Source organism: Pithys albifrons, chromosome 2, assembly GCF_047495875.1.
Source record: "Pithys albifrons albifrons isolate INPA30051 chromosome 2, PitAlb_v1, whole genome shotgun sequence".
Taxonomy (NCBI): Eukaryota; Metazoa; Chordata; class Aves; order Passeriformes; family Thamnophilidae; genus Pithys; species Pithys albifrons.
The window spans coordinates 49,237,180-49,813,895 of NC_092459.1; the positions used below are offsets into that span (position 1 = coordinate 49,237,180).

Sequence of the window (576,716 nt, forward strand, 5' to 3'; positions counted from 1 at the left end):
CATGAAGCTAGAGACTGTATAAGTCCATAAACAAAACCTGGATATGTCCCCACCATACTGATGAACCATCTTCTAAAGGATTCTGAGCTGATTTTGTCCTCTCTTGTTGTTCATCCTGAGACCAGAGATCTGTGGAGTAAAAACTGAATTTCTCATGTGCAGGTGACTGCATGGTAAAGGTATCCATATAATGAATACTAGATGACACACATTACCTAGTTGTAGGTGACTCAGTTAATCCCATTTGCATTAAACACAAAATACTCCTTAACTTGTATACTTGGAAAACTGCTTGTAAAGGAAGGGCACCATCATCACGGCTAAGCTCCATGAACGAAGAATTTTTTGGGAAGGGCTCTACCCACGTGGGTGTGTCTGAGCCTGTGCAGTGGATTTTTTAGGTCAGGCACAGCGTGCGCAGAACTGGCCCCACCGTTTAACTCCTAAGGTTCATCTGCCACGGCCAAGTGAGCTTGGATGGTGACAGTGAAGTCCTCAGGACTAGAATCTACAGCCTCCTGTATTCCCAGGAGGTCTCTCATCCAAGTACTAGCTGGGCCCGACCCTGCTTAGCTTCCAAGAACTGACAAGATCAGGTGGCATGTCTGTAGTTATAAAGGAAGGACATATGTTCTTACTAAATAGTAGCCCATCCATGTCCTTGTGTGAATTATGTCTCTTTCAAATTAAGTCAGTGTTACTGACCAAAATCAGCTACATTAAGCTGTAAGGGAATTATTCTGTTTTGACGCTCCCATTGTGTGACAACTTATTAGTCAGGCTCAATGTATGCCTTTTTCTGAACTAATGTTTTCCCTTGACTTGAAGCCCTTGCCTTTAAAAAACTGTGTTTATTTAAAAGCTGGTTTTATCTTTCCTCCTTACAAAGGGAAATTTAGAAAAGTACACATGAACCAGTGTAGCAAGGTGACAGGGGTTACACAAGTCTTCGAATAACAGCTTTTAGAGCTATGGACTTCTTCATTTGTCTTAATGATTATTTAATCCTGGAACATGCCAGTACATTCTTTGCCTACAGCATATTGAAAACTGACAAGGAGATGGTATGGTAATGTGAATTTAATAGCAAAATAAATAATACAGAAGGTACTGAACTGATTGGGTTATTATTATCATCCTATCAAAGTCAATAGGAAAGCTGTGCTTCCAACACCTGCAAGGGGCGCAGAGTTTCCATGGGAGCGTTTGCACTATGAAACATGTGGCCTTGGACAAGTGACCAGCTCCTGCTGGTGAGAAGTTTGAAAAGGCAGTCTGCATGCCCTACCTTGCACCAGTGCTCTCCCGTACCAAGCATGAACGGAAAACAAACACCACTCCCAGACATTTTATAGCCCCAGTCTCAAGGGCACGACTTATCATTTTACTACAAATCATTGAAATAAACACAACAGTGAATGAAATTATTCTCTATCTATCTGTCCCAGAGGTCACTGCCAAGCCTCCAGTGCTCACAAGGAGAAAGCTTCCTTTCATAGTATCTGCCAACCTACCTTCCTCCTCACTTTGAGCCTCCTAAAGGTGTGTGGCAGGCAAAAGCCATTTTGACCTTCCAAGGCTGCTAACTTGCCTCTACCAATTACCAGCCACCCAAGTTCTGTGGAGAGCTCAGCACTAGTGACATTATCTGCAAGCTCCATGACAAATCTAATGTTTTGCACATTAAATTGCCCAAGCTCACCAAAACCAATTTATTGCAGCACTGCTTCATTAAGGTTACTTGGAATTAACCTGCAGGACCATTCTCTCAATATTTATAATAACTTTTAACAAATACAACTAGAACCTGGCTTTATTTTTAGAGAATATATTCTAGTTCTTGAGGCTGTCACAGAATTTGACTTTCTGGCCTCTTCCTCTTCATAATCACACTCATTTGTATGGATTTTTTCCTGATAACCTGAGAGACAAGTACAAGCCACTTTTGTACACATGGACACACTCATCTTTAAAACCCTCTCAAGTCTTCAGAGTCTTGAAGCCAGTGATCCATCCTAATCTCCTTCAACCAGAAGGATGCTGGAGTTCAGTGGCAAAATCCAGTGAGGCTTAGTCTGACCACCAAACTGCTGCACCAATGAACACTCCTGCTTTATGCCATGTCTAATGTTTTAGTCTAGATTTCAAACTCTCCTTTGCAAAAAAGGGTAAGTCTCAGATACTAACAACGTGTGTTAAATACACATATCAAGAATATAAAGTACTGGGTATGTGGTAAAAAATATGCCTGATCACATATGGTGTCTGAAAAGTTAAAAAACAGATATTAACACTCACAAAACAAGATCTCAATTAGAATAAAGGTTAACTAAACTTGACTTTTTCTAATATAAAATCTAAGTATTTTATCTTTATGACATACAAGTTAATTCTGTACTTCATTTTAGAATAGCAGCACAGTACTTCTGACCTGTCAGCAGCGTGAATCCACCTGCCTCACAGCAACCCATCCTCAAAAAGACTGTATAGAGTCAGACAGGCCACCTTCAGTTCTCCAGAATTCTTTTAAAAGGCCGGCTGCTGGGACTTGCTTAATATGTGGGTCTCCTGCAGTTGCTGGGACTATTTACCCACCATACACCTGCATCCCTCCCTGTGCCACAGGTCTTCTCCAGAGCCAGGATCATCCCACACAGACAGAAAGACGCAGACAACATCATTAAAAATCCCTGTGACTAATTCAGTCCATAATGGTAATGTAAAAAGCTTGCACAGGTTAACCGTCCAGTTTGCTATCCTGCATGGATATACCCTCACAGGAGCGGATTACAGGAGCCCCATAATGACCTCAGATGTGCTGAAGGGGCCGGACACTCCCACTTGCCCCGTCCGGCTCCGCTGCCTACCAGCTCCACTCGTGTTCCCCTGCCGCGCAGTCACCCCCGCGACCCTTCTCGCTGTGGCAGCGGGAGCTAAGCCCGGCAATTAGCCTGCAAACGGCAAAATCATCCTGTTCCCTTAAAAACATACATGCATTTATGAGTGTGCCTATACATATGTGAGCATGTACACGGCCTCCAACTTCGGGGGCTCGCAGGCGATGTTGGAGGCTGCACGGTTTTAGTGGACATCCCCCAGCCGTGGGGAGCCCCACGACCGCGGTGCAGCATCCCAGGGCGCCGGCGGGTTGGAGAAATAGCACTCGGGGAGGGGGCGGCGAGGCTGCGCCAGCCCCTCGGTCCACGGCAGGAGGAGGAGATACCCCGCGCGGCAGCCCAATGGGAATAGTGGCGCTTCCCCTTCTCCCGTTTCCTCTCTCCACCCCCAGCCCCAGGCCGGGGAGGCGGGAGGCAGCAGCGCTGCAGCCCGGCCACCGGCGGGGCGCGGGGCCAGAGGCAGCCCCGCTCAAACCCTTCTCCGCCTCCGCAGAAACACCTGCGGGGGCAAGGATGCCGGGAGGTGACCGCCCCCCTCCGCGGGAGGGTGGGCTGGCCCCGGAGCCGCCCCAGCGAGGAGGAGGAGGAGGAAGAGGAGAGGAAGAGAAAGGAGCAGGAGGGAAGTGGGGAAGTTGTGCCTCGCCCGCCCCGCCGAGAGCCGGAGCTATGGGCCCCGCCGGGGGGGCGCGGGCCGCCCCCTCGCTGCTGCTCTCGCTGCTGCTCGGAGCCTCGGCCCCACTCTGGCTGCGGGCGGAGACGCTGGGTGAGTCCGGGGGCGGGCGGGGAGAGAGGCGGCGTGCTCGGCCCCCCGAGGGCTTCCTTGCGCTGGGGAGGAGGGGTGGGTGCTGGGGGGTGTCCCCGCCGCCCTCGCCTCGCTTCTTTGAGGGAGCGTAAGCCTGAGCTGCTCTCAGGGCTGTATATAGTTGACCTGCTTAATCCTCGCCGGGTTTATCCCCATGTCTGAGTAGCTGCGAGATTAAAGTGGTAACCGGCCTTACGGTGTATACTACGCTATTTCTTGATCTTTGTTAATTAGGATTTTGGTTTGGTTTTTAATAAGTCGAATAAGTGGCGGAAAAGTCTCCCGCGAGTTGCGCGCAGGAGGGAGGGAGCGGCCACCTGGGCGCTCGCTTTGGCCGCGCCTCGGCAGCCCCGGCGGGAGCCCCGGGCGGCGCTCGGACACCGGCAGCACCCAGCGGCTGTTCCCGTCGGGACCGGGGTAGGCAGCCCCTGTCCCACAGCTGGGTACAGCCAGCTCTGCGTTCCCACTGCCTCGCTGAGGAAGGGAAAATGCCTATACTCGCGCCGGGACAAAGTTTCGTGGGTATCTCGAGGGGATCTAAGAAGCCCTTTTGTGATGGTGCAGTTTGTTGCAATTAGGGCGCAGGTACTCTCTTTAGGCTGTGTGTTTATAAGGCTCACGGTTAAGCTTCCTGTGTAAATTACAAGTACAGCTGGCATCTCCTACCGAGGAGTTGCAACCTTTTGGCAGTGGCATTGCATGGTGTGATGGATCTGTCTTAGAAGAGGTCCCTGACAGCTACCGATAAAATAGTTTGTACTGGAAGCTAAGCGCCATAATGAGCTTGACAATGCATTCAGATAAATCAAAAGTTCCCCTGCTAATGTTCTAACTTGGCTGCAAATTCCAGAACCCAATGCTGTGTATTAGCTTGGTACAGGCAATGGTGCAAAGTACTTCGGCTGATTTATACCTGTTTTTCTCATAACTTGCTTTTAACAGAGATTTCTGATATGGATCTCCACAGAAGGTAGAGCTTGGTGTGAGTTGTGTTGCCTTGCCACCTGCCAGCTTCATGGAAGCTTTGCAACTGTCTCCTCAGCACGTTGGGACTCCAATTTGATATGTTTTAGGAAATATACAAACCCCTCTTTTCATTAGCGTTTTGAAGATTTTTTTGTTTGTTTCCTCTCTTACCAAAGTTTGTCTCTCAGACAAGGACATCAAAGAGAAGAAAGTAGTTCATGGAGTGAGAAATACTAAGTTTGCTGGGATTTCTGAGAGGTTTGGTGTATATGGTAACACAGAGCACTAAGCAGGAATCTCTCTTCTTGTCTGTATTCCCAAACTATTTGGTAACAGCATTTATGTTGTATTCATGGTAAAAATCTTTCTACTACCAAACCAACAACATGGAAACACAAGTAATATCTTGTTTGGTTCTTTTTGGACCAAACTCAGATTTACTAGTCTATCCAGTGTCTAGAAAGCAGAAAAGATGTTAACCCTCTGCCCCTCCTTTTCATTTCTTCTCAGGGGACAGTTCTTCTATGTGTCTATTACTATTACCCTATAAATTAGGGGATAAGTGTTTTAAAGTCACACAGTGGAGAAAGGAGATAAGGGTAAGTAGATACAAACTTCCTGTTACACAAGCTTCTTGACTTGATTTAGAAGTTGTAATGGAGCAGGAGAAGAGTCAGTGTGAATCAGGCTCAAGTTTCACATAATTCTCTATCTCCTCACCACTAGTGTCTCCCACCAGCTGTTTCAATGAAGGATGTGCTGGTTTAAGTATATTAATTTTAAAATAAACATTTTTAAAAAAATGAAGCAGTACATTTTTCTGACCTCATGAGCTGGCTGCACAACCTGTAGCCTTTACTTTTCCCTTAATTATTTTCTTAAGGTCTGGTACAGAACCAGGATGAAAAGGCTGTTATAAATTCTATTATTTTACTTAAGTTTCAAATTAAGGAAAGGCCCCTTTTTTCAATGTGGCTCGGTTACTTTAGAGAATAGCTCATATCTGAGTGTGACTGTGCAGAGTCCAGGTGTCAGCTGTCTTTCTGTTCTTGAAAATACGCTGTCTGTGTTGTCCCAGGACATCTATGAGTGTGTAATTTTGTTGTCCACAGAATGATGATAGGAAAGGCTGAGTATTCAGGGAACTGATTTTAACTAAAACTATTTATAGATTTAGAAGGTCTCACCTGGGGACAAATGCTACATCTGTGACTGGCCATGATGAATAAATAGTTTTGGAATTTATAATAACAGGGGCTTCTTTTCTCTTTTCATTTTGGTGTACACTTCTCTTGGGGTTTTGGTTCTTTGCTGACAACTACAAAATATACTTTATTCCCCACATGCCAACCTCACACAGCTGCGCTTGACATGGTATCTCTTCTGAAAATCTCTTCCCGTAGTTAGAACCTAAGACAGAATGGAGGCAAAGCTGAAGACATTATCTTTGCCTTTCACCATTCCCTGTTTTTTCTTCTGGTGTTGTTGAAAAGACCTTGAACCATGTAATTGTGGGCAGCAGAAATCGGAGTTGAATCAGAGTCTTTCAGAGTTTTCATTCATTTTCTATCACATTTCCAGCCAGAAGGGCTTTAAAATGACCTGAGGGTTGTTTGTTTGTAGGAAGGCATAAGAGGAATGGGGATTATAATCTATTAAGAACAAGATTTAAGCCACTGCTCTTGCTGTACCTCATTTATTTTCACTTCAAATAAAGCACAGCTATGAAACTAGTTCATGTGGGATTTGCAGATCAGCATCCAGAAGTGAGCTTTGCTTGCAGCATTCCTATATCTGTTGCCAGTTGCACTCAATGCCCAGTTGCAAGAATTGATGGGCAGTAGCCTTTTAAATGTTTCGAGGAAAGGCTCTTTTAATGTGACAACAGTGTATCCAATAATTACGAGATATGCCTATTCTCAGGGGCTTGCACAAAACCCTTACCCAAAGAATACTGCCATGTTCGTGCTAATCCACTTTGTATGCCCATTTCCAGCAGTTTGAAATGCAGATTAAGATGAACTTTTCATGTATCCAACGCTCCCACCCCACCACCCTCCAGTTTCTGAATATAAGTGATTGGTAAATTTTGAGTTTGTGTTTTGTCCTTATGTCTGTTTCCTTCCTTGGCTCTCTCTATCTTGCCTTGGAAATGCTGACTAGAATTGCTAAAGAGGAAGGCAACAGTTTTCCAGTTGCAGTTCATAAGCAATGCATGTACCCACCACAAGAAAACTGCAATGTTTTCAGTCACATAGATTTTGCTACAAATAGATCTAAACTGTTTATATGTACTTCTCTTTAGTTTATCAGGGGATGTATTTCAAACAAAATCAGAGGCAGGGGGGCCACTAGGAGTCTCACTCACAATGCAGGGAGAAAAAGATGCTTTGGGAAAGTTGTTACCTGCATGGCTACTCAATCATATTTAATGAAAATTATTTGTTGACTTGCATATGCAAAAATACATTCATTTATATTTATCAAAATTGTGTCACCTTTAGTCCACTTGGGTTACAGTAAAAATTAATTTGAAAAAAACCCACCAACTTTGAAGATTCTCACACTATTGTATAGAGATGGCTACAGTATCTTCTCAAAACCATCTTAGGGACCAGTAGTAGAGGTTTGAAAGCCCATCTGAGCTAACACACTGTGCCAAGAAGTATGGTCCTACGTGGTGGCAGGCACTGAAGTCCTCAGCATAGACGTCACTGTCGTTTGGAGCTGGCTGTATCGTATCAGATGCTCTCCTGTGGCATGTATTCATCAACACATGGGTTTGCACCATCTGCTAAGAATAAAACAAGCCAGACAAAATCCAAGTAAAATCCTTCTGACTGGATTCAGTGGAATGGTGTTGGATCCCAAGTAAGTGCAATAAAAAATTATTAATAGCAATGCATAAGAATGAGCACACAACTTCCCCAAAAGGTTTAATTAGTGTTAGAGCTGGGAGTGGGAAACTTCAAACTGGGACAAGTTAATAGTGATGTTTAAATAAAAAAGGGTAGTGGTTTGACTAGTTTTAAGAGTATACAGGTATTTTCAATTTTGCTTTCAAAAGAAATTACAAACTATCTAATTTAACTGATTTTTGTCTGTGAAAATTGTGTGAGTGCTAAAGCCACATTTTTGAGGTTGAGTCTTGTACATAGAGTGGCTGCCAGTAGTTATGGTTAGGGTTGTTGATCCTGTATAATTAAGCCTGGGAGCTGAGTATTACGAAGAGGAAGCATTTTGGTCTTTCCGCTCCTCTCTCCCTGACTTTTAACAGAGACAGGACTTGCTTCTCAGGAGTTTCCTTGCAAGATGTGAAGACTTAGTTTGGTGGTGATGGGACTTTCTCATTCTCCCTGAACCAGGTTTCCAGTGTGGCTTTACTCATTGCTCACACTCCCAGCGTGATCTTACTCGTTTCTATTCCCTGATGGTACAAGGTTGCTGTCTGGTGGCAAGAGCTTCCTTGATGGCTGCTCCATTCTGCTCCCCCATATAGGCAGAGGGAAGGATGAGTGTACCCATGCTATGCAGTCTGCCCATCTCTAAGAGGAGCTTCAGTAAAGGTGTTTTCAAGCACCATGATGAGGGACAGCAGAATAAATGGTAAAAGCAGAGCAAGGCAAGGCTAGAAATTCAGTACCCAGTCCTCCTACAGGAGCAGGATCTTCCTAATTTTTATCTTTAGTATCACACATTTAGGCCCAAGCTGCTTCTGTAATTACCATAGTGTTCATCAGGCATTTAGTAAAGCTCTAAAACATTGCTTCTTCCCTCAGCTGCAGCAGAAACCTTGTAACCATCACAATTTTATTCCATGATGTTCAAGTTTCTGGCACTTCCACCACAAATTGTTCAACAAAATTGGATTTCAGTCTAACGCTTTGACATTAAAGTTGAAGTCATGTTTATGTCATCTTCCAGATGTTCATGTCTACTGAATAAAAATTGTGTTTATTTGTTTTATTTCGAATTACAAAAACACATGGGGAATTCTGGATGTAATTCCTCATTCTATACAAAGGCCTGTGTGTCCTGTCAGAAATCAAACAAAACTTTTCTTTATGGAGTAACAGGACAGACCTCAAAAAACTGAAGACATAGGTGGATTTCTTCACCCACACAAACAGAATGGCCTTTGTTACGTGGAATGGCCTTGTTGTTGCAGCTGCGGTAACTGCGCAGAAGGGAGATCTGTGGAGTCTGCCTGAAACTACTTCTGTTTTGCTCCACAGTAGTTCTATGTTGGTGTGTTGCTTTCACGTAATAGTCAGCTATGCTTCATTTGTAAAATGAGCTCATAACAACAACAACAGAAAGTCCACTTTGTCCTCCAGGTATGAAAAGACATATTTTAACCTGTAAAATAAATTCAGGTATGGGCCCCCTCCACTGGAAGACTTTGACAGTAAGGTCCATGGCTCACACTGGAGCTGTTGTCCTCCCTGTTGTTTTAGTTTTCTCCCAAAGATAGGGGATTGTATTATCTCACGTTTCTTGTGTCAGCATGCTACAAAGGCATTGAAGTTGAAATGCCTATGTGGTACAGAACTGAAGGGTTTTTGGGTGATCATAAGTGTTAACATTTTCAAGTTCAAGGAATCAGCACTTACTGATCTGTTGGTATTTTAGCACAGACAGAAGAGGCATGTTTAAACTCATGGTCTTTGCTAGTGCTTGTGTTTTGAAAATTATTCTGCTGGTTTTTTTAGATGAAATTCAGTCCCTGTGTTCTGTAGGTGGAAAGCAAAATAAAACTGTATCAAAATAAGTTGAGCAGTTACACTGAAGTATTCACTCTTGAATTGAGTGAAATACTGTTCAGACCCTTCTGCTGTATCCTCTCTCAAAACTTGAGAATGTTATTGTTTGAATCTACTGCTAATCAAAAAAATCCAGTCAAAATGAAATGATGGAGTTTCAGTGTACCTGGTGTACACAGAATAGCATGAAATATACCCTTCTGTGCTATTTTCCACATCCGTTATCAATTACCTTTTATGCAGTCTCATATTAACATGCCACAGAAGACACAAATGATGCTGTGGGCCATATATTGTGCCATAACCTAGATTATAGTACTGATGAGTACTATGCAGGCTGGTTGTGTGACAATACTGGTGAAAGACATTTCTTGCTTTCTGTGCTTTAGGTCAGAATAGTTCAGTTCATCGTAGTTCAGTTAATTTTTTGCTTCCATTTCTACTGTTGTTGCAAAAAAACCCTTGTTAGTTGACAATAACCATGAAGGGAATAGCTGGTTTCCTAGATGTTGGGTTTACTGAATCAAAATACAACACAAAGAATGTATCTTGCTGATAAATTACTGTTATTGTTTCCATCCCAAATCAATTAATTTTCTCTAGAGACATTTGTTGATTTATACGTTGAGGATAATGAGGTGTTTGCATAATTTGCTTTCAGAAAAGTGACATGCTTTCTGTTGTCCTTTCTTAGTAACAAATCTCATATTCTACCTAGATGTACAGGCATAAAAGGTGAATGCATGATTTTTCAAGTAAGCCAGGACAAGTTTGATTTCAAGAAAACCAGACCACCTTGCATCATTGATAACTTTCTATCTTGCATGACTTGCAACACACTAACAAGGGAATTACATATTAAAATAAGGGGAATGTGTAGTTTCATTCTGTCATGTTCAGCCATCTCCTCTTGCCCGAATTAAAACTGTTTTGAAATCTTTCCTTCCCACCTGCTACTGTAACTGGAACAGCTCTGCTTCAGCCTCTCCTTACCATGGAGTCTCTGAATTTCCTGTCCCTGTGGGTTTTTCAGTCCTTAGCACTGCTGTGAATATTCCTATTCCTGTGCAACCCAGTATTCAAGTCTGGCCCTGAGATTGCAGCATATGTTTCCCACACATTCCAAATTTGGTGCAATATACTGTAAGTTAATCTCCAGTAAAGCATAGTGAAGAGAAAAACCTGGGAAGAAAACAGATGGAGAAAGTAGAGCAAACAATTTGCATATATATGATACGACTCTCAGTTAAGATTAGCATTTCCTGCTTTGCCTGAAAAATCCTTAATAAAAATCCAACTGCATGTTTGCCTCAAATCGGCAGAATCAGAGGAGATGCCTTAATGGCAAAATGTCCCTCCAACCCAAGGGCAGCCCAGCAGAAGGTGAGAGGGAGCTCCATCTCCTGCTGCAGCCCTGTATGGTTGACACACTGCTGGGATGCTGCAGGCAGAGAGACAGGGAAGAAACCTTTGTGGGATATTTGTTCCCCATAGCCTTCACAGTACTGAAGCATCAACAGAACTTTGAGTTACTCTCTATGGGTGGCTAATGAAGGAGCATGACCATCTTCCTGTTTATTTAGAGTCCTTCACAGTTCTCTCTGAAAATGCAGCTACAAGAGGTGCTTGGGAATGAGCTTTTCAGTGCCTTCTCAGCACTTGAGGTGCATAATATGGGCAGGTATCTCAAGGTAGGCAGGTACTCTACACTTAAGGTTCCTCTGAAATTTCCATGCACATGTAGCTTTGTTCTTGTATCTCTGTCCAAAACCACAGAGAACAATAAGGTGTTGAGGTGGTCAGTCACAGCAATATGCTACCTTCATAAAAGAAAAGCACTAACAAATATTAAATGCAGCCATGCATGAAATAAATAAATAAATTGCAAATATCTTTTGTTTCAGCAGCTAAAAAGGCATAGAAGTTTTCTCACACCCACAAGCACAAGAGTGCTGTATTTAGAGCACTGAAAGGCAAATTCCAGCACTGAAACTCGCATCTCTGGCGGACTACATTTGGATAGATTGTCTAAGTCCTGGAAGCAGGGACTAAACCATACTTATTTTTGACATGTACTCTGGTACTGTCTGTCTTTCACAGATTGTGATGGAACCAGATAGTAATATTGAAAATCAAAGGCAAACCTGGTTTGCAACTATTTGCATATTTAATAAGAGCAAAGTAAGAAAACAGTACTGTGATATTTACATTTTTGTATAAACCTTACCCCTTTTGTGTTTCGAGATTTTGCCCTTTACAGAATGCAGCAACTTCTTAATCCTCTGTATCATAAATAATTCATAGGAAAGGAACTACCAGGCTAACAGCTATTCTCTTGCTTTTACACTGTGATTTCTACAGTAATCTGATTTGTCCTGTCACTGAGGTCCCCTGCCAGGTACTGTTAGGCTTCATCCTGATAGAAGTCCCTAAAATGTATATGCAGGCAGAATGGTTGCTTTCCAGAAAGTTATTTTAAGTAGCAAAATTAATCAAGTCTTTATGGACACTGGAAGAGTTTCAGTGTATGAGTTTCTGCTTTGCATTTGTGTTAGTTTAAGTAAAACTCCACTACTTATTCAGTCTTTGAACCTGCATGCTGAGTATAAAGTTCCCTCTTCACTGAATATGGCATTCTGATGATGGAAGAAGTTGCTTAATATTAGATTTCTGCTTTCTTTTGACCTTTTAGCAGCTAAATAAATAAAAAGTCAGATCTTGCTCGGTTTGTGTCTTTGTGAACTTTTGCAAAGGTAAGAGATTTCTGGGGTAGTAAAGGCTGCCCAGATCAGTTGTAGCAATCCAGCAAAGCCACTGCCATGTAGGTCAGCACAGCTGGAAAGACTTTTCTGGCTACTGGCAGATGGCTGTGCTGCAATTGCTAAAAAACTCTTTAACTTTGAAAAAATGGTAGTATGGCTGTAAGCTACTTTGCTAGATAAGACATTTAGAAGGGTTGTCGGGGATGTTTTTCTATACTTGATGATGTTAATCCAACTGGTTACCAAAATAACTTGTTATATGTTTGAGGCAAAGCATCTCCTGGGGCTGGCTGCAGGGGACACCCTGAGGAAAGCCAGCCCCCAGCCACAGCCTGAACAGCTGTAGGAGTGATTGCAGCTGGGTGCATGGTGGGAAATTTGTGATTTATGGAACCGCTGTGGAACCAATTGGAGATCAGTTGCTTCTTTCTCATTTCCACCCTAAGAGGGACATTACAGTAAATAATGTATGTGAAGAGGAGGGAAAAACATGCTGTGGTTTATTTGGCCTCCTTCTCCTTTTGCATCTCTTTGAAGTTGGTAAGTAAATAATTTGGGCAACAAAGTCAGCCCTCTGCAGTGTTCCTTTGTTTCTTCTGCAGCTCTGCCTTCCCTTCCTGCTTTCGGCCCTCCTGCCAGCCACTGCTTGGTTAGTTTGGGCAGCAAAATGGGTGTCCTCAGGAACTGCCACAGCACAGAGGTTAAAATGTTTCCTAGGAGCCTAATGGAGTCGAACAAATTAAAATGCAATTTAAAGAAAATGTTTAACGCTAGTTTTTTTTTTTTTCCTTTTGCAGTACAGCATAATGTGAAGTGGGAGACTTCTTCCCTTAAAAAGATATTAATACTAATTTAAAGGCCATGGAAGATAGCAATCACTGGTTTGTTTGGGGTTTTTTTTCCAGATGATTATAGCCTTGCCTTAACTTTTAATGGTTTCTTTCATTATTGTAAAATAATTTTTGCTGTATTCATAAAATATTGTGAAGAATGTAAAGCCAGACTTCTGAAAAGATCCTATTGTGGATTTATATGCCTTAGAAGCAAGGCTCAACTGGTTGCTTGGCTGGTGTAAATGGGATCTGCCCTGATTCTGGTGGTTTGTGAAATTCCCAAATGCCTGGCCATCCTCCCACACACCCCGTGCTGCCTGTGGCACTGGGCCCCAGCACTGCTGGGGAGAAGGACTGGGGGTGCTCAACTGCCCAGCAAAGCCTCAGAATTCTGCTGTTGCCCTTTATTTTAGTTACCTGCTTGAGCTCATTGCCAGGAAAAGCACAAAGATCTGTCATCTCCCCATTTGCTGGAAAAGCGATGGGTTTAGGTTTCAGTTGCATGGAGCTCTCTCCCTTCTGTTATAATGGCACAGTAAAGAGCTGATTCTCTTGACTCATGTTTGGCAGCAGAGAGGTTAGAGATGAAGCACTTAACTCTGGATTTTATTCCATCGTCTCAGAAAGCTGTGAAGGCATGAACCCATTTGTGTTTGTAGTGTGCATGATTCAGTTAGTGTTGAAGGTTAAAGTAGCTGTGTGAACACCTAAAGTGTTTTCAGACCACACCAGCAGATTTGAATGACATCTACGAAGAAACTTGGTTTTCCCGTGTCTTTTCTTCTATCCCACATGAGCAGGGAGGGCGCAGGTTTGACTGGAAGGAGTTGATTTCTTATTTACTAACCTGTTCTTATGCATAACTCAAATCTTATTTCAGACACAGATTCATAACTCCTTCTTGGTTCAGTTATTATTGTAGCTTTTAATAAGCTGGAGTTATTGGTTCAGTAAAAGCAACATGGAAGACGAGATGAATGTCATTTCTCCTTGTGGGGTTTCTCATTAGAGCTCTCAGAGCTGTACCCTTGACTCAGTGGCGTTTTCTTTGCTTTGTCAATTTGCAGCTGGGGCTCTTCAGAAAATGTTGATTTTTTTTTTGGCTAAATCCAACATTTGGGTGCACAAACTCTGTTTTCTGCGCTCTTCTCTCAAGGGACAAAGGAATGGGAAGGAAGGACAGGCCATCAGCCACCACCAGCTCTGCTCCCTGACCTCCATGCAGGGTAGAGGAAGCATGCCTTGTCCCAAGCACCACCATGAAGGTGGCTGTGCAAAAGGACATCAGACTGGGGGAGAGAAGGAAATAAGGTTGCTTTAGGGGACTTCATCCCAGTGGGAAGAGGTGGGCAGCCAAAGGGCAGCAGGAGTCTGTAACCAGGTGGTGCCTGATGGGACTTGTCCAATGGGATGAAAGAGGACAGGGAACTGGGCTGAGTGCAAGAACACACCTAGGGATAACAGGTATTTAGTGCTGGAGTGAGTCCAAATTGCTATGAATTGCTTCATGAGGTGAATCACAATGAAAAACGCAGGTGTTTGCTGACAGGATATTGTAGCAATGCTTTTGAAAGTGTGCTTTGGTACTATATTCTATAACTGTTTTGTAGTTGGCCATATCAACATGTTTCTGAAAGGTGCTGCACGTGGAAACTTTTTGTAGTACTTATTTGTGTAACTGTAGCTCAGAGGGGAATGTGCTGAGTGCTTGGATGAAAGCACTCTGCACATCCACATATGTGTATGAGCAAGAGGTGGAAAAGACCGGGCAACAGAGAAGTGAGAGATGGAGGCTTAGCTACTGCACTGGGCTTGGGATGGGGTGGGATGAGAGAGTCATCCTAGCCAAGTGATTCTGGATGACAGAGAGGTACCTAAAGGAACAAGCATAATTTTCGGAGATCTCTAGCTGTGCTGCTTCTGGCACCACCACCATTTTGCTAAAGCTCCGGTATCTGTCAGAGGCTGTGCCCAGGGCAGCTCACAGTATGGGGCCAGAACTTGTTTGTGGACATTGATTTTATCACCTGTGTGCTTTCTGGGCAGGTCAGATCCTGTGGAGGGCTCTCCTGCCTGTGAGCCAGCAGTCATAGTCAGACCCAACCCCGACAGAGCTGCTTGGAGATACTTTTCCACCTGGTCCCACACATATCCGTCATGCATGTGTCTGAGGGTGGGAAATGGTACTACCTGCCAGCCACTGGGTATCTCCTTTTGCCCTTCTCCACAGGGACACATGCTGGTGTCTTCTGGTGGGGTCTCAGGTTTGGTTTTACAAATATGCACTGCTCTCAGCAAGTGCCATGTGAGACAGAACAAGGTACGAGTGGTGTGCCCACTGCTGCAACAGAAGGTGCCACTTATGGTTCTCTACTTCTTGGAGAGCTGTTTCCATCATCTGCTATTGGAGACTATTTTTATTTCTGGTAAACAGACATAATTTCAGTGCTGTGTGATCTTTCTTACAACCTGCCTGTAGGCCAACACAGCCATGATCCAGGGACCATGATTTTCGTCTTGATTCAAATGCCCATGGGAACTTCTTTTATAAAGGATGTTTGATGTGCTTTCAATAACTCCTGGTGCTGAGGTGAGATTTTATTAAATCTAAGTAGGTTTAGACTCTCTGGTTGCTGAATACCTTGCGTTCAAATATTTTGCTTTGCTCCTGTCCAGTGAGAAGTGATGAAACTTGGATGTCTGAGGCAAGGCTGCCAGCTTCTTGCCACATTGGGTGATAGAAAACAGTTCTCAAAAGCAGTGCTAAGTCAAAACTTAGTGTCAGCAAGAATTTCTATGTCAAACTGACTGGTTGAATAAACATTTTTCCAGGCAGAAGAACTGTGCCTATAGAAAAGAGTGTGTTGTCAGGTATTTAACTGATAGTTTTTGTAAGGACAAGAAGTTGTGTTTTCAACTCATTGTTTTTGATGTTTGGCCAATACATTTCTACTGGAAATCAAAATTTCCTGTGGAAAATAAGAACAAAACCAATAGTAGTATTGTTCCCTTTTTCTATTTGAAAATGTGAATGGGGTTATGCTTGGAATTTCTTACAACTTGTCTCCATTTCTGAGCCCTTGGTATATTATGGTATTATATTTGTAAAGTTTTTAACTAATATTAAATCATTAAGTCTCTCTTTGACTTATAAGATCGTGAGCTTTATTATACCTTCCCTCTATACTTTCTGATTCCTTCCCTAGGGTGCATTTCCCAGCAAATTTCAGCATAAGATTTTTCTTTGCTCTGGCAATCTTGCTGAGAAACTCAAAATTCAGAGTTGCAATCAGCCTTCTCTGTAAGAAACAATAGTTACTAGGACTTGGTCTGACTTTTTGGACGTTGCTTCAGTTCTTGTGGCTAACAAGCTTTTGTCATTAGCTTTTCCTTTGAGGCAGGCAGGCAGAACAGAGGCAGAAGGGATGTTAGAGGTGCTGGCTGATGCTGAGCCTCCCTCTTGTCAGCTGGAGTGCTTGGATGACCACCATAATCCATGAGCAAAAAGTCAGAAAATAGCATTTATTCTCAAAAGATGTTCTGATGTTAATACTCTGACTCAGACAGATTTAACAAAAAAAAAAAGTAGTGGGAACAAGACCTTGTATAACCTCAAAGAGGAGGATAGCAGATTAAGATCTCTCATGTACAGTTTTGCACACTTTCTGCAGAAATACAAGGCCCTGTGACCTGTACAGTTGTCAGGGTCTTACTATGATAGCAATGAAATTACAGTTTTTTGAGGAGCAATTTGTACCACAAAGCATCCTTGAGATTGTACCAAGGTGACACAGGCCAGAACATAGCCCAGTGAGATGAAAGCTATGTGAACACTAGACTTTCCATTTTAAGGAGTTTATCCCGGTGTGGTTCTGTAACTTTCTCCTTTGTTTTTCCTGATAAGTTGCAAACCAAGCTCAAGATTGTAGTTACGTTATTTTCACCAGCCCAGCTAAAGCAAATGCTCACAGTTAGAAAAATGCCACATAAATTAAAGGCCATGGGCAGTTCTTTTTTTCACTACACAGCAGTTGGCTACTTAGGCAGCAAGGCTGTCCTGTGTCCTGCTGGAAGTGATCTGATTTTACACTGCCTGGACTCCTGTGGACCCCTTTCTCTGTTCAGAAAGTTGATAGTTCATGTACTGTATTGCTCTTTATATTTCCGTTTCAGTTGCAGAAAGCTTCCATTAAAAGATGCTCATGAGGCCAGTTTTCCTTTCATCTTGAGAATTTTCCTACACATCCTAAAATCAATAATGTTTTGGATAAAAAAGTGGAACAAGATGTTTTTTAAAGCATGTGAACAAGGAGATCTGAAAAAACCCTTATTTTATGTATTTTACCATGTTATGATTCTAGATCTGTATCTTCTATTCCCCTCTATTCTCAGCATGAACCTGCAACAAAAATAAATAGCAGGCAACAATGCTAGTAAAAATGCTAAAGCTTCAAAATAAATGTGGTTGGTTGTGAAAAAGCAGTTGAGTGAGTTGGATAAAATGGCAGTGTAATTATATGGTAGCAAGTCAAAGTTTGATAGCTTGGAGCTTATCTTTGCACAACATACCACTTCCCCAACAAACCCCAATATGGCATGTTTCTTCTTCAACACTTCATTTCTAGTTGTTTATTTTTAAATAATCTGATGAAACCTTAAGTTTATTTTTTCTAGTGTTTGTGGAAGGAAATTCAGATAGTAATTAAAATGCACAGATGGAAACAGTTTAACCGAAATATCCCCAGAAGTAAAACTTTGGGTAGTTAAAGTGAACATTGTGAATTCCCAGCTCAGCAGTATTCTCTATTTTATTAACACTTCTTGGATTAGCTTTGATTTTGCAGAGATAAAGGATGTCAACACACAAGACTCCCATGTACAGGGTGCCTGTGTCCTAACTGACCTAAAACTGAGGAGTGCCTGTTACATGCACATTTATATAACACTAGTCCCACTGTTGCAAAAGTTTGTTATTTGGAAGACAGAGCAGAATGAAATGGCTTAAGCTTTAATACATCAATTTTAAGTTACTAGTATATCTTTTAAATAGTTCCATAAAAATTGCTTCCTTTAATAGTCAAGGTCTCTTATCTGATACCTGCTTCCTTCCCCTGTGTGGATGCTTCCTGTTTTCCATGTCAGTCCACACATCCCCCCCATGTATTTCCATGTGCCTTTTCCTGTTGTCCTACATTCTGCTGCAGCTGTTCCTTAGATGCCTCTCCACCAAGGAAAGGCTCCAAAGTTGAGCTGGCTCCTACACAGTGCCATGAAAACACACTTCGTGGGCACTTGCCCTCACCCCTTGAGCAAGGAGGCAGCAGCACTGGCATCTCCAGACATGCTACCATGAAGTAGCCTGTGTACCATAACAAAGCACATCCCATCTTGTGTCTTCATCTTGTCCCCTGTGCTTTTTGTATTGTACAAGTGACACAAGAAAAGAAACAAGAAAGTAAGATGTGTTGGGTCTGTGATAGTACATAGTTGAATCATGTCTGTTGTGCTTTCATGTATGATTCAGTTACCCTCTCTGTGATGGCTATTGCTGTGGAAATAAAATGCTGAATGATAATTTGGAGAAAATTATTTAGTGAAGGATCCTACTTATTACACGTGGAGTTGCGTCTTCAGGGATTCAGTAGGGTTTGTCTGTAAAGCAGAAGCCAAAGATACTCTGTCTGTACAATACTGTCAAATACACCTTAGGTCATGAGTGTTTCCAGTCCTCCTTTCTACTCTTTATAGGAGAAATGTGACTAGATTTATTTTAGTTACCTGTGTTCCAACAACAGCAGAATTGAGGTGGAGTATTACAAAATACTTTTTTAAAAGGGGAAGGTGCATGAGACATGATTATGTGGCTAGTATTTTCTTTCAAGTTTTTTGTTGCTGAATACATTTTTTTTCTCTACCTTTTTTGTTCTCCTACTGCAGGGGATGGATGTGGGCACACAGTGATGTATCAAGACAGTGGGACACTGGCATCCAAGAACTATCCTGGGACATATCCAAACTACACTCTTTGTGAAAAGAAAATCCAAGTTCCTCCAGGAAAACGCTTGATATTGAAAATTGGAGACCTGGATATCGAATCACAGAAATGCGAGTCCAGCTACCTCACCATCCAGAGCTCTTCAACATTGCATGGTATGTAAAAGACAAGGCAATGGTCAATGCATGAAATGATGAAAGCGTGAGTAAAAGCCAGCTCAGCAAAATGCAGGAAATGTCAGCCTCTCTTCTCTCCTCCTCCTTTTCAAGTTCAAGTGTGTTGTTTTCTGTATGGGAGGCCCCTCACACTGTGTGTGGTTCTGCCAAGGCAGAGGGTGCTGCCATGCTGGGCTGTGGAGGGGCTGCTAGGGGCACAGGGGCGTGTGCTTGGCTCTGTCACATCCACCTCGATGACCCTGCCATATCCACCCTGATGGCTGTGCCTTCTGCAGAGCTTTATTATCACAATTTTGGTACAGCAAGTTTCCCTTCTTGCATAGGGAAAGAGCTTGCTTGCGTACTAGACAAAGATGAGAAATTGGAGTGAATGATCCTGCATGTCTCTATTCCTAGGCAGTTCATGGCTCAGAGAGGAGATAACCTTTACTATTGCTAGCTATTAGCAACTGATAACCTTTGCTAATGTACAGGCTTTAATACATGCAGATATTAAATACACACAGCCAGACTGCACTCCTGTAAGAGATTTGCACAGGAAGGTAAGCAAATAATCTGCTATAGCTGTGCACTTAAAACAATCATAACGACAATAGGATCCTCCCTAGGGAGAACCTGAGGCCTTCCTCAAGTTGGTTATTCCAGCCAGATGTCACTGAAACTTTGATCTGCACTTTCTAGAAGAGTCAAACTGATTTTCAAGGCAGCATACCTGCTTTCAGAAGTCCAATTTAAATCCAAGACTGCAAGGAGTTCCTCAGTGTAGGAGTAAACTGAGGAATCAACAGTTCATAAAATTTTGCCTGCTGGACGTGGGCTGTAGCCCATCAGCCAGCTGAGGCTGAGTGTGCTGTACTGGACTTAACAAGCAGAATGGATTCAATGGGAAAGTGTGATGAAGATATGAGTTACAGAGTCTCCGTAGGTTTTCCATCTTATTGCTTGGCTCAGAAAAGTATGTGGTTCTCTCAAGATGAGATCTTGTAAAGGATCTTAGTAATAAGGAGGGTTGATTGCTTTTCATTCATCAGCATGATAAGCTTATCACTCATCTGGTAAGAGAAGATCAAATGAGGTATTAAACCCTTGCTTGCAAAGGAAGGTAAAGGTAATTACTCTTCTTATGGAGGAGGTATTACATTTTGAAACAGCCTTCACTAAGAGTGGGCAGTGACATGCTGATATCTAAGCCTTGTATAGAGCTTGATTTGAGGCTTAGGGAACATCTCTGTTCATGTGTGCTGGGATTTTTTTTTATGTTATTTCTTTCTTTCTTCACTATGAATGTGGGGAGGTGCTAGAACAGGTTGCCCAGAAAAGTTGTGGGCGCCCCATCCCTGGAAGTGTTCAAGGCTGGGTTGGGTGAGACCCTGAACAACCTGATCTAGTGGAAGATGTCCCTGCCCATGGTGGGCGAGTGTGAAGTTGATTAAGTCCTTTACAACCTAAGCCATTCTATGGTTCTGTGATCCATTTCATAACTGTAGGTAATGATCTGTGTTTACCTGAAACAGTTTGTCTGTACTTGTCAGTAAGAAATAGGTGGTTAGTATTGCATTAACATACATTTGAATAATTTTTATTGATACTTTCTTAGCACTTCTGATCAAAGAATTTTCTTGGAAACAGGGATGAATCAATATATTGTTTTCTGAAGTGAAAAATGAAGCTTGGATGTTGATTGAAATTCTAGGTCCTTACGCATCAGCAAAAAGACATCTTCACATAATTTATCCTGCAGTTATTAATTCTGTAACCACAGAATACCTGTGTATTATGCAATGAATTCCACATAATTATTTTTTTTAAAGTATTCCCACACCCATTTTCAGACCCGGTTGGTAATGTCTGATGCATGTGGACTATAATTTGCATTCTCATAATTTACTACACAATTAGCAGATTTTGCTCGTATCTGATTAAACCAGTTTTATAGGTGAGGCAGACATACCTTCTGCAATGGCTTTTGTGGTTTGCAGCTCACTGTAGACTTTCCCACCAGCATACCTACAAAGTCTCTACATTCAGTTAAACCTGTGCAGAACAGCAGTGTGGAAATAGTTCTATAGGCATAAAATGACGATGTCGCTTGTGTTTTAAAACAAATGAGAATTCTTAGATGAGATTAGAGCTCCTGTAAGTAATTTTTTTTTATAGTTTTGCTATAGCTCTGCATTTTCATGTGCAATTGTGTAAGCAAAAGGAGCCCTATGAGTAAGCACTGTTAGGTCCATTCAGTCTGTTTCTTGTCCTTTTAGACAGCTGTTTGTTTCTGAGCCCAGATCTCCTCTTTGCAACTGTCTCTTCTTCATGAACATCAACAGGCAGTTCAAGATCTTCCCTTTGGCCAAGGAGATACTGACCTTTGCCATTGAAATGCTTTCATATGATGACAGAGAGTTGAAAATATTTTGCAAGCATTGAAAACATCTGAGCAATTAAAAACTAATCTTTGCATGTATTTGGCCTGGGTTTAAAAAGGAAAACCTAAAAAGCAAAGTACGAAATCTGGCAGTGTGAATATCGCTCATGTTTCAAACTGGCTGAGCAGTCTTTGCTTTGTATTAGGAGGTTTGCAATTACAAGACCATAAGGTCCAAAGGGAATTATATTTTAAATACCATGCTGATCTATAGAAGACAACAAAATGAATGTCAGTATGAGTACAAACATCTGTGAGTGTATTTGAAGCTTAGAAAATTGGTCAGAGGCAAAACACTAGATTATGTGTGTAAATACAAAATTACTGTAAAGAAGACTCCAGATGACCAAGTATTGTTTTTGTTTCAAATTTCTTCCAGTCTTTACGTTTAACTGTAATTAATTCATGATTATAACCATCTGCAGGGACTCATGCAATACAGCAGGGAGTAACTTAGTTTGCATTTGGTGTATTTGTGTTCCATGCAGTAAGGGTAAGCTGTTAAATACAAATGAATGGATTAATTGATTTATGTTATCTGTAACATTGATCTTCACTCTTGTAAGTTGGTGACTACAGATTAGACCATTTAAGTTCAGGACATTCCTTGATTTTTGTAGACTGATAGAAGGGTACAATTCATTCCTAGAAAAGCATGTAACGTTGTTTGCATATGCTGACGTACTGAAGCCTCTCTGAGTCTCAACTGAGACAAATGTGACACTGCAGTTCCTCTTAACCTTTGATACTTCTCAGCTTTGTTGGACACCTGAAAGCAGCTATTGCATTTAGATGTCTCCAATATTGCAAGTAAAAGATGGTAATTAAATAATCTTAATGAAGCTCTAAAACTGGAGACATGAAATGTCTGAACACTGTATTTCTGGGTTATTACTCTGCAAATTATTTTCTTCAGTGTTTACCAGAGGAAAGAACCTGTAGCAAGCCTTTTCTTTCAAGCTGTTAGCTTTGTATCCAGACTTAGATGTGAAAATATTAATCATCAGTCAGCAAAGGGAGTCTAACACCCATTTTGGTGTGAGTCACCTTTGTCTGACAAACCTTTAAATATTAGCACAGTTTTGCACACGCTGTCTATAGGAAAAATAAGTAGATTCTCATGTTCTGTTTCAAAGGCATAGCTTTTCACTGGACTAAAATATAGGGTTTTTTTGGTCCCACAAAAAGATTCTAGAATAAAAATTAATATGAGCATAATCTCACAGTGTACACAAGGTGCAGCCTTTACAGAAATGCTTTTCTTCTCTAGTTAATTGCATTATCTGAGCATATTAAAAATACTGAGCTCTGAAGTAGAGCTTCTGATTTTTTAATTAGTTAAAGGGATATGTGAAAACAAGATTAACCATGTCAGCCCTGTAGTTCTCAAGAACAAAATTTGCAATGCTTAGGAAGGTGGAACATAAGTGTTTAAAAAGTTCAACAGGAACTGCTTTTCTTCAACTTCTTTTTATGTCTTTATCAGATTTCTGTACCTCTTTGACTCTTCTTTCTATCTTTTTACCTATCTAATGGCTTAGTATTTTTTCCTTAATTTTGTGAGCAGATCATCAGTCTTGACTGGAGAGAAAGACTAAAGAGATAAATGCCTACTTACTTCTCCATTCACTTCCAGTCAGTAGGAGGTTGATGTGTTCCTCTGGGGTGGATGTCAGAGCTGCTGAGTGACTAGTAATAATTTGGAGAGTTAGTGCAGTTGACCTGTTCTTGCATAATTTACAGCCAGTAACTAATGTGAAATAGAGAATTTACTGAAAATGCTTTCTCCTTCCCACACTCCGCCACTATGGGCTGTTAGACAATCTGAGCGTTTACTGGTGTGTAATGGTTGCAGAGAGTGTGCACGTGTGTGTGTGTGCGCGCGTGCAGTGTGCAGGTGAACTGAGTGCCGTTGGATGCCTCCTACCTGTCATTATGACTTGAGGGAATTCATCAAACCAGTCTCTCCTGATTATATATTGAAATAAATATCTTGTTTGAATAAAGGGTGTGTCCAGGTTTCTTTTTTGTCCCTCAAAGGAAACTTGTTATTACTGTATTGTTTCTGGTATTTCAGGAAACCCAGGGAAATGCCCAGACAAGTTCTTGCTGAATATCAAGTCAAGCAGTTTCTTAACAGTCAAAACTTTTCTAACAGTTGGGTTTCGCCTGGGTGGTTGGCTGAGTATCCTGAGGTTTCAGCTTTGGAAGGATTGATGCAAAAAAAGAATGTGTTGTTATATCAAATAGATGATTTGTTTCTCTCTGCTGCATACAGTGTATTGTGTATTATTCTTGTTTTTGTTAAACTACAGCTCTTCACTCACAATTCCTAGCTGTTGCTGTGATTCTGTCTTTGGATTTGGCTAAAAACACAGCAACGTTAAAAGTGGGGGATCTCACCTCAGGTCAAGCAGGCAGATGTGCAGGTGGTCCAGATCCTACATTTTTAACTTGCAATTACTTCTCTAGTCTAACTAGGATGTCTTTTTCCTTCCTTTGTTATAGTCTTTGGCAACCCTTTGGAAACATTAAGTAGAAGTTATATTTGTTTTTCCTAAAACAAGAAATGCTTACCACTCAGCCTGAAGTCAGACCGTGTTGCATAGAATTAAATGCTGAATAACCAGGCTGTCTCATCCTGACTACTCTGTCAAGTCGTATCTGCTGAGTATTAAACACACCTTCCCTGTCCTGCAAAGGACATAGAGCAGCACATTTTGTCTCCTGGCACATCTTTGCAGGGTCATGATGGTTACCCCTGCACAGGTGCATGTCAGGGTTGGAGCAAAGATAACCTCTCTCGCTGTGGGGTATAGGAAGAGTTACTGTTTATCAACGTAAAGTATTTGTGTGAATGTGGGATGGAGATGAATTGCAAGAATTCAGGTGTTTTCATACAACAGATCCTTGCTGGCTTTGTTTGCTGCTTTTGAAAGACTTGCACTCTGGATGAGTGTTTACCTCTGAAGTGAAACAAGCATAATCCATGTTCATCATATCCCATCATTCCCCGGCTGCTGAGGTAATTCTAAATTGATTTATTTGAGAAAAGGCAACTGAATACAAGGATGATAATTTAAAACATTTTCCCCAAACAAATGCATTAGAACATATTAATCCTGGAGGGGTAGATCCATGTGATTGTTGCTGCATCTTGCCTCCCAACTGTAGTTTACTCTGCAAATAAAGACTGAAAGAAGGGAGAAGTTTCTCTGTTGAACAGAGGACATCATGATTTGATATCTAAACCAAATTTCTTAAAGACCTCTGTGAGTGTCAGGCTACAGGTATGAAATGAAGCTGAGGAATTTGAAAGCTTAATGAGCATAGTGAACCAGACATTGAGTAGCTAGAGAGGGAAATAATTACTTTTAAAAGAAAGCAAAAGTTTTACAGAAGAGGTAGTATTAAGAAAGTATTAAAAACTACAGAAGCAAACAACATGTAGGCATTGCCAATTGGTATAAGAGTAGAGGGTCCTCTAGGCACAGCACTTCTTATGGGAAGTAGAAAAAATAAAGGAGCATAATTCAACAAAGACAGCTCAGGAGCTGTGCCAGAGCCTGGTTGAAAGGAGAAGTAAACTGGACCTCATAAAACCAGACAATGCTGTAAAGATCAGATTTGCAGAATAACATTGTTATGAAAAACACAAAAGCAGTAGGCTATTGCTAACATTTAAAAAATAAAGAACACATAAAATAGTCTCTTCAGTCTCTAGAGGAGCGAGCCAAAGGATATGCATGAGACAATTCACTGTGTATCTTACAGGATGTTAATACTACTTGGAGACAGTATTCCAAAATAAAAGTATTTAATTTAAGCCACCTAAACAATATCAACAGATCAAATGTTTTGGATGAAACACATTAAATGTTAGTTTAATTATAGATAATATTAAATTAGGTATATTTGAAAGCCTTAGACTCCTAATATCTCTCCTGCAGAATTTAATATATATATATGTAAAGAATCTGGAGCGAATAGATGGAACCACAGCTGAGTCAACTTGTTAATGAGATATGGAAAGAAGAAAAGGCCCTGGCATATCTAGATATAATAATACTGAAATATGGAAAGCACCTACTCAGTTTCATCACATGTAACACATCTGTTTATTAAATCCTACTCTTTTCTTTGTTCTTAGTAAACAAACCCAATAGTCCTGCCTTACCCCACCAGAGCTCGAGCCAAGTGACTCTAGCAGGAAATGGAGAGAGATCAGCATTCATGACTCGTTTTTCAAGCTGAATATGCAAAACAGCTTACCTCACAACTAACATTGGAAGATGAAAAACTGATAACGTGATCTGGCAGTTCTCAAAAGGGATCGTAGAAAACTTTTGGCAAAGTTCCAGGTTCAGGAATTAGATGTTTATCCAGGTCAAGTCCAAATGCTGCAGCAAAAATTAACAGGACCTTATAAAGACGTTTCTCCTTTTCATACCAGACACAAATCAAGACTTTCTCCATCATCTCTCATCTCCCCTATGGTTATATAGTTTTCATATAGACAGCCCAGGACAAAACAGGGAGCACATATGACTGAGTTTTAAAAATAAACAATAGTGTTTTTGTCAGTTGCCTCAAAATGAAAAATACTGAGTAGTAAATACAGTTTTCAGATGAAATCTAATGTCTACAGATACTGATTGGTTTTAGTCTTTTACTGTCTATAAATTCTCACAATATATGTATTCAAGGTAACAGGTAAAGCCGTAGGGAGCAAATCTACTAGGCATTACTCTACATATAGAAAGTGCATCCAATTCAGGCCACACCCAAGCTGAAATGCAGAGAGCCTGCGAGACTAACCTGTCTCTGGCTTTCCCACATGAAAGAAAAATAAGGACTGCTGTGTGGAAGTGCATAGGAAAGAGTTCATAAAAGCAAATAGTTATTTTTGTAAAGAAAATAAGAAAACAAGAAAGCATAAAATTCTCTCATCAGTCAAGACTGAACCTAAAGACCCAGCCTTGTCTTGACCCTGAATCAGTTGTATTTTCTAAGCATTACTAGTTGTCCCTCTGGAGAATTTCTTAGAAGACCATCAATGTAAAAATAAATTGATTAGGAAAAAATGAGAACTGGAGTTTAAAAAGGCCACTCTGCAAAAACTTGGCAAAATGGAGTGAAGTGTTGCTAAAACAAAAACAATATTAGGTACATCAAATCAGAAAGGTGCTTTTACACTGGTCATTTTAAACACCAGCAACCAAAAATAGTGAATTAACACCTTTTTCCTGAAAAACAGACTGTATATGTGTAATTTTTTTTAGGGAGTAAAGAACCTCTAACACAAACTAGTGCCTGATTGATCTCACTAAGAACATTAATAGAGGAGTGAGAGAATGCTTACACTTTTTTCTGAACTCTACCTCTCAGCACATATTTCTATATTTGAAAGACGAAAATAAACTCTGCTAGATCTCAGGCAAGTCTGAGAACATGACAGTGTAGTGCTGATATGGTATTACCTAAATTATTGGAAAGAAATATATTGAAATATTTTGTAAGGCTTCCTCAGTTTGCAAAAAAAAAAGAATAAGTGAATGTTTTGTAGTATTAATAAATCCTCCCCCCCCAATTTTTTTCTTACAAATCTTTGCAGAAAACTGATAAACTTTTGGAAAAAACCCTTCCTTGAATGTATACTCTTTCTTGTTTCTAAGAAATTGATTCTTAAAGGAATTAATCCTAGGCCCTTTAATTTTGAACTACCCATGGAAGTCCTTCAATACACCAGAACTGCTCTCAGCAGAAGATAACCATAGCCTGCTAACCTTTTGGGATTTATTACTTAACAGTAGAAACTTGTCTGTAGGCATCGAATGCTGACTTCTTAAGATGATTGTTTCTGAATTTCTGGCTTCCATTTGGATTATAGAGTTCTATAAGTCTAGATTATTTTTTATTTTATTGGTTTTGCTCACGATGTGTGATTTGTTTGTATAATTATCTGGAACATATGTAGACTTGCTACTGGAGGAGACACTCATCCCTGATCCAGCCAATGTGTGGTTGAACGAATCAGGCATCCAAATTATACCTACAGAGTAGATAGGTCACTGCCAATTGCTGCCAGGGAGAAAGCCAAAGAGCACTTGTGAGAAAATATGTAGAGACAGTCCTTGAGAGAAGAAAAGGATTAAAGCTTTCTCAGGTGTTTTATTTTGAAGAAGTTCAAAGCATCCCTGTCTTCTTCCCGTTTCTCTCTCTCTTGAAAATAAAATATCTAAGCACTTTACTTCTCCCACTGCAATCTGACACAAAAGACCTTCTCAAATAAATTACTTGTGCAGTTGTCGGGTATGACACGGTGTCAGATGCTGTCTTTTTGATAAGTTCATTTCCTAAGCAATTTGTTTAACCCTTTTTATAGACATTGTTTTCTCTGACTAAGTCGTGAGTCATTTTTCAACACATGAGTACTCCAGGGAAATGTCACACTCATCACTTGTTTCTCTGCCTTCACCATATGATTTTTATAAGCTAAAAGACAAGAGTTCCTCCTTTTGTTTGTCCCATTCTGCTGACAGCTGGCTGTTATTGGATCTGATTGGGCTACTCTATAGGCTGACCTTATAGTTGTTTTAAGACAAATTAAGTATTTCGGAAAGAGTCCCACCTGAACACCAGAATATTGAGGAAAATGAAGAAGCTTTTAGGAGCCTGTTAGGAAGAATATCACTCATCAAACTTATGTCATGCTGTAAAGGTAATTTCTCGTGTCTTAGAAGTCAGTTCCAAATTGCCCTAAAGTAGCCACCACCAACAAAATGAGATTGTCTAGGAAAAATAAAAGTGTTAATGTTTCATCCCAAAGACTTACTTTAGGACACAAAAGCTGTCATTCACAACAGAACAGATGGGCTGAGGGCTTCTAAAGGGTCGTTTGTGTCTTTTTTGAGAGAAAAATCTGTTTGCTACGTTGCAAAAACCTCTTTGCAGTTTATATTGTAAACAGTCTCATAAATTCGAATAAGTGTACCCAAACTACTTCGGATTTTTTTTGTGTTATCTGTGCTTGAGGGCAGTCAGGGACAAGTGTTTGCACCCAGGTATGGGGACAGAAGGCAAGTGCAGAGACTGTGGCTGTCTCAAAGGAACACTCCCTTTGGGAACTGACTTCTGAAGAACCAAATGTAATTACTCAAGAGTCCTGCTGTCACGAGAAAGGAGTGTCCCAAAGACTGTTCCAAGATAACTGCAGTTGGTAGCTATAAAACCCTTATCTAATTCAATGTAAGCACAAAGCTCTTGTCTCCCTGTCCCATTCCCTTCATCTTCCCCTTTGTCTACCTCCCTTTTTTCTTTAAAACTCTAGAGACTTGAACTGTGTAATTCCATGATCTGATGTTGTTTTTAAAAGGGAAAAAATTAAGAAGTGTTTTCAGTAAGGTGTTGCTGCTTGGTGGTACAATTTAGCTTGTGACATGCAGGTCCTTGAAAGCGAGGTACTCTGTTTGTGATCCTAATCTTTCCTGACTGGCTGCTGTGCTACAGCAGCATGAACTGTATGCATTTGGAGAATTTATCTAGGGGACACTGCCTAGATCCCTTGGATTGCTTTTGACTGTTCTGTTATTTTCTCTAATGAATTACTGCTGGTTGTAAGCATGCTGCACTTCAAAGGCCAAAGGGCATTAATCATTCTCTCAAGGCGTAAGTGATGAGAGATGTGGATACTGGAATTTCTACCAAGGAGAGACAATTGGATCCTGGCCACTCCTTGTCAGGGTAACTTTGGAGATCATACCCACAAAGGACTGAAGCCAAAAACCTTTTGTCAACATTTGGATTGGTACTGAAAGAGAATGAGTGTATTACGAAACTCTTTGCTAATCATGAGAATATTCCAATCTAATTATGTCATCTGAGTGTTTGAAATCTTCTTTGTTCTGCCATAGGGCCGTATTGTGGTAATGTGATGCCTGTTCCCAAAGAAATCATCCTGGATAGCAATGAGGCAACTATTCACTTTGAGAGTGGATCTCACGTGTCAGGACGAGGCTTTTTGGTGTCCTACGCCAGTAGTGATCATCCAGGTAAAGTGAAATCCAAAAGTAGTAGGGGATTGGTGGCACGGTCCCCCCTATTTCCCTTATCTTCTCTACACATGCAGACTTTAGCCCAAATGTTTGTTCTTAAATATTTTCAGGTTGGCATGAACCATGGTATTTTAATAGCATATGTGAAGAAATAGTTGTAACCTTAACTAGATACAATAGCTGCTGAAATCCTGTCTAGACCATATGCAATACAGACCCAGTGAAACAGAAAATTATTACCTTCTTGAAATTCCACTGTATTCTGGGCTCCATCATCCACCACAGTGTGATAGGGTGAAGGGGTAGGAGAGATTAAAGTTTTTATTCCTACTTTTAATGTTGGGGAGGGGGGAGGGAGGAGCTGTTCAACTTTGGTGAAGGTGTAAAACATAAGAGAAAGTTGAAAAGAATGAGGGAAAACCATAGCTGTTGCTTCCAGTCTAATAAAATTGCTTAAATATTATACAGAGAGGTCTTTAAATGTAATTTCATGTTTAGTCAAATATTTGTCTGTATTTCTACATCCTACAATGAGAATTGACATTTGTAAACTTTTCACAGATCTAATCACCTGTTTGGAACGAGCAAACCACTACACAAAGGCTGAATTCAGGTAAACAGGGTTTGCAGCTCTCTGCGTTCTGGCTTGCTTTGCTATATCTGTCATCTGGTCCAATCATTAGAATATGTTAGAAAACAGTCTTGGTTTTCTGGAGAGGTGAATTGTTTTGAGCTCCAATGCTGTAATGGTCCAAGGCCTGGTTGTGTGAAGCAGTAGTGCAGAGTGTAAGTTTGCAGCCCAGAAAAATGATGGAATGGAGTTGCAAGAGCTCTCAGCAAAACTCATTATGGCATACATATACATGGTATATGTAAAAAGAGTTTCCACTTTGAAATTCAAAGTAGCCTCAAATTCCAGTGCTCCCTCTGAGAACAGATCACATCCCAGCTGATACAAGATTATCTGAGGATAAGCTATAATTTTTTGTGTTCCTTGAACCTTGTGATAGGATTTGAAATGGTAATAAATTGTACTCTTCTGGCTGCTGTCTGGGTGAGCGTATAGGCTTCTTATCTGGGCCGTGCTGAAAATTCATGGTAACATTTCTAGAACAAGAAAACTAAACAGAAATAAATGCCCTTGCAAAACTACTTTTCTGGTTCTTTGTGTGCTACTGTGTCCAGTCCACCTATGAACTCAAGAGCCCATTTATTTACCTCCTAAACTCACTAACAGAGCATCAGCCAGAAATTGCTGCTAAAATATTTATTTGAGAGCATTTCTTTTGTACGAGTTTCTTTGTGTGTATCATCACTACCACTCATGTCTTAAACAACCCTTTTTTCTCTCACTACAGCAGATACTGTCCTGCTGGCTGCAGAGACATAGCAGGTGACATTTCTGGGAATATTGGAGAAGGATACAGAGATGTAAGTACACAGAATAATTAGGGGAAATTCATAAAGATGAAAGAAACGAGAATAGAACAACTTGGTTTCGACTTTTGCTGCTTGACTTTTGTCAGTAATCCCTCCCAGCTGTGTTAGATGGACCTTTTATTATTGGTATATAAGTAAGCTATCAGTATATAAGCACACAGGGACACTTGTCAAACAGACAAATCAATTGTGTGAGAACAAAGTCCACTGATTGTCAAATACACCTACTGACTTGTGAGTTCTGACTTTCTGAAAAAAACCTCGCATAGGATTTGTCCCTCTTGAGGCAGTGCTCATCTCTTGAAATATTTCTATGACTTTAGCTTTTACTTGTTTGGTGTCTATGTGTGAAAAAATACACTTCAGTAACACATGGGTTTTCTTTAAGATTATGCCTGCAGTGTCCTAGTGATCTGCTCAGAAATAAATTAAACATTACACACTGTCTAATCACATCCCACTGATAACTACCAACCTCTTCAGTTGTTTTAACTGCTTGTTCTTTAAAATAAAGAAGTTGCCCGAGTGCTTGCATTTACTCACAGTTCATATCACACAAAGCTCTGCCTTCTTTGTGCCCCTTACCATGTACTGTCCTCCTGTCATGCCTGTGAAATCTCACAGGAGTAAGCTTAATCATGTCACTGAAGTGAAATCCCACCCTATCACAACTATAACAGTTGCTGAGTTTCCAAAAAGTCAGTGCTCACGTTTAACCTGTTCATCCAGTTATTCAAGTGTGCAGCTCCAGCCTGGAAAGTGGCAGAGCTGAAGAAACAAAGAAATGCTGCATTACATTCTCATTAGCTGGAGTTACTCTGCCCTTGGTTTGTATGACTAGGACAGAAAAGCACCACATGGCATGACCTCATGCAGATCTTATCTGCACTGAGGAATTTGCAAAAGAAATTTCCCCTCCACCACTAAGGAGGATTTAGCTTTTCTGATGGAAAGAACCTACAGGGTTTCCCTGGAGACCTTCTGAATTTATGCCCCCACTGCCCCCAGCCCTCCCTGAAGGGAACAATCCGGCAGCCCAGCTTGTCCAGTAGCAGCGCCTAAGCTGGGCTGGTGTGAACCAGACCAATCTACCTGCCGCCATCCAGTAGGCACAGAAGTTGTCCTGCTTGTATTTTTCAGCGCTATCCCACCTGAGATACTGGGAAATGGGCTGTACTTCAAACCCGGCAGCAGCTAGCCAACATATAGCCTAATCTCCTAGTGTATGCCATGACTCAGATCCTAAGGTGCAGTAATAGATAGGTCTGCCTTCCGGCAACAACACAAGGGAATTACTGATTTATCTTCCCAAGGTAGAGTTGCCTTGCCTTCGACTTTGCTTTTCCGAGGAGCAACTAAAATGTATACATTTTTCAAAGATTACTGTTCTTCCTTCCCTGCCTCTTACTCTTCTTGAGCTTTTGCTGGATTTTATGAGCTGTAACACCTGTATACTAGTGGCTTGCAGGGGAGGAAAGCATTTTCAGTTTCTCAGATTGATCTTCTGAGTTTTGGCTTCTGCCTTTCAGACCTCGCTGCTGTGCAAATCTGCGATCCATGCAGGCGTGATCACAGATGAGCTGGGCGGTCAGATCAGCGTCACCCAGCAGAAGGGCATCAGCCGCTATGAAGGCGTTGTCGCCAATGGTATTCCGTCACAAGAGTGAGTTCCACTGGTGGGGGTCACACTGGGGGCAAGTCCTGGGGCACAGTACACTGCTGCTAACATCAGCAGAAGCAGGTGGGGACACTGTTCTGGGGAGGAAAAAATGTTAGGTGTGGGTCTAGGGGCTTTTGGGCTTAATTTCTATGACTTTATTAGAGTGGTGTTGGCATTGGAGATAGGAAAATGTTCCAAGTTTTCAGTGGCTCTATACCATGTAGGGAGGTATTTTTTCTCCTTCTGTTCTTTCCAAAACATATTTGCATATTTGCAAATTACCTTGTTAGCAGATACATGAGAATAGGACGTTCTGCAATGAACACCTTTAATCGATGTGCTAATAAATCATGATAAATTCATGTTGAAGTTAAAAAAAGCTAGGAAGACTGAACAAATAAAAGGTGAAACTGAGACATAGGGGATTTAATGAACAACTTCTTAAACATTATGCTTTTGACATGTTGAGATTTTTACTCTTTTGGAATATTTATAGCAAGGGTGTTGTATTTACTGCTTATCTTCTGACTTTTAATTGTACTGTTGTTTAAGTAGAAATAAATCCTCTAATCTCTATCCAGCACAGTAAGCCCTTCCAGCAACTGCTTCTGTCATTCCTGTTGGTTTATAGTTTTTAATTTTCAAATGTTATCTGGATTTTACATGAGCCTTTTTTTATTTCTTTTATGTAGAAAGGGAAATTTCCATCCCATAGTCTATGAGAGCAAAGGGAATATGTATTTTTTTATACTATTTTCCTGCTTTCTCCATGATTTCTTGCACCCTCCTGACAATTTACAATCACGGTTTCATTAATGAAAAAAGGCATTCATTTTCTCTGTTGCTGTGCTTAAACTTCAGCACAGATTGAAATGCTTTATATATGATGAAACTGGAGTGTACAAACCTGGGTAGTATGTAGATCATAGCCAAAGAACTTTAAAGTCTAAATATTTTCTATTTTTCTTGAAAGTTGATTGCCAAAGAAAATTAATATAAACTTGTGTCAAGCAAAGCAGGATTGAGAGCTTTGCTCAGGCACCAAGGCCCTCCATAAAACAAATAATAGAAGGTCTTTCCATCATATAGCCCAGCTTAGTGCAACCATAAATTAAATACTTTGTACCTTATCATTACAGAACTGTTTACATACATCGGTATGTGTGTGATCCTTGACAACCCCAGGAAGAGTAACTCAGACAGTAGCGCATGAATTTTATAATGAAAGGCTGTTGTGATTCCCATTTGTATTTTTATTTTGCAGTACAAGAGCTAATGGGCAAGGAATGCAAATGTACACGTGCTGAGGAAAACAGTTTGCATAATTAACCCACCACTTAACTGCCATATGTCCTTTTGATGCTGCTATTCACAAAAATAGCCCATCCATTTCACATGAGTAAAGAAGTACCCACGAAGATGCAAACTTGCCGCGGTTACATCAAGTGGGAAAACTCCCATTTACTTGATGGAGAGCTGAAACATGTGCTTGCAGGCTCAAGCCACCCTCCAGGGCTCGGATTTAGCCAATTTAATGTGAGGCCCCAACAAATCAGCCTGAGGAGGAGCATAGCCTCCGTAGCTTTCCTGCCTACCAGGGCAGACAGAGGCACTCCTTGAACATCACGTGTCTCTTAAAGAGACTGAATTGCCCTGAGGAGACAACCGTCACTTTCTACAGGTTATACAGGGAGCCACAGGTAAACAGGCTCATAGTGGGTTGGATGCCTGCAAACTAGATGGCACGGACTTTGAGAAAAATGGGAGTGTGAGAACAGCTCTTCCCAGGACGCTACTGCCTCTCCTGGCAGCTGGATCAATCCTTGGCAGATGAACTGCTGGCATGAGCCCATTATCCCAGAAGAGGGAAATCAAGAGTATGCGGGGGAATCCTTTTATTTCAAAACATGAAAAAATGTTCCTAGAAACAGTGGGCCTGTTTACTAAGAAAATGAAGCCATGAATTTCATGCTTTAAAAAAGCTTTTGTAAGAGGCATTTACAAAGCTGCATGGCTTCCCTATCCTCGGGATACCTACACACTGAAAGGAAATCCTGCAGAGCAGCCAGTGCTGGCAAGAAAAAAATTGGTGCTTGAGCAGCAGTGCTTTAAGAGCTTTTTAGATGCCCTTAAATAAAAGCTTACTCAAGCTTTTAAAATCTCATTTACAGTGTATTCCAGTACTAAAGATTTAAATTATTTAGTGACTTGAGCTGAAATTGACCTCATCAAAAGCTGGTGCTGGAGTGCATCGAGCTGCTAAGTATCCGCATTGTTAACATGGAGTTACAGCTCGTTTGTCCATCATCCCTAAGAGCTAACCTTGGCCTCTCCACTCCATATTTCAATGCGCTTGTTACGCTCCAGCATCTGTGAGGTTTTCAGTTCTCATGATGATAACGCGCGTGGACCTGCACCCACAAATGCTCTAATGAAGGTCAAGTGGCTGGATTTATTGGGCAGTTCTGGTACCCCAGTACAAACACATGGAGGTTTAAATTTAAGTTTGTAATGTGGCCTGGCCTGTGACTGTACATCTGTGCACATGAAATAATTCGTCTTTGAAAATGCAAGAAACCGTGTGTTTGTGAACAGTGAAAGATGAGATTCAGGGTTAACTTGCGCTGCTTATGAAAAGCTTGCTTGAGACTAACTCGGAAAAAAAATGTGTTTTATACTTATTTATTTTATTTTTATGGGAAGTAGCATTCTTTATTTACAGAGCTACCAGCACAGATCTTCCATGTAGTGCTGCCACCAGTGCTGTTAGAAAGGTAAAATCCTGAAGGTTGTCAGGAAAATGAGGAGCAGGGGCAATACCCTCCCTTAAAGGACAAAGCAGAATTTGTGTGACAAATGCCAGTTGTCACATTAGGAAACTGAGGAATTACCACTTACTGAATTACTTTGTCCTCTTCAGTGAATTATAGCAGAAGTATTTCAGCTTGATTTCATAGCTTTATAGACCTTAGAAATGCTAACATACTCCCTTTATTTGCTAAATTTGCAGTTCTTATTTGAAAGGGATCTGGGTGACATTTTTATTACCAAGCTTTATCATATTCAAGGAGCACTGTGATTGCTGTTTTGGATAAAGTTTACTGATTACTGTAGATGTTATTTTCTCCTTTTCTCTTGAAATGGATTGCTTTGCATTCCCTAAGAAAGCGAAAAATATTTTGGCTGTGATGTGGAACATGTTTGAAGTGAGCAGAGTGCATCTGATCGCCCCTGAGGACTGCCTAGGGGGAAGATGTGGGAGGGAGGCTTCTGTTTCCCCTTCTAGTTACACGCCGCCTACATGCCCAAATAAATCAGCTCCCGCCCAGTGCTCCCCGTCATCCCTGATGGGCTTCGTTTGCCTGTAGTCATTAGTTTTCCCACAGTGACAGAAAGAGGCAGTGTTTTTATTGACCTTGACATGGGACTACTTTCCTATTCCGTATTTGCATTGCTCTCGAAACATACAGACGTGCACACCGTGGTTAGCCTGCAGGCAGTACCTAAGGGGGAAATTTTCCTGGTCAACACCAAAGGGCAGCCTGAAAGGGAGTTGTCTTGTGCTTAGCGCAGAAGTTGTTTTACGGCTTAGTCATGCTGGCCAAGGCTTTTCAAAAGGGGCAAGTGATGCGTGCAGCTAATGTGTGCAGACGGTGGAAGGGTCAGATTTTCAAGAAATCCAAACTAATTTCACGTTAAAACCCGTGCTTTTCTTTTTATTAGGCAGCCAGTCAGAGTCATCGCTTCTGGAATGAAACCTCAGGGGCATCTCCTTGGGAATCAGAAAGCAGTTCCCTGGGAGGCCAAGGAAAACTCAGCTTTCCCTTACAGTGGTGATTTTATCTTGTCTTGCATTGTGCAGGGCTGTGTGGAGTGGCCCAAGAAACGGCTTTTCTCCCGAAGCAAAGCAGTCCATGTCAGAAGCAGGAAAAAAAAAGGAGCCATAAGTGTGGTTAATGGAGCATAAAGAACCATTCCTGATGGGAGATGTTGGCCACAGTTATAACAGAACTCGTTTCCACCCAGATTAAGACCAGTAGTTTTCATCCAGTGACATCCTATGACACATCTATAGCACAAGTAGGAATGGCCAGAGCTAGTGTGGTGTAGTTGCCATCAAGTGTAACTCTTTCACATGCAGCAAGAGAAACAGGGAGTCACTTTAGAGCATAACAGATGCTCACATCCATTACAAAAATGATCCGAATTCAGTCACAGTAAGATGCTCTTACTGGGGTCAGTAACCAGCCAGCAAAGAAAGGGGTTGTCTGGCCAGAGGTATTTTAGCGGATAAACAGTGATTCTGAAACTGTACGTCCCACCTCATGAAAGGTTGAATTACCTTTGTCTTTTCTTGCAGTGGTTCCCTGTCAGATAAACGGTTTACATTTACTTCGAATGGTAAGAATAATTGCTTTATTTTTAGCTATTCTAACGTTACCTCTTTATTTAAGTATTTTCTGCAAAAGTTGAAAAACTATCAGAAGAATGTCAGGCTGTGTCTAGGAGGGATATTTTAGGACAGCAATTTTTTAAAACTGGCAAGTGAATAAAAAAATTGAAGAGATGTGAAGTGAGGTAGAAAAAAAACACAGAATATGTGCGGTCATACGCACATAGACAAGAAACAGAAATAGTATTCTGCTGTTGCATTTCTGGTGCCAGCATATGAAAAATGGCAATCAGATAATCCCATTTTTATGTACTTTTGGCCACAGAAAACTGAAAGCAGTTTTTCTTCAGACATTTATAAATCTCATCTTCATCATACAAGAAGAGAAAAAATAATATGAAGAATGAAGATGTATTTATATTGCTCTGATACATAATGAGTTTTTGTTTATGACTTTCTAAGATGCAACCCCCTTTTTTAATCTGTCAAGCTGTTAATTTCCATAAAACACAGCAAAGAGGGGGGAAAAGTTCGTGTTCGTTAATTTGAATTATATTTTACTCATTTGAGATAAAATCATTTACTATTCCACTGAAAACTGTAGAGCATGTATAGGCCTTTCAATCTGCCAAGGAATTATTTTTAACTTCATTGAAACCACTGGCCTGTTTTCTGTGAAGAACCTTGATGTGCAGAAATTTTGTGGGTTCTTTGGTGGAGTTTGTAATACTTACCTGCAGCTATTATCTTCATGATATCACATCTTGGCAGCAGTATCAAGGAACTTCTCTAGTGAGTAACTTTCCTAGCCCTAATTGCCGGTGAGAATCATGAAATATTTACAGTAAAGTGTTCCTTTCAGTACAGTGCCTTCATCTGTGAAATGTTTTGTACAGCAGAATTAGTTAATGCCAATCTCAAAATATAAATATTATGTTTTAGAAGGAAAATTTAAAAATAAAAGAAGCCTTCACAGGAATGAGACAAAAGTGCAAAGATTAAAAAAAACAAAATTGCAAAAATAGCAGATGTAGTCAGAAGGTGTCATGCATGTAGGAGTTAGATTGGTAAATGAGAGCGACTGCAGCACTCTGATACTGGATCATCCACTACAAATTGACTGGTAAACACCACAGCTAATGGAGAGCATCAGGCTAGCACTAGATTCAGCAATGTCTGACTTTGCTGTTGTGGGTGGTCTTCAAATGTTGCTAGCCTAATATAAAAATATCCTGTGAAAATGCAAAGTAACTCCTTCTGCCTGTCTGTGTGGGGACTCCTAGGCTGCAACAAATCTCTCAGTCTGGAAGAGGGATTCCTCTCCAAGAGCCAGGTTACTGCATCTTCCTACTGGGAGGAGACCAACGAGTTTGGGCAGCTATTCCAGTGGTCTCCTGACAAGGCTTGGTTTCAAGTCCTGGGATTGGCTTGGGCCTCTAATCACAGCAGCAATCGTGAATGGTTGGAGATAGACTTGGGAGAGAAGAAGAGAATAACAGGTACGTGACTATCTGGTTATTAGAAACAGATGTTTCAGCTAGAGAACAAAACTAATGCACCTGAAAACTTAATACTGCAATAATGCAAAGTTTCTTTTGTTAAATGTAATGAAATGTTCTACATTCAGGAATATTATTTTCCTACTTAAAAAGGCATGGCTATTTACAACACTTGTCTTCATATGGGCATATAGGATTAAACTCAATTGTTGTGTGTGTCTGATCTGTAAACACTCTGACAGAACAAAATACTTACACAGGGGAACTGGTAGGTATTGGATGGATGATAAGTGATTGCTTAGGATCTGCTAATGATGCAGTTCTGGAATCAATAAGAAACATCAAAGTCTTAGCCTTTAAAACAATGGTCCAAGTGAAAGAAATTCTTGTTTCCGTCTCCTGATTTAGATGTAAAAAGGCAAATTACAGTTGCTGCTAAAGATGTAAAGATGGCTTGATATGGACCATAATATCAAAAAGCAATTATCATTTTGGAGTCGGAACCACAGAATGAATAAAGTTGGAAGAGACCACAGAAGGTCATCTGGTCCAACCTCCTTGCTCAAAGAGGGTTATCCTAGAGCACATGGCACAGGATTGTGTCCAGACAGTTCTTGAATATCTCCTGTGAGGGAGACTCCACAGCCTCTCTGGGCAATCTCTTCCAGTGCTCATTCACCTGCACAGTAAAGAAGTTCTTCCTCATATTCAGGTGGAATTTTCTGTGCATCAGTTTATGCCCATTGCCTCTTACCCTGTTGCTGAACAGCATTGAGCAGAGCCTGGATCTGTCCTCTTGACACCCTTCAGGTACTAAAATACATCGATGAGGTTTCCTCTGTCATCTCTTCTCCAAGCTCAACAGGCCAAGCTCTCTTAGCCTTTTGTGCTCTGTTAAAAATATCCATTGCTCTAAATTCACAATTTAAAACTGATTTCCATTCTTCACCCAACTTTAAACTCAATTTCAACACAGTTTAAAAAATAAATTAAGATCTTGAAGGCAAATTTTTCCCGATTGTTTTGGCTTCTGTGTTTGCAATTGAAAATCTTCCTTTACAACAGACAACTAGTAAAGGAAAACGTTTTTTGCATTTTGTTAAAAGGGATTAAGACCACTGGTTCTGGATCCACGATGATGAATTTCAACTTCTATGTGAAGACATTTACAATGAACTATAAAAATAACAACTCAAAATGGAGAACTTACAAAGGGATTCTAAGCAATGAAGAAAAGGTAAGGGAAAGTGGGAGGGGTAGGAAAACACAAAGGAATAATGTGTATGCTGCCTTGACATTGAGGGGCAGGCTTTCACTGGCAGGGAAGATTGGGAGTTTCAAACTTGTCTAGACTTGGGTTGTCTTCATTGGTGTAATTTACACCCATGGAGTAGATAGTGAGCTTGTCAAAACAAGGAAGTTACCCAGGGACTGATGAAGTTGTGGAACACACACAGGGAGACAAGTCTATGTCTGTACCCTTCTTTTAAAAAAACGGTGTAACAAAGCTGTACAACAGGCGGTTTTGGCGAGTCCAGCTCAGCTCAGCATTTGCCCACAGCAGGAATGCTGTACCAGTGCAGAAGCATTGGTTGGTACAGCACCAGCAAAGCTGAGGTTCAGCTTCAAATGCATCGAGATGGTCCATCCACCACCCCCTGCCAAATGAAACAACCCACTCAGGTAAAGCCTAGGGCTGCTGGTGCAGCTGTGCTTGTGGCTTCTGCACAGGCTGAATTACATCACCGGGGCTGCACCACTCCTCACACCTTGCTGGTGGGACTCTTCCGACACAAGTGGACACAGCCTATGTATGTAAAATATATGCTCTTACACTAAAATACCCAACAGCTTTCACAGACTCTGTGTGACTTTAACAATGAACATATAAAAGAACTGCAAGAAGTTCCTGCAGACAAAAGATGTGCTGCATAAGTTTGTCTGATAACATGTTCCCCTGAAAACCTCATGTTTCCTTTCAAACAAAGGAAACCCCAAAATCTCACTCCCTGTCCCTACAGTGTTCAAAATCAGAACTTCGCTCATCATTTCTGAGAGAGCTTGGCTTGCCTTGGGAGAAGGCTCTACCTGGTCCTCAGGTGTGATGGCAGTTTTTAAAAATTTGGTAGAGCTGTAGAGAGGTTTCCTCGTAGCTCTGATTTTCTTAGCTTGCATGGCAAGGAATTTCATTGCCCAATGTTAACTGGTTTAATATTTTTAAAATGTTAGACTAAGGGGATGTTGACCCAAAAAGTGACAAATCAGCCTAGTAGTGGCTGAACTCCTAAGGCTTGTGGCTTTTCACAATGACTTGTTATATTCAAATAATCTTAATAAAGTATTACATATGATATTAGTTTTGTGTCCCATTACAACCCCATATGGCCTGGCATTTTATCTAAGACATGCTGAGCTCACCTCTCTATCTCATCAGGCTTTTAGGTTTTCCTCCATCATGCTGAAGCATCTCCAAGAGTTAATATTGCAAGAACTGCTGTTCCGCACAAGGGGCTGAGCTGATGCTGGGAAATACTGTATAAGTGCAATAACAACTGCATAGTTAATAGTTACTTTTCAAGTTTGACATGGAAAACCAACCATTTTACTAAAATGTCTAGAATAGTTCACTTCAGTTTTTTTCTTTTTTACGTCTTTATCTCCTGCTCCCAAGAAAATCTTTGAAGTTGGGTGTCAGGATCACTTTGAAGAAAGAGACTTTTAGAACAGAGCAAACAATATGTGCACATTTCATTGCAGGTATTCCAAGGCAACTCCAACTCTGGTGACATAGTACGCAATAATTTCATCCCTCCAATAGTGGCCCGTTATGTGCGAATTATCCCTCAAACCTGGAACCAAAGAATAGCACTGAAGCTTGAGCTGATGGGGTGTCGAATAATGCCAGGTATGGGGTAAGCAGTGCTCCCCAGTGCCTCTAAAACCACTGTGTTACCCCAGTGCCACTGATGCCCTCTTCTCTTTTGCAGCTAATAGTTCATTTACGCATTCAATGTGGCAGAAACCCAGTCAGAGCACAGAAACCTCCCTTGGAAAAGAAGACAGGACTGTTACAGAGCCCATCCCATCAGAAGAAACTAACTTGGGTAACACTTCGTTGTACTGTGTTTTCTCTAGGATGCATCATGCCTTCAGCCCAGCCTGAGGGAACTTGAAACTTTCTCACAAACCAAAACTTTCATTTTCCCTTCAGACTTTATTAAAGATTAACAACAGCGAGAAGAGGGGGGAGCATAGGTTCTTTTTGTCTTAAGGCACAGAAAGAGATTGAAGGCCTTAATTTTCCTTGATGTGTTAAACATCAGGCTTTGGTTTCCCTGTCATGTTGGTTTATTAGCCATGCTCAGTGGGTTGCTCAAGGGACTACAGTGAGCATTCAGCAGCAGTTTTTGGAAGAGATCTTCTTCATTCATTTCCTATCTTTTATAATTTTAGTATGTGAGGTAGTGATCTCACAGAAATGTTACCTTCTCTCTACACAACCATGATCCCTCCCATTGAGGGTCCCCAGCTCAAAGCAGCATACAGTAATGCACAGTTATGTAATTAAATGTTTTTCCATAATGCTTGTATTCATGGGGGCTCAGACAACCTTAATTTAATTTGCATACTTCTCCCTAAATTCGCAGTCTTCATCCTTCATTGTTGGGGAGCTAACTTCTTAGTCCTTAAAAAGCAAACAAACAGAATATGGTGCTTATACTGACTGTTTGGTGGACCTATAGCCAGCCAGGAATTACCAGACCCACTGTACTAAATGCTGCTACTCATTAGATAGCTGATAGTTGTAGGAATGCCTCTGTGAAAAAACTGGTTGTAAGAAGCAATCACTGTAACAAAAAGTACTCTGAAACTCTTGCCAAGAGCAAGCAAGCTCAGTTCATCTGTGCAGCAGTATGAATAAACCATACACATGTTCACTGAAAATTAAACCTACTGAGACTTCATCTGCTGAATTGTAAATACCCTGTGGACACTTGTACAACCTTATTCTCTCAGCTGCCAAGTCTCTGTAGAAACAGAGAATGGAATGGCACACTCCTGACACAAGAGCCACTCCACTGCTAATTTTCAAGTCCCTGTGCTAAAGCATGTTGTGTTAGAATTTAACAGGGACTAAATTGGTTTTCCCCTAGATCCACTCATGGAGATCTTTGAACTATTTTGACTGAAATGTTTCAGCCTGTTCTGCATGAGCCAGGTACTCAGCATGAAAAATTGCAGCCTCCTTTGGCAGATTTATAAGCAACTGCAAACAAAGTGTGTGTAAGTGGCTTTTTAAAGGTCATCTAGTGTGTAATAAGAAAGAACTGCACTTTATAAGGATGCCAAGTCAAGTGTCACCCTTGAGAAAGAATGCTCAGGTCTTTCATCTCAACATTGTTCCACATAGGTACACGGCAAACAAGCATGGCTGAGGAGTGGTATTTTAGTTTTATAGTTGTATGTTTTTATGCTCTCTTCAAGGAGCATTCTTGCAAAATTACCTACCTTTTGCTGCATTCTCTGTAGTAAAATTTATTATCTTCAGAGTAATTTGCCTTTTAAACTTTTATCCCTTTTTTTTCTCATGCAGGTTCAAAACTTACAGCTATAATTGTCCCCATCCTCATCGTGCTGTGTCTGTTCGTGTTCTCTGGAATTTGTATCTGTGCAGCCCTACGCAAGTAAGATACTGGCTCTTGTCATGGCAGGCATTTGTGGATACCCACCTAGCATGTCCAACTTTGTGCCCTCTTTTCATAGCTTCTTTACCAGGGACCTTGGAATTGTCCTGTTTGTCAGTCTTCCTTTTAAGTAGAACTCATGTTGTATCTATGTAAATTGTATTTCTTATTGTACACCTCCCATAGTCCCATAGAAGAAAGAAGGTAAAGCAGGTCAGAATTGTGCACTCCAATTTACAGTCGAATGTAACCAGCTCTTCAGCCTACCCACAAATACTAAGGTGTAAAGCAATCAAAGACAGAATATTTTCAACACCAAAACCAAGTGAAAATTCAGCAAAGGGAAGATTTGAGCTATCTGGATTATTTTCTTTTATTTCCCTCCTGTTGTGTTTCTGCTTCCCAGCCCCTTAAGTTAGAGCACTTAACCTAGCAGGCTGAAAGCAGAGCCCATCTATAAGGAGTCGCACAGATACAATGGGAAAAGCAGCTAAAACTAAACCACTTCGTCTCCCAAGTCAGGGGATTGGAAGAAGCACTGCTCACTGTGCCTCTTGCTAGATGCCCATTTGTATGAACCTGCACTTGTGTGTAGAGTCAAGGAATGCTTCTGTCAGCAGATGGGGATTTGCAAGTATAAGCAATGCTCTAGTGATGCTGCTTCATCACTAGCAGTACCCAGCTCTGCCCAGGATTCCCAGTAAATCTACAAACTAGCCAAAGGATTCAGAAGAGCAGACCCAAACATAGCCCAGAGTGACACATACAGACATGGACACATCAAATTGATAAGTGCCAGTTCCAGAAATTTGAACGCCAGCACTCACAACTTACACATAGATGGGAAAAAGAAAATGTAAAAATGTTGGTTTGCATGCCTGACATTCTAGTAAACACCAGCCTCCAGGAACTTGAAGTGAAGCCTTGTCCTCAGCCACCAAAAACAAAGGCTCTGCCGGAGCTAAGGCATGAGGCTGAAATGTTGTGGGTACAAACATTTATAAATCCCTTTCTCTCCTCACAGGCGAGAAGCCAAAGGACTTTCCTATGGATTATCCAGTACTCAGAAATCAGGTTAGTGGAGAATCATGCACTTCGTCCTGTCCATTGGGCCAATGGGAAGGGGTTTATGCAACTAAGCATTTAATGCTTGCAAAATAGCATCCACATTTCCTCATTCAAATTCACCTCTTTATACAAGGGAAATGGCAAATGGTAGTCCCACTTGTGTCATCCCAGCACGGTGCCCTGAGAAACAATATAATTTGGTTTCTATGACAGACGGCAATTAACAAAAGATCTATTATACAGAGTGCATAAATTAGCATGTAAGAGTGCTCCCAGGTGTCCTCCTTTTCCTTTCCTCCTCCAAAATACCTGTTTTGCAGAAAATTGCTGCTTTGCTTTTCTTTTCCCCGCAGCAGAGGTGATTGTCTTTCTCCAAGAGAGCAAGGAATAATAATTTTTTATGGCTTTAATATTTTTATCTCATTGCCCTCCCTGGTTGGGACTGTATTTATAAAGCTTAAGAATACTGAACTGTACTTCATGTGTAAAATTGGAATGAAGGATTGGCTTGAGCACACTGCTTTAGGAGATGCCTGCAAAACCCCCATGAAATATTTTCTTTGTCTTGCTCAATAATGCTTTCTAGTGTGGGGTCTCCCATCAGCTTGGCAGTTGGGGTTTAGCTGTTTTTCAACTCTGTAGAGGAATATTCTTCTGAACCTCAGCTTTTAATAAAAAAGAAACCACTAAGCAGTTCATGTCTCTTGACAAGTGTCTTGCAATAGCTCAGCTCTGAAATTTCACCCCTCAGCAGGTGCTGACGTCAGTGAAAGGAATGTTGTTCCCCACTGCAGCTTGTCCTCATTAGAAAATTAATTTGTACTTAACATCATATTTGCTAATATGATTTTTCAAGGTCACATCATAATCCTTTCTCACTTACTAATGAGGACAAATCCCAAGAAATTAAAGATAGCCTCTTAACCAGTCAATTCATTTGTTGTATGCATGCTTCATAAATCAAGCTCCTAAGCCCTTATGAACCGAGCTTGGGACTTAGAAAGCTGGGAGTCAGACTCATCTCTCCACAGACCTCTTGTCACAGGCTCCAGGCAAGTGCCTGGCATTGTATTTTTTCTTTTCTTTCTCACAAGGATGTTGTGAAAACAAATTAATTGATGACTGCAGATGCTCAGATATCAACAAAATTGAAGCCACACTAATCTACTAAAAAAAAATTTATGCACTATTTTTGCCACATAATCAATATCAAAACATGTAACTTATTTAAAGCCAGTATTTTATCAATGTACTTCATTAAGACATCAGTGCAGGCACCTAGAGTTTGAGCCTTCTTGACAAAAAATACTATGTAAAGTTTCGTTTTCATTTGGAAATCCCAGTTGATGATTCACTTTTTTCTTCACCCTCCATAGTTAGAGGGCTCTTTTCACAAACAGCCCATTTAGGCTTACTTTTTAACTATAAAAGTAAGCCTATATAAACAGCAATGAGAACATCAAAAATTCAACTTTCTTGTAAGGCTTCTAATTCTAAGCATTTAACTTGCTGCTATTTTTATTTCTTTATCCTAGGCTGTTGGAAACAAATCAAGCAGCCCTTCACCAGACATCAGTCAACTGAATTTACCATCAGCTATAACAATGAGAAGGACACACCACAAAAATTGGATCTGGTCACCAGTGACATGGCAGGTAACAGTGGCTTCCTCTCAGATGCATTCCTTTTGCTCTGCATGTAGAGTAGGTAGCAAGGAGTGGGATGGCCCAGCAATGCTTCCAGGTCCAGCTCTTACACAAGCCCAGGAATAGATTTATACATGTTCATCTCAGACATATAGTGAAGCAGCTAAATATATTAGGGAGGGAAAGACCACTGTTTTGGAATTTCCTGACTCTGAAATGGTTGAAGGCACTCAAGCATGGACGGAGTGCAAGAATAGCATTGTTTGCTGACTAATTTTTGTGTTTCTATTTAAACACAAATACCTCTGGAAATGGAACAAAATATAATGCCTCTTACTGCTGAGCAAATAATAAAATTACTTAGTGCGTTTGTGGTGGGATATCTTGCCCAGCAGGAAGTTGTGCTGAGATCCCCATGCAGCTTTCCTGGTGACTGAGCTATCTGGAAGGTGAGGCCCCCTGAAGTGGAAGAGGGTAGACTGGAAAGAAGAAAAAAACCAATCGCAGTGCTTATGTCCTATGCTACCTTGTCTCTGGGTCACTGTTTGGATAGAGCAAATCCCCACATCAGTACTATTTGCATCCCAAAGGGATGATTTTTTAATTCATCCTCTTAGCACATCTTATCCCTGCCTAGTCTAGTCTGTCTAGTAAGGCTAGTGAGACCAGCCAATTCATGGGATCAGTGATCAATCTTGCAGAAAGATTAGTTTGCTGTTCCCAGCCTCCAGACCTTAGAAATTCCTTAGAATGTCTTCAATGTGTTTGGCAGAGAAATGCATTTAAAAAACAAATGGATGGTTACTGTCATTCCATATGGTGCTACCCTTGGTATCTTTCAAAGACAGTTTCAATCCTTTATAGAAACTTCCAATATAAATATGCTGATATCTATGAAACAGTTTTCTGTCATGAAGGAAAGTTAATGAATAAAGATTGCTCACAAATGATGGTTATTTTGCTCCCTTGGCCATGTTTGGTTAGCCTGCTCTCTCCATCCTCCTCTCCTGCTGTGTTTGTGGGAAGTCTGAACTCAGCCTGGCCCAGGCACCTTCCCAGCCTTAGCATTTCACCTACAGTCTCCTGAAAAATAAGAAACATGAAATAAAAAATGTGAATACAACTCAGAAATGTGCCATTTAATAATTTAATTGCAGAGAGCACACAATTTGCATATAGGTTATCACGCTACATGGAATTCCCTCACTTCAAATGCCTGTCTGCCTGCCAGTTCCCAAAGGCAGCCAGGAGCAAGCTGAGATGCTGCATCCTGAGCAAGAGATTGCTGGGGATGGTAGCAGCGATGTGGAGGAGAGCTGCACCACTTACTTAGTGAAATATAACACCTTCACCCTACATGCTGAAGTCTGGGATATAGCCAGAAACTGCCAAAAAGATTCACAGGACATATGGGCTCGAATTCGACACTCATGTCAGATGAACCATGATGCCAGAACAGAAACTGAGCTAACTTCTTCACGCCTGCATGAAAACACCATGCTTTAGCAGTGTCATTTACTAGAACCGTTCAGGCCACCGTATGTATCCATAAGAGATGATCACCAGCACCAAAGCGAGAAAGTTAAAACATTGAATTTTCTCATAATAGTATTACTGGATTTTTAAAAAACCTTTTAGTTCAGATTTCTTTCTTACATGGCAGCCTGGCATCTGCCTTGACTAGAAGTGCAAACATGCACTTCTTGTGGCTGTATTTCCTCCATCTCACTCCTTGCTCCTGCTCAGGCCATTTGCCTGTCACCAGCTGTAGCCCTGTCATCCCCCTTGACCGGGGTGGCTGCCCAATTCCTCCAGCAGCACCAGTTCCCACTCCTCCTCCCACACTCATACTCCCTGGCATGCCTGCAGCCTTGCTGAGCTGGCTTCGCGCGTTTCACACTCCCATTGACTCTCTTGGCTGCCGTTTTGCCTAACTTCATCCTTCTTGTCAGTCAGCTATTGTGAGATGCCTTTTAAATAAAGCCGACTCATTAAGAATCCTCTGGGTATTTTAATTATTCCAAAAGTGGAACACTTGTTTTGCAAAACTTCTCACTTGAAATCTTCATGCAGTGTCCTTTGTCCAGTCTAGTGCTAATATTTTGTTGCCTTCACTCTTTTTTTAAGGGCTTTTAATTATACTCCAGAAATGTTAATTTATTTGGGTGCAGAAGTAGGGAAAGGGAGGGAGGGAATAGGAAAAGGGGTGGCAGATTGGAGCTCCTCTGTGAAAGAGCTTCTGCCATATTCTGCAGTGCTTTCTCTGAAGGAGGTTACAGGATCAGTGTTGACGAAAGGTTTCCTCACATCCCCAATAACCACACATTTGATACAATAACAAAGTAGTTTTTCAACATAAAATACATATCTATGCATAAGTATTATGTACATAAAATAACCATTCTGTGCCTCATTGAGCAGTTCATGCTTCCTTTTAGATTATCAGCAGCCTCTCATGATCGGGACTGGGACAGTAACACGTAAAGGATCTACTTTTCGACCCATGGACACCAAAGATGAGGGAAGAAGGGGCAGTTCTGAGTTTGAAAACCACTATCACTGCCCACACAGAGCCAACCGGCATGAATATGCTCTGCCCCTGACCAGCCAAGAGCCTGAATACGCCACCCCCATCATAGAGCGGCACATAACAAGAGAAAATAATTTCTCTTCTGAAAATGGCTACAACATTCCTGTCATCTCATCTCAGATACACTCCCTTACTGCCAGCAGCTTCTCCAGTTCATGTAAGACCGACACCAGGAATGGAGACTATCAGACACCCCAGAGTGTCATAAACTATGACAAACCCAAAGTTAATGGTGTTCTGACCTCCGTGAGCTACAGCACAGACTACCAGAAACCTCAGCAAAATGCCCTCGGGAGCGAGGGTTACTCAACACCCAGAGACTGCCTAAAACCCATAAGCCAGACAGCAATGACAGCACTCTTGTGATTTGCCGAGCAGGAGAGGCGTGGTGTGCAGGAACATCCCTGCACAGCTTTCTGAAGTGAAAACAGAGTTTGGAGGGACTCTGCTGTGGGAGGCAGAAGGCAAACAAGCCCTGTGTACATAATATTGCTGTCTTGCTGGGTTCTGACATCTGAAGAAAGCATATGCTGTTTATCACTGTTTATAGCAAGAGAGATGTTATCAGTGAAGACTGTATATCTTATTTTCTGTAACTGATCTCAGTGCTCCATTTGCAATATGTGCAATTTGTACATAGCTTTTATTTAAGGAGAATTTCTTAAGTTTCCTTTTCATCTGGGGGTTTGAAAGTATTGCAGAAATGCCTGTTTAAGGTAAAAAAGGCCTCCTTTTCTGTTTTTATTTTACCTGCTGCTGTACTGGCAGCTGCAAATGGTGTATCTTATGGTTGTGGTGATTCATCTCCTTTCCTATGAAAGCTGAAGATAGGGCATCACTGTAGTTCTTACTGGGAGGGTAAGAAGTGAAACTACTTGAAGTATAATGTGCACAAGAGAAGGCAGCTGAGCATCTAAATATTGTGCTCAAACTCAACGTCCCAGCTCCTTTTTTAGCAGCAATTCTCACATGCTTGAATTTGATCTAGCATAGGAGCTGAGCCTGTCTAACGTGCAATTCGTGTTAGAAATAGGTAGAAAGGCTGAAACTGGTTTTGGATTCAAGCCATGGTGATCACTCTAAAACAGAAAAAAGAAAAAGCAACCAAAAAACCAAACAACACATCCAACACCAGTTAATCTGGTTTCATTTTTTTTAATTTAGGAAGTGTGCATGGAACCAAAATGTGAATTTACAGCTAAGAATTAAATCCCATTCAAGCCCTAGCTGATCTTTTTGCTGCTAAACTATAAGGAAATTTTTTCCTTGGCACAAAGCAGCAAACTTCCTGAACTCTTTATTGCTCCACTAGGTATTTTTCTGTCTTACAAATCTAATGTAACATTTCTGTTTGAAATATTTCAACTAAGTAAAACACAGTGTGTGTATGGCTTACTGTTGCAGCTAAATTTGCAAGACAGCAGATCAGCACCATTGTTTGCAAATAGTTTTTCTTTTGCAGCTAATATACCCCTAAGTTCTGTTTTTGGACAAACTTGAAAAAGCGTGGGGGTGGGTGCAATGTACTGCACAGTAGCTGACTCCTTTCAGCGTTAGAGCAAAACAGCTTCTGGGAGCAACTGGGACCATCCGCTGCCTTTCTACCTCCAGTGCTTGGGGCATTTTTCTGCATTCAAAAGCTTGTCCTAAAATGTCAAGAAGCGATACACTTCTGTGAAGATAGAATGGTGCTATATTTAAAGCACAGGGTTGGGAGACGAGACCAGTAAAACCTGAGCTCTGAGAAAGTCCCTCTTTGAAGGCCCTTCATTTCCTTGTGTGTAAATGGGATAATTTGCAAGGGATGCAACGAAGATGAATCAGTCTGTTTGCAAAGTGCTTTCGCATCCCTAGGTGGAAAGTGCTGTCAGAGGACAGACTGGTGGCAGTGATACTACTCACGAATATTGCTAACTCCAGCCATACCCGAACTTAAGGCAAGCTCTGAGCGGGTTCTTTGCATAAGCATGTTTGTGGCCTCGAGTGGTGCCATTCCCCCACATGCTGCACCGTGCATGCGACTCCTGTGCAAAGAAGAAAGAGTCAAGGTAACCTCGTAGCCTTCCTGTGTTTCCTGTCATTACAGTTTCTGTGAAATGTCTAAAACACCTCAGGTCCTGAAGTGAAACAGCAGCAGCCTGTTTGTTAGACTGAGCTGGGCGGTGTTGTTTACCTTCTGTTGTTTACATGTCTGTGTAAATAAAGAACACTGGTATTTGTAAATCAGTCACACAGGCCTGTCACTTAACTCGGTGACTCGATCATCACTGCACACCCACTCTCATCACATATCCTGCAGGGTGAGAAAGAAGTGTTCCTTAAGGCCTGCAAAAGTGCCAGTTGTGCTGCTGCAATTCCCAGTCTCAGTGTGACAGGCTAAAAAAGGTTCTCTGGTGCCCCATTTAGCCCAGCTTTTCTGTCCATAAGCTCTAAAGAAGAAGCCACAAACAAACATCTGTGCCCAACCCCACTGGTGGATGCATATAATTGAGGAAAGGATGAGGATGCCCTCCTGATGAGCCTGAAACCAATCCTCCGCCCACACAACTAATTAGCCTGACTTGTCCCTGGACAAACAAGTGAGTAATCAAGCCTGCTCCCCACCTAATGAGGCAGCTAATAACACAGCAATACAAGGGAGTGGGCAGCAAATGACACTTAGCTTGTATTATAATGAACTTGTTGCATGGTTCTGCCACATGCTTGGTGCATCTGCAGCATGCTGCAAGTGTCAAAGGGTTCTTGGCAGCATATGCCCATTTCTGCTGTCATTCAAACACATCTTAATACAGCTGGTTTAGCCTAATGAAAAGCTGGCTCTCAATTTCCACCTTGCCTTCATTCCCACCTCCCCTGCCTCAGAAAAAAAACACTGTTAACATCTCCAGCCTCCCTTCACAGTGGCTTGGTGCCAGTAGGGATGGAGGCAACACAGCAGCTCTGTAATAATGCACAGCTCCTGGTCACTGCCATGGTGCTTCTTGGTTCATATCTGAGTGACTGATGAGGGTGGTTAACCTCAAAAGCCTCAGGCTGCTTTGCCTTGACCTGGGAAATTTTTAGTGACCCTAGCAGCAGATATGCAAGGGAACTTCTACCCATGTAGCCTCTCTATCCTAACTGGTAGAGATACAAAATCCTGTTACAGGAAGGAAAGGGGACTGCCTGAATCTTAGAAGTGCTAGTGCTCATCCCCATACTCATCGTCTGAGTGGCTTCTTACATACTGATACATCAAATTCCAGCTTGTCTACATCAGCCTGTTCTATCAAAACCCTATGCAAGGCAGCCTTATAAAACATCTCGTGTTTAAAAACCTTTGTTTCACAGTGAGGGTTAGTGTATGCACCAGTCTGGGACATTTCCACTCTTGGAAGAGCTGCTTTAGCTCTAGATCTCTCTCCGACATCTCTACAGATGGTATGAAAGCAGAGTTTGACCCTCTGGTCAATAGAGACTTTCAATAGCATTTTGGTACTAAAGTTTCCTGAGCAGGCAGTCCCAGTGGGCTGGAGCTGTAAAATCAAGCCAGAGTTCACGAGAAGGTTAAATATTAACTGCTTATGGCACTAAGGGCCTGCCTGTCCCATCGCAGTTGACAGCAAGTCTCTGACTCTGACAGGAACAGGGGCAGCACTGTAACTGCACGTCTGACCAAGGGAACTGAAGAAGGTACCTCTTGAGGCAAGAAAGTGTAGAAGATGGTGTCCACTACCTACAAATGAAATAAAAAACTGACAGCTTGGCATGTGTTTCCAACTGGTGCCTTATATTTAAAACACAAAAATACAAAAAACCAACTGCAATAAAGATTCTGAAAATACCACAGGAAAAACACAAATGTTCTTTGCTTGCACCCCTGACTGGGAAATAGATTGCAAATTCTTATTTCTTCTATCAAGTATTTTTCTAGTGCTCGATACAAAAGCTTTTTTTTCCTATCAAGTGTAATTCTAAAGAGTATTTATTTCTTTTAGTTGCTAATCAGATATTAAACTCTACCTTAGTACCTACCAGAATCTTTACTTCCAACAGGAAATAGATTAAAATTAGCCCTTGTAGGTTGGAACTATGATTTCCCAGCTCAGGGGATGTCCTACTTGCTCACTTACAGCATCAACTGCTCTCTTTTATGGTCTGTCTCTGCATCAAAAACTTGGCCTTACCTCCCTCTCCAGACACAGGATGGGTTCAACCAGCTCAATAGCCCACTGGCTACAGCAGTCTATATAGATGGGGAAAGGCAGGAAAAGAACCAAGGCCAATCTGCTCCCCCTGCATCTGATCAGGATTGTAAGCACTGAGTTAAAACAGCAGCCAGTCACAGCAGTGTCTCCAGCACCTGTGTGTAAATGACAGATCCCTGCCTCCTTATTTAAAAAAACCCATGAGGTTGGATTCCAACCATTAAAAGCAGCTTGTGAATCCCATAGCTGGTCTGCATAATTGGCATGGCTAAAACCTGGGAAGACTGAGCTTTTAATATAGACTTTCTTCAGATTTCTCCCACTGCCTGCCAGAGAACTGGCAGTTCTTCACTCTGTGGGCAGATTTTAGTGAAACCTTGTCTGAGGCCCAAAATATTCCCTACACAGGATGGGAATGTCAGGCTGTAGGTCCCATTACAGGAGCAAATGTCTAACTGCACTTACCTGTCTGATGAATCACTAACATTAAAACAAAAAGCAAAAAAAAGGAATTCTAAGAAAGGAGTCAGTGGTCTCACAGCAGTCTTGTGGGATCGGATACCCATTGAAAAGTAACCTTACATGAATCCATTTGTATTTTTCTGTTCACCCTCTGTCCAAAAACAGCTTAGCTTTGCTCAGTGAGTGAGTGTCTTGAGGGCTCCCCTATCCCGTAATCAGGCCAGACCCAAGAAATGACAAGGTTACGTTGTTGCATTCCTTTTTCCTTATTTTTCATAATAAAAATTCTGTACTGCCCTTTTCTTTCCAGTGTCAGGTATGATGTAAGCTTGGACTGACCTCCAACCTCCACTGCAATTAGTACAGTGTGAAAACAGAATTTACCATTTCATTTGAAACTCATCAGTGTTGATACCTACACTGAAAATTACGCTGTCATAGCTCTGTGGGGTTATCAAGACTAACAATGTTGCAATGCCTATGAATTACTGAAGACAGAATACATTACATGGAACATATTTAAAAGGAAGTTGCCACTTCTCCACAATCACCTTCAAACTTAAAATAGAAACCTGAGGGTTTCCATTTTTTTCAAGCCCCCCCTCCCTCCCACGTACAGTCCTAGAGTCCATAAAGGACATGCGAGGAGTCAGATAAAGTATTTCTAAACCAGATAAAGACAAGAGGGAAGACATCCTAAGTTGGAGAAAACTCATCCGTGATAAGGATGCCTCACATCTTTCTGTGCTATCTCATTGTATAGTCTGGACATGAGAATCTGGAGATTTTTTCATTAAAACTCCACCAATTTGTTTTGGCTTCACCTCATGTTAAGTGGCTGTTAAGTCCTGAAAAATATTTGCCATCTACAGTAGTCAAAGGTTATCCTGGACTGAGTTAATTCATTACTTACTCAGACACTTGCAACACAGCTACTGTGCTGCCATGTGACATCCAAGAGATTATCATCCTGTTTATTTTTATACAGCCACAAGCATAAAAATGAGAAATCCAGGGAGGAGACAACTTCAACAAGTTAAAGCACAGCATCATTTTTCAGCATAGCAAAGAATATTTCAACAAATGTGACATAGTAGTGTTACTAAGGCATTTGTGCCCTCAATAACCACCCTGAACTGACCTCAAGAATCCATGATTTTGACTAGACATAGAATTTTTAACAGACTTTACTGGAAAAGCTCCCTTAATGCATTAGTAATCTGCATTAACGGCTAACCCAAAGAGGGACAGTATCCCCGAATACCCAGCATTTCCTCCTATTAATTCTGGGCCACCCAAAAGAGTGAGAAAACTTATGAATATAACAAATCATTCAAAACCTGTAACATTCTCTCAGCCACAGCAGAAGACAACAGACAATAATAGACTTTAAAAACACATGTATGTTGCCTACCAGAAGGCAGGCAAAAAAGCAATGCCAAAATCCTAGGCTTAAAAGAAACACCAAGAACAATTTAATATGAACAATACAGAAACATACAGCAATGGTTGGTGCTTATCAGAAGTCATCTTCCATGAGGAATGGCAGATAGCAGAGAACATGGTGATGCTTGCCAGAAGAGAGGGGGAGAAAAGGCAGTAATTTACATTACCCACCACCCAGCCTCTTCTCTGAACTATTTAGCCCCTTGAGCATATACTAGAAACTTCTTTACAAACTTGTTTTGTGCATCTTAATTTCTCTGGCCCAGGAAAACACCCTTTCACAGATGGGCAAACTGAGATAGACAGATATGCTGCCACCTGTCCAGAGCTGTAGCAACAAATCAAACCCACCCAAAAATGTAAAGACCTCTGAAAACACCAATCACAAACCTGTGAAAAGTCCTGGGTCGGCAGGGAGAGAAGACAGGGGTGATAAAGACTAAGACGTGCTAGCAGACCTGACTTGAAGAGGCAGCTTTTCTTCACATCTATGGCTAAGCTTTTTATCCTTAAGTGACACCATCTGTTCTGACAGACAGTTTTATAAAATTTGAATGAGGTGACCTGGTTAAAGCATGCCTGTTATATGGAAATGCCAGTGTCATACGTGGATATGGAAAGGTTGTGGATGGCTCATGCAACTTCTCTTCCAAAGTGCTTTCAGCATCCCAAGTACAAGATTTTTTGATATCCCACAACACCAAGCAAGCCATGCTTTTGATACAATGCTGCAATAACTTTCCTACTATCTTACACAGGCCTGGCAAATGGTGTTCATAAAAGATATTCCTTTAAGGTAAGTATTTAATTTATATAGGTAACTTTTTAACATATGAAGTCACACTTCATCCTGCCCCGATTTATAGTATGATCACATTATTGTACAGGGACCAGCACTGAGAACATAAATATGTCTTAGAACATTTCACTGACAGATCTACTGATCACCTGGTTTAACTACAGCAAACAAGGTCTGGAGATTCCACTATCATTTGGTGGTCACTGGAAACCAACAGCAGTAAGGAAAATGTGATGATGGGTCAATGTGACCTGACCTTTCTCTTTTCTCCAACAAAGAGGCTTCTATCTTAAACTAGACTAGAGCAAAATGTAATCATCATCTCCTTTTTTTCCCACTTCTCACCACAATTTGACATGATTATGGCAGCCTCTGTTCCAGCAAGGATTCCAGGAATGTGACAAGGTTGGTTCCCTATCATGATTGAAAGGCACTAGCAAAGTGCAGGCAGGAGAGTTTACGAATCTACCTGATACCTCATTTCATGTTTTATCAGTACATTTGGTCCCTTCTTTTGGAAAGCCTTAACCCAACCACAAACAGAAATAAAAAATCTCAGTGCTTGGCTGTGAGCTTGTAAGAGAGCAAAGCGTGCATTTTTTTAAGTAATTGATGGGGATATTCAAGTATTTTTTAAGAAGTTGTGAATCCAGAGCTATATGAAATTATACATGTCTGTGTTTATGTGTGCTTGCACATATGCTACACTGATATAAAGAAAGGACAATTTTTAACTTTAAGATGTGTTACCTGCAAAGTACTTACTATGGATGTCAACTAGACCGGATGATTGTAATTTTAAGATAACATATTACTAGAAATAGTTCTAATGAATAAAGTTTTCTATTTTTTAGATTAAAAAAAACCCAACCAAACAAGCAAAAACAATGCCTCACAAAAAAACCCCTCAACAACCAACCCACAAAAGAACAGGTTCTGTTTCTCAAAGGCTCCTTAAATGCTGAAGATTTGAAGGAAGCTGCTGCCCCCTCTTGGCACTACATACAAATGCAAATACTTCACATTAACAATGAATATTCAGGTCACAAATTGCAATTACTAAGTAATATACAAGTTTGGGTGTGGAAAATAGCATAAAACTGAGACAACCTGAAGTACATTTGCCTGTTTAACCAGACCACTCAGGACAACCCCATTAACCTCCCAAGACGGAGGGGTCATAATACATATAATTGCCATGTCTAATTTTAAAACACAATTTAGTAATATACAACCTGAATTTAAAATAAAATTTAAATGAGCAAAATAGATCTCAAAAAAATTCTGCTGGCTTCCTGAATTGTCTTAGAACACTCTATATCTGTCATAAAGTAGGAGAACACCTAAACTGTCACACTGGCCAAAAAGGAAGATCAAACAAATGGGAAGGTGTGCAGTAGCACTCACTTGACAGGCACACAGAAATCCCCATTTATCAGGTCCTCCATTCCAAGCCCAGAGCTGCCACTCTCAGCACCTGAGTTATGTACCCATTGCAGTGTTTATATAAAAATAGCACCCATTGTGAATCCCTTCTCACAGAACCATAGATAACCATGTTACAAAATAAAACAAGAGCACCTGGTACATTACTGGACATAACCCAAAGGCTTGAGTTCTCTAAGAGAACTAGCATGGCCAACCTTCTTCCCCTACCTACCTTTAGCTGAAGAAGAGTCAACAGTGGCAAACTACAGGTTGTTCCAGCAGGGAGTGAAAAAGGACATCCTATTTCTTACTGGAAGAGAAAGCATTCAAGGCAAGGACATTTCCAGCAGTGAAAGCCCAGTGGACAAAATTGGCAACTATTCCAGTTTAGCTTCCATCCCCCTAAAGAAATTGATAACAGACATAAACACTTGGACAACAGCATGTAAAACAACATTAGAAAAAATATTTTCATGCCCATCTCATTGACAGAAGTAGTATCTGTGCCAATATTTAGACAGTTAATAGGTAAATTAAGATTTAATCAACAGGATCTACAGAGTTGTACAGATATATTTGAAGACTTGGCAGTTTTAACAGAACAGTTACCAGCTGTCTCCCAAGCACTCCTGACTTCCAGCACTACAGGCAATCAAAACATGTCTGTGAATGCCTGTACTTCACTTTACTTGTTTTTACATTTTTCTAACCTTCAGATTGAGACCCAGCTATTGTAAACCACGCAGCAGAGTGCTGATGGCCCCACAACTGATGGAGGCAAAGCTGGGGAGATTGCTCAGGCTGCAGTGCTTTTGCATTTCAAAAAGGAAATTTGAAGAAATAGAGCGTGCCAAACACTCACTGAGGGAATTCCAATAATTACCTCCTGTAGAAAGTTACCAAATAAAAACCCCAGCACAATTCAAAGCAGTTTTCCTGGAATCATTTTTAGGGATCAACAGATGGACTTCTAACATTCCTCATACAGGGGACTGAAAGACCACACTCCTGGCAGAGCTATCAAAACACTGGCAGCTCAAAAGACTTACCTTCTTACCATTGGGAAACACAAGTCTCAGCACACAAAGCAGAAGGCTGACAAAAATACACCAAATAATTAAACACTTTTTTATAGATTTTGGAAAATCTTCCCAAGTAACTTCACCTAAGAAGTGAAAATCCTTAAAAAATATCACTTGGCCTTTTTCAACCATTTGGCTTAGAAGCATTGCTCTGCACAGGAGCAGACATGAGGAGTATATATCAAAGCATGTCTGAAGCAGGGCTACACCAGGGGAACACAGCCAAGGCAAGGCTACTCTGAAGCACAGGAAGCAACAGCTGCCTCACTGAGAAAAGAAAATCCAAAAGAGTATTTCTCTTTCAAAAAGTTAGCACATTCTCCACTTCTCAGCTCCTGAGTTCCCTTCCAACTATGAAACTTCTAAAGAACTGGAAATGATCACATCATGTTGGAAAAGACACACTGGACAAGCTTGCAATATTTTTCAACTATTGTAATATAACTTCAATCTTGTAAAGGTAAGCTTGAAATATTTTAGCCAATTTTTTTCAGGTCACTGAGCTGAGGTTTTAACCAGCAAAACCAGACTTCTTACACATATCCTAAGTCAGGATGTGTTTCTCTTCTGTCACATGTGGATCTCTGGGAGGAAAATGTAGAGGACTATTCAGTGATCAGTCGCTGGGAGCAGCCTCTGAGATCCTTAAGTAGGGCACTGGGACACAAAGAAATTTTGAATGATCTTCCTTGAACCTAGGTGACATAAAAAAGTAATTTTCTTTCTCCTCTATTTTCATCTTCATTCATAGCTGCCTCTATTCCTCTCCGTGCTTTATGACAACTCAAGCAAGATTCCTCTGCTTTCCCTCTTCCTTCCATCTGCTGAAGTCACCCATATCTGAACTCTTCTAAAAATTTTAGAGCTAAAAAATACTTACAAGTTCTAGCCCTCACCGACTGCACATTATACTTATTTTCATCCAATATGACTCAGCCTTGTCTACTGAAACAGTTCCTACACTCAGTTTTCTACTCTCTACTTACACACTCAGTAAGTCCTTAAGTACTACCATAATTACACTACTACCACAGCTACCAGACCATTACCTTTCATTTGAGCTCTCTATTCACTCAGATGAACTTGATGCTTCAGGGCAAGATGACCACTCAAGTGTAGGGGAGACATTATTTCTTTTAAAATACAATTCAAAACACAAAACGAACAATCTGAACAAAGAGACCTTAATATCAGGACTAAAAATGGTAACTTAAACTTTTGTAACTTCAGTGGAAAATGCAGAATACACTTATTATTCATAATGCATGAGAAAAAACAACCTAAAAAGAGAGAGAAAAGGTAGTATCCACAATTTTACCCAAAGGACTTAATTCTTTGACAGGTCTGCACCTTTACAGCTCTTCTTAAAGGGCCTCAGAATATTTATGGCATTATTATACAGCCAGACACTGCAATTTTTTTTTTTTATTTTACTGAAAACATTCAGCAGAAAACGCATCTCAGTGAAATTTGAGACGTGTCCTATAACTCTGTCTTTCAAGGAAAGTAACTTGCTATCAACTATCAACCATTGCTGGCCAAGACTGGATTAGAGTCAAACTTCACATTTTGCAGTTTTGGTTTCCCCCACATTAGCTTTTAGGCCAGGTGAGGACTACATTTGAACAGAAAAAGACCATACACAGGGTTGGGTGTTTTTTATATATAAAAAGAGAAGACAATTAAATACAAGTCTGAATTAGGTGCAGAAATCACTGAAATGCAGAAGAGTATATTTATTTGCAGGCTAATAAAAATATATTATATTCAGTTTAACTAGGTGTATACATTTTTTGCAAAATGTTTTATCTGCTACAGAAATGACAGTAACCCATGATGTAATTATGTTTGGACAAATACAATAAATACCTGAATTTTGTTTGATACAACTGTGGATTAACATATACTGAGATGGATACAAATCCTCTTCACTGCCAAGAATACACTTCTACAAAGGAAATACTACATACAGCCTTTGATCAGAGTTAAATTTATTGCCATAAAGCACTTTCCTTTTATCTTACATGCTTTTAATTAACAATGGTCCCAGATGCCAACACTGTCCACCTTTAGCTTAAAATACAACTGTCTTACTGAAAATTTTAATAGACAAGGAATTATCTATTTAAAAAAAATCGCAAAATTATCTTTATAATATTATTTTATTTTTTTAAGTAAAAATATATATACACACGCAAGTAAACCGTTTTACACTTTAAAAAATAAAAATGAAGTCTGAACACTGACTTTCCTCAGAAATTCTTCCAAGTCTAACTCATTCAACCCCTGGGAATCAGCAGGGCTGAGTCTTCCAGTTACTGACAAAGGGAAAAATACACATTTGTCTACTAAATCTGGAAATCTCAGCTTGCAAAACATTTTTCAGTTTAACTATTAATCTCTAAGCATCTCAGTATGATTACAAATAAACCAGTATGTTAAATCAGCTGGTAGGAAGTACAGAGTACATGGAGACAGACTGTAGTGTCTGAGCAAAATCCTCCCATTCAAGGCTTTCTAAACAAAGATTATAAAAACCCTCAGGGAGGAAATCTGGTGATAATTTACTGCTACCTGATTCATCTACTCCGAGTCATGTTCCTTCTGCTGATCTCATATTTAGTTAAAAATAGACAAGGTAAGAGCAGAGAAAGGGTCCAGCAGATGAAGAGAGGACATCCTCATGTAAAGCTGGTGGACAAGAAATGTTAGGAAAATAACTAGAAACATTCTCCCACTTCAGGCTAAAACTGATCAAATACATTTAATTAAAAATACGGTGTGCCAGGAAGTAAGAAAGAACAAATAAATTAAAAATTTCACCTTTCCCTCAAATAAAGGGAAACTGTACAGGCAAATTTACTGCCTTTATAAAAAGTTACAAGACTGGCTGGGCAAGTCTAATTGCTCAGAACTGCGGCAAAATTTCATACAGCAGTGATTTCAAAGACAAGATGACCACTTTTTAGCTTTGAACTATCCTTCCTGACAGAGAGGACATTGAGTATTCCAGGCCACAGACAGTTTCAGAATGCACTCTGCTTGAGTAGCTGTGGGAAACACACCAATATGGATGCAAAGTTCTGGCAGTGGATTCATCTGCTAACACACAGCCAATGTGTTCTCAAGTTTCCGAAGCTTCAGAAAAAGAAACATGCCTTGGGACCTGTTTCTTCTTCACACAGCTTTATTTTTAAATACTAGTTTCTGTTCAGTGAAAACTGTACGGCCTTGACTATTTTAAAAACCTTCAACAGTATGCTGTAGGACAAAGACTATTATAAAAAATGAAGCAAATAATGTAATTCCACTAAGTGGAACTCATGCACACGCACACACAGACACACAGAAAAAAAACTATTGTGTAAATAGCGAAGTTAAGGAATTTATAAATAGCAAAACCTTTGAATAAAGTATATACATTTTTAGGCTTTTTCTATAAACATATATATATATATATATATATAGTGCTCCTAGGAGAGACAAAGTAACTGTGTTCTACATCATAATTTAGAACATAAGATTAGTGGATGTTACTCTAAAGGCCTTTGAGGTTTTTTCTTCTGTATGTACATCCTACAGAGTAACACTTGTAAAGATGTCTTTTCATGTTAGTTCCTCTTTCAAAGTACAAAATCTTTTCACATTACAGTTCAACAGCATGCAGAGCAGTGGGCAGGAAAGACAGCACTGCATGCTGAAATAATAAGTGTGGTGACAAAATGTAGAGCTTGCTTTGCTGCACGTCACCAACAGATCTACAAATGCAGTATGAAAAACTGGTCAAGCACCAACCTCAACATTCCTGTCTGCAGCCACGCTGTGGGCCTTTAGATGTACACCAATCAAAAACTATTTAAGATACACTGCTCTCACAAAGAAAGTAACATTTTGTTTCAACAGTAAAGACAATTATACGTTAATACAACTGCTGCAACATAACACAGATAGGGCCAGATGCAGTATCATTCTGAGCACCTCCTTTAAAGTACTGTGCACTCAACTTCCACTTCTTTAAGGATTATTTTAATGTTAAATGATTATGTTTAGTACCCATCAAAAGCACTGAGCATTTCATAAGGTCAAGCTAATAATGACCAACTCCAACTGCTCTGCACTAGCAGTAACCATAGCCATTCAAAAACAAACACTAAACTGATGATGCTCAGAAAAAGATACCAAAGGGCTCACATAATTGTGAGTAATTTTTAAACTAATTTCACTTTTAAAACTCTGTGATACTCTGTTGAAATACTTTTGGAGCAAGTTTCAAATGGAACAAATGGTGGTGAATTGAAACAATTCTGAAAATCTCACTCATAAAATTATCATGGGCTGAAGAACCATGATTAGCAAGTACTCCATTGCCTATTTGACAGTCTTTGTTCAAATAAAAACTCTGAGCTTTACTATTCTGAGAAAAAAAAATCTGAGATACAAAACTCAAGGATGTAATGGAACAACTCCCCCTCTCATCCTTCCAGGGTTAAAGCATGTTTCACATCAAACTGAACATCAGTTGTCCCTTCAAAACATCAAAGGGTCAAAATGAAGCTGGCCACATATTATTCTACTTCCTTAGGGACATCAATGAGATTAAAAGTGGAACGTATTGAGGTTATTAATTTTAGAAATCCCACACTTTGGTGGATTCTTTTATTAATAAAAGAAGTTCATCTCACATGCTGTGTGTTAGGTAACTACTGTGTGTCACGCAAAAGACAGTTTTCCACATTTAGAATTGCTCACAATGAAGCCCTGAGGTAACCGCCTTTTTTCCAGGCAACAGTAATACAGTTCCTCTTGACATTTTATCATCCTTTTACTACCTACTCTACTATATGCAACTTTAAGCAGTCCATATTTATTATCAATTGCTCCCAAAGATGGGATTTGTCCAGTTAATTTTTTTTGATTGATTATTTTTAGGATAAAGACTCAGCAGAACGAGCTAATTTTGGTGCAGTGTCTTCTAATGAAGCTTCAACTGAATTCCCCAGTTCTCCATTTTCATGTCCATCAATACTTGGCTTCTTATCAAACACTGCAAGATAAAAAGAAAAATTGCTTAAGGAAGTGAAGCCATCTTGGGAAAGACAGATCAGTGATCCTTATTTCAGAAACTAGAAAGTGTACTGAAATGACTACTAAAATTAAATCATAAAGGTTTTTAGCAGAACATAGTGTGTCAGGAAAATGGGAACTGTGTCTTTACCTCTCTGATTTAAAAAATGTATCTGAAGAAGCCAACAGCATGAGGTGTTAAGGGAAATTAACTATGCCCAGATCAGAGGCAGGAAAAGGTAGGAATAAATTTGAATTTCAACCTTTGGGAAAAAATGTCCATCAAAAAATCCACAAATTAATTCAGTTAATTCAGTTCTATCTAAGTAAACCAGGCCAAACAGTGAGGGACCAACCAGAAGAGCTGACAGCCTATGAGCAGGTTAATTGAATTGACAGTAGGTTAATTTTACAAGGAATATAGAAAGAGTGTTTTCCAGAAATTGGATTGCATACTGAGAATTCAACTGCATTTAACGCATTTTAGAAGGTTTACCTTGTGAAGGTTTGACATCCACATTTGGATCTTTCCTATTAGAACTTGAATTTGCACCTTCTTCCAATTCATCAAGATATAATCGATAACGATGTCCACTCTCATCCTCATATTCTACGTTTTCATCATCCGAATCAACTTCTGGAGCAACATACACTACTTCAAATTCAATTTCACCTCTCTAAAATGCAACAAAATGTGTTCATTTACTTACCACTGCACAGCAACGTTGGAGGATTAACAAAATGAGCTAGGTTATTAAAACAAATACATTTTACTGTTGTAAACTTACAGTTGTGTTGCATATTTTGGATATGTATCTGAATTAAGTTTTTCTGACTAAAGTAGTACAGCTCTATAACTAAGCTGTATTTTTTTTACAAAATTATCTGAATTTCTTAGAAATATTCCAATACATTTCAAACAGTGACTTCCAATGAGGAAATTTCCTGTTAAATTAGCAGTTAACCTGTTAAACTGTCTGAATATAGCAGTAAGAAGATTCTAGACCACAAAGATACATTGTTTAGCTGGAGCTGTTCAGTCATAAAAGAGTAAAGACTGTGTCACTGAAGAATTATTTCCGTGGGGCAACGTAACAAACTGATTTCCATCAGCCTTATGGAAGAATCATTGCCAATACACACTGAACTTGTATGGCCCCAGCATTTTTTTCCTTAAATTGCAAGACATAAGAGGACTAAGTATGAGGTGATGTAGCTTCAAGTATCACTGTAGCTTAGCATCACACTGTGCTTAACAGTAAATATTAAAATTCAAGGTAATTCAACAAGCAGAACACAGGAAGCACTTAAACATGCCTATGGATAACAAGTACCAACTGACCTGTTGGGAAAGAATAGTTACAGCTTCTTTATGTTTGGCATCTCTCAGATTGACTCCATTTACTGCCAGAATAGCATCACCAACATGCAGTCCTCCACATCGATCAGCAGGTTGCCCAGGATGGATTTCAGAGATCAGTATTGGAACACCATGCTCCTTCCCACCCTATTTCAAAAAAAAAAAGTAAATTTTACTTAACTAATATGTCCTTTAACATAAAAGCAACATTCAGATAGTTGCTCCTAAAGTGTTTATTTCACCTTCTATTTTCAAAAATTAGAAATCATTCTTCAGACAAAAAGAATCTCAAAGAAGAACATATGAGATGCTTCCCTGATTCTTCTCACAAAAGAATGAAAAATTTCAGATAGGTACTCAAAGAGTCAAATGAGACAATTTTGAATAATAACAATACTATAAAATCATATGCAAGCTGATGAAAAACTGAAAACTTCATTAAAAAAAGCCTATAAAGCACCATACTGACTTGCAAGAAACAGAGTTCATATTTAGAATAAAAGTATAATAGTTAAAATTTTTAAAATTTGTTGTAAAAAGCTTATACAATTTTTGTTAGGTTGTGAGATGCCAACACAGATACTTAGGAAAAAAAGTTATAATCACAACAGTTAAGCTTTGGAAGTCAGACCTCAGATTGCTTCTGCTCTTCTACACACTTACCACACCTGAAATTCACCACTGGCAAGTGTCTATACACCCTAAACATAACTCAAAACTGTAAGTTTAACATAAAGTAGCAATTATCTATTTTCTAATCTATCAAAATGGGTCTTCAAGTTCTAGGACTGTAGCTATAGACCTGTGTATGCTTTTCTCGTGTGTTCTAAAAATACATTTACTGATCCACATATTTTACAGAAGTAGGATTTCTGTCTCACGGAAAATTGAATACTTACTGTGATTGAAATTCCTAGTCCTTCGTGGTCTTCTTTAACGAGCAAAACTTTTCTGATTGGACCAACACCTTGACTTTTCTTTAAGGCATCAGGATCCTAGTTTGATAATAAACAAAAATAGCACAAACATAAATATGTGAACTGAAAATTTATGCATTTTTGCATTTTGGGTTTTTTTAATTATATTATAGGCAATGGATGATCAACAGAGTTTAGGTTAGCGCCAGGCAGGACAAACTTACAGTGCTCCTTTACAGAAAGGCTATGAAATCAGAGAAGATTCCCCATTATGCACCTCTGATGAGAATAATTATGTAACTTATTTCAGGTGCTGAGTAATGCACAACACAGAACTTAACTTCAAAAGAAGTAAATCAGTCACATATTAAAAGTATAAAGGGACTACATGAAGAAATGCTGATCACTGCTGAAATGCTATACAATGTTAACTCAACTTATAACTAATCAAATGACAGAAGATGTAATACAGTCCCAAGGAAGATGTTGCGTGCTCAAGTTTATAGTTTTTTATAATAAAAATAAATCACACCAAAAGCCATTGAACACAAAACTAAAAGTGAGACTAAATAAATTATTGGTTTTTCCTTTTGTTAAATCATGGATGACATTATGCATACTCTTAAAATCACTCATACAGATATTTGTCCACCAATTAGGAACACACAGAGTAAGATCCATCTGACCAACTAAGGTATTTAGAACAGATCAAAGTAAAGCACTTTACTGAAAATGTTTGGTTTTATGCACTGAACACTGGGGTGATTAAGAGGACTTGTGCCACGCTGGATGAGTTCTACCCAAGATACCCACAGTGAAATGCTGTTTAAAGGTTTTGTTTTAAAAAGCACCTTTACAAGGAAAAAAGAGAACAACAATTATTTTACAGTGTCAATATTGGCATTTTTAAAAGTTTTAAAATTTATTTCAGTTCAATCTAATCCTAAAAATGTTATTGTTTTTTTACAAATAAGTTAGCTCTACATTTTGCAACCTAGACTACAAAATTCTGCTATTAAATTTATATTTATAAACACACATAGTAGAGTCTCAGTTTTCAAAAGGACTGAGGGTTCCTAGGTAAGTCAAAGGAATTTTATCATCTTTCCTGTCATTTTTAGGGACATGCTATTCAGTATGGAACTGTTCCTCAGTATACAAAAGAATTATGTACTTACAAGACACAGTTCAAAGAACACAACATTAAAGTGAAAACAAGCACAAAGATGAAGTAACCTGTGTCTGTTTCCCACAAATGCTGAAAATCAAGGAGGAATGGCTCATCTTTTCAACTTACATGACCAGGTGGTGCTTGCATTGGCCGTTTTAGATCATTTCGACCTCGACAAGCTCTAATAACAGTTTTGTGACGGTGAAGGTGTATTTCTGCTTCAAGCTGATTCCACAGCTTGTCATGAGCAGGTCCTTTCATATCTCGGCCCAGTAACTGAATCTGCTGAACCCTACACAGAGACAAAGAGAGCAGAACAATGGGCTGTATTACAACTGAAAAATCGATGCACTGTACAACTCATACACTTCATGTGGCTACAGCACACAGTCAATATGGCAACTAGTGCAAGAACTGTGGGGATTTTGTTTCTTCTTTTTGCACTTAACTGGAAATGCAAGACTTTTCTTACTTAGTCTTAACTTTAAACCTGCTTTTGGAGATGCAAAGGAAGAAAACAAGAAAGAACATTTCACGGTAAAGGACATGGAGTGACTTCACATACCTTCCAGCCAGCTCCTTATCTAAATACTTGGCTGCTAATCTTGCTCCATAAACCTCAGCCTGAAGCACAGCTATGTGTCTACGAAGGGCTTCATTCTCCTTCCTCAGCAACTTCACCTCAGCTTCCAGCTGAGCTTCTTTCACTTTTTCTTTCTTGTTAGCTTCAAGTTCCCTCTCCTTTACAATAACAACAACAACAACAAAAAAAAAAGGAAAAAGATGTTGGAATGCTTATATCCAAGTTAATCATGAAAGAGCACTTATGTTTCTGCATATGCAATCTGAAATTATTCTCCTGTGTACAAGACATGCATGCAGGAAAAACAAAAGAGCAAGGACTCTGGCACTACAGCTAATGGTTTGCATACTTATCCTATACAAAGGTGGCAAAATTTAAGTAGCCTGAATATAATCCTTACTTTTTCCTGTCTTGCAAATGGAAGATTCAAAGTTAACAAATACTATTTTTAAAATTAAAGAGTAACTATAAAGCCACTAAATATTTGAATTCTTAACTATTTGATGGTGATGATGATGGTGACATTATTATGATGACAATGGTGACGATGACATCAAGGAAACATTTTAGAAGTAGATGTGTCCTTAAAACGACAATTATTTTCACGCAAACAACCAAGAAATGTCCAACAAGAGACATTTCTGAATTAGAGTCTGAAGACTACATAAATAAAGCCTCAAATTCTACACACAAAGATGCCCACCCTGACAAACTTACAAGAAAATCAGTGCAAAATGGCTTTGTCAAAAAAAAAAACCAAACAAAACCCACACTAAAACCACACTTTAAGTCCTGCCGCCTAAGAAAGGAATTATGGAAATATAAATTAGTCCCACAGTGCTCCATCCCAAATGTACAGAAGCTGCATAGTCATTACCTTTTCTGATACTCAGGGCACTGGAGCAAAAGGAATTAGTATGCTCAGATTGCTAATCTACAAAATCTGCTTTAAGAAGAGCATGTTTGTTACTTGTATCTTCATATCTTGCTCTGTATCCCTTTTACAAAGTGAGGAAAACCTGCCACCACAAATAGGAAACAGGAAAATAGTAGAGACACAGGGTCTAATACTGTTTCCTTTAAAAAACAGCTGACAACTGAAAGAGCAATAAAAACTAGGATCACCATAATGCATTTTTGAAGACTAAATTTAGAGTACCCCAAAAAACTGCTCTGTACCATTGACATTGACAAAAAAATAAAACCAGGAAGTGCTACTAAAGAAGCAACAGGACAGATTTTACAGAACTGGCAAGACAAATCTGTTCTCAAACTGTGAATATGGTATTCCAAGTCTGGATATAAAACCATTAATTTGGCTGGTATTACCATATTCTAGAAATTACGCAGGGTTGGTCCTTCCAGCGAGAGTTATTTTCACATTAGATAGATGTAAGCATTTATAGCTACTTGACAGAAAGTCAGCTCATCTGTTAAATACTTGTATCAGGTTAGATGAATAGTGTACATTACACGGTACAAGTGCACATGTTTGGCCAAGAATTGCCTGGTGCGGTGCTCAGTAAGAGCAGCACAAGGATTCCTTGAAATCACTTGCATTTCACTTCCTGTAATTCCCACATGCACATTAGTAAACACATCACACAAAGGCAGTTCTGGTCTCCGGCTTTTGGGTTGGGGGTTGTCTTGCGAGAATGACTCTCTTCAGCAAATCTTTCTGAACTGCAGGGTCACTCCTAAGCCAAGAATTTCGACTAATCTACCTTTCCAGACTAAGAGTTTCCAAGATCATACCAATTCTTCCTACTATTATTTTGGTCTTGGGCTTTAATTCACAGTTACTGGGAGTAGTCAAATTACAAGAATTTCAATTACAAGAACTCAAGAGTACCACCGGGCTGTGTTGCCTCTGCCACACACTTTGGCAGGGAGAAGGATCCCAGTTCAAGCTTAACACCTGTTTTACAGTAGCTGCAAAGTCCTTATACAGGTACAGTGCTCCTGTTAACTATGTACATACCGCCAGTATCACATCAAGGTGCTCGGATAGTATAAGGACCTGTTTTTATACCTGCTCATTTTTAGAGGATATTTTGACAAATATAAAAACACAAAGACTAGAATTTAAGACAGACATATTCCAACCCCCCTAAGTGAAATGCTGAAGTGATCCAAGACAATTGATTTCACTAGCAAATGTCATGCAGCACATTTTACTGTATTTATACAAAGTGAGCAGCTTAAGTACTCTTATCAAGATCGAAATTTGCCATTGATTTTCTCTGAATTTGGTTTGTCACTTAAATTAAAATTAAACAGAAAGCCAAATGCTACATTTTTAAGCAGAATCCCTTTTAGACATGCATTTTAAATGTTACACCTAAAATAACAGTAACAATGCAATCCCATAAAATTGGTTTCTCCATTACTATGATTACTGCTCTGTGACTGAGGTGGAAAATCACACCCAGAAGCCATTCTTTTTTGCACTGTCTCCAACTGATCAACACATGAATTAAAAAAAATAAAAAAAATAAAAAATCAGAAGGTTTGTAGTACAGAATCTCTGAAGATGTACTGAAAGAATACGTCTTGTTTGGAATGATTGTCACGAAATGTGACAAAAGTCTCAAAAATGTTTAAAGCAATCAAAGAAGTTACAGAAGAGCTCCATGTTTTCCAGTGTTCATAGCATGGCATAGGTTCCAAAAATAGAAAATGTATTTTCTGTTGGTAGTATAAAAAAACTGAACCAAAAACACAGCTGCGAGGTTGAAGATCAAAGCTTACAGTTACCAGCTATCCTGTGGCTTTTCAAAAAAGCAAATACTGAGTGATGATAATGAAGTATATAAGATAACAGAAGTAGAAATGCTGTTTTAAAACCTTTCAAGTCTACCACTGTGAAAAAACCAAAGATAAAAGTCACCTTTATTTCACTTTTTCTTCCTACCTATGTATTATTGTGTTTAAATTCTTTAGGCCACTAAATCATATTAAATCAGAACCACAAAAAATTGAAAAAGGGGGAAAAAAGAAAAAGTTGACAGCATGTTTTTTTAAAAAACAACATGCAGAATACTTCATATTAGACTTAAGAGATGTGTGCCATGTTTATGCTTTAGAAATTGTATAGCACCTTAACCTTTTTTTGAGATACTGCCAGAACAATCTTTCAGAATGTCAAGCTGCCAGATATCACTCAAAATTAGCTATAGCAATAATAAATGAAACACAGACAGCTTAGGAAAGAGGACGCCACATCTAGAAAAAAATTAAAATGCAAAGGAAATTCTTTACACAGCTTCTTGCCAACTGTTAGGAAGAAAGAATAAGCCAGATCTGTTTTGCCAGTTTCTGAGGCCAACATATATAAGTTGTTGCACAAAACAAAAGCACTGCTTAAACATACAAAAAAAATTCACAATCAGCATACTTACCATTTCATCCACAGAAAGGACAGACTTAAGACAGAAGAAAAGGGTTCCATAATTAGAGAAACAGGAAATAGGAACTTCAAGAAAATGCAACAACATAAGTTACTTACTTCAAAAGACATTCACCAGTAGAATTTACTTTTTATTAGAAGGCATAAAGAACAAGAACATTGCTACAATTGTATTTAGCAACATTTTGGTATTTTGCAGTGAAAGTTATTAAAAATCTTACTGAAAACTGTCGCATTAAAAACAATATTTCCTCCTAAAATACCAAGAACCTCTATAAAGAATAGCAAGACAATGCCATATACATGAAGGCATCACACAAAATCCATTCTGTAATATAACATCTGTTATGCAGATAATAGATTTTTTCCTTTCAAAAAGAACACGAAAATATGTGATACAAGAGGGACATAAAGGGCAGAGAGAAGTATCAGAAAAGGTGTTTTCAACTGTAAAACTCAAGAAAAAAAATTCGACTAGGCAATTTCATACTCTTACAAAGAAATAGTTACTGGGATTGGACTAAGGAGATTCACCACTTCTAAAACCAGATTTGGCCTAGACTACATAATGTTATCAATTGCTTACTGATCTAAACATTTTAAAATGTCGTAGTTCAGCACTCTGCGCAGTTTTACAGATCACAGAGCATACATTTACACTGAGTCTACATACGTAAGAAGAGCGTCTGTTTCTCAAAGAAAGCAGGAAGCCAACTAAGTAAAGAACTTTATTTCTCCACTGCATATTCTGTTGGCACAGTCCATTTTTTGCCCTCAGAGGATTTCTGACTGCCAGAAGGTCAGCACAACAGTTTTTATTTACCCAAATATCAGAATTCCCATTTTATTGTCATTTAAGCAGCCTCAGTTTTGCTTGTTGTAGCTTCACAGACCTTTATAGCTTTCTTTATCTAGAAGAGTTTAAAAATAAGCTTCTGTCCATAAAAACTTTGAATTCCCTAAAGTCAAAGGAAAGCAAACTCAAAAGACTAGTCCTGATGTTTATAAAAAGGAAAAACTAATGGAAATTAAGGAGAGAATATCAGTCTAAGCTGTTAATAAAATTCAATTTCAACACAGATAAAATCTGAATCAATATGGAGTAAGAACATATTTATTGTCATCTGTGGGAAGAAAACTGCTGTCAATAGTATGCAGATTTAAAATACCTATAGACATTGTTTACAATAAAGGAAGGAGAAACCAAAAAGTTAAAAGTGTTACTCTCTATGTCATTCAGAAGTTAAGTGTAATAAAATTTGGGGTCCAAAATCATTCAAAGTGATGCATTGACTTAAAAAAGTTTGCTACATGTAAACCTGCAGCCTAACACTTAGAAAATGCTGGTGATATTTAACTAAGGCTTATTTACAAAGCCATAAGAATTATTAACAGCTCTAAATAAACTTCATCATACTGCAGCTGTAGGTCAGTACAGGACAAAAGGATGTACAGACAATCCAGAAAATGTTATACTTATACTGAATATACAAGGATGCAGCCCTAGGAAGATGGCTCTAATTCAATTACAGCTTTTGGATCTGAAACAGAAGAATTTGGGTTACTCCTGTTTTTCAGTGATTACCCTCGACATCCTTTAAGCCTTATAGTCTATCACTGTGTGTTACTGTACATTAATTAAGAGGACAAAACATCAGAAGAGACGGATTTAATATTCCACATATGTTGGACTAGGTATTTGCAGCCCAGCTGTGAAGCAATTTCAGAAACAGTCGGAGCGATAGACTTGGATTCATGTCAACAGTTAGAAACCACATCTCTACAACACTACTGTACTTTTCTAATTTACAAAGTCTTAGTATTAGAGCATTAATTTTTGCTGTGGCCAGTAACAAGGCAGACTAGGCTCTGGCTATGGGTCAATGCCAACTAATTGGACAGATTAATTATTGTTAACTTTTGGTGGCCTTTGGAAAGGACTGAGTTTCTAAGAAACACAGGGTACGAGACTATCAGCAGTTTATTGAGTTCTTTTACAACAGTCTGGGGCATGTAGCAATGGACAGCATATCAGTGCATCTGCAGCACTCGAAAAAATGACCACAGAGAGAGGACTGTGATCTACTGCCACCTACTCTCTCTTTCTGCATGACAAACCAAAACCACTCTTACTCTTATCAGACTGTTATTACAATAAAAACAATAGACCTATATCACTTTAGGCTTTTGCAAAATCTCTGAAAATTTGGTTGTATCTGCATATTGGACATTATTACCTTTTACAATTCAGTCTTCAGCTAAGTTTTGTAAATCAACAAACTATTTTCTTCTTTTATTTTAAAAAACCACTAAAAATTGTTTATGTAAAAAAGTCCTTAAATTCTAATTCTTTATTCTGCTATTATTCATATTATTTTTAACGGTGACTAACAACCAACCATAAATGTTATTTTAAAAAGAAAAAGTTAACATTTTAAACATAAAAATTTGTAATAAGCTTTTTAGCACCTTCCAAGGAAGAACTTCAGTCAGGAGGCAGAAAAGCAAAATATAATCTTACATTCAAGCCCCCACACTCACCAGTTTTGCCTTAATAGCCCCGGAATCAACACTCTGACCAGTCTTGGCATGTAGCTGAAGCTGAACAGCATGGAGTTGCAAAAGCTGATCGTGCACTTCCTTTTCCAGTACTGCTTTCTCTGCCTGCGTTTCTGTCAGTTCAGACTTCAAATCCACTAACTGTGCCTGTGAAGACATAATTCATCATAGTAATGAGCAATGATTAAACGAGGTCACCAGAACTGTGATACATAATACATGATTTGCTGGTACATATACGCTATACATGGTCACACAGCTAAGAGTACACACTGTCATATGTTCCTCCCTAGCCCAACTTCAACACTGCATCATTTGCAGGATTTTCTTCCCAGCTGCCACAAAATTAATTTCCCCACAAAAGCAGCATCAAAGGACCATACTGCCAAATCCAACAACAGCATGTCATGCTGATGTTCACTCCAAAACAGGGAAATGGCATTTACAACCATACCAATGTAAACACGATTTTAAACTGTAAAATTATTAAATCTTACTGAAAAAAAGTACTGGTCAAAGAAAAATGACAATTAATTTTGCAATGTTTAAATCAAACAATCCTATTTACAATTGGTGTATTATCAACAGCTTCACTGAAGTAGCAAATTACACGGGTAAGCCAGAAGCCATGAATCATCATGCCCCTAAAATGTACATGTAGAAAACAAAAAATAGTTGTCAACTCTTAAAAAAGGGGTTTTGAGCCATTTTAAAAACAGTTCTCGTGTAGGGTTTATATCTGGAATAAAGAACAAGTTCTAACATGTTTACCAAGTTGCTTTTGTCCTTAAGTTTAAGTAGCATGTTATAAGACAAGATACATTCATATAAGTTTTAAAGTAACTATTTGCAAAAAAAAGCCCCAGAGTATGATTACAGGTAAATTTTTAGGTAAATTCCAGAGTATATTTTTGCTTCCATAAAATTTGGAACAAAAGAGCGAAATGAAAAAGCCACTAGTTCTAAGAAAAAACCCGTCTCATATTAAAGCAAGGTAATTTAACAACATTATACTAACATTCAAATTCACAGTGAGTATCAAGTTGCAAGCCAATGCTCATCCCATTCAACTACATACATCACTGCTACAAAATGTGTGTATCAGTTAACGAAGAAAAAGAGCAGGAAGGATTTGACTATCAGTGGGGAGTACTTACTGGGTCTAACTTTAGGTATGTAATTTAGATGGACAGCCTTCTTAAGCTTCCAGAGTAATTCAGACATAAGTAGGCTCTTCCAGAGGTGATTCAGAGCACTTCAATTAGAGTGCAATTTGATGAGATGGGTCAAGCCAACCTCCAGTTTGCTGCTGCCAACAAGAATATCTCCCTTCCCACCTTTTGGCTATACCCTCTCATCCCATATCTCTGGGACTGGAGGATGAGAGATACCCCGCCCATGAGCTCTGCTGATTTTAGACTGGACTCCTTTTGAACAAAGCAGAATTAACTCTCCCTGTCCACTTAGATGGAGCCTCAACAGACCAGGCTAGCATTTACTTCCTGTCAAGGAACGGAGCTGCGTGCATTTCCACCTTCCAACTGCCAGAATGACAAAAAAAACTTGGAAAATTTGTAAACCCTTGCTGAACTTCAAAGCAGAAATTGCCTTGTACAGTAAGATGATATTTTAAATACTACAAAGCCAAATAACTATAGAGAAATGGGTTACTTACAAAACTGCATTGCTTTCCCCAGTGACCAGCCATGGTTAAAGCCTCCCTGCAGTGCATTGTGTACCCTCTAACAAAAGCTGACATATACCTGAAGTAATGCAGCAAAAGAAAATATCACCAGCATGATGATATGGGACAGAGCAGACAACAAGGACCTTAATAATGAAGCCAGTTTGACTCAGTCACAATTTCACATAACATAGAACCACAAAAGCTCTGTATTCAATTTTCGAAGCCACTCAGTGAGAAACAGAGAGGGTAGAGATAGCAGAAGAAATGACAAGCACAAACACGAACTATCAGTATGGGCATTCCTTCCCAGAGCATCATTTACTGCATGAGGCAAGTGCTCTACAGAAAAAGATGGTGACAGATAATACAATATTTCAACCTGTATAAACACAACAAGGATAAATTAATATTGCACAAGCAATTGTACTAATCCTTTAATTGGCAGCTTTTGGGGGTGTATTCTACAACAAGACTGTCAAAGAGAGATGTCATTATTTTGATGGTCCCCTGCAACTGCTCTAGACTTTGCACAGAAGTCAGCTGGGAGCAGAAGCAACAAACACCCATCCACAGGAGACCACTGAGCTTCAAGGTTAGAAGAGTTCAGGAAGAGCCACCAAACAACAAATAGAGAACAGAAACTTTCACTGGGGAACAATGTGGGGCAGAGGGCAAAGAGAAGGTAGTGTGTGTATACTTTCATAACATCCTTTTAACCGTAACTTGCTGATTCAGCCAAAAAAGGAACTCTTCTGGGCAGTATACAACTGCACAGATTAGCAATTATCACTCATTAACAAGTACCAAACTGCAAGGTTACCCTTTAGTTTCTCTCCGCTAAGCCATTTGTGTCTTATGTCTCGGCCAACAGGCGGCTACAGCACAACTGCACTGTGGTTCATGGAAACAGAATTTAATCATGAAAACCTACATCTGGACACAGACGAATCAAGCAGGCAGGACATGAGAGACAGAATTTGCACAGCTCTTTTTTTCCTTTTATTCTGACGTGTTGGCAAAGTCAATGCCTTTTGAGATATGCTCACTTGTCTCTGACTCACTGAAGTCATGGATACTTTTCTCAGACCAAGATCAGTAGCTGGAATTTGGTGCCAATGGCAACAGGAAGTGCCTGGTCTGAGCCTTGCAATGGAAGTCAAAATGTACTGAAATCAGCCAGGAAATAATGAAGTTTCTTAGTTATTAAAGGAACTCATGCTCTTGTTCCAATGCTTCACTTTTCCCACCTCTCTTGTCATGGACAACACTTTTCCTAAAGTGCTACGGAAAATTCTTCAGTTAAGCACTGCCTGCTAAATGAGAACTCAGAGAAGTCACATATATGAGTCTGTATTGAAAACACTAAGCAAAAAAAGAACAGCACTACTGGCAGAACCACTTAGGAATTTCCTAAGTACCCCAATGAAGCTTGTTCTCCAATTTATCAATAATTACTAAACACATTACTGTTAATTCTTTGCACTTACTCTCCCTAGTCCATACATTGTCAACTACATACCACATACTCCTTGGTTTCTTACACTTTTTCTCCTCACTGTTCTGAATAAAAAAAAACAACAAACCTTTAAGAATGATCTGATCTGTCTGATGTAGAGAGAAAATGTAATTCTATAAGTCTGGTTTTCCTTTTCCTCCACAACGTATTAGTAAACACACAATATTTCAGAAGGAGCTACTGCTTCAAATTATCGCTACAAGCTCTCCCTAAATTCTAAATAAAAGTCTACAATTTGAGTAAACTGGAAATCTTAGTCAAATTCATCAAATAGTAGAGATCTGTATTTATCTTCCAAACAATCTAACATACAGATGATAACAGAAAAAGCCTTTGGAAAGGCTAACTAAATATTTACTCAATTTTGGGGCATATTTTGCCATTTACCAAGTATTTTGTATTTCTCAGAGATATTACAGCCATGGAAATGAAACACAAATTTCAACCAAAATAACCTAAAATTTTATAAATTACTCCTTTTATTCCCATAGGAGATAGAAGAAAAGAATTCATGGCATTAAGCAACAAATACTTCTTCCATAGAATATTCAAAAATTAAAAACAAAGAAAATCGCCAGGCAAAACAGTCCAGACATAATGCCCTATTTTTGATCAACAGTTCTTATTTCCTGTTCAAGTAGTTATAAGTTATCAAAAAGTTGAGTTTGTTATAAATGATCTTACGCTAACTATGTATTTTAAGCTAGCAATGTAATAAATGAGAGCTTAAATGTTCGGGTTGATCACATCTGCAGTCACGGAGTTTTTAAAGCCTTAAGTAGTTTTTCATCAGGAGTCTCAGAACAAAATAATATCATTTAAGCCTCTTCCCATTAGTTTTGGGTGGTCCTGTGGTGTAAAGGAGAGCACTCTGAACTCCAAATCCCAAGGACCTGAGTTCGAGTCTCAGTGGGACCATCCCCTGGCAGTTCAATGCCTCCCTGCCATCCCATCCCGTCACATCTCGGATGCTCAGCAGGGTCAGCCCCGGTTAGTACCGGGTGCTGTGACAGTCCCGAGGACTTCCCTGTCACTGTCCAAGCTCGCTCGGCTGTGGCAGATGGACCTCAGGACTTAAACGGTGGGGCCAGTTCTGCGCACGCTGTGCCTCACCTAAAAAATCCACTGCGCAGGCTGGAAGGGCACACCCACGTGGGGAGAGCCCTGCCCAAATCTGCGTTGGAGAAGTCTGGCCATACACATACATAATTGTTTCATATGATGTCTGAACTCTCAGAAAAAATACTCATTTAGTCACCTGTATATTTTTCACAGAAAAGTGAAGATTAAGAGTACCTAACCAAAAATCATTTCTTTCTATCAGATCTCAGAGACACACTCAAAGATCCTATAAAAATTTATACATTGAAAAGATTAAGAACGTGGACCTTGCCCTGAACAACTTACAACGTAAATACGTGAAGGAAGTGATGAATAAATATAACAAAAGTACAAGCACGGAGCCATTTGTGTACAGAAGCGCAGGGCAGGAAGCAGACAGATGGCACGCTGAAACCACAACTTATCACTGCCCATAACCATCACTGCTTGAATGAGGCACAAGGATACGGCAATATCTCAACATCTACAGCATCAGAGGGAGCACAGAAGTAGAAAACTTCAGTGGGTGACTCACAGACTGTGTTGACAGGAAACAAACCCTCACTACTGAAGGGAAACCATTTGTGGGGGCTGAGGGGCAAACAGAGATGGCATCATTAGATAAAATAATGACAATGTTTTTGGGAAAAGCTTTTTTTATTTTCCTGAGCTACCACTGCAATAATTTCTGCAGTATGGACAAGAGTTTTATTTGCATTAATAGATATAAAACACATTCACGACTTATCCATTGCCCAGATATAAGAACTGAAAATAGTTTCATGCTGAATTGAAAAGCTGGGCTCAAGGCCTGAAAATTACTATGGCAAGACAGTGGCATTATTTCCCACACCAAATGAAAATGAGATGAAGACCTGAAATCCCTCAACATCAAAGTGTAATGAATGCACTTTTTGGTATATGAATTTCTAGCTCAAAAAAAGACTAAGCATAATGCATATATTAGAAAACACATATTTTTCAGCAAGGGAAAGCTAGACACATACAAAATTATCCATGATATTACCAGCCTCCAGTGACTAAAAGTCATAAGCGAAACACTCTTCAAATGCCTTTAAAGTTTTTGTTTAATTTCAGGCCTTTAGGGTACACCTAATTCATTCTCATACTAAGCCTTCTAAACTCAACAAGGTCTGAAAATTGTCTTCCTAAAGTGAAACATCATTTTTTTCCATCATATAATCTCTGAATGCCAGCAGGTAGCACTTCATTTCAGAATTTCTTAGTTACCTAAAAAAGGCAGTCTAGTGCCATAACTTTATGTCTACATTTCTCCCTGTTTTGCCTTTCTTCCCTGTTGATCTGAACTGAATTAATTTCCAAGATTCAAAGCAGAAGTGGTAAAAGTGCGTATGATTAAAGTTTCTACAACATACAAATTTTGCACAACACAGCTGCCAGCAGTAAAGGGTGCCAGATTAGTGCGCTCAGAGGGGAAAGTGGGAGGAGTCAGATCTTCAGCTAATTAGTTTAATCTTCCCAGAGACAAGGGCCAACAGCCCGGTGTCCAGGCAGCACACAGGCAGTTCTCAGCTTGAGACTGAGCTGTTGTCAACTGTGTCCAGCCAACTAACAGAAAAACGCAGGTAGATGAAAAGGCAAAGGATGCTGTGATGTGGTAACTCCCAGATTTTAGGAGACTGCCTGAAATGGAAAGTCTTAGGGACTTGAGAAAGTGCTCAACACTTCCATTAGGACAAATCATTCCCCACAAAGGAGCAGGACACAAGATTTTCAAGCTCCATTGATTCCGTTACTAATAAAACATCTCTGGTATATATATAGATATTTTTAATGGCTCATTTTACAGGACACATCCCTTTCAGTCTTGTCATGGGATCAAACCAAAACTCATAGACAAATCAAGTATATGAGGTGGGTTTACTTCTTCAGAAGCATGTCCTCATGTAATTTATACTAGACTCCAAAATGTTTACCAACATATGTTTAAGTATTTCAACATTCACTCCTGATCAGGACTATTAATCTCCCGATTTAAAGGCTGCAGAATTCAGGATCATGAAACACAACAGAGCACATCACAGTACTGCAATTACTCTTGGCCTCTGTCCCCATACATGCATAAAAAAGCAATATAAATTTCAAAATATGACACTAGCATATTTGCTGAATATTTTATTATGGGGGCATTTTTTAAAGACAGAAACGTCATTTAAAGGCAAAAGGAGGTAAAAATCCTAATTATGCTTTACAAACAACAAAATCATTATTCCTAACTGTTCCAATGACATTACACAAGTGCAGGACAGAAAAGTTTTTCAGGATGTGACAGCTGCAGCTCCTACAGCCTGAGGCCTAAACACACTCACAGACACCAGATCCCCAAGTGGCGTTGGTTCAACAACAACAGAGACTGTCAAGCACAGCTAGGAACCACACAATTCATGTGCAACCAAGTTTTTGGGGGACCCCTAACTTTGCATCAGACCCTTGATGTGAAGTAGTCAAAGGTCTTAATAATTATGTTTCTCTAACTGTGGGAAGAAAAGATTGTCTCCCTTACCTCACCAGTGTCACTTCACCACTTTGTCACAGCTCTCCAAAAGACAAGAATACTCTACCCTTCCTCAGTCTTGACTGTTTGGTTTTCTTTATTTTTATTACAACCCCAAAAAGGACGTATGTGACTTAAATTTTTAGTTAAATCTTTAAATTTAAAAAAATGGTCTTTATCATGTGATTACTAAGAATACGAACAATAAAATTTATGCCTAATGACTTCCCAAATAAACACTAAAGCTACAGCAGCATAGCTACATAAGTAGTCTTGGTAAAAATCAGTGTATGCTACTGAAGACACAAATGAATTGTAAATTAATTTAATCCCCTTTTATTATGTCTCAAACAGAATACAAAGTACATGAGACGAATGAATCACTCCATTTCTCAGATTCTAGTCTAGTCCTTATAAAACATTCAGAAGACTGGTCAGCCAATTGTATGTATGTATGGCCAGACTTTGTGAGGGAAGATTTGGGCAGGGCTCTCCCCACGTGGGTATGCCCTTCCAGCCTGGGCAGTGGATTTTTTAGGAGAGGCACAGCGTGTGCAGAACTGGCCCCACCGTTTAAGTCCTGAGGTTCACCTGCCACGGCCGAGCGAGCTTGGACAGTGACAGGGAAGTCCTCGGGACTGTCACAGCACCCGGTACTAACCGGGGCTGACCCTGCTGAGCATCCGAGATGTGACGGGATGGGATGGCAGGGAGGCATTGAACTGCCAGGGGACGGTCCCACTGAGACTCGAACTCAGGTCCTTGGGATTCAGAGTCCGGAGTGCTCTCCTTTACACCACAGGGCCACCCCCTTCAGCAAATTAAAGGGCTGGAAAACAACGTTCCTACTTTTTTATATTCTCTGTTTAAGACCATTCTGGACACGCAATTATTTGCACATTTTTCCTCTCACCGATTAAAAGGTTACATAATAATAATACTACATGTACAGCATCTTAAGTATTTGGTTTACATTTACAGAAATGGATACATCAACCAACATTTATACGCCATCACTGATCTTTTTCACCTATCATTAACATACCTGTTAATGCAGCAACCTGTTACTGTTTTCACTTTACGTTATGTACTGTTTCTTGCTACTGTTTTACTTTGTCTTTGACTGTTTCATTCTGTTTACACCCACTCACAGATGCACAAACTCCTTTTTTTTTTTAAATCACTATTCGTACACGTTGTTACCAGTCACAAATTTCTGACTGCCTCACCAAGACCTTTTTTGTCAGGTTGCCCAGGCTTCTAGTTGTTTATTAAGAGGATACAAATCTGTTCTTAGAAGTCATGTCGATAGTTTTATTATTGCCATTATTTTGAAAGCCATATAATGCAGTACATAAAATTATGAAATATAAATTAAAATGCTGCTTTCCCTCTAACTTTCACAACTCCCAACAAGTTAGACAGGGAAAAGGAAAACCCTTTCTACATGCAGACTGAAAAGTAAGTAGTTAAACTTGCATAGAATTCCGGGGCTTCTAATACATGAAAATATGAATTAAGTATAGGCGACCCCCTTAAAAGGGCATCATTATTCTGATAGAAGCTATACATATCAAACTAGTGAAAACTTAGTATATAAGCCAACTGGAAAATGCACACAAATCTGTATTTCCACTTCCTGAATATGTTAAAACTGCTCATATTTTAGGATATAAAATTAGCTGGATCAAATCTTATTCAACTGTTTAAAAAAACAAAACCACTCTATCTACTACCAACAGATTTCTATTCCAAAAGAGAAAAAGTATGAAGAGTCAAAAATACAATTAATAACACCTGCATAAACACTGGAAATATTAATGAAATGTGAAAAAATTAAACAAGTTATTGCAACTATGCTCCCAGCTTTATTTCCCATGGGGCAAAGATGTATCTTGGACTTCAGCAAGTGCATTTCTCACTGTAAGACAAAGGAGAAAGGGTGAAAAAATTCTACCTTACTTTAAGAAGTACTGACAAACAAAAAAGCAGGACTACAACTCTGCAGTGTGCCCTGTAACACATCACCATGCACATAAAGCCACCTATAATTAGCTTTTTCAGCTTGCAATTGGGGTTTTTATATATAGACCTTTGTATTACCTACATTATTATACATATGCTTTAGCTGAAACAGTAAGGAGTTATTTACAGAAGAATTCAGCTTATAGAAACATGTTCCCCTAAACCTGCTGATTCCAAGTTAATCATGGACATAAAACTACATGGGTCATTAACTCCTTAGACATATATATTTTCTTTAATTTCAGCATGTATACTGGCTTAACACAACTGCCAAGATGCAGGGTGTGCTCCACCAGACAATCCTTTCTAGCTTGTTCATTTAAAATTGCAGAATCAGATTGGCAAGTGCCAGACTTAAAGTCAAGCTCAGTTTTCACTGGCACATTGACCTACTTATTTTATTTCTACAGAACTGCACTACACAGAACTTTTTTAAATGGGCATTTAGACTACGTCAGAGTCAAGTGACAGTCAAACAGAAAAAACAAAGCCTATGCATGAACTGCTTCTCAATTAAGTATCTACTGAAATCTCACAGTGACTTCCAGCCTCCATCTGTTGATTTATACAGCTATCCAAGAGACAGAGCAACACAAAAAATCTCCTTTAAAATGGCTGTCATCTCCTTTTGTTCTAAAAGCCTGAGGCCCTTACTGTCCCTTCATCAAGATACACTTCTCTATTTGTTCACAGTGAAGTGAAGCTGATCTCAGAAAAGGTGGTGGCTTCCATTGCCTAACACTTTTCTCCCTCTTTGATAAGCTACTTAATTCAGTTCTGTCCTACTGTCACCAGCAGGAAAATTAGGAAAACAAATCCTCCCTCCTTGTCATACCATTACTTTAATTTAAGACTGCAAATGTTATTAGCACAGTAGTAGGTTTATCAACTTTCACCACCCCAATGCACCAGTAAGTTTATTTGCATACATCCCCTGTGCATCTGCAATACCTTCAGGCTTCTGCTAAAAATAACTTATCCCCGAACTGTCAACATATGGCTGCCTCTTGGGAAACTGCAGCCTATTCAGGAACATCCCTCAGAGAGCATTTTACCTGGACTCATCTCTCTAGCACTACATAAACAGCAAAATGGCAAAAACGTTTTTGAAAAGTCCTACAGCAGGAGCCTCCATCCACCAAGCTAACCAACTGTCTCTGAAAAGCAATTGTACCAAACAGAGAATGCATATTAAGCTGATGAAGTTGATAAATCAAACACTGAACTGCATTTTTTTATTCTTGACTGTAATATTATGATAAGACCCAACAATTTTGGTCAAGGAAATGGAATTCATGAACAACAGAATAATTTTTTATTATTTTCCTTTACAAAATAGTATCACTCATTCAGTAAGACAAGGCCAGGCAAATGCAGCTGCAAGAGTAACCTTAGTCAAACAGCTTCAGTCAAAGTATTATTTTAATCCAAACAGAGATGAATCTCTGAAGATGGATCTAATTTACTGGTTTCAATACATGTTTCCATCTAAGGAAACTCCTACTGATGACATTCTTATGAACGTGATGAAAGCTTTGTACTAAAATGTACAAGCAGTATAAAATTACAATAGTGGGTTATTAAGGAACTACTAAAATCTTAAAACTCACATGAAATACAGTAACTCACATTATTAAAAAAAGAGTAAAACCACTGATCAGTATTAATGATTTCTTTCAAAATACGTCACCGTATCCTTCACGTTGGACACCGTGGCTTTTGACAAGACATCTGTGCACATAAAAAGACAAGACACTCATTTTAAACAGAGCAGCTCCATCTTTTGAAGATTTTAAATGGCAGCTTTCATTTCACATTTATGCCTTCAATAAACATGAAGTCCTAAAATTAACAACCTTCAAGGCAATAAACCTTCTAAAGGTCTATTTGAAAAAACCCAACTCCTTTATACATATGAGGCCTAATAGCACTTCCAGTAATAAAAACATGTCACAAAAGACTTTTTATTCACTTCTAAAGCACTCACTCTAGATTATTAGTACCATTTCTATCAAACAATTACCTCATGCATGTAGATATACACAATAACTATGCTGATTAGTAACAACTGCTCTAGCTGTGCTCCTTTGCTCTTCCACTCATATGAGATTCAGGCACAGATCTTTAGTTCTTTAGGTGTCCCTGAAGATTTTTTTAAAGATACAAAATAGCTTTCAGGCTCTGAGTTATATCATTTCCTTTCAAAACATTTAAAACTGAAACAACCTTTCAAAGAAATACTTAGGAAGCACCAATCCATACTTTTAAAATATCCTGAAAACTCACCTGGTTCACAGGTCTGTACACAATACCCACTACCCTTGCATAATATGCAAGAAATACTGATTATGTACTCACAAATCTTATGTTACTACACTTATTCAATTAAGCCTGCTGTATACAGTGTGTGTGTACATATCTATATATAATACATACCATGTAATATATAGATACACACACATATATACTAATTCCCAATACTACAATGTACATGACAGCACAAAGAATATAAACATCACTACAGGAAGCATTCTGGTGAAATAAAGAGTGTGATGAAAAAACCTCCTAGTTTAACAAATTCTTTGCTCTATTCTGTAATATCCTACTCTTCTGTTAAACTCTACAGGTTCTTTTACATAACAGTGTTTTCGTACCAGGAAGAAACCTGAGTAAAATCAAAGCCAATGTACTCTACTTCCTACTGAAAGGCACACCTCTAGAAGAGCAGGTTACTGCTTGAAGTCTCTAAAATTCCTTTATTATAATAAGTGTAACATGGAGAACTGAAAGAACAGAATTCTGTCTACTGAAGCTCTTACAAAGCACATATTTTCATGGTTTGTCAGAATGTCCCCCCTTACTCCAATATACTTCCAAGTTAGCAGAACAAGCAATAATGCTCTAATAAGTATGGTCTCCAGCAGATACTAAAGGAATGGGAGGGCTTTAGCCAGGGAAAAGGTAACTGGGGAAGAAACATCAACGGCCTCCTAATATGTAACTGAAAGACAAGAGGACAGTTCACATTCACACCTTTTAAGAATAAGATGAATGACCACACCTACTAAACCAAAGATGCTTAAGTTGGACACATATAAAATGACCATAAAGTTCCCCAGAATCTCCTTCCAGAGCACTCCACTCCTTGTACAAGCCAAAGGACCTGCAGTCCTGTCTCGCATCAGCACCAGACAGCTTGGCTCTGTCTGATGCTTCTTTCTTCCCAACCTGATTGAAACTATGGATCAGGCACGAAGAAAACTTTTCAACAGGAAGGGCAGTTACTATTCTCCTCACAGAATGTGTGACCTCTGCTATTATCTTCAGTAACTAAGCTTGGCAGAGAGCTATTTGATCTGCTTTGTAGTGTGAAGGGACAAGAGGACATGTCGAATTCCATTCCCAATCCATTTTTCTGTTTCCTTTACTTGTAAGGAGGAACAATGTCTTCACTCTGACTATTGAGACTAAGCACTTCAATCTGGTCTTTGTCACCCTTTTAAAAAGGCTTTCCAAATTCACAGGATCAGAGAATCAATTAGGTTGGAAAAGACCTTTGAGATCACTGAGTCCAAGTTATGACCTGACCCCACCATGTTAACTGGACCATGGCAATAAGGGCCTTGTCCAGTCCTTCCTGAAACACCTCCAGGGACGCTGACCTCACCATCTCCCTGGGCAGCCCATTCCAATGTCTAATCATCCTTCCTGTGAAGAAATTTCACCTAATGTCCAACCCAAACCTCGCTTGGCGCAGCTTTAGGCTACATCCTCTCGTCCCAACTCACCAGGGACTCAATGCCAATAGCAGACGAGTCACCAGCATCTGTTGCTCAAGACTCCTCCTTTCCACATCCAAGAGAATTCCCTTGGCACGCACCGCCCCATGCCCGCGCTGGAATACCCAAACCCAGAGGGACGATCGCCAGGCCAGGCCCGAATCCCAAAGCGCGGGGCCTGGTTTACCCCCGGCAGCCGCTTCCCGGGCAGCGAAGGGGCAGGACGGGCCCCCCCGGGGCAGGACTCGGCCCCCTGCGCGGGCACGGCCGGGGATGCTCCCGCCGGGCCGGGCCCCGCATCCCGCTCACCTCCAGCTTGTGGTTGATCTGGGACAGGGTCTGCGCCTTGTGGCACAGCTGCGCGAAGCAGGAGCTCAGGCTCGTCATCTTCTGCCGCCCCTCGTACGTGATGTCCGCCTGGTCGGGGTCGATCTCGCCCAGCAGCAGGTCCACGTCCACGAACGCCTTGTCGAACTCCTTCTCCAGCACCTCGAGCCAGCGGAACATGGACACGCCGCCGCCCGGGGCCGGCCCGGCCGCGCCCGGACCGCAGGGACCGCCGCCCGCCGCCGACATGCCGCCGCCGCTGCCGCCCCGTGCCCTCGAACGGCGCTGCCCTGGGCCCGCAGGACGTGGCGATCCCGCTCCCGGTCCCGCTCCCGGCGCCGCTCCCAGGGCGGCCACGCAGGGAGCGCAGGGAGCGCGTGCGCGCCGGCGCCTGGCGGTGTGGCAGGCGGCACCTGCCGAGCGCCGATCGCCCGATCGCTCCCGGCCCGTGCCGCCAGGGGGCGCTGCGGGGCGGTGCGAGGGAGAGGCGGAGCCGGAACCGTGTGGGTCTGACCCTGTGTCCGTGTGTCCCTCTGGCCCTGTGTCCGTGTGTCCCCCTGACCCTGTGTCCGTGTGTCCCTCTGGCCCTGTGTCCGTGTCCCTCTGATCCTGTGTCCGTGTGTCCCTCTGGCCCTGCGTCCGTGTGTCCTCCTGGCCCTGCGTCCGTGTGTCACTCTGTCCCTGTGTCCGTGTGTCCCCCTGGCCCCGTGGCCCTGCGTTCCCCTGGCCCCGCGTTCGTCTGTCCCCCTGTCCCCGTCCCGGTCCCCGAAGCGTCCTCGCCCGGCCCCCTCAGGCAGCGGGCGTACAATTGCAATTGTAGCCATGTTTGTATTTAGACGTAGTCCATACAGAGCTATGCTAATTTCGTACCTAGGAAAGAATAAGAATGTAGACCTTGCTCTGAAAAACTTACAATGTAAGCACATGAAGGAAATGATGAAGGTAAGGAGAGGCACAAGCACGGAGGCATTTGTGTACAGAAGCGCAGGGCAGGAAGCAGACAGATGGCACACTGAAACCACAACTTACCACTGCCCATAACCATCACTGCTTGAATGAGGCACAAGGATACGGCAATATCGCAACCTCTTAACATCTACAGCACCAGAGGGAGCACAGAAACAGAAAACTTCAGTGGGATGATGGTGTTGACAGGAAACAAACCCTCACTACTGAAGGGAAACCATTTGTGGGGGCTGAGGGGCAAACTGAGAGATGGCATCATTAGATAAAATAATGACAATGTTTTTGGGAAAAGCTTTTTTTTATTTCTTTTTTCTTTTTTTTTTCTGAGCTATCATTGCAATAATTTCTGGAGTACGGGTGAGGGTTTTATTTGCACTAATAGATATAAAATACATTCACGACTTATCCATTGCCCAGATAGAAAGACTTAAAATAGAGCCAAACTGCACTGGAAACCTGGGTCATTTTTATGTATATACAGTTATATATAAAGGAGGAGGAGAGGAAAGAGAAGCCTTCACTCCTGTATTCACCAACACAATGAGCAGGTGCAAACCACACTGCAATATCTGCAGTGACACATCTGTTGCTTGTGCTCAGCAAATATGCAAACTTGCAATTATTGTATAAAATCACAGAACCATAGAATTTTAAGGGTTGGAAGGGACCTTAAATATAGAATCATAGAATTGATTGGGTTGGAAAAGACCTCCAAGATCATCAAGTCCAACCCTTGGTCCAACTCCAGCCCATTTACCAGATCATGGCACTCAGTGCCACGTCCAATCTCAGTTTAAAAACCTCCAGGGATGGTGAATCCACCCCCTCTCTGGGCAGACCATTCCAATGCCTGATTACTCTCTCTGGAAAGAATTTTTTTCTGATATCCAACTTAAATTTCCCCTGGCAGAGCTTGAGCCCGTGCCCCCTTGTCCTATTGCTGAGTGCCTGGGAGAAGAGACCAATCCCCACCTGGCTAGAACTTCCCTTCAGGTAGTTATAGACAGTGATGAGGTCATCTACTCCCAGCTCCCTCTACCATGTGCAGGGACACCTTGCATGAGACTAAGTTGCTCAAGGCCTTATCCAACCTGTCCTTGAACAATGACAGGATGGGGCACCTACCACTTCTCTGGGCAACCTGTTCCAGTCTCACCAGCCTTACAGTAAAGAATTTCTTTCTAATATCTAATGTTAATGGACTGCCCCTGGCATCTTTGCATCTCCAGCAGCACAGATGAATACAGCTATACCCATATGAAAGGTATTTTATTAAAAAAAAAAAAAAACTCTTTTTTTTTTTTTTTTTTTTTTTGTTCATCCTGGTTCTGAAACTGAAACAAATTTCAGGGAATAAGCTATCCCTACACGGGTGCGTTCTCCAAGACATTCACCTTGGTTACATCTCATCTCCTTTGTAATACTGCAATACTGCAATTCTGATGTTGATTTCAGTGGGAGCTTCATTAGCAGGTCTTGTGGAGAACACATGCAGCTTGGTTTTATGGAATGAAGTTGTAATTCCACCTCAAAAGAGGAATGAGGATCACTTTAACCCAGATCAGGATCCTAATCCTGCCTGCAATGTTACCCCACAAAGTGCTCTGCCATCAGAACAGAAGGAGAGCACAGCGACCCTGCAGTCAGCACAGGAGGATACCAAAGCAATGCTAAGGGCAGCAGGACCCCTGCATGCCTGGCCCTGGGGCTGAAGGGCATCCCTTGGGGGAGTTCCTTTCCTCGCTCCACTTTGCATAAATAATTGATTGGAACACAGATTGACAGAAAGATACCACTTTACAGCTCAGTGGTTAGACCAGTCACCTGGAATGCAGAGAGATATGTCAGAGCAGGAAAGAATTGTACTTCCATCAATCTGTGCTTTCAGAAGAGCTGGATAAAAGCAAACCACCACTAACAGCAAATATCTCATTTCCTCTGGGACCTGCTATTGTAGGCTTGACAAGAAGCTTACAGAGTGTTACTACAAACCTGCTCACTTGCCCTTTACCATTTGTCATGGTTTAACCCCAGCCAACACTAAAGCCCACACAGCCTCTTGCTCACTGCCCCTCCGGTGAGACTGGGGAGACAATCAGAAGGGTAAAAGCCATAAAACTCACAGGTTGAGATAAAGGTAATTTAATAGGAAAAGAAAAAGCCACACACACAAAAAAGCAAAAAAAATGACTTAATTCACTTCTTCCCATGGGCAGGCAGGTGTTCAGCTATCTTCAGGAAAGAAAGGCCCCATCCTGCATAATGATTATGTGGGAAGACAAAGACCATCACTCCAAACGTTTTCCCCTTCCTTCTTCCCCCTAGTTTATATACTGAGTATGATGTCATATGGTATGGAATACCCCTTGGTCAGTTGGGGTCAGCTATCCTGGCTGTATCTCCTCCCAACTTCCCTTGCCAGGATGGCAGTACAAAAAGCAGAAAAGGCTTGGGCTCTATGTAAGCACTGCTCAGCAACAACAAAAACATCTTTAGATTGTCAGCCCTGTGTTCGGCACAACTCCAAAACAGCCCCACTAACCACTGTGAAGAAAATTAACTACCCTAGCCAAAACCAGCACACCATTCAAACTGTCTGCACTGCGACTGAAAGTAGGTAGTAACAAACTGGGAAACTGATGGGGGCTTCTTTTACTGCTAAGCCCATCCATGATGGAAACAAAAGCTACAAACCCCTTGTCTTGGGTTGAGCTGGCAAAATGCCAACTGTCTAAGACAGAGTGAAAAGGGATGAAGGGGGAGAGGGAAAAAAAACCCCCTCCAAACTAGATTTATGCTGAAACTAACTATATGTATTTATACAGAAAAAAATTAAGAGAAAACTACAATATAACACACACTTACACAAGTTATATATATATAACAAGAAATAACCTCCCACTCCCCAATTAATACAAAGTGTATTACTCTAAAAGTACTCTAAAAGACACCCTGCAAGAAACAGGAAGAGTAACAACAAGATGTTTCTACTTCCCTGAATTCAAACAAAATGCAAGCAGCGGCAGCAGCAGGAGCAAGGCCTACTCTAGCAAGACAGGAGTTGCACTACGTCCTCTCTGTACCTCAGCTATAGTGGAACTGCCTAAGTCACACCCACACACCGGCTCTTACCCCTTCTGAGATGATTTCATAACATGGCATGGAATACAACATTACTAGCTGGAAGAAGTCAGCTGTTAGCTAGCCCAGCCCAGCTCAAGCCAGCTGACAATTCCAGGCTTAGTCTGAACTTTAAAGCCTAAATTTTTGGCCTACTTGGCTAAACCCATAACACCCCTTTATAAGTATGTACAGAAAAAAATCTGGCTCAGTGAATTGGTGTATTCAGAACAGTAGCTGAGCAAAGCGTGGGTCTAAATTTGCCCAAGTACTTCGTAGTGAGCACAGATGAACAGAGTATTTGCCTGACCTTCATCCTGATGTTCACTCTTCACAGCTCTATCAACTGTCTTTTTTTGCACAACAGCATCCAACCAATCAAATTATTTGCTGTATCAAAAGCTAAACTATTTTTATTGTTTATATTAGTTTAGTCACACAAGAAGATTAATTGTTTCAGGACTCTCAGTTTATATGTTAGCTTTGGCTTTGATTCTGGTACTGGAGCAGTACCTATAGAATTACGTTACCTATTTTGCCTTTTTTAATTTAATGGAACAGTAGTTTATCCCTTAGCCAAACATTAGCATTTTCTGCTAACATGTCTCTATCGTGCATTTGAACAGTATCTATTGATCTTAAGAAAGAAGTTTCCCATAGTTACTATGTAACATATCTATAGCAAATACTGCCTTTAAAAACTTAGACATAATGTAATTTATGTATGACTACTTCTTTTTAAACAATAACTTATTCTCAGCTTTTTAGCTTAGGGGTTGGTCCAGCTCTATCTTAAATCATTTTATCTACAATGGTATCAGAATTTTGTGGTCATTAATTTTAATTCTTTCATCCCTTATCCACACTACCTTTGTTTCCTGTACCCTTAAATTTCACTACTCAAACAAGGTTTTGTCTCTGCTTATTCCACTCAAAGCTTAGCTTCTCAAATACAATCCTTTTAAAAGCCTACCTGCAGAGTAATATCTGTCTAATACTTGCTGGACTATGTATAAATGAGAAGGAATGCTACATATTGTTAAGAAAATAAGCAGAAGTGACACCGAATCTTAGGAAATATAGCTATCATTACCTACTACTTATATTCTCACCAGAAATTCTGCGTAAAAGAGGGGTTGAAATTTAAAGCAAGTATCACTGATATAAAGTAGACATAGGAATAATTGAATTGTCTCGAAACTAAACTTGTAGGTCTCCTAGAAAATTCTGATCAATTCCAGTTACCCTTGAAATGCCTACCAAATGCCCCCAGAGCAACTATAACTGTTCTGTAAGCAAGCTGTGCAGTAATGATGGAATTGAACCTAAGAAAGGTTAGTAGGTTTGGCCTTCAATTAGATTAAATTGATTCAGAGTAGACTGTAGCATACTACACCCTGATAGCATCAACAACATAATTGAAAAACATTTAAAGAACAGCAGTAGTCTGAGTCAACTGGTCTAGCAGTAAGAATCCTTTCTACAAGGGACATTTCTAACAATCAAATAGCTGAAGCGAGTTATATGTCCAGAAGAATTTAAATTTGCAGAATGTGTTTAATGTCAAAAGGACTTCACTGAAAGTTTTGTGATCTGTTCCTTTGACCTTAGCTATGATGTAGAGCTGGTGAAGCTAATCACCAGATAATTTCTTCATGTATAATTTATGTACATAATTTCAATTATTTTAGGCAAGGTACAGAGAATGTGAAGTGTCTGCATTACACTGCTGTTAAGTGCATTTGAGTACAAACAGTCCCCCATAAATTTAATCCTGCATACTTTAACTGATTACCGAAGATCTTAATTAATTATCTGAAAACTTACTTTTACCTTCAAGAGTAAATGACCTTAAGCATGAAGAGGACACATTTTCACACAAAAAAACCCCAACAAACAAACAGACAACAAAACCGCAAAGTAATATCCAAATCAGAAAATAAATTACTTGTATCAACATCTCCACTGCTGTAGATTTGGGATCTAGTGTCCATGCCTAGGCTGTGAGATACTCTACAAACCTTTGGTTAGAACCAGCCTCTGCACGAAGAATTTACAATATAAACACATGTGTTTGCACAGAGGGTCAGTTCCCCGGATACCTCTGTAATTGCAGATGCCCAGCTGTGTGTGCCGGGCTGGAGCGCCGGCATATGTCAAGGCCGTCTCCTGTGTGGTTAGTGTTGAAGCATCTTGAGTGGTTTGATTGTGCGGGTGGTTGTACAGTCACAAGCAGGGGCACCGAAGGGGAAACAGAGAGAAAACAAATAACACTTTTCAGCATCGAAGTATGGGAGAGAATAGAGATAATAAAGCAAGATTTTCATGTTCCAAAAATAGAGTAAATTATTATAATGTGCCTTTCTGGAGCACAGTCCTTTCTGAAGGAGAGGAGGAAGTTATGATACTTAATGAGACATACATTTTCAGGTGACATTACAGGATATTTCTGCTGACAAAGCCCAGAGTTTTTAGGTTTTACATTTCAGGCAATTTCTGCCTTGCAGGCCTAGAGAGTTCATAGTTGGCTGCATTGTACAGTCCATGGGTGAGTCCATAGGTACAACAGTTTCCTGACAACTATTTTGAACATTCATTCTATATTGGTCTCTTTTTACACAACACAACTTCCACAAGTCACTTCTAAAGATCAGCTTTTCTTTTTCACACTGCTGTTGTGATCTTGTTCTCATGTTTATTTCTATGTATACACTTATGCTTAACCATTTCCATTCTGACTTTTTATTTTAAAAAATGAATAAAACACATGCCAAGAATGCTCAGCTTTCATATCAGGCAAGAAAGAAAATCTCTTTCTGTACACACTGTGTGTATAGTTTAGAAAACCACTATTTCAGGGTCCTTCTCCTGTTGAAACTTTGCCTTGCAGTTTGAACAGTAGATAATTTTTACAGTTTAAGTTCCTTTCTGGTTTTTTTGGATGAGCAGTTACTAGCAGGCTGCTCTTACAGGCTAAAAGATATCCAAAGGAAATGGAAGGGCCAGAACTAACTTACTTCCTAAAGGACTCTGAAAAAGTTCACTTGGTTTCATCATTCCTTTATGAATTGGATAACTCTTCCATGCCACTTTACTTTTAGGTGGTACTGCATGAGGCATGGTCTCACACAGCTTAATTACAGATCTTATGTAACTGCTCGCATACGGAAGACCTGTATGCTTATATTCTGGGTTGAGAATGGACTCAGCCATCAGATCTACCTTCTTTATTTCCTCCTCTTCATTCCTTTTTCAGACTTACTTGGAATGTCATTACTGGAAAACTGTCATTATACCACATCCTACTCTTTGGTTTCATGGGCATAGCTCTCTGTGGCTCAATTAACAAAGAACAGTCCTCCATCAAGTGGATGCCTTTAGCTACAATACTTTGAAGGCCAATTACAGCATCATTAGTGGCATAAGTGTATGAAATTGTTTAAACTGACCTCTGCTTATTTGTTGTTTGTGGGGTGCTTGCCCCAGATGCATCCCATGTGATCTGGGCTAGCATCTCTCAGCACTGTCATAAAACTGGCAATGACTAGAAGTCCTTGATATGTGAATTTCTGTTTAACAAAGTTTCATTCCTTTCAGCAGGTTTCACTGTGCTAGTTTCTCTGGAATGCAAACGACAAGTGAAACACAAAAATTCCTAAGGGGTTATCATGTTCATCTCCTCTACGTAGCCAGCATGCAGGAAGAAAAGGAAACTCTATCTTATTGTGTGGAATGAAAATCTGCTTTAAGTCATCCAGCAGCTGTTTCCAGTGTATGTATCCTTGCCTGGAGTTACAATTTGCCTTCTTCACATACTCTCAAAATGAGTAGAAAATACTTTTACAAAATTCTTCCTTTAAGAAGTAGATTGAGTCTTAACTTTTTTTCAGACAGGCCTCCAGTTATTTTTGTGAAACTCTACTTTGTAGGATAAATTTATAACCTTTATATTAATTAGGTCTCATTAATTTGCCTAGAATGCATAGGTTGACATTTTTGATTCAGTGTAACCCTCTGAAAATCTTTGTTTAGAAAACATTTTTATAAAGCACTTCAGGTTATTTCGAGTGATGATTAAAGGAAGCATGTTTTTTAAAAAATGCTAGGATTGTTTTCCTTAGCAGCCTGATCCACCCTGGAGAGAAGGACTTGATTGGAGGTAACCTTTGCAGCAGACAAATGCTGTTTGTTGTCCCTATGAAAAACTGGTCCAAATCCAAGTTAAAAACCTCCAGCAAAAAATAATTATAAATTCACACATACTCAGTGGCAGGCACTTGATAGCATATGGCAGCTAAATATGCCAAGGATTCTTTAGAGCATACGCCATCACTTAGCACTCCTAGTTGCCAAATTCCTTCTGCTTGTGACAGCCCTCAGGGACCAAGCTCCTACCAGTGCCCTGTGGAGGCCCTAAGCTGGTCTTTTCCTGCAATTTTTCTTTTTCATACGCAAGTGACACCCCAACTGCAGGAGGTCAGCTTCTCCATGTCTTTTGTGATAAGACTGCATCTTCCCTTGTGCGGTCTGTACCATCATGGATATTACAAGGATCCATTTGGAGGTTTTATAGACTGTCTTAACTTAGACATTTCTAAATGTTTCATAGCAAGACTTCTGCAGATTCAGTCTTCTAGTTTTAATATCATCTTACTTTTATGTCATTTTCTGAATGCAATCTTATGCTAAACAATTATGTCTTGAGTACACATGTGTGCTTTGTGACTGACTCTGGTGAAGAAAAAAAAGGCCCATACACCAGTACAGCAGATGCTGAAATTATCTTGTGTGAAATAAGGCTTGTACAAAAATATAGTATTTTTATTAGGCTAACTGACACATGTGGAAAAAAGAAACCCCAAACTTTACAGTCCTTTATAAGTCCTACTTCAGATTTGAAATAAAAGCAGTATTCCTGAAAGACCTAACTTCCATCAACTCAAGCTTATATTTTATCCAAAATGTCCAATGTACTTAATCTATTTGTATTAAAAGCCAGCAAGACAACGTCTGTCACGTAGGATGTCCCTGGGACTTCTCATGTGGGCATGTTTGGGTGCTATCATTCATTCTTTCTACCAGAGAAGCAATGCCATTAGTCTGGCACAGGAGTCTCCATCAAAAGCTGTGGAGAGTTTGCATAAAAACTGCTTGCAGGAAATGACTACAGTGATTTGCTTTCTTAACATCCCACTGTGAACCTGTGCAACTCATGGACTCTGATATTTTTGAGGAAGACAAATCCCTACATAGGATGCTGAGCATTACTGTCTATATGACAGCAGCATTTAAACCCTTGTCAGTGGAAAGACAGGATCAAAGAAATACACCACAAGTAGCTGTCAGTTTGCAGACAGGATTTATGCTTTTGTCTGAGCACTTTGACTCTTCGGGGAGGGGGGGGGGGGAAGGCAGAACCACAAGCCAGGTACTAAATCCTAGATCATGACATATTAAAAATTTGCTTTAATGCATAGTTGTTAATTCTGTCCCCACACTCATTTTTGCTCATGTGCTCAGTATGGCATAAGTCAGGCAGAATTTTTCTGCATAGCTTGTTAAACATGCCAATGTGTCAGACTGGTTTTGCAAAAGGTTTCTGCTCTTGGTGTTTGGTTTAGCAGATGTTGGGTTGTAGTTCTGCACTTTCACTATAGAGGATTAAGGAGACAGAAGGATCTCCAGGAAGGAATATGGCAATTTTCCAGTATAAGCCCAGCTGAATCCAATAGGCATTCCTGTCAAGGACTGCCCCCAGTTCTGTCATCCATTTGTCAAATCAACTTGACATTATCTTCTCCTTGGAAAAATAAATGGGCTAGTTCTGCGTTTAAGGAATAGGATTGGCTACTACTGAAGATATGATGGAGAGGATGGAAGGAAGCAGGTAACAGTGCAAAGCAGATCACAAAGATAAGATACAAAGGTTTGCATGGACACAGGTTTGTACATTGTACATTTCTCAGTGCAAAGGAAAACAATCACAAACCAAATTGTATACCTTTTGAAACTTTATATCTCCACCTGGCATAGCTAGGAGATACATAAAGAAGCACTAGTACTTAGAAGTAAAACTCTGAGGGGAACTTTGGTGTCATGGGGTAAATAGCTGTTATTGATATCTATAACTTGATTTATAGTAAATGCTTTCAAGCATTTCACATTTATAATTTTCAAATACAAGAATAATTAAATTAAGATTGATGGGAATTTCCCAAATACAGGTAACTTAGTTTTTTTTTCCAACCAGCAGCATTCAGCTGTACCACAGATATTCAGAAAGGGAATAGAACATTTTAGCTTTAAAATAGTAGCTGCTTGAGTTTGGGGAGTCTGGGGAAGGTGTGGAGGGTGTCATCTGAATAATGCAAGAGGAAGAGCGAAAAAGCTTCAGTGTTGGCTGTAGTAGTGATTTTACCATTTGTAATACTGGGTCACAGAAGATACAAAGGTTTTACAGCCCCACTATAAAACAGCTCTTTATCTTTTCTCCACTAATTCTGTGGTGTCACATTTAACAAAACTAGGAAACTGGAGATAATATGGATGTTTGCAGATTAGATGTCAGGTAATAAATAACACTAATTTCACATACCTACAAATGTAAGGCACCTTATCACTGTTTAAGTTTCTCACTCTTTGTAATGCCTGCCAACATTTTAACCCAGGCAAATTACGGTATTGTTTTTGCTGTTTTTTCACTGGAATAAAATACACAGTCATGTCCTTTTATCAGATTTCATGGTATAAAAGGACTTGGTGCTTAATTCAAGCTGCATGTTGCCGAGGCAAATTCAGAGTTCCTCTTTTTGGAAGATGTATTTATTTTACCTTTTAGTTGTCGTCTTTTCTTTTTACAGTAGTCTAAGTACCGCTTGCCCAAGAAGATGCAGCTGTGACCCTGCCCAGTCAGTGCAGTGCTACAGAGCTACAGAGATTCCCAGAGAGATTCCCTTTACCACCAGGAGACTCTACATCAGCCACAGCAAAATTAAACAGCTCCAGGTAGGAAAATCCAGCAAAAGTACTTTCTGTAGTGCACTGTAACTGAAAGTCAGGCTTTCCCAGATGGTAGTGAGGAGAGAATCTTATTCTGTCTTCTAAAAATTGGTGAAATGCTGCCAGATCTGGTTTTATTTTTACTTGCTCTTTAAGAATATGTAAATATATTCCTGTAGTGTTTTCAATTATCCTGCAGTCTCCAAGCACTAGTTCACACTGTCACAATGATATCTTGTATGAAACTTTAAAAAATAGCAAATTACAACTAGGAGCCAAATGTTGACTTGTTTTCTATATGGTCAAATAACCATTGACTTTCAAAGTAACTTTTTAACATGTAAATGGAAAGGTTTTATGTTATTACAATCATTTCCCTAATGAATGAAATTGAAGTTCTTTTCCTCCTCTGGAGCTGGAAGTGTCAGGTACAACTGCTATTAGAAGTAGCAGAGGAAGGAAGTAAGTTTAAGTCTAAGGCACAGCGTGAGATGTTTCTAGAAGCCATGCCAGGCCTATCTAATAACCCATATAAGTGATAGCAGCTTCTAACTGAAGCTGCCAGCTATTTGTGTTATTGAAAGGTTTATTCTGGGTTTCTTGAGGTATCACTGGACTGCATTATTAAAGGCATGATCAGTTTAAGCTCATTTTGCACTGCACTCTGGAATAGTGCATCTTTGTTTTCTACCCTGAAATATCTTTGTTTAATAAATTCAATTTCTATTGATAGACACTAGGGAAAATACAACCACTGGTATTGCACACGCTTCCAGTGTATCAATTTACTGCAAATAAAAAGAAATGTCTGGTTCAAATGAGATATATTTTCTCTTAAGTATGCTTGCTGTCTTACAAAGAATTTAAATTTAACTGCTCTGAAATGTGTCTTGTATTTTGCTCTCAGAATTGAATGAAATAGGCTAGAGTGCACCTCAGAGCAGCATCTGGAGTACCTGCAGTCCACTGAGAAACAGTCAGTGATTGTACCATTTATCTCTGAGAAAGCATTTACTATTTTAGCTGCTACTGATATCTCTGGTTTTCTTGTTGTAGATCACATACCCACACAAGTCAAGTTTATTGGTGTGATTTAGCTATATCGATGTGCACTAGTTAAACAAAAGATCTGTCAAGTGAATTCTGTATTAGGAAACATATTTTCTGTGTAAATATGTCCCCTCCCTCAATTTTTCTTTCCTAGATAAGTAAGATGAGCCATTTTTCCTTTCCTAGGCTAGTTGCCCTTACCTGTCAGCTACTCCTCAGTTACAAGTAAAGTGGCCTTATGTTCTGGCTAAAGCAAAAGACAGGTGTTATAAGCATTTAAATATTGAATAAAAATGGAGTAGTGGGATAAATGTTTTATGACTATTCAGAACAAATGATGTGTAAAACCATTAAGAGAGCTTTTCACTTTATACATTAATTCAACTGAGCTATAAGTATGCCTTACTGCTACTACTGACTTTGCACTGGAAGGAAAAAAGTCCTTTCATGCTATCTCCCTTTAGTTATATAGGCTATTTCCTTGAGATTAGACTGCGTCTTTGGATATATTTTGTATCTTTTTCCCATGCAGCAAATTATACTTCTGAGGTCTTGACATGATAAATTTTACACTGCTCAGCAATTCCTCTAGCACATACCATAGTGCTTGTTGAAGCAGGTTTTCATTTCTGCTTGTAAAGTGCTTGCCTGCAAGCACTAAAAGAACTCTGTAGGCTTTTAGAATTTCAGCATAAGGTTTTTATTTGTTTAATTGGTTTAGTTTGGGTTATTTTTGTTTGGTGTTTTTAAAAAAATTCCTTTATTTACTTAATCATAGAGAAAATAATGTACTTTCATAAAGAATTTGAATGGAAGCCTAGATTTCACACAGCTGACTGCCAAGAGATTTTTATATGCAAGCATCCACAAATAGTATGGCTTGACAATTAGCTGCCTCAGAATAATAAACAAATATTGTTTCAGTTACTTTTGGACTTTAATTTGTATTGATGATTATTAAGATTGTGAAGAAATGAAAAAGAAAAGAAGTTATGTTTGTACGCTAAATACAATATATTTTAAAGAAAAAAAAGATAAAAAGTGGATAATTTTTTTAGCCAGGTCAGCTTAATATTTTTTCTGACAGGGTTGATCAGTATTGAAAACAGTTGCTGGCATTTTTGCTTTTTCTATTTTTATGAGGCAGGGTTTGTTATAAACAGATTTCATAATAACAAAACTAGAGTCATTTTAGCATGTTTTTTCCAACACTTTTTGCTTCCTTCTTAATTTGAAGACCAACTATAACCTGCTTAGCCTCACTTCAAGGTTTAGCTTATTTCTAACTATATCAATAAGTGGTATTTTATATGCTAAAAGAAAATTGTCTGTCTTGCCCCTATGACAGGGAATTGTTTAAAAAACCAGATCCCAGTTCACAACAATTCTAAAAGAAAAAAAAAAGGAAAAAAGGAATTAAAATTACAAATTGATGGAAATATTTCTATTAAAATAACAGTATATTAGATCCATTTTCAGGAGATCAACATTTTAAAATGTAAAACTATATTAATATCATTTCACAGACAATCCGTTAGAGAATAAAACAGAACTTTCTAGGGAAAAAAAAGCTGATAGGCTTTAAAATATATCTTGATTCATATTAAAAAGGCTGGGTGGTTTGTAACAGCGTGGATAATGTTTAAGTCTCAAAACAGCGTGGTCACACAGCTCAGCAAAGCATGTCAAATAATTGGAAAACATAAATTATAATAATACACATTAAGAAGACTAATATCATTACAGAGTGAACGTCTGTACATTGACCTTCTCGTAGCTCTCTCTCACTTAATAAGATGAAAATTAAGTCTCTTAGAGACTTCTAGAAATCAGCTGAGGAAGGGCAGGAAACATTGCTTTTGAATTTATAGGAGAAAATATTTTGAATTGTCAAGGTTCACAATTATTTCAATTTCCTTAAGATGGTTTTATAATTACATATGACTATGCTTTTGTACTCTTGAGCAATGCAGCTCATTCCTATGGGACTTCTCATAATAACGCTTTACAAGTTCAGCCTCCTAATCACGACTAAAACTAGACATGCAATTCTGATATTGCCATATAGCTATACATACATAAACCACAAAACTGCATTATAGAAAAAAATATAATTTGGGCAACATTTTATTTACTGTTGAGTACATTAGGGCTTTAATGGAGGTACATTCCCTCACTGAATTTAAATGTTATTGATGGAGAAACCTGCATCAACAGAAGATCCATATCTCTAATTTCTCACTAACTGCATCAAATTTTGTAATGCTCAGAAATAAAAAGACAGAATAAAATTTATCAGAAAGATAAATGAAGGACACCAGAGCAAAATGAAATCTGACTTGTCTTTCACAGCTATGTGGGCTTTAATTTTAACAGAAGTTAAAAATGCAGAGTTTGTAGCTAAGATAAAGAGATACAACCCAAAAACATTCAGGAATTGTATACATGAAGCTGGAAGGCATGTTTTAACAGTCACCTTTATAAGCCGATTTCACATAAAAAAGTTGATAGCCAAATGTACTCAACCAGGATTACAGAAATATTTACTACCCAGTATCTGTATTGCGAAAGGACTTGTACTGCCCTCCATGCAGATTCCTGACTGGGAAGAGAGGTTATGCTGTAGAACATGCTTTGTAGCTTCCCTCAATGAGAGTAAAATGTCCTGGTAGCTAATAAGCCCTGAGGGAAACAGCATGAAGGCTCTAGTGTTACTTTCACATCTCTTACTGGGGTGGTACTCCTGAAACCTGTAGTGAGATGTTTATTGGACATGGGAAGGGAAAACAGATGAGGACACTCCTTCCCATCACTTCTGTGCAGAACACCTGCTCATCTTGCTCTAAGTTTTTTTGTGATTCGCATATAAATGATTTTTTCAAGACTCAAGCACCTATATCAATGGGAAGCATATCTGGCAATTTCAGAAAAAAAATGTTTTAAGCAAGTGTGCTTAGAGAACTCCCTGGTTCACTCTTATTGCTTTCTCATATGTTGGCTTAGAGAAAACTATCAGAATTACTAAAGTTTACTGCTTGAGAAACAAGATGGCAAGCTTTGTAAACAAGTACATTGCAACAGAGCAGAAAAATAATGAAACAATTGTATGCCTTTAGATATTATAGTCTATAATTCTATGATCTGTAATATCATAGTCATATAATACTGTATTATAGTCATAGTCTATAATAATAGTCCATAGTCTATGGAACTTCTAAGTTCCATTTACCACTGCAAAATATCTGTGTATTACCAACTAATAAAAACTAAATTTCTGTAAAAGCAATCTGTTCCACAGAGGTGATTTTCAGGCCAAGCTGATCTGACACTTCTGGTTTGGTGATCTTAATATGTGAAGTTTTTATTTTAAAGCAAAGGAGAGGTAGCAGGGGAGAGAACAAATACGAGTGTTGGATTTTAGTTTCCTGACAGAACCTTATGGCAGCAAGAAGTAAAGATATCCATGTGTATTTCCTCTGGGGAATGCATGCTGCAGTGACAATACCATTGATATATGGCAATGGCTGTATGATGAACTCAAAACTGCTTCAGCAAGCTCCACTGAGCACAGTGAACATTAACAACCATCTACTCTCTGCAAGGATTTCTGCCACTGGTGATATCAGCACTCCATTCTATATAGGCTATCAACCTGACAGAAATAAAAGATGTGTTTGGTCAAAAACAGACACAGTATAGACTTAAACAACAAAATTCTAGAAATGTAAATAAATACTGGCAAACCGCAGGTACTTATAGTAACACCTTTGTAGTTACCACTTATCTTAATTTCTCATTCTAAATACATAGTTTTTCAGTATAGACTTGCAATTGTCAGAGCATCCAGAAGGAGTAGCCAGTGAAGATAGCTATAAATAGATGGTGCACTATCACATGATTTTTTTTTTCTCTTTCAGTTTACTGACTTCAGGAGAATGTCAGTCCTTGAAGAGCTGGTCCTGTTATGCAGTGGCACAGAATCAATAGAAAATAACACTTTCAAAGCTCTGAGTACCCTGAAGACCCTGGAACTCTGCAAAAATCAGCTAAAGCAAATACCCACCTTTCTTCCACCTGGCCTTGAAATTTTAAAACTGGCTGATAACTCCATCAACACTCTGCATACGTCTGATTTTGCGGGTTTGATGAAACTAAAAGTGCTTGATATTCGGAACAACTTGATTGCAACTCTGCCTCCAAGTGCATTTTCTTCCCTGTGCAATTTACAAAGTCTGATCCTGGATGGCAACAAGATGGAATCTGTGTCTGCACCGTTTAAGCTTCCTAGGCTGAAGTATCTGAGCATGGCTAATAATAAACTGAATTCATTCCCAACCAACTTCTTTGTATCTTTCCAAAATCTACAGTTTCTCAGTTTAAGTGGCAATTTTCTGACAAAAGTGCCTCTTGACCTACCTAAATCCCTCCTGTCACTGAAATTAGAGAAAAACCAACTTAAAATGGTGAGACTTAAAGATGTGAAACACCTAGAAAATCTGTCTGAGTTCTTCCTGTCAGAAAATCAGCTAACATCAATAGATGGTGCCCAGCTTCTTCCTAACTTAACAACACTGGAGCTCTCTAAGAACCAGCTGCACACTATGCCCTTCAGGCTGCCTGGCAGACTGCAGAAACTCGACTGCAGCAATAACCTGATTCAAAGGGTGACAGCCCAGGACTTCCAAGGACTACAAGACCTCAAGCACTTGTTTCTCGACAACAATGCTGTGAGCATGTTTGAGGCAGGAGCTCTTCAACAGTGTGCACAGCTTTCGAATCTGGCACTGGAACAGAATCTCCTCATTTCTATTCCACGGAGGCAAGTGAATCTGAGGACAGCTAGTTCCAAGGTGTCATCTCTCCTTCCCTGAATTAAGAGAATGAGAGCTAAAAATTTGTATTCAGACCCAGTCATGATAGAAGTCTATCCATAGCATAAACCCACTGCCATAACTAGCACTAATTGGAACTTCTGTTAGCAGTCTTAGTGTAGAAGTAAAGCTGTTTTCATTACATCTGTGGCCCACAGTGAATCTGCTCATTTCACATCTCTTCCTGCCAGTGAGACCACTTTATTTAATTAGCACACCAATAAGATGAACCAGCTAGGAGAATATAACAGAATTACTACAAAGAAGTTACATTGCTACTTAGATTTACCTTCCCCTATAAAAGAAAATTAATAAAGCATTTGATAAAAAGAAACTATAGCTATTTTCAAGCTGATGTTTCTACCAACTCACACTGAGTTTATTATTGTTAAAATATTAAGATTTCAGGAACTGAGCCTGGTGAAAAATAATGTGCTTTTTCAGTGATATTAGCATTCTCAACTTCATTAAATTCACACATTACAATGTATCTGGAATGCATATAAAGTCTCCAGCTTCAGGCTATAAGCAAAATTCCAGTCAACAGTGCACGGAAGAAACATCCCTTGGGCACACTGTGTTCATTAATGCCCTGCTTAGAGGATTCTCACATTCATCTAAGTGTGGTCCTGGCCATTATCAGAGATGGCATATTAAGCCAAATGGAGGTTGTTCTAATATAAAGTGGCAATTTCATTATTACAAAAAGCCGTGCAATAAGATGGCATAAAAATAGCAAAGTAATTCCATTACCATCAACTTCTTTAACAAAACTGCACTGTTAAACTTTATTTTTATGGCTTGTGGACAGGTTTAACTAGACCAAATAAATAATGCAGTAAAATTTCAATTCGTTTAGCATCAGGTCCTTTAGCATTTGAATCTGTTTGGCAGCAGCTTTATAATCAGAAAGTGATTTAGTGTTGTATAAATATTTGATTTCAGTCTAGCTTGACAGGAATGTTTAATGCTTTCTGTTACTTTAGTATTGTCTAATCCATCTTGCTTTACAACCTTCATAGTAAAGAGAATTAACAGGAAGGAGTTCTCTATTAGCCCTTAAAGAGTACGACTTTTAAGGAAGTACTGGGGACTTTTATTTTCAATCCAACAGTGAATACAGATTTCCAGAGAGGGCTGTAAATATAAAAGAAGGGGAAAATGAAAAAATGTAAAATTTATGTATTTAATTTAATTGGCTGATGATGACCAGGTACTCATGGATATACATAAGTAAAAGTATTCCTTTTGACAGTTATCTGAGAACTGTCACTACTGTAAAAAAGTTTAAAAATGCAGTTAACGTCCTAAAGTGAATAGGTCTTAGCATTTCTTTGGCAGGAAAGAGGAGAAAGAAAGCTTCTTCTGTTTCTTTTTTGAGAAGAAAATAATCCACAAGTCCAAGTATTTTCAGGACTTTTAGAGAAGACCCTGTACTTCATAAAATCTTTCAGGGAGTGGTCAACATGCAGGACAGAGTCTGATGATATGCCCTAGAGTGGCAGTAGTACAATGAGGCTGCCATGGTCAGCTCTTGAACGAGCACAGCTCCTCTTCCAGCAGCAGAGTCACTCATCATGTACTCCAGGGAGACATTTTCTCAAGATCAACACAGCCTGAAGTCAAATAACATAGCCATAAAGTCTAACATTAGTACAAGACTCTTCACAGGTTTAAGGACTTGCAGGTCAGGCTTTGGACTGTAATCAGACTGGATAAACAGGTCAGGCGATTTCCTACTGCCCTTGCCACTAGAGGCACTCTGGGTGTCCTGGAGCACCCTTCTGACATTACAGTGTCATTTTGACACTATGATAGTCATTGCCTGTGGCTTCAAAACAGATTTATTGCAGTGACAAGCATTTGTAAGATCAAATTTCGTGCAGTGAATCACCATATCAACACATGAAATTCTCATCTCCACAGGAAAAACAGCACAATACAGAACTTTCTGACTCTCGAACTAGTACCACTGAACCTGTCAGATTTTCACAAATTTGGGAACCATTTTTCAGCTTAAGAGGTCAAACTCAGTCTCACAAAAAACAGTTGAGAAGGATCACAATGTACCTTCCTAGCAATTTTCAAAGGTATCTCATATTGATATGAACTAGTCATGCAAACATTGAGATAAAACTATCACATGAACCTTTACCTGTTGCAGTATACTGCTGTTTCTATTATAAGTAGATCTTGGTAGTGTTATTTATCATTTCCCTGAGAGCTTTCATCAGTAAGTTTCTTTAAAATCTCTAACTGCGACTTTTAATTTCATCACCTTGCATACTACCATAGTAAAGTAATTTTTAAGATACTTTTGAATTAATTTTATTAAGGATATTTCATGCCAATTAAGTGGCTTTTCTGTTAAGCACTTATCACTAACTACAGCAGAAGGAAAATAGAAAATCATAAATGAGAAAGACTTTTGAAGTAAAAGTCTTATACAAATTTGCAATATGTATGAAAGTAAGAATTATACTGACCTGTCTAATATCATATCCAGAGATCATCACCTTTTTTTTTCTTTTAAATTTAGTCAGTTCTAATTCTCAAAAGCACAGTTTAAAAAGACCATCACAAAGCACTTCTCTTTTCCCTGTTGCAGATTTATTATCAGGACATTATCAGATGGGCTACTGCTGTGATGATGAATGTTTGAGTCTTATGGAAGCAGGAGAACAAAATAGAAGAAAAATTCTCATTGTTTATGAATTAAAATACCTTTTTAAACAAATCATGTATATAAGTACTTGAAGGAGCAGTGTTGCCATGATTCTCTAACTTTTGATGTTTCATGGTGCTATAATTTGGTCATTGGTATGCTTAAGGCATTGAAGAGTAGAAAACACATTTTTAAGCCTGACACTCAATTAAACATATAATTTCCTTCATAGTATAACATAGCAGAACTGCTGTTTAGTTCAGCTGCACAAACACGTCAGTCCAGGTCAGAACTGCAGTAATTTGGGAAAACAGTTCAAGGGCACACAGACAGTACACCTGTAAATTATAAAACCAAACAAAACCCACAAACAAACAAAAACTAAATGCTCAAACCAACATGAACTTTTTTTTGGCCAAAAATCGCACTTTTAGTGATAGTTTAATACTTCAGATGTGCCTGGAAAAGTACCCACCAGCAAATACCACTTACAGAAACAGTATGATGAACATAACACCTTTGTCTTGTTTGTTTTTTTTTTATTCAGACTTCCAGACACCCTTGCTAGATTGGATCTAAAAGGAAATGGCATAGAGGATGTTGGAGAACAAGAGCTGAAGGACTTGAAACAGCTTCAGGTTTTAAATTTACGGAATAACAAGATATCTGCCTTGGATCGCAAAGTCTTTGAGTATTTGCCTCGTCTTCGTCATCTGTATTTAGATGGAAATCCTTGGAACTGCACCTGTGACCTTCTCAGGACCAGAAGAGTACTGATGGCCAAAGGAACGGATGTCTGGGGAGGGCAGTGCGCAGCACCAGCAGAAAACCGAGGAGAAAGCTGGATGTCTTCCAGAAAGATTCTGCAGCAGTGTGAAGATAATGCATCCTCCACGGAAAGAGGCAAAGAGGACAGAAAGAAAATGAACCCCAATGAGGCCTCCAGTGTTGGAGTAATAATGGACGATGATTACTACGATTATGAATTCGATTAACCCCATGGTTTATCTGTACGGAATTTTAAAGTTGTCTAGACCTGTGCACAACCACCAGTGTCTCTAGTGACAAGCAGCCTTTTCATCTGTCATTAGTTTTCCCTCTTTTATTTGTACTATAAGAAGTAATAGCTGGTGAGAGAAGGTCTGTAGTAAGGATACCATTGTGAACTGAATATTGTAAAAAAAAAATCATTTGTTTTTCAATGCCATTGGTACTATGTAGCTTGAGGAAAGTAAGAATACACTTACTATCTCTTAGAAAAGCAGTCTGTAACTCTGTATGGAACTTTTTATAGTAGAACATTCTTATAGTTGCATAAAATCCCCAGAAATAAAATCCTGCAATACCACAAGATGCTATTACTAGGAGTCTAGCATTCAACACATCTAAACTCAGGGGTCTGCAGTTTCACATGGAGAGTTACACTGATGTGAGAAATCTCTTGGGATTGTTCAGAAATTCTTGTTTTTGAGAAATTGATTTCAGTGTTCCTCAAACATTTGGCTCTTTTATTTACTTGAGACTATTTCAAACTACATTAGACTAAATTAGTTGAGTTCCAGGCAAAATACAGAGCCTTCATCACAGTAAATGAAATAAAATAATCAGTGTCCTGGTGAGTAAGATTTAATACTAGTTCCAAAGTTCATTAACAGTGAGGAATGAAAACACTGGGGTCAACATGACCTGATTCTATTGCTGTAAACAAAGAAGGAAGATTCTCAGGAAATAGTTCTCCACCTCTGGCAAATATTAGGATAAGATCAAGTGAGGTGAAGTTTTTCTAAGAGTTTATTTTGGTATCTGAATAGTTACTTGGTTATAATATAGCTCAGGATGCTGTGTGTATGCTTTCGGGGTAGGTGTATCTAATGTGCAAGTACACTGCAAGTGTCCCCCTTCACTGGCAGGAACTTTCCAGACTTCTGCACACACACAGAAAAAAAATTACTTAACGGTATATGCATTAACTCTGATGTATGTACAAATTTTATCAAGCTGTTCCCAAAGTGCCTGAAAATCAAACAAAACTGGATTACTGAGACCACTAAAACCAGTGACTTAGAAACAGTAACCTAAGGGGTTTCCTGGCAGCTCATGATCTCAGGTGATAACAGGAGGAGGAGTAATTACATCAGCAAATTACTTTTCAGAGCAAACAGCTTCTATTATTTTTTATCTTCTCTTGGTGTTCAGTACCTGAGTAATCACTCACCTTCACAGAGGCTGATTTGTCAAGTGTCAGAGTGCAGCTATTTGGTTATGTCACCCATGCAAATGCAATTGACATTTGGGTTTCTTAGGTCCCCCAACACATTAAGCTATCCAACTGGAACAGAAAGAGCTAAGTTCATTTTTCTTTACACTTACATATCATCAAGCTCTACAGAAGGATCCAGACAGGCTGGATTAATGGGTCAAGGCCAACTGTATGACACTGAACAATGTCACATGCTGGGTCCTGCACTTGGATTGCAACAACCCCATGCTGGGGGCAGAATGGCTGGAAAGATGACCAGCAGAAAAAGACCTGAGGGTGCTTGTCAACAGCCAGCTGGATGTGAGCCAGCAGTGTGCCAAGGTGGACAAGAAGGCCAACAGCATCCTGGCTTGTATAAAAAATAGCCAGCAGGACTGTAGAAGTGATTTTTCCCCTTTAGCTGGCACTGGTGAGGCAGCACCTTGAGTACTATGTCCAGTTCATAGTACTGTGCCCTCGCTACAAAAAAGACATTGAGGTACTGGAGTGAGTCCAGAGAAGGGCAACAAAGCCTATTGAAGGGTCTATAATTTAAGTCATATGAGGAGCAGCTGAGGCAGCTGGGGTTTAGCCTGGAGGAAGCTCAGGGGGCACCTTATAGGTCTCTGCAAATTCCTGAAAGGAGGCTGTAGTAAAGTTGGGGTTGGCCTCTTCTCCCAGGTAACAAGTGACAGGAGCAGAGGAAATGGCCTCAAGATGCACATGGGGAGGTTTAAATTGGATATTAGGAGAATTTTTTTCACAGAAGGCATTGTCAACCATTGGAACACGCTTCCCAGGGAAGTGGAATTGCCACCCCTGAAAACTGTTCAAAAGACATGTGGATGTGGCCCTTTAGGTATGGTTTGGTAGCGGAGTTGGCAGTAAAGGGTTAACAATCGGAGTTGGTGATCTTAGAGGTCTTTTCCAGTCTAAATGATTCTACGATTATATGGTCACTCACCCAAATTTTTGATAACTAAACATTCAGATATTTATAGAATAGCCTTCCTCGTGGTTTAACTGTCATTTTTTTCTGGCTAGTGCTGGTCTGTAATAGAAGCCTGGGAAGTAGTTATTTTCTGAGCAAAAAAAAATGTTTTTGTGATACAAATTTTTTTATTGAATTTTATATTGGTGGAGTCTTTCAATACCTCCCTATGTCATTTCATCCCGCCCATGTGTCCGAGAGCACCGGGCTGGCTGGTTAGCTCTGGCTCTATCTTTCGCCTGCAGCGGCGTTTTCATTGTCGGACCTGTGGGCCGTCCCAGACACGGCAGTTTGCTGCCTCTCTGGGACTTCCTGGTGAGGCAGCCAAAACCTGGGAACTGAAGGGTTTGCGGGACAGCCAAACGCGTGTCGGGGCTGCCGCGGGGGCGCACTCGGCGAGGTTCGAGGGCTGCGCTCCCCCCGCGCCCCTGCCCGTGATGAAGAATGGCCCGGCGAGCGTCCCTGGCGTGCTCTGACGGTGGAACGTGCTGTTTAGTAAAGACACTAAACACCAATAGGACAAGCGGACACGGGCTTAAGCTCTACCAGGGGAAATTTTAGTTGGATATCTGAAAAAAAATTCTTTACAGAGAGAGTAATCAGGCATTGGAATGGCCTGCCCAGAGAGGTGGTGGATTCACCATCCCTGCAGGTTTTTAAATTGAGATTGGACGTGGCGCTGAGTGCCATGATCTGGTAAAGGGACTGGAGTTGGACCAAGGGTTGGACTTGATGATCTCGGAGGTCTTTTCCAACCCAATCGATTCTATGATTCTATGACACCCTTGAGGCGCGGCAGCTCCTGGGGCGCTCAGAGATGTCCTCGCTGACCCGCTTCACACGCCGGCGTCGCGGGCGGCAGGAAGAATCAGGCTGGGTTCAGACAGAGGGATGGGCCCCTGAAGCAGCCGGAGGTTGGGCAGCGTTGCGGCCCGGCCCGAGCAGCGGGCAGTAGTCCCGGAGCCGGGCAGAGCCCAGCGCTACCTCCACGCTCACCCCGCCCCTCCCGCCCCGGTCACTGCGGGGCCGCCGCCGCCAGGGGGCGCTCCTCGCCCCTTCCCGGCCCCTCCCACGGGGCGGTCCCGCCCGGTCCCGGTCCCGCCCCCTCCCTTCCCTCGCGGCCACGTCATTCGCTCTCCGCGGCCGGAAGTGGCGTCACGGGCCCGGCGGCCAACGAGCGCCTCGCGCGTGGCGGGTCGGGAGGCGAAAGATCCGGCGGGGCGGCGGGAAGATGGCGGCGCGGGCTGCTGCCGGGCGGGGGCCGCGGGCTCCGTGAGGCGATGGCGGGGCGGGCTGCGCGCCGCGGCTGAGGCTCCCCCCGCGCCCTCCTGTCGGCGGCCCCATGAGCGGGGCGGGCGGGCTGGCGTGGCGCGCGCTGCACGCGCTGGTGCGCGCCCTGCTCTGCCTGCAGCGCGCGCTTCTCGTCTGCCTGCGCGGCCGCGCGGCCGCCGCCGCCACCGCCGCCTGCGCGCTGCTCGCGCCCGCCGCCCGCGCGCTCGGCCTCGGCGAGGCGCGCGCGGCCTGGCGGCGGCAGCGGCGGCGCGGGCCCGGGCGCGCGGCGGCAGCGCGCGGGCGGCAGCGGTGGCGCGCGGACGGGCGCGCCTTGCGGAAGCTGCCGGTGCACGTGGGGCTCGTGGTGACCGAGGAGGAGCCGAGCTACGCCGACATGGCCAGCCTGGTGGTGTGGTGCATGGCCGTGGGCATCTCCTACGTCAGCGTCTACGACCACAACGGTGAGCGCCGACGGGGGAGCCCCGAGTCCCGGCCCCGGCGGGTGCCCGCCCTGGCGGTGCCTGCTGGCGCTTAGCTAGGGAGTCGCCCTCCCCTGGGGTCTTCTCAGTCCTCGCTGCTGGCACCTCCTTTCCCGTCCCCTGGAGCTGCTTGGCCGCTGCAGAGTTCCAGGGCCTGGGGAATGCGAGTGCCATGTTGTCCCTGCTCCTGTGTCAGGCTGACCCTGTCCTGCCTGCACACGGGAGGGAGCAGGAGTTGGGGCCCTTCTCGGGTCTCATCCCCAGCCCTGGGCTGACAGAAGCTACTTGCATCTGAAAGCATGACCGAGTAGGGCATGGACTGTTAGTAGGAAAGAGCTTTAGGCTACCTACTTTTATGAGTGCTGTTTTTGAGCTGGGTGTGAACTTCCAGAAGTGGATGAATGAAAGTACCCATCTATTTTCATGTACTCCAATATGAAGAAGCAGGATGGACAGGTAGTTAAAATATAAGCATGTGTATCCTGTGTGATACCGGTATTATAAACTTCCATGATCTGCATGTAGTGCTACTTGGTATTTGAGTTAAGTCTGAGCCATTGTTTGTGGAAACTTTGGTGGTTTTTTTGTATTTGCTATCTGATTTTATTCATTACTGTCTCTCAGGTGTAAGACTATTGAATTCTTGCTCTTGCAGAATTGTTGGTTCCACGTCTCTGAGTATCATAAAGATAAGCTCAGAGTTTGGATTTAACGTTCAGTGAAGTAATCGCACAACAAATCTGTTTTCCTCATACTTGTACTTTCCTAGTGAAGAGCTAAAATCAGCCTTATTCAAGATATTCTTAGGTGAAGTCTTTTGACCAGCTGTTGAGAGATGATCTCTAACTTGCATTGGATAAGCTGTCAAGTCAGAAGGGGTAATACATGAGATGGACCTTGTCCTGTGCAGAGGAGAGAAAACTTCGTGCTGAAGATCTCTGTGCTCTTCCTGTCACTCGTGATACTGTAGGAGACCAGTGTTTGCTTTGTTTTGAGCCACATCTGATGGCTCTTTAGAGATGTCATGCGAATTACATGAACTCTGTAAATGTGTGGTAGGCTGGAGGTGCAGTTGTCTTGTACTTCTTCAGGAAACCCTCAACACGTAAGTAGGTGAAATCTTTTGTCATCAAAAGCATCAGAGGTATGCAGGCTTTTCCCTGAGCATAGGCATTTGTGATTATTTTTTATTTTTATTTTAAACTGCCACCACTTGTAATTCTGTTTCATGTCTGATCCTCATATGTGGTCCAAGACTCAAAAGACTTGACTTTCACTAGATTCACTAAGATTATTATAAGAAACTGGGCTTAACCAGTCACTTAGCAGTTTAAACTGGCCATCTGTGCAGGGCTGTTGTGGAACTTGATTGTATTCTGTGTCATAGGGAGAACACTTCCTCATTTGGAAGTCAAGGAATGGTATAAAATATTTGAGTAATATCTCAAGGACACAGAAAACAGTCAGTGCTTTCTGAAAAGTCATTTGTATGTTGACACTTTTTGTTCTCAACTTGTAAAGCATTCAACCAGGTGAAATGCTGCAGAGCAAACATTAGTACCAATGAAGACTGAGAGTTTCCCTCATAGCCTTAAGAGAGACATTTTATTGTACAAGCCTCAAGCCTCAAGCTTCTGACAACCCTCAAATAAGCTGTGGGCAGTATTGCCTAATATGTTATGCACGTGTTCTTAGCTCCTTTTAAGATTCCCACACTGCGCTGCACGAATTGTATGTCTGAGAACTGAACTGAGGAACACATCAAGCTAAGAATCATGTTTCTTGGTGGTTTTGGTTCTTAGCTTGCTCAGTGTGCAACTCTGAGGATGCAGAATGCACCAGCCAGTGCCTTGGTAGCTGCTGTTGCTGAGCTCCTGTCTGACAAGGTGAAGCCAGTGCTGTAGCAGTGTCTGAAACATTAATTTTCAAGAAGCTACAACTGCTTCTCCAGTGTGTTGATACCCAGTCAGATCTATGACTATTACAAGACTAAATATCGGAACCAGAAATGAGAAGCTTTTATTATGAAGAGCTGAAGTAACCTGGCAGAACAATTAACAGTTCCGAAAAAAACCCCCTTGGGATTATTTGCCTCTGTTTCCACGTGTTGCTTCATTCATTCTAAAGTTACAAGTTGAGGTTTTGCTGTCACCTTTGAGATCTGAAAATATTGCTATGATCTGGTGATTTCATTATTAAAACATACACTTTTCAGTAGTTTGTTTTCCTGTTGGTTCTCTGATACTAGAATATGCTAGTTTATTTACCAGCTTGAATTCCAGTTTGTTGGAGTATAATTGAAGAAGGAAAGGTGATGCAGAGAACTAAAATGTTTTAAATCAGTGGCTTTAGCCAAACTTCCAGGTTGATGAGAATAGCCTTCCACTACACATGCATGTTCTTCCCAAGCATTCAGTGGGACATCCAGGATATCAGCTGCAACTGCTGAGCTTTTTAGACTTGATTTCAGAGAGTGAGCAAGTAGTTATTCATATATCTTTAGCATGTGCCTACTTCTGGTAATAGCACATATGTTGCCTTTCTTTGGTGCTAAGCTCCTTACTGTGTCTTGATTGAGCATACACCATTTCCAGATAGACTTGTCATTAAGTAGGATGTTGCAGTTGTTGCTAAATCTGGTCTAGAGTGATAATGATGTCTGGAACTCTCAGCAGTAACCCTGGTGTAGTGAAGGTTAATAAACTCAGGTACAGCTTGCTCTTAGCAGTAACAGAGGCTGAACCTTAATTACAGTGTGCACTTGTTTCCATCTTCTTAGATGGTGAGTCTTCCTCGTGAACTGAAGCTGAGCTGCTTCAGTAAGGTTCTGTGTTCACAGAATTGTACCAGCTATTGACTTATCAAAGCCCCCAGTCATGCTGACTGTGGTGGAGAAGGAAAAACAGTGATGAGTGCTCTGAATCAGTGGTAACTGTAGTGAGGTGTACTTTAATTTGTTTCCTTTTCCTTCATTGCATGTTTATAGTACTGAGGTTCCTTTGATTTCAGCAGGAAACTTTGATAGTAAGTGTGGTCTTCCATGGCTGCATTTTCTAGAAGAAATACTGTGTCAGTTTCCTACAGAAGGATTGAATTCAAATGTGTTCTTAATTGCCCCTTACATAGAAAGAGACAGAAGCATAAAGTTCTTTACAGAGGAAGTGCAAGATAAGCTGTTTGTTTATGGTAGTAAATTTCTGTGTTTTTAACAAAATTACTAAATAGATCTGTATTCCAGCTGACATTAGTTTGTTACAGCAGCTGCACCAGTAACTGTAAAGGCAACTTGGCTGGAGGACTGGAGTTATGCAGGGCTCAGAACTGAGTCTTTCTCCACTGCCCCAGCAGGCTTGGAGCCCTAAGGTGGCCTGGCTTTACTATGTCTGGTGTGTGAGGGCCCTTATCTTCTCCCAATTTTCAGTGATGAGCAGCAGAACAAAGCTGTAATAAACTTAATGCTACCGTGAGCACCTTGATTAGTAAGTGCTGTTGGACTGAAAATACGAGGTTTTAATCAAGGATGTATTTCTTTTGACTGCTGTATTTCCAGTCCTATTACTAAGTAGGAATCCAGCCTTATGGTGGTCAAGGCCTTATCTCTGAGGAAATACGGAAGCCTTTCTGCAGTCAGAACGCAGTGATTATGCAATTATATAGTAGCAGTTAAAATACCTTTTGGGGAGCAGAAGCCTTTGACTAATGCTATGAACTTTAACTTCCTTCTGGTTGTTTTGCTGCTTGGGAGACCTTGCCTGAGTGTTACTTCTGTCCATCAGTGAAGCTTTTCTGAAATAGTTTGGGACAAGTCTGGAGTGATTTTTGTGGGCTTGGCATTTGGGTACTTAGGACTTCTAAGCCAATGTTTCAGGTTGAAGGTTTTTTAAAGCCCACAGTAGGACTATTGAGAACCTGGATTTCTTTATCATGGCTTTAGCTTTCCCTTGAACTGCATGGTTCTGACCAGTCTTCTCTTAAAAATTCCTTGAAGGGATAGAGTACTCCAGTATGCAAAAGAAATTACTTTATTAGTCCTGAATGGAGGCTTTTAAAAGTCTCTTCCACATTAATTGGTAGTTAGCTGATTTAATCAATCCATAAAACTTTCTGGGTGTGCACGATGTTCATTTCACTGGGGAAGATGGACATGTTGTGGTTTTGTGTCCCAGGAACACTTGAGACACCAGTGTCAGATGGCCTCTGCTGTAGGCTTTGATACATGTGAGACTTTATGTTCAAAACTTGTGGTTTTGGTCTTGGGTTGAGATGAGTTCTCAGACCACATATTTTTAAAAGGGCTAACATTAATCTGTAGAAGGTAATCTCTTTAAAGGTGTGAGAAATATGAAAGTAGTATCTCTTCTCAATTTCTGCGAGCTCCTGTTCTTCTGGTGTGGAATGTCCCTTCAAGAAGAAATGTCGGAGAAATGGTCACCTATGAGGTTCGAAGTTCTAACTCTAATTCTTTCTGTTTGGTTAGTACTGTCTTAAGTGGCTTTAATCTGGCTGAAATTTAAGTGACTTCAGCTACATTTAAACTTGGATTAATTTTTTTCCTGGGATCTTGGAATAAACAAGATATTTTTTTTCCTCCTAGCTTTCCATATCCTGGGAGGTCCAGTGTAATGACCATGCCTTCCTCCATTATTAACCAGCATGATCCACCACAAGGATGTGAGCAAGATCTTGTTGCTCATGTGTTAAAACAGTTTCTTGCATGTACATTCTTTGAAGTGGATTATGATTTGACTTTTCTCAACATGTTAATACTTTGATACTTTAAAAATATTGTTAACTGATAACAATTAAAATTCCTGATGACTCTTTCCTTGTCAGCACTGGAAAGGGGTTGAGAAAAAGCAAATAACTGGAATGCTTTGGAAATACATTCTTCCCTACTACTTTTAACTTTGGTTAAAGTGGCCCCTTGAAGAAGAGCTGAGTCTTAATCTCTGTTTTACCAGATTCTGCTGCTTTAAAAAGCAGGCAATAGAGAATGTTGAATTTTGAGATGCCACCAACAGGTGGTGACTGCAGTAGTCTAGTCGGACACACAAAGCGTTGTTATCAGCAGGTGTTTCTCTGGGCCAGTTTTTCACTTCCCGTTCACAATTCTTGTCACTCGGCCTATTAATTATGAACTTTGTCAGTCTCTGACCCTGAAGTGCTGCAACACCATGGTTGCCAGCACAAGGGCATGGCTTGTAGCTACTATAAATCCGAGCAAAAGGTACGTGCCCTAGAAAAGACCTGTGTAATGGAGGATACTGCAAAGAAGCTGGAATACTTCTTGTTGGCCTCGGCTCCAGTGGGACCTAATGGCCAGCAGCATGTTTGCAGCCTCTGTTGTAAAAGTGTCAGCTGTTTTCAGGAATAATACTCAAGTTCTCAGTAGTTAAAAACAAACAAAGCCAAAAAACCCAAAACAAAGAAATTCCCTAAACCCAGAATTTTTATACTCCTTTGCTTTGGGAATTATAGTGCTTAAACATGTGTAATTCTTAGAACACTTCATTTTGAGGAATATACACATTTGCACCACCTTGCAAAGCTTTAGAGTTCTGATTGAAGAAAACGGTTTCTGCTTTTCAAAACCAGAAATTATTCTTAATGAGAAATAATAGTCATGATTTCATGTTTGTGTTCCATATTAGAAACAGTAATAGTAGTGAAATCTTTCCCACTTAACAGCAAACACCTGTTGTATTGCTAAAATTTATTAGACCTCTTGTCAAACATTAACTTTCTATAATGTCGAAAGCAAGTCCATAATATGATTTTAACTTATTGTGAGACTGAACAAAATTGGAAGGTAGTGGTAAATCAAGACTTAAGTTTTGCTGCTGTTTGTTAAAGGAAGTCTTTAATTCTATTAGTGACTTGGTCTACTTGTGCGTTGTTTGCTATATTTTTCATGTATAAAGTAGCAACAGCATCTTCAGAGCTAACTTAGGTATATTTCCAAGGTTTTAAAAAATGAGCCTTGTAGATGAATGGGGTTTTGAGATATTGTAAGGGAAAGGAGTATATATCTGAGCCACAGCTGCATCAAATGTTTGACGTCAAATATGAATTTGGCCCATGAACATTGTATCTGGCAGGACCGTATTTGCAGTCATACGCCTTCATAAATCTCTTGTGTACTGACTGAGACACAAAAGACTGAAGGAGTAAAGTTCCCATTTCAGTTAACATTTCAGTTAATTTGGATTTTTACTACCTTCTTACTGTGCTTCAGGATCTTCTCTTCAGGAAAACTGCATAAGTGTCAAGGTTGCTGTATCAGTGGGAATTTAGGTGTGGAGGCCTTTCCAAGACAGGCATATTTCAACTATATGGTACAACTACAGTAGCTTTCTGCTTATGTTAAACTGCTATTCCAAGACCCACACAGGACCCAAGTTTGAGCAACTGAGGTGTTAAGTGAGATGAATGAGGAGAATAGAAGGATGACACTCAGATAAATCTTAAGAACATACTTAGCAAGTCTCCTGTATCTACTGTGTGTTTAAGGACCTTCACTTCAGAGATACGGGCCAAGTCCTTTACCTGACGTCCCTTTTTACTGAGCAGCAAACACCTTGGTCTGGGCTTCTACCAGTTGTCCTTGATGTCCTCATTTACTTTAGAGTTGAAGTGTGAATTCTTAAATCTCTTCTTCCAATCTTTGACAGGAATAAGCAAAACCATTTCATGAGAAAGTATTACAATGTCATTAGTGTTGGGGTGGGTAAGGGGAAGAAGTGGGCCTTTTTTCCATATTGGGATCCTTTCCTAATCATGTCACATCTTTGTCTGGATACTGAATATAGTTTTTTTTTTTCCCTTAACTTGAAAAATGTGTAGGGGTCAAGTGGCTCTTAGGGGTGACAGATGTGGGACCTTGTACAGATCTCAGCTGACAATGGTGTGGGACCGGCACTTGGAGTAACTGCACCGCTGATGCCAACCCTGACGCGAAACAGACTGAGCCAAGCAGAGTTGTATCAAACAGTATTATTGACAGCAGCGTTCTCAGTTTTTGTTATGTACAAATATACACTGGAAAGCGGGAGCACAAAGTGTAACAATTTAGTTTAGACTTGACAGAGGTATTCAAACACTTCTTTTTTCTGAGTTGGTGTGTTACTGAGATTTTCTTGTCCCTGACATCCGATCCCGTCAGATCTCGAAAGCCAAGCAGGGTCAGCCCCGGATTAGTACTTGGATGGGAGACCTCCTGGGAAATGCCGGGTGCTGTAGGTTCTAGTCCTGAGGACTTCCCTGTCACTGTCCAAGCTCGCTTGGCCATGGCAGATGAACCTCAGGACTTAAACGGTGGGGCCAGTTCTGCGCACGCTGAGCCTCACCTAAAATCCACTGCGCAGGCTGGAAGGGCACACCCATGTGGGGAGAGCCTTGCCCAAATCTGCGTTCGCGAAGTTTGGCCATACACACATACATACAAACGTGTCAAATCAGTGATAAGCATTACTAAAATTTCTGTAATTAAATAAATTATTTTATAGGCAGTATCCAGGATGGGAATATAACCAAATGCGTTACCATTTGTTAAAAGCTCTGATGAAGCCTGTAGAAAAGTACTGATTAGACGTAAAGGCTCGCATATTGAATAAATACATTGTATCGCTTCATATTGCAACTTAACTCCTGGTGTATTATGGTCACCATTCAATGCTTATACACTGTTTGACCACTACCTGTGTGGAAACTGTTGTAGCAGTTCCAAATCCTGGAATCAAGTTGAGGTGATGCATCATAAGCCTGATCATAACATATAAAAATTCATTGTGTTTTGTAAGATTAATGTGTGGGCATTTTCAGACTAATCAACAAAATGGCTTGACATAGGTTTCTAAATGAAACTTCTTGACAACCTCTAACTATGAAAGCCTTTTCCAGTACCTAAGTGATATGCCCAGCCATGCTTTTGGACTATAGATATTCAAGCTGTAACATTGAGGTTTTACTGTGGCTTTTAATTAGAAGTAGCTGCGTTATGTTTCTCAAAAGCTAGAATTTATTTTAGTACAGGAACCCGAGTATGTTTGGTTAAGCAAGCTTTTGTAATTTCCTGAACTCAAAATGTGTCTGCCATATCATGTAGGTATGATTGAACTGCACTAACTTCTTGGAATATACAGCTTGAGAAATTCTCTTTATTAGGAAATTCACTGTATTGGCCATGGCGTAGCAGTGGGTGGTTACCGAGACTGAAAATGCTGATTTAGCAGTGACTTGCTTTCTTAACCTGCAGCCCTGGGGATGTGGCAGTAAGTGGTAGCAGACTTAAGCAACATGGTCATTGAAGAAATTTGGTATTAATCTAACTTGATGGTTCTATGCTTGTAGGTTATTGCTTTCTCAAACTATTCCTAGCATAGTAAGGACAATAAAGTCTTGAGCTATCCCTTACACAATTGCAACTTGCTGCTTAAATCACATTGGATGAAAGAGGAACAAAAGCACGTGAGTTCTTTACAAGGTCACTGAAATTAGTCATGTGCAATAGCATTTGCTTTAGATTCTTAACCATGCTTGTAAACTCCAGTCTTAAACCAGTACTGACTACTTTTTTTCTTCCTGCCTAGTGTCAAATGTATTTTGTAGCACCTTTTATAGGAGTTGGCTGACATGCAACCTTTTTTATAGGTATTTTCAAGAGGAATAATTCAAGATTGATGGATGAAATTTTAAAACAGCAGCAAGAACTCATAGGGCTAGATTGCTCCAAGTACACAGTGGAATTTGCAAATCAAGACAAAACTGGTCAAGGTAAGATGAACTACAAGGGGGGGACTTGGTATGGCTCTTAATTGCTGTATGTTAATCATAACTCTACTTTTACTTGAACACATTCCTACATAAAGTGACCTTTCCCTTCATTAAGCACTGTTTATCAGAACACGTGCAACCTGCCTCGTCTAGTATTAAACTTCGTGCTTATTTGTTCTTAACTAAGAGCTAAGCATTGCCATCTCCTTGCCATAGTAATCATTACTGGGTGGTCTGATCCTCCCTTTAGACTGACTGTTTTGCCATGACCCCTTTGAAGCATCAGTGTACCTCAACTCCCCACTGTTTCAGTGAAATGAATTCTTTTGAAAAAGCACTGGAGTAAGAGCAAGGAAACTGATGTCAAGTTAACAGAGTGCACTTTCATCTTCACTCTTGGAGGAGTATGGTTGGAGATGAAGTGCAAGAGCAAAACTGCTGGTTGTCATTACAATGTATAATAACATCAGGAAGGTAAAGGGCATAACTTAAAAAACCCAATAAACTTGATGATAGCAGCTTTGGAGGTTAAGTGCATGTGGTTAAGTGTGGAAACCAGAAGTATGTTTCAAGGTTGGTATTCCTTATTCAGTATTATCTGCTGTAAGTATTCATTGAGGCCTGCAGCCTAACACAAATGCTACAAGTCTGTTTAAAACGTAATAATTCACAAACATGCTTAAGAAAGAGATGTTTGTCTTAAAGTGATAGGCTAATACTTGCAGCTCTCCTAACTATAACTTAAAATATTTAAATACATCTTGTAATAAAAAGCCAAACAACCCTTATGTTTTAAGGCCATCATAATTCAAAGACTTTAGAAAAGACTACACAAGCTGTAGTACATTTAGCTGCATTTAAAATGCTGCTGGCTGAGTTTAGTGTCCCCTGCAAGAGCTGACAGGATGCTGAAATCCTTTGTGCTAGTTTTCCAGTACAAAGTTTAGTGTTGCAGCATGAGCTTGCCTTATGAACAACTCAGGCTAAGGTGCAGGTGTTTATGTGGAAGCACCCAACTTTCATATTACTACTTTTTAGTTCTGTGAAAGTTGAAATAACTGGCAGAAGATGGGGCAGGAGGCTGTTCATGTCTTAAACTCCAGCATACTTAGCTGCACTTTCCTAAATCAGGATATTTATGTTCGCACCAAATGAAATACTGAAATTGGATTTGGTCATGGAAAGAGCGCATTTAAGTCTCAAGAACCTTTTGTGCTGGAAACTGAAAAACACAGTGGTGTTTTTTGTTCTCTTTTTTAAATTTTCATTCTTCAAAGACTTCACTGTTGGATCAGATGCTTCATGCTTTGAACAAACTGACATTTGTCTAGTTTATTATAATAAGATCCAGTTTTTCATTTCTTCTGGAAAGCAAAATGACATGTCTTACACTTATAAACACTGTTAGAGAAATATTCTTTAATACAGAATATTGGACAAATCAAGCAATATCAAGGAACACTTATTTTCATTGTGATGGCTGAGGGGTTTTAGGTGTTCTTATGAGCCTTTTGACTGTGCTCTGTAGTCCTTTGCAGTTCACAGATTCTGCAGTTTTAAGAAATGCTATTTTTGAAGTATCTGGTTATAACCATCATCAATTCTGCATAAGTCTAATGCGTTCACACACTAGTATTCTACCCACTTACTTCAAGCTGGCTGTAGTACACTCATCTGTAGCCTTCAACTGCCTTGGTAAGTTTACCTCTTAGGTACCTTACCAGAGCGGACAATGATGCAAGTCATGTAGTGTGAGAAGGCTCTCACCTCACTACTGTGTAGACATTGTTACTGTTATGAAATGCTGTCTTAAGTCACGGCCGTAATTACAGCTAAGTAGATGAATTCTGTATTATTATCTGGTTAGATTGTAATTCTTGCATCACTTTTTAAGTACTGCTGAAAGATACTGTTATTGCATTGTTGGAGGGGCCCCATCTTAATCAGTGTGACACATGAATGTCCACAGTAGCTGTTAAAAACGCCTTCCTGTCTTAGAGTAGGAATTAGATCTTTTTTTTATCACCCACTATCCCTTAAGTTACTATCCAGTAACTCTTAGTGCTTTGCCTGACAGTGTAAAAAACAGTGCACATTCCCTGGAAAACTCTAAATTTCAAGACTGAATTAAACCCCTTCTCACAGGACTCCTCCAAATAATTGCTGTAAGCTTGTGTTTCAGTAATACAGCAAATCTGGAAAACTTACACACTTCTCTAAGACAGATAACTGTGGCTAATTGTGATACATGAAGTAAACTGCAAGTTACTTTCAGTTGCATCCTGTGAATATCTTAAGCATATGCAAAACAATTATATTTCTGTTGCTTTTAAACTGTGTTTTGTACTTGCAGTTTTAAATTGCCAATCTACATTGAAGGTGCTGTCTCCAGAAGATGGAAAAGCAGATATAGTAAAGGCTGCTCAGAACTTTTGCCAGTTAGTAGCACAGCAGCAAAGAACACACACAGACCTGAATGTGAATGTGTTAGACAACTTATTAAGTAGTAAGTATAATATGGTATATGGGGAGGAGGGGAAGGAGTACCTGATTCATAACAGATTTGGTTTGCGTTATATTTATTGTTTGGAATGTATGCATCTTGATACTTAGTCTATCAGAGTTACGATTATTGGTTTTAGACTTCTGTTAAAAATTTGTTCCTGGATTGCTCCCTTTTGAGCTGCTTTTTTAATCAGAAAAAGGAAACATTGAGCTAAATTGCAGAGTCTTGGCTTTTCAGTGATTACAGCCTCTGTGGTACATTCTGCAATGAGCTTTCTGAAGAAATTACTGCTGGGATCACCTAATAATAGAGTATTCTAACTTAGGTTAACTTCTTGCAAGTAAGTGTGTTGCAAATGTGGGTGTGGGCAGAGAGCCTTTTCCGGATCTGGTTACAGTGATTGAAGCTGTTAGTGCTGCCTGACTACCACCCTGAGTGCAAATGAGAGCAGCTGATGATCTTTTGCTGCTGTATAACCCACACTAACTTAGTTATCTTCATTACTAATTCATGGAGGTTGCTGACTCTGCATTGGGGTGTGTGGCTATGTGCAATAGCTATGAAGAGGGCAGGGCTCCCCTGATACCACATCTGAGAGAAGTAATTTAGAACAAGTATCCACTTTTCTGGTGGTGCTAGGGAAGTGTAGAAAGTTGCTCGGCTTTCCTTAGTGATCAGTGCATGTTAATTGCAGGTATAATTAGCTGAGCAGGGTTCAGGTTTCGGATTGCACACTTCAACTTGGATGCCTGTGGCACAGTATTGTAATGGTGCTCCTGTTGATTGGACTTTGGAGGGTGATTTCTTTTTTTTAAGTGGGTGGTCAGTTGAATTGCTCTGTGGATGGACTTCCATGGCAGTTTGGACACTTCAGTCTGAATTCTATCCCTGTTGTCAGCATGTTACATCAAGAGCTTCTCTTGTAACAGAATTATTAAACATATTGAATAAGGCACCTGAAGAAGTAACTTAAGATACCTATCCTGTTATATCCAAAAGACAATTGAAGGAAATTAATAACTGCTTCTTTAAAACAGTCATAAATTTAATGTAGAAATGGTGACAGTTGATAACCTGTGCATGTATTTTGGCCAGTTACATTTAAATGAAGGTTTTCAAACACTTGTTGGGAATCTTCTGTCTCTGTAAGTGTCTGGATATGTTAAAAGTCCAGTTTTAAAATGAGCACATTTATTTTTTAAGTATTGCATGGTAGCTGAGTGTCAAAACTGCAAACTTTGAAAACAGGCTGCTAATGCTACGTGGCTAATAACTCAGGATAATATCTATAACTAGTCCTGCTTATTAATTTGCTTTGGTTTAATGGTTAAGACATTGTTGTAGGTGAGGTATTCTTTCATGACTTACTTAGCAGCAGCTTATAAAACTCTGTTTTAGTTGTAGGCAAATTTAGTTTCTGTGTATCCTTAGTAGAACAATTTCAAATGTAACCATCTGTAAGTTACTGATCTAAGTTGAGAGTGAGTTCTAAAAAGCAATACTTGAGTAGTTATATTTTTAGCGTTTGCATTCATGGTGTCTTCTGTAAGTTTCTGTGGTTTCACATTTTGATTTAAGTACTTGATAATGTAGTTTTTAAACTTTTTGTTCATGTTTAGGATGCAGTTATTGAAGCCTAGTCCTAAAATGGTATGGCTCTAGCTTGTCATGGGGCTTTTTTCCTACTTAATCCAGTCTTGCACTTAATTCTTACAGCTTGAGTTTTCTGCAGTGTAAGAGTACTTTCTTCTGAGCAATGCCTCAGCTAACCCTCTTGTCTTCAGAAAAGTAGGTGCCAGCTGCATTGTAATATTGTCTCGACTTGCCGTCTGCCTTCCAGTAAAGAACATGGCCATCAGTTAAGGCTGCTCAAGTTGCCCTGTAAAATCTATGTGGAGGAGAGAAGGGGGCAGTGCCATCAGCTCTACAAATTGCTTCATGTTCCCCTTGTAGAACTCCTGACCTAGAAGGGATGTTGCCAGATTCTCCTCCCTTGAGTGTGCAGATCTTTTGGCCTCTTTTTGTAAAGTCTGTTCCTAAATTCTTCTCTCTTGTGCGTGCTAAACTTGAAGGCTGCTGTAACTCTAGCAGCTCTGAGGGAGCTTCCACATGTAAATTTTCTGTAGTGCTGATATGTTTAGGTAAAGAAATGGATGCAGAGTGGAAAGCACAGTACTATCTTTTTTAATGGGCTGTTCTGACAGTAATACTACAGTGTACATTTTCATTTTCCTTCAGATAGGAACCAGAAGGAAATGTTAGAATTATCTGGGCTCTCTGAAGGTCTTTTCCTGTTTGAAAAGCCATTGCAGTATTGAAGATCCTGCCGCTAAACCAGCTGAGGAGTACTCAGCTACTGAATCAGCTGATGAGTAAAGCTGTCCACTTGCTCCAGAGTCCTCACTTCTAAGTATTTACTTCTTCCCTGCAAAGCTCTTTCATACTAACTTGCTAGCTTCTGAGCACATAAGTGGCTTTTGCTTTGCAATTTTTTTCTTAACTTTGAAATAAAATTTGGAGGACCTTACTTTCCTGTTCTGTTATTCCCAAAGTTAAGATCTTGTACAACTAAACTGAGAATTGTAAAGGGCTCTTAACTGCTTTCATTTAATACTGAGGATTGTTTTGTTTGTTTTAAATGAGAAAAAAATTGGGCAATAACATCTGAAGTTTGGAGTAAATAGGCAGTATTAAACTTTATCTGTTAAAGGTAGTCGTACAGTAAAAGCACTCTGGCAGCTAACTTGCAGAATTGGTGGATAAGGGAAGGGCTGACAAGAAATAGCATGCAGTAATCATGACTAGTTGCAGCATTATAGCAAAGTAGGATTTTGACTTCTGGAATGCTTTTCATGTGAGCTAGGTAGGTGCAAGAAGAAGAACTTCTTGGGTCCCCTTGGGTTGCTCTATTGGTTTTCACATGTTGATCTAATCAACTTGCTAGAATATTAGGAAAAGCTAGACTCGGGCTGTTTGGTGTAAACCTGTTTCCTGTCTGCCCATTTTAGGCTGGAGTATCTTAGGCAGAAATCTATGTAAGGGAAACAGAGACAGTGGTGTTTGGCCACTGATTGTCTTCAGCCTCAGGAGAAGAGGAGACTGGTCTCACTAGGGAAATGACAGTGGCTGGGTTTTTAAGGTGTGGGTATTAAGAGTGTGAACACCTGGTGAAATTCATCAGTGTTATCTAGCTCTGTCCTGGAATGTGCTATGTTCTCTACATAGTAACAGAGAAAAAAATGCTACCCTGTTCTTCCTTACTCATCTAACCAGAAAGGTGGCAGCTGCAAGAGTTTGCTTGAAATTTCATTTTAAAACTTCTGTGTAGCCTCATGCTGAGAGAGAGAAGAGTCATCTAACCGGATATTTTTTTTCAACTTGTTTCCTTGACAGTCTCTAATATCAAGCTGTTCTTCAGTGAGATCTCCTTAAGCTTTTTTTGTGTTAATAGTCCTTTTACTCGGTTGCAGCTCCATGTAGTTGAGTAAGCACTGTAGTAGGTAGAGTCAGGGTACAGCATGTTCTGTGCTGTTGAAATAGTTTGTCAAGACAAAACTAGAGCAAGTCAGATTAAACAGCATTGTTAAAATTTGCTGTTATTCAAAACAGTGTGACTATTCCTGTCATTTCCAAACCAAGTTATGAAAACTACCTGGCATAAAAATAACAGTCCAGCTGGGCTTGCAGTGGCTGCCTAAGCTTTTGTTCAGTTTGTTGTGTTCAGGTACTTCAAGAGCAGTCTGTCCTCCTGAGCTTTTAATTGTTAACTCGTCCTTGGGAGCTTCATTTGAGGGAGGAAAAAAAAGGGCATTTACGGAAAGAGCAGATGCCGTAAGGTTTAGAACTAAAACAAATCCTCTGATGAATTTAATAAAACTTGATTAAACTTGTTATTACAGGTACAAATGGATTTCCTGATCCCGATTTAGTCTTGAAGTTTGGTCCTGTGGACAGCACATTAGGATTCCTTCCGTGGCACATTAGACTGACAGAGATCATGTGAGTTGCTTATAAATGCGAAACAAACTGGAATAATATCTGGCTAAACAAATGTTTATGTGACTTAGCTTATGGAAACAGCCTTAAGAGGAACTCTATCTAAAAAGGTGTCTGGAGATTGATTTGAAGGTGTTTAAAAGTTATTAAATGAAACCTGTCAAACATTCATTGTTGTTGCTTTTTAGTCTTGATTAAGCAACAGCAGGCTTCATGCCTCAGGTTTAAGGAACAACTTCTGTCACCACCTAGTCTCTGTGGTCCAATGCCAATTATGTCAGTGTTCCTTATGTTGATTTTGAATGACTTACGGGTTTCTAATGGGGAAAGTAAAGATATAATGGAAGCAGGATAATATAAAGCCTCTGTACTACTTTCCAGTTTTAGCCATAGCTGAACTGACTAGGTTTACTGTACTTCTTAAATCTGAGAGCATTTATAGGACACTGAAATACTGGGGCACACCTGTGGTGCTCCAGCTTTCTCACTAATTTGAAGGGCTCTAATGGAAGGTTTTGATTTAGAGGGTGACATGATTATAACAGCTAATTTAGTTACTAGACTTGAGGGACAATAACCATGTTGAGAACAACTTCACAAGGTTAGGCAGACAACAGTTTGCTTTTAGTGATATTCTTGACTGTCTGTAGAAATAGTGTGATGATTATAAAAGCACATTTTAACTTTTCTAACTTGCTTTCTCAGTTCTTTGCCTTCCCACCTAAACATCAGCTATGAAGAATTTTTCTCTGCCCTCCATCACTATGCAGCCTGTGAACAACGCTGGGGAAAGTGACTTCTGGTTGAGCATATGAAGTCAGGCTTTCTGTGGGAAGGAATTGATATGTTTACAAGCACCTGTGACCCATAATTTTGGTTCATAGTCCTTTCTTAATTTATCAAAAAATTCAATAAAGTGTCTTACCTTTCTAGACAGTCTGTGTGAATGCGTGAGAATCTATGGGGACGGGTAATTCACAGATTTCCTGTATGAAAACAAGACAGTCATAAACAAAGCTGTTCAAAGCTGAAATATCCTCTCTTTCATGTCCAAGTGACCAAAAGAACATGCAAGAGTTAAGTCTTGTGAAATCCTCAGGACAACGTAAATAGCAGTTCCGTTCCATGAAGGTCCTTATGTCCAAGAAAGAACTCTGATTTTTGTTTCTTCTTAATTCTTCATTGTCAGGCATTTCAGAGCTATTGTTCAGATATATTTACTATGTAATATGTGAATTTCAGAGAAGTTGATTCTGTTAACTGAGAATAGAGACTGCTTCTTGGCTGGGATGACTAAGCCAGCAGTAGGTGTCAAGGTCCAGAAATACTGAGAAGATTCCATAAAAAGGAATGGAAGTTTCTGTGGTAAGTGGATGAGGCAGTTTGTGTAGCACTTTTTTTTTAAGAGGTGGATTGAAAGTGTTTCCTACAGTCCTGAGGAAACATCTCTCAGTATCGGTTTACTTTTCAGAGGGAATAAGCATAAACAGTACTATGTATTGTTTGTATACCTCTTTTCCCCCTAAAATGCTTGCTTAAGGTAACAAGCAGGCTAAAGCTTTGGCATCACTTACTGAAAGATTTGAAAATGAACTGGCTCAACTTCCATGGATAATCCGACTCGCTGCTTGTGCTCATGTACCCAGCAAGGGAGACTGCATAAGCCTTTTGTTAGGTTTGTTCTGAACTGAGCATTAGAAGTTTGAATGGGAGTCTGCAGCAGACAAGAAGGAAGATGAAAAGAAGCTGCACTACAGTATCTCAAAACTGAGATAACTGCATAGATATCTTGATTAAATGGTCTTCATCCTGAAATGCCCTGTTTGAGTTACATTCCTACTGTTGGAAGTAATTTGAAATTGAGAGTTTATGGCAGTATTTGGACAAAGCAATATCTTTAGAGCTGTATTACTGGAGACAAATATTAATACTGCAGCCTTCTGCCCTGCAGGCTGCAGAACTGTTGGACGCTTCATTCTGGAAGTGTTTCCTGTTTCCCTCTTCCACTCCCCCTCTTCATAATGAGTGGCTTTATCTCCTTTGGGATAGCCATGTCACTAAAAGGGAAAATAGCTACTTTGAAAAGGGAATTGTCACATTTGAATGAACGTCAATGAATGTCTGCCTCGTTGTGAAACAGTGTATTTTAACTGTTGTTGCTTGATGTAATGTTATAAAGCAGATTGCATATACTCAGCTGCAGTTTTTCATCCTACTGAGATCAGATTGCAGTTACAGGAGTGACCTGTGGTCTACTTTATCTTGTAAAAGAGAAAGGTATGTTTATTCCATTAACTAATGGTTTTGACATCAAATAGCTTTCCATGTGATCTGAAGTGCTCAGAGTACAGTTTGCAGCCTGGTCTCTTGGGTGTGCTGGGTCCTCTATTACAGAGGAGGTGAATGGTTGTGCAGTGTTTTCTGGGTTTTGTCATTGACCAAGGCAAGTTTTCTCCCTGAATGTTAAATTTAACTTTTTCTGTGAGGAATAGCCTGTTGCAGAGTATCTGGAGTACTGAAATTTATCTGTAATGTGAAATTTGTTTCATTAAAATGTAAGATTGTGTTTAAGTTGCCATATGTAAGTGTTACTGTGTCACTGAAGCAGTTCCAGTGCTGGAGGTAAAGATATAATGGGAAACGCTTAGCAGAGCCCTCAAAAGTAACGTATTTTCTACATTTGTATCAAACTGCCAAAGAATACTTCTTATACCTGAGCTCCGGTCAGTTCTCAAACTTCTACATATCTCAGCTAGAAAGATTTGTTTAATATTGAAGATGGATCTTAAGGCCTAGGATTTGTCTGGAGAGGGTTGCTTAATGAAACTAAAATGATTAGTTCAGCTGTGTTTGATTCAACTTAATCAAATCTCTTCTGATGGCTAGTTTAATTGTGAATTAAGTGTTCCTCCTGGAATTAATGTAGTTGAACTAATCCCCGTTATCACTTAGTTGAGATTATTTTACTGTCCCTGTGTGGGCAATCTTCAGTGAGGTGTGCCAAATGCACTGTGCATATCCACGACTTGATCTCTGAATGTACATCATTGCAGTTAGCACCTCACCCCAGCTTGTTCCATGTGAAGGTTCGTGGTATTGCTATGACATGCTGTTTGGGTACCTGTACATAATGTGTAAAATGAGTTTTTATGATTAGGGAATTGATTTACTGAACTTTATTATTGAAAGCTGAATCTGTAAAACAAGAAATCAATAAAAGACTATAATCTTTCTACAGGCTATGGTGATACGTGAATACTTTTGGAGGTTTGGCTGGGGAGATGTCGCCTGAATGATGTTGCTACATCACTCTGGAAAAGTAAAGCACTTCAAATCGTGTGCTCTTCTGTGCTTTGTTAAAGTTGCTTTCTATATAGTATAAGAACTGTACAAATTTAACTACCCTTTCCAACTCCTTAGAAACTCTTAAAAAAGCTTTCATGGTAAAGCATTTAGTGTAAAAATATTTCTTTGATAGTCCTGGGAACTTGATAAACTTGTTCCTGGCTACTAAAAAGCTTGCTTCCTCTTTCTGCTGCTGAGTCAGTCCTGAACCATGAGTTGTGCTGGGCCTCCTGCCACCTGTGTGCCGTGGAGCAGGGTAAAGTGAGGGTGTGGCGTGGCAGAAGCCTCTGCAATCTGAGTGATGCCTGGGTGCTGAGCATGAAAAGGGAAGCCAGTTTTCAGGTAAGTTCTGAAATGCAGTGGGAATCATGGTGACAAGCTGGCCATAAGCTGGCCTAAAACAGTGACCAACAATCTCCCAGGTTGCATTAGGAAGAGTGTTGCTAGGACCTCCACTTAGGTGATCCTTTCTACTTGTCTGGTGAGACCTCTGGAGTGCTGGGTTTATTGCTGGGATTCCTTGGTTCAGGGGAGACACAGACCTAGTGCACCTAGTCTAGCAAAAGGCCATGATAACTGCGAAGTATTGTAAAAGAAGAGACTGAGGGCTGGGACTGTTCAGCCTGGAGAAGGCCGAGGAGGGACCTTGCCACCGTGTATAAATACAGGATTGCGGAGGAGTAAAACAGCCAGACTCTTCTTGGTACTTAACTGGCAGGCTGAGACAATGGGCATAAATGGAAATACAGGAGAATCTGCTCAAACAACACAAAAGCCTTTTCCTGTGACGATGGTCAGACAGTGAAGCGGGTTGCCCAGAGAGGCTGTGGAGACTCTCAGGAAAAAGTGTCAGGCCATATGGGGGGTGGGTGGAGGATTAGATTATCTCCAGAGATACCTTTCAAACTCAACTGGAGTTGCCTTTAGAGCAGTGTTGGATATGGTGCTGCTGGCCTCTCCTACCTCAGCTGGTTTTTAATAGTGAGCAGTGGAAGCTTGCTACAGTTAATTTGTTATTTCAATACCAAAGAATATTAGAACTGTATGGTGGAAAATTCATCTTCAATTGCCCATATGGGAAGTGAGAGCCCTCATTCATGATAACTGCTATTAGTGGACAAATGATTCAAGTTTCTATATATTTCCTCTTTTTTTCTCTTCCAGGGTTGCACAGTAGTTGAATTAGTAAAGGAGCTAGATGAGATTCTGAAAGAGTTACTTTGCAGCAGGGAATTTGGGGACAGCTGTTACAGAAAATAGGCCTACAAAGCAGTTCTTGAAATTACAGTGCTTTTTAGGACTTCTTGCATGAACATGTATAGAGCAACTGTACACCATAGCATGCTGCACTGAATGAAGACTGGTAAGCAAGTAGAATGTAAAGTAAAGGTCATTCTTTTTAGAAGAAAGTATACTCACACACTTGTACATCTGTAAGTGCTTTCAAAAGCACTTAACAAAAATGACAAGAAAATAGAACCTGCTGTTTTGATTTCCTGTATATTTCATGAATTCAGCTTGTGTGTGAGAAATCATAACAGCCCTGAATTGTCTCGTCTTCTTAAGAAAATGACATTTTTTTTGTCTTTACAGTTGAAATAATGTTGCACCATTAATCAAGTTTATTCATTGTCATGTAAAGATAGGTATATATGTAAAATCAAAGGGTATGTGCAGATAGTTTTGTCCCTGTCTGCTGGTCCTGAGGGACCATCTGCCTTGCAGAAGGTAGGCTTTGTCCTCCTGTGTTGCCAGCCACACTGTGCTGCCTAGACGGTGCCTATGGCAGGAGGAGCACTGGGAACACGGGGACAGGTGCTTTACTGCATTGTGCTGGCTTCCATGCTGTCTTCCTCTCTGGACTCACAGCCCCCACAGTGCTGTGTTTTTTAGAAAGAGGTTCTCATTGCTGCTTGCAAGGACTTAATGTAACAGCAGCGGCTTTGGCTCAGGTGAGGAAGGAAGTGCAGAATAAGGCTGAATTGTCGCCCATCCTGTGCAATACCTAACCAGTGTCGCTGTGAAAGTTATCATTTGTCCTGTTTTCACCACACCATGAATGATTGTAAACAACTCCTAGCTGTCTTCTAGGAGCCAAGATACTTTGAGAAGCTTGAAATGTTAAAGCAAATGAATCAAAGGCCACCTGTTAAACCTCACAACTTTTTTTCCCTCAGATCTGCCAAATTAGGGAGACTTGCAAGCCCTTCTTCTGCTGTATGTTTGCCTGTGTTAAATGATGCAAGACATCCCTGAATTCTGTTGAATCACTGCAGGATTATTCCCTAATTGCATCCAAAACAACTTTTTTAGATGATGAATAATACTGCGTGTTATAGAGAAGCATACCTCAACCTTAACTTTGAAGCCCTTCACAAATTAATGTTTAATGAAAGTGTTTGCCTGGAGGTTTTTGCTGTACTATCTAACTGGCTGAATACGCATACAAGCCAGGGCTCTTTCATCTCCCTGACAAGCCTTGCTGCTTTAAGATAGCATATTTTCTCCAACTGTATGTAGGCAGGCAGTGAGTCAATTCTCAGTTTTCTACACCTATCACCCTGGTCTGCAGAAATATTACCTCACTCCTCCCCACCATAAAAAAAACAAACAAAACCAACCAAACAAGAAACCCCCCACATATAGCAGCAGACTAATGGATTGCTCATATAGAAAACACACTTTCAGAGAATGTTTAATTGAACTAAACATGATTAGTACACCAGTGTTTTTAATATAGTTCACTGTGGTGAACTATATTACTATGTTACATAAGGGGAGTGGTGGTTGACTGCTGGCTAAATATGAGCCAGCAGTGTGCCCAAGTGGCCGAGAAGGCCAATGGTGGCCTGGCTTGTATTCAAAAAAGTGTGACCAGCAGGACCAGGGGAGTGATGGTTACCCTTTACTGGTGAGGTTGCACCTCAAGTACTGTGTCCAGTTCCAGGCCCCTCATGACAAGTAAGACATTGAGTTTCTGGAGTGTGCCCAGAGAGGAGCAACAAATCTGGTGAAGGACCTAGAAGGTAAGTCCAATGAGGAGCAGCTAAGGGAGCTGGGTTTGGTTACTCTGGAGAAAAGAGGCCTCAGAGGGGACCTTATCACTCTACAACTATCAGAAAGGAGGTTGTAGGGAGATGGAGGTCAGTCTTTTCTCCCAGGTAACAAGTTATAGGATGAGAGGAAATGGCCTCAAACTGCATAGCAGAGATTTAGGTTGGACATCAGGAGAAAATTCTTCATGGAAGGGATGGTTAAGCATTGGGACAGGCTGCCCAGGAAGTGGTACAATCGTCATCCCTAGAGAAGTTCAAAAAGTAATTGGATGTGGCACTTAGTGCTATGGCCTTGTTGACAAGGTGGTGATCTGTGAAAGGCTGGACTTTATCTCAGGGGTCTTTTCCAACCTAAATGATTCTGTGAACATTAGAAGCCCAGTAGCCGATAAACTGAAACAAAACATTTCTCTTAGTACTTGGCTGCAGGTGTTTGTTGTAATTTTAATGGAAAATTTCTCTCTGAGTGAGCTTATCAAAGATAAAAGCTTCCCATTAGGCTTTATATTCTATAAGTCTGCAAAAGTTGCCACTTTGTTGTCAGACTGCCTGGTATTTTTTGCAAGCACAAAGGTGCCTGAAAATGTAATTATGAAGGGGCCCTCTCATTAAATCTGGCAGTGCAAGGACATTTTTGTTAAATTGATGTCATGAGTCATTCTGCAGTTTGCAATATTTTAAGTTGAATTCCAAATAAAATTTTCTCTTTCTATCATGACAGAGCAGTCACGCTTTTGGAATTGGGATCCTAGGAAGGCATATTGGCATTATGGAAATAACAATGTCTTAAGTACTGATTCTTGATAGTACAGTGACACTGAAAGAAAACAGAGTAAGAAGCTGATAAGCAATACAGAACTTCAGGAAAATTCTGCTCAGGAGGAAGATGGAAGGAAATCACCTAGTCCAACCTGAGATTCTGTTTTTCTTAGTCCTTTTCTAGCACTTCATCCCTGCAAAGTCTTTTGCAGAGCTGGTCTCCTGTAATTCAGCACCCTGAACTGACAACTTTCAGGTGTGAAAGAAACTCTGTGAAGGTTTCAGACAAGACCAAGTGTTTTGCCTTGGACACTGTCAGATCAAGACCATCACACACTTCAGAGTTGGAGAGGAAGCATCAATGTGTGGGGATCTGCCCTGGAGAAGGCCCTGACAGTCTTATTCCAACAGAAGTGGCTGCTGTTCCTCTCTGTCTTTTAGAGTAGGAGTTTGAACTTTCACAGACTCACAAATTTTATGAGTGGCTTGTATATTTTAAAGTAGTTTTAACTGATCAAAACATCTGTAATCTCCTTCATGTATCAGTTGTCAGCCCATGCAGCCTTGTCTCAGGAGCTCACTGGCAAATTGTGTGCATGCAAGACCATTTCCTAACCCCTGTCTTCATTACTGTTCAGTCTGATGAGCCTGACTGTGCAAGTGTATTCTGGAGGCATAAAACAGCATGTCTGGTGATGATCACTACCTTGCAATTATCGTCATATAGCTGTTTCTGACCACATTTTATTCAGCTGACTGCCTGCAAAAATCTCTGCCCTGCAGGCCTGAAGCTTTCTCTAGCTCAAAGGAATTCCAGACACTCTGAATGTTGTGTTGACTTACTTCTCTAATTGCTTGTGCCCAGGAAGGGGTTGGGCAGAGCCTGGGTGATCCACCTGAGGGGGAAGGCTGAGATGAATGTGGTGCCTGCCAATGCAATAGCAAGGAGCCCTTCATGGCAGTACCTTGTGTCCCAGCCACAGCTCCCTTCCACAAAACCTCCTGTCACCTTGTCCTCACCTCTTCAAAACCTCACTTTTCCTGCATAGGCAGAAAGCCTCCACCTGGTCCTACGCGTCCCTTCTGTTCTCACATGACTCAAACCTGCTTGACAAGAGAACATGCTGAGGACAAGCTTCTTTCTTTGGAGGCCCCCTCATCCTGCAGGGTCCCCCATGCAGGTAGAGACATGATAGGAAGCTGCTTCTCTCCCCAAAACAGGTTTCCCAGCCTGCAGTGCTGCAGCTGCAGCCCTCACTAGTAAGGCTTTCAAGTTCTCTCAATCAAGAAGTCTGCTCTCATTAAGAAGCTTTTTTTTTCCCCCAAAATAAATTAGAAGTTGACTTACTTTGAATGTGAGTGTGTGCTTTTATTCATAGCAAATCTTTAAAATATGTGAAATGTGTGGGAGGTGACAGCAGTGCTGGAAGATGAGTTTCTGGGGGGTGTGTGATTTCAACTGAAAGAGAAAAGAAAATTTCAATTTATGCATCATCACCAGTATGAATTTAAAAGTGCATAGGAATGGGAATAAAATGTTAAAACTTATGCTGACACCAGCTCAGCTGCATTGCATACACTGCATACATGCAAAAAGATCTCATTAATACCACAACAGTTGTGCACTATAATGAGTTTAATACTGCTGAGTTTTATTACTTCCTGCTCTCCCTTATTTTACTGCTGGTGGCATTTAAATCCTGATACACTGAGACTATTTTTACCCAATTTATCCTATGTTTTTATTGTGACCAGGTCAAATTAATCCATTTTTCCTACAGTGGAAGCAAGACCTGTGGTTGTTACTGTGGGTGAGGCTGCTTACAAGGTCTTTTGCCTTCTCAAGGCATGTACAGAGATGGGAACAATGATTTCAGCAGTTTGCTTTGCACACAAGCTAGTGCAGCATGTGAGGAAGATTGTGGAGACCTGCAGATACACGAGACAGCAGCTTTCAGCATGAGTTCCACATATACATTCAGAGACCTTGCACACACCTCTGCTGGCAGTCTGCTGGCGATCACAAACCTGAAATAAGCTTATTCTTAATTTCTGCTCTCTTTTGTACATATGAAATTGCTGGTTTTATAGGGGACTGGGAAGGTGGGAATCACTGCACACCAAGATCCTCACAGATGTCAGGTTGTCCTGTGTATAGACTTAGGAGTAAATTAAATTAGAAACATAGAATCATTAAGGCTGGAAAAGACCTTCAAGATCATGAAGTCCAGCCTTTGACCAAATACCACTATGCCAACTAAACCATAGTACTAAGTGCTGCATCCGTCATTTCTTCAGTGCTTCTAGGAATGGTGATTCCACCACCTCAGCAGTCCATTTCAATGCTTGACAACCCTTTCTGTGAAAAAAATTCTTCCTCATGTCCAATCTGATCCTCCTCTGACACAGCTTGAGGCCATTTCCTTTTGTTCTGTCACTCATTGCCTGGGAGAAGAGGCCAACCGCCACCTTGCTACAACCTCCCTTCAGGTAGTTGTAGAGAGAGTTAAGGTCACCTCTGAGCCTCCTTTTCTCCAGGCTAAACTATCCCAGCTCCCTCAGCCTGTCCCCAGAGGACTTACTCTCTAAACCCTCACCAGCTTCTTTGCCCTTCTCTGCAAACACTCCAGCACCTCAATATTTTTCCTGAAGTGAAGAGCTAGATAGTCAGTGAAACATCTCCTAAAAGTAATTGTAAATATCTGTGGCAGTGGTCAGCAAAGCTGCAATCCCATTCATAAACCAGGAGCAATGCTTTCATCACTTAAGACACTCTATCCTACTTCCTTGCACTTGCTATTTGCTCTGCTATGCCGTAAACCTAATGGGGCAGTTATATATGGGGATAGCATCACAAGAAAGGAACTATCAGCTCTGAAAAATAACTGCAAACTATTAGAAAGCTCCTTGTAATGATGTTCACAGCCCTTAGCAAGCCACCAATGCATTACAGTAATAGCTGTGTTAAATTGCAAAAAGCTTAATTATTGGGAAAAAAAGAGAGCATCTGAGTCTCATTGTCATGTACATTTTATTTACAGAGTTAACTCTTTCTCATAATGTATTGAAGAAGTGTAGTGGTTTTAGCTAGGCCTGAAATTAGCAGGCTCAGAGAATCTATGTGGATTGGGAGACAGCTATCACCTGACTGGGTAACCAAGGAAGTATTTCATGCCAGATGACGCAAACTTAAGATATGGGGCAGCAGTGGGAGGTGTTAGTTCTGTTCCATTATGGCTGGAGTGCAGAGAAGACTGCTGCAGTTGTTCTCTTCTGTTAGGCCCTGCCCCTGCTCCCACTGCTTGCATTTTGTTTGCATTCAGGGAAGTAGAAATATTTTTGTTGTTAGTCTTTCAGTTTCTTGCAAGGTGTCTTTTAGAGTGCTTATGAATCTAGAGTAATGGGCTTTGCATTAACTGGGGAGTGGGAAGTTATTTCTTGTTATGCATAACTTGTGTAAGTGGTATATTCTAGTTTTCTCTTAATTTTGTCTTTTCTGTATAAATACATGTAGTTAGTTTCAGCATGAACCTAGTTTGGAATACTTTGTAAAGTCCACTTCCTTAGTTACACCTAGTTACTGAGGAAGCCATGGATCGAGCCCATTACAGGAGGGAAAAGAGTAACAGGAGACCCATGGAAGACCTGCTCTGGCTTCAGGACAGAGTTACACAGTAAGTCGCAGATTATGGCATTCAGAGCTGATGCTCAGCAAAGCATGGATGGGCATGATGCCATAGCTGAGGGCAGAATGGGGCTGCTCAGCCCCACCACACTAATCACCCCCTTGCCTTCCTCAGCCCTCTGAACAGCACAGACTTTGCAGGAGCAGTGGAAATACTCAGCCCCGTACCTGCAACCCCTCCTCACTAGCTTCATACTATGGCTCACCCTCCACATCACCAGAGCACAGCCCTGAAGCTGCGCTCTCTGGCTGCCCTCTGGCAACATTAGGCAGGAAGGCTCTTAGCCGCACAGCTGAAAAAACCAAGCTTCTTCTAATGGAGAACATGAAACAGGCTCAGCAAGGACCCTTCCCAAGTGTGTGAGGTTAATAGTCAGATCTGAGGATGTGCCATGTTTCAAAATGTGCAGAGTTCCCAAACTCTAGACAGGGCTTTTTAAGGTATTGATTTATTACAGGCCTTTCTTTACATGATATCATGTGTTGATTTTGTTACAACATCTTAAAAAGACCTGGAAATGTAGTGCAAGTTCATGTTTTGGAGATTCCAAGAGACCTTTCTCATGCCCCCTACAATATGCAGCTAACACAGTTCTTGGGGAAGTGTAAATGCTATCTAGGCAAAGCTCTCCCACTTCGAACTCCGTCAAAATCTGTTTGAGTCATCATATCATAAACTGCTCACTGTGGTGGTGTTTCAGGTGTCAGGGTCAGGTTTATCAATCTTTTCCAGTTTTTAAGGAGTTTGTCAATGCAGCTGTGACCATGCTAATCACAATTTCAAATCACCTTGGTGTTGGTTCCCATTGCTTTCAACAAGAACCTCCTTCATCTTTAGAGACCTAAAGATGTTGCAGATCTCATCCCAAACATTGGTACAATTTATAGAAGTGGTCTGCTTGTAACAAAACTTGATAGTTGTTTGCATTTTTCACCATCTTAAGAATCACCTTTGGTATCAATACCTGTAAGGGTACCATAAATAATTTTTTTAGAGAAACAAAGAGTTGTCATGTTTTTGAGCTGGAGTCCCATTTCTTCACACTACATTCACAGTACTACCAGGGTAACATAAGCTGTTTGATGGCATCTGGCTGTCACCTTTCTACCTGGTATCTCTCAAAGCACACCATGTGCCTGGGGAAATGATCAGCCTTTTGTTTCCAGGAAGCATCAGTGCTGCTACCTGTCACTTTCTGGGCATGGTTTCTGCATGGACCAGAAATGCAACCCTGGTTGCAACCCCAAGGCCTAATGCATCCTGCAGACGCAGGCACAGCAAATCTTCGTGATGTTTCATGGAAGCATCATACCTGCTTCTATCACCTAAGGGCACCACCTGGCTTGAATTATAATGCAATAGCTCTAGGGAGGAGGTCACTGATCCAGAAAAACTACATAGATGGTGCAAGTGCCTCAATTCTGCTTGGACAAAATATCCAGAAGAAAAAAGTGGGCACATTTGGAAAACCTATGTGTGTAGACCTAGCATTACTGTGTCCCGAAGGATCAGCTCTTGCTTTGATCCAAGGAGACTATCTTCTCTTTGAGTCCTTAGCCTTTTGCTGACCAATGTGAAAGAATCAATTCTGCCTTCAATTACTGTTTTGTAAGCAACTAACTAGAAAATATAGGTCTTTTACAGTAAGACATCCCCCACCAGATAGCATCAGCTTTGACATTAAATCAGTGAATGGGAGACATAACCTACTCTTATTCATTTTTATTACGGTTGTAAAAGAGATAGCTCAGGTAACTCAAATCTCCATGGCCAGAACCACAACAGGCCCACAAGCAACAAATGGTAACATTATTCTGACCTTAAATTGTTCACAATCTTATTCTCCAGAGCATCATGTCATCTTACCTTGTTCATTACATCTATTGAATTGGGAATCAACTGAATGTCATCTGATCTCTCCGATCTGTAGTACAGTTTATTTTTATGCAGGAAATTAATACTGCAGCATGATCATGTCATCCTGCACCTTCAATTTTCAACTTTGAATAACTCCTGGTGCTTTGATGTGTTTAGAACAATACTTTTCAAAAATATGTATTTATTTTCAGTGGCATAGACTAGTTCTCCAGATGAAAAAAAGGGTGAACTTTTATCATTCACAAATGCATTCCTAAACAGTGTGATAACCTGTTCTTAATAATAGAGTTGATTATGAGTCGAAGTTTATGTCTAAAGAATCAAAGCATAAATTGTTGTGCAATTTGGGTTCTTTTTAGGAAATTACTTTGAATAACTGCTTTGGTAAGTTAGAGTATGTCATATTGTGCTGGTTTGAAGGTGAACCAGCAAGGGAGAATGAACTCACCACGAGAGAGATTATAAGTCAGAGCTAAAATTTAATAATAATATTATTATAGCAACACTGACACACAAGGGAAATTGCTTTCAACTCACAATACCCCAGCAGTATAACCCAGTGTCCTGGGGCACAAACCCAAGGGGGTTTGTTTGCCCTTGTGCTGAGACCCCTGTGGCTCCCCCAAGTCCAGAGCAAAAGGAAAAGAAAGACCTGTTGGTGCAGGCGAGGGCTGTGGTCTGGGCGAGAGCGGTGATCTCCTGCTGTCGAGGTCCTGCTGCTGCTCTGGATCCGACGAGAAGTACCCGAGGTCTTCTTACCCACCACTTATGTACCCTCAGGGAGCACTCAGTCCCTCCCCCTGGGCGGGGACTCACACAATGGGTGATTGACTCTGGGAGCCAGGGGGTGTTGAGCTGTTGATGGCCCATTAGCAGCTCCGCCCCCCTCAGGCTGGGTGTGAAGGTGATAATGGCTCCCTGGGCAGCTGCTGCTAATGGCCCATTGTCCTTGGGGAATGAATAGAGGGGGTAGAATACACAGCTTTGATCACCCCCACACAGGGTTAGCTGGTCCCTCCTGCTGAACTAGGACATTATCCACCCCTTATTCTACTCCATCTAGTCATTCCCAAATTAATCCCCTTTTTACCTATACATATATATATATACATAAATGCAATGAAACATTACAAACTCTTCTCGCACAAAATTAGGTCCCCTTGTGGTACACAACGTGTTTCTCCATCTTTTTGCATTACCCACCAAGTGCAACCAGGTCCTTGAGCAAAGACAATCCCTCGGATGGGTTTGCCTTTGTTTGAGGTGGGACTAACCCAAACAGTCTTTCCTAACATACCTCTCATATGGACCACAGGGACTTTATCTCCATCTACAGTATTCAAGAGTTCTGATTGGGCAGGGCCAGCTCGATTGATGGAGCCCCGAGTGTTGACCAACCAGGTGGCCTTTGCCAAATGCAGCTCCCAGTGTTTGAAAGTTCCCCCACCCAACGCCTTCAAGGTTGTTTTCAGCAGTCCATTACATCGCTCAACTTTCCCGGCAGCTGGAGCATGGTAGGGGATATGATACACCCACTCAATGCCGTGCTCTCTGGCCCAGGTGTCTATGAGGCTGTTCTTGAAGTGGGTGCCGTTGTCAGACTCTATTCTCTCTGGGGTGCCGTGTCTCCACAGGACTTGTTTCTCAAGGCCCAGGATGGTATTCCGGGCAGTGGCGTGAGATACGGGGTATGTCTCCAGCCATCCAGTGGTTGCCTCTACCATGGTCAGCACATAGCGCTTGCCTTGGCGTGTTTGGGGAAGTGTGATGTAATCAACTTGCCAGGCTTCCCCATACCTGTATTTCGACCACCGTCCACCATACCATAGAGGCTTCACCCGCTTGGCCTGCTTGATGGCAGCACATGTGTCACAGTCGTGGATAACCTGTGAGACACTGTCCATGGTTAGATCCACCCCTCGGTCACGAGCCCATCTGTATGTCGCATCTCTGCCTTGATGACCAGAGGCATCATGGGCCCATTGGGCTAGAAACAATTCACCTTTATGCTGCCAATCCAGATCTACCTGAGAGACTTCAATCTTGGCAGCTCGATCCACCTGCTCGTTGTTACGATGCTCCTCATTAGCCCGGCTCTTGGGTACATGAGCATCTACGTGACGGACCTTCACACTCAGCTTCTCTACCCGGGCAGCGATGTCCTGCCACATCTCAGCCGCCCAGATGGGTTTCCCTTTGCGCTGCCAGCCGGCCTTTCTCCAGCGCTCCAGCCATCCCCACAGAGCATTGGCCACCATCCACGAGTCAGTGTAAAGGTAGAGTCTTGGCCACTTCTCTCGTTCAGCGATATCCAAAGCCAGCTGAACAGCTTTCAGCTCTGCAACCTGACTTGATCCACCTTGTCCTTCAGTCGCTTCTGCAACTCGACGTGTAGGACTCCATACAGCTGCTTTCCATTTCCGGCTTGTCCCTACAATGCGGCAAGAGCCATCTGTGAAGAGAGCATATCGCTTCTCCTCTTCTGGTAGCTGGTTATATGGTGGGGCCTCCTCAGCTCGTGTCACCTGCTCCTCTTCTTCTTCAGAGGACAATCCGAAACTCTCACCTTCTGGCCAGTTGGTGATGATTTCCAAAATCCCAGGGCGATTAGGATTCCCTATCCGGGTTCGCTGCGTGATCAGAGCGATCCACTTACTCCATGTGGCATCAGTGGCGTGATGGGTAGAAGGAGCTTTTCCTTTGAACATCCAGCCCAACACTGGTAGTCGGGGTGCCAGGATGAGCTGTGCCTCAGTGCCAATCACTTCTGAGGCAGCTCGAACTCCTTCATAAGCTGCCAGGATCTCTTTCTCAGTTGGAGTGTAGCTGGCCTCAGATCCTTTGTATCCCCGACTCCAGAATCCCAGCGGTCGTCCTCGAGTCTCCCCAGGTACTTTCTGCCAGAGGCTCCAGGATGGGCCATTCTCCCCGGCTGCAGTGTAGAGCACATTCTTCACATCCTGTCCTGTCCTGACTGGCCCAAGGGCTACTGCATGGGTAATCTCCTGTTTAATCTGCTCAAAGGCTTGTTGTTGTTCAGGGCCCCACTGGAAATCATTTTTCTTCCGTGTCACAAGGTAGAGAGGGCTTACAATCTGACTGTACTCAGGGATATGCATCCTCCAGAAGCCCACGGCGCCTAGGAAAGCCTGAGTTTCCTTCTTGCTGGTCGGTGGGGACATAGCTGCTATTTTGTTGATCACCTCTGTTGGAATCTGACGACGCCCGTCTTGCCACTTCACTCCTAGGAACTGAATTTCCTGAGCAGGTCCCTTGACCTTACTTCGTTTAATGGCAAAACCAGCTCTTAGGAGAATCTGGATTATCTTCTTTCCTTTCTCAAAAACCTCCCCTGCTGTGTTCCCCCATACAATGATGTCATCGATGTACTGTAGATGTTCTGGAGCCTCACCCTTTTCCAATGCAGTCTGGATCAGTCCATGGCAAATGGTGGGACTGTGTTTCCACCCCTGGGGCAGTCGATTCCAAGTGTACTGCACCCCCTTCCAGGTGAAAGCGAACTGCGGCCTGCACTCTGCTGCCAATGGAATGGAGAAAAAGGCATTGGCAATGTCGATGGTGGCATACCACTTGGCTGCCTTGGACTCCAGCTCATACTGAAGCTCCAGCATGTCCGGCACAGCGGCACTCAGGGGGGGTGTGACCTCATTGAGACCACGGTAATCCACTGTCAGCCTCCACTCTCCACTGGACTTTCGTACTGGCCATATGGGGCTATTAAAGGGTGAGTGAGTCTTGCTGACCACCCCTTGGCTCTCCAGCTCACGAATCATCTTGTGTATGGGGGTCACAGAGTCTCGGTCAGTGCGGTATTGCCGACGGTGCACTGTGGCTGTGGCCAGCGGTACCAATTGTTCTTCAACTTTCAGCAGTCCTACAGCAGAAGGGTCCTCTGAGAGGCCAGGCAAGGTGCTCAGCTGTCTGATTTCCTCTGTCTCCACAGCAGCTATGCCAAAGGCCCAACGCAGTCCCTTTGGGTCTTTGAAATATCCATTCCTCAGGTAGTCTATGCCAAGGATACACGGGGCTTCTGGACCAGTCACAATGGGGTGTCTATGCCATTCCTTGCCAGTCAAGCTGACTTCAGCTTCCAGTACAGTCAGCTGTTGGGATCCCCCTGTTACCCCAGAAATAGAGATGGATTCTGCCCCGACGTATCCTGATGGCATCAACGTGCATTGTGCGCCAGTGTCCACTAAAGCTTTGTATTTCTGTGGGTCTGATGAGCCAGGCCACCGAATCCACACAGTCCAATAAACCCGATTGTCCCTCTCCTCTACCTGGCTAGAGGCAGGGTCCCCCTAGTTCTGGTCATGGTATTCACTGCGCTCTCCCTGTGAATATGACCGGGAGGTTCCTTCAAGAGGATCGGGCATAACATCATCATTCCTATACTGTCTGGAGCCTTGCCCACGAGAGACCGGAGCAGCCTTCAACCTTGAAGAATTCCCTGTGTTAGTTGTGCCTCTTTGCAATTCACGTACCCGAGCTGCTAAGGAAGAGGTGGGTTTCCCATCCCACTTTCTCATATCTTCTCCATGCTCATGGAGGTAAAACCACAGATTGCCGCGTGGAGTGTACCCCTTCTCCTTAGCTGGAAGACGCCTGCTTCTGATGGCGGAGACTCTTGTTTGTTCTGGAGAGATATGGAAGAGTCCTTCCTTAATCTTCTCTTCCAGTTCAGCCAGTTTTGTTTCCACAGCTGAGACATGGGCTCGTAATGGAGCAGTGACAGTGTCTTCATAAATCCTGAGTTTGCTGACCAGTGCACCCACCTTGTCTTCTCCCTCTCTCCACTGCAATGTTGCAAGGTAGCGAGAATACATTTCTGGCCCAAGTCGTGCAAATTTTAACCACATCTGGGATGTGCACTGGACACCATCTGGACTTTTAGGGAATCTCTCATCCTCTGAAAAGATTATCTCCAGTACGGCTAATTCCCTTAAGCACCGGATACCTTGTTCCATTGTGTTCCACTGTCCTTGCTGTACGTGGAGGTCCTCCTTACAAAGATATCTCTCCCTCACGCTTGACAACAGTCGCCGCCAGAGGCTGAGAGTTTCCTGTCTCTTTCCAATGCCCTGATCAATGACAACATCTCGAGACAGGGATCCCAGCTGCCTTGCCTCACTCCCATCTAGAATGGTATCATTGGCTGCAGCATCCCAGATTCGAAGTAGCCAGGTCAAGATGGACTCATTTGCCTGTCGTGTGAACTCTCTCTGGAGCTCACGCAGCTCTCCCAGGGATAGGGACCGGGTGATTATTTCTGGCTCCATTTCTTCTGCTTGAGATGAAGGTCCTGACTCTTCCTCGTCATGCACTATACGAACTGATTTGGTCTTTGATTTTCTTTTCTGGACAGGGGCAACTGCTATCGGTTTCTGTTGTCCTTCTGGCTCAGTCATGGTCTGGGTGGACATGGCGCTGGTTGATGTATCTCTCTTCCTCTCTGGCTCAGTCATGGTCTGGGTGGACATGGCGCTGGTTGATGTATCTCTCTTCCTCTCTGGCTCAGTCATGGTCTGGGTGGACATGGCGCTGGTTGATGTATCTCTCTTCCTCTCTGGCTCAGTCATGGTCTGGGTGGACATGGCGCTGGTTGATGTATCTCTCTTCCTCTCTGGCTCAGTCATGGTCTGGGTGGACATGGCGCTGGTTGATGTATCTCTCTTCCTCTCTGGCTCAGTCATGGTCTGGGTGGACATGGCGCTAGTTGATGTATCTCTCTTCCTCTCTGGCTCAGTCATGGTCTGGGTGGACATGGTGCCTGTGGATTTGCTCCTTTTCTCCTCCTCCTGATGATGCTGTACCACACCAAGCAGTGTGCGGTAGGCAGTGGCCAGGGCCCAGCAGGTTGCTGTGAGCTGCACATCTCTGGGACTACCAGAGCATCTTCCTTTCACATAGCTTAGCATTTTGGCAGGGTCCTGCAGTTGTTCCGGGGTGAATTTCCAGATCATTTGAGGAGAGAAGGTCTCCAAATACTGGCCCATATCTTCCCACTTCCCGTGCCACTCAGCATCATCCGCTCCCAGGGCAGGCCTCCAGCAAGTCTCCTTAGAGAGCCCAGTTCTGACCCTAAACATGGTGTATACAGTACAGAGGAGACAAAGCAACACTAACAGCAAGATTATGCTGTCCCTAACATCAAAAGGAAGCTCAATATTTTCAATGATTGTTGTAGCAGAGGTGAAAAGGTGGAAGTAACCATCTCCGCCTGTTTTCCCCACAGTCTGGGTGCTATTTTTAATGAGACCCCAGAGGTAACAACCCAAACCAGGACAGGCACACCAGACTGAATATACATTCACAATGAAATTCATTGCTTCTGATGTTATGACAACATAAACATAGTATATTAATAAAGCAATTTTGATCCTTCTCCCTGGTATTAAAGAGAGCATCAAAACAGGCACGTGGTTCCCCATGTGTCGAAATATGAACAGGCCCAGATACACCATCCACATGAATACATCAAGCAACATGGTAGTCAGGGAGTTTCTGTACCCAAATACACAAAATGAAATTGTAGTTCTGACTTCTCTCTCGTGGCCCCACGTTGGGCGCCAAAAGATGTGCTGGTTTGAAGGTGAACCAGCAAGGGAGAATGAACTCACCACGAGAGAGATTATAAGTCAGAGCTAAAATTTAATAATAATATTATTATAGCAACACTGACACACAAGGGAAATTGCTTTCAACTCACAATACCCCAGCAGTATAACCCAGTGTCCTGGGGCACAAACCCAAGGGGGTTTGTTTGCCCTTGTGCTGAGACCCCTGTGGCTCCCCCAAGTCCAGAGCAAAAGGAAAAGAAAGACCTGTTGGTGCAGGCGAGGGCTGTGGTCTGGGCGAGAGCGGTGATCTCCTGCTGTCGAGGTCCTGCTGCTGCTCTGGATCCGACGAGAAGTACCCGAGGTCTTCTTACCCACCACTTATGTACCCTCAGGGAGCACTCAGTCCCTCCCCCTGGGTGGGGACTCACACAATGGGTGATTAACTCTGGGAGCCAGGGGGTGTTGAACTGTTGATGGCCCATTAGCAGCTCCGCCCCCCTCAGGCTGGGTGTGAAGGTGATAATGGCTCCCTGGGCAGCTGCTGCTAATGGCCCATTGTCCTTGGGGAATGAATAGAGGGGGTAGAATACACAGCTTTGATCACCCCCACACAGGGTTAGCTGGTCCCTCCTGCTGAACTAGGACACATATTTAAAGCAAAATTGTAGCTTTCTAAGAAAACATATTTGTGTAGAAAGAGGTGCTACTGTTGTAGAAGTTAATGTGAGCACAGGGGGAACCAGCAACCCTCTAAAAAGAGGAAATTCTAGAAAAGCTCTTGACAACAAATTGAGCCATGGTATGTAGAGAAAATTAAATTATTTAGTTTAAATCTGTACCATTTTTAAGGCACAAAACTCTGCGGATTCCAGAAAAAAAGCAAAACCAGAAGATAGAAATGTTCTGATGTGAAACTTTTGTTATCTGACCTTAGGGAAGAAGCAAACGGCTGCAGAGCATCTGCTGCTGCTCCTGACGGAGCAGAATCTCTGCAGAGGTGACTCTGAAGGTTATGGTATTGTAAGACTGAAAACAGCAAAGTGGAAAGCAAGAAAAGGAAATAATAATATCATATTGATTGCAGATCGTGATTGAGGGTTTTTTAATATCTTTTTAGCAAAAGACCAGTGAGGAAAGTCCACCAGGGGCTGTCCTGTGGGAACAAGACATTACATGTGTGAGCTTAATTCAATCATTTCTAGGTGTTTGCAGTGATACTCCACTGTTCTAGGGGATAGTGTCTAGTCCCCAGACTATTAAATCTGAATCTGGCTTCCTCTTCCTTTTTCCTTAAAGCCTCTTTTGTTGTTTGCAGGCTGATAGAAGAAAGTCACTTGCAAAGGGATGGAGTAAGTTTTTTAACATCAGAAAGAAGGGCAACAGGAGGACATCTTATGCTGCAGAATCTGCAAACATGCAAAAAATGAAAGTAAGTGATACTTAAAAGGAAAAAAAAAAGGTGAAAGTTCAAAGCAAATTTCTCAGTAACACATTTTTTTGTCAACAAAAAATTGTGAGTGGGGATGGGTATAGCAAGGTGTTAAGTTTAGAGATGACAGAAATTTAAATTACAAAAGAATTAATTTTTTCTGGCCTAGAGAAGCTGCAGATCTAATACACCCCACCCCCACTCCACTCCCATAAATAAATCAAGTGGAGAAAAACCTAAAAGGCAAGTTTTTTCAATGTCTAGGGCATAATACTATTTTTTATGTTTTGCACTCTGCTGAGTTTGCATCCAAAAAACTCCTTGCTTGCAAAAATGAACGGCCAAGACCCACTAATGCTCTCAGGGACCCAGCTTGAAACAAATATGATTTTTTAAGAAGAGATTAGCACCTTCTTCCAGAAAGTCAGGTCTTTGGGGATAGTCAACATAACTGATCATTTTTGCAAAATTTGTGTAGGGCCTTGGCTGTCCTTAACACTGTGCTTTTACACTGCCCAGACCAAAAGCAATCCTGAAACCACAAGTATCAGGGTGCTTTGTGCTACTTTTCTTCTCCAAGGAGCTCCCAGCTTTGGATCCTGCTACAACTGGTTCTAGGATTTAGCACTTGGCAAAGACCACCTGAGCAGTTTTTGTCAATGATGGGTTGCAGTAGTAAATATAGAGGGGGGGAAAAAAAGATTCCGTTAAGAGTCATAGATTTCAAAGCTATAAAGAATATGCTGGGTCTATAAAGAGTCTTGGGAAATGTCCGATATTTCTGGGTTTAGCACTAGAATTTCAAATACTCTCAATCAGTGCTGACAAAATCAAAGAGCTGCTGCAGGTATAAAGGAAGATGCAGACTGTTGTCTTGATGTATTCCTATTGCAAACATAGTGTCAGAAATTCTTGACTAGTCTTCCTAGAGAAAAAGGAAGCTGTGAAAACTGACAATGTGCTCCCACTTCATACTGGGAAAACTCGACCAAAGTGGCTTTAAGCTTTCAAAAAACCCTATTGCATTCAGATGACAATAGAAGATGCCCTTTGTTTTTGCAGCCATGCCTTGTCCCCTAGTTGGACATCTGTACTGTGGGTAGAGTACAGCAGTTTCTTAGTCCCAGTTTGCCTCTGAGTCACACAGAGAAAGACAATTCTGTTGACCTTGCTGTGTCTCAGCTTGGCCATTCATGGACTTGTCTTCCTTACCTGGCCTAAGGTCATTTCGAAATTTAAAATATGGCTTCACCTTCTGAACAAAAATACAAGTTATTCTTAAAATGTGTTTGCTAATGCATTGCATCTAGTTTGTAGTGATTTTGCTACACCAATCTGCCTACTGCTACACAGTGCTCAGAATCATCCTGCAGGCAACTGCTCAGTTTTCCCCACAGGAGCAGCCTGTTTTGTCTCTACCTCCTCAGAAATACTCATACTGATGCAGGCAGCAAAGGTGGTGCATTTCATAGCAGGTAGGACAGAGAGAGCACAAAAAAATGCCAAACTACGAGTCTGAAGAAGGAAAATGATAGATGAGAAATCCATTGAGATCTGTTAAATGCAAAGAAAACACCTCTGACTCAGGTGTGGAATACAAGCAGAGGCTGGAAGACTACCATATACTGTCACCCAGGTCTCATGCTCTTCCCTAGTCACCTGCTGCAGACCAATGCCAGGGGCAACATGCTGCATGATCTTGGGTTTGACCCAGCAGGGCCATCCTTAGGTTTTTATTATAGCAAACATGGAAGTCTCCTTAAGCATATCAAACATTGTCTTGAAAGACTCGGCTTATGGTGCTGACATCCTCTGGTCCTCAAAGGGCAGAAGAACATCTCAAGCTGTAGCTTGCAGAGTTGGTAACATCCTGAAGGCCTGCTGAGTCTTTTATTCAATTGGGACAATCCTATCCTCGGTGACTAAACATTCAATTAATGCCTTCTTTTCAAGAGTTTGTTGAGAGCACATTGCGTTCCCAACATGAGCTGAAAGCTCTTTAGTAATTTGTTATTTTGACCACGGGGACTGAAATTTAAGTTTGCACCATAAGAGAAGGATGTCAGCTGGATAACAGGTGGATCATTTGGGATGAGAGGGTACAGACTGGGATCCTTCAACAACTGCTTCCCAGGTGTGCACACACCTTCTTGAATTTTGATATGAAATTTTTCATATAAAAAGTAATATTGAGTTTGTCTGCTATCTGGGCTCCACTAGAAAAAACAATCCATTTTATCTGTATTTGAAATTATGTTCAGAAATTTATCAGCATCTTTCCTCTTGAACCACTTGAACTGAGGCAACCGAAGAAGGAAACTTAAAAAAACCCAACAACACGGGAAGCCTTGAGCATTATTTAGGAAAAAGCAGGAGACAAAATTTATATCCATGTACCTTAGACACTTGATTAGATTGTATTTCTTATGCTGTGTAATTTTTCTTTTAAGATCCCTTCCTCACCATTCCTTCTATCTGCATTAAGAAAAAACTTAGTATAAGTGTTTCTAGGACATACAGCTCCGACAGATGTTCAAGTGATAAATATTTGCAGTTGGAGTAATTTTCAAAGCCAGTGTCATTTTGTTGATTTAGGATTTTTTCTGTATTTTGTGGTTTTCTGCAAACACGTAACTCTGGGAAATAAATTTGTCTTAATCAAAGAAAAAGTAATTAAAAGGATTGTAGCTGAAACTGCTGATGTTGCTTCTGAATGTCACAAAAAATGGGATTTCAAGTGAGACATACTTCTTTTCAAGTGTACTTAGGTACATAAAATTGATTGAAAATTTCTGTTTGAAATGATATATGTAATGGAAAGCATGCATCCTGCTTTATATTACTGCAAAAACTAGCAAAGCAAAAAGGAGAAAAATTATAGAGGTAAAGCAAACAAAGATAGAGATTGAAAGAGATGAGTAGGCAAAAGAGAAACTGCCTTTGAGCAACAGCGCTCTAAAGCCAGGACAACAACTTGTACATACATAGTGTAATTGCTGAAAGAAACACATGTTAGGGGATGGGATCACCACTGCAGGGCAATTCCCAGGGCACTTTCAGGCCAGGGAAGACACAAACTATGCAAAAAGGAAGTTTCTTTTGCATTGCTTGTTTCTTAAATGTATTCTCAAAAAAAAAATCGAATACGAGGGAAGAGTATTATATGTTTGTGGCCTTCCTTATAAAAAATAATTAATCCCTGCCTAGAGCTTTTATTTTTATTGTTCCTGATCCTCCAGACTTCTGACTCAGGTTTAAGCAGGAGAGGTAAAGATTTGGGTGAAGAAATTTTACCTAAGCTGCTGGATGAAAACTCATGTGGACTAATTCAACACTGATGGGGAGGATTTCTGTGCACTTGGACTGAAAAGGCAGGGAGCTTTTCTTTCCACCTCTTTAAGTTTTAAAAACTTAAAAGCAGAAAGTGGAAAAGCAAACACTGGTGAATTTGTACTGTGGGGAAAAGAAAATGTATTCTTCACCTTTTCCTTGCCAAAGTGCTTGCTTAAGTGTTCAAGGCCACACAGGCAGAAAACTTCTGTGTCCATAAGTGAAGCAATCCTGCCTCTGCTGTGAGAAGGTAATGGAAATGAATTAAAACTACCTCAAAGGGCTGGAAAAATCTGTATTCCTGGCTGCTTTACTACAGCAAACAGCTCTTTTCCTGCCTGACACATCTGAAAAACTGTGTGAAGCGTGGTAAGGAGGGAAGCCCTGGGTAGGGAAGCCTTGGATAGGGATGCCCAGACGCTCAGCAGGTACCACTTTGTAGCAGGAGAGAGGAAACTAATGGGAAGGATGATGCTGGTAGCACTCTTCACTATGGCTTTCATCTTGTCTTCTGTGCAGAGAGAGCAGGCAGGGACCAAATTACTTTGTAGACTGTGGATGGCACAGGAAAGACAACAGAGAGTGGTGGAAGTTCCCCTGGTCTTCTGTATAGAATCCCAGAGCTACTGTAGGAGACAGGAAGTCCATTGGAGGACCTGTAAGCCTGCCCTTCCCAGCCTGCCCTCTGTCTGAGTCTGTCCCACTACCACAAGGGAACGTGGGAGCCACATGATTCCCTCAGGGCAGGCCACAGAAGACAATCTACATCTTCCCAAGTCTGTCAGCCCCTGACCCCACTCCTGAGCCATGGGCAGCTTCTTCTGGGGCCATCCCAGCTCACCTCGGGGCCACAATGTTTTCTTTCTCTGCTCCCAGACACCTCTAATCTGTCAGCATTCCCTGAGCTCTTGATCAACAGTGTGCCTTTTAGAAGGAAAAAGAAAGCTTCTGTTTTACTTGGGAGACTGCTATTCTTCTAATAAAGGAATCTAATAATATAGTTTGGGTAGGAAGGTACTTTTAAAGGTCATCCAACCCCACAATGATGGGGACAGACACCTTCCAGTAAACCAAGTAGCTCAAAGCACTTCCTTGGACACTTCCAGGAGTGGGGCATCTGCAACTTTTCTGGGCAACCTGTGTCAGTGTCTCACCATCCCTGCATTTTTTACTAATATCTAATGTAAATCTACCCTCTTTCAGTTCAAGGCCCCTCCCCCTTGCCCTGTCATTACATGCCCTTGTAAAAAGTCCCTCTCCAGCTCTCTTTGTAAGCCTCCTTTAGGTACTGGAAGGCTACTATGTGGTCACCTTGGAGCCTTCTCTTCTTCAGGGTGAACAGCTCCAACTGTCTCACCCTGTCTTCATAGCAGAGGTGTTCCAGCCCTCTGGTCATCTTCATGGCTCTCCTCTGGACCCCCTCCAGCAGCTGCACATCCTTCTTACATTACCTTGCTATGCAGCTGCATATAGGGAAGACTGCACCCTCTGCTGGGTACCTTACAAAGAGGGGAAGAGCGCTGACATCCTTTCCTTCAACAAATGTTTTGTCCAGGGCTTTGCTTATCCCATCATCTTGTGTGTGCTGGGAAAATAAGAACATTTTGTTTATAACATTTGTGGTATGGTTGTTCTTACAGGCACATATGCTGGGGCTACACACATATAGTTCATGAACACTAAGAGCCCAAAAGACAAAACAAAGTGAAGCAGGACACAAGACCATAGTTCTAGAATATCTAGAAAGGATGCACTTCTTCTCCAGCACTGTGCGGCACTCCCCTGTCCAGGCATGCTGCACTTGCAGCTTGTCCTGTGGGTACAGGAGCATTAGAGGAATGCCTTGGGGAGTCAAGAAGAACTTGTGTGAAATTTGATCAGCTTAACAGCTCCTAATTTGGTAGAATGTCGCTGAAAATTGGGAAGAAGGGAAATTTAATCCTTGGATTTGGTTAGTTGAAAAGAGAGAATGTGGTTTTCGTCTCAGTTTTCATAAAAACTTGATTTTCCCTGTCTTGTTAGGGCCTAGACAGTTTCCTGACCCTGTTTCTCTTCTCATTTCCTTCCCTTCTTCGAGAGGAAAATCTTGTGGTGTTTGCAATGCAGACATTATTTTTCTAAATGCGTTAATTTTTTTGCAGGCATCCTGCACTTGTTCAGCACAGGATTTCTGTACCCATGCAATCAATGAACTCTTTTCAGAAACTCTTCCCTTCATTTTAGCTTTCAGACATAACTCCAGATATTTCTCTTCTATTTCTGCAAATACTTTTCATAAGACAACTTGATCACAATAAATCAGAATAACACACCTAATGTAAATACAGTGGACATCCATTCTAAATTAAATGCATTCTAACAAGAGAGACACAGTGGCATCCTAATTTCTCCAGGAAGTCACATGTGTTCATGAAAGGTTCAGGTCATGGCAATGCAAGAGGATTTTCTAGTATCAGATCAAGTGTCAGCATCCTGTATTGCATCAAAAGAGCTTTAGTTCCCCCAGGTTGGTGAGTGAAAATAGACTTATCTTCAAAATAGTATAGTAATGGTGCTGTTGAGAATGAAAGCATGGGAGGTAAGCTTAAGTTTTACCCTTGTTGATATTCAAGCAGTGAAAGTACTGTTTTTTTCATTTTTGTTCATTCCTCCCTTTTTTTTTTCAGAATTACAAAAAGAAAACAAAACATTTCAGGATGACAGTGCAGTTGTTGTTCTAGCTACTGTGACTTCTCCACTTCTTTCCTCTGAATGGAGTGCTTTCTGAAACTAAGTTACAAATTAATAGAGGGCCATGGAGAAGACATAGACAGATTTCTCACAGGTGGATGCTGATAGGACCAGATATAACAGTCACAAGCTACAGCAAGGGACTCTCCACCCACATTTAGGAAAAATGTGGAAACAGAAGTCTCAGTAAGCGTGCCATATGCTGTAACCAGGGCCCAGGCAGGTTGCAATCTCTCTGACCCTGAAGATCTGCTACATTTCACTGGACAAGGTAACCTTGGGATTTCCATGTAACTTTGAAGTTGACTCTGATTTGAATAGGAGATTGGATTATGTGACATCCACACTAACATAAATTTACCTTGGATTCAATGGATTTTTTGATCCATATTTCTTTTGAAGGCATTAAATTTCCCTCCTGATCCCACCCAGTCCCTACAAAAACCAAGTATTTAATATAAAAATTTGCCTTTTCTTGAATGGCCTTAACCTTGTTTATCTTATTAAGGATGTAACGTTTCTCCCCTTACAAATGCCCATATTATATCCAGCTTTCCTCTTGTACTTCTGGGCAGTAACCAACTCTTTTTGATGCGCCTCTTTCAGGTTTTGGTGCTTCTGGGCACCACTACAGTAATGAAAATGCATTTCTCCAAGCATGGTCCAAGGGGACAACTGAGTGTCTTGCTGAAGACAACAAAGTCTTCTACCAATCTCCTGGTTCTCTTGCTCCCTATCAGGCCCAGGGCTTCCCAATCTGCTGCTGCTGTGCTCCCATGCAGTACTTCAGCTGTGGCCCTGTGGAATGCACATGGGGCAAGGGATGCCTCAATACTCAGTGCCATGGAGAAAAAAGTGCTCAAATTCCTGAGAATCCATAGGGGCTGACTCTGTACTCAGTGTGTGCTGGACCTTCCATACTTGAGGACAGTTCTGCTTCAATGTCCCTCTCTGGTATGGAATCAGCAAAAAACAATTTTAGCAAACAACTGGCACCAAAGCACCTTCAGGGTTCCCTAGAGAGACCATCTTCCCTCTGGTTTAGGGTTGATGGTGCAGTGGTCCCTGAGGGAGCAGGCTGGGACAAAGCCAATGCCAGCATTTCAGTCTGGATTGCTCCTCAGTGCAGTATTTCAGGGCAGGGTTGGAGGGAAGCTGCATTCACTCTGGCCTGGGAGAAGTGGTGCAGAAGAAACAAAGGGAAATTCTTACAACTCATGATGTGGCTTTGAAATCAGCACAAAAGTCAGGTTGCTGAGTAAGGGAGTTCAAGGTAAGAGTATAATGTGAAGTGTTGATTCAGCCTCTCCTGTAACAAAGAGAAAGAGCCTGTCAGTGCTGGCTGGGCATGCTTAAATCACTTGCACCTCAATGGAGCCAAAACACAGAAAACATCCAACAGGCTGAAAAAACCCCCCACCCAACAGACTGAAAAAACACAATTAAAGGTATTTATGCATTCTCACATTTGGCTTGGGGAGATTTGTTCTTGCTGATGTTCAAACTGAAAGCAACGAGTCTGTAAGGCTATTTCCACCCAGCTATCACACAATTGTTAATATCGAGATAATCACAAGGGTTTTTCACCCAAGAGATCTGTTGGGTGGTACCTGCCTTGGAGCTTTACCTGTATTTTCCAAATGCCTTGCAGAAGTTTTTATTGTCCTTCGAGAACGTGGGAAAAGGGGGTGCAAGGAGAGTGTTTGCTTTGGGTGGCAGCCTGGGCACGTCTCTGTGGTGCTCTGCCAGGTTATGCTGCCCACTGCCCCAAACCCGCCGAGCTTTCACGGGTACCAGCTTGGAAAAGCAAGTTTGCCCCAGAATTTCCAGAAGATGGAGCTCAAGAGTCTCCCATGTGAAATAGTAAAAGGATTGCCTGTGCCTGGGGTATACAGAAGGATAGACATTGCTCCTGGGGAGCTACCTGAATAATAATTTTGTAGTAAATGGCTTAAAATGTCTTCTCAGGAGAAAAGGCAGCACACTTCCACCATCCCTTCAATCCCCTGCCTCCAACCCCAAAATGTGTCTAGAAATGATACAGAAACAGTGAATTTTAGTCTTCAATGGAGTGATGACTCGAAGATATTGAATGAAAAAGTATAATTTATTTGAGACAGAAACAGAACAAGGTGAGAAACAAGAAGATAGCATCTGCTGAAGTAGGAACTAGAACATTAAATTACATTTTCTGAAGAATTTTTGTGCCCTACCCCACAACCCCCACACCCTTTATTTTCTCACTAGCTAGAAAACTGCCTTCCCTGGGAAAAACACTGAAGAACAAGGAGGAGATTCTTATTTTCCTGGGACTGAGCCCACTACTAAAAGGCTGTTTCCAGAATGGCTGAAAACATCTTTAAATTGCTGCAAGAGGAATGACAGAGGAGGCAGATTGAACCAGCTCTTAAGGAGAGAACTGTGCACGTACAAGAGGTCAGTGAGAATTTGCAGAGATTAACAACTAAAGCCATCTGCACTCTGGAAAAAAATCTAACCTGTTCCATATATTGTGTGGGAAATACACGCAGTAACACCAAAATCCCTGGAGGTCCTATTAGTCAGACCACAAGATAGTCGTAAGAAAACAGTCCAAATGAAAATTATTGGCAGCTTGCACTCTCTAGCAGTCTTATTCAGGTCCACCATAGAGTAGTCTAGTATCATTTTTGAAAGAAAATATGAGGTAATTGTCTGTTAAGCACTGTTGGCACTGATAACAACATCCTCTAAACCCAGTCAGATTTTTATATCCAGGCTCACCTGCCCAGTTCCATACATAAGTGTACACATTCCCAATCTAAGTGAGATGATGTTGTAAAACAGTAAATATTTATTTTTAAGGTACTGTTGTGGCATCCATGTACTTTGTATCCATGTATATTGTATCAAAAGATATTCCTATAACTTAACTTTTAAATAGACCAAAGTAAAGTTGAACTAATAAAAGTTGGAATGAATTCTGCTCCTAAAGAATATCTGAAGGCCAGATACTAAGAAATTTGAAATCTCACAGTGTTCATTGCAACTGGGAAAATACTATATATATCTATAAAACCATAAAGCCACATAGGCTGCTCTTAGTGCCTGGGGTTAGGAAATTCCCAGACTTATTTCAGTCAGATTTCCTTCCCACTGCTCAACTGAGAGAACACAGAAGTCTCTAACAGGTTTGCTGTCAAGGACTTCTTTCCTCCAACTCCTTCCTTCTTTATGTTTTCACATTATAAAAGACCAGTGCACCTGCCTGTTTTCCTTCTTGGAGGAAATATGAGTGCACATTGCCAGATCATGTCCAGCCTTTCAACCACTAGTACCCCCAGGGGTAACCAAGACTATGACTCAGGCATAGCACAATTCCACTGTGTGATGGGCTTTTTTTTCCAGCAATATTACCTCTACAAAAATTTTTACTGGAAATTCCTGCCAGGTGAGATTTGCAGAGTACCTTTGGGCTCTTAATATAAATCTTTTACAGGAAGAGCTAATGGAATGAATGAAATAGCCGTCAGTCATTTCATTTCAAGGAGGAGTGCAGGTACTTCTGCTACAGAAAAAAGAAATGTCTGAGGCTGGGGCAGTGAATAGCCCTGTCGGGAAGGACTTTTTGCTCAAGGCTGTATACAAGATAAACACCAAGTATTGACAGAGACAACCAGCCTTTAGGTATCCACTGCTGGTGAGCAGAGGTCTTTCTGTCCTGGTCACAAGTGTCCTTTTCAATGTTTCAGAAAAAATTTTTATAATGCACATTTATTATTGAACCTTTTATAGGCATCTATTTGATGCAAAGTCAACTAATGACAACTCAGTTTACTTACTTTTATAACGAACGGCTCTTAGTTGACTTTGCCACTAATCTTTTTATTTCAAATTTAGTGTTGAAATGCAAGACTCTCTCCAAACTCAGTAAATTGGCTGTTGGAGGCCAATTACTGTGTGTTTATGTGGAGATCAGACTATTCCTGAGATACTGAATAAGCAGTGCACTTTCAGAAATGCTGGGTAAAGATAAACAAGGTTGAGAGCAAGGAAAAGTCTGAGAAGGTTTTTGTCTGCTGAAAAGTAACTGCTTTAGAGCTGGAAGGGCAAAAAGTAAAACAAAAGCATAATAAAATTAAATTTGGTGAATCCTTCTTATGTAGCTTAATGATAAAGTGGATAAGACATATAAATCAATTATCATGGAAAAAATAAAACATCAGACTGAAATGAATCAGACAATGACAATTTGGAAAGCAAATTAGATGAAGAAAACTCTGTCTTTGTCTGGCTGGAAAAGGATTTGTGTCATATATTTATTAAAGCACAGGCTCAGCATTCTGCCCTAGTTGTGTGGAACTGAGCTTCCCCACACCCTACATCTGCAGAGATAAACATATCAGAGAGATTTGTAGACAAATGTAAAACCAAATTCTGCCAGAGATTTGACCATCTTCACCTAGTGCTAATGGAGAGGTACAGGTTGAATATAGTTTTCCCTGTAATCCACAGGTTTTCGTTGAAGTCTAGCCATGAAAGTGCCAGTTATCTGCCTGAAAAACTGGCAAATTAGACCTATTGTGCATCTGTGTTTAACTGAGTAAAGATAAAACCTGAATCACTGCTCTGCGGTAGCTTGTACCTTGCAGGAACTCGCAGCCAACCAAGCCTTTCACAGAGCTAACAACAGTCACTTCTGCTCTTTGAACACATTTCTTGCCCCCCCCCCCCCAATAAAACTCATGTCATTTGGTTAATGACATCCAGATCAATGTTCTGTGATACAGACAGAGACAGGTGGATAGATAGATAGATAGATAGATAGATAGATAGATAGATAGATAGATAGATAGATAGATAGATAGATTTTTAACACCAAATATGACAAGTCTTGGGATGGAAACATGCAGTAACCCTGCCTGTACAGTGGACACCATGAGCTCTTCATTCACATGTTGTGCTTGGGAATACAGAGTTCAGAAAAACAGTGTTTTGGACTAACTGTCTCTGAAACTATTTCAAACTTCCTCTTGGTGTGTTCAACATGACAGATAGCTTCTCTGCTTTTCAAAATGATGACCTATTTTTCTACTGTCACTGCAGAATGCATTATCATAAACCACAGTTTTCAAATTTATTGCTCTGGACCATAGAATCATTATTTAGAAGAATTATAAGGTTGTCTACATGTTTTATTTTCAGCATTAAACATGACTGAAATTTAGAATGAGCTATTTTCCATTCCTGCTTTATTTTGTAGGCCAGAAGAGCTGTGTGTGGGTGTCAATGTAAGCGTATTCAAAACTATAGCATTTTCCAAACTATTTCCAAAATAAGGCTTTTATATAAAGAGGAAAACTACTTCACATGCACTTTTTTTCCTTTAAGAATTTAAAATTAATCATATCTGCTTTCAGGATGAAATAACTTTAGGCTACATCTTTAGCTTGGAAAAGGCTTGAATACTACAGCAAACCAAAAATTCTGTACTTTACAAAACATGTTTCAATAACAGTCTTTGAAAGAAGCACAGCATCTAAGCTATGCATCTTCATATTCTTGAAGTATCTGAACAAACTTACTTCCATCTCTTTTCCAAGGTCATGCTCTTTTTCTCTCCTTCAGATGTGTTTGCCTGTCATTTGGATTCATGATCTTTCTTTCCAGGGAAAAGAGCTCTCCTAATGAATGACCTCTAGACTAGAGAAAATTTGACTTGAAATTTGTCTTTATTTACTGGCAACTAATACTAAAAGAAAGTCTGAAGGGTAACTCTTGTTCTTTTCTTGGGAAGAAGTGAAGAAGGACATATCTAACTCATCCTGGCTGGAATTGCAAAAATACAGGCTGTACAAGTACAGATATTAGCCCTGCTAAAGGAGTAAGATCTCTCCATTGGGATGCAAAAGGGGACTTTTGGTCTAGAGAGGGTCAGTAGCCTTGTCTTTTGCTAAGCCTATCTAACACTTCCAATTAAGAAAAGGTAAGACTCTGAAGGCAAACTTTTCCCAGATAATCCCCAACTGCTAAGCCTGAGGTCCTGTCACTTGACTGGAGAAGTGCTGAGAATTCATGACTGCTGACATAACAGAGATGAGCTGTGCTGTGAACACAGGAGAGCTGAGAGCACAGTCGCCTCTTAGACCTCTCAGACTACACATCCCAATTAATGTCTCCATGTCTCAGTCTCCCAACAGAAAAACTTGACTATCCAGTTATTTTTCTTCGCACCTCACAAGTACTCTGGAAAAATAGCTTGCAAAATCACTGAGATTAACTGCAGTGAAAAAAACTAGTAATTCATGCCTAATATGAATAAAGATTGGAGTTAACTAAATAAAACTAGGAGTTTCAATTGTTGATTGTATGAATACTGTCCATCTTGTGTCCTGGGTCCTACATAAAGCAAGGGAATCTGTGGAGAGAAGGTGCTCTGAAAGGTCCTGCTGTGGGCTGGGTGAGGTTCATGTGTTACCTTCCCCCCAATGCTCTTCCTGTCTGCCTGCCTTCCCTGACACCCTTACTGCTCTTCTAAGAGCATTCCTGTGCACCTTGCTCTCAGAACCGTCACAGCTGTGACTTTGTTTGTGCCAGTGGTGCTGTACATTTCACCAGAAATTCAGGGCTACAGAAACCTCACAGACTTACTCTGGATTTGTGAACCATTCCGCTCTTAAATGTCTACATTTTTACACAGAGGCCGTGAAGGCTTTTCCACACAACATTTAAGAAATTTGTTCCCCAAGTATTTGTAGAGTTTAAGAAACTGTTCCCAAACTATGGTTTTATAAACCAAAATGGATCTTGTACATTGTAGCATGTTAATTGCATATTTTTCTTCATTCATACTTGTGTCCTGCCATAGAAAATAACACTTCTCATTGTTCTTGCGTATGCCATACTTTGAGCATGTTTTGCTGATAGCAGACTTCTTTAGCTAAAGTTAACAGTTGAAGAGTAGTAAACTATCTGGAGCCCACAGATATGCTGTATTTATAAAATTTTAGAAACATTTCAGGTTTGTCTCTATTGTACAAATGCTTGAGTAAACACTATATGTCTATGCTACAAAGGGTTCATATACTCCAGAATACAATCTGACATCTACTCTCATTTATTTTGAAATGCAAATGAATCTAGTTTATTCAGGATTCTTTTGCAGCTTACCGTCTTATTAGTGATCATGCTGATAACTTGAATTTCTGAAATGTTGTTGCTAAGCAATGCAACTTCAGGCATGTAATGAGGCTTTCCAGTGGCTACTTGAAGATGAAGAAAATTATCTCAGCTTCACAGGTTGTTTGATCATCAACCGCATTATAATAGTTGGATGATAAATAAGTTTTCAGCTTCCCCTCATTCTCCTGCAAATAATTTATTTTTGTATGGTAACTGAAGATCATACAGTATCAGGAACAAAGTTGTATATTTTGGCATGTAAAGGCAAAAGCAAAGAACTTGTGTAGCCCCTTTGTGTAACTTTCTATAAAAGGAAAATTCCTTCTTACAGCTCATTACTTCAGGGAAGAGTACAGGGGAATTGGGATCCAAGGATGCCCCAGCCAGACTCCTGCCACACAAGGCGATGCTGCTCCTTTACCCCTTGCAGTGCAGATGTCCTGTTGGTGAGACATGACTGAGGAGACCCTTCAGCCATGGCAGGAACAGGCAGCTGTGCAGGGCTATGTGGTGGGGCAAGTATTCTTCCACAGGCTTTGTTCTTGAGAAGCAAAAACTGCACTGCACTAGGACAGGGTAAGTTCCTTTGATACATCCCAGCCTGGCCCACCCCAGTGCATACAGGCAGCTGACACCTGGCAGATCTTCTGTTATAGCCTCTCCATAATGTGGCAATCCCAGCTGGAGTCTGGTTCTTGAATCATCTTTCCATTATTTTTCTTCATCACTGCAAAGTCCAGTCATTTAAGTTTACTGCCAAGAATTTGACATTACTTTTTTTTTTAAAATAGGATCTTGCTTTCCTTTTCCCCTCCATCACAGATATTATAACACCCGTAGCTGAAGTACATGGGAACAATGTCCTGAACAGTTAAACTACCCCTGTGTGTGCTGCTCAAGGGAAAGTAGGTCTCTAGCCAGCTCAGTCAGGCACACACCACCACCCTGACCTTAATGTTTCAGTGCCTCAATCCTCCACCCACCAAAGGAGACAGTATCTGCAAGAAAGTGCTAGTAAACCAGTGTCTGAAGAAGTCAGAAGTAACAAGTAATAAGGCCAAAGAAAAGACCATGGGAAAACAGATAAATCTTTATTCAGAACTGGTTTGAAAAATAGACAAGGCCTGGGGCCACAAACTGGAGAAAAAGGGAACTAAAATGGAATATTGACCTTCTGCTCAGCGAGTGCCTTACCTTCTCCCACATACTTCACAGTGTGTAAGAGACCAAGTGAGTTAGCTTGTGTAAGACTGTACCACAACAGTCATGCAAGTGGACTGAATTTAAAGGATATAACTGCCACATTGCTTCTTCAGTGTTTGGTTTTTGCAGCCTAATATTTTTGAAGGAGGTGGGTATTTTGTGCATGTCCATGGTATTAGCATACAGGACCTTCACTGAGAAAGAGGAATTTATGCCCCTCAGTCTGCTAAAATAAAGATGGATCCTACTACTGAGAACTGCTTTTGCAAAAGTACACAGCAGTCTTGCATTGAAAAATTAAAACTAATGTTAAGATGATCCATTTCTTGCCCTGAAGGACTTACATTTCTTTTCCTGAGCAGGACAACGTTCCCAGTGAGGCAGCAGTTTTAGAAGAGTCACCCACCCAGTCAAGATATATTTTTCTGAGGATAGAAGAGTGTTATTTTTCTGTCCTCATCAAGACAAATTTTTGGCTCTCTAACAATTAAAACCCTAAGGATTTAGTCTTGGAAAGGAGAACATTTTAAAGGTTGTGTGTTTGAGCATTTTTTATTTCATTTCTGGCCAAAAAGCCACTAAATCCATACTTACAGTGTGTAGACACGAACCTAATCTAAACATCAAATCAATTTCTTTACCTGTGGGCAAGCAAGCCTTAAAACTCATGCGGCCAAACATCTGTGCAAAACTCAGTGCACCAATCCTTGTCACTTCCAAATGTTTATGCTCCAGGAGAGATTTCTGTTCATTTTGCTTCTGCATGTTCTACAGATGCAACTGTCAGTCAGCAAGTGCATTGTTTGCTGCATCTTATTACAGTCACAGTCAGATATATGTTGAATCATATAAGGAAGGAGAAAGCATGTGGGGAAAGGTGGGCTGGTGGGAGCTTTTTCACTTTCAAGGAAGGAGGAGAAATTGGAAAATGAATAAAACCAAGCTCCTAAAGCTTAATTCAGAACAGTTGTAAATATGATATATATCTGGCTGGGGTTCTGAAGCTCAGAGTCCACAAGGTGTCAATCCCAGCAGCAGGCCCTAAGAATCCAAACCTGAGCTTTAAACTGGATAAAACCCAGCACCTATTTTCTTGCTGCTGCAGCAGCACAGGCTATTCTTACTCACATAAACTCAGCACAAAGGCACATATCCTTCCTTTCCTGTGCTGAGCAAGCCAGGTGAGGACACAGACTCTGAGCTTCTATGGAGAAAGTCACCCTGGTTAGGCAGCACACCTCATACTTCAGCCCCACAGCATCAGCACCAGCCGAGGAGCTCAGTAACTTTGATCCTTATAATGATTTTTGTCTTATCGCTGCTGTTTGCTGGTGCAGGAGCAATCAGGTTTTATTGGTTTGTGCAGTTCCCTTCCTCAATGGCACACACAGTTTGTGGCTCTCTGCTAAGGGGATTTATTTTCTGTATCTGTGATAAAATGTTCTCAGTTAAGTCATTAATCTTATAGACTGATATTTAACCCTATACTGGCCCAGGATTTCAGCAGCTGGAATCCTCTGCATGAAAAGCCTGGCTAATTAACATCCTCCATTTCCAGTCAATTAGGAGAAACATCTTTTCTAACACAGAAATAGCAATGTTTAAAAAAAAAAGATACAATAACTAACATTCAATGAGAATAAACCGATAATGTAATCAAAGATTCTATCTAGTGTGGCAGGTAAAATTAAACATTGTGAACAGTGCATAATGTTCCCATCTCTTAATAAATTCATAAATACCTTAACCCTTAGCAACCTGGCTAATTCCAGCATGTTAAGCTTGTTTAACGTGGTTGAGTCATACCCACGAATATGCATGTACACACGAACAGGAAAAAAGCAATGCATTTTTAAAATAAAAATCACCTCTCTAAACTGTTTTACAGTTTTACAATTCTTTACATTTATACATTACTTTCTATACTGTTTTACACTGTTTGTTTTACACTTCCACTACCAGCTCCTCTGTGTGCTGCTGTGTTCAGGCAGCACAAGAGTGGGGAGCTCTGACAGATGGCACTGGAGACTGGGCAGGAAAGGCAATGGGTGGTAGGATGTTGTTGGTCCCCAGGCTGGAGGATACCCTAGGGACAACTGTAGGGTTAACAGGGAGTGGAATATGCAGGAGAGGAGCCTGAGGAAAGAAAAGGATCCATAGCAGCCCGGGACTGAGCTTAGCAATTTGTGTCCTGATGCTCCTGGGCCACACAGATGCTTCCTCTGCGCCATATGGGAGGGAGCAACTTAAGTGGTTCAGGCAGGTCTTGCTGAGGGCTCCTCATTCATGAGGAAGCTGATCAAAGGATTCAGGCAAAAGGCTTCTAAACTTGGGGGGAACAAGAGGATTTGTATTGCCAGTGCCACCTTCAAGGTCACTGATTTCATTATGAGGTCAAGCTCATGACAATGGTCAGTCCTCACTGTGTGGATGACAAAGGCTGGATGGAAGAAAGTTTAGCTTCTGGTCCTCTTGTGAATGGACAGAAATGCTTTTTAGCCATTGTAATTCAAGAATCCACAGTCAAGAAGGAGACGGTGCCTCTAGAAATAAGATTAACAGCTTCACAAGAGGGCTAGAGGATTGATAATACACTGGGACTGCTTGATAGCAGAGAAGTGCCACATATCAACTTACCCAGGGAACTGCCAATGTTGCATAAGATTAGAGCATGAGTACATGATTCTCAGATACACAATCTTGCTTGAAGGTGTTGCATGCTAGACCGGGTGCAGACAAAGGTGTATGGAGGGCCAATAACCCAGGTGAGGAAGGTAATGTCCTCAACATTTAAATGCAGACAACCTTCAGCTAAGGAATAGTAATGTGTTTGTATGTGTGTATTTTCTTTTGCATAAGTAATTGATAGCTCATTAACAACCCATTAGAGTGAAAGCTCCTGGGATGAAGAGCATGCTCACTATATTTATTTGAAAATCAAATACAAATAGAAGAAAAACCCCCAAATATTAGAGTCTGTTATAGGTGACTGCAGTGTAGCTGAATATTTTTCTGGCTTCCAACTGCTGTGATCAGCTGGTCTTAGAGAGACAGGGATGTTTCCATCCTGCCATAGGAGCTCCAGCTTTAACAGGTCCATAACTTTTTTGCAGTAGGGTTTTTTGCTGGTTTGCAGTATATTGTCCTTCTTGCACCTCTATGGTCCAGGGATCTGCTGTTTACAATGGCATAAAATGGTCAGATAAGTTTTCTTCTGGCAGAAAATCTAAGGCCTGGTAGAGGGAAAAAAATCTCAGCCAGTGAAATTCAATGTTTTCAAGTACAGACAGGTAGGGGAACCACTAGCCCTGTCCTCCCTTGTACAGGGATTTGAGAGGGTTAGGGACTAAGAAAACAGCACCCTGAACATGGAGTACCCAGAGATTATCCTGTCAGGAGGATGATACTCAAGGATGACAGAAAGAAATGCTGATCAGAACAACATCTCTTTGGTAAGTGGCTCAATCCACAGGTCAGTGCTGTACAGTGTGTGTATCCTTCACCAACACTGATCTAAAGGGCTGAGCAAGGTACCTGCCTTTCAATACCATGGCTATACCCATCTTGCCAAGGGTTTGGCATAGTCACCAAGGAAATGGAAGATTCAGATCCAAGCCACATCATGCCTTTACATGCACTAACCATTTTATCCAGTAACTGCAACATAAGTTTTGAAACAACACAGTCAGTGTCCAAATGATGGACAATCACTATACTCACTCTTCTCCTGTCGCCCAAGCTCCAAGCATCTTGTCCATGAATGCAGAATATGTGAGTGCCCTCACAAATGCAGCTCTCAAAATATATTGAGATAAATAAGATACATTTACCAAAAAGAATTAATTCTATTCAGTTATACATCTCACCAACCAAGGTATCCCATTTGAAACACACTGATAAATGAACTAGAAAATAATGCTGATCCATGGTGAAAGGCACATACTTTGTTCTTATGTTTATTTTGCAGCAGAGCAAAGAATTAGGGGAAGACTGATGGAAAATGATACAGAAATGTGTACGTTGAAACGTGTCAGATAGAAGTTTTGGTTTTAATGTGTCTTGCAATAAAAAAGATCACTGTCTCTTCCACTTTTCTAGCATGTAAATAATTTTCAACGTTTAGCATAAATAAATTTTATATAAACAGATTTTTTTATTTGGCACCAAATATGTAAGACAAACAAGATATCGAACAATTGTGGGGAAATTATTCATTTCCTCTGACAATTTCTAAAATCAAAGGCATGTATTTTCAAATAATACATACTAACTAGGAAAGTAGTTTTCAAAAAGTTTTTCACAAATTTTACCAAAATAAATATAAGCTTCCATGCTGTTTCTGAAATGTATTTTCTTATCAGAGGCTCCCTGTGTTTGTTTTATTTCTTTGTGTTTCCTCTACATCATAGCAATGACAATACAATAGTCAATGACTAGAAAATGCACATTGATTTAGGAGAAATAGGTGCATCAACACTTTCTTCTGAGTCTTTAAATGCCCTTTACCATCATATTTAGCAGACAAAAGCCACTTTTCATTCATAACTCAGGAAACTTAACAAAAGGCAAGCAGATATCATTGCTACTTGATCCTGTAAAATATTCAAATGGAAGAAGAGAGTTGCAAGTGAAGTAAAGAAAATAATCATCTCACAAAAAAAAAAAAAGAGAATGTTATTTTGGACAACTGGACCAAACCCAGTAATACACGTATTCTGCAAGCAAATGTGACAGGGAAGAGAGGAAAAAGGTCAGCGCAGGTGGCAGATTGGCTGTGATCACTGAATCAGCAGCATTGTCTGGGGAGGCCTGAGCTGAGTCAGGCACGACAGGCCTGGAGCAAAGCCAGAGACAAGCCAACACTGAGCACCCTCTGGGTCTTGAGCCCCACCAAGGCTGCAGCTCAAGCTGCAGCTGTGTTACAGGCCCAAGGGAAGGAACTGCCCTTCCTCCCCCAAAGATATTTCTTTTGAAACTATGGAAGATAAATACAGAATTATTAATGATCAAACCTTCAGACTGTGGAAAATTGTGAGGGCACCTACCCTGGAAGGCTAAATAGGCCAGAGACTTCTAGTGAAACAGATGTGGCTGCTTTGCAGATGTGTGCTAGTACCTAAAAGGCAAGCAACAGAGATTTTGCATCTCACCCCTTTCCAACTTAAGAGCTGGTTTGTTTTTTTTCCTGAAGCTCTCCTTCTGTTATACTGAGCACTCTTCTCAGTTAAAAGTTTCAGTACAGATTTCATATTAAGTCTCATCTGAGATCATCACCACCAAAAGCATCCGCTGAATGCCTGGAATTAGGGAGAAATTCCGCTTTCATCATAAGTGATTCCACACCTATCCATTATTCAACCATATTCTCAGATCAGTTTTAACCCCAGAGAGAAACCAGATGAGACAGGCCACCACTCTGATCAAACCTGGCAATTTTGAGTCTTGCTAGCAATGTTAATACTCTACAAATCACACAGACTGTTTTTTCAAAGTATTTAGGCCTCTAACTTACACTACAATAAATTTAAAGGCCTCAGAATAAATTCTTATGCAAGAAACTCATATTAGGGGAAGAATGCTTGTCCTTCTCACTTAAAATGAAATAAAAGATCTAAAGTCTGCTAATGAGCAGTGATATTCTTGAGTGCCAATTTAAATGGAAAAAATTGCTTTCATTATGCAGATTTTGATGCTGGCCGTGTCATGACACTGCTTCCTCCAGAGGATTAATTTAAGTCCAGTAAAGCAGAAAAGAATCCCCTTGAAAGTGATGAAGTAAACAAGAAGCGAAATTGATTTATGCAAAGTAAGAAAGTCCTAAAAGTGCTGTAGATTATGCAAATGACTAAAAAAAACCAAAAAAAACCCCCACCTAAAGTAATTTGAAATTTTTGAGGGAAAAAAATCAAGTTACATTATACAAGAAGTAGTTACTATTCAATTAAAGGTCTTTTTTATTTGATTTTGTAAATGGAATAAGTTAATAATAACCTTAAAAGAAATTAAGAATGCAATGCATATTAAAATGCATCCCAGTCTTGGCTGGGACTAGACCTTTGCCAACTTCTGTGACAGAAATATTAAATAAGAACACCCATATGTGGTTATTTTTAAATAACATCACAGCCTGCTGGCAGTCTGAATTGCACCACTTTAGAGAACACAGAAAGAGGAATCTGATTAGTATCTAGCACAAGGTGCAAGTTCAGCCTCATTAGCCAGTGGTGATGGAAGCACTAAGGCCCTTCAAGGAATGCATTTACTCTGAACACATTTGCTCATTAGAAGGATGAAGTTCTCTTTCCTCACAATGCATCTGAGCTGTGAAAGACTATAAGGAAACCCTTTGCTTTACCAGTCACTTTGTCTCCTCATGCTGTAAACCAAAGTGAGGTTCTAGGGCACTGTCATCAGGGATGGGACTGACTTCTCCTGACACTACTTCCCACAGGGCAGCTATGACACCCAAGGTGACAGCTAGCTTTTAGCTATGGTACACAGACAGGAAATGGCACTTCCACTTTCTTGAGATGAACTCAGTAAGATTGCCTCCTTTAGAAAGAGAAGACTCATCGCCATGGGCCAAAGAGCAGTTTAGAGGACTAGTTTGCAGAGATTTGTCCACTCATGCAGATGAGTTGCAGCCCTTTGCCTGACACAGAGTCATTGCCACTTTGGCACAGTCACTGGTGTGGCAGATATTATTTGCCCATGGATCAAGCCAACATTTAAAGCAAAAGCCTCCTATTACATCCAGCCACAGGTCTAGAAGAAATGAGAGAAGTAATTTGGATGTGGAGTCTTCAAGCACTATGAGAGAGAGTCGGGAGTTTCTTGAGAAAATGCAGTGACAGAAATGCCACCAGTGATTGCACACATTTGAAAGAAACTTTTACCCTCAGATGCTTGCCAGCTTTGATGTAGTATCAAGGCTGGACAGCAAAACATGCAATAATTGCTCATAGGACATGTCCTTGTTCCTCATCCTCCTTCAAATAAGGGGATTTGCTTTCAGACCGAGCTTTAGCAGACTGTGCTTTTCCTCCTTGTCCTTCAGAAAAGAATTCAAAAGCTATCAGCAGAAGTGTGGCTATAGAAAAGGCTCTTTCTTCTTAGTCTCCCCAAATTTAGTCAGAACTACTGCATTAGTTTTCCAGCACTTGTTGGAGTAGTTACACATATGAAAGAGATGCAAAACAAGGGAATTGTTCCACATTTTTTCAAAGCTGCTTAAAATTTCTTCCTTCTCTACAGCCTGTTATTGTTCAGGGAAATGTGACATACTGACACCCCTTGAGAGCAGCATGAACACTTGTGCACAGCTTTGCTAGCCTGGTACAAGTATTTCTACAAAAACAGTAACTTGTGAAGAGGGTCAAGATACAAATATGTTTGCTCAGAGAAAGTTAAGAGAAAATTGGAGAAGATTGCAGTCCATTTCCTGAGAAAAAAGGGCTCTTTTTGATTTTTTTAATTAACCCACTCTTTTGCAGGCTTTCACTGCCTTTGATTACAAAATTTTCTCCTCAGACATGATGAACTGCCAAGCCATTATGTTATTGTTGGGAAGGACACTGTCTTCATCAGCTATATGTCAGTGGTTCATGTTGTGAGTTCCATTATACATGGCAAAAACCAAATACATTATGCAGACAAAGATACATATATATGCAACATAAAATCCCTCTACTGTGCCACACCAAAAAAGGGCAATTCTGATAACCAAGATAATTATCTATTTGTACCTTTCATCCTTCTGATCTTCTATTAACTATTCATGGAATATGTTAAGGCAATTTGTTATTTTGGGGAATACTAGTTTAATATGAAGTTACATATTGTTTCATCGTCACCAGCTGTGTATCTACAAAGATGGTGACTTCATGGGAATTGCCACAAGAAGTGGTTACTCCAATAAGAGATTTCTAATGAAAGGGAATTATACTGATTATTAATGAGTTCCAAATGAATTCAAGTCCCATGGTAATGATAAGCTTAAAATAACACAGAGACAAAAAATACTGCTATGGAAAAGGGTTGATTTGATCAGAGCTGTATTGAAATGTAGCTTCAAAAAGTAATCAGCCAGAATTGAGCCAATTTGACTTGCAAAAGTAATTATTTCATTTATGTCATACTCACCTCTCTAAAGTTCAAAAAAGGAGGTCATGCTTCCCAAATCCATGTATTTTTTTACCTTAAGAGACAAATACAAACAAACAAACAAAAAAGAATAAGGAAAAAAGTGAATGAAAGAGTGAGAGAAGAGTAACAGACACTGTTCATTCTCAAACCATATTAAGAGTAAAGAAAGAAAACACAGTGTGGGGGAGGCTGGTCATCCTCCAAAACACCCCAGTGAAGCCTGAACATAAATACAGTATATTGTCAGCACAATGCCTTGTTATAAGGAAACTCATGCCTTTGTTTACCATCCTGGGTTAAAAGCACTCAGAGAAGGCAAAGGCAAAGGAAATAAAACTAGTACGAGAGGTCACATAGGGTTTTGAACAGAAGAAATACTAGTTTTGCATCCTGGGAGGCAACTTCTGTATTGGAAGATTTGCATTACTGGCAGCGCCAGGCACTACTATTACTGTGAATCCTATGGTATGGAGGTGAGTGAGCAAAACTACAGAAACAATTTTGGCCAAAGTAAAGCTGAAGTTTCTGGCACCCAGAATTTCTTCTTCAGTGTAAAATGAATTTCTGCTGCCTCTGCTTCTGTGCTGTGAAAAGTGTGCTGCCTTCACCACGGAGCCCTCCCCTAAGCAGCAACCATCACACTTCAAGTGCCAGGAGCCCTTCATCCCTTCACCCCACAAACACCTGCCAAGGAAGTTTTTATGACTCATGAGGAAGGAAAATAAATTTTGATGGAGTGTAAACAGGGCAAAAGCAGCCTCCATAACATCTCTTCACCTGTGGCCATGCTCCCTTAGGCCTCACAGAGGTGAGCGAGGAGAGAGATGCAGCCCTGCTCGTGGGGCTTGTCCATCACAAATGTCTGCTTCTATGTATGTACTTCTTGCAGCGTCAGTGCCCCATAAAGCAGCCCATGCTCCTCCTCAAGACTCTTCCCCTGTCCCTTGTTTTCCTCAGCTCAGCCTTTGCAGGTGGCTGAGATTTATTTCTTTTAATGGGGATTAATAAGTGGATCCTGGTAGAGGGACATGCGAAGCCTCTGGATTTTATTTGCTTTTTCTTTGTTAGGTTCTTCCAGAGAAAGGGATTGTGTTGTTTCTCTGATAGTGAATGCAATAGTCCCCTCTATGGAAAAAGGCGTTCAAAGAAAACAACAGCCTAAACCAAGGGTGGTGAACTTGGTAGGGCAAGAGTGCTCTGCTGGTTTAGGCAGGCTCCATGCACCATGTGGACTTGTAGTGAGGAAAAGCACAATGGGTACGAGGCAGATTACTGTGGGGTTTGGCATCATGTATAAATTCATTCTTGAGCAGATCCCTTGAAAATTCTCCTTCTCCTCTTTCTTTCCATTCCTGAGTTGTTCATCCAGCAGGCAATCACACAAGGGAGGCAAACCTTTGGATATAGAGCTGCTGGGCAGAACATAGCAAAAATTGGCAGCTAGAGTAAATGAGGTGGTTAAAGATGACATTAATCTGTGAGTGACCTAAGTATTCCCAGGTAAGGGTATTGCCTCACCAAACTTAATCTGTAATTAATAGACTGCACATCCTTTGTTTCTGATGGCATTCACAATCTGGATTCTAATGGTTTATGAAATATGGATATGTCCCTTCCTTTTGTTGAAAAGAATATTTCCAGTTCATTATTCCTACTCAGTCTCTTTGAAGCTGTGGAATTTCAAAATCAAGGAGACAAGTGTCCTGCAAGAAAGTCCCATCTTTCTGTGGTTTCTTAATATGAGCTAACATTTTCTTTAATTTAATTGTGGTGGCTCATCCCCTCAGTATTACATATAACACTGAGAAGGAATATTTGTGACTGCTGAATAGCATTGTAAATCCAGATGCCCCATGGGGGATCAGATAGTTTTAACTGTCAGGAATTTGGGAAATGTCGGGAATCTCAGCTTTCTGAAGCACACATAATATATGTCAGGACATGTAGCTAACCAGTGATGATGGATGAATACCATAAACCCTTCAGAGACCACTGTAATACTAAAACACATTTTAATTTGAAACCAACATAGGCATCTTGTCTCACTTCCTGGTAGATAAACAAGGTATCAGGGTTGCATTTCCTGGTAGATTTTGTGTAGTGCTCAATAGGCTGTCATGGCTCACACTACTGCAGGAATAATGGGACCTTCTTCAGAGGGGCACTGGGCTGAGGTTGGGACCTGCTCTTGGCTGTGCAGTCTCTGAGACTGCCTTTCACTATGCTTATCCATAACACTTTGATCTCCTTTTGCACTTCACGGCACTATTAAAATAATGTGCTGATACAGAAAGTAAGGTGAGAGACACAAGTCGGCAAATTTCTTGGTCTTTACTAGTCCTTTTAGATGTAGGGAGTTTATATGGCTGTTGCTGACTTTTTTCCAATTTCAGTTCCTGAACAGAAGAATTTAAATCCTTTCAGGCATATGAAACCTCTGTACAAGGCTGAAAGGCATGGCACAAAACTTGCCACACAGCTTGGACCAGCATGAGGACCCATGTGACACTCTACAGCACCTGAGACAGCCTTGCATGGCTACAGTAAAGTCACAAGGATTGCACCCTCAGAGTAAAACTTGGGAAATACAAGAATTTGCAAATACAAAGTGGAAATTCTAATACTGCAGTCATAATTGGTCTCTCTCTGTTTTCCCACATTTCAGCTCATAGTTTCAATTTATTCCTCTGGGTATTCCCTGACTCAGTATCGTAGGGAAAACTGTGAGCAATCAAATACAAATTGAATATCTGCTTTGTGCTTGATAATTTATTTTTGAAGAAAAAGGTTCTTTCACATAACGATAGGGAAGAACTAGACTAAGAACCTGAACTCCTGAGGTCTGTTTCCCAGTTAGAAATTATTTTGCAGTTACACTTTCTTATACATATATATGCATGCATGCATGTGTGTGTGTGTGTGTGTGTGTGTGTGTGTGTATGTTTTATGTATTTTTTCAATAATATTTTTCTTAAACCATACTTCTCATAGTAATTTTGAAAACGTTAACTTCATTTTGCCCTTAGTCAGCCTTTTATTGATGAATATGAAATACTGGTGGTAGTATTTCAATAAGAGATTTATTTTCTCATGTCAGCATTTTATTTTTTCTCTGTAAAAATAAGTTTTTTTCATAGCTGTTTCAGAAGCCTAAGTTAACCAAGAGAAGGACCAGTGATTTGGAGAAATTGCAATGATGAAAGGAAGACAGTAAGAAAAAAACAGAAAGGAGAAGTTAGGAGTGCAGTTTGGGCAATATTTATGAAAATCTCTGTTCTGTCACAGTCTTGCTTCTACAAAATATTATTCTGTCAAATAATAAAATGTAAGAAGGGCATAGAGGTCTGATTTCAGCTCTCCTGTTCATAAGGTATGCAACTCTTTTTTAAAGAAAAGATAGAAATGTCAGCATTTCTATACTTGGGAAAAATGAAAAATAACAAGGTGGCATCACAAGATCAGTCATCTTTGTAACTATCTCGTTTGTATTCTGCAAGCTGTTTCTGAACTTTTTCTCCTTTTTGAGAACAGCTCACAGAGACAAACAATTTAACTCATGTGCTGTTAATTCGAACCCTCACACGCTTGTCCCTGTCCCCACAGCATCCACCAAATGATGCCTTGTGTGGAACTATATCTTGTCTCATATCTGCTCCACAAGTGGGCATTGCTGTTATTTTAAGCATCCTCAGGAAAGATGGAATCAACTGGAGACAGTTCAGAAGAGAGGGGGTGAATGGGCAGTGATTGAGACTGGCTGACCCAGATTCGGTGGCAGCTGAGCTGTGCTGTACAGAGGGCAACCACAGGCTGAGGGGAACAGTTTCTCCTCATGGATAGGAAATTGCAAGCCCATGGCTGGAGCACTGACTTTGCCCCCCTAGCATGAGACAGAGATTGGCAATCATGTGGGACAGTCAGGGGAATGAAGCAAGTACCAAATGAGGAGAGGTTTGAAAGGCCTGGGTTTATTAGCCTTTTATTTAAGAACTGGGAATTATCAGAACACAGACAATTAGTAAGTTATAACACTAAAATTATAGATAATTAAATGTGTGTTTTAAAGACTTTTAGATGGCTCTAAGACAGGAACACCTTGAAGTTTGAGCTCCATCCCTTCCCTCTTGCTCCTGCACAAAGCCACCACAACACACATGACTTGGGCTGTAGGTGTTTTCTGTCCACTTAGCACCGAGTCTGTAATGGTGCTTACTGCTTGCTCACAGGAAGGTGGTTTCCTGACATCATTTTTCCATACTTACATTGTCAGAGTTGGTTTGCTCAGTGAGGGACAGCTTTTCCCAAAGGGGCATCGGCTGGTACCTGAGGGTGACTGCAGTACAGGCCATGCCCTCATCAGTGAGTGCTGACCCACAGGGTCTGACCACAGCAGGCAGAGACAGTGGCTGTAACAAGGTCCACCAGCAGCCCCTGACATGGGAAGTAAAGAGCAATGGCCAGGAACCATCCATAAGCTCCTGTGAGGAGTCAAAGGAAAGAGGGCGGGAGACAAGTCCAGAAACAAGGCTGTGATGTACAACCAAGGTATCCCAACACAGTCAGCGCTTCTGCTGTGTCAGTGGGACAGGGACCGACAGTCCTAGGCTGGGCTGAAATGGGGCTCCTGGACCCAGGAGGACCCAGCAAAGGCTGAGCAGGAGCAATGAGGCCCGTGGTGCCTTCAGGGCCCTGATATCTATGTAGCCAACTCACTGCAAAGCAGGAGAAAGTGTGAAAGCTGTTCAGTAATTGCTCAGAGTATAGTATGGCTTCAGGCACAACTGACAGGGAACAAAAAAAAAGAAAAGTAGGTTTTTTCTCTCTCTCTAGGTTTTCTGGTAGATGAAATATGCAGAAATCTATTTTTGGAGGTGATCAAATAATGAGTGTGGGGAACTCACATACCCTGTTGTTCTCACTGCATGAGAAACAAGGAGAGTAAAAAACACCCTTACCTCACCAGATAGTTGGCCAAGAACATCCATATGTGCTCACCAGCTTGCTCACATTTCACCTCAACAAAACTGAAATATCAAATTGGTTTTAGAGGCACATTCCTAATGGTTGGGATTTAATTTTTTGAAATAACAGAAAATAAATTCATGATGTTTCCAAAAATGTAATGCCTTTATGCTCTGTTTTGCTAAGTGTCGCTGAGATGTTGGGCAGATTCAGAGATGTCCACCATGGACTGGAGCACAGGAAAACATGTACTCTCTAACTGCACCCCAATATAAAAGTCCCCTGAGGGCATTCAGCAGCTAGAGAACCACACTACAGCCCTTGCAACATGGTAGCTAGTAGATGGCATCAAGTGCTGTGAGTCAGACCATAGCCTGGCCTCTGGCACAGAAGCTGTCTCCTGCGAGGAGATGCCATGAAGCCCTTTACAGGGCAAGACATGGCTCCTCTTCATGGTGTAGCCTGTGCTCCCACCACCGCTGGGCCACATACCCGTGTTACTATGCCATGGAAACACAGCTGGGCTGTACAAGACAGTCTTCCCCTGGCAGTCTGCCTCCTTCCAGTGGTTCTAGTACAGTGACTCCAAAACACAGTTGTTTATAACCTGAAGCACACTGGCACCCAGAAGAGGAAGGGGAGAAGGCACGGGAAACAGATAGCTATCTGAACCATGAACCTCCCTATCTCCTTCCCTATCTCCTTCCCTATCTCCCTTCTTAACTCCCTCTTTATCTCTCTCGATCCCTCTGTGTCTCCACCCCTTCCAGCAGTGCAGTGTACATATGGGTCTAAGATCTGCCTCTGAAAATCACATACATCTTGATTTGGCTGGTAGGTAGGTACTGGGCAGAAAATTACAAAACCCCTGCCCTACCCTGGGACAGAGGCCATCTCCAAACTGTGTCCACAGCCCCAGGCACAGTTTAGGGGCCTGCAGGGGCTGCCTGGCACTGGGACTCAGCTCAGTCTCACTGAAGCAGCAGGAAGGGGGTGGCACAGCCAAGCCTGGTCAAGTCCTGCCTTTCCGCTCTGCTGCATGCCAGTCAGAAATAACCCCTTTGTTAATTAAAATAAACAGAAACATAGTGGTGATAGGTTGTTTATTAGAGGCTCTAGGCAAGAGTCCTGTTTCCAGGGTCATGTGGAATTCTATGGTAACAAAGTGAGGCAAACTGGAAAAAACGCCTGCACGACTCTTTCATTAATGCTTTACAGCTTCTCCTGCCCCATCCCCAGATTTCCTGCTGCTGCTCTCCTGAATTCATAGAGTTAATTGAAAGCAGGTAATAAAGAGCTTGTTACAGATCTGAACAAGGAAGAGTAAAATAATGACTTGGTTAAGCCAGGCTCAGGTACTCAACTTCAAAGGAGTGAGGATAACAATGTCTGTCTCTGCCCAGCCAGGCTGGGAGGCTTCTCCAAAGGAGTCCCTAACACCTCCAAGATTCCACAAAAGGGCAGCGGATTATGAGTGCCAGGAGAAGCTGACAGGCTAAAGATATGTTTAAAAAAATGTGTATTTATCAGGGGAACCAGGCTGATAGCCAGCTTTCAGTTCTCCATATTGGGGAAAAAGGCCGTGTTTGCCTAAGCTCCAGCAAGGAAAGTTAAATATGAGTACAAATGTAATGTGTAAGGCACCTCTCTTAAATTCATTCTAAGAGCTGTACAGCTTTTGAGCAAAATAAACATTTTTACTTCAGTTAAACTCCTATTGCAGGCTATCAGGAGACCGGTGCTGGCAGCCCCATATCCCACATTATAGGGTGAGAATTGCAGAATTTCATGCAGGAGGCATCTCCTGACATCTTGAGGACAGAGGAAGGGAGAGGGGCTGCTTAGAGACACTCAGAACAGGTATTGGTAGCACAGCTAACCCAAAAGCACTGGTGCAGAGGATTTAAGCCATCCTGGAGTGATATTGTACATGTTCTGTCTCGGTTCTTCCTCGATGGTGCAAGACTTGTCCTTATATTCTTACACAGCTGTCCAAGTGATAATTTTTTTCCTTATAAACCAGTCTGTAATTCCTTATAAATCCATCTTGATGTGTCACAGAGATTGCATTGACTTTCCATTCTTCACTCCCTGTGGCAGTCTCTGGTTAGAGAACACACTATGGTGAGCTGGTCATGCTTCAATAGCTCTCTCACAAATAGACTCGTCAATAATTAAATTAATACATTTTCAGACAATGAAGAAAATACTTTCAGCAGAGCTGTGAGTGAACAGTGCTCTGCTTTCAGAATATTTTGAGACTACAAAGGGCACTGCAGAATCTGAACCTACTGCATTAAAAAAAGAAACAAAAGCAACTGAATTTCTACAGTCTTCATTAATTTAATTTAGCTTGAATAATTCATATAGTGCCTCTCTGTAGCATATTTTATCTGGAGATGCAAAGGCTCTTAAAATTTGGGTAATGTAATTATCTTTTTACAGGTGAGGAAGCAGAGATAATCTCCTTACTCAAACCCCAAGCAGCAAGCAGGATTTTCCCAAAGCAGGCACAAAGCCCTTTTCTGCTATGTGACAATCTTCAAGAAGGCAAATCTGGCCCATTTGTTAGGAAAGTAACTCCAGAAACTTGGCTTCTAACCCTGAATGTGACACCAGTAGGGGCTACAGTTCTCTTAATGAGGTCACTTAATCGACCTTAATAGTCAAAGATTTAATTTAGTGCTACTCTGTGTCAACTCAATGAGTAGAAATCTGAACACCAGAAGTGATGGGGGATCACAGAGGGCTCTCCCTGTGCCTTTGGAGTCTAACAGCACCCAGACCTCTGGCAGTCCTTTCCTCAGCTGTGGTTTCATGACACAAACTCTCCTCACCTTAGCACTATCAGCAGCGCTAAGGGGTTGCTGCTCCACTTGCCACTGCTAGCCCAGCTCCCCTTACACAACAGACCTTCATACAACACCAGCATGGAACTGGCCCAGCTTAAAAATAACCTTCTAAAAACACCATTGGAGAAGATCTATCGATTCCTTCATCAAACTCACAGTGTTGTGGGAACAACAGTGCCTGTACACCCCAGGCAGTAATTTAAGTGGAAGAGTAGGAAGAGATGGGGTGGTGAAGAAGGGGAGGTCATCAGCGTCTCATGCTGGTAGTGCCACCAAAGACCTTATCTTACAAAGCCACAAAATCAGGCTCCAATTCCTAGTAGGCCCTCTCACATTAGGAAACAAAATTTTCAATGTAATTGAGTTCACTGGTCCAGGATATCCAGATTTGGTGTTGTGTTCACCAGTCTAAACTTTTGGACTCCCAGCTGAACTGAACAATTCCAGATATGTTTTCATAGCTACTGTCAAGAGCCCTAATATCTGAGCCTGTGCTGTGACTATCCAGACTGGTGTAAGAGACGGTGTTCTTTAAATTCAGACTCTATTTTTTATGCTTGGCTGTGTGTGAAGAAATGGATTCAAGTCTCAGTAACCTCCCTTATTAAGGGTGATTTCTGCCTATGTAGCTTGCTGCTAGTCTGTCATCTTTAAATGTCTATCTTTTTGATAGACTACTACAGCTGGGCAACAAATTACTATAGGAGAGCTCTAAATATGTTTGAAGATTATTTCTTGATAATCCAGAATATTTAGTGGCAACTTTTAATTTTTTAACAATCAAGGCAAAAGCTTGGTTAAACTTTAAAATGCATACCACATAAAACTCAAGTTGGCAGAAGTTACATGTGGCTTTGCTATGATAGACAAAATAATTTCATTCCAAACTGCACGTTGCCAAGAAGGGTAAGAGAAGCAAGCAGGACACAACAAAATGTTTGCTGGAAGAGGATGGAGAAATGTATCACACTACTATTACAATAGTAGTTGTTAGTAGGGAAGGAGTCTGACGCTAACAAAATGTACTTGGGTAGAAGATAGCAGGCAATCCTGAGGAAGCACTGTAATGGTCATTTCTGTTATTAGGAGAAAGAAATGTTGAACGTGATAGGAGGGATACAAGTGCAACACTGGTGATTTCTAGGCTTGTCTTTTTCTTTTTGTGCCTGTTTCACCAAGCATTTGACATTACTGTTGCTCAAACTCCCATCTTATTTGTTTTGCTGTTGCTAATAGTGTCAGTGTAGCAATTAGTTAGGCAAGACAAGAGCTATTTGCAATTATTTGTTCCTTAGGCATTAGACAGGTTCTGCAGAAAAAAAGCAGTCTGAAAACAGACAGGAGGAACTGGACCGAATAATATCAGCCCTCCTTGAGCGTCAGTGATCAGAACAGAAGTATTTGTATGAGAATATCTGTAGGTTGAAGTGAAATTTTGCATGAACTTGGAAAGAAAAACCTAATTTTGAAAATTTTTTGAGGCTTGTGTTTGGCATAGCTTTTTTTTTTTTGGGGGGGGGGGAAATCAGAGCCCAAAAGTAAATTAAGTCTCACCCAGAACTGAGAAACTGCATGTAAACAGTCTTCAACAGTTTGTTTTAAAAGAAACATCAGTCTTCAAGGCACCTAAATTGCCCCCCACAATTTTGGGGTGGGGAAGGAAGGGAAGTCATGCAACACAAAACCACATCTATGTAACATATTCCATCAGGTTCATACAAATTGCCTGTGCTCTCAAAGTGGATTTGCAATAGGGAAGAGTGAGATGTTATTTTGGGAACTGGGGAATAATAGAGCAAATAGATTGGCGTTGTTGTGTGGTCTGTACACAAAATTTCCAGCCCTTCTGCAGGGAAAAATTTTAAGTTAGTAACATCACCTCAATGTCTGACGTGAACCTCTGAGTGGTCACAGTGCAGGCATATGAACTGCAGCAATAAGGACATGACAGTGTCATCTTCACTGTAACAGAAGGGCTTGAAAATGATGTTTGTTTGGAGGTAATCTGTCTGCTGTAAAGAGAGGATGATGAAAAGTTCTCAGATAAAGTCATTCTTTGTCTCATTGTAACTGATTAGCTCTACAAAACTGTGTTTAGTAAAAATTACATTGGTCCCAGACATAAAAAAAGTGTTCACCATGGGAAAGGACAGTGCTTCATAGCTCACCATGCCTGTGAGCATTTCAACCAGAGATCTCCAGTTGTGTTCCAAAATATCCCATGATACATAAAACAGTAAGTAACAGTCTACTTGAAAGTATTGCAGAGAGGCAGCAATGCCTAGGCTGCCCTAGAGAGTTCAGGAGACTCAAACTACAACTTAGGAAGTTCCCACTAATGATATGAGCTGATCTAACTCTACAGGTGCCCAAACTGATGTAAATTCTTAAGTAAAACTCAGAGTTGTATTATTCCACCTTCAGCAGGAGTAAGACTTGCCCTAAAAACAAGTGGTCTAAAGGGGAAAGTGATTTAAACCACTAAGTTTTACCTTGTAAAAGTGGCCAGCTATTAATATGTAATGATGAGTGAAGCTGTCTCTGACAGGAGGCAAAGCTTCTTGCTGTGCTCAGAGATTACCAACCACCAAAGGCAAGGGCTACAGAGGTATTGCACAGGGTTAACAATTCAGGGTAATTTTGCTTACTACAAAATACCACACCCTAAGGAAGATTTCTTCATTCTGATTAATTTTCTTTTTCTAAGAGCACATCCAGTTACCTTCATATGGCTTTTTCTCCATGACACAATGAGTCAGTCACCAACATCTTGAAGTTACAAGTCATCAACCACCCCTTTTTAATTATTTTAATCCAGTCAATGGATTAAAGTTGGCACACTGTAAAGCCTTGTCTCTACCAGAAAAGTGAGTCAGTTTAATTACATTGATTTAAACTTATGTAAATTACTATGATGGATGTACTGAAGCTAGTTTAGCCCATGTTCATATTGACTTATTTTGTGTCAGTTTTGCTCCTGCCATGAATGCCAATTACGATTCTTTTTTAACCAGTGCACTCAGATACGTAGTACTGGCAAAGTCACAAGGTGTATTGCATTTCTGTGGACACATTCTGGTAGCAAGGGTGTTCCAGGGTTGCCTTTTGTGCAAAGCTGCTAGAAATTTCCCCCATGTCCTGCAGAGATAATGCCAGATGGCTCCAGGACAGACCCACTGCTGGGCAAGTGCAAGCCAATCAAGAATTACAGTAACATCTCTGGGACAACATATTTAAGAAGGAAAAAACCCAAGCAATTGTGCAGATGAAAATTGCAGCCAGAAAAGAGCAGAGTGAGAACACGTAAACAACTTGCAGACTTCAAGGTCAGTGGAGAAAGAGGGGAGGATGTGCTCCAGGTATTGGAGCTGCGGTTCCCCTGCAGCCCCTGCAGATGGTGGTGAGGCAGCTGTGCCCCTGCAGCCCATGGAGGACCATTGGGATGCAGAGATCCACCTGCAGCTCACACCGGAGTAGGTGAATGCCTGAAGGAGGCTGTGGCCCTGTGGGGGATCCACGCTGGAGCAGCCTGTGCCTAAAGGACTGCACCCCATGGAGAAGTGACCCAGGTGGCAGAAGTTTGTGAAGAACTGTTTCCTGTGGGATGGACTCATGTTGGATAAGTTCATGAAGGCCTGTGTTCCAAGGAGGGATCCCACAGGGAGCAGGGGAAGGACTCCTCTCTCTGAGCAGCAGCAGAAACAACAACTGACTGTAACTTCCATTCCCCATCTCCCTATGCAGCCAGAGGGAGGAGGTAGAACTTGGAAGGAGAGAGAGGTGGGGGCAAGATGTTTTTAAGATTTATTTCTTATTACCTTGCTCTGATTTTGTTAGTAATAAATTCAATTAATATTCCCCATTTCAAATCTGTTTTGCCCATGATAGGCAAACACCACTGAGTCTTTATCTCAACTCACAAACCCTTCATTATATTTTCTCTCCTCTGCCCAGTTGCAGAGGGGAGGGAGAGAGTGGCTTTGGTGGGTACCTGACGTCCATCCAGTGTCAACCCACTACACAAGGCAAAGGTAGAAAATCTAAGCTTAGGTCTTCTTTCTTATCAGAAGCAAAATGTAATCTTTTGATACCATGTTGTGTGTTGAAAAGAGCACATGAGATGGTGGAACAAGGGAAAGAAGATGGCACAGAGGGAATAGAAATGAGTGATACAGTCAGTCAGGGTTTGGGGAGCAAGAAAATTTGAGAGCAGCAGTGATGGTTGTAAACCTGTATTTTCCATCTGATAAACACTGCCCATTTTGTTGCTATTTCTCATCATTAATTTTTGCTGTATACAGACAATTCCCTGTGCTGAGGAAACCTTTTCATCTGCTGCAAAATCATCCCAAAACACCACAAGAGATTCCTGAAGAGCTCCCGATGTCAGAAACATCGCTGGTGCTGACCTTCAGGCACAGGGTAGGAGTTGTAAAATAAATATGGTTGGGCTTTCAGAGTATACTCAGGAGGTCTCCAGGTCTCCTGCTGAACACCTACAAAATTGTCACACTGACATTTTCCGGATATGTTTTGTTGCTGTATTGTAGCTCTTAAACCCTCTAGACCTTTCAGAAAGCTGCTGCAGCCGCTTACACTGAAGTGCGACATAACCTTACAGCTTCTAAGGGGCCTACCAAGATTTCTATCTTGTTCTGTGCACAGATTACAGCTGCATTACCATTGAACACAGTTCCAGAGCTCATGTCCAGCTACTCAGTGTAAACACTTCCTCTGAGTACTGCAGCTCTTACCTACAAAACAAGAAGTCAATGTCTCGCTCGGTCTGAAATCAGGCCCTTGGGAAGGAGAGACACATAGCTTTTATTTGACTTGTACAATTCTTTTAAGTAAAATGACTGGAGTATGACTCCTGACTATGACTCTTATACTCTTTCCCTCATACAGGAATGAATGTCACCCACAGGAACATCTAGTCCAGCAGCTGGTCGAGCAGGTAGAAATACCATAATCAATTATGGTAGTATTCATAGAATCATAGAATAGTTTTGGTTGGAAGGGACCTTAAAGATCATCTAGTTCCAATCCTTCTGCCATGGGCAGGGACACATTTCACTGGACCAGGTTCCTCAGAGCCCCATCCAATCTGGTCTTGAACACTTTCAGGAGTGAGGCACCTACAACTTCTCTGGGCAACCTGTGTCAGTGCCTCACCACACTCACGGCAAAAAACTTCCTCTTAACAAGTAATCTGAATCTACTCTCTTTTAATTTGAATCCATTTCCCCTTGTCCTGTCACTACAACCTCTTGTAAAAATTCCCTATCTTTCCTGTAGGCTCCCTTTAGGTATTGCAAGGCTGCAGTTAGGCTATCCCTAAGCTGCCTTTTCTTCAGGCTGAACAAACCCAACTCTCTCAGTCTTTCCTTGTATGAGAGGAGCTTCATCCTGCTAATCATCTTGGTAACCCTCCCCTGGACATGCTCCAACTGGTCAATGTCCTTTCCGTGCTGAGGACCCCAGAGCTGGATGCAGCGCTCCAGATGAGGTCTCGCCAGAGCAGAACAGAGGGGCAGAATCACCTCCCTTAACCTGCTGGCCATACTGCTTTTGATGTATCCCAGGATATAATTGGGTTTCTGGGCTGCAAGTGCACTTTGCTGGATCATGACCAGCCTTTCATCCACCAAATTCATTGAGCTGATTTCATAGTACATCTTTTGTACACTCTTTTGTACATCCTTTTGTACACTCTCAACTCAGCATGAATGCATGAGTTGCTGTCTTGTTATGAGATATGACTTGGATATTCAGCTTTTTATTATGCAAAAGGTCCTCATCTGGAGTAAACAAATATCCCACATGCAGCTATTGTATTGACCATTTACTATATTTTGAAGAACAGAAGAATCAGCTCTCTTCTAATCTATAAAGCAGTAAGCAACTGATGTTTACTGAATGGTAGATGTTGTATTATTGGAGACTTGTGGTTTCTTTGCCCCCAGACCATGGTACTGGGTCTGCTTCTTGCTCTTCCTTGTAATTTCAAAAGGACTCAAATTCAAATTCAGAGGAACTCAAGGCTATGTTTTTTGTATCATGGTAGGCTATGTTTTTTGTATCATGGATCTCCACTCTGGCTTAGAAATCTTCGATGTAAAATTTGAAATGTCCTTGTGCATTTCATAGACTCTGAAAGGACACTTCCCCTGCAGTAACATTAGCTTTGCTGTCCATTTTTGTTTCTGGTAAATTCTTTGGATAGGTTGAGGTAGAGGGATTTGAATCTGAAACTGCAAATGCAGTCTGTGCTTGTCCAAGGAAAAGGAGAACTCAGAAAGCAGAAAGACTGGCAGTATCTGGTAGGCTTCTCCTAGGAGAGTAGGCAGTAGTTTACAGGATTAGCTACCAGACAATAAATTTTAATGGGTACTAGTCAGTCTTCAAGCCCAGCCATGAAACAGTTTGCATGGCTACCACCCTTCTGGTACTTTGTCTTCAGTTCTCCTGTGCTGGGTTACTGAGTCAGAAAAAGCTGTAAAGCTGTCTCGGTCATCTCAACTGGATTTATACTCTGTACGCAGAGTGTGCTTTCTTGAGGATTTCACAGTATGTACAGGAGCACATTATTATGGGATTTACTTGCTTTTACTTCAACACAGGCATTACATCTGTCTGCTAAGTAGTTCTTATCACTGAGGATAGCTCTTGCTATTGTTGGCATGGCAGTTAAATACTTTCCAGAATATGATAGGCATGTTCATTAATCCTGGTGTAGGAAGGAGCAAATCCTGTACATCAGGACAAGCACATTTTTCATCTGGTTCCTCTGCTCTTTGTCCTAAGTGCAGAGCAGGGTGAGGCTCCAGCACTCTGTGGTGTGGTACAAATGTGCATAGAAATAAGAAGAAAATCTGTGTTTGCCAGAGCAGTTGATGCACCTGCAGCAAAAGTCTGAAACAAGGCAAAATTTCCACTGAAGTCCTGCATCAGTTGTTTAGCATGGGAGCTAGTTGAACTTGCTCTGAGAACAAGTTAAAAGAAACAAGTCAAAAGAAGTTAGCATCCTAGTCAGCAAAAAGAGCTGACTTTTGTCCATAGTCTCTGGTTTCTGTATCTCTTTTCAAAATTCAGTGTTGTTCAGATAATCCTTTATGAACCACTAGCATATTCTCCGATTGTAAAACTTACTGTGGGACATGGCTTCTCCAATCATCACATCTAACCTCTGGAATCAATCAGGATTAACCATGCAAATAATTCCACTTTCTTTGAATATCACTGATGATGCTGACATAATGGTTTTATTAGGAGATACCTTCCTAAGCATGAGTTGTCCTGTTAATCAAGTCTGCTGTTGTTATTTCAGTAATTCATAACTAATACAATAAGTAATAATTGAATAAAGACTTGAACCAGATGATAACTTTCATTAATCACCCAAAAGGTTCACCTATTTGCAAAGTATGACTAACAGAAGTGATTTTCTTGCCCCCAAAAGCTATGTGTTTCCTCTTTAGTCCCTTCAGAACACTAGCTTTTGGACTTGGCTTAACAACAATCCCTCCTCTTGCAGAATTACAGTTGTGTCTTGCCAACAAAGCCTGAAAAACAGAGTGACACATGAAAAAAGATAACATGGAAAGGCACTTTACACTTTGAAAGGAGAACTGGTTAATACCTGGAAATCAATCTTTATTTTAAAAAGATTAAGACATTTCACAAAAATATACCAGACATAAAGAATCACCAGAAAACAACAAGAAATATCCCTATAGTGTGTCACTCCTGAAGGAAGTTTTCTGATTTTTATCTGGTTTTATTAGCTGTTACCCCTATTGATGGATACACTGAAACAACCAGTCAGTCATAGACATTTTGAATCTTACTGAGGCAATAATTCCAAGAGGCAGTCTTCTCTCCAGTCCAGCAGGGAATAAGGCAAGAGAACTGAATCTGCTATTTCTATCAATAAATTTGAGTAACTAAGAATTTGAATTGGTTGAGCACTTTGTTGTTGCTTTATTTACATATGTTTTATTTTCACTCTTGTAGAATGCCATGTGGGAATAAGTCACTTTATAGATGCTCATCCTTTTGTGCTTTTCTGTAACTTAATCCTAAAAAAAGAAAAATAGTGGAAAAATGGTGAAAAGGTTGCTCTTCCCAGCCATTTCCCCTTCTGGCTTTTTCTGACCCTACAGTTACATATACACATATTGCCGAAACATGACTCACACTACTAAAACCCTAATTCATAGGATTGTATGATAACTCTTCTTGGAAGGAAGCTCAGCTAGATTCTGGTCCAACCTCCTACTCATGGCAGGGTGAGCCAAGAGGTGAGACCAGGTGCCTTATGCTTTTTCCAGTTGGGTCTTGAAAACGTCCAAGGACAGAGACTTTCCATCCTGGGCAATCTGTGCCACTACTTGATGGAGTTAATAAAGCACCTGTCTTGTTGTAGCCTTTGCCCTAGAGATGCTGTGATTTGCTGTCTGTGGAGCATCATTATGCTAGAAAAAGGGCATGTTTGTTCATGTATATCCCACAGCCTAGGGCAGACTGAAGGTATAAACAGGATTCTGACAGTCCCAGGCAGTCTCAGAAAGTTAGAAAGGGTAGAAAGAAGGAAAGGCAGTGCAATGGTCAGTCATTCTCCTCTCCCATAAAATTAACTGAAGTGTTGCTGTGTTCTCACAGCTGTATGGATCAGCTCTGTGCTGCAGGAGCCAGGGCAGGTGGAACTAGATGTATGCAAGGACAGAGCATGAAGACACGAGAAGTTTGAATAGAGCACAAAGGGTGGGACTGCCAGTGAAGACATGGATGTGGTCACAGCAGTACCATTCAAATGGTCAGACTGAGCAGGTGAAAAGAAGAGGGAAAAGCTAAACCTGCCACTGCTGTCATGACAACTACTTGAAAGCACAACCCTTCTGCTTTGGTCTCCCACATCCTGTCCTCAGTCAGACCCTTATCCCCACAGCTCTGGGGGAGGAGGGAGGACCATGCTGCACTCACACTTGGTTGGGGCTGAGGCTGCACTCCCTGGGGTCTTGCTTGCATCTCCACTGGGTTTAATTTATGTTTCAGCCCAACTATTTTGTTTCCCTATGGGAACTATGACAGCAATAATTAGAAACCCAGAGGCCTCTGAAGTTATTAACTAGGACAAAAGTCTGTCAATGAAAGGTATTATAATATCACTAAGGCACACACCAACATGTATGGCTGTTTTTCTCTTGAGGTTAACATATTTGCTATTTGGGAAGCCCCTTTAATTTCTCCAGTCCATCTAATGGTTTTCTTCCCTGACAACATGAACTCTCATTCTTTTCTGAGGTGATTTTCTTTAGACATTGAAGTTCTTTTTCCAAATGGAATTCTTGTCCAGCAAAACTGCCATGTCACTCTGCCCTGGAGTCTGGCAGTCCTGGTCTGTTTCAGAAATACTGTGGCCAGCAGGACCAGGGTAGTGATCATCCCCCTGTACTCAGCACTGGTGAGGTCACACCTTGAGTCCTGTGTTCGGTTCTGGGCCCCTCAATTCAAGAAAGACATTGAGGTGCTGGAGTGAGTCCAGAGAAGGGCAATGAAGCTGGGAAAGGGTCTGGACCATACATCTTATGAGGAGCGGCTGAAAGAACTGGGATTGTTTAGCCTGGGGATAGGGTGGGTTGGTGGGGACCTCATTGCTTTCTACAACTTCCTGAAAGAAGGTTGTAGCAAGGTGAGGTTGATGGGATTGGTCTCTGCTCCCAGATAATAAATTACAGGATGTGAGGAGAAGGCCTCAAGTTGCACAAGGGGTGGTTTAGGTTCGATGTTAGAAAAAATTTCTTCGCTGAAAGGGTTGTTCAGCATTGAGACAAGCTGCCTGGGGAAATGGTCAAGTCACCAGCCCCAGAGGTATTTAGAATACATGTATGTGGTGCTTAGGGACACAGTTTAGTGGTGATCTTGGCAGTACCGAGTTAATGGTTAGACTCCATGATCCTAAAGGTCCTTTCCAACCTAAATGGCTCTGTGATTCTCCTCTAACCTTGTGTGTTTGTTTGGATGCCGCCTACTCAGAAATTATATGGACAGAAGGACCTTATAATAACTCTTATGCACCAGAGGCCACTACATTGCACTAAGCTATCTGTGTATGAAGACAGTGTGATGAAACTGGAGCAGTGAAATGCCTTTTATCCAAAGGCAACTTCACTCTTGTAAACCCAGGTCTCTCTCACTGACAGATTCTTAGTTATCTGTCTTGCAAATGGACTAATAAACCACCTCTGCTGTGAGGTGTGTCTTTCCAATTTTAGGGAGTCAGTATTTAGTTATCATCCGGCTAGTAATCCTAATTGCCACTAAAGGGCCTAAATATGTGAATAGCTCTGCATGCAGTAGGGGTGTGGGAAAGGTTCATTCCTATGGCAGGGAAACAGATGCTTTGAGACTAATAAGTCTAAGTCTACTTGTTGTTTCCAAAAATGTTTTCCAAGTTGTGGGTCAAAACATGCCTCCAACTTGCTCGCATAGTGCCCCTAGCAGAGAAGATCCTGCAAGATGGGGGAGTTTTGCATAAAGTACACTTAAGTAAAGAGATAAAGCAATATTACATTGTCAAATTCCTCCTGAAATGGACTTTTCAAGACTTGCTTTTTCAAAATCAAAAAGAATTGATGTAAAATCGATTTTTTCACATCTGTGTATCACATTTTTGGATTGCTGACCAATTAACAGGTTGAAGAGTGACTGTTTTTCCATAGAAGAATAGGATTATTTAAAAAACTTGTGATATCTGGACAAGTAGAGACAGTTAGATTGGGGCATATTGTAGACTACCATTTAATTATGCAATGAGGAAGAAGAGGAATCACACAATAAAACAAATAAAAGTAATTTTAATGTGATTTATTGAAAGGAAAAAGTAGATTTAAAATGATATTAGGCTGCATAAAATCAGAAACACAACTATTACAAGTTTATTTGTCTTTTTACTACCAAGTTAGGGACTTCTTCTTACTTGCTTTTGCAGTACTGAATATCAACAAGGGAAATAACAGTCTGCCTCCCTGCAGCTTTCTGAGCTGATGAACTCTTGCTTTTGAGATTCAGCTTTCTTTCGTCTATGGCTTTGATTCTGTGACTCACCTATACTACATGCAAAGCAGGGAAGTTAACACTGTTCTTAATTAATCTCTGCTGGATTAATATATTTTTATGCAGATGAGGAAAAGGACAAGTACATAAATGCCTGCAACTGTCAAAAAGCTGCCAGAGATTGCATGGCTGCAGCAGTGAAGCAAGGGAAATCTCAAAGAACAGGCAAACATATGTGAGACAGGAGCTCTCTATTCTTCTCCAGAGAAACTGAGCTATTCCAGATGTTCCGTTTCTGAACTGCTTGTGAACCTTGTACTATTGTAAGCTGAGGCATTCACAGATTATTGATTGTACTTTTTATTGTGCCTTTGCTGCTCACCCAAGGTGATGGAAAAGAATAAATTCTATTTAATTTTACCATTTTTGTATTGTATAATCTATCTTTTTTATATGGATGCAGCAGCTTGGTCTCGGGCTCCAAAGGTATTGCAATGTAATTCTCCCTGTCTGTGTGTGTGTGTGTGTGAATATTTCCCCACCAGAGCAAAAATTATTAGTCAGTTGGTATGTTCCCTCTTGCAACTAATTAGAAACATAAAATATTTTTATGATGGATGTGAATAATAAGTGTTGTCACCCACAACCTTCCTCACACCTTGTGCCATGCAAGTGGGGTGTCTCACATCGCACGTAAGGCAAGGGATTGAGGAGTCAGTGGGAGAGCAGCTCTGCCTTAGTGCCTCCATGATCTCCTCATTTCATTAGATGCAGAGTTGCTGCCTTGGAACTTGGTATGGGCTGTGTACTGAGATTCCCCACAGCTATTTTGCCTTTCCACAGATGTTCATCCACTAGTGTGTATGAATAGACATCCTATGCTCTGATTCAGGACTGATGACTTTTCATCTACTAAGAGTGGTCTTGTGAGGCCATGATTGCCTGTAACAAATGCAATGATGGTGCCAAAATGGGATGCTGGCACATGGAGGCTGAGGGAAAACATGAAGGTTGTGCTGCTATGCAACTCTGCCTGTCAGGGTACTTGGGTTTGTTTCAAATAAGCTAGGCAGAAGCACTACAGCTTCAGGATGGTGCTCAACCCAAACTCACTAGAAATACAAATAACACTATGCAGAAACAAGTGGGATGAGTCTCAGCTCTTAGCTAATGTTGGTCCATCTGGTGTTGCAGCAGAGTGTGTTAATGAAAAATCTCACTCTCTCCAGCTGCAACTATTTCATTCCAAGGATAAAGAAAAAAAGTAATATTTGATTTCTTAGTAATAATCAAGCAATGTTTCTATAAAATAAGAAGGTTTAAGATAAATGTTATCTCAAATATTAAAATTTAAATTTTAACAGAGAGTATATATTTGATAAAAATCAAAGTGCAAATTTAGAATAGTCATTCAGAGAGATGAAAAAGAGATCATAATTCTTCTTCTTGGTGCTTGCTTGAGAAATGACAGGTCATGTCTTGTCTTGGCTAGAGCTGCTTCAGTACCTTAGTTTTCCCATCTTTGAAAAAAATGTGATGGAAGAGGCTGATTTTCTGACTGAATCCCCACTACAAGACAGAAAGCCTTGGGAGTACAACACCCACAGCTGTTCCACATCTTACACCAGAGCTGCAACCATTGGAATTTAGGTTTCTTTTCTTGGAGCTGGGAACCAAGAGATGCCAAGAGTACTGCAGAAAATCAGTTTTAGCAATTTCAGGAGACTCAGCTGGAAAAGGAAAACTTTGAGTTTAAATTCTCTAAAATTTGGTGAAGCTAAGGTGAGAGCCCAAGTCATCACATCCAGGGAGAATTTTCAACCTACCTAGAGATGTAGGTGCATGCCTTTATAAAACTTCTTATTTGTTGATACTGCTGCCCTGTTCATAAGATTTACTGATGCCATGTTGTTCCTCTAGTTACTGCTAAGCATGTGGTCCTGCCACAAGTCCTTCCTGGTCTCAAGAGGGATCAGAGCACAACTGCAAGGTCAGAGCTCCAGGAATGGACTTCCCCTCTTATTTTAAGGATTGTTCTTCAGGCTCTAGGATTTAGGCTTAAGCCAGACCTCTGGGCAGTGCATTAGCCAGTGGTTGCAGCTGCTGTTACAACAGCTTTGTGAAAGTTTATTGACAGAAACTCAAAAATAAAAAGAACTTGGTCCCTTATGAGCTCTGGTGACCATGGAGAGTTTTTTTTCCTTTTATTTATGCAGGCTGTTGGGGAGTGAAAAGGCCAAGATAGTTCAGTGCTTCAAGAATCTGGGTTTAAACCCACATAACAATTTTGGAAAATGTACACTTAAAACCAGACTTGCTAGAAAGGTAAATTGCTTCTTCAGAGTAAACATCAAAAAAGAGTCATAAGACTAACCTCTAGCATGTTTACCTGGTGGGGGGTAAAATGCTTAACAAAAAATGCATTTTCACAATTATACAAATTCTATGCTTACCTTCTGGTAAAATTAATCCAATTGGGTGTTTCAACAATGAAGATGCCAGACATGCCATAGTTGAATGTCAACACACAGAGAAACAATTACAAGTGAGCTGATCATGCTTAGTACATGCTTGAAATTAGGCCAATGGTGCTAGGACTGCGAGGGATACTGACCCACATGAACAGCATCTTGAGCAATTATTCAAATGTTAAAAAATGCGATTCTCAATCAGTCACTATGGATTGTTTGATGCAGTCTACTGCTGATATTACTAAACAGAATACATCCTGTTTAATTGCTTCTCCCAGCAGTTTTGTGTTATCATGGAAAAAACCCAGCATGGCTAAGCTGCAATATTAAATGCACAAAGTTATGGGATTGTGTACTGCTATGTGTGTGGTGTGGTACTGAGACAAAGTGAGAAGTAATTGGAAACAATTTCATTAGGCTCAGCAAAAGTTTGGCAGCACATTTATGATGGACCTCCATGTGCAAACATCCATTTGTCACGATGGCATCAGCGCTATCTGCACAGACCTACAGCTTCCCTCTGCATGGACAAAAAGGGGCTGCCAAATGAAGGGGCTGTCCTGAGTACAGGAGCTCCCTACAGCCCCCTTGTTTACTGGCAGATCCCAAATTGGTCTTCAGGTATGTATTTATTTGGTTTAATCAGCAGGAATGAAGTTACACAAACACTGTTGCTCTGATCCACTCAGCTGTCAGATTAGTCTGAAATGGCCACTGAGCACCCAGAGAAAACATACCTCTTACCTAAAGCCTCTCCTACTGTCACACTATTTCCAGAATACTCATCCAGCCACATATCGAAGAAACGGCCCGTTTAACGAGGGCCATGGAAACATTAACAAATAGGTGCTAGAGATACACAGGACAGAGAAGAGTGACTGAGTTAGTGCTTGCTACGGCTGGAGCCACGTGGTGACAGCACACAGTAGGGACGGCGACACCGGGCAGCCAGACCCACAGCTCATCTCGTACCGCCCGGCTGCAGGCACTGCAGCCTTGGAGGCTCTGTCCCTTCCACTTCGAAGAGCTGCCAGGGAGAATGAAACTCATCTTCTCTCCGCATATAGAAACATGTGGTTGCCATGGGGGGAACAGAGGAGAGGAGAATCTCTTAGTAGCATAATCCGATTCAACTGAGGTTCTGCTCTCGCTGAAAACAGCTGGCTTTTTGCCCAGAACAGAGAATGAACTTTAGAGGATTTCGAGTGAGGGAGCCCCATCTTCAAAAGCATTCCTCTGGTAAAGCAACATGCTCCACCAGATCTCATCTGAAGACCTGTTAGATTGAAGCTGATGAAGTACTCAGAGGAAAACGACATCGGCAAAAGGAATAGCTCATATGAACAGACATTACCGACCTGAAATACAGAAATTAAAAAAAAGTAATTTCGACTATTACATCTATTGATTTCCCTGGGGGATACTTCACAGCTTTACAGCCACATTTCCCTGCTTATTACGAATGTTCTTCTCACCTTCACAGCTTTGTGTAAGATTCAGACAGACAGAAATATAGGGAAAGAATCCTTGACAAAAATAAGTAGAGGTGAACAATAGAATGGAAAAGGTGAAATTTCAAATGTATGTCGTTTTACAGGACTTAGCAAAACTATCATGCATTATGTTTCAGAGACACATGATTGATTTAAAAATACATATTTTTACCACCACTGAGCCTAATTCAAATTTTGAAGTGAAAAAATTTCTTTTAGAGTAAGAAATATTAAACCCGCTCATTCCATTTCTTTTCAGGGAGTCTCCCCGTATTTAAACAAGACAAACGCCACACTGTAGCAAGCCTCTCCCAGGCATGAACTTCAAGTGCACTGTCCCTACGAAAAATGTATGGAGCTCTGAACTTTAGTGACTGCCAACCCTCCCTCAGTCCCTTACGTGCCTCGGGCAGTGTAAGAGCCAGGATGTTGTTCAGAGGCGATTTTCTTCTTTACACTTTTCCCTAAAGACGACACCGGCCGTGCTGCGTTTCAGAGGACAAGCGTACGGCAGCTCCCGGGTGTTCACACAGCACCGGCGAGCGGAGTGGGTGCCGTGCCGCCCAGATGTGGCCATCAGCCAACTGACTAGTAAAAAACACCCCCAAAAGACATCTAAACACCCCAAAGAGAACAGATGGGCACTGAATGGGGAGAAGTTCGGGGCGCCGCCGGCGCGGCTTCCCCCTCGCCCTCCTAGCGGCCGGGGGCGGGACTCCGGCCCCATCCCGCGGGGCTCGAAGGGACCCCCCTCGGGTCCCGCATCCCGTGCCCGGAGTCCCTGTCCGAGCGCCCCGCGGGCCGTGCAGGAGGAGCGGGGGCGCTGCCGTCGCCGCGGGCGCCCCCTGGCGGCCTCGGGCGCGCTGGCCCGGAGGCACCGCGGGTCGGGGCTGCGCCGCCGCCGCACCGGCTCCAAGGGTTCCGAGGGCTCCGAGGGGGCTCCGCCGCCGCGCAGAGCCGTGCCGCGCCGTGCCGCGGCGGCAGCCGTGCGCTAGAACAGCGGGGGCGGTGGCGGGCGAGGAACAAAGGGGATCGAGGCGGCGCAGCGGCGGCGGCTCCGCCGGGGGGAGGCACCGGCTGGGCGCGGGGGGTGTGGGAGGAGGAGGAGGGTCGCCAAACTGCTGCCACTTCGTCGGCCGTGAGCGGCACTCGCTGGCGGCGGCAGCAGCATCCCGCCCCTCGCTGCATGGCAGCCCAGTGAGGGAGGAGCGGGCGAGGGTCTGGCGCTGCCCGGAAGCCGAGGGAGCCAGCGCCGGCGGCAGCAGCGCCCGCCGCTCTCCCGCCGGGATGCGCCCCGCTCTCCGTTGAGGCGCAGCCCCGCCGCGATGCTCTCCCCCGAGCGCCACCGCCACCACCGCCACCCCCCGCCGCCGCAGCCGCCACCGCCGCCGCACCACCCGCCGCAGCCCAGCCATGTCGTGGCCACCATCGAGAACCTGCCGGCGGAGGGCGGCAGTGGCGGCGGCAGGAGCGGCATCTCCGCGCCCTCCTCCAGCGTGCGCCAGAGGATCAGGAAAGTGCTGAACAGGTGAGGCCAGGGGATGGAACTGGGCTCCAGCAGCGCGGAACTGCACGGCAACGGCACGGCACGGCGCCGCTCGCTCTGGGGCGCGCAGGTCCCGGGGGCGCCCGTCGGAGGGGTCCCGACCCGGCCCGGCCCCCTCGGCGGAGTGGAGCGGCGGGGCACGAAGGCGCCGGCGGGGCGGCTCGCTCGGCTCAGCAGGGCAGGACTGGGCTGGGCTGCGCTGGGCTGGAGTGGCAGCGCCCTTCCCCGCGGAAGCCCCGGGCGGGCGCGGGGCGGCGACGCGGAGCCTCTCACAGTCCATTGTTGCCTCCTAGGCGGCGGCGTGCGGCGCCAGCCCGCGCCCTCCCCGCCCATGCCGGTCGCACCTGCCGTGTCCGCAGGCACAACCTCCGCAGCGGAGCCTCCCGCCTGCTCCAGCTTCCCTGGCCCGTCGCGGAGAGGCGAGGGCCAGCGGGAGGAAGGGAGCCGATATCCCCGCTGTCGTAGCCCGGCCGGTGGCAGAGGCGCAGCCGGGGAAGTTGGAGCGCGGGCGGCGGCGAGAGGGGCGGCGGGGAAGGGGCGGCCCCGCGGGGCTCCCGGCCGGGTCCGCCAGCAGCGGCCGGGCGCGGCCTGATGCTCCGGGGTGCCGAGTGGTACCGTGTGGGATCTTTGCCCGGTTCCGACCAGCTCGCGTGGCCAGGGAGAGGCACGCTGGGGCTGCGGGAGAGGGATGCTGAAGAGAGGCGAGCCAGTCGGTTCGCCCGTGCGTATGGCTCAGAATTGTCAGTGCAAAGATGGGAAAACTGCAGGATACTCAGAGTAAATTATTTCGCCGAAGGCACAAGAAAACACTGGAACCATCTTACTTAAATCCTTGGCACTCACCTCTCTGCCATTTGTTTCTTTTGCACTGCATTTGATTAGGGCAGAGATTTTTACTACGAAACAGAGTCCGTCTAGTGCCTAACTGGTTGCACTTCTCCAGAAGGAGCTCTTGTCTGAAAAGCCAGCTGGAGCCATCACTTCAGCCTAATGACTCTTACGCGCTAATAGAGCGATTGCAGCAAATGCATGTTGCGTACCAGCTTTGGCCTCATTGTCCCATCTTTAGTTTCAGATACGTGTAGTATGGTCAAGCTACTAAACCTTCTATTTGGATACATTAGCTTTGAAGATGAAGGTTGCTGACCCGTTGAAGCTTTTAAATATTAGGAGTTACATTCTTACAAGTGTTACATTGTTACAAATACATGAAGCTATTTGCTCGTTACTATATGCTGTTAATTAATAGTTACCAAGCTAGGAGTTCTTTTCCAAAGCATCAGTAAGGGAGGAAATATGTATCTGATCTGAGCATGAGAAGGATTGAAAAGAAGTCGAACAAGTAACAGCTGCTTCAACTCAATTACACATTTTCTTGTACATGTGGGTTTGCCACTCTCAGTACACTAAAATCCACTCAATTCCTCAGTGTGACAGTCTGTGTCATCTTAGATGCCCTGTGCTTGCCATATCCTGCTCTCCTCTGCTTCGTTATCCTGAGGTGTGTGTCAGTTGTGATATAAGACACTAGAGAAAAGAGGTTTTCTCAGGGCCAGCAAGAGATATATGAAGATGTGGTGAAGAGATCAGGTACAAAAACAATAGGTTCTCCTGTGCAAGGGTGATAATAGTGATCTCTGGGAAGTCATCAAATTGACCACAGTCATCATGGGTAGGAGTCGTTGGATTAATTCATATAGTCTAGGCAGTTACCATGTTTATGTGTATATATAACTTTCAGCCATAGATAAAGAATCAAATCCATATTTATTGTTCTTTTTATATGATTGAAATGAGAATATCTAGGTCGTGGTGGCTTTGTTTTGTTTTGGTTTTTTGTTTGTTTATTTGGGGATTTTGTTTGTTTTGTTAAGGGAGGAAAAGGGTAGAAATTGACTGTGGTGACGGAAGTTCAAATCTTTGATTCACAAACTTGAATCTAGAAATGACATCTTCCATTGCCTGGAGGAGCACCCTAGCAAAAAGAAGTTCAGTCACTTTTTTTTGTGTGTGTGTGTTCTTTTTTGCTCCTCAAATAAGAGTAAACATTTTCGAATTTTTGTGATTTATGGAAAGGGAGAAGACTTTTTACTAAGGTATTTTAATCCTTAGCAAATCCCACAGTGTATCAGTGGACATTTTGCCCAAGTTAGTTTTCCTTAATTTTTTTTCAGCTTTCCATGGGAACTAATGTCTCAGTCCATGTAACATCGTGGCTTTCATCAGTATTTCTGGTGGTGCAGTGAAATCAATCCTGACACAGTGAAATGAATCCTGACAACAATGTTTATATTTTCATCTTCTTTGGAAACAATAGAATGCAAATACATAAGGGAAAGGAAGAAATATATATGTGTCATATCCATAAAAAAGAGCTCAGAACAAACCAAACATTGGCTTTTCCAATTGTTTTTTTACCAGAAAAGGGTAGCACTTTCTCTATCCTGCCTAGACTTTGTGTGCACATTTGCTTGAGACTCATTTGTGAGAGATTCCTGATTGACTCACTGTGATGAGCTCATGTGCTTCTGTTTTCTGCTAGACAAAGCAGAGGATCCTCAGGCAGACATCAAAATAAAAAGGCTTACAACAGCTGGGGCTGCCAGAAACTTGTTTATAGCTGGTGGAATCATAGAATAGTTTGGGTTGGAAGGGTCCTTCAAAGGTTACCTTATCCAAGCCCTGCTGCATTCAGCTGGAACGTCTTCAACGAGCTCAGGTTGCTCAGAGTCACATCCAACCCAGCCTTGAATGTTTGAAGCATCTAGCACATCTCTGGCAACCTGTTCCAGTGTTTCACCACCCTCACAGTAAAAATCTTCTTCCTTATAGCTCATCTGAATTTAATCTTTTATTTTAAAACCCTTATCCTATATCAAGAAGCCCTCATAAGAAGTCTGTGCAGAGGGAAGGGACAGATTATGTTGTGGTCAGGGAGGAGACACAGCAGTAAGAGAATGGGGATAGGCACTGGCAGAAACTGAACATTGTTGCTCTCTCACTTTATGTTTAGCAGTTCGGTCAGCCAGGCACTTGCTGATTCCTGAATTGCCTTCGAAGTTTCCTCTTAAAATTGTTTTACAAGCTGTAGAAGCTTATTTTAACTCCACATTCCAACCTCTCCTCTCTGTTCACTCAGTAGATCCCAAAGTAATAGAGAAACACTGAAACAACACCCCCAGGGTGTTTGAGAGAGAACACACTGAAAGCAGAGCTGTTTGACTGTAAAAATCTATTTCAGTGATCACAGCAAACATTGCACTCTGAAAAAAAGTTGGCCTTAACAGAAAGCCAAAGTGAAAAACAGAAGTGAAGGCTCAGAATCATGGAGGGCTGGAGATTCTCAACAAAATTGAGGAATTTACTGGAATAATTTGAATATAAATTCTGGGCTGTCAGTGATGGTGAACATGACCTGCTGCAATTAGATCAAACTTCCTCATATCCTTGAAGTAGATGTGGTGCTTAGTGACATGGTTTAATGGCAGACCTGGCAGTGCTGGGCTAATGGTTGGACTCCATGGTCTTAGAGGTCTTTTCCAACATTAATGACTCTATGGTTCTGAGTTGGGAGAGGATGGCTTTTAATTGTCATTGTACTAAGGAGAAATGTTGTGTTGATTACCTGTGGCCCTGCGACACACCCATGGCCCATAAATCCCAGCTGCAGGGCACTGCCTGGTACCTTACTTGTGACATTTGCTGTGCAAATGTCTCCGACTGAATCTGCCCCGCTATATTGCAGAGGAGTGCAAGAATAATGTTGTCTGCTTTATTGCTTGTTTCTTCAAACTTCTGTGAAGCCAAAATTGGACTCCACCAACTCTGTCTGCTTGTAGAGGACCACTTAATGAGCAGTGACTCACCTGCTCTGCATTGCCTCCCACCTATAGTGTGAAGCAAGAAAATAAGGAGAAAATCATGTGGCTCGGCGTTCTGCAGTTCCACGCCTCCTCTCTGGCACCTACACATTTCAGAGATACCTGAGTCTCAAGCATCTGACTGTATTCCAGCACGGGGAAAGGGCTTCTTTCCCCTTCTTGCACTCCCTAGGTGATTGGCAGAGAATCACCTGCCAAACACTGCCTGTGGCCCCTGAAGTCTTTTTAACTAATTTACATGTTGATCTTGTGTTGGGAAAGCTGGTTATCATCACTTTAGAGGAACTGGACAGACAATAAATATTGCTGAAACACAGGGGGAGCAGGTTGCCAAATGATCTCTTTGGGGGATTCTTGTAAATTATTTCTCTGAACAAGAGCCAACAAATGAGATACCTGCTTATATATGAACACTGTCTCTGTAGTCCTGGGCACCAGGACAAGGAAGGAAAATGAAGTTTCTGTAAGGAACAGGAGTTAATATCTTTAGATGCTGTGACAAAGTTATTTTAACTAAATAAATGTGATTATGCTGTGAAACAAAAAATACCACAGCTGCATTGATGAACTCAGGTCTCCAGAGTAACATCTAAGGCACTGCTATTGTGTTGCTTTCCTTGAAGACTTTTTTAGAAAGCTGAATTGCACTTTTTTCTGGATTTACCCACTTCTATCTCTTAGTACTTTCTTAAGGAATACTAGCTATAAAATCTAGTTGTGCCTTATCTTGCTGTTTCAAGGATGTCTTCATGGGCTTTTTCTTGCTCTCTGTTGCTTAAATGGCATTTGGTATTTCTCAGAAGTTTCCTAAAAATCCTATCAGAATATAAGAGATATACTTGAATCAGAAAATGGAGAAAGAGTAATTTCAGCCATTCAGTGCCATGCCATCTTTTAAATAACTTTGTAGTTATGTTCTCTCCACAAGTGAATTGTGAAAACTTTCTCAAGAAGCGTGAGTCCCTTCCTACTTCTTTGCTCACTTAGTTGCTTTATCAAATAAATTTTGGCCTTGTGCATAAAGCCAGTGTAGGGTCTAATTCCCGTTTTAGGAAAAGGAAGAAAAAATAATGTTGCAAATAAGTGTAATTTATTAAGCTAGGTAGTGATTTGTTGATTAAAATTATATGAAAAAAACAATTTATATTCTTTCTGTCAGAAAGCCTGGCTGTTTGGGTGCAGTCTGAGTAACAGTGTTGTTTTTTTAGTATGTTACAGCCCCAATTCATCCCTGATACTGGAGTAAGGAAGAGTTTGGCCCGCTAGCTGACTAACTTTGAACTTGAATCATGTGTCAAAGCTACTAATTCTTCAGAGAGGAGAGCTGTTTAAATGGTGCTGCAAGTATCAAATGCTATAGCCTAATTTTTTTTTCTTTCTAATAACGTGTATCTATGTAGTAAATCAGATAAGGGGGTTTATGTACTAGAAAGAAGCTGAAACTGAATAATAATGAAATTGAGGCACTGTGTTTCATTGCCCCAAAGCAGTAACGTCTTTTACTTGACTGATCAGAGAGGCAAACAAACCAAATATTTTATGGCATTTTTTTCTTAATGAGAAGCAAGTCAAGGATAAAACATATAATTTTTGAATCAAAAAAAAAAGTAAGTTTTCATGACCTTCAGTTGCTTCGCTTTCTTCTTCAGAACAAAAGAATTTCCTTCCTTTAGGATTTTTATTCTTTAAAAGTACAAATAGCTTCTCAAAGTCCATCCAGAATCACAGTAACTGTAGAAGAATGAGCCTGAGCTCAATTCAGATAGCTGTAGTTCTCCTTTTAGGTAAAAATATTTATACTGTTCTGAGGTAAGTTAAAGAAAATGAGTTCAGAGCATAGATAAAGCAACTAGGTTGGCTTTCATGTGCCTGTTACTATTATTCTTTTTGGTCAAGGAAGTGGGAAGGTTATATCAGCCTGTAGGAAAGCAACCTGGCAGAGGATATAGAAATTAAGTGATGAAAAATTGTCCACTGTTTCTTTTTCTCATGACCTTTAATTGTCATTTTGTAAGCAAATGACCTCTGCAAATTAGCTATGTGCCCAAAAATTTGGGTGCATGTGGGAAATACCTGTCAAATGTGAGAAAAAGATGCTCTTCCCCTTCCTCTCCAAACAACCTGTCAGTGAATGCAGACTTACTGGCATGCCATAGTACACTTAAAAAGCTTTGATTTAGGAGCAAAGATGAGCTAAAGTACATAAAGCTTCTATGTTGTTGTTGTAGCACGTACTGAAAACCTGTCCAAGTATTGTTTCAAAGTTTCTGAATGTGGTTTCCTAACAGGTTTAGAAGCAAGGACTGAAAAGCTTTGTCCCCCTTGCATTGCTTTTGCTCCTGAGAATTTGCACCTTAGGAGATACAAGTCTTGCCAGTCCTGTTCTGAAATAGGAATTGTTTGGAGCGATTTGATATGGTAAGTGCACTGTAATCCAAACCCGACAGCCCACATACTGACTGGGAAGGCTTTCCCCAGGAGGGGGTATTCGGCAGGGCGAAATATGTGGGTGTCTTCTGTCTACCTATGACATTCAAAATGCCGGTACTTACTGGCCTGTCTGTAAGTGGGAATTTTTGACACTGGCTGTGCTGTGGGCTTTGGGAAGGGGTTACTGCCTCTTGAACTAGGGGGGTTTCAAAGGAGCAGTACCGTAAATGGCTCCATAGAGAAAGAGAGAGGAATGGACAGAGTGGCTCTTATGGGATGGACAGAGCAGCTTTAATGTGCTAATGAGGGGAAGGCCAGATGCCAACAGTGATCAGAAGGGCTCTTTGTGGCTCTGTCTCTTTGGAGATGGCTGGATTCTCTGTCCCTATCGAGGTTGTTTCTGCAGGCAAAGGGAAACACTGGGGCTATTAGTGAGGTGTTCCCTTCCTTTAAGTCAGCAGATAGCCTGACAGATCAGCATTTGAATACTGATTAGGGCTAATTACCAATAAAGCTTAGGAAAAAGAAGTTGCTGAAGAAGCTTGACTTTAAAAACTAAAAAAAATCACCCCCGAAGCAGACAAGGACAGAAATCTCATACTCAGTCTTCTGAGCTGTGCTCAAACTCAGCTGAAGTCACCTGTTGCAAGAAAAGCTGTATGGGGAGTCATAAATTGCTATGACTGTAAAGTGTTTAAGTATTGGTAGTTCTGAAATTCATGTTGTGAACTGTCTAATATACCTGTCTGTGCTTATTTATTTCTGTCATCCGTCTCGCTGATTTTTTTTACTAAAAACACACCAGTTTTGAAGCTTGTCTTTCAGCTTTCTCTGACTTGGTTTTTCTCATGATTGAAGAAAACATTTCTTCAATACATATTCACTCAGTCATTTTTCTCAGAGACACCAAATGATTGAGGTAGCAGGTTTGACTCCCATGCATCACATTCCCCTAAGTATGGCTGGAACTAAAGAGCCTGAGATTTAGGAGGGGGCATCCCCAGAGCCTGGCTGTGCTTGGTGAGAGCACCTATACAGCAACACTGTGCAGTACATCTGCAAGGAGTGTGCCAGCTTTTGAGGATGTGTCATGGTACACGGGGATAACCACGTAATTTCCTCGATGAGGAGATGACCCTTGATCTCACCAGAAAGGTCTGTCCACAAATAACACCAGGTAGGTGTCACAGTGAAAAATAAGGACACTTATTAAGCCACCCTTCTGTTTGTATCTGATACAGTTTCCTCTTGGTGTGGTGGTGAGTTGCTTCCTTACACTGCCTGTTGCCCATGTGATATAAGAGGCCACATTCCACTTACAGGCAGGCCTGACCTGTGATAACGTGTAGGAACTTAGGAGCTGGATAGTGAATCTTCTTTTTTGCTATAACTTTTTTCCTGTCACAAAATGTAGGTGAGTCAAAACCTTGTTAAGAAGAACTGGACTTTTTCAAGACTGCATGCTCAGTAAAGTTTCCTATGTACAGACTTAAGAGTTTTTTGGATAGAGAGTGAGTAAGACTTCATGGTAAGATGGTGATGGGAGGACTTATGTAGGAGACCAGGTTTGACTCTGCTTTGCTACACCCCTGAGGGCTGCTGTGAACAGAAGCTGTGAGATTCTCTTGGCATGAAGAACTTCAAAAGGTTGTGGTCTTGTCTTAATGCAAAATGTGAGAAGTTTTGAAAACTAAAAGTTTGGAACAAGAAGATGCTTTTTTGCCCAGTTCGTCTCCCAAGACAATTCAGGCTTCAAGGTATTCATTTACAAAAGCACACTACACTTTAAACATACTCTAATACAGATAAGTAATTTATGTCCAGTAGAAAAACCATAAATATGGCCTCACACACCCTAGTGTTAATTGCAACCTGTAAGCCAGTATTAGGTGGTGATGAAATTAAATCAAAATTTGAAACATTTATAGTGACAGCCATTAGTTTACTTAGTTCTCTCTAGTGCTCATTTGTCAAAAGAAGCTTGTGTGTGTGTACAGAAGCCTGCTCCACTGCATTTTATTGGGCTGCACTGCATTTGAAAGGGTGTTGACTTCTGTGCCACATTCATTCTCAATTACTTTTCTCATCTGGCAAGTGTTCTGATTGGACTTGACTTCTTCCACTTTTCATTTGGTAGAAATGGAAAATGAGTTAAGAGTGGACTAAATGTTTCCTCCCGTTTAGTGAAATAGAGAGGAAGCAATCAGCAGCATGGGAGGGAAAGACCAGAGTCTGTTCCTGCTCTGATACCTCTTCATCAACCTCTTTGAAGAGGAAGAGAGATCCACAGCTTCACTTGAAGATCACTCCAGCCTAATAACTAAAATTCTAATCTTTAATGTCACCTTGGGGTGGCTAGCTGAGACCTTTATGGGGATGGGGGAGTTTGAGGGAGCTGGGATGGGCTCAAGAGAGCGGTGGCTGCAAGGTAGAAGTGGGGGAGTTGTCTCTGCCTTTTTTTTTTTTTAAGGAGAAGGTACATGTCTAACTTTTCAAGAGGAGGCCTGAAATAAGTCACTGAAAGGTAGGGAGAAATGCTCCAAGGAGGGGTAAGGTAAAGCGATAATGGGGAGGATCAAAGGACATCACACGATGAACCAACATGGTTTTAGATAAAATGCACTTTATTGGTACACTGCAAGCAGTTTATATAGGGTCAAAGCTACGTGCTAATTTGCTATAGTAATTTTCGCACCACAAAGCAACGTTAGCCTGGAGAACAGTAGGCTTAGAGGTGACCTCATCACTGTCTAGAACTACCTGAAGGGAAGTTCTAGCCAGGTGGGGGGATTGGTCTCTTCTCCCAGACAGCCAGCAATAGGACAAGAGGGCACAGGCTCAGGCTCTGCCAGGGGAAATTTAAGTTGGAGATCAGAAAAAAATTCTTTCCAGAGAGAGTAATCAGGCATTGGAATGGGCTGCCCAGAGAGGTGGTGGATTCACCATCCCTGGAGGTTTTTAAACTGAGGTTGGACATGGCACTGAGTGCCATGATCTAGTAAACGGACTGGGGTTGGACCAAGGGTTGGACTTGGTGATCTTGGAGGTTTTTTCCAACCCAATTGATTCTGTGATTTTTTTATTGGTTATATTCCATATTGCACACGTCCAGTGTTTTGATAAAAATCCCAACAGTTCTCAGGTGAATCTTAAGAATTCTGTGAGCAACTTTCCAGAGTTCTTGTGTGAAAGTCTGGGGAGTTGCTGTGTTAACTCATGGGGAGTGATTTCTTATTTACCACTCAGCAGCAGCTGTGCCTTTGTTTATTCTTTGCTGGTAGCTGCTTCAATCTCACAGAGTCCATACAGTCTGGATCACTCACATGGCCATTTTGTATAAGAAATTCCTCTACAGTAAGGCATAAGCTGTACCCTATCCTATGCTTTCTGCCAAGATTTCAGTCTTTGTCTACCCAGGTGCCCCTCTGACTTTCCCAAGGTGCAGTATTTTTCAGCATGGATCTTTGTGGGGCTTTTGATGAGACAAATGCTAGAAAATACTTAATAAAATTAAATAAATTACCTTGTGATTATTTTAAGGCCAGGTATTTTGTGGAGTTTAAATAGCTCTGTATTTTCAGTGGCTTCTGCAGATTTGGGCCATTTGCCTTCTGAAATCTCTTCTTACTAGAAGCTGAGCGTCATAATGATACTAAGTGTTTCTTTCCTGTTGCTCCTTTCTTTTTCTCTGCTGCTGATACAGACATGAAATGCTTTTTATTATGCTTTTTTTTAACTCCCTGCTGCCAGTATATTGAAGTCTGTAGAGACTGTCCTGAGTAGCTTGAAAGTGAAGAAGGACAGCAAATAGCAGGTAGGCTGGGTAGAGTTGAGCAGGAAGCTGGAAAATATTTTAATGGGTATGGGATTTGATACTTTAAGAAAATAAAACTTTAATGTTGTAGGTACAATTTTCTGTAGGCTTGGTATGAGGATTAAGTACTGTCAGGCAAAAGAAGTTTCCAAGCCTCATCTACTATAGTGGGTAAAAAGCCAGCACCCAGATATATGTCTATGTAACAGTCAGCTGAAGTGTGTCCTTTTTCTGCATAACTTACCCAATATGCACACATAACCTCTAGTCAGATTTTGAATACCTGGCTCCTATGTTGGGTGCCTGATGTGCTAAGGGGGATGTTTTATAGAAAAAAGAATTGTATTTTTTCTGGAATTTAGAGATTACCATTTACAGAAGTGCTGTCTGGCTTGTCCCCGAGCAAAGAACCACCTGTGGATAGCCCTGGAGACGTTGTTCCATTCCCTCCTCTTTACATTCTTCTACCAAAATGCTTTGCTTTGATTTAGTGCTTGCTAGCATTGTATTGACAGTGAACTTCAGTGGGTTTTTCAGGATCCAGTTTGTGGTGGGGGAATGATGTCTTGGAAGACATTCAGTAGATTCCAGGACATTTGGAGGACTGAATCTAGAAGCACAGGGGCAAGGTGTTGTGATGATTGTCATACACATATAAAGTCACCTTTTACTGGCATTGAAAAGGAAAATTTCAGGTTTTCTCTCATTTCAACAAGAAGGTGACAGCAGAACTACTGTTTAGTAGCATATGTGCACTCAGGGAGTGAGGGAGAGTGGTCAGGATAGGATGCAGTGCCATCCTATGGTGGTTGAAGGGCTGTCAGAAATGGACGAGTTACTTTGGATTTATATTAACCAAGTGAAATCTGTGAGATTTGGAGTTGCTCCTGCTCTAAACAGGTTACTTGAGTTTAAGACACCAAATAACTCTGTAATAATTAACTTGGAAAAAAAAAAAAGGACTCTGTGTCCCTGACTGTGTGTAAGCATGTGAGATCTTAGGATGAACTACAAGTAACCCAAATTCAACATCCCATAATAAATAAATAAATAAATTATAGCACATTCTAGCTTGTAGAAGAATGTCTGTTAAATTTGATGTCTGCAGTTGTTCATACTATCAATTTGGTATGTATTACTGTGTTAATGGAACTTATTATTACTCAGCTAGATTAATTTATTAGATTTATCCTTACATTACAACCTATAGATGTATTGGGACATGAGCCCACAGAATCAATACCAATTTCTTTTCTCATTTATGAATGCCCTTACTAACACTGAGAATTCTGTTACACTTGAGAGTATTTAGCTGCCATTTATTTTGAAGCATACACTTTGACAATTTTAAATTTGTCTTTCTTCCTTGTCCTTAATGATTTATTTTTTTCCATGTATGTGGGCTCTATTTGAGCAAAATGGCATGCATCAAGCATCAAATGAGTCATGCTCTGGTCACTGGAAGTAGTCAGCAACTTAGGTGCTTCCAATACTAGGGCTCTGAGACCAGACTTAATATTTGAGATGTATTTTGGCTGCTCTTCTGTGTGGCTAGCCCAAGGTGGGAGAGGGAACAAATGTAACTTACAACTAAGTTGCCTGCCAAATGTAGTGTGTTTTTCTTTGAACAGCGGCCATGTGTGCATTTATCTTTCAGAAATGGTGCTATTTAACTGAGAAGCAGTAGCAAAGACCAGCTGAATTAGGTAACTGATATGGGGTTCATTCACTTGCTTCCAGAGCTTGAACATTAGACAGGAGCTGCTGAAAGCATGTGGTCAGAAGTGAAGGGAGGCAGGCGAGAAGAAGCACGGGGGAAGAAAACTATTTGATCACCTGTACCGATGCTGCCATTTCAAGACTGGTAGACAGAACTGATGGTAGACAGAGACAAGTTTTCAAGCAGTCCTGGCACCAGCATTTCTGTAACCATCACAGCACCAGTGATGCTTGAGGATAATGTCCTTCCTTCCTCTGGATGGACCAGAAATGTTTGGAACTCTCAGGAAGAGAATTGCTGAGACTGGCTGATCTCAGCGCAGCCAAAGCAATTCACCAAATGTTTATGTGGAGAAATGTCCAGCAGCTGCATACACACAGAGATAATGTTTCATCCAGTAGCCTGTAAGGTGAAACTCCATAAAATGTAGTCTTCTCCAGAAAGCCTTTCTTTGTTGTTTTCCAATAAAAGTTGTTGTGTCCACTGAGTATACTGCTTATCTCATCACTTTTTGGCCTGTACTTTGCTGCTGCTGTAGCTGCTGCTTTTGGACCACTGCAGTTACTGAGTATTAAAAGCTCAAGCCTGGTAAATGAAATACAGCATGAACAAAAGAACCAGTCAAGTGGTAAAGGGAAACTTAGGGAAAAATTTACCCCCAAACTCATCATATATAAGTATCATCAGAGTTAGAAAAATGGGGAGATGCCCTGTGAATACGATACAGTTATGGGGTTTGGGACCAAAGCCAGAGTGTGAGGATTTGTGTCATCCTAACTATGCTTGACTAAAGGCTACAGCAGAGCTGGTGGACAAAATGCAGCTCAGCCAACTGGGACAGGACAGGGAAGGGTGAGCTTTTGCATATTTTTTTTCCTGAGAAGCTGCAGCAGCAGATACGGGGAAATACTGTGATCTAAGAACTTGTGGGGAAGTTACATACAGTAGCTCCTGATTTACAGTCCAAGATTGGACACAAATTGTTTTTTTGGCCCTGTGCAAATCTGTCAACCTTCCTGGGTCTGGTTCAGCACCTGTAAAATGGGGATAATTAAACTTAACTATCTGGAAGAGTTATTCATTAGTTAATGCTTGTAAAATGCTATACACTGCTATAAAATACAGCATAGTACTCAGAAGCATCTGTTTTGTAGTTACTGTAGTGCTTCTCTGAAACTTTATGGGCAAACTTTGCCAAGAAATAAATTAGTAATGTGTGCAGAACATACAGGCATCAGGAGATGAGGGAGAGATATCAAAGGCATCTAACTTGCCTGAGGTACCTCTTTTCAGAATACAAAGGGAGGTTTCCCAAGAGCACCTGAAGAGGCCTGACACTGAAACTGGTGGCAGATGAAGCTGGGACTGCAGAGTGATGTTCTGACAGGTGGTAGAGAAGCTCCTTGCTCTGTTCCTAGCTTCTCATTCTTATTCTTGACCCTGTCCCCAGCTACTTCCCCCTTTGTTGTGCTGGTGCAGCTGTCTGCACAGTGGCATGGAGAAAGAGATTGGGGGTTTGATTCAGATGGGGAAAAAATGGGAAAAAATTTCTGTCGTTGGTTTGTATTTCCAGATGGATATATTCTCCAGTGTAGTTTGTCATACATTTACAAACATGGACTAACACAGCGAAGAGGCTGGGTGAGAACAAGTGTCTGGAAAGAAAACAAATCTGAGGCTGCTGAAACTCTCCTGACACTAGAGATGATCTCACAAACCATGTTATCCAGACACAGAAGATGTTACCGTCGCAGAGGTTTGAAGGTGTGTTAGTGAGCTGAACTTTTTTCCTGAGTCCAAAGACAAATTATGCTGACTTCACTGGAGATGTGTATGGCAACATACAGAGATCATTTGGTGAATAGCTGATCCTGTCTGAAGCTCATCACGTGTGTGAAACTCTGCTAACAAAAAAGGAAGGAGCTAAGGATGTGCCTATAATAATTTCTGAGTTTTGCATCTCAATGCCATTATTTGGGATACTTATGAGTATGTGCACTGTATGAACAATGCACATGCATACACACATACAGACTTGGTTTAATAGGAGACTGTTAAAAAAAAAGAAAGTGGTGGAGGGAAGAAACCATTTCCAAATCAGCCTCTTCTTCATTGATGCCTAGAAATTGTTAGCAGAGGGTCAAGACTTATCTAATGTGAAGATTAAACAACCTCTCAGTCTTTTCACAGAGCTGGGTAAGATAAACAGGAGCTAAGGCTGAGGAAAGAATTTGTTTTTAAATCAGTTTCATGAACTGCCAAAAGGAGCTCTCACTTGTGTCTCTTCCATGCTTCTGGCCAAATTGCTCCTTCTGCTTTTGCTAAGCCAGATCTGCTTTCTGTCACATCTCACAGATCACTAAAATCACAGGTAATTAACCTGGCTGAAAAAGGTTGCTGTTGTAGCTGGGGTTTTAGATAACTTTTCATTGGACTAATGCATGGATTGATGAAAGAAAGGAAGCTGTGAGCAAGGAACAGGGAGAAGCAAGTGCAGAGGAATTGAAGAAAACAGGGTTTGGAAGTAAAAGGAACTGGAAAGAAGAAAGGGAAAGTATATTTTTCTGTGGTCTCAAGTTTTTTATTTGGCTCATCTATATTGTAATACCATGCCTGGCTTGTTGCCAAAGTCCTTAGCTTCCTGCTGCCCATGCTGTCCTGCCTTCTCTAGTGTTACAAACCCTAGCGCTGATGTTCCTGAGAAGAGTGGTGATGAACACATGTGAGACCTGTTGGCTACTGACAGCAGGTAAACAGTCAGCTGTAGCCAATTCCTCACTCAGGTAGGGGGGAAGTGCTATGATTGTATCCAAAGAGGAAAAAGAAGGTGGCCAGACAGCAGGTAACATGAGCCTGAAGGGAGCTGGTGGAAAAATACGTGCCGTTAGACCTATAAGTATTTGCTGTGTTCTGCTGGAGGTGATGGTGGAGGTGTGATGCAGTCCTAAATTGACAGTAGTCTTCTTTGTTGCACATTAAATTTGTTTATTTTTAGGCAGACTGGAGTTCAGTGAGCATGGGCATTTGGGAAAACAGTGCTATGTGTTTTCCTGTTGCTAGAAGGGAAGCCTTAGCCCAGTATAGTTTTTCACAGTAACTAAAAGAGGCATAGAGTCAGTGGGTCTAAAATCATCATATCTAGTGTGCAGCATTGCTTCTGTGGGCTTTGTGACTCACTTCTGCCTCTCTGCCAAGGTGTACAGTAACTTCTTTACTGTGGTTGATTAGAAAAATAGCCAAATCAGGGGTGGCCAAAATCAGTGGCCACTGAAGTGGTTTGTCTCGCTTTCTGTGATGGTGTGCAATGTATTATAGTATTCTCCTATATGGTACATTGGGAATAGCTGTTTTTATTTGGCTTATTTGACCTTGGAGGTTTATTGCTCGTCCCTGGCCTCTTTCTAGAGCCAGCAGCCATGCACTTGCTTCGCCAAAAGCTGTGCCCTTTGAGGGAGTCCTCTGATGTGGCAATCCCATAGCTTCAGTTATCGAAGTAATTTTTTAAGAGCAAAATGTCCACCAATTTTGTCACCTCAGGAATGGTCACAAAATTGTACTGACATAGGCAGTTATCTGAAGGTATTTCTCTGTTAGTCCTGCTTCCCAAATCTATCCTGTGTCCTCTTAGCTGTTATATTTTCACTTGTAAGTACTGTTGTGGGCAAGTGCTGCACAGTTCTGATGTAGCACTTCACAACAACCTCTTCTCTCCTACAGCAGGTAAAGCTGTTGTATTTAGAGAACCAAAGCCACAGGCAAACAGAGGTAAGGACGAACACGGGTGGTGTAAAAGATAATATGCATAAAACAGTATGGGTTGTGTACTGTGCCTGGAGAGAAATCAAGAATTGACAAATCCAGGGAGAGAACGTGTCCCATTGTTCCATTCTTCATTGTGATTCTATTGAAAGAAGATGGAAGTGATAATAGAAATCCAGATCAGGCCCTAAAGCCTCTTTAGGTTGTGACTTTCTCTTAACTAGAAAAAAAAATTTAAAAAATGGGCAGCAGTATACTTTATCCAGCTTTTAGCAAATATGAGGTTGTGCTTAAATTTCTTGGCAAATTATTTTTATGAGTAGATGAGCACTTTCCAATTCCTGAAACGGAGTTTTAGGTTGCTGCATTTTTGTGACTTGGGTCAGAAGGGTTGTACTTTTGCTTATATGAGGAGCTGAATGTGTCACTGTTTAGAGGTCTGGGTGTTAACATCAGTATTTTTTTGTGACTACTGAAAGCAAGTTGGCGACGGGACAGCTGTGATACTTTCCTTTGGTTTTGGCTTATGCTTTAATGCAGGAATTTCTCTGCTTCATGGTTCTTCTCTCTTGCTTGGGTTACTGTACAATCCCCAAGATACAGATGGCTTGCTGAGGTGGTCTTGTTTTGGGAAAGCTTAAACCAGTAGTATTGCCACAATCCTGCTCTCAGTTAAACTTTTAAGAGCTTGTAAATAAATACAATCCAGGTTGGTATCTAATTGATTAAAAAGTCCTTAACAACACACAGAAGTAATTCCACACATTGCATGGGCTAGTGGAGTGATCATGTCCAGACTGGGAAGGTGTCTGTTAGTAGGAGTTATAGGGTCTGTTCATTTTTAAAGAAAACAAAATAACACACCTGTCCCAAGGGCACCTCCACCTCTAAATCCCCAAAACTACACCAGAAAACCCACCAAATCCAGCAACTTTACAACAGAGCAATATAAGGCAGTTTGTGTTTTGATACCAAAATGAGTGAGCAGAAAAGCTATGGAAGAAGTTTTGAGGTAAATTCTGCCAGTGTTTGAATCCCAATTGTTGACAGTGGAGCAATGCAACACAACAAAAATCTCCATCTCATTTTGCCTGTCTGTCTCTAAATATGCTTCTGTGGCATAGAAATTAATTATCTTGGAGAGAAGAACTTGCTTCTTTGCTGCTTTAGCGTTTCCTAATAACTATGGCTTTGCTCTGATTTCAGGTAGGCAGAGATTGCCAATGAACTCACTGGCTGTTTTTATAAACTCAGTGATGGTGATGTACTGAACGAGGTGGGAAATTTCTTTTGTAAGAAGGATTTGTGGTATGAGTGAAGAAAATATATCTGTGCAGGAAAAAGTGGTACATCAGCTCTTAGGATGAATTCCTACCTAGAATCAAAATACGTGATACCCCCCGTTTTCTCTTCTTTGCCTGTCTGTCGTTTCTCCTTTCCTCCCTCTGCCCCTACATGCAGTTTCCTTCTGCAGCCAGAGCAGCACCATGGTTTCAAGATTTCCTGTAAAGGAAGGGGGAGCATGGAGAGAGTCCCCCATGCCTGGTTAAGAGGGTCTATTATAGAGGATTAACTGCGTCCAAACAATGAAGCCCCTCGAGGAGCCCGTTACCCTTTTGAGATGAGTGTGTGGGTAAGAGGGCACACTGCTGTCCCTGTATCCCAGCCCGAGTGCGTGTGGTGTGATGCCCTGGTTGCCATGACAATTAATCGCAGCTTTTAAGGGCTGGTGTCGACTACAGATCCCTGTAAATTGCCTGAAAGACTAGTTAAAGCTGCTCCTTAGGCACCTTTATTTGATTTTACCCTAAAAAATGGGATGGAGCGGGTTTTTAAATTCCTACATTTAAAAAAATACCAGAGTAACAGAACATGCTGTTGGGCTGGCTTTCACTTTCCTGAGTTTAATGAGACAGAACTTCTGTGAAGAACAGTGGCAAAGTAGACGGGGATATGGTAGTTTCCAGCTCTGTGCATGTAGTCCTCGTGCAACCAGCAGATTGTACATGCCTGGGAAATGTAATTCTTCAAGAGGTGTGCATGAATTTTTAAAATTTTTTGATTGGAAGGTTTGCACCAGGCAATCTTTGGCTTTTCTTTGTGCCTTAAAAGAACAACGGAGAATTACTGTGCTGTATCAACCTACAGCAAGACTGTACTCTGAATTGGCCTGTCTGCATAGTTAATGCGAGAGAAATAGATGTTTCCCATGTCATTAGTCCAGAAATCTGGACAGTAGTGAATGCACTTCTTAAAAGTCTTCCTATAGGTTAAAGCCCTGTTCATTGGAAGGGCAGTTTTAATTTCCTCAGTACGTTAGTAGAGTGGTTGGAAAAATCTGTCTGGAAGTTTGAGAAGGTTTTTTATTTCTTTGAAGGCATTACAGTCTCTGTTACCTTTGATGTTGCTTCTCAAGGAAAGAAAAAAAATCCACCAAAACCAAACTCTATGGAGGGAAACAAGTTTAAAGGCATAAGTTATCAAATGTAGAATATTCTCTCTTAACCTTAAACAAAAGGAGAGCTACGATTCAGCACAGTCTCTCTTTTTTTTTTTAATAAGTGTCACCTTGATACGTACATACTTGTATACACAACATGTTGGGAATTTAAAATTACTGTGGGAATTTAAAATTACTTTTGCTGGAGATAGTGGGTAAGATGCGGGCCTTCTTTGGCATGCCAGATCAGAGTCAAATATGCTAAAATATGTTAGGGAACTTTGATCATCAGAAATGTTAATAGTTGTGTGCACTCAGTGCATGCCATATATCTTACTTTTGGGTGGTTAGTTTAGTCCTGTTGATCACTGAGACATTTACAGGACCATAGGTGAGTTATACTGGCCTACCGTATTTTTGAAATTTCAGTATAGGATGAGCATCGGGTGCTACTGTTGATTATTAAACTAAAGAGCTAGTCCTGTTTCATCTTGTGTATGGCAAATCACTATGATCTTCTAGAACTGGTCAATCTGGAACAGCTACAGTACAAGTAATCAAAATGGATCCATCCCGCAGTCTATGTCTCTGCTGCCATTCCCTCTATTAGAGTTTTAAATTGAAACTGTGCAGCATTGCTGTTCAAGGCCTGCAGGTTAAGGTCTTGTTTATTTAATTTGTATCCTCCAGGATCTCCTTTCCTGTGTGGAACAAGAACTAGTTAAATAAAAAGCAGTCTTCTCCCTTCCTTCCTTTTCATGGTGCCTGTGAAACTCACTTTCTCAGAACTGTGTTCTTCCTGGTCAGCAGAGAACAGTGAAAAGCCCCAAAGCAGGTGGTGTTTTTGAGGTAATGCCTGTTCTCCTTGCTAATAGCCCTGGAGGTACTAGTCTGAGAAGTTAACATCTTCTGACCTTATCTTGCCTTTCACAGTCAGACCCCCATACTTGGCATCCAGAATCAGGGCTTGCAGCAGAGGTGAGATACAGCTGATTTCAGTTCCTGCCATACTTTTAGTGGCTCTGCATTCAAGATGATTCTGACGATCCAGAAAAATAAGTATTTGAACACATCCGTGCTGCTGACAGAACTCCCAATCTGTAGCTTCTTGCACTGTTTTTTCCCATGAAACTGTTGAAGCCTCTATTTTTAAATTAATGTGTTTGGGATTTTTTCCTCCCCTCTAATACTACAATGGTATTTTTACTTCAGGCAGCCCTGTGTAGGTAAGCAGTGCTTGCCTTGAATATGTCAGTGTGATTATGCAGGTTCTGGGTGTTGGCAGGGCATTGTATTCAGACATCAGGCTGTATTTGACAAAAGTCCTGAAAACTTTTCATCCTTCTCCATCCACTGCAGTGCCAGGACTCCCTTCTCTGGGAATGATGTGCCAGGTCCTCCTGGGCTTTTCTTGGGTGACACTCCCCCAGGTCCCAGTGGGATTGTACAGGGAGGCTGATGGAAGCTAGGAGGTGATAGCCTACCCCACTGGCAGATAGCTGAGGCTACTCTGCAGTTACAGCGTGTTGAAGCCTGGCAGAATGATATCTAACAGCTTCTTTACCTCTGCTGGCAATGCAAAAAGAAACTCACTCTTGTTTGATTCTACCCTGAGTTTTCACTACTAAAACCCCACCCTGAGGTTCTCATCACCTCAGGGCCACCAGCCACCTGGCATGGGAGCCACTGCTGCTGCTGCTGTCACTCGTGTCATTGCCGCCAGCCATGGCCCTGCTCTGCTCCCATGGGCTGGCTTTTGCACTGAGCCCTGCAGTGCTGTGCCTGCTCCACCTACTCTGGGAAACAATTTTATTTTACTTTTGTCCTTTTAATTCTTTGATTTTGTGAAGCACTAGTTGGTTGTCCCTTTTCCCCTGCTCTCTGTGTGACTGCTGTTCCCTTCACCCCCCCACCTTCAGCTTTCCTTTCTTTCTTCTCCCCAGCTTGGTTGCCTCTTCTTCTTGCCCTTCCCCACAGAAGAAAATATTCTTAGGCAAGGGGTCAGATGCTCAGTTCTCTTGGGGAAAGTAGTTCAGGGTTCTGAGACTGAAATAGCACACTGGCTCTTTGGTGCTTGCTGGGAAGAGTCACTAGCGTGTATCATTTCCCCTGACTTCTCTGGGCTGTCATGGAGTTATTTGGCCCTGCTGAAACATGCAGGCTTGAAGGGGCTCAGAGAAGCAGAAGTGAGCTGGATGTGTTTTCCCGTGGCTTTAATCCGTATAGAATGTCTCACAAAACCAACATGTCTGATTTAAAAATAAATATCAACTTATATTAAGATTTGTTTTTTGCATTGAGATTGTTCAGTGTGGCAACCACTGGATTGCAAATGATGTCTTTGTGGCAGCAGCCTCACTGTTACCACAAGCAGGGCTTTGCATTGCTGTTCTGGTCCTGTGCTCAGGGCTACTGGATCTTCCAGCTGCAGAGGAAACCATGTCAGGCACAGCATCTCCTCTAGTGGAAGAGCAGTTTTAATTTAACAAGGATGTACTGAAATCTGTACTGAAATTTGTAGCTGACAAGATTAATGCTGTAGTGGGATAATTACAGTGTAGTGGTACGAACACAGAACAAAGCTTCTTCAGTTTTAACCCACGTTCTGACATGCAGTCCCTGCCTCTTGAGCAAGGCATTTCCCAGGTATGCTTCTGGTTTTCTCCCTTGGACACAAACACCAGCCCTGTATCAGGAGACTGGGTCTATTTAATGAAAAAAAACTAGGAGATGTATTTATAGATGCTTCTGATTTGGATTGTAAATATAAACTAGCAAGGAGCATTAGAGCCTAGAAAAGCCATGACACAGATACAGAAGAGTCGCTTCCAACTCTTACTGCAAGCTAAAGAAAACATAAAAGGGTGATGTAATTGGGACGCTGTTGAATTATGTATAATATTGGCATTAAGTTCTCTATTAGTTTAATTTTGGTAATGCTTTCTTTCTTGCCAACAGAATAGTTTCTGTAAATAAGCTACGTCCTTGTTTGCTTGCATTTCTTGATTATATAGAATTACCCCTTGACTGTTATAACTTTTTAATTTAATACTGAGCTCAGCTGAGTAGGTAGTCTAGGATTGCATCTGACATATTCATTGCTTTAACTGACCATATAAATGCACATGCATCAACCCCAAAACTGGGAAAAGCCATTTTGCTGACAGCTACACTGCCTTTCTTCAGTTTTCTTACCACTGGAATCAGTTGCCACCATAAGAATGGTCCCTAACATAGTTTTAAGTAGACTGTACCCTTTTAACAGAGGTAAAATTGAGAGTTAAGTTTTCTATGGACATAGTATTTCTAGAACTTTTATACTTAAAGTTGACCTGGTAACATAATTAGAAACCTAGGCAGAAGGGTTTTGCCCAGCCTTAGATCCAGATGTCTGCAAGTACGCTTTTTTTTGTCTGCTTTGCAGCACATCTACATCCTCATCCTCCTTAACTTGTGGAAACGTCTGTTCTGTGTCTCAGTTCCATGTTTTTGAGGCGCTGGTATCTTTACTACTTAAGAGATGGAACACAGATTTCTGCCTTGTCAGAGGCACATAGCCATCTACAAATGCAGTGACCTGGCCGTAATATGATAGCCTATATATTATTCATTCATAAGCCAACATAAGATTGGGATTCAGATTTCAGGGTACAGAAATCTACAGGAGACTGTTACTTTGACAGAGACAATAATTGACAAACTAATGTTAACTGCAATTAATGCATCCGAAATTTCAGCCTTAAATATTTGAAAAAGATTGTCTTCAGCACAGAGAAAGTATATATCAATATGAAGCATTTTAGAAAAATGTGTGTTTTGTTGTGAAATGTGTAGAGTGTGGCACTACAGAAGCAGAAAAAATCAACAATCACATGTTGCATCTGCATATGGTAAAAACCCAGAATATAATTCTCAAGTGTTTTGGTATCTGTGTGGAGCGATGTGGCATATTCATGAAAAAACTGCTTTACCATAAAGCCTGCTTGTTCATCATGAGCTATAGTAATAAGCTTAACACAAGATTTATTAACTTCCTGAATAAAATATTACTGCTCCATATTTTGAGTTGAATTTTGCTGGCTGATTTAGGATAAAAATGAACTTCAAAATGCATTGAAAAAGATCTGTACCCTCCAGTATGTCAAAGATGGATTTATCCCCAAAGAGCTCCCTATTTTTAATTCACTTTTCTCCTTCTTCCCTTTACTATAAGCTTTTGTGATACTATCTTTTCTGCAAAGTCCTAGCTCTGTGTTGTCTTGCAATATGCTCCTAGAAAAGAGATTATATTTGTTTTGGGGTAGGAATGCTGAAGGATGTGAAAAAACTTGCACCAACTAACCTGTATGTCCTACTTGTTTTTATTTTTAAGGAACAAAATCTGAAAGCCTTACTTTCCTGTGCTGTAGCAGAAGGCATTTGGGACATCTCAAAAAAGATACAATTACAATTAATATGATAGATAGAAAAAATGGCTAATAGAGAACAGGACTCGATGGAGATACCTATTTGAATGTGGGCTAGTCTTTCACAGAAGAAGAGATTCCATCCAAACTAAATCACAGAAAGCACTTCCAAACCCACATCAGTGAAATGCCCCTATAGTGTCCTGTTTTCTATTTCCCTTTGTGCAAGGTATAGTTTTGCACGGACATCATTCCTGTGCATGGGCAGGTGCAAGACCCTGAGCAATGGGCTCTGGTTGTCCCTCCACAGAGCCCCCCCATGCCCTTCCCCTCCAAGCGGTGATGGGAATTTGAGCATCATCCTGGACCATGGCTGACCTCCCTGTATGGGGGTTTCCCATGACAGGGAGCAGAGCAGCACTGTCCTAGGCGGCTGCCAGTGGGTGGTAGAGTGTACAGGAGACCAGGCACTGCTACAGCTCCCACATCTTTGATGTGCTGCTGGGCTGCTTTGTGCTGGGCAGTCTTCTGGTCCTCTCCTTTGTGGTACCTAAACTGTGATTAAAGCCTCAATGAGTGTCCCTGCACTAGGCAACGGGGGAACAGCGCCTGGAATTTGCTCAGTTCATTGATAAAACCCGAGCCTGAAAGACTGATGATGCTTTTGTGCGAGTGCATCCAGGCCTCTGCAACAGGCTGGCTGCCGCCAAATTCTGCTACCCCAACCCTCTGTTGCTTAATCTGAACTGCTGGGAAGTTGCCTCTTGGGACCTACTCTGAGCTTTTATATCTCTTGTGTTAAAATAACATATGGTCACAAAACACTGCACAAACTATGGGGCCCTGAGGACTTTTCAATAGAATTGTGAGCATTTGGAAGCAGAAATGTGGCAAAGACCTGCTGCATGAGAAAGTGACATAGCATTTTGTATCTGCTTTGAAAGATTAAAAATACCCACTAGACAGAAAGTGTGTAGCTTGGGTTTTTTGTTGTTCCCCCCCCCCCCCCCCAACACAAATGTGAAACAATGGTGGTGTTCAAGTAGCCAAACAATAAATGAACTGAGTGTGAGATATGCATTTCTTTGCCTACCAGCCTTAGAGTAAATATTGAATCTAGAAAAAAATGGGTGAAATTTGACTAAATTAGCAGAGTAGCACTGGCCTGAAGTCTCATTCTCCCTACTGTAATTATTATTTCTTATGGCAGCCCCAGTTGTACTCCAAGGCTGTGAATGAGTGGAATTTTTCTTCTGAAGCAGATAATCCAACTGCTTGGCTATGAATGGAGAATGGCATGTCTTGTCAAATTACCACACAAGCTCTCAACAAATGATGTATTTCTGAGATTTGCAAGTGGAACTGTTAAATTAGTTTGTAATTTAAAAGGAATATTAAATTTTGCTCCTTTGAGAACTCTTTGGCTGCTTCTTTTTCATATGCTAAGCAAGAATATAACACAGAGCTTGCACCTTTTTTTTGTCTTCCCTTTTTTTCTTTCTTTTTTCTCCCACTGCTATAGGGCCTCAATGCATGATGCTTTTGACCTTCAGCCTTTCCATGCTGCTGAGGCTTGAAAAGTTTTCCTTGTAGCCATATTTTTGTTGTTAAATAGAACTTCAGATTAAGGTATACATCTTCATGCTGGAAGACAGAACGAAATCTTCACTTCCCCAAAGATTAACCAAAATAAAAAAAGGTGGAGAAGGAATAAGGTGAAGGGAAACTCCATTCTTTTTGGCTATTTCAAGATGCCAGCCACAGTGCAGCAAGTAGTTGACAGCCCTTTCTTCTTGGTGCAAATGTTGTGTTTATCACCTAAGCAAAGCTCAGCTACCTGAAGCTGACTTGTTATTACAATGAGTGCGTGTTATTTCTGCAAGCTGAAAAGTGCTAAAGTGAAAAATTGTCATTGCCAATTTGCCAGTGTGATTTTTTTTTTTTTTTAGATTTATTTATACTAAACTCTGAGCCTGAGTGCATGGTCTTTCCATCTTATTCATGGAAGAGTCAGAAGTGACCTGGCAGGTAGTTTTTGATAGCTTAAGTTAGGTGGCATGCATTCCACTCCTAAGTTAATGGACTGCTCTCTTTGTCATTTTGAGGGAATCAAAAATACCTGACAAATGCTACCTAAAGAGACTCAGTCTACTCCCTCCCCAACACTTATACAAGGTAAACCTATGTTATGCAAGAGATCACTAAAATTAAATGAAAGCACATTAAATGTGCACACACGCCCCCACACCCCCACTCCTACCCCTATCTGGGAATATTTGAGTGTTGCCTAGAACAAGGTTTTGTTGTAATGGCTAGAATACGGTTTCTTCTGTGCTCTTTCAATTGGGAACAAACACCTTGTTAGCTTTAGCAGGAATATGAAAGGGTAGGATGATGGCAAGAGCATAGGAAATGAGAAAAGATGAGTGTTTTTATAAAACCTTTTAATTGATTTTAATGTGTTGTTTGTAATAGCAGCACTTAGAAGCCTTTTAGTAAAAAATTTCCTCAGTAAAGACATTTATTTGGAGAAGAGACATCTCTTATGGGAGATTTTTGAATGACAGTGCTTGATGCCACAGGTAAATCAACTAAATGGCATTTTAAATACCCATTGATTTCCTTTTTTTATCCCCTGTATTTCTACTATATTTCATGCTGCCTTGCTGTGTGATAATACTGGGCTCTGTTACAGCTGATGCAACTGTTCAGACCAGTAAATTGTAAAAATAATCCCATGTTTTATCTCATACTCGGAGACAGATGAGGATCTTTCCAATGCTGAAAAACACCAGGGCAGTTTTGCAACATTCATGTTGATGAATGAATTGTTGTGGAAAGCTGTCAGACCTAATCCTTGTTGCTAATAAGTAAGGTGTTACTTCAGATTTAATTTCTGTCAGTTTTGGGTAAGTTTAGGTGAGTGTCTGTGTTATGGAAAAGCAGCAGTGAGTACTAGACCTATGCCATTTAATAATTCTTGTAGCTTTAATGATAATCTTGTATTGGCACAATGCTTTAGGACTTTCAGTAAGACACCAACACTGAGTTAGTGTGGATGCTGAGGGACAACATTTACTTATTTTATGAAAACTTGCTCTAATTTGGCCAAGAGTCACACATCCAAAAAAGTCACAAATCCCAATGAGATGTTCTACAGTGCAGCTTGTGTTTGGCAACACGTCATAGTAGTGTGCATCCAGTAACACATAGGTCTATCTCCTACTTAATTAATGTAACTCTGCCACGGAGCCACCCAGCTGAGCATGAGGGAAGTGTCATCTTCTGCTTGCTTTTGCCTTCCACTGTTGAAGAAATTGCTGACATTGGGGAGCACCAGTAGCCCATCCTAACCCACAGGTACCACATCGCAAATTGTCTTTGTTGTCAGTATGATACTCATGTATCATCACTTTTTGATACCATCACCTTAATACACCAATATGTGTTACTAGGTAGATGCCTGGCATCTAACTATTGAAATACAGTCATCTTCTGAGGATTTGTTTCATATTCTCAGCCCTATTTAGATCAGGAAGAACATGTGTCATTTTTAAGAATCAAGCCTTTAAAATAATGTGTTTTGCAAGTATTACCTGGAACTCTCAGAAATATATCTCCTACCAGGAGTTTCAGAGGTCTATAGATATGCTCCTTTTTTCAGGAACTGAACTGAATTTGGGAAATCTAACTTGGAATTGTGGTACCATAAATGACAGCATGAGAGGCAGAAAAGGAAAAGATACTAAGATTTCCCACAGATAAATAAAAGGTAGGGGGTTTAAAAAGAAATGTGATTTTCCATGATGTGGAAGTACCATTCTCCAGCCTCCTAATGTAAAGTCTAGTATCTTGCAAATAAGCAGCAAAGTTGAATTAAGGAACTGGGTGCTGTACAAAATGTCTAGAAAAAATTAATTCAGCTTCTAGAAAAATGAGGCACATATCTTTACCTCAATGACTTTGCAGTAATTACCCTCAGCTACTGCCTGCTAAATCTTGGTTAAATCTTAATTGACATACTCAATTATAAAACTATATGTTTGGGAAAGGAAAGATCTCCCTTGTCTTTAGCTGCAATAATGTAGCTAATTCTAATGGTTTGTTATCTCGCCAAATACATTTAGAAAAAGATTCTTCTAATAGTTTAATGTCCCTACAAGAAAACAAGAGCATGCACAATCTCTGAAGAATATAAAAGATACAATTGATAAGTTAATCAAATTAATTCTGCCAGTCAGTAGAGGGGGGGTGGGTTCTCCTGTTCTCTGACACTGTAGTGGATAGCTAAAATAAAAACTTTTGAGACTGTGCAAAACATGAGCTATGGGTTAGTAATGATGTTTCTTTTAGACTTTAAAAAATACTGAGTTCTGTGAACTCTTCTTATGTCTCAAATTTCCCAGTTTTACAAATTGCAGAATATGCAGTTGGAAAGGGCCCACTAGGATCATAGAGTCCAACTTTCCTGGGGAGACTGTTCCAGTGCCCAGCCACCCTCTGGGTGAAGAAGCTTTTTCTAATGTCCAAACTAAATCTCCCCTGACACAACTTCAAGCCATTCCCTTGGGACTTGTCTCTGGTCACCACAGAGAAGAGATCAGTGCCTGCCCCTCGTCTTCCCCTCATGAGGAAACTGTAGCCTGCAATGAGGTCTCCTGTCAGTCTCCTCTTCTCCAGGCTGAACAGACCAAGTGCCCTTAGTGGCTCCTCATGCAGCTTCCCCTCATGGCACTTTACCATCTTAGTGGCCCTCCTTTGGACACTCTCTAATAGCTTAATGGCTTATATTGCTGTGTCCCAAACTCCACACAATATTCAAGGTGAGGATTTTCTTTAATTTTTGTCTTAAAATAAAATGGAAAACCAACCAGCCACAGAAACAACAGCGATAAGAAACCAAACATGAAATTTAATGAGTAAGTTTAAAGCCTCATTTAAAATTTCTGCAGTGGCCGTATAAAATCTACTTGTTACCCACCAGAATATTTAAATCAACAGTTTCTATCTTTATCAAAATGGATTACTATGAATGGGAATTGTAACTCATCCCACTTATTGGCTCTTGTCTACTGCATACAGATCATATGATGTAAAGCTTACTGAAAAGGAAGTTGTCATCTATCGACATTTCTCTGAATGGGATAACTAGTGAACTAAAGACACCTGGATGTACTCAGTACCTGACTAAACATGTCCTGTGTGTCTGCATACAAGTTTTTGGGTACTCTAAAGATCACAAAGCAAGCTTGACTAATCCCTTGTGTCTTTTTGGGGATCAGCATTCCCTGGAGGAGATTTTTACAAAACGAAACTGGCTGCTGCTTCCATCCGTGCTTCATGTGCATGTGTTTTGAAGTACCTTCCTCAGGCTCATCTCTCCAGATGTGACTTTGAACTTACCCACTGCTTTTTCTGTCTTTTGGTTTTGACTCTTGCGAATCAACATGTAGGTGGTAGTTTGGGAGTCACGTGCTGCCAGGTTTCAGTGCTGGTGTATGAGGTCCAATTCCTGCAAATAAAATACCACCTCTGGTGCTGCTCAGGAGAGCCCTCAGTGCTGTTCCCTATAGCGGGAGCCAGAGGTTGGTGCTGTGATGTAAGCAGGCCTGCACTGGTGCTGATACAGCAAACCAGTGGCTGAGAACTTGTGAAGCTGCTGTGGCAACATCCCTGGGGAAAGCAGTAAAATAACAGTGGCCAGAACCTCTGATGTTAGACACAGATGGGCTGTGGGTTATATTGGATTCTGAATCTGATTTGTGCTTGCAATTGGAAATAACTTTGCTACAGCTGCTTTTTTTTTTCTTTTTTCTTCTTTTTAATGATCTTGAAGGGCTGTGTAGGAGAACAGAGATTCTTTTAACTGAAGTTGGCATCACCCTTTTTTTTTCTCCTTTCTACGTGATTTTGCACAGCAACTATAGTGGTACTTTACAGCTGACTTTCACGTGAACTGGACAGAAGCAGGAAGAAATTCTGTCTCTGGCATTATTAGCTGATTTCTTGGCGTGGGAAAATAAGAGATTGTACAGACCACTAACACAGGCAGTATTTCTTGAGATGAGTTTGAACAGCAGCAGCATCTGATGAAGTGGAAAAATGAGCTTTTTTGTTCCAAAGGTTTCATATTTTCTAGGGCAAGGCAGGAAGTGTTCTCTTCCAGACGGAAGGGAAATTGGAGGGAGGCTGGTGAAGTGATATGCATGCTGAGAGAGGAATAAAAGACAATACCTCTAAGAAATACTGAACAACCAAAAGTATTATACACCCGAATATATATATCTTTGTGGAATTTTTTGTAGTAGAAGTGATTTACTCTCCTTGATGGTATTGAAATGCAATAGATGACCATGTCAAAAATAGTTGTAATCTGAAAGAACAATTGTGTCTTCCTTTCATTCTTTCATCCTAAGTTTATTTTTGTGTTTTACACCAGAGAAGATAGACTTCAAGCTTTGTAAGCAGGGACCATTTGTGCAGGAAGCATTTGCCATATTGCAGGAGTTGTCAGTAATAAATACAGTATTGCAAGAAACCTTTATCAACTGGATGTTTCTCTGCCTGTATAGTATCATTCTATTACTTGTTTCTCCAAAGCCATACTTTGCTATGGCTGAAGTAATGCTGAATGCTATTACTTAGCATTAAAGCTGCTGGGCACTGAGTTTGCTTTGTCCGTAGCTAATGCAGGTCTTCAGGCTGCTATAAATCCTGAGGCATCAGGATAATCAGCCCATACCAATGGGAAACAATGATTTATTCCAGTTGATACTTTTTCCAAATACCATACTTTTTCCTTATCATAAAAATATCTGTTTGTCTAGATATACAGCAGCATTGACTCCCTGGCTTAGTAGCTAATTATAAAATGCCCTGCAGTTCTCATTCAAAGCAAGATGAATTTAAAGTATGTATGCCTTATTTTTTGTGCAAGGTAAGAGTTTAAAGTGCTCTCAGCTTCAGGAGTACCTGAAGAGACTTGCAGAGGCAGAGCAGCCTGTGTTGTGGAGCAGGCAGCTGTGGAGGGGTGTAGGTCTCATCCACCAGACAGTCGCCCAGGACAAGGTGTCTGAGTAAAATATCTTGTTTTTCTTGTACTTTTCAGATTTTATTCATTGTAATTGTAGCAGCAGTCTTTTATCTTGGTTTCTGAGGAGTTTGAATCAGGTATAGTGTGATTTCCACTTTCAGTGGTGACTGCAGCCATAGAGAAGCAATTCTGCACCAGGTTCCAGCTGGGAGAAGCTGCAAGTGCTGGGTGTCCCATTGTCAGGCTGCTAATAAATAAGACTGGATCTGTCACTTAGGTTGTTATTTTGCCAGAGAGAAACCCACCTACTGAGAGAGAAAATTGTCTAGTGGTCAGTGAGGAGAACTTTTGCCAGGGTTCTTCCCTGCTCAGCAGTAGGGTAAAGATTATATGGGGCATCATGTTCAGTCTCTGATTTTCTTTCAAATGTTGTACCTTTTGGCTGTCTTGTGAACTTCTGATCTTGTCCTGCTTTCTGTGTGTTCTTTTTTAACCTCTGTGCCTGGCTTTCTACCTCTCCCTAGGTTCTCTAGTCCTTTCTAGCATGCTTTTTGATCACCTTGTTATCTTCATGCTTGCTTTCATTCTTCTCTCCTTTTAATTAATGTGTTTCTCATATCTTGTTACTCTCATACTTCTATACATGTGTTTCTTTGCTTTCCCAAACCCAAGCTGTTTTAAGAAGAATTTCTGAACAAAAAACAAGGAACAGTCTCTCTTGCAGGTTTCCCATAACTTCAGTGTATTCAAAATGCACACAGAAGGTATTCCAAACTACATGTTGTGCTTTTGAAGGATGTATCACTGCAGGTCAGAACATTTTTTTTTATTTACCTGGATGATAAATATAATCCCAGTCCATTTAGGATTATTCAGAGTCCACCATCAGCAGCTAAAGATGTCTCCCACCCTGTATTCCTCTGTCATATTTTAAGGAAGACTGATTATACTTTAGTCATTGTTATAAAGTGGGGTTACTCAAGAGTTTATTGTTTGTGATTTATGGATTTGATGGAAAGGTTTCTGGAGAAGGGTCTCTCCATACATCTGTAGTACTTCACTGAAGTTCTCTTGAGAGTGCCGCACACACACATTTATATCGTTTTGTCTGTAAATATAGGAAGGAAAATGAGGGCAAGTTAATGTTGCTGAATGCAGCTTAAATGTAACAGGATGCATCTCAGAATATTTACTCATTTTGGATTTTGGCCAGGACTTCAAGCCAGTAAACTACTGAAGTCCAAAACTGTAGGTTTCTTTAATGATCACAAGTAATTGGGAGATTTTGTATTTGCATTTTATCTTGGAGGCAAGTGTTAGAAATAGGTGTAACCAATTGTCATACAATCCAGCTTAGAAGAATGCTTGCCTTTCCAGCTGCATAGGTGCCTTAAGGTCTAGAGGTTTCTCCTCTACATTAAAAAAATGAAACCAAACCAAAACACCACCTGTCAAATGAGAAGGCTTCAGCTTCTTTATTCTCAGAACTGTGCTTTAGGGAATATCTGGTAGAAATGGTTGAATTTTCCCTCCTAAATACAAGCTGAAGGGTTGCATGAACCACAATGCAAAGCTGATTTATACTGATACAAGTTGGTTGTGAACCTCTCACATACTTCTAACTCACAAGTGAAAATGGTCTATTCAGTGTGTGTTCCCATCGTGTTTTCTTTGGTTTGACTTTTACTATGAAAATGTTTCATTGATGCATATTTCAAATGCACATCACCTTTCTGTCAAATGCTGTGGTGAGAAGGAGAAGCAATAGATTTTGCAGGGGTACAGGTTTATACATTTCGCATCTTTCAGTTATGCAAATTTATTGTATATCCTGTATTTTATTTTTTCTTCTTGCCTTTTTCAGTCTTATTTTTATGAAAAAAGACAGATAAATGTAGTGTGTGTATAAATAAGGGAGACAAAAGTCAGTATTCAGTGGAGATCTTACTTAGTTTCTTTTCTTTGCAGTGCAGTCATCTTTGTACCTTTGCATTGCCGTGGCTTTAAGTATAGTAAGAACAGCCCTTAGGACAAGTCTCAAGTCTTCAGATAAACTTTTTCAAGTCATCAATTTTTTATTTTTATTTTTGTGTAGTGGTTGACTTGGCTTTCATAAAGTCTTGCTGACTCAGAATACTAATGTATTTGTAATTTTAATTTCGTCTGCAAGACAAAATTCTTCCTTAGCATGTAACTTCAAATCAATTTATCTGTGACATGTTTGCTTTTGTATACAGTTATCTCTTTGCAAATTTTTGACTTGGCTATGACTAAACTAAATGGCTACAGCAAAAGCTTTGATTTGGTGGGAAATGGGATGTTTCCCAGCTTCTTGTAACCTGAGAAATGGTATTTTTAACTACTTCAAGAATAAGTACTACAACAGCATATGTTTATTTTGGTTTTGTCTATATTTCATTTTATTGCTTGTTTTCAATAAGCTTTAGTACAAATGGTTAATTATGTAACTAGTGATAAGAAAAACAACAAAGGGATGAATTTGCTTTTCTATAGCAATGCAAAATCCTATGTGTCTGGTTTTGATGGTTATGTAGCACCACCTTCATAATAAGGAACTATCTATTTATTTTTAGAAATGCAGATAAATGTCCTTTACGTTGCCACCAGGCACACATAAGAATCCCAAACCTTAAGGTTGTCCTTCAGCTCCCCACTGCACTTGTCCAGTGGATGCCCATACTCTTTGAACTCTGTTCTATTCCTTCATCTCGAACTGTAAGTAGCACAGAGTATGAAAAGGAAAAAAAATGGGAAGATAAGGGTGCTTTTTAGCAGGCAGAGCTTCCACCAAGCTGGAATAGTGTGATAGGAAGAGGCTGCAGGTGTGCTGGAGGCACTCTGAAATTGGTTGCAGCTGACAACCCTGCCTATGATGGAGGCCTGACACTGTCTCCCTTGACATGATGCTTGTTTCTGCCCTGGGGTGGCATATTTCCTGCCCCCTGCCCTCCCCCTCATTTTGGTTTTGTTTAAAACCAGTATTACCTCCAGTTTGAATATAAAACCCGAACTGCAAGGGTAGAAGTGCAGTATGTGTCGCCTGTCAGTCTCCCACAACTAGCAATTTGGTATAATTATGTAGTGTTGAGAAATTGCAGTTAATGTGCTCTCAGCAGAGTTTTTTTGGGTTATGTTTGTAGCAGATGTGCTCCAGTTGTGGAATGACCAGGAGTCATCCAGTGATTACAGCTCTGGCTGACATGGTGTGTCTTAACGCTAGATTTATCCACTGGAATGAAGGACAGAGGACCTGTCTTTCATCTACAATTTCTGTTAGGACTCAGCTGTGCACTTAGACTGTGTAGAGGCAGAGGTTTCTTAGGGCACATGTAGAGAGGACATGATCTAGAGGACCAGAAGAAACTGGATTTTTAGGGGAATGAGAGCAAAACTGGGACAGACTGTTCTGCTTGGGGGATAATAATTTGTTGGGGAGATTGTATGAAAATGAGAAATCGGAGAATATGGGTGGTCATGGGAAAGAACAGAAATTCAACAATAGGTAGGAGGAGATGGGGACTGGATGTTTTCCAGGTGTGGGCAGAAGGATGTATTGCCATGGCAGTACTGTAAGAGGACATGATTTTTCTGATCGCATTGCTGCTGAGCTTCCAAGTAAATTGAAATCTCATGGCAGAAAGCATTTTCTCTTTCCTGTGCTGATCCACCATGAGAATGACAACAATTTCTATTACTTCATTAGCAAAAATGGCAGACCACTGTGCCAGTGAACCTTAGCAGCATAGCAGGTCAGATAGAGAGGACATTTTGGACTTGCAATTTGTTATTGGAAATCTAAGTGATTAATTGTAAACACTCACATGGGGATGGCACTGCTAGGGTTACATGTGACGGTATCTCAGTTGCCAGAATGAGTGACCTATAAATGTTGAGTTTGCCACCTCTTTCTACTGCAGTAGAGCTTCTGATAATTCAGTCATGTTCTGCAAATTCTCTGCCCTGTCAATACCTGAACGAACTTGCTCAGGACCATGCTGGGTACTGTACTACAGCTTTGCTGTGGCTGCTAAGTCTTTGACCCAGTCCTGGGATCAGAAACTGGAGAAAATGCAGCAAAGGAGGGATTTTCAGGATGGTAGAGGAGTACTTTGTCAGTTTGGAGTGTCATAGGCTGCCTTGAAGGATGTGTCATGCAGGATTCAAAGTGACAAGCATTCAAGTACTTACAGATTTAGTGTTTTAGCTTGTCATGCTAAATACAGTCAGAATGGACATCTTCGGCTATCAAAACTTCCTGTGTACAGGTAAAGCTGCTGCTTAAGAATCTGACCAGAGTGAACATTAAAAAAAAAAATTCCTTCAAGATATGGAAAGTTAGTTTAGGCAATCAATAATGAAGCATCTTTGAAGTTTCTAAAACCATGGAGATTAATTTCCTAACGGAAGAGAATTTCTGTGCTGTTTGTGACATTATCTGCTATTGAAACATAATGAGAACTTCTGATCCTTTGATCAAATTTTAATAATACTGCGAGTAGGCACGTAAGACTGTTATACTGTCAGGTCTCCAAAACCTCTCTGGTCAACCTATTCCAGGGTTTGACGTCTCTTACAGTAAAGAAGTTGTTTTAAGATGTTTCAGTAGGTGTCCACTGCCCCTTGTCCTGCCATTGGGCACCAGGGAGAAAGTTGGTACCGCCAGCTGCACTGTAGCTGCTTGCCAGTGGGATTGTGCCCTGCAAACTGCAGGTTTCAGCCCACTGAATTAAACAGATGTTGGTTTCCCTTTTAGTGGTGATTCAGATTCAGTCTTGTTACTTTTAACCCCATCTCCTGTATTGCCAGGGCAGGCTTACACCATTTTGGAGAGGGGTTTCCATATTGTCAAACAGGTTAGAAGATTTCAGTGGCAGGTACAGAATTTTTGGACTCTATGAAGAATTTTTGGACACTGGTCTCATATTTCATCTTTTTGCTGAAAAGTTGCAATTCCTTTGGAAAAAATTATAGTAATACTAACTTTCAGAATTATTATTTGAAAAGAGTCACAGCATTGTAATTTTCTGTTAAAACAGTGGCTTTTTGAGTTGCTTTTTGGAGATGATAGATGAAGGCAAAATATTTTTGTACTGACACAGGTTAACACACCCTTTGTAAGAAGTCCCTTGTTCTTTTTTTTGGGGGATCTCACTAGTTTTAAGTCAACTACTACTCCACTTAAATTTAAAAAAAAACCAACCAAAACCTAACAAAACAAACCAAAACAAAAACCCCAACCAAAGTCATATATTGTGCAACGTATCAGGATGATGACATAGAGGCAGGTGGGCTCCATCCTGTGGGGTGCTGGCACTTGGGTCTTTTCAGAGCAGAGCACCTTATTTTGTGCCAGGCTGTGATCAGTAAGTGGCACATACTGCCGTGTTTTGCTAGGGAGGGGCCAGCAAATACAGCACCCTGCTGTAGCAAGCCCAAAGAATGTGCTGCATGTTAGAGAGGGGAAAAATAGATTGTACTCTAAAAATACTTCCTTTTTGCAGGTCATACTTCCTCTGTCTATTGCTTTTCAGGTCTCTCTGGTACCTGATATTATTCACTGATGGTAGATAGAGGGGTCTGCTGGACAAGCGCAGTGCTTTTATAGAAAGAGTCATTCTATGATTTCAGATTGCTCAAAGCTTTTTTCCTTTGCTGCACTTATTGTGAGGAAGGGAATCTAAATGTATGAGGGCAGAAATAATTTCCCTTTTCTTTAACAATTGCACCCATGATGTCAGCTGCTGCTAGTAATGTAGAGTGATAAATTGACATTGAACTTGAACAGAATTCATGGTGTGCTGGAGACAATAAGAACCTCTGAGGAAATAATTATTTTGCTGCCAGGAGCTCATGCATCTCAAATTGGTTGGTGCAGGGACTTTAGAGCCGCCAGCCTGCCTATTGACTGGAGTTGAGCGTTGGCGCTGCCAGCTCTGTTAGTGCAAGAACTTGGGCTTTGTGGTTTGCTCATAGCATGTCACGAAGAAGAAGAGAGTGTGACAAAGGTCTGATGTTGACCACTTTTGCTTGCTTGCTTTCAGGGTGTTAAAAACCAAGTTCAGTAAAATGTTTTTTACTGTGAGTATAGGACTTTGGTAATCTCATAGGAATACTTAACTGCAGACACTTGGGTACAGCACAATGTCTAGTGAGTGTGAGGTCACTTGCATGTTGCAGCTACTAGAATTTAACTTACTGTTCATGTGCTCAATCGGTTTGGGGAGGGCAGAGTCTATTGCTGCTGTTTGGGATCACAGTAATTAATTTTCCCATGCAAGTAATTAGTTTGCATTGTACATAACACTTCTGCTATTTATTTTTTTGTTTTGGGGATGACAGTTCTAACTAAAAAGCCCGTCCAGTCTGTTCTCCTCCTACCCTCATTGAAGTAAGTTTGAATGTTGAGAATGCTCCATGATGACCTATAATTAAGCTCTTGCATTTCATTAGAATAGAACATAAATGACAATCTGGCACTAAGTCGCTGTCAACTTCTGCCGAGAGTCAGTCACCTTCGTGCCTCTTCTGACTTTGGAAATTTCACTTTTTACTCAAAGGTCATGTTCTTACAGGGAAACAATCTTTCAGCATGTATTTTAGATTTTTCTAAAATTATTAGTACTTGCAAGGGACAGCTTCCCAAAGTTTGTAGATTTCTTGTATCTCAAAGAACTTTTTCAGTGAAGTTTGGACATCTTAATTCAGGATATATTCATTTGTGCAGGTCATAAAGTTTAGGAAGGTTGTAAATTAGTGTATTTAATCCCCAGCTAAATAAGAAAACTAACCATATATGAGTTTTAATTTTCATAGGATAGTTTGGGTCAGCAGGGACCTTTAAAGGGACTATCTGGAAATCAGTGGCCCAGCTGAAGTGCATGTACACCAATGCACGCAGTATGGGAAACAAACAAGAGGAGCTGGAAGCCATAGTGCAGCAGGAAAACTATGACATAGTGGCTGTCACAGAAACGTGGTGGGATGACTCACATGACTGTAGTGCTGCTGTGGGGGGCTACAAGCTTTTCAGAAAGGACAGGCAGGGAAGGAGAGGTGGAGGGGTGGCTTTATATGTTAGAGAGTCTCTTGACTCTGTTGAAGTTGAGGTCAGCAGTGACAAGGTTGAGTGCCTGTGGACCAGAATCAGGGGCAAGGCCAACAAGGCTGACACCCTTGTGGGTGTCTGTTACAGACCACTCAACCAGGATGATGGAAGAGATGAATTGTTCTACAAGCAGCGGGTGAATGTCTCAAAATCTCCAGCCCTTGCTCTTGTGGGTGACTTTAACCTGCCAGATATCTGCTGGGAGCTTCATACTGCAGAGAAGAGGCAGTCAAGGAGGTTCCTGGAGTGTATAGAGAACAATTTTCTTCATCAACTGGTAAATGAGCCTACCAGGGGGAATGCCCCGCTAGACCTACTGTTTACAAACAGAGAGGGGCTGGTAGATGATGTAGTGGTTGGAGGCCGCCTGGGGCACAGTGAAATAATAGAATTTTCAGTCCTCAGGGATGTAAGGAGAGCAACCATTAAAACCTCTACTTTGGACTTCCAGAGGGCAGATTTTGGCCTATTCAAAAAACTGATTCAGAGCATACCCTGGGAAACAACCCTTAAAGGCAAGGGGGTCCAGGAGGATTGGACATGTTTTAAGAAGGAAATTTTGAGTGCACAGCAACAGGCTGTCCCAGTGTGCCGAAAGGCCAGCCGGAGGGGAAGACAGCCAGCTTGGTTAAATAGGGAGATTCTGAAAGAAGTCAGGGATAAAAAGAAAGTTTACAGACTATGGAAAAAAGGGCTGGCTACTTATTAAGAATTTACAGATAGAGCTAGGTCATGCAGGAAAAAAATTAGGGAAAGAAAAGTGGAATTTGAAGTAAATTTGGCTATTTCAGTTAGGGATAACAAAAAGTCCTTTTATAAATACATTAATAACAAAAGGAGGGGCAAGGAAAACCTCCATTCTCTGTTGGACTTGGAGGGAAATACAGTTAAGGAAGATGAGGAGAAGGCTGAGGTACTTAACACCTTCTTTGCCTCAGTTTTCACCAGTAGGACAGGTGGCCCTCAAGACAACTGGCCTCTGGAGCTGGTAGACAGGGAGAAGGAGCTGAATACCCCTCCTGTATTCCAGGAAGATATAGTTACTGATTTACTGGGTCAGCTGGATCCTCACAAGTCTATGGGACCAGACGAGATCCTTCCCAGGGTGCTGAGGGAGATGGCAGAAGAGCTGGCCAAACCGTTCTCCATCATCTTCCAACAGTCCTGGCTCTCTGGGGAGGTCCCAGATGACTGGAGGTTGGCCAATGTCACCCCAATCCACAAAAAGCGCTGCAAGCAGGACCGTGGCAACTACAGGCCTGTCAGCCTGACCTCCCTGCCTGGCAGGGTTATGGAGCAGTTCATCCTGAGTGCAATCACACAGCACCTTCAAGGTGAATAAGGGATTAGACCCAGCCAGCATGGGTTTAGGAGGGGCAGGTCCTGTCTGACCAACCTGATCTCTTTCTACGATCAGGTGACCCTCCTGGTGGATGAGGGGAAGGCTGTGGATGTGGTGTATCTGGACTTCAGCAAGGCCTTTGACACTGTCTCCCATAACATACTCCTGGAAAAGCTGGTAGCCCACGGCCTGGACAAGTGTACCCTCTCCTGGATTAGGAGCTGGCTGGAGGGTCGGGCCCAGAGAGTGCTGGTGAACGGAGCTGCATCCAGCTGGCGGCCAGTCACTAGTGGTGTTCCCCAGGGGTCTGTGTTGGGTCCAGTCCTGTTTAACATCTTTATTGATGATTTAGATGAGGGGATTAAGTCCATCATCAGCAAATTTGCTGATGACACCAAGTTGAGAGGGAGTGTCGATCTGCTGAAAGGCAAGAGGGCTCTGCAGAGGGATCTGGATAGACTTGAGAGATGGGCTGATTCCAATGGGATGAAGTTCAATAAGGCCAAGTGCTGGGTCCTGCACTTTGGCCACAACAACCCCATGCAGCGCTACAGGCTGGGCACAAAGTGGCTGGAAAGCAGCCAGGCAGAAAGGGACCTTGGGGTACTAATTGACAGGAAGCTCAACATGAGCCAACATTGTGCCCAGGTGGCCAAGAAGGCCAATGGGATCCTGTCCTGTATCAAAAATACCATGGCCAGCAGGACCAGGGAAGTGATCCTTCCCCTGTACTCTGCATTGGTGAGGCCACACCTTGAGTGTTGTGTTCAGTTCTGGGCCCCTCAGTTTAGAAAGGATATTGAGGTGCTGGAGCGAGTCCAGAGAAAAGCAACAAGGCTGGTGAAGGGACTGGAGCACAAGCCCTATGGGGAGAGGCTGAGGGAGCTGGGGTTGTTTAGCCTGGAGAAGAGGAGGCTCAGAGGTGACCTCATCACTGTCTATAACTACCTGAAGGGAAGTTATAGCCAGGTGGGGGCTGGTCTCTTCTCCCAGGCACTCAGCAATAGGACAAGGGGGCACGGGCTTAAGCTCTGCCAGGGGAAATTTAAGTTGGATATCAGAAAAAAATTCTTTCCAGAGAGAGTAATCAGGCATTGGAATGGGCTGCCCAGAGAGGTGGTGGATTCACCATCCCTAGAGATTTTTAAACTGAGATTGGACGTGGCGCTGCGTGCCATGATCTAGTAAATGGACTAGAGTTGGACCAAGGTTTGGACTCGATGATCTCGGAGGTCTTTTCCAACCCAATCGATTCTATGATTCTATGAACTCACCTGCATAAGCAAGAGCATCTTCAACTAGATCACTTTAATCTGAGCAGCTCTTGTAATGTGCATCACAGAGCATGGATCCTTGGAGTAACCTTTTATTGTCTTTTAGTAGCTGTGCCACGTAGCTTGTGGTTTGGACTTGGCTCCATCTAACAAACTGCAAATGTGGGACTTGCAAAATAAAATTGTCATACATGAAAATTATTGTAATGCCTTCAATAATAAAAATAAGTTTAAACAAAGTAGTGCTACAGTTTTGTGGGTTTTATGTGTAGTTTTCAACAAAGAAACTGTCCAACATCCAGTGTAGTGTGAAACAGCAGCCTGGGCAATAAACTTGATGTCATCTACTGAAATGAGGTTGAAAGCTATGTCTGAACAATCAGAGAGTTGTCTCCTCTGGTATTTATTTCTTAGATGCTCCTAGTTTTGCATCTCTGGCTGTACATGGTTTATTTGGTCTCATTAGCTATGGTGTTACACTCTTTAGCGCTAACTTTTTGAGGGTCTTTTTTAAGCATGTAGCTGTATAAAGTTAAGTGTCATCAATGTGTTCTGTGGTGATGCTTTTGTGACAGTTGAGGGAAGTCTTTGGAGCACTGCCACTTGTGCTGCAGGGCAGCACTTCTGTTGCTATAAAGTTTTGGTACCCTGTGTTTCCTGTCCATTCTTTCAGCTGAAGCTACGGTCCATATAAAAACTTTAATTGCTGAAGAACTAAATGTTGTGGAAAAAAAACCCCAAACAATCTTTCCCAGGCAGAACCATTGAAGACAAAGCTTTTTACTACAATAATCAGAAATGTATTGAAATAATTATTTCACAGTAAATATTCTGATACAATTATTTCAGAAAAACACCCTTTGTAGAGTCTTTACTCTCTATTGAAAGCACCGAGTTTTGGATATTAATTAATTACAAGGGGATTGATTTCACAAAAAAAATCACAGTATTTCAAAATAACTATTTTGATCAGATATTCTACTAAATTGCCAAGCAAATTGCAAAGTACTAAGGCTTTTTACTGCTGTTACAAATAAAGTGATCTCTTAGTATTGCTTGAAAGTCTGTGCAGTATGTAGTGGCTTGATTTTTCGGTCACTCTGGTGGGAATTCAGAATGGGAGGGTTTTAGTCACTAGAGGATAGTAAGCAGAGAGAAAATAAGAGTTTAAGTATTGTGTACATAACTTGGGTTAATGCAGTAGTTATAATCACTTCTCTTTTCCTTTTAGCAGTATCCCATGTAATGCCAAAGTCATAAAATGGAAAGGTGAAAGGGTTCCTTGTCCTATGTAATTACCAGACCTTAGCTCCTGTTCACTTACTCCCATTGTAGGAATTCTTTGGCTCTGGTTCCCTGCACATGTTCTTTAATGAATCGCAGGCATTTAAACTGAAAACAAAAAAGGAGAACACTATCCTTTAAAACTTTTTTTCTATTTTCATTTAACTAGTGCGATTTACAGAAGATAAAAAAAATTCAAATCTGTTACTTTTTTCCTTTTCTGCCCTGGTAATAAATGTCTGTGATGCATGGCAGTAACTTCACTGATGCTGTTAGGAAATTGCTAGTTGACTGTCTCTGGTTATCTGTTCTTCAGACTGTCTGAGATTAAATTTCTCTGGAGTCTCACTGGTGACAGGATTATAAAGAGTTTTTGCACGCTCCATTGTACTGACCCGTAATTGTGTCTCATGGCTGCTGGGTTTCAGAGGAAGTGGGAGTGAGCTGCATTCTTCCTGTCTCTGTAAGGGACAGAGACTATGTGCTAATATTCAGTTCTTTTTTTTTCCTTTATCAGTCAACAAGTACCAGTGACACAGATGAATAAATATGGAAATATGTCCATATCTAGTCTACAAGATCTGAATGTGATAACGAAAACCTGTCTGGTCTTGTGTTGCAATTAAATTCCAATTGATCAGATTTTTTTTTTTCACACTAAGAATCCAAGTTCTATGATCATTACTCAGGCCACCCAGTTATCTGAGAGATGCCTCTTTCTGACTTCTTGAAACCTCCTTAAGCAGTCGCTCCTTACCCACAGCAACCTGACCTCATGCCTTTTCTTACTGCAGTCAGACTCATCTTTTCCTTGCATGTGCTCTCTTTCTACTAGGGGTGGTTTTGATCAGCTGGAGACTGCTCATCAGTCTCTGCTTTGGGGTTTAATTTCTGTAGGCCTAGGTATGTCACTTAGGTGTATTTTGGAAATGCAGCATTGATTGTACCACTACGTGAAACTATCCCTTCTGCTGGTGCTGTGTCATGCTGTATTTGAATCTCACTGTTTGTTTTGCAAAGATTTGTTTGTTTATGATGCACAAAATGTCACCACTATAAATAGTTTTTGTCTGCTTTTTTCATAGAGGAATGCAGGTGAAATGAAACACTAAGGTTGTTCATTCTTCCCATCTAAGGATTTTGAAGCCCCTTTATTCTTTTTGTCACTTTTGGGCAGAAATGATAGTTTAAGTAACTAGCTGAGATTGCTATTCATCTGGGAAAGAGAAAAATAGCTAGAGACAAACCAAGTGATATTTGACACAGCCTTCAGTGTCAAGACTCCAGGAGAAATAGCAACACAAGGTAAAGAGTAAGGAAAGAGAAGGTTGCCACTGAACTAACATGCATGGGAAAGAGCAGAATTAACACTAAGCAGTTCAGAATGTTGAATGAAGGAAACCGAATCATTATAACAAAGCAACAAGTGAGTGTATTGTTTTGATCATAGAAAATTAATCACCTAGCCAGCTGTGCTTTACAAACAGGTAATGTGGGTTACTTTTACTCCTGGTGCTGTGGGCCTCCAGTTTATATTATGATCAACAAACATTAATCATACTTCTTTGCACAGACTTTGTTATCCCTGAACCAATTCCTGCCAATTAAATTTTGCCCCATTACCGCTTTAAGTAATGAGTCCACTACATTTTTAGGCTTCATTAGGGAAAGTGTGTTATATTAGGTAATGTTTTCTGCAGTTATGGATAAGCTAGAGTGACTGAAGGCTTCTTGGGTAGTTGAATGTGATTTGCAACATGGAAAAAGCAAGTGGCTTTTGCTGCCAATTCAGAAGATGCTACAAGTGGATTTTGGTAGTGGACCCTGATCATGTGACGTATGTGGGTTACAATAATAAACTAATGATTGTTTTTATATATGTCTAGTGGCATAGGGAGTATTCTTAAATATAATGCAATTCATATCTAAAACAGTGTTAATCTATCCGACAGCATAGATAAATATTCCCTCTGGGTCACTGTTCAGGAGATAATGGCAGTTTTACTTGAATTTAAGATGGAGCAGATCAGCTGCTTCATTGCCTTGTCAGTGGTTAACAGCTGCTCTTGCTGGCTCAGGCAGTATATCATCTGTAGTATATTAAGTGCTGTAGTTAATGCTGACAATCAGGGCTACAGTAGACAGATGCCTATGTTATTAAGTTGTCTGCTGATTAATGTATATTGTTATAAATGGTTTATAATGTAGGGGAGTAGGGTTCCTAATGTCTATTGGGGTGTATGTAAATGATTGTCTGAACCCTTATGCTGTTTTGAATATCCTGTGATGTGTGTTTTGGCTGACATACAGGAAATGCATTTTTGGATTTTTTTTATAGGAGGCTAATCAATGTTCATGTAGGCTGTGTGCCACATGCAGGCAATTTATATCTCAAGCTTCACTACAGTGTATATTTCCTCTCAGGCCAGTAGGTATCTTGAGAAAGAATACTTTTCTACATTTCTGTAATCATTTTTAAGCAAAATTTGTCTAGTGTTATCAGTAACAATATTTATAGTGAGTTTTTCCTGGCCTGAGGATTTATTTACTTGGTGTTAAAATATTTTTCTGTGTTTTCATTCTATTTCCACAGCCTTAACCTCTTCACTGCCTCTTCAGTTAAGCCTGAGATTTTAATTTTACTTAACATTCTCTTGTTGTATAGACATATTTTTAGTAGACACCTGTTAAATGAATTCGAGTATCACACATGGACATATATGTATATGCTCACGCACAGAGTTTCTGTTAACATATTCCTGCAAATGGTGACATTTATTTAATTAGTCATCACAACTTGCAAAACTCTGGTTAGATCAGGTTATGGCTATGTGCTGTTGAAAACTGAATGTCTTCAGTTTTCTGTCTTTTTTGGTCATTGTAGTCTAGCTAAAAATTCATCTGAGAATATACACCTATGTAAAACACTGATTCTAAAGAAACAGTATGATTTTGGATATGTTGTGATTCATGTCTGTTTAGATATTTAGAGGTTTTAAAATTTAATTACATTTATGAACATATTATCTGCAGTTGCTTATTAATATTGTTGCTAGACCTGAAATGCTTCAAGTATATAGCAAAGTCTCAATTGTTGTGAAAAGCCTGTTAGTTGCTTGTGAATTTAGGACTGGAATGATTTAGCAAAGTCATAGCATCCCAACTCCGAAGTAAAGATATGCTATACTGCTGTAGAGCAGCCTTATGTTCTCCCCAAGTCTTTTTCCTGTGATCTTCTCCATTTCCTTCTCCTTCCATTTCTTGCACATCTGTTTGATTATGGGACTCATGGGACTTTGGTGTCCCAGCAGTCAATTTATGGTACAAATTCAGTATGATACTGTTTATCTGTCTTTTGCTCTCAGTGGAATGACAATATTGAAGGCAACAGCTTAATTCTACTGATTATTCTTCAGTTTTTCTTCCTTATGTATAGGTAGACTTCTAAGTCTTTACCTCTTAAACTTAGAATGCAAGTGTCTAGACTGGCACGAACATACTGGTTGAGGCACAAATGTATTGGATTGTAAAAAAAAATCTCAAAAAGATCCTGACCACACGTAGGTCTGGTTCATGTTCATTTACCCCATCCTTGCATAGGAGATGTCTCCATTGCTGCAGTTCTGAGTTTTTTTAATGAGAGCATTGACTAATAAAAAACTCAGCCGATCGTCAGGATTTGAGAAATCTTGACCCAGAGGTTTTATTTGTCCTATCCTGTTTCATGTAGCCTGTAAAGGTAAATTCTGAGGGTTTTGGTTGTTGAATTTATCAGTTTGAATTGAAAAGATTTTTTAGCAATTTGGAATGTTGTAGACTGACATTTGTCAGGGCAGGCCCAAAGGGAGAGACAAAACCCTGGTATCTGAGGGCTGTAGCAGATAATAGGTGGAACCGGTTGAGCTCTGCCCACTAGCCAGTTTTACTGGCTGCCTTGATAACTCAAGGGCAGCTGAAGACAAAACATTTAGGAAACATCACCTCCTTTAAATAGGTACCTGTTTAAGCCCCACAGCACTAACCTAAAATTTCACCAGCTTGTTGAGGAAAGATGGACAAAAGTCTGAAATGTATTGCAATTGAACAAACACTTTTAAGTGCCAACCTAGTTAGAGAAATTTGCTCTAAATAATGCAGATGTAATTAATGCAGCTGTAATTAATACAGCTGCACTACTGCCATAATTAGTATCTTTTTCAGCCATGACTTCTGTTATGGAAACAAAATACTGTGTAGTAGAGTTCTGTTCACACTGGATGCTTTGATTTAGCAGTTGAGGTTTTTGGGTTTTTTTAGCTGGTGATAGGAAACTCTAATAGGAAGGAATCCAAAAGCCATTTATCATCTTAATAGCCCCATCATCTTAATTTTAAGCAACGTTACTGGATCTACTATTTTCAGTAGAACTACTGTTTTGGTGATTTCCTAGATTGAGCATGGGTTAGCTGGAGTGTTTGGGTAGATAGGCAGTGTACCTCTTATATGTAAATAGGAGGTAACCACTAGAGTGAACATCTACTGCAAATCTTGTACAACACCAGAATGTCTAGAGACTAGGCAGGGCTAATTCACCATGTACAGTGTACATGGATTTGAGCATAATATGCTGATTCTTTGCTCTGTGCTATAGTTGAAAGATGTCCACTTAGCACCTTCCTTTTTACGCTGTTCTGGAATATCACCACTCCTGCATTTTGTTACTCTGTGTACAGTTCTACAGTGAATCACATGCCAAAATAAGCAAAGAAAGAGAAGAACTGCAAACCAAAATTCCCTACTACAAACTCTGAGGATTTCAGGTTTGGACATCTGTAATGGAGTATTTTTCTATTTATGTTCTTTGTCTTTTGCTGAAGCATCTAAGAATCAGATGTAGGATGCACACATGTTAACACAGTACTGTTGTGGTAATAAGGCATTGTGCTATTACTGATGTTCAAAAAAGAAAAAGAGTAATTTTTATTTTGTCTATGCTGTTTATGACTGGAGCATTCAGTTTTGCCAGGTTCAGTGTGTTTGTTAGCAGAAACAGTATTTCCTACTCGTTCTCACTTGGAAATTGTGTGTTTTAATAGTATCACAGACAATCAAGGGAAGTTTGAAGAGGTAGCCCTGCCCTGGTGGGGAGCTCCCACTCCTCCTGGCTGTAGTGGAGCCCCTGGCCCCTCATTGTGCTGTGACAGTGGGGAGAACGTGCTGCTGTGTTCCCTGAGATACGACCTTCCTAACAAAAATCTTCCTGATTAACTAGCCTTTTAGACTGTAAAACATTTTCTTCACCAGCTACCTTGCCCTAGCACTACTTTTGCAGCACTTTTTGCTCTGGATAATGTCTATTTAGACCATGTCTGTTGTTGAAGTAATTAGAAAACTTATGTTTGTGGTGATGATCTGATTCCTTGCTAGTAATGGGGGATGCCTCTGAATTACTGAGTTACTACAAGATGTCAGTAGTATCTGAAAGATGATTTTTGTACTCTGCTGCCATAAGATTTGAAAATAAGGAGCTCTTTGTCATCTAACTCGACAGAAATATTGAGTTACAATTTATAATTAGCTTTTTTCCTGTAGTCGCCAGTGTAAGTGCTCGCATGAGTCACTTTTTAATCCAAGGCATAAATGAAATTATGCTTAAATTCCCTACTTGCTGTAATGAAATAGTTTGTGCTGTTTTTTTTTTTCTCTTTGTCTTGGAGATCTGTTGGAGTACAGTTTAAAGTGATTTTCTGGATATGTTAGTAAAATTGTCAAAGCAGATTAAGAGACATTATACTGACAGCTGTGTGATGAAAAGTTCAGTTTCTTATTTTCAAGGAATTGTTACTCATCATGAGAGTCATCTAGCATCTCCAGGTCTTGCTCATTTTGCGTGTATCTTTAGATTCTCCTGAGGTTCTAAGTAAAAAAAACACAGGAAACTTTTAATTTATTTATTTATTTCCTTGATTACATTAGTCCATGCTTCATTTCTGGTCAGGTAACACAATAGTAATGTGACCTTTTCTTCCATAAAAACTTGCAAAAGTGCACTGAACATCTGCACATAATGAATCCATTCATCCAAAGAAAGCTAAGTGACTTATTTATCATGCTGGATTTGCAAGAATTTCTGCTTTTCTATAGGCAGCTTCAGCAGTTTGCTACCACTGATGTCAAAACCCCATATCCTGTTCATCTAATAAGCAAGGTACAGAATAGATACTATCCATCTTGATTAAAGATTAGCAGGTAAATATTTGTATAGTGAAATGAAAGAAGGGCAAGTGTTCTCTGCTATTGTTGCTTCCTGAATTACTACGACAGTCACAAAGCACTAAGTGCTGTGAGTGCATCCTGGAGGATGCAGCAGGTGGGACTTGGGCCAGGGTGAGGACACCATTCAGTGTTAAAGTTTGTACTGGGCTGGTGCTTAGAGTCTGTGGTCGGTAAAGCCTTGAGAGCAGTGATTTAGCTGTTTAACAGTATGGGCCTCAATTCAATTACCTAAACACACAGTAGCATTTGAGACATGCTACAGGGGATCTGAGACCTCTCTACAGGCAGGTTGGTGCCGCAGGAGGAGACCTGCTCTATGCCCTTTTGGACAGGCAGCTGGGAGCTAGCATGGGTATTCTAGGTGACATTAGACAGTTATGCCTAGTGACTTGGCGATGTGTGATATTTTTGATGAGTGGATTGTAACTTAGTTGTTGACTTAAACACTAATTGAGTCACTATCCATGGATTGTATTGACTAGATATGCATTGTAATGGTAGTGTACACAACCGGTGCATCTGTGGACACCTGTGTACGGACACCTAAATGGAAATATCTTTCTTTCTGCACCCCTTCAGTTCTACAGAGCAATATATGGGGTTCAAGATGAGTATTTGTACATTGCCACAAATGTAATATTTTAATTGAGACATGGCAGAAGAGGATCTCAATTGGTTTGAAGTTGAGAGGGAGAGTAGTGTTCACTGAAACTAGTGGAAGAGGGACTCAGTGAATAAAATTAATCTTCCACAGAGCAATAGGGCAATACAGCGAAGTTAACTCTGTTATAACACAAACTTTTGAATAGGAACAGATTAAAATAGAAGGGCATAATCTATTCTGTTCTAAGGCTACATGTTAGGGTGGTGGGGTAGTAGAACAGGTTGCCAAGAGAACTTGTGATTGCTCCATTTCTGGAAGTGGATGAGGCCAGGTTGGATGGAATTCTCAGACCACCTGGTCTAGTGGAAGGTGTCCCTGCCCACGGTAGGGATTGGAACTATATCATCTTTAAAGTCCCTTTTAACCCAAGCCATTCTATGATTCTGTTCTATGATAAGAAGACAAATCCTGCTCACTCTTGCAGGGTCATTGTTTTCATTTTGGTGACTTTCTCGTTTGAGTAGCTTCTGCAGGGTCCCTTGCTACTCTGGGATGCTCACCTGCCTTCCTTCTTTCTTCCTGTATGTCTTTTGCACATCCTGTGGCCTGGAAGGTTTTTCCCACATTAGCTCAACCCACTGCTTTTGGAGAAGGAAGAGTTTTCTGCTCCCAATAGTGACTTCCACCCCCTGCAGTGTGCTGCAGCTGGGAGCAGGCAGGCAGAGACCCTCCCTTCTTGCATCCCACTTGCACAGAACAGAGCAGCCTTATAATGTACTCCCACAGGAAACCAAATAAATAAAACAGATACTATTCATCCCAGACTTCATGGGGGTAGAGAAGGAAATGGACAAAGCAATGGAGAAGTCATAGTGCTTTATAGAGGAGTATACCAAGAATCGTTAGAGAAGACACCGGTACTGAAGTAGCAGGAGGAGAGTAGATGGTGTGAATTGGGATGTTGTGTTGAATCAGAATCTTGAAAGTCATAAATGGGCCAGAGGGGATGGAGACTAAGCCAAAGCCTCGAATTTGAAGGAATTGCTGGAGACTTCAGTGACAGCAAAACTAGTAAAAGGGACAGCCATGAAATTGCTGGGAACAGCAGATAAAATGCAAGGAGTGAAACACAGCTTTTTCACTGTTGAATTTACTTTACAAATGATGGGAAATAGGAATCTGAGAAGAAGCTGAGACTAATTAGGATCAAATGTGGGGTTTTAGAGAAAGAGGGAGGTCCCAGCAGACTGATACTTTAAATGCATCTCCCCTGGATATATTGAATAAGTCTGCAAATGCCTTCACTTGGTTGTCAGCAAAGTTGCTAGTTTTCCGATTGTATTTCTCCACCACTTAACAAAAGTCCATTCCTGATGAGTATCAATAGCTCTTATGGAAGTCAATGTTTTGAGGGATTGGGCCCAGAAAATACAAGGGAAAGGCATCTCTGCTCTGACAGATGAGTTCAGGACAGAGATGAATTGCACAAGCCTTGGCACTATGATAGAACTAAGAAAGGTGGAAATGATTTTCTTCTTGCTGTGTTGCTTGTTTTATCCTGAGTTACACTAGGCTGTTAAATCTTGTATGCAAGGGGAGAATTTTTCTGTCATAGAGAGTTTTGTTATATTATAATTTTGTTATAATTATAAAATAGGATTTAAGTCTATTATCAATGTGTTCAATTTATATTTGTGTGCTGCACTGAAAATGGCTATAACTTTTTTCAAACTTCATGGATGGATTTTGAGCAAACCCACAATGACTGGTGGTGTTATGAGAGCAAGGGTGTAGTCAAAGGAAGCAGTAAGAGTCACTTTTTGGGTGTAGTGCTCCTGTCAGTTGTGCTGCACTGCTGTAGTACAGCACACAATGTAAAAGGGAGTGCAATGAGGCAGGAATGAAATCAAGGTAATTTTTAGTTTGGTACAGTGAGAAGCATTTAATGTGCAAATGTGCCACAAAGATAAGCTACCTATGGCTTAAGATTTCAGAAAAGAGCAATGTTTTCAGACAATGTTTTCAGTTTTTATGATTCATTAAAATCTGTCCCTGTTCCCGTATGTCAAGATGGACACCCAGAGGCACCAGTTCTTTGAGAACATTTAGGCATTATCCCTTTATTCTGAGTCCAGGGTCACAAAGGTTGTCTGCAGCCTGGTAATTCACAACAGAAAGAGGAAAACTGGGTCAGAAAAATGCTTAAGGGATTCCCGTTTCATGAGATTGAGGCATTGATGTTGTCAAGCCATTTGAGATTTCAAGTTATTCTTTCTTTTCCTTCTCTGTAGCAGTAATTTCTAAAAAGTACAATCAATTGCAAGTTCAGGCAGCATTGGAACAAGTATCAGTAACTAAGGGAAATTGTACTCTTGTATGCCAGTATATTGTGAAATCAGGCCAAGCTTCTCTGTTCCAACCACATGTGGAAGGTTTTATTTCATCACCTTTTTGAGCTGAGAAACAGTTGTTATATTAGAAAAGTCTGATGGCAGTGGTAACACCTGGTTTAAGACTAGCAGAAATGTTGGGGTCTTCATCAGCATGGACATGAACACCTGCACCTGCGCTCATGTCTGGACTATTCCATATAGTCAGTGTAGAGAAGACACCTGTGAGATTAATGCATTTCATGCAAAATGCAAAGGAAAAAAATAAGATTTAATGAATTGTTCCTTATAGGTGGTACTTTATCACCACTGAATTTCAAGTGTCTTAAAATAGCTCATGTGTAATTGTCTGTCGCTTGTCTGACATTCAGTAGGAAAACATCCCAGAATCTGGGAGCCCAAGTGAGATGCTGATTTTTTGATTACTTAAAAAACAGGGGAAGAAGCTTGAACTGCTCAGATCCATTGATTTATTCTATGTTGTAGAGCATGTCTATGCATATGCTTTTTATCTTGATTGCAGAAAGGTGAAATCATGTACAACTCTGAATAGACTTACTACAAGTAAGAAATCTTGAAGCCTTCCACAATCCTTGCTGAAGACTCTCAATTTCAGTGTGACCAGGGTGGAACATTTAGAATATTATTTGACTGTTGTGTTACAGTAACACCTACAGGGTCCAGAAGAGTCGGTGTTTCATAGCCCAAACACAGATGAAACAGACCTATCTCAAAAATATTTGCAGTATACATATATTTATCGGAAAGTCTAAACTTAAAAGCACAGGAGAGATTACAGATATTACCACTTAACTAGAGCACGGCAATAAAAAGTAATTAGATTAAAAAGTCTGATTATTCAAGTGTGGATCATTTTATTATAAAGACAGACAAAAGGTAGCAGAATAAAGGGTCCTACTCAGCATAGCGTGGAGGGTGGTTTGTGGCACAAAGTTTGAGTGGGAATAAATAAGATACAGCATTAACAATTGTGAGATTTCTCAGTATGTTTAAAAGCAGTGGTGTAATTCTTCTATCACATCACTGATGAGCCATGATGTATATTTAGAAGCCCTGGCCTTAGATCTAACTTAGTAACTTTTATTTATTGTGTTTCAAGCATTTAATAAAATATAGTTTGAGAATTACACAAGTGTAGTCATCTTCAGTTGAAGTCTTGTAATGACTCATATAAAATGGATTTAAGGGCACTTACAATTTTTGCCATTTCTATGTTATTTAGGGATCAAAGCTAGGGAAAAGTATATCAGATGTCACGTGTAACTTAGACTAGGCAGTATATAGTGATGGTGGCAGTGAACATCCCTGTGTTTGGTATAATTGCTCAAGGCTGTTAGCGATACATCCTTGGATACAGTCTTTTTTGTGTCAAATTATGTGCAATTCAGTAGTGATGGAGATGTATATTTTCTTATTTAAGCTCTCTATCCTTTATTTAAATTTTATAATCAAACAGAAAAGCTCAAAAAAATTCTTTTGCGTGTTTATGAAGTTCTGTGGGTTAAAACAAAATTTAATGCTTCCAATTCTGATATTTTTATACAATCTCTATTTTTATACAATCACTACCACCCTACCTGCCCCACCCTGCAGCAATGAAAGATTTTAAATGTAAATAGAGGTGGGTGCAAGGCAGTTAACTTAACCAAGTACTTATATATTTATTGGCTGCTTCATCAAGCAGTGAAAAACTCAATTTGAAGAATGTTTATCAAAAAATACAACTCCATTTTGGAAGACCTTAGAGGATCATTGATATTCTAAGGGAAAGGGACCTCTGACAGTCTCTAGTCCAATCGCCTGCTCAAAGTCAGACTCACTTCAAAGCTGTAGCAGGTGGCTCGTGGCTTGGTGCAGTTCAGGTCAATAGGTCTGCAAGAGTGGGGAATCCACAGCCTCTTTGGACAGCCTACTCTAGGGCTTACCATCTACAGATCTTCACTGATTAACACAGAAGTTGCATATTTGTTTTTCTTTGAAACTAGTCCATTACCATCAAGACAAAGTTGCTAAGGACTTGCTTCTGGTCTCTCCAACTTCCTAGCCAGTAAACGACCCAAGGAGCATTAGATCAGCAGTGCAGAATAACCCATAAGTGTATTAATCCACAGGCTGGGAATTGTTGAAGACCACTTTTCAAAGAGGTTGATGCTGCTTTTTGAGTGGCTTCTTTGTTTGGGATGCAGAAAATATCAGCAGTGGATGCAGACTTGTGGTTGAAATGTGTGACTAGAGGGAATTGTCTCTGAACTGCTAATACCCTTTTAAAATGGTTTTGCTTGAAAAATCTGTTTGTAGAGGTTTGCTGATTTAGTTTCTTGGCAAGAAAGGCCTAAGTGAGGGGAGCTGATTTTATGTTTTTGCAGTCTGGTTTTTCTTTGAGAAGTACGGATTCAAGAGAATCACAGCATCTAGGGGAACACATCAATTCTAGTAGTGCTTTCCCCATGAAAGTCTTTTGTAATGCCAGATTGACCTGACCAGACAGTCTGTGAGATCCATGGAGAACCAGGATGTTCCTCTCCAGTGGTGGGTACAGCTGTGTGAGACAAATGAGATTAATAACTCTCTGGAGGCGCCTGTCTTACCTATGAACTACAGAGTGCGCCAAGTGCAAATCTTAGGTGAGACTTAACTTCTGCAAGGCTGAAGTCAGAGAGGTGAAATTCTTTTTTCATCATATTTTAGAACAGTTAGTATCTAGTCCTTTGATTTTTTTTCACATGTAAATTGCTTTGGAAAGCTACATGGCAGTTATGGGGAAAGGAAAGAAACTGATAGAGTGAGCTTCTTAAAAATGATGTGTTGTGAAGTACTCCCCTCGCTAGGGAGAGAACAGCTGGACTTGGTTGCACTTTTGTGACATTCACCTGGCAAATGATCATTAAGGATCCAGTTGAGCAGATGTGATCTCTGTCACATACAGAGATGGAATCACATCTGTTGTTTTGAGCAAAACTTTCACATGGCAGTATCTTATCTATTGACTTCTGTGTTAAGTTTAGCCCAGCCCATGATTAGAAGCACAGAGGCCTCTGCTCCCTCAAGTTAAACTTGCAAACTTTTTAGTAATCTAAGAGTTTTTGCATATGCCCATTTTCAAGAGAGATAATGGTTTTTCACATATATGACTGAACTAGATTCCCGCCTGGTACTGTTCAAATGCAACCCACAGCAATGAGATTGAACATGATTTCTTAAGGATGAAGAATTGCATTATGGAACTGTGCTTTTATGAAGAAAGCAAGCTGGATGCTTGTTTCATGTGAAACAAAGGTCTTGGAGCCTGTATGAGTTCAAGTGCTATTTTAAGTTCATTCATAGATGTCCATGATCTTGCTGACCTTTTAGTCTTGCCACCCCTGATGCCAAATAGGATGAAAAGGCAGATTCTCAATGAAAATGACATTTTTGTCTATGACTTAAGCTTTCATTAGTGAAACAGACACAGCACTGAACACATAGTCAAGTGAAAAGGAAATGTTTTACATTGGTATGGGCTTCTTTTACTGCTCTCTACAGCTGTGGTAGAGCTGGGCATGGGGACAACATTTGTGTTTTCAGAACTTCACTCTTTTCTCTCCCCCAAACCTAAGATGCTGCTAGAATGGCTTCAGAGCCAAGAGGATTTAGAACTAAAATACAGGATCAATATTAAAATATGTGTTTGTCGATATGTACACAAACATCTGTTTTGTTGTTCAGTACAGAATTAAAGCAACAAATTTTTTGGAATTTGTCTAATCTATCCTTATGTTGTGAGTGTCTGTCTTTCTCCAGACTTCAGAGATGTGGTTATATCCTTTTAGGAACCATTTGTTCATTAGTGCAGCCACAATCATGGAAATAGGTCACAGGCCCTTTGGAGTTAAGCTGTTATGTCCCCACAGAGAACAGCACTTAAATATCAATAGCGTAACCGGGAAAACTCGGCAGTTATTTCCCTGTTTTCTGCAATTCAATGAGGAGTTGTTCGATGCAGACCCTGTTGCACTCCAGATGAATGGTGGTGATTGTGAGAAAATGATCTCCTATTAATGCAAGATGTCACACTGAGAACAAAGACTAGTTCTTACCATGATGGGATGAGCTCACTCTAATCCCCAATTTGGGAGACTTTGATGCTTGTCCAGGTGCCAATTTTTCCATATATGACATACCAGAAAGAACTTTAAAAAAAATGCAGAACAGAGCAGTGTTAAACTGATTCATGGCTTTGAATCTCAAGGTCGTATTGGGTGAGATGTCATATAATTACCCTTTCGCACTGTTTCCCAGAGAACCAACTTTCCTGTCAACAGTTTGAGCTTTCAAAGTGCTAAGAAAATCATTTGTATTAAATTTATCACCACAAGTAAAGAATTGCAGTCCTCTTTTTGAAATCCCCTGTTTCAATTTATGCTTGCATAAATGTCTTAAACATGCCAGTTTAATTAAAAACAGCTTTGCCTCCAGGTTTTCTGAATTGTAGAACTTACATCCCCTTCCTGGGATTTTGGTATGTGGTCAGTGAAATCCTGGGAAGACTCATTGCCTTCCTGGGACATTGTTCCTGTGCACTGCCCACTCATCTATTAGAATGGGAGGGACCAGAACAGAATGACTGCTCTGTTTGGTGACCTGTTATGAATCTAATGATAACTGAAGATTCTGTATAAATTTTTTTGGTTATAAAATAATAACTAAAAAGAAGACACTGTCATTGAAGGTTGGAGGTTTAGAAATAGTGAAATAGTCAGTAGGATTTTAAACCAAATAATCCTGTAAGCATGTTCTTTTCTTTCTCTGATTCAGTAGTGTTTTATGTTGAATGTTTTAGGTTTCCTATTTCACTAATATGCTCATTCTCTTGGTCCATTATCTCTTGACATGCAACTGTCTTTTGTCCAAGATCCTTAAGAAAGCATCTGGAAAGTCAAGCAGCAAGGTCTAATAAAAAGACATACTGCTCATTGCTCTAAACCTAAACTTTTTCTCCCTTCTGCTCTGATGTAGATGGCAAACAGAGGAAGGTCTGGTGGGTGCTGTCCGTGTCCTGCTGTTCCCCCTTTTGTATGTGCAGAATCCTTCCTTTGGAGAAAGGAGGGGGAGGGCAGAAATATTTCTTGTGGTCTCAAGAGAATCAACTCCCAGAAGAAAAAAAAATATTTGAAATAGTGCTGGAACTACCAGACTCATATTCCTTAGGGAATAGAAGTTTCCATTATGTATGCTGCTTTGTAAGGACTAAACCCTCAAAATTTTTGTTTTCAGTTATGAGTTTATTTTAAAGCATGTATGCTGTGATGTAAAATATAAACAGATCAGTTTAGTAAAGAAGGAGAACTAGGATGATGTGCCAGAAAGATGGAACCATTAAGATAAAATCTAAAGTAACATTCCTTATACTAACTAGAGGCCTGTAAAAAAACCCCAAAAAACAATGCCGAAATCATTGCCAGCGCAGAAGCACTATATTGGAAAGATGTGGCACATTTTGAATATGACAATACAGAAGCAGAGAAATTTCAGAAAGAAATAAAACAAATGTAGTATGTACCTCAATTTTAATGGCAACATAGAGATATGATTTGTGTTTGGGTTACCAATGGTGTGTGTTTGATGAAAGGCTAGAATGAGTCTGGCTAAATCACTAATTTCTGAAACATGCTTTTGCTTACTCTGGAGACTATTCTTTGGTTTTCCTACCTTTAATTAACTCTGGGTGCAGAATCTTTGTTGGTTATCATCAGATGTTATCTCAGGAACTTTTCTGAAGGCTTTATGATTACTGCCTTTAATTAATACTGTTGGAAAGATTGTCAACATCTATGGTTATCATCATAATAAACAGAAACCAGGAAATTTGGCAATATTGCTTTTCTTTATGCTTTTCTTTCAGAGGTGCATGTGTGGTCTCCTTAGGTGACACAGAAGGAATTTGATACCTGCTGTGGTACCAGCCTATACTGACGATGTCTGGCAGTGTAGCAATGCCTCTTCAACAGCCTTGTAAACTATGAACAAAAATTGCAGCACTCCTTGAGAGCACAACTCCTCTAGCCCCCTCCTCCCTTCCCAGCATGTTGCAAAGCTTCACATCATAAACATAGCTTGCTTGCTGCCAGATCTTCTAGCAAGGCCTGGTGTGTTATCAGCCAATGAAATCCCTCCGGTTTCATATAACACTTGTGAGCTCCTCTGGGACACTGCTGCTTTGGTTACTACTGCTTCTGAAAGTCAGAGCATGTCAAAAGCCCAACTGTGGGTATGGATGGCTCTTCTAAATAATAGTGACTTAAACAGTGCTGTGAACCCCTACTAATTACATTTCTATCATTCATCAACAGTAGGCTTTTTGTATGAGTCCTAATGTGGAATTGGTGTTATTCTAGCCCAGTGGTGTTATTTTAGTGCTCTTCTGTATAAGGTACTCATTGACTGAAGTGCTTGAAATCAACCCTTTTTATATTGTTTTGCTGGAGCAGTTGTAGTCTAATAAAAAAGGAGAGGTGTGAGCCACAGCAAGGAAGAAGGGGGTATTTGCACTACAAAATTGAAGGCCAAGCACAATTTAAATGGACAAGTAGACAAGTTACTGATCTGGATTCAGAGCTGATGGGTGAAGTGCTGTAAGTTACGCGTAAGTAAGTGGATGTAAGTGGATCTGGCTGAGTCTGAAGGAGCAGAAAAGATATCCTTAAAAAGCAATCCTAATTACAGTAGTGTAGGAGATGCTAGGACAGTTTTAAGCACAGTTATGGAGAAGATTAGCTTAGATACCAACATGTAAAAGTTACATTGAGTGCTGGGAGAGAGCTGTTTAACAGATATATTTATCTTAGTTGCTTTTATTGCTGAAACCCTCTTTCTGTTTTTCTTCAAGTTTGGAGTGCTGCATACATGGTACGTAGAAGATGCCAAGTTCTGTGCGTTCTCTGAACCCCATCAGCCTTCTGATGGCTAACTTTTCCTTTCTGTTCATGTAGGATGCATTTAGTGAATGGGAAGGGTTGCTGCTCTTTCAGGCATTCCTGAAGCAGAAGAGGAGCACAAGGTGCCACTTCTATCCTGCATTTTCCTTATGTGTCGTTAGCTGTCAACTTGAGTTGCTGAGCCTTGCCATTTCTGTGTTATGTCCTCCTGTTGCAGAACATCTCAGCCAAGGCAATATATAAGATAGCGGATAGTATCTAGGATTTTTGAAATATAGGCATGTGTTTTCAGACACAAAATCTTAAGTACTAAAGAGCCAGTGATGGAAAAGGTAACTTAAACTGTGGTCTTGTTCAATGAGAGCTCAAAGAGCATGAAACTGCCAAGACTGCGCTGTCAATAATTGTGTATTGATTGTGTGACATTAATAGAACTTTTCAAGGATTTGCACACAATAAGATCATTGAGACATTGGTTTTCTACTTCATGCTATTTTTTGCTTGCATTTGTCTAGTTGCTTAATGCAATAATAATAGTGTATGGGGATCAGTAAAGTAATTCTCTTTGTTTAAATATGCCAAGCCAGACATCAACATTGTTGTTTCTGCTCCAGTGCCCTTTCAGTTCTAGTTTGTGAAGGATTATGTGAAACTCATGTGTACATTAGTTGTTAATACAACTAATTTTCTCCACTTCATTGCTTGACTAAGTTCTGCTGCCTCATGACACCAGCACTTGATTAAAATTAGATTTGTTCATACTGGGACAAGAAGCACTGAAGAGGTGGTTCTATACTGGGGAAGCATGTGCCTATCCATGGATCACTGATGCATTTCATTTATTTGGCAAGATTTGTATTGGATTAGTTTGGGGGATGGAGAGACTACTTCAGCCCCTCGTCAGTTCTGACAGCAAAGACAACAGTAACCCTGGCAACTAAGGGTGCAGAAATACCACTTAGTCCTTACTCATAAGTCAGTAGGGTTTCACCTAAGTAATGAATTATCAAACCTCTCAGCATGTGACTGAAGAAACTATGAAACAACTTGGGTGCTGTGGTTCAGATAAAGTATTAGTGCAGCAGTTAACTGCATGGCTGCGCAACTGGAATAAATTTGATCAGGAATTTTCCAGCCAAAGGTTTTTCTGTCTGAAACTGCTGATTCACAGAAATCAAAACTGTGGGAGAAGGTTCATTTTCATCTTCCATTTCAAAACAAAACTAAGTAACTGTTTAAATATCTTTCTTTGACATTTTCTTAACAAAAATGTTAAATGCTTAGCAGAAAAATATTTTAGTAGGTAAAAGACTGTAACTCTAGCAACTGTGTACCATGGAGTGTTTTGGAGCAAGCAGCTGCCCCCCAAAACCCCATGCTTCTTGCCTTGGTTTGTAGGATTCAGCTGGGTAAGCTTGTGGGTCTGAGTTGTTTCACAGCTGTGTGAATGTCAGGTCCCGGAGGAAGGAAGAGGCTGAGAGGAAGGAGCAGAATCATCCTTTTCAACTTCAGGCTCCACTTGGCCTGAATGGAGTAGGTGAAATCATGCCTTGAGTTATGGTTTTGCTTTGCAGCAGTCTTGGAAGACTTCTCTCTCTCTCATTTGGATTTTTTTGTTTGGGGTTATCCTTTTTTTTTTCCCAATTTCATTTTCTGTCACTGCAGCAGAAGCCCTTATATCCTTCAGGGCTTGGAACAATTTCCTACCCGTTCTACATTTACACTTACAGTAAATAGTAAGAAAATTCCTAGATAGTTCTAGCAGGGATTTTTCTTTATTATCCTGAAAGTCATTCAACATGATGGCATGGCAGCAATTGTTTCTTTGTAGCCTAAACGTGTCCAAAGGGTGTGCAGTATAGCTGCCTGTAACAGGACCACGAGCATACACAGCCTTTCATTTACTGTCAGACCTCTTAGTGTGGGGAAGGTTGTTCAAGTTAAGTTGCTGTGGACATTTTTACAGCATGGTGGAGTAAATATTTCTTTCTTTTCCTTAAACTACTCATTAATATAGGAATGGCCAGACAAATATCAATTGGTTTGGAAAGGAAGGGAAGACATGGCAATAGGGTCAGGCCAGAAAGACAAGCTGACTTGAGTGAAGGTGGAACGGGCAGAAGGTTAGCCAGGGTCTGCTGCCATGTTGGCTTATAGCGCTGTTTGCCAAATGAAGCCTGGGCACAGAGAGTGCAGAGATACAGGTGCAGCAACAGACAGGGCAGCACCACCTGCTGAGGGCAATTTTTAATTGCCAGTTTTGTAATTGCCTTAATAATTTAGCAGCCAGATTTAAGTAAACCAAGCCCTGTTTGGTGACTTGACATATATGTGTGTGGGGCTGATGCAGACAAATAGTTTTTGATACAAAATATATAATTTTGAAGTAAATGCAGATATGTTAGTAGGCTTGAGAAAAGTCATGGCTGAAAGAACCAGGAGCAACTTTTGCTTTGTTTTTCATTATCTTTCTGGTATTGCTTTCTGATTCAGTTATTCCTTAGTTCCCAGTTTCTTGTTTTGTTTTTAAGCTGCTTTCCTGCACATTAGGAGATGTTTTCAGGTCATCTATAAAACCCTGTTCCTTTGGCTTTTACTGTGTTCATATATACACATATAAGAGAAGTTACCATTACAGTTCCTGTCATGTCATCTTGAAAGGTATTTTCAAGGCTAGAGAACACAATGTTTTATCTTTTTTACTGTTGTACACTAGTCCTACCTTCTGAAGCTAATCCATCTGCTGACTCCTGTTAAAATTGCTAGTACGTATTCTCATTTTATCCCCTTAGTTTTTCTCTTTTAAGTGTTTGTCTAATAGGAATCCAGCTTAGCCATACAGGGAATATTGAACCTTGCATTGTCTTGCTGTATTAGTTTGGCAAGTTCAGTGGGGATATAAGCAGCCCAATACTCATATGAAAGATTTGCCTCCTCCAGGAAAATCCTTGAAAACTTAGCCAAATGTTCTCAGAACCCAGGGAAATAAAGCTGGGATCTTAGAGCAGCTAATTGGATCTTGTGCTACCCCTGTAGTTTTCCAAATGAAAAGCATCAGTGATATTTTTGTATGTATGGGCTTTCCCTGTTGTTTCCCCAGAATCCCTTTCTTGGCATGTTTTTTTCTTAAGAAACATGATCCAAATGATTTAGGAAAGAGTTATAGCTACTACCTAAGTCTAAATCTGCCTTTTCTATTTATTGTGTGTTGAAGGCCTGTCAAGAAAGAATTTATCACTTTAAAAGGATTTGCAGATAGATATTAAGGAATCATTTTGCTTCTGTAGATAATAAGTGTTAAAAATAATTTGTGGAGTTCATAAGGCAAAAGTTTCTTAAGGACAATTGTGTTGTCATGACATACTAAAAAACAATAAAAAAGCCTGGAAATGGAAATATTTAGAACTTGGTAGATGAAGCATTTAGTTGTGCTGCCAATATCCTGCATACCCTTTGCTCTCACTTCTAAAATGAGTTTCATGGTGAAGGAGATGATGGTTAATGGTCCCTCATCCTCTGTCCTATGCCCAGGAAGGAGTTCCTTGCTCTCAGGATGGTGTGGCTGGTGCCCATGCTGTTGCCAGCACATTACTGGTTTGCTGGAGGCTGCTGTTTATGTTTTTGGAGAGTCAGCCAAGGTCACAACAGTACTCCACCACTCCCTTTAAGCTTTAGGAGGTGGGAAGGTTTAGATTAGTTTGCTGGCCCACCCCCAAATTGGTCTGGTTGCTCTGTGTGCTGTTGCTTTGGCTTCATACCAGTGTGACTGTCAGGTTTGCAGCTGTGCAAGTCCTGCAAGTCCGCCATTCCATGGAGACCTTTCCTTCTTCCTAGCATTTATTCAGTGCCTGTATTACACTTGTGTTTACATGGACAGCTTCAAAACCTGTGAGTGAGCATTTTAGATCCCTTCTGAACTGACTTCTATTCTGTTTGCTTGTTACATGAGCCATAATGTTACTTTGTGCAGTCAGAGCTAGTTTAAACAAGTCCCTGAATCTTCAGGGTTACCTCCAGCAATACCTCCAACATGATGGTGTATCAAAGGGCACCCAGGATTCTGTAGCATTCCTCATCCAAGTGTACTATTATATTGGATATATTTGGACTCACAGCAGGAACAACAACTTGTAAATAAAAATTTAAGGAAAGGTAACTAATAAGTCAGAGGTGGGCAAGAAACTATTCTGGGGATGTCTTATTTAGAGAAGAAAATTTTGTACTTAACCTATGTCTAAGGCTGCCCTTAAGGCTGGGTCTGATTCATTAAACTTTCACATAAGCAACAACGCTGAGCTGGACCATGGCGGTTCGTGGTTGCTCTCCTTTGAATGTGACAGCACTGCTGGTTGTCATCTCCCCTTTTCTAACAGGGCTGGGTAGTGGAAAGGGATGCTGCATAATATGCTGAAGCACCCTCTGGTAATATACCCCAGGGGAAGAAAGAAGCCCACCAGACACTGTTTAAATACAGGCCTTTAGTGTTCAGCTATGCTTAAATAGAAGTACTTGTTCTCTTTTGCCTGGTGTGATGCATCAGGTTAGTGCTTGTGATTGCTGTGGCAGTTGGGTTCATTGCAGATCTTTAATCTTATGGTGCAGATCTAAAACATTTTTTCTCTAAGTTTACTTCTCTTACATGGAGTTGGCTTTTTTGTTTCTTGGTTGGTTTTGGGGTGTGTGTGTGTGTGTGCGTGCATCTGATAAGTGATGGTTTTTGTTTTGGGTGTTTTTTTTTTTCTATTAAGATCACCTTATTTTCCTGCAGTATGCTAATGTACAGGGTTTGGAGTTTTTTAGCAAAGATTTATTTTGCTTTATTCTGTTCCTGCAGACAGATGCCTACTCTGTCACTAAATCAAAGGGCTGAAATTAAAATGAAAACTTGTGACTTCCACAAATCAAAACTACAATTTTCTTGATGATTGCTTGGACTTCCAAATAATGGAACATTTAAAATGAGCATTGATGCTCATGAATAATAGCATTTGTAAAATTGTGATGAGTTTTGGAGCAGCTTGGGGATGTATGAAATTTCTGTCTAATCACTTTCTTTAAATGAACAGTGACAAGTAGGTGTTGTGTCACAGCCATGTCACTCTGCTTCTAACAGTCCTTCAGTAGACAGGAATCCTACATAAGGCAAACCTAACCATCCAGGATACAGCCTTATTTTCATGCAGTTACCAGGAAGGGTTATTGGCTTTCCTAAACCAACTAGGATGTGATGTGGACCAGCAGCTGCAACATCTTAGACTTGACTTCATTGTAGTTTGGATCTTCCCATTCCACATAAAGACTGAAGTGTCCTGTTTATTTATGATGAAACTGAAAAAAAAGGAAAGGAAAAAGGAAAGAGAAATTATTGAAGTTGATACAATCTTTTTTTCCTTCTGAGTGCACTTTAAAATATTGAAGGTAATTCAGGTACCTGGATAAAACTGAACATCAGTGAAATTCAGATCACTTCATAGCGAAACTCAAAGACTTTGGGGAGATCCTTGTGTCTTTGTGCTTCCAAAAAAAAATCCACTAGTGGCAAATCAGCTTTTTAAGATATCCTCACTTAAGGTGTTTTCATTGTTTAGTTCTGAAAATCACCTAATCTGGGTTAAGAAAATGTAAAACTGTTTTCTCCTTTCTGTCAGTTTTGGAAGGATTTTTGCCAGGTGTGAGTTTGCAGTTGATACAGTCAGGTTTCTCCACATACCATATTATGTGCAAGGATGGGAAGGTGACCCCATACCTTGGGAGAAGTCTCTGTGCTATCACTCGGTAGATTCACCTGTGCTCCCTAAATGTGATGACATCTAGCTCAGCCCTCCTCCCTTTCTTTTGTATCCCTGAGTTTCAAACCCATCTCTTAGTCTCACTTAGGCTGAAGTAGTTCAGTAAATGTGGCTACTCAGGGTTTTTCTTCAGATTGATTTTAGTGTGCACTTACAAACTTGAGAAGTGGTGAACGTGAGAAATCTGGAAAGTGAGAGCCAGCATATGGAGCTAGCGAATGAAGATGGGAACGATAACTAAATGTTGCTTAGACTGTGGAAAGCTAATTTATACTCTTCGACCCAGTGATGTCTGTCTTCTATCTGTCAATTGGAAATATGATTGCAGTTTACATAAATATTTTCATACTATAACTGTGCTGGCAAAAAAGCGAATAGCTTATTGCTTCCCCAAAACTCCCATGGCTCATAGTCACTTTCCGGATTTTCCTAAGAATACGTTAAATTATTTCTTTACTTTCTCTATGTTGAAGTATCTTATTTGTGTGCAAGATTCATGGAATCCATCATAGGGCATTTATTACTCTTAATTATACAGATACCATAGAGCAGTGGGCAAAGGAAAAAGCAAATATCTTTTTTGTTTTCTTCTAATATTCAGGCCTTCGTTATTACATTTTTCCTCTACCATTCCTTGAGTTTTCTCAAAGTGTTAGTAATGTTAATGTTCTCTATTACTTTTTTGTGGAAGGTTTTATTTTTCCTTTTCTACTTTCTGAAGGAAAAAATAGTCTCCCTTTTCAATAAAGGTGTTCATACTCCAACTTTTCCACGTACAGAAAGCTAGCAACATACTTTTGTAGGCAAAGTCAGAGAGCATCAGTAGTTATGGGGGAGACACCAGTTAAAGAATTAAAAGCAACAGTTGACCAGATTGTGGTTTTGTCAGAAACAAAAAAAAGGACAGGTCTAAACAAAACAAAACAAATCTACTTTGCACTGTGGTACTGGTAAAACTGTTCACATTAATGCCACTGAAATGTATGATGCAATAGCACTTCTGAGTAGTCTTTCAAAATTACTAAAAGTTTGTATTGTCAAGTACTTTTCCAGTACTGGAAAGAATAAAAAGAGACCAGGAGATTGTGCAGATCTCGAAAATAAAATAAATTTGTTTCCAGTAGTGGTACTTAAAGCAACATGCAGGTTTCCAGAATCTTTATTACCAGATACTTTTATTGGCACATTGAAGAAGGATGCTTGGTTGAAGGGTAGGCTTACAAGTAGTTATGTGACCCTGTGTGTAGAGGATAATTGGGTCTCACACAATGCTTAGATCTGTGGCAGTGTGCCTCTTTGGTTTTCATTAATGTTGATAATATCTTAGCAAGTATTGAATGAGTCACATAATATGGATCTGCAAATTGTAATTTAGAAGCAGGTATCAATTTAAATCACACGAGTTTGATTCCAGCCACCACTCCTGCTGATTTCACCAAACAGCCGTGAATGCAATGCTTCACAGGGCTGGCTGCTTGTTAGGAAGCACTGTGGTGTGGATGGCTGCAAGCCTGTCAGGCTGAAACATTTCATGTGAAAAGAAAGAAAAGTCCTGTTTTAAACACAATGACTTGAGTCTGGCCCCTGTTCACAGGGATGTGTTATCTGCTTGAGACCATAGGAAACGTTCCTTGAGAAAAGAAACTGAGTCAGAGGTAAGAATGGCTGCACATTATTATAGTGATCCATAGGTTGTATTGAAGTTTAGAGTTGGTTTTCATTAACCTCTGCTCATTGATGGATGATTTCTAACCAATGGAAATACTAAATATAGTTCCAGAAACACGTAATTTTCTCTAGTAAATTACCTGGAAACCATTGTGGGTAAAGTTGATCAGCTTACCATGAACTCCTCTAAGAAGGTTTGCCTGTGGATTTTGGGACCAAGACTGATTTCTTCCGAAGGAGGCTCTCCTTCTTAAAAAACCAATTTAATTCCACTGGAAAAGAGCCCAGATTCTTTATTCTTAGGTTTAAAATGTTGGCCTCTCATAAAATTCAGAAGACACTCAATCTGTGTGTTCACCTTCGATTCACAATACAAGTGAGCAAATGCAAGTCCATATGTTTGTTGCAAATCCTCAAGGAATAACACAAAGGCTTTTGGTTTTGTTTTTCTGCTGGCAGCAATGATTTTTCTAGGAGTCTGACTCCATTATACAGGACTTTTTTCCACAAAGGGTTTGCTGGCCTTATAACAGTGGTGAGGCTCCTTCTTCCTGCCAGACAACCCATGTCAAATGCTGAACATTTTCTTGAACTTTACATTGTTTTGGTCTTACTCTTCTCACTTCATTCTCAGGATACAGACTACTGCTCCAGGGTCTGCGTGGATACTGAGGAGGACTTGCTCTTTTTGCAGTACCTAATTGGCAGCATTGCCAATTGAAAGATTTTTCTGAACTTTTTGACTTTTATGAAGTTTTTTTTTGTTCTTTGTATTTTGGTGGCTGTTCCTTCTTTTCCCCGTTTCAAAATGGGATGCAAATTACTTCCAAAATTGTTTGCAGGTAGCAGGAAATCATACATCTCATTATAAAACTTATAACTATATACCTGTGTGTCTAACCACCAGAGAGAATGCCAAACCATGCTACTTGACAAACCTTTCTGTTTAAATTTAATGTTTGCTGTTTCAGGGATCTTGATTCAAAAGCTAGAAAGGCTGTCATCATCTGCAGTCAGCTTTAGACCAGTCACAGTAAAGCACAGCTGCCACTGGTAGCAGATCAGCATTTTGCAAAAAGGAATAAAGGTGGCGTCACAGAAGGTGTAAAATTGAGCACAGCCATCCATAAATCATCACAGCCTATCTGCCATAGATGTAGTGGGATAGGAATGGTTTGTGCCTGTTCCATCTGCTTCTTCAGCAGAATCATAGAATATTCTGAGTTGGAAGGGACCAATCAGGATTGAGTCCAACTCCTGACCCTACACAGGGCACCTCAAGAATCACACCATGTGCTTGAGAGCATTGTCCAAATGCTTCTTCAACTCAGACAGGGATGGTACTGTGACCGCTTTCCTGAGGAGCCTATGTCAGTGCTCAACCACCCTCTGGGTAAAAAACCTTTTTCTAATATCCAGCCTAAACCTCCCTTGACAAAACTTCATGCTGTTTCCTCAAGTTCTATGACTAGCCATGAGAATGAAGAGATTGTTACCTGCCCCTCCGCTTTTCCTTGTGAGGATGTTGTAGACTGTAACGAGGCCTCTCCTCTATCTCCTCTTTTCTGGGCTGAGTGGACCAAGTGACCACAGCCGCTCCTCATATGGCTTCTCCTCTAGAACGTTCCCCATTTCTGTGGCCCTCCTCTGGATGATCTCTAATAGCTTAATGTCTTTTTTTTGTTGTGGTGCCCAGAACTGCACACAATAATTGATGTGGCCGCCCCAGTGCAGAGCAGAGCAGGACAATCCCCTCCCTTGACCAGCTGGTGATGCTTTGCCTAATGCCCCCCAGGACATGGTTGGCCCTCCTGGCTGCCAGGGCACTGCTGACTCATATTCAACTTGCTGTCGACCAGGACCCCAGGTCCTTTTCTGCAGCACTGCCCTCCAGCCACTCTTTCCTTAGTCTATACATAAAACCAGGATTTCCCTGTCACAAGTGCAGAATCTGGAACTTCTGTGTGTAAACTTTGTGTGGTTGGTGATTGCCCATCTCTCTAATTTGTTGAGGTCTGTTTACAGGGCCTCTCTGCCCTCTGGGGAGTTGACATCTCCTCTTAGTTTAGCGTTGTCAGCAAACTGACTTAGCATTCCTTCCAGTCCTACATCCAAGTCATTAATGAAGATGCTGAAGAGAACTGTGCCAAGGATGGAACCCTGTGGAACACAAGTGACAGGTCACCAATCTGACCAATCTAACTCTGTGTGCCCAACCTGTGAGTCAGTTGCTCACCCACTGTGTAACTGTATGCTGGATGTATTTTTCTAGAAGGATACTGTGAAAGACAGTGTCAAAAGGTTTGCTGAAGTCCAAAAAGACTACATCTACTGGCTTCCCTAGATCAACTAGGTGGGCTACCCTATTGCAGAAGGAAAACAAGGTTCGACAAGCGTGACTTTTCCCTCATGGAGCTGTGCTGGCTGTGACTGATGACAGCATTGTCTTTCAGGTGGTTTTCAATACCTCCCAGAATAATCTTTTCCATGAAAGGATTTTCAGTCTTTGAAATAAAATGACACATCATTAGTAGACTGGGCACCCAGATGACATTAAAAATTGAATCCATTGTCTGAAATAAGCTTGATTTTGTTCTCCACATTAGCCACTTTTATGCAGTAAATAGATATTCTTTCTTTTTTTCTTGCGCAATCTCAGGAAAATAGTTTATATGCTGTATTTTCAATAAAAACTGTTTGCATTGCATGCTGTTGTAGTACTACTTTATTGTCCTTTATTTTATCCGTACCATTCTTCATCTGCTTCATATAGCCCTCATTTAATGCCTGACATACTCTCTGATTGCAAACTATTCCTGCGGCATGTTTGCAAAAGTTGAGGTTTTAACTCTATTCTTAAATCAATTTTATAGATTTTGTTATTTTCAAAAATAAGCAAATCATAGCTCACATATAAATTGGTTCCCACATGACTGCTATGGATTTTTTGAAAACATTGCTTAATTTGCCATTTACTGGAAAAAACCTTAACCTATATAGTTCATGCTGGTGTCAGCTCTTGATTTTCCTCAAAACTGAGGTTACCTGCCTTTGGTATTGATCTTGGATGTGTTTGCCTATATGAGAATAGTGATGATGCAGGAAGACATACAGTTTAATTTAGACATATAAATTTTCACACACTCCAGTCTGAAACCCTCTTTTGCTGATTTCTAAGCATTCACTCTAAATGCTTGTGAATGTCCCATGTCAATCAGTGAGCAGAAATCAGGCTGTTTCTATAAGAAACAGCTGCTGGAGCTGGACCTGCTCAGCTGTACAGCAGTATGGATATTAAAATGTGATTGTAGCATTCAGCCAAAAAGACAGACCACAAAACACCAGAAAGTCAGAGTTCAGCAAAAGTATTGTCTCACTTTACAGTATTTTTAAATTGTGTGAAATGTAGTATGATATTAAGCTGTATAATTAATGAGAAAAGCTAGATAAAAATGCTAAATATACATAATAAGGCTGAATTAATATCACTAATGGGGATAATTATTTAAAAGTTTACTGAGACTTCTAACTTCTAATGGGAGTGTATTCACACTTCCTTTTTCTATTTAACTCCTAATCAGTAAAAAAACCCGAAACCCCAAGTGTTGTCAATACGGATAAGTAGAACAATGGAAAAAGAAGCAGCATGCAACCTCACTCCTTTTATTTAATTTATATTAGGGATAAAAATTAATAGTTAGGGCAGTATTCAGATCATTTCAGATGGTTTGACTATTTGAACTACTCTGTGCTCTTGCTGCTCTTTGATGCAGTCATTTGTCTTTTTCCGTGGCAGGGCCAAAAGATGGATCCATGACCCCATGTTGTAGAGCAGGTGCTGGCAATAGTGTGTGGAGGCAATGTGAGCCTTGATGCACAGTCCAGTATGTCTGGACACTTCCAGTCACACAAGATTAACAGCTTTGGTTTTGAGGAGAAAGCCTCAGTATGCCAAGCTTCAGAAGTCAGAAGACTGATAGTTTGAAAATCTGGTTATAGTTTGCTTAGCAAGTATTAAAGGCTTGGAAAAAACCTTGACTCTCTTAACTGTACAGTTTCTCTTTCTAAATTTTCAAATAAGGCATGCAACTCTGAGGAGAAATGGACCATGGAAATTTTAAATCTGACATGGATTTGTTTTAGAAATTGCCAGTACATAACTAGAAGCCTCTAATACTGCTTTGTAAATGCCATGCCTACTGCAAGTAATAGTGAAAGTCTGACTTGCATTTTTATTCCAGTTGTTCTGATGAAATTGAAAGTGACAAAGATTAGCAGTTGATCCATTGCAATGGAAAACTTCCATTCTCACATTACACCAGACGAGGTAATTTTGAGTTCACACTTTTGTCTGGGTGGACATAGATGGTGGGACTGTCACCTGTTCAGTTATAGGACGCTGCCATTCCTCAACCTTTAAATTCATACACAGAAATCATTTCACATTAAAGTGTGTATAAATGAAGTCTCTGTCACACGCGTGACAAAATCAGCCAAGCTGCTGAAATGTGGAGGAAAGCCATGACGGAAATAGAGACTATCTGCTAAAACTGATGGGTTGTGGAGGAAGGCCAATGACAACTTAGAAGTGTGTCCTTTTGACTGCTTGCATATAAAATAAAATTTTTACTTATGAAATAGGGAAATTGGTGTAGGGATTAAAAAAAAAGCAGAAATCAAGGTTCCAATCCTGCTAAGACTTTCTCAACACACTTATTATTTCTGTTACTATCTTAATGAAATAAAAGAAAGTCCAATGAAAATGTTTCCTCTATCAAGAAAATGTGAAATTTCCATAGTGAATTATTGAAGAACAGTCAACATCCACTGTTAAGGTTGTGTACGTTTGGTATCCAACTCATAAGTTCCTTCCTATGTTTTGTTTTTGGTTTTTTTTAATTTATTTTAATTTATCATCTTGTTAATGGTGTTTCCTGTAGACCGATTTAGAAGTAAATAAACATGTGAAAGACTTGAATAATGTCTTTACAAGGTATTCTTTTTGTTAGTGAACCTAATACAGAATTAATTTTCCTTTTGAGAACATTACAGCACTAAAGCAATTGATGGCACTCGTCCTTGTGTGAGATTTGTTATTTTCTCTCTAAGCAGCAGAACATTTCCAGTTTGGGCACCCTCCAGGCAACAAATTTCTAGCTCTGCCTTCTCATTCTCATGGCCCATACATTACGAAGTAATTTTTTCATGTATTGCATTCTAAGGCCGTATCAATTTTTCTTTATGTAAAACCATGCTCTCTGCTGGTGGCAGATTCTGCATGGCCTTACAAGCTCCTGACTCCCACTGGCTAGGCACTTAAAATAACTTTGAGAAGATACGTCTTCCTGAAGGCCACAAATGCAACTTACCTGAATTTTTTTTAGTCCTGATTACTGTGTTGAGGTTCCATACCTATTTATCAAATTTTTTGACTGATTAATTTCAGAGGAGCATCCATAAAATGCCAAGTGTGATGGAAGCTGGCAAAGACAACTGGTGCTATGTTGGAGCCTGTGCTAAGCTGCTCAGCATGAGGTGTCACAGAAATAGATTATGCAACTTTTGGGGGGGGGGGGTTCAGTCAAACAGTTGTGTGATGGATGGCTCCTCAGAAATCAAATTACTGATACCTGCAGAGCCTTGCTACTGTTTTTGCCACTCATGTTGTTGACTGGAGAAAAAAGTACTTCAATGTAGTGCTTTGGTGGAAAACCTACACAGGGATCGCTGGTCAGGTTGCTACCCAGGAAGGTAACTAAAAGTCAGGGCAAATTTTCATGCAAGTGATATATATGGGCATTGAAACAGGAATTTTCATGTGATGTGAGGATACTTGAAAATATGTTCTCTGTAAGGTTTCAATATTCATTTGTTTGCTTGCCTACTTTCCTTCTTGGGTTGTCTTCTTTCCTCTCTCACTCCCCAGTCTTTCTTGAATTTAAAACTGGTGAAGCTGTGATTTATGTTTCCATGAAAAATGGTAGATTATACATTCATATCTCCACCACCGCTGGAGTCTGCCAGGAGGCTCTTCAGCTGTTTGCAGAGTGCTGAACTGCATTAGATCCCAGGATCTCAACACATCTGGCTCTTTGGACTAAACAAGAATTGAGGTGCTTTTAAACTGAAGCTTCAGAGACTAAATAAAAGTTCATTAGTAAACTAATCAGGAGTGGGAGTAATACTGTATGCACAGCACTTCTACTGCAGCTGGTTGTCCATATCTTGCAGGACTGAAACCCATAAGGCCTTAGTGACCCAAGAGTTCAAACTTGCTTGAGGGTGATAGGAAAGAACATGGAAGATGGCATTAGTGGGAGTACCCACCTTGGTGGTGGGAGTACCTTCCTTGGGCATAGGATGATGAGTTTCCACTATATTCTGTGAAAAGGATTCACAAGGAAGTCAACAGACACTTTTTAGTTTGTTGATAAACCAAATCTTTTAGCTTTCCAGATTTTCACTACTGGTATGTTTCCCATTTTTCCATGCTATAAACTTCTGCCTGCTATGCAAGACAATGCCTGCTCAACGATGCTTTAGACTAGTTTCTCCAGAGCTCCTTGAGCTTTCATGTTAAAATTTCAAGTGATTCATGTTACTGCATAGTTCAGAAACAGATTTCTGGGTCCCTGTTGCAAAGAGCAATAATACTGGATAAGTTGAGTGTTACCACTTCAATATGTCCTTGAAAACCCCTGTATTCAGTGGTCCAAAAATACAAAAATTAGTTACACATATATGTTTATTCTATACTTGGTTTCTCTTGGCTGCAGTAGACTAATTCTATCTCTCTTGTGTTTAGAGGGTGGGCCAGTAAGTTTGACTAAAGTTCTTGAATGTTGTATATTTTTCCCTTTTTATTTATATTTAGTATTTTTATTTTGAAGTCTCTTGCTCCGTCTTGGCTCTATGAAGCTCACTTCTGCAGCTGGCCTTGTACACTGCAGAAATACAGGGGAAAGCGTGTGGTGGTGGTCTCAGGAGGCAGAGCCAGAAGCCTCCTCATACACCACATCCAGAGCATAGTCAGACTCCTTGTGTGTTGTTTTTTTCCTTCCCATTCCTCTTTCTGTGTCTGCTAGAAGACGCTATTAAGCAACTGCTTTGCTAAAGATTTGAATTACTGGCCCTGAAGAGGTGCACTTAAGTAAGTGTGATAATGTTTGTTGATCTGTAGCAATAAACTGTTTTCTTAATAGTTTTTCTGGTGTAGGTGATTTCTTTTAAACTAGGTGTTCGTTGCCGAATTTACCCTTTGCTATTTGCACTGCTGCTTGTGCAGGACAGGTTCTGTGCTGCTTGTTCCTGACGGGAATGCAGTAATTACAGACAGCAGAGGATGAAAAGGGCTCTTTATCAGCTAACCTGGCTGCCCTAAACACTGTGCACCAGCAGCATTTTATTGGCGGATTAAATGTCAGGTACCTGGCTTTAGAATTGACTCCTGCTGTGTTTTGATGACTACTGCTACTTTCCCAGCACACAGTAAAAGAGTGCCTGGAGTACACCTGTGCTTTAAAACCTAATATTTGAAATAGTCTGCAGTATCATGAGACTTCTGTCATCTTTTCCATGTAGCCCACCTGAAAGCATTCCTGCCTTAAAGCAGATTCTTAACATGTATAAGAAATTAGCTTGAGCTCTACAAAAACAAGCCATGTGTTCTCTGCACAGAACAAGAACATTTGCAGTAAAAACAAATTATGAGAATAAATAACTTTGCCTGTCGCTTGAACACGGCATCTTTATAGTAACTTTCATATGAGCAATGACAGAAGTAGTTTTCAAAGTACAGTCTTTTAAGATGTGAGTATAAGCCATAAAGGATAAATCTGAGGTGTAGGATTGAGATTCTGATTTTTTTTAAAGTTTTTTAATGTTCCAGGTGCTATTGCACAAATCTATCAGGAAAGTTTTTTTCTCCCCTAGTAGGAGAAGGACTCTGTTGGTTAGTGTGCTTTCCTGCCCCAAAGATGTCTTGTTTTCTCCACTCTTGCCTCCTCAACATGTGTTTCTCCAATGCAGAGAAATAATTACATGCTTGCATAGTTTCTGGTACTCAGATGAGAACATAAATCACAAGGTTCACTGTAGTTCCATACTTGGATGTTGTAACTTTTATCAATCTGCAGTACAGATGCTGTAATTACAAAGACACAGAATTGCATCTGTTTTCCAAGTGCTGCACTATAAAAAATGTGCATCCTGAATTTCTTCAGACTGTAGTTCCATTAGATTGATTAGAAGAGCCAGAGGGAGAGGGTATAATGCCCCAGTGACCTTTTCACTCTCTTCACTATTGCCTTTTTTGACATTTAACATCAGGGACTTTGCTCTGCTCTGTGCCTTACTTTGTTGTGGATGTGTGGTGAGATTATAGGTTTCTTGTAGTCAGATAGTATAGAAAGTAGGGTTTTCCAAGGTAGGCAGGCATCTACAGGCTTATAGGCATAACCTGTAACCCTGTTACTCATACAGATACTTTACACTTCATGTGTAAATTGTATGGTCAAATCAGCCCAGCTGAGCATTTTGTCGCCAGGTTCTTCCCAGGTCTGTAGAGCTGCTGTGGCACCACTTTACGCTTGCAGCTGACTAATGGCTCAGAGTAGTGGGTGAAAAATGTGTCTGAGAGACCATGCTTTTCAAAATGAGACTTTTCAGTTGTCCTAAGAGGTTGGTGAGGAAGATATTTGGTAGATTTTTCTAGTGGCATGAATATGTAGCACTTAATTGCTTCAATTAAATAAAGCTGTGGCCAAACATATACTCTTAGGCACACAAAGATTAAGGTTTGGGTTTTTTTGGTTTGGAAGGTTTTAAAGTGCATTAATTACAAATGCTATGAAGCAGCTAATTATTTTACAGACTATTATCTAATGGATTAGTACGCTTATTTTTTCCCTATGATTGCATCATTAATGACTATATGCAAATTATGGAGTCCAGTTAACAAATGTATTTACATAATAGACACCTGACCATGTACATTTGCATTTGTTCATCATTTGATTTTACTGAGCTATTGTGTATCTAGGTGTACATATCACATTGCTAAAATCAGTCAAGCATTACAAATGCTTAGTGAAGAGCAGTGATAAGAAACCTGTTATAAGATGTCAGAGGTCAGCATTATTCTCTGGAGTCTTGTAAAAGAAAAAATGAAGGAAAAATAAATTTTACCATCTTTAAAAGCTATGAGTAAAGCAAATGAGAAGTTAACTGTATTAATTTCTTCATTCTTCTTTCTGTAACATTTATAGCTTTCTTCTGTGAGTGTGCCCTGAAAGAATAATGTTTGTCTATTGATTTAGATTCTTTGGGATTTTTCAAATAAAGGAAGTATTAACTTGATAACTAAGAAGAGCTGCTTTCAGAAATATTCTTGCCATACCTTTATAATAATCTTTGGGTGACTGTCCAATATGCCAGTCTCTAATGGCTGCAGAAATATTGTGTGACAGGTATGTCAGATGAGAGATGCCTTACAGTTGCTTAGTGCATTGGGGCAGATTGTGGGTTCGTGTGATTTAGTGCCACTCCACTAAACCACTGCTGTCATATGAGCTTGTGGGCTGTATCACACTTTCTGGCAATTATAATGTTTTCAGTGTTAAGCTTTATTTTAAGTTGATTCTCTCTACTAGGCTGTAACTTTTTTCCAGGTGGGCTGAAGTGTTCCCTCTGACCACCATTATCTGTGAGACCTAATAATTCTGGGAATAGGGGAGAGTTCTGGTAGATGAATGCCTGTTTACTTTACTTTTACAAAAGATGTTCATCTATATATTAGAATAGGTTTAGAAGAAAATATTATTAAAATGTCTGGTAATTCTGTAAGCTGGACTAGAGACTTGAAATGCGGTAAAAATGTCACACACGTGAATTTTTTCCAAGTAATACTCTATGAATAATTTATTTTTGCGGGTGCCTTTAACTTTCTTGACAAGCCCTTACAAACTTTGCTAATATTTCTTGCTCAGACACGTTGGCCATGCTGCCTTTTGAAGGTAGTGCTGAGCTGACACCCTGGTGTCGTGTCTGGTGGGCTCACTTGTGAGTGACAGGCAGCTCTACTTTCTGTAGATCTTCAGCTCAACAATACACATGGTTTATTTTTAGAAGCTTCTAAAAATGACAAGCAGCACTGGAGTTTTTCACCTACATTTTTATAAGACACTGAAGTTTCCTTGACTTGTGTGGCAGCACCACTGTCCAAAGATGCCTGCATAGTTCTGCATGACTCGCACTCCTTGTTTGGTTTTAAGGAAAAGTGCATTATGCAACATGATAGCAAGAGCTTTAACTCTGTGGATTACACAGAGCACCATTGAAACAGTACTCCAGCTAACACCCGTGGGCTTGTGTACATCACAGTGCAGTCAACTGCTGTAGGTCCCGGGTGGTGTGAGGGTATCAGCAGTGCTGCCCACCCAAGGCAGTTATGCTCTGTTGCCAATGCTCTAAGCTCTGTTTTGGCTGCTCTGTCAGGTCCATCATGATTTCTTTGTGCTGTCTTTCTGCACTGTAGCCATAGCTATTGATGTACTGCTTCCTACAGGGACACATTGAGCAGTGGCAGCCTTGTCTCTGCACTGAATTTGGCAAGATAGACCTTGGGGAATATTCCTGTTGACTAGTAAAATTGTGTCATTAAAACAACATATATCGGAGGGCTGGCAAAGAGCACAGTGGTGCTTGTCTTTTTTTTTATAGACACTGAAGGTGATCCAGGGTATTATAAACTAGTGCACCCTGTCTCAGTACTTGGCAAACTGATTAAACTGAAAAAGAAAAAACAAGAAATACTTTTGTCAAACAGCTGGAAAATCATGGTAAGATGAGGTCAAAATAGTGTGACTTCTGCAAATGCAGCCTGTGCTTTGATAGTTTATCTTCTTGAATTGTTTTAGTGTAGCAATAGAGGAGCAAATAAAGGTAAATGGTTGGTACAGTTTATGAAAATAAGGGAAGGTCAATGAAGTGTAGAGTTATTATAGTAGAGCAGAACAGAAAGCAGTGAAGGCAATTATACCAGCAGTATAAGACTGTAATGTCTTTGATGCAAAACAGCAACTACCTTGCCTAAAATCTAGTTAAGACTTTCAACCTCTTCTTTATCCATAGAAATTATTACAATTATTAATAATGGTCATAGTATGTAAAGCAAAATTTTGAACAATCTTGGAGAAAAAAAAAGTATTCAAATGTTGAGAGTGAAATTTGCTTTAGTATTTAAAAAAAAATGCATGGAAATGTTTTCCATAATATGACTAGCTTTGATAAAGTATACCCTTGAAAGAATAAGTGAAGCATGCCTGTATTTGGGATAAATTTTGAATCTGTGAAGTTGTCCAAGAGTGAGATTTAGAGGCTTTAATTCTGGTTGTTAAAAGAAATTTGCGTTGTGAACTGTTGTCCTTTTTCTTTTAACCCTCAAAGATGATGTACAATAGGCACTGAAAAGGAGATTTTCTTTTTAAAATCCTTTGAAAAGTTACAAAGCTGCTATTTTTTTTGTTTGGTTTCTCCTAATCTGATTAATTCATTTAATTTATCTTGGCTGCTGTATGCTTTTGCTGATGAGAAGTGTGAGAGCCAAGGAGGCCACTCTGCTGCCAGTGTCAGTGCTAGCCAACATTCATGAAGGCACTCCTGTAGTGTCTGCTTCTCAGATGAAGAGGTGCTCAACCCAGAAGGGCTATAAGGTGTAAACTCATGACAAAGTATTACATTTTTCTGGATTTTCTCTTTTGTGATTGCCCAAATTTAGTTTGGAGTCAGGTGTACCTTCCAGAAGGATGCCCAGCTTTGGCTTGAAGACAGCACAGGCAGCAAATGTAGCATCTTCCTCAGTTGTTCACCTCAGCAGCTAAAATCAATTTATCTAGATTTCCTCTGCATTTTCTCAATTAAAGAATACTTTGCTGGGCAATAGTCTCTCTTTATAAAAGCATTTATAGACTCTAATCAGACTTTTTTATAATAAAGCAATTACACTTTCACAGTGCGGTGTTTTCCCAGATCTCTAGCCTTTTTACTGGCTTTTTATTAGACAGCCCTTTCTGTATTTTCTGAGTCTTTGGAGAAGACAACTGTATCTTAGGCTGCTTCAAGAGAAATATAGTCAGTAGGTCAAGGGAAGTGATTCTGCCCGTCTACTCTGCTATTGTGGGAACCCACCTAGAGTACTGCGACCAGTTCTGGAGCGCCCAACATAAGAAGGATGTGGACCTGCTGGAGCGAGTCTAGAGGAGGCCATGAAGATGATTAGAGGACTGGAACACTTCTGTGAAAACAGGCTCAGAGGGTTGGGGTTGTTTAGCCTGGAAATGGGAAGGCTCCAGGGAGACCTTCTAGTACCTAAAAGGTCCTCCAAGAGAGCGGGAGAGGGACTTTTTCAAGGGCATGGAGTGACAGGACAAGGAGGAATAGCTTAAAACTTGGAGTAGATTTGGATTGGATACTAGGAAGACGTGCTTGACAGGGAGGACCAGAACAGGTTGCCTGGAGAAACTATGGTTGTCCCATCCTTGGAAGTGTTCAAGGCCTGATTGGATGGGGTTTTGAGCAACCTGGTCTAGTGGATGGTGTCCCTATCCATGGCAGGGGATTTGGAAGTAGATGATTTTTAAGGTCCCTTTCAACCCAAACCATTCTGTCATTATAAGATACATAGCAGCAGGATGAACAGCTTTCCAACACTGATCACAGCACTGACTCTTAGAAATGTGAAATCATCTTTTCCTTCCCATGCTTAACCCTTGTTCTGACAACTTCTTATATCCTGTTTGGGGTTTTCTTTTAAATTTATTTAGCATTTGGGTAGCTAGTATTTTTGCATTTTTATGTGCCAACCATTTATTTTTATACCAGAGGATCCATTAATTAAAAGATTATAATTACATTGTTGTAATTCTGAATTAGATTTGGAAAGGATTATTACTTTATATATGTGTGCAAGAGCACTGGATTACAACATACCTTGTTAAATAGACTACACCTTTACAAAAGTTATCAATGTAGCTTTTTATATGCTGAATGCTTTTTTAGCATACCAAAAATTCCTTGTCTTAAAAGACTTTGCCATAGCTCTAAAGCCACTAAGAACTGTAAGATCATTTTCTTTCTGCAGCTCAATTACTAATTACAAAACTAAACTGTAATCCAAAGTCATATTTTGGTTTGTAAAATGAGAGGTAAGATTGTCCAATGAAACTTTGTCTCTATGCTGTGTGTATCACATGACCTATTATCCATCTAAAGGAAGATACATTGATCATACCGCTCTTGTTGGAAATTTAGAATACTTGTACACCCAGAGAAAATGATCTTTAAACACTCTGGGATGCCCCTTCCCCTCATCCTTGCTGTCAACCTGGGAATTTGTCAAATGCTTTACATATTGTGAATCTCTTTACAATTTACTTAGTATGACTTACATTCTAATGGTAAGCCATTTGTCCCCACAGTAACTTCAGCTGCAGCACCATGATGCAAATCATGTAAAGCTCCTGCTGTTCCAAAGTAGCCTTGTGTCTTGTTTAATTCCTTTCAGGATGAAGCAGACCATTGTCCCCAGCTCCCTGGGATGTATGCATGGAGTTGATTAATTTTCAGCTCCAGCCAATACTCCTACCCCCTTTCTCATTCGATGGAACTGGCAGCTGTTCAAATGAAGTTTTAGCTTTTATTCAGAAGTGTTTTTTTACAAATGTGATGTACAGGTGTGTTGTGCTCTGTTTTCCATTTTGGTTTACCTGCCCGCCACCACTTGAGAATTTGTGTGTGCTCATTAGAGGCAGAACATGATGATGGAAGAGTACTTCCTGGTGAACAAAGCCCTTCCTGGTCTCTGAAGAACGTTTTAAAATGTGACAGATTCACTTTTACGCCTGGGTGTCTGGGATTGTTATTCCTTCAGGACCATGCTCTTGCTGTAGAAGCATAGACATCTTTTGATTGCCACTACAATCAAATGTTTAAATTTAAAATTACAAAGTAAACAGGTTGCCCAGAGCAGCCGTGGATGCCCCATCCCTGGAAGTGGTCAAGTCCAGGTTAGGTGGGGCTTTGAGCAACCTGATGTAGTACAAGGTGTCCCTTCCTATGGCAGAGGAATTGGAGGTAGATGATCTTTTAAGTCCTTTCCAACCCAAATCATTCTATGAAATTTGAAAAAGAATTTGCTTAAATGTGCTCAGTTAATACCCCATTTCTAATCTAAAATTGATATGTTCTGGATGAGGGCTGTGAGGGCTGTATCTAATCACAATAATATTTGGTTCATTATCTTCTAATCTGCAGCTTGCAAACTGGCTGATTTTTTTGTTATAGCAGTGTACGGTCCCTGGCCCGTAACTGAAGTTAATATTTATTTTGAGCTTAGTGATTTAAGTACAGTTAATCTCTTTATTAATGCTGATTAGTAGTCTGCATGATCATGTTTTCATTTCTCATTGGCAGAGAAAGAACATTTGGTTAACTCTGTGGTGAAAGCAGGAATGCATCCTTTTACCCTACTTAGAACTATTTCTAACAGTTACTAGTGTATTTTATAATTTATAACAAAGAAAAAGTGAAGGAAAAAAGCTATATATCAAATTTCAAACAATTAAACAATTTGAACAATCTTAATATTGTCTTAATGCATGGAACTCTTTTGTGCAACTTAATAAGATGGTATCACTGAAAAACAAGCCAAGTTGCATTACTCTGCTTTGGCCAATATTTCTGTATGTGAGCAAAATATGGCACCAGATCTTCAAGTCTTTGCTCTGTCCTCAGTTGATCATAAGGACCTTGGGATTTCTCCCTGGCCTTTTCAGTGCAGACTGTACTTTCAAAGTCTGCCTGGCACAACTGTTTCTGTTTGGATCAGGTTCCTCCCCTCTGCCCCTGCCCTGTGTTAAGAAGTGGTGTGGAGTGTTTTGGCAAAGCTGCTGACTCAATTAAGAAATGCTGTCAGTCTTGCCTTTCTTTTCGAAGTGACAAATTGGTACTTATCCATCTGGGAGCAAACCCAATATAACATGTTACTGAATGTTAAATTTTCCATCCGAAGATTTATTAAGTGTTCAGAAGCATTTTGCTTTAGTTTTGAATATTAAAAGGATAATTGTATTTCTGGAGTTGTCTGTGTTTAAGGTACAAATCACCAAGTGTTTTAATTCAGGGCAGGTAATTGTGTTGCTTTGATTGATTGCATATTTAAGCAAAAGAGCATTTTTTTTCAATCCAGGATGGACATTTTCGTAGGTTTCCTCTTGATTAAAAGTGCCTTGTGGTGACATATTATCAGAAAGAGGTTTTTTTCACTATCTTCTTTGCTAGTATGGTATCACAATGTAACAGCACTTCAATGTTTTTCCTCTTCCTCTCTACAGGAAATGTACTGTGAAGATTCCATACCCTCCTCAAATGGCCTAAAGGGAAAGCTAGGGATCCTTTTTATGATAGTATACTTGCATATACTTTGAATAGAAATGTCAGTGCCAGCCCATCACTTCCGGGCTATGACTAAACCTCACTGCCATGCAGCAAATTGTGAGTCCCAGGCTGTGCCAGTGGAGAGTGTCGCTACCTCCAGATTCACTGTGTCTTGTTTTCAATGCAGGGTTTCTAAGTCTTGTTTTCAGCACAGGTTTTCTCCTTGAATTACCTGGATGTATGCACTCTCTTTCTTCGCTGCCATGTAATGTACACTTGTAGTTAGCCCTTGAAGGTTGCATCATTAGGGGAAAGGAGCAGGGCATTTCTAAGTCCCTTTCTTAAACCAATGGACCGAGCATCAGAAATGCTTCTGTTAGCATGGGATGACCCAGGTGCTAATCTTGTTTACAGAGCTTGAGGCCTTGGTGTTTCACATGGCGGGCAGCTGTTTTACAGACATGAGACTGTAGTGGGTACGTGAGGTTACAGTGAAGGTGAGAGATACTGTGGTGGATACAGGACAGACTGAGTGAATGAGCAAGCCCAGCTGGAGTCAGGCTTGGCGGGTGCATAGGAGAATCTGAGAGGAGACCTGAGAGAAAAAACGCTATGTGAAGAATGCCACATTTGGGAAAAGAAGCAGTGTGAATAAATGCTGATGTTAAAGAAGAAAAATACGGGGGTAAAGCAGGCACTCTTCGGGAGGCACTGATGACCAAGCAAAGACAGAGGGACTGAATGCCCCTCCTACATGAATAATATGTTGTGCTGTTGTAACTGGTGCAGCCAATGTGCCAGGTGGCAATGGAAAGGAGTTTGCTTGAGCAGGCAGTTGCCAGAGATGGAAACTGAGTAATGAATTTCAGTGACCAGTCACCTAGTGTTTTCAAATTATGCTTTTTGGATGATGATCTATGCATAGCTCCTGTTCCTGACTTCAACAAAGTCCAGAAGCATTTTCATACAATATCAGTACAGAGTGGTGGTGGTGTTTCAGCTGCACTGTTGTAGTTCAAATGACAGGCCCATAGAAGAGACGAAAGGAACTGACAGGCACAGCTGGCCAGTGACACAGTAGTTAGCCTTCAGGCTTTCAACATGGTGTTGATCAGCAGAAATATAGCAGTGTTATGTGGAAGAAAGGTGCAATAAAATCTGGGTTCAAGATCTCATGAAAGATCTCAGCCTTTCTATCAATAGCCAGGGAGAAAGGATTTCATGTTCCTTCCTCAGCTTCTCCAGATATGGAGTGGAGATGTGAAAAATATTTTGTGCGATAAGGTAGAGTGTGAGAAAACTTCCTGTGGAGGGGGATAGTTCAACACTGGTGTTTGTTCTTGACAAGGACCTTTTAAAATTTTGAGGCAGGGACAGCAAATGTTCATCTGGATACTTCTCTGGGATGTGGAGATGAGTGGTAGATAAATATATTAAATGCTAGTTTGGCTGTAAAGATGTTCCTCTTGAGCAGTGAGCCTTACCTACTAACCAAGATTTCAGTGTTCAGAGGAGATTAAATAGCACTTCTTGCCATTATTCAGACAGATATTTCATGTCTCTCTGTTGCTGGAGTTCATTTTATTTCATACAGATGGATTTAGCAATAACGAGGTAATTGCATTTTCTGGTGATTAACATTGCCCCGGTGTAAAGTATAAGAGCCACAGCCTCCAAGAGCACTGTCTTCCAAAGTCGTCCTATCATATTGCCCATTGGCAGAGACGAATGAAGTTAAGTAATTTAATTAGCTATGATTAGCATTTGAAGCTGTCTACCCAGAAACCAATAGAGGTTCACAATTTATCCTGTATTATTTCACATAAGCCGTTAACAATATTAGTTGAAGGCAGTCTAATTCAGGGAGGTAGTAATTCCATCTGTTCTCCTCTGAATTCCTGGTTTAAACCAGTAATGAGCAAAGATGGTTGTGCTTAGGCACCTGTTAGGTGACAGCAGCCTTGGTTGCTCCAGAACAGTTGTATATGTGACAGAAAGTGTCATCATGGCTGGTGCTGAGCCACCACCTGGGTTGGCAGTCACAGTGTTTGCCCTGGCTGGTGTGATGCCTCTGGCTGCCATCGAATTGTGCCAGGAGAAGGTGTGGGAAAGGCTGCTTTCCTCCCACTTTCCTTGTCCAGGCTGCAGTTAAACACAAGTCTGGTTCTCAGAATTGTAAATTTGGCTTCTTCAAAACTGATTAATTCACTTAGGAAAGCCAACACTTCCCATCCCACCCCCTGTTGCAACTTTAAAGGATGTGCCAGTTGGGCACGCTGCAAAAGCCTTTTACAGTTGGAATAAAGCAGGACCTGGGGTGATGGTGCCAGGCCCAGCTCCTTTTGAAACCCCAGGAAAGGCTGTTGCAGTATGGGTGCCTGTCTGTACTCTTTTGTGCATTAACATACGTGCCAACTGGGCGAGTGTGGGCAAAGGCAGAGTCTGGCTTAATGACACACAAAGCAAATGTCAGCTAAATAGGTTTTCTTTATCTTAATAAGTGATGCGATGTTGGCTCTAGTACAGCCGTGCTGGATTGTGGTGCAGCGGTTTCTAGCTCTGCTCTCTGCTGTCCATCCAGGCTGGTTGCTGAGGTGTCACTGCGTGGGTGTTCCCCTCAGGGGCAGGTTGGCAATGCCACCTGCACACCCCATCAGAAATACTCTGGGTTGACTCAGCAAAATCGCCTCCTCCAGCCAGGCCTATCGCCTGACCCAAATGGCACCCTGATTTTCAGATCTAAATGTACTGACAACCAGAAAAAAAAGGAGAAGTCAAATCATGCTCTATTGGTGTTAGAATTTGTCACCCTAAGTAAATACCATGAGCAGAGTTGTTAGTCCAGATGTTAATGAACGTTTTTAAAGCATTAGTGGAAAATCCTATATTCTTTTCAAGACATTTTTTAACTCTCACAGCCCTTCTAAAAAAGCAGGGAAATAAAACAAGCTGCCTGTGCTCGTTCCTTTTTGCTGTGAGAGAGGTTTCTAGCCCTTTGCTCTGGCAATGGCTTTTTTTTTTACCTCCTGCCCAGCACAGGGGAAACTGAGGTTGTTGCATGTGTAGCACAGATGGAGACACAGCATATGGGTCATGCCAGCAAGAATTAAGAGGGGGAGTGAAGCGTGAAGACGTGTTGCCCCTGACACCTAGGTGAGAGCTGTTGTTTGGGATGGTTTCTCTCTCTACCCTGATGGATTGGCAGCAGTGTATGGTACAAAGCTTTCCTCTAATTTCCCTTGCCTAGAGGAGAAGCGTTTTCCCACTTTAACGGTCCCAGAATGGTTTTGTAATCTCATATGCCTGCCCCAAACCACCATTCAGTAGCTCACTGCATTATTTTTATAATATCTGTAAGTATCTTTAATAGCTGATGTGCAAAATGTGCCATTTGTCTTTGTAATAGTGCTTTCCTTTTAAATCATGTTCCTTCTTTGCTGTTTTTCTGCCAGCCCTTGGCAATGTTTCAGTTTAGCTCAAAGCGAGAGAACATCCTCCTTAAATAGACTGTAATCCTCAGCTATTGTTTGGTCAGTTTTAATTTTTGCTGCAATGAAAATAAAATGGGAGGATGAACTCCAGAATGTGCAATTCGAGGAAAGTTGCTGTCAACATTACTGAACCAGCTTTTGAAACAGCAATGGGCATCTAAGCCTAGCAGCTCTTTACAATGTGGTCTGCAGCTCTGCAATTTACCTGCTCAAGAGTGAGGCATACTTTTGAAATATTTTCCAAAATGCTCTCTAAATTTTGAGTAGATTCCTTTTGGGATGTTTACATGAAATGCCTTGAGTGTGCCTCTCTGATAGGCTTGATTGCCTTTCATTTAACCCCAGAGTTCTTTGTACTCAAGTCTCTTTATCAGCAGGCTTTGAGGACTTCATCAAAAAAGTTAGCACTTGTTCGGTGTGTTTAGGGTGCAGATATAACTCAGAAATCTCTGATCATCAAGACTCTTTTGCTATTTCTTCTCTTTTTTTTCTCAGTGTGTAGGAAAGAAAAAAAGCGCCTCCTCCCCCAGACTGAGATATTCTACCTTGTCTCGGTCCTCTGATTTTCAATAGTATTGTCGTGACTGCTCTGTTTCTGATCTACTTGCCCTCCATTTGGCTTCAGCCTGTCTGTTGCTCTGTCGAGATTCAAACACTCCTCATAGGAATTATTTTTGGAACTTTTAAAAATATTCCATCCATAACACGGTGTTCCTACGCAAGCTGTCTGTGCTGGGAGTATGACTTGGAGGAGGAAAGCAAGGCTACAGCTTCTCCAGCAAGGCTGATACAAAGCTGCCTTTGTATCTGGTCCCTATTTGTGCATGACTGCACCATAAGAAAAGAACAGCTCCAAACTAGTCCTGCTCTTGGGAATAGTCCAAGACCTGCCTGGAGGTGAGAAGAGGGTGCCAGAGAAAGGGTTCTTCACCAGTAACCTGTACTCTGCTTCCGTTTTACGAGCAGTTGAGAACTTTTGCTGGAAGATGCAGAAGTTAATGTTTGGAGCTGCTGATGCTTATTAGTTAAGCCTGATAGCAGCTTCTGAGTAAGATGAATGGTGGCAGGGCCCATTCTTTTCTAATTCTTCATTGTTTTTGTTGCTTTTTAAATAGCTTCAGCTAAAGAAGTACAGATAGGTCAGATGCTCAAAATAAGTATTTGTACTTGTGAACTCACTAGTGGGTCAGTATGTCATCCTGGGAAAGCATCCCTGTTCCTGCTGGCCTGAAAGCCATACCATGCTTGGGAATCTGCTGCCTCCAATCTGAATAACAGTGCAACATGCCTAAGTGGCCACTGTGTAGACTTAGAAATATCCCTCCATTTTTCTCAGCTGGCCACAGCCACAGGCCAGGTTCCAGGGCTACTTGTATGGTTTCCTCTCAATTTACTGAGTTTCTTTTTTAAGCAGCCAGTTGCCTTGATTCCACAAATAGAAAAAAAATATCTCTGTGCAAAAGGCAGGCACAAGATTTGCATTGATCCATTTAAGTGACATATTTTGTTTCTTGTTTTTCTTTTGAGTTACATTTATGTGTGTGTGTGTGTGTATACATACATTCATGCAGGTCTTGTGGGATACTGTTTTGAGCAAGATCATTGATTCTAAGATGTTAGGAGGTTGGGGTGAAAGAGAGGGGAAGTCAGCTTTCTAAAACAGAGGCTAGAAGAGATATGTGCTGTTGGTGAAGTAGCAGTGATCAAAAACCAGTGTGAAAAAAGGTAGATTGCAGAAAAAATTATTGCAGGCATTCACAGTCCCTGGGAAGAAATGTTGATATCAAATGAGCTGTTGCCCTGTTGGATCCAGTTGATGTTTGCCTTGGGAGTGGGGTACCCATAGGTCTTTTGACAGCAGAATTTCCCAGTTCGAAGGGACTAACAGACAAGTCTTAGAACCATGTTCTGTGAAACTGTGATAATTCAAGGGATACGAGCCAAAGTGGGCTGTGTGCAACCAACCTGCAGTAACACTTTAATTTTGTTTAATTTATAGATGGACCTGCTAGTAAAATTTACTGCGAAATGAGATTAATGAATTATATTTTACTCCAGCCAAAGAGTGCATGTGATAGAGATGCTTATCAGCCTGTAAGAAATGTCATAATAGAGGAATATTGGATCATATAGTTAAAGATTGTGGTCCCAATTGCACACTCTTCTCTAGGAAAGCTGCATAAGTGTTTACTTAACTTTAGGCTTTCACATAATCTTTTTACTTCAGAGGGATTTAAGCATATGCTGGAATAATTTCCTGAACTAATTCTCTCCAGATGCACAAAGAGCAGAATCAAAACTCTAAAACAATCTGTTTGCTGTTTGTTCACTATATATATTTATTGATATATTTATTTGCCACCAGTACGGGTTGACCTGGCTTGTATGGGGTAAGGCTGATGTTACAAAGAATCAAAAGGGAGTTTAAGTAGATGCCTGGACTCTACCTCTGCTCCAGTCTGAAGGGCTCCATCATTTGAGCATCAGCTGGAATCACTAATTCATAGCACTTAGATGTAATAAAGGAAAGCTGCTGATATCTTAGACATGCTGAAAGCCCTTATGTTTATTTTTTGGGGGGAATGGATCATGCAACCTGTTTGTAGTTTTGGTTTTTTGTTGTTTTTTTTTTTTTTGTTTTGTTTTGTTTTTTTTTTTTGTTGGAGCTATATTTTTGTTTTCATGAACTGCCTTTTTTTTTGTTTTTTCATGGGTTTAGTTCTTTTGAATCATTAGCTCATGCACACTCAAAATTTGTAACAATTTTCCTCAAACTATTTTGTATTTGGTTTCCTCTTCCTGGATTCACAAAAATGGAGGTGTCTGCCCTGTTTTCGGAAACAGGAGTTGCTCATCCACAGAAACTGTCACACATCCCCTTTCTGACAAAGCTGTTGTGGATATGCTGGCTCCTCTGTCCTTCTCACTTCCTGTTTGTCCTTTGCTTCGGTGGATTATTCTGGGTAAATGTGACTTCCTTGCCTGTGTGCTTGCTGCTGGGGCGGCACTCACCACTGAGAGTCAGTGGGAGAGCCTCTCCTGAGATTACCCAGCAGCTGAGGTTCACTGCCAAGGGTATGGGCTCCTTCTGGGAGAAGAACATTTGGGGGCTGCACAAAGAATTGCTTTTTGAATGTGCCTTTTATATCTTATTTGGTGTTTAAGAAGCCCTTCCTCATCCTGTTGTCTACTGCTCAATTGGATGTGCAATTCTTATGGGCTACAGAAATTGCTCACATCAGCTGTTAAGCTGTGCCACTTAACCCTGTGCTTCATCCAGGAAAAAGGTAATTCTATTGGGCATCTCCAGATGTTCTCGCTTAAAAAAAAAAATTGCAACTGTATTTTCTTTACAACTCATGACTGAGACTGCTGTGGTCTTTCCAGACCCTGGAGTAGCTTGAAGCAAACTTCTGTGCCATATGTTCTGTCAACTTTTTCTGCAGAGCCAAAAAGCTTTGTTAGCATTAACAGTATAAGGAGAAGTCATAGGACCCCCCCATGTGTGCTTTCAGACTTCACAGCTGCTACAGTAGGTGTAACTGCATGTTGGTAGAGCCACTGTTGTCATTATCATCTCTGGTGCCAACAGGGAACAACTTGGTTATGAATTCCAGGATCTTGTCAACCTGTCAAACAACTTGCAGCTATTATCCTGAAAACTCCAGAGACTACCACGGCATTGACTTCATCAAAGCCATGGCCCCAAACCATATAGTCTAAATCTTCCAGGATTAAAAAGCTGCTGTGCAGCAGGTGTTAAACACTTTAGTCTGCCTGTTTCTTCCAAGCATCCATCCCTGAGATTCTCTCTATAGGTCTCTTAAAGGTCATGTGCAATACAGCAAGCAGTTATTTTGTGATAAGAGGTGAATATTTATCATCAACCTTGGCATCCCATTTCTCCGTCTGTCTTTTTGGGTTCTGAAAAGCACATTCACCAGTGTTCTTTAGCTGTTGTGGCTGGTTTTTATGGGATTCCAAGGCTTTGCTAAGGTTTCTTAAAGAAAGCCTGGATTGTCAGAAAGTGAGAAGTTTGTTTATAAGTTGTTGCAGTCAGATGGGCTAGCAAGAAAATATTCCAGACTCTGAAAAGCCATTCCTCTAAAACATTGGCTAAAATGGGCGACACGTTTATAAGCTACGAAACAATATAAATATTTAACAGCCTGGAGAGCTGTATGATTTGATTGTCAGGTGACTACAGTAAATGGAATGTGAAGAAAAATGTGCAATCTCTTGTTAGGAAGACTAATTAAACTGAAAATGGATGTTTTACCAATAGTTTGCATGCTTTCAATATATCCTCACATAATTCCATGTAAAACCATACCAGTAACAGCATAAGGCTAGAATTAATAGGAAACTTAAGTCCAAAACATTTGGGAGTGCAGATGCTGTAGTAGGTTAATCTGAACAGTGTATTCAATATAACTGCATTTTGGTGGACTTCAGTGTAAACACAGAGATTTCCTTATTTCTACTTTGCAAGTCACTGGAAGTAATCCTCAATCAAAGTATGCATCAATCTTTAGATGCAGGAAAACCATCAGATGCAAAGCTGAGTAAATACCTGTTCTCTGAAGTTCCTTTTCTGCTTGGATTGTAACACATATCATCAAGTACTTTTTGTGGATGGAAACATATATGTGTGTCTATATAAAGAGAAAGCACTTAATTTGCAATCTTAAACTAGCTACTGAAGTTTTAAATTACTACATTTAGTTTCTATAAAGATAAGACAGATTCCACCCACACAGGGAAGTCAGAGTTAACTAACTATTCTGTCTAGTTATAGTGTTCAAGATGGCAGTTGTGCTTCTCAGTTTGGAAAAATCTACTTCATACATTAGGTAGAGTTGAGAAGAAGGTAGGTTTTGATTAAAAAAAAAGAAAAAAATTAGTATGAAACCTTTTAAATTACTTTTTTGACAAAAGAATCTGTTCATGTCAGGAGGGAGAAAGAATTTCTTGCAATTCTAGTCTGTTACTTGAGAAAAGTTAATTACTGCAATATATGTGATGCCTCCCTCCAATCAAGTAAATAAGTATACATGCAGACTGAGTATAAATACTAACTGGCAAATCAACAGATTGCATATATTCATGCTTTGACATTATTAACTTGTAGAGATGTTGGGATGGGGATTCAAAATCAGTTACTATAGGTTGCTTAGAATCAAGTAACACAAATCATAAAATACTTCTGTGGTAGTTTATATACATGATGTATTCTGGTTTATGAGTACTTCAAAAATTACTCCCTGGATCTTGCAATACTCAGGTGTACAATGTCATTTTTTAATTTGAATATTCAAGATCCTCAAAATTATCTTTGGGTTGAATTCCAGCACTTTTTAAATGAAAAACTTCTGTACAGGAAGCTGTGTAGGTTGTAGGCCCAGAGCTGGAACTTCAGAAGTTGTTATTGGTGTTTTTACAAAAAACCCCCACAGTATAAAAAGCCAAAGGCAAACCAACTCAGTGCCAAGCTTCTCCATAAGTGAAAACTTGTCTGTCAACCATGAATTAGTGCAATCTTAAAATGTATGCTACAAACATTTCTCGTTTACCTTAGGGATCACATTAAGCCAGACTACAAATATATGCAGTCCATTATAAATATTTGGGTAGACTTCTGAGTTGCTTTTTTTAAAGATAGGTTCAGTTAATTGACAGTCAATTAACTTGAGATTTTTTTTAAAAATCACCAAGGAGTGAACCGGCATAGTTCTACAGGAAAATGACTTCAGTATGAAGACATGCACAAATAAAATCACAAAGATATTATTTGCAAGAAAAGGAAAATTTTGGAGAAACTTCCCCAGGATAGTAAGTTGTGTTTTGTACCCTGTTTGTGCTCTAGCATCACATCAGGATATATGCTTTGCAAATGTAAGCATGGGGTCTGGCTGTGGGGCTGCAGGGCAGAAGTGCTGGGAGTGTTGATATCTGCTGGCCCCATGTATGTGGGGGGATGCAGGTGCAGAAGAGGTGACAGTTGGCCTTGAGTGGAAATGTGTCAGAGCCCAACAGATTTTACCCCTGTAAGGGGGTTTGGCTTTGTTTGGCCCTTAGAAACAGGAAGACGAAGGATGATTTTCTTCCAGATGACTTCTCTGAAGCTCATTTTTTCCTTGGCTGTGCAGCATAGAAGACTAGCCACATCCAGAAACAGTGTCCACCCAGCTCCCCCCTTTCCCATCTTTCCAATAACTAGTGGAGAGAAGTCACTGTACACAATAATTTTGTTTGGAAGTGGTTTTTGCAAGCTAATAATCCAGTGCTCTCCTGTATAGTTAACTGCTTTGAGAGGTTTTTGTCTAATGATGTTAAGTTGTTCTGGCTTTAAAAAAAAGGTTGCAATTTATTCCTTTACGCTATGACCACAAAATTAAGTTCATGGCAGTAATATATAGTATGGATATGATTAAAAATTTTTATTGCCTTGTATGAGTTCAGCTACACCACTACAAAAGTGATTTATTTACTTTAACATACAAAGAAAGGGGATAACCTGTATTGGTGTAATTGTATCCACAGTAGAGAAATTTTGCAAGTGAGCCCAGCACAAAGAATATATATAGACCACATTGCACTTGACCTTCAAATTCCAAGGCCTATTCTTCTAAGAAATTAAGATAGAGAAAAAGGTCTAAATGCCAGCAGGCAAAAGGACTTTAAGAAATGAAACCATACATAAAATTTGTTGCTGTGTTATTTCATGGATGGGACATTGCTCTTTCTTCATGCCTTGCTGTCAGCTGGCCTGATATACTTCTGTTCTGATTAATCGTGGTACCCTTTCAAATCAGACAGGCATTGCTAGTAGAGCCTTGCTAGGATGTGTGGCAAAGAAAATTTGCAGCTGCCGTCTGAACTTTTAGGAGCAGAGATTGTAAGGTGTAAGATGGAGAAAAAGTCATCTCGCTGGGGCTGCTGCTGATGGATATGGCAGAAAATAGTTCTTTGATCTGTCAGAGGATATAGATGTGCTGGTTTCCTATTACACTGTTCTTGGTGCTGGATGGGAAGTGTGTACAAGGAGGAATGGGAAATATGGGGAATGTTTTGAACTGTCTCCAATGTCCTGAACATATATGGAACTCTTGAAAGATGGAGTTTGGGGGGGATTTTATTTTTTAAATATACATATATGTTTTTAAATTCAGAGCTGCTCCAATCTTTGTTTCATACTGTCAGTAGACATCCTTGAATATCTTCTGATTGCTTCCCACAGAGGACAGTTTTGCCATGGATAGAGTGACAGGACTGCAGAAGAGGTGTTGTCTCTGATTTTAATTAGTTTTATTTTCTTATTTTCTTTGTATTTATGTCCATAGCTAAGTGGTTTCCAGTGTCCATGGGTACAAGGCTGTCAGAAGTCCAGAGGCTTTTTTATTCCACGTTAACTAAGTCCTTGCACCCTCAGCACTTAGTAGCATTGTATTAGGTAGTGTGGGAGCATTGGTCCCTGTAGAGTTTGTTCTTCTGTCTCAATGGGAGAACTGCATTGTGGTCCTAAACCATTCCCAAAAACCTGACCCTGAGGTCAGAACTCAGACCAGGCTGGCAGTTTGTATGTCTGATTTACAGAGGAAATCCTTATCTTTATTCCCTATAAATACTGTAACTATCGTCTTATAGTTGCTGTTAGTCCTCTGGACCCCATAAAGTTTGCAGGCAGTCTTGCATGGCTTCCTAGCTTTCCAGCTGCTGTGATGGGACTTGAGTCTTTGATTTTATTATAGGAATGCATGCTTATGGTGAGTGGTAGGGGGGCATTTAAAGAGTGGGTTGCAACTTGACATCTACGCCGGTAACTAAGCTGCTAGATAATCATCTCTTGTTTTCTGTGATGATTTATACTTCCTATGGCTCTGTCACAGAGCACGGGCTGTCTTGGTGTTTATTCAAGCAGAATTAAAGGGGATCTGGGCTGCATGCTCCCTGCTGTGAAGAAGAATCCTACACAAAGCAAATGATCCGATAGACAGAGGAATAGCTCAGGACACCCTTTGATTTGCAGCCCGGCTGGAGCATCCTGAATTGGCCACAAAGATATTTTTATGTGTTTTTATAATTTCATTAGAAAAAATAAGCAATGCCTAATTTCTCCAGTGCATTGTGGATTCTCTTAAGTTCTGATACAAAATGTTAATTTTGAAAAGCGGAAAACATGAAACGAGACATGAAACATGAAACACCTGTTGAATGGGACTGTACACGCAGTACAACGTCACTGCCTGTTCCTCTGCTCTGGTTTCTGACTGTACATGTGAGGCATGATAGGCACCTTCTTTCTTCAGTCTTCTTCAGCCTCCAGGGAGCTGTACAGTCTAGCCCACTACAGTCAAGTCAATGGAAAGAGTCCAACTTAAATTGAAGCAAAAAGGTTTTTTTCACTTCTTAAGCTAAGCCAGCTTTCCCAGAGCACAGTGGTGGTGTGTGTCTTTTTCCCAGTTTAAGGGCACTGATGTTAATTCCAGCACTCTGTTTTTAACAGAATAAAATGAGTGGAATTATTTTATCATTCTGTTTTGTTCCTAATGGTACAAGTATATAATGGGTGCAGTTTTGCCTATTTGGAAAAGAGTTAACAATATGGATAAAGGCTTTCTGTGTTTTTGCAAGATTGGATCACAATGTGCCTTGTGCATTTCAAAAGAAGTCAAAACAGTTTTCTTGATTAGATCCTTCTGGCTTTTCTGTATTGTGCTGAGAACAGACTGCTCTGCCTTTTTGTGGAAAGGAATACTGCAGCAAAGCCAGCCATGTTCATAACAGTGCACCACTCTTGGCTGCTTGTGCAGTTGCACCAGGCTAAACGTGCTGGGTCTTTGATGCCAGGTTTGTTGACATTGAAAAGCCCAGCACCAGTTAGAAAGTTTCCACTTCATAGTGAGTTGAAGTTAACAGAGCCTGAAAATACTTCCTTTGACACAGAAAAGTAACTGAAGTCTTATTTAATTATTTTCTTTCTAACACCACCAGAAAAGATTTCATTACACTGGCTTAAATAGAGTCAGATTAGAACTGGCACAGTGTTCAGAAGATGTTTACTCTCTAAGGATATTTGTCATTAGCACTGATAGTCATTTAGATTCTCCATCAGATCATACAACGGGCTACTGAACATTAGTTCCAGCAATATAGTAATAATAGAGAAATAACTGCTTAAACCACAATGGAATGGAAATGTAATGCTCCCTTCATGAAAAATTTAGTCATTAATTTTATGTTGGTATCTTTTTAACTTTATTAAACTGTACACTGGAGACACTGGTCCCATAAAACACATTTTTCCTGTAGGAGCTGTGTGACTTTGATGACTGCAGCCCAGTATGCATTAGAAAGAGTAATGAAAATGTTAAGATGACTAATGCCATAATTAGGTGTGCAAATACCACTGACAGGCGAACACCAACTAATAGTGTGTGTTTGTGTGTGTGTATGTACAGTTATAGTACATATTAATTTGCATGTTTGCTGGGTTTGCATGAAGCCTCTAAAGTTTAATTAGGAGATTTTCTAATGTAATATAATCTATTCAACAAGGTACTTGAATATTGTGGTGGACTGGGGCCTATATACAGACACGCATTTCTTCTTTACACAACAACGTATTTAGCCAGAAGAAAACAGCTGCATTGTATTTTACAGGGCAGAAGTGAAAAGAACTTTTTTCTACAACATAAATAATTTTGATGAAATTGAATTAATGTGATTTTTGGCTGACTGAATGTTTTCCTATATTAGTCTTGGTAGATATTTTGAAAAGATGATTTCTAGTTCACTGTTGGCCCATGTGAATAAAACAGCTAGAGATATACATCTGCATTGCTCTGAGTTGAAAAGAACACTGACAGATTACACCTAGGATTTTTAAAGCTCTCGGTTGGATTCAACTGATGTCATCAGGTATCAAGTCTTCTATTTGGTGTGTTGAGGCTTTCTTTTAAGTTGTCAGTCTTTCTCTTTGCTTTCTTTTAAGTGACAGTTATGCAAAAACCCTCTATAAGGTCAGCAGCCTAGAAGACTTGTTCTTCAGGTGTGCTCAGTTAAATAGTGACAGGAAAAAAAAGAGACATCTATAAGGATATTAAAAAAAGGGAGACCACAGCACAGCCAGTCCTTAGAGAAGTAACTCTACACTCTAAATGAATCAAGCAGCGAATAAAATTATAGTGAGTGATAGAATTGTCAAAATTGTTCTTCCAGTGCCTCAGAAGTCTTGTTGAAATTGTGGGCCTTGCAGGCTGTAGCTTGGAAAATGGTTTGTTTCTCAGAAGTGTTTTTAAGAAGTAGTAGTACATTGCCCTATGACCTGGCCATCATCAATGTCTCGCCTGAGAGGACTGTGCTTCTAGTCTGAGTCTCACTCATGTTAGGGCTGGTATTTATATTGCATAATTGTTGTGGTTTAGGAATGGTACTTCCCAGTTTAGAGCTCCCACTGAGACTCTCCAAACCATATGTTACTTGCTCACTCCCCCATTTTCCTCTCTCTCTCCCCCTATGGCAGGGTTGAGAAAAGACGGCACAAAAGGTAAAGATCACAGTTGAGATAAGAACAGTTTGCAGGAAAAAACAGTAAGATAAGAAAACAAACAGCAACAATGCTGATGACAGAGGGTACAAGAAATAAATTATATACATGGAACAACCCTCCTCCCCCCCAATAGACAATACCAGATAAGCCCCTCTGCACCTCTTACTCGAGTGGAAGGACCCCCTTTTTTCCCTGAAGAGATTACCTTTCCCCCAGCCTCAGCAGTGACATGAGTTGGTATAGAATAACCTCCTGGTCTTAACCATGCTTCCTGGCTACTGCAAAGATTAACTCTGTCCTAGCTGGAACCAGGACAAGAATCTAAATGCAAATATTAGAAGGTGATCCCAAGCCTGAATGTCCATATGTGTCATGCATGATAATTTCTGTGCCCTTGCTGGACTACAGAATGTGAAAAAAAACAAAGTACAGAAACCAGAGACCTGCTGGAGGCAGCTATCAAAGTCCATGTTGGTATTTCTTCTGATTGGTTTGATATTGGCTTTTCTGGTCCTAACTGAACTGTTAGAACCATAGCCAGGTTTGAAATAGCACAAAAGGGCTTGCAGCACTTGTTGGTGCTTGCTCTTTGGTTGAAATGGTGATTGAGAAGAAGGTGGGAGGTTCTTCAGTTTTGCCTGGGCTCCAAATAATTTCTATGACTAAAATGCATTACTGCCTGTAACAAAAGGTTTATACAAAATCTACCAGCTAATCTTAGCAGCATCTTTTCCAGTGAGGCTGATGGGCTGTTGCCAGCACTTGAGGATAAGAGACATTGACTAAAAGCATTGCAGTGCAGTAAAACAAGGAGTAAAGCTTCTGTAAGAGCTGGTTATATTACAAAAGGCACTCTGAATCATGTCAGATACTAGAAGCAGCACTGATACATTGCCACTGGAAATCCTGGATTAAATAATTTTGAGCTCTGGAATATAAGATCAAAGTGGTTTTTGTTTGGAATTATTGTATGGGAGAGTTCAAAGCAATGACCCACTAAACGTGTCACTCTGGTTTTGGGTGGTAAAACTCATAATTTTGATTCTTGGTGTTAGAAATACTGTTGAATAAGAAAAGCTATATTGTTGTAGTAACTGTTTCCATGCTCTCTCTTTTATGTAAGAATATTTGGCTACAGGCATTGCCAGTTTCCTTTGCCTTCTTTCTTCTAAAGAGTTACAAAATACTACAGACTACTTTGTATTTTTCCATGTTCAGCAGCAAGAGCTGTTTGTGGCCTGAATGTCAGGTGGATGTGCATACGTGGTTTACATACAAGCCAAGAGCAAGCGATAACTTTCATAGAACGACACTTGTGTGCATAGACTTACTGCATGGGAGAGTTGGTATAAATCGCATTTACAAAATTATTTAACTGTCAGCAAGTAAATCTGCAACACAAATACTTGACACCAGCTATGCAAAATATGCTAAATCATAAAATAAACAAATAACACCGAGGTAAAAGCTTTAATTATCATCAGAAAAAAATACCAATTACAGGGTGGTTATTTCAGAGTACAAATGTAAATCTTTTTGTGACGACATGGAGTCCTTGGCCCCTCCCAACAAGGAAGACACTGACAGTGTCCACAGAAGGGCAACAAAGCTGGTGAGGGGTCTGGAGCATGGGTCTTAGGGACAGCTGAGGAAGCTGCATTCATTTACCCTGGAAAAAATGAGACTTGGGGGTACCTTATCAGTTTCTACAGCTACCTGAAAGGAGATTCAAATTGCACCAGAGGAGGTTGAGATTGGATGTTAGGGTAGGTTTAGACTTGGATGTTAGGAAAGATTTCTTCACGAAAAGAGTTGTCAAGTATTGGAACAGGCTGTCCAGGGAAGTGTACCTCCCTGAAGGTAAAAAATGAGTAGGTGTGAAGCTTAGGGACATGGTTAAGTGGTGGACTTGGCAGTGCTGGAGTAAGGTTGGACTCAGTGATCTTAAAGGACTTTCCCAACCTACATGATTGTATGATTCTGGATAACACTAATGGAAGTTGTTGCACAGTCCAGGCCGGAGTGGGTGGAGAGTGATGACGTGGTGCCTGCAGCTGCACTTGTTGTGTCTCTCCTCGCTTCTGGGCTGGATGCGCGTGTGCTCTGACACAGCCAGCTTCTTGGCTCTGGCACATGACTGCTGGCTCCAGTGGGGTCAGGAGGGAAGGGGAAAGATCAGGGGTCTCCATGGGTAGAAGCTATGTGCATGCTTTGTGGATAAATGCAGTGGTGAGTTCAGTGGAGGGAGAGACCAATTACACCAGATCAAAGAAGCACTGTGGGCATCGTGAGGAGGGGCCACTCTGCTGGGTCTGATTAGCAGCAAGGCTGGGTCACCCACCTGCAGCCCAGTCCTGCGTCATGTAGCTGCCCACATGCTAACATGCCCATGTGCTAACGTGGATAGCTGTGCCACACTGTTCTATCAGCCTTTGGCAACCTCTGGGACCAACCGTCTTTCCCACTATGGAGACATGTCCAGTGGCTGCCTGAGTGAGAGTAAACTTCAAAATTCACACAGCAAAGAAAATCAAGACTTCAACTGTCAAGCAGAAATAAAAAAGAACAAAAGCAGAACTGCAAATTACCATGGTCACAAAAGTAAATCTTAAAAACTCACAGTTTGGGAAAGACAGGGCTGACGCCAATATTTATCATTGCTAAATCTTTTGTAACATAACTTTAATTCTGACAGATGCCGTGGTTAATTGATTTAGACCTCAAGGAAGACCTCAATTTAGACTCTGTGGTTGTTTCCTGTTTCATACAACTTAGCCTAGAGATGAAACCTGCTTCTGTCAGAGTCCTTAATTTCATTTGCTTGGTTCCTGAAAGACAGTAAAATGTGCTGTAGAAACAGAATTTGCAAATGAGCTCTCTTGGCAGAGTGAGCATAAAAAAACCCCTTGCAGGTGTGCAAGAGCTCACAGCTGATGCTGTACTACTGCCATGTTTCTTGGCACTGAGGTAACCCATGGTTGTGTTTTCTGGCCTGTCCCCAAACCAAGAGCTTAGATTGGGTTGGTGGGGCTGGGGAGGGAAAAGTAGAAGACAGAGTTTAACATTTGCAAAGCTGTGTCTCCTTCAGCTAGGGCTCACCCACTCTTGTTGCTGGAGATGGAGGGAATCATATGCACCCTCAAAGTACAGATGGCATTCTATCACCACAGCTCTAAACAGCTGTTTCCACTGAGCTACATGACAGTTTATAAATTAGACGTTGCACACGCTTTAAATGACTGGTGAACATGCTCCATCACTGACTGTGTCAAGCATAGAACAAGAGATGCGCAAGGATTACTAGGAGTAGGTTCACATGAACGTCCAATGTGGCAGATGGGAGGCAGAGTGTACTAGAAGGCATCTGGGATTGCTGTGTGGCATCTGTGAGACTCTTCCATGTCTGGGTCAGGCTGTACCCTATCAGGAAATCTGTGATGAGGAAGAAAAACTGATGTTCCTCCATGCTCTGTATATCCCTTCCCAGAATGAAAGAAAAGTAGGACTGAAAGAAATCTTGTAGGGGAGAGGTTCCTAACACTTCATCTGCCTTAAGGAGCCATTATCATTTGTAGTAGCTTCTCCTTATCCCGCTACTTTGAATCTGGCAGGCAGCATGGAGATGGGGTTGTGGGGTGTGTCACAATCTGGGGACACCATCTTCTGCCTTTAATCCCTGTTAAAAACCTTGAATGATGAAGATTCTTAAGCCTTCCTAGGAGATCTCTCCTAATGCCTCTCCTTCTTCATCACCAGAAAGTTTTTCTGTAGAAGGAACATGAAGGTGTGCCCAGAGGCAAGAGGATGCCTGGGTGTGAGACCTGTGGAGGTGGTTTCTGGGAAGATGCTTAGGAGTTTGAGCAGCAATAGGAGGTTGAGAAACACATTGGTTGTGGGAACCTCTAAGCAGTGTCGAATTTATTTGCTATTAGCTGGTTACATCACTGTTGTTGACACTACTGTGACTTATGCTCCACCTGCTCCACTCCGACTCTGGGCTGATCTCTTCTCTGTATCTGTCTTCAACAGTGGAAGAGGGAGAGAGGCAGAAATCTGTTCTGGACTTCAGTCTGGAGGTGAATGCAGGTGGCTGCTGCTGAAGGCCATACACTGTCAGACTTGCATACCCAACCCATGGCAAAATCATGCTATAGTCTCTGTAGCCCTGTTTGCCATCTGTAAATCAAAGATAGCCCTGTCCTAAGAGATGGGAGTTTTGCTAGACTAAGTGTGTTGAACTTCCAATTAGTGGCCTCTCAATAGGCAGTGTGGCTGCCAGAGGAGAAGGAATGGCTCTTTGGCTGCTAAAAACAATCAGCGCAGTGGCATCTAGTGCACAGTGGGCAGAATTACAGATGTGCAGCGACCCTCTGGCTGAGCTGGGTGTCACCGAGGAACAGCAGGCTGTCTTTTGGGGAATCTCTGGGGATGGTAATCTATTTATTCCTCTCCTATTCTTTTCTGAGTGGAGCAGGGGACCTTAAGTTTTAGCACCGCTCAGTGTGCCACAAGCTGCTCTTGTGCTTTTGCCTAAGAGCACGCAATCATCCAAGTGCAAGGTTCTGCCATGGAAAAAAGAAAAGTGGATAATCTAGTTCAGGCATTTATAGAGGGAAGTGGGTATTGTCAGTGTTCCTGGTGGCAGGAGCTGCTCATGTGCTAAAGAAGTTTTAGGTATTTTAACTGACAGGAGGTAGATGTCCAGGCACGCACAGCCTCAGTCACAGCAGCAGCACATGCTTATATTTCTGTCCCTCCTTGAACTAAAATGCGCTGGGTGCCAAACAGGCATGTTGTGGAGTCTGTCCTGAGTCTGCATGCAAAATCCAGTGCAATGCCACACTGCTTTTTTTTTTTCCTTTTTTTTTTCCACGTGCAAGAAAGAAAATGGGCATGTAAAATGACAAAGGAGAGTTATTGAGCGATTCTGATTCAATACTCTTGACCTAGGGGTGACCAAAAAGGACAGTGATGCAAATATGAAAATTCAGGAGTCACTATTAGGTGGAAATTAAAGTCTTTTTCCATTTGATGTTTTGTTTCTTGCATGTTGAAACAATCCTGATGGGTGTCACAATCTGCTTATTTGTGTAGGGACCTTGGATGCTCATTTTGAGCAGCAAAAATGTACATGCATACATGTGCACATATATATGCTATGTTGTGTGCATGCTATGTTGCATTTTCATAGCAAACCAAGTTGAGATGGTATCATTAATATCAAGAACATTTTTATTATTGAAAGGTTTTTTTCATATATAAAATTCATCTGGATGTTCTAGATAAACATAGACATTTGAAAGAAACAGTTTACTTTAGAATAAATACGTTTATATCAACTGAGGACTTAATTCTACTCTAAGTCAGTGATAATCCTCCCATTGTAGTGGTCTGAGCAGGACTGACCCTAGAAAGCTTCACTTTCCAAATGATCTCTCATTAATGACAATGGGTCAAGAAAATCCTCTTATGGAAGTACTGAAAACTCTTGGATTTTGCCCGAAAGAGGTGGGAGTCAGATTTGCCTCCTAGCAGCATGGATAATCAACCACATCCTTATTCCTTTTCCTTTCCTATGTATTAGCACACATGCACAGCTTGTAAATGTTGGATGCAGCCTTCAAATCCCATTGATTTTGGGTCTGGAGTCCTGAGATTCTTAAGCATGCAAGTCAGAGCTGCCTAACACTGAAGAGGAAGGGAATTATAAGTTTGTAAAAAATTTAGCTTTGTGTCACAAAATGGTTAATTAATTTTATTGGAGTAATCTACTAGATAGTTCTATTTTTAAAATTAAGTGTATTCTTTTCTCTCCATGATGAGACTTGACCAAATATCTCTTAGTTTTCAAAATACTGCTTTATCTACTAAGCCACTAAACCTTTCTGACCCTTTCACACTGTTCCTGCAAACCCATTTTTTGACCACCCTGATGTACATGGCCTTCCTTCCTTCCTTCCTGACAGGAGTAAAAAAATGGAGCCCCAACCAACTATTACTTTAAAAGTGTTATTTCCCTGGGCTGCAATATCTAGTTAAGAATCTATTGTCTCAAGACAGAGAATTCTCTAAAGAAGATTACACACATCTCTTTCTCTTGTCTGTGCACATCTCATCATCTGATCATGGATGATCTGTGGGAGAATTTCTTCACGATGAAAAGGGATATGCTTGGTGCTTTGGGGAAGTATCTCTTAATCCAGACTGGGTCAGATGTACTTGAAGGCATGCTTTGCTTCTGAAAGAAGAGGAGATAAGACACATTTTATTTTCTTTCTTTGTATTAAAGGGTTATTAAAAAAATAGGATTTTATAATAAATTATGGATTTCATTTGGATTCTTCATAATCCTTTGGCTTTCACCAATAGGAATGCTGTAAGTATTTATTTATAAAATGGAAAGATATTTGATGATACTAGCTGCACAGTTGAAATGAGTATCTGGTGGAAACAAATTTTTAAAATTCATGATGATTGTGAATTGAATTTTTAAAAGCTCTGCTTGAGATCAAAGGTAAAATCCTTCAATATCTCAGGTAGGAAAAACAGAGCATCAGTGCTGCAAGAAGAGCTCAGTTATCAATAGCTATTGGAGAAATTGTTTTCAGTGTCTGCACTACTCTACTTCATAGTTATCGTTAGTATCTGAAGCCTGTACTTGGAGCATGTGCAACTGCCTGTACTTTTTTTAAGACTGCAGTTAGCTAAGATTTAAAAATTAAATAGTGCTGGATGCTAAATTTATTATGTGCAAGACTTTTACTGCTGCCTTCAGGTGTAAGCACCAGTTACATTCTGCACCTCCTTTCCAGTTCTGTCTACTACAGGCATGTTCTCTAAGTAAATAAGATTAAGTTTTTATCATTAAAATAAAACCAAACCAAAACACTGGTCTTAATAATAACCCATTCATCATTTCAACAAGGAAACAAATCAATCATGGTCATTTTTCATTCTGTCTCAGCCATTAGCGAATCTGAGAAGGGCAGATGTAAGATAGGGCTGCAGCATGCACTGCACCAAGCAGGGTAAAGGCCAGAGAAAGCACAAGTGCGAGATGCTTTCTGAGCTGTGAAAATGGTCCCTAACAGGAGAGGCCACATGACAGAGAATTCTGAGAGGGGTGGGAAGAAACCCTCTCTTGAGTAGTAAAAATGTAACTATTTTATATTGTCTTCCCAAATGTGCATTGCTTGTTGACTTCTAGGTTTGCTTTATAATTCTTTCTTACTTGGCTATTTTAATCTCTTTTCCTAGTTCTCCTCTTCCTTTTGTAAGAGGTATTGTGGATATTAGGGTAGATAAAATTGCTGTTTGAATAGCCCCTGGGGGGAAAAAGAAGTGTGAGACAGAAGCACTCAGAAAGAACATTTCTCTGACTTCTGTGAAATTAATCTTCAGTGTCTGGAAAATTAGTATTTGAACTCAAGGAGCTTTCAGATTACTGTGCTGTTTATACAATCCAATGAGACTCCAAATTAAATCCTACTAAAATATGGACAGAGGCTTTATTACAGTTAGGAGATAATTTCATATGGAGAACCAAATTCTCTGTTAACATAATTTGATGCTTCTTCACTATTGTTGGATGAGTAACAGCATCTATACTCTGTATTATTTGGTGCAAAACTGATATGATTGTCCCCTGGTTTTGTTTATGAAGAGCATGGATTAAGTCTATCAGCATCAATGAAGTTACAGCTATGTGAAAACAATGTAAAGGAGTAGAGAGCCAGTGATTTTGGACAGACTGTATTGACACTGAGGGGGCCAGAGCCATTATAGTAGTACTGAGCAGAGGCTGTTCATAAGGAATGCTCTAACAGAGATATGCAGCTGAAATGATTCCTGGTCAACATTAGAGCAACATAAAGACACCAGAACAAAGTGAAGAGTCTAGTCACAAATTTGCTCTAGCTTTTGTTTGGATTGGATTGTTTTAAGAACAGAGGAGGGATCACCAGCATGAACTCAGCTGACCCATGAAACACTGTGAGAGCAAAGAGCATGGCAACTGGATTCAGCAGTTGTTTAAGTAGGACAGCATGGCAGAACAGAAGCATAGTTAGTGCGGTTCTCCTGTTCATTATGCCAGCAATGTGTATTGTTCACAGTATGGTCTCAAAAGCAAGGTTCAGCTGGTGTACCACAGTGAGAAAACCACAGGGTCCTAACATGTGGTGGCACAGCAGCAGTTTTGCTAAGGACGTGCCAGTGCCTGATAACTGTGGTGTCACCTGTGGTTTCTTTGTCTCTGTTATTGATTACTTGACTGATGGTACATGCCAAGGGCAGTACATTTTCAAATATTATGGCTTTTTTGTGCCTGGTGATGGCCTGCTGTGTTTCTCAGGATCATTACGTCCATCTAGTTAGGAGTAATCCTCTTTCGGAAGTCCAGGGCATTGCCTTTCTGACTTCATTGTCCTTGTTCTAGACATTGTATCCCTGCTGTTTTCTGTAAGTCAATGACTGCTAAGTTTTAACACTGTACATGATATCTGATCTTCTGTTGGGTGCTGTTATAGTGCAGTCAGCTAACTTGTAATTTGTAGCTCCATGGCTCATAGGCTCATAAATAGGGCTGTGTTACTGATAGGCTCATAGGTAGGGTTGTGTTACTGATGCAAGCAGAACTGTTTGCATCCTTGCTAGAATAGTGGGAGTGCATCATGTCGCCTTTGTAAGCTCTTTTCCTATTCTTTCCCCCCAGTTTTCCCTTTCCTTGTCTCCTGCTAACCCAGTTGAGAATGTTGGATGACTGAAAACAACTGGGGCTGCCTTTTTTTCTTTTACTTTCTTTTCTCTTACTCGCTCCTTTTCATGTGCTGGGAGAATCCCAAATTGGCAAAGAAAAAATATCATGCATTGCACGTATTTTGGCATGTATATTGCCAACTCATTTGTAATATGGAAGGATGGGAAATGGTGGGGTTTTTTTCAAGATTCAGCTGAAACAAACCTTGGTTTGCCTACAGCTGCTCAGGGTTTCCTTCAGTCTGTACTAGTCTGTTGTTAGTCCGCATGTTGCCATTGACCAGTTTGGTGGTTCACATTCAAGTGTATTTGGTGAACTCCTGTTGTATTTGAAAAAAATGAGTTTTTCTTTCTAAATTCAAATGAACATAAAATGTTTTCCCCTTACTATGAAAATTGTGCTTCTCATGTTAAGTGGCATTTTTTATTTATTTTTAAAATTTAAATAGAAGTCAGGGCCCTGCCCCCTGTCTGCCTACATGCCAGCTCACCAGAGCAGGCATTTCTGCAATGTTAACTGCTGTATGTTGCTTTGGCTGTGATACCCTGAAAAGGAGTGTCTCCTGAGCGTTTTGTTGGGGTTTTTTCCCTTTATTTTCTTCTGGCTTGTCTGAATGCCTTAGCACAATCTGGCTCATCATCAGGATATTTTATCTTGGTGTTGACAAATGCCATCTTCTGTGCTATTGCAAGATTTTTCTTTTGGGGATGGAGTAAGGAAATCCAACTGTCATGGTGAATAGATGAGGCTGTCAAGTTGCAAGTGTCAAAGCTGCTGTAGGTGCAGTGGAGACTGCCAGGTGAAGGAAAGAAAGTGGGCCCCTTTTCGTTGTACAACTGTATAACACAACCATGGAAATAAATGCAGCAGGCTTTTTTTAAAGCTCTTTCTGGTTAGTGGCAATGTGTATTGGCCTTGAATCTCAGGAACTTGGAGAGTCTGGGCTTTATAAACTTGACAATAGATGTTTTTAAAAGGCAATAAAACCAGATATAATGCTAATCTAGAAATGGGGAGATAGTTCTGAAAAGTAGGTGCTTCAAAGGAGAGGAGCCAGGGTTTTGTATGAAAATAAATGTGATAAAATTTTGATATGAGAAGACTTAGCAGCTGTGCTTTTCTGCTGTTCCTGTTTTTTAGTTAGTAGAAAATACACAGCCAGTGACAAGTGCCTGCTCTCTGTGGTTACTTGTGTGGTGGCATGTTTTAGGGTTGCTCAATGGTTGTGCTCTGTAAATTACAGCAGCTCATGGACTGAGACAGATATCTGGTGAATAGGGGTCAGGCACCCCAGACCTCTCCTGCCAACTCACCTCTTCACTTTCTTAAGCAAAATCACTCTGAGCTGCCGTCACCATGAGTTGGTCTAAAGGAAGTTTCCTTACCTGAGTCCCTTTTCCTAAAGCTGTGTTATTGCCTGGAGACTCAGCACAGGCAGAAATGCTCCTGTTCCTCCACATACAAGTCTGCCTGACTGCCTGTGGGTGCCCCAAGGCTGCAGTTGTGCCCACCCTCCCAGAAATACATGCCTGGCAGTACACAGGTGCATGTGGAGCTCCTCTTCAGCACCAACATGCCTTCCACCATATTTAGTTTGCCTAAAATGGATCCAGCCCAACTAACTTTCTTTACACAATTGGTCCATTGGCTATGAGCCAGGACACTGTACCCACAGCATTCATAGCATTGTCTAGACATGAATCCACTGTTGGGGCAATATGGGAAGACTGGAATGAAACATTAATGAAAGATGAACTGCAGCAGTGTGTTCTGTGAATCTGTTTACTTCTCACCATTAATGCTTTAGCTGAAGTAGTTGATTATAGTTTAACAGTTATTGACAATTGTGGATGCCTTCAGTCTCATCTGCTCAATTTGAGTCTTTCTTGTGGGCTTCTCAGAGACGGTGCAAGTAGAAGATTCCAACAGAAATTTCTGAAAGTCTAAACTAGGCACAACTCAAAAGCAGGGCACGCATTGCCACCTATGAAAGTGTTGACCCAGCCATCTCTACCCCTTGTGGAAGTATATGACACAAACCTTCCAATCTTCCTAATAATTGCTCAGGAAAGAAGGTGCAGCAAAGCTGATGAGGGAACATACTCCAGTCTGTCACATCATAGATGCATTCTCTAACCTTTAATTTTCAAAACGCAGGTGAGCAACTGTGGTGGTAGTGGGTTGACCTTGACTGGATGCCAGATGTCTATCAAGTCACTTTATTGCTCCCTTTGCCAGCCAGACAAAGGAAAGAGTGTAACATAGAAAACAATTTGTAGGTTGAGATAAAGCAGTTTACTAAAGCAAAAGTGAAAGTTTGCATGCACATAAACAAAGAGGAAAATAACAAGGTTTATTCTTTACTTCCCATTAGCAAGTGGTGTTTGGCTACTTCCTAGGAAGCAGGACTTCAGCACGCATAGGGATTGCTCCAGAAGGCAAATTTTGTAAATAACAAATGTCCCTCCTTCCTCATCCTTTCCTTAGCTTTTATCTCTGAGCTGACGTCTTATGGCACGGAATATCCCTTTGGTTAGTTTTGGTCAGCTGGCCTACTGATCAGATCCCCTCCCAGATCTTGGCACCTCCCACTCTGCCCTTCCCCTGCCCCTCAATGGGGAGAGTGGTGGGGAAGGAATGTTGAGATGCTGATGCTGTTCCAGTGCTGCTCAGCAGTAGCCAAAACAGTGGTGTGTTATCAACATCTTTTTAGCTAATCATGTGAAGCACAGCACTGTGAGGGCTCCTATAGGAAAATGAACTCCCTCTCAGCCAGACCCAATACAACAGTAAATTGGTGATTACCTAAATGAAGAACTTGGGTTGCCTAAGAGAGCTTTGAAGATTAACAAGAAGGTAGATGACCAACTTCATGTGAGCTGAGTGGGAAGTAGACTAGGACTTGACTAGGTTGAATAAGACTATTCAGTTTTGACACATCCTACTTATTAAAAATACTAGTATCATTCCTTAGAGCAGACCTGGAGGCTCTATGCCATCCTTACTGCATTCACTAGCACCTTAAACTTTGTGACCCAAAGGATTTCTCCCAAGCCCCTCAGCTGCCCTGCTGAGGACATCACTCCTGCTTTGCAGAGTAACTGTAGGGCAGAGCTGATAAGCAATGTCTGTCCACTGTGAGAGCAGAGCCTCTGTAGTTTAATGCAGAGTTTCAACACTTGCTAACAGGACCAAACACCAGGGAAGTTGTTCTCCCTCCATACAGACAAAAAATAAACTTCCCTGATTTTGTTCAAGCTTTTCCATTTTAAACAGGAATGGATGACACCAGAGACCCAAAGGTTGTCCTTAACAAATAGGGGATGTGACATGGACTGCGGAAAATGTACACTTCCTGGGGTCCAGAGCCACCTGAGAGTCCTTCAGAGTACACACACGTTTGCAATGCATGAAAGAATTTTAATTATGTTCATCTGTCCTGTGCTCAGGGTATAATGATGCCTCTCAAGGCCAATTACCATGTCAACGAAAATAAGAAAGCATAATTTTCAAGTAGATTGAGATATCTTAGTGTATCTAATGGAGTAGACGAGCTACACATGAAGCTTAACAACCTGCCCTACAGTGTTACAGTTTATAAATTGTGGGAAAAAAGCCGACTCTCTGAGAGCTGTGCTGGCCAACAGCAGGAGTGCACCATTGTTGTGCCCTGAAACCCATCCATCTCTGCGCTGCTCTGAGGGTGCCCTAGAGAAAAGCAATATTTTTTCAATGTGTGAACTACACATAACATGTATCATAATTGTTTTCTCCAGAGTATGAAATGAATAGCATTTTTTTCTATAAATAGTTCTAATTTTTAAAGTGAAATTTTCAAACTAGTATGGCCTAATGATTTATTTCAGCTAAGAGTTATTTTTGATTCTAAGTTTAGTTGGTTTTGTTGGGTTTTTTTCTGGTCTTACTGTGAATAGAGATTTATGCCTTTTTAATAATGAGATTTGGACTGCAAAACATGGGAATATAAATTGGATTTATATACACATAATAAATACACACACATATGTTTTATATCAAGCAGAGAGACATGACCAAACAAATCCAGAGGTTGTAAAAGAGTGGGGTAAAAAACCCTGCCACAACATTAGCAGGGAGATTACTCTAGTGTAAGGGAGAGAACTTGATAAATAATGGCCAAAAAAGCAGAATTTAATTTTATTGATAGCACACATAGTTCATGTCTCTATGGCTTTGAGGACAGAACTTCAAAGCATCCAAGCTGTGAGTAACTGATAGTGGGGAAGACAAAGTAAGCTGAGGAGTAGAAAGGTGGAAACAAGTAGAGAGCCAGTGGTGTTTTAGCTGACAAAAGGCCGAGGAAGTTTATGTGATCTCAAAACAGTGTCCCTGTGCAACATGTAGGGATGGTTGCATTGACAGTCAAGTTTATTAATAAAGTTTTTTGGTTGCTTATCAAATGCATATGGTTTTTGGAAATTATTTTAAAGCATGTGGTTTGATACTGGTCAGATTATCAAAAGAGTTGATGTATGCAGTAAGACTCAAAAGCAAATCATCATTGTGCAAACTTCATTCCTTCTCTGGGGCAGAGCATATGACAGAAGACTTCCAGGGACTGTGTGCAGTCTTTCTCTAGTGAGGGTTTAACACGTTTCTTTCATCTTAAACTGTTGCAAAAATAAAACCGTATGTAGGAAAACTGTCCTCCCAGATAAAGGTAATGAACCATGAGGAGAAACCCTATTCCGTCAAATTTATTGAGGATCAAATGTAGATATTTTTCTTTATGTCAGATAATGCTTTTCCATTCTGAGTGATGATGATGATACTATAAATGTTTCCAAATGGAAGCCACAGCGTCAAGCCCAGAAATGCTGTCAGTAACCTGGTTGACTGGCTGTCATATATCTCAATATAACATGGTTTGAAAGCACATGCTTGATTTAGAATAGAAAACATTTTTATGAAATAAATAGTGAGGTTAAACTAAGCATCAGTGATAGGGAAATGCAAAAAATAATCTTTTCTCCTTTTTGTGTGTGCTGGTTTGAAGGTGAACCAGCAGGGGAAATGAACTCACCACGAGAGAGATTATAAGTCAGAGCTAAAATTTAATAATAATATTACAATAACAACACTGATACACAAGGGAAATTGCTTTCAACTCACAATACCCCAGCAGTATAACCCAGTGTCCTGGGGCACAAACCCAAGGGGGTTTGTTTGCCCTTGTGCTGAGACCCCTGTGGCTCCCCCAAGTCCAGAGCAAAAGGAAAAGAAAAACCTGTTGGTGCAGGCGAGGGCTGTGGTCTGGGCGAGAGCGGTGATCTCCTGCTGTCGAGGTCCTGCTGCTGCTCTGGATCCGACGAGAAGGTCCTGAGGTCTTCTTACCCACCACTTATGTACCCTCAGGGAGCACTCAGTCCCTCCCCCTGGGCGGGGACTCACACAATGGGTGATTAACTCTGGGAGCCAGGGGTTGTTGAGCTGTTGATGGCCCATTAGCAGCTCCGCCCCCCTCAGGCTGGGTGTGAAGTGATAATGGCTCCCTGGGCAGCTGCTGCTAATGGCCCATTGTCCTTGGGGAATGAATAGAGGGGGTGGAATACACAGGTTTGATCACCACCACACAGGGTTAGCTGGTCCCTCCAGCTGAACTAGGACATTATCCACCCCTTATTCCACTCCATCTAGTCATTCCCAAATTAACCCCCTTTTTACCTATACATATATATACACATGTATACAATGAAACATTACAAACTCTTCTCGCTCAAAATTAGGTCCCCTTGTGGTACACAACGTGTTTCTCCATCTTTTTGCATTACCCACCAAGTGCAACCAGGTCCTTGAGCAAAGACAATCCCTCGGATGGGTTTGCCTTTGTTTGAGGTGGGACTAACCCAAACAGTCTTTCCTAACATACCTCTCATATGGACCACAGGGACTTTATCTCCATCTACAGTATTCAAGAGTTCTGATTGGGCAGGGCCAGCTCGATTGATGGAGCCCCGGGTGTTGACCAACCAGGTGGCCTTTGCCAAATGCAGCTCCCAGTGTTTGAAAGTTCCCCCACCCAACGCCTTCAAGGTTGTTTTCAGCAGTCCATTACATCGCTCAACTTTCCCGGCAGCTGGAGCATGGTAGGGGATATGATACACCCACTCAATGCCGTGCTCTCTGGCCCAGGTGTCTATGAGGCTGTTCTTGAAGTGGGTGCCGTTGTCAGACTCTATTCTTTCTGGTGTGCCGTGTCTCCACAGGACTTGTTTCTCAAGGCCCAGGATGGTATTCCGGGCAGTGGCGTGAGATACAGGGTATGTCTCCAGCCATCCAGTGGTTGCCTCTACCATGGTCAGCACGTAGCGCTTGCCTTGGCGTGTTTGGGGAAGTGTGATGTAGTCAACTTGCCAGGCTTCCCCATACCTGTATTTCGACCACCGTCCACCATACCATAGAGGCTTCACCCGCTTGGCCTGCTTGATGGCAGCACATGTGTCACAGTCATGGATAACCTGTGAGACACTGTCCATAGTTAGATCCACCCCTCGGTCATGAGCCCATCTGTATGTTGCATCTCTGCCTTGATGACCAGAAGCATCATGGGCCCATCGGGCTAGAAACAATTCACCTTTATGCTGCCAATCCAGATCTACCTGAGAGACTTCAATCCTGGCAGCTCGATCCACCTGCTCGTTGTTACGATGCTCCTCATTAGCCCGGCTCTTGGGTACATGAGCATCTACGTGACGGACCTTCACACTCAGCTTCTCTACCCGGGCAGCGATGTCCTGCCACATCTCAGCCGCCCAGATGGGTTTCCCTTTGCGCTGCCAGCCGGCCTTTCTCCAGCGCTCCAGCCATCCCCACAGAGCATTGGCCACCATCCACGAGTCAGTGTAAAGGTAGAGTCTTGGCCACTTCTCTCGTTCGGCGATATCCAAAGCCAGCTGAACAGCTTTCAGCTCTGCAACCTGACTTGATCCACCTTGTCCTTCAGTCGCTTCTGCAACTCGACGTGTAGGACTCCATACAGCTGCTTTCCATTTCCGGCTTGTCCCTACAATGCGGCAAGAGCCATCTGTGAAGAGAGCATATCGCTTCTCCTCTTCTGGTAGCTGGTTATATGGTGGGGCCTCCTCAGCTCGTGTCACCTGCTCCTCTTCTTCTTCAGAGGACAATCCGAAACTCTCACCTTCCGGCCAGTTGGTGATGATTTCCAAAATCCCAGGGCGATTAGGATTCCCTATCCGGGTTCGCTGCGTGATCAGAGCGATCCACTTACTCCATGTGGCATCAGTGGCGTGATGGGTAGAAGGAGCTTTTCCTTTGAACATCCAGCCCAACACTGGTAGTCGGGGTGCCAGGATGAGCTGTGCCTCAGTGCCAATCACTTCTGAGGCAGCTCGAACTCCTTCATACGCTGCCAGGATCTCTTTCTCAGTTGGGGTGTAGCTGGCCTCAGATCCTTTGTATCCCCGGCTCCAGAATCCCAGCGGTCGTCCTCGAGTCTCCCCAGGTACTTTCTGCCAGAGGCTCCAGGATGGGCCATTCTCCCCGGCTGCAGTGTAGAGCACATTCTTCACATCCTGTCCTGTCCTGACTGGCCCAAGGGCTACTGCATGGGTAATCTCCTGTTTAATCTGCTCAAAGGCTTGTTGTTGTTCAGGGCCCCACTGGAAATCATTTTTCTTCCGTGTCACAAGGTAGAGAGGGCTTACAATCTGACTGTACTCAGGGATATGCATCCTCCAAAAGCCCACGGCGCCTAGGAAAGCCTGAGTTTCCTTCTTGCTGGTCGGTGGGGACATAGCTGCTATTTTGTTGATCACCTCTGTTGGAATCTGACGACGCCCGTCTTGCCACTTCACTCCTAGGAACTGAATTTCCTGAGCAGGTCCCTTGACCTTACTTCGTTTAATGGCAAAACCAGCTCTTAGGAGAATCTGGATTATCTTCTTTCCTTTCTCATAAACCTCCCCTGCTGTGTTCCCCCATACAATGATGTCATCGATGTACTGTAGATGTTCTGGAGCCTCACCCTTTTCCAATGCAGTCTGGATCAGTCCATGGCAAATGGTGGGACTGTGTTTCCACCCCTGGGGCAGTCGATTCCAGGTGTACTGCACCCCCTTCCAGGTGAAAGCAAACTGCGGCCTGCACTCTGCTGCCAACGGAATGGAGAAAAAGGCATTGGCAATGTCGATGGTGGCATACCACTTGGCTGCCTTGGACTCCAGCTCATACTGAAGCTCCAGCATGTCCGGCACAGCGGCACTCAGGGGGGGTGTGACCTCATTGAGACCACGGTAATCCACCGTCAGCCTCCACTCTCCACTGGACTTTCGTACTGGCCATATGGGGCTATTAAAGGGTGAGTGAGTCTTGCTGACCACCCCTTGGCTCTCCAGCTCACGAATCATCTTGTGTATGGGGGTCACAGAGTCTCGGTCAGTGCGGTATTGCCGACGGTGCACTGTGGCTGTGGCCAGCGGTACCAATTGTTCTTCAACTTTCAGCAGTCCTACAGCAGAAGGGTCCTCTGAGAGGCCAGGCAAGGTGCTCAGCTGTCCGATTTCCTCTGTCTCCACAGCAGCTATGCCAAAGGCCCAACGCAGTCCCTTTGGGTCTTTGAAATATCCATTCCTCAGGTAGTCTATGCCAAGGATACACGGGGCTTCTGGACCAGTCACAATGGGGTGTCTATGCCATTCCTTGCCAGTCAAGCTGACTTCAGCTTCCAGTACAGTCAGCTGTTGGGATCCCCCTGTTACCCCAGAAATAGAGATGGATTCTGCCCCGACGTATCCTGATGGCATCAACGTGCATTGTGCACCAGTGTCCACTAAAGCTTTGTATTTCTGTGGGTCTGATGAGCCAGGCCACCGAATCCACACAGTCCAATAAACCCGATTGTCCCTCTCCTCTACCTGGCTAGAGGCAGGGCCCCCCTAGTTCTGGTCATGGTATTCACTGCGCTCTCCCTGTGAATATGACCGGGAGGTTCCTTCAAGAGGATCGGGCATAACATCATCATTCCTATACTGTCTGGAGCCTTGCCCACGAGAGACCGGAGCAGCCTTCAACCTTGAAGAATTCCCTGTGTTAGTTGTGCCTCTTTGCAATTCACGTACCCGAGCTGCTAAGGAAGAGGTGGGTTTCCCATCCCACTTCCTCATATCTTCTCCATGCTCATGGAGGTAAAACCACAGATTGCCGCGTGGAGTGTACCCTTTCTCCTTAGCTGGAAGACGCCTGCTTCTGATGGCAGAGACTCTTGTTTGTTCTGGAGAGATATGGAAGAGTCCTTCCTTAATCTTCTCTTCCAGTTCAGCCAGTTTTGTTTCCACAGCTGAGACATGGGCTCGTAATGGAGCAGTGACAGTGTCTTCATAAATCCTGAGTTTGCTGACCAGTGCACCCACCTTGTCTTCTCCCTCTCTCCACTGCAATGTTGCAAGGTAGCGAGAATACATTTCTGGCCCAAGTCGTGCAAATTTTAACCACATCTGGGATGTGCACTGGACACCATCTGGACTTTTAGGGAATCTCTCATCCTCTGAAAAGATTATCTCCAGTACGGCTAATTCCCTTAAGCACCGGATACCTTGTTCCATCGTGTTCCACTGTCCTTGCTGTACGTGGAGGTCCTCCTTACAAAGATATCTCTCCCTCACGCTTGACAACAGTCGCCGCCAGAGGCTGAGAGTTTCCTGTCTCTTTCCAATGCCCTGATCAATGACAACATCTCGAGACAGGGATCCCAGCTGCCTTGCCTCACTCCCATCTAGAATTGTATCATTGGCTGCAGCATCCCAGATTCGAAGTAGCCAGGTCAAGATGGACTCATTTGCCTGTCGTGTGAACTCTCTCCGGAGCTCACGCAGCTCTCCCAGGGATAGGGACCGGGTGATTATTTCTGGCTCCATTTCTTCTGCTTGAGATGAAGGTCCTGACTCTTCCTCGTCATGCACTATACGAACTGATTTGGTCTTTGATTTTCTTTTCTGGACAGGGGCAACTGCTATCGGTTTCTGTTGTCCTTCTGGCTCAGTCATGGTCTGGGTGGACATGGCGCAGGTTGATGTATCTCTCTTCCTCTCTGGCTCAGTCATGGTCTGGGTGGACATGGCGCTAGTTGATGTATCTCTCTTCCTCTCTGGCTCAGTCATGGTCTGGGTGGACATGGCGCTAGTTGATGTATCTCTCTTCCTCTCTGGCTCAGTCATGGTCTGGGTGGACATGGCGCTAGTTGATGTATCTCTCTTCCTCTCTGGCTCAGTCATGGTCTGGGTGGACATGGCGCTAGTTGATGTATCTCTCTTCCTCTCTGGCTCAGTCATGGTCTGGGTGGACATGGTGCCTGTGGATTTGCTCCTTTTCTCCTCCTCCTGATGATGCTGTACCACACCAAGCAGTGTGCGGTAGGCAGTGGCCAGGGCCCAGCAGGTTGCTGTGAGCTGCACATCTCTGGGACTACCAGAGCATCTTCCTTTCACATAGCTTAGCATTTTGGCAGGGTCCTGCAGTTGTTCCGGGGTGAATTTCCAGATCATTTGAGGAGAGAAGGTCTCCAAATACTGGCCCATATCTTCCCACTTCCCGTGCCACTCAACATCATCCACTCCCAGGGCAGGCCTCCAGCAAGTCTCCTTAGAGAGCCCAGTTCTGACCCTAAACATGGTGTATACAGTACAGAGGAGACAAAGCAACACTAACAGCAGGATTATGCTGTCCCTAACATCAAAAGGAAGCTCAATATTTTCAATGATTGTTGTAGCAGAGGTGAAAAGGTGGAAGTAACCATCTCCGCCTGTTTTCCCCACAGTCTGGGTGCTATTTTTAATGAGACCCCAGAGGTAACAACCCAAACCAGGACAGGCAGACCAGACTGAATATACATTCACAATGAAATTCATTGCTTCTGATGTTATGACAACATAAACATAGTATATTAATAAAGCAATTTTGATCCTTCTCCCTGGTATTAAAGAGAGCATCAAAACAGGCACATGGTTCCCCATGTGTCGAAATATGAACAGGCCCAGATACACCATCCACATGAATACATCAAGCAACATGGTAGTCAGGGAGTTTCTGTACCCAAATACACAAAATGAAATTGTAGTTCTGACTTCTCTTTTTTGGCCCCACGTTGGGCGCCAAAAAGATGTGCTGGTTTGAAGGTGAACCAGCAGGGGAAATGAACTCACCACGAGAGAGATTATAAGTCAGAGCTAAAATTTAATAATAATATTACAATAACAACACTGATACACAAGGGAAATTGCTTTCAACTCACAATACCCCAGCAGTATAACCCAGTGTCCTGGGGCACAAACCCAAGGGGGTTTGTTTGCCCTTGTGCTGAGACCCCTGTGGCTCCCCCAAGTCCAGAGCAAAAGGAAAAGAAAAACCTGTTGGTGCAGGCGAGGGCTGTGGTCTGGGCGAGAGCGGTGATCTCCTGCTGTCGAGGTCCTGCTGCTGCTCTGGATCCGACGAGAAGGTCCTGAGGTCTTCTTACCCACCACTTATGTACCCTCAGGGAGCACTCAGTCCCTCCCCCTGGGCGGGGACTCACACAATGGGTGATTAACTCTGGGAGCCAGGGGTTGTTGAGCTGTTGATGGCCCATTAGCAGCTCCGCCCCCCTCAGGCTGGGTGTGAAGTGATAATGGCTCCCTGGGCAGCTGCTGCTAATGGCCCATTGTCCTTGGGGAATGAATAGAGGGGGTGGAATACACAGGTTTGATCACCACCACACAGGGTTAGCTGGTCCCTCCAGCTGAACTAGGACATTGTGTTTGACATTATTCATTATTTTCCCCATTTCCATGTTTGTACATAGGAATGTACAGTGAATTGCTGCATAGAGTTTTATCATATGTGTATTTTAAGGACTTAAAAATAGATATGCTGCTGTACCACTCTGCATTTTCTGAGCTCTCTCTAACACTTCTGGGAATTCATCTTGCAGTTCTGTAAAAAGAGACTTACTGTTCCCATCAGGACCTTTGAGGAAAAGAATGATCCCATTTCAAAGCAAGTTCTTCACATTGTGAATAAAACCCCAAGGAATTTCAGAACCAATACAAGGATTTTCCACTTCCCCTTTGCAATGCCAGGCAGTGATTTTTTTAGTTGATATCATATCAAATGGAAAATTTCACTGTTAATGGCCTATTATAATAAAATAATTGATTATCCAATTTGTTTTATAAGTGCATTTTCCACCCAGTCCCCTCAGTTTTTTTTCTCTCCTGTATGTAGAAATTGAAGTACCCTAACATTAAAACATATAATCTTATTTTTTTGGTGGGTATTGAGAAAACTCACATGCAGCAAAGACTAAAGTAGCCTGACAGCTTTGCTCCTGCTCTCTGGTTATGCTATATATACTGGCATTAAAGATTCAATAAAGAGAAAACAACCATTAAAGATTCATTGGAACATGTAAGTGGGGGTACCTCAGTGCCACCTTTTGGGATACTACACCAAATCCTCCTGTGGCACTGAAGAAAACACGGGGGCTGAGGCAGGCAGGAATGTCCATCCTGCACTGTGGCTTTGCTAGCTGAATTCCCCTGTAGTTCCTGTTGCATGTGGCTGGACATTTTCTCCCCTGTCTAATTTTGCAGTGCTGCCTAGTGCTGTTCAATAGCTGTCAATTTTCCCATTATAATGGTTAATATGAAAGAATTTTAATAAAGTGATTGATGTTTACATATGCTTTCATCTGCTGTTGGTGAGATTGTTTTTTTGTATTCCCGTGGATTAAAAAATGTTATACTTGCAAACTGAGAAGTTATGTGGGCCTTAGTATTAGGGAGATCTGGTGTAAAAAAAGGAGACAAGGTGTGCATGCTGATTGAATGCCCCAGGGAAATGGGGAGATCTGGAGCTTTCAGGAGCACACAGGTGTATTGGTAAAACAGTCCAGGCCAGGCTGTGAGTCCCAGAGCCACACTGACCTGCTGGGAGCTGAGCCACAGCTTTTTGGTATGGTGAAAGTGCCTCAGAAAAGAATCCAAATAAAGGCTGGAAAATATTAAAGGGAGATGTTTTATGAATTTGATCCAATCAGCTTAACTTTTACCCAGATTCAACACCGTGGAAATTTGTGGTCTCAGTGTAGGAGATGTTACTAAAATCCTGTGAGAGCTTGGAACTGTGTTCAAAGGGGAAAATCTTGAAGATTTTACTTAATTCGTTATTGTACATGATACTTTCTGGAAGGGAGAAGCCGTAGAGAGAAAAGATGATAACTTGCTAGGGGAAATTTGTAAGTAGAGACCTAGATTGCAGGAAATAAATGGTGGGGAAATAGTCTTGGTCTAGCAAGGGTGGACAAGATCCAAGAGCAAATGAATCAAGGTAAATGCAAACTAGATCTTGGACACATCTTTTGAACAGTGAAAACAATCTGATACTTACAGAGTTTATGGCAACTGCAGATATGGAAATTTAAAGGCATGACTGGAATGGTTTTTGCTTCAAAACTTAAGCCTTTATGTATGTAATATTGTATTTTGCACACTATTATTCACTTGATACAGATACATTTACTCAGCTCTTGCTGAAACCTCTGTATTTCTCTTTAGGAATCTTGTATACTTCAAAAATGAGTCACTTGTTCTAATTACTTGAAATGAATACTTCTGGTAAATGAATGGCATGTCTGATTATTTTTTTGTTTCTTTACTTGCTTCTTTTTACAGAAATGTTTAGGAGAGATGCAATGCATTCATTAGCAAGATGTTAACATTCATTTAATGTAATTACTATCCTTTTCCCTAAGTGAAAAGATTCCCTTTTCAGACCAGAAAGCTATGCTTTGAGATGATCACAACATGGGAAAACTGACTTTGGTAAGGCAAGAGGAGAGTGCTGAAAAAGGCCTGAGGAGTGGGATTGCCAGAACTTAGCATTAACCAGGGAGAAAATGGCAAGGAGAACACTATATGCAAATACTTCCTACTCTAAGCATAAAAATGTCAAAGGCTTATTCATCCAGCAAAATCATTACCTTTCACCAAAAGCAAAAGGAAAATTCATAGTTTTGTTCACTGAAATATTGCTGTGTTCCACACAAAGAGCTATTGTTGCTTCCCAAAAGAAGAGGGCTTTATGGCTACATAGGATTCACAGAATTTAGGACTGTTTCATCTTCATTTGCTAATTATCAAATTCTCACAAGATGCCAAATGGCAATTTTCTGTGAAGTCTGTTCACTTTTTCTGAGGTGGACTAGAGCATCCATTTGAAAAGCTAAACAAAGTAAGCCCAGGCACGATGCAAATCTCACTTAAATAGTCCAACTGAGTTATAGACTTTGTATGTGCAGGTGGATTTCACTCACTGCTCATAATAAGTCATCCAGGACATGGTTAATCAATTATGCTTTTCCCTATGTCTGATAAGTCACTGCATGTTTGCCTTTAGAAATAGACCCAATGTCAAGAGGTTAAAGAAAGGCAGGAATGTATTGCTTGTCTTTAGAAAATGTGGATCATGGCCCCTTTTAAAATGATGCTCATGAAGTGGAGGATATAAAGATGGTGAACTGAAAAAGGGGTTAGAGCAGATAACCCAAAAGTACAGGGGATATGCCCATTTGGGCTTCATCCTCCTCTAGTACTGGCAATTTTTTCTGAAAGTGATGAGGCACAGATCATTGAGTCCCATTTTAACACATCCATTTTTTTATACTCTTTTGTTGGTCTCATTTTCAACACCTTTTCTTAGGATAAATAAAGCTTTTATGTTTATTAAAGTTGCCCTACAAGCGTAACTCTTTGTTGTCTTAGTTCAGCTCAGGGCTGACCAGGTTAAGCAGGCTTATTACAAATGGAGGATAACATACAGCAGAAAGTAATGGTCAAGGAAGGCCTGTCAACTCAGCCTGCATGGACACATTCTTTTCAAGGATATGTAGCCTTTCAAAAAGCTGAGAGTGTTCAGAGGACACTTCCTGGGACTGCTGAAATCAGAAATGCAAATAATTCTAACTGCATTCTAAATTATAGCATTTTAAGATTTGCATGGACACCACTTTGTTCATCTCCTTGTTATTTTTCTGGTTTTTTTAACTGTTTACTAGTAGCCTTGTATATCCTTGTATCAGGCACAGTTCTTAAAAAAAAAAGTGGAAATAAAGAAGCTTTTTTCTCTTCTCTTTCCATCAGCTAATCTTCCCATAGAAGCTGAACAACATCCTCTTTATCAAGTTTATGGGTTTCCACATCTTGGCATACTGTTTCTTTCCTTTAGTGCGTGCCAGCAAACTGAACTAAGAGTGATGAAAGTAGAAAATAAGGCATGGGTAACGCCATACTTACTCACATCAAGAGCATTTATTTACATGAATAAGGGCAGTGGGATATAAGGTGCATTTGGAACTATGAACAGCACATACCTATGTTTGAAGATGACACAGCTGTAACATTCGGCCTTGCACAAGAAAAAATTGATGTTATTCATAGAAATATGAATGAAAGAAAACAGCTGTCAGTCTTTTGAGCCATTTTAGAACAAAAATGGAGCCCATCCTTGTATCCTACCTGTACTGCAGCTTTGACTTGTATTAATAGGGGAATGTAGTGCTTAGACCTAGCTGTTGTAGAACTATGGACTGATGGCCTTTGCATTATTCATGCTGCATACACACTGCTGAATCATGACAAGGCTTTTTATGGAAAAACCCACTGAGAAACCAAACACTTTCTGTTGACAGCCTGAGTGCTTTTTAATTCCCATTCACTTATGTAGGAGGGTATGGGAAGCAGTGTCATGTGACATTGGGCATTATATTTGGTTCTAGTACATTGAATCACTCCAGCTTCAACATGAAAAGCCACAGTAGGAAAAATTGTCACTTGGCAGGTATGGATTTGACATATTAGGGAACAATTCTTCACTTAGGAGGGTATTAAAATACAGGAACAGGTTATCTGGAGAAATTACAGGTTATCCATCCATGTAGGTTTTTAAGTCTAGTATAAGCAAAACTAAGACTGATCTGATCTTCCATGGTATAGTTCTGTTGTGGGCAGAAAGTTGGACTAGGTGATATCCAGATATCCCTTTGAATCAGCATTTCAATGATTCTGTGGCTTTCTCAGTAAAATATATATAAACTGTGCTCTCATTTTCACTATTCACTCTTTCTCAAAATCCACATATGAACAATTCTTTTTACAGGAGAAGTAAACTGAATCAACCTACTTTTTTACTGGTAAAGTGCCATCCTTTTTACTAGTAAAAAAAAGATTTGTTCCCTTGGATCACTAAAGAGAAATACAACTGTTACTTCAGTCAAGCAATAGGGAGAATCATTAATTTGAAACCAACTGTTGTTACAGTGAAATTTAAAAGGCAGTGTGGGTCATAATAAGGAGCTAAAAACCTGTGGTTCAATAGTCAGTATTGATCTCTTGTATTGATTTCAGGGGAACTGAGTTTTCATTCTATGGCATGAAGAGCCTCACAAAAACTTTCCAGCAATTAATTTCCTTTTAAGTCCTTCTCTGATGGCTCAAGCAGTATTTCAAAATTAATTATGCTCATTCTTTGTGCAAAGATGATTTTTAAAATTTGGGATAGTTAAAGAACTACAGACTTCTTACTTATTCAGGCACAAAACCTCCGATTTGCTGAAAGAAAATTAATATTTTACTACCAGGACAAATCCGTTAGACTCACGTAACTCTAATAACCTTTCTCACAATTATAGCATTCTTTACCTGCTGTGGGTTATTATTAAAAAAGTGTTATTCTCACCTACCTTGAAAAACTTCAAAGTCTGAGCTATAGAAGCACAGTCCCTACAGATCAGCATGGCAAAGCATTCGTACCTATGCAAATTATGTTTTGGGAAACAATATTCAGTCTATATAATGAAAGATTGTGATGGAAGGAGAACAGTAAAACACAATTTGATTTGGACTACAGCAAAGTTTTCTCGAGATTGAAAGTTTCCTGACATTTAATGATGCTGAGAAATGCTACCAGTCTTGACATTACTTCAGTTTGCATGAATTTCTCTGGTGGAGCACATTCTCTAGCTATTTCTCTGGTTGTCTTTCTGGTTTTTCTGAAAAATGTTTCATAGCATTGCTTAAAAGAACACCAAAAATATTCTACCTTCTACCTTGTTCTTTCAAGACTACATTAAAAACTGAACAAAAAGACATGAATGTATAACCAATGAAGGAAAAGGAAAGCAGATGGGAATCAATGTGCAGCAAAAGCTGAGGACTGTAGGAAGCGTATGAGGCCAGGAGAGGCAGAAAGCAGAAGTGATTTTGTTTTGCCTGGGGGTAGGTGATTGTGTTGTCCTTGCAGGGAGAGGGGGGGGAAGTTGTTTGTTCATTTTGTTTCAAGAGAGAAATCAGAAAATTAGGATTCTGAGAAAAGTACAGGTGGTGTATTGTATGGCAATGGCAAAATACTTTCTGTTCCAGCAGTAGTTAAGGAAGATATAAACCAGAAGCTTGATACTTGTAAATGAGCAAGCTAATGCAATCTGCCTCCAGAGGAGCACCCTGTGCTGCTAGTGCTGGTTGGCAGTGAGGAGGCTCAAGAGAAGAGGAATTAAGTTACTGTTTATTATTTTTAAAGACCAAGCAGGTGATTCAAATTCATTATCCTATCACCTCGCCATTGATCTGAAATTGCGGCAGGTCTGGGATCTGATTAGTCAAATATTAAGGAAAGGTTAAAATAATTAGTTTTAATCACTGGAGGATTATGTTGAAGACCTTTTGTCAAAATAGGGTTGTGCCTCTTTTGAGGCTGTTGCTAGTTTAGGGGTAGTGTTAAAATTGTGTATTTCAACTCTTTTCAGTCTTTTCAACTTGAAATTATACAACCTTTTGATTAAGAAACTAGAATGAATACAAAAATCAACATTTTGAACACATTAGATGGTTTTAAAAGTGACAGTTTCTAAACCTCAATGATTTTCTTGAGCAAGGATGATGATGAATGCATGCTATTTTACATTACTATCAGTGGGTGTGGAAGAAGTGAGAAAATCATTCCATATAAAATTTGCAGACAACACAAAATTAAAGGGGGTGATAATAGTTAACAGAACAAGCTGCTGTACAGAGTGATCTGCTTTGATTGCTATGGACAAAATGCAAGAAAGAAGTAGGAGTTTGTATGAGGCCAAGTAAAAGGACTATATACAGGAATAAATACTGTGGGCCATGCTGATTTGATAGTTGTCTCTGTTCTAGGAAGCAGTAACAGAAGGAGTTGAGATGTGTGTGGAATTAGCAGGGTATGACCTTCTACTATGAGTGTGTGGTGCAAAAAGGATAATGAGATTTTTTGATATGTGAACAAGGGAATATTGAGGAGGTCTTAGTTATGGTGTGACTAGCTTTGGGACATTGTCCCATTCCATTATTTGGGATTGAAGAATAGTGACAAACTAATGAAGTTTTAAGAAAAGAGCTGCAAGAGTGGTAAAAGGAAAAATGCTTTATAGCGAAAGGCTGAAGAATCTTGGCCTCCTTAATTAAACAAAAACAAAACTAGAGGGTGATGTGATTGAATTTTGTCTATGTTAAGCAAAAATTGGTAATAGAGTGTCAAGAAGCAGTGGTACAGTGAAAGCTGATGCTGCACAAATCCCTCCTAGAAATAATAGATACAGATTTTTAATAGGTAATTATTCTTCAGAGCAACTTGTCAAGTCTTTCCATTGCTGAACAATGGGCAGCATTCAATACCTTTATAAAATATGTATTCTGATTCAAACAGGAGTTAATTCTGAGAGGTTTCATGGCCTGTCTTATGCTGGAGGTCAAAGTAAATGGAGATGTGGATCCCTGCTAACATTATAGCTTACATATATGCTCTTCTGTTGGAACTTATACAAAGCTCAAACTAGTAAAAAAAAATAGAATAAGTACCTGCAGTAATTGTAGTAATTTATTCATTTTAAGTTTCTTTTCAATTGTGTTAGCTGTCATTGTAGCAGGCAGCTTCGATGGAAAAACCTTTGTTTGCAAAAAGACATTCTGAAGTAGCTTCCCAACCAGAGGCAGCATAGCCAGGATGCCACGTTGTGCTGAGCTTCACTGGTTACATGGTCAGCCAGATGCTGGTCCCTCATAAAGCTCTTAGAAAAACTGATTTTCCTTAATTGTATTCTGATTTATTTCTGTTTTCAGCTGAACTTGAAGTTTATAGCTATATTTTTTTTCTTTTTCATGTTTTAACTTCTTTTCATACAACAGGTAGCTGACAAAAGCCTAAATGTGACTTGATGGTAGAAAGCTGAAACTACAAAAAAATCATGCTAGAAACAAGGTTCAAATCAGCCTTTCTTCAAACACTTAGTTAGGAATTTGATGGGTTCCCATGCTCCGAAGTCAAACAAGACTGGATGTCTTTATGAAAGAGGCTTTTGTACTAGAAATGCTGATTTTAATTCTAGAGTTGCTCTGTAGAGTGTTTTGGTGTGTGATATCCAGCGTTAGATTGTATGAATGGATTGTTTCACTTTCAATTATAATATCATGGCATGAAAAATATCAAGCTGTGTATTTTTTCTAAGTATCTTGTACTGCTTGGGTTAGCTCTTTGGTGTGAAGCTGCCTGAATGCTAGAATTGAGAATAAAAGAATATTGTTGGAAAAAAAATAAGGAATTCAAACAGGCAAATACTAGGTTTCTTAAGAAAGCAACAGATAGAAATTATGAAAAAATAAGTGGAAGTTGCCTTCTGTCTTGTTTCCATCTCTGCTGTGATGGTTTACTTTTCTCAAAAGGGATCTTAGCATTAAATATATTGAACATTAAAAGTTCTGGGATAGGGCAGTGAGGCAAATTTGGGGGGATTCACTAGCAAGTAGCCAGTGAAATCCTTCAGATCTGAATAAATTACTTCTTAGCACTAAATGTGGAATTAGCAGATGTATGAAGCTTTTCTTCTCTGAGAGTTTCTTCTCAAATTGTGAACCTTTCATACTTTGAGTATGACATTACACCTGATGTTTGTTTGCTTAATAATGAAACAAAAAAGCACTTATCATGGCAGTCTGCATTGCCATTTTCTCCAGGGTGTTCTCAATGATGAGAAAATAGTTTGGCTTGTGAAACTTTCAATTCTGACTCACTTTTCAACTTAAAAAGATTGGGTTTTCTCTGTGTGCTATTTCAATAGATTGAAGTAAGAACTAAAGATGTGTAACATCAGGTTCACCTCTAGTGAGACCGACATGCCAATTTTGTCAATGTAAATTTGTGCTACAGTTTATGATCTGACCTCTGTACCTGTATATTTGTGAGAAGAAAAATGACCTATAAAATCCCATGTGTATAGGTCACAATCGCAACTGTCATAATTGTGTCACAGAATGGAATCATGGAATGGTTTGGGTTGGAAGGGACCTTTAAAGATCATCTAGTTCAATCTATCTTCAACAAGCAGAGACATCTTCAAGCGGATCACGTTTTCCAGAGCCATGTCCAGCCTGACCTTGACTGTTTCCCGGGTTGAAGCATGTACCATCCTTCTGGGCAACCTGTTCCAGTGTTTCACTACCTTCAATGTAAAAAATGTCTTCCTTATATCTAGTCTGAATCTCCTCCCTTTCAGTTTAAAACCACTTCCCCTTGTCCTGTTGCAATAGGCCAGTTGTTTGTAGAACTAGTTCAACTAGGTAGAGGTTTGTTTTTAAAACACACAGTCTGAATTGCATTCAATTTCTGTCCTGAAACACTAGAAGGAAGATGGAAGAGATGAAAGGAATAGACAAAAGATGAGGTTTGAGTTGAATGGTCATAATTTTAAATGCCCAATGAGTTTGATCCAGTTTCGTCAGAATTGTTTCTTCAGTCAGGAGCAGGGAGGGAATGGGATTATGACACTCAGCCTAAGTTGTGTCAGCGAAATGTTAGAAGGAAAGCACAAAGCTTCAGGAAACTGAAAATCAATATATCCAGGCAACAAAACATTTTTATTACAAAGAATTAAAAGGTGTCACACAACAAAAGGTTTGCTGAAAATGGAAAAAAGGGAAGTTAAAGGCTTCAGCTTTCCCCCCAAAAAAAACTAGTGAAAAAGAGAAAATACAATACACTTTTCTTTGTGGAATAAGAAGCTCTTGCCTGCAAGGAATTAGGAGGGGTGAAATCACCAACACTGGTAGGCACCTTCCACTGACTGGATCTTCTTGCAGTAATTGTTTGCATGGCCTCTCCATTCCTATTCTACTTCCTTCGTAAAGGAAGGCTTTTCAGTTGGTGGTCATTTAATAAATAAAGGAGTCCTTTCTCTGAGGTTACATGGTCTGAACAGAAACAACAGTCATTATGGGAGAGTAAATTGAGGCAGGGAGAAGATATCCATGGTGGGTCTGTGGTAGAACTGGGACTAGATTGGTGAAAAATCCCAGTTTTTCTGATTTCCACTGTGAGAGTAAGAACTCTGGACTAAGGACTATAATTTCCATCCCACAGGCCAGGCTGGACTACTGAAGTGCTTTGTCTGTCTGACCTTGCAAAAATAGTCAGACAAAATAGAAAACCTAACAGATGCTTGCCAGAGGGGTCAGAAGATTCAGGGTTGCTTTTATTTTAAACTGCTTGACACTATATGACCCAAGCTCAGGAGGCAACATGGCCTCAGCACGATTGCTGCTGCTACACCTTCCACATTCCTGTTGTCAGGTGTAGGCAGAGGGAGAGCAGAAGTGTCTTTAGGTGAGATTTCTTTTGTGTGAGGTTATATACATCTGCAATGAAATCTCCACCCCTGTGGTGGATTGACCTTATCTGATGCTGGGTTCCCAACAAGCTGTGCTCTCACTCCCTCACTTCAGCAGGACAAGGGGAGAAATTCAGATGAAAAATTTGTGGGTTGAGATAAAGGTAGTTGATCCCAGCAAGACCGAGTATGACCCCCAAGGACCCTGTACACAGGTTGTTCTTATCTTGACAATTTCTTCCCCTCCTGAAAACAGTGACAATTCCCAGTCCTTCTCATTTCCAGACACTCCTGAAATACAGCAGTGCACCTTCCCAACTGTGAGGTCCAGGAGTGCCCTAAACATTCATTAGACGAACCCCGAGATTAAGCAAGCAATTTAGCAAAGATTAAACAAGTGATTACTTTGATGTTTCTCATTGATTTGGTCTCTCCCTGTGCTCAGTCAGCAACTCCTCAGCACCCCGAGCATATAGTGTTTGGGCATGAAATATTTTGAACAGGTTGTGCAGACTAATTTGTAGTTTTATTATTGCATAAATCTCAATCATCTTCATTTGCTCAGAATGTCACCCGTACGGAGCTGTAAAAACATTGACCTTTGTGCAAGGTTTGTGTTGAAATTAATATTACTGTTTTTATTTCTTCCTTCTCAAAGTCTTCTTATAGTTTGTTCCACAGAGTAAATTGGATTTTTAATTCTGATATCTGACTGTGAAAAGACATTATTCATTTTGCCACAAATGCTCTTTCTGAACTGAAATAGTCTTCTTGAAGCAGTGGTTTCTGAAGCCACAGGTCTTGAACTGTTTTAAACTAGAAAAGGATAAATTGATGACATAATGAATCTTCCTAATATCTGATTTCCATAGTTTGCTGAATTTCAATATAGCAAGTTTCATGAATATTATATAAGGAAATGATTTGCAGGCAAATTAAGTGGTTGACACAGGTCCTAAATAATAAAAGCATATAAATTAAATTCAAGCAACACAATTAATTACAAGATTAATCTATCTCATCTGGTCCAATGATATCCCTCAAGTATGCCTGCATATTCATAATCATATTAGTTGAGCTTGAAATTATTTATATGTACACCTTAATACGATGCTGATGATATTTTGTACACCACACAGTTGTACAGTACACATAGGTAAAGTGTGATCTTCCCAACTGAAAACTAACAAAAAATAATATCTGGTTCTCAGATTGCCGTCACATTTGAAGGGCCATATACTGCTCACTTGTGTATGCAGTAAGGAAGCTGTAAGACCAATGTGACGTGATTTGATACCAAAACTTTCTCATTGAGTGCTACTGTTTTGTTAAGATAATTTCCTCTGTGAGGCCCTCTGATATCTGTACAGGCACTTGGCCTGGTGATCACACTTAGGGGCCAATGGGAAAATACCCACAAGGAAAAAAAATTATCATTAATTTCATTAATTCTTCATTAATTTGAAGGACCATTGTCATGCCAAATTTCATGGTTAAAAATATTTTTGCAGCTGCAAACAGTCTTCTGTGATATCCTTTTCATCTGTCTTCCCAGGAAGATAAATCATCTTGATAAATTACAGAATCTGAAGAAGCAGAATGATATCCTGTTTAGTAAATCATAGTTACTGTATTTCACAAGTCTCAACAACTTTTCAGTCTTGGTCTGGTTTTATCTGCTCCTGTCTGGACAGGCCATTGGGATATTTTGACCTGCAGCCAGATTTGCGTGGGGAGAACTGAGGATTGAGTGCAATAGCCTTAGGAAAGTGCAATTCCAAATCATGATGAGCCCCATCATGGCCTGTTGAACCTGCTTAACTCAAATATAACCTTGGATCTGTGTGCTCAAACTGGGCTTTATAAACAAAATCATTTTATTTATACAAAGGAATTTAATTACAATTGAGTTAAATTTTAGTTTATTCCATAAGTAAATGAAGGAAGGAAATTAAAAGCTTTTTCTCTATATATATCCTGAGTATTTAGGTGCTTTACATCCCCACATGACTCTTGTCAGCTAACCCCTTCAACAACTAAATTAACCAGTATATATTGCTCAAAAGCAACTTGAAAGGTATCTACAGTCATGTCACAGTATGGCCTGCATGAACACATGCACTTAACCCAGTATGTGTACTGTAAATGATGGGTATGTTACTTGATTCACTTATGCAGCTATGAGAGAGAGAATTTCAGTCTTTTCTCCATTTGTATTATTTTTTATTAGGAAAAAAACTCCATTGATGGAAAATTAAATGCATATTGTTACAGTGAAATCCTATTTAATGGCTACCTTCAATTCTGAAAGGCCAGGAAATGGGGATTTCATCCTTTATAACTTCAGCCTTAGGTGCCTTTCAGAGGTGTGATTTCTGGAGGGAAAATTCTATTGAATAACAAGAAAATCTTCCAAATATTTTTAATGCTAATAATGGGTTTATGCATGTATTTTGGTAATGTTTGCTGTGTGAAGCTTTAGAACAGAGTGTCTTAAATATCATCCTTTCACAGAAAATTATTTAATCCCTGATTTCCCCTCACACTTTTCATTTCAACTGTCAGACTGACCTCCTGCTCTCTTTGCTTCAAACTCAGATCTGAACTGTGCTGGGAGGGAGACTAAAATAAACTTGCCAGCTGAAGGTTGTGACCGCACTTGTATATGGTTGGGAGGTAAAAGCCCCTCCGCTGAAGAATAGCAGTTGGTCCGTGAGAAGGCCTCTCTGCACCCCAGTGGACTTTTTATTCTGATTCTGGGAAGCCATCATTTTGGAGACGTGCACAGTTGTCTTAATCAGAGAAAGCAATTTGAGCTCATGCAGGCTGATTAAAGGAGGTGATAGTCCTGCTCTACTCTGTACTGATATGGCCCCACCTCAAGTATTATGTGCACTTTTTAGCACCACAGTACAAAAAGGTTATAAAGCCATTAGCATCCAAAGGAGAGACAGGAAGATAGTGAAGGGTCTAGAGGGGAAGCCGTATGAGGAGCAGCTGACATCACTTGGTCATTTCCGCCTGGAGAAGTCTGAGGGGAGACCTCACTGCAGTTACAGCTGCCTCACAAGGGGAAGCAGGAGGACAGGCACTGATCTCTTCACTCTTGTAACCAGTAACAGGAGACAAAAGAATGGCATGAAACTTGTGTCAGGGGAGATTTAGGTTAGATACCCTAAGGATAAGGTTCTTCACCCAGAGATTTTTTGGACCATGGAACAGGCTCCCCAGGAAGTGGTCATGGCACCAAGCCTGACAGAGTTCAAGAAATGTTTGCACAATGCTCTCAGGCACAGGGTGTGATTCTTGGTGTTGTCCTGTGCAGGGCCAGGAGTTGGGCTCAGTTGTCCATGTGGGTCCTTTCCAACTCAGGATATTCTGTGAACCTCTCTGATGAGTGTGCCTGAGGGTGATCCAGTATGGGTGCCACCAGTGACAGAATACATGCAGAACAACCAGAAGGATAATACAAGAGTGCCATTGCCCGTTATTGGGGATGGAGATGTTGGCACACCCAAAGGACAAGGGGAAGAAGAGAGCTATGTCTCCTTTGTATCCACCACAGTCAAGAGAGTAGCGTAGTGTTGATTAACCTCCCAGAGAACACTGGGTAAGCCTCATGAGACTGATTTCATTTACTGCAGCTGGAACATGGGTTTTGATCCATGTTCTCCTGGTTCAGGAGTGTATTTTGACATGCCATCACTGTGTCTATGGCAAGAAGATGGGATATCAGCTGCACAGATCTCTCTGGCCTGGTTACAGCCAACTCATTTCCTCTGCGTGACTCCACAGTTCATTGCTAGCAAGGCAAAACTGTACCTACTAAGGAAATATGTTTTACTTGACTGAGTTTTCTTTTCTTGTTTTGCATATTTGAAATTCAGGTGTCAATATTGTAAAGAAATTGCAGTAAAGCAACCTGGGACACAGGGACCATAGGCATATTAATGCTCTGTCAAATTTCACTCTGTTTATCTTCTCCAAGAGGACCTTGCAGCTCCCCTTTTCTCATACGTTTCATTTTACTTTAGGTGATGCATCATTCTCATTCTTTAGGTCATCAGTGACTTAGGTCATACATTCAGCACCACAACAGGATCCTGTAAGCCAGAAATTTCTCTGTCTTGACTCTCTGAAAATCTGAAGCAGACTGATCACTTACAATTTCTTTCTTTCATTTATTTCAAACACCTTGCAATTCTAAACTCTAATAGAACAGCAAAAATGAGATCGGTGCCCTTATGGTTTTTCAGCTGAGCCTGTTCCATCATTGTGTGTCAGGTCAGTAGTAAATTTACAGTGTTAACAGCGGCAGTCACGCTGTTTCACCAAATTGACAGGAAGAGAGGAATGGAGAGATTTATCTTGGAGCCTAAGGGTAAAGCAGTAAACCAGAACCATCACACTCATACCTAAAAAATGAAGAACTTTGTGTTGTTGGACTTTCCATTTATCAGGAGGTGAATTCTCTCCAGTTGTAATTTCTGTTCAAAATACCTTTTTTTTCTTTATGAATTATAAGGAATCAAAATGTAAGTGCAGATATTTGGACCTCCTGTGTAGTTTTGACTGAGTAATGGTTATCACTACTATGCGGTGAACAAGCAGCAAAAGCAAGGAGAGGAAGAAGTACCTGCACTCCACATTCCTTTGAGTCTGGCTTTGCAGTGCCTCATTTCACCAGGTACTTCCTTTCCTGGAGACCTTTCTGTATTTTAACAGTAGAAAGGCAGAGAGGACATGTGAAACCACCTCTGGGTTATCACTGAGTCAGTTTTGGGCAACAGACTTAAAATGCCTTAGAGGGATCTTGTTTTCAGAAAGGACCAGTAGCAGGCACAGAGAAGACTCAACACCTTTAGAGTTTTTTATGTAGGGCACTCACAGTTGATCCAGCTGGGTCAGGAAAGGTGTAGCTTACTGAAACCTCTCACTACCGTAGCCCTGGGGTAGTTACTGACCCAAACTAGGAATTCACTCTCCAGCTGTGCCTCCGCAATTTCTCTGGACCTGGAGCATAAACTTCTCTTCCAGAAGGTGGCACCTAGCTCTGTAAAGCAGCCAAACCCTTAAATTTTTTGCCTCAGTGGCATCTGTGGTCTTGTTCTGAGGACTTGCACTCACATATTTTACCTCCTGTGGTGCCTTGAGTACCAGATTAGTAGTAGATCTTATGGGGGTGTTTTCTGTTTCTCTGCAAGAAAGTTGTGGCACCATGACACTCAGTACACAGACTTCACAGGCAAGAAGAGGATAGAGGAAGATAGTCACCCAAAGGGGGAAAATCCTGGCTTCCGTGCATTAAATAACTCTTGGGAAAAATAATGCATAAAATTTTAATGTCCTTGCGTTTGTCATAATATCAATGAGCAAGCACTGTGAGCATTCCTCTTGCCTGAGGGACTGCAGAATGAGGTGGCAGTAATATAACCCACACATGGGAAACAGCAAAAGAAGGTCATAGCCTTGAAGAGTTGAAGTTAGAATGAGCCACAGGCACATGAGCATCTCTCCTTTGAAGCAGGTGAAATTTTGGAAAAATGTTCAGTGGCTTAGTGCTGTCCTCAGTGAAATGCTAATATAGATATCCTTTGTCTTTTTGCACCAGGGGTGCAATTAAGGGGCCAATGCATGGGGACCAATTTAAGGACATTTTCGTTAAGGTTTCTTTTACTTTAAGCAGGTAGACAATAGAGTTGGAACATAGTGTAAAGAAGACTCAAATTTATGAGAATTAATATGCCTACTTGCAGAGAAAATGTGGCCCCCTGATGAAGAGATTTTACAAGTCTTCTGTGTTTCAACATTGAAAAGTTCATTGATAATTACCAGAAAAGTAGGGGGAAAAAAGTAATTGTGTTCTGAAGCTTTATAGTTATAACTATAGTTATGCAAGCAAAAGATGTTGCAGAATCCAGGCAAATAAATACGATTTTTAAACTAAACTTGTACATTAGATAGTACTTGCTCTCTAGAATGAACAATCATTGTTATTTAATATCGACATTTTGCAGATGCGCTGATAGTAAAAACCCTCAAAATTTTGCCTCTTGCAATAATTGAATTAGTAGTTTTAGTTCTCCAAAAGCCACCCATTATCTTCATAGATGAACTTTTGCACTTTAAATGTTCATACTTCTCTTTTTTTTAACCTCTAATTTTGCAAGTAATCTATAATTAGTTTAGTTGCCCAGTTTTGGATGTACAGCCAGTACTTACAAATGCATACACTTAGAGTTATGTATTTTATGGTGACATAAATTTTAAGAACAATTTTGTTACTTTCAGGAGCATCAGGAAAAATCTGAAATCATCCATCATACTGACTCACAAACATAATATTTTCTAGGAACACTAAGCCCATACTTCTGTGTTTCTGACAACACTGAATTAAGTTACAGTAGCATCTATCACTTGAGGATTCTTAAGTCATGTGAACTTATTTTTCATCAGAGCGTTCAATCAAGATTGGCTTATCATTGGCAGGGATATAGCAGGAGCTGTAATGCTCTTCATCTCTGTCTTTATCAACTGTCTCTCAGTAGCTTCAAGAGTCCATAAAGCCCCATCAGTTTAACCTGTATTATCACCATACCATAATGGCAAGAGAGCAATAAGAAGGGATGTTGTACTTCTGTGGGCACTAGTGAGCTATTTTTCTTGATACTGGGAGTCATCCACGTCTATTAATGTAGGCTTTCAGCTCCTCTGAGAAAACTGGGAGCTAATGATGATCTTAACTGAACTGAAAGTTTTAAAACTGTTTCTCATATTATCTAAAGATATTCGTTACTGTATTTATAATGTCCTGAGCCTCAGGCATAAAAACCACTGCAAGTGAGATGAGCTAATTAAATTTGACAAAGAGTTTCTTTTCTCCAAGAGAGAGCCATCAGTTCTTCCAAGTCGTCATTTCTTTCAACAGCTGAAAGCCCAAACTGGTACATTTAGAACAGAGTAAGGACAAATACCTGTCTGAAAGTGCTATCTATTTGTGTGTTTTATTCTTAAATCATAAAAATAACTATCAACAGCCCAATGATTGCCTAGATTTTGTAGGCTAAAATGTAATATTTTCAGTAGGTATCATAATAGTAGTCATATTTCATATGGAGTTCTAGCCTGAGAAATTACAGCTCACTCTTAATCCATGATTGAGTCTCTCAATCTATTTCTAAGACTGGGAATCTCACTTTTGAATTAATTTTTGGAAAATTATGGAAGAAGTTACTTGTTTAAAAGTACCATATTCCTTCAATTAGTGTTTTTTACTAGTTTTGTAAGCTCTCATATGGAAAGTTAATTCTGCCATCTATTATTCCAATCTAGATCAAGTATTTACATCTAGGAGTCTAAATTCCTCTAGTCATACTTGGTTAGACGGTGAAATTTATAAAAATGTATGTGCTGCAGCTAGCTTCAGTCAGTTTATTTGGCCAAAATAACCTGAAATACAATTCTACAATTATGAGGTCATCTATAATTATACTTTTTAGTCTATCAGAAAGATCAGAGTATTTTCAGTCTATCCAGTGCTCCCTAGGCTGGGAAGTTGCAGGAGATTGTCTCACCAGTATATGGCTAAGTATTAAATGCAGTGATAAGTTTTGTCTGTGCAAGAATAGTCTTAAAAAAACTCCAGTTCCTTTGTTACTGAAGTGTTGTAAAACATATATATATATGAACATGTGCAAGTGTGTGTGAAGTTCGGGTGTAAGCTTATCATAAATGAAACCCAATTTCCAGAATTGCTGTAATTAGCAATGTACAAGAATTGAGATAGGTAAGACCTCATCATAAGAAACTGCTTCAGAGACTCCCAAGGCTTGCTGAATGTGATTCTGCTTTGTTTTCATCCAAAGTCAATGATCTGTGCTGGTCCCACAAACTATCACTGAAAAGCAGAGTCAGCCACAGCTTTGAGGCAGATGTTCCTCCGCCTTAATTTTAGTGAACTCCTCAAAAGGCTCTTAAAATTCAAACTCAGTTGTATTTGAATTGAAATTAGAACCTTAGCGCTATAAATAGAAAAACCTCAAAGCAACTAGGAAAGCCAAAAAAACGAAGGATAAGAAACGCAAGTAGCTCTCCCCGTGCCCAGGATGTCCTTTCAGCCAAGGCATTGGCTGCTGGGGCTTTTCCAGCTCTCAGGAAGTGCTGACTGCATGTCCAGGTCGGGCTGTCCCTTCCCCGCCTCTCAGGACTGTTCCTTGGATGCTGCAATCTGCTGCTGCAACAGGATGCTGAGCTCCACTGAGGAAAGAAGCTGTGAAACTTGATATAGAGCTGCAGTGCGAGTGGAGTCACTAAAGAGGTGGCAATAGAGAGGGTGATGGGAGCAAGAAGGCACAGACACCCCTCACCCCCCACTCCCCTCCTACCCCTATCTTAAGGCATACCAACTTCTAACCACAGTAAGAAGGAACTAATTTTGTACTTTTGGCCCATAATGCATGGCTCAGAGCCTTGGTTTATTTAAAAAAAAAAAAAGAGGTCTCTTATTTAAGTTGTTTTGGGCACAAAACTGAAAGCAGATGAGGAACTCATGGATGGTGTTTTACTTCTCTACTGACTTTTCTTCAAAAATTAGGCCTTGAACTTCAAGGCCTGGGACTTTTCAGACCAGCCTGAAGATTGGAGATGCACCGAGTCCACAGTGCTCTCCTCTTCTAAAGAGATTAAATTGTTCACATTTGGAAAAGAAAGAGCCGACCCTCTGAATATACTGCAGAGAATCTGAATTTCTTTCCAGCATCAATTGAAGCTTGAGGTACTCTGCAACTCTGTGGAACCATGCAAGAACTCACCAACCACGTAGAAAATCCACCCTTTGTGCTGAGATGAAGTACAAAGCCTATACGTTGTTTAAATGCAACTGAAAATTTAAAAATAATGTCTCAGTAGCAATTAAGTGATGAATAAACTTGGTGTTGCGTGGGTTTCACACTCTGATTTGTAGGTTAATATTGGTATTGTTTGTATTTAGTGCAGTATATCGCTTTGGGCTTCAGGCTTTGCTATTTCACTGTTCAGCAATGGCTTGATGTCTATGTTCTGTAAGTATTTTAAGTTGGTTTGCTCTTCCTCACCAGAAATAGTAAAAAATTCTTTCCTCTATACTTACAAATCCACTGTATTCTCTTTATACATCAGCTAGAATGATTGCATAGAATGTAGACTATGGAATAATTGACTAATAGAATAAATGTGGCACATGAGCCAATAGTGTTATTATATGTGGGGGGACTTGGCTGCTATAAGTGCTGTGAACATTTTATTATAGAATATTGGGTCTGCTTCTGTAAATTGCTCTAAAGCAGTGTGCAGAAGCTTTGATGCATTAACTGAAGATACTTGGTGCATCCTTACCTTATTAAGACAGGCAGAGAGGACAGAAGGGTTGTGTGTACCAACTTGTAGAATTTCTACTCTGGGTTAACACCCAAGTCAGAATAATGGAGAAATAAAAAAAGATAAGTTTCCATGCAAAATTACTGTAGAATCTTGTTGTCTAGATGCAATTTGTTTTTGAGCAATGCAGTACTAATCAAAATTTTATATGCTTAAGACCTATTAGAAAATCTGCAGCTTTATCTTAGAATGAGAGCTGATTGTCCAGAACAAATCTTGTTAATTTATTCTTTCACAAGCTGCCTGTGTTAGTGTTAAGTGCAAACAACAAAATATGGAAATAATGTCTGTGTCCTCATTAAGCAGCTATTCAAATGGGGGATGGATGTGTGAATTTAGGAACTTGGCTGAAGGCAAAACAGTCACAGTCCATGGTGGTGGGAGCAGTCAGTATTTGTGATTTTCACATGTGTGCTGATCCTGCTTTTTCATGGTAATATGTGGCAACGTTTTTATCAGATAAGTAGAATCTTTTCTTAAGATCCCTCATCCACCTTTAAGCACTTAAATAAATTTGAGTGAATTCTTATAGCAGTATAACTTCATCTCACTTTGAATCAAAGTGAAATTTTTAAAACCTTGATTTATTTTTCCTCATGCTTTTATAGAAACACACTAAAATGCACTCAAGTGAAGAAGCTTGGCAAAATCACAGTGCTGTGGCAGACATCATCAACTTCACTATGGCATAGCAGTAATCAGTCTCGAAATGAAGTGTATCTGTTTTTCTTTTTTTTTAGAGACATGCTTGGAACATTTGGAGCAATAGCACTCATTATCATCATGGAGAAAGCATGGTCTTGCCTGCAGGCCTGCTCTAAGTGTGCTAAAAAGCAGCCTTTACAGATGTGTTCCTCTAGTGAAATCTCAGCTGCTGGAGTCTGTGGCATGCTGAAGGATTCACACATCTCATGCTAGAGATTAAAAGAGTGATAGCCTCTTTCCTATGCTATCTGTGGTACTCTTTAACTGATGCAGTGGGACTTAGCAGTGGAAAGATACCCAATAAAGTACAAAAGAAAGGAGGGAAAGCAATTGAATTAAACTGACACGGAGAGTGCTTTAAAACAGGATTTAGTGTCAGAATTAAATAGGCCTGAATGTTTAAATTACTTGGCCACCCTCTGCATGTCACTGATTCTTCAGCACACAGCAGCTGTGATTATGTGGCTCCTTCTGAATGTTGCACTGCATTGATTTTGTGTTGTGAATAGTGTTTTTATGTTCTGGTGAGGACATGGAAATTGAACTAGTATTCAAAATTAAATGTTTTAACTTCATGAAAAATAATTACAGGAGAACCTGCAGATAGCTGTTCAGTACATTTTATTATGCCTGTGTTTATGTGCTAAGAACAAAGCACTAGCTTCAGAGTTCTTTGATATGAGAATGGTTGCCTTTAGAAGTTTGGTGTTGTCATGGCTGATAAAGAAGGAGAAATTCAAGTGACAGAAATTTCCATTTCCTGGATGAGCAAGTAACTTTGATGCACTGCAGCTATCAGCGCAGGCATTTAAACAGAATTAAATGGCTCCCAATATGAAGATGAAGCTTTATCATCTGGCTTCACTTCTAAAGAGAAAATAAAGAAGTATTTTTTTATTTTCTATTAGCATAGCAGTGTCACACCTGGAGGTTTAGGAGTAATTCTGTCCTGTTTCTTACTTAAAAATATCCATCTGGTGCTAGGTTAATAGTTGGACTTGATGATCTTTTCCAATCTAAATGATTCTGTGATTCTATGCATTCATGACATCAAAGTTTAGATACAAGCTGAAGATCTTACCCTATTTTAACTTGATTTGAGAAGGTGTTGTTGACCTTAGTGAGGGGAAAATTGGATTTTTTAAAGAAGTGCTTTATTTTGATTTAAATGGAGTACAAGTAGAGAAATAGAATGTTACTCAGCTAAATAGAAATTGAATCCTGAAAGGCAGAAACCCTCACTTTTATAAAGCATTTTGTAGTGAGAATCTTTTTTGGTGTTCTGTTTGAAGGCCGTCAAACTAAACACCTTTTCTTCAAGATATGGATGAATGTTACTTCCTCAGTGAATGAATGTGCTACTGAAGCCAGCTTGATGGGCCGAAGCCTTGGTGAAGAAATCAGCCTTTGTGCCAGTCTTTGAGTGGTAGGGGATATGAAAAGCAATGCAGAAAATGTTGCAGATAGGAGCCATGTTGCACATTTCAACGTATTGTGATTTTTAGGGAAGATACTAATGAGTGCCAGAGATGACAGCAGGCAGTTAGTTTCTTTTTACTCTGTCTAAATGAAATAGTAGGTTTTACACAGCCAGTGAAATCTTCTTTTCAATGTTTGCTTGCTGCTTCTTCTTAAAAAATAATGGGTATGTTATTATTCTTATCCAGGTATTAAAGGCTCAGGAGCTAAGACTTGTATTATTAGATCATCGTTTTCAGGAGAAAACGAAATACTGATAATGTTATCAGGCATTTTTTATACAATTTATGCATCTTACATTGGTTATTAGGTTTCGCCAAACGTATTATTCTATGTTGCTGCTGACATTTCACTAATTAAAATAAGTACTTTAAGATTTGTTTCTCCTTTTCTGTCATGCAAGGCAAAAATGAGCATTTTATTGACCTTATGCTTTCCTTTCTCTTATTTATTTTTCATTTCACCTGTTTTCCATGGTAATGGTTAGTGTGTCACAACCCACAGTGGTGAGGGAAGGGGAGCATATGAAATATTCTGTGCCACTCCCTGTCATTCATGTCTGTAATGGACATATCTCTAGGTATGGCAGGAGAGTTTAATGTGGGCATGAACGGTCTTAGGAAAAGTTACACTTCATAAAATATATCATCTTTGCTTCAAGTCTGCGCATTTCATGAGCATTTGAATTAGTTCCACTTAAACATCTAACTTACGGTACTCTTTGCACTGACAAAATAAAAGAAGATTTGTATCTTTCTGTGTCACATCATCTGTGAAATGTTTAACTAAGTTCTGACTGGAAGAGAAGCACAATAGCTTGATTTCAGAATGAGTTTCTTACATAATTAAAAATACTAAAAGTGCAAAAATCAGAGACGAGCAACATGTAAGTACTTAATACAATTTATGTAGTCAGTGTGTTGAAAGCCTGTGACATTGACAGTACTACTTGCAGTTGGTCTTCCACAAAGTAGTTTGCTGCATTTTTTACATTCTGTTGTTGTCCAAAAGACAATTTTTAATCAAAAGCTATTTCAAGTTAGAGATTATTCTGATCTAGTCTTTACCTACAGTCTTGGAGGTGTTCAAGTTCTTAGTCTTGATTCTTGTCCATCTCTGTTTTTACTGAACTCCTAATTACCCTTTGTCTTTGTTGTTGACTTCAATAATACAATAGTGAGTGGATTTTTTTACATATTTTGTATTTCACAGAAGACATAGAAAACTATTCTCAATTACTTTTTAGGAACAAGACAGTGAAATTTTTCTTGTTTATATGTTTATGAAATGTGAAATACAGAAGCTGAGGACAGGCTGTGTGAATCTTTCTTTCTTTCTTTCTTTCTTTCTTTCTTTCTTTCTTTCTTTCTTTCTTTCTTTCTTTCTTTCTTTCTTTCTTTCTTTCTTTCTTTCTTTCTTTCTTTCTTTCTTTCTTTCTTTCTTTCTTTCTTTCTTTTTCTTTCTTTCTCCCTTCATATATACATATGTGTATATATATACATATATACATATGTATACATAAATATATAAAAGACTGTACTAACTGGCCCTGATCCTGCTTAGCTTCCAAGATCTGATGGGATCAGGCATCAGGATGGCATGGGAGACCTGCTGGGAATACTGGGTGCTGGAGGTTCTAGTCCTGAGGACTTCACTGTCACCGTCCAAGCTCGCTCGCCCGCGGCAGATGAACCTCAGGACTTAAACGGTGGGGCCAGTTCTGCGCACGCTGTGCCTCACCTAAAAAATCCACTGCGCCAGCTCGTAGGAAACACCCACATGGGTAGAGCCCTTCTCAAATCTTCATTCCTGAAGTCTAGGCATGATGATATATAAGGCTGTAGATGTTTACTTGAACTCTTTAGGAAAACTGCTACTTGTAGATGTGGTTGAATGTTTTGGTAAAAAATCAGCTATGAAAACTTATGGCAAAATGGCAATGACAGAATCAAAATGTACACCAGAGAGGGCTATAGTTACCATACACAGCCTTCAAAATTGCCTGCTGTTATTCAATATTGGTTTGTTGGATTTTTAATACAAAATCAGTACTGCCTGGTTAGGCCTGGTGACGCACCTAGCTATAGAGAGCTGAGAAAAAAAATATGCTTTTTTAAAGACCTCATCAAACTTTCCATCAGTCTAAAAAAATGTTGTGATTAGTGATGTCCAATAGCTAACAGCCATAGGGAGCAAAAATATGTTAATGTGAAATTTCTTTCCTGAGTGAGGATGTGTTTAGCTTTATGTAAATCTAAGTGAGATCCAAGATGCTTCTCTCCAGAACAGATACAGTGCCACAATGGATGTAGTACAACTTTCATTCAGGGGCATATCTAAGATATGAAGAGCAGGTAGTAACCACCTGCATTCCATGTAAAGCAGGCAACAGATTTGCAAGCATTTAATTTACTAATAAAATGAAACCACAAAAACAGCTGTAGGCAAGAGGACAACCCTGCATGGAACTTCATTGCAGGAGAAGGATGTAAGAAACACTACCCAGCTAACTGAAGAATTGTAGAGCAGTTTTCGAGATTAATACATGAATTTAAGTTGCAGTCACTATTCAAAATTTTCTATTCCATGTGAACAGCAGAGCAAGTAGCAGCAAGAACTGAGGATCAATAGTCTAGGCAGCATTTGCATCACAGAGTTGAGTGTAATCCCCATCCAGTGTGTTTGTTTCCCATGATTCTCATTCCCAGTAGAGTGAGTAATGTGAAAGCAGAGGTAGCAGTTGTGGAGTCTTACTTGCTACCTGTCTGATCTCCCATCAAAGCACAGGTTTTAGCACAATAAAGTTTGTTCTCTTAGTCTGTGTCAGGCTGTTTGTCAGCAAGGTATGTTAGCTGAATCCAACTACCCAGCCTCCTATGCTTTCTAGTGTCTGTTTGGTTGAATCACGCCATGAATGACACCATGACACATTAGTGGGAGGATTGTTTATGAGAAAAAGGAAAACAAATTTGACACTTCAGTTTACCAAGTTGTGGGAGCACAGATGCCTATCACTGCCAAAGACAGAGAGCTGAGGTCAGGGAAATCTGCCAGAGAAAGCAAAGCAGCCTTGAAGCAGTTTTTTTTTTTTAACTGTCTGGCAGAGAACATGCATGAAATACTGTTGCAGTTAAGCAGGATGCTGCTCTCCTTTCTCTATTCCCTTAGGACTGCCTAGTCCCCTTCCTCATTGCAGGATCTAATGAGACATTGCAGAACGTTCTCCTCTCTCATCTTCCCCTGTGCTTCATGGGTTCCCCTAAAGACCTCAGCCCCTCTTTTCTGGGAGCTAGTGACAGCAACAGCAGCAGTGGGAAGATGTCCCCTTTGGATGTCCTTTTGCTTCCTTTGTATTCTTTTTGCTTGCTTCCCTACCAGGCCAACACTTTCTCATCTCATTCCTCTGCATGGGAGGGTGTACCTGTGGAGCAGGCCCAGTCAGCATGAGCGTACTGACATATGGGGAACATGGGAAAACTCATCAGGGTAATTTCAGAAATTCCTGTGTTGTATAAGGTATAGGAGATCCTGTGACAAAAATTGGGAAAGTAGGATTGTTTGGACTCAGTTGGGCTGTGTGGTTAGTTAATAAATTCTACAAGAAGAGTAAAAAAGATGGAGGTAGTTCAAAGGGAAAAGGGCTTTCAGATGTGGTGGTTTCTTGAGTAAAGAGAACAAGATTGTAGGAAGACAGAGAATGTGCACAAAAGGAAAAACTATCCGAGATCTGTATGGAGAGTGAATGGAGAATGCTGTAATAGGAGAATGCAGAGGATACTGGAGATTGAAAATAAGAAAACCAGGTTAAAGCAAGAAGCCAAACCAGAAAATACATTTCTAAGAACCAGAAGGAGACAGGAAGGGGAAAATTGGAGCGTCCCATTCTTACCAAACAGAAGAGGAAGCACCCAGTGAGAAAGATAAAAGAAAATAGAAATATATTTGCATAGTAGATGGAAAGAATGGTTTAAGTGATGAAATGTAAATTAATGTTGATGGTGAAACATGATCCGTTCTCTTCTTTTTCTCTGTGGCTTCTAAGTCATGGAAGATCTGTTTCCTGCTGTGTCTGAATAATGCTCTTGGGTCTTTTCTGTTAAGGAAGATGCTTAAAGGAAGCAGTGCTGTATTTTGTTTGATTTAAACATCATTTAAAAATCATTTATCCTTTGTGAGATGTGAAATGCAAAATTAAATGGCAGGGATGTACCATCTGCTATTGTTTAACATGTGAATAAAAGCTAGTGTGCTGGGGCAATGTTTAAGCCCATGATAAGCAGAAATAATGAAAATGATGTGATGGCTATACCCAGCAGATCCTCTCATTGACTGAAACCTCATGTTTCTTCGTGTGTCCTAGCAATGTCGAACATGATTTCTTGAGGAGGATGAACATTTATTCCTTGGTGAGGAGGTTGAATGTTTTATGTCTGCTTTTCTCATTCCTTTCAGGGATCTCTTGCTGTCTGTGGCACTTGGCCAGGTACTGTCCCTCCTTATCTGTGGCATTGGTCTCACAAGCAAGTATTTGTCAGAAGATTTCCATGCCAACACACCTGTTTTTCAGAGCTTCCTCAATTATATCCTTCTATTCTTGGTCTACACAACAACACTTGCTGTCAGACAAGGTAAGTGTCTCTCTGCACCTGTTTTGTACTAAACAGCAAGGATAAAGGCTTTTGTGGAACAACACCAAGCAGTATGATACATAGCCCATTAACATTTGTTACATATTTATATTACCTACTAATACATATTGGATGAACTGAAAAAACCAAAAAAACTAACAAATCTTCACTAGCAAAGAATGAATTGTTAGATGTCAAGGATCTAGGTGCTATTTAAAAGCTAAAAGAAACATCAGTACTTTGGAATTCCTAATTGTTCTTATGGGAATGCTCCTCTTACACCACACCCATATGCACACAGTTTGTTTTGGATTTGACAGCATGCCTTGCTGGGAAATATTAATATGCTTTATATCGTAGATAGACTAAGGAGAGCTCAGATGCAAGCAAAGAAGAGCTTGTTGGTTGAAGTTGCTGATCATAACAATTCAGTAATTCACCTATTAGAAAGAAATAGCAGCCAATTTTTAGCTATTGGGAAGTAGGAGATGAAGGGAAGGAATTCAGGATGATACCTCTCTGGGGTGTTGTGTGGGCAGAGCAGCTCTACAGTCCTGCCACTGGTTTGCCACAGAGCCTGTGTAACTAATCTGACCTCCAAAATAAGAAGTGCATTATAGTGTGCTTTGGTACGGTGTATCTAATGATCCCCCGTTTGACAGTCTGTATATAATATTGGGGGTTGTGCTTTTTCTGCACATCCCTCCCTTCTTTGAGATCTGATGTCTAGATGAGGTGTGGGAGGTGAATGCATTTAAGTACATTTCTCACCCAGTCTTTTTTTTTTTAATCATGTTATTCACCTTCACAGAATGCATAGATTAGAAGCAAAATAAAAGAGCAAAAATATCATGTGTTCTTCTGAAATATGGAGGGAAGGGCTCTGTGGAAGAAAATAACTACAAAATATATTTATCAACATACTGAAAGCTTCATGTTTTCTTACAGAAACAATTATTTTTGGATTGTTCTTTGATATTACATCTTTTGATGCTTTGGAAACAATCCTGAAACTTAAGTTCTTCACTCATAGTACAGTCTTGTGATACAATGCTATAAATTGTTCCAAAGCAGCAAGGACTGAATCTCCATGCAAAAAATAAACAGTCAAAAATATACCATTATACTCCAGCATAAAGCACTTAAATGTGTTACAACTTAAGTTTTATAAACATTGGTCTCCATTGACATTTTTCAGAGGTGATGAAGGCAAATCTGCAGAGGAATGTTGGCGCTTATATAAGGAGAAATTGCTCTGGCAGTGTTTCTCTGTCTTGGTATTTCAGTTTGTGTAGGGGGAAACATCATCACATACTTTGCTCTCCAAAAGGTTTAAAACATGTTATTAGTAGCATCTTTCTGGACAACTGTGTTTAAAAATAATTCTTCTGAGTGTAGGATTGCTTAGATGTTCTTAAGTTATGTCCCAGAAATGTCTTTCATGGGACTGATTTAGATACTGTGGAAAGCAGGCCCCCATGCCTTTTAAATAGATTATACTTTTTTGAAAATGCTGGCTTGTGAGAGGGTAGATCCATATACATACTGCATACTGCTATGCATTGCAAGGGCTTATTTAGAATAATATTTGATACTGGGTATATATTGACATTTAAAAATTATATCAAGCACTCTGCTTTATACATATAAAAATATGAATTAAAACGGTACTTTATAAATAATTTTCTGACTGTCGAAAAATATAATGGTGGGCTAAAGAGCGTTTGTCAGAGCTCTCTGTTGTGCCAGTAAGATAGGTTTTGGAATTAAATGGGAAAGTGTTAGGGACATGTGGAAAATACTTTCTTGTCAAGTGAGAAGGGTTGGGGAAGGTGTTTGAACAGGACTGTGGTTGAATACAGACCATATGAACAATCAGATCATATTTAAAGCATACCAATGGAATAGTCTGAAAAAGGAGCTGTAAAAAAAAAAAAAAAGGTTTGGTCCAGAACATATCCAGAAATCCAGAACAAAATTGGCTATAGAAGCTATGAAAGCAGTGATCCAGGCACTCAGCATAACATTGCTGCTGGATGGTATGGTAGTACACAGTCAACTTATTTACTTGGCATTTAATATTGCCAAATGATTGAGCCTGACATTGTCTTTTTGCTTGTGTATTTATTCAAATTCATTATCTGTGTTTGTTCCACTAGGACAGTTTTTCTATCAGCTCTAATCATTTGGCTTTGTTAACAGATGGAAAACACTTAATAATGGTATTAATTTTATATGGAATGATTCTGTTCTGAGTGCTGAGAACATCTGATGGCTTTTTTTTTTCAAATGGATTTCTTGTATTCTGTATGCAAGATTGAAGATTCTTTAACTTGTCCTCTTTCTCCTTCAGAAATCAAACTGTCATAAGTTTGTTGGTAGTAAAAAATAACTGCATCCCCTTGTCTTTTTCTTTCCTTGCTTTCTTAATCTCTGGGGGTTTGCTGAAATGTACTGTTTAAGGACATGTCACTTTAGGTGGGAAAAAAACCCCTTAATTTGCTGTAGGACTGAAAGCTGTAGTTTCCTGAAACATAAAGAATTCTTAGAGACTTCTTCCAAGTTTTGATTTACTGTGGATGCCCTTTGACTTAGCTGTCCCTTGACGTTCATATCACCCCGTATACACTCCCTGAGTGATAATGAAAAGGTAGAATTTACACTGGTCTCTGAAAATCATCATTAGCAGATGATTAAAGCTCCTGATTCCTGAGCTTTTCTGACTAAAGCCTTCTGCAGGGAATGTTCAGTCTCCAGTAGCTAAAGTTAGCCCATGGGAACTAGCAGCTTCCACTACATTTTTATATTGTGGGTTGAGATTTTTTGTTCCAAAATAATTTTAGCACAGCACTTTAATGGATGCATTGGCTAGGACTAGTGCCTTGCAATGAATCCGCATATCATCAGGTAGTGCAGGAGATACACAGTCCTGCAGGTGTCAGAGTATTTTAAGCTTCATTTCCATGTGTTGTTTTTTTTAAAAAAAAAAAAAAAAGGAAAAGCTAAAATTTGTCCTATACCTCTAGATGGGGAACCAGTTTGAAAGTAGACTCAATAGTTTTAAGCATGAAGTCCATATAAGTAAGGCTTTTCATCAATATTGCAATTTTGTTCTCATGACCAGAAATAAAAAGTGACAAAAATGTTAAAGGAGACCTGTTCTTGTGAATTTTCATATAACACTAAAACACGGGTACTACTTAGACAGAGATCATAAAGAATTTGTCTAAACTGGAATTTTTCTGATGCAAAATCCAACCACCATTTCTGTCAGTTGAACTTTAAAGTTCAACCATGTATCTGGGATCCAGAAAACTTTCACTTTTATCCTAGATATTTTAATACTATCTTTTCTTTATTTGGTGTTTCAATTTTTTTGTTATATGTATTTTTAAGGTGAACTTATTTTTGCACCAAAGAGGTGAGTGTGAAGGTTCTTCACAATTAGAAATGCACAGACTCAGGTATTCATAGATGACAGTAGCCACTCACCCACAAAGAGCTATTCACTAGAGCACCCAGTCCAATACCCATTAATGCACCAGTGCTGAGGTCTGAATATTATTCTTTAGTTTTCTTTGTATGAGAATGATGCTGTCAAATTAGTGCCACTAATGCAGTATTTTAAGGCAGTGAATGTTGTTATGCTTATCTGGCTTGTATGTCAAACATTTAATAGGTAATAAGGACCTCCTCATTTCCTTCTCTTGAGATTTTCCCCTTGTGCCTGTTATTTTCACAGCCAAAATTTGTATTTGTCCATGGTAACACCTCAGAGCTGAGAAGAAGGTTTTAACACATACCGTCTCACCTCAATCCCCTCATCAGCCGAGGATTCTGCTCAACAAAATCTTGTAACAATACTTCCATATACTCCTTTGGGTGGTGTGTTATCAGTCAAGGAAAAGAAAAGCCTTGGCTATAAGTCAGAAAAGCCTCCTATCAGTGAAGTGGAGTTATGGGATGTAGAGCTGGTAGAGATTGTCTCTAGCGCTTTAAAAAACATTAAGTGGGAAATTTGCCGTAGTGGACTAGAAGGTGTTAATTGCTAACAGTCAACATGGGTGCAATCATCAGCAGCTTACCACCAAAAATAAATTACTTCAAAAGGCCATGTCACATACGCTACAAATGAAAACAACACATCTAACTAGACATGATTAAAAAAAGAAAAAATATGAAACAGCTATTTTTTGTTATTCTGAAAAACAGGAAATGAGGGAGCAATGGAGATGTCTTCTGCACAGAAGGTGACCATAAATCCTTAAGGACAGGATTATGTGCAAGTAGGGCTCCACATTGCAAGTTGTTCCTTTAATTTTAGTGCCAAAAATTACCTAGCATTTTCATCCCACCACTAGCGAGAAATGGCAATGATTTGCTAGTTCAGAAACCTTTTTATGAATCTCTGTGTCTGGATGAATTCTGCTTCTAGGCCAAGTGATAAGGTTATAGCATATGTCAATGGAAATATGTTTTTCCTCTACAGTCACTGTAATGTCTCAAATTTGACATATGATCAGATGTGATCTGTGCCCCTGAGTCAGCTAGAGAGTCCTGCGGGACTATTTAGATTGCAAACCTCTTACTGGCATGTAATTTCTTACACATCTCTGTCTTGGATTGGTTTATGACATTAGTATCTTAGCCATATGTAAATTCCTGATTTATCTGCTATTCAAGTGTGTATCTCCATTTAGACACATGACACCCTTCCACAACATCTTCCTACTTCACCAAAATTGACCCAAAACAGCTACTTGAAGGAAAGTAGAGCCCTATATAGGAGTTGCTTTGTTTTACTGCGGTGCTTGTCAGCTATTTATTGCATGATAGAAAGGGTAAATGCCTCTTTTTACTTAATTTCATTCCACTAGCAAAGTTACATTAACACAAAGATAGGATTACACACTGAACTTCAGTATTTATAAATGAATTTCTTTTATATTAACACATTTTTTGTCAATTGCCAATAAGAATGTGCCTGGGAAAGAAAGTACATGATTTAAGCTGATCAAACTATATTAGATATCATGTACTTCAGACAATATGTGTTGTACCATTGAGATGAATATTTTCTGGAAAGGCATTGATCCCATCAGAATTTTCAATAAGAAACCTTCAGAAATAAGGGACTTTCTCTTCACTGAAGATGACAGGGAGTGATTTTTGACTAGAAAAGATCCATTTCATCATCGTTCAGTTCCCCAAGTATGCTCATGCCACTGCTGTGGAACAAAGAGCTTGGTTGTCCCTCTAGTGTTGAACAAAATATGCACAAGCTACAGCCAAATAGCTTTATCATCCTATCTGCCTGTGATAGAAGTGGTCTTTGGTCCCTCAAGGGAGCGACCCAGCCTACATGCTGATCTGCAACCACATGGCAAACATTGCAAGAAGCTGCGCCATTGCACTTGAAGCACAAGGAAGGGCGCATCCAAGCTGGGCCATCTCCTCCTTTTGACAAAGGTATGTAGAGATATGACAAGAAGGAATCGCTTTAAACTGAAAGAGAGAATAGATCAGATATTAGCAAGAAATTCTTTACTATGAGAGTGATGAGGCACTGGAACAGGTTGCCCAGAGAAGCTGTGGATACCCCATCCCTGGGAATGTTCAAGGCCAGGCTGGATGGGATTTGAGCAACCTGATCTAGTGGAAGGTATTCTTGCCTGTGGCGGGGAGATTGGAACTGGACAATCTTCAAGGTCATTTCCAACCCAAACCATACCATTCTGTGATTTTATGATTTCTTCCAGTACAAGGGGCCACACTAATCCTGGGCTGTAAAAATGAAACACAGCAGTCAGCATGGCTTGGGACCAGTGGAAAATGATGACCTTCAGGTCTTTGGTATTCTCATAGCAGTGCTGCAGAATCTCCCTGCTGTGTTACACATTGCTGTCTGCAGTGTGCTTTCTCCTAATTACTCTGGGCTTCTAATTAGGGATGCCAAACTGTGTGGGAAATGTTTATTATGAAAATGGTCAGCCTTTTGTCTGGGCTTTGAAGAACCCTTTTCATATTCAAGGGGAATTCTCTACTCTAGGAGAAATGAAACCAGAATGCTGCCTATTTAGAAGCATTTCAAATTGTAAGGATCTTTTTTATAATGTGCAATTTGCAGTTTTGGATAGTATGCTCACAGGAGCAAGAATTAGGAGATGTTATGTATTTGAAATTTGCCTATCACATCATGGACACCAAAGTAAGCTAGCTAGAAAAAAATAGTATGAGTAGAGCCAGATTTCTGTTCAGTTCCATTTACATCATAATTGTGTTTGTGTTTGAATTTTTGCTTTACTTTCAATTGAGTTTTAAAAATTCCCCACCATAAAATACTGAAGGCTTCTGCTCTGGCTGCTGAATGAACTTTTTACTCTGTATGTGATAACAATTCAGTGAGGTGTTAAACATTTTTTTCAGATGTGTATGTTTATTCATACAGGACCTTGGGATCTTATTCTTTAGGATAGTTGCCCTAAACCACAGAATTTGGTGGTTCCCCCTGAGTCCAAAGTAAAAATAAGACAAAGAAAAACCTGCTGGTGCAAATGATGGTCGCAGTCCTGTCGAGATTATGCTCCTCCTCTGGGTCTGACAAATGGTCCCAGAAGTCCCCAAACCCCAAGATTATATCCGTTCTGTTTCAGGTGGGAATGCCCAGTACCTCCCCCAGGGCAGGGAGTTTCACAATGAGTGATCTCATTCTGTGAGTCATGGGGTATTTTTGGAATCGTTGATGGCCCATTAGCAGATGCTCCCCCTCAGGCTGGGTGTGGAGGTGCTAACGACTTCCTGGAGGGGAGTTATCATAGCTCCTGTCTCACAGGTGTCTTTAACACCCAGCTCACAGCCTGAGGGGTTGGGTGTGCCCTGGACAGCTACTGCAAACGGTCCATTGTTAACAGTTCATGAGAAGTGACGTAGAAGGTTTAGAATACACAGCTTTGGTCACACCCACACAGTGATAAACTAGTCCTGGCTTGCTGAACTAGGGCACCCAGTCAAATGAAGTCTTCTTGCAATCCTAGGTATATTACAGAAACAGATGCAATTTCAACACGGTATGATTATTCCACATAGCTGGTAAAAAGGTTGTGTGAAAGAATGATAAGACCATGTTGGTGATACAAAGACAGGGTTAAAAACAGTAGAACTTGACTTCTCTGTCTTTTGTTTTGATTTGTTTTGCTATTCCTAGCAGAGAGGTTGGGTGGTATTTTTTAATACTCTAGATTTTTTTGCTGTCAGCTATCCTTGTTGCAGTGACCAGGAGACATGCTTTCTGCTTTGGCTTGTTGTTCCTTTTCACCCAGACAGAGGACCAGGCATTTCAGGGCTTAGTCAATTCTCATTTTCATCAAATGTGTTTTGCTTTGCCAGCTGTGCAACAAGGTACAAATAAACACTTACAGAAAGGGATCCTGGCCCCAGATATAGCGAAGATATGCTGGCAGGTAAAGGCTCAAAAAGCCCCTCAGTTTTTTCTTTCTAGCATGATTATTTCTCTCAGTGAGTTCTCCGGATTGTTAGCTTGGATATCTGCTGTCCAAACCCACAGCATGCATTCTGTGTTACACAGTATCTGTCCTCCTGTAATTCTGGCCAAAGCAGCACAGTCAATTCTCTTACATCATATCATTGGAATAAATCATGACATCCCACAGCACATACAAGCTGAAAATTGGAAAGCACTGTTCCTTTAGGATGCAGGTGGCAGCAGTTAAGCATGAGCACTGTATGTCATGGTTTAATGATGTAAACACTAATACAATCATGATAACCCCAAAGCAATAAAGGCCAGGCCTAATCAAGCATCTGTGCTGTAGCATTCCCTGCAGTAGTATCTCCTGATCCCTGATGAAGCTCACTCAGTCCAGAAAGGCCTTTTGTTTTACTAGGTTGCTTTCAAAATAGCTTTGATGTTCAAAGAAGTATTCTTTGTGCCATCAGAGACAAAGGCTGCAAGTGTGTGTTAAGTGAAAGGATAGAAGCACCTCATGTGTCCTGTGCCTGCTGATGCAGACAAGAGCACAGAAACAAAAGGGTGTTCTCTTACTACCCTCTTGATCTAAATGAGGGAATGGAAGGTCTTGTCCACTCAGAGCATAAATGTGTTCTAAGGTTGCATGTGAACTAGAGATACCTCTCCTTGTAAAAAAAGTCCCTGGAAGATTCAAATTGGCAGTTCAGATCACTCTCACTTCAGGAAGCTTTGACCCAGTCATCTTTCTGTCTGCCAAGTTTATACCCTCAATCAGTACCTTCTAGACACAGCATTCAGATATGCACCATGGTTCAAAGACTGGTGCATATTTTTTGAGAGCAAACCTTACAGGCACTAAGTGCAGTGAGCATGAAAGGGATGCTGAGCTTTAGGCTGGCCAAAGTCCTGGGTGATGAACTATGTTTGCATCAAGATGCTGTATCATTGCTGTGAGGCAATGTCTATACTGAATACACTACTTCAGAAAAAGGCAGTTTTATCCTGGAGGTAAATGTACATTCATGTTACGAATATTTAGCCAGCTGTGGTCATTCCATGCCAGTAAGTCTATAAATAGGAAGCACAGATGCAATAAAATGGGAAAGAGTATAGTTACTCAGCTCACAGCTGCAATATCGGAGGTAACTAGTGGAATTTAGCAGAATCAAATAAATCATCACAACCTGGCATTTTATACTGTTACGCTTTTCTTGGTGATGCCAGCACCTGAATCTGAGACTTGATGCAAATCTGCAACATATATTTGTAAGATTTTACGTTTGGATCAGGATTTAGATTCTGTGACTGAGCCTGGGAAGCTCCCTCCTTGTTCACTTTCCTAGGAGCCCTGTCAGCCCTTCAACACAGTGCTAATCTGAACACAAGTCTGTGAGTTCCTGTTTGAGAAGATAAACCTCATCACTGGAAGGATGAGTGGACAGGCTTAAGGAAGCTCTGAAGGAGTGCAGTTTGAACCACTCGTGAGTCTCGCTGCTTGATTTTTGTCCCCATCTGTGCAGCTGCCATTATGTGTATTTGTACCACAGATTCAAGTAGGGGCACAGATGTTGTAAGTAAAAGAATAAAGGCTTTTGAGCATGTGAAAAGCAAGGTATTGTACATTACAGTCCTGGAAGTGCTCATATACCACAGCAATGAGCACATCCTGAGCGTTGAAATTTAGTCCACAATATCAGGGTATTGCACAGGGATGAATGTTTTTCTCAGTAATTTTATTTGAGGGTAAAGAAGCTCCCTATCTAGCCCAGATTGCCTCACAGTATGTTAAATAATAAATTGTCTCTTAAGGATGTGAGCTGAATCACAAACTTTTTTTTTTTTTTTTTTAGAATTAAGGGATAACTATCCTGTGTAATGTTAGTACATGGGTCTGATACTTGTCAATACATAAACATCTCAAGTACTTTTCACACAACCAACCATCCATTCCCATTTCAATGAGGAAAGTTAATGATTCTGATAAAAATAGTGTACCCTTGATCCTACAGTGTACCCTTGATCCTACAGCTGTAAGCAGAATGCAGGGTTTGTGTCTGCCACTTCTTTCAGTATTATTATTTCCCTGTGATTTATTGAATATTTAACCATTCATCAATTCAAACAGCTATCCAGGGTAGCAAGATCCACATTCAGCACACGTAGGTCCACCATTCATATGGGAGATTTGAAGTGTGGTTACAAGATGATAACTGTATTGCCTGAAGGAGATAAGTCCTGCTCTGCCAGAATGGTGCTTTGTGTAATTAGTGCAAAAATTCAGAGGAATAGAGTTTATCCTTGCAACCGTCTTTCTCATTAAAAAAGAATCATAATGAAAAAAAAATGGTCCCTGCAGTGAATTGGATTGACTTCCAAAGTTTTCATTAAATCAAAGACTCAGTGTTGTCCCATTTTGTAGAGCCCAATTGTAAACTATATACAAGACTTGCAGCAAAGTCCCTGTGAAGGTCATCGTTTCGGAAATTTGGAAGTACTACCTTTTCTAAAGTAAATGACTGTGAGACAATATGAATCAAGGCAATACACAGGTATGCTAATAGGATAAAGTGCTTATTTCAACTTATTCTTCTGTCTGACACTTAACACTTAGTTGTAACTCAAGCAGTGATTTTATCTTCTTTCATGTCCATTATGACCAGGGTAAGCCATATAATTAGTGTTAAAATGAAACACATCTTTCAGGCAAAAATGTACAAATATCCTGTAAGTTTATCTACCATTTCGTAAGCTTATTTTTTTTCATTTACATTTGACTGAGCTGTTAGCTATTAGCATATGGTTGCTTTGAACTCCTGTTGCATTTCTGGATGATAGTGATATAATAATAATAATTGCAGCTTCATCTGAAAGAATGTTGAGAAATGTAGCACTCAGTATGCAAGTTGCAGTTGTGCTGTATGCCCTCCCTTCTGCTCACAAGCTGCCAAGCACAGGTGGGAGCACCAAGTCACTTCTGGTGACCTGGGGGTTCACCTGTTGGCTTAGGTGCCCTTTGCAATGTTGCTCCACAAACCTTGAGGATGCTTCAGATCCAAGTCACTACAGAATAGAGCAGCACAAGGTTGTTAGCAACCAGCTCTGTTAGAACCTCCCCCTACATTATTTCTCTTGATTTAGCATTAAAGAGAAAACGAGAAGGATAATATATGCTGTCTAGCAGCTTCCTCCTTTTCTTGCACATGTTTCCCTAATTGAGAGGAGGAATCTTTGAGGGGAAGGTGGGAGCTTTGCTGATAGCAATAGTGAGCGCTCCAAATACACATGGGAGGGAGAGACCATGTGCAAATCTCAAAGGAGCACTTATCCTCAGTTTTCAGTTAAATGACAGTGACAGCCAATTCACAGGGATATTTTTGTAACTGTTACAGAAATACAGCAGATAAGATTTCAAAGGAAAATTATGCATCTATGCCTTTTCTGAGTTAAATATTCATGAGCTTGCTTCTGTGCAGCTACTAGAATGTTTACACAATATCATTTGTCCATGGTTTTTGGATTACCTCTCTGCAATCTGACACGTGGTTTTGTTTTGGTTCATCCTAAGGGAGGTTTTAATACCCCAGAACAGAGGTGGACAGTCACCATTTTAATAAAATGGATCTGCACTTAGTTGCACCATTGATGAATATAAGTGAAGGAGTTGCATGTTCACGACAATAAACTATGATATATGTTGCTTGCTTTCATTGCTATTTGAAATCCTTGATTTGAATGTGCTTTTGAGTGTCCTATTAAGATTTCAGCTGCTTGGTGTAGAAAAAGAAAAATTAGTGCCTTTATTTCCTATGTTTGGAATATAAGAGGTTGGTTTCCATTTAAAAGGACCTGAAGTGATTTGTATTTATTCATTCCATGCATACACATCTAATTACACGTACATGCATATAATAAAACCTCAGCTATGTCAGTAGAACTTATTTTCAGTATTATTTTATATTCCTTATCACCTCAGGATCCCAGTGAACTTCATGTGTTTCTGAGCTAGACTTCCTATGCATTTGGACTGGTGTATGCTAAGAAACAGGCCATGGTGTAACCAGGGACATCTCATGTCCACTCACAGCTTTTACAACAATTTAAAGAGATGAAATGCCATAAAGGGGGCAGAAACTTGCCATGCTTTCCATGGGAATGAAGTTGCCACTGAGGTCTTTCGCAGCATGGAGGGGAATTCCTGAATGCATAGATGGTGATGAAGGATCCTATGGAGTCTTTTCCAACAGCGTGCTGAAATCGTGGGTTAAATTTTGTCTTAAGACAAAATTTATCTTGTGTTAAGACTGTATACCAAATCTGAAGAGAGCAGCAAAAACACTTGGATGACGAGTGAATTTCTGATGCTCTCCTGACTGAGCCAAACCATATGCTGCAGAAACGCATGTTGGAAAGTAGTTCCTGCTAAAGCTAGAGGTGAGATCTGAAGGAACTTGACCATTGAACCAGGCAGCCAGGATGCACTGGGTTGAGATGACTGGGTTGAGTGCTCTCTAAGAAAACCTGGTGGCTGAGGGACTGGTAGGCTGGCAGGAGCTGGAATTAGAGAGGCAGCTTCACAGTAGAAGTCAGTGAGAGACACCTTAAGTGGAGGCTAGAAATGGTCCTACCCTGGTGAGGTCCTGAACGCTAATGGGTGCGAAGCTACAACATGTCAAGTGGGCAAGGGGAAGAAATCATGTTAAGGGACAAGCACATTGCATCAAAAAGCATTTTAGTTTCTGTTTAGATGATAGTGTGATTGGCATATATCACTGTCATGACCCAAGTGACATGTTCCTCTTCCCTGTGGTGTTTTCCTTTACCTATGGCAGACTGCCTTTCTCTATGGGAAAGTACTCTCCTGAGGATATATAGGAAAAGTAATAATCACTAGAAGTTACTGAACAGAAACAAGATTAAAGTTTTTCTCGGCATTTCTCCCTGAACTGCATCTGTAACACTGAAATTACATGGACAATAACACATGGAGATGTTTGTGGATCTGCAGTACATGATGATCTGAGATCTGCATGCTCAAACCCACCTGTTTTTGTTCTGGTTAATGAAGTATTAGAAACGTGGGAGTACAGCCAATTTTAATTTAGTGAGGATTTTGAAAGTGTTTGTTTTCTGTATTGTTATTTGCTTAGAAAATAGAAAAGAGTCTCTTTTTATCAGAAGAATATATCTCTGAAGTCCGGAACAAAAGAAAATCAATAAAAAAGAAAGTATGGTTCTTTTTTCTTTAACGGATGTGGCATGCTGCAGAAAAGAAATGTGTTGCTGTCTCAAGGTAAGAGAATTTAAGTTGTATCTCAGAACAACCTGCCATTAAGAAGACAAATGACTCTGGTATTTACAATAGTATTTTTTCCCAATAATATAATGACTGCTGAATAGGATCCTTTTTCAAAATAGAGAGCACATACACCTTTTCATTATGCAGCCCATTGAGATAAATATAAGATACAAGGCAAAACAGAAGTTTGGGCACCTATACAAAACTGCTTCCTCTTGTATATGTTTACATTTCTATTAACAGAAGTGCATGACTGCAAGGAAGAGCTTCCAGAGTGTCTGTATAAGAATTGCACCATTACTATGCCTTGGCAATAGAAACATTTCTAGCAGGGACTGACTCATTTCAGAAGTAGGTTGTATTTCATTATCTCTATCTATTAAGATTGTATCCATGCCTAAAGTTGTGGAAGGCATGCCATCTTTATGGCTGATTAGTTTCTCTTTAAAATCATCTTTGTAAAAACAGTCTTGATTTAAAAGAAAGGTGCTTGTTTCATTGGTCAAGCAGTGAAGACAGTCATAGCCCTTTCTGAAGAAAAAGGAGAGAGTCTCAAATGTAGAGGTGCTGTGTCAACAAACTTGTGTAGACAAGTACAGACAACTTTCTATCAATGGTTATTTCTAAGCATATGTAGACAACAAGAAATTAAAGAGATGTTTATAAATATGTGCACCTGAAATTACAGGTTAAACAGTCAAACACAAGCCAACTGACAAAAGAAAGAAAATCTCATCTTTCAAATTTACACAGAATGTTTCTGCTTAGAAGCTTCACAATTGCCTTCAATTTCTGTTGCATGCCCACCTGATAGTACAGTAGCAAGTCATTCCTTATTGGAAGCTGCTTACTGCAAACTGTCAGGTTCTATCAACTTTCCTTCTCAATTTTTTCACAAAAGACTTGAGATTTTTAGTCCAATATTTCAGATATTGTAAGTAACCTGACAAAATGTCATCTCCTTATTTATTAATATTTTGAACAGTGATATAAAAATGGAAACTAATTGACAGCTGTCCCTGTCATATGCATTACAGAGGCATTTCTTTGCATGAATTTGGTGAACCTTCTGTTTATTTCCCTAATTTCCATTAATCCTAATTTGGTGAGGGAACAGTCTATCTTCTATTAATGACAATATTGAGAGATAAAATGCTTGTTTCTTCAAAAAAAATCATGTATCATTATTAGTATTTTGCACTGTTGCTTTTATTTTGTATTTTCTTTAGGTCTGTTTAATGTTTTATGGATTTAATCTGTTGTGTACAGAACAGAATTTAATGGACTTGACAAATTATTGGTTATAGATGCAAGCAACACTTGAAAGAAGCAGAATTTTTCACAAAAACTTGGATGTTGATAGGATCAGTAGCAATGATGTTTGTCATTGCCTTTTTCAGTCTCACAGACAAAGCTTAATATTTATTAGGTTGGAATTAATTAGTTGTAGAAGCCAAAATTTGTATCTTCAGTGAAGGGTTATGAACCAATTACTGATAGTGATTTTCAGCTAAATACCATATCCCATATCAGTAGCATAACTGCAAAAGTGGCATTCAGGAATAAAGCATTCCCCTTTGGGAATTTAGTAAACTAAATTTCTTCCTTATGAATTAATTTTATTACCTATTAACATTGCTAACTTAAAAGCAAGGACTATAAGTATTTTAATAGGTAGACTGATAAGTAAGTATTTCAGAGCTTTAAATGATAGTGCGAAATGTTCCTTCCAAAATTATATAGTGGTACTTATATGATCATAAAAAGTGAAAAGAGCTCCTAAGTTAAACTTACAAAGGATACTTTGTGACCTAATTGAACTACGATGTCAGCAACTATTTTTGAAAACTGGTATTAGAAAAGTATCTTTTAGAGATAATACAAGAAGTCAGGTTGCAAGGGTTTCAGTTAGGTCATTTATGTTTCTATAAATCTTTGCCCAAGCACAATCTGTGCATCCTGTCAAAGGAGGGTACCTTATATTATGTAAGGAAAATATTAACATAAGAAGCTGAGTTTGGTGACGTTTCATGGAGACATGGTCAGAGAAGGAATTCTGAGGAAAGTTGTCAGACATCTTCAAGGGGGGAATGCTCAGGAAACACAAATATTTGCTCTGAAAACCACTCTTGCACCTCAGGAGCATTCTTAACAAGAGGATTATTTTTGCTGTATTGGACCATTTGCTATGCCCCAAGCACCAAGCCAATAGATGTGTGGCAGAGCTGAACAGTCACAAAAGAGGCATCCCAAAGATTGTGTCCAGCATTTTCTTCCGAGTAAAGAAAACACAGGAGTGTTTCCACCAGTACTGCCCACATATGTCCTCAAGACCTGCCTAGGTCATTCTTCCCCTCTAGGTATCAAGCATTCCCAGCATGGGAAGGTGATACTCAATTAGCCATGTGTCACTGCAGAAAGGATTTGAAATATCACTGCTGGAACTCTGGGTTTGTTGGTTTCATTGACAGAAGAATTCTGAGAGAAATGCTTTGGAAAGGGACTGCAGACAGGAGCACTTAAACAGTTCCTTAAGGGCTATATCCTGGAGAACTGTTTTTCCCACCTCAGAATGGCACCCGAATCACAAAGTGACATTGCTCAGTGCTCATCTCTTGAAAATGCTCTGAACTGCCCTGTTTCCAAAGGTGAGGTGACCAAGAGGACCAAAAAGGATTTTGGTTCCAGTATGTGGGAGTAGAAATCTGATTCCATGATGTATCTGTGATTTGTCTCTGTCAGACCCAACAAGCAGGTGCAGGCTGTGGTACCTTACGCCATGGATGCCTGAATTTGCTGCTGGCACAGTCTCCAGATGGTTACATGGTGGCTGGCTGTTTGAACAGTCAGGTTTAGGGTTTGTATTGTTACTGGGCAGACCAACCCTATCCAAATTGCAGATTTGTGGGGTTTTTTGGCAGTAGCTCTGTTTAAGGATAAGAGGTGATGGCACCCCTTTCTAACTCTTTGACTTTCTCAGGGAAGAACTGTACAGAGAAAAATTGTCTTTTGACCTTGTCCAGTTCCAATTGAAAAGGCAAAATGAAATTAAGGCTGAAATAGATGTGGCTACAAGTTTGAACAGACTTTAGGTTTAGGATTTGGTTGAACCTGGCAAAAAGCAAACTGAGCAGAAAGTGATTTCGGAACATAAATCAATGTGATCTTCATGTAGCCTTTTGGACAATTTTGAAGATTGCATACAAAGAAATCTTTGATGAGTTTGCCTGAACAGACAAACAGACGTGTAAATCAAGGTAACAAAGCTGTAATGAGCCATGGGAGCTGAGACCAAAACACTGTAGGCTTGCAAAAAGCTGAGTGAGTCAGCATGCCTGGAGAACAACAGTTCTCATCCTCTGTGTAATTGAGAGCCTTGTGTCGCATCTGTGATCAGAGGAATTCCCTGCCGATTCTGTCTTTTCCTGTCATACCAAAATAATCTCTTTGCTGCTCATTCTACTATCAGTGCCACCCAAAGCTTTGTTTCTCTTTTTATTTCTGATTTCCTTTTTTTACAGAGTTCTTTCAATTGTGTTAGTCTCCACTCCCTGCTTCCCTGTCTTATCCTATAAGCATTTTTATAAGTTATTCCAAATATTGCTTATAGATGGAAAATGCTTCTCAATCTTTGAAAGCATTCTCAAATGATGCATTTGATTTGAGTCAGGCATTGGCTTCTTTTGCACTTAGTCCATGTTAACATGTTGGGAACAATTTTTATTCTAATGCAGTTTCATATGGACAAAACTTGATTACTATTTTTAGGAGGAGACATGAACATCAAAGCAGCAGTAGTGGGTGGTACAAGGCATGCTGTTAGCAAAAGAAATGATACAATATGACCAAATTATGAGGTCATTTCTAAGGACCTTTGTCTGAAACAATCAAAAGTATAGAGGAAAAGTACTTGCATTTTAGAACAAGATGTTTTCTTTGTCACAGAGCTGCATTTTCACTGTGTCAATAATGGATTGCATCCATGTCTAAAATACAGACAGAAGCTGAATGAAATTTCACAAGGATTTGATTTATTTTTAAGCTATAATGAGAATTTTTTCATGTAGATGAATTTTGAGAAAACGTAGACTATTTTGAAGTCAGGCATTTTATTAACAGGGAAGATTCTGATCTGCTTTTGAGCTATGTGCTCTAGTAACACAGACAAATTTGCATTCCTATCTTTTTGAATTATATAAATATGATTAGTATCTTACAGGGATTTGATGATTAAACACTTCATCACAAATACTGGTGCAGTTAATCTGAGCAAGATAACCTTTTCATAGCTGCTGCCATGGAAATAAAACCAATGAAGTTATGTTTGGAAGGTATGCCCCTTGTGGTTAGAGTTCAGTCAAGCACAGAGTCTTAGGGAATTTGCAGATTCAGTGCTGTAGAGCACAGGTTCTTGCAAGGCAGTAAATCACATCTGAAGCAGGTTATCTGTCTGTCCATCCATCTATTACTGTGGTAGCTGAGTGCTATTTTATTCTGGTAGCTATTTTATTCTAGTCAGACCCCATATGTTCAAATACATTACACAACACATTTAAAGTGTCAAAATTCTATTTTTAGCTTTGATTCAGTGTGTAACACTGAACAAGTTGAAGGATAATCTTATTCTTGTTTCTCTACCGCAGATAGGAAAGAAAATCAGCAGAAGCAGTGAAGCAAGCTGCTGAACATTGAGGGCAGCAGGTACAGAATATGAAGGAGTAGAAGATGCTATTTGGACCATTGTCTTGTAAAACAAACTCCTCAGAACATACTGAAGCAGTTATGTTTTGCTATGTGACTCCTATGGGTCACACAGCACTCCAGCTTGTAACCCAGCATCAGAAGACCCTACAGGTCTTGCAGCTTTAGTCTTGCAAAGGTGACATAGGTGCAACCATATACTGGATGACATGCATGTCCAATCCAATTTAAAAGACCCCTTTCAGATTTGGTGGCCTGATGCCCCAGCACTGGCCCCAGTTGTTCATTTTAAAACCAGCTGTAATGAGTTTACCATCTCACCCACCCACTCAGCAACAGTGTGTGGCAGTGTGTTTCTTTCCAGCAACAGTGAATCATCATTTCCTCATTCTGGATGATCCCCATCAATATTTTTTCTGTCTGGCCTTGGCAGACTGCCTTTTGTCTTCTGGCTCAGGTACGTGAGCAGCTCCCACTTCCCTGCTGTTCCCAGTTGCCTTGTTAAATGCATCACATTAAAAAGCTCAATTGCTGTGGTTACATGGAAGAAAAGCCACCTGATGAAGAGGCACTCCTGTTTTTCACACTTTCTGCTTGGTTCAAATGCCCCAGTGGCAACTCTAGCTAGCTTGTTAGAAAATTTCTTCCCCTACTGATGAAATGGCAACTATCCAATTTTTGCGGGTCTTTTTTGATATGGGAGGTAGAACAGTGTTGAACAAATTCAGGTCCTTCTTTCTTACGCCCTGTAGAAATTTGGAGATTCAGTTTCACGGTATTTTGCCTTCAACTGCCTACTTTTACTCAAGGAGCTGAAATAATCTCTGGCAAGATTTCTTTATTTGCTAACACTGAATAGCATCATTCTTACATGTCTTAATTTATTTGTAATATGACCTAGAACCTGTGAAGTGTTCTATAAAGCAATATCTTTAAAGCTGGTGTGTATCTTGCCTAAATGGATCTTCTGCCATTTTTGAGTCTAGATAAAAGTAGGGTCATGTCTCTTTATTAATAAGAGGAAATTCACAAAGTAAAAGATTAGAGAGCTTTTAATTTTCCAGTTGAATATCTCAGATTGCTCTTGATGTCTGACAAGGTTGGGCAGAGCTGAAGGAACACTGCTGGAATTTTAAATGATCATAGAAATGAGAAAGAAACCCTTTTGATCTTTTCCATCTCTAAACAGGAATCCAGAGTGATAATGCTTTTCTACTGTATCTACAGGATTAGACTCAACTTAAGTTGGCCCCACAGCCAGGTGGTAATGGTCCTATATCCTGTTGTTTTCATTAATTGTTTATTAATTAGAGCAAAAATAGAGCACACGGAGATCGGCTTTCTAACACCTTCCTTTAGACAAAGCCTGTGAGTGTCATGCCATGGCAGTAATAATATTGAAATTTATACCACCAGTAAACCTTTTATAGCAGTGTAATTAGTTGGGCTATTAGTACTACCCAAGCTTAGCCTTATTTTATTGCCATGAACACAGCTCGTAATCACATAAATGATAATAAGTAATAACGCTTAAGGGCACTGTATAAACCCAAGCATTTTAGTTTCTCTAGTGACTGCTCTTGGTGGAAAAAAGTGGGGGATCCCACAGCTTTTACTCTCTGTGGGTACTTAGTTCCACATTCTCCTTAAAAGGTTCTCTATTGCAAAATAAGATCATAACAGTCACATTCTTCTCTCACATTCTGTAATCTGACTCTGCTGACTTTGGTGCTAGTACAGATGTAATTTAGGCAATAAATAGCAAGAAAGAAGTGGATTCAGAGAGTTTGGGGACCATTTCTGCAAATCAAAGGCAGGTTACAGTATTCTCAATAGTAGATTATACAGATTAGCTTCTTATTGCCTTGTGTTTTGTGCTGGTATATAGAAATAATATTAGCCTATAAATAGGACAATATTTTGGAGAAGAGTAGATGTATTTTGTTTTTAATTTCCAGTACCTTCTTAAGTAGAAAGGAGAAATGTCTCACATTTAAGGAAAGCATAGTCCACTTAGCCTTGCAGTGTGTTGTTAGGTTTTGTTCTGTGACCCGTGGAGAGAAGTCTGGATGGCTACTCCTGTTGTGCATCATTCCACATGTCTAACATTGTACATGACCATCTAATGATATTTCCTGCTGTTTCTGGATCTCTAGCGCAAGTTAGCTGGCCCAGCATCAGTTCTGGTTTTTAACTCTGGTGAGAAAAAGAGTGTTCACAAAACCAAAATGGATTATTTCCTTGTAGTGCTAATAGCCAGAAGTGTGCTAGTGAGCAGGTATTTGAGTGGAGTGAAATAGGCCAAGGAGCTAGATGCAAGCAAACTGGTCGATACTCATCATCTAACCAGAATAAAGTGAAATTTAATTAAGAGGCCTTGAAGGACTGACTGTGTGTCAGTCTTGGACATTTTTCCCACATTAATAATCTAAATGCATTAGGGAGGAAAAAGGAATCACTACTGATCACTCAGTTTGAAAGGAAATTAAAAGCATGTTTTACACAAAGTAGAAGGTGAGAGGCAGAAAATGACCACCAATGTGTTACACAAACCCCAACAGCACCCCCAGCTGCAGTTCAGGTGATAGCTCTGCTTTTACCTGACAGCTGACTTTCATCTTTGGTCATTTATTTAGCAGTTTCCAACACAGACCCCTCAGTTCTGTCCCAGAAAAAACCCAACTCAGATCTGCTTGAGAATTCAATTTCTGTTATATTTAAGAGTACAAATCTTTACAATATTTTGCACAAGGTTGTGATATAACCTTAATATCAAAGAACATAGTGGCTATCTTTTAGATTTCTGACTTTCAAGGTTACTGTTTAGTTACATAAATGCTTTGTAAACACCCTTTGTGCCAGATATCTTCTATTCTTGAGGGCTTTTTAGAACCCCCCAATTTGTTGTTTGTCTACATGATAGATATTTCTTAAAAGCGTCATCTCTTCATCATGATTTGCTACTTGTATGAAAAAAATTAGAAAGTCAAATTCAAAACATAAATGTATTTTTCCACAATGTGCTATTCTTCTGGGCATCATAACCTGTATTATCACAGCAGAACCTGTAATGAAAAGTTGAACTTTTGACTTCATTGCATTTCCTGGATGCTTGCAGTTAGCAGCATTTCTTCCTTTACAGTGATGTCTACTATTGAAGCTCTTTCAGTGCTTGTGGATTTAATGAGATTTTGTTTGACAGCTTATATAAAGATCAAATTTTGGCTTTCATCTCCATTACCTAAAGTTTCATAGCTCTTACAGATCATTGGTTCTGTGCTGGATGGAGGGTTTAGTCCCTTTCTGTTTTCTCTTAATATAGTCCTGCTTTTTAGATTTTACATGGGACTGTTTAATTTTAATGCAGTTTTTAGTGTTTTTCAGAAAACAAGCCTTTTATTAAATCATGGAGTACTCTGCTACTTGGAAAATATGTCAGAGATTTTCTCATCTTCAAGCATGCTCCAGAGGCTTAAATATTTTTAAATTATTTATTTTTCTATACATTTTCTGCTCCATTGCAGCTTAAGCATCCATAAATTGGTCTCATGCTAAGACAGCTTGTAAACCCTCAGGGCCTCCCAATATAGCCAATACCCTAATTGCTTTTAAGCACATCTTGGGGAGCTCCAATACAAAAGTCAACAAATTATGGTTGAGAGACAGTCACTTCTGCCATGAGTTTCTTATGTGATGCACTTACTTTTTATCTCTCAGCTTAGAGTAATGTAGGAGAGGAGATTAAATGAAGAGCAAAATAGAGCAGCCCATTTAAGTTATACAAGACAAAATGCTTGTTAAAGCTAGATATGTTTCTCAGACAGGTATTCTATGAAAGCAATTGCTGTAGTTGAACCAGGTGTGATATAGTTACAATCAGGAACAGTTCCTGTTGACTTATGGTTCATCCATATTTGCCTTGCAAAGAATATTCTGAAATTTCACTTTAGGATTATTAGGGGTTTGCAGTTTGGCAGCTTGTTTTCGGAGTTTGGTTGTAGAATAGCTGCTTAACATACTATGAATTTTTATGAGCACAGAAAAAAGACTTTTCTGTTCATCTGCATAGTGCATCATTGGACGTACTTGGCTCAACATGAGGTTCTGTGGATATGTTTCCATTCACATCTGTCTCATCAGTTAAGGCTCTCTCAGATGAAAGCATTTAAAATTTGGATCATAGGCATCTAAGAAGTATTGTCCACCAATAGGTAAATACTAAATTTTTTTAAAAGTAAGTGCATTTTTTTTTTGTAATGGATATTTAAAGTCCTTGTTTGGCCAAGAAACTGGAACTACCTTATTCAAAAAGAAAATATTATGCCATAACCTAACAGACAGGGAATGCAAGCATATCTGAAATACAAAGAAGCCTATTAAAATAATGCTGCGAAACACTTTGACTTCTGTGTTAGTGCAGTGCAGATTTATATAATGTAATGTAAGAAAATCATACACAATATAGTTCTTCACAACCTGAGCTATAAAACACACAAAACCACTCAGGTAAAATAGTGTTCAATAAGAGGCCTTTAAGGCACTACGGGTTTTAATCCAGAACATTCACATTAAAATAATTTCCCAGTACTTTGTAACTGTACTGCTTTCCTGCATAGATGGACAGGAAGAAGATGCCTTCCTTTCAGTGTAATCTGTCACGTCAAATTCAGTATTGTTCTATCTTTCCTATTGTTTACACTTTTATTCCTGTGTGAAGTCTGGGATCAGCTATGGTTACTCTTATCAAGAAGCAGCTTCATCTTCTATCTGATGTATATGTGAGAAGGATCCTGCACTGTGGAAGCAGGAAAGATAGCCCACGGCTGGGACCAGGCCTGATTTGGCAGGTCCATTAATCACCTCTTCAGCAGAGAAAACTGTCCCTTTTAGATAAGGAAAGAAAAAGAGAGTCTTAACATTTGTTTGGTTGGTTTGTTTGGAGTTTTTAATAGTCTTGTTAAAGGCTATTACTGATACCACTTTTCTGTAGTTGCTCTGTCCACAGAAATTACTCAAGAGTTTTGGCTTAGATGTATTCATCATATAAGTGTTCACAGTCGTCATGTAAGGCGTGGGCACTGGAACAGGCTCCCGAGGGAAGTGGTCACAGCACCAAGCCTGACAGAGTTCAAGAACTGTTTGGACAAGGCTCTCAGGAACATGGTGTGACTCTTGGGGATGGTCCTATGCAGACCTACAGGTTGGATTTGATGTGGGTCCCTTCCAACTCAGCATATTCTGTGAGTCTGTTTTGTCACTGTGTAACAAATCACAGAATTTGATTTGACCCTTGATTTAAAAATTGACTTCAGCCAACCTTTTTTTTGTTCCTGTTAACACTAATTACAAGAAGAATTTGCACATAATGATTTTTGGAGGCTAAGTTACTTCTTTTCACCTGTTTAATTGACTGCTGTGTGCTTGAATACAATCAGCTGTTACTAGAAACAATTTAAATGAAAAATTGCAATTGAAGATCTAAGCAAGTGTTGTATTAAATAGCAGCTCCTTCATCTTCTGGGGAAAACCAAAATTGCCTTTGCAGTTGTATAGAAGAAGAAGTATTTTATAGACCTGGTTGGTTTGTCTTGTTTGTTAGATTACTTTCCAATTTTTTTTAGTAAAAATACAAATTGTTTTTCACTTCTCTATATTTCATTGAAGTCTTCAGTTAAAATATAAATTGAGAAACAAACTCTGAACTTTAGCTTTGTCTCAGTTCAAAGGTATTTGCATTTGAATAGAGTTTATATCCCCTGATAAAGGACTTACTATACAGAATGTTTACAGATAACATTAGTGGTCATTCTCAGTGCTCCCAAATGGTATGATTTCTAGAAAACCAATGCTTATTTCTGCTTCTCTTACAATTTTCAGGGAATAATTAATGCATACAGTAACTGGTTTTTGTAGCCAGAGGAAACAGGGTTTGCATTTCTGTTGTGCTTATGGTATTGGATTGGCAGATATTTGAAGTTCTCAAATACCACACAACTGATCTTAAAAAAAATATCAAACAAACAAAGAAAAAAAAAGACATTTTGGATGCCTTTTGGCTGATGGCAGGTTTTAACTTTTAGTATACATATAAACCATATTTTCAAGTATTGATGTGTAAAGTTACTGCTTGGTTTCAGGTTTTGAGTGAGATTCCAATAAAAGCAACATGAATTGATACCAAAACCTGTATGTTGAGGAAAATAACAAATACTGTAAGTAGAATTAAGGGATGGGTTTGTGCATGCAGCACTTTACAAAGAAAATATTGGTCATCAGCAGTGAAATGTTTTAGGAATTTGTTATTTTTCTCAAATGTTTCATGCTGTAATTCTTTAAAAGTCACAGAATAGCTTTTCAATATTTTTCAAAATTACGCTGTTGTTTCTTACACGTGAATGTGTAGTAAGTTTTTATGCTATTTCAAGTCTTTCACTATGCAGCCTTGCATGCCCTTGGGTTACATACATAACAATGGAAGAAAGCATCAATTATTTAATTTCTTATTGCTCCTCAAGGATTATTTACAGAACTCTGCACTAACACTTTTTTCTTTATTTGCCACAAAGCAGAGGAAATGCTACATGACTACTATGCCACACAGATTTCTAAGGCAGCTTAACAGTTAAAGCAGATTATATACTGAATTGTCTATTAAAGTTTTCAATAACTTTTAACCTCGGTAATGAACAGTTCTATTAGTGAAGATTTTGATTCTTACTTTTCATTTAATTTTATTAGGGAGTTGATTTTTTCTTTCTTTTCCAAGTTCCAAAGTCTTTCAGAAGTGATGGCTGACACTTCGGGCGTCTAATCTGAACCTTTGCAGTGCTGACTCTAAGAGGACAAGTTTCTCTTAGGGTCACAGCAGAACCACATCCTTGCTTTTTTCTGGAGAACAACACTGTGCCAGTGACTCCTCTTTCATTATCCTGTTAGTAGAACAAGCAAACTTGGTGCAATTTTTTTTCCAGCTCTTTTTTCCCCTTATCTAATTAATCATAGTATAGTAACGGTATACAGAACACACATTAAAATCTCAGTGCTGATGGATTCCTAATCTCCATTTCTTGACACAAGTCCCTCTAAATATTATTTTTTTCCCTCTTTTCTTCCCTCATTTCCTCCCTTTCTCCATCTGCCTAGTTCATCTACTTTCTGGGCAGCTAGGTATTCATTTCTTTAGGACATAGGTTAGTTATTAGCAATAATACTAACCAGAGATATTTTCTGATCCTTCTTTCTTGCTGTGGGCTGTGATATTTTTGTGTTTGACTCCATTAAACTACCTTCTTACTAGAAAAACTCCAAGATTTTGATTCAACAGTAATGACAAACAAGCTATACTGGAAACCTAGATTATTTTTTAAGCTTTTGCAGAGGAAAATTTTGTTATTATTCTGGCTGCTTACAGGAAGATTTGTGTTCAGGACTTAAGGACAGATATGAATTACATAGTATAAATCAACACTTAGCCTAACTCAGCTACAATGATTGGTATCAGATGAGAATTGAGTGTTTGGTAGTACTTACAGGAGACTTGTAGAAACGTTAAGTGTCAAAGACCCAGGAAGATTAAAGTTCTTGCACAGGCCCAAGAAGATTGAAGTTGTTCCAACTTTCTTTGCTGATGGCACTAGTGGTTACAGTTGTCTGGAAGCATTATTCCAGCTAGAACAGTCAAGGAGTCAGTGGCCCACAGATACTGTAGCTCACTAGCAGGAATACAAGGACATATGAAAGGCATATAAGAAATGTAGGAATTTCACTGATGAAAGAGAGAGGGGGCACAGCATGAATCATGAATGTACAGTGGCATTCCCAAATACTTCACTGAATTCCTGATTTCTCAAAATTTTAACTGTGATGAACTGAAATCTTACTTTTGTGTTATAAGCTCTTTGAAGCAAATCCTGTGTAAAGGCACTCATCAGATAATGGCACTTTTCCTTTTCTTTGTCTTTCTCCCAACAAACACCAGCAGAACAGCAAATAAATCTCAACAGACCTATCTCCATATCTTGCAATACTGTTCCTTCTGGTATTTGAATTGCTTTTATGTTTATTTTGGGTATTCTGGTCCTAGAGTCTAAATAATATACTGGTCAAATTCTGTTAAAACTAAAAAATGAGTCTTTAACTTTTCATCGATAAAGAAAATGCTTTCAGATATGATCATAAGTGCTAAAAAGCAGAAAGTGACTTAAGAGCATTGTGCTCAACAATCATGAGCAAATGTTAATTATGTTTACTCTTATCACTGCAAGGACCCCCTCATTTTGATTTTAAAGGAAGGAAATAGTGAATGTGCCTTTTTCATGTGTATAACCTAGAGAAGTTTAGCAGTGTTGCTTCTACAATAGCTCCAGTGGAAATTAAGCCTGTTCATTAATCTGCGTTTACATCCAGCAAACTTGAGTGTGCAAACTGACTGGCAAGTACTAGAGAGCTTAATTCTAAAAAATTATTTAGTAACGTTAATCTTCTCTTCCCTTCTATCTACTCCATGCTCTGCACACTGATGTATCTCTCAACTGTTGTAAGAAAATAAAAGCAGGTGCATGTTATTTGAACATCAATGTCTCATCAGTTTTAACTATATGCTTTCTAAATTGCGTGTGAGATTAAATATGAGTCTGGATTCCAGACTTAGTAGTTGGCCATCTGTGGGCTAACAGTTGCAAACTAATGCATTCTTTCATCAGCAAAATGCTGGCCAAGCTATTGCTTCAGTCAGCCATGGCAGCAGAGCAAAAGAACAGACAATCCTTAACATTTATGCATATTCAGAGGAGGTTGCCCTGTTCGCTCAGTGTCAGCTGCACATGTGCTCTGGATGAGGCACAGAGAGGGGGAACAGCAAGTGGGGGAAGCAGATGATATTACCAAGAGAGATACTTTTATTCTCTGCCAGTCAGTCGAAAGCGCTGTCAGTAACAAGCACCCTAGGAGAGTAATGACTACAGAAGACCTCTCTCCCATCCTGAGATGCTGCAAAGTCTGAATGACAGTCAGACCACTCCTCTTCTGGCTGTGCAGCAAAAAAAAATTCCCTTTGTTTCCTGCATGTGTGGCTGATTGAAGCTATTGTTACTTAGCCTGGCTCCCTTCTCTTTGTCATCCCTCAGGAAAAAGCAGAAGTTGAATTGAGGATTTCTCTCCCCCGAGAACAGCTCTGAAGGAAATCAGTCCCATTCCCGATTGAGGTTTGCATTCCCACAGGAGACCAGTTTGGCTATTGCCTTTCATAGCATTCCAGGCTGGGAATCATAAGAAAATGGTGGAAGGAAAAACTGTACAATAATACTTGCTGGATTTCAACACTGATGTTTAGTGCAGGACATTTATAAGATTTCTATAATTTCAGAGACTTACCTGAAATAGGGTACCAGTACTGATGATGTGCTGTCATTGTGGCTTGAAGAACTGATTGAATGCTCATACAGAGCATACAGGTGTTCTGATAGGAGAAGATTGGTCTGAGTAGCAATTGTTGGCAGACAGCACTCAAAGAAGTCAGAAGTCTGTCGAACAATTTAATACACATTAAGGAAACATAGCACTGAACAGAACAAAAGAGCCTGTGGAGAAATTACATTAATCCTTAGCTGCAAAACCTGTCTCAGGTTCTGTTGTTTGTCTTGATAGAGAGCAGCAAAAGAAAAGCCATTCTCTGAGTTAGGCTTACTCCTGGACTTCAGTTACAGTGCCATGTGGTGTCATTCTTGTCAGGTGAGAAGATAAAAGGTTGTCATTTTCTATAGAGATAGGAGTATTTGATTAGGTTGAAATAATCCTTTAGGTCTTAAAGAACTGGCTGAAAGTCTGGAGCAACATTTGTAGATGTATCTAAATAGTTACAGCTACAAGCAGGATCAAGGCAAGCTGATAAAAAACAAGTACAGTAAATAGCAGAAATAGGACTGGTGCTGAGTTACCCTCCTCTGGTACATGCATTGTGATTCAGTTGAATTCAATAAAACCCCTTTAAGCTAGTGCTTTCCCAACACAGTCCTCTGGGGCCTCACCGATGGGCAGCAAGTCTGGGTGGCAATGCTGGGGTTAGCCAAATGGGCAGTCAAACAAGTACAGATGGAACAGCTATGGGGAGTTCAACTCACAAAAGCAGAGCTGAATCCAGCTGGCTGCTGGCTGTTGTCCTGTTGTGGAGGTGTTTCAGCTGCTGCTCTCTTCCTCTCTAGCACTCTAGCCAATGCCTTCTAAAAGAAAATAGATGTCTTCTCCTTTGCTTTGCTGCTGTTGTGTCCCAGTAGTGGTGAGAGTCTTGCCTCAGCCCCTGAGTGACATCAGGGGTGGAGAACAATATAAGCAGCCATGTTTGGGCAGCACCACATTATGGTGCTATTTTCTGAAGAGTGATTTACCCTTATGGCACAACCTTTGCACTGGGATCCGCTCACCTAAGAAGACAGTGTCACAAGTGTTTTCCTAGTTACTGCCCCCCCCCCCTCAAGTTGGAATACCAGACCCATAGCTTGAAATCAGTGCAGGTGTACTGCAGCCTTTGTCATTCCTGCTCTCTTTCCCCAGGGTAAGAGATCAGTCCTCTGTCTCCCACATGTCCTTTACAGAAGCTCCCCAAAGAACAGAAATCCATTCTTCCTCTGAGAGAGACTAGGAACAGTCTGACTCTCTCTGATATGGGATCATTTAATTGCTCAGACTTTCCAGTTGATGTTGAAGTTCAAATCCTGCACTCAGCCTTTTTGTTCAACTAATTGTATTAGTGACCAAAATTTTCTTTTACTGACTTGCAAGTATTCAGGCTCTTTATATTTTGAGTGCTTGATCCCCCCACATCAATAGCTATTTCTGAAAACTTTATTCTGACTCATCCTGGCCTGCAGATGAGACATAGTAACATATACAAAGCTTGCCATATGTGTTTGTGAGAGTCTTGACTTAAAGAAGTAACATAAATTCTGTGTAATGCCTATGGCAAACATGTTAGAAGATAATTAACCATTGAAACTGTCTTGTTAGAAGAGAGGCAATGAAAAGTAATCTTTCTTTTATGATTTAGCTCTCTTACATATGGATTTATGTTATGAAGTCCTAGTAGATGCCATGCTGGCAATTACTGTATTACAGACATCGGCTTGCTGGTTTCTGGTCAGTATCAAATCTATTTCAAAGGACAGGATCACTCATAATAAGAAAAAGTAGCAATAACCCATCAACAATGTCTCTTTTCTCATGTTTTCTTTCTCTATAAATTCTTAATAGTTTATGGCAAAGAATCGCCATGAGATCATGAAATGCTGGAGAGCATAGACACCTTTCCCAGAGAACTGTAATTATCACCATTAACAGGCTTTATTGTAGAGTTATTGCCATCCAAGCTATCCAAGCTTGACTCTGATTAGGCCATTTCCCCACCATGGGAAAGTCAGTCTGAGACTGATTTCCATAGACAGCTGATCTCCCTACTGCCTCATAATCTGTGTCAATCATTACCTTCTTAAATTAAACTATTACCTGAGTAAAATACAGTCTAAGAAATTAGCATAAATCATCAAGAGAAAAATAAGCCAGCCTTAAAACAGGATTGAAATTCAAATAGAAAAATACAAATGGGAGTATGTCCAGAGAAACAAAACATACTGGATGGAACAAAAATCACTTTTGCTGCTGTTGAGTTTAAAGGGAAGTTGATTTTTTTGTGTAGCAATAAGAAACTTTGCTCCCTACACAATAACTTGTCGCCTTAGTTGCTCCATACACAGATTTTGTGTTTCAAAGTTGTCCACAGTGGTAAAATCTGGCTTAATGTTTTATTTCAGTATAGGTTAGAGACTTCAATCAGTTGTGAAACTCAGTGGTCTTAAATTCAGTATTGGTTATTACTTAAATATTGTTATTTATTTGCTACACAATAAACTATTTAGAGATAAAAGAAAATATATGTCCATCCTCCAAGTACCAATGCTGTGATACAACTGAGCTGTCAGACAGCTCAGGACAGGACAGCTGCAGTCAAGGCTGAGTACTACCTTACTAGTGTTCTGCTGAGCTAGTGTCACTTCATCGGGCTTATTTTTATTTCATGCTTGTTTTTAACATGAAATTGTTACCTCTGCTTTCTTAGACCTTTTCAACCCTGTTTCTATTCACATGAAGGAAGTGTTTACATGTGCTTTCACTAATTTGACCCACTGTTATTTCAAGTTGATTTCTCTAAGGAGACAAACCATCTGAGGGAGCTCAGCAGCATTACCTGCTCTCTTCACACAGGTGTTCATGGCAGGTGCACCCATCCTCCATCAGTTCGCAAGCATTTGGTTCACTTAACTCTTAATCAAAACGACTCTATTCTGACAAAGGCTGGGTAACAAATCAAATAATATATTTGTAAGATATACCTCTGTATATTGGTGATATATATATAGGGTGCTCTAATTCAACTACTGCAAGTAGTTTTATCGGATTGTGGGTCCAGAGTATCTATTTGAAGGTCTGTGTTCTTCAACCTTTAATGAAGAAGCCAGAAAATATGAAGTGAGTGAGTGTGCTGGCCTAGATGAGAGTTTAGCGTGGGCTGTAGCCCCTTCTCCTTGGCTTCCCTGGCCCCCTCCCTGCAGCAGTGCCAAAGGCAGGTGTTGGAATAGTGGTAGCAGAGTGTAAAGACAGCAGGAGCCACTCAGATCTGTAAATGTGACACCTGGTGCCTCTCTCTCACCCATAACACTCCTTTCCCGGTGACAGAAATAGGTGTGGTCCTGCATGGTTTGTTTTTGACACTGTCACCCATCTTTGCATTGCATTCCCTCAGCTCTATAAATCCTTAAAGAGAGCTAATAGCACTTTAGTGTCTGTCTTAACAGCTCTTTTCAGTGGCTGAGAACAGTACCTTTCAGAGTCAGCTGATTTTAGGACTAAAAATTTACCTAAAGCGCTCCCATCTATCCTTCTGCTCTTTTAGCCCAAGCTGTTCCCTCTTTGCCACCAGCAAGAGCTGGTGAGACCCTAGACCTCCAGCACAAGCTGAGTGACCTTTCCATGTTATGTCTCTTTATCTATAACATGCCAGTGTCTTCTAGAGGTGCCATTCTATACAAGGCTATAGGTATGTAATATGAGAGGTGTGCAGGAAACCTGCCCAGAGAGATAAGCTTGCATAAGTGAATGGTTGGAAATAGTGTTATCTGTTTTACAGATGTGAATTTGAGAGGAACTGTAATGATTTGGTGTGATTATACAAGCTGTCTCTGGCAGAACCAGAACACTCCTTTTTTATAAATTAGTTTAATATTTAATAATGTAACTAGAAATATTGATTTAATATAACCACAGTCCTGGCTATCATTTACAGAGCTGGAGATTTTCCAGGGTAAGCATACTTCTGTTCAGTTGGCCATTCTGGCTAGGCTGCTGAAAATCTGATGGCTATGAGCTGTTCTTGTCTTTGCTTACCTAGGCTGTCGGTGGACTTCTGGCACTGATGAGAGTAAGATCTTCCATTACTGACCTTCTGGGCACTGTAGGTCCTTCAGTCTTTCTGCTTTGGTTAACAGGAGTAATTATTTGCAGATTGAAAAGGCTTGTGGTGACTAAGTCCGCTGCAGTTAAGGGAGCGGCGTGTAGGTGCTGGCAAGCCAATTGTGAAAAAATAAAGAAAGAGAACAGGAGAAAGAAGCCGTGTGGACTTTTGTTCCTTTGAAGTGACCTTTCTGTGCAGGTTCTTTACTTTTTCACTTCATTTATTTTGTTCTTTTCCTTATTTGTTCTGAAAAAAAGTAAAGCCTTCCTTGCAAAGCAATTCATATGTAAAAAGTTTTCACATTGGGATTCGTCTGACAAGGTCTGCAGAGGGGATGTATTTGCACTGACAAGTTGGCAGCCAGACAACCTCTCCATTTTCTAAATGAAAGGAGAATAGCAGCAGGACATCTCCTACTCTCTGCCTTTAAGTGCTGGAAGAGAACCAAAATCTGGCCAACAGCTGTTCAGGGGAGTCAGCTATTTAGAAGCTGCAAAAGTGTACGGACACTGGGAATGTAACATACGGCTTGCCTTCTGTGAGAGCCAACACAGACAAGTGACATTTGGGTTAGTGATTTTCAGGGATGGGAGATGGGAAGCTTGACCTAGCAGATGCAATTAGTTTGCCTTTATTTTTTTTAACAGGACTGTTCCAAATGTGAAGTAATATAGAAGTATTGTTAATTCTGGTCTGTAAAAGAGAATCATAAAGGCTAGATCATTTTCTCTCCCATTCAGTTTTATATTCCAGCATGGAACCAATGTGGGATCACTCTTCTATGTCCTTTTAACCTACCTGTAGGAAAAGAGAATGAAGGTGCCTTGAAATCCTACTTCCCTCCCACCTTGCTGTCTCTGTGATACAAATGTCAGAACACCAGTGTGAGGGACTCTCAGTCTGATGTTAGAGGTATGATCACTCCCTCCATATTTATGCATGTACAACAACATTAGTGTACTATGAATTTTAATCCGGGCTATATATGCAGCCATATCAGGGAAGGAGAAAAAGGTAATACTTTTATTTCTGCTTTTGTCCTGAGTTAGTCTGCCCAGCACCAGCAAAATTACTTTGTATGTGAGTAAGCTACAGCATCCATCAGAGCATGTTAGGGAAAGAGGAACAAGATTTTTGTGAATGCAGTAATAAATAAATAATCATGACTTGCTGTTAATCCATTTCACAAAGTCCTACATGTAGCATACTGAAAGGGAGCATGCACCTTTACTGTCATGGGCAACATTACCTCTATTGAATGCTTCAGCTCTGGAGAAAGGCCCACTTCTGCCTGAATGAAATTTAAGTGTGTTTTTCAGCTGCCATTAGTCTCGATATTGCTCTTAATGCTGTTAAGGGCATTGGGAAGTTAATCAGTTAAGAAATCCTTACCTGCATTGCAAGATGCACTTTCTATGGAAAAAGTTGTAGTATAAAGATGGTAACTGTCATGGTTGCTTGTATAGGTACCTAATTATACTTTATCTTCCAGCCATTCCCTGGTAAAATAGTGCTGATGATATTTGAAAATATGTGGCTTCTCGTTAGTTGCACACTTGACTGATTATATACTTGTCTTCATGGCCAAGCACTGCTGAATCCCAGTCTCATGACACAGCCTGTTTTCCTGCTCAGCATACACATCTGGCAGCTCTGCTCTGTGAGACCTCACTTTCCTAAAAGATGGGGAACAGACATTAGTGCTGTTGCTGTGATCTTAAAACTCAGGTATATTAATACAATGTCCTGCAGAAGGCCAGAAGTCACTTCTTGGTCACACAGGTGGCACTTCAAACTATTATCAGAAAAATTAATTAATACTCCTGCCCAGGCTCAGTATTTTTTTATCTATTTATTCAGTAAAAGCTAGCACTTTAATTTTGCTGATTTAGCTAGATAAATGGCCTGTCTTTATTAAATACACTGGTGTGCATTTTACAGAAAGGTTTGACTATAATTACAGTGATGTTAAAATAAGTTTATTTTCCGTAAAACATAAAGGGAAGCTGTTAACTGTCTTCTGCATAGTTGCTCGGTTATTTATCTTGAGAAGTAAACATCAGCCATATGCCTAAACCAATGGTGTCCTTTTTCTACTGCATTAATTTGCAGAGCCTAAACCCTTTAGTACCCCCAAATATGGGTGATGGCCACAGCGTGAGCCTACCTGCCTAATGAAGGCAGCTGGTAAACAACAAGCATATCACAAGCTTTTCTAAGGCTTCAGATGAACATTTTTCAGAGGGGACCCATGTGTCATGGTAAGTTCATGCTGCTAAACTGGACCATACATGGGTGCAAAGCCCAGTAGGAAAACATGACCTGACATCTTTTCTGGTCCAACTTCCCATTTTCTGTCTTTGTTTGGTGATAATGGACCAAACACTGGAAATATGACTGATGACTCTGATCCAGTAAGTGATGCTTATGTACAATAGCTTTCATACCACCTCCAAAGGAAACAGAAAGTCCTTTCGTTATTGCAGAGAAAGTCTTTGGTTAAGGCAACCAGAGAAGGAAGTATAATAACTTAAAGATCAATGTTTCCATTACAATTTTACATTCAAGCAATTGTTGCTGTAAGCTACATGAAAAAAAGGCAATTAATGAAAAAAAATCTTAGAGAATAAGTAAATTTACCAGATCAAAAAATGAAGTATTGCTGAATAAGCCCTTATTATCCAGTGTCAAGCCCAGTAGCATGTAAATTAATGTAATAGAGATGATGAACTGCTCTAACCTTGGCTAGTGCTCCTAGAGCTGATAGAGTTGATGAGAATTTGAAGTACAAAAGGTTTTTTTAGAGGACACTCACTGACATTTTGAAGGATGCCATTAAGGGAAGCTAACAGACTCATCACATTTTTTTCCTTCCTTAAATATGACTCTTATGGTTAGAGCTCTGTCCACCTAATGAGCAGTTAAATGGGGCTCATGTATAAATGACAATAGTTAATCTAAATTGCACCTTAATGCTGAGGCTGATGGTCAAGGTGGTACATAGAAGGTAAAACTAGAGAGCAGGCATAGCAATATTTGGGAAGACGCTTCTTCCCTTTCTCAGTCTCTGCCTTATGTTGGAGTGCTAGACATGGAGGTGGAAGAGAAACGAGAGCTCAGGGAGTGCCAGTGTGAGCACTCATGAGCTGCCTTTCTTGTCAAAGCAGGAGGAATTAAACATGCATATGAGAACAGGGCTTTTTTTGAGGTGTCATTGATAAAATCAGGGAAGGGGTGGATGAGGTAGTGAACAGGAGAGGTGTCTTGCAGGGCATGGAGCCAGGCAGCTCCAGTAGACAGGCAAGCCCTTTTCAGAGTGCAGACTAGGCTGACAAGTTGGTATCAGAATCTCTCCCTGTTGCAGGAAACAGCAGAAAAGCTTTTCATATCCTGGATGAGTGAAAGGCTTCAGGCAGATGGCCTTTTCATATAGCCACAGATGAATGTCAGGAGGGCACATCTCCACAGGGACAGCCGTTGCACAGGGGGATGCAAAAGAGAAAGTTGAAATATGTTTTTCAAATATTTGTAAAACAGATGAGGTGAGAAATTCATCTAGCAGGACATTTCATTGCATGCATTTTCCCAATCAAGATTTCTCAGACCTATATAACAAGCAATTTTTACTTTTTAAACTAGAAGCCTGGGAATTTGGGTTCCCCTTGCTCAATTTCCTCATGTCCAGACTGGTCCCAAGAAAAGCACAGTTACAAAACACAAATAGTTATATAGGAAAGCTCTTATTCATCTCATGTGACTAAGTTTTAGTGTGGCTCAGCTGAAAGTAATGGTACTAATATACCATGGTGTTTAAAATTTAGTTCTTCAGTTCTCTCTCTATAATTACCACTCCAGTCATCTTTCAGATCATAGATGGTGTCCTTCACCTCCTTTCACTCCCATCTAAATAAAATTTGTGTATGAAACCCATTAACTTCTACTGAAATAAGAATGCAAAGAATAAAAACACTGAAGGCAAGCATTTGAGTGCTTCCGTGGTTATGTAGTTTTCCCTCCCCCTTGATGCTCCCAAGTCTAGTCCCATCTGCAATTCCTTAGTCTCACCTTTTCTTTCTCAGCATGCATTTTCTCTTCTACAAACAAGGGAGAGGCAGGCTTGTGATGAAAGGGATATCATCCAGAGTATCTTGCTCTTTAAGCACCTACTGGTATTTTGCAGTGAGATGAGTGTAAACACATGGATCAGTAAAGCAGCTCTTGAAATTACATACTAAAATCCTAATTTTTATGTTGTGTTTATTGCCAGGGCTGAGAGTTATCTTTCTCTGACTTTCAAAAGCAGCAGCATTGGTGAGGAAGATAGCAGTGACAGAGCTAGACAGAGCCTTTGTGGTGCTCTGTGTACTGAGGATATTGTGAGTAGCTGAGTCATATAGAATCATAGAATGATTTGGGTTGGAAGGGACCTTTAAAGGTCATCTAGTCCAACCCCACTTCAATGTGCAGAGACATCTTCAATTAGATCAGGTTGCTTAGAGTCATGTCCACTTGACTTCTGCTGGCTAGAAAACTTTATTTTTCATTTGGTTTTTGGAAAGGGTCCTGGATTTTTGTCAAATGTCAGAGAAGAGAGGATTCGCTGCATGGCAGTGAGGACAGAAAAGAGAGAGACTGGAAGGAGCAGCAGCAGCAAGAGCCCCAGATGAGAAAAGGATTCTGTGTATAGTCTGTCTCTTCTGGGCTGCATGGAGATGTGTTACAGGAGTACGAGTGTTTTCGCAGGAGGCCAGAAAGTGACCAAATGTGAAGACACCCTTGGCATTATGTATGTGAAGAGTTCCCTCACCAGCAGTATGCTTGTGCTAAGCCATATGTGCAAACACACAGAGGTACATACATGCCCACTCCTCCCTGCCCCCCAGCTGCTGCTAGTCAGAGGAGCACTGGCCAAGAGAAGATACAGCTCTGTTATAGCCAGTCTTTTGAGGAAAAGACAGAAGCATAAACTAAACTCTTCAAATCCACTAGCCAAGAGTGAGAATTTAAAAAGTACTGAAATTGAAGCAGGTTATGCTTGTTTTCTCTGGATGGGTGACTGTGCCGATATTGTTCTTGTTTGTGTGTGTACCTGTACAGGATATAGGGCATCAAATGAGTAATCACATTGTTATCCATACTTAGCATTAATACTAACTAGTGCTCAGCATAATTCCTGCCCTCTTCTGTTGCAGAATGAGGCAATCAGACCTGAAATTATTTTGGAGGAGACTAGGAGAAAAATAATATTTGCATGAAACCATTTGAATGTATGGCATGGACGGTGCCAGGAGGAACTCGTTGCTGTTAGTCCTTTGAATGAGAAGTTGAGTGTCTGCTCTTAGCTTTCAGAATTAAGGGGATATTCTGCCTTTCTTGTAGAAACTGGCACAGTCTGCTCTGCTCTTTTCTACTGGGGGCTGATGAATCTGCTAACTTTGTGAACATGACCATAAAGGCATGTGCCATCTCCTGACACAGGGGATAAAATATCTGGCTCAAGGCTGGTGGCACTTGCTAAACAGTCAAATGGCAGCATAGCAGAAGGTGCTAACATCAATTGCTGCAGGCCAACCACAGGGCAGGTGTGTGATTATGGGATACATTCGTATTTGAATCTAGCAAAATAGGCTGGAAAGGCAAAGGTAGAACTGCAGTGGGCATGTAGGGAAAAAGCTACCAACAGGGAGAGTAGTATGCAAGTGGTGAATGGGAGAAAGGAGAGAACATAATTATTCTTAGGAATGTTTTACATTTGAATGCTGGAATTTTCCAGATTGCAAAACAAACCAACACTTGGAAACATGTGCATGTGTGCTTCCAGCTCACAAAATACTCGGATTGCAAGAGCAGTTAAAGACCCATTGGTATCAAAACCTCTTTCAAAAGAGGCTCCTTTCCAATATTTAGTCTAAATTCTTTACCTCATGCTATACCTGCAATAGGTAAAGGTAGATTATATATCTATAATTTGATAAAAAATAATGTGTGAATTATATCCTTCCTGCCTGGGTGAAGCCATCCAGCCATCCACCATAGCCCTTTCCTCTGACAGGAGATTGCATGCTGGAAGGCAGAAGGTTTAAAGCAAGAGCTGAGAACATAAAGCCACATCTGAGAATATACTCTATATATCATGATTAATGATTAATTGCAGTGTTATTTTATTTCATTTTAGTTTATTTTGATACATCTTAAGAGAAGCTTATCTTCATTGTGAAACCAAAGGGTATTTATTGTATGATTTATTTTAAAAAGTGATAAAAATGTTAAGTATTTCACCTGTTGTATTGTTAGGTTTTATGTCACAAGTATCAAACTATGAGTCTATCAGTTCACATTGTTCCTTCTGACTTTCTATGAAATGATTAAAACATTTAAATAATAAAACCATAAAAAATAACTGAAAATCAAAATGAAACATCAAACTTGTAAAACAAATATATTAGAATTCAAATGCAAAAACGTTTGCATATTCTTCTCACTGGAGGTACTAATCAATTTTCATAAAAAATGTTCGTTTTGTCTAAGCAAATTTTATTGCTTTTTGACTAGTGAAATTGATGCAGAAGTCTGACTGCAAGGGAGATTTTTTTAGTCTGTCCTATTTGAAAATTATGTAAACTAGTAAGGAATTATAAATGCAGTCATTTATTTTGAAGCAAGAACTTTTTAGACATCTGTAAGACAGATCGCTGCAGACCTGAATAGCTATCATGGATCTTATGCATTTAAGAAACCCAGAGTTTGGCAGTGGATGAGCCTACATAGTTCTGTATCTTTGCTAAGATAGTGTACAGGGGAATATATGCATATGTATCATTTGTGTGGTACGTAAGTTCCAGTACGTAAATCTGGATGGGTTATGGGTGTGGTGTGCATGTTTATGTACAGTGTGCCCACCTGTTAGCACGTGCTTTTCTAGATCCACTTGTTGGAGAATTTTGCTTGTTTCTTTTTTTGTTTAAAGCTGATTTTTCCAGGATTATATCTGTGTTGGATGCAATTGTAAAGATGTATCATACAGATGAATTATACTCGCCCATTCTATCCAAAGTAACGTCACCTCCTAAAGGCAGAATTGTGTATTTTTATGCCTAAATATTATGCGTTCCTCTTCAGCAACATTAAATAGAGCAAGGCATAAGAAGAAAACCAAAAATACAGAGGTTGGCAGGAGAACTCTGTAGTCTTTATTGTGACAACACAAACCAACACCGATTATTTCCATTTTCTGAACTAAAAATGGGTTGTTGCTTATTTCTATCTAGTAAACAAAGCTAAATCTGTATGCCTAAAACCAAAACAAATTGTTGTTAAACCCACAAACGGTCCTAAATCATCCCATTGGAATTGTCTTCTAGCTCACTTGGAAGTAACAAAGATCTTCTATGCAAATGCTGAATATTGCCAAGCTGAAATTATTGAGAATATGTGTGTTACTCTATATGCATGGAAGATGGTGAAAAGCAGAATAATAAATTGATCCATTCCCTAAAACTATGGAAAGGCTGGATGTGGGTTTCCATGAAAATCTTATGGGTGAGAGAAATGGAGAGCAGGAAAATGAAATAAAAAGTAGGGCTTTTTGAACTCCTAGTGGTGCATTTGTCATTATAGTCAGCAATAATACTTGCTGGGGGATTGGTACAGATCTCATAACCAGCCTATAAATTGTGATGCCTTCCAGATCTTTATGGGGTATTTCTACTTCTTCCATAAGCTCAATGTCACCTCTAGCAAAGTACATAAGCAAGTCTTCCTATGCAAGTACTGCATGTATGGTTTTAACAGATGAATGCATATGTCCAAGTGCTACTTCCATTCTCTTCCTTTGCTGTCTGTCTGGCATGTTGAGTTTTATGCCATCAAACATTAATTGCTTTTTCTGAATTTCTTAAGAGCCCAGTCTGGTGTTTGCCACTAGAAATGGCCAGCTGTGTGAATATCCCAAAGGATCTAATTTACCTGGGCTACCCTGCACAAAGTTCACCTGAAGCCTCTGCTCACATTTTATATATATAGCTTATCTTACTGCCAGTGGCAAAGTTGACTGAAAAGGCTGAGCCTTCATACAGGAATACATTTTACTTTAGAAGATGTAAGCTGGAGACACCCAGTGCTGCTCCCACATCAGAATTCTGACTCTCTGCTGTTGTGCATTTTGTGAAGTCATTGCCACATTGGACAAAGGAGGAAAAAAACTCAAAACTCATCCTAACCTGGATTATCCTCACTGAGCACAAGGCTGCAGAAAATTAAGGTAATAATTTTAAAAAAGTGTAAATGGGTATTTAAGTATCAAAGAATGGAAATAGTTATGGGATGTTCAATGGCACCTTCACTTTTGTTAGATGGGATTACAGAACCCTCAGCTTTGCCTTCTCTAGTTCAGGGTTCAATAGCACCTACTATCTCCTTTTCCAGTCAAGTTCATGTGCAGGTTCATCACCTATGAATTGTATATTTCTATAAAAAAATTCCATCCTGATTTTTTTACAATAAGATTTTCTTGATGCTAGATGCCACGCAGTGTTTTACGGGAGTTATTTTATGTACTGCGTTTCCAGAAAGCTTGTTATTCTACTTCTCTCACAGAAGGTGTTTTACTGTTGCTGATAAACGAGATTTCACACTTAATTATCATGGCCTTTATGATACAGTTTGAGTCTTCCACAGAGTAACATCTTTTCTCTGGGAAGTTCAGACAGTGTTTCTGGCTGCCTGATCTTGTGTAATATACCTTCATGCTGCCTGTGTTGATGAATTTTCTGAGAGATGGAATTGGCAAGGTGAACGCTCCTTTTGGGGTGGTTTCCTTTTCTTGAAATACTGTGCCAGTGCATTGCTCAGAATTGGATGCATCAGTACGACAATCTCATACAGAATTTAAAAAATGTTCCCCGTGTGCTTTGGAGCCCTCAGTGCTCTGTTGCTTTTATCAGCAGCTTGTGCTAGGAAGGTACATTGACTCTTCTTTCATGTACTGAACAGTTGTTGCATGACAGAACCTTCCCCAGTTGTGGAATGGGGAAAAGGGAGAAAAATGGTGACTCTTGCAAAACTGGATTGATGTCAAAGGATATCAGGAGTGTCTGAGTCAGATATGGATGCTTGTAAACATAGAAAGATGTCTTCCTGAATAAAATGATAGATGACAAGATGGTAAAGGTTTTATTAGGATGTAACCAACCAGCTGGATGTGTAAGGGGGCATGCTGTAGTTGTGATATGTGGTCATAATTCATGTATTAATATTTGGCTGCTTCATCAGTTGATGAATTTCTGCTTGGATGTTAATTGCACATAATGCAAGTTCCTCTTACTCTAATTCTGCACTTTCATATTACAGACATCAATGTTGCAGCCAAAATATCTTCCTAATATGTTCATATTTCCTCTCCTATAAATGAATCAGATGTATTTTTAGTTAGGTGCCACTTCTCAAATGTGTGGAAAGACTGCTGTGTCATTACCTGTAAAACACAGGCAAGATAGATCCCAGTGAGGTATTCAGCAATTTGCTTATAAATCAGGATTCATGTAAGGGAAACACTTTTTTGTAATAAGGTTCTCATTAAGAGTATCACTGGGGGTTTTTTGCTGGGGATTTTTTGAGTTTTGGGGCAAGTAGCTGGGATCAAGAGAGGAGCTCCTCACAGCTGATGTGCCAAGTTTGCATACTTCTCAGCAGTGTTTTCTGATGCACATTCTCTTGAATTCCTGGTAAGAGTGGGAGTTTCAGTGCACCCTGCTGAGCACTGTGTGATTCAGTAGCACACCCTACGAAACTGTGCAGAAAGTGACTGAGATTTCCAGGGATAACAGACACCAAGTGCTGATTATTTCAGGAGTGATCTTAACACATAATTGAGATCTACTCACATTTATCCTGAAGCCAAAATGGGAGTATTGGCTGTTTCTTCCAGCAACACAGATCTCTTTTTGCCTTCCCAGAACTGCTCGCTCTTCTGGGACTGGACTCCTATGGGCACTAAATCACCATTCTGGGAAGTACCAGCTCATGTGCTGGCTCCAGATTCTGCCTCTAAAACCACCTCCTCCTAAAACTGTTTAGCTTTTCTAAGGTGTGTAGTTCAGTTCCTGGATGAATTGTTGGAACTTCTCTTATTACAATAGGATAGCAGGTAGCAAATGTAATACAAATCTGTCATTGATTAAGCAGCAGCACAGTGACATGGGCTCTCCTGCTACATGATACCTGACGATCTAAACTATACTTTATTGAATGTATTTGATGAGATCCTGGATTTCTCTGTCATATTTTTATTGGCTATCACTTTCTTCCATGGAAAGATAATACATGTTATCTTCAGTTAATTATTCTTTCAATACCTTTAGCATTTGCACAATCTCCACTCATCACTAGCACTAGATGCATAATTCAGATTATAAGAGCACTGATGGAATATCTCTCAGTTTACACATCACACTGCAGGTACTCTTTTGCCAGACTTTCAGAGACCTGGGAGACCTCCAGCTTGCTTGCATATCATCTCACTGCTTATCAGTCCCACTCTCAATCTCCTCGTTATTTCAGTTGCACAGCTACAGTAATTAGATTCTGTATTTTTCAGACTTCAAGACTAAACTAGGCAGGGATACAACATTTCCTTTGTCTGTAGATCTTGGTTTTCACTTTGTATGCAAGTCATTATTTTGTTCAAAAACAAGACTAGGTAAGGTTTAGTTCCTGATATAAAGCTGCTTTGACCAACTTACTGATGGTAAACTGACGCAAACTGAGCATTTAAAAAATGTTCAGTGTTTTATCTAGAGCAAAATAATGCCTGAACTGTATTGCATCAACTTTCGCAGCTTGCCGCTTTTCTGGGTATGACTGCACTTATGTCCTGGTCCTCACCACCGTGCTTGTGAAACGTGGCAAAAAATACACAAAAATTGAGTATTCTGACTATGCATCTGCTACAGGTGCTTCATAAACCTATTAATTATCTTTTTATTGAGTTTGAATAATGAAAAATTTGGGTTTTATTGTCAGAAATGTTACAGACCTGACCCCATTGCAAAGTTTTTGTAGCCCACTTCTGCCAGCTTAGGTGGCAAGAAGTGCATGCCCAGTGACCACACGATTGAAGGCTGCTCTCCATTGTTCATGTTGCCTCCCAGATGGCTTTCTCCTTCGTGTAGATTTATGGGTGTATAAGTCTGATTTGTTTATCTGATACTAATACTCCTAAATCTGCATACATCACATTGAGACTCTATTGTTTTAGGGACACAACAGGTATGCAACAAAATATCACCTGCTCCAATCAACTCATCATCTGAAAATATATCTGACTTCATGTCTAATCTTAATGGTCGTTCTGGGTAACTCATACAGGATTATGTGATAATAAATAGCCAGTTTCTTCAGCAGAATGGCCTATAGATATCTAGTTGACACAGTACCTGTGCCATGACTTACGCCATTTAACTAGCATGATTCAGTGATATTTTATGCTTTTGGTAACATATTTCAGTAATCATGCTGCAAAAGGGGGTTTTAGTCGTTTTGATCATTATAGATGCAACATTGAAATTTCTAGTGTGTATGACTCCTGAAAATATGAAATGAGCAATTACTGAATTCACCAGCTCTGGGTGTTATTTGAAGCCACTGTGTTTCACATACTTTTGTGCTTATGCCTGCATTTTCTCTTTTCTTGACTGGCTTTACTTATGCCTTTTGGAATTACTGCCGTGCATAAAAAAATGCATGCGCTATGGCCAGTGATGAAGCCACAATGGGTTGCTGTGTCTTGCATGCTTTTCTTGGGCCTCTGCTGTTGGTCACCTTGGAGACCTGGACTGGCCTCACAATTGCTTTAACAAGCAGCACCTCCTACATTTTCTGCTTCAGGTGTAATTAGTGTCATTTCTTGAATAATCTGTGGTTGTTCTAATGTGAGGCTTTTAACCAAGATCAAGTTTCCCAAGCTTCTATATTCTTCCCAGGATAATATTTAATATTTCATTTGAAAGCTTAACAAACTGTTCACCAACAGTCATATGAGGAAAGTTCCAGAAGTGGGAAGACTCTCCTGGTTTCTCCTATGGCTGTATTCACAGATCGATATTCCAAGAGGATTGAGTGCATGTTTGCAGACTTTTAAGACAGAAGAATACTGGAATACCTCTAGAGATCATGAAGCACCTATAAAGTTGTATTTATCTTGAGCCACCCAGCCCTCATGTATACTGAACTCTTCAGCTTTCCTCTTGGCGCTGGGCAATGATATGAAATAGTGCTGGGTATTAGAGTTTTTAGGTATTTTTGATTAACACTGTTGACTCCAGGTGAAGTTGTAATTCTGCCAACCTTACTTCTTTTGCATCAGCTTCCCTTATTATTCTACTTTAAAATGACCTTTTAAATGTTAATTGATTTGTTGCTAAAGTAACAAGAATTGTCACAGTATTGGAGTGTGTTTGTACTGGAAGAGACAGCACTTCCCTTCTTACTTATTCACCAGTAGCCTTTTTCCTCTTTTAGCCTCTTAGTAGTCATCAGCAGACAGGTTTCTTTCTTGGTAGATATCTCTGGGTTTCATAGCCTATAAAAAAATGGGTTCTTCTTCATGCATATCACATGCTGTGTCCAGTCATTGCTTGTATTTCATGCCAGCACCTGCTACTAGGTAGCAAATTGGTGAGCCCCAGAACCGTCATTGCCTGATACGTTAGGGATTTATGGCTTGTCTTGAATGAGCTGGTATATAAGAAGCCCCAGAGTCCAGACTCTGGTGTCTAATAGTGTGTGTACTTCCAAGCCTATACTTAGTGGTGGCAGTGTTAGGTTTTCTCTCTTCTGCTCAGTTAACTATTCACAATAAACCTGTAGCAGCCAATATCTTTGCACTCTCTGTCAGATTAGATTTAAATTGGATCAGTGTGTTCAAACATTACTGATAGGGAGTAGAGAAATATACACATTCCTTGACTTCTTTATTCTTTTTTATTGTCTTTTGAAGACAAGGGTAGACATTAATCTTCAGTTGGGTCTGCTTTATCTGTGGATGGTTAATAGTAATGACAATTTGCATTGTCTTTTTTTTTTTTTACTATCTAGTCAAATCTCATGCTTTGGGGAATAAAATTTATAGGAATCATGAATAACAAGTAGATAATTCATTATTCATATCTGTCTACAGGGGTAAAAATGTCACAGGATGGGGAAGTAGCTGGTCCAATTTTTTGTAATGAGTTGATGAAAGGAAAAAAAAAAAGAAACCTCATGCACCCTAAATGATTCCTCTGCCTTAAACAATGAATGTTATTTCTTTTAAGATTATTTGATTTTAAATAAATCATGTGAATGTGATTAACATGCCCAAGATTACCCAGGATAAATTATTCATGCAAATTATACATTCATAAATTACATACAGAGATATACACAGATTTCTTTGACTAACACTCTAGTAAATTTGAAAATGAGATTTTCCTTCTGAAAACATTTGTATTGTAAGTAGTTTCATTCTAGATAAAATAGGATCAGCAATGAAAAAATACTTGACTGCATAGCTTACAGGGTAAAGAAAAAGAAAAGAGAGAGAGAGAGGGAGAGGAGAGGAGGGGAGGGCAGGGGAGGGGAGGAAAAAGAATTGAATTTCAGCTGGAAGGGACCTATAATGATCATCTGTCCAGCAGCCTGTTTTGAAGTACTTCTGTGTGAGTGAGTCAATTTTAACTCCAAAAGCTGGGAGACTACACTATTAGCTCAGAAGTAACTTAAATCAATTTTTAAGATTTCATGCAGCAAAACATAATCAAATCTCTGGTCAGCTTCTTGGTGTGCTCATGTCCCTCTGCATTACAGAGGTGCAAGTGCTTCTCCCAGGACATAGTCTGCCATTTCAGGGAAGGTGCTCACCTAAGTTTAGGCTGGGTGATAAAACAAATTGAATGAAAAAATTGTATACTAGAAACATCATAGTGGTTTTTATCCTGACATTTTAAAGGACTAGGAGTTTACAGGTCTGATTTTTTGAAATAGTGCACTGTTCCGAGCTTTCTTCAGGTCTTACATGATTCTTGACATGGACTGTTCCTTGCAGTCCCAGTGGCAGTAACAACCAGCATTGTGTCTGCCAGCAAGGAAAATTTGTATGTAATCTACTGGGTGTATAGGGGGAGAGAAAATGAGGCATGAATAAAATCACCAACTCCTTTATTTCTACAGTTTTAGTTGTAATTTACCCCTAAAACTAAATGATATAATCAGTAATCTCATGAAATAAGAAGACATCTGAACATTATCAGATCTAACCACATTGCTTAGGCTGGATCAAAATGAAGGCCAGAAATTAAGCCTTTAATGTTTTGTGAAAACGCATGTTCAAAATCTTGGATCTGACTCAACTGTTAGGATTTACACTCATGGTCAAACCAGACTGATCTGCAAAATTTCTAAATGGAAATGACAAGTCTAAACACTTCAGATAAGCTTATAATTTACTAACTGGAAAGCTGTTAATAGACTAAGTATATTATAAAAGAGAGGAGGGTTAAAATGACAGAAGTAGCAGACAGAAGGGGTACAAAGTTTACTTTCATTTTGTGTTACTCCTATGATAATCTGGAGATCAAAGGTTATAGAAAGTACCTCTTTACAAAGTATTAGCCAAGTAAATGTTAGTATGATAGGTAAAGGTTGAAGACTGCAGAGTTGAAACAGACAATGAAAATAAATAGAACCCCTTTAAAACTGAAAAATACTGTTAATTGTGATTGGACAGTTTTAGTTTGTAAGAAGGTGAAAACAAATTGCCATGGTGAAGCTCGACCCTGGCAAGGTGTATGTGCCAGCTCCTGTGTTCCTTCACAGCAGCACCACCTGTTGCAGGCTTGCTCCAGCACCCAGGGCAGGAAGCCCTGCAGCCTCATTGTACAGTGCACTCTTGCAGCAAGATGGTGTTCATGGCTGCTGGGTTTGTTTCAAAGGCTGCTGTTGCCCTGCTGTTGTGATGAACAAGGCATTTGCATGACTCGACCTGTGTTAGAAAAGGGAATATTTGTCCCTTGTCTGGATCTACTTACTTGGTGCTCACCTCAGACTGGATTTAGATGGATTTTGTTGCAGACTGCTTCAGACGGCTAAAAATTAATCTGAAAACCCCAAACCTTTATTTTTAGGGAGGTCGTTGCTGTGTCTCACTGTGCAGTCCAACAAGCACCAGTGCTGGCACAGGGCAAGGAGCGGGAACGTGTGGCCAGCAGATGAAGAGTCTGAGAGCAGCTTGAAGCAGATACCCAGGGCTGTCACACCAACAGCATGGCAGTGGGTTACACAGTTTTCCCACTGTGGGAGAGGAAGCAGGAGGGAGTTGTGGATTATGATCAGGTTGGATAAGATCAGATGTTCTGAAGAGGCAAAAGGAGCTGATGTTATCTAAACTCCCAAAGGCTTGCTGAAAGCATGGTATAGGACAAAAGCAGTGTAGTCTATAAGCAGTCATCCATAAGGTGAACAGAGTATATTCAGGTGTTTTGTGAAGCCAGACTGGAGGAGCATTACTGCTAGAGAACATTTTCTCTATTGTGTAACGGATTAAGCAGTGATGGTTGTTTTGCCTTTAGGCAACAGTATTACCATAAAGTAGTCATCAGTAATACAAGTGGATATGAGGAGATAAGAAACTGGTTTGGGTCAGAGGATTTGAAGTCACACAAAAGAGGGACAGGTCCTTTTGAGGTTTTGTGGGGAGCTGAAAACCTTCTACAACAGGCTTTCAGTCTCCTGAACCAGCAACTTGTCAGAGCAAAGTTTTACTGTTCAGAATTGAGAGACTTTTGGCTTTGTAACACAGAGATCTGCGTTACCTCTACATGGTGTTACCTCATTTGACTGCCTCCTTCCCCTGGTCCTGCAGCAGGGCTGGATGACTACAAAGTCTGTAGAGAAGCAATGTTTGTACTGGTGAAGATACTCGTGTATCTGGAAGACTCTATATGATGGGTGAAAATGAAAAATAAACAATTATTCTGTAATCCTAATTTGTAATTTAGATGCTTTTTCAAAAAAAAAAAAAAAAGAGATAATCTTAGTCCTCTTTGAGACTTGTGCTTCTTTGCCACACAGCCCTTGACTCTGGCACTCTTGTGAGAGGAGGGGAGGACTGGCATAGCTGGTAGCCCTCCCTCCCCAGGTTGGCTTCCTCTGTACAAGTCTCCTGCACTCATTTAGATCTCTCTGCTAAACTTTTTAAAGTGTAAGAAGAGCACAGCTCCTTTGATGATCTTGATCTAAATAGCAAGTTGTCATCTGAATTAAAAGAGGGAGACTGCAGCAGATGAAAGAGAAGCAATATGCTTATTTTCTGGTCTAGGAGTGCTGTTACTCTACCTGTGTATCAAGCCCATGCACAAATAATTGGAAATTTGCTGTCTTGATGGCTGTTGAGTTTTTTTATTGTACCTCTGACACTGTGTGGGTGAATGTGAAAAGGGGTTTGGACACGTATGTATGTATTTTTGGTAGACACTGCACAGCAAAAGCCTCTTTTAATTTTCTCTCTAATTTATTTTTAATTTTGTAACCCCACGGGGTAAATCCTTATTACATGATGTAAAACCATCTCCTCTACAAAGCAGGTTATTTGTTGATTTTTAATTTGAGCCAGCAAATGCAGAGCTGTAGCTTTTTTCCAAACACTGAGAGCTCCTCTGTACATGTAACTGTCAAGTGTGTGTCTCACTGCAAAATTAGTAAAAAATGTAAAACTTAAACCTTTCATTATAGGAAGAGCAAAAAGAGAGGATTTGTATTTCTCTGTACTAGGGGCATGTCAGACTTCTGAATCTTGAAACATTCTTAATAGGCAATTTGCTTTTAAATGTACATTACATTTGGAATAGATTGAATATGAAGACTCACATTTTCAAAAACTCAAGTCCTGACCAAAGTTAAGAGTTTGTTTTTTGGAAAGGGATCTCCATCAAAAGATGCCAGTGTCTGAAGATGGCAGTACTTTGTGCACTTACATAAGGGCGTGTTCACTTACATCAATATGTGCTTTGCCTCACTGGAAGCGTTGCCCTTAAGCCAACCTGCACACCTTATAGTTTAGTATTTGTTTATATGACTGGCTGGAAGTCTTAGTCACAGACCTACTGCAATAATAACAAAAACACATGATCTGATATAATCTCTCTTCCATTCACATTCAGTGGGAAGGATGTTTATTTTAAAACACTTATTCTAAACAATTCAGGTTAAAAAATAACTGAAAGAAAAGCTTCAAAATGCCTTACCAGATAGTTCAGGTGTAAGAATCTACATTTGGTCCTTCTGGTCTACAATGCTTATAATTCAAAAGTCATTAATAATTAGTTTGCTTGAGTTATCGTCAAGAGAAATAAAAAATCCTCCAGATTGTCTTGTTTTGTTTTTAATTCAGTGTCGTGATTTTGTTGCCCTCTGTGTTTTTGTGCTAAGGTGTTTATTTCTGTTCAGGATGTAGGTCTTTGAATAAAGCTCTGCTTCTTCTTTGAATCTTCCCAAGACAAGGCTTCCCGCTTACCTCCTTAACGCCCATTTCACTTCTCTTTGTTGTCTGATTCACTAAGGATGCCATCTGTGATTGCTGTTCAGAGGTCCTGTCCTGCTGGCAGCACCTCACCTCTTCTGAGTGTCTTACACTGTTGCCTTCTACAGCATCACTTTTGCAAAAGTGGAACATTTGAATATGGTGGCTTTATTTCAGCCACATGTCAGAACCAGAGCACCACCTGCCTCTTCCTTGATTTGTCCATAGCCCTGGACTAACAGTCACTGCAGACGATCACCTTCCTTGTGCCTTTCCTCCTTAGAAAGTCTCCCACTTTAAAAACAATTCATTCCCTTCTATACATTGTGGTGACAATGCCAAAGAAATAGAGAGCAGTTAACAAATACCAGTACCTAGAGTAACAATGTTAAATATGTATTGCTTTTGTGCAACATCTTAGAATTAAGGTTGGAAAAGACGTGTAAGATCATTGAGTCCAACCATTTACCCAGCACTGGCAAGTCCACTACTAAACCATGTCCCTAGGTGCCATATCCACACATCTTTTAATTACCTCCTGGTACAGGATTCCACCACTTCCCTGAGCAGCCTGTTTCAGTGCTTCACAGCCCTTTCCATAAAGAAGTGTTTACAAATGACCAATCTAAGCCTCTCCTGGCACAACTTGAGGCCATTTCCTCTTGTCCAGATACAAGGATGTTATTTGGAAGAAGAGACCGACCCCCACCTCACTATAACCACAACCTTCTTTCAACTTGGTATCATCTGCAAACTGAGGATGAACTTGATCCCCTCATTCCAGATCATTGATAAGGATACCAAGCAGAACTGACTCCCAAACTGAGCCCTGTCAAACACCACTTGTGATCAGCTCAAATATACTCTCAGCTGGAGTTCATTGGTTTTGCTAAAGCTTGTAGATCTACACAACTGCTATGTTAATGATAACCAATAATAATAATATGAGTGGAGGAACTGTGTTCTGAAACCAGACCTTTCTTACACTCTAAGTAGCAGGAGATGCAGCAAGGCAGTGGAAGTGAAGACTGAAAAAGAGGCATATCTGCCACAAGATTTTTTTTCCAGGAACAAATTTTCTAGTTTCTTGCTGTCATGCTGGGTGTCTATACATATTCTGCTTTCCACTGGGCAAAACAAAGACACTTGCTGTGAAGCTGAGCCAGTGTTCTTCAGAGCTGTACAGTGCCTGCATAAATTCATTTTTGTGTTGCTTTTTGTTCTGCCCAGCCTTCTCAGCTGAAACTGATCTTTTGCAGTTTGGAATGTCTCAGAGCTGTATATCAAAGATAAGTTACTAAATGCCAAGTATTTTTCATATTTTTGTCATTAGCAAAGAAAGGATTGAGAAAGCAAAAGAGGGAACTGTGTATTAAAATTCTAGGAGATTTCATTTCCATTCCTGGAAACACTAACTTTACCCATTAGCCAGAAGTCATGGCCATACATGCATTTTTAAAGCTAACTTATTTGGTTACATCTAAGCAGTACAGTGATCTGTGGTTGGAAACTGATGAAAGCACTGACAAACCAAAGGCACCAAGAGTCCTTAACTTGAATCCATAAGTCTTGCTTGGATAAGCTATTGCCAGTGCACTTCTTGAGCCTACCACTTCTTTCTGCTTTTGTAGGAACCATCAAGGTCCTGCTATAACAAAACCAGATTCAGGTGGGATTTTCACTGTTGGAAGAGAGACTGCAGCTTGATGTCTTTGTGTTTTTAACTTTCTCTTTACAAATAAATGAAAAATCACTCTGAAATGTTAACCACACCTTTCCATTGCATTGGTGTTTTCCAGTTGATATTTTAAAGGCACTATCTGGGCAGCATAAAAATTTGAGATACAGTTTTGATACCTTTAAAGGTTATATCTTGGTGGTTTACACTTATTTTCATATGAATTAAGACATCTAATCTCAAATACTTTTTTGAAAATACCTCCCTAAATAAAGTTTAAAAGTAAGATCTAAAGTATTCCTCTTTCTGCCCACTCAAACAGTACATAAATGTAGTCATAATTCAGGTCTGAAGGATGGGATTTTCTTTTTCTTGAGTTCTCCTGTTAGTTGGTATAACAGGGAAGTGTGGTATGACTGAATGTACTTACTCCATATTCACTGTCTTAAGTATTAGCCTTCTCACTGCCTTGTTTCTGCTATTTTTCTGCTGCTTACTGAGAAAAAGAGAGTAAAAGAGAGGAAGAAAAGGGAGGGGTGCAAGGAGGGAAGGGAGGGAGGAAAGGGAAGAAAGACTTTTTAGCATAAACTTTTTAAGCATTTATAGTTTTGCACTCGATGTCATTATCACTAAAAAATAATGAGGTTGCTGCCTAATAGTATCCCACTGAAAGAGTGTATATGTGAGCATCTGTTAATGAACAAACATGACATTATTCAGATGCTTTGTTCAGAATATCCATTCAAGTCACTCAGCGAGGCCAAGATTTGACATCTAAGATTTCCGTATTAACTTCTACAGTAATTATTTGTTTTTCTGTGTTTGAATCTATAAGGTCTGAGATACCTGTGCTATAGAGAACCTGCTGTTTCTGCCATGGTATGGCAGCCCATGTATTACTGGGTCCATTTGTATCACAGAGTGAACACCCTTGTCATGAAGGAAAATGATGAAGGAGACTTGGGAAGCCTGATCAAGTTTTGGTGGGAATTGATAATAATGTCCCTTTTCTTCTCATTTCCTCATTCTTCCACTCATTTTGATGATCAGAGACACTTAGAAAGGCTACAGCAACAAGATCAAATTGCTGAATAGTAGTTTTTTCTGTAAAACTTTCAAGACAGTTCAAATACCATTTATGGTACTTTGGCATTACAAATCAACCCTACTTAGATACTTTTTTAAGCTACAGACTCTGAAAGACATCCAGTCATACTGTGTTCAGTCACAGTCCATCCCTTTTCACAGTGGTGCCTCATCATGTCTGGAGCTTACTGTAATGCAAATAAGTTACAGGTTTGCCCACCCTCACTAATGAGCTGTTTTCTTTTGAATGGAGAACAATAATAATCCCTAGCATAGCATGAGGAATGCTTTGACCTTTTGAAAGTTGTGGGTTTGATCTGCAGGCTGTATTGTACTGCCAGACTTCATGTGGTGAAGATTAAGTATGGTTGATTGACAGGGTTCCCATAGGTGGCAGCGAACCTGCCTACTTCAGAAATCGATCCTGGGAGCAGAGCATCCTGTCACAAAAAATCTGTCTCAGTGCAGCCTTTCTCTAAACAAGTCTCATGCTTTGAACCTCTAGGCTTGGAATAACCTTCCTTGAAAGAGAATCTGTAATACACCCAAATATGATGCTGTTACTGTTCTACTCCATCATATTTACAAATACTGGCAATCTCCCTCTCTGGCAAAACACTGTTGCATCACATGTGCAACACACAACATTTACCAGTGTGTATGGAAATTATAAATGTATGTAATAAACTGCTCTATTCTTTAACGTGTGTATGTGTATGTATATGTCTATATATAAAAATTAAAAAAATAAAAAAGTAAGAACATATAATCCAATCTGCTCAGGCTGCACTTGTTTTTCTTGGTGGTTTACATCTTAAGTGAAATGTCAGTCTGACCTGCACATATTACTTTGCCAAACTGACTCTTCTAAGATCTGCTATGCAAATAGTGTGTGTTAACTTTCACCTCCTTGTAGTACCTCTTTATGGATGGTGTTTTTCAACAGCATAGCGTAAATGCGAGAGATCTAGATAATTTCTCTTGGCAGGCAGGTATTTTGGGCATGTAGACCTAACTTACATAATTCTTCTTGTTTATTACCACAGGAGAAGAAAACTTGCTGGCAATTTTGAAAAGGAGATGGTGGAAGTACATGATCCTGGGGATAATAGATATAGAAGCCAATTACCTGGTAGTTAAAGCTTATCAATACACCACTCTTACCAGTGTACAGGTAAGGACTCAAAAGATTTTCCCTTTTGAGGTAAGATAAAAGGTCCAGTGGAATCAGTGGTGTAGTGTCCAGTGGTTTGAGTGAACTAATACCTAGTTGCTGCCTCTGTCTTTTATGTGACCCATTTTTTCATATTGGACTATTTTTATGACTCAATCTTTTCCAAACTGTACAATAACATTCTGACTTTCATTTTATTTTCCTGTTCTAAACCATTCATAATCATGCTTTTTTGCATTATCTGCATAATTTGGTCCTTTAAGTAAATCTTTTCAGGTTAGCTGAAATGTTTTTCTCACTTCGTATTGTACTTGGGAAAAATGCAAGCATTTCTTTTAGGATTCTATAATTAGATCTGAATTCAGAAGGTATGTGGTGGGGTGATGCTGGCTGGATGCCAGGTGGCCACCAAGACCACTCTACTGCTCCCCTCCTCAGCTGGACAGGGGAGATAGAATATGTGGAAAGGCTCATGGGTCAAGATAAGGACAGGGAAAGATCAGTCACCATTTACTGTCAAAGCCAAAACAGACTCAACCTGAGGAAATGAGTCTAATTTATTACCAGTCAAATTGCACACATTCCTTCCCTGGTCTAGCATGGGGTCCCTCCTGTGGGAGAACTTCTCCATCAACTTCTCCAATGGGAGTCCTTTTCACAAGCTGCGGTTCTTCACAAACTAATTGGGCCCCTTCCCCAGCTGCAGTCCTTCAGGAACAGGCTGCTCTAGGGTGTGCAGAGATGTTGTTTTCACATACTCCACTCTCCAGCTGCAGTTTCTGTTGCACAGGGTTGCTTTTTTCCCCCCCACGCTTAACTGTGTTATCCTAGAGATGCTGCCACTGTCATTGATGGGATCAGCCTTGGCCAGAAGAGGGTCTATCTTGGAATCAACTGGCATTGGCTCTGTTGCACACAGAGGAAGCTTCTAGAACCTTCTCAGAGAAGCCATCCCTGTAGCCCCCACTGCTACCACAGGCTTGCCAACAGAAACAAATAGAGGATGTTTAGGATTCTATAATTAGATCAGAGTGCAAAAGTTGTCGTTATGTGAAATTAATGCATTATGGTGAAGAAGACTTACTTTAATGCAAGCTGTTAGATGTGTTATGTTATATAACAGCTTAATTGCAGCTATCAAACAGTGTACTCCATAAAATGTTACATGTTCAGTGAGCAAAAGCTACAGTAGTGATTTCTTCAAAGATTCAACCTGGATATTTTATATAGAAGCTCCAGTTTAAGTGGAGAAGGGAATAATAGAAAAATTTTTAAGAGAGTGGAAGTTGTCTGTCTTGGGAAATCATTGCATACTTCATTGCTTCTTGTTCTAAAACAAACCTACTGCTTCTTTATGTTATCTTTATATAACAGGGCAACATGAATTAGTGTTCACTGTATTTTGCACCTTACTTGCCAGAAGTTTGCATTAGAGACAGTAAAATAAAGGAGCACCAATTAATGTTCGCAGAAGCAGAGCTAATTAAGAAGGTATCTCTCACATAGTTGAAAAGCGATACTGTAGAATACTGAGCTACTTTAGCTGTACAAGAAGTAAAAATAGAAGGAAACTATGAATTCAAGAAATGTGAATTGAGGTTTATGCTAAATATCTACAAATGCGTTTTGCCATCAGAATCTGAGTTTGAGAATTCTTTGCAACACGCTCAGACAATGTAATATTGCTTTTTACACTTTTGCAGATCAGATTACTTAGTATAGAGTAAAGCTTAAATCCATATAAACCTCATAATGTCTGATTTTATACCCACTAAAAGCCTTGAAGAGAAAAGCAAGTTGAATTACTTCCTTAGCATGATTCACTCACAGCAAGTAGAAATACAGGACTGAGCAAGATGATCCAAGTCATTAAATGCCATCTCCCAAGCCCACCAACAAGCACATATCAGAGGTTCATCTGGCCAGACCCAAGGAACACCAATTCCAATAGATGCAGATCCTCACACCAGCAATGCAATGAGTATGGCCTTGAGTTAAGAGATCAAAAGCTACAGTGTGATGAGGAAGCAGGCAGGAGAGTTCAAGGACAGTGCCTTTGCTTTGACAGGGAATTTGTTAGCTGAAATCATCCACATTATCTTTTTAGATTGTGAGAGAGAGGAATGATGGATGAGGAGAACTGTCAGAGGGCACAGACAGCATCATGTCCATTTTTAGACCTCTTCCACATAAAGATTACAATACAATTCATGTCTCTCTCCCAAGTAGCTTGAAAGAAGGAAAAGATAGAAGCTCAAATGTCGTCAAGCTTTTGTCCAGGCATGGAGTAAGTACAGTGTCAGCTTTTCCCATAGTTGGCCTTGATTGCTGGGATGCATGTGGAGTGACTGGGAATATCTGCTACATTTTAAATTCCCTTCATGCCTTAATATGAATGAGCTTATAAGTGACAAGACCAAAGATATGGTGAGAATGGGACAAGTATGAGGTAATGCATTAAGATGTTGAATCAAATGACATATTTTCTGAAATGTAGCCAAACACCCTATTTCATTTGAAGATGAAACAGAAGCAGCTCACAGGATTATTCAGCATTAGTCAAGTTGTGTCATAGGACGAAATGAAGACTGAAGAAATGGAAAACAGAAAATGAAAAAAAGCAAGTTTTTCCTAGACTTTGGTTTCTGAAGAAGCAAACAGGATCACTCTCTCAAGATCATCTCCTGAAGGACCTCATCCTGCAGGAGCACCACCTGTGAGGCCATAAGTTCTTCCTGGCACATAGCAAGAAACGTTCAAATCCTTTCAGAACTGAGACACACAAAACTGTTGCTACCTACCACAAAACAGCATGACTTTGATGGAAGGCTGTGGGAGCTATGCCTGCATATACATTGGTTGAGAATTGAGCCCTTCAAGTCAGTTCTGGGGGATTTTATACACAACAGGATGTACATCAAAGCTTTTTTGGATGTGGAAAATATAAGAGTTCTTGAAATTGTCACTTCAGTAAATGAGAAATCTTGCAGTATTTTTATTGTGGTGGGACCTTGACCATTTCAGTAGAAAATCAGTTTTACAGCATATACTTTTTTCTACATGACATCTCTTCTCTGTTACACAAAACTAACATGCCAGTATACTGTGTTTGTGGTGCTTTTCTCTAAAAAACATTACATTTGTCCCAGCAAAAGCCAAAGCTTAATGGTAAAAAACATACCTATATTGCCATTGCTTTGAGTTCAGCTTCACCAAAAATCTCCAAGCATTCAACAACCTTGTTTGCCAAGTAGCTTTAAACTCTTGGTACTGTCAGAGTTTTTAATTTATACTTCATCCTTTTTTTTATATTTGGTATTATCATGGTTCCAGGAAAAGACTGAAAATTATGCCCTACTTTTCCTCACTGTTTCATGCTCAAGTTTTTCCTATATTTTACTTCAAAATTTTCTTTGGGCTTTGATCTGAAAAAGCAGAATTTTCTAATAAACCTTCCTATATGTGTTTCATCATATGCCTTCAGAATCGCAGTGAATGAGGACACATAAGCATAAATCAGAGATGAATATGGTACCTAACCTTTACTTCTGGACATGCTTCTAATTATTTCAATTCCTTATGTACTCCATAATTACTGTCTAAGAATGTGACACTCAGCTTCCTCATAAGATGAAAACAAAGTACTTGCAAGCCTAGAAACACATAATTTTTCTCTTTAGAAAAAAGCCAGCAAATAACTAAAGTACCTCCCTTATCAAGTAGGTGACATAAATGCTAGATTGAAAATCAATGCACTATTTATATTTTGGTCATCAAGGTGTAGGTCAATTGCTAAGGATAAAATCCAAGGTACCCATTAGGTACCAACAGTTCCATCCAGGGACAACTAGATTTAATGGAACAATCCAAGAGACCCACACCTAATTGTCTACATACTGAAAATGTCATGGACACATAAATCCCTTGATTTATGTGTACAAACCTACTGCTCAGAGCATGACCTTGAGACATAAAAACATGTTTTAACCTATTAGGTTGCTTGTTCTTTGGTAGCTTTAAGTTCTGTTTCTTTGCATGCTGTGAGGGATTCTGTATCAATGGAGATAAATGTTTAAATACCTGCCTCCATTTTAACATTCAAAAGCTAAGTTTTCCTGCATCAAAGTACCCCAAGGAAGTGAATTTGTTAGATATGTTCTTAGCATGCCTCAAGTGCTTGCAGAAAGCCTCTAGCGCTTTGCAAATGGCAAGGGTGGACCTACCTAAAGTCACACATTTTAAAGCAGGGGCCTACCTTAGGGGCTTGACTTAACTCCTTTTCTGCTAAGGGGATTAAAACTCAAGCTTCCCACAGCCATCCAAACACTCAGGCTGGTAACTGGAGACTTCCCTAGAGGGTACATTTAAAAACTGAGTATATACCAGGTAATAGGCACAGTAGTTTGTCAGTGGATCAATTTGATATCCAAAGCCATGTATTTCAAGAAGTTCAAGAGATCAGTCACAATGCTATCAAGACCTATATGTCCTGATTCCCAGATGGCCAAAACCTGCGAAATGATCTTTAGTTTTTCTTTAATATGTTATTCCAACTTAGCGTAGATTTTGCAGCCTTCATGCACCTCAGTAGCATCTGATCCCATGACCTTGTTTTAAAAGCTATATACTTAACTTTCAGGACTGCTTTTCATATTTATCCTAGTGAGTTTTAAAACAACCCTATATTGGCCTGTGGAAGGCTTAATAATTGTTCAACAAGAATATTTTAAATACTGTTAGAGACACCTTTTACACAGCAAATAAAATTTCTTCCCCCAAAGGGAATTAACAGATTCTGAAGTTATTGCAGATATTTAGATGTAGATATTAAATTTCTTTAAAATTACATTTTGACTTCAACTTCCATGTACTGCATTTGCAGTGTACCACACACATACATCCTACCAACCCCACGATGTCTTTCATTAGTCCTTTTATGATAACATTTGTAAGCTTTGCTGCCAGGTAAGTGCTTTCTCATCATATCATGCTGAGTTTTGAGGCAGACTGCCCTCTTCCTTCTCCCCATTTTTCCCACATTAATTAGCTCTTCTTGCTCCTCTTCCTTGTTCTATCCATCTGTATATTATCCTGGTGTGTTAGCTCTCTAGAGGTGATGTTATCCTTTTCCTATGTTATGGCATCCTGTAGAAATCTGGATTATTTCTTCAACACCTTGCATAGTAGTACTGTAGAACACACACATGATGCCACAAGAAATAAGGCACTGTCAAAGAGAGAGCTTGTTTCCAAGTAGTGATTTATCTGGTAATTTATTCCTTGGGCAATCAAGCATTCGATTGGCATGATAAAAACAAAGATAGTAAAAGCTGGGATTTATAGAGACCAGGAAACAGACAATAAGACTAGGATGCTGATGTTCTCAGCTCTTAGATCACTGTGAGGCTCAGCAGTACATCATACGTCCAATTACCTCTGGCAGTTTTCATATCTCAACAACTGTCACCAGAAAAGGAAAGGAGTCAGCAGTAAGTAGTTATTATAGGAGAGCTGGATGGTAATAGACTTTACTTCGTTCTTGGTCCCTGTAGACTCAATGTACATTGAGGCAGAGGGTTTGAGATCATTTTGAATCAAATCTGGGAGGCAAGGAGCAGGGGATGTGCAATATTGAAGTTGTTGATCTACATTGCCCAGTAGCTGCTAGTGTGAAGTATCTCAAAAGAGATAAATTCCACTCCTTCACTTCCTCCTCCTCTCCTCCTAGGAATGTCAGTTTGACCATACTTTCCTGATCTGCCTCAGGGCTGTAAGGGAAATAGTGCAAGGTTAATAAAGTTTGCAGATCAGCATTTTGCAGGAGTGTTTCATACTGTACATTTATACTGTGAGGGAATGTGATGTGTAGCTTATATCTGCTTTATTACCACACTTTGAGTTGCTGTTGTCTTTTAACTGTGTTTCATTTCTGTGCTTTGTAAACCAGCCTGTACAGTATCCTAAGTCTCTGTATGTGGGTTTGGAGTCAACAGAGCCAAACTTTTTAGTAACATAAATATACAAAATCTCATCAACGTCAGTGGAGCTGTGCCCGTTACAACAGCAGAGATTTTGGCATTATATGCCCATGTTGCATATTCTCGCAAGTGACATGCAAAAGCAGAGGTAATTCTGCAGGAGACATCCATGGTTTTTGCTAGATCAGGATCTAATCCCCTGCATAGCTTATAGCAGCTAGTGATGTGGAGAAGTTTCTAATGAGTAACCTTCAGACAATTGTCTCACAACCCTTATCTAATCAACCTACTTAGAGAGAAGAAAAGCAGAAAAGAGGGAGCTTTTTCTGCAGAAACATGTGATTGCTGACAGAGCTGTGTTAGAATGGTCTTTTTCTGACAGTGGTATGTCAAATCAGAGGAAGAAGTCAATTAAAGGGAAGACCATTTCTGTGGTCAGTCTGTTCTGGTAAGTCTTCCTGATATTTGAACGTATCTTGTATAAGCACAGCTGGAGTTCATGTACTGAGATGAGAGGATGAAGAGGTGTTTTTATAAAAAGAGTCAAGATGTGATTACTGATCTTAGTAGTAAAGCATGCCCTTGTGTAGAGAGTTGGGAGGAGTGGAACTGTGGGTTTGTGCTGGTTTAAAGGTGAACCAGCAGAGGAAATGAACTCACCACGAGAGAGATTATAAGTCAGACCTAAAATTTAATAATAATATTACAATAGCAACACTGACACACAAGGGAAATTGCTTTCAACTCACAAAACCCCAGCAGTATAACCCAGTGTCCTGGGGCACAAACCCAAGGGGGTTTGTTTGCCCTTGTGCTGAGACCCCTGTGGTTCCCTCAAGTCCAGAGGAAAAGGAAAAGAAAAACCTGTTGGTGCAGGCGAGGGCTGTGGTCTGGGCGAGAGCGGGGATCTCCTCCTGTCAAGGTCATGCTGCTGCTCTGGATCCAACGAGAGGTTCCCAAGGTCTTCTTACCCACCACTTATGTACCCTCAGGGAGCACCCAGTCCCTCCCCCTGGGCGGGGACTCACACAATGGGTGATTAACCCTGGGAGCCAGGGGGTGTTGAACTCTTGATGGCCCATTAGCAGCTCCGCCCCCTCAGGCTGGGTGTGAAGGTGATAATGGCTCCCTGGGCAGCTGCTGCTAATGGCCCATTGACCTTGGGGAATGAATAGAGGGGGTAGAATACACAGCTTTGATCACCCCCACACAGGGTTAGCTGGTCCCTCCTGCTGAACCAGGACAGGGTTGGATGTGGCCACTACCTTTCATTTAACATAACTTGAAGAAGCCACTAAATTTCTTCTACGTACACAGAAAGCTGAAGCCGTGATAATCCTCATCTCAGGTTCTGATACATGCAAGTCAGATGGTGGTGAAGGTCTCTCACCTGTCGAAGTTTAGAGTGAGTTTCCCTGCCCACAAGGAAAAAGAAAATATTGAGTACAGATTAAAGAAACTGATAGGAACAATTCTAGAAGCATCAAGAAAAAAATAGAGATCTTGTGGGGCAAAATGCTGTTTTTAAGAGACTTGGAGCAGTCTTTGGTTTTGTTTCTTCCACATCATGGAAATAAACCTTTTTACATTTTTTTAAGCAAATCACATCACTAACAGATTCTTCCGCCAATATCATTATCTGAAGTACCATACACTTTGACTAGGTAAAAAAATAATGGGTTTACATTAGTTTTGTGATAATATAAAAACCATGAAAGAAAGTGGTTAAGTTGTGATAAGGCAGCAAATAGAAACATGAAAGGAAAAAACAGCGCTCTTTTTTTATTTTAATAGCTTGAAATAACCCTGCCAGAGATGCTGCCACCAATCAACACTTTTCGTGGAGAAGAATTCAGTTGCAGGGCAGTATAATTGCCATGCATCTCCCCTGGCAGCTGGCAGCCAGCTCTGTGTGGGTTCACATCTCATCTGCTGTTATACAGTTGAATCAAGGGTGCATGATATTGTGAAGGTGGTGTGAAAACTGGAAGAGAAAAAGCCTTGGAATGGGGAGCAAACCTCCTGTGAAAAAATCCCTCCCTGTGGAAAAAAAAAAACAAAGCCAATGACAGAAAGTGTGTTTTTTCCTGGATTTAGCACTTGCTGTTGTATTAAAATTTTCAGGTTACTTGCTGAAATTCTGTAGCCATCATGTGTACTTCACCATACAAGGTTTGACAGATACAACACTGATTTTACTGATCCCTCTGCCCCAGAGGGTAGGCTAAGCAGAGGGTGCAGCTGATTCTCCTCATGCTTTGCTGGAGGACAGCACTAATGAGAAACCCCTAATGTGAAAAAAAAAGGGCTTATTACTAGGAGGGGGGAAATCCAATGAATATTTAAAAAGGAAGATTCAGCTCAGCTGTTCCCATAGGGAGTTTGCTGACCAGCTTTTTTCTTTTTGATATTGCTGCAGATCAGCAGTTCACCCTCTGTGTTACAGACCTCTCTTCTAAAGCTTGCCAGCTCTCCTTTCCAATGACTAACAGTACATTCTTGCTATAGATGTGCAAACACATGCTGAATTGGTGAGAGCAGAGATTAGATACAATTCACAAGTATAATAAAGTCAACAAAATTTAACAAACAAGTAATCAGAGCAAATAGATTTCAGTGTTGTGCTTCATCCTCAGACTTAGATGCAGTGTGGTATCTTTTGGAGTCAAATAATAATCTTCAATCTCTACAAAACCATAACATTCTTATTATAATACAAATTTCTGTAGGACAGTTTATCAATAGATTATGTATTTTTGTATTCTGCCTTCTAAAGCAGCCCCATTCAGAGCTGTTGCTAAAGAAAGCAACAAAAAAAATACAGCACTGTCAAAGAACACAGTCTGCATTACCCCATGACAACATTGCAAATATGTTTTCTTTTAGGTTAGTGAAATCTAGTAACTTCTTTGATTACCAGGAATGTTGTTTAAAATCAGATCACTCATTAATTTAACTTAGTGACAGGGTATAGGCAGTACTTTTTGAATAAGCAATTAAAAATAAGAAAAATATAAAAGATGATTCTTTGAGAACTATTGATAAACAACTGACCTTTAGGTACAAGTGAAAGTCAAGCTACGCATAATCTATCTTTGTTACTAAAAAAGCTTTATAATCAGAAAAATTGCAATTAGATGTAATATTTTTTAATACCTGAAATAACTAATAAAAAATGAAAGAGAAAAAAGGCAAAAAAAATCACCAATAAAAAAGCCTTATTGCAGGTGAGGTAATCCTCAATCTCACATCCTTTGTCTGTAGAATATATGTGCATTTTTTCTTGTACTAGACAGTTTTATCTGAGGAAAAAAGAAAGGCAGAGAAAATTTAGTCCTGGAGAAATAAAATGTAAAATAATACCTGAAAAATAGTTAAGTAATATGTACTAGGTTATGTTATTGCTTATATTGCTGTAACCTAATTTATTTCTGTCTACCCCATCATTTAAGTATAGGTATAAATTAAACACAATTGAAGAACTATATAATGTCAGTGAACATTACCTACATTTCATGTTTGGATCTATTGATGCTGCAGTCTTCCAAATAGCAGTTTGTGCATTAGACTTTGGACTGCCAGCCCCAAAGAGATGTTTTCTAGCTGTTATCAGCATTGTTTATTTGAGACACATTCTGTTTATACAGCCTTTCATGTTAGCGGTTAAAAGACACACATTCATATACTTGAAAGCATAGGTATGTTTAAATATTTATGGAATGAGAGGAATTTCTAAAATCTTCCTCCAGAACAGTTTTAGAGGGAATTTGTGTATTAAAGTGCACATGCTGCAGGTACAAGTGATTTTTAAACTCCTTAAACAATTTAGGCTTATGGAACTGCCTGGCTTGGAAGAGACCTCCAACCTGGTCCAACATTTTGTGGGAAAGGGAGCCAGGATGAAATTATCACCCCACCCAATCACCTCTTGAAAACCTCTGGTCATGGGGACTCATACCACAATCAGTGATTGATTGTACCCAGTGTAAAAAAATTTTTTCCTTTATTGAGATGAAACCTTGTACTCACTGCCCCTTGTCTTCCTTCTACTCTGCTCTTGGGAGACCCCACCTGGAGTACGGCATCCAGCTTTAAACTGAGAGTGCAGGTTTAAATTAGACACTAGGAAGAAATTCTTCCCTCTGAGGGTGGTGAGGAACTGGCACAGGTTGCCCAGAAAAACTGTGGATGCTCCATCCCTGGAAGTGTTCCAGGCCAGATTGGATGGGGGTTTGAGCAGCCTGGTCTAGTAGAAGTTGTCTTTGCCCATGGCAGGGGGTTTGGAACTGGATGATCTTCAATGTCACTTCCAACTCAAACCATTCTATAATTTTATGATTCTCTTTTTCTCCATGTGACTTCTGTTAAAGAAAGAGCCTTCATCTTCATTGTAGCCACACTTTAAGTAATGCAAAGCTGTGATGAGGTCAGAAAATGGTAAGTTAGTCTCACCTGTTCAATGCTGCACTGGGAGGGAATGGGTTAGAGGCATTCAAACCATCAGGGATAGCTATGAGCAGCATAAAGAGTACCTGGCTCCTTGCTGTTTGGTACCACCTTCACTCCCTCTTCAGCAGAGATGATCGGTGCAGTGTGAGCTAGCACAGCTGCTGAAGAACAGACGTGCAGCAAATACAGGCATCATGATGTAATGTGGGTTGAGAGGGTAGGTGTTGAGCTGTGTCCACATCCCATAGGTTACACTGAAGAGTGCACTTTCCTCAGGTGTGTGCCACCCTGTGCCTGGTACTCCTGCCACCAGCCCTCCCTGCCCCAGGAGCTGACTGTCCCCAGCAGCACAGCTTCTGAAGTGGTTCTTGTGTGTTTAGTGTGTTGTATTTGCATGTTTTTGTGAAGCTTAGTTATGGAGTGTGAGCTGGGTTACACACTGTATGTGCTACAGGCTCTGCAGGGACAGAGCAGGCACCCTATGCAGCCAAAGGAGCTTCTTGCAGTTCTTTCAGACTGTGTCCCTTTTTGGGTTTGGTTTGTGTAGGATAGCATTTTTGGGACTGCTGGAGAAAGATTTCACTGTGAAAAGGCGTGACCCTAATTTTTAGATGATTAGCTCTCACTTTATAGGCAGAACCTGTTTTAGCATGGTAATGGAATTACCATTCCCATTTGTAATTTCCCTCATCTGGTTTGCAGCTCTTTGGAACTGCTTGAGCCTCCCAAGAGCAGCACGGTTCCACTGCTGAACGGATTCTCTTCTGAAGGCTTTTGCTTTTCACTGTCTGGGAAATCTTTGAAATGGATGAGTTCTCACTCCACATTCCTGTTTTTCAAATGAATTCAGGGAAATTATCCTTAGTCCAAAAGTTGGCTTTTATATTTTTGCTGATTCCACAAATTTAATATTTATTATGTAGGTGTTATCCTTAGTCCAAACATTGGCTTTTCTGTTTTTGCTGATCCCACAAATTTAATATTCATTATGTAGGTATCTCACATGTAAAAAATAGTCCTCTAAGCAGTAAAATTCTTGAAATCATGCATAAATCTTTCTCTCTTCAAATAACACATGTATGGACAAGGAAGTTAAAAGGGATGTGATCTTTACTTGATAGCAGTGTCCTTAGTGGTAAATCACACTGAGAAAGCAAGTAACACGTAATAGGCCCAAAGGAAAGTTAAATCAAATTATGTCACCTGAAATCAAGGTAACAACATCTGAAGTAGTTTTCCAGAATTATGGAAACAGTCTCATCCTTCAGTTCTTCTAGAAATTTTCACTAGGAAGAAGGTGTTACCATGTAGCTCTGGTCTGTGCTAGATCAACTGGCACTGAACAGTAGTGTATCCTGCACAATTTGTTAAACCCCATTATTAGTACACAGAATTGCAACTCCTTAATAGGTGTATCCTTTTAGGAAGTGGGAATAAAGTCAAGCTTCTTTGGATGTGTCTTACCTGGGATTTTTGTTTCCTGATGACATACGGGTAGTTTCTAGAATATATTTTGATTTGCAAATCTCAAAGTCCTCTCACGAACATTTGGTGCATTTCTTCTTTTATCACAGGTTCTCTGAGTTTATTGCTGGATGGCTCTGGAAAAAAACCCAACAAACCAGACAATTAAAGATTGCGTTTCATAACACTTCTTTGAGAAGGCTCATTCCAAGGGTCTATTGGCAAGAAGGTTGAGTTTCTTGCACTGCTGACAAGATGTAGTTTTGGGGTTTTGGTTGGTTTTTTTTTTTCCTTCAGAGGCACCTGGGACTCTGTTTTCACAGAGTTTATAGTCCCCACAGGGGGGGATTTTTCACAAGCATGCTTCATGCAGAAAACCCCTGATTTATAGGACCAGATTTAATAAATCTGGTCAACTTGTGTGTTGTAAACATTGCTCTACTTGCACTAAAATGGCTGAATTAAAGCATATGTCTAGACTGCAGGAAAACTGCCCTCAGTCTTTGCCTATTAATCACCAGAGGTGAGGACCAGATGAAGAGGTGTGGCTCTTTCTTGGCCCAGGTTTTCTTCCCATGGATTTCAAATATGCATCTGAATCAAAGAGCAAGGTGGTGCTTTTAGGCCTTATCCTAGAATAACAATTCTCCTGAATTTGTGGAATAGTCATGAACTGTCTTATCCTGAGCCTGATGGATGATAACATAACCACTCAAATACGGTTTCTGTTTGTAGAAAGTGCTATTACAAACTAAATAACCCTGCTTCCCTCACTTCCTTCTGCTGGAATCTCTCCTAGTATTTTAAGGCAAAGTATTTGCAGGTTGATTTGTTGATTTTTTTCTCTCTTTCTTGGCAGCTCCTAGACTGTTTTGTCATCCCAGTGGTGATACTCCTCTCCTGGTTCTTCTTACTGGTACGATACAAGGCAGTACATTTCATTGGGATTGTGGTCTGCATTCTGGGCATGGGCTGCATGGCAGGAGCAGATGTCCTTGTTGGGAGACAGCAAGGAGCAGGTAAGTAAGAGTGAATGGATTGTGTGGCCAAGTCCTGCCCAGAGAACCATTGACCAGAATGCGTCAGTTTGAGGTCAAAAATAGGTGAAATTTAGCAAGAACTCCTGTGCTTTCATGTATCCAAAGCTCTGCACCATTCAAAGTTGCCTCTGTCAGAAGGTGCAGAGAGCAAAAATGTGTCAACGCTTACAAGGCAGCACTGCTATAAACAGACTTTATGGGCCCTGCAACACAGGACTCCCTCTGGGCAAACTGGGGGGACAAGCTAAATATTTGTAGTTTCATTTTCTTTTGGCTTAGTTGTTTATTACGAACTGTGTCAGTGTAAAGTTGGACGTTGTGCATTTAACTGCAAACCTCAGTTGCTTCCTTTCCAAATTGGCTACGTCTCTGAGTTTCAAGCACCTCTCATGTCCACTGTGTGCTCTTACTTCTCCCCAACTTTACTCATTTTTTCTACAGAGGTGGGGTGACTGAGTAGGTGCTAAAAGGTGCTGAACCTATATACTACCAGTTGGGTTTTGCACACAGTCTCAGAGTAAAGGTTTGGAATTTGCCTGCATCTTTGTTGAAAAGAACCTTCTTGTGTGTAAAATGTTCTTTTTTATGTGTAACATCATATTAATAATGTGTGTGTAGCTATTAATGCAGACTAGACAGAGTTAGATTTCATCGATCAACTTCCCCTGTCACATTGATTTCTCTAGTGCCAACCCAAATGATGTGGGAAGGCTGGAAATTCTTTTCAAAGATTGTCAATTAGGCACAGTTTTCATTCTTAATTAAAAGCACTGAATTGTGAGCTGAGCATAATACATACACAGGGATTTAAAATTCTTGACTCAGCTTTCTGAATACAAATGCAAGTGCTGTAAGAACTGCAATTGCCAGGATGCTACTAAATAAAACAACAGTTTGTGACAGTACGCACTGCATCTCCCTGCCCCCTTTTATCTCTGTCCTTTGTCCTCAATGAAGACTTTAAATTCATTGGTGTCATCCTGAAATAGCCCTGCCCCAGCCAAAAAGGAAAGAATATACTCTACTATTTAATCAGCCAGCCAAAGCTGTACTGGAAATGATTGATTTTGAAGGGTTTGAGATTCCAACCCTGGATTTCAGAAGAAACATCCTGTGTCTCAGTAATCTATAAAGTAACATGCTAGAGTGATGAGTTGTGAATCCAGCAGGATCATGTGAGGCGTTGGATCTCAGCAGAGAAGGAGCAGATTGAAGAACACTGACTTTGCCATCCAACTGCAATAATTGGATGTTTTTTGCCATATTCATTATTCAAGCATGAATATAGAATCATAGAATCATAGAATCGATTGGGTTGGAAAAGACCTCCAAGATCATCGAGTCCAACCCTTGGTCCAACTCTAGTTCATTTACTAGATCATGGCACCCAGCGCCACATCCAATCTGTGTTTAAAGATCTCTAGGGATGGTGAATCCACCACCTCTCCGGGCAGCCCATTCCAATGCCTGATTACTCTCTTTGTAAAAAATTTTTTTCTGATCTCCAACTTAAATTTCCCCTGGCAGAGCTTAAGCCCATGCCCCCTTGTTCTATTGCTGAGTGCCTGGGAGAAGACACCAGTCCCCACCTGGCTATAACTTCCCTTCAGGTAGTTCTAGACAGTGATGAGGTCACCTCTGAGCCTCCTCTTCTCCAGGCTAAACAACCCCAGCTCCCTCAGCCTCTCCCCACAGGACTTGTGCTCCAGTCCCTTCACCAGCCTTGTTGCTCTACTCTGGACCCGCTCCAGCATCTCAATATCCTTTCTGAACTGAGGGGCCCAGAACTGAACACAGTACTCAAGGTGTGGCCTCACCAATGCAGAGTACAGGGGAAGGATCACTTCCCTGGTCCTGCTGGTCACACTATTTTTGATACAGGACAGGATCCCATTGGCCTTCTTGGCCACCTGGGCACACTGTTGACTCATGTTGAGCTTCCTGTCAATTAGTACCCCAAGGTCCCTTTCTGCCTGGCTGCTCTCCAGCCACTCTGTGCCCAGCCTGGAGCGCTGCAGGGGGTTGTTGTGGCCACAGTGCAGGACCCGGCACTTGGCCTTGTTGAACTTCATCCCATTAAAATAAGCCCATCTCTCAAGTCTATCCAGAGCCCTCTGCAGAACTGTTAGGTAAATTTGCCCAGAAAAATCTGTTAACCTGCATTATTGCCTTTCAATTTGTACCTACACATGAAAAACTGTGTAAAAACCTGTCCGTGCCTATTGCAGCACAGTGACACTGCAGCTTTTTTTTTTTTTTTGTGGCAAAATTATGCTATTATGATATCACCTTTGACAGAGGAAAATAGATTGTCTGGTTTAATTTCTCTGAAAGGGTAAAACTACACATTAAAATTCAAGGGGAAAAAAGAGACTGTGGAAGAAGCAAGTTATTGAACATCTATAAAAGTATATGAAGTCTTCAGTGGTATAGAGAGGGTCAGTACAGAGTGATTCTTAAATATTTCCTACAGTCATAAAATTACAGGATGACCAATATAGTTTTGAGGTATCCAGCTTAATAGTTAAAACATGAAGTACTTCTTAATAGTAGGCCAAAACTACATGTACTTCAGGCAAATTAATGAAGAATCCCTCAAGAGCTATTAAGTTTGATGGTCTAACGCAACTTCCATCTCAGAGAATGCCTCATCTACTAAGAACTGGCTGAGAATAGTCCCTCTGTGCTTCTCTGTTTATTTAGGTTCTCCTCAGCCTCTGTGCTGCTGAGTATCAGAGGAGGTTCCAGTGCCAGAGTCTGTTGCTTTGAACAGATCTTGGCTCCTTCTTCTGGGAAAGCCCTGGAGGTTGAGGCTCATGCTCAGCACGAGTGTGCTCTGGGGAGAGCCATCAGGGTTTGATGCTTGAGGCCATCCCATATATGTGCAAATGCTCAGCCTCTGGGCTGCCTCTGGTTCACAGATGCGAAAGGATGATATTTTTTGTCCCAGCAGTTCACCACAACCAACTTCTAAGGTCAAATGCTTTTTAAGCAATACTTCCCAGAAGTGTCAGTGAGTAGCTGCAGTAAATACCAAATAAGTGAGCTCAGTGAGGAATCATTGGAACCACTGTGAAATATGAAGCACATCAGAGGTATGAAGACGTTTTATAAAATGCTGATGATTATTTTAAATTGAGAACATCTCCTATGACTGATTGACAAAGAAGGCTAAAAAGGAAAAAAACAAACCAAACCCAAACAAAAAGCCAACCAAATCTTGAGAAATGGTTGATGCTAAGCATGCTGTCAATAAATGAACATGCAAGATTAAATGAGAGGCTAGATGAGTATTTGAGAGAGAAATCTAGTAATGTTTGCTAAATATACAGAAGTCATATCTCATCTGAGCTGAAAAATGTTGGAAACTAAGAGTATTACTGGGAATATTTTAAACTTTGCTCCATTCTTATTTATCCCTGAACAACTTACACTTTTCTGGTGCTTATAGTCAATGTTGGAGACAGGATATTGATTAATAGACTCTTCGTCTGTCCTGGTGCAACCATTTTTATTGTCATAAGTTTCTTTTCAATAGAAATTTCAGCACTGTAGTTTGGAATGAAAACTGAAGGCTTAAAAGAACTCCTTGAAGAAAAAAAGTTGAAAAGATAATTTTTAACCAATCACATTTTTAGCTTCCAGTTTTATGTGCTGCACTGTATATTTCACAAATCAATAGTAATAAAACTTAAAAAGGCGGGAATACAAAAAATAAGATATTTTAAAAGAAATCAATGTTTCTTTAAAAAAATACTTTTTGTTACTTCAACATTTCTACTGAACATTTTCAAAGAAACTTTCATTATGTCCAAGCTTTCAGAATATGGTTCGGCAGCAATATCTGACAGTTTTGTGAAGCTGTAGCTGTTGTATAAATCATTTAACAAGCCATATGTGCAGAAGGAATGGCATGCATCAGTTTGCAAAGCTAGAGCCTCAGTTTTCAAGCTGAAACTTGATCAAATCTCCCTGCAGCTCTCCCTGACACCCAATAATAAAAGCTTCCAAGACTTAAAAAGATTTCAAACAGTCTTTGATAAGAAAATGTTTTAGCAATTCTATATACCTGGAGGTACTGAAAATACATCTTGGTGTTCATTGCATGCAGTAGGTACTGCTATGTTAATTGAACCTCTTTTAAAAACCTGTCATTATGATCACCATGTCTACACCCTATCCTTCCTCCTCCCTTTCTTGTCAAACAGGTTCATGTGAGAATGAGGTCAATATTGGGGTTGCAATGATTTCTTCACTCATTTCACAGGTACACAGAATTTTTCACTTGGTCTCGCATCTAAGTCCTGGACATGTTTTGGTCTGGTTAGATTTTAAGATGAGATGCAAACTGCTCTATAGAGCTAAGTCATATTCTATCTGAAAAAAATAAAGGAATAATTTAAAAAATTAGTCTCTGAAGAGTGTCTTGGTTTCTATAATTTTTACTAATTTTTCAGCTTTTTTTACTTTTTTTCTACATCAAGGAATATGCTCTCCCTTTGCCTCTGAATGAAAACTGTTAAAATGACAGAACATTTGCATTTGGTTTATTGGCCCAAATATGGGCTATTTAGTGCCTGAGGATTGAAATCAATAGGGAAGAACTTGCAGTGGTTCTAGACAGGAGATGGTTGTTTTAAAACATTCTGATTTTTCCTGTTTATCATAGGTGAAAATAAACTGATAGGGGATCTCTTAGTGCTGGGCGGAGCAACACTCTATGGCATCTCAAACGTTTGTGAGGAGTATATCGTCCGAAATCTGAGTCGAGTGGAATTTCTGGGAATGATCGGACTCTTTGGCTCCTTCTTCAGTGGAATTCAACTGTAAGTGAGCAGGTTTAATCTCCAAAGTCATTCAAATAAGTGCAGCTTTGGCCTCCATTGAGGTGCTCTAACCACCTCTTCAGAGGTAGTCATTTGCTGCGGAGAGGTGTCCTGTAATTCTGGAGTTTGCAGTGCTTTTCATATTTCAAATCAGGGGATTTGAATAATAACACAAATTTGTGCTTAAGTACTCTAATTCAAGGACCACTGTCCTTTAGAAGTCACATAGATAGGGAGGAAGAAGACACATTCTACCATCTTGTTACTGGACAACAAGTGGATACTTTGTGTGTTGGTCTAATCTGTGAATAACAAAATCTACAATTTCCTCTGGTTCTGTTTCATACTTTAAAAGGTCACTTAGATTTTTAAGCAAGTTGAAAACATTTCCAGTCAGAAGGTATTTCAGTGGTTGGCTCATTCTACATAACTACATTATAATATGGAAGAAATAATGAAAAAGGCTTTAAGAAACTGGCCTTTTCACTTCAAAATATATAGCACTTAGGTGATTTTTGCATGGATTTCAGGATCTATCAAATCCTGTCTATATCCATATGCACCTAATGAGCATCTCACCTACAAATCTAATAGTTGGAAGGTGCCTTCCAGTGTTGTAGTCCTGTGACTGACATAAAAGTTACCATGCAACACTGCCACATTTTATGCAGATCTGTCACTGGTTCTTGTCAGACAGAATTACTTTTGATTGTTAGTCCAAAACAAATTCCTTCCGTACACCTCTGAGCTACTGAGCTCCTAAGAACAGAGACAGATCAGAAAAAAATGACCCATCAATTTCTACCTAATTACTTCTGTTTCATTAGCTAGAAAGCTTAATATATTTATGTGAGATCTGTACAAGTGTCTTAAAATTATTTATATTAACTAGCTGCCATACAAGCTGTTCTCTTTTTAAAATATAGCATTTAAGAGCACATAAATGTGTCTAGTACCTTTGGATGAAGTGGTTTTTTATGTATTTGTGATAAATAGATACTAACTGATTCTGAGGGCATCAAAGCAGTGCTCTTGCCTTGTTCTATGTGTGTAAACTGTCATGTACATGTCTTGTATTCCTGAATTTAATCGTACTGCCACTAATTCCTTCTGACCCAAGCAGTTAGTCCCAGTTCAGGGTCTGTGAGGTGTTTTGCTTGGGAGAAGTTGGTGCTGAAACATGGCATCTTTGTACACAGAAAACGCAACTAGAAGGAAACAATGAGAAACATAAAATAAACACAGATAATGGCTTTTTTGCAGCAAATGAAGGGCTAAGGTGTCAGGGCAAAGAGCAAATTAAAGAGTTGGCTAACTACCCAGGCATGAGGGAAAGAGACGTTTAGTATGTTCTATGTGATTAAAGCAGGGAGGAAATTATGTATCAAAAGGAGAGATTAGCTGACAAGAGCTGGGAATATCATAACTACCCAGCAAATGGAGATAACGCTATCTGATAGAATCACATAATCATAGCATAACCTACTTTATAATGGACTCCTGAAAGTCATCTGGTTCGAGCTCCTACTCAAAGCTAACTTCAAAGTTACACTAGGTTGCTTAGGAATTTATACAGTTGGTTTCTTAGTATTATCAAGAATGGAAATGCCAGTCATGCTGGGCAACATGTTCCATTGTTTGATTATTTTTTTCCTGATACTTAATCAGAGTTTTCCACATTGCAGGTTGTGTCCATTGTCATTCACCCTTTTGGTGTGCACCTCCAAGAAAAGTATGACTCTTTTCTGTAGCTACCCATTAAGTAAATGTGGAAAATTTATTGTCCCATCCTCCCTCCCCCCGGCTTTGCCTTCTCTTCTTCATACTAGGCAAACCCTACTGTTTCACCATCTCATCTTACATCACGTGCTCAAACTGCCTGACCATTGTGATGGAGTTCCACTGTACTTCCTTCAATTTGTTAATGTCTGTCTTTTTCTGGACAGCCCACTGGATACAGTACTGTAATTGCTGTCTTGAAAATCACATCCTTCACCTTGCTGGCCAGACTTTTACTAACACAGCTGAGGGTGCTGTTGGCCTATGCTGCTACAGGAACACATTGCTCTAAGGTTTATTTCTGAAAAGCAGCTTTCCACTCGGTCAGCTCTGTTGCACAGTGTCATTCCACCCCAGGTACAGGAGTTCACACTTCTTTTCTTGAACTTCATGAGGTTTCATTTGGCCCTTTTCTTCAGACTACGTTGTAGGTAGTTCACCCATTGAGTCCATACTTTTTCAGTCACTAAATATCTTTAGGGACATCATGCTGGAAGCTTTGCTACAGTCACAGCCGGTTACACTGCACCCTGTCATCCATTCCCTCTCCTTTATTTACTGTTCCAGTCATGTCATCATAGAAGGCAGTCAGTTTGATCAGGTATGATTTACTCTTGAGAAGTTTGTGCTGGCTGTTTCCAATGGTGTCTTCTTCATTTTCTGCGAATGGCTTCTGGGAAAATTTGCTCCATGGTCTTCCCAAAGGTTGGCCAGATTTTAGTTTTTGTTCAGTTTTAAACTGAATTTTGCATTTGTCTCTTTTCAGTCATCAGGGACCTCCTTTAATCACCACAACCTTTCAAAGATCATTGTGATTCCAATTTGTCAGTGTCTCTGGCATCACTAAATGGCCACTTTTGGTGAAGTTGCTCTGACCCTTCTTTGTTTCACAGATCACAGTGAATCACAAGACATAACATAATGTTTTATACTTCTTTTGTATTGGATAAGCAATAATATGAAAGCAATGTTCCTGCATTTAAAATATATCAGAATTTGCTTGCCAGACCAAGAGTCATTGCAGTTTGTTTTCGTTATATTCTTCAGGAATTACTGATAAAAGAGAGACATGCATTATGCATTTAAAGACACTTATAATTTATTTGTTTTGCAGACAAAATTGACTTATTATTCTGTACACAGTATTAGATTTGCCACACATCAGCAGCAAGCAAATTAGAATTTCCACAATGCAACTCTCTAGACTAGATTAATCTGGAAGATGCTGAGTTCCTGCAGTTTTATTATTAGACTTGGTCTTCCACATGCCACCTTTTGTACTAGGTATTTTGTTTTTCAATCTGTGTAATTCTGTGTTTTATACTTGCTTAAAATAGTGTCCAGACACTGGAAATCACATACCAGAGAAAATGGTTGCTGGAGTAAAGACCTAGCTTGTGAGATATCTTATTTCCAAGGGTCTCTTTGCCTGGATTGGAAAGAGCTGACTTGTTACCACATCAGAATTTTGTGCATCTGGGATTTTGATTTTAATGTACAATGCAAGATTTAAAAGATATTTAAAGTGGGCTTTTGCAGGTTTGTCCATCCTTTGCTTTGTTTCCTGACTTTCATTGTTGTGACTCTTTGGTTTCTCTCAGTGTGTAAAAATCAGAGTATCCTTTGCAAAGCCAGCCTGTGATACTGATTTATTTTACACTCCAGAGCTGGTCTGAAGTGTGAATAACTCAGATAGGTACATAATTAACCATTAAAGTTCAAGAAGCTTTCTAAATATTAAGTCAGAAGAGTACAATTTATGGGGATGGGCACGTGGAGCAGGTATATAGAGAACTGCAAATAAACCAGTGGAAATTGTATGCTATCACATCTGATTACTGCCCTGAAGATCTTTCAAATACACAGGCACTGGAATAATGCCAGAGTGAATTAGCAAAGTCTGATTGCATTTTGTTCCTACAGAGATTTTTTGTTATAAGGTTATTTATGTTGTTTTGCCCAACATTTGAATGGAATGAGTGGAAATAATTTAACTTCTGTTCTCTTCCATCAAATTTTACCTTCTCTTCTCTTCTAGTGCAATCATGGAACACAAAGAGCTTTTGAAAGTTCCTTGGGATTGGCAAATAGGTAAGAAAACACTTCACCACATTGAAGATAGTTGCTGAAGGAGGCGTGGAGACAACCAGTGGTTGGGGAGGTGGGCATGAAGTTTCAGAGGAACCAATGTTTGTGACTTCTCTGCCAGCTACTGCCAAAGGTTGAACCACATGCTTCAGAACCGTTCTTAAATAATCTGTCCTCCCATTGTTGCATTATGCCTTCCTTGTACCATTAGGTTAAGCATATGAACACTATGAGATAATTATTCAGACAGCCATGAAGTAAAACAACAATGGGGTTCCACTTCTAAGATTCAATGCCACACTGGGACAAATAAATGAGGTAGTCAGTAAGAGCCAAACCTTTTCAATTAATGCCAAAGAAAGAAAATGGAGCCTAAAAAACCCTAAAAAAGTACTTGCTGTGCATATTACAGCCTGTTTCCAAGGGGAGCATTTCTGTATGGAAATAGAATCATAGAATCATAGAATTGATTGGGTTGGAAAAGACCTCTGAGATCATCGAGTCCAACCCTTGGTCCCACTCTAGTCCATTTACTAGATCACGGCACTCAGCACCACATCCAATCTGCGTTTAAAAATCTCTAGGGATGGTGAATCCACCACCTCTCTGGGCAGCCCATTCCAATGCCTGATTACTCTCTCTGTAAAGAATTTTTTTCTGATATCCAACTTAAATTTCCCCTGGCAGAGCTTAAACCCGTGCCCCCTTGTCCTATTGCTGAGTGCCTGGGAGAAGAGACCAGCCCCCACCTGGCTATAACTTCCCTTTAGGTAGTTCTAGACAGTGATGAGGTCACCTCTGAGCCTCCTCTTCTCCAGGCTAAACAACCCCAGCTCCCTCAGCCTCTCCCCATAGGGCTTGTGCTCCAGTCCCAGTGGTTAATTGCTTTCTAAATAGTCTTGGTGGAATATAGCAGATGTGTCCTGTAGACGAGTTTAGGGAACATCATGCCCAATGAAGCTATTATGGTGTTCTGCTAGGCTGGAAGCTGAGTTTATGATCTAAGACTCCCTTCTAATTAGTCCAATGAATTATTTGCTTTAAAAGCAAATCAATGTTTAGGAGAGTCTTTCACTACTTATTGCAGTAGAAGAAATAAGAGAATACTAGTTCTATTGAGCTGATTGATAGCAGGGGATTCAAGCTTTGGCAATCTGTTTACAGTAGCTTGTTACCTAGTTTCAGACTGAACATTAAAATGACAGCTCAGAAGTGTGGAAAAGCAACTGATTTTATGGGGAGTCCCTGAGGGGAGGGCATACAAGTTATGGAATACTGTTGTTTTCTTTAAACTTAGCTCACAGGTTCCTCTCATCATCATAAACCCTATTAAAACAGCACACCTTTCACAAAACACTGTACCTAGAAGTTGTGGAAATTTGATGGTTCAGCTGTAACACTAAGTGACAAATCAATTACACTAAGTATCAATAGTCAATAACACTAAGTGACAAATCAAGTATCCATGGAGAAACACACTCAACTGCATGCTATAAATATATTGGCCTTCTTTAATCTGAAATAATTAGCATAATTGCATCAGTGTTTGTTTATATTACATGATAAGGAGCTCAGGGGAATAATTAATCTGGTACTGATGAAACTAGCAGTGGTCATAGTGAATTAATCTACTATCCATGTAAATGTCATATATACTTCCAGGAGAGTTCTGTTCTAAATCAGTATCAGTGAAATGTGCTGTTAAAATAAGGCCTTACTTCATCTGTGATGTCATTAAAATGTCATTGAAAGTTAGTCACTAACTCTGAAGAGTCCTTGTGATTCATAAGACTGATACCATCTTCGGAAAAGCATCACAGATATGTACTTGTTTTGTTAGAGCAATAATTGGAAATGTGGTGTAGTTGAACATGGATTAAATGGTGACAGTGCTGTGCAGTTCTGTGTTATTCTGTGGCTTCTACTGCACTCAGTGTACTTTGCCTTGCACTGGCAGTGATACGAGGTTGTCAAGTAGTGATTGACAAATCTGTGTCAGGGAGTTCACAGCCTTGTCCTGAGTAGTTATCCATTGCAACAGACTCAAACCTGTGGTCCAGCAGAGATAAATCATCAGCCTTCTGAATACTGTGATAAAGTCACAGCAGGCAACCTAATAAATAACTCGAGGTGGCCTGTTGCCATCTGCCATAATCAAGCTTTTAAGAACGAATGAGCTGTCTTTCAACTGTTGCAAATGATTTTTGAATATACAGATGTAAAGTCAATCTGTTATGTCTGTCAAGTCTAAAGCAGGCTGTGGTCCTCCTGGTTTTAAGTCTGGAAATTCCCCTGATTCATATCATCATCTTCACTTTCATCAGTGTAGCTGTATTTGAATCCTTAAAGGTTTAAGTATTAATTCTTGCTTACAACCTGAGTGAAAGGAGAATTATTACACTGTTCTTACTGAGTGGTTTCATATGAGACCATAACATGTTTTGTAGTGGCAGGTGAAATAACAAATAAACTCACATCAGTTTTATTTGAGAGAAAAACCAGTTTGAATCTCAAAGGAAGTGCCCTTTGTTATAGGGGTTTGAATATTTCTGAATGGTCATTATTCCAAGACAGTATGAAAAATAAGAACTAATTCCATTTCATGCAAATTAAACAATTGCTTTTGGAGTAAAAATGCAATGGCAACATCCATGCATCATTGCACTGTGCAGCATTCAACCAGCGTGCTCAAGAACTAAACCAGAAGTTCTCAAGACATGTTGGTCTTGGTGGTACTATTTTCAAATACTCCCTGGGGGCAGATTCCTTCAATTTGTGTGAAGGTACCTAGTCTCAAAAGAAGTGGAGAAATACCGAGGGACTGGGGCTTGTTCAGCCTGTGGAAGAGAAGTTACCTACAAGGAGGTTATCAAAAGAACAGAGCCAAGGTCTTCAGAGCAGTGCATGGCAGGAGGATGAGAAATAACAGACAGAAGCTGAAATGAGAGATTCAGACTGAATAAAAGGAAAATCATCTTCACATTGAGGACAGGGCAGGCAGCAGAGCAGGTTGCCCAGAGAAGTTCTGGAATCTTCATTCTCAGAGTCTTCCAGACCAGGCTCAACAAAAATCCTGAGAAACAGGGTCTGAACTCACAACTGAGCCTGGTTTCGTCAGGGTTTGAACTAGGGAGCTCTGAGCATCCTTCCATTCTGAATCAGCCCACGATTCTATCATTTTAAGTGCCTAGTTCATACAGCTACAAGAAATTCACACCCAGCCAGGCAAAACTGTTGACCTTACCCATCAGGGTGAATACAGACAGAGAAGATGGAATCCCGATACCTTGAATGTGAACTTCTGACTCTTTTTGCCATCTGCAACAATGAACAGGTATGATACAAATCATACTGGTGTGTCTAAAGAGGCTGAACAGTCTGCACTCTACAATTTCCCAGTCTATTCAGTGACCACCAGCCCTCAGTATGTGTCCAGACCTAGCTATAATGAATCCCACCCACAGGTGCCTTCAGTTCAGGACCTGAAACAAGACAGTTACAAATGACAAGCTTCTCGGGGTTTAACACAGACCAGCTGATAAGAAGATCATTACAAATGCACCTCCTAACTTGCCAGGTTGCTTTCTTCCAGGGCCTCCTACAGGCTATTGGTGCTGGTGACTCGGTGCATGGTTAGACACAGACCCCAGTGCTGAAACTGCAGCACTAGTGAAATTCCTGAGTCTCCCATTTGCTTTACATGGGTCCTGAGGAGACTGAGGCTTCAAACCTTTGACTTGAAACATATTTTTAGTCTGAAAACTGGCCCTCTAAGAGGCAATATCTGAAAATTATATCATGTTATTTCCAGTTTGCTTATTGTCACCACTAAATGTCAGCCAGTTGGTGGATATTACATGTATTTTTAAGCTGTAAATTAAAGGCCACTTTATATTCACCTCTGATAGGGCAGCTACAGTTTAAACAATTTTCCACTGGAACTGAAATGCCCTTTGGAAAAGCAGCCTGTTAAGTACATGTGGTTGGCTGTCAAATAACGTGAACACCAAAGCAGAACCATAAAATTACACTGTTAGTTGTGTGCATAAGCCAGCAAAGCACCTGAATATGTGTGTTAAATCGAGACTACTGGAGGCTTGGTAGACCAGCTGGTGATTTGCAGACCGTCCTTTGACAGTGCTGACTTCGGATCCAGGATGGCTTTTGCGCCTGGAAGAAAAGCTGACTTAATGCTCCTGTATGCAAACAATTTCCCATTGACCAAAGCTATGCTCCATTTGAGGCAATCATTTGCCTTCTACAGAAGAATTTCAGAGTTTGCATAAAGCACCTTTCAAGTGCTGCCTAAGACTTAATTCTGTTATTACCAGTGTACAATACACACCTTAGAAACTGGGTACCTATTAGCAAAATCAGTTCTTACTGTGATTGTCTATATCCTGAATATAAACTCAAATTCATTATCATGTCATAACATACATGGACACTGATGATTTGCAACTGCTGTATTTGTTTCAGTTGAATGTGCACTTCAGTTCAGATGCTTCTAAGGGGCTCAAACTGTCACAGCTGATTTTGTCCTTTAGATAGCTTATGTAAAGAGTTTTTAACTAAGTGCATCTGCATTCAGATAGAAATTATATGGGCTTTATTTTTTCACCTTTCTAATCCCTTTCAAGAGTTTAACAATCAGATTTTCTACAACTTTTAGTGAATAGCAACATGTTCTGAAGAGCTGGCATGAGTCTAAATTTAGGCTCATGCACATATCAGCTGGGAATTCTGCAGCATACAGCAGCCTAAGAAATATAATTTGCATGAGAGCAGATGAATAAAGTGTTTGCTGGTTTTTTAACTTAATATTGATTAATTTGTCTTGGGATTTATCAAGTAATAACTGAAACAATGAATTCTTTCCCAGTAAGTTATTTCAGTTTTTAAATTAATTTAGATTTTTACTGTAATGTGTTTTTATTATATTAGTGTCTAAAAATCTAATTTGTGTGAGGCTCTCTGTAAACATGTAGCAGGAAAGAGTCTTAGCTCTGGAGAGTTTTAACAAAGGCAGACAAAAAGGGGTAGAGGAACAGAGGTGCAAAACTACAAAGTGATTTTTTAGTTTTGGTGGCAAAATAGCACTAGGACCTCTGACACTTTAGTGCTGCCCTCATACATTCATCCATTTGCTTAACACCTCTGAAAATTATTTTGCATTCACTTTTGGGTCCGTTCCCAGAAAATACTGGGTGCTCCATTCAACTCACTGATCTCAGTGTTGGGGATATTCAGCTCCCTAAGACTAGATTTGATATGTCTGAATGCATCATTTTGTCCCTAATTTATGTTGAACGTGAGGTAGTCACTAGTGGCATAAGAAACCAATTTAAAAGAACACTGCTGTTACAGAGACCACAAAGGATCTCATGCTCTCTGCTGGTATGGTTTTCCCTCTCCATCTATATGTATCTTATTCATTTGAATGTTTCTTTGAAAAAGCATTATTCTTTCTTTTCTAGAACACACAACTTCCTTCCTCCCAACACAAGTCCTTTCTTCAGTCTGTGAAAGATCACTTTGCTTCTCATTTCCCTTCTGCAGGTTTGCTGTACGTTGGCTTCAGTGCCTGTATGTTTGGCCTTTACAGCTTTATGCCAGTGGTCATAAAGAAAACTAGTGCTACTGCCGTCAACCTCTCCCTCCTCACAGCTGACCTGTACAGCCTTTTCTGTGGATTATTCCTCTTCCACTACAAGGTATGTGGAAATGAGACATGTGTTTGGGAAATAGCAGTATGTGTGAAGAAACATCAGTGCAGAACAAGGAAACAAAAGAAGCCTCCAAGCTTTGCTAGATCTAAGCAGTAAAAGTGCAGATGATTTTTCTGCTTCAGGCTTCTCACACCAAAACCAATTTTTATTTTATGATTCCAGTCTTTAAGAGAGCTCGTTTGGTCTTTCTGTTAAAATTTTGAGTACCTGTTCATCAGCCACTGTGTCATTCATTTCTTCTTATCTTACATATCAACTGCTGTGAACAGACTTAAGGTGGCAGCTTGAAAAGAAAGACTTCCAAAATTTCCAACATTTTTTTTTTGGCCTGGGAACAAGGTTATTCATACTGATTCTGAATTTGTAACTAAATTGTTCATAAATTACACCTTTTTTGTCAGCCAAACCAATGGCTTGCCTGTTATTGTAAGCTCCAAAATGTGCAGCAGAATTATATGAAATTTAAACTTTCACCTCCCAGATCCCCTAATATTCAAAATGCCGTGTTTTACAAGACCACATTTGAACTCCAGTGACAAGGAATGGCATTTCATTATTCACAAGTATCCCCCCACAGTATCCATCGTATGAAAGTAATATCAGGATTCTGGAAGGGATTGCTTAGAGCCATCATTTATTCATAGGAGGGAGGTTACTTTATAGCTAAAATTGAAGTGTTAGGTAAATGAAAGCCTTAAAATTCTGAGTATCTAACCAACTCAAATCAGCTTTTGTGATAATAGTGGTGTCTCAATGAATCAGAGACTGTGAAAGTTCAAACACAATATTGTTTTTCACTATTTTATTTTGTTTTTATGGCTTTAAGAATTTTGTAGGCAGAAGAAAAGCAAGAATAGAAACAAAATCTTGATCGAAAACACGATGTAGATGTTGTCTGCTGCTTTGCAGCTGTATCTCATCATGATTTTGTTTCCCATTCTTTCTGCCTCACGCTTCAAACCCAAAGTGTTTGACATCAGGAATTAGCTGAAAATTGTTATCTCCCATTAAGAGCATTATTTGATACCCATAGCCAAATATATTTAGTGGTGTTAGTTCACTGTTTCTAAGAAAAATTACAATATTGCACAGTAAAAGATGGACAAATTTGTTTCTGAAAACCATGGAGTGGTGTACTAACAAAATCAAACTCTGTTAGAGGAAGAGGCTCAATACACAGCAGAGGTAGGACAACTCTGTGCCCAGCGTTGCTCAAACCTAACTAAAAGAGCAGTTTTGCAAACAGAAACCTTAAAGTTCAGGCACTTGAAGGGCAAAAGGTGCATGTTAGGTTTCAGTTCTTTGCTGTGTCTAGTTGTTGGGTACATTAACAGAGGCAAGAAGGCAGAATTTTCACCTTATTGACCCCTGTCTTTCTAAAGTAAGTGCATGTCAGCACTCAATCATAGTGACACCTTGGTCTCCCTTTAAGACCTGTACTGAAAAACTGCTCAGGAGAAGGCTCAGAACAGAAAGGTTTTCTGGTTGAAAGCAGCATCTCAACATGTGTCCTGATAAACTGGTTGAATTCCTTATCTAAAGTAACTGGTTATCCTCTTTGCCCCTTACCTGTCTGATTAGAAAACTGAAAATCTCATTCTCCTGTGATTTATGTATGTTCATGCTGTCATCTTCATAAACTTTTACCAGACTCTTACTTTAACCTATTAAGGTTTCTTGCCTCCACTGCTGTAATTGGGACACTGTGTCAGAACATCACTTTTCCAACAGTTACAAACCCTCTTATTTCTAGCATAAATTTACTTGTGACTGGTTTTGGTCCATTCATCTTTCTGCTAAGAGTGTCCATTAGCATGAAGAATGCCCATCTCCATAGCATTTTAGTCCATTGGTACATCAATAGAGAGCAATCATATTGTCTCTCAGCCTCTAGTCCACTAATCAGAGCAAGCCCTTCTCTGCACCTCATCTGGTTGGATTTCATCCTCCCTGAGACAGTCCCTGCAGCTCAAGATCCTGGTGCCTGCAGCGCCTGGTGTAATGCTTTTGTCTCTGTTTAGAAAGCCAGTTACCTTATAGAGTACATTTTTGTGGTTTGTACTCATCCTGCAATCCATACAACTCGCATGTGTCTCTCCATTGTTCTTCCCGGCTGAAGTGTTGATAAGGAGAACACCTTTATCAGGACTTTTGTGGAAAGGCCTTTGCCTGAAATGTAGCATCATGAACTGACAGTGTCTCCTTACATACTATCCCAACTTATTTTGCAGAAGCAAGTTGAAGAGAGAGGCTGTATTCATGGATTATCTAGATCTAAAAGTCCACTTAGTTATTTGGTTTCTTCTTTAGTTACCATGTTTTTGTCCTTAGTCAGATGACCTCCTCCTTTTCTTTCTGGTATCCTATCAGGGAGCGGAACTGTGAAATGAGTGAACTGCCCTCAATAATGAAGTCTAATATGTTAGCATTAAATGATCTAAATTAATTCCCCTCCTAGGACTGTGTACGCTTGTTTATCTGTAGCTTCTAAAAAGCTGTTTTAATTCCTAGCCCAGATGTGCATCTCTTTCAGATATGCAGCTCCTTCTGCTTATTGCTGCACTGGCCAATGAGCACAGCCCCATTTCACTGGGAAGCAAATGGTTTTATGCTGAACTGGGATCAACTGAGTGGTTTAGTGTTCCTTGCAGAATGCAACTTTATGAGGCTTTCAGGAAACAGTTATGATTTTTCCTTGTGCTGCTACTTTTATCACCAAACAGGTTTATTGCACCTATAGCAGTAAATCTATGAAAATCCATGGAAAATACGGAAAATTAGTTTACCTGGGCTTTAGAGCCTCTGTAACCAAGCTCGGGAGAAGATTGCCTTTGAAGTGTTTTTATTCATTAGCATTTCATTTTTATATAAGTCAGAGACCTGCAACATCATTACATGCAGGACAGTGAGTATATAAACAGCTGCATCTCTAGTCTTCATAGTGCATTGAACAGTTCCCAGGCCCATGGAAGGTAGAAATAGAGCATGTTAGCTGGACACAGCTCTAGTGATATACTTGTAATTCAAGATATTAATTGTTCAAGGTATTAGTGTATTAAAATTTAATAATATATGACTTTCAGTTTGAGGTAGATGACTAGATTGTAATGCATCATTCTTAAAATTATTTGTATTCCACAAGTGAAAGCTGTCTTTTTAGTTCTTCTGTAGTCAATAATTGAATCAAAATATTCTAGTGGATAGGGAAATGTGTCTGGCCTAGCTGGTGGCTGAATATCGACCACTGCCATTGAATGTAAGTATACAACTCCATGTCTTCAATACCTTTCTTTTAAATTCTCACCATATTGATATTTTATACAATTTTCATGTTGAAAACTTTCCTAGCTATCTTTTCTCATTTCACCTTCTTCTTAAGAACAGTAACAGGATTGTCCGTGCCCTGTGAGGACTGTGATAGTCATTCTTTGTCATGAATACACGGACACCTGCACTGGGAAATTCAGAGCCAGTTCTCAGGGTGTACAGGGTTGGGACTTTTGTATGAAAACAGGGGGTATTTTTGCTTAGGAGTATTCTTTTTTGCATTTTAGTCTCAGCCTCAGCTTTATTGTTATGTGAACTTCTAGAGTTCACACTTCTCCTTTGCAAGCTATATGGTGTCTTTAGTCATTCTAAGCAAATTGGGTTTTCACTGAATAATCTAAGCAGTTTATTTTCCACTAGCTAGAGCATGTATACTGATTGTGTTCTGGACCAGCAGGTCGAGTCACACTGGATTATATCATTACCTAGCAAGCCAAGCACAATCAATTATATTACGCCTTGGCAAATTCATTCATTATTTTATCTAAGTTGCAGCTATAAAAATTCAGAGTTTCTGGATGTAGGAGCAATTCCCAGAGGAAGAAAATGCATGTATTTCATAATAAATCAGAGAAGTAATTTATCTTGACCTAGAATCTTTGAGAGTATCTGTGACAAAGTACTTGGATGCATAGATAAACATGATATTCAAAGCCTTTCAGGACCAGAAATCTGAAATGATGCTAGTTGAAACCTCTTTTGCTGGTACTCACTGATGCTTCTAAAAATTACTTTTCAATGCTAATTCTAACAGCATCCCTTGAATGGAAGGGAGCAGATAACAGCCTTCCCATTACATCAAGAAACAAGCCATGAAGGAGCCTGAGTTTTAATCTAATGGAGAAAAGAGGGTACAGGTTGGGGAAAATAGGTTCCGGGTTCTTTTTTGCCAGCACAGATCCTGAGCAATGCCTGTGAATTGGGGATTTACATAATCTTGACTGAAAATTTGGCCCTTGCTGGAAACAAAGGAGAAGAATTAGAGCCTCCATTAAATGCATGTGTTTTCCCATCCTGATCCAAACCACTGAAGCCAGTATGAGCTTTTCTGCTGTCTTCAGTGGGCTTCAGTTTCCCTAAATTAGGAAAGCCTGACATTTGAGGAATAATCTTTTTAAAAATGAACAGTTTCATGGCTATGCAGATGAAACCCTTGCCTTTTCGTGACTCTGTATGCTTCAGACAGTCCTGGGTTTTGCAAGATCAGGATGGATACAATGTCTGTGGTTTGGGAGCAGAAGTTAAATAAAATTGGTTTGGTTTGGGGGAGGATTGTTTGTTAATTACTTTGATTTTTATTTGGCAGATATCCGTAAACATCTGAGAGACTTTTCCCAAACATCTGACAAAACTATAAAAATGCTTCAAACTATGTTCTTTTTTTTTTTCTTTTGAACTTCCCTGCAAGTATAAGCTGAAGTCAGTAAGACTTTGCTTGCACTTGCTAGGATACTGACGCCTACCTATTTTAAACTTTGACAGTGATGCTGTCAGTGGTGCATCATTATTTTTAGCAGAGCACACAGTGCAGGCTAAGCAACTATTTTTACACTATTACTTCCTTAGTCATGTACTTTAGGATATTTTCCTGATTAATTTGGGTGTGCAAGCTGCTTGATCCATAAACTTTCTGACTGAATGGAATTTAATCTCACAGTGTTTTTATCCTTGTCAATACTTTTATGTTTTTATAATAATGAGGATAAGTCATATTGCTAGTTAATTCCTTATGCCATTGGTAATATGCAAAAAACTATGTTCATATTTCCTTTTCCAAAGTACTAAATTTCTTACAGTGGAACTCCCTCTGAACAACTCTGTTCACATGAAGCTGTACTGTCTGCATGCCTTTCATCTAAGCAGTATTTTAAAAGCTTTTTTTACACTTCCTTAAATTTATTTATTTCATTAGTTACTTATTTGAATGCCCTTCTCCAAATGATAGTCAATTAGAAAGTAATTAGGTGTCTATATGTGAAGAGTTGCCTTGAGGTGGAAAGGAGTTAGGTGAGTCTTTAGTCGCACCTGAATTCCTGCAACATGAGGGGCCCCATCCACTCACACTTTGTGTGATAGTACAGGATGCCATACAGTAAAAAAGCTATGAAGTAAAATGACAGAAGAGAGTAGAAGCTGGAAAATGAAATGTCTCCCACCAAGGTGTTGCACAGTCTGACAGACTTTTAACAGCACAGAACAGATATGACAGCTTTTTGAAAATACTGCATTATTAGAAGGATTCACTTCCTTTCATGGTGCTATCTTGCAACAGATTCATTAGTTGCAAAGCCTGAGTAGCGAAACAGGAATACTCACTGTTTTGAAGCCACCAAAAAGAGTGTAAATGATGTGGAAGTCATATTGCAGAAGTTATGATAAAAGCTTCAATTTCAAATATATTTTTGAGACAGTAGCTCATCATATATGCCAAGGGGTTTAGGTTGTTTTCAGTGCTTTTAGCTTGGAATTTTTTTCCTTTGGTCTCATGTTAAAAGACTGCACTCAAAAGAACTGATTCAAAATTTTCTAGCAAAATGCATTTTTGTTAGAAATGCCTAATTATCAAAACAAAAATGCTAAGTGAAAATATCTTGATTTTAGAATACTTCAAAGGAAACACATGCATGCCTTTTTATTGTGTGTAAATTTTGAATCTTTTTATGTCTCAGTATCACATCTTCCTGCATAGCTGAAATGTTAAATGTATGGAACTAGTGAGAAATTATTACAAAATTGGGGTAAGGACAGGGAGTGTGGTAATAATTCAGGATGCTGTTTCATTTCGTATGTAATTTGAACTCACTGTGTCTGCAGTCAGAAGAGGTGGTCCCACTAGTCTCCACTGTCCCCACTTCAGCCCCCAGGCTCAATATCGCTTCAGTCTCAGGAGCACTAGAGCAGCCAGAGGGAGGCAACAGCATTGTACTGGAATATGCAATAGTATCCTAATGTTTAGCATAATGCCTCCACCTGTCAATCATTTTCATCTGGACTTAATGATTTGATGTTATGAACTTAAAGAGGTTCAAAATGCTAAATGTCATAGCAGTGGGCTTTGAGCACTTGGAAACAAGTAACAGTCATTTCACATTACCTTGTTTGAATTAGTTTTGTGTTCCAATATAAAGAAGTTGTTCAGAGATCTCTTAAATATACCACAGAGTACATTATGGATTTTAATTCTTGTACTTGGAATGAAATAAATAGTGTATTGGAAAAAGAAGTAAAGACTCGTGGAAGTTCAAGATGAAGTGCTTATAATTCCTATGCAGTATAAGAGTGCAGACATATTAGGGGAAATGAGGAAATCTTCCTGTTATTGGAAGTAATTAACTCTTGAATCATAAATCTTTGACAAAAACACAACAGTTTTAAAGGTGCTGGTGAGTATTGGCTGAAAAAGGAAATTTGGGGGAGTGAAGCAATAAAAATGTGTAACACTAAAGAACAAGAAAATGGATTGAATTAACTGCAGAAAACAAAATACACTGTAACAAATAATTATGTTTTTCTCTATTACAAGAAAAAGCACAGACAGAAAAATGGAACAAAGACATCCTATTAAAAGAGCTTGATCTTACTGGTAGCATACTTTTTCTAAATGGTGCTCAGTGAATATGAAAATGAAGACCAAGAGGCTAAGTTTCATAAACACTTGTGGGAAAAAAAAAAAAAAGAGAACCTCAGCATTACCCAAGAAAACAAGCACACTTTTGAAGACAAAGGGGTACAATGATTGTGTTTACACACCTGATCAATAATTTGCAACCCAGAGAAGACAGCCAAAAGAAAGTAATGAATTAAAAAAGCAGCATCTGCATTCAAAAGCTTAAACAAGGTTCAATTACTGAAACTCTACAAAGATTTTCAAATTTTGTATCTTCAAAGTGTATACTCTTTCCACCTTAGCATAAAGAAAAAAAGGCTAGAAGTTGCTCAGAGATGCATACAGAATCATCTTTGAAAGAAAATGGTAAGGGTTAAATGCAATAGCTTCATTATAAATTTGGAGACTTCTTATGGAATTGAGCATGTCTTTATTTCCAAAAATGACCAGAAAAGAAGGTAAAATATTTAGGAAGTTGGCTAAGAATTATGTCTGCTGTCCATGGTTTATGAGCTGCTAGGAAGAAACATATATAAAATCTGTTGTGGTTAACTGACTGGATTGAAGTGCTTATGCCAGTTGTGCCTCCTACCAGCCAAATCAATGGATGCTATGGACAAACAGGGTCAAAGCATCCACGTGAGCTTCTATTTCCTACCAAAAGGGGGGAATAGATTAAGAGACAGACAAAACATCTATCAGAAGACATCACTTCTATGTGCTTTCAACCCAAGCAGTAGGGTATTTTGTTAACTCCTAGAACTCCTAGTCTAAACTCCCCTTCACACTAAACTGGAAGATTTCAAACCCATGATATAGGATAGATTCTTGTTCTCCACTCTGCTGACAAGCAAGTTCATTAGCTGGAGTGCACTTATAGAATTATTCCCAGCCACCTACATGTGTTAAGTTTAGCAAGCAAGAGGCTCATAATGGATCTGAAAGAGATTAGGAATAGTCTTGAATGAAAGTAGTCTGAATTTTATACCTAAAGTACAAGAGGACAACTTGAAGGGCAGAGTTCCAGATGCAACTGGGCAAAACATCTGTTTAAAAGATTGTTAGAAATAAATAGAGAGAAAACAAGGAATAAAAATAATCACAAAACTAATACTGAGCAGGTGAAAAAGGAAATGGCATAAAGTCTAATTGCTATAAAAGGTAAACTGAACTTGGCAATGAAGAAGAAAGTGAAACAAACAGCAAAAAGTTCTTCTTGTATATGAAGAGAATGAATAGTTTTGATATGCAAAGACAGTGGAAGCCAAAATTAAACAACGTTTAGCTTGGCACCAAAACAAAATTGGGACCTTCTGTCGTATTCAGGAAGGATGAGAGTTAAATCCGAAGATAATACATAATGTTTAATAGAAATGGAAATGCTTCAAAGCTTGTGAAAATAGACAGTTGGAGTAATTTTATATGAAGCAGGCAATAAACTAAAAGCAGAAGTAGACATCAGGGAGGAATAATTAGAGACACAGAGGTAAATGGAAAATTGGTTGAAATACAACCTGGTTCACAAAAGATAAATAATACACTCTAAATTTGTTGTTTGTCTGATAATTTAACAGATTTTTGTAGACAAAAGTCAAATGGTAGATCTAATCTGTAAGGCTTTTGGATGGTACAGCAGAGAAAATTACCAGTTAAGCTAAAAAACAGGATTAGTGCTGTAAAGATTGGAAGCTGGGTGAGAAACTGGCTAATGAAGATAAAGGGCAAGACAATGTGCTGAGAGAGAAATAGCTTGTTAGAAGGAGCTAACTGATGGAGGTCCCAAAGAGTTGGTCTGAAGACCAGTCTTGTATAGTGACTGTAGTAATAGATTTGGCACCATCAGTAGAAAGAAGAATTAAAATAATCAGGCAACAAGAACTGGCTGACATTGGGAAATGCTGTGAAGCACAGAGTGCAAGGTAATGTCTGTGGCAACAGATGGGAAGAATTTGAGCACAGTTGTGGCAAAGCTGTTTCCATATGAGTCTGTCTAGGTATTTCTGGTATTGATGAAGTGCTAATGCCATAGGACAGGGCAAGTCATCACTAGCACTTTGCTAGAGGTAGCTACAGAATTTTTTGGTCAGCTCAGGAGGACCAAACAGAGCTTCTTCTCTTATATCCTCCAAAGACTTTACAGAGTAACCTTGGTTCTGAACATACTGAACATAATTACCCTCATATACAGTAATATAGAATCAAGTCCAGGAGGCAGCTGCAACTGTATTAAATACAAACAAAAGCAAAAAGACACATGGCAACTGACATCTGATAGAGCAAACCAATAAAAATTTTGAAAGGTAAAAATGGGAAGGCAAAATTGATTTTATAAGATTTTCTGTTGTTCTCCTTTTTGTTTTAAGGACATTTAAAAGTAATAGTGCTTTACTGCTGTCTTGCCAAGTGAGTGATATAAATTAGCCAGAAATAAAGCCCCCTTATCGCACAGTAAGGATGCTCACAGGAAATTAGAGCAATGTAATAGAAGTGTTCTAACTTCACATAAAAATCTCTTTCCTACACAGATAACATTAAAACAGATTGCAGGACTCATTCTACCTTGCACTTTTTAATTAGACAGACTGCTGGTACCTCAGGGGTACCGAACACAGGCTAATTTTTTCTCCACGTCTGATGTCAGAGGCAACAAAGGGAAACAGAAGAGAAAGCAGTATTCCCATTTCTCGTGGCACTCAGGAAAGGAAGATAAGCCTTTTCACACAAACATTTTGCCCTAACAGGCACGAATTTAGAAAAGGCAGCCTATTATTATTTTTTTTAATGATACCATTTGAGAAGCATGAAATCATGCAGATTTGTGCAAAAACTGTGTTTGCCTTACAGTTACATTAGAGATGCTTAGATTTTTTCGCAAAATGCTATCAGTTTTCTCCATAAGTTTGTTTTATTCCACCGGTGAACTCCAGGAAATCTGTTAAGGTTGCCAAATTGTTACAGAATTTGTGGTGACAGTTTTCCAGTAACCCCTTCTCATCTTAGTCCCATTAGATAACCTCGGCATCTAAGAGGTAAGAAAACATAGGACTCTCCCACTCACCGCTGTCTTACCAGTTAACTGTGCCCACCAGCAAATACCACGCAAGAACTGAATAGGAGGGTGGTGCTGTATGACTGAAAGCATTGATCAGTATGTTTTACCTGCAGTAAAACATTCCAGCAGTAGAACAGGATCTTTGAGAAAATACAGCAAATGTGTCATATGATTCCTTCACATTTCTCTGCAACATTTGCAATTTAGTATAAGCCATAGTAATGGGTAGTATTTCATCTGACTTAGATCATGTTGTGTGTGCAACCAGGGATCAGGAAATGAGGAGTATGGCCTTTCTGCTGTGCATGAAATGGCATGAAAACCTTCATTTGACTTCTCTGTTTTTGCCAAATAGCAGTGAGGGCAGGGTCAGGTTTTCACTGCCATTCCAGCAAGCCAGATGCTTCTTGCTTTGGATTCTGGCTGACATGAGCAACAGTGATGTAGCCATGCCTGTAACTCAAGCCTCCTTCATCCAGTGATGATTGAAGACATAGAAGAACTAGCTACACATTTTACTTTGCATGCCAGCTGAGTTTGGAGGGCAAGATAGGACCTTAAATCACCGCTTAAGTTATCCTCACATTTGCCTAAGAAATAGCTGGAGGTCATTAAAGTGTAAAAATAATGCAATCCTGCTAGTAGTGGACAGACTTGCTGCCTGGAAGTTGCCATCATTACTGAAGCTGTCCAGCACCCCTTGGTACCTTTTCCAGAAAGACAGCAAACACTTCTGCTCAGACATTCCAACTTCTACACTTGGTGAGCTGAGAAGCCGTGCTAAACCATATCTCAGTGGTCTGGGTTCCTTTGGAGAGCTCCAGATTAAAAATCTGAGAGATCTGGCAGGACACATGTAGGAACTGGTAGATTAGTTTTCTCTGTTCGAATGCTGTCTGAAAAACTCACAGCAGCCTTTCTGGTGTGTGGGGCCATTTGGGGCTACAAAATACCATGTTTCACTGTTGGTAGTTGCTCCAATTTCTGCTGATGACAAAGATATATCATCACTTGCCTAAAGCTTAATTCTGTTCTATATTTGGAAAGATGCCTGTGCTCCTGAGAAATGCTCTACCCATAACTTCCACCTGGTGTAAGTGGTCAGTCAATGGTCAGGTGTTTATCTCTCACCCGGAAGGTAGACAGCAGTAGTGGAGACTAAGCCAGCAGATCATTCTCCTGACAAAGAGAAGGTCAAACCCTGAATTTCAAAGGGACATCTTCCTCATAGAGCGAGACAAAAATAGTCGGCAGTAGTTTGAGTCACAGGCCTGATGTAAGACAGATTAGGTCAGATCCTCATGGGTCTGATCCGACGGAGTCATCAGAGAGCACTTTGAGCTATGACTAGATGCTGACTGCCGTTCCTATTAATAACATAATGTGGCTGTAGTATCCTGCTATGCAAGTGAAAGTACTGGGTGAATTCAATGCTCTCAGAGCCCACACCCATTCTGCTGCTGCTACTGGCTGGAGAGTGTGTGCATCCCACAGCACAACTTCTGCACTTGGTCACGGTGAACTTCATTCACTATATTGGAGGTGAAAACAGAAAACTATGAAAAGAAGCTCAGCTTCTTGATCAATTTATCAAACCGAGTGGAAACGTCTGTTTGCTGTAGAAAAGATAATGAGAGAAATTTGGTTTTAACTCCCTTCGCTCAGCCTGCTCAGGTATTCATGTGTGAAATTACCCAAGGGAAAAAGCTGTAAGTCAGTGAAGGAACCCCTATTGGCCCTAGCTTTGATGGGCTGTGCAGCATATGCTACAAACTGAATTAGTCTGGAAAATAGAGGAGCTCATTGCACTGCACAGACCCACTGATGGGAATAAGATAGTGGTGAGAACTGCCTATCTGGAGAGCATGGAGGTTGTCAACAGAAATAGGGGACTAGATGAACTCCACCTGATACGTACACTTTTTTTCCTCTCTTTATCAGTTTGATTCTGAGGACATCACTTTTCTCTGAGATTTAAAACTTGAGTTAATAGATCTGATTTCTTTATGCATTTTTGTCAAAATTGGAGGGTTTGCTAGATGAGGTAGGAAAAAAGGTAGTTACTCCATTTCCTACTTTATCACTGAACATGTGAAACATGACAATTATAAATTTTCAGTTAGTACTATAACAAAAAAAAACATTTTAAAGACTTAAAAAGCATAGTTCTGTTGCCATAGGCTAGGAGTTCATATTATCTACCAAAAGATTCAGTCAATGGCTGCTATTTTGAAATACAAATGAGACTGGAATGCTGCAGCTTCAATAGTCTGTGCCTGCAACTATTTCCAGTTCAATGGACTGAGTAAAAGAGAATTTGCATTTTCATAATCATAGTAATAATGGTCATGATCACTATCATGATGACTGAGCGAAAAACCAAAATTATCAAATCATTGGGTTTCTTTTCCTTTGTGGGCTTTTTTGCAGACTCATATATGTCTCATTTTGTCACTTTGGATATTGTTTTGCCCTAATGTCAGTGGTAACATGGATGTGCACATCTGTAACAGTCATAACTACTTGTCTTTGGATTGCCTTGGCAGGAGTCAGTCAGTCGGTCAGTCAGCATAGTGTTTCATAGCTGTGATACAGTGATTATTCTATGCCCTTTCTTCAGGCTTTCCCTTCTAAATGCATGATCTGTGTACTGAGGAATGACTCACTCTCTCCAGCCCCAGGGCAGAATTTACTGCCTTCTAACCCATTTTTCTATTTTTTTTTCTTCTACTGCTGCTGTCTAATCGCTATTCAAGACAAAAATTTCAGATGCCCTCTTCATTCCCTGTAGGGGTCACCACGTATAGGGGTAGCCTTTAGTCCCAAGCAGAGGAGCAGCATGAATGATGGTCAGAAGAGCTCAGGGACAGCAGACATAAGAAGGCTTGATCAGAAGGCTCACAGCTTAGAGAGTTTATTCAAGATAGTTAACAGACGGTTCCTCACAGCTCAAAGTAGTAGTAGAAGTAGTAGTTCCTAGTAGATGATCTATTCCTCACGCAGTAACATCCACACCTTTTATGCCCTCTCACATCCAACATACCACTACATAATTGGTTAACCAATTCACCTTACATACACCACAGCCTCTCATTGGCTATAAGCCACCACACATACTCCAGGTAGCTCTGTTCTCTTTAAGGGAGAACTGTAACCTGCTTTCCTTAAGGGATGCACTCACTGTCACCCCCACAATTCCTCATCAAGAAGTTTCTTTTGCACCCACCTTTCTAAGTGGATTACTTCAAAGCATAAGAGTCTCAGGAGGAAATAGGAAAAGTGTTTTACCCCCAAAAAATAAGAATATGTGAAAGACAGGTTTGACGTAGAGAGATAATAAGAAGTAGAACATAAAAACTAAGTAGGGAGTAAATTTTGAAAGGTTTAATGGTTTGTTATGGATTTTTAAAATTCCCAAATTTTCAGCTGCCTTTATGTTCATCTGCTTTATTTTAGAAATCTTGTGGTGCTGGACTTACTCCCAAAATATGTAATTCTGATTCACTTACAACAAAAATTCTGTATATAAGCTAAATTTTGTTTTGTAAACTTCATCCAGACTTGCGTGCAGCACTGCAGATAGGTTTGGGTTCTTTTATAATGTCAAAGAATTTGTGCATATATAACAGAAAGTTAGAGTGATTCCACTGTGTATATGTGTGTTCAGCTGAACTTTACTGCTGCAGTGGTTTTCTGATGGGATTCTGCAGCATCACATACTGAAGTGAGGAGTGAGACCCCTACTGCTGCAACTAAGCCATCAGATGCCATTAGCTCCTCTGCTAAGCCTGACTGGATGAATATATTCAAGTATTGGGTCCCTAAGGATTGTCTCTTAGATAAATAACAGAAACATCTACTCACCTAGAATCAGTGCTAGTTTGATAGACTGAGCAAATCTTGTTATACATGTTATCATGTTACATTTGTCTAGGTTTTACTTTGCATGTTTATCTTCAAATTGACAGGCACCAAAAATGTGTCTTTTATATGCTGAAAGTTAATGGTAGTTTAGTGCAAGATACTTTCACCACAGGTGGGAAATAATGTCTGGAGAAGACTTTTTTTTTTGTGTTTTCCTAAATTTTTAATGTTTGTAAATATCATTGTGTGATCCATATTGAATACTAGTGGTTGTGAAAGAATTTATAGACACCCAGATGTCAGAGCAGAGCAGACACAGTAAGATCTGTAGGGCTGATTTAACTATTTCATTTAACTACTCAGTAAGCTTTAGCAGATGCTTTTCACATCAGTGATGAAATCTCAAATGTTGTAAGGCACTTTCTCCACAGAGGAGGTCTCTCCCTTCTGCTTGGAGGATGATATCCCTATTCCCTATTTTTATTCTGTATATTCATCTTTTTTCAGTAACCAAGTGTTATTATCTCTTTTAAATGGGTAAGAAACTGAGGGTCATCTAAAGTCATTCTGATTCACAGAAGAAATTCACAGGTTAAAAGGCAAATCCAGGACTCATGCATGTTAGATCATTGAACTAATGACAAAGTCATCTGGTCGCTCGATAAGCTTCATGATAAGCAAGCTTAGGCATATCTGTACCTATATGTCTAGATACAAAATCAATAGTAAAATTATTTAATGATACAGAAACATGAGTTGGTTTTTAGGTTGTTTACTTGAGGGTGTGTGACATTCATTAGCTAATCTGAACTAAACAGTTTCTGACCAAGTTACTTTTGAACAGTTTACAGTTACCCTGTTTAGTATAGAGGGAAGAAGAATTTAGAGAGACATACAAATCTTGGTATTTTAAAATATCTTTTCCTAGCAGATATACATTTCTGTAGAAAGTGAGAGATAAGTCAGAAAAATGAAGCACAGTATCATTCTCAATATCATTCTTTTAGCCAGAGAGGGGAATTATACACTTCCTGAGAGCCTGCAGTTTGGTACTGCAGGCGTGAAGAGAGTAGCAATGAAAAATTATCTTCCCTCACTTCATTTCTTAGGAATAGCTCTTTTTCCTGCTTTGAATATGTTTCTTTTTTCTGTCTATTAATAGTGAATCTCAGTAGATGAGGTTTGCAGGTCAAGATAATACAACCCTCCAAAACCTACGTGTAGCCTGCAGTACAGTGTGCCTGGAAATCCTGTCTTCAATAAAATAGAAAGATTTTGTCTAGAGTCTGAGGAATACACTGTACTGTGTTCTTCACAACAAATTTTGTACTTGGAGAACTATGTCTGCATTCTCCCCATTACACTGCTGGATTCACTGCTGTTTTAACAGGAGAAAAATACCCATTGATTTCAAAAGGTTTTGAATCAATCTGGCAAAATCCAGAAATTTCTCACATAGCTGCAGTTTATGTTCCTATATTAACCTTGTTTCTAAGGAAGGTAAAGATGTACTTGTCATAGTCTTGTCAGAATCCAGGTCTTTTTTGCACTAGCTGTGCACAGATACCAAAGACAAATGATTCACAGACCTTTGTTTAGATTTCCTGAAGCTATGTCCAAACCCTTTCTCCCAGGCTGGAGACCTGCCATGGGGGAGGACACTATCACGGCAAAGAAGCCCACTGGCATGAAGCCCCTGAGACAGCAATGAGGGAGGGGTATGGCCAGGAGAAGGGGGATGTAATAGAGATGGAGCCATGAACTAAAGTGAAAGTGAATTGATTTTGTCTGGACAGCTCCTAGAGCAAGAAAAAGAACACATTAAGCTGCTGGAAGCCCCACAGATTCTTCACAGCAGGACACAAGGCAATCTCAAATCTGGCTGGCACTCTGGCTATGCAGTGGAGCAAGCCAACTGGCTGTCTGGGGTGAGAAATTCAAGCATAAGGTAGGAATGAGCAACAGTGGGAAACTAAGGATGGGAAACTAAATGCACTTGGCTCCTGAGTTTTGCGTCAGCTTAGTCAACCTCACTGCTGCCAAATGATACTCAAGTTTAAAAGCTAGGTAAAAGTGGGGAAGAAAGTGCAGAGAGCAAAATTGAACTGAAAATGGAGAGGGAAAATCACCTGAAAGCTTCTTTGAAATTATTGCTTTGGATTCAGTTTGTTAGTGGGGGATATCTAAGCCTAAACAGTCTTATCAGAGCTGTGTCACGTGGAAGGACTCCTTCAGCAGACACAGGGTGAGGCTTAACACTGTCTTTGTGACTGGTGGGACAGCTGGATGGCTTCATCAAATTGTACTTCTGGATGACACCTGAGGACCTGATGATATACCTGGCAAAAAGCAATTAATATCTGATGAAAAACAGAATTGTTTTTACTCTCTAATCCTTCTGACATGTTTTAAACTTTCTCCATTGTGGTACTTTTCCTCTGAAACATGCATACTGGGTATGGGAAACAGGGATTATGTGTCCAAAGCTTTTAGACATACTGAGGATTCTGTAAAATAGCCAAATGCTTCCTCAGGCAGGAAGCTCAATGGAGATTTTTTAGGTTTAGAAAATGGTGACAAATTACATATCACTACAAAGCTAGCTTAAGTAAAGTTTGCTTTCACCACAAAGTATAAAAAGCAGAATTGCTCAAAAACTTTCAGATAATATAGTCCAGTCTGTCCATTTTGTGCTGTGCTAAAGGGATCCAGAGGAAAAAAAATGAGACATCCATCAAAGCACAGTCAGTCTTGCTTAAAAAACAGACTTGCAGACACCTTCATGTAAACTAGTAAAGTACCTCATGAAGCAGCTAATAACAGGCTGCAGCTAGTTTGTGGTGCTCATTGTGGTACAGATTCCTGAGTGTTGCAGAATACAGGCGCTCCTGAAAGTCCCACTGAATACAAATCAGTTTATATCCCCAACAAGCTGGCTATGCAATTTGTCCGTCATGGTTTCTCCCACACAGCATGCATGAAGAAACAACTTGAGGATTAGGATCAGAAGACTAGTCGTATGGGCTTACAGCCATTTTTGTGTCCCTTGTAGCAAGAACACAGTATTTGAAACTAATATCCCAAATGGTCTATGCTTTTGAAACTCTGCCTTTGCCTTTAGCTTTACCTGCAAGGACTAATGGGTTGCCAAAAAAGTTCTTTGTGTTGTATTTTTATTCCAGACACATGAGTCTGTATATGTCAGAAAATTCAGGCTGACCTCTGATCTAGTGAAGCTGTGTGCCAAAATGCATGTACTTGAGCTTTCAGTCACCTGCCCTCCATGTGTGCTTTCAAACTTCATGATGTTGACCCAGAGCATGTTTCACAGCTGAAGTTCATCCTATCTGAACTCACATTACATTTTATAGCATCTACTTTCTGTTCACAAGCAAGAGAAGCTGCAGGCAGGCTTTTTAAGTGCCTTTATTAAAACATATTTTAAGTATATATGTGCGTATTGAAATGTTTATTTAATTATATTTTTATATTAGCAACAACATGTTATACTTCACAAACAGGTGGTTTAGCTGTAATTAACTTTAGATTTGTCTCCTTCCTGTCAGACAATTTTATATGATGGTGCTTCAACACTGGAGCTAGAGAAAAGAGTAAGAGAAAAGCAGTTGGCTTGTCTAAAAGCACAACAAAATCAGTTTGGGATCTGAAACCTAGCTTTCCCAAGTCTTAATATGCCTGGCCCAAGGGAAGGCACTGGTTAGCTCTAGGTTATGGAGGACAGGGGTATTGATGTGAGTAAATCAACTTTCAAAGAGTGATTCCCATAAAAAGTCAGCATTCAAGTGATAGGGAGTTTTTATTGTGCAGTGTACACCAAAACAAGGATCTGCTGCCTATCACCTCTGTGGGCCTTCATGAACTCAGGGTATTTGGTGCTGTGTCTATTGACTCTACTCTTATTTCTGCTTAGTTTTCAGGACTTTACTTGCTGTCATTCTTCACTATCCTTGTTGGGCTGATGCTCTACTCCTCCACATCCACCTACGTAGCCCAGGATCCTCGGGTGTACAAGCAGTTTCGAAATCCGTCAGGACCTGTTGTTGACCTGCCAGCCACTGGCCAGCTGGAGCCTTCGGTGACATACACCAGCCTGGGGCAGGAGACAGAAGAGGAGCCTCACGTTAGAGTTGCTTAAACCCAGGGTTGTTGATCACCTGCTGACAGTGGAGCTCGTATATCCATTATCTCTGTATTGTACATAGAGAAAGGTATTTACCAGGTGCAGTTACACTCATGAGCTGCAAGGTAGCAAATAATGAAAACTCGTAAAAACACAAATCAATTGTTACAGGGTGTTCATTGCAAGGAGATGTCTTCCCTCATTTATGATATGAGCAGCATGTTTGCAATGCAAACTGCTGCGTATGAATCAGTTAATGTCAAACTACCTGTGAAAGATATTCAATATGTAAGATTAAATTACAAAAATAAATTTGTAGAAGGGTGTTTCTGCACCCACTGAGCGATATTATGCCTAAGCCACACCAGTTGTGTGAAAAAACGCCTTTTTACAGCAAGTACACTTTGTGCAGTCACTGTTAATTTCTCTCTAAGATTTGTTTGTTTGCACAAAACAGATGGGTTAGTCATGGTAGCAAGCAGCCTGACACATTTTTGCTAGCACCTTGAATTTGGTGAGGGAAATACAACAAGTTCATCTGTGCTATCTGTCTAGTTGCCCTTTCTAGGTAATCTGATTCATGAATCCAGAGAAGGGACAACTTACCATATCTGTCTCTATTCTAGGAATAGGTATAAGGCGAGCATTTTAGCCTTTCTATATTTGCAGAAGTGAAGTACTCAACCATTGACCTCTCTATGATCCATGGCAGATTTCCTAGTGGCTGAGGTTCTGCATCAGGTGACAGGGAGTTAGCCTTTCTGTAGTCGTGATTTAACACAGATTTCTTACTTTTTAAATTTTAATCTATAAAAAGAAAATGCATTTTCTAGTTTCCTATGTATTGTACCTCTCCATGGTAAGATGACATATCATGTGGATCAGAGCACTTATTTTAGATACTCAGTGCATCAAGGGCGCCTTCTGCTGTTCCAGTTTGCTTAGTCTCCTGTTGTTCATCATTCTATCAACAGCTATTTAGAAATGCGTCAGTTTTTCACTAAAACCCACAAATTGTAAAAATCAGGAAGATTAAGCAAGGAATTCTTGAGCAGAAAGACTGGACCGTCTGATGGTGTTGCTGCAGTAGCGCCAAGGCATTCATACCATCAGGGTGCACCCAACTATTTTTATTAACTATGAAGCAAGCAGAAGAATTCAGCAGCTTTCTTACATTCCTGGGGACATGTGAAAACAGTAAGGGTGTGCTCCACACTTCTGTACACAATTGTACTTCTGCCTCAGGAGCCTTATCAGAATTGGGGAATTCTTAGTCACCACCATGAAAAATCCATCTTTGCCTGTATGTTTGCTCTTCTGAGAGCCCAATAAGAGGAAATCATTATTTCAATATCCTTCATCTATTTTTAATTTACAAGTAAGGGAAAAGAGATGGTTGTATGTCTAACAGATAGGTGAGAAATCTAGGAGAGCTTGGTTTTATTCACAGATCTGCCACATCTTTGCATGATCCTTGGGCATGACTTACTTCTGTGTGGCTGAGTTTCCCAATCTGTATATACGGGAATAATGATATTTTACCTACCTCACAGGGGTGCTATGGGACCAAGTTATTTCAAAATGCTTCAGGATCTTCAGAGGGAAGGAGTCTAAAAAGAACATAATAGTGCTGTAAAAGTGTGTATACATTCATTGTATTTGAAAATGGAGTTTATGGTTGATGAATATTTTGCTTGTGGGCAGAGAAGGTGAACTTGATTTAAATGTTATTCTGCTGAAAAAGACTGTCTCATGTGAAAATGTAGGCCTTCATGTTTGAAAAATACAACTTACCTATTTCCATTTAAAAAAGAAGAAAAAAAAATCAATCTGTACTCTAGAGCTTAGAAAGGTCACACAGTTCAACCAAGCAGGATGAATTTCTGCTGAAGTAACATTCATCTTTTATAGACCTGTTCTGCTTTAATATAGAAGGAACTTCTCTGAAGCAGACTGAGAGAAGTGTATATATGCATAATATACATGAAATGGCAAATGCCAAAATGCTGTGGAACAGCAAAAGTATGTTGTATCTTATTCTTGCTGTGGAGGAGGAGAAGAAGTAATTTCTTTCCCACTGTGTTTAGGCTGTGTGCCACGATCCTGCTGCACCTGAGGGAAGGGTCTGCTGTATTGCCAAATCATGCCCAATGCCAGCCCAAAAGCTTTGGTTAAGATGGCTTGGCACTAAACTAACAAATGTATGATTTTTTTCCCTGCCTTCTGTTTATTTATTTTTTATAGCTCTCACGTTTCCAAACTTCTTTTCTTAATCATTGAGGATTAAAACAAAAAACCCACAAATGACAAAACAGAACAGATCCCCACAGAAAAACAGAGTTCATATTCTGGGGATATTAAGGAAAGTCTAAATCAAAAAATTAAAAATCACACTAGAAAGATTACCTGATGCTTCAGGGTCAGATCCTTGAGTCAAGCCCTGTGAGAGCTTTGACTTGAGGTGGATTTTACACATTCCCCAGGAACAGGGGCTCTAATTACAACAACCACAGCTGCCTCAGGTACCTGGAGAAGCACTGGTGGGCACCTGTCATCTGTCTTTTTTGCTACCTTTTGTACCAATTAAATACCTTTCTCTGAACATTAGTCCCTGTGTTGGTCTGAGAACCTTGAGGATTGTGTGTGTGTGTTTCATGTTTACAGTTCCTTCCTTTTGCATAACTGTTCTGATTAATTTCCTTATTAGTATTTATTTTTAAGCCAAATGTTTGTAGTCCTTCAGCCTTCCCCTCCTCATTTTTCTGACACTAACTTGTAGATGTTTGTCAGAGTCTTCTCCAAAACAGCTGGGCAGGAGGCATCTCCCAGCTGGGTCACTGGGCTGGGAGTTCCTCCGTACCAGGGTTTGCACCCCCTGAGTGGCTGAGGTGCCACCTGAAGCGATCTTACTGGGCTGTTTTAAAAGGCTCTGTTGTATGGGAATAAGTTAAGAATGTTTCAGTGTGCACTCTGCAGCCAGCCACCATCCCCTGTGCTACTCGCTCAGGAGTTTGATGTGCAAAGCGAGGCTGCTTCGCTGTCTGTTTTTCCTGAGAAACTGAGTGGATACTCAGACTAGCACCGGTATGTTAGTGCTGGATGGACCTCAAAGGAAAACAGTAGTATAGCTTTACGAGTAACTGTGTTGACTGAAAAACTGAGGTCTTGTGATGGAAATTGTTCCTTCTGCCTGCTTGTTCTCTGCAGTTGGGGACCTCAGTACGCACCAGCAAAGGCTCAGCTCTCTAACCGGCAGCTACTCTCCGTGTTGCATAGGACGTCTCTAGCTCTGTGTAGCTCCTTGCCTGAACAAACTGAAACTCTTATGCTGCTGGCCCTGGGCAGCTCTTAGTAAGACTGATGTAATTTTCTGCTACTGGATGAAAACCTTCACTGGGAAACAGACCTTGTCTTTGTTCCAGCTATAAAGTTTCAAAACACACAACAATAGACCAAGCAAGTGAAAATTTTGCACCACTGTGTCATAAGAAGTTTCAATGTATAGTGTAGAGATTGCTAACTTGTGCTATTAACTTTTTGACAAGCGTGTAGTATCATTTTCTTTCCTCTTTTTTTTTTAAACCATTTAGTATTCCTGAGCTAGCTACAAATAAAAATTTTACCCCATGGGTAGGATTTTATTGTTAAATGCCATAATAAAGCACACTAATCTTGACACTGCAGATGGAAGTATGAACCAAAACCAAAACCAGAAAAACAAAATCCGAACCCCAAATCCTGCATTGAAAAACTGAATAAACCTTTCTCCATTTTGATATTTGCATGCACCTATATGGACTGGCTGTGGCAATGTACTGCCTGTAATAATGTTTTCAAATAAAAAAATAAATGCTTTATGAAAACATGGGCATTGGTTTCTTGCCTGCTTCCTTTCTGCTGTCTTAGCCTTAAATGATTTTTCAGAAAAGTAAATCTTGACTGCAGTACATGATTTTTTGCTGTGCTGAGGACTTCTTTCTCTTGTGAGGTGGTTATCCTACAACTGTTTCCAAGGTATCTAAGAATAGATGCCATCAGGCATCCTCAGGTATCTCATCTGGTCCTGTAGTCCTACTCCAGAAGGATAAGGGGACTCCTTCATATCTTCTGTCTTAACCTGCCACTTGCCTATGTATAACTCAGATATTCTGACAGACATTGCCCTCATTTGGACACAGAAGTACTTTCCCCACTGCCTTTCTGAAATTATTAATCGGTCTAGAATTAATCTGGGGATATTAATCAGTCTGGAATTAATCAGGCACGTGTATGATGTTGAAAGGCTTCTCTGGTGGAGGTTGGTGAGTTCCTGCAGCTAACTTGCCCAGCCCTCCCTTCCAGCCGCTCTGCCCTGTGCTGCAGCATTCCCAGCAGAGTCCTGAAAAAGGAAAAGAAAGAATGGACCAAAAAATTAGGCACAGGGGAAAAAGGGGTGTCACGAAGAGCATCATTAGGAAAAGAAAGAAAATGAGACATTGACTCCTTGAAAGTCCACATGGAAAGCAAAGGAAGATCATCGGTGTGCAAGAGCAAGGGATTTTGTGAATGTGTATTCATTCACCTCTAAAAATATTTGTCAGCATATGCATCTCTCCATCCCTCTGTGCTTGATGTCCCCTGGGAAACTTTGAATCAGTATTTCTCACATACTTCATTGCTGGGAGTGAAAATGGGAATTCAGAGTGGTGAGCTCATTCACAGCCTCTCCCAGCATGGTAACTGCACAGAGCCCCAGATGTTACAGAGCCAATAGTGCTACATCCATATGCTGGTTGAAGTCTGATTTTCCAGTATGAATGTTTCCTCAGTTATGGAGAGCTCCAGAAACTGAGTTAGTGTGCATGGCTTTATCATGCTAACAGTTGATTTGCATTTTCCTCCAAATCTGCTCAAGAGTCTCTCTGGCATTACAAAATTATCCTTTTATTGCCTGGCTAGAATTCAGCCTGGCTGCTTGAGTCATATGCATAGTAATTGCTTGAAATTATGCTAAAAATAGATCATAAATAGGCATTAATGAATCGTTCTGTTCTTAAACCAAACACGTTTTAACACTGAAGGACATTCAATCAGCTTACAGCTGTCAGTCTCGCTTTGTTTTTATTTATTTAGAACTAGTTCTCCAAAACATTACAAACCCAAAGCTGAATGCTTAACAGCAATATGCTGTGGCATACAAATAAGGAAGCAGTGCTTTTTACAGTTAGAAGAGTTGTTTTATTACATCTGCTCTGCAATTATAAGCAAAATAATTGCCAAATTAAAAATGAATAAGCCAAACATTTGCAAGAGGGAACACCTCTACTTACGCAGTCATAGACTAGTTTCCACAACAATTGCAACGTGGGCACCAAATGCCAGCAATGCAGCAGTGATGATAATACTGGAGTAGAGCATTGTCCATGTCATCCTCCTCCAATTTAAAGTGCAGGGTCGTGCACTGTGGTATTTATTGCTAAAAATTCCTGCTGTATGGAAGATACTAATTCTATAGGGCTGGGATCACTAATCAGTGATCAATAATGGACAGGTTGTGAGCCACAACAGGAGACAAAACCCAACAAATTGGCCATAAAAAGCCAGTAGTAACCCTCAGATAACTTGCATTTGCAATTAGTATTTCCATTTCATTAAAAGGCCCACAGTGTTTCTCCAGGCCAGATTGCTGCCTAGGTTGTGTGGAGCAGCCTCAGCTCAGCCTTGGAAAGCACCACAGGTGCCCTGTGATCCCATGGGGTCACTTGGCTGTGTGCAGGGAGGAACCACTACCACTGTGCTGCTTCCCACAGACGTTTCCCTCAGCATGGAGGAGTTCCTGCTACCACTGCTATGATACAGCAACCAGATGGAGGAAAAAGATGACTCAAAGCAAATCATGAGGCTTGAAGTGAAAAGTCAGTGTGCTCTGTGAAGTTCTGTTGTAAAACCATGTATTTACTATTATTTGGGGGCTTTTTTTTCTTATCCCAGAAGTTGCTCTGGTATTCATAAGGTCAGAATTTGCTCTATTATGAATAGTCTAAACTTGTGAAACCTCTTTAAGAACACAGATATTGTCAATCCTTCAGACTATACAAATTTGTAAGTTGAAACTAGATGAAGCTGATTTCATTGGATTTATAAATTTTATTCTACTTAGATTCTGGTTTATAACCTTGAGATATAGTTGACTTTTTTTTGTAACTTACTATGTACAATGCCCTCAGGCAATTGCCTAGTGATATGCTGATCTCAATAATGCATTATTAATTCCTTACAGCTAAATACATTATTTATTCTAACTACTGCATTTTATTCCTCACATCTTGATAGCAGCAAACTCATCAGATTTTAACTTAACTGCAAAGTCATCAGTTTGAAATTTTCCCCTCCTTCCCATGTGCAATATGTACACCCTTGTCAAGAGCAAAATACTGGATTTACCATGGTTAAACAACTTTTTTTATTCTAGACCATACCAAAGCGGAGAAGGATAATGACCATGTGCTGAGTTTACATGAACATGAAGTTCTGAAATGCTAAGCGATTCCACAACACTAGAGATGCTTTGCATACAGAACAGCTTGGATTTTTACAGGTGCAGAAGGTCTGGGAGCCCAGGGATCAACTTTATGTGAGGTCATGCATATTTAACTTCACACTGCCTCTAGTAGCTGGCATCACAGAAGCCTGGCTTCTTGCCAGATCCATAGAAACTAGCAATCAGCCTTTGCATGTTCTTGAAATGACTGCTTGCCTAAATGAACTTCCTAAGCGAGAAGGGGGAAGGGAACGGACTAATCACAACAATAATTTGAAGAGCCTCATTATGTGACTCCCTGTGAGCTGTGGCTTGAGTTGTCTCATGTAGTTCTTGGCATTAAAACTATTTCCAAATGCTAAATAGGTCACACATTTATGCAACCATTGGAGTGAATTTCATAAATCTTCATGTATCCATACTTCATTTGTGTGCCTACACTGTAACTAAACAGAAAGGGGACTACCAGCAAACAGTATGCACAATTTTGTTCATTTAATACTGTTACACGGGAGTGATTATGTAAGTTGATAAGGAACACTGGTGCTGCAGGACTTGCTTTGACTTTGCATCCTCAAAGGACACCATCTCCTTTTGCAGTGTGTACTGCTACACTGTAAGTGGGCCACATCAGCAGCACAGCATTTGAAAAATCCAAAAATTGAGTATTTATTTTAGTCTTAAGGCTTAAAATAACATAAACCAAAAAGGAGCAGGTATTGAAAGTGGAATAGGTATGTATTGAAAGAAGAGTATAGCACCTAGCTTCCTAATACCTGTCCTCTGTTGCACAGTGTATCTGACGGTCTTTTCCCCCAAGTCACCATCCACTAATCTCCATGTGGCCAAAATGACTGCTAAACTCATCTTCATCCTTTTGGTTTAAGTTAGTCATACTACCTTCTGAATCCCTGGCCTAAATGAATTCATTCACAACATCAAGACCCTTAGCTGTCTTGCCTTTCCTTCCTAGGCCCATTGCGTGGGTCCTCTGCCTGTTCACTGCCCTTGCATACAAATACCTTGCTGCTTTATTGTTGGTGTAGTCCAGTCAAATGGATTTCTGGCCTCATCATGGAAGCTATTGGTCACAGAATATTTCAGCAGGAGCTTCCTTCAGTATCTGTATGAATATCAGATTCCAGATGCACTCCATTGCAATTGGAGATACTTTAAAAAAAATTTAAAATAAAATTAAAAGTCCCCCCCCTCTACTATTTAATATTCAGCCAATGGCATGCCAGTATGGTATGAAACCAGTCATAAGAGATTCAAAAACCTATGTGCATTTGCCTGCCATTTGACTTACACTGAAGGTGAAAGAGGGGTGGGTGATGGAAAATAAGCCACAGGTAGCCTTCAGGTCATTGGCTCTAACAAGCCAGTAACAAAATTAGTCATGTGATTTCAGACTCTGAAGTGACGTTTGGACTGAGCAAGTGAGGGTGATCCACATCATACTGTCCTGTTGGAAAAGACAAACATAAAAAGCAAAATGCCTCTTCTGCTTGTTTAGTTATTTAAATCATTTAATGAGATGGCATTGACAATCCATTCAATACACAGAGACTGGCTTTCTCTCCTGCAGCTCTTGTTTTCCACTCCAGCCTCTCTGTGACTGATCTCACCAAGGAAAAGGTTGATTCTATTTAAAAAAAAATAAGAAACCAGAGGAAAATAAAGAGCAATGTTTATAACTGCTTGTCTTTCTCCTTGTACAAATTCCTCCTTTGAGCTATGTTTGGTGCAAACATGGACTGTGGCTGAACTGGCATTTGTCATCATAGGCTGGGAGTAGGTCTCAGCCCCCAAACCTCAATTTTCACTTCTATTGCAGACCTCTATTCGTGACAGACAGAGAGACAGACCCCACTGAGCTCTTTTTATTTCCTCTGGGTGTAGGAGGAAGGATGTATGCTGAAGAGCATGAGAAAGCTTGTGCTGCTACAGCTATATGAGTTCAGGTTTTGTGGCTAGATACAGGGCCATGCTCAGCAGAGCTGACAGCGTGGCACCTTCCACAGGTTAACTTTAATTGAAATTATTGTTGTAAGATGCTGAGCTAAAGAAAGCAATTGCAGCAGCTGCACTAGCAATGGCTTGTCTCCACAGCTATGGAAGGATAAACATCACTGCCAGCTAGAGCACAGGTATTTTGTTATGACAAGGGGATACTGACGGACTTTGCTCTGAGTGTTCATCACTAAATATCTGGGAGAAGTTCCATGTTCATTAAAAACACACCATAGCACTCCCATTTTAACCTGTGCTCACTCTTTGTAAGTTTGCCATTCTTTTTGCATAGCATGGCACCAAGATACCTTTTCCACATCAGCATTTGAGACTTGGAGCAAAATGGAGATTAAAAAAAAGAATCCTGCAGCCCCCTGTGATGGGGAGGGAGAAGGCTCACAGTTGTGAAAGGTAAAGACATGACAGTGGGGAAGTGAGGAAAGTGGTAATTATGGACAGAGGGACAGAAAGACAAGGAGTCTCTTGGGACGGAGAAAGGTTGGAGAAAGAACATAGGCTGTGAAGGAAAGGAAGGGGCAGAGGGGTTGTGGCCTGGGACTGGGGATATTTAGGAGGCTGGAGAGGGGTGGGACAAGGGTTCGTCACCTTGCTGCCCAAACCCATGGAGCACTTTCCCTGGAGTCTCCCCCATTTCCATACCTCCTGTATCTCTCTCTGAAAGCACAGTGAAAATAGAAAAGGTGGCTCCTCAGGAGCTGGAGCTTGCAGTGTTTGTGTTGGATGTGTGCATCTTTAAGCGTAATACTGCCAAAGCCAATGAACAGCCATTCCCAGATATTCAAGATAGAAGAAAAAATCCTCAAACAGGACTCATAGTTTGGAGAGGGACTATATTTTTGTTGTCAGACAAGATATTCCTGTTGCCTTCCTTCTGGGTTTTTTTTTCACCTCCAAATGGCTGCCATCCCACACTGACTTTTAAAAAAACATCTATCAGTGTATGAGGAAACATTATTGCTGCATAGGATGTTTGTAGTCTATGAACATGAAAAACAGTCACTTTTTCTGAGATCCATCCTCTTTTGTTTGTTCTGTATTTCACAGTGTTGATACTGGCTGTCCTCTGTTCTCTGCACAAGCTGAATGGCAATTGATAAGTGTATTTGAGGCACTGTAAGAGCAGCGCCTGGAGTTTGACACTGACACTTTAATTTAATGAGAAATGCCAGGCACCTTCTCTTGAGTATTTCAAAATATTTTTTTGAAAGAATTTTAAGACTTATAAAATAAATCAATCTTGTTATATCAACATTTCTGGACAAAACAACTCCCAAATCTTATGCTCAATGTTTTCTCTTCATTGCCTCATACTTGGCTTGCAACAGATCTAGGAAATAAACATGTCACTTCTTTCACTGCTCATTTTGTGGGAAGGAGAAAAGATGAGGGGAAAGAAATAAAGGAAGAAATATTGTTGGGGCTCTGTGGCCCTCGTGAGCCATGGTTTAACCTCTGTAACTGTGGGTTCATCAAGCAGTAAAGTTGCAGTTGCTCTGGTCTCTTCATTTGCCTAGTGATGCATTGGAATTTTTAATACCAGAATATAAGGATACACATACTTGATAAAGCAAAAAAATAAAAAAAGAGCAAAGCAGAACATATGAGAGCACACTAAATGAGCATTTAATCGCTAATTACTCCAATCAACAAATGTCATTAAAGTGTTTTGAAAAAGTAACACAGCTGAAATGCTTGGACCTTCTGATTTCCATTAAAATGAAAGATATGGTGAGCAGAAAATGACCCAGACAGTCTCATCATTCACTGAAAAGGGTAGAAGGTGTACTCCCCAAATGGAAGATGTTTATGCAGAACTGTCCCCAGGTTGCAATAGCATCTGTTGGTAATGACATCACACCTTCCATAGGAGCTGCTATACTTCTGAGGCAGTGGCATTTATCCTGTCCCACAGAAGAAATTTTTCTTGGGATCTAAACCTGGCTTTTTTATATGTAAAGGTAATTTTCACTTTAGCAATTGAACATACAACTATTTGTATTTATGTTTCTTACATACAAGCAAAATTCTTTCTCAGCCTGCTGAGGCTGTAGCAGATGATGTTTTTTTCATACTGCGGATATTTGGGCTATGCAGCAGTGCTTCAAGAGAAAGTATATTTTCTTTGTTTCTTATAAGACCAAAGCTGTGAATTGTCACATGCAGAAATATATTACTTACAACTAGATCTGATGCTTCTAATATGCTTGCAGAGCTATACATAAGGGCTTGGATACAGCACAGCTGTATATACAGTGCTGCTCCATGTATCCTGTGGGTGACATTTGTGGGTGACATGTGGGTGACATACTATGCACATTTGTCCTTCATACATCTTTTTACTGAGGCAAGTGACCAGTTCTAATTCTGAGTGATAGCAGAACCAAGTCTTGTTTCTGGGTCTTGGCACTGTGATGATTTAATAATGTAACCTTCTGTGTTTTAATATAAATTTTTTTCTGTATATTTGTATCTTTACTTGGAATATACTTAGGAAATAAATGTCCTACACTTTTAAAAGCCCCTAAAGAACACAACTGAACATGTCAAAGGCATTAAGTGCCTGAAATATATTTGTTCTTTTTCCAATTCTATGTGGCCTGGGTTTTTAAATTTAAATGCTGTTGCATTAAAAACTAGTGCCAAGTGTTGAATTAATCTTACTGAGGTTTCCATATTTATACCTGTTTCTCCAATGAATATATGGTGTTCCATGTAATTTATTTAAAAATAGGAACATCTTAATAGGTTTTCATTTAAAAGGAGAACTGTGGCAAATATACACAGACAGATTATTCTTGAAATGCATTCCTCTCTTGAGCTGTCAAATAATGTTTCTCTTTAAATGAGCTTTCCCATTTTGGATGACTCTCTCATATCAATCCCCTTATAGACAATGCCTTCAGGCATCTGTACACAAGGAATAACTTCTACGGAAAGCTATTTGATAACAGACAACTTCAAATTTTGACCTTTTCTGGAGGTATGTTGTGCAAATGCTGGCTGGGCAATAGCTAATCCCTTGCCTTCTGCCCAGCTGCCAGATGTTGCTGAAGATGACTCCTGCCTAGCCCTTGGGAAGGTATTTATTAACAAATCTTCAATCCTGCATTTTCCCTCTCCATTTTACTGGCAATCACCTTGACATCAGCTGTCAAGTCTGGCCATTGCATGCTCCCCTAGATCTAGAAATTTGGTTTTCTCCTTTGTCCCTTCTCAGCTTTACAACTTATCCTCTGAATGCTCTTAGCTGTGCCCCCTCTAGGTCTCCAGTTCCTTGTGTTGCTTTCTCTCTTCCTTCTGTGCCCTATCCATGGGTTTATTTGTTCATATACCATCTGCCAGGCAAATACTCCCAGATCCTCCTCTCAAGTTCTGATCTGCCTTCTCTGTCCAGGCTGAACTGACTGTGAGTCTCACTGACATAATTTTGTGGGCAACAGTGTGGCTTAAGCCTTGCTCAGTCTCTTCCCACCAGAGCTGTTGATCTCTGTTCTGCATTACTATTAACTGCAGTCTTGTTTGATGGCTTTGCAGTTTTGTCCTGAAGAAATGCTGCTGCTCATCTTGTTTTAATTAAAGTAATTTCTCTTTAAAAGTTGTTCTTTGGGCATAGCACTTAAGAGATCAATTCTACTTCTTTTTCACTTCTGCTGCAGATAAGAAGGGGGGAAAGTAATTAGCACAAATGTTTCCAGCAGCAGAGGCTCCTTGTTGTTTATCACTGAAGTGTTGTGTATTCAACTGGCATCAGGCAAATGTATGTTATATTGGGGTTCTTTTTAAAGGTTTCCTTAGTATAAGGAAGCTCGCCACTTACTTCCTTTTAAATAGAGCAATCCTCTAGTACCTGAAATCTTGTACTAAATTAATGGAAGCCTGTGTAAGAGTACAGAAAGAGAAGGAGATGCTTATATAACAACTGCCACCAGTCGCACTCACTGTCTCATGGCTTGCACTCATTCACACCCAGGTGTTCACAAACCATACAAGATCAATACTGAATAACACTAAGAACTAGAATTTCGGCTTCCAAGTCCTCAACACATGTCTCAGGAGACAAAACTCATTTCTGGACAGACTTGATGTGCCTCTGAGGACTCAGCAATCACTATGGGATGAGCTTTTTCATCTGAACTTTGCTTATCTTGTCGTCCATTAAACTTAGGCGCAGTTGCTGCCCGTTGCCTTTATTTCCTCATTTTGATTATGTTTCTGACTGTAACTTAATTTGTGGTTGTGTGTCAGGGGTGGGAATGGCACAGGTGTTGTAGCCTTGTTGCCATCATCTTGTTTACATCTTGGTGCAAAGGCCTGCATTCCAACAGCAGCTCTTTTCTCTGAGTTTACAAGTCTGATTGCTCTGTGTGTGTCTATGGGTGTGTACTTGGTTATCTAGTGCTATGTGCTATTGTTTTAACCTTTCATTTTCTTCTGGTGCCCTCACACAGGCACACACATTCAGACAAATCTTGGCATTTCTGCCACAGAAATTTCTGTACCTAAAGTCTGAATGACAAAATAGAGCTAGATTTTGCTATTATGGTGATATGTTTTGGTCATTTGGCCTTTTGCTGGTATATTAATATTTAATAAAACAGGATATAAACCAGATGTACAGGATTTCAGTTCTGTTTAGGTTTTAACCTGACTGGCTTATACTTCCCCTGTTGCAAGGCCAAAAAAAAAGAAAATGAAATTAAAGATGAACATGAAACAAGTCACCACAGCCAAAGAAAATGAAATTCTGGAATGGCATCAATTTCTTGAGCAAAAATGGTTCTAGCATTTGTATCTTAATTTTCCACTGCAATTTTTTTTTCTTTCCTAAAGTATAGCTAATTTGGAAATGAAGTGATTAGTATCCCTTGACAGCAGGTCAGCTGCAATTGTGTGCATGCAGTAGTTGCTCAACACTCATTGAGTCCCCAGGAGTCTGCCTGGGGAAGGGGATCATAGTCTTAGTGCTGAGCAGAGAGTGGGTTCCCCAGGAACTGCCTTTTTTGGCTATTTCAAAGCTGATATTCATCAAATAGATGAAGTAAAAAAGAGATATGTATGCCACAGGCATTCATGCGTGGTAAAGAGGAAGATGTTCCTTATCCACCATATAGCACTACTTCCCCATTACTTCCAATATAAAAAAGTCTGGTTCTGACATTATTTTCCACACTAAACAAATAATTTAAACACTGTTTTTGGTAGAAAACACATACACTGGGTCTCTCTCCAACCCTGCTCTTTTAAGCTGTCCTTTTGCAAGTTCATAATAGAGTCTTCCCCTCAATCCAAATACTTTCAATACTGTTCTTCAGATACTAAGAGCAGTGATTGAAGGACCATTTAAAGCCCCTCATTGTATGTGTCTTAGTTCTAAACATTCCAAGATTTGTAGGAATTTTGTTTGTATGAGTCTTAAAACCTTATTTTTTTTCCTCTTTATCTCATAGTGTGTTGAAAACCTGAAGTTGCCACTATTAACACAAGCCAAAAAATACAATGAAACATTAAAAACATAAGCAGTTAAGGTTTCTTTCATCACAAGTCATTTCCACCTTCACTTCATCTATTTATTGTCTGCCCCTATCTACTAGATTGGTTTGGGGCTTACAAATAATCTTACAACTATCTAAACTGTTTTGGAGTTTTTATATGTAAGAATTGGACTACAGCCCCAACAGCAACAAAATATCTTCATTTTAGACTCCAACAGGTTTTTTTTTAAAAAAAAAAGTCAGTAATCCAGAAAATCTCTCTATGTTTACCTCTTTCCCCAGAACTAATTTCCACCTGATCTATCTGTTTGGGATTTTGTAAAAAAAGCAAGGTAGAGGAAGAAATTGCCATCATGTGTGATGCTGCTATCCTTCAGTTGTAATTCATCTATTTCCTACAAAAGCATTTGAGTTTTTGGATTTCTTGCAGTTACTCCATCCAAAACACTTTTCCCACTCTGGTTACAAAAAGAATTGGCAATAGCTTTCAGTTCCCTTAATTCCATATCTATTCATTTCCTTGCCTCACATTGGGAAAACATGCAGTTTGAGGACACTGTTGGGTGTTAATGGAAACATGCTGTAAACTTCTGTCCATCAGCTGTTCAGCCTGAAAAATAAATGGCTTGAAAACACTATGGATTCTTTTAAAATAGTTAACATAGTGTTACAATGGGGCATTACAAATTCCAAAAAGATGTGTTTAATAACAAAAGTGTTTGTGATTAATCTGAAGTTTTCTTTCTCCATGAAGATTACATTATCATGTAGATTTTTGTTTTTTCTAGTGTTTAGGTTATTAGAACACTGTGGCCTGCAGTGAAAACTCTGGCCACAATTGGATTTCAGGTTTTAACTTTTCATTTCCAATTATTCAAACAGAGGATTTGTTCCTTAAGAAGTTCGTGAATGAGTGCCTTACTGCCCTATAGATATATCTTGGCTTTACTAGAAATGCAATAGAAAACTGAAAGACAGGTGCAGAATCTCTTCTCACACTAGAACCTTTCTGACAATTGACATTTAGATATGAGTCAACAAAAATTATTTTTTAACTGACTTTAAATGTTAAATATGTATGAAAACCTGAGAACTGCAAAGCACCTCCTGAAAATATTGCCTTTTGCATTTATATGTGATACTACAACTAGTGTCTGAATTTTAACTTGGGTCTCATGGGATAAGACAAGGAGTATTTTCTTTATGTAAAAGTGTGTGTATATTTGAATCTCCCCTTTCACTTCAGTCACGCAAGGAAATGCAATAACCCATGTGCTCAACATCTACACTTTAAACTCCACAAAGCTGTTTACGAAGGGGCAGAAAGAACAACAGTAGGAGAGAAGTGATGCATGCTATGAAAAAAGAGATGGAAGAGAAGAAGTGGTGGAAGGTGGACAGAGGCTATATCTGACCTGGGAGTCAGAGGTACTTAGGTTGCATTTATGACCTTCCCACACATCAACTCCACACCAAAGTAAGGTCTGGGATGTGTCGGTTCTCTCTGGCTATGGTTTCCATACATCATACTCCAACAAGTCCACAGTCACCAGGAATGGAATAACCAAAACACAGCACAATGAGGTCCTGCAAGCAAGAGAAGGAACTGGACATAATATAGAATGCAGAAATTGTAGCTACATACAGAAAAATTTTGATATGTGCTCTGGGAACAGTGGCTGTAGATAGAGCATCTCATCTGCTACCTGAGTTGTTCAATGCAGTCCTTCCTAAATGGTTATGCTGCTCTTTCTCTTTTAATTAACAATGCTTGTGGCTTGCTGCAGAGGTCAATGGCTGATACATAGGGATGAGGTGTTTGTGGAGGTGTCTGCTTGACTTTATTAAATAAAGATTAATGTATCCTAGATGTACAGAGTACATTGCAGGGTTGTGTGGGGCTTTGGTCCTGAGTCAGGGTTTTTGACAGACTCCTTAGACAACAATTTGTCATAGCCATTAGTGTCACTTTTTTACAGTGCATTTTCAGGACAATTGATGAGCTATCTTTTGCTGATGCTCTCACAGAACTTTTGAAGTTGAGGGTTGAATTTCTAACTGCAATCTTATATTACAGGTATAATGAAACATATAAGACCACTGGAAAACTTTGGATGTTCCTCATGTTTGTCTTTTATGTTCTTTTCCAGTACATACCCTTCAGTTTTGAGGCTTATTTAATTCCACTCTGCAATAGCAACTGCATCTTTCAGAGAGTAAAATTTGCTGTTCAGTTTCAGACTGTGAGAGAAACCTGGGAAGGGAAAAAATGTTACTCTCTGTGAGAAGGATTCACTTTGATTAAAAAATAATTTAAAAAATTCTCAGAAAGAGATTTAGCTGTGTGCTGTTTTGTGTGATTAAGCAGAGTTCAGCCAAGGCTGGTTTATGTACAGCTGCACTAAGACTGGGCTCTGATCTCGGACTCGCAAAGAACTGGCTCTGGCAAATTTGTGTAACTGCAGGAAGGTTAAGAAGCCTTAAGCAACTGTCAAGAATGTCTGAAATGTGGGAAGATTGGTTTGGGGGGGAATAAAAGGCTTTATACAAGTAGGTAAAAGAACATTATCTGTCCATAGCTGTGTCAGAAATTCTTGACTCTCAAAGAGGAGAGATATTATGAAATCACTAGCAAGAAACTAATTTGCAAAAAATTTAACCTGCAGGTGAATTTGTAATTTTTACCTATCAAATTGGAATGGTTTTCTGAAATGTGATGAAGAAACCACATTGCCTAGATGGGTTGTTTTAAGCAACAGAAGAAAAAGTGTCAAAAACAAAAATGGAAAGTAAAGAAAGGATAAGAAAATCTCTTTGATTAGACCATGCTGTTAATAACCTACCAGTTGCTTGCTGTCTCTAATTTCCAAGAGTGCTGTTTGGCAATAATAGCATATTTGTTACTCAGGAGTCAGTTTTTCCTATTCTAATGCAATATAAACTAATTCCACTATTTTCTTAACAAACGTGCTCTTTATACTTTACAGTTAAATATATATTAGATGTTTATATTTGCTTTATTGGAAGTGGTATTTCTTGAGGTTCAACTGATTTGGTCACAAAAGCCCCAGACAATTCCCATGGTGGAGATGGGTTTTCTCTCTTTAACTTTATTTGCAAGGCTGGCTGATTGGCTAAAGATTTCATAGTTACTCATTTTCTGGTTTAGATTTGAATTAGAGTTATTACATTTGCATCCAATGGAAATTATAGCTGACAATCACATTATGTTCAGTGTTGTTTATTCCAGGATTATGGCTGTCAAAATAGATATTGCAATATCAGAGTTTGAAGAAGCTGTCTCTAACAGTTGTGGTATGTATTAGTAAATGATAAACATCTCAAATTTTTACTTCCTTGTTGAAGAAGCCTTTTCTGGCACAATTGCAAAATCTCATTGGAAGTCAGCACTAAACTTGATTTTCAGGTTATATGCATGATATTCATTGCATTTCGTATCCTAACAGAATATTTGCCTTCCCATATTAGTAATGCCACCTCACTCTTTCTGAGTTTTGCCATGTTAGAAAACTCTTACAGTTTATTGAGGTTAATTGTTGCTAAAAAGAAGAAAAGTACTTAAACTGTAGTGAGCATCTGTTCAACATGTGGAGCTGCCTCTGGAACTACGCACCTGAGTCCCTTCATTCTGGACTCTTCCAACTATCTCTCTTTAGAAATAAGCCAGCACCAGATCTAATGGGATCAAAACCCTAAGTATCCTACTGGTAGTGGCAAGGTGTCCTTTAGGGTATGTTTCAGTGCAAGCAAATAAAATCAGTCTTTAGTACAAAAAGTACTTCCTTTGCCTTCTCAACTGTACACTCAGTTCAAATGAGAGTGTGCAGTTTATGATCTTAATATGTACGTCAGTTTCTTGGAAACATCTTTAGATGAAAGAGCTCACTACATCTGTTTGCACTGTGCAGTTGTTACCAATGTGCCTGAGGACTGCACAAGGAAGATTTGGCAGGGGGACGGGGGGAAGCAAAATAAACAAAAAAATCTGTAGACAACCTCATTTGAGTCAGCATAGCTTATCTTCCTAAGAGCTCTGTCAAAACTTCTTTATCTCCATTTCAACAGTTGTAGATCAGTCTTTTACCCAGTTTTTAGAGTACTTACATAAAATCCTCCCAGTCAAAATATCAAAGGAACCAATGGAAGGTGAACAGTGATCAACACTTACCAGCTGCAGAACTCAGCAAAAAGCAGAACTGATTGTGCTCAGCTTCCCACGTTGTGTGGCTGTCAGGAAAGATAATGATCAAACCAGTTAAGGAGATATTACTGTCCTTCATTCTAGAGATGGGAGAGTTTGTTTGCTTGTTTGGGTTTTGATCTATGAATGGAGATATATTTTGTGTGTGTCTGTATGTTACAATGCTATTCAACTTTTAGGTACCCGGCTTGGATTTTGAGAAAGATATTGGCTTTATTTAAGATTATAGGGAATTTAAAAATTAAAGAAACCTTTAAATTTACAGAGTGGTATCATGAAGAAATATTTTTAGAGAGTTTTGCTGTTTTCCAGAATTCAGATATATTTCCAGTATTTGGTAATTACCAGGGAGTTTTGACGTAGTGAAGTAGCACCAAGTGCATTATTGATGTTCTGCTGTCTTCAGTAATAAACCCATGACTGTGTACATCATCAGCACTGGCATTTGGGATTCTGAAAGCTGTGCCCACACTGTTTAATCTTTCATAATCACACACTGGGCATCTGCAGACAATTTACTTTGATAAATAATAGTCAATAAGCAGAGGGTTTTCTGCAAAGAAACCAAAATATAATGCTCAGTATTTGTAACAGAAAGGACAAGGGAAGATGGTAGATGATTTCAGGTTCAAATACAGTAAAAGGCTGAAAGTTGTAACCAGAGCAGTGAGTAATAGAAAGGTTTCAACACTGAGAAATGTTCTTCCCTGTCCTGGGGAGTCAGTGCAAAGTGCTTTCTGTCTCCATTTAGAAATATACCTTCAAAAGGCTCACAAATGTTTACTGGGCTTCTTTCCTCAAGGAGGTAAGAGTTCCTCTAGGTGCTGTGATCTCTTGCCAGCCCGCACCCTGCCTTGTAGATGGGAAAAGCACTACACAAAACAAGAAACCTCTGATAACCTCATTGTCGTCACATCGTACTGGTCTGAGGGACTTCCCCTTGCAGGACACAAGCAGGAATGTGACAGATAAAACGTGGCAACTTATCTACATGGCACTCCTCGTCTTCCAGCTGAGGCAAACATTGGTTTAGTGCTCATAGTCTCTAATCTAACTTCTCAGAAGCATGTCACTGTGACCTTTTCTTCACTCAGTTATTTGTTTGTAAACAGAACAAGCCTTGGCACTGGACAAGTTTTGGTATCCAAGACATTTTTAGCACAAGAGTTATTCTGCAAAGGTCTCTTATCATGGGTCTTGGACAGGGAGGAGTGATTTCTGGGGATTTCTTGGTTTACCACAGGGGACTTTTTAATTATAATATATAAACCCTGCTGTTGTACCCATAGGGTTAAATATAAGTGCAAACCACCTGCTGTCCAGTAACCTGATGTGTGAAGATCGCTCTGGCTTTCACTGACCAGCGTTCAAAGGTAGAGAGGGTGTCACTGTGACTTCTGAAGGACTCACAGCCAGACATGGTGACAGTGGCACCCTCTGTGTCATTCCTCTGTGTTACAGCTTATTTTGGAAAGATTTTGAGTTGTTTGTCCTCAGACAGGCCTATCAGAAAAGTTCTTTTCTATGTATAAATTTATCTAATATTGAGTCTCCACTGCTTATCATCTCTTTATTTCTTAGAACATAATTTTTAGAGAAAGTAGTCCATCAGCTGAGTATCTGCTAGCAAGCAGCACAGATTCAGACCTTTATATTCTTCCTGAGGTTGAGTACATTGAGTAATGGATCTCTAATTGACGGCTACTAATTGGAATACAGACTCTCACTATTCCTTGCTGATAAAAGCCAGGTGCAGTTTTATCTGGAGCCCTTCTTGTTACCAGTTCTCACATGAGGGAATCTCTACTCAGCTGAGGAGACCTAAAGCTTCCCTTTCTGCATGGTCAGAGATGGGCTGATACCCACATTTTAAAGTTGGCTACCCAGTGGGCAGCAGAGCTGTAGCATAAAAATCACAGGTCTGCAGACGATGGCATGCACAGGCAGCTTATCTCTCAGACTGTGCATGTCAAAGCAGTTGTTATTTGGTGAGAAAAGTCATGTTTTGCTCTTATCTATTAGTTTTCCAAGAAAGCTATCTGATAACAGAGCCGAATTCAGAAGAGTCCACACTGTGCTGTTCTTAACATTCCTCTTTTACAGATCACCAGTAGAAAATAAAGTAGAAAAAAAGCTAAAAAGGCAGAAGAGTTTTCATAAGCAAACACTCTTCCCAGAGCATGTGAATTAATCAGTAAAATGATGATTTTGTTCCAACCATTGATAAGTTGTCATTATAATTCTTAGAGCATTTCAACAGCCTTTCACGTTATATCTCTGAAAGTCTTGTGACTTGTTCATTCGAAAAACTGTACCACGTGTGCAGCTGTTCTGCTTTTACAAGATAACACGACAGCAAAAGATGCCAGACATCATGCCAGATAACGAACCCATTAGAGCAGGACAACCACAGCACTTCTGCCTAAATGCCTCTGCGTGGTCTAAAAGCATCAAACAGCCACAGCAGTGAGTGGATCTGTCTTCTGTGAGGGATACCTCTGCTGAAAACATGATCCCAAACTGTGCTGGGATGTGTGACCCTGGGGTTAGAGGGAAACATTGACCAACCCTTGAGATGAATTAGAGAATTTCTAATATGGGTGAAAAAATAAGTATTCAGATTATTAAGAGTATGACTACAAACAGAAGGCTACAAGAGGGCATTTTGTACTATTTTAGTGGTATGTTAGAGTTCCCATATTCCTATTCTGCTAGTTTTTAGAATAAAAGCAGATACCTTAGCCTGTTGCCAGCTGCATATTAACTGCTGGCTTTTGCAGTCAGCTCTCTTTATTCTGAAAATGTTTTTAATTCCTTGTTAGCTTCTCCTTTCAAGTAAAAATTTGGTGAGTGAATTTGTATGGCATAGTTCAATACTAGAAATAATCAGTTACATCTCTTACCTCAGAGGACAATAATGTAGTTTTCCCTATTTTTGGAAGCTGCAAAGAATATTCCAATTTCAGCTTATTTTGAGGCACTTTAAAAACCAGGTAAACTAGGCAAACCTAGGTGACATGGGAGAAGAACTGGGGATGCAAATAATTATTTGCCTGCATAGGCGACAGGAGAATGAGAAATGAAGCCTGTAGTCACCCACCTTGAGATAGCAATGGTTAGAACCCTCAAAGCAATTCCTCAATGAGACAATAAAGCTCACATGAAAGAAATGGGACTCCCTTTCCAGAGAAAGAAACTGTAACAGATCTTAAAGCTCTACTTTCCTTGCTTCCTGCTTTGCATTACTTTGCTTCAGTCCTGCTGTGTGTTACACAGCTGCACAGAAGTACTAAACACCTCCACAAAATGAATTTATTAAGTCAGTGGTTTCATCTTACTTATCTCTGTAAAATGTGTGTACAGCTGTCCCTGTACACAGTGATATATTCATAGAGTGCAAGAATAAAGTTACACTTGAGAGAAAAAACTGATTTCAAGTTCAGTCACTGGTGCTGGCACCTGGCCTCCTGCCTGCGAGTTTGTTGCTGTGCTTGCAGGGAGTTAGTGTAGGTGATATTACAAACATGGAGTTGGGCAACTCAGATTATCTCAGTGTGAAAAATTTAAATTGGTATAACTGAGAAACATAATGCAGTAGATGATGGCTTTTGCATTTATTTCAAGGCTCTCATTTTAGGTTTATGAGCTCTTCACAGAGCTGAGCGGTTTTTTAAGATCAATTTTCTGGGTCTGCAGTTTTAAACTCTGCTTTAAATTCCACTTCTGAGTGAAATGAATTGCACAGTCTTGCTTAGCCCAAGCAGATCAAACTTGTTGGGCCACTTAATGAATGGGTAGATGTTGTCTTGAGTGCAGATGATAGGAGCTAGCATCCTCCTGAAGGCATCATCACTTCTGTTTAGAGACACGTAACTCTTCAGTGGCCACAGCCACTCCTTAACCTCCATGACATGTGGTTTATAAGACACATAACCCTTCAGGTGGTGGGGAGGAAAAATGGCTCTGCCCAGAGCTTCTGGCCACCCTTGGGGAGTGTGGAGCAAGGAGTCTTTCCAGCAGCCAGGGAAGCCTGGCCTCTTAGGCTGCCTTCTCCCAGCCTCAGCATCAGGTGGGTTCATCTTCTTCCTACCTCAGCCAGGTAAGTGTGTGCTATTCTCTCACCCTGGTGGTGGGAGGGGCTACTACGACCTTGCTCCATGCCCCAGCATTCCCCCAAAGGAATTAAAAAAGAGATTGTATACTGCAGTTGCTCATTCACCAAGCATGTGTTTGCTTGTCTCTTTATTAAGCAGTCAGACAATATGGATAAAAGAAATCAGAATTACAACTTGCCATACTCACCCACCAACAACTCTGATGCTAATGGCACTGATGTGCGGACCAAAAGGGAATGCTAGAAACTTTTCAGCTTCTCTCTCCCTACTTCACTCAAAAGAATGCTCATTGCCTTCCTTTAGAAACAAGTGTGCTCCAGAGGGGATCACAAGGATGTCATGGAAAAGCTGTCAAGGATTGCAGTAGGTCCTTTGTTTTTCAGGTGGGTATTCCATCTTTGAAATATGAGGTAGCCGAAGACTTGAGATGATTGCATATGCTGATACTGGTTTATGTGTTATGCTTTCCTTTTTCAAAAATGCTCAGGCTTTGGACCAGACCTGGGATGGCCTTCTGAGAAGACTGTGCCCTCCTTTGGGTGTTTCAAAACAGGTCAGCAGCTCACACTCTTGAGCAATGCATCTGATGAGGGTTACCCTTGCCAGTTCCAAGGGGTTCAGCTGGAACAGCAACAAGATCACAATAACTTGCTAAATTTCATTTCTAGCTCTGGGAGTGGACTTTTTGACTGGGTACCAGGCAGTTGGCATTTTGCCAGCTCAAACTATAACACTGTCAAAAATTCAAGGCAAACTCTCCTCTCCTCACCCACCCCCAGCATCTCAACAAAAGGAGAATATTGGACTGATGCTAAAGAGGAACTGGGTAAACATTAAACAATTGATTCTTTTAAAGGATAATAGTGCATCTCAACCAGCCTGAAAGCTGAGTTTGTGTATATGTATGCATTTCAAGATACAGCTACATTAAAAATTATGTAGAAGAATGCAAACAGTACAACAATTTTAAATAAGAGCCAGAACCAGATTCCGAACCAGATCAGCAGAATGAGAAACCACTGCTGCCTATTCACAGTGGCTCTTCACTGGAATACAAAATCAACCCAAGCTTGTTTTCATGCAGCTGCCTTGTATATGAAAAAGGATGGAATGACAACCATATTTTTTGGCGTTGAGCAAATCTTATAATAGTTTTATCTTATTTAATTTGTCTTTTCTTGGAAGCAGAGGATACGTATCACTGATAAAGCAATGAACTTTGGCTGAGGCAGGGACTCGGTGCAGCAATAGCTGTAGCTGTTGCCAAGACATGTCAGGATCCAATTTGGTTTAAATTCAGGCGTGGGAGGACCAAGTTGACTGTGCACAGGAGCTTGGATCTAACCTTTTACACGGGGGCATAACTACATAATCAGAGGCAGGATAAGGGATCAGCTCTATGCTGGAAAGAGAGGGAGCTTAACTGCACTGCTTATGAACATAAAGGAAGAGGTGATTTCTGATTGTGAAATTCCCATGAAAATTATGTTTTTGTATTTCTGAACAGTGTTTCACAACATTGTATATGCATAAGGAAGCTAATGTACAAAGGATTGATGCATATTCACTATCACAGCTTGATGGGTTTTATCATATTGCTTAAATTCTGGTACTTGCTGTGCTTTCTAAATGTTGATCCAATTTATGAGAGCTTTAAAGAAAGTGTGTGGGTGGCTGATCAGCATGATTCTTTTTCTGTTTCATATGAAATGATGCTGTCATTTACCAAATAAAAAAGGAATGATCATGCATATTTCTACTTTGTTGTTGTTTTTAAAAAAACCCACCAACAAACAAAAAACACGGATGTGTAAGTTGAAGCAGCTAAGACTATAGGTTGTCTAGTATGTTCTTGCTTGCTGTGATTTAGTTCAAAGCATCCTACACTCATTATAAGAGAAAATTATTGAAATAAAATTTCTTCATTGACTTGCTAATAAACTAATACATTAATAAAGTAAAGTAAACTGAGGGTTCAAACAGAATTCTTTATAAAAAGCATTGTAAATACTAGGATGTTCCAGTGTCTCAGTGGCTGACAATACAGGCTTCCATGCAGTCATGTATTTAACTATATAGTTCAGGTTAAGCCTGTGAGTTATTCAGCCTCTTAATTAGCTAGTCCTTAAGCATCTGAATGGTCATAGGAACTTGGTTAACCTTCTTTTCCAGTTTTCCTAATAGTAGTCTCTAATTAGTTATAGCGCTGTTCAGAATTCCCTTTGCTTTCTGCACTTTGAGAGAAAATACCTGCCTGTCCCCGAGGAACTCCTGATTTAAGGACATAAGTTTGGAGTAGGAAGAACTGTTGCTGGTTTGGCAACTGTCAGAGCCACATTTCATCAGAGATGCAGCCACTGTTCTTCACCAGTGAAAGACAGATTCTTCTAATACTACCCTTAATTCTGCTAATGCTAATCACTAAGGCAGAAGAAAATGCTACAACCAGGAGCAGGAGTGGAAGCTCATCCAGCCTCATACCCACAGTACTTTGAGTAGGAACCATTCCTGTGTCCTCCCAGAGCTCCAATAGAGCAACACAGATAAAGGAGGTGTGTTTGAAAAGCAAACATTGAGAACCCAGCCTTACAGAGAAAAATGCCACAGCCTTTACTGTGTCTGCCAGGCACCTGTACTTGTGTTACAGGAAATTGGTGACAAAACTTTTTGATGTTTGATGACAAATTAATTAAAAAGACATTACAACTTAGTGTTGGCTCAAGTCTCTGACCAACACTAGTGTCAAATTTGGCAGTGGATCACCATCACCACAATAGTGTAGCTTCTGAACTAATGCTTCTCTTTTGTGGCCTGCAGTGAAAATCTCCTGAAAAAGGAGGGCTCTAATTTAAATTGAAGGTACATTTATTTAATTACATTTTCCATCCCATTTTTAAGTAATTGGTACTGTGGGTACACCAGCTATAGAAACTCCAAGACTGTAACTCCTTAGAGTGTAAGAAATCTGAATTACCAGCTATGTATTATGAAATATGATAAAAGAGCAGGATGTAATTCCATATTCTTTACTAATATAGACCATCACAGAAGAGAATATAAAAGTAGGTGTAAAGAACTAATAATTTTCTCTTAACTATGACTTCTTTTTAATTGCAATGTATATGACAACCTGTGAATACTGCTAAGCACAGGTTGAAAATACAAAAGAGTAATTGATCAGCATGTTAATTAAAATGGGACTCTTCAATTGCATGTAGTTTACAGTAGCTCAGGTTACTCACAGTTGCATTTGGGAGCCGGTTTTTTCCCCCCAAAATATGTGTTAAGGCAGTCAATACTCTTCTTGGGATATACCATCAGGCCAACTCTGATGTCTACACAGGATAGGATCTAGATCTACTTGCAAAATACCAAAAGAGGGAGAAGTGGTTTTCAGGCATCACTTGACTTGTTTTCATTTAGAAGTATACACTGAAAGCTTATTGAATTTGAAAGCTGCAAATATCTCATCAGTTAACTAGTTGACAACCATGCTGGTTCTGCTTGGTTACAGCATCCTACTTCCTGACCATACTGGTTGCCCAGGTCTGTGTGAAACCAGGAAGGTTTTACATAAACATCAGCAAAATAAGGAGAATTTTGACTGTTTATTTTCTAGCATCCTCTGTTAGATTATGACAAAGACAGCAAGAAATGAGTTTATGTTGTAGAGAAGAATTTCTATCCTAAAAAAGCCAGTGCATTTCCAATGATTTATTTCCTGGTAGGCCAGCAAGCAGAGATTCCCAGAGCCTGAAGTTCTGATTTTGCTCTATACAGAAAGGCTGGATGCTTGTTCACATAGCCTAATCTCCCAAATTATGCCTTATCAGGCATTAGCTTTTGATGTCATCTTGCCCTTATACAAAGCTTTAGGGCTTTAATGTGTGACAAAGGGAAAAATCTCTGTTATAACTCAACCCGATGTCCAGTCCTAGCTTATACTAAAACACCAACCTGCAGCATTCCTTCCACCTCCACTTATTCTCACTCAGAAAAGTAGAAAGCAAACACCTCTTTTACAGAGAGGCAGAGCAGAAGAGCTTTCTGGAAAGGATTCTCTGAACCATGGAAGTCCTCACCACAAGCACTGGAGAATTATATTTACCACACAGCTGAGTTCTCCCAGGAATGGCTTTAACTTCCCAAGCCACTTACCTTGTTGAGCTTCCACCCTGTAGGGGACCTCAGGACAGTGTGGTGTCTAAGATGCTGATTTCATCTGTTAGTCAGGACTTGGGAACCCACATTCTAGAAAAGTAAACCAGCATTTTTATTGCTACTTTAAGCAAGCATGTGCAACTAAGCCATTTTTTCTATTACTGTGTTTTTTAGCTTTCAGAGATTGCTAAGGAAACTGCTTCTCTTTATCTGAAACAAAGCAGTGTCTTGATTGTTCAGACACAAGCAAGAACACTAAGGTGCCATGAATTGATTTTCTAAGGACCCTGTCTGCAAGTTGAACTTCTTCAGCCAAGAAACATGCTGCTAATTTTTGAAGGCCAAATAAATTCTGCTTTTAAAGGAGTTCTCTTTTCATCTCATCACTGGCTAAATTGTTTTTTACAAATTTTTAGAAACTTAGAATCTTCTTTGTTTAGCACGTGCTAGATGTCCAGACTTTAAAGTAATACTGATTTTTACAGAAGACATGCTTATTGAATTGGGTAGAATAAAAATCTGATTATGGAAATGGACCAATCCTAATAGTATACAGGCATATGGAATACAGATGAATATAACAAAATTTATTTAGACTACAGCTAGCTTCAGAAGACTGAAAATTCATGCTGATACACCTTCAGGTTTCTTTGCAGAATACACCTGGCCTCATTCCATGGTTTTGATTAATATAGAATTAAAATAGTATCCATCAACCTGAGAGTCCTAGAGATTAGACTAAACCTGTCAATTGATATTATGAGAGTATGATTTCTCACATTATGTAACTATTATGCATAATCTCCCAGGAGCAACTCTTACAAAATCTTTTCCCATAATAGTGCAAGAACCACTGCAGTAAATGTTATTTTTAATCTTCTGCTCAAAATGGTGTAAATTATTTGGGTAGTCACAAACAAGATCTGAATAAAGGTCTGTTGAGTTTAAAAGCTCCGTAATTCATACCCTAATTGCTCTAGAACACATTTATCAGGGAGGTCTGTGGAAAGTGGTACTCAGATTGTGATACACTCTAACTCATTGTCAGTCCTAAAGCATCAATGGATTTTCCCGTTACCAGGCAGATTTGGCTTGGTTTCTTCTTAGAGAAGGATAAACATAGTGGAATGGGGCTTATCTTCTGGTGCCAGCGAGGGTCAAGACAACCCTTAAACACAAAGCTCAAGACTTGGGACAATTCCTGCTGGCTGGTGTCATGGTCTGTGTTCTTTACATTGAAATTCTCCCTGCAATAGCATCTCTTCTGAACCACAGTGTGTCAATCAGGATGAACCATGCTGGCTCATACCTGCACTCAGCTGTCACAAAGAAGTGAAGTGATATTAACCTCTCAGATATCAGCTGTTAATTGTTGATCTGCTTGAGGTTGCAGCAGTGTCAACATTTCTGCCATGCTAGACCAAACTCTTTGAAGCACTGACAGCCTTTGCTCCAGGAACTGGTTTTTGTTGTGGCTTGGGTTCAGCTATCACAGGACAGGTTTTGAGGTGTTGTCTCAACATCCTCCTTGATTTTTCAGTGGTTTTTATATGAGTTCGAAGTTCTTCCATTTATGTTTCTTTTTCTAGTAACTCTGAGCACTACTTGTGTTTTGGTGACATCTTCTGGATAAGGTTGCCACTGGAATGACTAATTAATACACCTCAACTTGTAGTCTTCTTTGTGTTTGTTTGTGATCTCTTTTGCGAAAAAGTTCGCATGTGCCTGGTTCCAGTGATTAGCATCCTATTAGTATTGAGTTTGAGGCTTCAAAATGAAAGATGAAAATGGATCTGATTAAAAGCAAACACAAAATGCTTATATGGTGTTTCATAAACAGATGAAAAGGGAACTTTTGTCTTATACTTGGATAAAAGATTTCTTCAATTGCACTTAACATTTCTCTGTTTTTCCTCTCAGGACAGGTCTGTACTGTGCTGCCTGTTGGCTGGAGGAATCAGAGAAAAAGAGAGGCTTTTCTTGGCCAGAGCAAAAACACCCATAGCCAGGTTTCCTGCCTTTAGTAGCAGATGCCTAGAGGAGGTGATAAGGTCAAGGTAAGCCAGAAGCAATAATTCCTAAAACACATATTTAGCCATAAGCAGACATGCCATAGAAGTTCAAGCTGAAGGTAATGGCCTGTATGTAATAGGCTGTGATGGATTTTACTTCAATCAAATCTTCTGGTTGCTCTTTTGAGTTCAAATAACCTTTTTAGCCTCCATATGCCATTCACCAAGGAGTTTATCATCTCTCTGTGCTGTGTAGATCAACCTCTTCACTTTGTTTTAGTTTTGAACTTTACACTCACTAGTGTCACTTGATGCCTTGTATTGGAAAAGATGAGAAATATCTCTACTTGCATCTTCTATGACACAATTCTACAGACAATGCATTTCTGTGCTGTTTTAGGGTGTTTTCTGTTAGACTTAAGAGTCTTAGTGACTTTATTTGACTGAAAGATGCTCCATACACTTGACTGTCCCTCTAAGAAACTTACCCATTTTTCCTTGACTATCATGGTGACAGGGAACTTCTTACAGCACTAAGGGTCCCAGCTGTAAGTTTTTGGATTGTTATCTGTCACAAATTACTTCTCTTCCTTCTCCTTCTCCTTTCCTTTCTCTTTTCTCTCTTCTCTTCACTTTTTGTCTTTTTTTTTTCACTACTACTGAACTGACATTTTGGGGAAAACTGTATCATCTATTTCATAATATTTTGTCAGTATTTCAAAGTCCTCTGTAGTTCTTCTCTTGCTCAATCTTCTTTAATATCTTGATTAAATTAGAACATGAAGGCAATCTTCATAAGAATTTTCCCCTCCCCTCAGATTATGTGTGGATATGTTGCATAACATCAGCTTGAGCATAGTTTTGTGTAATGTGAGGTATCCCTCTACTCTGTAAATTATCTATCCAGTTTCTCCCCTGTGTTTTTGATCCTCTAACAAACTGTCAATCCATGTGAGGCCATTTTCATTCAGTTCTGGGTCACCAGAGTCTCTTAAGAAGTCTTGGAAACCTTAAGAAAGCACCTTGGACAACAAGATGGCTGGCACAAAAACCTGGACAATGAGGTTGTTGCTCTCTTGAAAGACTGACAATATATGGGTACAGCTTCCCTTTACAAAATCCAGGGTTCATCTTCTCCAAATTGCTGCAGTGACCCATGGTTCAAGTTCAAAACTGCTCTTCTTTACAGCATGAACATTTTTCCTGTTAGCTGGGAATCCCCATTCTGCATTGACCCTCCCTCCCTGGCCCCTCTTAGGAATATTGTCATGTTTCCATCTTTCCTTTTCCTCTGGCACCAGGTGAGAGTGCGCACAGTGCTGGCAGCCATTCAGTTGTTGTGTCTCACCCTGGAGAATCCCAGAGTGAATGCAATTCACTGGCCATTCACTACCCCCTGTTCACATCCCCTTCATTTTGTCCACTATTTCATATGGACTCCCAATTTTTTATCTTGAGAAAGATGGCCAAATCTTCTATTTCTACTAAAAAAGAGGGAGCAGGTCTAGGCCTGGAACTTCTTAAAGGTACTTAATGGTAATTGCAGACATGAAGAGACTGACTTAGGTGTTTGACGATGGTTTATTTTCTCTAGGAAATTCTATGAAAGAGGGATCTGTATGTCCTTTAGATTCTAACCTTAAGAAATTCAAAAAAGGTTGAGTTGGTGTCCTAGTTCAGCAGGTGGGACCAGTTTATCACTGTGTGGGGGTATTCAAAGCTGTGTATTCTACCCCCTCTATTCATTTCCCAAGAACAATGGACCATTTGCAGCAGCTGCCCAGGGCACACCTGACGCCTCAGGTTGTGAGCTGGGTGTGAAAGACATCTGTGAGATAAGAGCTGTGATAACTTCCCTCCAGGGAGTCGTTAGCATCTTCACAGCCAGCCTGAGGGGGCGATCAATGATTCCAAAATATCCCAAGACTCAGAGAGTCAGATCACCCATTGTGTGACTTCCTGCCCTGGGAGAGGTACTGGGTGTTCCCACCTGGACGTGCGGGTACATATCTTGGGGTTAGAAGACCTCAGGGGTCACTCGTCGGATTGAGAGGAGGACCAAAACCTTGACAGGAGGAGACCACCACTTTCAACCAGCCCGCGACCACCGCTCTCCACCAGACTGCAACTGTCAGCTGCACCAACAGGTTTTCCTCCTTGGACTTTTATTCTGGACTTGGGGGAACTGCATAGGGTTCAGCAGGGGCTAACAAACCCCTTTGTGCTTGTGCCCCAGGGTGCTGGGTTATACTTCTGTGTTTTTGTGGGTTAAAACCAATTTTTCTCTTTGTGCCATTGCATTTATTGTAATATTGTTATTAAACTGTAACTCTGACTTACAATCTCTTTTGTGTTGCGTTCATTTCTCCTGCTGGCTTACCTTTACACCTGCACAGTTGGTCATTAGCCTTTCTGAGAGTTTTTAATACACCTTACAAGTTTGTCTTTGCACATTTTTGGTCTGTGTGCTGCAGAGTTTGCAGTCCTCGTTAGAAGGACACAGTACTTTGTTTGCTTGTAAAGATATTTCTTTTAGTAATACCTGCATTTACCTTGCCACATAGCCATGCTGATTTCCTTTCAATGTTTCTGATTTTCTTCTATTACTTTGTGATTTTTTAATTTGCTCTGTGCTCCTAAAGAGGCAAATCTAAATTGTCTCAATGCCCCTCCAAACATTTAATGCGTGCAGTTACCCTTTCTAACTTATTTTCTTAACAAGGTGGACTCTTTGGGTGAGTGTCTGCATTCTAATCCTTTAAATTAAGTGATATAAGATGGAATAGTATTGCCATTTGTCTATGGTTATGATTTTAACTCTTCCATTGATGTCATTGCCGCCTTGGAAAATTACATATGTTTCCAGAAACAAATTTATCCCACCTTTATGTATTCTATAATTCCCTTTGAGAGAGTTCAGTAACACTACTTCAGTGTGTCAGACGTTGGTGCTGGACTGTTTCAAGAATTAAGCACTGGCCTCAAAATTTTCTCCTAGCATAGTTCGTAGGAAAGCTTTCATTTTTATGTAGAACAAACTGGACCAACTTTGAAGCACTTCTAAAAACCTCTAGTCCAAATATTGATTCTATAATTTGTCAGTTCCTAAATATGTTTTGAAAACTTCTTCATCCAAACTTTGTTGGAAGTGTTTCCCCTTTTACTGCCATTCCCCCGGCATTCCCATCTGCAGCATTCCCCATGCACTTTTCCTCAGACAACTGTTTCCCCTTTTACTGCCATTTCCCCATGCACTTTTCCTCAGACAACCCATTTTGCACTTGGGCCTTCTGAGGCAGTTGTGCCTCCAAAACATTTCATTACCACCCACCCAGCATTTGGAGAATCACCCCCTGAATACCATTCTGCAAGGTTGAAATAGTATCCAGACAAGAAAAATGACTCTGTTGTTGCTCACAAGCAAGTTGTGTGTACCTTAGAACTGAACCCATAGCACATTAACCTGTCCCGCAACACACACTGCAGCTTCCTGTGGGAGGTGGATCACAGGTGAGCACTTGTGTATTTTGCACTGCAGGTGAGCCTGGGAACTTGTAATGAAATACAGAGCATAGCACAAATCCACAATGACATCACCTGGGGGCAAATGTGTCCACACCAAAGCACCTTTAATCTTCAGTGGAAGGGAAAGATAAACTTATGCTGGCACAAGAAAGGCAATTAATTTTGATTTTTGTAAAAGGAGTTGCTGAAACCAAGTTTCCAATGCTGCCTGTCAAAAAAGATTTGGGTGGGCAGTGGTTTAATAGGGCTGTAAAGGCAGAAGTTTTATCAAATTTTTAAAGATTTATTATTCATTTTCTGCTAAAGTAGAACATGTTTGCAGACAAGGTTGAGGGCTACAGAGGGATGGCCATTAGGTCTTAATAATCCCCCTCATCCATAATGATTAATTTACAATGCAAAGAAGGATGTTTCAGTCCAGGTCATGTTGAACAACTCTCTAAAGTCAAAAGTGTATTCGCTTCTTACCTGTGCCACAGATGAGCACCACTTAAGTGGTGAGAGCTGCCTGGCTGAGACTCGACAAAGCTTCATGTGAGGGAAGAGGATGTTCAAGTCACAAGAACCTCTGCACACTTTATACCCACTGGAGTGCTGCTGAACAGCTGTCTGCCAACATCTGGAACGATGTCACAAATTTGTCAGCCAGCTGCAGCACTGAAGAAAGAAATTACTGCTCTCCTTTGAGCAGCAGCTGTTACAGGTATCGTACAGATGTTACAACTCTTTGAACTCTTTGGACACAAGGCCCAATCACCTTTTTGTGGCCGTAATGAAATTTGGCAACTTCTGTCACTCTCAGGGAAAGAAAGTACACCACCTAGAAGGTTAGAAGTTCTTCTCTTAGAAGCCTCTACCTTGAAAAGCTTCTAGTCAAAGAATTTAATGATTTTCTTTCAGGAAGATGGATGGCTGCTCTGCAGGTGGCTCAGCACTGCTTCCTTTCTCCTCACTTTTCTGAAGCCTGCTAGTGACATTTCCAATCTAATCACCATTTAAAATCCTAGTAGGAACCAATTTCATATCTAATCTTAATCGACAAAAATAAATAGGTTTACACCACAGGTGAATTTGTCCTGATCTACTTCCTGCTTTTCAGAAGTCAAAGAAAGTCCCAGAAGTTTTGAAGTGAAACTTGAAGAATACACCAGGTTTCTGATGTGAAATCTCATTACTCAGAGGCTGACAGCTGTCCTATATCTCTGGGAGCATGACTGATGTTAGTTGGGAACTCTACAGCAACATTTCACTGGTCTTGTTCAGTATTTCTTCAGCACTGTCACAGTCCCACAGAGAAGTTCTCTGTCCCTGAGGCAGGTTGCTTCCAGGAGGCTGGAATTACTGTTATCTGTTTGCTCCATCCCTGTCTTCACACAAACAGACTGAGGAGCAGTAGGTCAAGTAGACAACCTACTTGTAGGACACATTTGCAGTGTTTTCTTTAATAGCTTATTGTCAATCGATAGCCTACTTTTGAACAATGTAGTTCCCAGCAATATTCATTTGAGGATTTCTACAAATTTAACAAGGTTTATTCCTCCTTTTTCTGATTCCATCACCAGTTTCAAAGTCCTTTTCATGGACATCAGGCAACATTGTAAATCTCAGCACAGGTCTTTTCACCTATATCACTAATGCTATGTGACAGCAAATTGTGGCAACAGCCCCAATTTGGTCAGTATTCTTTATGATATGCCCTGAATGACAGTGAGTGTAAGTACTCTTTTCATCCAGACAGAGGAGATGGTTTCACAGTGGTTAACACACCAGGTGTGCACTAAGTAACAGCCAAGGAATTCAGGAATTCAGTATTCAGGCATTCTGTCTTTCCTCTGTGTGGCGAATACTCATACCATCATCCTGTTGGTCTTAAGTCTTACCTGGGGACTCCAAGGTCTGCAGTGATATGAACAACACTGGGTTAGGGACTCATTGTCAGATTTTGTACTCATATGGTTTGGTGCTTTATAAGATAAGGTGCAAAAAATTTGCATTGAAGAAACTTAAGAGCTTTTTAAGTGCTGACTTTAAAACAAGAAAAAGACTATTAGATATAATCATATAGCTAAAAAAATCAGAACAAGATCCAAATGGGCTATGGTTTTTGTATAGGTACTCAAGCATCTTTATATTTTTTGTGAAGAATCTCTCAATCATGTCCCAAGGGGTGGGTTTGGTTTTTTTTTTAATTAAACATTATTGTGTGTCCATAGTTACTGCTATATATATGTATATATGCATGCATTTACATTCCATATTTATACATCATATATTGCACTTGTAAATGTACTACATATGCCAGAATCTTTTATTCTTATTTGCAGTGAACTTCCTGAATTGTGATTGATAATAAGTGATTCAGACATTCCAATTTTTTTGTCATGCATTTAAAAAAAATAATAAGCTCTTTCTTGTTCTCTCTGGGCTGGAAAGTTCACTTAAAATTACTCCATGTCAACAATTCTTTTCTGTCCCAAACATTATTTCAGCACTGGTGTGTGTTTTGTCAAGGTCTTGCAAATGCTTGCAGTCTTAAAAGTGCTACTACAATTCTGCTCCATGCAGAAGTCCACTAAATGGTCAATTCGTTATATTTGCAAAGATGTACAATTTAAATTGAGTGCATCAGACAAGTCCTGTTTTTAGTAGCAATTAATTTGTCATATTTTGATGTGACAATTTTAACACTCATAAGCTTAAACGCTAGTAGATTTTGAGGTCTCCAGAGCCTGAGTGCTTTGTGTCAAGAAAATTGTTCTCTAAGAATGGCATCATTACATGACTGAAAGAGGAAATCATTAGTTTAGCCATGATGTTTTGCTGAGATTTGGATTTCAATCACACAGAGGCAAGTCAGCAGATTTAAATTAATTAGATTTTTGATGGCTTTTTGGACCGTGGTTAGGGGGTCTAGAGGGACTGAACTTGGACCTGTAAAGATATATTTAACCAGTTCAAAGCTTCCCTCTCCACTGCTTTAAAAATGTGGATGCTGCCCAGGTAATGTGTGTAATACACAGAAAAATGTAAGAGTTCCTGAAAACTGTGAGAAGTGATGGAAAGCCTCATGTTAGGGGCATAATTCTCTCTGGGGGACACAGATGGAGTGTGTGCCATGAACTGACTTTTTCTGAGACTGTGATTTCTCAGATGGCTTCTGCTGACCTTGTCCTAGACATGGAAGTATATCCAACCTGTTGCCTGATTGAAGACCTTACAACAGGCACCTCTATTTCATCCTAAGCTGTCAGCAAAGTAGCTCAGTAGCCAAGAGGCAAGGGCTTGGTTTCATGCATTTTGTTCTCTTTCCTTCTCTATCCTACCTGCAAGCACATATCAGGGCACCTACCTGGGACTTGGGTTCTGGCTTCTCTGGAGTCAAAGTGGGTTTGACTCAGCCCAGACTCATTACACTGGCTCCCCAGGTGGGTTAGCAAACCAGTGAGTAGGTGAGCTCAGGAAGGGCTGTGAGTATTGACCAGGAGGCAGGGTTTGCCAGTTCTGGAAGGGAAGCTGCACCAGGGCACGTGCCTTTCTGCACTCAGCTGCTGCAGGTGGGCTACTGCAAATCCAGGCTCTACCTCTAGGACTATTCAAGTGGTGGCTGAAAACAGAAATGTCCATAATGGATCTAAAGAACAAAAAGACTATATGTTGTCAGTAACTTACAGGGAGGAGGCTCAGGCACTTCATCCAAACTTGTTTGTACTTCTATTTGATAGTATTTTTTTGTTTTACCATCTTTTGCCCTGGCAATTAAAAAAATATTTTTGGCCAAATAATATATAAATGTAAATGCTATTTTAATACCTTCTACAGTTATATAGGAACTGCTCTTTGTAGTGTCAGCCAACCTTAGTGTGTGAAATATTTTATGAATATTTCGAATGAAATGGGCTGTCGGCCAAGATATAGACACCTTCATTCCTCTGAACTTAACTGGTATGTCAGGTGAAAGAAAAAGAAAGAAAAAGATTAAAGCTTCATGCATATTTTAGAAGAGAAATTTGGGTCATCCTGTACAAATGTTGAATTTCTTTTTTCTTCCTTTTTCTTTTTTTTTTTTTCGAGAGAGAGTGAAAGAGAGCAGAGCACTGTGCTTGCCCCCCTGGGGAGGAACACCTTTCTCCCTCTCACCATCCTTCTTTATCCCTTGCCTCATAAGAGGGGTCAAAAATTGAGAGAAGGAGAAACAGTGTTTGCCATACAAATGTGTATATGCTATGCATACTCCTGTCAAGATGCTTCTCTTCCTTTCTCCCCACTCCCTCCTGAAAAAAACAAAAGGCAGGCTGTTGCCATAGCCAGGTATGGTGTCTTCCAGAGTGCAGTGGTGGTGTGGACAGAAGTAATGGGGACTTGGGCTCTGCCCTTCAGCCCAGGGGTGGGCAACGTGGCTGGAACTAGGCAGGGGGAAATAGGGCAGTGTGAAGAGAATTTGCCCAAAGAATAGGTGGAATGTTCAGCTCCTGACCTCTTCAAGGTCCCCCAAGGCCTGTGTGGCTTTCTTTGCAAATATTTGTCTTCAGAAGTGTAATGGGGGAGAGATCAAATCCTCCCAGGAACAAGCAGTGACCCCTTTCATTTGCTTCACTGCACATCTGCTGTGTATATAAATAGCCTGATGCAATTAAATGAGGACTTTTTTCAGTACTGATAAAAAATAGTGGTCCCTGAACATCTTTGCAAAGGAGGTTGTGGGATGGGGGTGGGATGGATGGTGGTTGGCAGAAGCTACAGCACTTCCTCATGAAGAATCGAGATGTGACTATTCTCCCATATATGATAACCTATATTTTCATAAAATGTACGAAATTCTCATCTTGCCCATCTCCAGACAAGAGAAATTCCCAGAAGGAATGGGGCAGTTTTCCTGAGTGCTGATTTGCTGTCATCATGAAAGAGCTTCCATTGTGTATTTCCTCTCTCCACCAGACACCAGCAGGAGCCTGGGAGCTGTGCGGGGCACATCAGCCTGAACAGCTGCACCCCTCTGCTGTCAGGATAAACAAGTTTACAGCTGTTGTGATGGAGATACATTAGGACCAAGGGCTGGTTTTCGAGCTTTTCCCCTTGTCTTTGCTACAGAAACAGAACAGCTGATGGAGGAACTGAATTCCCCTCCACATAAATAATGTAACTAGTGCACCCATTGCTAGGGTAAATGTTGGTGATTAAATAGTGACTGGTGATTAATCACTAATACAGAAAAATGTTCACCCAAGACAAATGATGATCCAAGCCCACTTCCTCTTTGTGTAGAGTCCAGGCATCCAAATAATTTTGCTGAGTACTTGGAGAAGATTGCAGGGCAAAAATGAAGCTTGAAGACTGCTGAAAGAACCTTTTCTATTACTATTTCCAAAGATGTCTCTACAGACATGTCTGTGCCGCTGACTAACAGGAGACCGGAAATCTATTTCTGCTCCCAAAGGCTGTGCTATTACTGTACCCACATTGCTCAGGTGTTGCCCCTGCTGAGGATATGAAGCTGCGTTTGGGAATAAATCCATCAGCTGAGTGGAGAGGCTAAGCCTTGTCCCTCTTTGAGCAAACTCACTACTACCATCCATTTGATAAATGCTGAGAACCACAACAGGTAGTGGGAGACAGGGAACACAGTACATGAGTAAAGAATTATCTTCAAGGAAGCAAAGGCACCTGAAGAGTCTCTCCATGGATTAAGGAGAGCAGCCACAGGCTGTGAAGGTCTTGTAGCTGGTGGAAAAGGGCTGCTCATACCTCCCTGGGCCTCCCAAACAGCTTTCTAACACAGGAAATCATGCAGGGGAGAACACACTGGGCTGGCTTTATCATGTTGTATGTGGGTTAGTTTTGCAACCATCCCAAGCATCTCCAATCCTTGCTCAGATTGAGAATGGGAACATGATTAGAGGGCAAGAGCATGGGCAGAACAGATCCACACCAAGAGCACAGAGGAAAGAGCAGGAGAAAGAAAACTGTGGGACAAGGGAGCTCTTTGCATCCCTGCTACCTTCAAACATGTCCTGGTGGGAAACTCCCTTTCAGGAAGACTTCTTGCTATCCACTTTGGGGTTCTGTGTAGCGATTGTTTATAAGAAGCACTATAATGAGTGGAGAAAAGTCCTCTTAGAATGGGACTTTCAGATCTGGGCAAGTTTTAGAGAGCCAGGGTTGATGGCTGATGATCACAGTGACATCTGCATCCCAGCTATATAAGCTGCATCCCATTCTATATAAGCAATGATTTGGGTTAGCTAAGTAAGCTACATTGACTTAAACAGAGTGAATATTTGCTCAAAGTATCATCAAGTATCACTGAAAAGAGTTGGGTTTGCAGCTCCAAATTTATTAGAAATTGCAAGTTTTCAATTTTAACAGTTGAAATGTTTGACTTTTTAAATTAAAAAATTCTCAAATACTAGTCCTCTGAAAATTGAGAAATGCTTGCCCTTTGTATGTGTGTGCATGTGTGCAATTACAACATTCCTCTCCAATCACCACTATCCCAACCTGCTGAAGTAACAGTTGGCTACTTGGAACTGTTTTGATTTTAGGGGGACACACTCACCACACATTATTTACTTGTTGTTTGCTGTATGTGATTGCCTGGGAGGAATCCAAGGATGGCATTCAACATGCAGCACTATAAAACTGCAAACTTCTATTATTCCACTTTTGGGAGGGATTCAAGCTGACAGTTCACAGAGCTCCTGAACCCAATGGGAAGAGCCAAATATCAAACATGCCTAAGAAAATGCTACTTCATTCTGTCTGTTTACAAAGCCAACACATGTAGCTGTCGAATGCCAGCTCAGCTGCTGAGCAAACAGATCATAGCTGTGGTGTCTCCCCCGGGTGAACATGCCCCAGGTTCATTGTGCTGCTGCTCTGAAATCCATGTTTCCTTGCACATCACTGAGCAGCACAATAGGGTCCTATCCCAAATGCTCACAGCTCTCTTCAACCACCCCAAGATTCAAAGATCTTTTTCTGCCCAGTCAAAGGAGAGCTGTGTGTTCAAAAAGACATTGCTTGTGGGAATCCCTGCATACACATTCCACCTTAGTGGGGGTTTTCAAGCACCAGACTCATAACATCCAGGTTTTTAAATTTCAAAGTTCTTCTTGAAGATGGCTGTTCTGGTGTTTTCTTCCCTTTGTTTAATTTCCCTCCCTGTCCCACAGCATGTCCATTACAGGTGACAGCTTCCTGAATGACAGGGGACATCTCAGAAAGATCCCTTATGCTTAAAAGCCCTCCCTGAGCCAGAGTGAGGCACCCAGGCACAAGCATTCCTGACATGCACTGAATTTGTTAGTGGCACTTTTGATGAAACATCTCTGGCCTTTTCCCTTTCTCCCTTTGGCAAAAGAATAGAATCTGCTTCTTAGAAATGTACTGCCTTCATTTTGAATGAGTGGATAGTCTTTATTTTTCAGGTGAATTAACTTTATTTCCTCTTGAATGCAGTACTATATTTTACTAGTTACACTGTTGGATAGTTTTTTCCAATCTAATTTTTGTTTGCTTTGATTCAAAGAAACTGTTTGCGATACTGATTGAACGATGAGTATCAAGAGTTCATAATGATCTTGTTAGTTACAGATGCTTACATACTAGCAAATTAACATGAGTCTTTAAGACTTCACAGTCATTTCCCCAGTTTTTCTTTTGCAATAAATTGATAGTTTGCTTGCAGAGGAAATTTTCTTCTTCCTGATCAGTATTCAAACCATTTTAACAAGCCGTGGTAGAAGTGTGGGCTATGGTGAGGACAGACTCCTTTCTGGGCAGCACAGTGATAAGTGCCATCACTGAATGCTGAACCAGAAGCATTCAAAAATAAAAATCTTCTTTCTGAAGATGCAATCCATCACTAGATTAGCTAATAAGCCTTTCTGCATGAAAGAGAAAAGAGACCAAAAACCCCTAGTTTTGTGAAATTTCTATTTCTGCTCTGCAAAATGTTGTTTGCACAGCAAGGCCGCTGAACAGCACAAAGTGCTAGAGCCACTTTGTTCAGATATAATTGTCTAGTAGTTACAGAGACTAGTGTACCATGGTTAGAATTCACACATTAAACTAAGCTAGATATTTCAATAGGATGAAATGGTAAAGAGCCAAGATTTTGTAGATTTAGAGCCAAGGTTTTGCAAGTTTTACAGGTCATGTCATCAAACATAGAAAAGGTAAAAGTCCAGCAGTGATGAAGACGCTTCAAGACCACCCCGAGGAATGAAGTCAGGAGACCACTACCCAAATTTGAAGACAGAAAGCTCCGCCCAAGATTCCGCCTAGTCATTAATATGGAAATTAGAAGGTGTTAACTATGGACTTAAGACTATAAAATAGCATATTTTCCACAAACAAGTTAGGCAAGTTTTGCCCAGTATGAACTGGCTTGCCTCCAACATTGTCAATAAATACTTTTATGCTGCTATTAGAATATAAATCTTCTCTTAGCAGTTATTTTTGCGACATTGTCGCTTATCACTGCATTTGTTCTCTTTTGCTGCTCTGTAAAGGAGAATCCATTACTTGAGTTGAGCCTATGTTCCTTTTAGCCGGAGACACTTAGATGATTCTAAAATGGACTGTGACAGAGTCACTTTTTTTCCTCTGCATAAGGTAGTTGAAAAGGGTTGTACTGTTGAATCTGCCTCAGGAGAAGGACAGTCACATTATTCATTATCTAGCAAAATGTCAAGTGGCAGGAAGAGCGATTGATGGGACAAGAGGAAGGTGCATGAGAGCAGAATGCACAGGGATTTAAGTCAGGATTGGTTTCAACCTTTGCTTTCAGTTTGTGTGTGCCATCTATGGGCAATAAGAGCTCACTGAGGTAGAAGGACCTACTGCTAGACCTGCACTCATGGAGTAGGGCTAAGATGCTCTGGTGCTGAGATGTGAAGTGAGACAAAATCAACCGGGTTTTTTTATTTTCTATCTGAAGGAAATAAAAAGAACTGCAAATACAATGCTTTTGATCTTCAGGATATATCCCTGGATAGATCCAGGATCCATCCATTTAAACTTATCCTGTACATTTTGTTCTGTCCTCATCAGTGCTTCGAATGTATCTTTCCTTGGTGAGGACTCTTCCTTGTGAAACTATTTGATTTCTGTAATCCTGATGTTTCTTCTCCTGGTTGTGTGTGACAAAGCATAATCTTGTTCACTGTTCATCAAAGGCTCAAACTGTTGTGCCTGAGCTTTTGAAGTCACTCATAATACTTCTAGTTCATTTTCCATTTAACAATGCACATACACAACTTGAAACATTCTCAGACTGCCGAACCTATGAGTGGGGGGCTTTCAAACAGGAGAATTAAATCACAGACTAACACCAGCGAGCAACAGCAGCCATGGCTGTGGCAGTGCTCACCACCTGAGTCTGTGTCCTAGGGACAAGTGGCACTGGGAGGTGCTGGGGGAAGGTAATGCTACCAGCATTGCGGGATAGGAAGGAAAAACACCATGGTCCAGCTGGGAAGGGGTGCTGGGAGCTGCTACTCTGTAAATTCAGCGGTGGATTGAGAGAAAGGGAGAGCAGCCAAGGTTCTGACTTCAGTAGGTGGAAGGCAAACCTCTGCAACAGCTCGGAGCGGAGCTCTCCCATGACACTCCCTTCCCAAGGGATCACTTCCCAGAAAAGCCAGATGCCAGATGCTTGAGCAAAACCCTTGGCTATTCTTCTGCAGGCACATGAGGCAGCAACACTCCACCAAGATGCACAAGCACAGAGTGAAAATCTCCAAACTACAGCTTAGCAGACCCTAATGCAGGAGATACAGCAAACTGAGAGTTTTTAACAACTAACGGGTGGATCTGGTACCTGATGAAAGAAAACTTGCATTCTGTGCTAGGTCTGCAGAGGGAGAGAAAGAAATCTCTGGACTTCTGCAGTAGAACCTGTGGATCCAGGGAAATCATGATGTATGTAAATGACATTATACTTTCGGGCTGAGTTTGGTCCTTTGCGCACTAGTTAGGAACCTATGTAAAGTTTGGGGTTTCTCCCTTCCCCATTGTATGAGGAATGGATTTAGTTTCGTGCAGTTCAACTAACCTTGATCCTGGAAGTGGGATAGTTTTCCTGGTTTATTGATTGCTATGGAGTGGGAGGGGATTCAACACAGGAGATGCAGTATTCCACTTTTGTGATCAGATTGAAAACTACTAATTTTTGGCATCTAATTTCACATACAGAGGCTAGTGTATGAATGCTGATTAGTGGACAGCTGTTTAGTTCTTGTGGAAATTTTCATCCAAAGGTGTCAAGATGCTTTCCAAGGGAGCCTGTGTGATCTCCACTTGACATACACATACAGTGAGGTGCTGAAATGGAGCTACTTGCCCAAAAGTGTCCAGCTCATCCCAAACAGAACAGCCAGCACCACAACTGGACATTCTGTGCCTATTTTCCAGGACATGGTGTCTCTGAAATACATTTCAGACATGCCACAAGTGCAAGGCTCATTTCTGTCTTAGTTTGTTTCAAGAAGAAACAAGTTCTTCACTCTGCACACTGAAACAATTCACAGCATTCAAAAGTCAGATTTAGAATTACAGAACTAATAAATTTCTTTTTATTTGAAGGTCAGTTTATGTATTAGATTTTTTTGTTTTAATTACACAGAACCATATTGTGTTCTGTATTAATGTACATATAAATAATAGTACTATGGTGCTGTGATATTTTTAGAAATTCTTTCAGGACATATGTGTGAAACCTTAAATCTAAGGTACAGAAAAGGTCACCACTGCTGCCTCAAACTGCTTCTTCATGAAAGCTCCTTTTATCCCCATTTTAATAATTTGAGACTGACTTAGGACATAAATGGTTTGTTTCCAAATGTCCAATGAAGGGCTAAGCTTTGGCTTCTTGCCATGCTCCTGTGGTGGAACCCAAATATCATGGATAAACACCTTTCCCTGTCTCTTTTCTCCTGCTGTGGAGACCGTGTGGACCTTGCCAGCTCCTCTGTGCCATGGCTCTGTGTTTTGGCATCCATCCAGACTTCCTGTTCCTTGCCACACGGTGGGAGGGACTTCTCTCAGCCTAACATAGGTGACCATACAGAAGTGTTACCTTAAATACTAACAAAATGGAAATAATGCAAATACTGTAGGGAACGCAGCTGCAAAGAGGGTTCTATGTGTGTGTGTGTGACTTCTAACCATCAAGTGATGTAACAAGGCCATCACAATCAAATGTGCTCTCCAGACTGAAACTTGGGAGGATAGGTTTCAGGAAAATACAGGCTGTTACCTGCTGTGTCTGATTTGCTGCGGATTTGACCTCCTTGCTTCCATGTTAACAACAAGCAATTGTGTCATAACTGTGAGAATTACAGGTGCAAAGGGCTCTTCTTCTCTGAGAGGAAGAAAGCCCCAACAAATGACCTCTGTAACACAGCTCTTCACCATGAGCCCACAAGCACTCCATGGTGAAAAGGTGTGGCAGAGAAAACTTGATTCTTTCCTTCCTTAATCACCTCACCCAATGCTTGGGGAGAGAAGCAACAGTTGACCTTATTCCTGTATATTCACCCTAGCAGGCTGTGCTTAGCACTGTGAGCACCTGCAGCGCCAGCCCGCAGTGTGAGTGCAGCTGAAATGGTGCTTAGCTATGGAAGGCAACACTGAGGTTTGTTTTTCTCACTGTGTTCCCTCATACATGGTAAGCACAACTTCCATCCCTTAAAAGAAGGAAGGAAATTTCCTTGGAGAAAAACAGTTGTTACAAATTGTTTTAGGAATGCCCCACAAGATGTACCTCCTTTGAAGACGCAGAAAAGCTTTGCTCCAGCAGGTTGCAGGGAACTACAGGTTGGTCAGTCTCACCTTGATCCCTGAGGAGGTGGTACAACAAGTTACTCTGGAAACTGTTTCTGAACACATTAGACAAAGAGATTGGGAGTAGTCAGCATGGAGTTATGCAGAGGAAATCATGTGTGACTGACCTGACAGACTTCTACAACAAAAGTATTTGCTTCAGTGGAGAAGGGGAAGGCAATAGATGGTATCACCTTGAGTTTAGGAAAGCTTTCAGTGCTGTCTTCTGTAAGATCCTCATGGACAAACTGATGAATTACGGATCCTATTGCCACTGTCGGTTAATCTGTCTGTAAGCCTATAACAGTGCAGTTGTTCTCTTAGTTAGAAAAGAGACTGTTTCTTTCCTGAACTAGGTATTCTTCCTTTGCCTGATCAAATCTGACTTACTCTTTTGCTTTCTAAAGTCACCACTTGCAATATATGTTACAAACAATCTGATTTTGTTTATGCAGGCTGGGTTGAGTGATGAGCCTTGAGAAGGTCAAGGTAGTTTAGTCAATGACTTTGGGTTATTTAAAAAGAAATAAATTTTGTATTCTAAATATGTTTTGGAGCCAGACTGCAAATACTTAGTCTTAAGCTGCCTACAAGGTTGTGAATTGCTCTCTCAGCCACTTGAGGGTCATTTTTGTGCTGACCTGCATAGCCACTTCAGGGAAGATTTTGGACTTTTTAAAAATGCCAGCACTTTGAGATAAAATTTTCTTTTAAAATTGGTGAAAATCTAGGTGTTGTCAGCTCCTCTCACCTCTGAGACAAATGGATACCAGACAAAATGGTCTGAGATACCAGGGTCTGAGCAGATCATCACTTTTGCTTAAATGACTCGCAACACCCCCATACTGGGCCATATCCAGCAATGGGAAGGCTGCTAAACTGCTCTGCATGACCAGCTTTGTCTGTACACACAGTTTGGATGGGCTCTGTGCATGCAGCCACCTGAGCAGTGGCAAACCCAGGCTCTGAAGCTGCCACTGGCTCTGAGCAGGAGATAGTCACTGGCTCTTCATGGTGATAATTAATTTTTATGAATGAGGATGAGGGAAAGTAGGTTAGAAACAGATTGATTATAATAGGCTTTTAATTAAAATGTTCAAAACACAATTTAAACTAAAAATATCCTATTACTTATCTGTGCTATTTCACAGGCACTAAGGCAGCGAGTGATAATGTAACTAATGATCTGATTGTCACTAGCTTGTATAATGAAGTGTGTCTGGAGGCTGATTGGATTATTCCATCAATCAAACGCCTTTGCAGTGTTCCCTCCTTCAGCAGAGCTCCCTGCGGGACAGTGTATGCCTTCTCGAGCTTCCTCCAGGCTCTAACCTTTATTGACTCTCTCCAAAGTGATGAGCTCCCACAAGGAGGGCTAAAGTTGAGCTGCAAGCAGCTGAAGTTTGATGATCTTCCATACATGGTTATACTTCGGGGATGATTTTACTGGGAGGTGGTCATCTCATGGCTTTAACCTGCCAGTAAATCCTATTTATCAAAAGAGTGACCAAAGAAAGGTGCAGAAACTGGGTCCTGACACCCCAGCCCTGACATAAAGAGGACAACAACGTGTCCAGATTAACAGGAGCATGAGGGCCATCAACATGCCATGGCACACCTGAGCTTCCAAAGCAGAAAGCTCAGTTTGAAGATCCCAGGGGAGATTTCAAGGGACTCAACTGAATACAGGCTTGGGTGGTTGTGCTCAAGAGGCGACAGTCACCGCAACATCTGAATGGGGCTTTACAGGACCCTAGTGAACTGTGTCAGACTTGAGAGTCTGTCTCACAGCTAGGATTTGTTTGCAGCAGGACAGAGAGACATCACCAGCCCATCCTGTCCTGCATCATGACTATCCCACAGCCCTGGAATTGCCCCAGGGATCAGCATTACTTTCAGGCCACCTTAAAACACCAGGTTCAAAGGCACCAACACAAGATCAGCTTCTTGAATAACTCAAGTGTTGTGCATTGGGGGAAGACAGATCATCTCAAAAGTTTTGTCATCAATTACTCCAATCAGAGCTCCCTCCCGCCCTGTTGCTGTATTGCCCCTAATTAACTGACAATAAATTAGGCATCATCTTGTTTAACCATTATGAGATGAAAATAGCTTAAGGTTAGAAAATGCATCAGCCCATTAAATCCTGTTGTCCAAACTGTCTGTAGAAAGAGGCATGCTGGCTGGTTCCTGGGAACTGCCACATCTAGAGCAGACAGTCGGGTGCTTCCTCCCTGTCCCCCTCCCAGCTCATGCATGTATGTTTAGAAACACAGAAACAAACTTTAAAAAAACTGTGAAAGCCATTTCAGAGTCCTGTAAAATAATTTGATAAATTAATTACAGTGGCTATAATTACAGAGAGTGTGATGAGTTCTTACTCTAATTACTTAATTGGCTGCAAGATCTCAGCCAAACTGGTTTCTCTAATAGCCCTGCTCCAAAACACAGGCATCATCAATACCAGCCGTCCAAAAAAAAAAAAAAAAAGGCATTTACTATGTCACCAAAGAATTAATAGCAAAAAAAGGAAAAAAAGTTTTAACCCAAATGTAGTGATTAAAAAGACTTTTTTCCCATAAAATTAAATCATTGCAATTGATAAGTAAAAGGAACTGTAGTCTCAGAAAGCAGTCGGTCACAGATGCAGACATTTTGAACTACTTTTCTTTGCTGGCTCAGAATGACAGTCCTTGGAACAAGGTAAGAGGCTAATTTGGCTTCATATGCTGCCTCTTCTTCTGTGTGCTAAGTTAGGATGGTGGGGTTTACATTTCCTGTGATCACAGCACCAGGCTGCAGCACCTGTGCCACAGTTAGCTGAAATCCTTAGGGAGCTGCATCTCACTGGTGCCAGCAAGGGCAAGTTGGCTTCTTGAGAAACCAGGAGAATCCAGCTTCTGACTCGGCCCACACTGAAGCACTGTGACCAGTTTTGAGGCCAGGAGCTGGCTTCTGACCTTTCCCCAGGGTAGAGCTCAGCCCTGGGAGCAGGGGTGGTGGGGACCCAGCATTCAGCCAGCGTATGGATGGGTCCTCACCCCAACACAGGCTGACAGCAGTGGGGCTCTGAAATACCTTAATTTGATACCTGGGGCCACCTCAAAGCTCAATTCAACTTCTTTGGTCTGGGAGAGGGTTTTGTCAACAGTCAGGGACATGCTATATTCCCATGTTTTAAGGGAGGGGAGACACAAGCCTTTTTGATGTTAAATTCTATTCAGTTCCTGCTCAAGGAGGGGTTTTCAGTCAGAAAACTCTTACAACAACCTTTAGTGTTACAATTCACTCTCTCAGCAGCAGATACCATTTTTCTCAAGCAGAACTTAATGGTTTCCTTTTGCCTTCCTCCAGGCAAACGTTTTCACAGGTAGACAGACCAGCAAATCAGTTTTCCGCTCTATTAATACCTACAGGTTGCATTGTTCAGGGGAGCTGCCAAACCACTCATGAGAGCACCTTGAAGCATTAGCTGAACTTATCAGGTTCTCCACTAACTGAGCAGGCTTCAGCTCCATGCCTTTATCTCCATGAAATTCAGAGCTGTGACACACACAAAAAAGATGTAATTAAGTATCATCATTCATAGCATATGCTTTTCCTTGCCACTTGGACATTTTTCAAGTATACTGAACCCATTAATTTACAAAACAAATGACCCGGCATTGTTGGCACATTGTGCAGACTTACTTAATTTACATAATGTAAGGGATCTACTGTAGATTTAGCTGTTGTAAGCTGTACTCATTCAAGATGCTGTGATATTATTTGCAGTATTATTGTTTATGGCTTCACTTTTATCCACATGTGGAGTTGTATTTTGTTTGTGGAATAAAAGCCAACAGAATATTTTCTACTACTGCTCTTGTTGGCAGTGCTTTAATCATGGTACTTTGAGCAGTTCACAAAAGGTCACCCTCAGAAATCTTATGGAAAAGCTGGCATCCCTGCAGCCCTTTACAGAGATTTACGCAGGACACAGGATGTTTTTAATTGACTTCGAAGCCCATCATGTAAATTTGGCCACAATGCTTGAGAAAAGCAAGTGATGTCTACCATACATAATGTATTAGCTAACTAAAGTGAATTTCCCAGTGTCTTTGAAAGGAAGTAGTAGTGTCAACTTTTATGCTCTGCATGATGAAGGTGGCAAGAGGGGAAGATGCAAAGCTCATCCAGCCCTCAACGCTCCAAACAGGCTCTAGGATTTATCACAGGGAACTGTTAGAAAAGAAACCTTTCTTGGGTGACCCCACTTCCCTCCACACTTGCGAAGACTGCTGTTACATTCATTAGAATCCTTAACCTTTGACTCTTCCTCAGACTAACCAGAGATGGAAGTCAACAATGCTTGATTGTGTTAGGCTATACTGACCTGCAGTATTTCATGAAGCAGGAATTTCTGACTGCCCTGGCTACTGCTCAGCGTGACCACACACCCGTTTGTGCATTTCAGCTGAAAAGTAGGAATTAAAAATGCATTTCCTCTCTGATCACCAATTTTCTTCTTGGTACCAGACCCCCTGCTGGATATGTTTTGCCACCCAATTTTAATTTTTGCCCTTCACGACTGGCTTTGGGGCAACATGTTCCGAAGCTGATGAATCTTTCAGCAACTCTGAGATGAGCTATCATAACACTTCTGGCCTACTATTTTGTGTTTAGTCTTTTAAACAGACCTGTGATCTCTCCAATCAGTATCCATGAGTGGCAACAGGATCATCTGCCTAAAAAAAGCATCAGGGAACTTTGATCTAAAATCCTTTCACCATGCTGAAATAGTATTTTTGATATCAAGGCCCCGACTTAAAAAAACACAACCAACCAACAAAACCTGAAAGGAACAGAAAACAGGAAGTGAACTAGGCGAGCTGAGCTGGTATTCCAGCAGAATTACAGACCACTGGCAGGGTGGGCGTCAGAGAGATGTTTCATGATCTTTTCTTACCTCCAGCTTTAGTCACTTCTGTCCCATGCCAGATACTGGACAAATAAGAACCACGAAAAATTCACTTTTGTAACAAAATTTATTTCTGCTCTGTGGATACAAATCCCAAACATCAACAAACAAATTCCAGTGGAAAAATACCAGTCATTAACAATGAAAACTTTTATTATTATTTAATAAATAGAACTTTGGCATTCAAAATTCTAGCTGTAAACCCTACTTTAAAAAAAATTACAAAAAGAGGCAAGAACAACAAGCCTAAAGCTGAGCCAACCAGTGGCTCCTTTACTTTTTACAATGAACACATTGTGATTAAGTCATGACAACTCTATTTACATATGAGGTATTCTGAGCGGTTCAAAAATTGAACCCAATTTACAAAACTACCAGTCTTCAGGGACTGATCCAGTACATATGTCAGCTGTGCTTTTAAAAGAGAGCTCCAGACACTCTTCCCCACTGAACTAATGATATACTGTACTTAATATAGACAAACACATTATGATTTGTGTTTCCTGCTCACGCATCATATTCAAAAAAGCTGCATACTACAACCAGCCTAACATTCAAAGTGTACACCTAGTACCTAGTTTAAATACTTCTGTTTCTAGATATTATGCAAGAGTTCTTACTACAAAAGCTTATTAACAAAGTAATGGCAGGTGAGAGGAAAACAAGGTGCAGTCATCAGCATCCTAACAACTTATCTGAAGTTCAAGGGGAATATACACTTACTTCGGGCAAAAAAGGCACAAAGGTATGCAGCTGTGGAATTAATATTGCTAATTAGCTACTGGACTAAATCATCCCTTTAGATAGTAACCATTGATCTGTTTGCAGTCTAAGAATGCAGATTAGTTCAGAAGTACTTTTTCCCATTCATGGCAGAACTCTTCACATCAACGAAAAGAGTACAATTACACTTCCAACTCCACTTGCATCACAGCACTGAGTAGGACAAGGAAAACGGGAGCAAATTGTGCTCTGGTGGAGAGATTGCAGTGTGCCATTACTGCCCATACTATGGCAGCAGGTTGTGGAGGAAAGGGTTTGCTTTCTTCCTTTCCTTGTGCTCTTACCCTGCAAGAAAAACGTCCAAAATAACGTTTGAAAGAAAAGGTGGGCAGCAAGAGCAAAGGAAGGAAGGAAACCTTTTGAAGTGAAAAGGATGGAATTTCAGCTCTTGTAATGACTTCATGACCACCAGCAGCTTCAAATGCTGGAGCGAGCCCGAGTGGGTGGCTACAGCAATCTCCACAATGTCACACAACTGTCACACAACAGAGCTGCACAGCAGAGACTTAGCAACCTAAATCACATTTACACGACTGAGCTGCATTACTTCTATATAGTAAATACATAGCATCATCTATAGCTTGTCTGAAGACAGTCACTTTCCATGTCTTTTTCAAAATACATTCTTAAATACAGTAGTTACTGTAAATATCTTCTAGAGGGTCATTTAAATTCAATCTGAAACTATACAAAATGTTACTGTACAAATTGCTGACACCCAGAATGGTACAGTATCCATTCACTTGTGGTTGTTTTCCAGCCCTTGAGATTGTCTAATAGCTACAGCAAAAAGTTGTCATGACTAAATCTAAGCAATTCCAATGTTAACATTCGTTAATCAACTCTGTATTAAATATGCTGAATGAGACCACACACACACTACATTTTAACCAGTTAAACAGTCATGCATATCTTAGACAAAGCTTATTCCATTTAGAGGCATCTGTAAACTGATGCATATATAGTAATTTCTACCACTACAACAGGCCAAATTTTAAGAAATCAAAGCAAAATACTGTATCGCTGTAGATAGTCAGTTGGTAGTCTGCATCTTTGGCTCATACACCCATCATTTACCTTCCCACTTTAACTTGACTGAGGCAGATAACCACATGGGGTTTTAAAATCAAGTGCTTTAAAGTCAACATAAATATTACAGGTTCTGCAAGAAAAACATTACAATGCAAGATTACAGCACTGCAATCAAAGTACTATGAATAAAATGGGACCTCCTTTCAGAGAAACTTTCAACTAATACTTGAAGAGCATAAAGGCTCCTGAAGTGCTCTGCAAACATAAAACACTGATCTCAACTTTCAACACAGTATCACCCTTTAACAGGAGGGACAGTGGAGACACACCAGCCAAGTGACAAGCTTAACAGTTTAATGTGACTCAAAAGATCTGCTGCTCCTTTCTAATTGCTCTATTATACTCCTTGTTATTTACATCCAGTTTAGAAATAAGTGTTGCTTGGTAATTTTTTATAGGTACAACATTGCCATCTAAGGAAACAACAATGTTTAACTTAGGTGTTTCCTCTCTCCCTATTACTTCTAATTTATTATGTGTTGAATTCTGATAGGAGAAAGATGCCACAAACAGAAGAGCACTACCTCACTGCAGGGACAAAACCAACAAACTACACAAAAGAACGAGCTGAGTCTTTAGTCACAAAAGCCAATACTGCCAGAGGCACAGGAACCCATGCCAGCCCATTTGTACAAAGATCCTTGTTTTCAGTTTTGCACTAGTAAAAAAATACACCTTCAATGTGGAAGGTGTGTATTAATGTGGAATTAATTTTGCTAATTAGCTACTGGACTAAATCATCCCTTTAGATAATAACCATTGATCTGTTTGCAGTCTAAGAATGCAGATTAGTTCAGAAGATCTTTTTCCCACCCATGACAGAACTTCTCACCATTGAAGAGAAGAGTACAATTATACTTCCAACTCCACTTGCATCACAGTACTGAAAAGGGCAAGGAAAACTGGAGCAAACTGTGCCCTGGTGGACGGACTGCAGCGTGACTATAGAAAGAGCACATAAATTTAAAATAAAATGGCCTAATTTTTTCCTTTAAGTAGACAACTTCAACTTCACTTGAGATTTCATCTAGACACTGTTTTAGTGCTCACAGGAGCTGAAGCAGTCAGATTAATCTACCTGAAAACACCGTGTAGCAGTAATACAGCAACACTATTTTTCACAAATTAGTCCAAATGTAGTTTCAGGATAGAGAAAACTGCCAAATAAATAAATGCATATAGTTAAAAAAATTTAAACCACTAAATTATAAAAACAATATTAATGGTAACTGTTTAACAATCAACAGAAAGCAAAATATCACCAAATTAAAACTGGTAACCAGTATACATTGCTCTACCACTTTTTTCTATGAACACAAATATAATCAGAAAACTGAAGATACTAACTTTTGCCATAAAAATGATACCCTAGAATTTTCTTGGTTCTAACTGCTAAGGTTTCTAAGAGATTTTTGCTGGTATCCCTACTACTAGTCAGTTGACTGACTTTCATCTGAAACCACCTTTTAATCCCATACATGTAAGTGATGCACATTTTTTTCTCAATGGCATGATTTGGAAGTGGTTTTGCTCTTCCCAAGTTTTTGTTGTCTTCAGTTAAATACTATTTTCCACCATGCATAACTGTGTAGCTAACTTGCAGGAACATTCAAGGAAATGTCATGTGTCCCATGGGAGTTAAACAGCACTGCCAAGTGACACTCACTGAATAAGCTATGGAACATAATCTTACTTTTTTATGTAATTGCTTTCTACAAAAATGGAGAAATCAAAAATTCTCAAACAATTTTGCAGTCCTCAGGTAACCAAGTACTTAATACTGCTAACTAGAAGCATTCTGGTTTGAGTCCTGATTTTGCCAAAAGTCAAACACCCTTTTTATGGCTGTAGTAAAAAAATAGTTGAGGTGGTGCACAACCTCATCAGAGGCCTTCAGGAACAGAACACAGACCAGCCACATTTTAAAATGGAGAGGACCTAAGGGAAAAATAAGTACAAACACCAAAGCACAGTTGTTGGGTTTGGGGTTTTTTTGTTTTTTTTTTTTCTTCTTACAGCCATGTACTATGCTACAGTTTCACGTCTTACAGCTTCTCTGGGTTTGTCACAGACTTCTATTATTGAAACTTCTTTTAGCAAGGTGAGAGCACTTCAAACAACCTGATACAGCTATATTTTATAGACTTGTTTGCATAAAGGAGTTAAACTTGGGAGGGGGTTCTGCTGTTGGACAATCAATCGATTATTAAAAACATCTTTCTTACATTCCTATTTTTAGACAACTTGGATAGCAACTACTTTTTACAGTGCTCCAAGACTGTTCCAATTGCAATTCTTAGAGTGAAGTGCAGTGGCAGATGCCTCTGGCTTCATCACATACAGCTACAGGTGCTTCCACCTTCTCCTCTAATATCAGAACACGAATAATGCCGCACAAACCCTTGATGAAGAAAAGGACAGAGTAGTAGCAGCAGGGCTGTTTTGAAGCTCTGATTCCAAAAACTAGGTCAAGTAATCAAATGAGCCCTAATGAAGGAAACAGTGTCCAACTGAATCATTTTTCACAGCTTGTTCCTACATTCAGTAGTTTGGAGAAAAGATTTCTTGTAGTTTGCATCACTCTGCTCAAATGATGGCTCTCCCCTCCACACCAGACTCCCAGGATTGACTACACACAGCCCTCACAGATGCGTGTCCAGCACTGATTGCAGCCTTCGAGTATGGCTCCTTAACAGAAATGAAAAGACCTGTGACACAGCAGGATTTAGTAAGTCATTTGCTACTAGATGAACTGTTGTCATTGAGTAATGCAGTTGTCCCCCATGTCCTGAGCATAACGGTCCGACATTATAGTCCTTAGTTCATCAATATCCTTCCGTAACTGACAAACGTCCAAGAGTTTCTTCGAAAGAGTTTCTGTGCTGTGGTAATTTTCACTCTCTTCAGCTGAACAGCTCAGTGCTAGGAAAAACAACATCCAAGGTTAAAGCTCTAGCAACTGCATTCTGTGAATACTTCCAACTACTCATCCCAGTCACTTTAGTTACATCATGACAAACCGTGCTTCAGTGTGATGAAAAGCTAACAAAACGTGGTACCATATGAACTTAAAGTCAATTCAGAGCCCATCAGTGCTTCTCTGAAAGGCATGTTTTTCTGTTTCCACCAAGATCTAGCCTTGCTGAAGTCTGATGAATCACGACAGCAGTGAAAAAAACTGGATAGAACACCCATTTCCTAGAGACTTTGGAGCTTTCTGTAGCCACTCAGAAATGAGGCTAGGAGGTATGTAGTAGCTCTTGCTGCACAGGACACTGTACTTTAGCTCTCTACCCTGCTGATGGTTCAGTTCAGCAACCTGTCTACCTCATTAATTCTAATTAGCATTGAGAAAACATTAGACTGTGATACATCCATTTTAAAAAAAAGTCATTGGTTGTCAAGCTTGTTAAAACAAAAGACCTGATGCAAACTGGCTTTAGGGCATGCTTCTCGTTAAATTTAACAGCTTAGTAAGTGCTGAAGATCAGATGTAGTGTTAACAGTACTAGACATGAAGTTACCAGGCACCAGGCTTACTGAATACACCTGGACCCCCCCATTCCCAAACCAGACATATACATGTTCAAACAAGTAGATGTATATTCCTAACACTTCATCTCAGGGCTTTAAAACAAAAACAAACATCATATATTAAGCCTCAGTGTGTCTCACGAGGGACAGACACCTGGTCACACGTTTCTTTTCTAGAGCAGTGAACATATCCATGAATGGGTCAATATGAAAAGCCAGATACCCACTTTCCTGACTCAGCAAGGATCTGTGTAGTCATACACATTAGTGGCCCAGATGCACTAAGAGCACAGCTTTTCCAGGGAGCTCCAGGACTTCATGCACCACATTTCCAGCTGCATAGCAAGGACACCAGCTTGTCCAGCTGGTAAGTTTGAGCACCACTCAGTGAAACTGTTACTCCTTTGTGTCAAAATGTCAATAAGCATTGGCACAACAACATCACTTACATCTGATTCCCAGCAGTAAGGAAAGGTTAGGCTCCTTGCCCTGAGCTCTCTGGGTAAGAATACTGCACAGTGCTTTCAAGTCAAACAAGCAATGGCACATTTCCTTGAACAACTGGTCTGCTATAGGCATCTTCTCAGATACTGGCTGCCTAGACTGCTCCACCAGCCGCATCTGCTCCTTCAGGCAGGTATTCTCCTCCATCAGTCTTTGGTTCTTTATGAGAAACAAATGAAAAAAAGGGCAAAGTTAAGTCTGCATCATGCACTGTAGCAGAAAGTTTTCTGTTTCAAACCACAAACAATATAATTAAAAATAATTAATTTTAAACATATAATCAGTATTTCTGTACCCCTTCGAAGACTGGCAGATAGACAGCTTTTACATGACTATTACATGTTACTACTGCTTAGCCATCTTCACCCTTGAAGTTCTCACTTCTTGAAGTAGGGACAGTATACAGTATAGATCTGCATGGTACCCAGGACAGTTAACTATATAATTAAGCTCATAAAGTTCTGCCAAGGGATCTTATAATCCTTCAATAAAGTTTTCTGGAGGTAGTGTGCTCAGGGGTTGGGTTACTGGAGTTTTTACTTACTTCAGAGAGAGTTTTATTCAACTGCTCTATATTCCTTTCTTTTTCCTCAAGCTCATTTGTCATCTTCTGAATTAGCAGCTTTTCTTGTGAAAGCTTCTCTTGCATAGACTGAAGTGAATGAAAACACAGGCAATGATTTTAAATTTTCAGGCTTTATATTATCACTGACAAAAAATGCACTCTCAGTAAATTTCTAAGTTTCAGTTACTTAGTGTTTTTGTATCAATGCTTCATTTTTTATTTGCTACTATGTTTCACCTGGTAATGTTCAGCTTTACCCCAACAGCTCTCTGTACACTAACACAGCTATTCCAAGTTATCGGTGAAACCTTTTAAATAAGCACAATCTCTTTAGAAACAAAAAGGCTGGATGCATGCAATAACCTTAGTCCAATACGAAATGCATGAAGTCTAAAATAACTATGCAATATTGTTTATCCCAATAAAAAATATTTCATTTTAAAGAAGCAGTAGATAGATCACAAGAAAGCTTAATTTGTGTCATTCCAAGTTTTAATCGAAGATCTTTTTCAGCCTCTACTTTAATCAAAGACTAAGGCAGGACTTCCCACAACCTTTCAAAACAGAATTCACCTCACCTATACAGCTGAGAAGAAAGTCTTTGATAGCTGATACAGAGCAACAACCTCTGTAAAATCATTCAGACATGAGAGAACAGTCTATACAATTCTACTGTACTGTAAAAATCTATAGGCAAAAAATTAACTTATTTGTAGTTTACAGTGTCATCTTTAATAGATACAATAACTACTATTTTCAGTATTGCAGCTTTTTATGACTGACTTCCAGGTCAGTCACAAGCAGTAACAAATAAAAAAAAATGCTGCAACATGGAATCAGCTGCTGTCAATTCCCCAGTTTTCAACTACAGAATTGAGAAACCATAAGATTTTTCCAAAGTGGAGTTTTTGAGGTGGATTAGCATGACCACAGGTGCCTTTGTCCTTAAAAGGACACACATTTATTCTACTACTTGGCTTTTAAATCTGTAGATATGTCTTTCAAGATCATCCAGCAAAATTCAGGAAGTGGAATAAACCATCTTATCTGAATACTAATAGAGAGATCTTTCCCGCTGTGATTGCCAGCTGCAAGAATCACTAGTGCTGACATGAGAGGCAAGGCAGGACCAACAACGAGCGAAGTTTTTAATGGCCTGACCTCTCACAGGAAGTGTTGCAGCATTTACAAAATGTCCAGCATTCAACATCACACAAGCATGTGGGAATCAGTACTCTCTCCTACTCTGCAAAACTAGAAAACAATGGTGGTAGTATTTGCAGACTTAGTAGGGACTAAAAAAACCCCAGCCTTTATTTTCATGTAAGTAGTAAAAATCAGCAGGCAGTACCCAGAAATGACTATTTGTTTTGAAAACCATTTTCATACACCTGACCTGCTGCTCTTTTCACCCACACCATGCCCTCAAAAGGAAGTGCTGAAGTACCGTGCATCCTAAAGATAAGCTCTGTGAGAAAGCACAGCTACACACGCCAGTGGGAGGACAGGCAGAAGAAGGAAGGAGGGCCTGGCCCCATGTCAAAGGAAATACCCTGGGCCAGAACAGGGCAGGAAATAACTGCTTCAGGCATTTCCTTTGCGTGCTTGCAGATGAGCACAACCTGGAGCGACCTTGAATCATGGTCATTAGTTTTTCAGAAACATTATCTACTGAGAAAAATGGCCATCACTGGGTCAGACTGAAGGTCCCTCTAACTTCATTTGTGGCGGTAGCCAAAGAGAAGTACTTAGAAAGCAGTAAGTGAACAGGGCAATGCCAGTGGCCAAAACACCATCTCAACTTGAAACTATCTCCCAGTTTTAACAGTCTTTGATGATGATCATGCTCAGGGACACCCAAAGTCCCAGGTATGATACATCCATTAGTAGTACCACTTACACGTTTCATGTTAATATCAACAACAGACATAAGGTTTGACTCTGCGCCTTCCTGAGGGTGGGGAGGTGGTAGGGAAGACGGGGTGAGAAATACTACCTTCCCCAGTGTATTTGCAGAACTACATCTGCCATTGAATTTACATGAATCTGGAAACTAATCAAAAAACCAACTTCTAGAATATTCCAAACAATGTGCACACGTTCAGCTCAAGAACTGCACCATGTAACAGGAACTACTAGAAGTGGAAATCAGTGTTTATTTTTAAAAGACACACCTAACATCTATCATTCTCTGCTATCTGAATACTAAAGCTCAGAAAAAGCATATGCACTTAACAGCTTGGTTGAGTCTACAGTGCTCGGGTTTCCAAGTTCCCCTTAGTGCTATGAATCCTCTGTACTTCACCCTCAATTTTTCCACATGCTTCCCAAAGTTACAACTTAGTGGCAATACTCCCAGTTCTCACAGTTTGGGTTTATTGTGACTGACAGGATTGAGAAATGTACTTTAGGTAACATAGGCATTGTATAATCTGACTTACTTCTACTCCCTTTTTTTCCTACCAAAACTGTTCATTTTGTGATATGTAAATGAATCATGCAAATATGGATTTAAAAAAAAAAATCACTGTAATCCATAATTTTTCTGTTTCTGAAGATGTACATGCAGCATGGCATCTTGTCAAGACCAACCAGAGTTTTAATCCCATACACTCAGAAGAACAAATCAATGAAGCAAAACCATACAAGGAAGATCAGAATCATTTCACCACGATTATGAGCAAGTAGAAATTAGTACTGCTTCATACACTACTGTCTGAAACAGCATTTGCTTTCAGCTTGCAAGTTAAAAACAATGAATTTAAATACATTCTCAAGCATAAGTTTACAACGTGGCAGAAGACAGGGAATAAAATGAGATCATCTGAGCTGAAGATAAATTGCATCTCTGTGCTGGTAAGGGATTTCAGTTTCTAATTAACTAATTTTCAATGCTTCCCAGGTAATGAATATGGAAAGTTGGGGATATCAAGGGTAAAAAGAGGCTGCTGTAGTCTACAAGTAATTTGATGGTTGACATAGTTTTCAAATATTTTTTTCTATCCTTATATAAAATACTTAGGAAAAGAGAAAGTCCTGGAGAACAGAACACTATTTACAGACAGTCACAACTACTCCGTATTTCCTTGTGCCAGCTTTCTAAATTAATTTCAGGCTAAGCACTCAAAACATCAAACATGACCAGTCTCAAGATAATGATGGTGACTAAAAGGTGACAAAGTTTAGGAAACATGAAAAGATTTAGGTTGGTGATAATACACTGAGCAAATTGTATGTATCTCTGATAAGTACAACACATATACAGAGCCTATATGTAAATAATCTTAACTACAGAGGGGGACAGAGAATCTTAGAAAGGTTATGGAGTTCAAGTTGAACTTATTTTTAAATATGTAACACCTGAAACAACATTTGTCTGTGTTACAAGTTTTGCATACCACTAGACCAGCAGAGTAAGGATGCTACATAGCAACAGTTTTTCACTTTTCAATGAGTACCAGCAAATGCTAAACCATACAAACATAACAACTACATTACGAGCCTGCAAGAGAACACAGGCCAATTACAGGTAGCAAGATTAGGTTCTTGGCACTTCTACCTTTGATTCTTATGCAGGAAGATAACAGAATAAAATTCAACTTCAGCAATGTTATTTTAAAAAACTAAGAAGGTACACAGTAAACAACAGAATATACACTCTTCCTTACCTGTATATCTAAAATCAGTCCAGCTATCTGATTTTGTTGATTATCTATCACCTAGAACATAAAATTGAGCAATTTAGAAGGCTTGAATCTCTTCAGATCCTTGTCTAAAAATCAATTTACAGGTTGTAGCCAGAGATTTTAAATAGAGCTTTTGAAAACGTAAACGACAGAAGAGAGTTCAACTCTGACAAAGTATGAAATTCATGCAAAATAAATGCACTGAACAGAAACAGACAGGTATTGAAAAGTAACCTGAACTAGCAACAAATGTGTAATTCCTTAGGGATATATTTACCTCTAAAGTAGAAAAAGAAAACAGAAATGCAGTACTTAAGGTTAAAGATGCCACCAGCAGATCATTTGCAGACTAACCTTACTGGCTTTCTCATTCTTCTCTTTGAGACATTCATTCTCACTCTGAAGCTGTTTTGTGTCCAACATAGGAAGTCGAATACCATCTTCCAGGCATTTTTCCACTTTCTGTTGTAAACTGCCATTCAACATGAAAGAAAGATTTAAGTGGGTTGATAGAAACCAGAGGGTTGTGTGTTCTAGGAAAAAATTAGAAACTTGCACCATCTTCCAACCAGAATTGTAAAACTGTTCCTAGCAGAATCCAGACTTATGAATGAGCAAACCAACAGTGGATAAATGACGCAAAAATCCGAAACTACTGAAGTTGCCACGGCAGTGGCAAGGACAGATTCATGCAGATGAATGTAGGTTTTATGGGCCAGATTACATGCTGCAACTCCCAAAAGGCACAGTTCCAGCAGTACTGTGTAGGTAGAGAAGGCAGAGAGAAGCAAAGAAAAGCTCTGTGGTGCTCACAGTTGTTCTGCACTACTGTGGGAGGCAAAACCAGCTCCAGCACAGACCAGAGGAATCTTCAAATGCCTCAAAAGCTTCAGGAGCTTTCAACTCAGATTTTCTCACTGGGACAGGTACAACTCCAAGTGGAGTCCAGAATCAGAGGTGGCGCCCAGTACTGGTGGCCTGTCCTTCACAGGGTCTGTGACTCATCAGGGGGAGCACAAAGCCACTGGTGCCAGCTGCTCCCACCTGAGGGCATGACCATCACACCCTCGGTAGCTCAACACAAGGCCTTAGGTGTAGCTACAAGCCTTTGTCTGCTCACTTTCTCTCAGAAAGGAAACACATTTTATTAGTGCTAGTCTAGATGTCTAATTTAGAAACCAGAGGTCACCCCAACTATTTGCAGGCTTTCAGAGAAGACAGAATGATCCCACTCTAGATTATGAGGTGGGTACAAAGAAAAGAGGCCTTTCATTGGTAAGATGGAAACAATGTGTTAACAATTTGGCTGGCAGGGCATCCCAGCCAGCTTGTCTTTCATCATGGAAACCTTTCAGACTCCCATGGCATGCATCTTTATCCAATGGAGAGACAGTGAACTACAGGAACATCCACATAAACTATTAAAAGGGATTCTCCCCTCCTTCACTCTTCCTTGGTTTTTTTAGAAGTTAAGTGTTAAAGTAGCTCTCCTGATCTAAAATTTAACAGAGTAACAAAGTCTCTGTTTTACCTGGAATATTCTTGGGTATCTGTTCCATTTGCTTTTTCATTTTTATGCAAGTGCAGTAACAACATATTAGTTTAAGCTAAATCTCCCTGTAAATATCCACACCCTCAGGAAAAAGGTAAGAAACAGCTACAGTTTCTTGAAATCTTCAACCCTTCCCTGACATACCCATCAGTCAATATCCAGGATATTTTTCCACAGCTCATAACAGGATCAGTTATCAAACAGCTATGCTGGCAGCTTCTATACAGTGCCCCTTTGCCACTCAAGTTTATTCCATCTTCTACCTGCCAGCAGGCTGTGAGCCCATTGCAGCAGTGTCCCACATCCTTAAAGAACAATAGCCAAGAGTGTCCAGGCTGACTCTTCTCTGTGGTATTAATTGCAACTTGCCACAAATAAAACTCTTGCCGTGAAAAATCATTACCATTGTAACAGATTAGGATTAAAAATAACATTAGGTCTTGACAATAGGTGGAAAAGTACACCCATTTCAGGGCACAGGCGGAGCAGCTGTTCATACCTCTGCACTGTTGTGACCAGCTCTTTTTCTTTTTTCTTCTGAGATGCCAGCTGTAATTCTCTCTCTCTGCACTGTGACCGGGCCTCTCCAAGCTTCTTTTCCAACTCGGTCACAGTTTCTTGAAGTTGCCTGTTGTTCTCTTCTAGAATGTGCAGCTAACACAGGTTACATTAGTTAGACATGATGCCACACCAGCAGAAGGTCTTGCAGCAGGCCACACACAGCTTTGCAGATAATGCTGCAGAATCTCAGGCCCATTTCACACATCTGGCTATGAGAAATCCTAATACCTACAGTGATTTCTAAAACATTGAAATACTTCTCTTCCTAAACTGATAGGATGAAAAAATACATGTTGAAACAGCAAAAGACTTGACAACAGATAATAGACAGTTTGCTTATATTTTTAAAATGTAAAACTCCCTTTACCTTACCTGTTTAGTCTGCCCTTCTATGTCATCCAGTGTTGGTAGGTCAGCAAGGTATTTTTCTAAGGTTTCAATTCGTCTTTGTTTTTCTTTGTTTTGCTCAGACTCTTTCTGGCATTTCTTTTTGAGGCTATTAATATATCGGTCTCTAGTTTTAAGCTAGAAGAAACAAAGAGTAAATGTTTTATGACTACAGTAAAAAAATCAACCTGCTTTGGAAGCAGAGGCTGTTCACTCTCCAAGAATTATACTCTCGGCTGCATGAAAGGTTCGGCTACTGCAGAAAACAAAACTAAAAATGACTAATTCCAGCAGCTCCAAGTAATAGACTCATATGTGACCTCAAAGCACAGTTGCTTCACCTCTGCCCAAAACAAACCATGTGCCTTATGAATTGAAAACACAAACAGTTCAATAGTTAAAATACTGTTAATTTTTTCACTGATGGAAATGTTCATATGTAACAAATGATCAGGATATATTTTAGTCCTCCCTCTTTCTCTGGACTAGGAAAACACATGGACCAAAGAATTTACCTCCAAAGAATTGAATGTACCCTGACTTTGATGCAGTCTGACAATCAGATCAGAGGACATGAGCAGAGAATAGTTGCTTTCCTCAACACAGATGCTCTCTAGAGGCATCTTCATTGTCCATCAGACTAGAAAAGATTTTTTTATACTGTGCTAGCTTTGTTCGCATTCCTGGTACTTACTTTGCTTTATTACCTAGGTCAAAAAAGTGGAAAGAAAGGCAGGAAAAAAGAGAGTATTTTCCACTGTGCCTCCCTGCCCTCTCTCTCCTTGACAGCTTCTTATTCAGTGCACAGAACAGACAGGTGTTAGGGGCTAAATCAGGACTGTGCAGTGAATCAGAGTCCAATGCACACACCATCTGGCTGACAAAAGCCTTACTGCACAGGTCCTCACCACTGCCACCCTGCAGTTCCCACACAGTGAGGAACCCAAGAAGTAAAGGCTCAGAAAGGTGGAAGAAGAAGTATTCAATTTCTGCCCTTCCTGAATGTTACCCTGAGTGAAAAGCATACTGTGCTCACAGCAAATGGTAAAGCAGAATTTGAGATTAATTATGCATTGTCCCTTGTCTTCCCACCTAATACTTCACTGTATCATATTGCTCCTATCCCTTGAATCTGCATTAGCAGAAATCTAAACCCAGTAGGAACCCCTTGGTCTATGGCACATTCCTGAATAAAGGAAGGTTGTCAGTACATTCAAAACCACACCTGGGAATTGCTTCAGCCTGCAAAGAAAATCCTTGTCGAAACAGTGCCATCTTTGTCTCATTCTAAAGTCTACTGTGCACATCCTAGGAAAGCCACAAGAGAACCACTCCTGCTGAGTAGGCACATACAGGATGGTAAGTGCATCTCAAAGCATGAGGGCCACATTTACAAATGATGCCAAAAATAAGGATTTCATTTTCACACTCTATGTTTTTAAATGATACTTTGTTTACTGTAATAAATAATTCACGCTACAAGAATTCTTAGGGCTGAGCAGCATTTTTTTGAAGTTTAACTGATACCTGGTTAAAAATGTCATCATGATTACTGTTTTATCTAATGCCACTTTTTAGAATGCATTCTCTACGAGTTCAGATTTATCCATCAGCAACAGCTAAAATCATTAACTTTCAATTTTTCTATCACAGATAGTTTAGCTACCTTTTGAAAATAGCTCTGACACCCACATACCAAGCTGCTTTCTAGCAAAAAACATATGCTGCTTTAACAAGAGGAAATGTGGAATACAAACGATACTTACCTTCTCCTCCATCTTCTTTTTCTCCTCACTAGATTTGTTTGAAAGTTGTTTTACAATTTCACTGAGTTGTAATTCCTTATTCTCAGCTGCTGCAATCTTTCGCTCAAGTTCCTCAAGGTAGGAGGATGCTGATCTATCTGAAATGTGAGGTTGCAGCGGTGTGCTCTCATACTGTGGCTGCTTACAAAAAGAAATAAAATAATCACACAAATGAACGCACCACACACTTGAATAGCACAGCAGAAAACAGTCCTGCTCTTTTGTTTTGGTTTTTTCCTGCCAGGAAGGGTGGGGTTAGATTTTCAAACATTAAAATATGTGGCAACAGCATGTACTTCAGGAATCTAAAGTACAAAAAACCAAAGAAACTGGACACCTTTAAATTCACAATACATGCACAGGAACATTGCAGGACCACTTCCCCCCTCAGATTTATGGAAGAAATGTGACTTTTCTCACAAAATAAATCCCTATAAATCCAAATAAAAAGCATTTTCAAAACAAATCACTGCCACTGAATTATCATACCATCTCCTGAAAAACACTATAAAATTGTTATGAATATACTGAAGTGAGAGATGCTTCAATCTCCAGACCCTTGTAAAGCAGAATATTAATACAAGCAAACTAGAACTATCACACCTGAAGTGAGAATGGTGCAGGGACAAGCCTGAGAGTAGAGCTACTATCAGGCTTCCTATCTTCTGTTCTGTATACCAATACTTCAACCTCCACTGCCCAGACACAGACAAGCACAAAATGGAAGTCAGCTGCATGTGGGATGAAAAAGGCAATGCATCCCATTAGCCTTTCAATTTCAAGCTACTTTTAATAACATAAATCGGTATCTTTAAAAATACTGTCTGTGTAATTTTTTTAACAAGTGACATTCCTTCACCAAAGCATTAACAGACTAAAATGTTCATTGAAGTAATTTGCTTTTATAAATTCATCAATAAATCAAGCAGAAATCCAAATACATTATAAACTTTCAAAATTCTTTAAATTATGAAAGATTACTGCATCTGCTACTTTATTTGAAGTGTAATGTGGTATACTAAGATATGTGCACTAAAGTTTCAGTTTCTCCACTATTGCTTCTTGTTTGGTTGGTTTTGTTTGTGTCTCCCCCACAAAAAAATCTTAATCCTGACATATTCTGAAGTATTTTATGAAAGATCTGGAAGCACCAAAAGCCACACTCCTAGGTGTCTGAAAAAGTTTCTGGATACCTAACTTCACACCAAGGCTCTGCTTACAATTCCCTGCTGTGTCACACAAAGCACATTCTCACGTGATGTACAACTGTGTTGTTCCAAGGACATAATTAATGTCATGTTGAAATACATTAGCTGAGATGCTAGCGCGGTGTTTGTGACAGAAAAAGATAACTCAATAAAAGAGGGACAGAAAAATTATTTCTCTGCATATCTGCCTGCATATCTGGCTGCATTGCCTTTTAGATATGCAAATGTCTGGAGATGGAATTTGTGTACTATAAGCAGCCACAGCCCTCAAACCGATCTCCATTTCTTGGTTAACCTATGCTACCTTATCCTTACACTATCTTGGTAGTGGTACAGTTAGATGAAAATTAGGACAATTATAACCAAAATACCATCACACATTCCCTTTCAGACCAAGTGTTCCCTAGGAGTACCAGTCCCTATCCTTTCCAGATGTCTTGTCAAAAGGTATTTCACCAGTCTGTTTGCCTTCTCACATTTCTTCCAACTATTCTACTGGGAAAATCTAACCATCCAAAAGGTCAGTATCTCCTCTTCAGAAAACCTTTCATTAGTTGTTTTCAGAAACTCCATGCTGTTAAATCCTTACTCTTACGGTGTCATAATCCTTCATTCCTATCTCATTTTTATCAGGCTTCAAAAAAGTATGTACAAGATTTTAACATTACCTTGTATTTCTGCAAATATATGGTAAACTACAACACTTAGAGGGTATTCTCTATACAGTTCACTGCCATGCAACTACATGGCCATCAATGATCACAAATGTTCTATACTTTGGCCTGCAATGAAGTATGAGCATGCTTTCAGGTGTCAGTTACAGGGCAATGGAAAGCTTTGCTGAAAGAAAAATGTTCCTCCTACCTGCAAATTAGTCATGTAAGATTCTTCGCAGTTCACAAGATGGCTCAGTCTTGCATGGTGAGCTCGTAATTCATTCTCCCTTATTTTCTGATGTAAATTGTTAATTTGCTGATTTTGCCTGCAATACACAAATTTTATTTGAAAATGAATGGAACAGAGATTAAAAACATATTGATCTTAAGACTTATACTGAAGAATATGCTAACAATGCTATTCAGCTCTCCTCAATTTATGTTAGCTGTGGGCTTTTTCCCACTGCAGCCAGACTGCAAATAGACTAATTTAGCACTAGAACTGGAATCTCATCAAGGTATGAACTTTAAAACTTCAGTTACCAAGTGACTTTCACTTAAGCATACCCAAAGGGTCTGTGCTCAATTCCTAATAATATGTTAAATCCTGTAGAAATACAATTTGAAAACTCTATCAGTTTTGTGGGGGTCAAGGGAAACCTCTGGTGTCATTTGTTGCTAGGGCTAGAAGTATAATCAGGGAAAAGTATACAGAAAGCAGAATGAAAACAAACAAAACTTGCACCTTCATTTTACTTGGATTTCTCCTGCTCAGCTTCTCTCTTTGCCAGAGCTGATTTTCTACACCAGTTAAAAAGATTTACAAATCAAGGGGAACAGAAAGAACTTAAGAAGAAAAGGTCATTATTTAAGATAGTCAGCATAGATTTCCTGCAAGGTCTGTCTTTTTGCTTTGCTTAAGACTTTATCACTCCACTGCTTTATATAAGACGTACCCTACCCTAAGGTAAAATACCACACTGTGTACTAAAGGAGAATTAACCCCTTGCACCAATTGCCTGACCAGTGTTCAGCAAAAACAGTATCAATATTATATCACTATTTAATTATATCACAAAAGATATCATTGTTTAAATCATGACTGCATTTGAACCAGCAGGGCAAACCCAAGCCAGGTCTCTGCCCCAGCCCAAGTCACAGCCCTGCGAGGTGCACAGTACTGCCCATGGAGCAACAGGCACCTCAACAGCTGACTCCAGAATGGAGCTGCCAACACCCACCAGAAAAACACAAGTTACTTTCTCAACAAACTTAAAATCAACTTTAAGCACTCCATTAATTGCCATTTTCCCTTCTTTTTTAGTTGAAGATGTATGTGCATGCAAGCATGAAATTGTTTCTTTAAGTTTCACCTCTAAGATGCAGTAGGATTGGCTTTTCTGGAAATGATGATGCTGAACCCAGATGTCTAAACCCAATCTTAAGAAGAGATAAACAGCAAATACAGGTTAATTTCAAGGGAGAAGACCTGCCTGTGCAGACACTGGAAAAGCAAATTCTGCAAAGTACAGAAAAAAGATCAAAGCTTGTGTTTTGTTTTTTTTTTTTAATTGAGTAGGATTTTGTTTATAAAGAATATCTTGGAAATACTAGCATGCCTATACAAAATATGTATTATACAATTTATAACCTAAGATGAAATATGTATTAGTTGAAAATAAGATGCAAACCTCCCAATTAAAGGGACTATTTTAGCTACCCATACTCTTCTAGCTAGTCATCAGCCAACTGCAACCCAATTATTTTGGTTTATAAGAGGAATTTCATATTTGAAAAATACTGACTATATTAAAGTTAGCCTTTTCTCAACTAGATGTGTTGTAGAAAACATGATGTATACCTACAGAACAACTTTTTTATTTTTCCCTATTTTTATATCTACAGCAATGGATGGAAAAAAGTATATATAAGCTGCCATTTGGAAGTATCTTAGAATGATTCATTCATTGTGATTCATAAGAAGGGAGCAACTGAGTGTATTTATGTGACTCCACAGCAAGTCTTAAAATACTTTGTACCAGCACAGGTGATTTTGAGGCTTCCCTCTTCCATTCCATGATTTAGATGGAACAAGCTTGTACAAATATAAACAGAGTATGCAACTCTGAAAGACTTTAAACAGTTCTGGTTGGCATCTGTAACATGGCACTACAAACAAAAAGCTTCCACCCTGTTTTGGAAGAAGGAGATGTCAAGATCAGATAAAAGAATATGCTCTCAAATTCTAAGAGACCTTTTCAAGCCCAAGAGTTTGTATACTCAAGAGAAAATATAAAGCCTTGATGAATTCTGTGCATGTCTGGTCACAGAGACCAGAATTCTTTATTATGAGTTATCCTAACCTATGAACTGAAGCAAATTTTCAGTTTTATCACCTTATAAATAAATAGAGAGATGTATTAAAATTTCTTTGGTTCACATGCTTAAAATTATTTATCCATTTGTCGCTCACCTCTTGGAAGCATTATGTGATTTTCTGTTTATGGTTGATTGTAACTTACTAGTGCCTTCTTTACCAGGCAGGATCACAATAGCCTAAACTAAACACTACAGCTTGGAGCAAATGTTTGAAGGTATTTTTGAACTTCCAATGTAATTTGGACCACATAACCATATTTCCTTTCATAATCCTTTCCCTACCTTACCAAATCCCTGCAGGAAAAAAGGTGAGACAAATTAATCCGTGATGAGACAGAGCACAGAGTTTAACTAGTTTGCTTTTTTTCACTCTGCAAAGCACAAAACTCTCCACTATTAAAAAATCTTGCCAACAAAACATGCCACAAAAATGTTTTAAGGCTGTGTAGATCCTGCTCAACTTCAAATAACTACCTCTCTGAAAACAACATTAACCTCATGGCACCCAAAACCAAAAATTCTGAAAACAGCAGCAGTCACAAGGAGAAAATAAACACCATGGAAACATATTTACATACAATCCCGTAAGTCTTTGGAGACTTCATACCAGATGCATTTTGTCACTGATACTCTGATATGCTAAGACAGTTTTAATACCTGTGTTAGCCCACTCTTGTTTCTGTTATTCAGCTGAATAACCAGACTGAGCTTTATTTAAAGGGAGCGTATAAAAGTGAAATGCTCTCAAAAATACAGCTCCCCTATTACAGTGGGAACACTGTCCCCAGAAGCCTTCCTATTACTGATCAATCATCCCAGAACTTGAAGAAAACCAAAATCAAACACAAACAACCTTTAGCATTTAGGTGCTTTCAAGTTTCTAACAAGCTCCTCAACCTTTAGTGATTCCAGAAGCCATTTCAGTACAAGTGGGCACACACTGTGACCTGAGCTCAGGGCATAAGGGAACCAAACAGGAGCTTTACCCTTGAAACTTCTGTGCACAGAAACCAGACCATACAAAAACCAGAGACCACAGCTGACACAATCGGGTTTGGTGGAAGTACTATACCTAGGTACCATGGAAACTGCTCTCCTTCCCAATTTCCCTAGGGTTTTTTGCCCCATAAGTGAGTGTTGCAATTCCCTGTCAATGCCAGAGGAAGAGTTATTAGAATATTATGTCAATGTCACGGCACTTCTCACATGGTTTCATTCAGCTCTTTTGTCAAAAAGAAATAACTGTCTTGACGCATCTCTTCCCCTTATACAAACACTAAAGTAAAAGAGGAGGCAATACTCTGATCTGAAGTCATCAACTAATCAAAGTGATTCAGAAGTTTGTTAAAAAGGAAAATAAATAAAGAATTATAAAATAAAAAGTCACAAAAGGAAGGAAAAAAACCATCCTTTTGGGAGAGACACTGTAGTGTTCCTTATTTAAAGTGATCTTTCAGAAGGAAATGTCATGAAAAGACATATAAACTTTAACTATTCTATCCATTTGATTAATACAAACCTGACACTGATAACACCATTTTCACAAACACTTCTGTCACAAATCTTGCCAGCTGTCCCTCAAGGTGTAATACTGTCTCCAGGAATAGAGAGTAGTAGTGCAGAAACAAAGAGAGAAAGAGAATCTACACACCTCTTGAGACAGATGAAGATCGCCTGGTACACAGAAGACTGTTGCAGTTACCCACAGAAGAGTTCTGTACTATTCTTGTCTTTTTCTTCAGGTACAATGATTTTAAGGCTTTTTTGACTCAGAAGCAACCTGCTTGTTCTATCTGCTTGTTATACTTTCATTATTAAAATTTCACTGATATGCTGGACTATGCCTTTTCACCCCATTTTTGCACCTCTCGGGTTATAAATAACTTGAGATCAAATTCTCCCTGTGCTGCTCCCAGGTACATTCCTTCTGAGGGAGCCCAGAGAGTGCCAGGTTATCCACATACATGACTCAAGGGGTAGCTTGCTCCATGATCTCCTTAACTAGCTCTTTTGTCCAGTTTCCACATGTCACTTGTTTACATTCTAGCTAGATTATTTACAGAAAACCCTACTATTTTCACAAAGTAATGACTTTGGCTTACTTTCAGGTCTTGTCAAACACACACATATTTTGTTCCCTTTTCTTTTACTACCTCAAACATTCTTCATTTTTGTAAACAAAATGTCAAGATTTCAGTCATGATTCACTACTGCAGATCAGTGATACTCTGTTAGGAAGGAAAAATTAAAAAACGGTCATGGCAGATCATATGATTCTCTTACCTTTCCCAGAATTACCAACTACCATCCCTGTGTGAACTGCTAAGACTAGAGACTAGGCCAACTAAGATGCTGATTCTGTGTAATTATGTTTTTGGCATCTAAGGAGAGTAGTTTTCCTTATCTGTCTTCCTGCCTGCCACAGTTATTTTCTTTCAGAAGTATTCAGTTGCGATTCAAGGAGATGTGGGGTAAAAAATAGGGACAGTCTTGCAGTAATATGAGCAATGCTGGCCCTGAGCAGAACTGTGGGGCTGGTCCCTGGAGCTGGGGGATGATGCTGAAGGTGAGGAACTGACCCCAGCACAGTGGTGCACCCAGGAGAGTTGGTGATCTGCACATCAGAGAAGGGAGAAAGGATGGACAAGTGCTGGCTTCAGCAACAAGCATCACCTCATTAGGACATTTGTACTTAAAAGTCAGACTCAGAAAACACTTAAAGGTGAATGGGACAACATGCAAAAAAGGCTTCTAATGTGTGTTTCAGTTATGGTCTGCTAAATTTGTAGTGTCTCTGCCTATGGACAGACAGCAAGGGACTGCTTCTGGTGGTGCATATGCCCTGTGCCACTGTTCTCTGCAGACAAGCATGGAGGACAACATGCTGTGTCCCATGAAATGGCAGCCAAACTCCCCCCATTCTGTGATCTACTTACAAAGCTATCTAGAATTCAGAGGAAAACTATCGGTGCTACTTGACACTAACTGAATCCACTCAAATGAGCAAAACCAAAGTTAGAGTTATAGGAGTGAAGTATTGATGGGGAGAGGAGGAGATCCCTATTTTGATTCAACTGCAGTTCTGTCCTTTCACTCAAACAATCCCCTTTGAAAACTCAAGTCAGTGCAAAGGACATGGGACAGCAGAGAACAGCACTCAGCTCAACATGCACAAGCCTGGACTGTCTCCAGAGACCAGCATTAATAAGCTGCTTCTTCTCAAGTCTCAAAAATATCAGTACAACATAACTAACATTCACATCATTTTCTCACATTCACAACAGGACAAGCATGAACACATGTTTATACAGACACTCTTACATGCATTTACCTAGAAATAAAACACATTTTCTCAGACCTGAGACTAATTCATCTGTTCTCCATATTCCCATTGTACCCCTTACTTACTCTAACATGAAAGAACCTTTAGAACCCCAAATCTGTCAGAGAAGCACCTCCTCCCCTCAAATTTAAGTTTTTCTTAATTTTAATTTTTTAATTAGCATAAATCTAAATCCCACACTACAAGTCAAGATACAGATCCAGTATTTTCAAACACTTCAGGGACTTCAGAACAGAACTTCCTCCACCACAGATGGGACATGACTAACTTTATAAGAAATCAAATTACTATTAATGCTTACCTTCAAGAGTCATGAGTTAATGAGAAATTGCTGCTTTAGGTGAAAAGGTCTGAGCAGACTTCTTCAGAATTGGGATGCAAAGTAAAATACAATAAGGATCCCTCTGTATTACACATACAATTTATTCCATACTGCTGCTGGAGGTGTGTTGCTTTGTTTTGTTGCTTAAGAAGTTGGATATAAATTTTTATATCCCTTTGTTTTAGAGGCCTGATCTCTTGGGACCACAAGTCCAAATGTGCAGAGCACTGATAGAGAAAGAGATCCTTAATAAACAACATGAATACATTTTCCGGGAATTCGGAAGATAATGCCAAAGAACTCCAACATCAGCAAAGCTCATGAGAAAAGATGATCTTAAATTTCCTATGCAATAAAGTCTGCTTTTTTGGTGAAATTAAGAGCCTGAAGTTCCTAGTGAACTAGCCACAGCAGAACTCACCTTGAAGAGAAGATGGAGACACCACCTTTGAGAGACAAGACATGATCTCTGATATGGATGCATTGGGTTTTTGTGGGGTTTTTTTTGAATGACTTTTCTGAACTGCATAGAAGTTTGAAATGCTTGTCTGTCCCACAGGAAGCAAGCTAGTGCTGAAGCAAGGCAAACTAGCACAGTCAGCAACTTGGCTTTCTCAGATGCTTTGGGCTACTTAATCAAGGGGGGTGAGGCATGAGGGGAACACAGACACAAACATCTGTTCAGAGAGAGGACTGCACACTCCTTCCCACGGTGGGAGGTCTTCAACTTCTGCAGTCCCTTCACAAGACTAATCCAGAGCAACCCCTGCACTCCTCTGCTGTTCTCAGCCCTGCCAAATACTGGAACTTCTAAAAATATTTAAATCTACAGAATAGAAAACAGCCTAGCACACGTTCCACAGAAAATTACCTGGGATTACAGGTGAACAAAACTACACAAGCACAGCCTGTGAGAGACAAACACTCAGAGAGAGAGGCCTTGACTGGCCAGTTTGGACACCTCCGGGAAGATGTGCTGATTAGCTGGAGAGATCTCAAGGAATGACAAAAGCTACTTGAGGTCTAGAAAACATGACCTATGAGGAAAGACTCAGTCATATTAGGGAAAGACTTCTAACAGTTCAGCTAATTAATCACCAAAATGCCCAGCCCAGAAAGGCTGTAGAATATCTGCTATTGCAGATACCAACAGCACAGACACCTAGTGACAGCACTACAGCTTGTCCTCCCTAGGGCCTGGCATCAGGTTAAATAGCTTTCTAGCCCTACATCCTCTCATTACTGCCAAGATTTAGGCTATTACATGAAAATTAATGTTAACAAATTCCATATTCAACTTCCTTGTGAGGGGAAGAGGAGGGGGAAGCACTGACCTCTTTGCTGTGGTGACCAGTGAAATGGCCAAGGAAATGGCCTCAAGTTGTGTCAGGGGGGAAGTTTAGGTTGGATACTAGAAAGAGGTTCTTCACCCAGCGAGTGGTTGGGCACTGGAACAAGATCCCCAGGGAAATGGTCACAGTCTGTCCAAGTTCAAGAAGTGTTTGGACAACGCTCTCAGGCACATGGTGACTCTTGGAGATAGTCCTGTGCAGGGCTAAGAGCTGGACTCGATCCTTGTGGATCCCTTCCAACTCAGCATATCCTGTGACTCTGTAGTATTATTACTGGCATTCACCTCTGAAAAAGTGACTATTTAAACTAGCTAAAATAATTACTCTGTAACAAAACCTTCCTGAAAGTTTACCCTCTAAAGATACAAAAGCCTCAACAATAAGTTACTTGGGTAATTGCTGGTATCAGAAAAAGATAAAGGCATCTTTTTCAAGGTGTTATTGCAAGCAAAGAGTATTTTACAGCAAAGCATTCTGAGAAGGCTCCCCTCAGCACCACTCCCTGCACAGGACTTCTAGTTACACATGTATGCACTCACCACCTGCGTGGTGTGAAATTTCAAAGTTTCCTCAAAAATGACATCAAATTACCACTCCAGTGAATATGCTAATGCTGCAGATCTTAACAAGCCAGTCCAAATTAAAAAGAATTAATCTTTACACAAGCACTACCAGAGTACACACAGTTTGACATCAGGTACTGAATCAGGACAATTTGATACAAGGTAAAGAATATACAAATCTCTTGTTTCAGTGAAAACATCAAATCCTAACTCTCCTATGGATTAGAAGTTAGCAATTTAGCAACTGTTTTAAGAATGCAAATGTTGTTATGCCCTGAGGAACAACAGCTATTCACTAAAACTATTTCTTTATCTACCTATCCTTAAAAAGCTGTTCAAATGCCCTTATGCTGTCTAGAAGCCAACACTGCATGCACAGTGTTATTCTCAGCATCTTATGTCATATATTCAGATAGGTGGCATTTATTCATGTACGCCCTGTGTGCAGCCCCTGCCACACAAGCACTGCCAGGATCACACTAGACACATCTAAAGTGGCAGCACAGTTTCAAGAGACATTCACCATTGTACCCAACACTGCAACTTCACTGTTGTTATGTACTGAACAAAGAAGCAACATAAAGAATTACAATGCAATGCTGTAATTTTCTAAACCAGCACAAACAATGTTGGCTCCCTCTGGTGCTAAATATAATGTAGTGTTACATGCTAAACCACCAGAGAAGCAAGGCAATGATATAATCCAATTATTTTGTACAGTAGGTGACAGACATTCCAGTAATAAGTGTTACAGCAGAAGATTTCTTCTTACATACAAAATCCTTAAATCCTCATTCACAGCCTGGACCAACACTTCTCACATGGAGAAAATACGACACATAGTTTAAGAAATGCCACTGAGATCCCACGGACACACAAACACAGAGCAGACTTGCTTCCTTACACCACATTTCACTTCCTGAAAGTACCGTCTTCCCGTTGTTTTTTTTAAGAGCAGACTGAAAAACCATTCCAGGGTTTTATTCATTAAATTAGCAGTGAATTCTAGAGTAGTTTTAAGCAGCAAACCAAAACCACTTTTAAACACACTCATTTATGCTACTATGTACTACTTAAACAAATGTCTTTGTTAAGCTCAAAAGACTACACAAATCTAATAAATTTTAATTTGCCTATTACTAAACCTGCTGTTCAACACAGTGTACAGAATAAAAATTGAGCCACTTGTTCTATTCACAGGCACAATCGGCTGTTTGGGTTTTTAAAAATTCTGCTTACATCCTGAATTTCCAGTGATGCACCAAAGTACACACAAATATGATGACTTAGACTGTAAGCATTATTCTTTGAATTGTGTTTATAACTATTTGAAACTTAATTGCAACTGTTCCTAACTGTTAAGATTTCCAATGTAAAACACAGAAGATTAATAACCTAATCCAGAAGGGCCAGATTTTTTGACTTTTTTATCTTTGTGTGTAAAGAATGGAAGCAGGCAGCATGTAAAAAAATTACTTTTAAGGTATGTATTTTATCCAAATGGAGGCTCAATATTCAAAAAAGAGCCTGTTTTGTGATGTATTGTTATACTGCTTTATTATAAATTACAGCATACTTAACTGTACACCCAAGTGTCTATTTAAATGAAATGCCTGTAACTTCACTAACTGGTCTTTGTTTCCCTTCAACAGCTTCCAGAGTGTATTTTGCCATTTCAACTGAATGAAAAGAAATTATCTAAACTGACTTCTGGTCAGAAATCCAGAAAGAACTGTATTCTCTATCACTAAGTCACTCAAAAGTAATGGCTTACACAATAAAAAGAACCAGCACACTGCCACTGGATGTCAAGAAACTGCTTTTCTTCCTCAACATGGACAGTATCAAGTAATGTTAGCAGAAAACCAGGTTACAAACTGTCACTTCAGAAACTTCACCCTTGACTGTAGACACATCTCCACCACAAGAAGAGCAACACGAGTTGCATTTTTGGTTGCCACTGCATAACGAGTCTTCATGTGGAGTGCAGAGGAAGATAAGCTCAGCAGAGGCAGCAAAGACTGTCCCAGCCATCATGGGCAATGACCTTACTTAGGCTGCTGACAGTTCAGCCCCAGGACATGGGCTCCAGGTTTGCTACTACAGCATTACTACTGCTTCAGCAAGCCTGGAAACACTACTTTAGAAAGCCTTTACCCAGCTGATCAAAAGGCTCTGACAGAGGAGATGTAACCAACAGCTAAGGATGTTGCCATTTTAAATGCTTACCCCCTTGGGAGATCACCACCTCGCAGGAAGGCTGGCAGAGCGGGATGCTGTGCCCACACCTCAGATCCTCACTGCGTACCACCTGCAGCTGCTGCAGCAGGTAAACACACACTAACATCCTACAACAGGCTGGGGAAGATGATGCCAACCTTCATCACTGCAATGCCAGAAGACATACTGGCCAGACTTCTAGGGACAGAAACACCTTAAACCACTGCAATTCCTTGCTGCACAAGCATAATTATCCTGGTCCCAAAGTAAATTATGCCCAAGTTGTCTCTCTCCACCCATAAAAAAATTGGAATTACCAGATGAAATATAAAACTATTCATAATGGATGCCTAACATCACTGTGATCAACACACACCTGATTTACACAGTTCTCTTCCTGTTGTTGAGCAAACTATCAATAACAAGACCACAACTATATCAAGATCAGAACAACCCCTTCTCTCAGTCATGAGTGTTTATTACTACCGAAACACAGACTAAGCTAAATTACCATTATGTCAAATATAAATATACTCTTCTTAAATGTCCTACATCCAAACTTTGCAGTGCCTGGTGAAATCTGCTATTTTAATGTAATCTTCATTATGCTTGAGTCCTTTATTAAATGCATATTTACCTCATTAAGGCTTCATTTTATCCAAACATCAAGAAGTCCATTAATTACTTCAGATTCACTAGAAACTTAACAGCAGTAAGTTGCTTCAAAGGCCCATTTAGATTGACAGGAATTTTAGTCAGTAGCTACGTATTTACTGATGTATAGATCCGGGATTTAGTATTTTATTATCTGAACAATTTGCATGAGCATCTGAATAGGATTTCACTTCAGAACATTACTGCAAGGGCCAGTTTCTCTAAGCTTTATCAACTGGCTTCAACTATACTGCATTTCTGTACTTATTAGGGAAAAGAAAATCAGCACTTCCAAGACCTGTACAAGCAGAAAGATGCCTGATACAAACCACCAGATCGGTAAGAAGCTAAGAGGGGAAGCTGACAGCAGACCTGGCTGTTGGTCTCACTTTTACACTCCAGAGGCATTAAACCCCCTAAATACATTTCCAACTTTGCAAAATACTTTTAGCCAGCTGCCAGTCTTCTCTCCTAGCAAGGATTAGATCCCACATATTTGTGCATAAATAGTGGCTGGACTGAAGCCTAACAAACTCTACTGAGTAAGCAGCTCTCCTGAAAGTCAGTTTTTACACCGTAGCTTTTATATCATCTAATGGAGTGAATGGAGCAGGAGCAGGTTACTCACCGATCAATCACAAACTCTTTCTGTCTTAGCAGCCCCTCTTTAATTTTCATTAGAGATTCCCAGTTGCTGGAGTCCTGATAGCTGGTAGCTGGGTAACTTGAACGAGATGTTCCAGGTGAAACCTGCATAAAATAATTGTAGGATTAGCCCCCAAAACATTAAAGGTAAATAATGTGCTAGATATCAGGGCATTTACAAAGGGGTATGCTCTTTCAGACATCTAAGAATTTTTTTTCAGCTTAATTCACATCGGCTTTGTATAAAACAACTGGATTTATAAGCAAGTTTCTTAAAACAAATTTCAGACCAGTGTCAATGATTTCATAATTTCTCTACCAAAGAATTCATAGGTCTGAAAGCATTTTGAAATTGAAACTCGTTTAGAATTTAAGTGCAACATAAAGGCAAATGCTACAAAATGCTGCAATTCTTGTAGCACTTGATAACTTTAGACCTGCTGGGAACTGCAGGTAAGTTACCACTCACCTGTTCAACTCCCACTGTAATGTTACAAAACAGAGAGAAATTTCCCTTGAAGTGTGAGCACTTAAAATAGAGAATATGGAAATATAATTCTGGTTAAATTACAACTGTTTCTGACAATAAAAGTTTCACATGTAACAGGTTTCAGGCTTTCTATTCAGTTTCACAAAAGCCAAGTTCTGTGCCTCACAACAAACTGAACTGAATATGAACCAAAAACATCATTGTTTGGAGGAAAAGAAAACAAACTGGAATGTTTAATCCAGAAACCATTAATTACAAATGCATTACAAACGTTTGTATGGGAATTCACATAAGGGAAGGTTTAAGCTAAAGCTTCTATGATCAGACTAAGGGATCCCAGCTTTAGCTGCCATGAGGTATCATCTAATTTTCCACCATTTTTTTTAACCTCTGAAAAAAATTCAATTTTTATTATCTGGGAGGCAACCTGGTCTATATTGTCTTTCCATGCTTTTGAAAAAGAGCAGAAGAAAAAAAAAAGAGGAAAAAATAGTTATTTTTTGAAAATTTAAATAGATTTCAGGATATTTTTATTTGCACTGCTCTACAATGTTTTAAATTTCACCTGAAATTAAAACAAACTGTATGAAGAGCAAGACATATCATCAACAATTAAAATCAGGTAAACAATTGTCGAGCAGTCCATGCTTCTGGACAAAGTCTTACTGTGAATTGTATCACTGAATGAAAATAATTCCATACTTGAAACCCCATAACATGATGTGCTGAAGTCAGGAACCAACTCCTCCCAACTGTGGTCTCTTCTGTAAGTCTAAAAAATATTTTTTTTCCATTCAGTCTAGTTCAGTTCAATCCTTTGCTTGCTCGTTGAGATAAAATGGGCAGAAGTAACTTTCCTCTTTTAATTTGTAACTTCAAATAAGATAACATGACAAGACTTACTATTTCTAAAAATCTTTCCAGACTGTTACACCTCCACTTCACTCCTCACCCTCCAAGTCCAATTTATCTGCTTCAGGGAATATTTCCTTTGCTTAATAAACTGGATAGCTTCAATAGTAAAATCAGATAGCAATGATAAAAAACCGAATATCCAAACAAAAAATCTTCAACAGTTCTAGCCATTACATAAAGCATGCCAATTCCTGGCCAAAGATGCACTAAAATGTTGAGTGCGTTACTTGTTGGACAATATCAGGCAAGTATTGTATCTTTACTGAAAAGGACATATTAACTGGATAAACAGTCCTTTTTGAGGAAAAGTAAAATGTGAAATATTAAATTTAAGTTTTATCCTAAAATGGTTCACTGATTTATGACTATGGCTAATATTTCTTGTTTCATGCTCACTCATGAGTACATCCCACAAGCAATAAAAAGCACAGAACACATTCAAAAATTCTCTGTTGTGGCATCTAAAAAATATCTCATAGAACTGCTTAGTGAAGCATATTCTGGGTTTGAAAGTTTGGGGGGAAGAAAATTTATCCCATCTGCAATTTCTAGTAAGTCAGTCCATTAATCCTGTGCTTGCTCAAGGAAGTTACATTAAAGATGGCACTGCACTCCGCTGGGAGGAGAGGAATGGCAAAGCTAAATGCTGCTTGGATTAAGACCTACCAAACAGCGGTTAATTGATTTAACTGTCATCTTGCTTCATTTTCTATGCACCACGATCAATATTAGCACTAAAAAATCCTAAACTCCTGCAACACCTTAACTTTTCCTTTTGGTTTGGGCAGCGATGTAATAAAACTTAGGAACAATACCAAGTCATGTTTCTTTCTCTAAGTAATACACATGCCAAGTTCTTCAGGCCTAAGGAATCTAAAATTTATTTTGCCTGGGTTGCTCCAAGCAGACCAAATAACTTCAAAGTCATCTTTGGATGCTTGCAGAATGCCTTGGAATTGTCACATATTGTTGAGTTTTACAGTTATACACATGACTGGCTGAACTAAGAGGCACCAGCACAAACCTATTTCAGTGAAAGTCTCTCTCAGTGACACATGCCCCATTGTACAGTATAAAGTGACAACATCAGAACTATTACTGTACTTTGTGTCACGAAATTTTTCCTTTGCTTTTCCCACTAGAGTGGGATGAATGCTTTTCTCTTCCACCTCAACACAATTACACTACAGTCAACAAAGAAGAAAGAAATTGTTCTTAATGCAGTTGGAATGAAATCCTTACTTTTCAGAGCCAGAAATTCCATCTCTACTCAAAAGAAAACCCAGAAGAGTTTGACATGATGAACAGGAAACACAGGGCTTTACAAAGTCAAATCAATGTATTGAGCAAGACGAATTTTGTCTTTAAGATTTAACTAAAAATTGAAGATATTTCATCATTAACCCATCTTAAGTAAAGACATTTTGGAAGCCATCAGCGGTTTCTCTAAGAAAATTCTTCAATGCAAGCCCCTTACTTCAATCTAGAACCTCTCCAAACTTAGTATGTTGCACTAAAATTGGAAAGATACTCTTCAGCTTTGGTACAGTAAGTGACTATCCAACAAATCAAATATTATTGCTGCTGAAAAGCAAGGCAGTGACTTTTGCAAAGTTAAGAAAAGAATAATGTTTTGTCAATTAGATGCTCACAGCAGTGTGTTAGTATGGCTTTGTTTTCTTTTAAATCTAATACATAAAACCACCTTAGGTGACTCACAGAGATGCTTTAAGTTTGGAATATAACTAATCCTGTGAAGTATATACATGCTGAATACACATATGTAACAACAATTAACATTTTATTTTGCCTTAAATTGTTTGCTTCAATTTTTCACTTTGAACAACCAAAACAGAAACAAAAAATATTTGTTTCTGATATCATGTTTCATCCAATTAAAAGATAAGCATATACTAAAAATACTTCTTAGCAGTTCCCAAAATAAGAAGACACTTCACTCATTAATGAGCACATGGTGTTGACTACTACTACAAACAGCTTTCCAGCTGCTTTGAATGGTGTGGTAAAACACAGGCAGTTCGCTTATGTTTGAGTGTCTTGTCTCCAAGGGATATCAAACCAAATAGCAAGAGCAAGATACATCTCTAGGGCTCATATTTAGAAAGCATCCACTGCTCTGAGTTCTCAACTTGAACATGCCACAGCTAAAAAACAAAACACCAGCTGGAAAGACACAGCATTCTTTTCTATCTGCCCTACAAAATACAACTATTTTTGTCACCTGGCACCTCATCCAAGAGTATCAGCCTTGTCCTGAGAACATATGTTCAGTTAGAACAGAATCCTTTACACAGAGGCATCCAAAGGTCCTTACTAGCTTGTTTCTTGACAAGGACTTGGCAAGTTTTCAAGTCACTGCTGAAGCAAAGTCAGCTGCTGGGAAAAAAATCATGTAAGAAATCTTTGCTGTACTAGCTTATATGCAAATATTTATTGGTGGAACAGACATTGCTGACTGATAGTATCAAGTTTCTTATCAGAGGGAAAACAATTTTTCTCTGGACAGAGTGTAGCAACATTTAGATAACCTAGGTGAAATATGGTTGGGTGTTTTATTGTGCTAATTAAAACCAAATTCTTCAAACATGCTCATAGTTTCTGCCTGAAGCAGTTTGGTGTCTCAGCACAAAGAGTAGCACAGCTTTCAACGTGTAACACACTGTACCACAAAGTAAAGGTGAAGTCCAAAAATGTCAATGAAATAGCTAACCTCAAAAAAAACCCTACCAAAACCCAAACAGAAACAAGCAAACAATGGATTTGAAAGGTTGGGTTTGGGTGCTTTTTTGTGAAAATTTAAATAATTTAGTGCTGTCTACACTACGATTGTAAATTTTCACAGTCCATTACTAACAACTAGCAGAGTAAGAAGAATTAGGCTGAGTGAATGACCCCTTCTGACCAACTGCTTCAATTGCCCTACACTCTTCTCTTGCTGTACTGCATTTTACAGGCATTACTCAAGAGAAAGACAATTCCTTGCATCCAGAGCTCCAAGGCAAAGAATCAACACAACCAGTGTTAGCAGGGGCACAGATGATTCTTTTTTTTGACTGCCAATGGAGAAAACAAATATAAGTGTCCCCACAGGCCGTGCCTCAGGGACAGAGAATTTCCCCTACCACTTCACTGGATGATGTGGAAGAAAGATGAGGTGGACGTGACAGAAGCAAGCCCAAATGCACTATTATCACAGAGATGCCTTTGCTTTTCAGTCACATGTGACAGGAAAATTATTAGATCTGTAAAGGAAGGTCACTGATGAGCTCTGTAACTGCTCCTCACCCTAGGTAAAGGAAAAAAGATTCATCCATCCCTTCCTTCCCACCCAGATTTCTTTCTAACATCAGGCCAAGTGTTTCAGGTCACAACAGCTCCCTTAATTCAGACAATCCTGAAAGACCGTTCATTCTTTTGCAGGCAAAACACAACAGAGCCAGTAGCTCTTATGCAGGAAAAGCAACTGGAGGCTTGCAGCCATGGAATAAGGCCCTAAATTTAGGGAAACATTTATACAGAAAGGCCGTGCCTTGCTGAAACACACTAAAAAGAACAGCCACAAAGCAGAAATATAAGATTCCCAAATGAGTAAAAACAAGATTACAGACTGATTGAAGAAATCCTGACTTATAGTATCTGTATCTCCCCAGGAGACCTACCTACCTCTCTACTCTGCTCCATCTTTGCCTTTTAGGGAAGACAGTGTTTCTGGTCAGCAGAATATAATCACTATAATTCTTGGCAGCAACACCTAGGCTGTGTTCCATTTTGCTATGCTTTCACAAATTTTCAGCAGTCATGGGAGAGAGAACATCTAATCATGCCCTTGCACCCTTACTCTAGTCATGGTGTTCCTTGGGGAATTTTTTAATGAGGAGGAGAACATAACTAAAATCAAAACTGAAACACCATCAAATGGTGAGGTACAGGAAAATACAGACATGTTGTAGAGAGGTTACCATTGCTAACAGTAAAATAGAAATCAATAAATCTTAGAAAAAAATCCCAAACACATAACTTTATATAGACATGCAAGCTGCAAAGTAGTTAATGTAAGAGGGACCACAACTAACAGGCAGAATAAACTTGACAGGAGTTCACAATTTAACCCACCTGCAAGTCAGGATTGTCTATATATCATATGTCAGGTTACAGAAAAAGAGGGTGAGGGAAAGAATAAGACAGTGACTTTAAATAATTCTGGCATAAACCCTGCTGGAAGAACACGGTGCTCAGAAACAGAAAGTAACTGAAACACTAGAATGAGTATCTTTGAACAAGAGCAACTTTCATGACTAAAGGCTTAGAAAGAGTGTAAAGAGCTAAATACTACAAAGGCTGAAGTGACATGAAATCAGACAGCAAATACTTTGTTTCCTAGGCTGAGAGTCCATGCAAACTAAGGTTGGTGAAGCCGACAATATCAAACTGAGATATGACAATCTGGGACAAAGGTATCAGGAGAAACAAGCAAAAACCAGTGAACAAGAAACAAACAACAAATAAACATCAAACCAACTAAAAATATGGAGAAAAGCAGCAAAACCTTATCACAAACAACTGAAAGAAGATCCAAATTTTAAGATTTTAGAATCTAAACTGGATAAAGTTTAGGAAATAAAGGGCAAGCCAGTCCTTACTTGGTCACACATCAGGACTTCTTCTCAGTATTAGGGTTAAATTACGCATACATGTGACTAAGGACAGACTGACTGCACTATGCCAAGAGGAGAATAACCGCAGTTAGGCTCCAACCTCATCAAGAAACATACATGCTTAAAACTCACTTAAGGGATCACCTCAAAAATACATGGCCCGAGCTGAACTGCATGGATGCTACACAGAGGATTTCCATAGAATAAGCAGCCACTGTGACAGAGGCACTACTTGTTATCCCAGTTTGCAGTAGTCTAAATCAGTGTTGGCAATTTGGAGTCTCAAAATAGGCTAAACAATACAACAAAAAGAGGATAATCCCACCATCCCATTTTCATGTGGATTTTTTGACATTATCGAACCAGAGCCATTCAGTTTGTACTTGCAGTGTCATACAGGGCATTACAAAGCAAGCAGGTTGAGGGAGGTCATTCTGCTCGTCTACTCAGCTCTCATGAGATCCCACCTAGAGTGCTGTGTCCATCTCTGGGGTTCCTAACATAAGTAGGACATGGACTGACTGGAGCAAGTCCAGAAAAGAGCCACAAAGATGATCAGAGGGCTGGAGCACCTCTCCTATGAACATAGGCTTGAGAGACCTGTGGTTGTTCAGTCCTGGTAAAGAGAAGGCTCCAGGGGAGACCTCATAGCAGTTTTGCAGTACTTAAAGGAGGTGTACAACAGAGTTGGAGAGAGGTTTTTTACAAGGGCATGTCGTGATAGGACAAGAGGGAGGGGCTTTAAACTGAAACAGGGTCAGTTTAGATTACAAGAACAAATTCTTTACTGTGAGGGTGGTGAGACACTGGAACAGGTTGCCCAGAGAAGCTGAGAATGCCCCATTCTTGATGATGGATGCCCCATTTAGGCTGGAATGGACAGGGCTTTAAGCAACCTGGTCTAGTGCAAGGTGTCCCTGCCCATAGCGGGGGAGTTAGAACTGGATGATCTGTAAGGTCCCTTCCAACACAAACCATCCTAAGATTCTACCAAGTCCTTTGCTAGTGCACTAATTCGTTGCCTCTTCTCTTTGTAGAAAGTGTTTAAAATTGTGATAACAAGGTATCTGTTCTGCAAGGGGCAGCCAACTCTCTTCAGTTAGATGGAACCATGTTATTCCATCTGTTGTATGACTTTTTAAAGCTTTTCCAATAAAACATTAAAATGCTAATGCTATTTACAGACACCACCACTATCAGTGGAAAGTTTTCAAAATGGAAAAGAATAAACAGTAATAGCATTCGAATGCCTCCTAAAAGCAGCACTCCCTCTAGTCATTACACTTTTAGAAGAAAGTTTGTCAAAGCTTCCTTCACAAATGAAATTGCACGAAAGGCATTGCACACTTAATTACAGACCTCACAGATCTGACCCTCATAAGCCTGGGAGGAATTTGATGGCCCTATGAACTAGTTATTTGTACATTTACTTCTTCCTCAGCATTATTTATACTGCAGCTGAGGCTTCTGAACTTTATCAAGGTCAGGTTTGATAACCACAACAAGAGAGAAAGACATGGTCCCTTAGCACAATAGCTTGCAAATAATTAAGAACAAAGCACAGCAAGTACATGGTTGCTGGGATACTGAGAGGGATGGGAGAAAACAAATGCTAAGGTCAAGTATGCTATTTACCATGAAGGAAAAAAATGAAAGAAAAGGGAAAAAAACCCCAGAGATTTGCTACTGATGGCATAGTTACAGGGTTTTGATAGCAATAACGTGGTCACTTAAATGTGGCATAAATGTACACTGCAATCAAAGGGAGGGGGGGGGCCTGTTCTCCTGCCCCTTCTCACCACTTCGAACATTCATACCTTTCAGCTCCCTCCTGACAGCCCCAATCCTACACTCTCCCCTCCATCCCACGCACATGAAGGTTATTTGTATCTAGGTCATACATCAGATTCATTGTAGAAGGCCATGTGAGATCTGGCGCTGGCACACACTGTTAAGTGGGAGAGCAGCATACAAGACAACACATTTTGCAGTGGCACAGCTTTGTGCTGGATTAGTACGAACACAAGCACAAGGAAATTATCTCAACTCCAGGCAGTGCCAAATGATCCCAAAGTATCAGTTTATGAACTGAAGATTTTCTAAGCTTCTGAGAAAAAAGCTAATCTGCAGTTTCTGTGACACTGTCAAGTTACTGGTCAAGACTCGGTGTCTAGATATGCAATCTATTCAAGAAAAAGAACTTCCACATGAAGCTGGCAGAACAGAATAAACCCAAAAGCTTCCTGCTCTTTCTTATCTTTTGAAATAGTCCTGCCTGTGTTGTATACCAGAACTGTGAGAGCACACACAGGACCCAGCAGCACAGTCCTAGCCTAGAGTCAGAGGGTGTATGTGTGAAAGATCTGTATAACCTCAGGATCTGCATCCAGCAGGGGATCCTGAATAAAGCAGAAATATAGCAGGGGATTACTAAGGGAAATGAACTGGAATTCTGGCCACTGCTTAGCTGCCCAGGTTTCGTTCCTTCTAGCATCCTCAATGGTAGTGTGCAAAAGTCTCAAACTACAAAGAAGCCAATATATTAACACTGAAAAGACTTTGGATGATCCCTAGGGATGCATCTTGTTACTGGCTGAAACAAGGGCAGTCTCACTAGAAGAGGCTGCAGCCACTCAGCAGTCCACCAAAGACTTTCTCATCCCTGCCACCTTGAGCTACTCTGTTCCCAAAGACTGAAACCAGCACTCCCAGAGCTGCACAGGAGATGATACACCCTCTTCTGCTTATCTTCCCCTGAACAACTACACTTCGCTTGCTTTTATGTGTTGTTATAACATTCCTTCACGCTCCATGAAACACCAATATTATTTTTGTCAGAAATCCTTTCCATTTATATTCTGGCAAATGTTATGAACACAAAACACTTCTAGGTGCCACTTAATATGACGTTAAAAGCAACAGTGCCTGGAATTTTCCACTGATAACAACTGGGTCTTTCCTAAGTATAGAAACACTTGTTTTATTAAGTGTTCATTTTATCTTCCCCTTGCATTTAAATTTAAGTGTTCTTTACCAAAGAAAAAATGTTAAAAATCTGGAGATGAAAGAGCTTCTACAAGAATGATTTTTTTTTCTTTCGTTCTTTTTTTTTTTCTTTTAAAGTTACTAGTACACTTTTTAGTGTTATTTTCTTTTCTTTTTCTGTCCTGGAAAGCAGCATGACCAAAAAGTGACAACAGTTATTCAAAATATCATTATTTTAAGTGCTGCATGAATGCAGAACATGTCACTCATTACAAAAAAATTATAAACTCTACAAGACAGAAATTGCTTAGAAAAGAGGAATAGTTGGCACAAATCAATCCTGAATAGAACGACCCCAAAAAGGAAAATATCTCAGGCATCCTCAAACAAGTTCTAATCGTTTACAAAAACCTTTATGTTAAATGTACATTGCTAATACCTACAAATACCAGCTTACTGAGTGTCAGTGTTGACTGCTCATTCATTACTTACTATGCCTGCTCATGACCAGAATTGATGCAAAAAGCAACCTAAAAAGCAATCAAAAAAGCATCTATTTTCTGCCAGTCTGCACAAACTTCTGTTGTTTGCTTTAGCTTTTCATGACTTTAAAAGAAATATGATCCATGAGTATAATACTCAGAAAAATTAACTGCAGCTAAAAAGAAACTAAAAAAATTCACACAAAATCAAAGCAGAAATATTAAAAATATTTATATTACAACAAGGACAAGTTTCATAACAAACTCACAAGGGCACACTTGGTTTAAAAACAATAATCGAGAACTGGTCTCTAGGAGCATTTGCAGACAGAATAGAGTGAAATTACTGGAATATGCCTACTTGTAAGGGATGGGGAAGGAATTATTAGTTAACATACTCATTTCCACTCCCTTTTAGGCTGATAAATCAAAACAGTAAGAAGAAACGAAGTCACTCCCTCACACACACCTTTGTTCGTTGCCAGCTCTTATTACCATGGACACAGATTTCAAAAAAAGACAAGGAAAAAAAGGCAAGATATTCTATAAAGAGTGGCAAGTGGGCTATTTAGTAAAGCTGACTTACTGGGGATTGGAAAACAAAAATGAGTTCTCCACTAAAACAGTCTTGTTCAGTGTTAATAAGGTCTGTGGATGTCAGAGCTCTGCATAATATGAGTACAGTACTCATTTACATTCTTTGGTGACTACTTTGAAAAACTTCTGCAGATGGAAAAACTACAGGCATGCTCATGTTCTCTGTCCCAACTGCAGGAATTCTTCCTGGAAGGAATTAGCTGTATTTCAGCCAGCAAATCAGTCAGGACAGCACATGGACCTACTGTGAAGATTCCCATTGCTTCAAGCAGGGATTTTACCACCATCCCTGTACAGCATCAAACACATCACATTCCACTGTGTAAACAACAAATTATTCAGTCACTATCCCACAACTTTGCAAATTTTTTTTTTTTTTAAACTCAGAAGGAGAGACCAGGTACCTGCATGACTTTATGAAATTCAGGGGCCATTACAGACAAATCCCTCCCTGTGCCTCTGACAAATCAGGTTCTGGAATTTCAAGTCAGACATTTGAAAGTCCTGGCCTGAAACTTCTGCATCACTGACAAACGTAAGAAATGCTGCCTATTTAACACTGGACTGTCTGTGAAACTGGGAACCACACAACCATGGAAGGCAGTCGCATAATTTGTGTGTAGAGTAAGTGACAGATATTTAAACTGTTCGGCTTCAATCCAGATTGAACCTTTTCCACTTGAGTTTATGAGGGGTACTTGAAAGGCACTTGCCTCCAGCAAAAGCAGCAGTCTGATGTAAGGGTGCATCTGAACATCCGTGTCAGTGTGTGAAGGTGTTTTCCTTGCTTAGAAGATAAACTCAGGGGGAGCCCAAGGACCTTCTTAACATAGGCAGAAAGGGTGAAGTTCACACTAAAAAGATAAATATCACTTTCAGCACCAGTGAATAGTACTTGTCACTTATAGGTCTCCAAGGATCTTAAAAAGAAACTAGATTTATCATTCTCACTCCGCAGAAAGGAAACTGAGACAAGAACAAAGACAATTTGTCCATGGCTCTTCAAAGAGTATCAAAACACAGCAGATTCTCTAGTGTAAAAGCCATTTTGTAAGCAAAATACTGGTTTTAACAGACAAAAATGAGACTATCTCTGCCTAAAGAAAAATAAATCTGTGTTGACTGAAGAAGGCTCATTTAGAAGGTGAGAAAATTCATGTTCCAGAATGAACTACCTTTGTTTTAATTTTCACTGAGATGTCAATAATGATTTTATCCCCAATATTCAGATAACCAACTGATACTAAGGGCTGTATTTCAAAACCAGAACCAACTCATTTTCAATAAAGGCCACAAAAAGAGGAAACCAAAGTTTCTTCTATAAGAACAAAGTCATAAAAGGAGGAAGAAAAGCTCTCCCCTCAGTGGCCAGGCAGCTACAGCTAGAGTGAAGTGAGACTCCACCTGACAGCGTCTCCATGCTCCAGTGAGTTACAGCAGAACTTCCACAAGGAAGCAGCTGCCTGTTACAAAATACAGAGTGAGAAAATATTTGCAAGACCAGGAAACCTGTTCTTGCTACTCAGAGATGGTTTGAACTGAAAGCACGTTCTGCAAGAGAGTAAAGATAAAAATGAAGTTCTGCACCTCGACTTCCCAGGTAAACAGAGTTCAAGATCTTAATTTTCCAGGGTGTTTTTTTGCTGAATGCTTTTTTTCCCTTCAAATGTAATTGCAAATCAGCACTTCCTTTCCAAAAAGGAAGGTGGCATTATGCTATTTAAATAAACTTCAGTGATTTCTGATGAAGTAAAATTAAAACCCCCTGTGTTTTAGCTATGAATTTCATCTAAAAAATAGGAAGTAATAGATAGCTGACATTCACCATGGGAATTGTGCTTATTTATAGTCACTCCACAGAAGGAAGGGGGAAAAAAAACAAGAAAAGGGCAAAGCGTTGAACAGAAGTGAAGAAAAGATACACACCATTCTTTAACAAGAACCAAGAGAAAGAAAGGTGTTTCTGGTTCCCGTTTCCCATTTTTAAAAGTATGACCAACTGAAAATTAACTGGAAAACTCCTTCAAAGGCTGATTTACACCATCTCTATGTGGATCTGAATGGAGATCCCAGTGAAGCAAGACGTTGAGGCCACTGATTTACATGCTGTCCCTCCATACTACCCAAGGGTGATCACTGCAATACTCTGCACAGGAGAATCCTTCAGTTCCTAAATGCTGCCAATGTGTTCATCATTTGGGCAATATTCAAGAAGCATTTGGATGACACTCTCAGGCACATGGTGTGATTTTTGGGGATGGTCCAGTGCAGGGCTAAGGGTTGGACTTGATGATCCTTGTAGGTCCCTTCCAACTCAGCACATTGTGCAATTCTATGAACATTTACACAATTCTGTTACAACAACAGGAATCTTCAGCTGAAGATAGGTATCAGCAAAATCTAAAGCCCAATCATTTCTCCTCCACTCTGCAGTTACCTTTTAAAGAGGAGGTAATCCAGCACGAGCACTTGGCAACTGAAACACGGTCTTCCAACTTTATCTCTCCTTCATATGCCTTTGTCCTGCTGTTCATCCATCACTCACAACATGTCAAATAACACAACTAATCTCTGTGCTTCCTAGAACAGGGTATCTGAAAGACACTCAACATAGTTTCTTAGGTATAAGATCTCAGCACACCACTCAAAACATGAAAAATCATTGAAGACACAAGTAAACATCAAAACACAGTTTTCCCAGGCATTTCATAGAAATAAAAACCCTTCCACTGTAATCAACACCATTGAATTTCCTACCCTCTATCATGTTGCTATTTTGAAGACACTCTGCATCACTGCAGTTAGCTGCTACTATTAAATTATTTGACCTGCATTAACCTCGTAGAAAGGTATACTTCATCCATGTGAAAGCCACCAGGTATTTGCAAGAGCACAGCTTTTTGTGCTTTCAATATTTTGTTGCAAAACAAACCCTCTAAACGGGTCAAGTCTGTGCTAACTGTGTTGCCTCCAAGTGAAATAAGTGCTTCCTATGGGAGTATGGGAAGAGGAAGGTCACTGTGGATTTTCAGAGCAAGAGCCAGGCAAAATGTCTTGTTCCCTTCTCTCCTAACATTGGGTCAAAGCACCAAAGACAATAAACAGGCGTGACACACTTCTGCACCCTGTGATCTTCTTTAATGGTTAAAGGTTCATGCCAGTAACAATAACTGAAATGAAAACATTCAAGATGACCTTTCCAAGAATGTCTTTGGTTAGTAACAAATCAGATGATTAGTCCAGTGAGAGCCTTTGTCATTCCCAAAATGAGAAACATTTCAGAACAAGTAATATAGTTTTCTATTCATTTATTTTTGTACAGCTTTTTAATCACTTTGCAATCGTATGCTTCCCAAGTGCAGCCTTAAGTAATTTCATCTTGTTTGCAATGAAGAAGAAAACATGAAGATTAAACTAATTTAATGTCTGAGAAGTAAATACTTCTTGTCCCTGAGGAAAATACCAAGACAAAAAGCCTAGATTTCTCTGTTTCCTGTAACACTAACAAAGACTCTGAGTCCCGCTACACAAGAAAAAAAGCAACTTCCTCCACATTAAAAAAAAATAAAATAAATAAAAAAATTCAGATGTGAGTGGGATGCACTGAAGCATTAAAGGAGGCATCAGGTTAAACATAAACACATGAGTCATAAATCTATCAAATTCAAGCAAAGAAAAATCAAAGGAAAAGAAAAAAGAAAAAAGAAAAAAGAAAAAAGAAAAAAGAAAAAAGAAAAAAGAAAAAAGAAAAAAGAAAAAAGAAAAAAGAAAAAAGAAAAAAGAAAAAAGAAAAAAGAAAAAAGAAAAAAGAAAAAAGGAAAAAAGGAAAAAAGGAAAAAAGGAAAAAAGGAAAAAAGGAAAAAAGGAAAAAAGGAAAAAAGGAAAAAAGGAAAAAAGGAAAAAAGGAAAAAAGGAAAAAAGGAAAAAAGTCATTATCTCTGAATTGATTGGGCTGTTGCCTTGTCTGGTGTAATTCTTTAATGCTGTTCACACCAGCGCTGAAAATGTTGCTTTTCCTGAAGGAAGAAAAAACTCACATCTCCCTTTAGGCTGCATCAGACCCGCAGTACAAATGCAACTGAAGGCTACATTTAACGGGTCTGTTCTCATAGCAGAGATCAGCAGAAGGGGTCCTGTAAGCCACATTTGCCAATACCTGCATAACTATGAGCAAGTACACGTGCTGCAGAAAGCATCTCAGAATTACGCCACAAAACTACTGATTACAGAATGGAAAGGTCTCATTTTAGTGTTCAGCTTCAATATCAAAATCTGCTACTCCATCCTACCTACACACAAACTAGTAAAGATTTGTGGGAGCATCCACTTCTCCCTTCTCTGTGTTTTCTGTTAAACCAAATATGTGCAACACAAGAACCTTTGCTGTGTGGTATCACACAGCTACATTTGCAGAATGACAGCAAAGTGGCACCATGAAACAAGGCAGTAACATGACTACTTGAGCTTTACTGCTGAATTTCTTTACTTATGTATTTTAAGTAATTGGACTGCAACCACAATTTAGTTCTATGCAGTCATGATTACCATCATACCAGATACTGGCACCTCAAACTCTTTACACAAATTACACAAGTGGCCAGTGTCTACAGCAGAAATTTTAGTGTCTACAGCTGAAATTTTAAAAACTAGCACATGAAAGACAAAAATAATACAGGAAATTATATGAATAAAATAATCGAAGAAAATATGACTATGTGAATAAAAGTCTTATGATTACTATTAAAATAAAAGAGCTGGTATGCTGAAGTACAACACGCCTCTTTTTGGACATTATCCCAAACATCAACTGTATCTCTAAACAAATTCGTGAGAAAAAACATGTTCTAGTGGCAGATTTCTAATCCCCCTGGAGAAAGCCCAGATCATCCCCATTTAAGGTCAAGCAAGTAACAGCTGCACATTTTTGTTCCCCAGAACAAAATACAGCAAACCAGAACCTCCAACACAGATTCCTTTTTTAAAGCTTTTCCTTTCTGATTTCTATGGGTGTCTGGACCCGTTCACCCAGGAATGAATGAAAACAGTGCAATGATGTGCTCATACATTGTGTCTGTACCTGTCAGACTGACATGTCCCATAAGTTGTACTTTGGCATCTGCCTCAAAACCCCACCAAAATCCCTGGGAGTTACACAAGGGAATGATACTAAACTGAACTAGAAAAATGTTCCTAAGAGAGGGTACCCAATCAAGCTTGTTTTCAGAGAAACCACATCAATACAAGACGTGAAACAGTCATGTGGTCTGAACTTGTGCGTGTTACTGTTTAAAAAATACATTTTCTATCTTAAAATGTCTTACTGTGTCAGCAGCTCATAAACCAACATTTTTTTAAGGTATCTCATTTATAAAAAGCTCCAATTCATTAACAAAAAGAGCGAAAAATTTGGGGTAGAGTAACTAAATAACATGGCAATTTTAAAGTGAGTTGGTACAAGGGAGAGTAACTGGGACTGCAGCTGCTGCAGTCCTGGGTGTTGGACTTAATAACAAAGTAGAGAGGTGAATTTCAATAGTACAAGTTTCAATGGTACAAGTACAAAAAGCAAACAATCCAATGACAGCACTTTTCTTGGATGACAGCACACAATAAAAACCATGAAACTTTCCTCATAAAAAGGCCAAATACAATCTGCTTGACTGTGGGAAATTTACAATGTTAATAATGACACTCTAAATAAATTATGAAATCCTTTGCACCGGTAAAGAACTATCACTCCTTGCTGTGGAAATATTCAATTAACTTCAAACTGAAAAATGTGACCCTAGATTTCCTGGGTTTGATATCAAAAGATAACAGAAAGCAGGCAGATTTATTATATTAAAGCCAAATTTCTAACTTCAACTCTTTATAACTAATTTTAGAGTTGAGCTGAACCATATTTACAAAATAAAAACAAACCCAGAGCTCAGTTTGAAATAGGGTGGACCATCACCTTCAAGGCCTTTCTGTCTCTGGTTTCAATGTTGTACCATAGCAGGGCTTCCAGGGAACGAAAAACACCTAACTAAACAAAAACACCCAGCATGTCTGGTTTCCTGCCTAAAGCCAAGCACTCACCTATGCTAAACAATTATTGTCAAAACTGAATGTTTAAGTGTTCAGACTTAGGCTGAGCTTTTGCATTTTTGCCTGCAATTTCCAAATCAGGAAAAGGCACACGCTGTCAGTCGCATCCACTCACAAAGCCCGATGCTGGATGCTCACACATTCAACAGTTTAATCCTTTCACATCCAGTAAATCCTTTACTTCCCGGATGCATAAAACCTACTGTGTATATGCACTGTGTTTGCCATTTCGCAACACAGGACAATATACATAAGATAACTCGTAAAGTAGCATCAAGCTGTTACTCCTATGCAAACAAACAGAAAGAGTTCTCAAAAACCAAAAAATTCACTTGAATAGTTTCCATTCACAAAAAGCGGCAGGGGATGAAAAAGTGTGTGTGGTGGGGTGTTTTAAAGGCAAGATAAATACTTCAAATTATATAGTAATGGTAAATTTTGGAGATGAACTTATATATGCCAGACTTTATAACCTGTAAATTAAAGGTTGGAAGAGACTTGAAATACAGAAAAATTACTTCAGTCCAAGCACTGTGAGAAAAAATATTATATTGGAAAACACTTATCATACACTGTAAACTGAATACCAGCTGTATAACAACTCTCAAAACTATATATAATGAAAATATAGTTTAAACAATACCTTGTAGAAAAGAAAATTATTCCAAGTCAAACACCCACATGAAATGTGACAGGCCACACTATTTTTTATGAAATGTGACAGGCCACACTATTTTTTATGACAAAGAAATATTGCTGCAGCAAAAGTAACACATCCAGAACACCTCCCTGAACAAATTCCCATTTAAGTTCATGTTTAAGAAAAGGCAGTGTCGATTAGCTGCTCCATTCGCTATCCCACTCGAGCATGATGCTTCCCTGATTCTCTTATCCTGGGGTTGAGCAAGTGGTCTCCCAGGCACATAGTTCCCTTCAGAAAAGGAAAGTTGTTGCCCATATTTAATATATTACAGCAGTGAACAAGTTTAGAAGAGCCACTGCCTGTTGCAGAAGGCAAATGGGACCAATCAACTTGTGAGCTGCTGAATGACACTGTGAGTCCTGCCTCTGAAACTTGTGTTATTTTTTCCTGTCAACTTACTTCAACTGTGTCCACAACTTAGTTACAGACTAGGACAAGTTGCTAGAGATCTACAGGCACGTCCCACAGCCCAGAGCAAGATCCTCTGCGCTTCACTAACAGTAACAACAGAGGTAAGGAACCTCTCTTCTGTGTAATGCTTTTAATTCTTGCAGCAAGACACTTTGTAGCAGTAGTTTTCTATAAAAACTCCTCTACTCAAATTAAGAGCTGGTTATCAAAAGTATGGAAATGGAGGCATTATAGCTCTGAGTCAAAAGTGTAATGCTGTGAGGAGAGTATTTCAGTGGCAATAAAGGCAACAGAATTTTCTACACTTGCTGTCCCTGGGCACATGATTCATACAGGTGGCACTGCACCAGAAGGTGAGAAGCTGTCCTCATTTTCCTCAGACCTTTGTCTTCTCTTTTAAATCATATACCTTTTACTTGGTTTTTTTCTGTTTTTTGTTTGGTTTTGGTTTTTAATCCAAAACCAACAAAGAGAGTAATTCACTTAGAATTTGGTAGAAACATTTCTTTCCCAAAGCTGCCTATTCACAGCACAGCACAGGTAAGAAGCTCTTTTACCATTTATCTTGGAAAAGCATTTTTCTGATCTAACACATTGAGAGGGCAAACCTTTTTTTCTTTTTTTTCTGTATGATGAAAACTTACCTGTAATTTAAAAATTCAAGTGGTTTATAGTGGCACTAGAACTGAATATATGTCACTATAAGTGCAATGCAAGCTACAGAATCCATATAACATTTTTGCTGTGAATGCCATTAAAGGTTCATTTTCTCCTGCTGTTCATCATAACTGCTAAGCTTGTCCTAGATTGTTTCTAATAATAGATAAATAATTTAGCTAGGATTTGTAACATCATAAAGAGAATTTCAAATGAAGAAAGCAATTCACTTATTTCTAAGGGAAGCACATACACACGGCACAGTGTAATACAATCCTAGTTTTTTTAGCAAGAAAAAAATGCATTTCACACAGAAACATCACACATAAAAAACATTCAATATTTACACATACAAATATTTTAAAAAGAAATATGATTCATGAACACATAGGCCTCTCAGGTATTTATGCTCTTTACAATCATGTTTCGTGCTTTCATCAATTCATTTTGTGAGGTGTGTTTCCCCTGTTATTGAATAGACATCTCTAATTCCTTTTCCTATTAGTGACTGGTAGGCATCAGGCAAAGATACATCCAGGTGAGTGGCTTTGTGCTCGGCAGCCTTGTGTCAGTTTTGAATAGACAAGTAATGGGTGTGTCCAGACATGCTGTTACACCTGAGGCAAACCATCTGTTATGCAGTTCTCTAGAAGCTGTTTGCAGTAAAGCAGCACTTCAGACCTCCCAGTGCCTTCAAACCAATGCCTACCAAGGAGCATGAAGATTCTGAGACAAACAGATTTTTTTCCAAGGCTAAAGTTACATGAAATGTGTTCTCGAATGAAAAGAGGAATTAAGGTTCATTCTACCTCACAGAATCTTTTTCTCCTACCCCAAATACTGCATACATATACCTTCAAAAATAGAGTTTATGCATACACACACAGGTTGAACATCCACATGGAAACTTAACTGCCATAGGCAGCTCTTTACTGGAACCTGAAAAGCATCCCATAGCTACAGCAAGTTGGCTGCCCCATCATCTGAATTTTATTCTGTCACAGAGTTTGGTACTTTAATACAGATGAAAGAGTGGCTCAGCTGTTAAGTTAAATTTAAAAATTTCACACTGATAACATCCCATGTCACAGATATACCAGCCCTGATTAACAACAATCTAGTAATGACAGAAGCATGTGCTACATAGCAGGTGATAATGTTCCAAATCAGATGTGAAATAAGGCATTTAATTTACAGCAAACAATTTTCTCCCTTTTTCTTTTCTATTAATTTGTAAAGATAGATATGTTATTGCTATTTGCATTTAAGAGAGATTAAGATTTATGTATATAGCCCATTTCTATTTTTAAAAGGTGCACTTATTTCTCAGCCTCTGAGGAGGTTAGCAATATAATGTCTTCATTGTACAACATGAAACTGACTAAAATCAATTAGTAATTGATAGCATAAAGATGATTTTCACTGATTTTTTTTCAGACCATCAGCAAACAAAAGTGTATAGGATATGTCTATACAGCTATAAGAGCAGGTTTTTAATTTACTTTAAGAAGAATTTGGTTTGGGAAAAGTACCCCAATTGGAGAAACAAAAAAATCCCAGAGGGAAGTAATGTTATGTTGCCTAATCTACAAGACACTTGAAAATGGGAATATTGCTTTTGCTTTCTGGAGATTGATAAATGGCTTAAGAGGACTCTTCTGGCATGAAGTTACTTTTCAGCAGCTAAATTTACCTACTATAACCTTCTCCATCAATGTCATGTCATTGTTCCCTGAGCCACTAGAAGGTTAACAACAAAACTTGGAACATCCCCTTACACTTTTATTTTTTATACATGCTAGGTGTGTTTCAATTTTCACTTAAAATTGCATGTAGCCCAATTCCTACTGGAGTTACATATGAACTACCAGAACCTAAAACTCAACATGCAACAACTTGTTAGGTACTCAGTGCATGCAGTGAAGGAAGGAGTTTATTTCCTAAAAAAAAAAAAAAGCTACTACGTAAAAGGCAAGTAATACCAACAGTTTGGAAATGGTACACAGTTATTTTATGTATTATTTTGATGAGGGAAACTGATGAGTATGGAGACTGAAGCAGTTGCCCAAGATACCACTGCATGGTCCTGCAGCAGCTACAGGGAATTTAACCTGTCTAAAAACTAGCTCAAAGCTTTGGCTCCCAAGCCACTCTAATGGACAAGTGCACATAGAAGTCCCAGTTACCTCGCAAGGTATGTGGATAACTTAAAAAAACCCAAAATGCCTGGTGTATTCAACTGTTCATCAGTCTAACTTGTTGGCATCTAGACCTTTCACATTCCCATGGGGTTGAAACACAGGTTAAGGCTCTTACTGTTGGTCTTGCTTCTTAGAACACTGAGAATATCAAAGCTAGTCAGAAGAAAGCTTGTAAGAGCAATAAATTAATAAGAGAGGGAAGAAAAAGAAGATTCTCAAGTGTGAGTCTGTCCCTACCCTCTCCCAAACACATGAAAAATACTGACACTTCAGCACAAACAGACTTTAAAACAAATGGTGGAAAGAAGGATAAAATGTGTTTGCCTCTCCTCAAACTATGAGAGGGTTTGTTGCTTCTTTCCCCATCCCAAGGAAATGTTTTCTTCATGCGATAGAAAAAATACATTATATGCCACAAGTCAGTTCTACAACTTCAATCAACATTGCTTGATAGTACTTTTTGCATCACTGTTTATAGTTATTAAGACATTTCTTTTCAATGGATGGAAGTGAATTACTGGGGTTTTGGGACATTTCACTGTAAAACCTGCGCAACAGACTTCGCAACATTACTTTGTAACAATGCCCCTTCAGGGCTTCACTTGGTCGCCTGGAACTGCAAGAATTCAAATAAGTCAGATCTCTGTTCCACTGATATCACTGCTGCATTTAGTAAGCATATGACAGGAAACAGGCTGCATCCAAAATTGCTATGGCATTTCTACAGGAGCCAAACTTATCCCGTGTGACTTCAAAGGAGTCAATGCAGTTGCAGCAGGAACGAGAGTGGCCCACCATTCTCACTCCAGTCACATACCAACCTGGTATTGTGAAGGACACCCAGGAACAAAGATAAAAATAGCCTAATACAAATCAGGGAAACAGTCACATGTCAGTGAAGAAGGAAACAATAATTGTGATTGCTGATTCATTCCAGGGCATTGGGTATAGGGGATTCCCTGCATTGTAACACACAGGGTCAGCCACAAAGCCTGTTCCTACAGATTCACACTGTGCTTAAGAAAAGCCTTTACTACCCGTTAACAGCACTGATAAAACACAGAGCTGCACAGCAACATAGCCTGCCGTTCCTCTTCTACAATGCTCAGTCTTGTGACACAAGTAACACTTTTTGACTTAAAAAACATATAAAATATAGTTTGCCCTTTTGCTGCACTTTTGTTTCAAGATGTGGTGTGTGTATGCGTAATTCTGTTTTATATTGGCCTAAACCAGGGGGGACTGAACAGCAGAGGGCAGCTACTATTTGTGGCAATGATCAGTCTTCATTTCCATGTAATTACATTCCAGGCTGTCCATTTTGACCTTGATAGCCACCCATAAGGCAGCTGTGTTACTGAATCTGTTTCTCTTTATGCACACTTTAGGTGGGTGACAGCACCATGGAGGATTAACAAGCAAGGTATGTGTTTATTAGTTGACGTTGAGAACTTGTGAAGACAAACTCACTGAAATACAGGCACAGAATTGGCCTTCTTTGCTTACAATAAAACTTCTCCCACAGGCAGGCTTAGTAGGCTAAATAACACATAGGTGTTTGAAAACCTTCCAAAACCATGTAAGCTTTTAAATCAAGAAACCCAAGTAACTCTACTTTGTCCTTTCCTCATCCCTTCTCTACATTTTCTAGCTGCAAAAGGTATACACTTTAACTTATGTTATCTTCCATTTTTAAAGATCCTTTTGCATCACCTGTCTTGTCACATATACCCAAATATCTAATACAACTCAGCTCAACAGAGCCTGTTGACCTGTTGCCAGTTCGCTCAGAAACATCCCTCCCTCACTCTGAAGGAAAGAATACTTTTTCCCCCTCCCAGAGCAATCTCACCGTCTCTCCTCACCTATTTTGGCCTTGCCTCTGTGATGGCCAACCGGCTAATACTGCTGTTTATGGAAGCACTTCAAAGCCCCAAGTCCCTGCCCCTTGAGGCACCACACAAGTGAAACACACGCAGCAACACAGCAGTACAGGTGCCAGCACAGGCACAGCTAAATGTAATGCAGTACACATGAAATGCACTTATTGTGCATATACACACGTGAACATCAATGCTGTTCCAATCATTCTGTGGGTCCCAAAAAAACAGCAGTCAGGAAGAAAGAAATGCTGCTGTAGCAGGTCACACAGAGCCCAAAAACTAAGGGTTGTGCACACACTGCATTAAAATAATGACATAAGAAGCTGTGATGAAGTCATCTGCAGGAAATACTGTTCTCTGTGCAGTGTCTGTCACACAAACTGGTCACACAAACTCTCCTCTACTAGCGTAAGTCCATTAGCGGTTCATCTACCGTGACTTGTCTGGAAGAAGATAAACAGCCTAATGCACTCCAGCCTGCACTCGGCTGGGAGAATGAGTCTGCATTCAGCCCAGAGACTCGAGAATTCCTGTGTTTGTCTTGCTTTTACTGCGCTTGGGACAGACAGTGACTAGCACAGAGCTAAACAGAATATACTTGGCAAGCACTAAATTAACTGCTTAAATAGATGAAAACAGGTACAGCAAAAAGTCAAACAAAGATGAAAAATTATAGTCCCTATGCGAGTAAGTTCCTGGTGTGTGTTTTGTTCACAATAAAGTTAAGATCAACTATAGCTCAAAACATCATAACAAAATCTGAAGCCGAGTTTTAGAAGATGTCATCACATGGAATCCTCTAAAGGTATTAAAATGACCATGCGCAATCTGATTTATTTTGAAAGCCTCTTTTAAACACCAGCACTGCCACTGACAGCACATGTATTCGGTTCATACAGCACCATTTGTCTCTACAGCCCAACGAGGAGGGGCTGAAAAGGAAGAGCCTGAAAGGCAGTTCTGTCTTCTCTAAAGGTTTTTCCATTTAGCCACATATAAAGACAAATTCAACTAAAGTATTTCTGATTCAGTCAGGATCATCATGTAATTTTGACAACAGACAACTAAGCAATGGTTTTCCCTTATGTGGAATACATGACAGAAATTTCACTTATTGCCAAGACAAAAAAAAAGCGACAAGGAAAGGCCTTCTGTAAAAGATACGATCACCAATATCAGTTCCTAAAACATTTAGGGGCACGTGCAGCTTTAGGAACAAATTTTGACACATGCATATAATCATCATCTTGAAAAGGAAGTTTCCTCATTGTGACAGCACCTACAGAGTCCATCTCACCCTCAGCTAAGCAAGCATATATCAAATCCAGCTTCTTGCCACAGAAGGTTTGTAGAGGAGAGTTTTACATTGCAACTACTTATTTGGAATTTTAAGGTAACTGACAACCTGTGCTTCCATCTGCCCTTAAAATGGGGTGAAATATACAGTCTCTTAAGAGATGAAGTTGTATGCATGCTCTATTTTGTTCCTCATAACATTCTTCTGCCTTTGCAGCCACATTTTGTAACACCTTGTCCTCCATGCATAAAAAGAGATTTAATCTTTATTCTGTCTTGTCTGTTGAGAAATATACTACTAAAATTCCCCACAGAAGTGATGTATTCGCTTTTAATTGCTCACCATAAAGAACTTATACTTGGAATGGAAATACTTCAGTAACATTTCTTTTCCTCCCTTCCAGAAAAAGGTTCTGGTAAATCAGATTATCTGCCCCTGTCAGTAACAGCCAGCAGTACTGTCCAGATCTCCTGGCTGAAAGGTCTGTGACACTAGTCTTATCATCAAGCTTTCACTTGTGCTTGAACAAAAAAAGCAGCAGGCTGTGGGTGGGAGGGCAATGAGCCATGGCTTTTACACAGACTGTGAAATATGAGAGCTTAGGATCTAAAGCAATAATCTGGGCAAAACCCACATACTCACAATTTCCATATTACAGTTCCTCACCACTGCTAAGAAGCAGGAGCTCAGTGCCCTTCAGGAGATAAAGTGCCATACAGTACAAATCTAAACTTAAAAACATATTTTTAAAACCCTGTTTCAAATTAAAAACACTGCAAAAGCAATGCATTTATTTACGATCTTTTAGAAGTTTAAAAGAATTTCCATTTGCACTTTTCAAAACACTTCTGTATTTCTAATTCTTTGCTTTCCTGCTTTTCCAGCTCTGCAAAGCCTGTCTAAAACAAAAAGAGAAGATACTAGGCACTTTGCACTGTTCCTGACAACTGCTCTTCTTTCCTGCACTCCTAAAACCTCTGATTTGTGCTCTCTGCTTTCTTGTTGCCATGGAGAAGGTCCAACACATAACCCGCGCTGCTCTGAGGAGAGCCTCAACTATTGAGGTCAACCCACAAGCACGCCAAAGGCTCCAAGAGCTCTTTGTGAATTTCTGCCTGATTTTAATTTGCCTTTTGCTGATCTGTATCATTGTGATGCTTCTCTGAAGTTCAAGCACTTCTCCGCACTGTCCTCTAGGAAAGTCATCCCAGGGGGAAGAGAGACATACACCTGCAACTCCCAATGCAAGGATCCTCATGTGACCAGGGCTAGCACTCAGACCAGAGTGCGTGCCAACCAGTGTGCCCTGTTATCTTACTACCTGATACATGTATTAAAAACACGTCTTCTGTGCAGAACAGTGTTGAGAGCCTGTAGTTACAAAGCTGTGCATGACCCAATTTGTCGGTCTCAGTCAAGAGATGTCTTTACTAAATGGGGCAAATCCTATTATCTGCCCCCATCAGTAACAGCCATCACTTGGTAAGTTCCTCAATCTTTTGGTCAGATAAACAGCAAATGCACTTTTGGAGGGCCTGAGTGTTTTCAGGCTCCTCTGAAAATCCTTGTGCCCTTAAAATTTGGACCACATATGCCCAAGGAAGAGCTGACATACACATCCCTCAACACATCTTAGGAAAATTTCTGCTCTTTTTAGTTCAAGGTGCAGCATCTCTGCATTATCAACTGAAAGCATTAAAATCGCCTTAGTTTTTTTTAAGGGAATATGAGAATAAACCAAAAATCTTTTCTAACCCAGAAATAAAAACTATTTCATATGCTTTTCTCCCTATTGAAGGGATCTTATATATGTGACATCTGGAAAGGTTTTTCATGATGTTTTGCAGAAAAAACCTGACACTACCACACTGACATAAAAAATTTTGTTTTCTACAGTCATTTAACTGACATGACAACTGGCACAACTTGGAAACAATTCTCAGAGTACTTAATATTTGACTGCAGACAACTTAATTATGGTCTGCTCTAATTTATGTAATAATTCCCTTAGATTAAAACTAAAAAAAAAACTTGAAACTTGCCAGTGTCACAAAAGGTCGATTTTATCTGGTGTGGTAAAAGTTTAGGTCACCGTTATTGCTATGATCGAAGTGCATCACACAAATACAAGTAACACCCTCACCTTCAGCTGTAAATACCTGCTGGAGAACATGCAAGTATTTCCCCCCAAAAAATAAAAATTAAAAACTATTATGCACAGGAGGGAAAAGCATTGCAGAAATATCTTTTTGACACATAAACCAGAGGCTATACATATTTCTACTCCAGCAGTTGTGAGTAACAAGATTAAGCAGAAGATTTCCAACTCTATTATGTGCTGCTGGTATTAAGCAAAGTTCCTAGTGATTTGATAGCTTTCAAATGTAAAGAAAGTTTAAGAATCAACAAAAGTCAGACAGACATCCATTTTTTAAAGAAGTATCTTTCTATACCACTCTATGTAAGCAATCCTACCGATGAATACAGAAAATCAAAATTACTTTAATCTCAATCTTGTATTCTGCTTTAAGACTTAATATTCCATGAGTAGAGGCTGACAATGAACAGCTGAGCAAGAAGGGAAGAAATCTGTGAAAAAACTCTGTACTCTCTGTAATGCAAGCAAATCCAGTGGTGATGCACTTCTTATCTGGTGAACAGATATGCTGAGATCAGACCTCTAAAATAAGGCTAACCACTACAGGAAATTAAGATAGCTACTGTATAAGGGCTAGGGCAGGAACTGGTGAGACTGGCAAAACACCCCCACACTTGCAACTTTAGTGTGTGAGCATTACTGATCTGAACCATCAGCGTAAATTTCAATTTCCATTTTATGCCTTCTGACCACTCTCACAAACGCATGAGATTCTAGTAAGCATATTTTCCCTTTTAATCCTCCTTCCCTTTCTTCTAGTTCATTCGTGTATTAGGATTCTGCTGATCAGAAAATCTGCTACCATCCTCTATATCACCAAATGTCAACTGAACTCACAGATTTAAAAAAACCCTTTTGTACATAGTACAATCTTCTTTGTAGACTTTCATGAGCTTTAAAAATAACATCTATTGTATTTTTATTTATTCAAATGACTGCTTGAAAATACATTAATGCATAAAATGCATGTGGTTCTGTTTAGAAAGAAGCTCTATCATTTATTTATTAAAGTTATGTGAAAAAGAGCTAGTCATAGCACAGCTTTTTAATCATCTACACCTCCATTTATTCTGTTTTGGTTTTCAAGAGTAATCTTGACTGTTTTGCAATGTTCAGATCACTTACACATACCTAATTCACATTTAGTATCTACCGCTCAGAAGTAATCCTAATGAATTTTATCAAAGTGCAATCAAAAAGTTCACTACTTTTATGAGCTGTAATAAAAATTGCAAACACAGCATGTAGCTTGGATTAAGTTTTCAGTTCTTTGCTCCACTCCACCCAAAGTCTAAATCTTTTTCCTGAGTTCATCTTATAAACTGAAAGTGAATAAAGACAGCTGAACAGGCAACAATACGGGAATTATTCGTCTTCCAAAAAAACAATTACAAACTTTCATGGCAATTTTATACTGGGAAAGAGCTGAAATCGGAACAAAAATATGCTGGTTTGAAAGATGTGCTTCCTCAGCCAGCTCATCAGCAAAAATTAATATAACTACCCATTATTCTCGGTGTGAAAACATGACCCATTTAAAAATTGAAATTTTGCTCTTATCAAGGCTAGTCAGTAAGGCACTTTAGAAGGCAGGAGATACTTGGGTTTCTTCATTAACTGTTCTGCATCGATTTAGCAACAACTGCCCCTCCAGAACTGCCCCTAGCAGAATTCAACCACTCAGTGGAAAGGTAAGTGTAAAACAGACTTAAACAACATTTTTCGCGCAACATGAACAAAATGTTTGTCCCTTCCCAGCACAAAGAATTTTTATGTAAGTTTTGCTACAACTACACCAATGGCCAATGGTACAACTAGGCCAGTGGTATCCTGGGGTGCATTAAGAAGAGCATTGCCAGCAGGTCAAGGGAGGTGACCATGCCTCTCTACTCATCCCTAGTGAGGGCACATCTTGAGTGCTGTGTCCAGTCCTGGGCTCCTAAGGACAAGAGAGACATGGAGCTCCTGGAGTAGGTCCAGCAGAGAGCTACAGAGATGACCGGGGACGGGAACATTTCTCTTATGAAGAAAGGCTGAGGGAGATGGGCCTGTTCACTCTCGAGAAGAGACCTCATCAATATCTTTAAGTATCTGAAGGGAGGGTGTCAAGAGGATGGACCAGGCTCTTTGCAGTGGTGTCCAGCAACAGGACAAGAGGCAAGGGGCAGAAACCAACACACAAGAATTTTTACCTGAATAAGGGGAAGAACTTCTTTACTGTGCAGGTGACCAGGCACTGGAACAGACTGCCCAGAGAAGTTATGGAGTCTCCCTCACTGGAGATACTCAAAAACCATCCCATTGCAGTCCTGTGCCATGTGCTCTAGGATGACCCTGCTTGAGCAGGGAGGTTGGACCAGATGACTCGCTGTCGTCCCTTCTGACCTTAGCCATTCTGTTGGACACACAGAGCAATAATCACACCAGATGCACACACTTATCCTGAAACAAACTTTACCTATATCCTCTCTGCAAAAATTAGAGCAGAGTAATTGAATGCATTCATTTAAAGAGTGCTCTTGTTTATATCTGGAAGCATATACTATAATATACTATATATATATATATATACACTATATTACGCTATATAGTATATATATATACACTATATTATACTGTATACTATAATATACTTTAATATACTATAAATTACAGACCAGATATCTGTATTTGTATGCTATTAATAAACAGTACCTTGCAGAATACAACTGCAAAATATTTGTGAAATCCTATAAGATCCACAGATAGCTTTTATTTAACAACAAATGTAGTCCTTTTAGCTTTGACCTCCATGATAGAAACAGGAAAAAACCCAGAACACATTTATAAGGGTTCCTTTAAAATCTGATGCTCATCTCAGTCAGAACTTTGATAAATTATTTAAAACAGACCCTAGATTTACTGGAATGTCTGACTGAGTGCTTTGTAAGCTTGTAGGTTTTTTTTCAGGTAAAAGAATGCCAGAATTTACATCTTTGTAGAAAATAAAATATAAAATTATAAAATACTGCCCTCTTGTGATCATCTGTAAAAACTTAGCTGATTATTAAAAGGAAGTTTAGGGAACTGCTTTCACTGTTAGGGCTTAGTGGGTTTATATGTTCCTTTGATTTATGTATACATATTTCTATATGTAAACCACAATTGCTAAGTTATTAATACTACCTTAAATAAGCTATTGCATATGTGCTATTAAAAGCACTGAGGACACATCCTCTGCCAGCCAAATCTAGATTCTTAATAAGGTATTTGCAAAGCTGCAATGAATCTTACATGGCACATTGCTGGCAAAACACAGCCGACTGCACTGCACGATGCCAAACTCTAGAAGGGTAGGAAAGACTCCTATTAACAGAAATACATTTTTCCCAGATAAGAAAGCTTTCCCTTTTTTGCACCCACAGAGATATTTTAGAAGTAAATTTTCAACAGTCTATTGCTGAAATAAAGTAAGTCTTGAGAACAACAATTCCTGTGAAAATTGAATGGGCCTAAAAGGTACCACATGTTAAAAAAAGCCAGTGAAGAGCCAAACTGTGTATTGAAACTCAAGTCCTTTCTCCGTGAATCAGTTCTTCAGAAATTTCTCAGCAGTGAAATGATGGCTAATGTTTTTTAAATTATTTTATTTTTTAAGGTATTGGTGAAAAAACCATCCAGAATCCTTTTCTGGAAAAAGAAAACAACACAACCCAAGTTATTGCAAACATTGTTTTCTTAAGTGGCAGAAACTACAACCCAGGTAAACAGCTATGGACATAAATTCGTGTGAATCTACATGGCTTAGCACTGAAGAAACAACCTAAAGCTACAATTAGCCTCTGCTGCAAGCACAAGAGGGCAGACTGATGCACATTATGGATCTTGCCAACAACAGAGGTCTCAACCTGCTACTCAATTTTCTGCTCATTGTCTTGGTTCTAGTGCTCGCATTTATCCTTGTGAAGCTGCTGTGAATCTTTGAGAGGCTCCACTTCCTTGCCAGATCTTGTTTTGAGGGTTTTGCAGTGATAATGTAGACACTTAAACTATCTGAATACAAATACGCAAACACTGCAGAGGCTAAAATATCTGACAGAGAATGTGTTCCCACACCAAAATTATCAGAAAGCAATCCTAAAAGATGTGCAACACTATCTACCTGCCACTGAGTGAAAAAAGCATCTAGAGCCTTGCTGAGTACCTGAAGAAATTCAACTATGCATCAGCAGCTACTGCGGTTTCTCACTACAACAGGTGATCAGTATTTAAAGATCTACTAATTATCCGCAGCCTTCAATGAACATCATTTCTGCAAAAAGGGACAGCAGAAATCAGATTTTTAAAATGGGACTTCTGCAGAACATGAACTTCATGGGAAATTACATGGATACAGCAGGAAGGCAAAAAAATGCCAACACAGAGTTGACAGCACACATCAAATTACCTGTGAAGAGAAAAGTACAGATGCTGTAAAGGGAAACAACAACATCCATGAAAGGCAGCTTGCAGTAGCCGAGATGGGGACAAGAGAAGGTTAAACATGAAAACATAATTATTAGTTATACCTTTTTTCACCACCTACGGTTCACTGCAGCACCTTAAACACCTGAAGTCTTAGTGTTATCCAGCAGTATCAAAAGAAGCAGCTGTTAGAACAACTGAAAAACAATCAATCATTAAACAGGTTTATCACAACTCTACCTAACAAACCCTTAACACTGGCATGTACACAAGCAGTAGGTGCATCTGCACCAACCCAAGAAGTGTGTTACAGTCTCACTAAGCTGGATTTACCACTTAGGTACATGTCAACTGAGCAGTGTGGGGACCCTCCAGCCATATTTGACAGACCACTTGTTAACTTGCAAGTGCAATCATTCAGTCCACAGCTTGTCCTCCCTTCTAAGTATGTAACACACAGAACCTTCTTCTGTGCCCCTTTACAGGATGATGTACTTTCCCCATAGGTTCTTAGGAACGACAGTGACTAACAAGAGCACACTTCTCTTGGAATTATTTGCCCAGAAGGCAGCTCCACACACCTGAGACACTCTGGTAAAGGAGGTGACCACAATTAGATTTTCACACATTACACTGGGGCCAAACAGCTTCCTCTTAGTATTTATCTTTCCCAAGCGAAACATGGGAACAGTGTGCACCCAACACATGTACAGTGTACAGCAAACTTAATGCCATAGATATGCATGTTGACAGTCTTTTAGCACACACATGAAAAAGGCAGATGTTGCTCACAGGGTGGGTGAATCCCCAACTTCCAGCTTCCAACTGCCACCAGGACATGCCTGACTCAGCACATACACTGCTGAGTGCTGAGTATATGACAGAGCTAATCTATTCATGTTCACACCCAGGAGTCCCACATGATTACTGCTGTTGTGGGGTGGTTCCGTTACCTGGAAGAGACCAATCTATGAATAGACTTTAAACAGGAAACAGCAGTATGCCCAGCAAACCAGAAAGTTTATGTAAGTCCTACCATTAATAGGTATCCATCTTCCACTCTATGCTACCTGCTCCAAAGCTTAGGCAGCATGAGTATGGTGGTTTGGGCTGGAATAAAGTTAATTTTATTCCTAGTACAGTAGCTAGCATGGGACTACAGCGTAGCTCAAGTCCAAAACATAATACATATCAGCTACTATGAAGAAAATTGACTCTACCCCAGCCAAACCAGCATGATTAGCTACAGCAGCATGTATAGTTAAAATCAGAGCCTGTCTCTCACCTGCTCTGAAACACATGCAAAACCCATTTAAAATAGCTTCTGCAAACTATATATCCATAGCTTTTTAATGTTGATAGTTATAGTAGTATTAATTCCTATGTTTGCATTTAAAGCAGAAAACTTTGCTCAACTACATCATTGTAAGCACTATCACTTTTTTATAATCTTGAAATATTCTGCTTTAAAAATACCCCAGGCATATATGTGATAATGGTTATGAAGTTGTATATTTTTTAGGACAACTTTTGCTCATGCTTGACACAGATGACTCAAAGCACACCAAACCCACACAAACAAATAGGAAGCCCACTCTAGTCCAAAGCAGAATAAAAACAGTTTTCCCAACAAAGGGATTATTTGCTGATGAACTGCTTGGGACTATACAAAGCTTATTGTCTTTTGACCGTCTGCATTATTCAAAAGTCTCCTTATCTTAGGGACACTGCTGTGACAGCAGTTGACCTTCACAAAAAACAAAATCACACGCTCCTTTTTAATAATAGGAGAAAGATGCGCCTGGTGCCACCGTCACACATTTCCAGACCGAAAATTACGTACAAAGGAAGTCTGTAAGAAACTTTGCCATTAAAGCATGAAGAAACAACCCCAAGAAACAACCCCAATAGCCTCCTCTCAGCCCGCAATGAACATTACAGAATCCTCAACTGAAATACATTGCTGAAACTGAAACATGCACTTTACTGAGATGACATATAAAGTTGACAGAGTTATCAACTAACCAATGACAAGTCTCTTTTTTGCAATCAAGCACTGTCCAAGTTTGATCTCCCACTGTCTGCCAGCACTAACTCCAGACTGAACCCTCATCTGCACATGGAATCCCATATGTTGGGCTACCAACTTCACAGCAAGTGGAACAGACCATAAGAGCTTAATTATGGCTTACAGTGGAGGAGTTGCCCATGCTAACTAAAAGTGATAATTTCTCATGTTCATTCCTGAAAAGTATGGTTTCATCAAAATGTGACGCAGGAAAAATGTTGATACTAACAATTTTTAGTTTTCTGATCTGCCAGGATTGTTAAAAAAAACAAAACAAAACAAAAAATCACAGTAGCCTTAAGTTGACATTTAAGAATAAACTTTTATGTGGCAACAATGGTATTGGAAGAATGTTATAACTTTTTCTTTTAATTACAGCTTTGTTTACCAATGTTTAGGTATGCATGAAGTTTATTTTCTTCCTTCTCTGTTTTGCAATGAAAGTTGTTACAATATCCCTAAATTTCTCAATGCATTGAAATTTACTTTCCAATAACTTTTATATGCATGGTATGATCAATCCAGTGTTTTTCTCATAAAAAAAACAAACACTAAACCTGGTACATTAAAGGGAAAAGCTACACTTAAGCAATTTCCATCTATTATCTCTGCTATATTCCGACACAAATTAGCACACCATCAAATAATCATACAGATGTTTCACACATGGGAAAAAAATAAGAGAGATTCCTCCTGTGATACCTGCAACACTGTAGAGAGTTAATAAGGTGATATGCCACCTTCTGAAACCTTCCTTCACACTGTATTATCTCCAACAAGTTTAAAGACATGCTTTCATTTTAAACCTAATTTCTGTACTGACACACAGCATGTACCGAGACATATTCAGATAAAAGGATATATTATAGAATAGAATCAAAGAAATGTCTTTACATGTAAACATAGAGCCTTTCAATCTAGATTTGTATCCTTATGGCTGTAACCTCTAACAGAAGACAGGGCAGGCAGGGAGGGCCAGCAGGGGATCCCTCTAAGAGCCCAAAGGCTCATCAGTCTTGCAGATGCTTTAACTTTCTGTTCCTCTGGGTCCTATTTCACAAACACATATCACTTGAGGAAATAAACCAGATCACATTTCAAGGCCCATCAACTGGACTTCAGATCGTATCAATGGAAGTCCTGGCTAAGGCCACCAGGGACCTCCACCACACAGACGTAAAAGTAACAGGTGTAAGAAAAGAAAAGAAAAAAATGCCAGTTTTAGGTACAATTTCATTCTATAATCTTTCAATCTCAAAAATCTGTAAAGGTGCATCACTGCTTTAGGAATCCAAGCTAGAGAGACAAATAATCCTTGTATTTTCCCTGCTGGCTCTGTCTTCTAAACACAGCTCAGCAGCATGGATGAAAGTTTTTGAGTAATTGTAATAACACATACAAGGTTTCATCTGTTTCAAACATTAAACATTGCCTTCACAATGTCTTTAATCACAATCAGAGTGAGAAAGCAATTGTGAGAAATGAAAGACAAAAGCTGGGAGTTGTTTACACCTAAACAAAAGTAAGTTTCTAAAACACCCATCCTAAACAAAGCATTTTGTTAAAGGTACATAAAAGATAATGAAGAGACACATACCTAAATGAAGGAAAGAATAAATGAAGTTTATCTCTTGTGATGCCTTGTGAGACACCACCTACAGTACTGCATATAGTTTTGGTGTCCCTAGTATAAGGAGGACATGGAACTGTTGGATCAAGTTTAGAGGAAGCCACAAAGCTGATAAGAGGCCTGGAGCACCTTCCCCTACCAAGACACGCTGAGGAGGTTGGGGCTGTTCAGTCTGGAGATGAGAAGGTTGCACAGAGACTTTATGGAAACCTTCTGGTATCTGAAGGGGGTCTACAGGGAGGCTGGAGAGGGACTTTCTGTCAGGAACTGCAGTGATAGGACAAGGAGTAATAGGTACATATTGGAAGAGGGAAAATTTATGCTAACTATTCAGAAGAAATTCTTTGCTGTGAAGTGGTCAGACACAGGAACAGGTTGCTCACAGAGGTTGTGGTTGGCCCAACCCTGGCAGTGTTCAAAGCCCATGGCAGTGGGTGTCGGAATGAGATGACCTTTAAAAGTCCCTTCCAACCCTTAACATTCTAAGATTCTATATATTTGAATCTAAGAGGAGAACACCCAGGCACAGTAACCTGCTCACAGACAGCACCTCTCACAGCTGCAGCCAGCTGCATGTGTTTCAGGTGTTTGGGAAGACTCAAATCAATGGATAGACCAAGCTCCTTCATGGTACCTTGCTGTCACTTCCCAAATGCCCCGTGTGCTCCTTGATGCCAACTGCCAAGAGCCCACCCAGTAGTGCTCCAGACTCAGCCTCAGCAGTGACTCAGTTCCTGTCACTTTGGCTCTGAGAGGAGCCCATCAGCCTCTGCTCTCTACCTGGGGAATTTCTCGACATCAAAACCTCCAAAAAACTAAAAAGAGAAAGATGAGAGTTTCTGTAGCAATGAAGGTTAAGGGTGGGTACCTGTAACAATGTCAGATTTTTAGAGAGACCCTTAAGGATTACTGTTAGTTTGGTCATATTAATTGGCTTCAATTTTTTTTTCAATTGAAAAAACCCAAAAAACTCTCCAACACAACAAAAACCCACCACACCACCAAAAAACAAAACTAGGCCACCACTAAGAGTGAAACTGGAACCCAAGAACCTCTAACCCTGTCAGTCTTTCCTTCCATAAACACCAGAAGTAACAACAAAATTTGAGCACAGCTTTTTGTAAATTACTTCATGTACTTCAGGCTAGAGAAAACAGGTCACTTGCACATACAGCCAGATTATCTCTGCTCAGATAATATCCTAGTCTAACCCTAAGATGCCTTTCAGACAAATTTACATATTATAAATTGCTTGGGAGTTTTTTGGCAAGCCAAGCCAAGTTTACCTACACAGGTAAACATGAACATGTAACATGATTTTAAATACTGGCTTCCGTCACAAACTGTATTTTCCCATCACGGGAAGAGCTGGAAACAAAACCTGAGTTGTCATGCTAGAAAGAGTTACCTGTCTCTTCAAACGATGTGCTTGATGTTCTCTATACGAGTATTTTAAGTATGACACATAAAACCCACATATTATTTTATTTCAATAAACAAAATTCATTGACTACTATTTGATTTTAATTAGTTAAAAGATAAGCAGTACTATCAAACTGAATTCAGTTTTTAAGTACTGGGCATAGTGATATTGAATATTCATTCATCCTTGCAGCACACAGAAGTCATTCTCAATTTGCTGAATGCATAAATGCAGCCTCTTTTTAAGCCCATTCAGATCAAAATACATTCATATTTCTCCCACTACATTGTGATCAAAGACTAAAAACTACTGAAAAGGTTATCTGATGAACCTCTTACTGTGTCCAGTCTCATGAAAAGAAATGCTAGTCCCATGTAGATGGCTCAGTGAATCAGAGTAAACTGTAAGCAAACAACAGGAAAAAAAACAACCAAAACCAAAACAAACAATAAAAAACTGTTTGCACTCAGGTAATATTGAGAAACAAGCAGCAACATCCCCAACCAAAGCTTAAAAACATCATAACCTGTTTAAGAGGACCTGTTCCCCGTCCTGTTTCATTAGAAACTGCCTGTTATTTTCAGGTATAACACATGATGCCACACGATGGCAGCAAACACCAAGCTTTAGCCTTACCTGAACGGGCTGTTCACCTCCTATTCTAAAATCTTCAGGCTGCTGCACATGCCATGCAGCTACACCGTAGGGCTCCTCAGCGGGTCTGCAGTCCAGGGGATTCGCACGTAGCTGTTCCTTAAGCCACATCTGAGTCCTCACCGCTGGTTGTATGGGAGTCCCACTCACAGCCTGCTGGCCCAGTGTCGCGTATCTCTGCCCAAAAGCTTCACAACCGGCTGCCGTAGGTTTGCTTTCAGGTAAGGCACTGTAGGTCAAGTCTAAGGCATGTCTCCTGCCTGGGGAATCCGAAGCAAAATCGTCTTTGCTGCACGTTTCAAATTTATATTTGCAGTCCAGTAGAGATCGTTTTTTCCCCATTTCTTTGTCCTCAATTTTTAGTAACTCCATGCTGTCATGCAAACAACTTGGCCCATTTGTCCTTAATTGTGGTGACATGGCTTTGTCTGTACCAGCTCTGTATTCCACTGAATGACTACTACCATCCTGGCTGAAGGTATTTGGTGAGCTGAGTTTAGACAACGAGGACCATTTTCTTACAGGTCTTGCATCTTTCATGTCAAGAGAATTGTCCAGGGAGCCCTGATTTCTGCCTCCTCCTGACCGTACAAAGCTTGTACTCCATTTTGAGCCATCAGACTTGAAAGCTTCCCTGTGTTTGGAAAGTGAAGAGCTGGCATTAGACAGCATCACATGGGCAGTGGGAATAGAAACCAGTGATCGGCTGGGCTTAAACGAGGATGTACCACTTGAAGTTGAATGATCTGTGAAGAGAGATTTATCATGTAAATAAGTACAGTACAGAACTCATTAACACCAGTGCATAGAAGACAAATCCTCATATTCAAGGTGAAACTGAAAAACAGAAGCAGAGGCTTCTTGACAAAATAGGGCCTTCTAAATCATCCAAGATTATGAGAATGGAAACCAATTAAATTGGGGGATGTTCAGATTTATTTTGCTCAGTTGCCAACATTGCAAGAAGAAAAGTGCACTAAGCAGTGGCAACAGCAGATCTAGAGAGAATTCTCAAGCTGTGAGCCAAAGGAAGCATTTTTCATTCCCCAGCTTTAAGGAGGCAGGCTGGATTTCTCCCCCACCACAGATAATTTAAAGTAGCTTCTATTCCACAAATGGTAGAGGTATCACAATTCCAGAGCCCCAAGACTGCTTCCCTTTCCATCATCCCGCTTCTCATTTTTAAAAGTAAAACAATCCACTAAAGGCACTTTGTAAAATGGCAGTGCTGGACAGGAACAAGTTTAACAATGATCACTTGGACAGGACTACTCATCCCTTTTGGATCTCACCAATTTCAAAGTATGCTTTTTGTGCAGCGTTTGGCTGGGATAGAGTTGGTTTCCTACACAGTAAATGTTATGGAGCTGTGTTTTGGATTTGTGCTGAAAACTGTTGATAACTAAGGGATGTTTTAGTTCCTGCTGAGCAGTGCTTATACACAGTGAAGGCCTTTTCTGCTTCTCATACCAGCCCACTGGTGAGAAGGCTGAGGATGCACAAGGAGCTTGGAGGGGACACAGCTGGGACAGCTGATCCCAACTGACCAAAGGGATATTCCATACCATATGACATCATGCACAGCAACAGAACTAGGGGGAAGGTTGGTTTGAGGAGGCTGCTACCCAGGCAACTCTCACCTGGTGGACAGCATGTGTTTTCATTTGCAGCCTTTTCTGCTTCTTACTTTCTCTCTGGCATTTTCCTTACATTTTTTTATGCTTTTCAATTACTGTTTTAATCTCAACCCATGAATTTTTTTCACTTTTACACTCCCAATTCTCTTCCCCATCAGAGCAGGTGTGGAGGGAAGAGGAGTGAGTGAGTGTCTGCATTTACAGACCCAAATACAACACTCCACCTAAACTGCATGTATCTTAATTTATAAAATCTTTCCCAAGCCAAAATATCAAGAACAGAGAAATCAGTGAGGTGTTATTCAGGAAGAGACAGGAGAGCAAAGATGAGAGAGGTAAAGGAGAGGTTACTGGGGGCTAGCTGAGGGCTCTCACACACCCAGCAACATGTGCTTAGCATCACAGTCTGTGGACAACAGAAATAAACACCTAATCCTCCCATTAGAGGATCAGCTCCCACCAAGTCACATGGCTGCACCTTAGCTAGCTCATATTGCTCGTTAGGTTCGTGGCAGATAGACAGAATAAAATTGCTCAATTAAAAGATTCTTTTGGTGTTCCTTTTTGCCAAGAGCAAGACAGATAAACTCTTCTTGTTTCTCTCATCCTAACCTAGAGAGAACCTACTTCCTTGAGATTTGTCAGCTGATACAAGAATTCATGGTGGGACAATTTAAAATTAAAAAAAATAATTGTTAAACAAGTACAACTGGCATACCACTAGGTCAATGTGATTTGCTGAAAGCCAGAACACATTATTAATTGAGCACACTTTTAAAGCATATATTTGACTCAATATACTATACCACAGATAAGAAAAAGAAGAGCTTCCAATGGTTCAACACCTTTGAAAAATGGCAGCACTTCTATTCCTACGTATTCAAGTAAAGATATCCTTAACCACAACTTGAATATCCCTCCCTATTTGGGACCAGACTGCCTCACTCCTTGCTGCACAACACAAAACAATGCTGTTCTATACTCACACTTTTCATGCCAAAAATGCATTATAGCCCCCAAAACTATAAACAGTTCCTTGATAGTTACCTGTTAATTGCATCATTAATGTCACAGCTCCTAAGAAGGCAGAAAATCTTGCTGAAATCTTCCTGCCTCCTAACGAGTCACTGCCCCACCATGTACCCTCCCGTTTCAAAGCATAAGCTCATACCACACTGTTTCTTTCCTCTACCAGCCACCTACTTTTACAGTAGTTACAAAACATTGCTCTCTTTAAGACCGGACAAAACTGTCTGAGCTGGATGAACTGGAAACAGTTTAAGAGCTATTCATAGGGTGCTGATGACGGCCAGAGAATACACACAGGGGGGCTGTCCTGTACTGGGCCAGGAGCTGGACTTCAATGATCCTTGTGAGTCCCTTCCAACTCAGGAAATTCTGTGATTCTAGGATAAAGGTAAATGGAGAGTAGAATACTACCAACTTGTTACCTGATTAATCATGCTGCTAATTTATGTGGGGTAACATTTTTCGCATGCAAAATGAAAGAATTTCCCTCCTCCCTGTACTTCTTCCTGAAAAATTCTATACTGCAGAGAGAAACATTTTTCTTGGCTGTTCTCTGTCTTGATACTGGCTCAAGAGATGGGGCATGCTAAAGGGGCAGGCAGGAAGTTACACAACCCACATCAAGCAGAAGAAATCACAGCACTCTAACCAAACACAGATACCATGACAGTGGAGATGGTGATCCTGCAACACTATTAGTTTCCAAAATTGTGATATGCCTACCACACGTCAACTATTCTAAACTACTTGCCTGTGCCAGGTACAGTATCAGCTTCTCTCAGCTCTGTCTGCCCGTCTTCCCTCCTAGCTCTTAGACGCTTCTATAAAAGGCCACTACAAACTGGGCACATCTTGCTACACTGTCTATCTAGCAGGGGCTGCAGCTTCCAGCCCCGCTCTGCAATACAAATAAAGGCACATGGCCATCTCTGTCTGAGGACATGGAAGCAGTGACAAGAAGAGCAAAGAGGTATATGACCTGATGGAGCTGGAGTTTCACACAGATGTATTGTAAGATGGAAAGTGCAGAGTTAGAGTCCTGCTTTTGGAATACACAGCAGGAGAGTAGAAAGAGACTCTTGCTCTCCTCCTGGTCTCCCAGGGAAAGTAAAGATGGAAATGCACAGTGGAAAGAAATGCATGTCTTCTTGTACATACTCCTCAGCTAAGGGCTGCTGCCTTTGTAACACTCAAGAAAACCAACCTTTGTATTGTGCCTTACCCAGAAGCTGAATCTGACCCAGCACAAAGTCAGTCCAGCAAAGGCAGCAGTCCCAGACTTTTTTATATTCAAAGAAAACTGGAGTATATTAGAATTCAAAAAAACCTGTTAGGACCTATGCTTTAGTCCATGCAAATTTCTAGAGTAGGAATGTCATATCTGAGAAAGAAGAAAGATAGTATTTAACACAGCATTTTCAGTCTAAAATATTTACTTAGTATTACCTATACACAGTCTTCAAACTAGAATTAAAACCAGTGATAATTAGAAGTACATGATCTCCTTCATTTACCAGATTACACAGTTATTAATATGGGTAGATTTTTTTTTCATTCTGCTCTATATTAAATTAAAAATTAATTAATTTGGAGTTAGATTTAATCTTCTTTTTCTCACTTCCGATGCTAAACTCTTCAAGCGGATTTAAACTTGGAATACTGCTTATATCCAACTACATCTGATGGATGTCTCCAATAATTTGTCTCAAAGTGCAACACAGTAATTTTGGCTTCAAGTTGTCCTAATTAGTTTTCCCATTAACCCTCACTGAAATATACGAGAAAATTCACACTTCTTCTTAGAACATATTGCTCCCGTCTGCCTTGCCTGCAGGCTCAGCTGGAAAGACAGCCACAGCATTCTGAAACATCTCACTGCACAAAAATGCATGAAATTAGTAAATTTCATTGCAAATAGGACAGAATACAGAGAGCATCATGAAACTTAAAAGACATTACTTCTTCGATGGTTGCAGGAATAAGCTCCATCTGACCAAATCCTGCAAAAGACTACTTTATCCAAGCTGCAGGTATTTCCTTTCCCTACAGACAGGGGTAAGCAAATGCCTAGTTCAGAATTGAAAGCTCTCGCTCCTCAGGATTACTCAATTTTTACTTCATGGAGCTGGTATTTATTTGAAGATTACAAACACTCAAACACGGCTTGTGTCCCTCCAGAGTCTTTGCATGCTTAGGACTGCTCTCATGAATGAAAACTGAAAGAGACAAGAGGTAAAAAAAGCAGCTAGATGCTGCTGATTTTGCTTTTGGTAGAATTAAGATTATATGACAAGTTTTGCTTTTCCAATGTCCTAATAACATTTTGGGGGCCCCACCACAAAATTCCCTACAGTACTTTTCTAAGAGGCATGACATGTTAATACCCAGCCCAATACTTCCAAACCCACAAGAATAAGAGAATTGAAAAAATGCTATTTCAAAAACATGTTACAAGATATCTACCGCATAATAGCAGCAGATGGAATAAAAAAATAAAGAACATTTCATATGGCTTTCTTACCATCTTGTGTTACACTTCTGAACTATTCCATTACTGCATATCTGGCATAGAAAACAACTAAACAGAATCACTTTGATCCTAATAAAAAATAATCAGAGAAAAAGTACAGCAGACACTTTCTTCTGAAGCAGGGGGAGAAGAAAGAAACACTCCAATATAAAGTTAATGAACACTTCCTACTCCTTTACATTTCCCTGTGCTATGGTTTTTACATCACTGTAAGAAAAATCTCTGAAGCCACTTTTCAGGCCAGATGCAACTCACCATCATTCAGCTACCTAAAATACTGATGTCGTCCAACAGCCAATCAAACACATGAGTCAAGAAAGGTTCACTGTAACCCTAAGCATCTTCTTTAGCTGCAAAGTGAAAATAGTACTATAAGAACTCCCATCTACAAGATATACTTCTTCATGGCACAAATTCTTCACTGCTCCCAATAAGATATTATCAAACAACAACATGGTAATCAGCTAATATAGACACCTAATACTAATCATTTGATACACATGTTTATGGGATGCACGTGTATCTGAGGCCACTGGAAACGGAGAACCTTCCTTGTGTGAGGGACTTTGAAATTTGATATTTTATCCAGGGTATAATTAGAATGCCCTGACCATGGAGAAAAACAGCAGTATAAAAAACAGTTGACCTTTTCTTCCTGTCCTCCTTTCCCACTCCTCCAAAACACTGACATAGTTTACCCCAATCCTGGAAAATAAACTGAACCATTCTCTTAATAAGTGAGCAGAAGATAAACAGGGGAAGTCAAGCCTCCATTATACAAATTGCAGGTCTTGAATCTGGCTGCAGTTTAATGTACAAAAGCTCTCACATTCATTATAGGATGTCAGTTCCTGTGAACTGTTTGGTAACTCTTAAATGGACCCCAGCATTGAGCCACAAGCAATTCCATCATCCAATACATGACTGAAGGGGCCATGAGCCTTCAGTTTACCACACAAGCATGTGGCTGCTTCACAGAAATCTCCAAAACAGCTGCTTTCAACTACAGAAGTGTCTAACTCTCCTGGGAGTTGGTTACAAATGGTTGACAATGGGATGATGTACATGACAGCAGTTTTCAGGCTACACATGTTCCCCCCACCTACCTACTCACAAACTGCACCAGCTTTCATGCAGGAGAGATAATCAGATGAGCCAAATGAGAATTTCAAAATGGGCAGGCAGGAGATCAGTACTAGCAAAAAAACCTGAAGAGACTGACTCATCAACCTCTGGAAGCAAAAGCATGCCTTTCCAGGGTGCAGCAGCCCTCACTGGAATGGCTTAGGTCTGGTTGGTTTGTTTTGGTTGGAGCGTTTTTTTGTTGTTACTTTGTTTGGTTGAGGTTCTTTTTGGGTTTTGTGGGGGTTTTTGTATAGTCTAGGTATTTTCACCATCTTTTTACAAGCTCTGTTCATATTACTTCAAGCTTACTATGTCAAAACGTAAGTGAATGAATGAATGAAATCTCTGCTAATAACTCTCTTCCAAGGAATAAATAAAAACATGCATCATAGAAAGCTGTAGCAGAAAAGGAACCACCACAGACACAGCAGAGAACTGTTCAGACATTTAACAAGTTCTTTATAAGAAAGAATTCCTAAACTTTTTTTATTTATAAAGTTACAAGTTTCAACAGCAACTAATACAGAAAAATAACTATCAAAATTTATTAGAGGCAAAACATAATTTAATACTAATTTAATGCTCATTTAAAAGAACTTACTGGCAGTAAACTGAGATGGTTGTGTCACATTTATGTCTTCACAGCAGAAACAGTCATGTAGTGTTAAGAAGCAAGTTCAATTAATGTCATTTGGAAGAAAAGAAGCAAGTTCACTGCCTTCCACCATCACCAGCTACCGCACTGCCAGCAGCAATCAGAACTCTTTTACGTAAGATGTGGATAGCAACCTCCAAGTCAGTTCTACTTTGTTTCACACTAATTGTGTAGGATTTTCTGTAATCTACTGTGCTGCATACCAAAAGAACACAAGATGTACCTAAAAACTCGCTAGTTTTAAAAGCTGAATTTACAACCTACGTAATTCACAACGAATTCAAACAGTACAACCTTAAATAATAAAAATACAACCTTAAAAAGTTGCAGCTGAGACACAATGGTCAAAAACTGAAGCAATTTTGTTGCTTTATGACTTTCCTTTAGATGAAATACTGGTAAAGCTACTACCCTGGAGCAGTCTTACTGTAGAGAGATGGAAGAAGGAGCAAATGGTAGGTCAGCCTTACAGGCGTCCTACAATGAACACAAATAAAAAAAAAGTACTACAAGAGGAATTTAAAGGATTTTTAGTAAGTAGAGCAGAAAACTGTGCTGGAAAGAGCAAAAGCTGCAACACAGAAGCAGCAGGGCAGCATACACACACTTAATTCAAGGAAAGAAATGCAGAAGTAACACTGAGTTCCAGCAAATGGCAAACATCCTTACCAACAAAAGGAACACCACAGACATATGAACATACTTAGAAACTTGCCTAATATATCCCATCTACATTATTATGGCCTGGCCATTTGGTATCCATCTTCACTTTCCTCCCCCTCTACAGTTACGAATTTACTTTTCCCCCGATTTGTGATGTCACGTTCATTTCCACACCCTTCAGGCAAACACACCTCCTCCCTTGTTTGCCAGAGAGGTGATAAGGTATCAACAATCCTACTCAATGTAAGAAGTGAGGATAACACTTTGAACTTGCAAATAATATAAAAAAAATGTGGAGTGGGAAACACATATGTCGTAAAGTTTGTTTAAATGAAGCTTAACACAGAAACTGACTGTCACTGAACAAAAGAAAATTACACCTCCTCAGTGAACAAATGAAAAGTATTTACTCATAAAGCAAATTACTCACTTCTCTCTATTTTCGTATTATTCACATCCTGTTTTCAGCTTACCATATACAAGGTTGTCTTGCTTCACTTAGATCTACCTACTTCCCCAGAACACAGTACTGACAGACAAAGAACGTGCCCTGTAGAAGTTACTACTCTGTATTAAACTGTAGTATTTGTGGTACTGAAATACTCTTCAGAAATGTGCGCTTTGATCAGTTCTTATCAGGACACACATGACACCGGCTTTGATTTATTCAGGGCGCTTGTCCCATGCCTTGGAGGTCACCCCTGTAGACCAACACCAGGTTCCCACCACACCTACTGAGACAGCAGACTTGACAAAAACCTCATTAGTGAAGTTCTTAGATTCCAGCGGCAGCAACATTCAACGAAATCATACAGTGGACCACATCTTCATACCATCTCACCTTAGCACTACAAATCAATCTCTGCATTCCACATCCCATTTCAAGAGACAAAATTCTTTATTCCATCACTTAAATTAGATGACAAGAGGCAATCTGAGCATCTTCCCAAAGAACTGCACATGGATGATCAAACCAGAATCAGTGCCAAAGTGAAGCACACAACAGAGATCATACATTAGCTTTTTTGATCATACATGATCAGTTTAAAAACCACTACACAGGAGACAATTCAGTAGAAAGTGTTACTTTTCTCCTATGTGCCACGGAAGTCAGATTTGAGACCAAAGTTCCCAATACTAACTGAAGTTAAAAGATATTTGGTAGAATGCCCTCTCATCCAAAACACTCCTCATTAAAAATTAATGCACATTTTCCTGAAATATGTAGCTGGTTTAAGGATTTTTTTGTGCAAGAAGATAAGGGGTAAAATGATCCACATTCTACTTTAAAAAAAGTTCCTTTAAATTAGCTGTTTGGCAGCATCAATTATCGCAAGACTCAAATAATAGAAACTTAACATGTATTTCAACAAATAAAGCTGAACGAAAACTTCTAATAACATTGTCTGTTTTGCAACAGTTGACTTCAGGGAGACTGTACCAGCTCAGTGCAACAATAGGGGAAAACAAATACAAACTCCACAAACAAACAAAAAAAGGCAAACACATGTGAGTGGTACAGTAAACCTCCTGGGATTTACTGGGATAGAGCTGAAGTCTTAACACTCATTATGTATATATGGACAGAAAAAGGAGAACCGCTAAGTCCCCAACATATCAGATACACCCCAAGCACAGCCGTCCTGCCTGATGGATCTTAACATAACTGATATTTTAGGATACAAAAAAAGAGTACCACCCATTACTATTTCTATGAAGTGACAATTTACCTAGCAATATCTAGGCTAATAATACTCAGATGGGGAATCCACAACCCCCAAAGAGAAATATCTTCAAACAAATTTAGTAACTTCCTACTCTTGAGCCAGATCTGGGTCAATTTAACTCACATAAAGCCCCGATTCAGATAATATAACAAGGGACCATAAAGAAAAGTAGCACTGTATAGAGGTTGGATGCTGCTACTCCAAAATGGTCCTGTGCAACAAGGACAGATTCAGTGAACAGGCACACACTCCAAAGAACAGGAGGTGAAACTTGTTTTACAGGAAAATATTATTCAGCAGAGAAAAGTAAATCATAGTAGAGTCAACCTCTCAAGACACTATTCTGTTTTTCCTTACTGTACTTAATTTTTCCAGATGCCAATGCTAGAGAAATGTGAAAGTACAATTCATTAAAAGCACATGAGGCAAATACAATACCTTGGGGTATTTTACTGAAGCAGAAAATATTTCACAGATTGTATCTGAGCAGAAAGTCTAAAGTAAACAGTAGGTAAGCCCATAGCAAATTTTTACTTCATATCAGCCACTGAAAACAAGTTATTTATGAGTGCTATTGGTGTAAGTTTGCAATAGTCATCTGCTAAACTAATCTGCAAAGACAAAGGCTAACCTAAATTACAAAAAAATCCCTTTAGATGAGAAACTTGAGCATGTTGAGCTAGAAGTATGTCTTTAAAGAATGAAGTTGTTTTACCAGACTACAACAAACCTTTTGATTTATGCCATTTGCCTCCTTATCCCAAGGATATCACACACCCACAGTCAAATCTAACAGTGATTTCTAGAAACGCAACAGATTAAAGGATGCTCTGAACAGCCACTTTCAAAGTTGAACTTTCCCAGCAGTAACTGTCACACACACAAAGAGATACCCCATTCTCAAGGCTTTCTCTTGATGCACCCCTCTGCATTCAGATTCAGTTTTGGTGCTATTATTACTGCTATACATATACAGTACCTGACAGAGCACTCTGCTACAGGATGTTCACAGGCTGCTGTATGAGTACATGTTAGTTACATGCAACAGGACACCAGTAAATAGTAAAAAATACTATGCATACAATGTGGGTGCTCTGTGCAAAAGAGCCCAACTGAACAAAAGAGAAATTCGTATCCCACAGTATCTATCCATTTTCTCCAGCAATCAAGAGCTATTTTTAAGAAACAGTTACGTAACTAAGTAGAACAATTTTTAGATTAACAGGTTCTATTTTCCTGCCACCCCAGGATAAGAGGATAAAGCAGTATTCCAGAACAGCAGTCACGTAAACAGGCAACTTTGTTTTGCTGAAATAGAAGTATGAGTGAAAACCTACACTGCCACAGGGAACTTTTCTTTTGTGGTTGGCTGTTTTGTTTTTCAAAAGCCTAGATCTTAACTTGCATTTGCCCTTTTATGAAGGCCATCTACAGCTTCCAATTCCATTTTCCAACAACAAGCACTTAACAGTGAAGACATGAGGAAATCAAATATCCCCCTAGGATCTTCATTAAAAGTAATGGCTAAAGGGGAAAAATACTATAGATGTCACAATTATCTCTCTCCTCCTTCCTCTCTGAATCTGCAAGATACCCATGTCACAAATATCGCCACCTTCGACAGCCACCAGACACTTCCTCTCACTGTCATTACTTCTTCATCCCCACCTAGTGATGACTCCAAAATCTGCAGTAATTTAGCCCATCAGAACAGAAATCCACCCCAGCCCTTCCAGAGGGGAATAATTCCAGGTATTTTTGTTCCCTGCAAAAGAACATCCAGTAGCAGGTATATATATATATACACACCTATGCCTCCACCCTCCTCTACCAAGATGGACTTAAGTTGTACTTTCTCAGTCCCCAAAGGAAACTTACTTGTATTATCCCAACTCTCAAACTTACTTCAGTTGCCATCTCCTACAACAGCATTCCCAGATTAGTTAGGCTGATGTCTTTCAATAGCAAAACGACCTCACCTAAGATGTGAAGGGAAAAGGAGGTGCATGTGAAGAGAGAAATTCACATGAGTAGAGTTGAGAAGACAGACTCCCTCTAACCCAAGGGACCAGAGTAAAACCTGATGGGTTCCCAGAGAGCACTATCATTACATACAGTTAAAACTCTGTGGTTGGCCAAGGTATGTATCAACACCTTACATTTTATTCATAACTACAGGCAGAAACAGAGCCTACAATTCAACATCAAGTAACTTTAAAAGGTCAAATCCCACTTTTAACTTTCAAGGAGACTGGAGTTTCTGGCTATGCTTTTGACATCACTATCCAGTAACTAAAGCTCCTACTAAGTTTGCCTTTATATTAAAAATAACATATTTATAGTCAACTGGTACCTATTCTGCTCTCCACTAAGCAATGGATCTCTTATCTTGGTTCACAGCCCAACAAGAACAGCTCTAACAGGAGCAGCACCCTTCAGCTTTACGCCAGGCTATGCAAGTGTGGAAAAGAGGTATCTTCATTTTCTCTCCCAACCTCATCCTCCAGTTTCATTTCCTCTACTGATCTCTCCCACCTGAGCCTCACACAACAGTAGTCATCCTCCTAGTTTACCTCTGCATTCTCACTTCAGGAGCTCCAGCTCAAACTCAATCATAGAATAAAATCATTTAGGTGGAAAAGACCTTCAAGACCATTGAGTCCAACCATTAATGCATCACTGTGAAGTCCAAGGTTAAACCATGGCCCTAACCACTAAGTCTATGTGATGTCTTTTGAATACCTCCAGGGATGGTGACTCAACTACTTTCCTGGGCAGCCTGTTCCAATATTTGACAACCCCTTAATGGGTAACTCTTCCAAGTATCACACATACAGTAAGAGCACACATGTACATCACAGCGATGGAAAAAGAAACCCTTTTACAGACAGAAGCAGGTGCTCTAAGCAGCCACAGCAGTGAGGCTGCCATGGGACCCGTGAGGCATGAGGATACTGCTTGATGACTTTCACTGTTTCATAGCAAGATTCTCCCTGTCTGTCTCCCTCCTTCCTTCTGCTGTGGAACAGAGTTCAAGCCAGGTCGCCAAACGCAGCCAGCTTTGCCTTGCTGCAGCACTCACTGCTACGCACTTCTTGGAAGAAGTTAATGGACCACAAGCAATTTACTTAATAACACTTTCGGAATGCCTATATCAAGCAGTACTCCCTTCCAAGGGCCAGAATCATGTCCAGGAATCCTACAAATTCAACTGTTGCCTCAAGAATAACTTAATTCATTGGGGAAGTCTCTCCCCTCCTTCAGATCCTGATCCCCACATGGTACTAGAGTAACACATTAACAGTAGTTCATATTCAACTGTTATAGGTCTGCTGAGGACCCTGCAGTCTTGGTCTACATAATCACTTACAAAAACTTGAGAAAAAAAAATGTGTATTTAAATAAGAAATTAAAAAGTAAATAAATTTTAAAAAGGAAAAAACAGAAAAAATAAAACAAACCTGAAAACAAAATATTACAAACCTCTAGAAAGTAAATACAGAAGAGAAAAATACAACATTGAAGAAGTAGCTCTAGCACTCTATTTTCTATCTTTTATATTTTCAGCTTTGCTACTCTACCCTTCATTTAATACACAATAATCTCACCTTCCATTAAAGTGTCTTGGACACTTTAGGGCTTTGATGGAAAAAATTAACAGCCTATTCCACATGTAGGTCACCATCTGGAACCCAGCTCAGGTCACAGGGGATTAACCTTAAATTGGATTTTAGCATAGCTCTATATCCTACAGAAGAAGTCACTTTTTATACTCCAAAAATTAAGCATCATTATCCTTCTTTCTCAAATTAATTACAGGAAGCAAAGTGTTACAACAATCATCCTAACTTTACTTAGTAAACCTTGTCTGCTTCCTCCCACTGCTCTCTACAATGAAGACTGGCTACTCTGGTTTAACGTGGGCCTTTTAAATTTCACAAAATCGAGCAGAACAAAATGAAAGAATAAACTGGGAGGAAAGGAAGAAAAGACCCGCCTGAAATTCCCAGTATTTTTCTGCAGCAACCAAAGACCTGATACTGGGTAAAGGAATTTGACATTCCTACAACTAAGAGAAACATTCTGAAAGCAACAGGAAGATATGGAAAAGTTACTGTATTCCATCCTACAAAACTGATTACAATGTAATAAACAGATGCAGAAAACCCTTTGCTTTCCTGCATCGTCTGGCTTTCACCATTTTAACTTCAGCTTCTAATATTCTTTTTTCCAGACACATCTGTAAAGCCATGATATTAAGACTGTTAATAACTGAGAGCTGTTCTAATTCTAGTACACAATTTACCTACAGCAAAAACAAACGAAAGGAATTCCTGCTTCTGCAGTACCCATAAACAATTCTTCCTCCACGACCTCCAACTGAGACTCTGATTTAATTTTACTTTTTTTTTGGAGGACAGTTGACAGTTTGAGCAAATGTGAATAATACATGGGTAAAATTAGCAGTGTTAATTCAGATACTATATTTAGAACTAAAGTACACACTCTTCGAAAGATTTCTGTATTGTAAAAAGCAAGCCTCCACTCTAAAAGGGAACTACTATGTCTGTAAATGTCCTCCATCAGAGAAGCCACAAAGGATACTTTTAAAGGCAAGAGGAAAAAACTATCTGAATTATACTACTGTGAAGTTTTCTTGGAATATATATACAGATCTTAATGCTTGACAGTGTTTCTTCATCTGCTAGTAGTTAGTCTGTGAAGTAATGACAGTTATATACTATTAATCTGAACCTGTATGTCACTTTAAAAAAAATATTCTGAAAATTAAAGGTCATTTATGTCCTTTGAAAAGGCTGGCTGAAAGATCTGATTTCAACTATGCCAGATGCTTAAATAACCTGATACCAAACCAGGAGAGAATTACAAAATGCCCAGTAGAGTCTTTCATCCCAGCTTTTCCTAATGAAAATATTTAGTTTTGTAAATAATTTCTAAAATAAAAATAATTTTAAAAAATTAACATCAGTTTACTGCTCCTCCATTTTTCACCAGCAATCCATTTCTAAAACTTATTGTTTCTTGCCCCACTTCCTACGGCACAGAAAAGATAAGTTTAGTGCCGTGACATTACAATTACTTAAAAAATGTTATGATTAGCACACTAATTGAATGAAAACAACAAATCCAACTTAATCATAAAACCAAGAAAATATAAGCAATTATGGAAAATGCTTTAACAGAGTGATTTTCATCCCCAAAACCCAAAAGTTCCTTTGCCAAATTCACCCTCCCTGGAATGACATACAACAAATTACATCAGCAGTCACAGATTAAAAGATTTTATTGACTGTAGGTAACAGAATTGTAACCAAACTCCAACTGGTGTATTTGAGATTACTTCTATAGTCACTTAAGATAAAACATGCTAAAGCATTCAAAACAAAAACAAGGCACCACACACACACGCACAAAATCCCTCCTTGGTGAAGTTCTGGAGGTTGATCACCATAATTCTAGAAACCAGCTTGGCATCTCCATTTCCAAAGGAAACATTTCCCTAGCATCTGTATGGGATGCTGGTTCCCTGCCAACACGCCTTCCTGAGTACCAACTAAATATCCAGCAGTACTGAATAGAGCCCTCCATGTTCACACAGAGCGTATCACATGACATAAGAACTGCTACCTGTATTGCTACCTAGTCTGCTGAACACTAACTCCTAGACAATATCAAAACAGAAGACGAGTTTATAGACAACTAACAAGCTTGAAACAGTCTAAATCACGTTTTTTCAAAGGTTTTAATGATGACTTCTCAGTGCTCCCCACAAAACTGGAAGACAGCATTTGTAGGTCCCTCTTGTTTTCTGATGCGCACAGTTAAAAGGACACAACAAGAGATGGGAGAGCAGGGAATGCTTCAATTGCTGCCTTTGATAATGGAAAGAATTTGGTGTTTACAAACTTATTTCCAGTTGTTGGTTCATACATTTGGATATTTATAGTACTCATCACTATGGTATCCAAGTACATTAGCAATGCTGTGACCCACACGAAATAGAAAAAAACAAAACAAAACTGTTTCTTCTGTGCTCTCCAGTCTAATAAGAAACACCTCAGTTAAGGTATTACTAGCACAGTATGTTCCAGAAATTAAAAATGAACTGTTAAAAAGGTAGACTCAATTTCAAATCTTACTTTTTGATTAAAACAAGCAGGGAACAAAGTATATCATAAAAGTTAGTGTGGGAGAAAACAGATTACCAGGACCCACTCTCTGGCTCTGAAATAAAGTCAGCTCCATAACCATTACCTCAGAAGGTCTGAATCATACTTACAGCAAGTATTTAAATGAAAAAAAACCCCTACATTTGTCTAATTACGTTAATAATTGAAGTCATCTTTCACCCCAGAGAAACACAAGACAGTCACTTTGCGCAATGCAGTACCTAATGTGTTCTTCAGGGTTACCTAATAGCACCAGTAAATCCCTAACATAGCAAATTGTAATGGCATTCAGCCCACATCCAAGCTACCAGCATGAAATCTGAAACTCTGCAAAGGGTAGCAATTTTAGAAGCTACACACAGATCTTCACATCCCCACATAAGTGGTGTAAGGTTATTGATGCACTTCAGCTTCAGAGGAGAGACTGACACAAAAGATTTTGATAATCAAAACTACCATGCCTCACATTCCACAGAGTATTTTTAATCAGCCACTGTTAAATTTGCTTTCAGATCTTGGGTTAGCATTGGTAGGCAGATTAGACACAATTACAGTATTGAAATAATGAAGCAATGGAAACAACTGTATCAATAACAAATATAAACACCAAGTGCGAGAACAGCTTAACAGAAACTCCAAATAGAATTTTATCCTGCATTTTTGTAACGTACCTTATTTTTAGATTTTAATCTATAGAGGTAAAAATATTAATGATGTTGGAAAAACAAGCATGGTAACTGTTTTACACATATATGCCGTACAAGCTCATACACACATAAAACAGGCATATATTGCCTATTAATAAAGCCCTCTACGTATGCTCATATAAAAAGATACTGGTTTGTGAGGCCGGTTAAATCAGTGTAAGTTTCAGAGGAAAAAGAAAAATTCCATGCTTCTCTAAGTTTGATTTCAGACTTCTGAAACAAAGAAGTCCACCACGTGTAGCATGCTCTCCATCAAGTCTCACATTTACCTCCCAAAAACCAGAATAACACTCACCCATGTAAACACCAGTCTAATTAGCGTTCTTTAACCTTTACAGTAAATTAACAGTATACTACTCCCATGGGAGTACAGTACTCACAGAATCATATAAACATGAACTCTTGGCAGTAAGTCACATGATTTGTTAATTCTACGAGCCTAAGCTACCTGCTAGAACTAAAACAAATATTCATATATATATTCACAATATTCCTATCTACTTTCAAATTCCCATTTCATTCCAAAACTTCAGAAGTACTTATTTAAGAGCTTCTGAATTTTCCCCATTCCCCATTTCCTCACAAAATAATCTGTCCCTATTTCCATTAACTATTAAATAAATTTTAATTTCATTAAAAATACATTCCACTCTCAGGTAAACACGAAGTCTTCAATTTTTATTTACTCAATATGTCTAAATATACAACACATCTTTGTATCCTGCAAGAGCTGGATGATATCACTTACTGACATTAGTCTTAACATGTAGAAAATAATGCAACTGCCCTAGACCTCATTTCACAGAGGAAAACAAGGAGAGGAAAAAAAAACAGAGAAAAAGAGGATAAAAGTACTACTGCACCATCTCAAAGATATTCTAGAAGCTGAAATCCCATCAGTATAAATCAAGGACTGTTTGTTCTCTTATTTACATCACATATTGTTCTTTTTAAGCCAAGACCCAAGTTTTACAAGAACTGAGCCATTACGATCAGACATTACAAAGACCATAAAACATGAAGTCTGACCAGAACCAACCTTTTATAGCTTACTTTATTTTTAAGGAACTGACAGTGAAAGAATAAAAAAGTAACAAGCTGAAGAAACTGTGCATGTAAAGCTAATCCAGTTGGGCATTCTGTACTGAAGTCCTCTGTCACAGTCTCCTCAGTATCAGTAAGATCATTTGAATATCTGGTAAAGGTGAGAGAGATTTCATGCCAAGGTCTAAATATGGAAAAGCACATTATCCCATGGACTACGTCAAGCCCTCCTCTTCTACCTGAACTCCATTAGGAGAGAGAAGATGGGACACAAATGAGACCTGAAAAGGAATACTGAAGCTGGTGATAGTGACTTGAGTCAGAAGGAGAGAGAAAGTAATGTAAGATCCAGTTCAGACCTCATGTCACAGGGGCAGCTCACTTCCAGTTTTACAGAAGCCATGAATTACTTCACTCAGAACTTTTCAGAAACTATGTGAGACAACATAAATGCAAGCAACAGCCACAGTAAGTTGCACTGTTTTCATATTATCAGAGAATGGCTTGAGTTGAAAGTGACCTTAGAGATCATCTAGTTCCAACTCCCCAATGTGTGTTTTATTCACAAGCACTTTTTTTCATCATGAGCATTTTTTCCTCCCACTCTAAATACGGCAAAATAGTAACAAAGAGAAATTCGGCACATCTTATTTGAACTCTTAATAGTATCTAATCTTTTTTTTCAACTAGTCTTCTTTTGGCTATTAAGATTTCTCTAACATATGAGGAGAACTACAACTCCACTATAGATGCCTCAGTAAATCCAACTCCTTTTCTATGCACTCTGAACATATTTTTAATTCACTTTTCAAGCTGAGCTAATTAGAATTAAAACCTTGCCATCCCTCTCGACAGCAAAGTATGAGTGCAATGCAGATGGCTCATGCAATGAGAAAGAAGTAAGTACTTCTAACTGTATCACCTCTCTAAAGACAAACTGGGTCCAAGAATACCTCTCACCCAGACAAAAAGTGTCTGTTTCTTTAGAATTAGTACATAAGATAGAACAATAAACTATGATCTTGCCCAGAATCTCTAGGTGCTCCTATAGTAAAACTTAAAAATAGTAAACCTGAAAACTTCTTGCCACTTTATACAATAAATACCATTGTTTAAATCAGCCTTGAAAGAATGTTATATTTTTAAAAACACAAAAGATGTATTTTAGCTTTTGACAGCAATAGCCTAACTCCTTGTGAAAAAGGATGTGCCACTAAGATTTTATCATAGCTCATACAGCTTAAGAAAAATGAACAGGATACAGTGTTCCAATTCAAAGATCAACATCAATAATAAAATTCATCTTGTATGTTTAAGAATAGCAGTCCCAACACAGGGACTCATTCAATGCAAGATATCTCAAAAATATATTCTCTTCTGTAACATTTAGACTTGTCAAAAACTACACAAGTTAATACTGAACTAGTACACAGGTTTGGCCAGAAAAAAAAAACAACAACAAACCAAAATCAACCCACCCACTGCAAAAAACACATGAATGGCAGACAGATAAATTCATTGGCCGTGCTTTTACTGGTAGTAGCAAATAAAATAAGGGCCAACAACACAAAAACTATAGCTTGGTAGATTCAGCCTGGACATTAGGGAAAAATTCTTTGTAGGGACATCCTGTAGCACTGCAGTAGGTTATGCAAATGGGCTGAAGTGCCTGCCAAGGTTTTCAAGAATCAGCAAGACAAAGACACAGCTGACCTGGTCTATGCTGGTGCTGATCCTGCTCTGAACACAGGGCGGGAAACAGAGACCACCAACAGTCTTTTCCAAACCACACTGCTACATGAAAATATCCAGCACTAATTCTTTCTCAACAAGACTAAAATCCTCATTAAGTTTGCATTAAAAATATCTGAATTAACCTATTTGCTTCCTATTTTCAGATGAGCTCAGCTGGGACATTTAAATTATCAAGCACCAGGTGAGTTGCAAGGAACCAACATACAACCAGGTCTAATTTGTCACAGGCAGTCAGTACCCGGTGTGCCCTGCATTTAAGAGTGATCATCATGTCACAGCTGTATTATCATCTGGCAGGATGAAAGCAAAAGTCTTTTCCACTTCCACCCCTTTTTCAGGGCCATACTGTCAAAGGCAGGATGGTGTCATCTCAAAACAGCGATCTGACTTCTTCTGGGACACTAAGCTTGTGGGGAAAAAAGACCTCCTGCAATCCACTGAATTTGATAGCAACATCCCTGTAACCTTTCTGTTCAATGATACTTTTTATGCTACAAAAATAAATAAATAAATATCACTTGGTCATCAATAAACAGGGCATAAATTGTAATATAAGGACAATTAACAGAGATGCTAATTTATGTTTATGTAATCCATAAAGGGACCACATTACTAACACCTCCCAAGTATATTTTATTGTTACTACTTTTTCTATTCAAGAATTAAGTGCCCAGAGGAACAGCAGGAGAGGGTGCAATTCCAGAATATCACAGAAGTACAGACACTAAACAAGAAGAAACTGACCTAAAAATTAGAAAAGTTACTCCTGTATATTTTCTGTTTTTTCTGTTATTACAAGAAACTTAGAAAATGCTGCACAAAGGACTGGTGTCAGAGACATTAGGCATTAGAGGAAATAAAACACATTACGGTTTTTCCTGCCAATCATCTTTCTGCATCTAAGAACATACACAATTTTACTCCTACATAGACCTAAAGTGCCTTTTGATTTTTTTTTCTCATCTTGCTGCTTAAAGCACATTTTAAAACAATATACACATACACAGAAAATACTGTTTAGATGTATGCAAGCAACATTTCCTACTAGGGATGCCTCAAAAGTGTTTTTCTGCAGAAAAGCTTGAATATTCACTAAAAGGTTATTCACTACATAAATTGTATTTATTTTTATAAACAGAATAAGGCATAAATTTTCCAACCTATCACATGCCGTAACTATATTAGAAGAACATTAAATTGTAGCGGAAAAATCATCTTTAATGAAAACATTTTCCCTCCAACAGTTTCAAAATAGTCAAGGGACAAGAATGTACATAAAGAGGTTTATTATCAGCAGAGGGCACTAAAATAAACCAGCAAACTTTCACAAAGCCACCATGTGGTCACTTCATGAGAGGATTTTTAATTGCTGTGGGGGTGGGGAACACATGAGGATTTCACAGTAAAGAGCTGGGGTCTCTTTGCTTGGTGATTGTATAAAAACTCAGCACTAACAACAGGAGAAAAAAACCAAGTCAAATGTACACAATAGATTCTTCTCACAGGAGTCAATATTCTGCCTTCTACAGGATGAGGCTCAGCTTCAGACTTCTAAAAGCAAATGTTACTCTGGACAAAAGCAAGCCCAGGATCTGTATCAAGATAAAACAGATCTCACTTTAAGCCAAATTTTAAGTGAAATAAAAAGAGCGTCCACAGGCAGAAAACTTAGGAGTTTGAAGACCAGCAGGGAAGACTCATTACACATATGCAAATATTTTAAAACTCCCATATTTTAAAATCTACTTTTTTGAAGTTTAATCACGTTTTTCAGTATCATTCACAAGTCATCATGACACAAAGCGAAAAAGGGTACTTTTTAAATGGAGACATCCTAAGATTTTCTTAGCAACTGCCTTAAAGCAGCAGCATATTCAGATGTCCCATCTGTAGTATGATGCTTTTGGTCTTTTATTATTCAGTTACAGAGGTCCCGTGGTGTAATGGTGAGCACTCCGGACTCTGGATCACAAGGTCGTGAGTTCGAGGCTCAGTGCGGACTGTCCCCTGGCAGTTCAATGCCTCCCTGCCATCCCATCCCGTCACATCTCGGATGCTCAGCAGGGTCAGCCCCGGTTAGTACCAGGTGCTGTGACAGTCCCAAGGACTTCACTGTCACTGTCCAAGCTCGCTTGGCCATGGCAGATGGACCTCAGGACTGAAACGGTGGGGCCAGTTCTGCGCACTCTGTGCCTCACCTAAAAAATCCACTGCACAGGCTGGAAGGGCACACTCACGTGGGGAGAGCCCTGCCCAAATCTGCGTTCGCAAAGTCTGACCATACACACTCAGAGGTGAAAAGAGTCCCTCTCAAATGAAACAGGGACAAACAGACAAGGATCCCAACTCTCACCCTACAGTCAAAAGGCTATTTACTGCTACATTTTAGTGACCATCCTGAAGTGATAAGAGAACCCAAGGCCTCCAGTTTTAAGGCTTCCCCACCAGCAGTACCAACCCTATTGATATTATCTTGATCTCAACAGAATCACAAGAAAAGAAATCTCAAGCAACAAGTTCATTTCAACCCAGTTCAGAGTACAGTGCAGCTCTCAACCCAAACACCAAGTGCTGATCCTCAGAACAGGTCACTGGTGCTACCTGGCACATCCAAGTGAAGGAAGGAAGTTCTTCATATGGTGTTGACAAAAACTGAACAACAGAGATTTGTCTCTGTGTTTTGTATATTTTGAAGACTGGTCTTCAGATTATGTACATCCGCCTTCTATATCATTTTAAAACACAGTTACGATATTGTATTTTGTACTCAGTTATGAAGGTAAATTTCAAAAGGAGGAACATCTACTGGGGTGATGATGTTCTCACTCCTGCTCTCGATATATTTCATATAAATTTCTCTTAAGCTCAAGCAGATTTTTTAATTAAAAACCTTATTTCACCATAATTCTATAATGTTGCTACTGTCAAGAACACACAACAGTGAAGTCACGAGCTATCAAAGAAATTAGATTTCCTTATACATTTTTGTATTGAAAAGTCTTTTTTTCTTCCATTAAGACCAAATGTTAATGATGGATCCACTTCAGCACCCAGTCATTGCCTGATTTTCTCTAATCCCAAATACTTGTATTTGCAATGAATTAATGACATCCTAATTTTACATTTGCATTTTTAGCTGAAAATACAAAAGAACTGTAAACCTGGGTAAATCAGCTGTTACAACTACATAGGTGCACCTAAAGTACGTCACAAATCCTCAAGTCTCCAAACTTTAGTAAAATTACATTGTGGCCCTCAGTATGAGGCTGTGAAGGAGAGTCACAGACTGTAGTTGTGGGAATAAAAAAGAAGCAACCTCTACAAACAACATGAGAATGCCATGTGATGGTGTGAGGACCAACTTCAGGACCATCAGCTCCAGGAGCTTTAAAAGTGTCTCTGGACAACAAAAACACAGAGCAAAGGAAATATGTAATATGACAGCACGTTGGAAACTGGGGTTTCATCTGCCATTTCCTCTTCAGCAGGGCAGGAAAGTGAGATTATGTGTACTGAACACTTTCTAAGGACAACAATACTTACAAAAACTAACATCTATATCTAAATAAAAAATATTTAGGAGAACTAACTACTGTAATATTACTTAAATCTGGACTAACTTATTGTCCTAGTTAGAGTGGCCAGGACCAGTTTATCGCTATGTTGCTGTAACCAAAACTATTTATTCTACACCCTCTAAGTAATTTCTGATGAACTATCAATAATGGATCATTTGCAGCAGCTGCCCAGAGCACACCTGACATCTCAGGCTACAGCTTTGGTGTTAAAGAACCCTGCAAGACACAGGAATGTTTCTGTCATCACACCAGTGACTCAGCCCTGATAACTCCTCTCTGGGGAGGCATCAGCACCTTCACACCCAGCCTGAGGGGTCATGTCTGCTAATGGGGCATTAGGGACTGGCACAATGGGCAGTTGCAATGACCTAGACCATCAAAGATTAAAAATATATCCTATGACTCACAGAGTAAATCACCCACTGTGAAACTCCATGCCCTGCAGGAGTTACTGGCCATTTCCACCTAAACCTGAGCATACATAAGCTTCGGGTTCTGGGATTTCTGGTACCACTCGCTGGACCCAGAGGAGGAGCAGAACTTCAACAGGACTGCGACTGCCATTCTCGACCAGTCTGTGACCATCATCCTCACCAAAAGGTTTTCCTTTCCTTTTCCTCTGTACTCGGGGGACCACACGGCACTCAGCACAGGGGCTAACAAACACCATTCTGTTTGCACCCCAGGCTGCTGGGTTATACATCTATTTTTTTAATTTAAAACAATTTTTTCTTTGTATCACTGGATTTATTGTAATCCTTTTAAGTAAATTGTAACACTGACTTGCCATCTCTCTAGAGTCAGGTTCATTTCTCCTGCTGGTTTACCTTTAAACCAGCACTATTACAAAGAATAAACAAGATTATTCTTACAGATTTACAAAATCTTTTCAAGTAGACAGCCCTTGCTTTTTTGGTTTATTCAAACCTCTGTTCAAGTTACCTATTCCAGTTAGCTCTTCAATCTGAAGGAAAGCAATATACATGGGTACAACTTTTCTAATGCAATTTCTAAAAGAGCCAAAGGACCAGTCAGAAAGCAAAACATCTCTGCAATTAACCAGAAAGAAGACTGCTGATAGCTGTTGACAGCTCAATATGGTATCAAAAATATGGATGACTCCTTTATCATCTCAATTCATTGTTTTCATACGTTAAAATTGGCCATGTGCACATTTAAAAGACACTCTCTAGAAGGACAGGCTACTCCCTTCCAGGAGCAAAGAAGTGACCTCTGTGTAGCTGACTACAATGCTGACATTTATGACTGCAGCTGACACTAACACAGTCATTGTCATACCAAAATCTTATCTGTCAGCTCTTTAAAAAGAAGAAAATAAAACACCCAAGAGATTTCTTTTACCATGTTTGCTTTCGGAAAAGTCCACTCAATTTTCCTTTACAGCTGACTGGGTAAGAAGCATTTAAAATGGTGAAAAGAAAAAAAAAAGCATTGTGACAATGACAGTAACTGCTTTAAAAACAAACCAGTCACAATTATCCAAGAAATTTAACATATCAAAAGCATCAAATTTGCACCTATTCTGCCCCAAAACAGGCCAGCTGTTACCAACCCGAACTCAAGTGAGGTTTCTGAAAAAATACCAAAAACGCCCATGAGCAAACAGGCAGGATTTCGGGCAGGATTTCCCCCCCCTCCCTATTACCAGGCCCCACAATTCAAACTGTTTCGTTCCACCCAGTCATTTGCTGCCTATTTTTCAGTTCCTCATACTTAACTCCCCCAATCTAAAGAAAGTCAGACATGAAGGAAGTGAGATAGAGAACTACACTTCATCTAAGAGTGTTCTCTGCACATTGTTCTTTCTCACTGCCGCCTTTATACTGCCAAATCTGATGTCAAAAGTCCATCTGACTTATCACAGAAGTTCACAGAAACACAAGTAAGACCCTCCCTCCTCTCTAACAGGGAGCTTTAATGTTCTACTTCAAAGGGTATTTTTACAGAAATTATTTATCACCACTACTCTGAAACTATGGCTAAAATAAAGGATGACATTAAACACATGACTGGATTTTATACTGAAAAAGTTTTATCTATGCATACACTAAAGTAGAAACAAGTCTGTTGAATAAAGACTAGAGTGAAGCATAAGAGCTCCAAAAACTGATAGTCTTGTAGAACTGTTAAAACACAGAAATTTACAAACCTTTCCATAGGGGATAACCAGTCTGTTCCATCAAGTCCCAGGCTAGAACTCCAGGCAGCAGCAACAGGTCTTTTCTTGCTCAGCAGCAGGGTATAAGCAACTTGCTGAGTACATTCCAAATGACTACGGTCTACCAGTAAGTGCACTAATTCTACAGTGCAAACAATTAAAAATTAGTCCTGTGGGTTTTTTTTAGATAAGGCTGCAAATGCTACTTCAATGTGTACATTAAATAGTGACTTGCTACAAAATATTTGCAGATTTGATAAAAAAGGTAGTTTAAGACTCAAATTGTTCCTCCCTTTTGGTCTTCTGAAACTGATCTCACTGTTGCTTGGCTTCACGAGATTAAAAGTTACAAAGCTGCTGAACGCAGGCCAGAGAGTTCTCTCTGACATAACAGTGAGGAAAAGTGCTAAGTCCTCCCTGAAATCTCTCAGAAATTAATGTATAATGACTGATATGCCCAGGTCTCACTATATTAACCTAAATATAGTCAAGGCCATTGTATGATGCTCCTTGTTCTCTTATCAAATGTCAGATATCCATTATACTCCAAAATACAGACTATGGGTCATAAAAAGACTGCCTAATATTTCACATGAGCATGATGCAGATGAATGCAGTAAGGGGCAGAGATTGCATGGGGTTTGGCTGGGAGAGAGTTAATCTTCTCCTCAAGAGCCCCTATGGTGCTGTGTTTGGTGACTAAAACAGTGTTTGTAACACACCAATGTCTCGGCTACTGCTGAAAAACACAGGCATCACAGCTTCTGCCACCCCAGTGAGGGGGTGGGCAAGAGGTTGGGAGAGGACACAGCTGGGACAGCTGACCTGAAATACCACAGAGATTCCATACCATACAATCTCACACTCAGCAATAAAACTGAGGGGCAGGTTTTTTCCAAAGTATTTCTTGCTCTAAGACTGGACATTGGTCTGGTGGTGGTGCTTTTGCATCACTTGATGTTTGTCTGCTTTTTCTTTCAGTAGAAACTGTCTTTATCTCAACCCTGAAGTTTGGTAGGTTTTTCCTTTTTTTTGCGCTTCTGATCCTCACACCACCTTAAACACGTTCATTCTGATACAAGTCAGTGACACAGCTCCAAAATATATATGACAGATACAACTTTTTGCACTGTAACCAGGTGAATGCTGCTAAATCTTAAGCATGACTTATTTTCCCCAAGTTATTTCCCATTAGAACAACAAAAGTCCTCTTTCTGAAAAACAAATAGCGATGTTAGCTGAAGGCAAAATGCACTTGAGTTCATTTGGCAGAACACTCCAACTAGCTGGAAAAAATCCTGCTATTTTTTTTTTATGTGAGGCAAACTGATCATGTGCATGCTGTGATCTTGTTCCTATGGAGAAACTACTACAAAAGAAGGCAAAGTACAAAGTTAAAGCAGCAGCTAATTCTCTCTGCAGAGCATTCATATGTGATTCTAGTAAAGCACCTTTAGTTTTGCTCAAGCCCATTTCAAAATGGAATATACATTCTCACACAGGGAATATGTCACTGTCATTTGAGGGAACTTCCCCATGACGTATTTTAGGATATTTATTAGCATAATTTTTTCCTATTTATTAAATCCCGGAAATAGGTTACTAGAATCTGAAATAATCCTTGTTTAAATTTTGTTTCAATCCTAAATCCCCAAAGAAAATAAACAGCCAAGCTCTGAGCATTAATATTCATATTCCTCTCAGCTATACAGACACTTCATTCTAGCAAGGGATGGTAAAATCACTTCTACAAGGACTGGAGTCTAATAAAGGCTTAAGTGAAGTGCACATTTCTGATTGTCAGAATAGACAATATCTGAGTAACACAATAAGGCTGACTCAGAGGGCTGGATACTGCTTCCAAACGTGAGACTTGGCAAGCAGAGAGGAAGGAAATCAAGGAAAAAGGCCTTGAGCATAATTATTTTCTATCCTCCAAGTAATCAAGCTACTTTACCAAATATATGCCAGTACTTGCCAGGATCCCAGGGCACAGAGATTAACCTCAACTCAACTAAGATCAGGGACTTCTCTAAAAATCCATCATCTTCCAAGACCACAAAACACAGCAGACAGTGAGCACAAAGTAAGCTGCCAGCTCTCAAGATAGATGATCCTTGTGATATTGCACTTTTGTGACACCAAAACTGTAGCAGAAACGTGTTTGACACCCACTGTCAATCTCGTTATCCTTTCAGCAGGCTAAACTAAAGGAAGAACCCCTCTCAAGATACTTCATAATTTGACTTTGCCTCCTGAAATTTAGTTCTGCCTTCCACTATAGTCAATAGTTATATTTATTAACGTTTCTTTTTTTGTTTTATTAAAAAAAAGGAAAAAAGTAAGTGTTAGAAAAGCACACTTGGGATCTGCTGGAAGAAAGAGTGCTTGAAATAGCAAAACCAAGTAACTTTGGTGCTGGCTGTACCATGTTCCCTGGTGTATCAAAACAGTACAATTAAATTCAACTAATTAGATTTTTTTAATCCCTTAAAAAGATAACATGTTCCATTCAAAATGATAGCCAAGAAACTCCTCTGGGTCTCATAGCATTAAAACAAATTCCTAGTCTGTCAGCTAAGCATTCCAGAGAAGTTGTTTGAGGGGTTTGTTAAAAAAAGAACATTTTTAAAAAAGTTTAACTAGTAGAACATCAGCTCCTAAAAGAAGTAGTAACTCTTGATTCTCTGCATCCAATCTCTCTCTTCCAAGAAGGCAAAAGTCTATGTATTTTCATGTCTATTAACTTGCAAGCAGAAATGTTAAACCAAGAGCTGCATTTAACATTAAGGGTTTAAAACATATATATAAATATTTTCATATATATAAAAATAAGGGTTATAATAACAAGGGCTATAAAGATCTGCTTTATAAGAAACTTTCCACAGCACAACAAGCTTATCTGATAGAGAAAAATGTTTGGCCTGCAAGAAGCACAAGCCCTGCATCCTGTCACATCAGTATCTAGTTCTTATCCCTCCCGTCCAAAAGGCAAAATTCAGAATGTGCACAGGGGAAAGGGCTCTGCTGGGGTTTACAGCCCATTTAATTTCTGCTAAGACCCTGATTCTCTAATTAGGTAACCCAAATAAAAACAGTCTCAAAAATACTTAAAATACAGACTTCGTGTTTGTTATGTAAGTGGTACTGAAAGAATGGTTATACACAGGTATCACAATGGTTAATAGAAACAAAGTATAAATGTTACTATTGCTGTGGAGAATAGGAAACATTACGTTTCATGAATGCAGTCACATTTCCATACAGTATTCCATTCCTTTTTCCCAACTGACATTGTAAACTCTAAAAGAAGAACTTTAATCTAGACCATGCATTTAAAGTAGACGGTGAATTGAACTGTCATTTTGTAGAAGTTTATCACAATCTGCTTCCATTTGAGAGACTTCCAAGTTAGACAAAAACACAAGATCCTGCAACTGAAGGTTTTCAAAACTTTTAACCTTCACTTGTTCATTGCAATAGAGACTTTTTTCTGCCACCCACCTACCTTTAACCTTGTTTCCTCTTTTAGTTTCAGTTTTGAAATACTAGCAACAATCTTTCAGTCAAAGTCTGAAGTTTAAGAGACAACCCAAACCTCAAAGCCTACACAGAGCATAGCTGTGAGCTAATGTTGGGAGCTCTCTTTTGTCCCTATAAAGGTAAGATACAAAGGCTATGTCTGCCACTTTCACTGCGGACACCCAGACAGAAGACAGGAACAAGGCCATTCAGGTAGTCTTCACTGATAGTGGACCAGCTGTTGGCCATCAACTAAAAATCTTTTCTTTCACATGATTTATTCAACACAACTTACTACTCTATCAGAAATGGAGGAACTTTTCAACAGTTTTCAACAGTTACACAGGGATCAGTATTTCACTTCCACCATATTTCTTAGCAGAGAACAAAGACCTAGTGACAATCCACGCCCAGAGAAAACTATTCACACAGACGTGTCCAGGATAAGTTGAAAACTATAATAACACAGTTGACTTAAAAACAGAGGGAAGTTTTTAAAGAAAAGAACCTGGAAAAGACTGTATCAAACTATTTTCCTCCTGCTCCACACAGAATATAGTAATTATTTTTGTATTGCACAAAAGCTGATCTGAATCCAGAACAACTTACTGACACGAAATAAATAAATAAAACATCCCAAACACATTAACTGGAGTTTATAGAGATATAAAATGGCTTTCTATCTTTAAATTAAGAGCACTGTGAATTTAGTTTTAGATCTGTTATACCCAAACTAACATCCCCACACTTATAGTTTATAAATATCTCTCCTCAGCTTCCCCAGTGAACATAACATTGCACCATTTCAACAGTGAAACTCCACTATTTCATTTCCTAATTTTCCTACCATTACACAACGTAATACACAATTAACTGAATACATTTTAACATAAAGTTTCTTTCTCATCTTTGTCAAAAACCGCCTCTCCTCCAAATCACGTCGGTTTGAGCCAACCACAAGAGATACTTGTCACTATTCTTTAAACCCTGCATCTCCAAAAAGAACAAGTGTTCCTGAAGTGAAGTATGAGCAAGAAGATGGATTTGAAGGAACATTTCACATGCAGTAGAAGAAAACTCATAAAGATAAATTTGAAATGTAGCTGACCTCCATTCCCTGCACCACTGTATTTATTAGCAACTACACATCTGTACAAATAATTAACCTGCAACCTCCAGAATTAAAGCGGATGTTAATGCTAATTCTCAAAAAGTTTTTCATTTTTAGTGGGCATAATATAAAGGAAATAGCAAGGCCACAATTCATTCTCAGAGCATTGTTAAAAACTCTTAATAATCTGCTGACTTGCGAAGAAAATACCCTACTGAAAAAACCCCAGGAGCTTCTTCCCAAGCACCACATTGACAGCAGATGGTCAGCATCAAGTCTGCAGTTACCAGTCTGGCCCAGCAGCCTCACAGATGACAATGATACTCTTTTCTTTTGTGCATGTGGGGACGGGGCAGCTTGAGAGATGCAGACAACCAGGTTTCACAGGCAACAACCACTTCCACTAAAAACACGTGCAGGGATACAAACAATTTCCCTATCACATGCTTCATCCATTAATTTAATTTGTTAGGTTTCCCTCCTTTAACATTGAAAAACTTTAAATAGCAGAAAAGACAAATAAGGTGGCAGGAAACAGATAACATTAAGGAAACAGGAGAACTGATCACTGTCAGGCATTGCCAGAAACAAACTTCATGAACTACTGTTGCTGTAACTTTCTCGCTCTTTATTTCACTCTCCCCCCAGCACAGTCTCTCCCTGCCTGGCCCCAAACAGATATTCTCTCGCCTAAGGAGGTGAACAGAACATCTGATGATGAGCTGCTGTTTCATTTCCTCTCCTTCACCCCACCCCTCAAACAGGGAAGCCCTCAAAAGGGGGGAAGGGAGGGCATGTTTCTAATTCAAATGCTGCATCTTCTTAAAATACTATTGTGCAACATTTGGCTGAGAATGATTGTAAACCTACATATACACACACCATGAGAGTGCTTTATTCCCCCTACATCTCTTGGGAGGAAAAAAACCTCAAGGCTTCTACATTAATAACCATTTATTATTTCATTTTACACCCAAGGATTTGAATATCTTAGCAAAACTTTTATTTTGCCAAAGCCAATAACTGTTTAGAAATGAAAATAAACAGAAAGCAAGCAGTGAGTTCCTTTCCAAATGACAGATGCAACAGGAAGAGGGTGGAAAGGATTTTCTCATGTGCAAAGAGGCCTGACAGACTTAACTGAGGCATTTGGACCTCTCCTCAGGAATGCTCAGCCTCCCACAGAGACTTCTGTCTTACATTGATACAGCATTCCTTACCTCATTCCTACTAGTTCTTCCTATTCTTCTTTGCTTCAGATAAACAAAGAAGAAGAATCTTTTGAAAAATCTATCACACATAGAAAGATGCTGGAGGAAAGCATATCACAGTCCTGCTGCCATTACCTGTCTTGAAATTCTTAATGGGAAATAAGGCTATGCAAGAAGAAAACCTCAAGTCTTATTAGGACTCAGGTTCTCTCTCATTCAGGCTAAATTCCAGTTACACATTTAATGGGGAGGGTGCCAACGTAATGGAGATGTTGCCACCTTAGAGGCTGCACTCCTCCCTGATAAGAACACCTTTGGATAACTATAGTTTAATCCAAACTAAGTTTTAACAATCCTTACATCCTGCTGGTTCTTCTCAAAGGTCTTTGACCATATGTCATATGCCATGCAATAAAATGTAAATTAATTCCCACCAGAAGGCAGAGATGAGAACACAACATGCCCCACTTTCCTCGCAGTCCCAATGAGAAGCTTTCTTTGCTGACACACACAATGAATACCAGAAAGCATTATCCTTTCATCAACTCCTTCAAAAGTTTTTCTGCTTCTACCACTTGTTCATCAAGTGCTGTAATATAGGACATTACTTCTTTGTATAAATATGGAACTTCTTGTAACTGTAATTACCAAATACGTAACCCAAGTACCAGCTTTGTGGCAGAGATGCAAATTAATGCATACGACTCATGCAGAACTAAATTAATCAAACCTCACCAAAACAATTATTTGGTTGAGCAAGGAAAAAAAACTGCATGCACTAAGAAGCTTTGGAGAAGTATGGTTATTTTGGGAAACACACCTTTAAAACATTTTGGATGGTTTCTCTCTCAGAAACATCCAGAACTTAAGAGGTTCAACTCACCTTCCACACTATCAGAACAGGAGGTACCAATCCCAGTGTCCCCGCTGTCAGAAGCTATACTGTGTCTTCTGACAGGATTGCTTTGACTGCTTGATGAAATCGTTGTGGACTGCCACAGGGATTCAGTACCAGGTAACCATCCCACTGATGAATAATCTGAGCCTATAAAAAAAGCAAGCCAGAAGTCTGTCATTACAGATGCAGTACAGAAGGCAACAACAAAATACCTGTCAAGATAAAAACTGAATCCTGTTTCACAGTTCAAGTTTGAGCCAGACTCTGCCTATGTCTTGGGATACATTTTTTTAATTAAAATCCATTTGCTAAGTGAAATTTTCCCAAAAAAACCCACACATATTTTTACTATATAAAAACATGATCCTTATAGTACTCTTACACTAACTCTAACAAGAAAATTACCATATAATTCCTATCCTAAAACAGATTCTCAATTCACAGCAGATTTTTGCATTCCATGCTTTCAAATACAAAGAGATGAACACATTTTAGGACAGAAACCAGTTGAAGATTTGACCAGTGAGATACAGTAATTTCCAATTGTATAAACTGCATATAATTGCATAAACCACATGACCTGGGTGTAAAAATAAAGCCAGCAATCAAATCATCAACATTGATACAGTAATTCATTACATTTCACTGTTAGAAGTAGTTTTCAAGTAGTGATCAAGACAGACTACAAACTCAAGAAGTCACACTGTAGCTGTACACAAGTTGTCTTTGTGAGACGTCAATCCATCTTGTGGTTTGTTTCATTTCGGTATTTTTTTAAATTTAAATAAGCATTAAAGTATTACATTCTAAAACACAGTTCAGAGCAGCAAACAGTTCCTCTGCTTAAGGAGATTTTGACATAGGTCACATATTCTTATGGTCTA

The 576,716-nt window shown here is 40.1% G+C and overlaps 7 protein-coding genes across 13 annotated transcripts in view; 5 read left to right on the forward strand and 2 right to left on the reverse strand.

Annotated features, from left to right (window-relative positions):
* The first annotated feature begins 3,239 nt into the window (after positions 1-3,239).
* Positions 3,240-50,871, forward strand: DCBLD1 (discoidin, CUB and LCCL domain containing 1). 3 transcript variants are annotated; one of them, XM_071548956.1, is made up of 15 exons: positions 3,240-3,660; positions 18,961-19,173; positions 29,530-29,667; positions 30,232-30,283; positions 31,029-31,101; positions 32,640-32,773; positions 37,131-37,171; positions 38,447-38,662; positions 39,769-39,899; positions 41,420-41,567; positions 41,650-41,766; positions 43,257-43,347; positions 44,372-44,421; positions 45,951-46,070; positions 48,500-50,871. In XM_071548956.1, the coding sequence occupies exons 1-15, from the start codon at positions 3,240-3,242 to the stop codon at positions 49,015-49,017; spliced, it is 2,463 nt and encodes an 820-aa protein (XP_071405057.1). In that variant the 3' UTR covers positions 49,018-50,871. The 3 variants fall into 3 exon arrangements, with proteins under 3 accessions (XP_071405057.1, XP_071405058.1, XP_071405059.1); XM_071548957.1 differs by having other exon boundaries at positions 3,320-3,660; positions 31,032-31,101; XM_071548958.1 differs by lacking the exon at positions 3,240-3,660 and adding an exon at positions 5,054-5,264.
* Positions 50,872-59,742: 8,871 nt separating this feature from the next.
* Positions 59,743-86,463, reverse strand: GOPC (golgi associated PDZ and coiled-coil motif containing). 2 transcript variants are annotated; one of them, XM_071548959.1, is made up of 9 exons: positions 86,072-86,463; positions 73,101-73,265; positions 70,552-70,575; positions 67,133-67,308; positions 66,694-66,859; positions 65,379-65,474; positions 64,462-64,626; positions 63,616-63,796; positions 59,743-63,099 (listed from the first exon to the last, which is right to left on the reverse strand). In XM_071548959.1, the coding sequence occupies exons 1-9, from the start codon at positions 86,336-86,338 to the stop codon at positions 62,981-62,983; spliced, it is 1,359 nt and encodes a 452-aa protein (XP_071405060.1). In that variant the 5' UTR covers positions 86,339-86,463; the 3' UTR covers positions 59,743-62,980. The 2 variants fall into 2 exon arrangements, with proteins under 2 accessions (XP_071405060.1, XP_071405061.1); XM_071548960.1 differs by lacking the exon at positions 70,552-70,575.
* On the forward strand, positions 86,337-106,755 carry LOC139684448 (nephrocan-like). The gene is made up of 4 exons (XM_071580423.1): positions 86,337-86,590; positions 97,036-97,180; positions 102,142-103,043; positions 106,308-106,755. Exons 1-4 carry the CDS (start codon positions 86,337-86,339, stop codon positions 106,753-106,755), a joined length of 1,749 nt encoding a protein of 582 aa, XP_071436524.1.
* Positions 106,756-110,172: 3,417 nt separating this feature from the next.
* On the forward strand, positions 110,173-129,250 carry NUS1 (NUS1 dehydrodolichyl diphosphate synthase subunit). Its single transcript, XM_071548961.1, has 5 exons — positions 110,173-110,723; positions 119,391-119,513; positions 121,867-122,019; positions 125,919-126,018; positions 126,721-129,250. The coding sequence occupies exons 1-5, from the start codon at positions 110,333-110,335 to the stop codon at positions 126,809-126,811; spliced, it is 858 nt and encodes a 285-aa protein (XP_071405062.1). The 5' UTR covers positions 110,173-110,332; the 3' UTR covers positions 126,812-129,250.
* A 63,831-nt stretch (positions 129,251-193,081) lies between these two features.
* On the forward strand, positions 193,082-435,688 carry SLC35F1 (solute carrier family 35 member F1). Its single transcript, XM_071548962.1, has 8 exons — positions 193,082-193,682; positions 333,840-334,015; positions 386,361-386,488; positions 399,239-399,398; positions 404,089-404,245; positions 408,063-408,115; positions 413,672-413,826; positions 431,623-435,688. Exons 1-8 carry the CDS (start codon positions 193,480-193,482, stop codon positions 431,845-431,847), a joined length of 1,257 nt encoding a protein of 418 aa, XP_071405063.1. The 5' UTR covers positions 193,082-193,479; the 3' UTR covers positions 431,848-435,688.
* Positions 435,689-480,744: 45,056 nt separating this feature from the next.
* CEP85L (centrosomal protein 85 like) overlaps positions 480,745-576,716 on the reverse strand; it is a 148,620-nt gene continuing 52,648 nt past the window's right edge. For 2 of the 3 annotated variants that reach the window (XM_071548967.1, XM_071548965.1), the window contains exons 2-13: positions 575,818-575,979; positions 544,253-545,016; positions 508,491-508,612; positions 497,238-497,355; positions 495,127-495,306; positions 493,346-493,498; positions 492,912-493,066; positions 491,215-491,332; positions 490,843-490,893; positions 487,154-487,261; positions 486,555-486,768; positions 480,745-485,493 (exon numbers count right to left, since the gene is read on the reverse strand). In XM_071548967.1, the coding sequence (XP_071405068.1) occupies positions 485,330-485,493; positions 486,555-486,768; positions 487,154-487,261; positions 490,843-490,893; positions 491,215-491,332; positions 492,912-493,066; positions 493,346-493,498; positions 495,127-495,306; positions 497,238-497,355; positions 508,491-508,612; positions 544,253-545,016; positions 575,818-575,979 (2,309 nt within the window). In that variant the 3' untranslated portion in view covers positions 480,745-485,329. The remainder of the gene's footprint in view (positions 485,494-486,554; positions 486,769-487,153; positions 487,262-490,842; positions 490,894-491,214; positions 491,333-492,911; positions 493,067-493,345; positions 493,499-495,126; positions 495,307-497,237; positions 497,356-508,490; positions 508,613-544,252; positions 545,017-575,817; positions 575,980-576,716) is intronic. The other variant, XM_071548966.1, reaches the window with a different exon arrangement.
* PLN (phospholamban) lies at positions 525,872-541,000 on the forward strand. 2 transcript variants are annotated; one of them, XR_011697131.1, is made up of 3 exons: positions 525,872-525,957; positions 530,103-530,137; positions 537,690-541,000. XR_011697131.1 is itself a non-coding variant. In XM_071548963.1 (3 exons), exon 3 carries the CDS (start codon positions 532,902-532,904, stop codon positions 533,058-533,060), a length of 159 nt encoding a protein of 52 aa, XP_071405064.1. In that variant the 5' UTR covers positions 525,872-525,957; positions 530,103-530,137; positions 532,779-532,901; the 3' UTR covers positions 533,061-535,238. The 2 variants fall into 2 exon arrangements, 1 of the variants encoding a protein (XP_071405064.1); XM_071548963.1 differs by lacking the exon at positions 537,690-541,000 and adding an exon at positions 532,779-535,238.

What these genes read in the sequence shown, in the direction of transcription:
- DCBLD1 (XM_071548956.1), top strand. Translation starts at nt 3,240, where the DNA reads ATGGGAATAGTGGCGCTTCCCCTTCTCCCGTTTCCTCTCTCCACCCCC. An exon ending in CGCCAGTAGTGATCATCCAG is followed by an intron (nt 29,668 to 30,231) that starts GTAAAGTGAAAT and finishes AACTTTTCACAG; the next exon opens with ATCTAATCACCTGTTTGGAA. An exon ending in AATGGTATTCCGTCACAAGA is followed by an intron (nt 32,774 to 37,130) that starts GTGAGTTCCACT and finishes CTTTTCTTGCAG; the next exon opens with TGGTTCCCTGTCAGATAAAC.
- LOC139684448 (XM_071580423.1), top strand. Translation starts at nt 86,337, where the DNA reads ATGCCGCCGCCGCTGCCGCCCCGTGCCCTCGAACGGCGCTGCCCTGGG. An exon ending in GCAAAATTAAACAGCTCCAG is followed by an intron (nt 97,181 to 102,141) that starts GTAGGAAAATCC and finishes TTTCTCTTTCAG; the next exon opens with TTTACTGACTTCAGGAGAAT. An exon ending in CTCATTTCTATTCCACGGAG is followed by an intron (nt 103,044 to 106,307) that starts GCAAGTGAATCT and finishes TTTTTTATTCAG; the next exon opens with ACTTCCAGACACCCTTGCTA.
- GOPC (XM_071548959.1), bottom strand. Translation starts at nt 86,338, where the DNA reads ATGTCGGCGGCGGGCGGCGGTCCCTGCGGTCCGGGCGCGGCCGGGCCG. An exon ending in GGGCTATTAAGGCAAAACTG is followed by an intron (nt 70,576 to 73,100) that starts GTGAGTGTGGGG and finishes TTCTGTCTTAAG; the next exon opens with TCTGTCCTTTCTGTGGATGA. An exon ending in TCCTTTCTGTGGATGAAATG is followed by an intron (nt 67,309 to 70,551) that starts GTAAGTATGCTG and finishes GTTATTGTAAAG; the next exon opens with GAGAGGGAACTTGAAGCTAA.
- NUS1 (XM_071548961.1), top strand. Translation starts at nt 110,333, where the DNA reads ATGAGCGGGGCGGGCGGGCTGGCGTGGCGCGCGCTGCACGCGCTGGTG. An exon ending in CAGCGTCTACGACCACAACG is followed by an intron (nt 110,724 to 119,390) that starts GTGAGCGCCGAC and finishes CCTTTTTTATAG; the next exon opens with GTATTTTCAAGAGGAATAAT. An exon ending in ATTAGACTGACAGAGATCAT is followed by an intron (nt 126,019 to 126,720) that starts GTGAGTTGCTTA and finishes TTGCTTTCTCAG; the next exon opens with TTCTTTGCCTTCCCACCTAA.
- SLC35F1 (XM_071548962.1), top strand. Translation starts at nt 193,480, where the DNA reads ATGCTCTCCCCCGAGCGCCACCGCCACCACCGCCACCCCCCGCCGCCG. An exon ending in ATCAGGAAAGTGCTGAACAG is followed by an intron (nt 193,683 to 333,839) that starts GTGAGGCCAGGG and finishes CATTCCTTTCAG; the next exon opens with GGATCTCTTGCTGTCTGTGG. An exon ending in TATTCCTCTTCCACTACAAG is followed by an intron (nt 413,827 to 431,622) that starts GTATGTGGAAAT and finishes ATTTCTGCTTAG; the next exon opens with TTTTCAGGACTTTACTTGCT.
- PLN (XM_071548963.1), top strand. Translation starts at nt 532,902, where the DNA reads ATGGAGAAGGTCCAACACATAACCCGCGCTGCTCTGAGGAGAGCCTCA.